This window comes from Hippichthys cyanospilos, chromosome 2, assembly GCF_059441005.1.
Source record: "Hippichthys cyanospilos isolate Australia breed blue-spotted pipefish chromosome 2, RoL_Hcya_1.0, whole genome shotgun sequence".
Classification (NCBI taxonomy): Eukaryota; Metazoa; Chordata; class Actinopteri; order Syngnathiformes; family Syngnathidae; genus Hippichthys; species Hippichthys cyanospilos.
This window is the reverse complement of record NC_142370.1, coordinates 13245158-13729062: the sequence shown is the minus strand read 5'-3', so window position 1 is coordinate 13729062 and position 483905 is coordinate 13245158. Positions and strand designations below refer to the sequence as shown.

At 40.0% G+C, this 483905-nt stretch overlaps 33 protein-coding genes and 3 long non-coding RNA genes across 74 annotated transcripts; 18 read left to right on the top strand and 18 right to left on the bottom strand.

Annotated features, from left to right (window-relative positions):
* The first annotated feature begins 2215 nt into the window (after nucleotides 1-2215).
* acp2 (acid phosphatase 2, lysosomal) lies at nucleotides 2216-16743 on the top strand. The gene is made up of 13 exons (XM_088441698.1): nucleotides 2216-2352; nucleotides 5730-5825; nucleotides 6322-6408; nucleotides 11096-11156; nucleotides 11286-11377; nucleotides 12084-12182; nucleotides 12280-12369; nucleotides 12456-12539; nucleotides 12628-12676; nucleotides 13661-13749; nucleotides 13832-13938; nucleotides 14255-14430; nucleotides 15775-16743. Exons 1-13 carry the CDS (start codon nucleotides 2266-2268, stop codon nucleotides 15918-15920), a joined length of 1263 nt encoding a protein of 420 aa, XP_088297824.1. The 5' UTR covers nucleotides 2216-2265; the 3' UTR covers nucleotides 15921-16743.
* A 119-nt stretch (nucleotides 16744-16862) lies between these two features.
* On the bottom strand, nucleotides 16863-29408 carry gpr137c (G protein-coupled receptor 137c). The gene is made up of 8 exons (XM_088441686.1): nucleotides 28600-29408; nucleotides 23162-23211; nucleotides 22692-22799; nucleotides 22353-22491; nucleotides 21305-21451; nucleotides 20142-20264; nucleotides 18710-18828; nucleotides 16863-18148 (listed from the first exon to the last, which is right to left on the bottom strand). Exons 1-8 carry the CDS (start codon nucleotides 28975-28977, stop codon nucleotides 17923-17925), a joined length of 1290 nt encoding a protein of 429 aa, XP_088297812.1. The 5' UTR covers nucleotides 28978-29408; the 3' UTR covers nucleotides 16863-17922.
* A 493-nt stretch (nucleotides 29409-29901) lies between these two features.
* On the top strand, nucleotides 29902-45296 carry txndc16 (thioredoxin domain containing 16). Its single transcript, XM_088441655.1, has 20 exons — nucleotides 29902-30235; nucleotides 30646-30827; nucleotides 30909-30991; nucleotides 31092-31165; nucleotides 31303-31377; nucleotides 32515-32636; nucleotides 32769-32859; nucleotides 32981-33128; nucleotides 33222-33391; nucleotides 33476-33530; nucleotides 33990-34128; nucleotides 34211-34357; nucleotides 34745-34804; nucleotides 34915-35119; nucleotides 36930-37066; nucleotides 37212-37296; nucleotides 39342-39483; nucleotides 39870-40057; nucleotides 40571-40761; nucleotides 43525-45296. The coding sequence occupies exons 2-20, from the start codon at nucleotides 30668-30670 to the stop codon at nucleotides 43725-43727; spliced, it is 2475 nt and encodes an 824-aa protein (XP_088297781.1). The 5' UTR covers nucleotides 29902-30235; nucleotides 30646-30667; the 3' UTR covers nucleotides 43728-45296.
* Nucleotides 45297-51185: 5889 nt separating this feature from the next.
* ptger2a (prostaglandin E receptor 2a (subtype EP2)) lies at nucleotides 51186-71039 on the bottom strand. Of its 2 annotated transcripts, none has more exons than XM_088441709.1 (3): nucleotides 70885-71039; nucleotides 58832-59754; nucleotides 51186-53928 (listed from the first exon to the last, which is right to left on the bottom strand). In XM_088441709.1, the coding sequence occupies exons 2-3, from the start codon at nucleotides 59678-59680 to the stop codon at nucleotides 53644-53646; spliced, it is 1134 nt and encodes a 377-aa protein (XP_088297835.1). In that variant the 5' UTR covers nucleotides 59681-59754; nucleotides 70885-71039; the 3' UTR covers nucleotides 51186-53643. The 2 variants fall into 2 exon arrangements, with proteins under 2 accessions (XP_088297835.1, XP_088297844.1); XM_088441718.1 differs by having other exon boundaries at nucleotides 70894-70951.
* Nucleotides 71040-77481: 6442 nt separating this feature from the next.
* nid2a (nidogen 2a (osteonidogen)) lies at nucleotides 77482-121651 on the top strand. Its single transcript, XM_088441643.1, has 50 exons — nucleotides 77482-77688; nucleotides 79868-80053; nucleotides 80926-81045; nucleotides 86524-86625; nucleotides 86777-86916; nucleotides 90291-90423; nucleotides 90526-90828; nucleotides 92482-92590; nucleotides 93903-93942; nucleotides 94028-94137; nucleotides 94229-94362; nucleotides 94478-94589; nucleotides 94903-95103; nucleotides 95181-95411; nucleotides 101048-101194; nucleotides 102386-102514; nucleotides 103322-103444; nucleotides 104893-105029; nucleotides 105108-105213; nucleotides 105342-105475; nucleotides 105957-106062; nucleotides 106193-106320; nucleotides 106442-106547; nucleotides 106925-107058; nucleotides 107133-107238; nucleotides 107334-107458; nucleotides 107540-107654; nucleotides 107769-107896; nucleotides 107987-108092; nucleotides 108185-108309; nucleotides 108385-108490; nucleotides 108585-108709; nucleotides 108785-108890; nucleotides 108980-109104; nucleotides 109453-109558; nucleotides 109688-109812; nucleotides 109892-109997; nucleotides 110095-110219; nucleotides 110291-110396; nucleotides 110505-110632; nucleotides 111730-111835; nucleotides 112635-112764; nucleotides 113486-113586; nucleotides 113669-113841; nucleotides 113926-114055; nucleotides 114144-114315; nucleotides 117688-117845; nucleotides 118348-118471; nucleotides 118560-118672; nucleotides 121065-121651. Exons 1-50 carry the CDS (start codon nucleotides 77482-77484, stop codon nucleotides 121073-121075), a joined length of 6459 nt encoding a protein of 2152 aa, XP_088297769.1. The 3' UTR covers nucleotides 121076-121651.
* Nucleotides 114088-116700, bottom strand: LOC148427454 (uncharacterized). Its single transcript, XR_015868663.1, has 2 exons — nucleotides 116210-116700; nucleotides 114088-114336 (listed from the first exon to the last, which is right to left on the bottom strand). It is a non-coding gene; the product is annotated as an uncharacterized LOC148427454 (long non-coding RNA).
* Nucleotides 121637-126843, bottom strand: rtraf (RNA transcription, translation and transport factor). Its single transcript, XM_088441729.1, has 8 exons — nucleotides 126690-126843; nucleotides 125910-126034; nucleotides 125629-125728; nucleotides 124641-124718; nucleotides 124459-124547; nucleotides 124302-124370; nucleotides 122104-122152; nucleotides 121637-122037 (listed from the first exon to the last, which is right to left on the bottom strand). Exons 1-8 carry the CDS (start codon nucleotides 126748-126750, stop codon nucleotides 121883-121885), a joined length of 726 nt encoding a protein of 241 aa, XP_088297855.1. The 5' UTR covers nucleotides 126751-126843; the 3' UTR covers nucleotides 121637-121882.
* Nucleotides 126844-128160: 1317 nt separating this feature from the next.
* sap18 (Sin3A associated protein 18) lies at nucleotides 128161-129660 on the bottom strand. The gene is made up of 4 exons (XM_088408051.1): nucleotides 129475-129660; nucleotides 128931-129040; nucleotides 128511-128633; nucleotides 128161-128421 (listed from the first exon to the last, which is right to left on the bottom strand). Exons 1-4 carry the CDS (start codon nucleotides 129544-129546, stop codon nucleotides 128265-128267), a joined length of 462 nt encoding a protein of 153 aa, XP_088264177.1. The 5' UTR covers nucleotides 129547-129660; the 3' UTR covers nucleotides 128161-128264.
* Nucleotides 129661-135883: 6223 nt separating this feature from the next.
* LOC148427450 (gap junction alpha-3 protein-like) lies at nucleotides 135884-142656 on the top strand. 2 transcript variants are annotated; one of them, XM_088441674.1, is made up of 4 exons: nucleotides 135884-135952; nucleotides 136891-137441; nucleotides 138104-138377; nucleotides 138438-142656. In XM_088441674.1, the coding sequence occupies exons 1-4, from the start codon at nucleotides 135884-135886 to the stop codon at nucleotides 138885-138887; spliced, it is 1344 nt and encodes a 447-aa protein (XP_088297800.1). In that variant the 3' UTR covers nucleotides 138888-142656. The 2 variants fall into 2 exon arrangements, with proteins under 2 accessions (XP_088297800.1, XP_088297793.1); XM_088441667.1 differs by having other exon boundaries at nucleotides 138104-142656.
* Nucleotides 142657-144803: 2147 nt separating this feature from the next.
* Nucleotides 144804-149507, bottom strand: hpxb (hemopexin b). Its single transcript, XM_088407405.1, has 10 exons — nucleotides 149411-149507; nucleotides 148945-148970; nucleotides 147336-147434; nucleotides 147041-147198; nucleotides 146802-146955; nucleotides 146521-146733; nucleotides 146337-146429; nucleotides 146139-146269; nucleotides 145183-145330; nucleotides 144804-145111 (listed from the first exon to the last, which is right to left on the bottom strand). Exons 1-10 carry the CDS (start codon nucleotides 149464-149466, stop codon nucleotides 144885-144887), a joined length of 1305 nt encoding a protein of 434 aa, XP_088263531.1. The 5' UTR covers nucleotides 149467-149507; the 3' UTR covers nucleotides 144804-144884.
* Nucleotides 149508-151706: 2199 nt separating this feature from the next.
* Nucleotides 151707-154163, bottom strand: LOC148427448 (uncharacterized). The gene has a single exon (XM_088408986.1). It carries the CDS (start codon nucleotides 154161-154163, stop codon nucleotides 151707-151709), a length of 2457 nt encoding a protein of 818 aa, XP_088265112.1.
* Nucleotides 154164-184052: 29889 nt separating this feature from the next.
* LOC148427447 (uncharacterized) lies at nucleotides 184053-187510 on the top strand. Of its 2 annotated transcripts, XR_015864784.1 has the most exons (4): nucleotides 184053-184201; nucleotides 184437-184589; nucleotides 185923-186180; nucleotides 187150-187510. It is a non-coding gene; the product is annotated as an uncharacterized LOC148427447 (long non-coding RNA). The 2 variants fall into 2 exon arrangements; XR_015864783.1 differs by lacking the exon at nucleotides 187150-187510 and having other exon boundaries at nucleotides 185923-187137.
* A 232-nt stretch (nucleotides 187511-187742) lies between these two features.
* Nucleotides 187743-190322, top strand: nhlh2 (nescient helix loop helix 2). Its single transcript, XM_088408012.1, has 2 exons — nucleotides 187743-188146; nucleotides 188753-190322. The coding sequence occupies exon 2, from the start codon at nucleotides 188787-188789 to the stop codon at nucleotides 189159-189161; it is 375 nt and encodes a 124-aa protein (XP_088264138.1). The 5' UTR covers nucleotides 187743-188146; nucleotides 188753-188786; the 3' UTR covers nucleotides 189162-190322.
* A 9191-nt stretch (nucleotides 190323-199513) lies between these two features.
* Nucleotides 199514-230914, top strand: LOC148427445 (vang-like protein 1). 3 transcript variants are annotated; one of them, XM_088405793.1, is made up of 9 exons: nucleotides 199514-199661; nucleotides 206790-206978; nucleotides 212079-212205; nucleotides 221721-222152; nucleotides 223801-223976; nucleotides 225690-225850; nucleotides 227461-227608; nucleotides 228374-228608; nucleotides 229800-230914. In XM_088405793.1, the coding sequence occupies exons 2-9, from the start codon at nucleotides 206908-206910 to the stop codon at nucleotides 230058-230060; spliced, it is 1611 nt and encodes a 536-aa protein (XP_088261919.1). In that variant the 5' UTR covers nucleotides 199514-199661; nucleotides 206790-206907; the 3' UTR covers nucleotides 230061-230914. The 3 variants fall into 3 exon arrangements, with proteins under 3 accessions (XP_088261919.1, XP_088261931.1, XP_088261923.1); XM_088405805.1 differs by lacking the exons at nucleotides 199514-199661; nucleotides 206790-206978; nucleotides 212079-212205 and adding an exon at nucleotides 212622-212705; XM_088405797.1 differs by lacking the exons at nucleotides 199514-199661; nucleotides 206790-206978; nucleotides 212079-212205 and adding an exon at nucleotides 216031-216282.
* A 325-nt stretch (nucleotides 230915-231239) lies between these two features.
* On the bottom strand, nucleotides 231240-236654 carry LOC148427444 (calsequestrin-2-like). The gene is made up of 11 exons (XM_088405819.1): nucleotides 236124-236654; nucleotides 235844-235928; nucleotides 235676-235776; nucleotides 235457-235565; nucleotides 235009-235082; nucleotides 234795-234925; nucleotides 234675-234720; nucleotides 234545-234599; nucleotides 234368-234468; nucleotides 234151-234225; nucleotides 231240-234079 (listed from the first exon to the last, which is right to left on the bottom strand). Exons 1-11 carry the CDS (start codon nucleotides 236406-236408, stop codon nucleotides 233873-233875), a joined length of 1269 nt encoding a protein of 422 aa, XP_088261945.1. The 5' UTR covers nucleotides 236409-236654; the 3' UTR covers nucleotides 231240-233872.
* A 328-nt stretch (nucleotides 236655-236982) lies between these two features.
* Nucleotides 236983-241520, top strand: poglut1 (protein O-glucosyltransferase 1). 3 transcript variants are annotated; one of them, XM_088407705.1, is made up of 11 exons: nucleotides 236983-237112; nucleotides 238115-238199; nucleotides 238335-238478; nucleotides 238559-238694; nucleotides 238879-239000; nucleotides 239087-239146; nucleotides 239668-239767; nucleotides 239855-239913; nucleotides 239987-240154; nucleotides 240853-240909; nucleotides 241006-241520. In XM_088407705.1, exons 1-11 carry the CDS (start codon nucleotides 237046-237048, stop codon nucleotides 241160-241162), a joined length of 1155 nt encoding a protein of 384 aa, XP_088263831.1. In that variant the 5' UTR covers nucleotides 236983-237045; the 3' UTR covers nucleotides 241163-241520. The 3 variants fall into 3 exon arrangements, with proteins under 3 accessions (XP_088263831.1, XP_088263830.1, XP_088263832.1); XM_088407704.1 differs by having other exon boundaries at nucleotides 238547-238694; XM_088407706.1 differs by lacking the exon at nucleotides 238115-238199 and having other exon boundaries at nucleotides 237012-237112; nucleotides 238547-238694.
* A 505-nt stretch (nucleotides 241521-242025) lies between these two features.
* Nucleotides 242026-249860, top strand: timmdc1 (translocase of inner mitochondrial membrane domain containing 1). 5 transcript variants are annotated; one of them, XM_088440180.1, is made up of 9 exons: nucleotides 242026-242053; nucleotides 242156-242173; nucleotides 243748-244085; nucleotides 244876-245041; nucleotides 245139-245227; nucleotides 245307-245374; nucleotides 246019-246097; nucleotides 247916-248026; nucleotides 248102-249860. In XM_088440180.1, the coding sequence occupies exons 3-9, from the start codon at nucleotides 243769-243771 to the stop codon at nucleotides 248247-248249; spliced, it is 978 nt and encodes a 325-aa protein (XP_088296306.1). In that variant the 5' UTR covers nucleotides 242026-242053; nucleotides 242156-242173; nucleotides 243748-243768; the 3' UTR covers nucleotides 248250-249860. The 5 variants fall into 5 exon arrangements, with proteins under 5 accessions (XP_088296306.1, XP_088296316.1, XP_088296297.1 ...); XM_088440190.1 differs by lacking the exon at nucleotides 242156-242173 and having other exon boundaries at nucleotides 242027-242053; XM_088440171.1 differs by having other exon boundaries at nucleotides 242033-242173.
* Nucleotides 249861-249991: 131 nt separating this feature from the next.
* On the top strand, nucleotides 249992-294202 carry LOC148427441 (ATP-binding cassette sub-family C member 4-like). Of its 3 annotated transcripts, none has more exons than XM_088440146.1 (31): nucleotides 249992-251362; nucleotides 256531-256641; nucleotides 259376-259496; nucleotides 261488-261712; nucleotides 262612-262701; nucleotides 263922-264085; nucleotides 274596-274721; nucleotides 276599-276848; nucleotides 278407-278508; nucleotides 281466-281555; nucleotides 282994-283185; nucleotides 284102-284196; nucleotides 284259-284345; nucleotides 284821-284917; nucleotides 285728-285946; nucleotides 286010-286147; nucleotides 287248-287285; nucleotides 287369-287481; nucleotides 288733-288879; nucleotides 289058-289137; nucleotides 289445-289583; nucleotides 289665-289784; nucleotides 289859-289969; nucleotides 290809-290909; nucleotides 290976-291167; nucleotides 291247-291402; nucleotides 292033-292122; nucleotides 292487-292659; nucleotides 293322-293427; nucleotides 293521-293655; nucleotides 293733-294202. In XM_088440146.1, the coding sequence occupies exons 1-31, from the start codon at nucleotides 251286-251288 to the stop codon at nucleotides 293748-293750; spliced, it is 3903 nt and encodes a 1300-aa protein (XP_088296272.1). In that variant the 5' UTR covers nucleotides 249992-251285; the 3' UTR covers nucleotides 293751-294202. The 3 variants fall into 3 exon arrangements, with proteins under 3 accessions (XP_088296272.1, XP_088296264.1, XP_088296281.1); XM_088440138.1 differs by having other exon boundaries at nucleotides 289433-289583; XM_088440155.1 differs by lacking the exons at nucleotides 292033-292122; nucleotides 292487-292659; nucleotides 293322-293427; nucleotides 293521-293655; nucleotides 293733-294202 and having other exon boundaries at nucleotides 289433-289583; nucleotides 290976-291032; nucleotides 291110-291167; nucleotides 291247-291391.
* Nucleotides 294203-298151: 3949 nt separating this feature from the next.
* On the top strand, nucleotides 298152-312091 carry fmnl2b (formin-like 2b). Of its 3 annotated transcripts, none has more exons than XM_088408023.1 (28): nucleotides 298153-298728; nucleotides 298941-299024; nucleotides 299107-299187; nucleotides 300718-300794; nucleotides 300874-300957; nucleotides 301135-301278; nucleotides 301345-301471; nucleotides 301806-301882; nucleotides 302304-302397; nucleotides 302484-302558; nucleotides 303772-303882; nucleotides 304010-304159; nucleotides 304229-304330; nucleotides 304435-304655; nucleotides 304759-304862; nucleotides 305094-305282; nucleotides 306346-306366; nucleotides 306584-306708; nucleotides 306780-306982; nucleotides 307838-308072; nucleotides 308143-308211; nucleotides 308290-308370; nucleotides 308960-309089; nucleotides 309206-309366; nucleotides 310183-310284; nucleotides 310354-310446; nucleotides 310526-310649; nucleotides 310981-312091. In XM_088408023.1, the coding sequence occupies exons 1-28, from the start codon at nucleotides 298612-298614 to the stop codon at nucleotides 311067-311069; spliced, it is 3270 nt and encodes a 1089-aa protein (XP_088264149.1). In that variant the 5' UTR covers nucleotides 298153-298611; the 3' UTR covers nucleotides 311070-312091. The 3 variants fall into 3 exon arrangements, with proteins under 3 accessions (XP_088264151.1, XP_088264149.1, XP_088264148.1); XM_088408022.1 differs by having other exon boundaries at nucleotides 301342-301471; XM_088408025.1 differs by lacking the exon at nucleotides 306346-306366 and having other exon boundaries at nucleotides 298152-298728.
* A 671-nt stretch (nucleotides 312092-312762) lies between these two features.
* vps16 (VPS16 core subunit of CORVET and HOPS complexes) lies at nucleotides 312763-322921 on the bottom strand. 2 transcript variants are annotated; one of them, XM_088408987.1, is made up of 24 exons: nucleotides 322743-322921; nucleotides 321344-321432; nucleotides 321179-321270; nucleotides 320974-321102; nucleotides 319748-319892; nucleotides 319559-319674; nucleotides 319341-319463; nucleotides 319193-319248; nucleotides 318962-319051; nucleotides 318677-318848; nucleotides 318469-318600; nucleotides 317750-317877; nucleotides 317449-317484; nucleotides 317274-317382; nucleotides 317066-317200; nucleotides 316823-316931; nucleotides 316463-316560; nucleotides 316266-316370; nucleotides 315176-315253; nucleotides 314992-315078; nucleotides 314827-314909; nucleotides 313833-313929; nucleotides 313635-313738; nucleotides 312763-313544 (listed from the first exon to the last, which is right to left on the bottom strand). In XM_088408987.1, the coding sequence occupies exons 1-24, from the start codon at nucleotides 322790-322792 to the stop codon at nucleotides 313403-313405; spliced, it is 2505 nt and encodes an 834-aa protein (XP_088265113.1). In that variant the 5' UTR covers nucleotides 322793-322921; the 3' UTR covers nucleotides 312763-313402. The 2 variants fall into 2 exon arrangements, with proteins under 2 accessions (XP_088265113.1, XP_088265114.1); XM_088408988.1 differs by lacking the exon at nucleotides 321344-321432 and having other exon boundaries at nucleotides 322743-322861.
* A 3373-nt stretch (nucleotides 322922-326294) lies between these two features.
* On the top strand, nucleotides 326295-331438 carry LOC148427438 (caveolae-associated protein 2-like). Its single transcript, XM_088439340.1, has 6 exons — nucleotides 326295-326637; nucleotides 327353-327493; nucleotides 327580-327681; nucleotides 329603-329860; nucleotides 330059-330211; nucleotides 330652-331438. Exons 1-6 carry the CDS (start codon nucleotides 326362-326364, stop codon nucleotides 330940-330942), a joined length of 1221 nt encoding a protein of 406 aa, XP_088295466.1. The 5' UTR covers nucleotides 326295-326361; the 3' UTR covers nucleotides 330943-331438.
* A 57-nt stretch (nucleotides 331439-331495) lies between these two features.
* On the bottom strand, nucleotides 331496-335234 carry arl11 (ARF like GTPase 11). Its single transcript, XM_088439364.1, has 5 exons — nucleotides 335078-335234; nucleotides 332698-332763; nucleotides 332512-332627; nucleotides 332268-332445; nucleotides 331496-331748 (listed from the first exon to the last, which is right to left on the bottom strand). Exons 1-5 carry the CDS (start codon nucleotides 335231-335233, stop codon nucleotides 331620-331622), a joined length of 645 nt encoding a protein of 214 aa, XP_088295490.1. The 5' UTR covers nucleotide 335234; the 3' UTR covers nucleotides 331496-331619.
* Nucleotides 335235-336914: 1680 nt separating this feature from the next.
* Nucleotides 336915-339726, top strand: eef1b2 (eukaryotic translation elongation factor 1 beta 2). Its single transcript, XM_088439352.1, has 7 exons — nucleotides 336915-337072; nucleotides 337870-337992; nucleotides 338065-338197; nucleotides 338538-338604; nucleotides 338823-338948; nucleotides 339141-339208; nucleotides 339608-339726. The coding sequence occupies exons 1-7, from the start codon at nucleotides 336993-336995 to the stop codon at nucleotides 339692-339694; spliced, it is 684 nt and encodes a 227-aa protein (XP_088295478.1). The 5' UTR covers nucleotides 336915-336992; the 3' UTR covers nucleotides 339695-339726.
* A 285-nt stretch (nucleotides 339727-340011) lies between these two features.
* Nucleotides 340012-347003, top strand: zdbf2 (zinc finger, DBF-type containing 2). Its single transcript, XM_088439315.1, has 8 exons — nucleotides 340012-340097; nucleotides 341702-341798; nucleotides 342234-342388; nucleotides 342704-343214; nucleotides 343740-343862; nucleotides 343983-344293; nucleotides 344529-344667; nucleotides 345660-347003. Exons 2-8 carry the CDS (start codon nucleotides 341703-341705, stop codon nucleotides 346458-346460), a joined length of 2136 nt encoding a protein of 711 aa, XP_088295441.1. The 5' UTR covers nucleotides 340012-340097; nucleotide 341702; the 3' UTR covers nucleotides 346461-347003.
* dytn (dystrotelin) lies at nucleotides 345068-356482 on the bottom strand. Its single transcript, XM_088439331.1, has 16 exons — nucleotides 356445-356482; nucleotides 356148-356179; nucleotides 353108-353194; nucleotides 352814-352997; nucleotides 352620-352705; nucleotides 352448-352527; nucleotides 352311-352382; nucleotides 351175-351338; nucleotides 350745-350856; nucleotides 350535-350668; nucleotides 350103-350244; nucleotides 349507-349559; nucleotides 349272-349413; nucleotides 348912-349139; nucleotides 348726-348852; nucleotides 345068-346887 (listed from the first exon to the last, which is right to left on the bottom strand). The coding sequence occupies exons 2-16, from the start codon at nucleotides 356164-356166 to the stop codon at nucleotides 346796-346798; spliced, it is 1722 nt and encodes a 573-aa protein (XP_088295457.1). The 5' UTR covers nucleotides 356167-356179; nucleotides 356445-356482; the 3' UTR covers nucleotides 345068-346795.
* Nucleotides 356483-358032: 1550 nt separating this feature from the next.
* LOC148427433 (CD59 glycoprotein-like) lies at nucleotides 358033-361502 on the top strand. Its single transcript, XM_088408884.1, has 5 exons — nucleotides 358033-358110; nucleotides 358269-358347; nucleotides 358544-358645; nucleotides 360293-360366; nucleotides 360440-361502. Exons 2-5 carry the CDS (start codon nucleotides 358293-358295, stop codon nucleotides 360560-360562), a joined length of 354 nt encoding a protein of 117 aa, XP_088265010.1. The 5' UTR covers nucleotides 358033-358110; nucleotides 358269-358292; the 3' UTR covers nucleotides 360563-361502.
* A 1453-nt stretch (nucleotides 361503-362955) lies between these two features.
* mlpha (melanophilin a) lies at nucleotides 362956-376231 on the top strand. Of its 3 annotated transcripts, XM_088407645.1 has the most exons (16): nucleotides 362956-362981; nucleotides 363429-363553; nucleotides 365276-365497; nucleotides 365560-365672; nucleotides 366355-366399; nucleotides 367125-367183; nucleotides 367255-367344; nucleotides 367807-367906; nucleotides 367992-368182; nucleotides 368880-368960; nucleotides 370589-370810; nucleotides 371543-371713; nucleotides 374867-375028; nucleotides 375136-375192; nucleotides 375277-375322; nucleotides 375451-376231. In XM_088407645.1, the coding sequence occupies exons 2-16, from the start codon at nucleotides 363444-363446 to the stop codon at nucleotides 375492-375494; spliced, it is 1713 nt and encodes a 570-aa protein (XP_088263771.1). In that variant the 5' UTR covers nucleotides 362956-362981; nucleotides 363429-363443; the 3' UTR covers nucleotides 375495-376231. The 3 variants fall into 3 exon arrangements, with proteins under 3 accessions (XP_088263771.1, XP_088263772.1, XP_088263773.1); XM_088407646.1 differs by lacking the exon at nucleotides 368880-368960; XM_088407647.1 differs by lacking the exon at nucleotides 371543-371713.
* Nucleotides 376232-378729: 2498 nt separating this feature from the next.
* lrrfip1b (leucine rich repeat (in FLII) interacting protein 1b) lies at nucleotides 378730-398081 on the top strand. Of its 13 annotated transcripts, XM_088404176.1 has the most exons (18): nucleotides 378730-379252; nucleotides 382610-382696; nucleotides 384538-384585; nucleotides 385722-385766; nucleotides 385915-385965; nucleotides 386151-386228; nucleotides 386373-386408; nucleotides 387460-387585; nucleotides 387779-387949; nucleotides 388999-389091; nucleotides 389276-389368; nucleotides 389575-389667; nucleotides 389845-389980; nucleotides 393956-394005; nucleotides 394105-394222; nucleotides 394329-394408; nucleotides 394785-394889; nucleotides 396061-398081. In XM_088404176.1, exons 1-18 carry the CDS (start codon nucleotides 379163-379165, stop codon nucleotides 396169-396171), a joined length of 1611 nt encoding a protein of 536 aa, XP_088260302.1. In that variant the 5' UTR covers nucleotides 378730-379162; the 3' UTR covers nucleotides 396172-398081. The 13 variants fall into 13 exon arrangements, with proteins under 13 accessions (XP_088260302.1, XP_088260305.1, XP_088260225.1 ...); XM_088404179.1 differs by lacking the exons at nucleotides 389276-389368; nucleotides 389575-389667; XM_088404099.1 differs by lacking the exons at nucleotides 393956-394005; nucleotides 394105-394222; nucleotides 394329-394408; nucleotides 394785-394889; nucleotides 396061-398081 and adding an exon at nucleotides 391524-392648.
* LOC148427430 (pinopsin-like) lies at nucleotides 397782-405848 on the bottom strand. 3 transcript variants are annotated; one of them, XR_015863907.1, is made up of 10 exons: nucleotides 405773-405848; nucleotides 405557-405679; nucleotides 403874-403947; nucleotides 403698-403808; nucleotides 403327-403402; nucleotides 402338-402507; nucleotides 400798-401123; nucleotides 399489-399716; nucleotides 398369-398703; nucleotides 397782-398199 (listed from the first exon to the last, which is right to left on the bottom strand). XR_015863907.1 is itself a non-coding variant. In XM_088404189.1 (4 exons), the coding sequence occupies exons 1-4, from the start codon at nucleotides 402690-402692 to the stop codon at nucleotides 398464-398466; spliced, it is 1149 nt and encodes a 382-aa protein (XP_088260315.1). In that variant the 5' UTR covers nucleotides 402693-402725; the 3' UTR covers nucleotides 398265-398463. The 3 variants fall into 3 exon arrangements, 1 of the variants encoding a protein (XP_088260315.1); XR_015863904.1 differs by lacking the exons at nucleotides 403327-403402; nucleotides 403698-403808; nucleotides 403874-403947; nucleotides 405557-405679; nucleotides 405773-405848 and having other exon boundaries at nucleotides 402338-402725; XM_088404189.1 differs by lacking the exons at nucleotides 397782-398199; nucleotides 403327-403402; nucleotides 403698-403808; ... (1 more) ...; nucleotides 405557-405679; nucleotides 405773-405848 and having other exon boundaries at nucleotides 398265-398703; nucleotides 402338-402725.
* A 1603-nt stretch (nucleotides 405849-407451) lies between these two features.
* dph3 (diphthamide biosynthesis 3) lies at nucleotides 407452-409833 on the bottom strand. 2 transcript variants are annotated; one of them, XM_088407981.1, is made up of 3 exons: nucleotides 409636-409833; nucleotides 408657-408731; nucleotides 407452-407744 (listed from the first exon to the last, which is right to left on the bottom strand). In XM_088407981.1, the coding sequence occupies exons 1-3, from the start codon at nucleotides 409756-409758 to the stop codon at nucleotides 407676-407678; spliced, it is 267 nt and encodes an 88-aa protein (XP_088264107.1). In that variant the 5' UTR covers nucleotides 409759-409833; the 3' UTR covers nucleotides 407452-407675. The 2 variants fall into 2 exon arrangements, with proteins under 2 accessions (XP_088264107.1, XP_088264108.1); XM_088407982.1 differs by having other exon boundaries at nucleotides 409651-409833.
* A 1242-nt stretch (nucleotides 409834-411075) lies between these two features.
* On the top strand, nucleotides 411076-411944 carry LOC148427428 (claudin-24-like). Its single transcript, XM_088408164.1, has one exon. It carries the CDS (start codon nucleotides 411076-411078, stop codon nucleotides 411727-411729), a length of 654 nt encoding a protein of 217 aa, XP_088264290.1. The 3' UTR covers nucleotides 411730-411944.
* A 1170-nt stretch (nucleotides 411945-413114) lies between these two features.
* On the bottom strand, nucleotides 413115-429027 carry LOC148427426 (cyclin-dependent kinase 15-like). Of its 3 annotated transcripts, XM_088408038.1 has the most exons (14): nucleotides 428652-429027; nucleotides 427543-427671; nucleotides 427330-427424; nucleotides 426407-426486; nucleotides 425353-425447; nucleotides 425203-425265; nucleotides 424947-425070; nucleotides 424753-424873; nucleotides 424438-424531; nucleotides 424229-424292; nucleotides 422957-423005; nucleotides 422193-422335; nucleotides 421977-422115; nucleotides 413115-413403 (listed from the first exon to the last, which is right to left on the bottom strand). In XM_088408038.1, exons 1-13 carry the CDS (start codon nucleotides 428826-428828, stop codon nucleotides 422003-422005), a joined length of 1347 nt encoding a protein of 448 aa, XP_088264164.1. In that variant the 5' UTR covers nucleotides 428829-429027; the 3' UTR covers nucleotides 413115-413403; nucleotides 421977-422002. The 3 variants fall into 3 exon arrangements, with proteins under 3 accessions (XP_088264164.1, XP_088264163.1, XP_088264165.1); XM_088408037.1 differs by lacking the exon at nucleotides 413115-413403 and having other exon boundaries at nucleotides 419910-422115; XM_088408039.1 differs by lacking the exon at nucleotides 413115-413403 and having other exon boundaries at nucleotides 419910-422115; nucleotides 427508-427671; nucleotides 428652-428794.
* Nucleotides 415705-417802, bottom strand: LOC148427427 (frizzled-7-A-like). The gene has a single exon (XM_088408036.1). It carries the CDS (start codon nucleotides 417677-417679, stop codon nucleotides 416042-416044), a length of 1638 nt encoding a protein of 545 aa, XP_088264162.1. The 5' UTR covers nucleotides 417680-417802; the 3' UTR covers nucleotides 415705-416041.
* A 6440-nt stretch (nucleotides 429028-435467) lies between the features above and the next one.
* On the bottom strand, nucleotides 435468-453676 carry LOC148427425 (uncharacterized). 2 transcript variants are annotated; one of them, XM_088408893.1, is made up of 13 exons: nucleotides 453628-453676; nucleotides 453348-453510; nucleotides 448552-451233; nucleotides 447244-447412; nucleotides 445925-446206; nucleotides 445681-445776; nucleotides 444705-444976; nucleotides 441640-441735; nucleotides 441342-441508; nucleotides 440741-440886; nucleotides 439294-439371; nucleotides 437569-437749; nucleotides 435468-436652 (listed from the first exon to the last, which is right to left on the bottom strand). In XM_088408893.1, exons 2-13 carry the CDS (start codon nucleotides 453414-453416, stop codon nucleotides 435893-435895), a joined length of 4998 nt encoding a protein of 1665 aa, XP_088265019.1. In that variant the 5' UTR covers nucleotides 453417-453510; nucleotides 453628-453676; the 3' UTR covers nucleotides 435468-435892. The 2 variants fall into 2 exon arrangements, with proteins under 2 accessions (XP_088265019.1, XP_088265017.1); XM_088408891.1 differs by having other exon boundaries at nucleotides 453348-453670.
* Nucleotides 453677-455361: 1685 nt separating this feature from the next.
* Nucleotides 455362-461988, bottom strand: LOC148427424 (uncharacterized). 2 transcript variants are annotated; one of them, XR_015864854.1, is made up of 3 exons: nucleotides 461926-461988; nucleotides 456516-456668; nucleotides 455362-456378 (listed from the first exon to the last, which is right to left on the bottom strand). It is a non-coding gene; the product is annotated as an uncharacterized LOC148427424 (long non-coding RNA). The 2 variants fall into 2 exon arrangements; XR_015864855.1 differs by lacking the exon at nucleotides 461926-461988 and adding an exon at nucleotides 458376-458517.
* A 3382-nt stretch (nucleotides 461989-465370) lies between these two features.
* Nucleotides 465371-477406, bottom strand: LOC148427423 (target of Nesh-SH3-like). Of its 2 annotated transcripts, XM_088407654.1 has the most exons (19): nucleotides 477139-477406; nucleotides 475706-475885; nucleotides 473285-473353; nucleotides 473084-473216; nucleotides 471294-471475; nucleotides 471119-471171; nucleotides 470489-470528; nucleotides 470096-470155; nucleotides 469756-469815; nucleotides 468542-468589; nucleotides 468287-468472; nucleotides 468126-468215; nucleotides 467847-468056; nucleotides 467331-467436; nucleotides 467155-467234; nucleotides 467005-467034; nucleotides 466783-466941; nucleotides 466586-466708; nucleotides 465371-466510 (listed from the first exon to the last, which is right to left on the bottom strand). In XM_088407654.1, exons 1-19 carry the CDS (start codon nucleotides 477224-477226, stop codon nucleotides 466395-466397), a joined length of 2013 nt encoding a protein of 670 aa, XP_088263780.1. In that variant the 5' UTR covers nucleotides 477227-477406; the 3' UTR covers nucleotides 465371-466394. The 2 variants fall into 2 exon arrangements, with proteins under 2 accessions (XP_088263780.1, XP_088263781.1); XM_088407655.1 differs by lacking the exon at nucleotides 470096-470155.
* Between the last annotated feature and the right edge of the window lie 6499 nt (nucleotides 477407-483905).

Sequence of the window (483905 nt, the reverse complement as noted above, 5' to 3'; positions counted from 1 at the left end):
ATTCTCAAATAGAGGTACTGTACCCCGGAGTACATGACGGCATTTTAGGGGTTGCGTGTGATTTTAATAGATTTTCTGCAGGTATCCGCAAATCTGATTAATTTATGATTGATGCTGTGACAGGAACAGTTTGTTTTTCCGTCCAAGTTAAGAGCAAATTACTTGGAACATGAAGCATCTTGGATGATGTCATACGACCTATCTTTTGACGTTTCTGAATAAAATACACCATGAGTTACCACTATAAATTTACTTACAAAGTTCATTAAATCAGACATAAATGGTGTAGCAACAGTCGTTTTGTTTTCATCCAAAAATGCTTTGCACTGGTTATGGGGGATTTGGCCGAAAACAATGTATCAGAGGGGGTAAATAATTTAAAAGTCACCATTCGAGAATGTGACATTAACACACCACCAGAGACTGCCACACTAGATCACTAAAATGCCTGTCAGTTCCAGGCATATGGTGCAAGAATTGCAGGGATGTTAGACAACCATGAAGTTGGATGTAAAAACGTTGGTAATGATCATTGTTACTCTATATGTGAAATTTGAGTGAAACCTACAACATGATTATGAGAAAATTCAGTTTTGAACCGTATTTGCCTGAAAGCATTTTATTGCAACTGCAAGACCTAATGGTATTGTCCCGATCAGTCTTTGTTCAAGAGGACTCCGTTGTAAGCACTTGTACGGGTTCTCTTGAACAAGTAGTATTGGGGCAGCCCTACTATAAACTACAATAAAATAGGGACCATAAAGTTTACTTAAATCTCATCAAAGAACAAACTATGCATCTTCCCTGGGACAATAGGCACATCAATTAGTATAATAACACCAGGAAATCAACTATCAAGTGTATATGACTTCAGGGAATTTGTATACAAGTGTTTGAGTCACATGTATCTGTGAATTGGGTGGAGCTTTATTGTTTGCAAAATTAACACCATCTGTATGCTAAGCAACACAACCCAACAATACAGTCTCTTCCATTCTCAAAGAATCTCTTTAATCCTTTGTTTCCTTTGTTTGTCTGCTTGTCACACAAATGTAATGCATTAATAAATAAGAATGAGAGTGTGTTTTCTCATATATTAGTTTTTAAATGTGGCCAATGGTGAAAACCAATACTTCAAACAAGCTTAACCCTGTTGATTCAACAATTGTGCAAACAGAAAACTAAGCAAGGGTCAAATGAAATGTCAAACGCTTCTGTCGCTTACAGTTGTACACAGCTCATAAAACAATACTGTACTCTTCTGTTTTATATAAAAAAGGGCTATACTATTGAAGTATATGACCAAGAGAACGTATGCAACCATATATGCATGCTATATTATGTTTCGCTAATATCAAACCCCCAAACAATTTTCATGATTTTTCAAATCAAACCGAACACATTTTCTATTCCAGAAGGTGGTAGCTTTTCAACACAAAAAGCAAAACACTTTCACCAATAAATTGTTCCACTGGGGTCAACAACTGCAAATAAATTTGTTAAATACTGTAATCTCATTAATGATTAATATCTTGCTTCTGCAAACATACGGAGTAGAACATTTTAGAACTGTAGTTGGTAAATAAAATGATACAATGTCAGTGGGGCATAATATATTATAACATAACATTAGTTTATTTATTGATGTTAGTGGCTTATTGGCCATCATACTTGTACTATATGGTCGCCCATTCGTGGTAAAGTTCATGGTAAAGCTCTTAAAAACCGAAAGTACACACAAAGTACTCAAAAAGGAAGGTTTTCATTTGAGCTTCATAGTCTGAATGTGCTGTTTAACACTTAAGGAAAAGTCATCACGTTTCAGGGCGAAAGAATGACATGACAATGACAGAATATTTTCTCATTGACAAACGTCCAAAAATCAAATTTGACTCGAAAGCATTTAAGTGGTAAACGCACTTTATCCAGAAAAAAAAAAAAAAAAAAACACGTCGCATTTATAGCTTAGGATCGACGGTTGTCTTTATTGCATAACTGTTAAAGATCTTCCATTGCATACAACAACGTTATTGTAATTATACGTAACTGAATTTACACGTGCGCAAATATTTGAATAACTGTACGAAACGTTTTGTGACACATCTAATATGGCTGACGTGCTGGCCCATCTCTGAACTGCGCGAAAGCGCTCAAAAGATGTCTATGCTCGTTTATGTGAGGCGCTTGTGCCGTCACGTGACACCAAACGAGCAGTTTAGCCGTTGCCACTCGCAAAAGACAAGCCTGGTTATCACAGGCACTGCCATGCTCCATAGATTTGTGCTCGTTTTGGCGGTGGGTGCGCTCTGCGAGATAGCCAAAGGGGAGAAAAAACTGGAATATGTAACCGTGGTAAGTACGGTGTGTTTGATCCTGTGTTGCAATTGTTGCGGGATCCGTGACTAGGTAGACTCCGTCCGCGAACCGGTTGCCAAAACACATGACAAGACTACGTGTAATCTACTCTATATGAAGGCAAACTTGAAAATATTGCTGCAACTTAGAGCGTGCACAAAGAATGCCAATGTGTCATTACTGTTGAGTATTTAGTATTTAACCTGGCTATATGGTTATCGGAGCACTTAAGCGAATCATTTTGTGGCATTAAACAGTATTCATTTGACACCATGGACGTCTGAATAAACAAACTGCAGTTTCTCCCAAATCTTATTTGTGCATTGCTATTAAGCAAGCTGACTTGCTGTCAAGTGTATTTAAATGGATCTTTCCTGTACGGTAATTGTTTTTTGCAATGCCAGGCTTGCAATGCTGTTGCCTTTGTCTGTGCCATCAACAGCGGCTATAAAAAAATATCTTCCCTAATGGAGAACATCATACAGTTCATTAAGTGCTTTGTCAAAATAAAATCTTGGAACAAATAGTACATATTATGAAACATTTATCTCATTTTCAATTTTATTAATAATGTGGGCTATTCAATGTAGGTTATTAAATGAAAATCCAGGAAACAATGTATAGCACGTTTTTAGTTATTAATAAAAATAATTTCAAACTGTCATAAAAATGAAACATTACACTGTTTGGTAAAATATTAATTTCATTTTATTAATAAATATAAATTAGGAGCTGTCATTGTAGAAAATAAATAGTAAAATATATTAATATAATAAACCATTTTATCACATCTTATTTATTTTATTAACTTACTTTTAAAAGATGCGTATGTATATTGTAATGACTGAACAAAATAAAAGTAAATTCAATGACACACTTATTAACAGTTATTGCACTGACTGAACAAAATAAAAGTAAATTCAATGACACACCTATTAACAGGTATTGCACTGGATTGTTTATGTAATAATTTTAAACGGTCTATAATATGTGATCACAAGAGATTTGTGTGCCCTTTGCCTTCCGTCTAAAATGCACTGAACTGCTTCCACTGGGCATGCGGTTCTCAGTGTGCCGGAGCAGGACTCATTCATGACAGCTGTGACTTCCTCCCAGGGCAATTTGACATTTGCTGCGCCTGTTTACTAAATTCCCAAATATCTTTCTGGCCCAACCCCAACCACATCGATTGCGAGACCCGCCGCCTGAGCATTAAAAAAGTGCCTTCTGAGTCAAGTGAACTCTCAAGGCGCATAAGTCAAATTTTGGGGATTGAATGCTAAATTTAGCATGAGTTGTTTGATTAACTGTTATGCTTTTTGTCAGAACTAAAAATAGGCCTTTCAATTCAATGATCTGCCATTAGGAAATAGAAATTTTCAGTGTATTCCGCTTGTTATTGGTATGGGAAAAAAAAGTATCAAACCCACCCATTGATCCGTACTCTCCACCTTTTTGTGTCGTAAGGTTTCAAACAAGTTTAAAACCGACAATTTTATGTACAGTATTACACATTCTAGAGTGAGCGCTTGGATAATTGATTCACCTGGCAGTCCAAAAGATGTATTCGTATGTCTTTACAATGCCAACTAGTTATTTATTTACACCCGATAATATGCTGAGTGCTTGTGAGATTCAGTATAGCTAAGGAGACGCAGAATCTGTCAAGGATGTGACAATTGAAATTGTTTTGGACTGAGTAAGAATTTGCCCTGTTAACACCATTCCATCAAGTATCTCAAATGTCATGTGCTGTAAGATATAACATAAGAAGGTCCACTCAGGACAATGTCCAACTCATTATGTTGTTTATTTTATTTATTTTTTTTGCCTGTCCAAACAAAAGTTGTTTTGTTGGCCATTGCTCCAACTAATGATTGAACTGATTTGGTGGTCACATGGTTTTATTGAGCTTATCCTGAAAAGTAGAGTGAGGGCTGCTGACCAGATAAGCACAGTGGTAGAGTACACACTACTTGGATTGTTTTCAACGGTAGGGTCATTATACATGCTCGGTATTTGCAAGGGATGCATCTATATTATCTGCACTGATAACATACTTCTTTGCAGGAGTGATTTACTTAAAAATGCATCAAAATTACACAATTGGTTAAACACACTTAGCTGAGTCAAATTATGCTCTGCTTGGGTGGTGTACTTTTTTTTATGTAGTTCTCACTGATGTTAGGCTGAGATGCCACATTACCTAAATGGCTAGGTGTTTCTTTAAACAGTAGGGGATTCCGGGCAATACAAATATACTTGACTTTAAACAATATTTTATTAAAAAAAAAAAAAAAAAAAGATCACAACCACAAGATTTTACATTTGTTGTCAGGTATCAGTATTCTGTAAAAACATGCGTTTATGCATCCTAAACAAATGGTTTTGTCCCTTATCTTGTCTTTGCACCAGTGGATGAGAACCATGCTATGTATGATTACGCCCCTCGTGTTGAGTTTAGATAGCAACTGCAGTTAGAGACTGCATAAGTGTTGCGCACTGCACATGGATTTTTGGAGACTTTAACTAAATGGTGTGCAAAGTGTTTTTTTCCCCTCTCTAGGCAATTCATGTTTGTGTCACACTCACATAAAACCAAGACAGCTTTAAATACGTATTGTTTATTTTATTTATTATAATAGAAAAACCTATTTTCCGCTCAGTCAAGCAGTATGGTGCTTCCTGTATATCTGTAACTTAAATATGATGTGACTGGAATTTGCCTGAAATGTATACTGATAAGCCACAATGCTTGTGGGACAACGTCCTTTACAAATGGTACCTATGATTCTTGCGTCTCCATGCAGCATTCTGATTAATGTTGCGTTTGTGGACCGAGCAGCAAACCCCACCTGATTTTATTCATCTCACAGGTAGCCATTTTGCCATTTGCTGTCGACTGAAAAATGACAAGCCAGTCACGGCTCAGCTGTTTTCTGAGTTTGGTCTTGGTCACATGATGTTTGCAAGCTTGAGCAATCATCAGTCATTATCCGAGTCAGCAGGGTGAAGACACAAACAGACATTTACAAAAGCAAGAACGGCTAAGCGGAAAATATTAGTTTATTCTGAAAAATACCAATATAATTGGGGCACTTAATAATAGTGGACTAAAAGTAGCTGGTGAGTCATAGTCTGTTCTAGAAAGAATTTGATTGCATTTGAGCAAATGTATTATTCTTAAACTGTTGAACATACACAATTCTTTCTTAAAATTGGGAGGAAGTGGCAAAAAACTAATCTGGTTTATTGGTCAGTGGTGGCTGGCGCACTGAATGGATAAAACAAGACTTAGCAAGAAAATGGCTTTGGAATCCAATCTTAAGTGACCGTGGAGCCTGTGACACGTACATGCCATCTCTGTTTTGCAGTTGTTTCGGCATGGCGACAGATCGCCAGTCAAAGCCTATCCCACTGACCCACACCAAGAGAGTGACTGGCCTCAAGGCTTTGGACAGCTATCACAGGTACTTGACCGTCTGCACAATTCCCTTTCATTAACATTTGTTTTAGCCCAACTGCATACGGGATGAAATGTTTTGTGATGTCACTTTGGCAGGGTTCACACTGCAAGGCTTAATGCTCAATTCCGATTGATTCGCGAAATCCGATGTTTTTGTGAGGTTGTTCACATCTCCAGATAAATGGGACTTGTATGAGACCTATGTGTGAATACTAAACTGCTCAATATCATCCTGCGCATTGGGAAAACCAGATCTGTGTTGTCCACACTGCCATCAAAAGATTAGATACAGGTCGGATAGGGGCAAAAAAAATTGGAATTGGGTCGTTTCAGGCTGCAGTCTTAATCCCTACAACAGGTATATGTGAATTTTGAGAGACTGAGCAAATAACTTCCTAATAGATCTATCTTGCAAACAGTGCTTGAAAGTGCAAATAAAATGAAGTTGATTCTCGTTGTGCACACTGTTTGTAGTGGTTTATGGTTTTGTTTTTTCTCAGGAAGGCATGCGGCAGCACCTGGAGCTTGGCCAGTTTCTGAGAAAGCGTTATGCTGGCTTTCTTAATGAAAGCTATGTCCGACATGAGGTAAACATTTGGTCCATTTTTTAAAAAATGTTTGCACCATTTTTGGATCTGAAAACAATGGTATAAATATGTAACTAAACTCAAAACAAACCTTCCGCGAGCAAAACAAGTTTCGTATGTTGTGCCATGAATAAGGATAGACATTTCTTAATTTCAAGCACTTTGATGCACTGTAAGTTATTTTTTCAGTTTCAGACTAATGAATACCTGTATGCATTATGTAAAGTTGATGTGTTACATTGCTTTTTATCGTAATGGTAAAAAGGATACATTTTTCGGCATACTTATACCATTTTTATAATTTATAGCGGGGGGGGGGTATTTTCTCTTTGTGTGTGTGTGTGTGTGTGTGTGTGTGTGTGTGTGTGTGTGTGTGTGAGAGAGAGCGAGAGGGGGGTGTGTGTGTGTGCATACACTACAGTAACACAAGACGCTGTACAAACATGGCACTGCTAAAGGAATTCTTACAACAATTGTCTTGGACATTAATCAGAAAGTTTTGCTCACCAATAAACTTCTTTTTGATTGAACACATCCAATTTAAACTGAAATATGGGCACTTAGTAAGAAACAACTATAAATCTACAGCACAACAATATTTTAAAAAAGGATTGATTTGAAATAAGCTCATCGAGTGATGCTAGTTTAGTGGTTTAGGCCTTGTCAACGCATAACCAGGCTTAATTAAACCGGCATAGTCTCCCCCTCGTTGTGTAGAAAAAACAAACAACAACAAAAAAACGTCCGTCCACTTTACTTTATTTAAAGAAATCGCTGCTACACGAATCCAGCGCTGTGTAGTGTCGCCAAATTAAGAACTTCTGCTTCTAAAAACATCTGCTTCTGATGTCACTAATACAGTATCTGCAGCAGGGGAGGACTCACACATGATACACAATGAGAGCACAATGCTGTTGCCCCTAAAGGCTGACCAAGCGGTGGGATTTGGACAGATTTGGACTCTTTTAAATAACTGACTTTTCAAAACTTGATATAATTGCCAATTCGGTTATCGGTCCATGCCGCTATAACAGAGCTCAAGTTACACTGGCAACAGGTCTTGTATTTAATTGTAATTTTAGTTTTGTGTTAACACCCAGAATTGACGATTGAGTCATTTCAAAAAATTGTTGTGTTGTTTGTATCAAGATTCAGGAGCAAACGGTGCAGTAAAAAGGCAGTTGTTAAAGGTGACATGCTGTCAACTTCAAAATACAAGGCATTTATTTCCCTACATTATTTGTTAAGGTATAGTTTATTTTGAAGTTGGCCTTCTCAACGTGTTAGTTATGCAGAGCGTTAACAATTGACTTGATTTTTTTTTTTCTCACGCACTAATAAGCGTGTATCTAGGGAAAGAAAAAAAAAATGCCTCGAGCATTTTTTTTTAACCAAAGGCTGTATTACTCAGACTCATTTTAGCTCAGACCGTCAGACCGTAGAGCAGTCAGCACATAAGTATTTTTGTGTGGCAGGGTTCCTGCCACCCTTCTCGAAGTTGCTTAGTACCAGCATAGTGGATAGAAACGCCTTCATGCCATGACAAATGTAACATTCGACTAGTTGTAAGTCATTAGAAGTTAGGAAATCCTTGTATGAAGGTTGCAAACTTACTTTGTGTTCTTTGAGATAATAGCAGCTATTGGTCATATCGGTCACCCAAAAAAGGAAATGTGCATTCCCTAGGGACTATTTTTTGACACAAGATGACAAGAGCTTTAGTTATTGTGTCCATCTCTTAGCAGGTGTGCATGTCAAGCAGCCCTGTATACAAAGGCGCTGCTTGATGCGGCCGAACGCAGAAATAATTCCCAAATGCGTCACAACTGCGTTTGTTTTGTCTGAAGTGAAGTTCGGTGTGTGCTGTACCTTTTGTAAACTCTAAAACTGATTTGCTTATTTGGTGTGATCCACACCACTGACTGTGACTTTATTATTATAGCCATATAGAAAGGCTACCAAGTTGAGATTTCATTATTCAAATAAATAAAAATGAGGACAGCTGAGATAAACCGAATGGACTTTTTTTCTTTTAATACTTTGCCAATGATCATCTTTGTCAAAAACAAGTGACTAAGACTTTGGTGCAAACAATGTGATCAAACCTGTCACTAGGGCCTAGTGAAAGCGATGCCGCAGTATTGCCTATAGGCAATACTGCGGCATCGCTTTCAGTATTTAAAGAGCGGAGAAACACAGTCAATTAACCAGTTTAGCCTGTCTTTTTAAAGAATGTTAAAACAGCCAGGTCCATGAATATTTGGATAAAGACATGATTGTCTGCATTCCAGCTTTGTACAACATCACGATAGATTGAAATATGTATGCACCTGACTGTACCTTAATTTCCATAACGTTTGCCCTTGAATCAACTTCCCTAATGAAGTTTAAACTGTTCTGCTCTGCCTCAAAACAATTTAAATTTGGCAAAACAGATGATGAAAAGGACAACGGAAGACAAGAAGGCTAAAGTCAATATTCAACAGTTTAAACTTGTTTTCTGTCTTGGTCAAATGACACTTAAAACCATTTTTTTTTTAATTATTGGTGCCATGAAAGGTCATTCTGTCGTCTTTCCAGAGGTACTGTAGAAAAGGTCTTAACATGACTTATGACATGAATTGGACAGAAACTCATGCGCTTTTGGTCCAATTACGTTTTTCAATGAAAGAGACACTTGACAGGTGTGCAGGTGGTAGGACCGTCTTTTTACTCTATGCCGTTTGTATTTTGCCTGTGAGAGTCCCCTACAGAAAAATGGAAGGTCGCAAAGGCCGCTTTCTAAATTCTTTGATTTTAAGATACACTGAAATCAAAGAAGCAAGCAATTATTTATTGTTTCCAATATTTTTTCTTCCCAAAAACTGACACATAACAGCTTTCTTTTTAAGCTTATAAGGTTTTGGGGTGAACTGGGCCAGTTGTCTACTGAACAGCAACCACATTCACTATCAAAACAAGCGTAAATTCTTGTCAGCTGACTATTAAAAAACAAAGAGGTTCGATGATCATTAATGATCATAAATCGGATTTTAACACTGAACACAAGGAGGAGGAAACATTTTTCCATTACTGTTTTTGTTGTATAGGTTTGAAAATATTTGAACTAATGACACGATTTTTTTGGGGGGGTGGCAAGGGTAATCTCCCTTTCTATTTTGCCTACCTCCGCCCTTCTTTTTTTAACTAGTTTCGAAGGCTGTGTCAAAAATCTATCTTTGAATACCGTATGGCACAGGGCGCAGAAAAATAAATGACAAAGGATTTTTCTCTGATTTCACCTTTCTATCTTTGTTACTCGAGGCAATTTATACTAATCACTAGTCATTTACCGTATTTACCCAAGTAATAACTAATCAATTCTATCTCCTCATGCATCGTCATGAAACTTGTGCTGCACGAAGTTGACGCCCTCACCTTCTTTCTGCTTTTTTCATTTAAGATTGCCGAACAAACCATCAGTTTCCTTTATGTTGGCAAAAGTTTTCCTCCTGCACTTTCTTTAGATAAAACAAACATGACTGCCCTCATCTGGGTGGCATTCCCCATGTAATATAAATAGCAATTACAATACCTATGAATATAAATTAAAAAAAATATGTTGGTTGGATAGAACATTTATTTAGAACTTATTGAAATATATAGTGGGTTTTCAAATTGAATAACTTTCTAAATATTACACACTTTAATTTGAGGGTCAAATACTAGTGCTTTCTGTTGGTGTGCATAAGACGCTTCAATAGGGCGACAATGTAAAAACAGAATAAATGTCATCATTGTAATTTCTTCGTGTTTTCTTGCATTTACATCTAAGTTATATACAGTATTTTTTGAGGGTATAGTGTCTGTTGTGAAACAGCTGTGTGTGGCTTGCAGGTGAGCGAGTGAGCGAGCGAGTGACAGAGGGTGCCCAGAGTCTTGAGCCACTCCTCCCGCTTGGAGCGATTGAACTGCGCATATGAGCACTGGGGGGGGGGGATTTTCACCATTTGATTTTTCACAGTCTCTTACGCGCTTCGCTACAAGTTTCACTTTGTCCTTTAAAGCTACTGTACTAGTCCCGTGTGTGAACAAGAATGAACTCGGTCACTGGTTCAGTCCGCTCACTTCTTTTATTGAAAATAATGGAGCAGTTGCAACTAACAAGCGACTCGTGTTAGCCACGGTTGTTTACCCTGGATGCTAACTGTCAATTGACAGCCTCCTGTCTGGGTTATGCCATTACCATAAATACCATGAGTAAGAATATGTTCGATACGGATAGAAACGCACATCTGTACGTCACTACGCTGCTTATGTGGCTGATGGATGCAATCTACCTCAAATGTTTTCGAAAAAAAAATTCTTGAGTTTGAAAGTTACCGTTTACAGGATGCAGTCATAGTTTTGGCCTTCATTTTTGGGTAAAAAAAAATAATTGCGTTCTATACTTGGGGAATCACAGTACCTATTCATGACACAGCATCAGGAGCAACTGGGGGTTCGGTGTCTTGCTCGAACACACTTCACGAGGCGTAACGGTCAGGGATCAAACCCACAGCCTCTCGGTTGTCAGACGACCTCTACCGCTGAGCCGTGAACGGCTCGCCGCAAATGGCCCCTGGTCTGCCGTTTGGACACACCTGCTCTGCTGTTTTGTTTAAAGAAAGGCGCAGTCCCTCTTGAACCAAATTTTCTATGTGCACAGATTTCAGTTCGCAGCACAGACTACGATCGCACCCTGATGAGCGCTGAGGCCAACCTTGCAGGTAATGCCACCGATTTGTTGTTTCTGTTGCTTGCCAAGATACCTGAAAAAACAAAAATGTAAATGTTGACTAGCTGGCCATAAGGGTTACATTTTAGGACTTCAAATTGTAAACAAGCATCCATTACAGGTCTATACCCACCCAATGGCGATCAGGTCTTTTCGCCAAACATCGACTGGCAGCCCATCCCTGTGCATACGGTTCCACAACGTGAAGAAAAGGTAGCTATAAGAACATTATAACTTTTGAAGGTCACTTGGGCAGAGTGAAAATTTTTTCTTGAGGCCTTAAGAACCCCAATACAAAGCGTAACTCTCATGACAGTCATTATTGGTGTTCAGCAGTTGAATCACAAAATACAAACCAGAATTTGTCCGCAGCAGTTTGAATCTCCGACCCCGGTCAACAATAAATGTATTTTTTAAAAAACGTTGCTATTTGGTTGCAACAATGCTTTGAGCAATTAATTTATAAGAACATTAATTCTTGTCATACACATTTGTGTAATTAGTGGTTGGTAGGTTACACTATGTATTTTATGATTCCTTTAACAAAAAGTGACCTTTAGGTTGTGTGTAAAGTGGTGACGTCTAGGTCAATTCTTTGCACAACTTTCATAATAACTGCTTGTAAAAAAATAAGATTTGGTGTGTTATGAATGACTGGTCCACAGAATGAGCTTATCAACAAATGTCATGACCTATATTTAAAGATACAAGGTTACGGGATTGATTTTTATGTGATTCAATTTCTGTTTACGTGATTAAACGTCTGTAAATGTTTAGAGTAGATAAAAGATAAAAAGTTAAATTCGTCAAATAATGGCTATTTGGACGATTGTTTTTGGCTGATGTTTGAAGAGCTATAATGGACTGATTAATCGGGCCCTATGATTAATTTATCAGCAAACCTTTGTTTATTTTTCAGCTGCTGGCCTTTCCTCAGAGAGACTGCCCTCGCTACGAGGAGCTCATGAACGAGACTGAACAAACGGAAGAATTCCTTAACGTCACAACTACTAACAAGGTTTTCTTTTTCACAGCATGAACTATATAATGAGATGAACTGTAATTGATTAAGAGCAGCTTTATTCGGGAGTTTGTTTATTTCCCTTCTCTGTTAGGACATTATGGAACTGGTCCGGAATAAAACTGGACTGAAGGCGATAAGTGTAGAGTCTGTCTGGAGTGTGTTTGACACCCTCTTCTGTGAGGTGAATACTTGAATTTTCAACTTTTGGTTCATTGTCTTGGCTGGAGGATTCCCACTAATAAACGTGCTTTCGGATGTGTTTCACAGTCTCGTCATAACAAGTCCGCACCCGATTGGGTGACGCCTTCTGTCTGGAAAAGGCTCCACTTTCTGAAAGACTTTGGATTCCGGGTAAAAACCATTTGTCTATCCTCCTGGATTTCAAGCCATTGAGGCACAAATGTTTGTAATCTAAAAAAATATGCTCCAATCTTCCTAGGTTATATTTGGGGTCTACAAACAGCAGGAGAAGAGTCGGCTTCAGGGAGGTGTGTGTCGAGCCTGGTACACACAAAGATCTACAATAGCTTACCTACAGTATTTTTGTTCATGTGGGACCAAACATAACATGAGCTTCTAGTTTGTGATCCACTTTAGAAATTATTGACATAGCACATTCTATGAAGATGAGGCTTATCAACTGTGCATGACATCTGTGGTCAAAGCCAGACTGACAAGGACATAAGATGAAAAGAGGTGCCACTGGGCATCTTAGCTGTCAGGAAATTCAGTGGTACCTTGAATTGAGTGTTTTCCTGAGTGCTTGTGAACAGCAGCCAAAATAATGATACGATTGTTTTGGTCAATCTTGAAATCATGATCATTATGATTATCATCAGGTATCATGTTTTAGTCAAACATGTCTATTTAGTGCCCCCCTCCTCACCCTTTTTTTAAACAAGCAGTATATAAACAAGGCTTCAAACTTACAAATAATAATAAACACTGTAAATAATGATTAAAACAAATTCACAAGCCATGAAAACACTTGGCACACAGGGCAACACAGCTACCTTACCTGCTGAGTGCAAAACAGTGAAATAATAAGCCTACTTAGAACCAAGCAAATTTTAATCAATTAGCAGTCAAAATCTAATTTTCAGTCATTTCAAACCGAATTTATTCCTATTTTTCGCCAGTCGTATTTTTCAAAATGGGTCTCAATTGACAGCTAGCATTGTATATACAGTATTAGGTATCAAGTGAGAAACTCAATGCCGTTTCACACAGGTAAATAATACATTAGGGTGAGAAAAAAGCCCAGGCTTTGGTCATGCAAACATGTGGGAAACATTGCCCCTTGGTGGTAGGATGACAAAATGATTGGACTTGTAATAAAAAAAGTGCTTGACGTTTTAATAGTTAATATCGCAGAAGTTCGGCTTAATTAATCGTGGCAGTCAATATCGTGATCGCGATTAAAATTGGATTAATTGTGCAGCCCTAATATGTATGAAACCTCTGTCTACCAGGAATTCTGTTGGGTGAGATAGTGAAGAATCTTTCCCGAGTGGCTGAATCTAAGCAAAGGCAGCATCTAAAAATGATGATGCTTTCCGCGGTAAGACACAGTAGATAATACCGCACATTTGAAAATTGATGACTTTATTTACATTGGTGGGTATTGACGATGTTGCACACAGCATGACACCACCTTGGCAGCTCTGCAGTTCAGCTTGGATGTCTTCAATGGCAAACAACCACCGTATGCCTCCTGTCACATGATTGAGCTGTATTCAGATGATAGCGGGTACGCCACGCACGCACGCACACATGCATGCACAAAAAAATTAAAAATGACATCGCTAAAAACGGCGTCTCTTAATGTACGCACAAATCGACTGTAAAGAGAGAGGATCATAAAAATGGGATGTATGATGTTAAATTGTGTGCACGTTAAAAAACATGGAGGACAATCCACCATTTGGGTCGGATACAATGCAAGCGATCAGCCGAAAGCAAACACCTATCATCTTGTATGAACAGAATGCTGACATTGGTAGAATTGGATGTGAATGTGAAATTGGATCATTGAAAACACAAATACATTTCTTGTGTGTGCCCAGGTCTTACTCGGTGTCAATGTTTTACCGGAATGACAGTACGGTTGAGCCGTATGCACTTCATTTGCCAGGCTGCTCCCTGGATTGTCCCCTAGAGGAGTTTGTGAAAATTACAAAGCTGTCTATATCAGAGGACAGACACCAAGAGTGTCAATTGCCCTCATCTGGGAGCAGTAAAGGTGAGATCTTAACTAGGTCAATTCCGTTTCCAACATGGATTCAATTCATTTGATTTGATTTGATGCGTTTTCTGATTTTATACAGTACTAGTTTTACTCTCAAGTGGAAAACACTGATGAACCATTGCTGAAAAAAGTATAAACTTTTATCCTGATTTTTAAGAATAGAAATTAATCACCAAATGAACTATGGACATTTCTATGTATTTCATGTGACCAAAACGATTGAACTAACATCATTAATAGCACTATCTTAGCTCGTGTCACTGCACCCAATAATAACGTATATGCTAACAGTGCTCGTCATTAGCATGAGCCTTATAAAAATAGACAGCCAACGTCCTCTTCATTATTCATAAAAAATATAACACAACATATTTTCAACTATTTTTTTTAAGAGGACATTGATGGTGTTAATTTTAAAACAAGATTTCTCATTTAGCAAAGCACAGAAGCATTGATGCCCACCCTCTTAGCAAGCGGAGGCCATACTTACCAGAGCTCAACGTGAGAGCCCGTTCGACGGGAAATAGCTAATTAAATGCTTATGATTACGTTAGAACGTGATTTGTATGATCACATTACATTTCGTACGAGGAAATTACTTAGTTCCATCCAGATGCTTGTCAGACGAGTCTCCTTCTCCAATCAGCTTTCAGTAGATTTGGGCTACTTTGTGGAGAGGCATTGCTGTATCTCTAAATGTCACATGCGCCATCTTGTGGCGGAATGAGACATTTCCACTAAACGGCATACACACGTTACATAACCATGTGTTTATTTAATGTGGGTGTAGTGTTGTTATTTTTCAGTAAACCACAAAACGGTACGACATAATGAAGATTATTGTCCTGGGCTCTCTATCAATTATAAGAGAAGAGAGTTATGGATAAATTGGAAACTTTGCAATGATTAAATGCTCCATTCATTGATTGCATTAAGTGCACTGTATTCGGTGACCGAGACACTCAGTGCTCTGCTTTCTAGTGGATTTATTAAAAGAAAATGTCCAATGACAACAAGAATGAATGATTTTGTCCCTTATTGCTTACGAGAGGATATGAATGACATGAACGACGTTTACAATACTTAAATTAACCGAACAAAAAATTAGGATATAAGTATGTTTGTATTTAATTTAACTGCTGTGTATAAGCAACGTAAGGATCAGTTCTTAGTTACTGGCAACACATTATTTCTGTAGCTCTCTGATCCCCTCTAAAAAAAAAATCACATATCCTCTACACGCCATGAAGTTGTACTGATAGATTTACATTTTAAATGCAAGATTTGCACAGAGTTCAATTCAAACAGGAGATGGTGATTTCTCTTTCTGTACTTCAGAAGTGATCATCACTCTGGTGGTGTCCGGCTGCCTCTTGTTGGTCCTCATCGCCGTCCTCTTCCTGTCCATCGTTCGGCACAAGGAGCCACTGGGCAACCAGGGATATCGCCAGATCATCAACCATGGGGGGGGCGAGGAGTCTTGACAAAAGTGCATACTAAGCAGATCCTCATCACAGGACAGCAGCGAAGTTGATTGTGAACTTTGACCTCGTTCTGGAGCTTTATCAGATCATTTTTAAATCAGTCCCCCCATGTTTTTATGAGAAGCTTTTTCAAACGTCTCAAAGTTATCATAAAAATGACAGGGAGTGACCTGGACAGATTTTTAAGTTTTTAACACTTTTTGTGCTTTTCCGATTTGAATCCAAGTTGATGGGATCTACAATATTTGGTGCAATTCTGTGAATGAAAAGACAATGTTTACTTTTAGTTTTTTTTTTTTTTTTTAATCTAAAGAGGTTACATTTCTTACTTTTAAATGTGTTTGAATATGATGAATTGCTGTTGTTCAAATCAGCTCAAATTACCATTATGCCTTAAATAATTGCCGCTGTCATTTTTTGTCTGTGGATTTTTAATATTTAGTATTACATTTTCAACTTAAAAAACATGAAGATGTACCAAATTAAATTTCATCATTTGATTGTGTCTTTCATGTGGTTAAAAATTAATTGGGCATACAAAGTGACTGCGCCAATTTTGATTGAATCTTTTTGTAATTGTGTGACATTTCAATTCTTTTAAATTGTTTGATTTCATCAGTAGCAGCCAGTTGACGTCGTCGAAAATTGCTTTTTGGAACGTATCTGTTTTAACCTATTAGTAACATTTGCAACACTGGAAAATACTTCAATGCTGTCTTCATGATTCTTGTGTTTTCATTGTTATGTTTTATTGAAAAAGGATGAGCCTTGCTGACATGTATTTTTCAAGCGGAATAATTAAATGAGTGGCTACATCTTTGCAGACACTTTTCCTTTAATGCTCCCTTGAAATTTTGCTAGTGAATTAACCATGCAACACCTTAATGATGTTCAGAAAATTGTGTGAAGTAGTGAAAATCATTTGATGAAGTGACCTGGATCTCAAACAGTGCAGGAAGCCTTTATTGGAACGTAGTGCTCATTTGACTGATATTCGCGATTTGTCTGTCACAAAGCGGTACATTCAGTATGGTCTTGGTTAAAAGACAACTTTTCTTGAAGGATTGGAATAAAGAACAATGGTGCCTTTTTGAAATAAGATGCCGAGCCATGCACTTTGACAAGTTAATATGCAAACGTTTTTCAATGATCAAGAAATGAAATGCTTTGCAAACTGACTCCCTTTCAAGAACAGCTACAAATAGAACATTGAAATTGAACTCTACAAAACTTGTGGACCCATACTTGCTACCATTTTTACCTATCTGGAATTTCACATGTTCTTCAGAAATAAGGATGTTAAACCAAACTATTTTTTTGTAGTTTACATCAGTAAAAAATGCAAGAATGTGACATTTTCACTCCTCTTCATTGATGTGCTATGTGATATGGAAGCCACAACCATCTAATTTACTTCAGATTTAACGCAAAATGTCTTGCCTACACATACGGTTACCAACAATGGAAAAACAAAAAGTACAAAACCCTGTTAAATCAGTAAAGCTATGGAACATTAAAAAAAAAAAAAAAAGCATCCTCATTATTCAAATCACATACATACAGACTTTCACCTCCGAACATGAAAATGATTCCGTACATACATCACTTGACTATCTTGTGCAAACGTTTTCCATAAGGAATGAAATGAGATTTGATGTGATGGCAGTGAAGTCTCCCTTCCTCTATCAGAGGATAAACACATCCAAGTGCAAAAGATTGAGGAAAAGCTTATAAAGTTTTTTTTGAGGGGGGGGGGGGGGCAAACTGTCTAGCTTGCGGACCACAACAGTCATACTCTGGATGACTGTGACATCTGCAATAGATGGTGCAAATATACCTTATGGTACTGTTGATATTTGCAACTATAAAAATGTTGCAGATCACATTCAGTCATTTTCCATCCATTGTTTTGCTGCTACTTAGTCTGTTTAGCTTCACAGATGAGTTAGATTAAGTCCATGTGGTTCCAACGCAAACATGGCTCCTGAGCCTGAGTGGCTCCTCAGCTCTGAGGGGTGGAGTGATAATAACCCTGATGGTGGTGGTAACTTTGTGGGGTGGAATAGTAGTTGTGGTGGTGGTGTTGGGTACTCTGGATGTTCCCGTAAGCGAACAGGAGGGGTGCCGTAGATGAGGTCGGCGGTTGGCTTGAGGCCAGGTTCCCGTTACCCTGGATAGAGCCGTACCAAGTGGACACGCAACTGGGCTGTGCAATGGCAGAGGGCAGCCTGAAAGAGACATGAAAATGATGGAAGAGTTTTTGTGTGTGTGGGAATGTGCTAGCGCAGTGTTTCTCAAACGGGGGTGTGTCAAATTTGTACGGAGTTGTTCTGCAGGTATCAATGAATCGAGCTGATTGCTTTTCAAATGCCGTGACAGGAGCGGTACATTGTTCCTTTCAAATTAAGATACAATTATTTGTAACACGGGCAACTTATTGCTAAATTGTGATATACTGACTCCCGTGCAAAACTTTGTATGCATTTACTTTGTATGCACATTGTCATTAGTGACGTAGTGCTTTCACACAGTTACTGTTATTAAGGATGTTAAAAATGTTAGTGTAGCGACAACAATGCAATTTTCCCACGATTCACTTGTTTTTATGCCTGTCTCTTAATGTCTTTATTTGAAAGTGGTGTTGCCGCAAAAAAAAAAAAAAAAAAAAAATCAACACAAAACCTGGCCAGCTGTCCTGTGCTGAAAAATCAACAACGTCAGCGATTAATTCAATCTGACATCATTTTCATCAAATTCTAGGCACCACGAAATATTGTCTGGGTTCCCACCTGGCCCGATCTCCCCTGTTGCTTCTGGACAGGTCATCATCGCTGTCATATCGCCTTGGATTTTCAAAAAAGGAATCCCTGGAGCCGAAAGTGTGACTGTTGAGGATTCCTGCGGGAACCTGGCACACATTCAAGCCTTGTTAATGCATCCCTGTTGTATCATACTGTACATTCAGCTCAATTTTTGGGGTTAGGGTTCACATTCACATCCAACTCGGCCATTGTCAGATATTTGCCACAATAGTAATCATAATACGGAATTTAGGCTAGTGGGCTTGCATAGAAAATATTGCAGACTTCAAAAAAAAAAATCACCCTTTCACAGGCCCAATTTCACACAAATATTATTTTGCAAGTATTTAGAATGAGGACGGCTCAGTGGCGCAGTGAATAGCCCGTCCATCTCACAGTTATAGGGAACCAAGTTTGAATCCAGCTGGCTCAGGCCTTCCTGTGTGGAGTTTGCATTTTCTCCCTGAGCCCGCACGGGTTCTCTCCAGGCACTCTGGCTTCTTCCCACACTCCAAAAGCATGCATGGCAGGTGTATTGGATATGCTAAATTGTCCTTAGGTGTGATTGGGTGAGTGAATGGTTTTTCATCTCCGTGTGTCCTGCAATTGACTGGCAACCAGTTCAGGGTGCCCCCCGCCTAGTGCCTGAAGTCAGCTGGGTTATGCACCGGCAAGCCTGTGCCCCTTGTGAGGATAAGCGGCTCTAGAAAATGCATGGATGAATGGATATTTATAACGAGATATAATTTCAGTATTTTGTGTTATGCTTGATGTCATGAAAAAAAACATGAAACTACCTGGTGTCATCATTGCCCTATATCATTATCACTAAAAGAAGACCGGAAATTTAGTTATGTTAGTTGAGATGTAATAAAAAATGTGAGTGCATCTGCGGACTAATGAATCAGTTCTTGAATTGTATCGCAGCACCCAGGCTAAAATAAGTGTTGACCGCTTTTTTTTTTTAAATTGGAGATGCAAACATTTACAGTGAATTAGCTTAATTCATTTTGTAAAATGACTACTCATTGTTGAGGAAGCTCATTGCCTCACACCCTCTCCAACTGAGCCGTTCCTTATCGAGTCAAATAGTAATCCCGCAAACTCAAACCTTTCCTCTTTAAAAGGCACCCTCTTTGAATCAGATGGCAACCCAAGATGTGTGTCCAATTGTCTTTTACTGGAGATGCACACCACAAAATTTTAGGTCTTAATAAATTCTAAGTCTTATTCACTGAAGTCTATTTGAAGTCCAAGTGCTCCACTTGTTTTGGTCACCAAATAAAGTTATATTCATATTTTTTTTATATCTCATGATGTTGAAATAAAAATGAAGCGTTGATCTTCTAGTTATCTTTTGATGACAAATTCACATCTTCATTATGGCACAGAAATACTATGAAAAATGACTTTATTTTACCATGTTCTGTCTGGGCTTCTGAACTCGGAAGAAAAGCACCATCAAGCTGGTAGGCAGCAACTCCCAAAAGAACAAAATAATCCCATACACCATGTAGGCCTTGCCGCTGTTCAGCACATCAGCCTGAAAACGAAACAAAAAACAAAAGAACAACAGTAAACATGATCGATATTCTTTAGTTTCTCATGTTATTAGGGTGTTGAGCAGTGTGTAATTAACTGAAGCACAGTCAAAAGCTCTGAAAGCAAATGTTTCAAATACTAAAATTAAATCCTATCAAAATTGTTCCATGAAAGTGTATTTATCTATTCCCAAACATATTCTCTTAATTTCTTCATTCATTCACTGCTTCCACTACATGCATGTAGATGATGGGACTATTTTTGTCCAATCAGCACGCCTCATGTGTTGCCCTGACAATCTAAACTGCCCGGGCCTTTCAGAATCAGCACTCGGTACACGTGATTTAAACAATGTGAGCAGTGGGACTTTTTTTTCCTTGTCAGATTTCAATTTAATCACAGCAGCCAGAATGCAGTCCCTCGACCACTTCAGCATTTTTCTGTCCTTGACAGATTCACTCGTTATAGTCAGCTTTTGACCTGCAACCATATCTGGTGAAGTACAGCATTATGGCCATCCATTAAGTTGACCGCGTATCCTCACTAGGGTCGCGGGCGTGCTGGAAGCCATCCCGGCTATTTTTGGGCATCAGGCGGGGTACACCCTAAACTACTTGCCAGGTACACAAAGATGAACACTCGTTCTCTCAAACACACCTAAGGACAATTTAGGGTGTCCAATTTACCTGCCACGCATGTTTTTGGAACATGAGAGAGAACCGGCGTGCACGAAGAAATTGTGCGCAGGTATGGGGAGAACATGCAAACTCCACACATGGAGGCTGGAGTCGGAAGTAAAAATAAGACTTTCTCATGTGAGGCAGTTGTGCTACAGCGTTCTACATTTTATGATTTTTTTATTTTCATATTGAAAGAAGAAAATTGATTCTGGCCTGATTAGGCACTAAATAGCTCAGTGGCACAGTTGCATGCAAATTTCATACAGTGTAGATGTTCTCTACCAGGGCCCCAGCAATTAATCAGCTCACTGGTTACGAGTTTTACTGACACACCTCCCAAAGTTGCGCATTGGCTATTCACCTGATCTGAAACAATGTACCAGTTGTAGTTGCATGCATCAGGTCTGCCCAGTGGAGACAGGGACACCACCAGGTTGTAACAAGCTCTTGATGTGTGGAGGACAATCACCACTGCTCCTACAGCTGTTGCCTGACATACTGATGTCCCCTGCAGAAAAACATGGGACTGAGAATGAAATATTCTCCAGTGTGCTGCGACAGCCACACCCTTCCTAATTGGTAGTGGTAGTGTTAAAAAAAGTAATACAATATAGATAGATATAATATGGATATAATATAGTAATATAGATAAAATGTGTGCATGTATTCTGTATGTGCAAAATGTAGGCATCTAATACACTGTATTTTATGTTCATTTTACATTTTTAATTTATATTAAAAAGCTCAAAACAAAGGCTTTATTACACATACAATGAAAAAAATAAATATACTGTGACTTTTTTGGGTGGGGGTGGGGCAGCTGATTTGATTTGCACATGGCGGGCACCGCCTCCGTCTATCTGCGCTAAACTGCTCTTGTTTACCAAATTGCCCTATCCCAGTCTGACCCCATCCCAACCACATATAAGGCACACTGATCACAAGACCTGTGTTTGAGCACCAAAATAAGGCTCATATGTGCATTTTTTTCCACCCACCAAAAACAACTTGCTCAAAATTCTCTTATTGAAATACATAGTTGTGCAAAAAGATACTGTATTTAGCCTACTTAAATTGTAGTTTAGCCTGCAAACATAACTCATGTTTGCCATCTAGTTTGCCATCTGGTTTATGGTAATATTATACTTTAGTGAAATGCAAAATCTGTGTCGAACTTATGGTGATGGAAATGCATTATGAGGGAAGAAAAATCTGTGAACTCAAAAGCTAGCTAAAAATTAAACGATGACTTAAAATGCGTTTGAAAAATGATTTAAAATGCGAACTCTACAATCTATCAAAGGGCTGATTGCAAAATTTTGCATGATGAAGTAGTAAGCTTTGTAAGATTCTTCTGTGATTATGAGCAACCAGCTGTACAAGAAGGTGATTTTCACCTTTCACCCTACCTTGGATTGGAGGAAAACATTAGCGGAGGACATCTTGGCGATGCGGAAGATGCTGACGGCCAAAGACACGGCACACAGGACAAACAGACCGTCGTTGATCAGGACACGAGCCAGGACTGCATGTCTCACACTCTGTTCACTTGACGCATCACATGGGATTTGTTAAGACATGATGGTTATTTTTTTTCTTTTATTCAAAAAAATCAACAGATGAATGAATTATTAAACTTTTTTGTGTTTGGAAAAAAAAAACACTTGGGCTATCATACTGCGTAGTTCACAAACACTATCTGTTCTTTATTAGATGTTTTCACTCATAAAAGCATCCCTAACCCTTACCTTGGCATTTCCGACTGGTCCAAAGCTCCTTGCACAAACAATGCACACGTTAAATTCACCACAAGGAAAACTATACAGAGCGACAGGCAGAGCAACGATAGAGCAATCCTGGAGAAAAAAAAAAATAACACAAAAGATAAGTAAGAGACGGTTTATGAAAGGCAAGTGCCATTCTATACACTTAAGGACACCTCATTAGGTACAGGACCATCATTTAATATCATTAAAACAATATGAAACAGGTGCCTGCATCAAACACAAATGGATTACTGTGGTGATGGATGCAAGTGGTATTGAACAGGAGTCATTCATAACACTTAACATTTTTATTTCCACATTTTTAAATGTAGGCTAGACTACTGTCACTCCAAAATAACCATTAACTCTTTTACACCACTGCAAACGACAAGCACAACAAACACAATGGTAGCTCTACATCTGATACTGAAGTATTTTTTACACACTGTTACCTGTATTTTGTGAGTTCTGGGGAATACTTGGCTTTCGCCTTAAACACCACCTAAGAAATACAAGTAAAACATATTAATGTACAAAGGCATTCCATGTGGTGGTGTTGTGTGTGAGAAGGTAGGAAGGCAAATTAAATCTTTTAGTAGAGACGTGAATTTGACAGAGTCTCGGGACATTCCTGTGTAATTATATCAACACACACACACACACACAAACACACATTTGTACAACTACACTTGTGAGGACATTCATTCACGTAATGCATTTCCTAGCTCCCGACCCTAACCTGAACTATCAGAAATGATTGCCAAACTAACCCTTACCCTAACCTCAACCCAAACCCAATTCAAACCTATACTCTAAAAGCAAGTCTTGACCCTCACACACACAGATTCTGTGAGGTGTAAATAAACTGGATTTACAATGCCCTCACTCTGCTTCTAATTGTACTGTAAAGTGTAGCTTAACATGCATGTGTAACACTTCAACATACTCTAGTGTTCAATTCATGTTATAGCAATCATAAGGGTTGAACCGATTAATTGACGTCGACTTTACTACTTCCTATTGACACCTACAACTTCTCAGAACAAAAAATACTAATGCATGCAATGGTTGTCTTCAGTACACATTCAATGTTTTTGTCTACAGTAAATTTCAACAGGGAGGGGAACTAAAGAGCATGAATCTTTTTTTTTTAAAGAATTGTTGACTGTTTAGCCAATTGCTCCTTGTTGTGAGGTGAGTTAAGTTTCCACTATTCAGTGCCCAGGTCTCAATTGCTCAACAGCGAAAAATCGCTACTAGCAAACTGGCTGATAAAACGCAGAATTTTAATTTTCACATTTGACTCAACTGCATATTGTTATCAACGAGGAAGAGTTTGTGCACTTTTGGGAATGTTTAGCCTGGTAATGGGCCTTAAATTAAACTGTAAAGCAATCAGTCAATGAAGGCCATCATGGCAATGTTTTTGTCATTACTTCGCTTCTGTATGCATGAACAGGTTTTTAGTTGGACACGGAACTGGAGAAAATTTACAAGAAGCCCTCGGATGTTGTCTTAAGGCAGTGCTTCTCAATTATATTTTGCCAACTTATCAAGCTTTTGCTATTTGATTATTTCTTACTGATGAATATATAGCAGTAACTTTTCAGGAATTTTGAAGCCAAAATGTACTTTGTAATTTGGGAGTTACTCATATGGCCTCTTCTTTTTCTTCCGACATAATTTTGCCACCAAGTTGGCAGGAGCCTGAATTTTTGTATCAGTTTACAGAGAGCAAGCCAGCATTTTAAACTCTCTGAATGTGTATTTCCACCAAACCTAAGCAGAACATACCGGTAGTCATCTTTTTTGCTGCCTATATTTTGGATTCCTAGACTACTGCGGTTATTTTGTGTGACGAGCTCACTCAATTTTGTCTGTGCTGACTTTTCAAGTTGCATAAGAGTAAACAATCTGCCTTTTGTGTCAGAATGTAGGTCAGAAGGAGACCTAGAAAGGAGGCGACTGCGCCAAGAGCATAAAAATGCGGCTTCCTCCATCCTGGATGTGTGTGTCATTTTGCTGAGCTGCTAAACCAGGATAAGAACGTAACCAAAAGTAGAGAGAAACAAAATCACAGACCAGAATTAAATCTGCATGTATTTACAAGGTATATACTGTAAGTAGCTAAAGTACGTAGCTTGCAGCTGGAGGCTTTTATTACATAAAGTGGCTTCAAACAATGCTCACCTGTGGTGTGGGAAAGCACGACGCGTACACAAAAGTCCAAGAAGCAGCGCAAGGGGGCTCTGTGCTGTTTCTTTGCACTTTTAGCTCTTATGGGGTGAATAGAAAATAAATAGGGAAGGGGGTCAATTTGATACAATATGATATAATGTGTCTATTATGGCGCTTATACATCCAAGTACCATTTAGTGATTCTAACGCTCAGAATTCTCTGCTCATTTTACCTCTGAAAATGAAAAAACTACGGGTTCCGAAAGAAATGTTTGGAGTCACAAAAATTGCGCAGTAAAAAGGACAAAGTAAGTCCAGGGTTCAAGCTGCATTAACAAGACGTGAGCAGAAACCACCAACAGATACTGTATTGACAAATGGAACAGGAAATCTTATTAGTTAAAATAGAATGAACTTAAAAGTAGCATCCGTCATGATCGTCTTCATATAACAGTCCGCTTTTTACTTTGAGTGTTTGTTTTTATTTGACTTGTCACTGATTCAAAAAAAAAAAAAAAATGCAGAGTTTACCTTGTTTGGGCCTTTTAAAAGAGGGGGGCTGAAAAATACCAATTAAAAAAAAATGCAGAATTTTTGTAAGGACAAACAAGTCCACTATGCAATTTTTCTGTGAAATAAATTTGAATGGTCGAAAAATTTGGCCCACAACTTGAAAGGAAAAAACATTTTTCCTCCTGAAGGTATACCATTTGAGAACCAGTGCACCATCCAGAGCAGGGATATCAAACCCGTTTTAGCTTGAGGGACGCATGGAGGAAAATCTATTCAAGTGGGCCGAACCAATAAAATCACGTTATACATTTATATAACTTTAAAACAACTTGTATTATTAGAAGGGTAAGTGCGCTCTGAAGTGAATTTGTTTTTATGGGTAAAATTTTTAATCGAGCACCGCAAATCAGTACTTTAGCATGTGCCCGAGTGAAATCTTGTCTGGCGACGCAGCTGCTTGTAAAGGAAGCCAGACAATGGATCAAAATAAAATAGGATCTCAAGTAATGTACGAAATGAATGGCATTGGGATGGTTTTATTTTGAAGTTACTCCCGGAAGCATGGTCATGACAACGATCTAGTTGTCATCTACTTGATCATTACCTCACTGTGCATGCAAACAAGAACACTGGAGTCGCTTGAAATTTCTACAGTCCTCAAGACTGATCTTTGTGTTGAGTAAAAATAAAACATTGTCAAACATCTGTTTATACTTTGCCAAAACAACCATTAACATTGTTGCAACACTGTTACCTTCTGACATTTTATGGCTCAGAAAAGTTAACTAAATCATCACTACTAAAGTTATGTTAGAACATGTTGTACATTTTCAATTTGAAATCTTTTTCTACCAAGTAAAGGCATAGAATATAAAATGTCTATATCCTTCAGCAACTTTATCTTCATTAGTTATACACAAATGAATGGTTGTCACATTAGAGCAGTCATTATTGAATCTTAGAATTGATTACCCCATTAACAACTCCATCGATCAATCAAGTAATAAGACAGCAATCAGACGGCTTTGGACAATGTCTTTGTGAATGGCATACAACGGTGCCAGCAAAGCCTCAGGGCAAATTTGTGTTGACATATTATTGTGTTCCATTTATTTGACTTTTTACCCCGAGCTCAAAGTGAGGAGGCAAAGTCCCGAGTTCAATCTCATCATTTCAAGAGCTGATGGATGGACGGATGGTTAAATACAGTGTTATTATTGGTGCAAAATAATGCAGCAAAATTAAGACAAGGAATTTCTATCGGATTCAACGCCCACAATGGGGTTTTTAATGAATGCGTGTGAAAATGCAGGAAATACAGTGTACTGTATTTAGCTATGTGTTGTTGTCCGCTCCCTAAGTATCTTTTCACATACAATTGCAAAGTGTAATGACTTGATGTGTACACTGTCACAAATGGAATGGTATTCAAAACAAAAGGTGCAGTTGAAATGGTACTTAAGACTTTTTTTCCCCCCACGATTTATCCATGAACCCCTTTGCATCCATAATAGTACACAAAAATAATTCTATTCCAACCATCGTTTATGTGGGAGAATCACATTAACATCCAGATTCAAGCAATATCTCAGAAAGGGAATATGGCTCAGTAAAATAAATCCTTGCAGCGGTTAGTCATGCGGTGCAGACAGATACATTATGTCAACAGAACATTATGTCAGTTTGTGGTGTAACCAAGTAACAAAAAAAAAGCAATAAAGTTCCAGTCAAAGTCTTCAGTTTAGCTCTTGTGAGCACAAACTATCTGATGGGCCACCGTGTTTGATCAGATGTCATGTGAGCGGTCACAACGGCGTGATTACTTCTTCCTGACTTGACTGGGATTCAAGTCAATATTCCTTAAGCAGATTTACTGTAGCTGTGCTCGCGTGGAGGTGTTGTGCAGATACACAAATGGCTCTTTGCTAAAAACTGTGATTCGTAAAATGTCTGGGATCATTAGAGATATGCCTGTTTGAAAAGCTACCAATAAAATGAAATATAATAAAGTATTCCTTCTGGTTCTGTCCTGTCTAGTAAATGAGAACTCTGAAGGAGCATTAGGAATTTTAAGGAGACCACAGGGAAACCAAGATATCGTTTATTAAAATAACCCATTAATATTTGTGATTGCTTTAGAGTACCCAACTTCAGATCAGAGTTGTTATTGTAGTTTCATTTGTGCAATCCTACATTTCAGTCTACTTCTATCCATTCATTTCTCTGCTGCTGGCCCCGTTCAAGGATGAGAATGTAGGTACTATACTGTATATCATGTACGCCGGTACAGAAACTTCTGATGATTTTCGTTTTTTTTTTTTTTAAATATACCAGCCTTTCGCACTAATGGTAAAAAATTTTAAAGTGATCAGGTTGCATAGTTTGTGGTAAATTTATCGTTGCTGCCCGGGGGCGAGCACATGTGGCAGATGCCAGTGCTACTGTTTTATATGTTCTATAAATCAAGGCTAGTGGCATATAAACCCAGGAGGTCTGGACTGCAGATTTGGGTGAATTAGTAAAAGCCAAGAGTTTGCACTGTATGTTCTTTTAGTCATATTCGTAAGATATCTTGTATTTATATACTGCTTTTTAACTGTCTTCACTTTTGTTTCTAAACACTTTGATATGTATATGTAATTATGTAAAGTGCAATGCTACAGTACCTTTTGTTTGAAATGTGCGTGATAAATTAAGCTGCCTTGCCTTGATGCCCCTTAATATGTCCAAGGTGGTTGCCACCTTCAAATGTTTTGAGAAGTAGGGTCAGGGTAGCTTGATGGAAATTTTGCTGATCGATACACATGAGTCTGGTGCATTGCCCAGCCAAAGATGTTTGGGAGAATCCTTTAAAGTTTTTGGCTGTCCAGAGAATGATGCACACCACTGATGCATCACAAAGTCACGTGCACCTTGTTTTGATTTCACATACGCAGCATTAAGGATAAGCTGCTTTCATATGGTAACAACAGGGTTTCCTCTTGCACGGTGGTTCCTTGAACATCATATTATGACACAATTTGCTGCCATAAATGGCTGTTGCCATTACTGTCAAGTATAATTCGTGTTTACCAAATGTGCAAAACATGTTTGTTTAAAAAAAAGCTTACATCCTATGTGCGCATATGAAGAACACAGTAAAGCAGAATAAAGTTGATGGCGGTGCAAAATTGCTTCTTATTGCTTTGAAACTCCTTACCTGCCAGAAGTAGAGGTTGAGCAAGCATAGGGTGAAGAACTGGAGGCATACCGGGCAGGAGTAAAGCAGCCAGTAGGCTAGCGGCTGCAGTTGCTTGGCCTGCGCCCCATTTTCAAAGTAGAAAGAGAAGAGGGTCGTCCTGAGCGCTGCCCAAAGCAAGCACAGATACAGAAACGCACTCTGGTAGCTGAAGCGCTTGTATCCGTAGTGCAGAATGAGCCACAGCTGCAAGTAGACGAAGCCGAAGAGGAGCGAGTAGAGGACGGTGTACGCGGTGGTGGCGCTCAGCTCCAAAGCGGGGGAGATGGCATCTCCTGCGGGATTCTCCTTCACGGAGCTCAACAAGCTGAAAGGGACCTTCTCACCGGCCAAAAACATCTCCGCGCTGGTGACTCAACGCGAGCAAAGCCGCCAACGCCAAAACTGGGTCAAAGCTGACTTGAATTCACAAAAGATTCCTTTGAAATGTGCAGTCAAAGCAGTTTTACTGAAAATAAGAGTCATAGTGGAACTGCACGCGGCTCGTTTGAACTAAAATTGTAGTTTGGGGAGGAAGTCAACCCATTTTTGGGGGGAACACAAAGAAGGTACAATCGAAAATCATGAGCTTCTCGAGTCTAGTGACTGGCTTGCAAAAAAAAAAAAAAATCGACTGGAGGAGCGAGGGGGTGGGAGACTTCAGATCAGCTGTGATGCTGTTACAGACCGCCCCCAAGCTCTAGTTATAAGCAAGAAAATAAACTCGCTGTCATCGCCATCTTGGCTCAATATCAACCCGATTCTATGTGATTCAGATGACTCAGGAGCCACCGAGTCCACATAGTTTCCTAGCTAAACCGCCTTCTCGGGGGACGCTTCCGGTCAATTTATGAAACATTTTATTGGCTGACCGTGGCACCAGCCTCCGCAATTGCCTTATTCCATTGGTCCATGATGTCAACTGATAAAACTACCCGCCTTTTATTTACTGCTATTGGTCAGATTTCTGAAACCTTTGAACGATTTGATTGGTTTAGAAAAACACTTGGTTAAATGACTTCAACGTGCTGCGAAATATTGACGGCACTACAAGGAAATGCTTTAAAAATAAAATCTTATATTGAAACACTGCAACACATTTATACTTAACTTAAAACGCTGACCCATGCCATAAAAAAACAGCTTATTCTTTCATCCCTACATATTTTTTATGCCTTTTTACAGTTTATGCGTGCAAATACTCACTGAATGAGCATTATTTTGAAAATTATACAAGGAAGTTTATATTGTGCATGGCGACTAATATTAGTGACACGCATTGAAAACAACAAAATGTGACGTTTGCTTTTCGAGTAACGATGATTGCGTATTCAAACCCAGATTTTCCCATTAATTTCTCGTGACGCCTTTTCAAACCTTTGGCTGAGTCGCTTATTTTAAAATATCAAAAGGCAACCCCAAGGGAACCAGTAGAAGGGAGATAGTACACAATATAAAATGTCACTAATTCGTGTTCGAACCTCAAGGGAAGTTTTTCACACGTCATCAATTTTATACCGCAAAGAATGAAATAGTCGGTATACCAATGTTTTGGCTTTACACGCTTATTCTTAACTCTTTCTTGCTATTCGTGCACCTTAAAAGACACAGATCTCAGGTAGGCTATTCATCCCAACTTCGTTTCTTCTATAACGTAAATGATCATAGTGCACATTCTATGGCTTAACATTACTCTGTATAAATATAACGGTATTTTACTATTTACATTTTCTCGATCATGGTTTTGTCAAGGGTCAGATTGACACACGACTAAACTCAGAAAACCGAGGCCCCCTGGGCAAGCTGTGATATTATCTACCGACGGATGAAAAAACAAGTGGATTTTGCTCCTTGATTCATTAATTCACAAATGTAACATTAATTAGAATGCCATGCTCAGACTGGCCACGGTGCAATGAACATATTCTTATAAGAAAGTACATTTTTAGGTTGAGATCCCCTTCAAAGTAACAATCCTAAAGCTTTCTCGCCTTAATTGCATTTGCACTTCTGGTTTTCCGTGTGCAGAGCAACTCAGAATCGCTTGTCCATGATGTGGCTGCTCGTGACTATTTTCCTGCTGAGCACAAGTGCATCCAGATGCACAGATATGTTCAACACGTCAGACCTACTAGTGGAATTCACGGCTGCGGACTTTTATGACAAAATGAATTCTGGGAAGACGGTCTTCATTTATTTTGAGACTCAAGGTACTGGAGTTCCACACTTAACCAGCTCGCTTGCACCTGAGTGTCAAGATTGAATTGTTTCTTGCTGTCCTCTGCCGTCAGTCTCCCAAACCATCTCTCTCTTCTTGGAGGAATTGAAAAAGTCTGCATATGTTCTAAAAGATTATGGAATACTCGTGGGCAAGGTAACACATATGCCACAACACTTAAGTACTAAGGATGTGATTATTAGTTTGTGGTTGATAATGAGAATGGGATCTCAAATAATTATCTTTGTTTTTGTAGATCAACTGCAAAAACGAGATGGTTCGCTCATACTGCACAAAAGAAATGGTGCAACATACGGCTTTTCTTTTCAGGTATGTGGAGTTAAGGTATAGTACGCAATAGGTTGGGTAAGGATAGTATGAGTAGTTACTATAGTATTCCAGTAAGGCACACATCACTGTATTTATTTCATTTGATGTTCCTAACTCCAATCTTTCTTTCTTTGAAGGGATGGTAAGGAGTTCTTGAGTTTTGATCTGGACACTGTGTTTGATGTCAACTCTATTGTCTCTGAAATCTTGTTGTAAGTAAAGCCAACAATCCCTCAGGCTAAATATTAAAGAGGAAGTCAGCCCCCATTAATTTTATAGCATTCTGATTAATATTGCATCTGTAGAAAATTAATTAAGCATAAAAACAGACACATTTTCATCAATTTCAGGGCGTGGCCATTTTGCCATTCGCTGTCAAATGAAAAAGATCTCAGGAAAACAGGTATTTTGAGGAAAGGTTTTTCTGCATGTCAAACAGACGAATTGACTATAAAAACACATACTTCAGGCACTCAGTGGGTCAGTGGTTAGCATGTCCGCCTCACAGTTAAGGGACCTGAGTTCAATTCCAGCTCGCTTTGGCCTTCCTGTGTGGAGTTTGCTTGTTCTCCCCAACTCTCTCCGGGCACTCCGGCTTCCCCTCACATCCCAAAAACATACATGGCAGGTGTATTGGACGCTCCAAATTGCCATTAGGTGTGGTTGTGAATGTGCATGGTTGTTTATCTCGGTGTGCCCTGCAGTTGGTTGGCAACCAGTTCAGGGTGTCCCCCGCCTACTGCCTGTAGACAGCAGGAATAGGCACCAGCAATCCTCACAGTGAGGATAAGTGGCTATAGAAAATGGATGGATAGACGGATGGATGTTTCACAAATCTAACATTTTTAGTGACTTGCAATTGATGTGATTTTAAGGTTCAATTACATGTTCTTGAAATATAGGAACCTAATTTGTATGTTATTTATTTTATTAAATAAGGTGGTGTACATTGATAAACATTTCTGAAATGGCACCGGAATTAGCCAGGAGGCTAGTTTTCATCTGCAGTCCCATTGTCTCAAGAGCATCTAGGGGCTCAGTGTCTTGTTCAAGGATACTTCAGCATGGTCACAATGGTCGGGGATCAAACCCACAATCTCTCAGTTGTGAGACGACCATTCTACCACTGATTGATGTTACGCATCTGAAAAATGTTTACAAACAACATCACTGGTATTGGTATCGGTGCATGCCGAGCACTTCTTGTACAGTTAACATTCTTTCGGGTATTTTTCAAATCCTGCAGATGCATTTTATGTGTACATCGCTTCAGTCATATTTATTCAAGCTCACCACGGTTCAGATTGTGTGATCTGTGAGGTGAATGTAATGTTTCATTTGCCTTTCAGTGCCATTTTACGTGATGAGGTCAAATACGTGCATTCAGATGCCGACCTTTCGGTCATGGAGAAGTCAGTCAGAGGGACGAAGGATATGGTGCTGGGTTATGTTAGCAGTCTTGGCACGCAAGGTATGGACATTCTTGATCAAATAGACATGCCAGTGTAGTAATTCACACAACTGACTTTACATTGTATATCGCAATACAGCATCCTCACGGTGGACTGCTGGTATCTAACCTGTTGTCTCTGCATTACTTTAGAGCACAGATCTGTAATGGAGACAGCTTATGTGTATGGATCAAAATACCAGTTCATCCTTATAACTGGAGGCCCTGTCTTGAAGAGCTTAGGGTATGTTGCTTTTGTCTTACTATCTCATTGTGAATGAAAAAATGTAACTGGATTTTTTGGGGGGTTGAAAATAAATAACTTTATTGAAATGACATATGGCACTTCACTGTTTTCCTTTTAGTATTCAGAGAGCTTCCCCGTTGTCTCGAGTGTGGTTCCTCCACTGCAGGGCTTCCTTCTCTGAGCGCTGCCCTTTGACACCTATGAGGAAACCATTGTCCACACTCAGCCTGCACACCTTCCTGCAACTCATGGAGGCTCCACTGTTGGTAACCAGGTTATTTTTCTTAACCACAAATGGCAAAGGAACAAGTCTTTATTTGTGCATTTTCTAACTTCTACTGCATCCTCTGTGTCACCAGTCAGAAGTATACGAAGACCCCTCTGTTGTTCCGAGCCCACAATTCCCCTACCAACAGACTCCCCAGGTGTTTCTGTTCTCACATCAGGAAACGGAGCAGCTGGACCGGGACACGGCCAACTCACTTGCCTGGAGGCTTCGAGGTATTGCCCTGCTGACACTTGTGCATAGGTAAGATGCAAGTAAATGATCAGTGGTTTTGTACATTTTGTCCAGTAACTGTACCACTGGAACGGATTGTATCTATGTTAACAGAAAGAGCCCTGCAGTGAAAACTCCTGTTGAATATAACGCTGCTTACAGGCTGCAGGTATTTTGAGTTTTGCAATATTTCTTTATGCAAATGGTGCCTTGATACCAATCACACCATTTATGAAGTCTTTGAGATACAAGCTGTCGTTTGGCTTTTTTTTTTGTACTTTCATATGTGAGCAAAGACTGGAGGTACAAGTGCTCAAGGAACTCAACTCACTTTTCAACAAGCAGCAGTTAGGCAGATACTAAACAATTCTTCAAAAAAAGAGGTGTCAAGATATTTGTTGCCGTTCCCAGATGAAGTTTACGGTCAAGCGAAACACAGAAAGAATTTTTTTTTTGGGGGGGGGGGATTATTATTGGCAGATTATTGGCATTTCAATTGATTACAGTAGGAAAAGATCATGTGGGATATTATTTTTTTAGGTTACGAGCATTGTCACTGAACAAAATCAACTCTCAACTGTATTTTCAGCCCTCTTTATTTACCCTGTTTCCTGTATCATATTTGTAGGGGTCTGAAGTCAAGTATTTGACTTTAGATAACATGGATAATCTCTTGGAGTTTTTCCTCCAGCATGAGGAAGATGAAATGACAGATGAAGAGTTAGAAGAGGAAGAAGAGTGTAACATTGAGGATGATGCATCTTTTGGTAACCCTAAGAAATTGTGATGAATGGACATAAGCAACAGAAAGATAAATGAGTAATTCTTGTTTTCATGTTTGCCCTCCAGGGCAGCTGGAAGACGAGATTGTGGCATCTGTCTATGTAAACCGAGGCCACGTGATGCAATTGGACACGGTCACCCAACTAACGTCTGATGACTTTCTGGATGCAGTAGCTAAAAGTGGCCTCACAGTGGTGCTTTTCTACCTCAAATGTAGGTCTCCATCCCCACTTTCATGGTGCGTTGTCCTTGACCATGTTGACTTCACGTTAGTGTCATGAAAGGAACTCTTTCCCCTCATTTGATTTCTGATTCGCAGTCCAATGAAGGATGGAACCTGACCTCCTATTTTCTATTAAGACCTTAAAAGAGGTGAAAAAATGTCAAATTGCCCTGAAAAGATTGAGAAAAGACGAAAGTAGCGATAAATATGAACACTTTTCATGGTAAATCTAAAATAATGCATTGTGAAATTTAATTCTTAAAAAGGCCAACTTGTAAAGAACTTAAGTTAAACCCTTTGATATGTCAGGAAGTTATAACAATTAAAAGCACTGTTATGGGCATTTTGTTAACTGTAGTTTCTAATACCACAACCAGGGGACGCTGTATCAATTGCTTTTCTCAGCTCGTTTATGCAAGTGGCAGAGAGACTTTCAGGTAATCACTCACAGCAACTGACAGTATGAGGTTTTTTTACTTTCTGATACGTAAATGTCAGTAATGTATCTGCCCATATTGAAGCTTCTTTTTATCCCCACCTGTTGTAGATGCTAGCATTGTTGATGTTCACATGAGCACAGTGGATTGTGGAGAATGGACCGACCTTTGCGCTGCTCAGCCAGTCGGCTCTCGCCCAATCTCCTTCCAGCCAATCGCTATCTTTCCAAGTGTCTTGCTCTTTCGCCTTCAGGAACCAATCCAGGAGTATCGAGAAATGTTGGGATGTGAGCCACTACTTCGCTTCATTTTGCTGTGAGATGCTGATTACTTTATTTCATGCGTATATTGAATGAAAGGGAATGCTGAAAATATGGTTTGGGGTGTCACAGGCTTTGCCTTACACACACACACACACACACACACACACACACACGCACACACGCACACGCACACACACACGCACACGCACACACACACACACGCACACACGCACACAAATCAAAATTCTCGTGCAGGAAAAGGTTTGGACACCACTGCCCTAATGCCATATTTACAAAAAAAAGATGAAAGATCTACAAAAATAGTTTCAACGTGGCTGAAACACACACATATTCTTTATCCTCGATGAAAAAGAGCTAATATTACAATGTTTGACTGAGTTTCATTCACTGCTGTAGTAATAGTAGGAGTGCGGTCGCTTTTGCCTGCAAAACTGAAATTTACTGCCTTCTGGTGGCCAAGGTGGGCATACCAGGAACTTTTAGCACAATTAATCCGATTTAAGCATGAAATTATGATGCACCAATAGGGCGAACACTTCATGCATGGATGTGACAACATGCATGTATTTATTGATAAGATGTGTACTGATAACAAAAAAAAAAGAAGATGTGCTGAAAAGGCCAGCTGCCAAAGAAATACACCAAATTATACATGGGCAGCATAGCAATATCGTATAATATAGGAGGCTTTTATTTTTAAGTTGTTCTTTACAGCATTAGTGGCATAGCGACTAGCTTGATTGGTCCTTGTGGCTGCTCTTTTATTACCATCACTTCACATAGCTCAACAGCAAAACACTGCCATTAAAAAAAAAAAAAAATGTTGATTAATTATCCTAAGCAACAGTTAGTCAATTATGCTTTCATTGTATGTTACGGCTCAAGTCTCCGGAAAAAGTCACAGAAAAAGGGTGCAAGTAAATACTGTGTGGAAAAAGTTGGTAATACCAGTGCCAAAGTCAGTGTTGGGCCCTGACAAACTGTTTGATTCTTCACATAGTATTTCATTGTTGTAAATTTCAAAAATACATTTTTGGGCCAGCTTCCCCCCGAAAAAGCTAACAAAAACCATGAAGCAGAAATACTGCAGTGCTTTAGTTGTGAACCGCAAAATATATTACGCTCTAGGCTGGACCTGGCTCCTGGGCCTTGAATTTGACACATGCGTTCTAAGGCCAACTAAAATATCATCAACATAAAAACTGCATCCCAGCCAATGCCATCCGTAGATAAAGCAAATATTGTAATGCTATCAGAAGCTTTACATAGGCTGTAGAAAGCGGAGTGGAAAACAATATCTCAAAGGAATGTTTGTCTTGGACATCATTGTAGCTGTTGTCATGCACCACACAGAAGACGACTCCTCAAAATGTGTATGTGTGTGATGAGGACCATTAAAGATATAGTCACCTCCCCAAATAAACACACACAGGAAACACTTTATGAGTTGAGCTGTGTGTAAACATACATAAATAGAAAAGTAGATGGAATAATTTTTGGGGTTTGAGAGAAAAACCTGATGCAGACGTCGGGGATAGTGTCCACTCATGCTCTGCTCCATAGGATTGATACAAGCCGATCTTGATTTTATTCATTTTATTGTGTAAAAAAGATATGACGTTTCTGAGGGATTCTGTCCCGAGAAAATGCGGTAGTTTTGCCAATTTGGGTTATTGAGTGCTGAGAATAAAAAAAAAATGTATATATATATATATATATATATATATATATATATATATATATATATATATATATATATATATATATATATATATTCACAGGCTCTAATCACTTGACTGCAACATTGTTTATGTGTCTAATGTTTATTGTCCTTCATCCAGGAGCCGTCCAGTCTGTCCCCAGGTACTATCTACTCAGCAGGAAGTGACATCATTCCTTCATGGATCACCTCATCCGGAGCTCGCAGCCTATATCCCTGACAGAATAGTCGGACTGTTTCGAACGGACACTCATTCGGGTAATAGAGTCGTTTTGTGAGCAGTCTGTAGGGATGAACGTGAGCTCAGGAAATAATATAGTCCTTTTTTGAAAATTAAAATTGAAAGTCACTTTGCCATGCATGATTGAAACTTGAGCGGTTGTGTCTCGGGATGTGTTGGCAGGTGTGCCAGTTTTTAATGAAGCAGCAAAGTTGTTGAGAGGGAGGGTGCTGAGTGCCCTGCTGACAGATGTGCTGGCGCAGGAATGGTAGGCGCTGTGATTTGTTCCTCCTTTTCAAGGTTGTCTCCAACTATTAAATGCCATCGCTTTTTTTTTCTTTTAAGTTCACTTCTGTAACTAAAAATGTCCAAGAAAATCTTCATGAAGACTTTAGATCAATGAAAATAGGCAGTGTACAGCTTGTTTTACAAGAATTTACTCTTTGCTCAAAATAACTCAAAGGCCTGGCTTATGCACTGGTTACAAAATTGAATACACCCCTCGGTTCAGTCGACAAACACGGCAGGTAGGAGCTTTAGGGGCATTACAGTAAATGCAGCAATACACACTCCTCCTCGCCTGTCCGTAGCCATGTAATATCATTTAATGATAACTAGACCTACGGTTATACTGTATTTAAAACACACTATTGTTAAGAACACATTTATTTACAAGTTTTTGAAATGTATAATTTAATTTATTCATGCTGTATGAAAAACGGTTTAAATCTTAGATATTGTCACTTCATGTCTACTTTGGGGTTGTTATATGTGTGGAATTTAGGGCTCTTTCTTGTTATCGCGGAGGTAGTGTAATCATTCTAACGGTAACTTGTACCCACACTCGTTTTTCAGCTCTCCTTTGGATATTTGCTTACTTCTTTTGCATTACCATTCCAGCACTTCTTCCCTGTGAATAATAATACCTTATATTACGACCTGTCTACTTAAAAATATTAAACTCATACTGTTTAATGGATATTACATGTAAATATTTTGTTGAGAAAGCAGACAATAAATGTTCCTGCACAGACGTTGCATTTTTAACTGTTGGTCCATTGCCCCACAACAAAATGTAGAGAATACATAAAGGTGGTAACATTTTTCAGTGTAAATTCCTGCTGGTACACGCTTGAACCCAGTGTAGGCATTTCTTATTTCTCCGGCAGGCACTGAAGCAACAGTTTTTTGTAATAAGTAAAATATGTTTGTTGAGGTTATTTTACGTTTAAAGTACACCGTACTGCTCGACTTTTTATCCGAAATCAGTATGGCCACCACTCATGCGCACTGCGCTGTTCTAAAAAGTAGTTCTTGCGCAATTCCATCACCCTATTCTCTTCCAGTCCAGTCTTTAAAGGGTAAGTCAATCCAAACTTTATCCTAATTCATAATGCGTCTGTGAAATATGAATTGAGCGTCAAAATCCATCCGATTTTATCCTCCTCACTAGGCGGCCATTTTATCACTGGCTGCTAGCTGAAAATTATATTGCAGTTGCTTCAGATCTCAGGTGATGACCAATCACGGCTCACCAGTTTTCTGAATTCGGACATGTAACGTTCGCAAGCTGAGCCGTGATTGGTTATGTGAGCGCTGAGCAACTGTACTGTCATTTTCCTTTGACAGCAATTGACAAAATGGCTGTTCCCTGTGATGAAAATAATCATGTGAATTCTGCTGCTCAATTTTTATTCCACAGACCCGGTATGAATGAAGATGCTGTGTACAGTGGGGCCATCCAGAACAAATTATTGTGAATCATTTTTCTAAGGACTAACATCATCTGGTTTCCAGTGATTGACACTATCTGAACTAAAGTTGTCTTGGTCTCATCAGACCACAGAAAATGAATGCCATAATCCATGTCCTTAGTGTGATTGTCTTAGCAGGTTTTCTTGTTCATCCTGTTTAGAAGAGGCTTTTTTTTTGTGGGATAACAGAAATGCAGCCCTATTTGATGCACTCTTTAGTATATTGCCTGAACACTAACAAACTGAGGCTTCTGGACCTGTGAGACCTTTTAACTCTAACCAGTCAAATGACCGTGCAAAGGGAAATGGCTAATTGAACACAACTGAGACTTCTTCTCTTTTTTTTGCCAGAAGTTTCGACATTATCCCTGTGTGTTGAGGTATTTTGAGGAAAAAGTCAATTTACACAGTTATACAGGCATCACTTTATATTCTTGAGTCATATCAGACTGTATCTAAAAATGAAATGTAATCAACTTTGTAACATGTTGTATATACTGTATTATTGTGTGTGTATGTACGTGTGTGTGCGTGTGTGTGTGCCATCTGTGGTTTATAGGGCTGCCGAACTCTCTGTCAGCCTTCCTGCAGTCTTAGTGTTTCCATCTTGGAAAAGACACTCCCGGCCCTCTGTGCTATCGCTGTTTTCTTCCGTAAATCACTTGGTCTCCCACGTTGAAGCGGCACTGTTGCATCCTTTGGTAATTTTTATTTTAAACTCTTTGTTCTTGTTTTTTTATGAATAACAGCTGAGCAGAAACCAACCAAGTCAGAATATTGCTGCTATTGTAGCCCTTTTCATGGCGTTAGGTATAAGCTTGTGTCGACTCTGATGAAGCGACATTTGGCTGGTCTTTTGCCTTGCCAGGACCGGTTTCCATTACATGGATAATACAGCACTAGTCAGATGGTGACATTTTATTCCTCACTACATTAACCGGACAAGAGAAGTGTGAAACTTTACACCTTTCTAGAAGTGAGTTAGGTCCAGCATGAGGTCGAAGCCACAGATATAAACACCATATGTCGGAAACAAGTTATAATAACATGAATAATTAAATGGAATATTTGTTTTTCCAATTTTCAGCCTGAACTGACAGTGGAAAACCTGCCATCCTTCCTCAGCCTTGGGAAAGCTCTTCTCCTGCTGTTTGTTGGAGAAGAGGAGGACGAGATTGGGCTGAAGCAGAATAAGATGCTGCTGGAGGAGATGAAGCGGGTGCTGGAATTGGGAGGCGAAAGGATGGAGCAATACTTGACCTGCTGGATTCATCTGTATGCGCTCTTTATTTTATACATTACATTATTAGACACTCCTGAGCCCCAGCCTTTTAATGTGCCCACTGTAGTGGACAGCCTCCTGTTTTTGACCTGCATGTGGCAGTTAGACCTGGCTCAGAGAAAATAAACTTCCAATCGCCTGATTAAACACAACATTCCTTTTCCAAGGTTGCCATGTTTGAAGGACATTTGATAGGGAATGGAGATACTCCGTGTAAATAAGTACTCATAGGTTTTACAACAATTTTTGGCAGTACATGTAATTCACTTTAACAAGATGAATTCATATATTGTGCAGATTCTTTAAACACAGAATACTTTTTAGAATGCCAAGTCCTACCAAACACTTTGATGTGGCGGCAATTGAAAGTAGTGACAGTGAAAATTCCCAGTAAGGAAAGTAAAAAAAAGCAAGGCAAGCAAAACAGCCTTTGTGTGTGTGTGTGTGTGTGTGTGTGTGTGTGCGCGCTTTTGATCCAACAAGTCTTTTTGGGTTTTCTATTGCAGTGGTCATACTCCAGCTGGCATGTCAGTCCTGGGCTCTTTTCTGGGTTCTATGCCGCCACTTCCTGCACTTGTTCTCACCCACTTGCCCTCCAGACTTGAAGTTTACGAGTACCCACCCAACACACCCATCACAGCCCAGTCGGTCTTGCAGTGGCTGCAAAGAGTAGAGGAAGCCAAAGAGTCTCCTGCTGGTAAGGATCCCAAAATCTGTACACACTTATTCTAAACTTGACATATGTCTACCCTGAGGAGAATTTCCTAGGGGTACGTAAGATATTCCTTGGGCCTCTGCAGCTATTAGCAAATCTGATGTAATGTGTTCTAATGTTGTGACAGGAGCGTTCAATTTATTTTCAAATTATGCGCAAATTAATTGGAACATGAAGCAACTTCTTGCAAAATTGTGGTATAGCGACTCTTTCCGAAACTTTATATGCCCTATTTCTGTTATTTATGGTTGCACATTAATATTGCAATTTTCTAGCAGGTAACCCAGAAATAAAACATGAAATTACACAATCTCCTCTCTGGAGTTGTTGAATAAAATGTACCTTGCAGACACGGATGGCCCTGCACTATTTTAAACATTGTTATTTCCCATGGAAAATGATCACACTGGTTCGAGGGTGCTTAGCTGAATATGATATTTCACAAGGAGTACGTCATTGAAAAAAATTGAGAACCAGTGATCTAGCACAAGCAATTCTACATTGCAGATGTGTAGTAAAAGGTAGAGGTAGCAGTAAACTTTAATGAATAGATGCTGAATTCCGATTATTTGTAGCCTTTAACACACAGTAAATGATTCCATATTTGTGATTATGTTTTCCTCTTAGGCTTATAATAAGTATAGAAAAATAGTTCACAGAAAATAATGCTCGACACATACATATACTTGTTGAAACGGTGTTTGAAATAACTTGACGTTAGAAGATAGGTGCTTTCAAACGGGATTAAAAGTTTATTCATGGCCTGAATTTGTAGTAATATATTATAATTGTCGTCTGTATTACAAGATATATATTATTTTTTTTATATATTTTAAGTCCCTGTACCAGACAATATGACAATATATAATATTTAGACAGTTATTAATTTTGAAAAGCCACTATAAATTTCAGTAAGGTGTAAATAAATGCTGTCCATGCAACCAACATATATTTTAATATATATTCGTAGGTCTGGTCATCGCTATATACAGTGCATTTATATTTGCCCAAGCTTTGTAGGTTCCATGCTATTATGCACTAAAACCAATGGCAAATTGTATTTGTATTCGCTCACTCTCTCGTTTGCTGTGCGCGTGCTTCCACAGTATGGTCGCTCTGTGACAAGGTAGTGTGCGTGCTGCATTCACGTGACACCAGTAAACAGCAACTCTAAACATTCCACCCTACGTCTTTAAGGAAAATTGATATATTAGACTTGCCTCCTTGGACGCAGCCCATTCATTTGTGTCCACATTTACGTTTGGTCTACAGTATATATTTTTACTCTTTGTTACTTTAATAAGCTTGATAGTTTATATAGTTTGTAATAGTATGCTAAATGCAGAAAATCCTGGCCTTTCCAATGATGTGTCATTTGTAAAGGTGATATGCAATTAAGTTTGCTGTCTTGCTGGGACAAAATGGTCACAACAGCAGACAACTAGACACAATCTTAGAAAGATCTCTTCAAAATTATTGGTCTTTGTTTTTTCAGTAAACTTTATGCATCAAAAGTACTAGTGGTATTAGGACTTGGTATCGAATTGGTGACTACTCAAAAATTGAGTACAGAACTCATATCTGTTTGTCCAAAAATGTTATAGAACATTCTTTTTTATGTTTATTAGATTCACAGAGCCATGCTGTGCAGAAAAAAAAAACATGAAACATATAATAGAAGACTTTTCACTTGGGCAAACCTATGTCTCGGATGTAAACATAAAAAAACATCAAAAAATAAATAAATAAACCGTGTTCTGCAAGCTACAATCTGACTGAAGTTAAAAAGAAATTCATTACTTTGATCCTGTCTTCAAGTGTTAAGCTTGGTTTAATCTTGACGCGTCCTCGAGCTTCGTGCGGCACCACGCGTCAACCACACGGGCCAGATTTTCCACAACACGTATCTTTCAATATTTCTTTACGAGCGGAAAACATGGAGGATGATCTATTGCTGTTGGACGTTCGCCGGTACAAACATCTTTATGATTCGTCTGAAAAGGTCAATTTTCATTTTATGGGGACGTACGAAAGAAGGAAAGGCTTCAATGCATGTATTTTTTTTTTTTCAAACGGGGAAGGAGGGTACTTTTGCACATGCAGGTTTTGTTGTCGGGAAGTTTTACTGTATATAGAAATACATAATTATGTATCTTATATTTTAAAATACTGTTAAAATAACTACATTTTTTCTGCCATGGTTGCAAATACCAAATATGGGATATAGAAAGTTCCATATAGAAAAGCATTAGCCGAAAAACATCTTACTCCTAATGTGTACCGTCTCACAACAGAGCCATGATCAGAATTATACTAGATGGAATTTTGCAGTGAGTCAGCATCTCTGTTATTATAGTTTGAAGCATAATAGAATTATAAAAAGCTGTCCTCACTTAGCGTCTTGCTCTCTTGTAATGGCTCGGAATGTTTTTCAGACTCATTAAAGTGAAACTTCATTCGTGCCTGCTGCGAGTGTGGACTCGCTACCAAAGTGCAATGTGGGATAATGTGTTGTTGTTTATAGCATAATTAACATAATGTGTGGCAACGCATTCCTTGTATTGTGCTCCTTGCTGTATTACCCAGCTTCATATTACGTGGAAATTTGTGTGGATGTTGTTCGATGGCATTTTTCAATTGCTCTACATTACTTTACCACGGCTACCATCATAGTTATTGAAATGCGCCATCAGAACAGTTATCTTATAATTCGCATTTTATTGATTCATGGTTCTCTGCCTGCAGGGATGTTAGGGAAAGGCGAGTGGCCCCCCTCTGTCGAGTTCTATGATTTTCTGAAAGTCATGGATGAGGAGGAGCCTGGCTTTGCTAAGCAACGTGTTCCTACAGAAGAGGATCAACAAGTGGAGGCGGAAGAGCCAAAGTTGAATATGGGGGACTCAACAACAGATTCCTCCTACCACATGCCTCATCACTCAGAGTTATGACTAAAGATTCATAGATTTTTCTTGAATAGTATCAAGGGTCATTGGAATGCGTAGTGACACACTGAGCTGTCACAAAATTGGACTCGGGTTGATTCCTGCTCAATGCCCAGTACTTGGACGGCACCAGCGAACTAAAAACATTTAAGAGCCAGTCTTTTGAACGGCTCTTTTTAGTGAACGGTTGGGCTCCCTTTGAAGAGCCCAAAGTCCCACCTCCAGTACCCAGTCATATCTGCAATGACTGTACATTAATGTATTGTATCTAAAAGTTAAACACAACTGAACTATTTTTTAAGACGCTGTAACATTTTGCACATTTTAAACATTTAATTTAGTGATTTTTAGAGAGAGAAACTTTGAGAAACACTGGGAAAAGCATTAAAGAACACAAATGATGACTAGATTTTAATCAACAGGAATGACTTTGAAAGTTATACTGTTTTTTTTTTTAAACTGTAAATTGTACACAATGTGGGCGACTTGGCTTGTAATCTTTAACTAAATCACCCAAATTTCCAGATCCTTATTTTAACTTGGCCTATGTTGGAAATTACTCTGACTACTATTTCCTACTACAAACCCTTCTGTAATTGCAAAAGCATCACATTCCTTCAGTGACTTTGTAAAAGTGCATCCAGGAGTGTAGTTTGAGGTATAGAAAAAAAAAAAAAAGAAAAAACATTGGTGTACAAATATGGTACATGAATACAAAAATATGGAAATATTTGTTAGAATGTCACCAAATGAATCACTTTAAAATTGTATCCCATTTTTTGCACTGCACTGTTTTTTCTATCCCATTTTTAGCACGGTACTGTTTTTTTTTTCTGTCTATAGTAAATATGTAGTCTAATTTGTGTAAACAACTATTGGATTCATTCCTTCATGCTGCTTGTATTCACAGTTACGCCATTTCAAAGTTACTCACCATGCTGATTTTATTATTTTTGACAGATTTGAAGTTAAGCAGTCCTAAATGAGATTTCTCCTTAATGATGTCAGAGTTCAGCTCACTGGTTGATGCTCAAGTTCAGTGAGAGGAGAACACTCCCCGGCCACTTCATTAGGAACACTTGCACAATTTATGGTAATGCGAACTGTATCAAAAATTCCACCTCCATGCTCAGTTTTTCTTAACACTGCCAGATCTGATGCGGTCATGTTATGGTATGTTTCTTATTGTGGAGTGGGCCATCGCTGCCCTTAGACTTCTGTAGTGATCCCAGAGGGACTTGTCTTGAGCCTGAAATTAGAAGAAAACACACATTGCCTCAGGTATGTTCGACCCAATGGTGGACCCAAGGCCTTCTCTGCTGGCCTAACATAACCTGTGTTGTTCTGTATATGATTTCTCCTGCCGTGGTGTCATAAATGATGGTATTATGAAGGGTAATTATTTGAGTCGGAGTAAGTAGGACATCACTGAAGACCTAAGTGTGAACTGCACGGACCGCCACTGGTTAGCCCCATTCAATTACCAAGATCACCTTGTGTACAGCTGCTGCCGCTTAATGCTTTCAGTGCTTAAAAAAGGCTCAATAATAAAAGAAAAAAGCCACCTTCTGAGAAGAGAGTTGTATCCATCCACACTAACTTTGCTGTTGGAATTTCCTGTTAAAAAAGTATTGTTTTGACAGTCTGACTACGATTTCCCCTATGCAAAGTAAGTTTTCTAGAAAAAAAAATAGGATGCTTGTGCAGCATGGTTGAGAAGGTTTTATTGAATGCGAGTTAAAAAAAAGTGTGGGAGTGGGGTTGGGGGGTAAATAGCAGAATGGAGGAGCGCCAGAAAGAGGAAGAGCGGAGGTCAGCATTCCTGTTGCTCTTTGGAGACTCCCGAAGCACGAGACGGGACACCCTACATTAGGTTTTACATGGTCACGAATATACAATAAACCAGACGACAAAAGCATATCATTTATGATTTGATTGGATACTTCCCCATGCGGGCCCAAACATTTATGTGGCCCTGAGCAGAATTTGATTTGTGCCCTTCTGCTACACAAACCCACTCATCCAACCATAATGAATACATACAAATATTATCACTTAATCCGCTCATACGTGGTGACGACATTGCGCAATAGGGGCATTGCTGCGGTATATACGTAGATGTTGCATGTTGAATAATATATCATCATAATTAGCAGAACCATTACCGTCCTTAGTCACCGAGACAACTCTCATGAAGCCATTTGATCTCCATGCAGAGAAGCACTCACCATGCAGTTGTGTGCTAATACTAATTACACAATGGCATTTGTGCGCAATTGGGACTTAAACCCTAGCATATGCGTAGCAGTCAAATCCCATGGCGACGATATCACATGGGTTTCCTGGAATCAAACAGCACTTTTTTTTTTTTTTGGCCAGACCTTAACTTCCTTATTAAGGAAAAGAGGGCCATCTTCGTGGGTTATGTACTGTCCATGGTTAGTCAAATGTGGTTGTTGTTTGTGTTGCTCAAACAAATAGTCACTAAAAACTCAGAAATGCAGGGTGGGAATTGGACTTGATGATTTAATCAAGATTTAGTGAGCCTAATTGTTTATTTAAAAATTGTGTTTAAAGAAATGCTGAAAACAATTCTAGATTAAAGCTAAAGGTATTGCACCAAGTAACACCGTACATAAAAAAAGTCTACTGCACAGGAAAGGTGAAAAAAAGGTTATGCTGGATTTAATGATTTAAACAGACTTAATGCATAGATAAATAGTCAAGAATTATATTTGATTGTATTCAAATTTGAAATGGTATTGTTTTATTTGTACTTCTTTCTGTGTAATGTTGTGTAACACTCATGCCAGCTAACAAGAGACATTCAACATTAGAGTTACGGGTTTGCATTAGGTATGCTGCTCCAACTTTTTTCACTTTGGATATAATACCAATTTTGCAACTTAGTGTCTGATACCAATATTGATCCAAAACAATATCTGCAAGAATGATGCATGTGTTTATTGATTTTTTTAATACCAAATGTTACAAGAGACTTGATCAAGTGTGACTATTCTAATAATGAACAATAATTAGCAGTATTGGGAATAGGAAAATGCAATATTCAAAGTTAAAATCTGTGAGCTAACTCCAGGCACTGCTGTATAAGAACAGGATTGGATTCTGGGATGGACTGTATATATGAGTGCTTATATTTGAGATATCGATATCGGTCTGGACAACCCTTGTTTAAATGACAAAAATAAGGTTGTTTAAGTTTATTTTTGCCCACTTCCCCAGTTTTGTATTTCTTCAGACACTTCCTATATATACAAAAGACTGATTTCTCATAAATAGTGTTCTCAAATCTCTCAATCACTGTCAGTGAGCAATTCTCCTTTTCTGAGCTAATCCTTCCACCTCACAGATGCGGTATATCCTATTGATAACTATTAACAGCATCATTACTGGAAAGGTGTGCTTTTGGCTGCCCACAACGAGTAAAATGCGCAGCCTCTCTCACAATTAGCGTCATTTCCTCAACTTGCAATTTCACATTTGTAGATTACCTCCCTGTACTTATGTGGAGACTCTCGGAACGTAGTCCAATCAGATTACGATAGTCTGTACAGTCCAGATTGTATACATTAAAGTGTAAATATTTCCTTTCATGAGGCCAGGATGGAAAACTCCCTCCTCTTTGTTCCTCCCTTTGCTCTCTCATGTTAAACCTGGTTAACATCTTCCTGTTTCCGGAATGTTCTTGAGTCCACAGAGATGTATGAATGCATGTGTAAGAGGGGCTGCCAGGGATGTAGTTCAGGCTTACCTCTCACATTCACACAACTAAGAAGTTCACTGATGAAAGTGTCATAAACACGCCCGAAACACTCTTATGCACTCGACAGGAAAAAATGAAATAACCGCAAACATGCTAATGTTTTTTTTTTTTTTTTTTTTTGCTCTCACCCACTACTTATTTTGTCTTTGCTGAAACATACTACTGAAAATCTGAAGCGCACAACTAAGATGCTCCGACATTCACTCCTGAAATACTGTCCTATTCACTAGCTGAAAGATTACACAGTACTGAAAAACTGTCTCACATTACTGAAATTCTTTCATGCACACTAATGAAATGCTTCTAGAAACATTACAGGTCACTCTCACACACTGTTGTAGCACTATCATCTACTTCTCATCTAGACCTGAAATACTCTCATACACACAACTGAAACACGTTCACACACACTACTGAATCACTGTCATATTCACTACTGAAACTCTTCCGCACAATACAAAAACTGTAACAAACACTAGTAAAGTACTCACAACAAACTGCCAAACTCTCTCTCTAACACTATTGAAACACTCTGACATAATGCCAAACAATCCAATACCCTTGATTGAAATACTCACATTCACTGCTAAATTGCTCTCATACTCACTGAGACACTCGTACAAACTACTGAAACACAGACACTTACAGAATACACACCATTATCAAGTAATTCAGGACTTTCAGACATAATGCTAAACACTTTCATTTACTATGGACCGTATGCTTTTATCCATGCAATTTAAAGACTCCAAAACACTACTGAAACACTCACACATTACCGAAAGACTCGCATATACACTACTGCTACACTCTTTACACACTACTGTTTTTTTTTTTACATTTATATATGCTAATAACGCACTCAGACACACTACTGAAACACAGTCTTAACGAAAGGTTTTAACAGGCACTAGTGAAATTATTACGTTCATTGAAGACTCTTAATTGTCCAACTGGTGTGAATAATTGTTTGGCGACATGTACCCGACAAATGAGTGGATTCATCTCACTTGCGATCGCAATGAAGCCAAGTCAACCAAAAAGTCGGGGCGTCGAATCTGAACCACACCTTTTGAAATTTGCGGGTCCGGCCATGAGTCATATGATTGGAGCTTGCTCTAGGCTCTGCTGGTGTGGCTTGGAACTAGTTGTGACAGGCCTTCCAGGAGCACACACCCTCGTGCACTCAAGAATGCACAACTATGGAGCAATATGACATCCTTTCCAACACATTTGAGACGGTTTTGGAGAAGGATGATGTTATTTTCTTGTTGATTATTTTTTTATTGGTCTTTGTTCATTTCTCAACATAGACTAACGAACCAAACTAATGAATGTTCTTCCATGAGTTGCCATATGGGAAAAAAAAAAAGCTGTGTATCCACCTGTTGCCATCAGTACAACAGAACAAGTTTGTGGACATTCTCATTTATCCAGGTCATTTCTTTCTTATGGCATTGATTTGATGGCAACTGGGTTACTCTGTTTGATTCAGAAGACATTTTTCTTTTTTCAGCTAGGTCAGGGGTCGGCAACCCAAAATTTAAAGAGCCATAACTTAAATAAAAAAACAATAAACAAATCTGTCTGGAGCGGCAAAAAAATAGAAAGCCTTCTATATGCCTTTGTCATAATGAGGACCACACAGACCATAAATGTCTATATTTGCTAAATTCGCCTACTGTCAAAATGACTGCAATAATGAGCCTTCATGATTAATCCTCGTATTTTTTTTTTGTTACAATTTTTAGACTTTGTAACATATTTGTGTGTTTTATCATTGGTTGGATGGAAGGATGGACGGATGCTTGTGACCTCAAAAGCAGAGCCATTTTTTGTGGTAGACAAACAACAAAGGGGGCCGTTGTGGTTGACATCGCAATACCAAGCGATGGGAACATCCGTATGAAGGAGCACCAGAAACTAGAGATATACCAAGGGCTCGAAGAGGAGCTGGAGAAGGCTTGGCAGGCGAGGACAAGACTGGTGCCCGTGGTCACCGAGCCACTATAGGACATCACTGAATGCCCAGGGTACAAACACACAGACCTCTACTGGCGGAAGGTCAATGATTACAAATGACTAAAGCCACTGTTTAGTTTTTGATTGTCAATAAGAAAACAAACAAAAAAAAACATGAGTTCAAACCCTGTGTTAGTAGTATATTTTTGCGCACCATCTCAAGAGCAAAAACTCAAGTTACCTCCACTTACCCTCACAAACACAGTTGGGTGATGATACACACAGCTATTTTTGTTTTAATTTGATGATTTTACATTTGCCCGAATATAGCCCGCCCGCGTCATCCCTACTATTTAATATAATATTTTTGTCTTCTATTACAGTTCATGTCAGCCATGTCAATAAGGTTGAGATTGATTTCTTACCAGAACTGCGCACGTAATTCTTCCCCAAAAACATCAACATAAATCTAATCCAAAAATTGTCAATCCAATCATGCTTCACAAACAAAAGGGGGAACTATTTCATTCATTACAAACTGCGAACTATTTCAATACGAACTGCTGGAACAAATATTTACAATGAACTGTTTTCCGTGGGTCATCTCTCATCTTTGCACAGTAAATTGATAAAACAGCAATCATTTCAGACAGGCTTTGAAAACCCAGACCAGCGTTGTTTACGTTTCGCCTGGTGCTCACAGGCTCAACATCTGCTGCGTTTGTAAATGTCTTTGTAACAAATGCGCGTTCACTCATGTCCATTTGTTTTTACCACTGTGGCTTCATAAGCCCTGGACAATTGTTCTTACATTCTCTCTGCCCCCACAGCTATGTTGTTCCTCATGACCCCATGACCCATGACTAGCGGCCTGTTTAGTTTAACCTTTGACATGTTCTACAAAAGGCCGGGAGTAACCGGTAGACCAAAAACATCATCTCCTTCCTTCCGCCGTTTTCACAGATGATCCAATTAAATGGACAATGCAAATTAATCATCAAATCAATTGTGTGGAATAAACTCAATTATGTCTGTCGTGTTCCTGGTTTCTGGCTGCTAATTATTTGTTAGTGTGCCGGTACACAAACAGGAACATTATGAGTCAGTGGGGGTCGACATTTCGAATTTTGCGACAGGTTTAATCAATTTATATGTATTTTCATTGGCTGATTTGTTTCCATGGATGCCATTGTTGAGCGAAAAGTCCTAACAGAATTTCTATAGAGCTTTTTTCACTGTTGTTTGTGGCCTCAGGGTTCCCTTTGCGTATTACAAGATGGAAAGAGCAAGGAAAAATGTGCATGTAAATTGGGGTTGACATCCAAAGCTTTCCCTTCGAGATGATAAATCTTGATCAATGGTATTATCTCACATTGACTGCCTAATGGTTGAAGATGGACAGGAAGATCAGGCAAGGAGAGGATGAGACCTTGCATCGGGATACAGAATCCATCATCTGATAATTTAGCAAAAAAACAAATGATGATTGCGAAACAGTTGTGACACACATGGCTGGGATTAGGACCCGGTAACAAAGTCAAATGCTGAATATAAAACCCACTCGTTGTCCTAATACTTATGGAAATAGGTTGATTTACATATGCGAGCCAGGCACATCGGTGGTAATTTCCACAATATGGAATCAATTTGTGAGTGTTTGTGTGAGAGCGAGAGAACGAAAATGGCAACGGAGCAGGTTGGACCAAATATTTACTGGATGACACAGGCGCATTCATTGAGCTCACTTCCATATAGAGCAAGTAATTACATCCTTACATGGCACAAGACTTCCACATTACATCAACAATTACATAGCGTTGCTTTCAAGCATTTGTCATTTCTGAAATGTAGATTTCATACATAAGTCTGATTAGACTGTCAAAATCGAATATTTGTCCTATTTATTTACTTTTTGGAGGAAATTCGTTCAATTCTAATAAAAATGACATTGGTAAAAAAAAATGAAAATAGTATCTATTTTTTAAGTAGGCTTGAAGCATATTCTGGTTCCTACCCACTTTAAAACTCCTAAAATAAACTGTCATGACTGAATGTTGCGCTCTGCTTTTCCTGTCATTACATTTCCTAATGAGGCAATGCTGTTATTTTTTTTTTAAATCTTCTATGCAGCCTAAAAACAGTATTGAGATGAATATTGTGTTTGTGGGAAATAATCAAGCCGCAAAATCTACCCATTTATACCCATCTCAGAGGGTGGCCATTTTGCCATGCGCTATGAACTGAAAATGACATGACAGTTTTTCGGGGCTTAGTTTGGGATTAAAAGATGGCGAGCCGTGATTCATTATCTGAGCAACTGTCAAGTCACGGTCACTCCACAACAAGTGGTAAAATGGTCGCCCTCCAACATGGGTTAAAACAGGTGGATCTTGCTTTTTAATTCATATTCTGCAAACATAATATGAATTATAATATGTTTAGACAAAGGTGGATAATCACAATGTCGTATTAAATTAATGGCGGGTGCATAGAACATGTCATGGTCAAGAAAACTTGGTTTGACTTGCCCTTAAATTAGAGAGTACATAATGACAAAGTGGTAACACACATCACATGCACAGAATGTAAATGAACAACAAAATAGCTTTTTTAAGCGGTTTCGGGCATCAAGCATATGTCAAACTCCTGGCCCGTGGCCACATCCGGCCCAATATGGATGATTAAAGTGTTTGTGTGGTGGCCTCATTTGCATTTTTGGTACGTACTGTACAGTGAGCAAAAGGGCTCCAGCAATGTTATGAATACTGGAAATATGTCACTGATTGACACCCCTCACTAAAAGGGGTTTGTAACAGCCTACAGACGCCATAAGAATCACAGAACACTTAAAACAGAGAGCATCATAAAACGCAATCCAAATAGAATGTACACGCTCATGAGCCCATGGGAGATAAACAACTGTTTTCAGTAGTTAAATTTTTCAATACAAACAAACCACCTGCACATGAGGCTCATCAATAGTATTCGCCGGCATACTCGCCTAAATAATGCAGTAAACATCCCACATGGACAAACAAGTATGCGCATGAGTACTTTCCACAAATGCTGTCATTAAATTGAGCTATTGGCAGTAACACACAAAAAAATGTGAGGGAAAAAACGAAACGACGTCAAAGTAGACTTGACAGCAGGGGTGTCAAAATTGTTTAAGCTTGCGGCCCCCATGGAGGCAAATCTCTTCCCAAGTGGGTCAGACCAATAAAATCACGGTATATATATTTATATAACTTTAAAACAACTTCAAATGTATTATGCTTTTTTTTAATACTGTCCAGAATAAAACAAGTACAACACCACTATTAATAATAAAACATTTCAAGTTTTTCATTTATTATTTTTCTTTTTTTTTTTTACTTTACAAAACAATCTCACGGGATTAAACCCATTTGCGGGCCAGAATCAGCCCACGGGCCGTATTTTTGACACCCCTGCTCTAAGGCTATTATTAGCTGCATCTCACTTTGACTGTGCAAGAGATGCATTCAAGGATTTTCAGCAAATACAATACTGAATGAGTTTGAGTTAAAAACAATACTGTGAGGACATCATTGGCCTAGGCACATAAGTGGACAACAAACAAAAAAACCCACAACGACTTTGTGTGGGTTCCCTCTATTCCATGGTGCATTTTTCTTTCATGAAAAGTGCTAATAGTCAGCCCAGTTTTGCTTTTATTGGTCGTTTTTTTCCCCTCATTAACAACCCCCTCCTTAGTATTCTTAGTGTTATATGGGTTGGCGGACCAAAAATAAATATTTCTATTATATATGTTTTAAAGTAATCAGCCCAATAATCATAATTTTACACTGCCAAATATCAGAATGAGCATCGATCTAATAAATAATAAGTTTCAGACAGGCCCTGCAACAAACAACTCTCAAACATACCCTTTAAACACAAATCCTCAAGTACTTAAAACTCACAGCCAAAAACAATTGACACTTGCACGCACCGTGAACTACAAGTAGTATAGAAACAACCCGGACATGATAAGGAAGTGTCAGCAGCTGATAAAAGTGGAACTGCTCAAAAATAGATAAACAAAACGTTCAACATTTCTGTGCCTCATGTGATTAACAAGGGAATCCAACTTTGTGACCTTTTGAGAGCTAAAATAAATAGAACTATCAAAATAAAAAAAGCACAAAATCCAAGTCATACATTTTCTGGTGTCAAAGTTTCTGTGTATTCCATTTCTGGGCACGACAGTTCAACATTTGCCTGCGCTTCTTTGGCCCTTGATGATTTGAGTCGAGAAGGCTTCAAAGTTCTCCGGGGGGATCTGCAGATGGAGGCCCAGCAAAAGTGCAGCACGCCAGGAGAGAGGAGGATGAAGACCCAGGGGTCAATGATGGAGTTGACTGAGATGAAACGGAGCGCAATCAGGTCCAAAGGGTGGGACTCGGTCCGAACCCCAACCGAATTGATGTACACGCGAATCTGTAATGAGACGTAAGTCAGCTCTTACATCATCTTGGCTGTATATTCAGTTTTGACGGCGCGACACTATTTTGGGGCCGTGAACGGTGTGAAATGGGAGACAATCCAGATTAAGGCCGGTACAACAAAACCTGTGTATCCACTTGTTGCCATTTATACAGAATACCAGTGTTGTGTTCAACAAGACACACCCAAATTATACAGCAAGTACCTTCGCGAATGAATTGAAACGATGACAACAATATCTCAGTATAAATGGTTTGTATGACAATGGAATTCTTAATTGCTTTGTGTTCTGAAATGTCTCATGAAATGTATTCTCCTGAGAGCCAACCCATTCATTTGTGTCCACTGTTGTGTCCATTTTGTCTCAGCAAGACAGCAAAGTCTTGCAACTCACACAAACATCCAGTATGAGACATCACTGGAAAGTCCAAGTTGTACTCGAATGAGCACACTAAGACTTACTAGGGTAGGTCTCAGAAGATGACTCAAAAATATAGACCAAAAATCAAATGTCCACTACAGAGCATAAAATTAATACTCTGAATCTCAGAAGAATATCTCTGACTTTACACCTTACTTGTTGTTTTGACTTTATTTTTACCGCCGGAGTGAAGGAAGTTCATGTTTCCACCTAGTTCCAGTCCATTTCAGCCATCTGCTTTGTGTTTCCACTGCAGGGTGCCGAAACTCATAAAGAGCCAAAAAAAGATTTCCTCCCCAACCAGCATTTTGCAACTGATTGTAATGATCTTGGTTGTTGGTTCCAGTGTCGTGTGACTTCACATCAGTGAAGAGGCAGAAAACCATTCAGTCCTCTCCTGAGTGGAAAGTGAACCCCCACTCTGAAGCGCGAGCCACTGTAACGGTCAGTGACTCACAACCGCACCATACTTAAAATTAATCACGTGTATTTTGTCAAACCGGTGTTCACCAAACTGAACCTGCCTGGTGGAAAATACCATCCAAGTGATTGTGTGCATTAAACAATAATCAACTTTCTCCAGGGCTTGCCGTGACTATTGACATATGTTATTGTATTGTTTACAGCACCGTTATCACTACAAAGCTTAATGACAGATAAATATTCAATGGTATTGTGTAATATGGCCCGAGGATAACGAAAGCAACCTCCTTCAAATATTACATGAATACAATCCATGGAAGCCATGACGGGTTTACACGTTTTGAAATTTCTGCTGTTGATCTCGAGGGGGGTCACAGGGGAACAATGCCCGGTGAGTTTCAGTCACCTGACAATAGTTTGTCCTCGGTCCATTCACGCACAAATCATTGTTTCCCTCTAGGTTATTGGCCGAATAGCCACTTTGCACTGCTGTTAAACAGAAGGCCTTTTTATTAGTGTCTTTATTGCATAATAATCTCGCCTCATAAAACTGTTACTGCTGCACTTGTTTACATTAAAAAAATAATGCAACCTACTGATGGTGCACTTTGCAGTAAAAGAAAGGATTTGACCTTCATGTTTAAAATGTCCTTAAATCTGTCCCTGTACACATAAAATACCTTTCATTTTGTTTTCTTTCAATTTCCCAATTGCAACAAGAATTTAAAACTTAGGCACGAACTGAACTATGATTTTCAACGTAGCATTACACTGCTAAGTACAACCATATTGTGGCCTGAAAACAGGTTTGACTGTTGTAGGATGGCGTCTACTTTTTCCCAAAGAGGAAGCTGGCAAATGAAAAAACAAAACAAGCACAGTGTCCATTTTAGGATTTAGACAAAAACAATCTCCTAGAAGGCAAAAGGTTCAAATTGTAAACAAAGTGTACGGAAGGAAATTATTCGTTGACCACGTGCGCAGTTTATGATAGATGTGGCAACACTTAAAACGTGTTTTTCTCAAAACCGGGGATTTCAACTTTATCCATTTTTGAGCTACTGCCATGTGTGTATTATATATCCTTTTAAAGGGAACGTGTGTAGGGTTAGCATACTGTACGTCAAAAGCTCAATTTTCATTTTTACTGACATAAATCGCGTTTGGGGAAAACACAAAACATTTATTTATGTATTATTTTGTTAGTTAGCTATTAAGTTGGCTAAATGGATATTGAGCCCTTTCAGCATTAAAAATCTATTATTTTGTCTAAAATGAGGCACGTCTGCCTCACAGTTCAGAGGCCCTCCTGTGTGGAGTTTGTATGTTTGCCCCGTGCGGTGTGGGTCTTCTCCCGGTACCCCATTCTCTTCTCGCGTTCCAAAAAAACAAAACAAAACAAAAAACATGCATGGTAAGGTGTATCGAAATCTCCAAATTGCCCTTTGGTGTGGTTGTGAGTGTGAATAGTTGTTTGTCCCCTGCACTAGTTTAGAGGTACTTAGCTGAAAAGATATTTCACTGAAAAAAGGTTGAGAACCGCTGATATTACTAACACTCAAGTAGAAATTCAGGGTGTACCCTGCGAGGGTGTACCTTCAAGCCGGCGACCCTAGTTAGGATAAGCGGACAAATGCAGGGCACCCAAAAACAAACAACAATTGACTCTCACAATAACACAGTCTCACCAAAGGGCAATTTAGATTATTCGCTATACTTTCCATATGTTATTTTGGAATATGGGAGGAAACCAGAGGAAAGCCACACGGTACCGCGAGAACATGCAAACACCACAGAGGAAGGCCAGAGTCGGAATTGAACCTGGGACCTCTGAACTATGAGGTGGACATACCAACCAGTCTTCCACTGTGCCGCACATGTGTGAAACATACTACTCAAAAGATGTTTCGTTAAATTTGATCACTGTAGGCCTTTTTCATTCCATGTATCATTTCTCTCTGCCAATAAGCTTTGTTTCTTTATGTTTATGGACAATCATAAACAACTGGCGGCGCACAATCCCCACAGCCCGTCTATTATATTAGCTGAAAAAGGCAACGTGATCCTGTTGGATCAGAGCGACCTGTAGTGTCATATTGCTCAATCTATCAGAGTATAGAATAAGCTTGTGATAAATAATATATTTCTAGTAGTCTGGAGCATTGTTAAATAATGTCCCTGCAATGTCTCTGTGTTGCTGTTGATGAATAATTCGATCACTTTATTTAGGAACGCTGAATAGGTTTTCTGGAATCTTCCTGCAGGGCAACAATAGGCCATCTGCAGAAGAGGCGAAATTGTGTTTTCTTTTGCACTGTAACAACAGTTTCAGTGCCGATATTGTGCCTAAACATGAAAAAAGACTCTGAAGCCAATTAAACAAAATGAAGATCGTTTAAGGTAAATATAGATGACAAAACTTCACAGAAACAGCACGTTATACTACAAAATGAGCCAATCGCTGACCTTTTATGGCACTGATGTCTCATTTAAATATTCTGCCTTATCAGTGATAACACTGGGACAATGAGCGCATGGAAACTGAAACAAGCTTTGGGCAGATGGCTAAGGCTGCTTCTTCTAATGCAAAAGATTCACGAGATGGAGGCAGCACACTTCACAACATCTAGCCAAAATCAATCCACCTCGGAGTCCTTGCAGTGCTAACACAATATCAGCTGGTGGCAGTAATGCATTTTTAAACTGCTTAAACTGCCAATGCAAGATAAAGAACAAAGAGGGAAAATACATTAAGTGAAGCTATGTTTTGCTCTCCGCAATTATTATTACAAAAAAAAAAAGTTTTTTTCCAACTAAAAAGCATATTAAAAACATTTATTAGGTTGTTTTTAGGGTTGGGCGCGTACCGATAACAAGTATCAGCTCCAGCCCAAAACCTAGCTTTATTTCAAGCTAATGGCACTTGTGATATGGCGATGGCAGCCGGCCGTCGCCCGTTCTTTTTGAGCAGTTTCATGTAGAAATCGCAAGAATGGAAAATTGTGATAAATTGCATGACATTTTAAGGAAAGGGGCCATATTATATAAAATATATATAAATATGCTATATAAGAATATATAAATCTTTAATATTTTATCTGTCTTTGTTTTTTGAGGAAAATTTTGTGTGAAAGTATCAATGGTATTGGTACTTGTATAATTTATATTTGTTTGTTTTTTTTTTTAGCTAAATTGTGATTGTCAGAGTTGTTTTAACGCAAAATACCTTTAAATTTCACAGTAGCATTTTTGTTCAGATATTGCTTGTGCGATTTGGGTCATAATATACTGAGCATAGAACATGAAATCTGAATGTATCGAAGTAAACGTGAAATGTTATTTTCTTCTTCAAGAGCATTTTTTTTAACTAGACTTTAATGTTTTTTTTTTGTCAAGATCCATTTCATTTTCTTCTAGTGTAGTAGCAGCTCATAATAGGTCATATTTTGTCCTACCTTCCTACTGTTGCTGACTATTATTCTTGGTTTGAATAGTATCATTTGATAATGTCTCTTCTAGCATTTCATTCTAAAATGTAAATGAAATCATGTTTATTATCAGATATCATACTGGCTCGATATTGGACAGTGTTATAAACTTGGATTACGGGATCACATCGGAAGTGGAAAGAGTTAGTCTGTAACAGAAAAGATTTCAATTGTGAATGTCATCCACTGTAATGGATGTGCAATTACCTTTTAGTCTACGATGGAAAATAAGCACAAATATTATTACATACAAATATTTAGTGTAATTTATGTTCATGCAAATTAAAAACACAAATCTAATAGATTACGTAGAGATTTTAGTACGTTGGTACTTGTGTGGTTTTCCACTAAGTGCTTACTCTAGGTAGCTATTTGCAAGGCATTTTTTTGTTGAACTTTTATTACAACTTCACCACAACTGAGTCAAAACGGATCTTTGACGTCTATAGCCATCAATGCTGGTATAAGAGCTCATTATAGTTCTCTTAATTGAGATCGTTTTTTTTTGGCTCGACTTGAAATGTGTTTCCATTGTGTGACTATGTGCCTGTTGCTGCGCTCTTACCACTAGGGGCAGCGTACAGATGATGAAGATGGCCGTCATGAAGACCAGTAGGATGAGATGCTCCACCTCTTCCGCCATGGACATGGGTCTGCGCTCGCTGTTAGAGCGTGTGCTGGCCATGACGGAGCCTCCGTTCCTTCTTCGGCGCTGGTACATACGCAGCAGCTGATAACCCACAAAGGCGTTGCACGCCACTATGGACAGCACCAGTACTAACATCACCGTGGCGTACAGGTTGGCGTAGACATGGTCTTTTGTCTTCTCTGGATTCATGTCAATGAAGCACCAAGTGCCGGGGCAATACTGCACATATTTCCCAAATCCAACAAAAGGGAGGAGACAGAATAGAATGGCCGCTAAAAACACCACTGGAATTGTGATGTAGGCTAGTTTTTTGGTGACGTGGCGAGCGTACAGGTAGGGGCAGCCGATAGCCAAGCACCGTTCGAGCGCCATCATAAGGAGAAGAGACATGGTTGCCAAGCTGAAGAAGGTCATGCTGAATCCAAAGTAGGCGCATACCCCGTGAGTTTTGGGTGACATTCCCTCCAAGGTGATGTTGTGTGAGTATGACAGCTGCACTAGTGGGCTGACCAAACAGGTTCCGCCCAAGTCCGTGAGCACCAGCGACGTGATGAGGATGTGGAAAAGCGCCCGCCGTCGACTGTCTGCGGCCTTCGCTTCTCGCCGGCGCCGGATCTCCAGGATCACCAGGGCGGCCACGTTGCCCAGGAGGCCCGCGCCGAACATGATGGCGCTGATCACGGGACTTTTCCTGGAATCGATGTGGTGCTTGCTGTGGCAGGGGTCGGGCGATTCCATCGCGCTCGAAAACTGTAACGCCGTCATCCCGAAATATGTCTCTTTCGTTCCAAAACGGTGTCAAAAACATTTCACTGAGTTGTTGTCGGGAGCCATCCTGTCTGAACACAAATATGACCTTATGAGCAAGATAGTACACAGACGTAACGTCAGTTTTATCTATGACAATGCCAAGGCGAGTTTCAACAGGATTTGCAGCGTTTCCCAACCTTTTAAGAAAATATATCGAAGCGCACCCCCAACCAAAAACATCAACAGTTGATGTACAGGTGCAATATGTAAATCAAATGTTTGGAATAAATAGGTTCTGCCATTAAATGAAACTCAAGTCATACGTTCTCAGTGTCACTTTATGTTGCCGGCATAGTGGATAGTGGAATTCGTTCTGTGACCAAACCTGAAAATAAAATCATTTATCTTGAATTATCTTTGAACATTTTATCAGATTTCTTAAGAACATTCTACATTGGTTCTCAAATTGGGATACAAGTCCCCTGGGGGTATATGAAGGCACTTATTGGAGTACACGAAATTTTAACAGGGTTCCTGAAGGTATCAGCAAATCTAAGAATGCTTTTTAAAGCCATGGCAGAAACATTACATTTTCTTCTCAAATTAAAAGAAAATTAATTGGAACATGTATTGCTAAATATTGCAACTCCTTTGCAAAATGCGGCACGCCTTTATTTTGTCAAGTTTTATACCGATACAGATTGTCATTAGTCATTAATTCCCCTGTAGACAGAGTCAGAGTCAGGAATAAAACCAATATTGGTACACAATTTACAATTTACTCGCTATAGATACCACTCCAAATACAGTTTCAGAGTTTAATAAATCGGACATGAATGGCACAAAAGCATGTTTGAAGCTTTTTATCCTAAAATACAATAGGCGGTTTAGGGTTACTTGGCTGAAAAAAAAGTGTTTTTTGGCTGTTAGATATTGAAAGTCGATTAACAACCACTGCTCTAACATATTGTAAAGTAAAAACCTCTTAATGAGCTAATTAAATAGAACGTGAAGAATTTCAAAGTTTTTACCATTGTTTTTTCTTCCAATAATGGATAATGTGCTGCTCCTGCTGCTTTGTGAACCTTAGCTAACCGAGATCCAAAAAATACAGAGGCAAAAATTCATATAGCGTAATGAGTATTGTTATATTCTCTGTGCATGCTGTAGCCACCATTTATATTCAAATATGTATGGATTGTTGTATAATATAAATATGATGGATTATTATAAAATATTACATTGTCTTAAACCCTTCAGTGTCTGGAATATATCCCATAGTATTATTGCTGGAGCTTTCAACATAACAATGAGAGGTGCTCGCCACCAGCTAGTTCACAAGCTCTGAGAGACTTCCTGAGCTGATTTTCATAGGTGGACGGACGGTGCGCTCGTCCACTGTATTATCTCTTTCTCTTGTGAATCTAGATACGACACTAAGATGTTGTATACACAGCAGCATTCGGGGAATACAAAATTTTAGGATGTAGGCAATGGCCAGGTAGCTAGCTAACTAACAAAGATGCTCGATTTTTTATGTAGTGGAGAAGGGTAAACTGCCAGACATTGTCCCCCACCCTTCCTAGCATTTTTCTTCAAACATCATTTATTGGGAAACAAATCACTGATTTCACTTTAGGAGTCTGTTGAATGCCTTCTTCAATTTTCAATAAGAAAATATGATTCTTTCGACACAAAAATCGGGGGTTAAACAGCTTCATGAATAGAGAGTGTTTAATTGTCACAGAGCTTTTCGTGCGGTACTGTTCTTGGCAAAGGTCATGAAATGGCATATCAGATGACTGAATAGAGGACCAGATGTACAAATGCATTACAAATGCAAAAAGCACGAGACACTCATGACGTTGCTAATTCATTGTATTTTCTTTCTTTTGTTAACAATGAAACATTCCATAACTCAACAAAAAAATTGCAACTGTACCATTTGCAGATTAAAACACTATAAAAAATTAAAAATAAATAAATAAATTAAGGTGCTTTGGAGGTTCTGGTAGAACTATTGTACAAGATTGCTTTAGAGGTAGCTGTGTTTCACTGAGTTTCATTCAGCTTCATACACTTTAGTCTAATACGTAAACGCTATTTGGTTGTAATTTGTTACTAACGTAAATAAAGAACAATTGCATGGTGTGCTAAAGTGCAATGTAAAAGCTTTAGTCTATGTTTTGACACCAAATGAAGTAAGACATCCAAAATGAAACACATAGTTAGCTATCTCGATTTTCAGCTCCCAATGCTGTCTTTCCAATTGTAAATAGGATCAATGAAGCAAGAACACGACAGTACTAGAATTGTTGTATGTTTATGTCATTACATGCCAAGACACGTCTTGACATTTTCAGTTAATTGGAAAAAAAATAGAAACCAATTTAAAAATTGAGAACAAAATGTACTTAAGTAAAGTTGGCAAGATATTGGCAGATTCGGACTTTCGCGATCAATACCTCTCAGATAAAACGTCGTCGAAACACCAAAGTCGCCTTTATGCCTCCTTCGTAACACAGACTACCAGCTACAATGTCAAAAAAAGACATTTGTAAAATATTTAAACCGTTTCTTTCGGTGAAAAGACGCAATTGAGCTCTATGAGCAGCAGAGGCTGGGCGAGCGCGCAAGGGACAGTCTGCAAATTACTAGATGAGGAGGGGGAAAAAAACAATAACGCCACAATTTGTGATTATGAATTCAACGAACAAATCAAAGACATTAACATAATCATATTGGGACAGTGCTTTTGAATAAAAAAAGCGTTTGTTTAATTTTGGATAATTTGTGTACTTAAAAATCATTAATAAACTGTATATTCATCTATAGCTCCAATATTGTTTAATATAAGGAGTCCAAAATCACTGGGTATTCATGACATTTTCATGATCGCACTACAACACTCGTTTTTTAAATGAATTATTTTGATAAATTTTGGGGCTTTATTTTAAATGCTTGTTAATCATTTATACCCTCAAAAAGAATCAGTGGCTCCCCTTTTTGAGTTGGGGTAAACCCTCCTAAATCACTACAACCATCAATGAAGTACTCCCAATTATGCAACAACTGCTGGTTTTCTAATAAATTCCTTTGCCTAATTTTAAGGATTTTTTAAATGCATATTGACCATAATTTACCAATATATTGATTAATAGCTCTGCTGTTGGTTGAGTTAGGGACTCCAAAATCACCACAGACAACAGTGACACCCCTCGCCTTATGCTACATTCTTTGGTTTTCAAATAAATCCCTCTGCAAAATTTTAAGGATTTTTTTATGATTACTGATCAATATTTACCATTATATTGATCAATAGCTCTGAGTTTGGTTGGGTTAAAGACTCCAAAGTCACCCCACACATCAGTGACACCCCTCCCCTTATGCTACATCCTCTGGTTTTCAAAAAAATCCCTCTGCCTAATTTTAAGGATGTTTTTTATGATTATTGATCAATAATTACCCATATATTGATCAATAGCTCTGCTGTTGGTTGGGTTAGGGACTCCAAAATCACCACACACATCAGTGGCATCCTTACCCTTAGGCTACATCCTCTGGTTTTCAAATAAAGCCCTCTGCCTAATTTTAAGGAATTTTTTATAGTTATTGATCAATAATTACCCATATATTGATCAATAGCTCTGCTGTTGATTGGGTTAGGGACTCCAAACTCACCAAACACATTAGTGACATTCCTACCCTTATGCTACAACCTCTGGTTTTCAAATAAATCCCTCTGCCTAATTTTAAGGAATTTTTTATAGTTATTGATCAATAATTACCCATATATTGATCAATAGCTCTGCTGTTGATTGGGTTAGGGACTCCAAACTCACCAAACACATTAGTGACATCCCTACCCTTATGCTACAACCTCTGGTTTTCAAATAAATCCCTCTGCCTAATTTTAAGGATTTTTTTATGATTATTGATCAATATTTACCCATATATTGATCAATAGCTCTGCTGTTGATTGGGTTAGGGACTCCAAACTCACCAAACACATTAGGTTCATCCCTACCCTGTGCTACATCCTCTGGTTTTCAAATAAATCCCTCTGCCTAATTTTAAGGATTGTTTTATGATTATTGATCAATATTTACCCATATATTGATCAATAGCTCTGCTGTTGATTGGGTTAGGGACTCCAAACTCACCAAACACATTAGGGACATCCCTACCCTTATGCTACATCCTCTGGTTTTCAAATAAATCCCTCTGCTTAATTTTAAGGATTTTTTTTGTTTATTGATCAATATTTATCAATATATTGATCAATAGCTCTGCTGTTGGTTGGGTTAGAGACTCCAAAATCACGGCACACAACAGTGGCTTACCTCCCCTTAGGCTACATTCTCTGGATTTCAAATAATACCCTCTGCCTAATTTTAAGGATTTTTTTTATGACTATTGATCAATATTTACACATATATTGATCAATAGCTCTGAGTTTGGTTGGGTTAGGGATTCCAAAATCACCACACACATCGATGACATCCCTCTCCTTATGCTACATCCTCTGGTTTTCAAATATATCCCTCTGCCTAATTTTAAGGATTTTTTTATGATTATTGATCAATAATTACCCATATATTGATCAATAGCTCTGCTGTTGGTTGGGTTAGGGACTACAAAATCACCACACACATCAGTGGCATCCCTCCCATGAGGCTACATTTCCTGGTTTTGAAATAAGTCCCTCTGCCTAATTTTAAGGAATTTTTTATGGTTATTGATCAATATTTACCCATATATTGATCAATAGCTCTGCTGTTGGTTGGGTTAGGGACTCCAAAGTCACCCCACACATCAGTGACATCCATCCCCTTATGCTACATCCTCTGGTTTACAAATAAATCCCTCTGCCTAATTTTAAGGATTTTTTTATGATTATTGATCAATAATTACCCATATATTGATCAATAGCTCTGCTGTTGATTGAGTTAGGGATTCCAAAATCACCAAACACATTAGTGGCATCCTTACCCTTAGGCTACAATTTCTGGTTTTCAAAAAAAATCCCTCTGCCTAATTTTAAGGAATTTTTTATGGTTATTGATCAATATTTACCCATATATTGATCAATAGCTCTGCTGTTGGTTGGGTTAGGGACTCCAAAGTCACCCCACACATCAGCGACATCCCTCCCTTTTTGCTACATCCTCTGGTTTACAAAAAAATCCCTCTGCCTAATTTTAAGGATTTTTTAATGATTCTTGATCAATAATTACCCATATATTGATCAATAGCTCTGCTGTTGGTTGGGTTAGAGATTCCAAAAACACCACACAACTCGGTGACAACCTTCCCCTTATGCTACATTCTCTGGTTTTCAAATAAATCTCTTTTCCAAGTTTTAAGGATTTTTTTTATGGTTATTGATCAATATTTATCCATATATTGATCAATAGCTCTGTTGTTGATTGGGTTAGGGACTCCAAACTCACCTAACACATTAGTGACATCACTCCTCTTATGCTACATCCTCTGGTTTTCAAATAAATCCCTTTGCCTAATTTTAAGGAATATTTTATCATTATTGATCAATATTTACCCATATATTGATCAATAGCTCTGCTGTTGGTTGGGTTAGGGACTCCAAAATCACAAAACACATTAGTGACATCCCTACCCTTATGCTACAACCTCTGGTTTTCAAATAAATCCCTCTGCCTAATTTTAAGGATTTTAAGGATGGGTAAATATTGATCAATAATCATAAATAAAACTCTTAAAATTAGGCAGAGGGATTTATTTGAAAACCAAAGAATGTAGCATAAGGGGAGGGGTGTCACTGATGTGTGCGATGATTTTGGGGTCCCTTACCGCACCAAACTCAGAGCTATTGATCAATATATTAGTAAATATTGATCAATAATAGTAAATAATTCCTTAAAATTAGACAAAGAGATTAATCTTAAAACCGGGGAATGTAGCATAAAGGGGTGGGATACCACCGATGTGTTTGGTGATTTTGGAGTCCCTAACCCAACCAACAGCAAAGCTATTGATCAGTATATGAGTAAATATTGCTCAATATTAATAAAAAAAAAAAATCCTTAAAAATAGGCAGAGGGATTTATTTGAAAACCAAAGAATGTAGCATGAAGGGATGTTCATTGATGTTTTTGGGGAATTTGGAGTCTCTAACTCAACTAACAGCAAAGTTATTGATCAATATATTGATACATATTGATCAATAATCATAAAAAAATCCTTAAAATTAGGCAGAGGGATTTATTTGAAAACAAGAGGTTGTAGCATAAGGGTAGGGATGTCCCTAATGTGTTTGGTGATTTTGGAGTCCCTAACCCACTCAACAGCAGAGCTATTGATCAATATATAGGTAAATATTGATCCATAATCATAAAAAAATCCTTAAAATTAGGCAGAGGGACTAATTTCAAAACCAGGAAATGTAGCCTAATGGGAGGGATGCCACTGATGTGTGTGGTGATTTTGTAGTCCCTAACCCAACCAACAGCCGAGCTATTGATCAATATATGTGTAAATATTGATTAATAATAATAAAATATTCTTTAAAAATAGGCAGAGGGAATTATTTGAAAACCAGAGAATGTAGCATAAGGGTAGGGATGCCACTGATGTGTGTGTTGATTTTGGAGTCTCTAACCTGACCAACAGCAGAGCTATTGATCAATATATGGGTAAATATTAATCAATAATATAAAAAAAATCCTTAAAATCTGGTAAAGAGATTTATTTGAAAACCAGAGAATGTAGCTTAATGGGAGAGATGCCACTGATGTGTGTGGTGATTTTGGAGTCCCTAACCAAACCAAACTCAGAGCTATTGATCAATATATTGGTAAATATTGATCAGTAATCATAAAAAAATCCTTAAAATTTGGCAGAGGTTTTTTTTTTTAAACCAGCGAATGTAGCATAGGGGGAGGGATGTCACTAATGTGTTTGGTGAGTTTGGAGTCCCTAACCCAATCAACAGCAGAGCTATTGATCAATATATGGGTAAATATTGATCATTAATCATAAAAAATATCTTAAAATTAGGCAGAGGGATATATATGAAAACCAGAGGATGTAGCATAAGGAGAGGGATGTCATCGGTGTGTGTGGTGATTTTGGGGTCCTTAACTCAACCAAACTCAGAGCTACTGATCAATATATTTGTAAATATTGATCAATAATAGTAAAAAAAAATCTTAAAATTAGGCAAAGAGATTAATCTGAAAACCAGGGAATGTAGCATAAGGGATGGGATACCACCGATGTGTTTGGTGATTTTGGAGTCCCTAACCCAACCAACAGCAGAGCTATTGATCAATATATGGGTAATTATTGATCAATAATCATAAAAAAAATCCTTAAAATTAGGCAGAGGGATATATTTGAAAACCAGAGAATGTAGCATAAGGAGAGGGATGTCATTGATGTGTGGGGTGACTTTGGAGTCCCTAGCCCAACCAACAGCAGAGCTATTGATCAATATATGGGTAAATATTGACCAATAATGATAAAATATTCCTTAAAATTAGGCAGAGGGTCTATTTTCAAAACCAGGAAATGTAGCCTAATGGGAGGGATGCCACTGATGTGTGTGGTGATTTTGTAGTCCCTAGCCCAACCAACAGCAGAGCTATTGATCAATATATGGTTAATTATTGATCAATAATCATAAAAAAATCCTTAAAATTAGGCAGAGGGATTTATTTGAAAACAAGAGGATGTAGCATAAGGGGAGGGATGTCACTGATGTGTGGGGTGATTTTGGAGTCTTTAACGCAACCAAACTCAGAGCTATTGATCAATATATTGGTAAATATTGATCAGTAATCATAAAAAAATCCTTAAAATTTGGCAGAGGGATTTATTAGAAAACCAGCGAATGTAGCATAAGGGGAGGGGTGTCACTGATGTGTGTGGTGATTTTGGAGTCCCTAACCCAATTAACAGCCGAGCTATTGATCAATATATGGGTAAATATTGATCAATAATGACAAAATATTCCTTAAAATTAGGCAAAGGGAATTATTTGAAAACCAGAGAATGTAGCCTAAGGGTAAGGATTCCACTGATGTGTGTGGTGATTTTGGAGTCCCTAACCCAACCAACAGCAGAGCTATTGATCAATATATGGTTAAATATTGATCAATAATCATAAATAAAATCCTTAAAATTTGGCAGAGGGATTTATTAGAAAACCAGCGAATGTAGCATAGGGGGAGGGGTGTCACTGATGTGTGTGGTCATTTTGGAGTCCCTAACACAACCAACAGCAGAGCTATTGATCAATATATTGATACATATTGATCAATAAATTAAAAAAAATTCTTAAAAATAGGAAGAGGGCTTTATTTCAAAATCAGTAAATGTAGCCTAAGGGGAGGGATGCCACTGATGTGTGTGGTGATTTTGGAGTCCCTAACACAACCAACAGCAGAGCTATTGATCAATATATGGTTAAATATTGATCAATAATCATAAATAAAATCCTTAAAATTAGGCAGAGGGATTTATTTGAAAACCAGAGGATGTAGCATAAGGGGAGGGATGTCACTGATGTTTGGGGTGACTTTGGAGTCTTTAACCCTACCAAACTCAGAGCTATTGATCAATATATGTGTATATATTGATCAGTAATCATAAAAAAATCCTTAAAATTAGGCAGAGGGACTTATTTGAAAACCAGGCAATGTAGCGTAAGAAGAAAGATGTCACTGATGTGTGTGGTGATTTTGGAATCCCTAACCCAACCAACAGCAGAGCTATTGATCAATATATGGTTAAATATTGATCAATAATGATAAAATATTCCTTAAAATCAAGCAAAGGGATTTATTTGAAATCCAGAGGATGTAGCATAAGGGAAGGGATGTCACTGATGTGTTTGGTGATTTTGGAGTCCCTAAATCTATCAACAGCCGAGTTATTGATCAATTTATGGGTAAATATTGATCAATAATGATAAAATATTCCTTAAAATTAGGCAAAGAGATTTATTTAAAAACCAGAGAATGTAGCCTAAGGGTAGGGATGCCACTGATGTGTGTGGTCATTTTGGAGTCCCTAACCCAACCAACAGCAGAGCTATTGATCAATATATTGATACATATTGATCAATAAATTTAAAAAAATTCTTAAAAATAGGAAGAGGGCTTTATTTCAAAATCAGTAAATGTAGCCTAAGGGGAGGGATGCCACTGATGTGTGTGGTGATTTTGGAGTCCCTAACACAACCAACAGCAGAACTATTGATCAATATATGGTTAAATATTGATCAATAATCATAAATAAAATCCTTAAAATTAGGCAGAGGGATTTATTTGAAAACCAGAGGATGTAGCATAAGGGGAGGGATGTCACTGATGTTTGGGGTGACTTTGGAGTCTTTAACCCTACCAAACTCAGAGCTATTGATCAATATATGTGTATATATATTGATCAGTAATCATAAAAAAATCCTTAAAATTAGGCAGAGGGACTTATTTGAAAACCAGGCAATGTAGCGTAAGAAGAAAGATGTCACTGATGTGTGTGGTGATTTTGGAATCCCTAACCCAACCAACAGCAGAGCTATTGATCAATATATGGTTAAATATTGATCAATAATGATAAAATATTCCTTAAAATCAAGCAAAGGGATTTATTTGAAATCCAGAGGATGTAACATAAGGGAAGGGATGTCACTGATGTGTTTGGTGATTTTGGAGTCCCTAAATCAATCAACAGCCGAGTTATTGATCAATTTATGGGTAAATATTGATCAATAATGATAAAATATTCCTTAAAATTAGGCAAAGAGATTTATTTAAAAACCAGAGAATGTAGCCTAAGGGTAGGGATGCCACTGATGTGTGTGGTCATTTTGGAGTCCCTAACCCAACCAACAGCAGAGCTATTGATCAATATATTGATACATATTGATCAATAAATTAAAAAAAATTCTTAAAAATAGGAAGAGGGCTTTATTTCAAAATCAGTAAATGTAGCCTAAGGGGAGGGATGCCACTGATGTGTGTGGTGATTTTGGAGTCCCTAACACAACCAACAGCAGAGCTATTGATCAATATATGGTTAAATATTGAACAATAATCATAAATAAAATCCTTAAAATTGGGCAGAGGGATTTATTTGAAAACCAGAGGATGTAGCATAAGGGGAGGGATGTCACTGATTTGTGTGGTAATTTTGGAGTCTCTAACTCAACCAACAGCAGAGCTATTGATCAATATATTGGCAAATTATGGTCAATATGCATTTAAAAAAATTCTTAAAATTAGGCAAAGGAGTTTATTAGAAAACCAGCAGTTGTTGGATAATTGGGAGTACTTCATTGATGGTGTAGTGATTTAGGAGTGTTTACCCCAACTCAAAAAGGGGAGCCACTGATTCATTTGAGGGTATAAATGATTAACAAGCATTTAAAATAAATCCCCCAAATTTATCAAAATAATTTATTTAAAAAACGAGTGTTGTAGTGTGATCATGAAAATGTCATGAATGTGCCCAGTGATTTTGGACTCCTTATATTAAACAATATTGGAGCTATAGATGGATATTCAGTTTATTAATGATTTTTAAGTACAAACATTGTCCAAAATTAAACAAACGCTTTTTTTTATCCAAAAGCACTGTCTCAATATGATTATGTTAATGTCTTTGATGTGTTCGTTGAATTCATAATCACAAATTGTGGCGTTATTGTTTTTTCCCCCTCCTCATCTAGTATTTTGCAGACGGTCCCTTGCGCGCTCACCCAGCCTCTGCTGCTCATAGAGATCAATTGCGTCTTTTCACCGAAAGAAACGGTTTAAATATTTTACAAATGTCTTTTTTTGACATTGTAGCTGGTAGTCCGTGTTATGAAGGAGGTATAAAGGCGACTTTGGTGTTTCGACGACGTTTTGTCTGAGAGGTATTGATCGCGAAAGTCCGAATCTGCCAATATCTTGCCAACTTTACTTAAGTACAAAATGTATACTGCATATCAAATATCTGTCCATTGAATAGCACTGTGCTAAACTGCGCATCTTTGAGCTAAATTGAAATGGCGGGGAACTCTCATCAAATGTCAAATGCTGATCTAAAAAACACAATAAAAGGAGACGATTATCTTGAGAGAATGTTAAAACTATTATTTTTTTTCCGCCCTTCAAGTCGCGTCAAATGAGTGTGACCAAAGTGCACGAGGAACACATCATCCAAATGAGCAACAATAAGAAAGTTATCACCTATCGCACCAAATTGCTCCCCTTCGTCATGTTTCCAGTCCTCCGTGTGGAATAACGTGGCTCCAAGATCCGTGTGTGCATGGAGATCAAGAGAAATGGAGAAGCCGCTGACATAAGGGGACCCGGGCAAGTGGGAGAGGTTCGATGGCGTCATGTAGCATGGCCACGCCCACCGCCGCAAATGCTGCACAGCTTGAAAAGTAGGTACGTACTATAAAAATAAAATACATAAAACCATACAGTACTGCACTCATTGTACTTCCAGAAAGTGACAGCCTTTTCAAACAATTCCGGAAAAAGAAAACTAACAAACGACTGCTAATTGTAATGCTTGACTTTATCTGTACTTGAGTGTTAGTAATATCAGCGGTTCTCAACCTTTTTTCAGTGGTCCCCCTGTGAAATATCTTTTCAGCTAAGTACCTCTAAACCAGTGCAGAGCAATTTGGGGTTAAAAAATAAGACTTAAAACATGCCACCAGTGTCTAATTTATTAAACTTTAGACCGTTTGAAGCTTCATTTGTATTGGTCCACAAAAATAATCAACCTTAAGTATCCTCGTTTGGATCAGAAAATAAATCTGTTATCAAAAAAAAAAACAACCCTTAATTATAGAAAATATTTGTCCACAAAAAAATAATAAGCATAAAGTGTCAGACCTGTTCTCAAAAAGAAATAATTGTAAATGAATATTTGTCCACAGATAAAATATTCAAAATGAAGCATCCTGTTTTGGCATTACAGAAGAGATCTCCACAAAAACAAATCATTAACTTAATTATTAGTAAATATTTGTCCTTGAAAAAATAATCAACATAAAGTGTCAGATCTATTCCCAAAAATAAACAATTGTAAATAAATAAATGTCCACAGAGAAACTTAAAAGTGTCATGCTCTGGGATCATAGTAGAGATGTGTTCAGAAAAACAAATCATTAACTTGACGGGTATCGAGAGGTGACACACGATAAGTTGAAGTTTGAACCATTCGAGTGTAATTCAAGATTCCAGAGTTTTTGTTGTTATATGTGTAGTATTTTTATACCACACAATGAAATTCTTATTCCGTTCACTCCCCGAGTAGCTCATTCCATGTTCGAGCAATAAATAAACAGATAAATGATATAACATAAACAATAATACAGTAACCAATTAAACAACAACAGATCCAACGGTGATAATACTATAGTGCAAATATCATGTAGTGCAAAATATTAGAGCAAACTATTATTTATGCATGTAGTAAGAGGCGTGAGAGATTTGTTGAGGATTCGGATGGCTTGTGGGTAGAGGGTTTGTTGGGACTTCTCGACGATCTGTCGAGGGTTGCAGGACCAGGTGAGAGCCTCGCTGATGTAGGTGCCGAGGAATTTGAAGGCTTTCACTCTCTCCGCCTAAGTCACATTGATGAATAGTGGTTCGTGCGGCTCCACCCGCCGCCTTGGGTCGATGATCATTTTCTTGGTTTTGTCCGTGTTGAGGTGGAGATCGTTGGTGCGACACCAGGCCGCAAGTTCTGCCACCTCGTTCCTGTATGCTGTCTCAGCCCCACCAGTGATCAGCCCGATGACTGGAGTGTTGTCTGCATACTTAATTTTGCCGGTGTCGTTTTGGGAGGGGACACAGTCATAAGTGAAGAGTGTGTAAAACAGGGGGCTCAGGACACAACCCTGGGGTGTCCCTGTGCTCACAGTTATGGTGCTGGATGTGCTGTTGTTTTATGATAATTTTGTTTTATGAACTTATATTTTCCTGAAACAGTTAATTCAATAATTATTTTAAAATGATTTCTTCATGTTTGTTTGTTTGTTTTATTTAAAATCTTGAGCATCCCCTAAAATTCCTTAAAATACCCCCAGGGGTACTAGTACCCCCATTTAAGAACCACTTGGTTATACAGTTGTATAAATCCGACTCACAATTTACTATATTTAACATGTTCAGCATTTAACATGTTATTACTCTTAGTTATTCACAATGCCCATTTTTATTCACTCATTTTATGTCAGTGAGTGAAAAATGAACCGTGTATATTTTGACAAACAAGGGAATAGAAAAAACAGATGATTATCTTCAAATGCCGGAAGTAAAAGTAAAAATCTACTCAATAATATTTATACAGTTATCCCAAAGTGGGAAGTACATGCTGTCCCAAACCTCACTTTATACTTCCTTTTTTTTGTTCTGTTTTAGGTTTCATTTGATCACACGTGGGGGCCTCAACATTTGATGGTTTGTGCTTGCAGGTTATGCAAGTAATGTTCAGTATATCATTCTCCTGCCAACTGACATTAGAGCAGCAGTAAAAATTGCCGCCTGGCAAGAAATTTTGGAACTCTAGTTCAGTGCCTGTTTGAGAAGTTTATCACTGTCACATGCTCCAACATGTTTAAGAAAAAAAAAAAAAACCTGCGGCTTATTATTAGCAAAAGCTTGATTCATTCGAGGTTTCAGATACTGATTAAGCTTTGCTATTAGAGACTTCATGTTGTTGAATGTTATTAAATTCTATTTTGAGATTTATTTGAAAAAATTGCTACTCGAGGATGTTGGTATTTTTGTCAGTGGTGGGAGAGTAGAAAAAAAGAAACATATCATTATACATTTATACAATATGATAATAGGTAACACTTATGATTGTGATTATTATATAATACACACATTATTTAATAATCGTAATAGTAATAGTTTTATTGTCGTTGAAACATAAAAAAAAAATACATTTCATAGTCAAATTCTGCAGTCAGAGTTTAAACGTCATCAAGCTGGTTCCCATGTGCACAAAAGATAAAACTATTTAGCATTTTGTTTCTTTACTGTAACAAATACTGTAATTTAAAAAAAAAAAAAAAGTCTGTACCAAAGTGAGACTTTTGGTCTGTGGTGCAAATAAATGTGACATTTATGTATGTGGTGCACCTTGTGCTGCCATTTTCAACTCATCCACCTTTGAGTCTGCAGAGATCCACAAGAACATGATACAGCAGTGGAGTGCCCTTTGCTCTATGTGTATGTTATCCAATTATTGATTAAAGGTTGAATCTGTGAATCCCCTGCTCGTAAACAGGTTTTTGTTGGAGTGAAAGCTTGTCAAGTGGCCAGGTGCTGACAAGAGCACTCACACACTGTGCCGGCATTGATTTTCCCAGAAATGACAGTAAATGGTGTCCTAATGGTGACAGAAAAGTCTCATTTCTGTTCATTCGTTTCCATGTGCGCACTAATGGCCCAGATCTGAATTATTGATGTTGATTGGATTTTTTTTGCCGGTATCTAATTCCGCAATGCAAGCTGAGGTCAACAGCAGCACATATTTCTTGCAGTCATGACTCATCATGAGCATTAATTACAAGACAGACTTTTTGCATTGCATAGTCCAGTGAGGGAAGTTGGAAACTGACAAAGCATATCTAATGCATGTTCAGAGACTTAATATTGAATTAATTGACTACTTTATTTACGTTTTAAAATCGCTACTTTTTTTTCCTCCCAAAAACTTGTGATTCAGTGCATGAGTTTGTCTGCTTCTTTGTTTGTTTAACAGAAGTATCAGCACTTCTGCAGTGCAAGTATTTTTTTTCAACCTCTGGTATATGTTAATGACAGAAACCTACTGTGTTGTATGACTGTGGGAACATACTTTGTCCCTAAAAGGGGCAGTGTGTAAGATTTAGACTATTTTTCATTACGGACAGCAGGAGGCGCTGCAGGTGCTGCATTTACCATTGTCCGTAGCTATAACAAACAAGGCCGCCTCCGGAAATTGCCACCCCTATGTAATATAATTTAATGTTAACTAGACCTAGGTTATATGGAAAAACATACTGTTGGTCACTAAGAACACATTCATTTACAATTTTTTTTTTTTAAAATTTGAAATCATTTAATTGATTCCTTTTTAATGAAAAACGGTCTAAATCTTACAGTCCCTTTAATGAAATCGGAGTCACTCAGCTTCAAAATCACAGTAGGCTACAGCATTGCACAATACAGATATGATACACACTGGAATAAGGGCTCTCTCTAGTGGTAAGCACAATAACTACTTGGTATACAGTGTTTTTATAGGGTACTTGGTGGTATACTGTACAGGGAAAAATATTTGAGGATTGCATTGGTGCCATGTGCCCTCACTCTAGCGGTATACAAACTGCATTGGTACAGTCCAATGGTATTTTTTTTTTAGGAATGAAACATGTCTTTCACTGTTATTTCTAATGGTGAAAATATGTAAGTTCCAGGTCGTACCATGAAAATATGTAATGTGGCATCTCAGACGCTAGATGGCAATCTACGCCATGTCTTTTAGAATTGTAACCGTTTCCTAGCACATTATGTAAATAATGTTGACTAACCTATTTAAGAAAAGTTACATTAATGGTTTTGAGAATGATTTGTTGCGAATGTGTCCACCGCAAGCTCGAGGCCATTAAAATACATTCTTCTCACCAGAAAAACGCCGTGGTAAGGTGTAATATTTTTCTTCTTTCATTCATCATTTGCTAATTTAGCAGTCAGTTCACAACGTTAGTTCAGTTTACAAAGCGTTTTGACAGCGTGGCCAACCCAAAAGCAATGATAGTTTATTTTCTCGTTTTATTTTTGTACATTTCATAGTCTGAAGTTACATTTAATTAAGTTAAGATTCAGTCGTCGTATCTGTACCTCTACTTTTATCAGGCCCATATTTAAACCCATGTGGCAATATAACGCAATACAGTGAAGAATGTTAGCCCCTTTTGTCACCTTTGCCTAATAGTCCCTTCATAAAATCGTAAGCTTTAATTTGAACTAACTTCTACTTTTAAGAACGTTAAAGCTCAGTCGGGACACAAAGACACAAGGATATGGGAATCAAACTTGCAACCCTCAAATTGTCAGAGCCTTCTGACTCTTGATCACCACACACATTTTGGCCACCTCATCATTTCATCAGTAAAACGTTGTGGCTGATAAATGAAACATTGCTGTTTACTTGGTGGACTCGATCTTCCTCAGCTCCGGAACCACAACGAAACTAAAAGACATGGATAAGGTCTCACTCCTGTCGTCATAAGTCTACTTCAAGCCGATTTCATCTGCACGCGTGGGGCTGGTGTGAGAGTGCAGAATAAGCAAGGAATGCTTAGAATTGTAACAATGAAGAAAAATAATACTTCGGGGGTGTTAAGAGTGAGGAATCAACATTGGAACATGGTTAAAAGCTCCCAAAAGTTGACTTTGCATATTACAACCCCTTTAAATAAGTGGCTTTATTTTCCCACGACTAAAAACATGTCCTCAAAAATGGCTCGTATAGGTGCAGTACGACATAAGTCCAGCAGAGAGCGCACTCGCTGGATGTTTGAGGATGCATTTGAGTCAATCGTTTGTACTTTTTGATGTTCAATGTTTAAAAAGTCACGTGTGACGTCTCAAGTGGGCAAATCACTAAACTTGCCAGGGAAATAGAAAAAATAGGTTGAGCTTAGATTCTGTGTGGGCAGAGCTAAATATTTATTTGGTGGGAGTCAAAGCTTTGACTCCACTAGTGTATTGAGCCACACCTCGGACTGCTCTCTGCAGCCGGGGTTAATATTCCAAGTGCCTACTGCCATCCATTCATTGTCTACATCACTTATTCTTAGTTACCTGTGCATTTTCACTATTCGCGATTTTGCCAATTGTAATACAAAAAAAAGACCAGTACTAAAGTAATTGAGCACTTGAGGTATTAAATACTAAAGTAATCATTTTCTAAATATACTAAATGTATAAAATGTTTGATTTTCTGTAGGTATTGAGTACCAAAGTCATCGTTTTCTAACCCTAACCCTAACCCTAACCCTAAACAAGTTAATTACAAAGTAATCAATCAAGTCAAGTAATCAAGTGATTGATTACTTTAGTACCAATGTTTATTTTAGTAATCAACTATTTTATACTTTGAAGTAACCAATATCAATTACTTTAGCACTTTATTGTTGAGTGAAATTGATTCCCTAGCACTTTAAGTGCCTAAAGAAATCAGATTTTTGAGTACTTAATTAATTTAGCACAAGCCATTTTCAGATAATCGCTTAGTGTCCCCGGACTCTTAAAGATGGTAAAAATATATCTTTGGAATGAGTTAAAGAGGGTATTTGTTTTTTGTAGATTTGGGAGCAATCTGGATCGTAATCCCCGCGATGAAAAAGGGTTACTGAATGTAATACGATGTGTAATTTGTCAATATTACATCTTATATCTATATCTAGGGACTTTTATTCATGTGAAGAGAATAAAAGCACTCCTTCTGGAATAAGCCCAAGTACTGCTTGTGATTTCATAGTGTCCAAGCGCTTAAAAATAATTCATGGTTTTCATTGTTGTGAAACAGATAAAGTTACATCTGGATTAAAATGCTGTATTTGTTTTGTCTTAATTCGAGACAGATGTTATCCCCCCCCCCTCCATCCTCCTCCAAAGGCCCCCCCAGCATCTCCTTAACTCCTCCCTCCCTCTCCAAGGGTATTAGCGCCTCTGCTGAGTGGAGTTGAAGAGTTCTTCCTCTTTCTTTTCCTCCCCGTGAGTGCAGCTGTCTCCTTGTTGCAGCTTCTTCTTCTTCGGCCCTTTACAATGGAGAGAGGGCAAATGGTGCCTGTCTACCTTCTGGGCCTGTGCTGCAGCATGTGTGTGGTTGCAGCCATCCAGAGGTCCCAAATGTTCCCCTACGGCACATTAAGTGGGGATTCACTTTTGGAAGAAGGAGATGATGAAACATCCAAAGTTTTATCTCTGCCTAAACCCTTCTACTTCTACGACACCCCCTTCTATCAGCTATATGTAAGTACATTTGCATGCTGTTACTCGCTCTTTAATTTGCCCCTCACTTTTGCAACATGCAACCAAGTGCTCTCACTGGGAGAAGTGAACATCTCTATTTTCTCAAATAACATGTAATTATTTTCTTTATTTAACATGAACATGCAGCGGTTGAACGAGGCCAGACCTTGAACTTTTCAATTCACCGGCAAGTAAAGGGAGCATGAACGTTGTCAACACACCGCAAATTATTTGTTCAAGTTACGTTCTTTTTTTTATTTTGACAGCTGCTTCATCTGTTAGGAGTAGGGGTTGTGAGCTATATAATCTACAGGCTGTTTCAGTAAAACGTAGCTAACACTGGATAAATGAGATCGCACTGATTTGACTACATTAGACCATTCAAATTGTGCAGGTGTTGCCTTTTAGTTCATATTTGTTTATTGGATGAAATGTTTAGTTGGTTCCAATATATAAAGTAAACAAGCAATAAAAATGCAGTGGTTATGTAGACAACCCAAGTAAACTTTAAACTTGGGTTTAGTGCTTGTGAAAACCAGCCCCCCATTTGTGGCCGTTTTATGGGCACCAACTAGAAATGAGAAATGATAAGAATAGCAAATTGACCCCACAATTTGCTAGATTAGGATATTCTGTTTAGGTCTGCCCATAAAGATATCTGTTATTGTTTTTTACTGGAAATATTGTGTATAAAAAATATTAGTGGTGTTGCTGCTTCGTATTGTGATTACTCAAGAATTGAGTACTAATACTTGTATTGGTCTGAAAAAAATGATATTAAACATATCAGGTATACTATACCACACTACTTTCATCACATATAGTGGATATAAAAAACTCTCCACACCGCTGTTCAAAAGCCATTTTTTACAGTATAAAAAATGACACTTAAATGAGCAATTTCATTTTTTTTAAATGATCTATAAGGTGTTTAACTCAATTGTTTTTATATGATTGAGAGGGAAACTAAAAGTAAACAATTTAATGTGGACAAATGTGCACGGCCTCCTAACTTTGGCTGTGTTCAGAATATAGAAAAATGATATCGAACACCCAAGTATATATACTGTATCACACGCTCCATTCATTACGTACAGTAGGTATTGAAAGTCTAAATCACGTAACTTGTTCCTGCTGCTTTAGTGATCTATATATAATCTGTACAGCTCCAACTATTTTATTTGAATATACGATTGAGAGGAAAACTAAAAATAAACAACGGGAATAATGTGGTTGCACAAGTGTGCACTCCCTCTCCTAACTGGGAATGTGGCTGTGTTCAGAATTAACCATTCACATTTAAACTCATGTTGAATGGGAGTCAGATGTTTTGACTTTGTAGCAAAAGCCTGAAGTTTTTGTACTTATGGTGACAGCTGTTTGGAACTGTTCATGATTCCCTCCACCTTGACTGGTTCCAGCTGCAGAAAAACCATCACAAAGCATGATGCTGTTAGGAACGTGGTTCTCTCTAACTTAGGTGTTCTTTGACTGTACTGTATTGATGACAAGTTTTGTGTTTACACAAAACATATCAGCCTTTAATTTCATGGAATTGCATCAAAATCCCCATGTGGATAATTGTTTTTTCTCTCATTGGAGGGAGAGAATTATGAACAGTTGGAAACAACTAGCTTCAAGCATTTGCTGGGGGAGGTAGGATAATCCTACTAAAGCATCAGAACTTTTATTTGTAGTTGATCAGGCACAATAAGTGGTGATAAGTGTGTACTGATTCACGTTTAACATGAGTTCAAATGTGATTAGTTTATTCTGTACACAGGCACACCTCTATCTATAAGAGGGTGTGCGCAATCGTGCAATCGCATCATATTAGTTGTGCATCTGTAGGTCCCTTTTTGAAATATCAAATTCAGTTGTACAAGTTTCAGGCTGTAATAATGGTGGTAAAAAGGATTGAACTATTTTATGTGGTCATCATTTTCTAGATTACAAAAATAGCATTTCAACAAGGGTGTGTTGACTTTCTACACTCATAAAACATGTTAAGCAGTACATACGTGTCCAGCAAAATGACCGATGATCGTCAAGAGTGTTTTGAATGCATTGAGCGCATTGAAAAAGGGCTTGGCTCTATTTGAAGTCTCTTGGGGGTGCGTGTGTTTTCACTGTTGAATAATAACATTAGAACTGTTTTTTTCCTTGTGACATTGTCCAGGTGGCCACCAACGGGATCATATCCGCTCAAGACTTGCCGATGGAGAAGCAGTACGTAGACGACGGCTTCCCCACGGACTTCCCGGTGGTGGCACCATTTCTGGCTGATATGGACACCAGTGGAGGACGAGGACAGATTTACTACAGGGTGACCGAGACGCCCAGCGTGCTCAACAGGGTGGCCCAGGTGTGTTGACTTAAGGAAGAGAGCAAAGGGTTGTTCTCACTTTGAAGGCTAATTGCTGTTAAACATATTGTTTGGTGAATCGGGGGCTAAGAAATTTTTCATTTAAATGATTATTTCAAACATGCTGGATTAAAAAAAAAAAAAGAACTGAAACATAACCCCCCAAATATATTTACACATATACCATGTACTGTGTTAACACTTATCAATACATTTGCACACATTGTACACTCACCAGCTACTCAATTGCTCGTACATTTTATATAAAGTCAAATCACGTTCCCACGATGATTCATTTTGCCCCCATTAACTCGTTCACTGCCACCCCGTTGAAATTGATTGTTTACTACATGAGTGCAGTTACTTTTTACCATGTTTCAGGCTTCGAACATAAAGATACAAAACTTTTTGCGCGTGCTACCTTTAAGTTTTTTTTAAATTTGTAAATAAGTTTAAAATGCCACGTAAATTTTGTTACACTTTACCAACTGTATCCCACTTGGTGATGATTCTTCACAAATTCTATACATTATATATACAGTATATACATTTCATTATCATCCCCTGATTGCATCACAATATTTATCTATTGTTTTCAATTGGTTCCTAATTGGACATTGCTCAGTTACCTTTCCACAGTTTCACATCACAAATTGACAAACAAAAACATTTCTAGTTTTGATTACGTTTGATATTTGAAAGTTTTGCTGTGCTGGCAAATGCTTACTCCCCTAGGTTACCAATAGGTTTGGAATTTTTTTTGCTACTGTTTTGCCCTTGTGAAATGTAAATACGTCAAATACTTGTCAACAGTATTCTGGTTTTCTCTTCCCCCATCATCCATGCTCTCGTTTGTTCACCTGCCAATGCAGGAAGTCCACCAAGGCTTCCCGGATGCCAAATTCACACCCACCCACGCTGTTGTAGCAACATGGGAGAACGTGGCCGCGTATGAGGAGCCCACTCGAACCAGCGGGAGCCCCTCGAGCAAGGTAAGATGCATACGGAGGACACGACCACATGAGGACAACCCACAGTGAATGATTATCCCAAATTCCTGGAGGTTTCTTGTATTCCGCCTTGGGGTAAGGGTAGGAGGTCCATTTGTACAGCTTCATCTTCTAATCTACTCCTTAACCTTTTTGAGAGGTCAGGGGTCAGCTCTAAAGGTCAACAAAATGTCCTCCTTTCCCCTCCCTTTCAATTTACACACAGGTAGACATAAATTATCCCACTCTTGAGGTCTCTTAGTGACTGCTTCCTTCATTTGTTTGTTTTCTCAATACCAGTTAATAACTAAATCAATTGCAGACCTTTAATAGCTATAGCTATTGTACACCTGAGTTTTTCAAAATAAATCTTCAGAGAAATTCCTAAATGCATATATAGGAGGTATGCATCTAAAATGCCGAAAATTGAAATTAGGTACCTCTGCTTTTAGCGTTTGTTGAAATTGGATTCAAATTTCAGATTTGAAGCCAACATGCAGTACATTAACACGTATTTTTGGGGGGGGGGCACAGGCCAGCCTCTACATGTACTCTGAGAGTTTAGTACACGTCGAAAAGCCAAATAAATAAAGTCTTTCAGAAACGTTACTGAATTTAACTCTTAGTATACATCTGCAACATGTCCCTTTCTTTACTTGAATTTGTTGTACTTTCTGTAAGTACAAAGTGTGAGGACCTTTGCAATATCTGAAATTAGCTGAATAAGCTAAAGCTGAATAAAAGCACATCTGACAAAGTTGCTCTGCTATCTTTACGTTTCGGGGAAATAGGACAGATGGATGATGGAGGGAGTGGTTGTAAGAAAACCACAGGGGATCACCCCATGTCTCACGTTCTCATCTGTGTTTGTGTTTGCTTGTGTTTCGCAGGCTTTTTTATCTAATTCCTCAGCCCTCCTCCTCACCCAATCCTACGGACGGAAAATCCAAAAGTATACCTACACAATGGCTTGAAGTTGATTAAAACTTTATGACAATTTGAATGAGAGCCTGTGAATTCATAAAATTGTTGAATGAGTTAGGGGGAAGTTGCATGCGGGAGGTTAAAGGGCCCTGCCCATCACAGTCTGGGGGTCTCTGGACTGATTGTATCTTGCTTTGAAGAGCTTAGCCTGAGGTGCTGGGTGGAGTTCAGTGGGGGTGGGCTGTTGGGGATGTGTGAACTGATTAAGCCACTGTGCACCAGTCTAGGTTTGTATTTGAAGTGACGCGGAGGAAGGGTGTCATTGTGTCCTGAGATGAGACTATGAACATTTCACGTAACGCTAACATTGAAGAAAATGATGGCTGTTATCAGTATTATGTCAAACACAAACAAAACACAGCACCTTCAGCCGCTCATCCTCACTACGTTTGTAGACGTGCTGGTGCCTATCCCAGCTTTCTTTGGGCAGTAGCTTCTCAATTTCCTTTTTCGCTACTGCTCAACAATCGGTTTCTCAGATTTTGTCTTTCACAGTTGGTGCCCTAAAATAATGCAAACTCTCATTTTGCCTATTTTTTGCTTTGACTTGTGTGTGCAAACTTGAGATACAAATGGTGTATGGTGGCAATGATTTCACCAGTGTAGCAGATAGTAAATAGCTCTTTTAAAAGGAGGCTTCTAGTTGTAGTTTGCTGTCAAACTACACGTGATGCAGAGGATTACACATTTTGTATTTAAAACAAGCACATACATTATTTTCTAAGTCGCCTAACTTACTGCTAACATACCGCGTTAATGAAAACACCGTAGGTATAGTCTGAGTTAACATGAATATTAGCAATATTGGAGTTTTTAAATGCATTGTAACCTGAATAAGACCCCTGAATTACCCCCTTTTAAATGATTATTTCAAACCTGATTTTTAAACCCGATTATGTGGTCTTGCAAAGGCATTCAAGTGGGTTACCTTCTTTAATCAGGACCTTGGTTTGTGTTCTGCTCATGGTGTAAGCGCGAGGAATTTCAGACTTTTTCTGTACAGAATTACTTGCATGCATTGCTATTCCGAGCAAGAGGTGTTTGGGTAGGAACGCCATAGGGTGAGATAAAAGCCACCTAGTATGTTGCCATTTAGAAGAGCCTAAATTGATTACGTTGATTTCTCCATGAAGTAAACAAACAGAGAGAAACTCAGATGCAGCATAAAGCCACCCTTTTGGAGAGAAACAGAAACCAATTTCTTTATTACTGTGGTGGGCCAATTACTATAACATGTTTTATTGACAGTTGTGAGTAAAAAATAGGAATTTTGGCCATTTGAATCATGATTTTGTGGTCATTGCGGTTTTAGTTGGAATAACATACTTACCAAAACCTTCTTCTCAAATAGAGATGTTCTGAATTTTCCAGAAACTCGAATTTTGATCCAAATTTTGACTACATGTAAACATATTCATTGGTGTGCTAATGAATAGCAGCTATGTCACAATGTTTTACTGTAACTGTTTAAGTAACTGAATATAACACAAATGGTTGAGGTACATGTGTAGACAGATAACGCAGTACTCATACGCATTTTTTCTTTAACATCTGCACAGAATGAGTCATGCTGAGGAATTGTGATATCTGTGAATCTGTATGTGTACTGTGTGTATCATACCACCCCAAGGTGGCTAAGGCGTGCACCCCTGAAGGAGCAGCATGTCTATTAATTTGAAACAAAAAGGGTGGCAAAAATGTGTTCCTTGTTTTGCATGTATTCACAAATATTTACTTTTACTTTTTGTATATTTTTTTGGAAAGTATTATGGAAAGTTCTGGCATTGCAGCAACCCAAACCCCAGCCCTCAGATGATATTGCTGTGATCCACATTGTTTTTGTTTTCCATTTGTTGATGTTTTTCCTGCAGCTTTTTAAACTTTGTCCGAGCTATGTGTCGGTCAGTATATCAGATGTCCACGCTGATGTACTTTTGCCTCTTCTCAATGTTTATTTTTCCTTTTTTTTATCCTGTATAAAACAAAAGAACTATATTCCCTCCTTGTTGTATTTGTTGTTTCAATGGGCCCTCTTGATTGACATGGGGATTTTTCCTGGCTCAAAGCAGATTGAATATATTATGCGAATGTTTTCCTCATACTGTGATAAGTCTTTCAAATGTGACGGTCTGTTGTTTTATGCTACAGAATTGTATTGAAGTGACAAACCCATTTCAATGTGGCCAGAGTTTTGAACGTCGCCAACGTTGGGTTCTCATCATTGTTTGTTAAAGGTTGCAAAAGGTCGCGAAGGCATTTGGAAACAGTTTCTCTTGTCTCAAAGGTTTTATTTATTTGATTATTAAAACTCCTGTCCCATTGACGGACCAACGTTTGAGAGTGTCGCTAAGGTAATAGATGCGTTTTTGTCATGGTTTGATCAAATTTGCAAATGTTTGCCTGTACTATATATTTTTTTTTTGTTTGTTTAGTGGACATGCTGAAGTTTTGTGTTGTGTTGATTACGGAGCATTTACTTTCTGTTCTATATGAATATTTTTTGTGCTTAGCTCATTTATTTGAGGTGCGGATGGAAGAGACCAGGGTTTGTCGAGTGGAAGGGAAAGGAGAAGACATGACTGAACGCTATTCTTCATCTATTTAGTACGCGGTGTCACGGCAACAACAACACGTGATAGGGGAAAATAGCTCTTAATGCACATCTTTGCATAATATTTTTATTTATTTATCCCATCTTTGCATCAACATCAGTTGAGCGAAACTAAAAATGAAGAAGGTATCTCAAATCGGCCATGTTCTTCGACAGCACACATTCGCAGCAGGTGTAAAAGAGAAATTTAAACTAGCTGCCAATTACCTTAAACTAACATCATACAGCTTTCATTTAGCTTTCAAAGATCACCTCAATAATTTAACAAACACCATTATGACAACCTTAACAATTTAACAAATAACATTGAAAGCACTTGAAGTATCAGTCAGTGTAGGTACAAAAAGGGTGCAATGTTCGTAAAAGCCCAGCAGCTGAGGTTTATAGTTAGAATAAGTTATAATAGGATTTGCAAGTATATTATTTCAGTTGCATTTAATTCCCTTCTTAAAAATATGACATTTATTACAAATGAGTTGCACCGGGTGTAGATCACATTGATGATGAAAAACGTTTTGAAAAGATATATCTTGTTCAGATATCTTAGATCATAAAAAGTGGGGCTGTCTAGACTTTGTTCACTTTATATGAATGTTGATTGATCCCCCCTTCAACATTACCACATGAATGTTACTGTATTAAAAGCAAAGCAAAAGCAGATTTAATTTAGCCCCCCCCCCTGCAATCTTACAGACCAGACACAGTAATTAAAACAAGCCCCAAGGGTGCAAGAAAAAACAAAGAAGATGGTTTAAAGATGTTGTGGTTAACAATTAAGAGAAACACATGTATGCTATCCATAGATATAGGTGAACAGACGTGTGTGGCTAGACCTGCTCACACATCAACAACACACACACACACACACACACACACACACACACACACACACACACACATAGCTGTGCTCATCATTCGCTTGGGAATTATGTGCAGATGATAGTCACAGAGTCACAAGCAGTCCTTCAAATGTAGATGCCTTTTCTTTATTGCACAGTGGAAAGGTCTTGCCTATGCTTCATTTTACGTAATACACTGAAAGAGAGCCTTCATAAAAAAGAAAGAAAGAGTGCTTTCATCAGGTGGTATAATGAACACGCTCTGCCTATAGACAGGTGCAACATGTAATTACTAATTCAGACCTTTCCCATTTTTTTTTTTCTTTTCGGTGATGGGAAACATTCCACCTTCCTGTAGATTTTTATGGCAGTTGCAATACGAAATGTTGTGTATTATTGTGTCATTTAATGAGATATTAATCGAGGTTTAAGTCCTATTGCTGAAAATTCTTGCATAAATAGTGTTCCCTCACCATTTTGCAGTTCACTTTTTGAGACTTCAGTGCTGCAACATTTTTTTTTTTCCCTCCAGAAGACCGGCACTTTAAAACAGCGCCTAAACAATGAAATAACACTCTCAGTCCTAGCGTGGAGTCTGAAGCAGTCTAACAACCCGTTAATTACTCGGCCTTGTTCAGCCGAAAACGAAGGCACTTTTGCTTAAAACTAACCCGCTGCTCGTCATTCTACATTGATGCAAAGGGTTAGGGTTACCACACCGTGAGTTGTTAAAGAAAACAAAGTTTGTGCCCAAAAAGAAGGACATACTCAACCTCATACTACCATTAGGAAGTGACTGGGCATGGGAAAGAAAGGTTGGCAAGACTTCATTTAAACACATTTCTCACTCTTTATTTATGTACTTACAATGTCTGTCTGGGAATTAATTCTACTTTGCGGAATTCACTTATCGCGGGGGTTTTCCAGTCCCTATTAACCGCAAAAATGAGGGAACATCGTATGACTTTTTCATGTACTTAAAGCTTGAAAGTAGCTGAAATCACACTGTAGTTGTTATTGAAGAGCAAATTCCCTCCCTCTGCACAGGTCAACACCTTCCAAGCAGTGATTGGTTACGATGAAACCGACTCGTATGTTCTCTTCCTCTACCCCGAGGGTGGCCTGAACTTCTTTGGGACGAGACCCAAGGTAAACTAAGCAAAAACAAGGAGGCGCTTGTTTTCGGTGAACACTCCCGCATGCAGATGCTTAGCATCATATCATAGCGTCCCCCACACACCAGTGAAAATACAACCTTGCCTGACCAGACAACTTTTGCATTGTTTGTTTCTATACCCAGGAGTCATATAACGTGGAAATAGAACTTGCTGCTCGAGTTGGATTCAGCAGAGGAGAAATTACTTATTTCCTTTTTTCCCGAACTGAGGGACCTTACTACAGTGTGACCAGCAATGAGCAGAGTATCAAACATCTTGACCAGTTAGTACAAACTGTGATATTTCACTTCTGTTACTAATTTTGTCGTCGGTCAGACCAATATACAAACTTATTAACAAACTTATTAGCACTAACACTTCAATCAGTCACATACAGTAGACTCGTCAGTGGTGTCAAACTCATTTTTATTGTGGGCCACATGATAGTTATAGTTTCTGTCAGAGGGCCAGAAAATATTTTAAGTGTGTTTGTCACACACACCTAGTTTTGAAACCAAATAAAATGTTGTTTTTTGAACACAATTTTGCAAGTTCGCTATTTTAGCGATAAACTTGAAGTCAAAAATGCATTTTGCAGGCCACATAAGATGGTAAGTGGGAAATAAACATCACACTTATGCAAGACTTTTCTACCATCCTTAGGTACTCAAAGTGTTCTTCACACTGACAACTCAAGATGATGCGGCGGTCCAGATCTGGCCCCCGGGCCTTGAGTTTGACACCTGTAAAATCTAAAACGGGGTGTCAAACTATTTTTTGTTGTGGGCCGCATTGTACTTATTGTTTCTGTCAAAGTGCCAGAATAATTGTGAATCAAACTTTAAGTGTGTTCGTCACACACTTAGCCAGTTTTAAAATCAGAGGCCGGTACAAACAGTTCAAAAGAGAGATTGGAAAGGCCACATAAAATGACATGGCGGGCCGGATCTGGCCCACGGGCCACGTAAAATTATGTGGCGGCCCCGGATCCTTGAGTTTGACACCTGTGAGATACATATATATGTTTGAGAACATCGAGCAAATCGGTGCTAACTCATTGTCGGAAACAACAGCCACATCAAAGTTTTACCATTTTACTCACATGTCATTGCATATCCTCATCAGGGAGGAAGTGTTTGTGCATGTTTTAGCTGGTTATTAAACGTCATATTAAACTAGTGAGAAATCATTCAATTACGGCTATCTAGGCATTGTATCAAGCCTCTGTTGTTACTATGCTGTAGGTCTCTTCAACCTTTTTTCATTGACGTACCCCCTGTCAAATATGTTCTCAACCAAGTACCCCTTAACCAGCGTTTTTAAGTAAAAAAAAAAAAACAAAAACAAAAAAAACTTAAAACATGCCATTTATTAAACGTTACAACTTTTCAAACTTCATTTGCATTGCTCCACAAGAAATAATCAACATTAAGTGTCCTCTTTTAAATCATCGAACAGATCTGTTCTCAAAAAGAAATAATTATAAATAAATATTTGTCCACAGAAAAAATTTAAACATAAAGCGTCCTCTTTTGGGATTACAAAAGTTACTGTCAAAAATTACTGTTCACAAAAATAAATAATTAATTATTAATAAATATTTGTCCAACAAATATAATCAACAAAGCAACAGACCTGTTCTCAAAAAGAAATAATTTAATTAATTTAATTAATTCAATGATTATTTTTAAATGATTTTTGCATATTTGTTTTATATCAAATCTCAAGTACCCCCTGGAGTTCCTTCAAGTATCCCCAGGGGTACCCGTATCCTCATTTGAGAACCACTGTATTATGCCATGCTAGCAAAGAAGGGAGTTTGCAAACTTGGAATTGTAAGGGAGAAACAATCCTTTGTTAGCTTATTGCTAGCTAATCCAACATGGGCTGCAAGAATTGATTTAAAAGTTTACTAAAAGCAAAAAAAAAACATTCTGGATGATGTTGGCCTGTAAAATGGTTGTGGAAGTTACAGTAAATGACTAAATTAAGAATAAAAATCTTTACGTTGGTAGCATTTGCACACCGGCCAGTGTTGGTATGCTATGAATACCTTTGAATACCAAAAAGTGAATTTGGCAGCTTTGTAAAGCTGTTTAGATAACGTCTTTAGCTTTTCAGATAACATCTTTAAGTTATACGTGATTTGGCAAATAGTTTGAGTTTTTTTCCGAAGAATGTGGTGGTCTGCAGCCCATTCAGCTACGAGAATAATTTTGCCCCTGCCTGGAGGACATCTTCACTATTCAGAACTAAAATAAGAGCAATCTGTTTTAACCCTTTACTGGGCACTGCGGCCACTTTCGGACAATAGTCTAAACAGGCAAAATGGCTGGAAGCATCTGTTACTTAAACTTGCCTAAATTCTAACAGACCCCTAAATTTCTCTAAAATCCCGAAAATTCTTGCCTCTTTAGGACTTAAAAATAGAAAAAAATGCGTGCCTAATAGAGGCTGTTTTTGCCCCTGGGCCCTGTAAAGGGTTAACATGAAAATTTTTAAAGCAATTATTTGAGGATCCTTAATGTGGTATGTTCACTTATAATCATGTTTTTGTAAAATTCACACAAGTTACAGTAAAATGGGGGGGGGGGGGGGGGGGTCAACTTATAAGCGAGGTCGACTTGTACTCGGAGATAAACGATAAATAGAACATAAACGGTTTCCTCCTAGTTTTTGCAACTTGGTAACTGGCTGGCAATATACTAACATGCAAGCTATCAAAGAAAAGTTTCATCCAGCTTCCTTAAATGACGCCGTAATCTATATTAGTGTAAATTTTTTAGAGGATAAAGAATCTATGCTTTTGTGATTTTTTTTGTTTTGTCCTGATGTAATGCCAAAGCAAAAACGAGTACTATGGCACCCATATTGTGAAACATTAATTTCACACATATGTCAAGACACCATTGCATATAAAGCCAATTTATTATTATTTGGTTTTGTAGGAGTGGTCAAGGGCATCAACATTTTTCAGGGTCACCCCCGCCTCCTTTTTTCTTTAAAGTGTTGCAAGGCATGGTCCATCACGCTGAGCTTGGATGATTTTGGTGTGGACTAACCTGAACTGAGCCATGACCTCAAATCCATCAAACATCTTTGAGATAAACCTGAACAGTATTTGTGAGCCAACATCAATTCACCTCTGACCTGACAAATGTATGTGTGTAGGGGGGGTCACAGAATGGCAGTTATTCTTCTATGTTCACTTCCAGATGTCCATGTTGCATCGCTAGATCGTAAAGTCTGCTTGGCTATTGTTTTTACTTAACCATGAAAGAATGATGTACAGGGACTCGTAAAATTGTGTGGTAACAGACTGCCATTGCTGACAACCACATAAATGGCTTTGATTCATCTTTTACTATCATTCATTTTTTTCAAATGGTGCATACAATTGACCATTATCTCTTGACAACTCAGTGGGCCAGCATGTGTCTGGCGGCACCCAAGTACTGACGCTTTGTATCCCAATGATGGTAGGTGAAGTTTGAAATAAGAAACATAAAGTAAATGTGTGTTTCTGTTAAAGGCGTCAAATTATGGGACAACTATGAAACAGAACTTGAAAAGTTGTGCAAGAAATTTCAAAGAAGCTCAATCAAACAACAGGTGGTCAATGCATTCATCGCTCAACGCTTTTGTTTCTTCTTCAAGGGTTGGTAACACCGGAACTCCAGGTGTTTGGCTTTTCCACACTGGGAACCGCTATTCGTTTGACAACGTTGTGCCTGCGTCTATTGGTGGCATCCCTGCTACACCTCTCCCAGGAGAACATGTCCAACCTCTGGTAATTTCCTATCTTGTGTAAAAAAACAAAAAAACAAAAAATAAAGAGCCTTTTTAGCAACCCAGTCAAAATTAAAAGGCCGGAAAAAAATATTCCTTCCAGGCTGCCACTACTCCCGAATATAATGCCTTTGAAGAGTACACAGACAACAGCAACTTTGACCCTGCTCATCAAGAGCAAGATCGTGATTTCCCTCTGGCAGTTGAAGATGTGGAATTCCAGCCAGGAAGCTCTGATCATCCGTTGCCGGAGTCCGAGGAGTCGCACGGGGGGGAAGATTTACCTCTGACCCCTGAACCCAGGCACAATTCAGAGGTGGTGGAGAGGCAATATGTACCGCCTCCCCCCCAGCGGCAGGCCATCCCTGATGGAGGTGCTCAGCGGTCCCAGGAGCAGCAACCGCAGGTAAACCACTAAGAACCAATATTGGACAATATTTGTTTCCAGCTTTGGTCAAAACCGATGGGAAACTACAAAAAAGCGATTAGGAAAATGGATTGCCGGATGGATGCGTATACATTCTATACGCTTCATCATCATCCACATTCATATCTCTCAATTTGCACTCATCCCATTCATTTTCTGATAGGTTGATGTGGCTTTCTCAGGGCTCATACTGATTATTGGTGGAGCAGATAAAATGTCACGGCCCGACCGATTGAATTGACCAATTATGGACCTTCAAACATTGCCTCAAAAATAATGATTAATTATTATTAATGATAGTTAATGTTAAATGAATGATGAATAATTTGTCGATTATTTTACCTTTTTACTTTCTTTCTACTCTCAAAATCTACAGCAGTTATACGTTACACTGGTATCATTGATTATTTCAAAGTAGTCCGTACTGTAAAATGGTATCCTTGACTATGTATCATAAAATTTGTTGAAGAGGTCATTATGCGGACCTGTCATTCAAAACAAATCAAATCTTAATTTTTAAAAACGAGTCAAGGACGTTGTGCAAAGAACTGACCTGGATGCCACAACTTTACATACAACCTAGTCACAGATTGAGTAAACAAAAAATCATAAAATATGTAATGCAAACACATACCATAAATGAATGACCTTATAACTTTGTAATTGTACCACACATTACATTCTGTGAACTGAAAAGGGGAGTTTTGTTTCTACAATATATTTCCCCCCCCAAAAAATCTCGAGTCAGCCCCTAAAAAAGTATTGGCATCAAATAAAAAAAAAAAAACTCTTAATTGAAACTCCACTTTGTGGAAATATCTTGAAGCATATGTTTAGAAACAACATATCAGTTTAAAAAAAAGCAAAAAATCAAAAGACATCTTTCATCGAGAATTCTAACAAAGATTTCTGGTTGGCCCCAGTGTCACAAGTACTGAAGCAGTTCAATGAAAACTAAAGAGTAAATCCTTTGGATTTTTAGATTTCTATAATAGAACTAAATTGTTAAACTCTCACATAGAGTATCTTTGTTTTCATTTCAAACAACAACAAAAGATGCAATAAGTTTCCAGCGTCAACAGCATCTCTTTTAAGTCGAACTAAAAATGATCATAGTTCCCTAAGGTTATCACTTTAAACTGACTTTTTATTGGCCGTCAGCTTTAAAAATACCCAATGCCAAACGTTGTAAAAATGCCAAATATTGGCACTGTTTTATGAATAATTTGTTTCTCCCTGCTATAACGAAATACTTGTTTGTTCGAAAAGTGTCATGAAATCCAAACGGCTGGCAGTAAACGGCTACATCCCAATGTAGAAATGCATAACCGTGGCCAAGAACTTGTACAAACTATATGAAAACGTCTTCTTCTGTATAAAACTTATTCTCTGTTCAATATTTTTTTTCTATGATATTTGTGTTTATTTGTGGCATTTTACCTTCCCTTGGATTGTGTTAAGCATATTATTAGTCACTTTGCAGGGTTTTCTAAGCTTGAAATTTTTACCATATCAGTCATGATAAAATATAAATACATGACACTGCCACTCAATCGCACAGCTTTTAATATCAAGGGCTGCTTGAAAAATGGAATTTAAAATATTGAGTCAACAACATTTGTCCACCGATAGATTCCGGTGGACGTGGGAGATTTGTATCCACCTCGGAGAAATGAGCCACCCCTGTCCCCTGGAGGTCATGTGGTCAGTGTGGAGGAAGATGTTGACTTTGACACAGGAGGTAAGACACCATTACAAAAAATGTATATTTATGGTGTACGTAGTCGTAAATGCATGAAGGGAGAATGTCTGGGAAACGATACCTCAGCCTCAGCAGCTGCACTACAATACGGCTCTTGTGTAGCTACCATGTGGGTGTGCTTGTTTTTGTCGACTGTGCATGTGTGCAACGTGCGGGTGTGTCTTTTAATGTCCCTTGCCATAAATTTGAATCTGTCCACAGAAAAATTGAACCCTCCACAAAATATTTTTTCTGGGTTCGAAATGATGCTATTTTTGAAAGATTTTATGGCAATCTGGTCAGCTTCCACATGATTGGCCGACCTTTGGCATTTTTTGCCTGATTGGCAGTGGTATCATAATTTTCTGAGCGATCAATGATGTCATCAATCCCTTTGCCAAATGATATGTTATATAAAGGTTTTGAGAGGGAACATTACACTATTTATTTGTACTAGTGTGACTTAAATTTTATAGTTACAGGAATGTTTGCTGTAACATCAGTTCCTAATTTGCAGTACTGTATTTACTTGGTTCTGTAAAGTCATTTTAATTACAATATAGTCATTTCATTACAGTAAGTTGCTTCTGTCTCTAGGTGTTTTTGTTTGATCTGACTGAAGTTTGACTTTATGTCCGGTTCATTTTTGAATACCATATTAAGGTTATTACTTTACTGTACTTTACATTAAATATACTGATTGCTCCATCTTGGAATATATCAGTGATCGGTTATTTTTCAACATTTTGATTGGCAGTTGTGATCAGCCCCAAGATTTCTGCTCATATCTAGCTTTTGATCTTATTATTCAAGTGCTTGTTTTGGTCCATTATCTTGCTTTCCTCTTTTTTTTTGCGATAGCCTCAATTGCAATGAACAGTTTCAAGGAAAAGAATACATTTTATCGAGGTAATTAAGTGGCGTAAAAGTGAGAGTTGCCAGGAATTAAAAAACAAACAGCAGAAAATTCTGCTGTGTACAGTAATTGTACTGCTACATTGCAAGCAGCATTTAGAAATCAGCAGAGAGTTTGTATCCTCGCCTTTTCAAACAAGTATCGAAGCATTTTACATGCCGATGAAATGAGGGTCATGGTACAGGATGCAGCACTGCAACAGCTGTTCTGTTTCCAAGTGTTTTGTACGGTACAGTATATACATGAATACATGTGTGTGTGTTTTTCAGGAATGTTTTCCCATCCTCCTTTCTGTTGACAGTATACTGTATATTTACCATAAGAGAAGCACTTGTCGCACTTTTCACTATGACATAATGTTCAGTGGAGATACTAAATCTTTTTTCACTTTCTCAGTGATTCACTACACCACTGAGAATAAGGAAACATGTGCAAGGTATGTGTCTCTTATATCTCATAAATGATCATGGGGTATTTTCTATCTGTTAATACTCAGAGTCAGTGATGTGGGTTTGTTGCAGGTTCCAGCAGCAGTGCTCTCAGAATGCGTTTTGCTCCGACTATGCAACGGGCTTCTGCTGTCACTGTCGACCCGGCTTTTACGGGAACGGCCGCCACTGCCTGCCGGATGGTTAGTCATCAGCTCCCGATGCGCACTTGTTTTTATTTTGAACTCAGTGAAACACTGAGCACGTTAAATTCCATGGTGTTTTTTCCTTCAGCTGCACCCCAGCGCATCAGTGGCAAACTCAGTGGAACAATAATCGTTGGGATTACTCCTATGCAGCTGAATAACATCGATCTGCATGCTTACATTGTGGTGGGAGATGGGAGGGCTTACACAGCTGTCAGCGAGGTAGCAACACTTCCCAAATTATTTTTTTTTTACATCTTCAAAATCTGAATTAAATCATTTGCTACTCTTATAAACTGCATCATCCACATTCCTTGATCCTCTGCTTCTCAATTAGATCCCTGAGCCAGTGGGATGGGCCCTAATGCCGGCTGCGCCAATTGGAGAGTTGTTCGGATGGCTGTTTGCGCTGGAGCTGCCCAACAGCCAAGCAGGATTCAAAACAACAGGTATAGAACTTGTCATCATCATAGCACACGGAACTTCCTCCGATGGCACCACAAGGTAACAAACCGGAGATATCATTTTGGCCAAAGCGGAGCAAGTGAACACTTTGAACTCTGATTTTCTTTTCTCAGTTTAACTCGTTCGCTGCCACTGACGGCTCTTGATGTCAAAACCCCATTTTAACTGGGCTACCAGTAAATGTTTCAAGTCTCTTGTTCTTCCATTGGTTCCTATTATAAGCAAACAATGTGAAAAAGCCTAGTGTAAAGATGACAGAAAGAATATCTCTTGAATGAACATTTTTGCTGTTACCAGGGGCCGAGTTCACTCGTCACGCCGAACTCATCTTTTACCCTGGCAACCAGCGTCTGTCTATCACGCAGACGGGACGAGGCCTCGACGAGAACAACCACTTCACTGTGGACACTGTGCTCAGTGGCAGTGTACCTTTCATACCTCCTGCTGCCGAAGTGACCATGGATCCTTTTAAAGAAACATACCATTACTACCCATCAGGTAATAAGGATGACTCCTTGTCACCTGACACATAAGGGAATCATTTGCTTAAAAGCCCACTTTATGTTTTTTTCCAGTTGCAACCTCCAGCTCCGTCAGGGAGTTTACGGTGGTCTCACCGGACCGAGGATCGGAATCCTTCTCCTTCCAGCTGAAACAGAACATCACTTACCGTGACTGTCGCCACGACAACCGGGCTCCGCCTGTGGAGACCTTGCAGATCACCATGGAGAGAGTGTTTGTGATGTACGTGAAGGAGGAACGGATCTTGAGATACGCCATCACCAACAAAATCAGCCCAGTCGGAGGTTAGTGGAAAGAAAAATTATCAATTGTATTAAAAAAAAGGAGGCCAGGGATGTTTATTGTTTAGTTAGGGTTCATGCATTTTTGAATTTCAAATTCAGCATTTTTAGATGAAAAAAAAAAAGGACTTGACTTCATTAAACTTTGGAACTACATTTGTCGTGGTATCTCTAGGCAGATTATAATCAGCAACTTTAGAAGATCGTGTGAATAATCTGTTTTATTTCTCACTCATCTGTGGAAAATTGCATTAGTAATGGCCATACCCGTCCATCTAAAACCCAACATAAGGGCATAGAACATTTCTGAGCTAGAAATAAATTGTTTAATTTCCAATTGATTTATGTTAATATGAAAACAAAAATGTGCTGTTCCTGTCACAGCATGAAAAAGCGTTAACCCTGCGTTGGTCACATGGGGTTTACAACCATGGTTGGTCATGTGGGGTGTTTGCACTCCCCAATACAAAAAAAGGTTTATAGGGTTTATCATAAAACTGGTTCAATGAGTCAGGAACATACCTGGAAAGAGAGAGGGACACAAATTGTTTATAGAAATGACAAGCATTTAAAAATATTGGAGTGTCCAAACACATTTTGAAAATTGAATGATGGGTACTGGAGAAATTGAGTTTTTGAATCAAACAAACAAACCAACAAGCAATATCTTTTTGGACAGATGAAAAACAACTGTCTGATATCACTAACAGAAAATCTGGTATAAAAAAACAAAACAAAACAAAACTCAAATTAGAGTTAATTAGTTCTTGTCCTGACCTGTCATTGTGCAAGACAAATGTTATTTGGATTTGTCTTTATTAGTCTTGCATGTTAAATTAGCAAATCTTGCACCTCAAAAGGAGACATTCATCTTAGATCCCAATTCAGCAGCAGCAGAAACCTTCCAAACACGTGTGGATGAAATGTTGCAACAATATTTTACGTTCTTTTTCCTATACAAATTTCTTTCATAAGTCTAGTTAGTTTGATAATAAAAACTAATGAGACTTCCAAAAGATGAAGAGCGCACCAAGTTTCTGGCATTTTGATGTCACATTGATTGTAAAGGTTATGAAGAAACAAACACATGCACAGGCTTGTAAGTACACTTACACACTCACACACACGCGCGTGCACACACACATACAGCACTTACTCTATGTTTACAAAACCCCTGATCCCCAAAAGCTCTTCCAGCTGTGCTCTGGGTGTATAAGCGTGTGTACGTGTGTGTGTGTGTGTGTGTGTGTGTGTGTGTGTGTGTTCGTGGGTGTGCATGCATGTGTCTACGTGTTTGAGTGTGTTTGTGCACGTGCACGAAAGGGTCTCACACTCTCTGGGAAATAATACCCTATTCCAATGACAGATTTTAAGGAAGGGGGTGGGTTGCCGGGCAGAATAACTTCCCTGTGATGTCATGAGAATCACTAGACTGACTTGAATGGCACTCACTGACTAGAGCACAGGACTCCTCCAAGGCCAAACATTAATAATCTGTATCAGTACCAAATTCTACATCCAATTACTGTAGACTATGAAGGGAAAAAAAATCATAATTTTTTCATTCAACGTTTATACACGGTATAAACATTGACAATATAGATTGTTGAGAATATACTCATAAAACATTGATAAATATATATATATATATATATATATATCTATATATATATATATATATATATATATATATATATATATATATATATATATATATATATATATATATATATATATATATATATATATATACTGTATAGATAGATAGATAGATAGATAGATAGATAGATAGATAGATAGATAGATAGATAGATAGATAGATAGATAGATAGATAGATAGATAGATAGATAGATAGATAGATAGATAGATTTATATATCTGTGGATGTAGTTTTTCGAGGGATGTATTAAACAAGGTCAGTTAATGCACATTTAAATGGGAAAATTTAACTGTATGTATGAGCCAGCAGCATGCAGTCTAAGATTTACATGCCTTGGTCCCTTAGTCAGACAAGACCAGCTGCAACACATCCACATGCTTTCCGCAAGTAGTTTTTTTAAAAAAGGATTCAGTATAATGAAAGCTGGTTGTCAGTTACTTAATCAGCACAAAACTTTGAGGTAGTTGAACAATTCAAATCTCACCTCTTGGTGTGGATTGTCTTTATGTCTTATAAATTAGATGCACCACTGAAAAGATTGTTGCAAACAAAATTGCCAAATATAACTGATTAAAACAATCCCAAATGTATTGAATGATGGCTTCAATATAATGAGAAATGTAGCCAGTGCCATTGCTCTCCAACGCTGTGTCTAGTATGATTTCATATGCTTACACATAACTACAGCGGTGCAAATACATTATCTTAAAGTCTCCAAAGTACAGTATATATATCGCCCTTGGTCTTTCCCATGGTGCAGTCATTAAACAAGCGCAAGCTTAAAAGCCAAAAAGCTTGGTACTGATACCTAAGTAACTTGCGATCGTGTCAGAGAACCACTGCCACAAATTCGCTCAAGTATTCATATTGTAGAGGAGAAGGGAGACTCATGCTCCAAATTAAAAATGCGTTCCAAGACACCATTTTAACTAAGCTTAAAAACTCTGGAAAACTGAAATGGTAAAATATAAACATAAAATATAAACATTTAACACCATATGGTAAGAAGTGGAAAAGTCACTGTTCCGTACGTATCTTGGTTTTGGGGCCACGGTTCCGTAACAAGAAAAAGGAACAGGAAGGTCAAAAATCTGGTTTCTCTGTTTCTTTTAATTTTTTTTTTTAACAGATATTTATTATTTTCTAGTCCGTAGCGGTTTATATTGTCATTTAGGAGAGGGAAAGGGAATTCCAGTTCCTGGTGAGCCTCATCCTGCATGTTTCGATATCACCCTCTGGCAGCAAACTTGATTGAAATGATCAGGCTTCCACAGAGTTGATGAGTTTCATTTGAATCAGGTGTGTTGCAAAAAGGAGACATTGAAAACCAGCCGGATAATGCTTTCAAGGAACTGGAGTTCCCTACCCCTGTTTAAGCACTCCTCGAGAGAAACGTATTCAAGCTTTATTCTATTTTCAAGTTTTACATAAAAAAAGACACAATACCTTGTCTACATTATCAAAGATTAGTTTCAAAGGCATGGAACATTAGTTGCATAACATTTTTAACAAAACATATTCATAAAGTGGGCGGCACAGTAGTTATCATGTTCGCCTCACAGTATAGAGGTCGTGGGTTCTCTTCTGGCCTTCCTGTGTGGACTTTGCATGTTCTCCTGTTGCCTGCATGGATTTTCTCTGGGTACTTTTTTTTTCCTCCCCCATTCCAAAAACATACTGGGAAACTGCATTGGACACCCTAAATTGTCCTTAGGTTTTTTTTTTTTTGTGAGTATGAAGGGTTGTCTGTATTTGTGTGCCCTGTGATTGGCTGGCAACTAGCTCAAGGTGGACTCCGCCTACTGCCCAAAGACAGCTGGGATAGGCTACTGAACACCCTGCGACCCTTTGAGGAGTGGTCAAGAATATGGTGGATGGACAAATACAAAGCTGCCACCCTATCATATGAAAGATTGATTTCCATTCCTTACTAAAATTTTAAGTATGTAATGTATGTGTAGTATGTGTGGCAACACTGCCATCCAATGGTCTACTGAACACTTCAGCGTTCAATTGGCTTAATATTAGTACAGACCGCACAACTATCCATGGAGATTCCCCTGGTTCTGGTTGGTCACCATGACCCCATTTTTTCTTCATGTTTTTTTGTTAACTGCCCAATGGCTAACTGATTTAGGTGCATTACAGACACAAGTACAGATACTGTAATAAACTTGTGTATTCCTCACTAACTATATGTACCAATTGCACTTTTCCAGCACTCATCTTCATAATGTACGGTTTTAGATCTGAATTCACTTCACAGTTTTTTTTAATGATCCACCCCGCTTTTTGCATTTGTTCATGTTCATGTTATCCCATTCAGTATGTGCCTTGATTAGAAGCAAGCATCAAGCTGTGGCCTCAGGAGAGGGAAGCAATCTGGACTAAACACCATTTTCTGTGCGCAGGGGATTTTTTGTGTGTACCAGCCACTTCTGACTCATTCGACTTCGAAACCTGAGTATCATGTCGACTGCAAAAATGCAATTGTGGCAGTGATTCGCAAAGTGCGGTGCACATAGTACAATTCATTTTGCTTTTTAGGCACTATATATTTGCTTTTAATCTTCAACGTTAGGTTTTCTAACAATTATTAGCTATACTTAATTTAAATGTATGTGCATCATTATTTAAGTACAGCTTTTCAAATTTCCAATAATTAAGCATAGTGTTAATGGTCAAACTGCTTCTAATGTAGCTTTAGAGTAAGATGGAACATGTTTGTGGGGTGGCATGGTGGAAGAGTGGTCTACCTCCCAGAATGTGAGTCTATGCCCCATAGTCCTTGTTTGTACCTCATTTTCACTGCCCTTATTGCCCTTTTACTGTTCTTTTATTGTCTACTTTGTTATTGTGTGGAATGAAAGTCTGCTCGGGGAAGTGAACAGAACAAGAATTTAACCGTGTAGTGTTACGACGCATATGACAATAAAACTCTTGAATCTTGAATCCAAATCAGCCTAAGATGGGATTTAGAAACTCAGAAAATGTATTTATTTAGTATTTCAGCACAGGGACCAGCTCTCACAGTATTCTCATTTGAAACAGAATCAAGTGAAGCTAAACTTGTGATGTAAAAATGCTGAACCAGTGCGCCAAATGGTAGTTGAGAAGTAGAAAACGTTTCATGTTGTAACACATGGTCAATGTGAGGTCATGGTGGAGGAAACCTTTAACACACATCCGCTCACCCATCATTCTGAGAGTGTGTGTGTTTCTCCTCTCTCGGTGTGTCTAACTTCAAACATGTGTTGAATATTGAGAACATGAAGGAAGTCAATTCCTCAAAAAAAAACCCATCCTGTGGGAATTAGTCTTACGTGTTTACTTGGCCTTTTTACTGTAATTATTCTAATTACTTAACACTAAATAGTCCAAAGGTCAACTCATCGTGAATTTACCACTTTTAGAGGGTCATTCCCACGGATAATTAGATTATTTTTCATGTACAACTCTTTTCTGTTGTTGTGTGCAGTGGTTTTTGATGCTGTTTTAAGTTTTTTCTTTTTTTATTTTTTACAAATAAATTAAATATACAGCAGTGGTTCTCAGATGTTGGGTATGTGTACCTCTGGGGGTATGTCAAAGCACTTCATGTTTTCTTCACACATGTTTTCTTTTCAAATTAAGAGCAAATTAATTGGAGCATTGTGAAATTGTGTTATTAGTGACTTATTTGCAAAACATCATCTGCCTTTATTTTGCTATGTTCTACAATATATGGATGTGCTTGGTCGTTAGTGACACAATTTTCCGGCCGACGAGCCAGACACAAAACAAATGGTGTTACATGATCTATCTCCTGGAGTTTCTGAATAACATATGCCTAGAGATACCAGTGTAACTGTAGTTTCAAAGTTAAATAAATCTGATGCGGATGGCTGTTTTAAGCTTTTTTGTCACATTCAAAAATGCTTTACTGGGCACTAGTTTGTCATTGAAATAAAAACAATTTCTTTCTCTTGTTGGACTTCAGTGGGGGTGCCCGGACCAGAATTGATCAACCCATGTTATGATGGAAGCCACGATTGTGACACGACTGCCCAGTGTATCCCACTGGAAGACAAGGCTTTCCAGTGCCGATGCGGAACAGGTTTCCGAGGGGATGGACACAACTGTCAAGGTACCTTAGTTTACTTTAATTTAGGCTCCTGTGGGACTCCCATTCGTTTTTCTTCATGGACAGCTCATGCAAACAAAAGTGGCACAAATTTTTACACTGTATGCCTCAGTATAACTACCAGTGTAATAAAAAATGGTAATATGTATGTTGTGTACATGACCTACTCTTAACATGACATTTATTTGATTATTGTTTTTGTGGAATATGAAAAGTCCACCCATTTTAAGTAGGCTACAGTTGAATGAAAATGACATCACAGTTGCTTTGAGCTCAGGTAATGACCAATTCGCGGCTCACCTCTATTCTGAGCTTTATCATGTGATGCTCCCAAGTTGAGCCATGATTGGATGTTACCTGAGCTCTGAGCAACTCTGATGTCATTTTCAGTCATCAGCAAGTGGCCTTAATGGCTGCACCCTGAGATGGATTGAAATGGGTAGATTTTGCTGCTGAAATATTATTTCCAAACACAATATAATTCAAAATACTATATTTAGACTAGATTGATTGCATGAAACATATTATAAAAACATTTTTTGAGGTACTGCCCCCCCCCCCCCCCCCACACACACACACACACACACACACACAAACACACACACACATTGTCAACATCCACCAAGTTTAATAAAATGTGAAGTGTGGAGGGTAAAATATTAACACCTGTTTTCAAATGTAGGATAAACTGACAAGAACAAAGGAAATAAATACCAAAGTGAACTTACAGATCCCTGAAAAATGGATACAGTGTTGTGCATTGTCTTACTTCCCACCGTAACAGACCAAACATGCACAAAGACTTCCAGACAGTTCAAGGCGCTGGGGCAGAATTTTAAACATCTGTCCATCCAGTGTGTATGGAAGGAATCATCACTCCCTCTTTTCCTGCTCCTTGTCTGTCTCCCCTCCTTATGTTTAATGATCTAATTAACAGGGACTTCCATTGCTTTAAGCTTGTCCATGGCCTGTCATTAGCTCAGCATTATCACGGTGTCCCCTGCTGACAGTCCTAGGAAAGCCCCAGGCTCAGCCTCAGTTCCCATGGATGGGCCTCAGTGTCTCTGACCGCATAATCACAACATCTTGTACAGTACTTAGAATTCAGCCTTGGCTCCAGGTGTTTGTACTCACATATGGACAGGCAACAAACTCTCGAGTTTATATGTTCTCTCTCTCTTTCTCTCTGGTTAGATGTTGATGAGTGCGCAGAGGGCTTGTCCACATGTGGGGCTCATTCGCGATGCATCAACTTACCTGGCAGTCATCGCTGTCAGTGCCAGAGTGGTTACGAATTTGGCTTTGATGGACGTACGTGTGTGGGTAAGTTGTCAGGCACAGCACGCTTGATATGTTGAAGACCAGCGCACACATGACACGGGTCGGATTCTTCATGACTTCTTCATGATTTTCTCACCAGCGTTAGAAAGATTTACTTTGCGATTTTATTGTTTTGGAATCGCTCTGCAGTACTTCAAACCTTTTGAAGTGTGTTTCCCAAAAACTTGTCGTACTAAAAGCATTTAACTTTAATATAGTATTTAGCCATCCTGAGACATTGTCATCCCTAATAGCCCCAATTTTCTGTGAATTTTATACTTCTTCGCTAAATCAACTCAAAATTTTAAAGTCAGTCATTAAAGAAAACAATGTCAGTACTACTTCAAGGAAGAAGACTTTTTGGTCAAATCTTAAGGCCTACCACAACTGAGCCACACAGATGACACCGATTGAACAGTTTGACAGTGTGCGGATTTGTCAATAAAGTGGGTGAATGTCGCCGCAACGTTGCAGATGTAAGAGGCATAAGAGGCAGAAGCAAGACCCTACCAGATGGCAATATACAACAAGAAGGAGACAGACAGAAAGAGAAAGAGAGATATAGTACAATAATACTTAAATATATTTGTAAATTATATATTTATAAATCCTTATATCCTTCTAAATCCAATATTGTTAATTTTTAATGAACTTCTGCACATTCTCTATCTCTTATTATTGGTTCAAAATTGGAAAAACTATATAGTTCTTGTAAATTTACAGCACGTCCATCTGGTAGCAATATGATACCTGTTTCGATACATTAGCACACGTTTGAGTGTTCTTCCACCTGTAATTGTATGTCTTCAGACACGGATGAATGCAGGTCCTCTCCATGCCACATTGATGCGAGATGCAGCAACAGCCTCGGCTCATTCAGTTGTCAGTGTCAGAGTGGTTTTTATGGAGATGGTTTCTTCTGCTCCCAGCAAGGTCCGTAATTTTTACCTTGAGTATGTTTTCTGTGCATTACTGGGCTGTAAGACTAAGTAGACTAATGCAAAAATAATGATTTCCAGGTCGTTTTCAACCTACTCTTTATTCAATTGAATTATTACAAGGACACGATTTGATTTGATTTGATTTGATTTGATTTGATTTGATGCCTGCAGCTCATTCCAAAAAAGCTGTGACAGGGGCATTGTTTACAACTGTTAAACTTTTATGAATTGCACTTCATTATGTGCCTTGTGTCTTGACTGCTGGAATGTGAGCCTAATACATTTTATGACTTTGCATTTCGCATTAAAATAAGCAAGGATTTCCCTGAAAAATACAACGATTGGATGACAGGCTATGTTGCTCCAAAACCTAAATGTAACTTTTAGAGTTAATTATGCCATCACTGATGTGCAAGTCACGAAGTTGCCACGTGGATTATAACACCCTCATACCATCAATGATGCTGGATTTTGAATTGTGGATTAATTATAATTGAGATATTTCTTTTCCTCTTCGGCCTGAAGGACACAACTTCCATGATGACAATTTTATTGTCTTGAAAATGCCTTTATTTGGGAACAAAACAACAGCGCTTGAAATCCTTCCTGCGTGAAGTCATTATTTCAAGTAGGACTCTTGATATTGCCTGTTAAAAGCTTTCTTTTTCTTCAAAGTTGTAGGCTCGTCACCTGTCTCTTGACTGGGCCTCTTCCCCTTCCCATATACATCTGTTTCTTATTCATTTAAGCTATACGTGAGTAAAATTTTGGCACTCAAGTGACCGAAATGAATCCAAGAGAATACTGCCAGTTTTCAAACTAAAAGCTTTTTCAAAATACAATAGCTTTCTGACACGGATAATACATAAAACGGAAATGCAGTAGTTGTTATTTTGGGTGCGGCTTATGTGGCACCAGTTGATTTACGGACCGGAACCAGACCGCAGACCATTGGTCGGGGACTTCTGCTCTTATTGACAAATTAATAAATTACTTTAGTTTGCCTTGGACATAGTACTAGCTCGTCAAGGTTAAGTACTAGTGATTAAAGTCCTGGAGTCTTCAAATTTTTTTCATTTGTCCAAGGTGGGTTCCATTACACTTCTGCTGCAGATCGGGTTGCAACAGTACTCGAGCTGACATGTATACGCATTGAGTATGACATGCAGATTGTATGAATTGTAACTACAACATGCTGTGCAGTAAAGCATACAGTACATATGAACTGAAGTATTGAAATCCCAGCAAATTGCAGCCAGATTCTTTGTTATCGGTCCCACAAACTGGAGATGTTTAGAGATTTTAAATTTTTTTTTGCCACATTAGAATTGGTTACGGGTATTGCTTTCAGAAGTGTAAAGTTGTACATTGAGCAGTTATTTTGATTAGGCAGTGTGCAGTAATTTCCAAACGTGCTCAATCTTTCATACTTGTCAATAGGGCAGACAGGTGGTACAAAAAGCCAATGTGAGCAGCACAGAGACAGTCTCCAGAGTGGGCCGGATCAAGACGGTCGCACGCCTGTTGGGGTTTTTATCCCTCAATGTGATTCTGATGGGCGGTACAGACCACTGCAGGTTGGTAATGTGACCCACTAAGTGAATTGATGACCCCTGAGCAACAGGTGGAGTCCAAGCGGTTGATCTCATTTGCAGTGCCATGGCTCCACTGGACATTGCTGGTGTGTGGACAATAGGGGGCAAGAGAGAGCGGGAACCAGGACCCCTCCTGGTATGACACCAACGGATTGCGACAGACATGGTGAGTACATTGAATAAAGGCACTACAGTACATGTACTGTATTTCAACACCTTGAACATCGCTTCTCTGTTTTCACAAAAGGGATCGGTTTGGCACATAATGTTTACGTATTTGTTTGTCCTAAACAGAGCCACCGCAACAACCTAAAACCCGATGTGAGCACCATAGGGACAGTATTCAGCTCACCAGCCCAGAGGGTTATCCTTCTGTGGGGGCTTTCATACCTCAGTGTGACGCAAGCGGACGGTATACTCCTCAACAGGTAAGCACTTTTAAATGCAACACAAAGTAACTTAGTAGCTGCAAAAATAACCGAATAAATGAAAAGTTTTCTCTGATTGAACGCAAGTAAAGAAAAAGGAGGATACATCAATAAAAGGTCAGTCAAGGATTAACACTGGCCCGGCTTTAATAATTGGCAGTTCCACACAAACGCAATAAGCCGCACAATAAATAAAAAAGTATGATATTGTTTAGATGCAATTAGGCTAATTATCTAATTAGTATTGATCTTTCACATAGCCCCGGAAAACAGAAACATAATTCAGTTCATCTTACAAATGATTGTGATGCTATGTGTTGCTCCACAATGGAAATGTAGTCTTTCTTTCAAAAAAATACTGCTGATTTTGCCTATATGACTCCACCATAATAACAAAGTATGAAAGTTCTTAAGCTTTGTTTTAAAATTCTATGTATAATGTGATTAGCATATCGTATGTTTTTATATGATGTTATTTTAGTGTCATGGCTCGACTGGACATTGTTGGTGTGTGGACAACCAAGGACAGGAAAGACCTGGGACTAGAACTCCACCTGGTACAACGCCCATCGACTGTGAGAGACCTGGTATGACACGGACTTTGAGCAGAAAGAACTTTTATCTGCTTTCCCGTATTTCTGTCATAGATATATGACAAGAGTTTTGTTGTGAAAGTGGTTGTTTATTCCACTCTCTAAAATGAGTCTTATGGTATAGATGAGCATCCTAAAAGCCACTGTGAGCACCACAGAGACAGCGTGCAGACTACCAATGCAGAAGGTTATCCAATTGTTGGAGCCTTTATTCCTCAGTGTGATGCTAACGGACAATACACACCACTGCAGGTCAGGAGAATATACTGTATCTGAAGCACTAACTAATGAGATTTTTTTTTTTTTAAGCGTTTGATTTCAGATAGCATGAACATTTAATCTCCTCAAAATTACCCATAACCTTGCATCACAGTGTCATGGATCTACTGGACATTGTTGGTGTGTGGACAGCCAAGGACAAGAAAGACCTGGAACTAGAACTTGGGCTGGTGTAACACCCAGAGACTGCGACAAACCAGGTGAGGGAAGGAAAAGTAAACACGAAAAGATGGACCTTTTTCTTAAATCTATGTCTCCAGGTGGTTAAACTGTCATGCTGCATATGTATCAATTCATTGTCATGAGGTTGCAACTCAAACAGGCATCAATTTGTACAATAAAGTGTTGTTTCCTTGAGGTCATCAAGTGATTACTTAAAAAAAAAGGTGATGTTATTGCAATAACAGATGCATGTGTATGATTGTGATAAGAAAAGGTCAGCATTTGTTTTCCGTGCAGCTCTGAGTACACAGCAAAATGAACAGACATTTCATTAATTTTACAATATGTTTAAAAAAAAAATTGGAAACTCAATTGGTTTTACACAGCAAGACCTCTATCCATCTTTCACTACCAGAAGAACCAGATCATACAAAAAGCCACTGTGAGCGTCACAGAGACAGTGTGCAGACTACCAGTCCCGAGGGTTATCCTATAGTGGGGATCTTTGTGCCTCAATGTGATGCAAATGGGCAATATACTCCACAACAGGTAATTATGGTTTAAGCCATTATGTCTTTCATACTGGATATTTTGGTTCGACAAGGACCTAATACGTGTTTTAGTGTCACGGATCTACTGGACATTGTTGGTGTGTGGACAATCAAGGACAAGAAAGGCCTGGTACGAGAACATTTCCTGGTGCAACACCTATCGACTGTGACAAACCAGGTGCCAAAGCTAAATATTTTTCTGTGTTTCTAGAATAACTTTAAAGTTCCTAACATTGCCATAAAATATTGAACTTTGCATGTACTCATTTTCAGAGCGTCTTAAAAGTCACTGTGAGCAGCACAGAGACAGGATACAGACCACCAATCCAGAGGGTCATCCAATAGTGGGAGCCTATGTTCCTCAGTGTGATGCTAATGGACAGTACACTCCTCTACAGGTTTTTTATTTTTTTTTTAAACAATGGAAACATTACATTTACTGTATTATATGTTTTAATACATGTTTTTGTTCATTTCAGTGCCATGGCTCTACTGGACATTGTTGGTGTGTAGACAGCCAAGGACAAGAAAGACTGGGAACCAGAACTCCACCTGGTACAACACCCACTGACTGTGACAAACCAGGTGCAAATGGTAAATCTGTCCCATTTAGTACAGTAAAGGACACATTACTATAATACTGTTGTCATATTTTTAAATCATATGGTTGGTTAGAACCTACAATATATTGTTCAATCTATGTAACAGATGAACGTCTTAAAAGCCATTGTGAGCAGCACAGAGACAGTGTACAGACCACTAGTCCAGAAGGTTATCCCATATTAGGAGCCTTTGTACCTCAGTGTGATGCCAATGGGCAATACACTCCTCAGCAGGTACATTTGAGATGGTTTGAGTCATTATATCTTTTGCATAAAATCAGTACGACAAAAACATAATACACAGTATTGTATTCTGTATTATAGTGTCACAGTTCTAGCGGACATTGTTGGTGTGTGGACAACAAAGGACAAGAAAGACCTGGTACTAGAACTCCTCCTGGTACAACACCCATCGACTGTGAAAAACCAGGTGTCAAATAACGTTTCTGCTTTTGTACTCTTTGTTGAGAATGATTTTCTTATGCTTTCAATTCAAACATAATTTTGCAACGTTATCTCTAGAACGTCCTAAAAGCCACTGTGAGTTACATAGAGACAGTATACACACTACCAGTCCAGACGGTTTTCCAGCAGTGGGAGCCTTCGTACCTCAATGTGCTGCTAATGGACAGTACAGTCCTCAGCAGGTACAGTTCTAGAAAATTTGAAGCTATTCATCTTTTACTTATCAATGATCTGACTGAAAAAAATGTCTATTCCAGTGTCATGGATCTAGTGGACATTGTTGGTGTGTGGACACCAATGGACAAGAAAGGCCTGGCACCAGAACTCCTCCTGGTACAACACCCGTTGACTGTGAAAAACCAGGTGCTAAAGCAACTTTGCTGCTATTTGTACTCTATGATGAGGATTATTCTCTTATGTTTTGAATTCCAACATAACTTTGCAATGTCATCTTTAGAGCGTCCTAAAAGCCACTGTGAGTTACATAGAGACAGTATACAGACTACTAGTCCAGACGGTTTTCCAGTAGTGGGAGCCTTTGCACCTCAATGCGATGCAAATGGACAGTACAACCCTCAGCAGGTACAGTTCTAGAAAGTTTTAAGCTATGGGTTTTTATTTATCATCAATTTGACTTAAACAAATTGTGTATTCTAGTGTCATGGTTCAAGTGGACATTGTTGGTGCGTGGACAGCCAAGGACAAGAAAGACCTGGTACTAGAACTCCTCCTGGTGCAACACCTATCGACTGTGACAAGCCAGGTGCCCAAGTTTAACCTTCACTTGTCTTAACACTCTGATGACGCGTTTACATTTTCAATTCAAGTATAACTTGATGATGTAATTTTTAGGACGTCCTAAAAGCCATTGTGAGCAGCACAGAGATAGTATCCAGACCACCAGTCCGGAGGGCTATCCCATATTGGGAGCCTTTGTCCCCCAGTGTGATAATAATGGACAGTACAATCCTCAGCAGGTATAGTCTAGATGGTTATGTAGATCTTCTATGCCAGTAGTTTTTAACCTTTTTTTCAATGATGTACGGTCAATGAAATACTTTTTATACCCTAACTAGAGCAAAGCTTTTTAAGTTGGGAACAAAACAAGCAAGGACAATTCAGCAAAACGAAGCTTTGTGTTCCAATTTATTTTCTCTCTGCAGCTTTACATTTAAATTGTTGATACTGGGTGCTTTGCTTTAAATTAGGTTTGTTGATACTTGCAAAAACTGTTTTAAAATCGCACATACGGGAGTGCACTCACGTATGCCTATTTGACAACCATAGATCTACTGTATGCTGACTGAAAATTCTGTGCATTTCAGTGCCACGGTTCTAGTGGACATTGTTGGTGCGTGGACAGCCAAGGACAAGAAAGACCTGGCACTAGAACTCCACCTGGTGCAACACCCATCAACTGTGACAAACCAGGTGCGAAAGCTCGACGGTTGCTTGTAATGTGCAACAAGCTATGTCACAAAGTTTTTACCTTCTCTTCTCTTAAAACTGACAAAGCACTTTATTTTAAATTCAAGTAGTACTTCACAATGTAATTTTTAGAACGTCCTAAAAGCCGCTGTGAGCAGCACAGAGACAGAATCCAGACAACCAGTCCAGAGGGTTATCCATTAGTAGGGGCCTTTGCACCTCAATGTGATGCTAACGGACAGTACACTCCACAACAGGTAATTTCTCCACGATTTTTTTGCCTCAAGTTTTTTTTTTATATCATCTATGCAACTGAAACATCCTGTAATATTTTAGTGTCACGGGTCTAGTGGACATTGTTGGTGTGTAGACAGCCAAGGACAAGAAAGACCTGGTACTAGAACTCCTCCTGGTGCAACACCCATTGACTGTGACAAACCAGGTGTGACAGCTAAACGTTTGCTTATGTTTACATACAAATGACTCTTATACCGTCTTGCATTTTGAATCCATGTTCAACTTTGCAATGTATTCTCTAGAACAACCTAAAAGTCACTGTGAGCAGCATAGAGACAGTGTACAGACCACCAGTCCGGAGGGTTATCCCATATTGGGAGTCTTTGTACCTCAGTGTGATGCTAACGGACGGTACATACCTCAACAGGTGAGCGCTTTTTAAATTAAAAGCACATTATCTTTACCGTTGGATGTTTTTAAGTGCCATTGCTGTTTTAGTGTCACAGCTCTACTGGACATTGTTGGTGCGTAGACAGCCAAGGACAGGAAAGACCAGGAACCAGAACTCAACCTGGTACAACACCTGTCGACTGTCAAAGACCGGGTAAGAAATAGACCCACAGACGAAAGCTTTTTTGTTCTTTCACGGAATATTTTTTGGTAGACATTTTAACAGTGTTTTCGCATTCCATTTTCTCAACCAAATTTTCAGATCCACGTCCTAAAACCCTGTGTGAACACCACAGAACTAGTGTAGAAACCACTAGTCCAGAGGGGTATCCATTAGTGGGAGCCTTTGTACCTCAGTGTGATGCGAATGGACAGTACATGCCTCAACAGGTACATTCAAAATTTCAGTCTTTTTTTTTGTGTAGACACAAATAACCCTGCACTTGTATTTTTATTAACTGTCATGTTTCAATGTAGAATACAAAGGTACCTTGTATGTCCAGTTTCATACTTTATACTCATTTCTGAACAGTACAACCTGTTGTATATGTAGTCGTGCCGTCATGAGATTAAAAATCTATATAAATAGAAAATAGAGTGATTTTTTTTTTCAAATAGATACATTGTGTTATTGTGATGGATCAAATGATTTGTATACATCAACAAAAACAGTGGCTTCCATCAGTTATTTTCTTTAATAGACTTTAACAGATGCTGTTGTAATCATTTCTCTTCTGCTGTTGTTGAGACGAGTCCTAAGTGCTGACTGCAACCTTTTGTTTCGATCATTAGGTAGAATGGTGCTTATTTCTTTAGTCAATTACCATATTGGTTCGGAAAAAAAATCCTTGAATTCAAACATCATCCATCCAATCCGTCGCAGACTTGAACAAATGCATGATGTTGTCGGGTTTAATTGGGCAAAGAGCTATACTAAGCTTATTATTTTGTCTTTTTTGCTATTAGCTATGGCTGCAGTCGCAGCTGGGTGCTTAGCTTTTATGTAGGAGGCTAAACTTAAGCTACTTCCAAGTAAACTCCTTCTTACAACAAATGCATATCTATTTGTAACAACGTTGCTGTTGGGGCGTTTTTTGTAAAGTAAGTTTTCCCCTTCATCGGAACAACAACTCTCACATGCTCTTCCATTTTCACGTGGCAAACACGACGACATCCAATCAAAATCCACTCCAGGGCGTGATTGACGTCTGTTTTCCAACCACCGACAATTCAAGCACAAGAAGCCTGATGAAAAATCATAAAAGGCTTTAAAAAAACAAAAAACAAATCTAATCATCTTACATAAAGCAGAGCTAGAGATCAAAAATGAATTTGATTAAAAAAATAACACTAACACTACACCTGTGTTTAATTGATCATAATTAACTTGTTATTTTAACCCTGATAAATAGAACACAATGAACCATTCTTGCTATTCCATTGCTATTTTCATTATTATATCAAATCATTTTCGTTCTGCGGTGTAGTGTCATGGTTCCATTGGACAGTGTTGGTGTGTGGACAGCAATGGTCAAGAGAGAGCAGGAACAAGAACTCTACCCGGTGTTTCTCCTGTGAACTGCGATGCTCCTGGTAAGCTGAAACCATTCTTCATGTACACATTTCATGTCGGACGTTTTACTCTTTGCCCTAACGTTCTCACTCACCCTCTCGCCGTCTGAGATGCGCGCGCACACACATGCATAGACTTGCGCAGGCTAAAAGCAGATCTTGTTGTAAACTATTTTTATGACTATCCAAACAGCTTCAGAGTTTGTCTTCTAGGGAAATGGATGAACCGTTTCCTTGGCAACCAAACCATAAATAAACCATACGTTTTCCAGGGTCACAGATACAGATGAAAGGTTGTTGTCACCTGACATTTACTTGTAGGCTTCTGCATTTCTACGTCATATTTACAAAGCACCGTCATTATTCTCATTCTCTCCATTGTGAAACACGCAGTCTTTCTTGGGAAACAGCTGTGTCTTTTAAAGATCTCTAATAAAATGAGTTATTAGAGGGATTTTACAAGGTAAATAAAAAGCCAAGTCACAAATACTATAAATGTGATATACTGTTAACTCAAGCCTGGAACCCCAGAATAAGAATAATATTTTTGGCTGACTTCAAGGCAGCCAGAATCTTCTTGTTTATTGAAGATGTTTCATCCCGCACCATAGGTTCCACGTCTAAAACTTAAAACTGAGCACGATTTTTGAATTAATAGTGAAACATCGTCCTCAAACACAAAAAACTCAAGTTGTCCCGATTTAACATTTGCGGGTCACCATGACCCAGATGACTATGAATTTCCTTAGAATAAATCTAAGGCATACTATAAACTGTAAATCATGACTGAGAAGTTTAGCTTTGTTCATGTGTCTCACAGTCCACGTGGTTCCAACCGAGCGTCCCGAGAGTGTGTGCGAGCGCTGGAGGAGCAGTTTGATGGAGCATTACGGTGGGAAGCCGGAGCCGCAACAGTACTTGCCCCAGTGTGAGCCAGATGGACAATTCAGGTAGTTCCTCATCCAAAAGACTCTAGCCAATTATGTACAGTAGGTGGCAAAAATATGCTCATTCTATCTTAAATTCTCAGAAACATAAATTGACAGATTTGTTTCTACATACATCGTACATCTTTTCATTTGAACTTTATTGGGCTGGCAGTGTTAGTCGACCCATTTACCACCGTTGATGGGTAAGTGATGCATGATTGTTTTTTTGAACTGAACTGGCAGCAAATAGGTTAGTGGCAAAATAGTCCAGAGGTACACAGACATTGCCAAAAGGAAAAAAAAAAACATATACACGTGGGCACAGGGAAAACATGCAAACTCCACACAGGAGACCTGGAGGCGGAGGCAAACCAGGAACCACAGAACTGTGAGGAGGACATGATAATCAATCTGCCACCATGCCACCCTATTTACATTTCTTTTTAAAAAAAAAATAGTTATGAAATAAACAAAGGAAATAAATGAGCGTTACCTTTGACGACAGCTACAGATAGATCTGCGTTTAACCCTTCTAATTTACCGCATCACCTGAAAAACCGATGTTGTGCGTAACTCGATTCGAACCGGTGATTTGAAGGGGGTCGATGCAAATTTGCGACAATCTGCTTCAAGGCGTTTCGTACAGTAATAAAGTATCCATTCTTTGCCCGATCACTTTACCATATCGCCCTTTTCCTTGTAAAAGATGATGAAATATTCCAAAACTGTTCTGGCCTCTCAGTCCAGTCCAGTGCTACGGTGAGACCACCTACTGCTGGTGTGTGGACCAGGATGGGCGAGAAGTTCCTGGCACCAGGTCAAATGATGTCGTAAAGCCAGCATGTGAGCATTGGATCTTCGCTGCTGCGTCTTCTGTCAAAATCTCCCGGAATATGTAACATTTTGTACTTGCTTTTTGTTGCAGGTCTTCCCTCGGTGGCGCCGCCAACCGTGCGCCCATTACCCCGCCCGGATGTGACCCCTCCCCCTAACACTGATATCACACTGCTGTATGCGCAGGGGCAGAAAATAGGAGCACTTCCTCTCAATGGGTCCAGACTCGATGCAAGCCAGTCCAGAACACTTCTGACTTTACATGTAAATGCACAGATAGACACTTGACCCTCTAGGTCTTTTTGCAACTGGATGTTCCAATGACCATATCCACACGTGTGTGTGCAGGGCTCTATTGTCGTTGGTCTGTCTTATGACTGCAAACAGAACCAAGTGTATTGGACAGATTTGTCTGCACGTACCATTAATAGAGCCTCAATGGTGCACGGAGCTGAGCCAGAGATACTCATAAACTCAAGTGGGTGATCAGACACGTATTGACACATCAACTAACGTTTTGGGTTCATTTATTTAATCAATTATTTTCAATAATCTGCTCCTTGTAGATCTGGTCAGTCCAGAGGGTTTGGCCATAGATGTCAATAGAAGGCTGATGTTCTGGGTGGACTCCAACCCCGACCTGATCGAAAGGTCCAACTTGGATGGCAGCGATAGAAGCACGCTTTTTGACAGAGACTTGGTCAACCCCCGGGCCATCATCGTGGTCTCGTCCACAGGGTGAAGTTCACTTCCTTCCTCCTGCAGAAAAAACCCAAGTGGGCAATTTTGAAGAATTATCTGATTGCACCACCTCCCCCGCACACACATACGCACACAAACGCACCTAGCCATATTGCGATTGTGATTTTATTTGTGATGGGTTTTTTAACCGGAAAACTAAAGCACTGAATCAATCTTTATGACAATAAATAGTATAGAGTTATCTTACTAAAAACAACTAGCAAACAAGTGTGGCATAAATATGTTAGTAAATCATAAGTCAGATTACATTAATGCAAACACATCGATGGCATTATCAATTCAACTTTTCAGGTTTTATGAAACAGTGATATGTAAATATATGGAATGCTCTTCCAATGCACTAGACGCCAAACAACAACAGAAATTCACATAATTATACTGAAAATAAAGATTACCGACTAGGGGTGCAACAATTAATCAACAACAAATCAAGTATCAAATCAATCGTCTCGAAGAGGGAAACACAAAACTAAGGTGAACAGAGGCAAAGACTTAACTAAGCGCCGCGGGGTAACCTGAGTTTGCAATGTCCGATTGCTTTTGAATGCACATAATTTCTTACGTGCATCACAAGACATCAACATTTAAAAAAATGTACGCAAATTACATCCCTGTCACAAACGAAAATGCGAAAAGCGCTATATAACATGATCAAGAAGATGATGAATATTCTTACAAAGGAAGTGCAAAGTAAAGACAGCCGTGGGCCAGATTTCACAGGGACAAAACACAACGTGCGTTTCACCGACTGACTGCTCTCAAAACCACATCATCCTTCTCACTACAAAATGTAATATCAACAGCGGCCAGAGGCGGCGCCCAAAAAAACAATGATCAAGCCAAACAAAGCACAAATGAATGAAATGTTAATGTTATTTCAGGTGCGGCCCTTGCGGACCGGTACCAATTGATCCACCGACTGGTACCGGAGGTTGGGGACCACTGCACTAGAGGCTAAAATTGAGAAGTGCTGGTATGCCATACCGTTGCGTACCAGTCCACTTATAGCCTTGGTTGCAACTGAGAATAGTGAAGCACTTTTTCTGTCTAAATTACAGAATTTGAGATTTGTAAATTGCATTCTATTTCATTGTGTTGTTGTTTTCTATTTGATTAATCGTTCAGCCCCTAGCCAGAACCCCCCCCCTCCGTGATGCAACCCAGAAATGATCCACTGCGAAACTATGCGCCAACAAAACCTGCATCCCATTTATTAGTGCTGACATCTTGTTGAGTCTGGTTTGTTCCACACTGGCATGGCGGCCTCCATGCGAGTCCATCGCCAGCCGATGAAATTTTAATCACCGGGCTTTTTTAGGAACATGTGTTTACTCTCTGTAAGACATGAGCACGTTTTAGTGCTCTCAGAGACGACTGCCAAGACTCACGAGCGCAGTGAGAGCACAAGGCCGTCATGATTCAGCTTTTCAGGAATAACATCTGCTTTTCATCGTTGCAACTAATCACAGATCATGAACTCATATACGCATGTGTGTGTGGCTCGGAAAGTGTGTCTAATCCATCGTTAAACATAACAGCAAAGAGTCAAATCGTGAAACTTAAAATGTTTGTAGCTGTTTAGTTTTTGACCTCAAGCCGGCTTTATGCAAGTGTGTGTCTGAGCAAAAGCCAAACACAAAAGGCAATCATTGCTTCAAATTACGTTCCAGCTTGTGCTCTTTGATTTCGGGGCGTTTGATTTCACACACGCCCCCACCCCTCCCCAGAACGACGTACGTGCGTGAACACTCTTCCACAAACATCTGCTCAGACATACCTTGTTGTTTAAACTGATGAACAGCCTATGTACGTGTCGGTAACTTGATAGCACATGTGGTGTGCGTTACTTACTTAGTCCCAATAGACTTACCACATGTACGCCATCATTTAGGATGAAAAGCAACCTTCCTACACACGCATACACGCACGCCGCTCGAAGCTGTGATCATCTTTGATTAGCTGACTGAACTCATTCTATTCCCAACTGCAGGGTTGTCCCCGTGTATGGATATGTTGAGTATTCTGCAAAAGAGGTCTGAAAAGTCCATTAGCTTTGCTGTATGGATAAACAAAAAGGAATTTTGGACACTTAACTTGACAAGCTAGATGTCAAACGACGACAATTATACATTGTTTGTTTACAGCAACTTCACAATTTTGCCTTAATCATGTCTGCGCTAGCTCACACAATGTGGGGTGCCATAGATTGGCTAAAGATTAACATCAATAGTCGTGATGCGGTACTGAACAAAAACTGCGGAGAAACATGTAGATAGTCAATATAACAATACTCGGAGACGCATATTCATTATCTTCTGCAAAAAGCGAGCAACGTTATTGCACCTTACTGAGTCACCAAAATTAATGGTTGTTATTTGGACTTTACTGCCCCCAAGAGGCCAACGTGGACTTAAGGAGCAGCACAACAAATTCAATTATGAAGCAGAAAATGATTAATTTGTACATTGTATATGATTGTCATTAGTACTATATGTATTATTTAGTGCTACGTTTTTTTTTTTTTTGGGGGGGGGGGGGGGGGGGGGGGCTCTGAAACTGAATAATTGCCTCAAATTTTTGAGTTACGAGCATAATCTAGGAACATATTACCCTCGTCTCTCAAGGCCCTACAAGATATTCTGCAGCCCAAATAAAAGATGGATGGCAGGATGCAAAAATCGGATTCCTTGTCTGAATACCCCTGCGATAAACACTAAAAAAAAGAGCCTGTTTATAATATCTACTAACAAAGTTTGAAGGTTTATGAAATAACTAAAATGAAACTTGAAAAATCATTGTCAATAATGATACAAAACAAAAAGAAAAGGAGTTTAAAAAAGATTAATAAAATGGTAAATTAAATGGTACTTTAGCTTTTATCGTTGATTTACTCATACGGTAATACGGAGGAAAGTAGATAGGAGGAAGTTCAAACACTCATTTGGGAATTTAGCTTACACAATACACTAATTATAGTGATTGTTTTTCTTGCACTTGATAGATAAAGCAATAGGACAAACAAAGCATTTCTGAAAGAAAACACCTTAACTAACAAACTCGCTAGTTTTTTTTAGTCAAAACCTTTCTTTACATAATGTTCTTTACACCCCCACTATTTTGAACATGGTATTATGATAAATATTTGTTTGTAGAATATGAATCAAGCAGGAAAATACACCTGTTTTTATATCTCAGAGAGGCGGCCATTTTGGCACTGGCTTTCGACTGAACATGACACCACGGTGCCCGCTTGTGTTTTGTATTACCATTAAAAAGAAGAGGAAGAAAAAAAAAAACCCAAAGTGGAAATAAATGACCCATCCCCAACCGTCTTGTGTTCCTTTGCAGTTCTCTGTACTGGACGGATTGGAATCGAGAGGCTCCCAAGATTGAAAGCGCGTCAGTGGATGGTCAGAATCGCAGAGTGGTGGTTTCTGAAGGGATCGGTTTGCCCAATGCTCTGACGTACGATTATTCTTCTGGGCACATCTGCTGGGCCGATGCTGGTAAAGAAAACACCTGATTAAGCCTGATTTCCGTTCCCGTCATTGAAATCTGGACATACTAATTCTGCATCTTTGTCACTTTGATTTTTTTTTTCATGTTTTGTGAAACATTATGGAAACACAATTGCATACACCGTCTATATGAATTTGATTCAACCCTTGCAACAGTGACTGTAAAATGTAGGCGGGTTCTGATACCAAGTATCGGGCCGATGAAAGTGGATGGCAGCGGATACGATTATGGGCCGTCTCTCTGGAGCGTTTTTACGATCTCAGACGAGAATTTACAGATTATAAGAATTCAAAAAAGATCCAAAATGAGAAGAATAGAAAACAGCCATTCATTTCATGAAATTTAAAGGAAAATGCTATATTGGAACAGGTGTGTTTCCGCCATTGTTTTTTTTTGGGGGTGGGAGGTATCGAAATGACTAGCGGTATCGGTACTCAATATCGCTATGAGTTCTACCGCCGTTAATTTGACTTATTGTCTCTGTGTCAGGTACGAAACGCTTGGAGTGTATATTCCCAGACGGTTCGGGGCGACGAGTAATAAACCCCAGCCTCAACTATCCGTTTAGCATGGTTTACCACAGGAACCACTTCTACTACACTGACTGGAGGAGGTGAGCGTCTTCATTTATTTTTATCCGTTGAGCGCTCAACTAATGAGTGCTGTTGCTTACATTTTGCTCCATGGACACTTCTTGGCAGGGATGGCGTGATCACAGTTAGCAAAGACAGCGGTAAGCTCACCGATGAATATTTGCCGGACCAGAGGTCTCACCTGTACGGCATCGCCATAGCAACCTCCCAATGTCGATCAGGTGAGCGGTCACCTCCACTGTTTTGGTTTGAACGTGCTCTGTTGGCGCACTTTGGTACCATGAGATAGTTTGACCCAACATAAGTTTTGTTGTTGTTGTTTTTTGTTTGTTTGTTTTTCGCGCGAGTCGTCATTTGACCAATGTTTTGCTTTTACTTGCCGGTAGAAACATGAAATTTGTGAATCATTTTTCAAAACAAGGCTTTAAGCCATTTATTGCCACTCCAGTTTACTGTACTATCAAATTTAACATAACATATGAATTGCATGTTTTCTTAAATTTACTACTACTTTACTTCAAACACATCTGGTAGGGAAATACACGTAGACAAACAAAATAACAATCTCGCAGGCAAATATTCTTAAAGGGGAAGTCGAGCCCAAATTTTTCTTGAAAATAATATGTTCTAGGGCAGCTCGGTGGCTCAGTGAATTGCACGTCCACCTCACAGTTAAAGCGACCCGAGTTCAAATCCACCTTGCTCGAGCCTTCCTGTGTGGAGTTTGCATGTTCTCCCCGAGCCCGCGTAGGTTCTCTCCTGGCACTCTGGCTTCCTCCCACACTCCAAAAACATGCGTGGCAGGTGTCCTTAGGCCTGATTGTGTGTGTGAATTGTTGTTTGTCTCTGTGTGCCCTGCGATCAGAGCAACTCACATAACGTGGCTTACTGATTGGCCTCAAGGTGACGGAGACAGCACAATGTCAAATCTGTTGAAGCAAAAAGTGTCGATTCCTTTGTGTGTGCTTTTTATTACAGTACATATTACCGAGTACCGTTTTTCCTCATTTAAAACCCGCGTTACATTGTTTCTCAGCACTAAACGGTCGTACATCTCAGACAAATCAAGTGAACTGCCATTTTTCAGTGATCTCATCTGCCATTCAGTTTTTCTTTAGGGTACGCGTAGTGACACATAATGACATTGTCAACGGTAAAGCAACGTAATCCCTGTGTGCCTTGATGTCCAGTGATGAAACATGCTACTTGCAGTTCATGAGACCAAAGAATACACACGCCCACTGGTGTCAATTGATGCACTGATGTCATCTATGAGACTTTTTGTAAACACCTGTAAAGTACAAAGTATCAGTCAAAACACACACACACACACCCATAATATCCTATGTACCTGAGAGGCTAAAGCTCTAATAACAGCAGGCCGCTTCAAAGCCGTTGTTGCGCAGTGTAATTGTGAGCCTGATGACAGCTTTGAAACACGTCGGCTTGAAAGCTGTTATTGTTCAACAGGCACACAGTAAAGTTGTTGGGTGTCGCTTGCTTTGTCAGTGGAATGAAGTCAGACTATTCAGGCTTCGCTTCGCATTGTTAAACCCGCTGGCAAAATTCACACGGCGCCTTAAATGCTATGCTAGTAGCAAGATCTTAAGTAACTCCGTCACCGTCGTTCCGCCTGTCTTTTCAATCAACGGTCTTCGCCGTGTCACCCAAACGTCATTCCGTTGCTCAATCCCGTCATCATCATCGTCCCCCCCATCATTATTCCGCACAAAAATTAATTTTTCATCCTACTAAAAAATTGGACATTTTTCGCGATGAAACGTCTGAAAAAAACTGTACTCTCTACAGGTTGGCCTGAAACAAAAGGCAAAAGCTTAACTTCACAGTCTTCACTTAAATCATCCAAACCAAGTACAAAAGACAAAATAAACTATTCATACATCACAAAGCTAAGTGTGCGTCAGCACTAGACAGCAAAAAACAACTGTGTCCACTGGGATCATACATATCAAACGGCATGTATATTCAAATATACACAAATACAACGCCAGAGGAGTTTTCCATTTAATTCCTTCAGCTAAAATAAGCTATTGCTGACTATCTGTACAAAACATTTGCATCCTTTACTACTTTTACTGCAAGTCAGCAAATACGCATGATGAACATGTCTGGTCTTGTGAAGCCCTTTGAAACTCGGTGGCGATACAAGAGCTACACAAATAAATTTGACTTGACACCCGTAATCAAAAATGTTAGCTAAAACCGAGCACAGGAGATTGTGCAATTATTTCACAATAAGCAGTGGAAAGTCATTGTCTATAATTGATGACTGACTGAAGTATTTTTTATGTACAATACTTGTACATGTAATCGTTCATCTTGTGTCACATGACCAACAGGTGAGTTATGACTGGTCATTGCCCGAGCCTCGAGCACAGGTCACAGTCGAGAAGTGGAAAAATATTTTCAAACGCATCAATTGCACGTATCCACTTACCTAAACAAAACATGATCTTTTTTACTGCTGAAACATGGCTAATGGCGGTTCCGATGTCACTCAGCAAATGTGCTTGATATCAAATAGCCAAAACAGATTCCTGTGAAAAGTTGCAAACCTTCCTCCTGCTAAAAAATGTTGTGTGTGTTTGTCAGGGAATCACTAAGAGCGGAGCGGCAGCCACACGGTCCTTTGGTGCTAAAGTTCTGGGGCCGTTTTTTGAGCCGGGGTTGTGACGAGCCCTCCCGATGTCCCTCGGAGGAAAAAGATGCTCCAAAAGGGACGCGGCTTCCTGTGGATCAGCTCCCACCTCCCCACCTCTAAGATATAACCCGCACATTAAATGTTTTGTACATTTGTTTTGTACCTCTTTTTTTTTTTTTTTCCGAATTTCTATATGCTAGTTTGTTTTTGTAGCCACCAAAGCCTGAGCACAATATCACATTTTGTGTGTGTTAAAGCAGCAAAGAGCTGTACAGAACTATGTAAGTTACTATGCAGTCGTTAATGAACTCAATTTACAGTAGCTGGGCAATAAAGACAGGAACCATGTGGAAAGCGCCATCCGAACGAGGAATGTAATCAGATTACAATCGTTAAGGCCTCCCTCCCCGTGGGTCGGAATGCAGCAGCCCCACATATTCCACCAATTCCTTGCACCAACTAATAGTCTCCCACCTGATTTTTTCCTCCCTTTACAAGATGTGGTATTTATAACATTAAAAAGTGTTTTGGTACTGGACTCATTGTTTATTTTTTTTCTTTCAGTTTGTGGATCTGTGAAAGCACACGAAGGGGAACAAGAAGCAAACCAAAATTTTCATTATCAAAATAATAAATGACTGTATCAGGTTTAAACAAAGTGGTGTACAATTGAAAGCTAGCAATCCGCACAAAATTATCACTCGAGAAAAACCGATGTCGACGGGCTTTCGAATCCTGATGGCAGTCCTCCGGAATTTCCCGATGGCCCTCATCTGCCAACCTTGCCCAGCCTGTGATCCGTTTTGGGGTCCGCAATAACTGCTTGGACTGCGACGATGGCTTCGTTGATCCGGTTCTGAAGCTCCCTCAGCTCCTCGATGTGGAGCAGGCGTAAGATCCGAGCCGCTTCGTTGAGCGCGGCGTCTGCAGAGACCACGAGTCATTTCTGTCCTCCTATGTTCTTAAATGAGGAAAAGCGAAGATACTCACCGCCGGTGTCGAAACCCAAGACGTGCTTGTCTAAGGATACGGGGACACCCTGAACACACGGAGAGAGGATATTTCATTCCTGAGCGATTAGGGGATGCGGTTTCTATAGAAATTGTGTGCGAAATGCTCAACTGGTGATGCTGTTAGATAAAATGAAGTGTAAAATTTGGTCAAAAGATATGGAATAGGAAGAATTTGGCAATGGTGGAATTATACTGTATATATAGGTCATGGGGGCAGCAGCTTCAACAGAGAATCCCAGACTTCCGTCTCCACAGCCACGAGACAATGTCTCTCCAGTGTCATCCCCGGGGCCTCCTCCTGGTGGAACAGGCCCGGAACAACTCACCCAGGAGGTATTCGGGAGGCATCCTAACCAGAATTTCATCGAAGCTGTCCGCAAGTTGTTTTCCATGGAAAACTGAAACCGGGATTTTTGCCTTGATGGCGCGTAGGCACGAACACCAGTCAGCACCCGTACCCCCCACCCGAAGGCACACACACCTGCTCTGCGCCTCTCGCCGTGGGCAAGTCAACAGTGAAAAGAGTCCAAGCCCTCTGGAGAGGACTGGCATCAGAGCCCAAGCTGTGTGCGGAGGCAAGTCCGATTATGGCTAGTCTGAACTTTTATGCTTCGCAGACTAGAACAGGCTCCTTCCCTGTCAGAGAGGAGACATTCTATGTCCCTAAAGTCCATGGAAAAGGGCAAAAGGAAAGGTGCTTCAACATTTTTACTCATCATCAGGGGTGTGCGAACCCTGCTTTGTCTGGCACCTAACCTCGGACCTGTTTGCCAGGGCTGACCCTGCAGCCCAGTGAAAATGCTATGCAATGTTCAAACTTTTCGGAGGGGTGAATTCAACCATTTGAATGGTTTTTGAGTGGAACTGAAGGAAAACTGGGAAGTTTCGGAAGATGGAAAGTCATTCCTAAGGATCCTGAAATTGGTGAATCTGAAGTTAGGCTTTGTTATGGTTTCAATCAGTTGAGAAACGAGGAAGCAGAAGAATAGCGACTCAATAATGATATGGTCCTCTGATTCAGAGTAGGGATGGGTTTGAAAGAAAGAAAAAATTTGATCCGATTTTTCTCTTCACTACCTAACTCAAGCTGTAACAAAACGAATGACTGATAAACTGTATGGCATTCAAAGGTAATACCTCACTCCGCCACAGGGTGACGCACATCTAATACTCTGTCAAAGAGATTTGACTGGTGAGCTTTGTGATGAACTTAACTATCCCCTAGAAAGTATAAAATACAATGTGAAAAAAAAAATCACACAAAATACTAATTAACTCACTTATATTAGTGACTAATGACTTGCTTTCTTGTTAAAACAATCAAGTGTGTATATAATGACGTGGGGAGCGGTTTTCTCTAATCTGGGTTTTGGTGAGCAAGGCCCCAGCTTGCTAAAACTAGGCCCCAATACTATATATATATATTTTTTTAATAAATCTGTAACACAAATGTTTTACCCCATTTTGATAGGCAGCATCATATTTTATTGTGATAAAGGCATAGAAGAGGCTGCTTAGCCAATCACGACTCCGAGTAGGCAACCGCGATGCTAGCATTGTTGAGTGCAAATTGTGAAGCTATCTAAGATAAAATGATTGTATTTGTGTTAGTTATTTCATTTAGGTTATATAAAACCATAAAAATAGAAATTTCTTGTGACTGTCTTCTTGTGAGTCATAAATTAAAATCAGGGTTTTCAACCGAAGAAATCGAGATGAATGTAAGCTATTACTGATTAGCTTTGGTAATGGATGCTACAGATAATTTTTAAGTTTACAATGTGTTTTTGCCACTTAATTTATGGAAGCTGACTCGGCATTATTTTACCTCTGTTTTTTATTTTGATCAGGTCATACTCAACAACAAACATGACTGACGTAAAGGAATTGGCTTCAATTGCAAATATTAATTTGTTAATTTGCCAAGTTAGAGCGAGAAGTTTCTGTTGAGAATATCTTCCACAGGACGATACAATTGTTAATACAAACGAAAATCCGAGTGAATTTCGAACCGAATCAGTTTTTGTAAAATTTGATACACAGTCGTAGTAACGGACGAATACGCTTTAGGATTTGTGAACGAATGCCAACTGGATGTTTAGCAAATGTAGTAAATTCCAATAAAAAGGCAGCATGAAATTCACGGCTTCTGATTTGGTCCGTTAAAGTTTTTACCTCTTTGCTATGGCTGGCTTTAGCGATGGCCTCTGGTGAAAGCCTTTCTTGGATGAGGATACGAATGGCCTTTCAGGAGAGGACAAAAAAAAGATCACATTCAATGCAATGAAATACGGCATTTGATCTGGTTAGATTGTGTGGGGAGAGCACTCACTTTGAGCATCACCAGGTAATCGTCATGCCGCTGTATCTTGAGGATGTTGGCCAGGGCGAGCACGCCGGCTTTGAAATCTGGCGAGTCAACTGAGGACACAAGAAGATGGCAATGGCCTCAGGTGACCCACAAGTACGTTTGAGGAACCGGCGACGAGGTGTCTGTTCCCATCTGATACCTACTGTCCAGATTGACCAGAGCGTCTGACGTTGCCCTATTGCTGGAGGCTTCCAGTGTTGGACAGTTTCTGTACTTGTCCACTAGGTGGAGACAGAAAACACACAATGATACATCATGGTTAAATACAGTGGGCTGCCGTGCTACGAAATTAATCCGTTCCGCGGTTGGGTTCTTAAAACGAATTCGCCGTTTACATAACATTTATGTATACAATCAAAAAACACGATGAATACAAAAATATGGAAAAGATTTATTTACCTTTGAGTGGCGCTTATTATGCCTATAATCCCTAGTAAGGGTAGTCAAGGCTAGCGTAGCTTCGTATTTCTTGATTATCTCCAGCTTCATTTCCATATAAATCATCTTCTTACTTCTCTCTTTAACATCACTAGCATTCTTGGGACCCATGGCTAACACATTCAAGTTTGAATTAAGCAGTAAAATGCACTATAATTACGGTTGTGTAACCACTCACGATAGAACAAAGCTATACAGTTCCGCCATTTTGAAACGAGTGAGGCCAACCACCATCTCCGTGAGGAGATCGACCAATAGCAGACCAGCATTGTAGTGACGCATTGCATGGAGGTATTGATGGCAAAAGTAAATAAGTGCAACTACCTAAAAACGCCTGCAGATGGAGACCAAACAACACAAATACAGCCAACCCCCTAGGGTCATGACAGTTGTTTTTGTCACAAAACCGTGAAAATACCATAGAGGGGACGAAAAAACTCAGTATTCCACATCGCAACATGAAAAAAATGTTAGCCAGGGACGCTGTAACACGGGGTCCCCTGTATAGTGTTTGCAAGAGCGCATGTGTTGGGGGAGGGGGGCATTGGTGGCTAACAAGACACTGTATTACTGTTTCCCAAGGGGCCATCTCTAGATAGACATTTATGAAAAAAGTCTTGCGAGCCGCTAGTGTGGCGGTAAAGAGGTTGCAGACCACTGAACTAAATACACAAAAGCCTGTTGGCGTCCTACCGTTGTCTCCATATTCATATCGCACAGCCAGGCCCAGCAGCCAGTCCACCGCCTCCGCTCTCTCGGTCGCTCCAAAAGGACAGTTGACGTCCTGCAAGTACTGCGCAAAAAATACATAAATTTTGTGGTTTATACTCACCACATTTGTCTCTTAATGTGACAAGCTAACCTTTCAGTCAGATAGCGCGTGAGTGGCAAAATACAGTGTATCAAAAAAATTCCATGGTGACCTCCACCTCTTGTACTGGATATCGGGTGGTAGAAGAGAGCAGTTAACTAACCTTCTGGTACGCTTTGGGCCAGTCTGAGCTGGGGATGTTTCGTAGGTTGCCTCGGTCTTCAATTTTATAGTGTCGAATCTTCTGGTCCTCCAGCCACACTACAAAGTTCCTGAACTGGGTTTCATCTAGGTAGAAGATATCCATCATGTGTTTTGGACTACTAAATTAAAACTGAGTGTTTGGGTTTAAGTGTATAAAGACAAGTTGTTTAATCGTTTATGCAGTATCTTGTCCAAGCTTAAAACACCCTTTGACTTAATATGACTCGGCACTGCTGTATTGTTTTTTTTTTTGTTTGGTTTTAATTTTCAATTTGATTTGACTAATTTTATCCTATGTACTGCCCTTAGTACGCAATATTGTCGGTTTTATAAAGTTAATTCGTTTGGTTTCACGTGATTGGAAGGCTTCATAAATACAGTTTAATATTTTTCAACTAATCGATTGATTAATCAGTTATCGGAATTTTATTCTGCCATATATCAAAATCTGCATTGGCCCCAAAAATGAAAAATTCCATGTGAAATGCCCATGCACTTCTAAGTACATTCTTCGTCCTTGCAAACGGGCCAATTCAATGCATCTTCAAGACCTAATTTTAACCATCATTTTTACAATGCAAGTATGCATACTACTACAACATGAGTTTGTTCCTCCTATCTAAGACCAAATAGGGTGTTCTAATAGTGTGCAGAAATGTCATCCAGTAGTGAGGGGAAACGTCATCAGAAAAAAAGTCGTTGAACTATTGCAGTGGCTTTTCATTCCAGTAGGTCTTACCTGTACAGTCGAATCCATTCGGGCTATGATAGTCTAAGGCGGCCAGTTTTCTCCTAAACATTTCTACGTTGGCTTCAAATTTATCCAGCAGAAATGTTCGTCACGTTTGCAAGGATATAATGCCAAAACCTGCCAGTTGACGGCGGTACGCATGCGCACAAGTGATTGTTCTGTTGGAGCTTCCGTCGTTTTCTTCTTCGGTAATGCATATTGGCGTTTTGTAAAATACCTTCAGCGCTTTACCGCTGTCTTCTGAAGTGGAGTGTGCACTGATCAAGTACTGAGAGACTACCGGCAAACAGAATTAAAGATACAGTATTGTGGATCATCAAAGTATTTGGGAACGATTAAAGCATCTCCATTATTTTAAAATACCATTAAGTATTTCATTTGCTATATTTAAAAAACAGTTGCACAACCAGTCTACCATTTGGGATGCCTCATAGTCAAAAGTCACCATTTAGCCCGCCTACGTTTGATATTGAGGCAAATGGATTTTTTTTTGTAATATTGAACAAAACAAATCAGCGCTAATGCAAACAGTTAGCTGTTAACCAACATAAAAACAAGCTTGTGAAAGTGCCATTTTCTGATAGTAGCAGCGTTATAGTCTGAGTGATTTTTTTTTTAAATGTGGAAAAATGGCTTGGGGAGCAGTGGTTAGCACGTCCGCCTCATAGTTGAGGCCTCATAGTTGAGGTACCTGAGTTCTAACCCATCTTGCTTTGGCCTTCCTTGTGGAGTTTGCATGTTCTCCCCGTACCTGCGTGGGTTCCGTCCGGGCACACATGCTTCCTTCGAAAACATGCATGGCAGGTGAATTGGACATACTAAATTGTCCTTAGGTGTGATTGGGTGCGTGATTGGTTGTTCGTCTCTGAGTACCCTGTGATTAGCTGGCAAGCAGTTCAGGGTGTCGCCCGCCTACTGCCCGAAGTCAGCTGGGATAGGCGCCAGCAAGCCTGCTAATCTTGTGAGATTAAGCAGTTAAAATAAATGGCTGTATAGATGAATGTGGAAAATACAAGAGGACTTAGGCAAAAGGTTTTGCTTAAACAGTTTTAAGTCTCTGAATCTCAAGAGCATAATTACCACTAGATAAATGTTGCAATACAACACATTTATTACAAGGAACCCATATTAACAAAATCATATCCGCCCTAAAAATGTTTTTGATTAAAAACTTTTGGCATCTTCTTTGATATGTAAGTTGATCAATAAAATATAGTGAGTAGGAAGGGAAATAAATCAATTTTGGAAGGTGCTGAAGTACTTAGTATCTATTTTAGATCAAATGTAGGAATCCCTGTTACAGTTGGTCTCAGAACAGCTTAAGTTTACCCAACAGGTGCACATTATAGTGTTTTGTGCATGAATAATTGAACATTTCTCATTGGTCGGGGGACTTGAAGGATAGCGATAACATTCACATTCATTAACACTCACAGAGGAGCCAATAACAAAATAAAACTTTCAAAAAGAGGGACATATGTTTAATGAACATAATATTGTACTACATAAGGAAAAAAGATGTTTTAAGATGATTAAAAAAAAAAAAGTCAAAAACGTATTCGCTCAAAAGGGCCTCATTCTTGGTCCAAGAGGTTGTGCTCTATTCGGAGGTGTGATGGCAATGTCCAGATAGTCTCCAATCTGGAAGCGCTGAGACTGCAGTGTCATGGAGTCGTCGGCACACTTCTTGCCAGACACTGTATTGCCAATTTCTTTAAAGCTAGATGACGAAAGAGGGCAAAGGAGCATTTTTATCAGTGCCGTGAGCAATGCGAATAATGCAAAATAACGGGAGCGCTTGGTACTAACCGATACATTTTCCCTCGAAGGTCAGGGAAGACGATAGCAAAACTGAAATGGGTTCCTTTTTTTCTGGCCTCAGGATACACTTCCTTCACGAGGCTAGTCAGCTCCCGCAGAGTAGCGTCCATCCTGGAACAAGCAGAAAAAAAGTGTCACAGTCTACATTCAGAAATTGCACTGCTGGGCAAAAAGAAGATGCAGAATTACTAGAAATACTTTGGTTATTACTTTGATTAGAAATGCGAACGACTTATTGTCGTTGGAAACTTTCAATTAGAAATTGAACACAGTAACGTGTGCCTGAAGTGCAATTAATATTTGCATACATTTTGAATCATCGTCATGTTGTAGTGTTATATCTGTAACATGGTTTGTGTACAGCTTGAAAAAAAGGAACAAAATATGCGTTTTCCGATGAATTCTCACCATGTGTATATCTGCAGCTCGCTGGAGGGAACATTGCCACGGGCAAATTCATCTTGTCGGTGGTGTCGCCCATTGTTGGTGGTGAAAACTCGCAGGAGAAGAGGGCAAGTCTGTGACAAGGACAAGTTGATAAAAAAAATATCTATGTTAAAAATATATTATTTTGGTAGCGATATTTCCGGAAACCCTTTGCGTCGCACCTACTGTTGAGAGTGGATGAAGTATTTTAAAAGCACTTAAAAAGTCTTCAATCACAAAAATTCGGGACACTTTTGAAAATCTAGTACAGCTCAATTCAGTGCTGTTTAACTTCTAACTTCAATACCTCCGAATAAATTGTAACACTGTAATGTCATATATTTTAATGTGCTTGTTGAGCAATATGTTGCAATCGAATTATTTCGCCACATTTGTTTTTAATTTCTCAACATAATAGAATAACAGAAACAACGGGACTGAAAATACGAATAACACGTCCGAGGGACACGCTAGTTAGCTTTCTGCTAACAGCTAACCCAAGACACACATGCGTTGCACCGCATACCTTTTCTCTGTCGATTGGCTTCTCAGTTTCCTTCTTGATCTCTTCCTGTGTAATACGCGATTCAAGGGCCATTGTTCGATCAGTAAAGCTACTTGATTTGCGCAGTTTAGTGGAATTTCCACCGCCTCGTTTGGATCGGCTCGTAGCAAATATGTACAGGGAACAAAAACCGGCCACACGCTTTCCGTTTCCGGTTCGCGACCGCCCTCTACTGTTTCGGAGTCGTTGTCATTTCCATAGACGTTGCATAGTTGCCAAGACGGCTGTCCGCACTCTCTGGCAATGCGTCACAGCGAACACCATATTGTGACAGTCAATATGTTCCGAGCATTACATGCGAGCATTACAAGGCAGCGTGAAAGCAATGTTTTCTCCAAAAATTCAAGTCCTCCAGAAGATGGATTGTGTCACATGATAACATCTGTTTGATTTTTGACTTGTCTGATAGAAAATTGCATCATAAAATATCAATACACATTAGAAAAAAAACAAAAACTAAAGAAAGGCGCCAACCAAATTTCAAAGAAGTCACTATAACACAGTTTAGCAACAATTTGATTGCTTCAACCAATTTGCTCTTAATTTGAGAATGTACTGTTTCTGTCAAGGCCTTAAAAGCATGTTAATATCTCATGTAACCCCTTAGTCACGTCATGCACACCCATTTGAGAACCACTACGAAAATGGGAAACTTGGGTCTCAATCATACTGAAAAAAGTAAGAAAAGAAGGATGTAATGACTTTTGATACATTCTGTAATCATTTCAAAAAGTGATGAAATGATCTAAAACAAAAAAAAGTAATGACAATGCTGGGCATACACATGCTTGCACTTACTCCTCCCTCCCACAAACTACCCCACGAGCTACCCAACCTTAGCCACACATAACACTACCCCCCCACTCCCACCGCCACCGCCACCCCCCCAGCCCCCACCACCCCGTGCACCCCCTACACGGGGGCACACTATGTGACAGAGGCGGATGGCCTTGGCCACGCGGGACGCAGCCGCTACGCTTGGCCTTGGTGGGACTCGTCGTTCCACGCGCGCCTTCTTCACACTGGACTTGCTTCCTACCTTCTTTTGTTTCGGTTAAACTTACTCTCTCAGCCACTCTCTCTCTCTCTCTCTCTCTCTTTGTGCCCCCCATCCCCACTCCCCACCCTCCCATCCCCACTGCTCATCACCCCTACTCCACGAGTGGTCGCCTCCTACCCACCTGTGGGAGAAGAAGGATTGGAGAAGACTCGCTTGGGCAGATGTGCTCGGAGGAGAGTGGGAAGAAGGTGGGTGCAAAGTGATGCGCTTCTTCAAAGTGAGCGGAAGGGGTGGGGAGTGAAACCTCCATGTTGATGCTCTTCTCTGGTCATAGTGATGGAAAACAAGGATTTGAGCTGCTTTGTACAATATCAGTATCTTTGGAGGAGTGCTGAGAAGTTGTGAACACACTGATTGGATTAACCATAAATATAAATCAAAGTTTTAATGACCAGTTTAACAAGGAGTAACGTAATCTAGCAACTCTTCCGGCCCAGACGCTTGAAACAAAATCTGCTGTTCATCAAGTCAAATGAAGCAGATTTGTCAGTAGTCATAAAGGTTGTAAAACAGATCCGTATTCCTTGGATTTTTGTGATGCCAAAGGTATAGATGTATATTTGTGTGTATTTTTTTTCCTGCTTGATGCACACAATGTGCATCTTTATTTTCATCATGATGTCAGTACATGTGTATGTACAGTATATACAGTATATGAGTGTGATGCGTGTGTGTATACATATATAAATACACATTATACACGTACATACACACAACATTTATATGTATACATTTATATGTGTCTGTGTACTGTGTACACACACACGCACACACACACACACACATATATATATATATATATATATATATATATATATATATATATATATATATATATATATATATATATATATATATATATATATATACATGAAAGCAAGAAACTCATTGCATCATTCCCTTTCCCAGAATATATCAAAGGCAATCGAGATCCTACTGAAAACGACCTAATGGAATAGTTCCATTTTATAATAACCCACTTTTGATTGTCTCGTACTGAACGATGCTCACCCCATTTATATTTTATGATGTAGTACAGTATGGCTAATATATCATATTTTACCATTTGTTGAGTAGTGAATTGATAATGTAGTTTGGTTCATTCATTCATTCATTCATTCATTCATTCATTCATTCATTTGCAATTTCACACCCATCTTTCTGCATGCATGGGGTGAAAGAACTAAAATCTCGCCATATTTACAAACATCATTTACATGCACCTGAGCCAATGTCACATGCAATGTCTTCATTTAATCAAAGTTGCACAGTGTTAAAAAAATGAGAAGTCAGCTACTGAATTTTAAACTTTTTTGCATGCTTATTCTGTTTTGTTTTCTTTTTTTGGGGGGGGGTAGGGTTAGGGGTGCTTTTGGTGCTGGTGTTGGTGGTGGCGGGGGAGTGGTGGGGTGCAAACTGTCACCCAAAAGTTAACCGTTTGACTACTTGAGCATGAAGACCTCTGCACCATCAGTAGTGCACAGTAGCGCTGGGACAATGTCCATCTGGCAACTTCTCTATTATGCATCAGGGCGGGTGGCATTTCATCACCTTAACAGATCATTTATACATCCGCATGCAAATCTGTCAATGGTGTAGCTGGAATTTTTGTTTTTTTTCTATAAGAGTAGGTCCTAAATGATGACCTTTGCACTGGTATATTTGGATGTGTATTTGTTTGTGAATTTACCTGTAATGCAATTCGTTTTCTACCTCCCTCTCAGTTCGTGTATTTTGCGTATTTTCCTCAAATCATTAGCTCTTCAAATTATCTGCTTTATTTTACCCTTTCAATTTGTATCATGTGATGGGATGCTTGGCATTGCTGCTCAAATGTAAACTAGATGTCAGAACAATCTTAATTCTCAGATATCTGGCTCCTTTAGTTGTCAAAATTCATGAATGATTGCTTATTTAGTAGTTTTTGTGTAGTCTTGCTGACTAACAAACAGCAAAAATGCACTGTATAAACAGAATACATTGTGGAAGCCTTGCTCAACCTCTGACAATTTGCTGGATTAGACATACTGTAGAAGCGTAGGCTAGGCTACTGTAAGTGTGTGTGTGTGTGTTTGTGAATATCAGTTGATCCCAGTCAAACATTTGCCCTCCTCAGCATTCCTGGGATGTGATGAGTCCAGCATTCAACAGGGACAACCTGTTATCCACTCATTCATTTCCCACAGATGGCCAGCCATTGTTCAGTGGCCAGCCAGCCCTGCCGCGTGCACATACACACCCACGCACACGCGCACAAATTCTTGAAACTCTTCATATGTGAACGTCTGGTTTATAAAATTTATTTTAAGGTAGCACTTATTCCTGTTAATGTTGGATTGATCCCCAAATAAGCATATATCGTTAATTCCCACGCTAGTATACAGAATATATCTGACGAGATATATTTGGAATATACAAGTAGCTTGTACGCAAATAAACTGATCGCATGTTTTTTTTTTTTTTTCCTTTGCAGATATCCTTTTTCTTCTGCTTTCTAGTCGATGGATTTATCACTGGCAACGCAACACTATTTTAGTAAGTTTTGCTTGTTTTATAATCCCTAAATACATCGTTTTAACAAAATTAACGACAACCCTATAGTTGACCATAATGGGAGGCGGTAGATTTGGGGCAACATTTCACAACTAATTACTTTGCATTTTAAAACACGGATAGTAGAGGCCTTCGTTTTTCAGTAATCTTCTCTTATAAGCCTTGGGAATACCCATATTTTGTGTTAGGGTTGCTATATTATCAATTATTACATGACGGTGGACTCACAGAAATAGGCTGCCGTTGAAAATAAGAACATGTAATAAGTCTAATAATTCATCATCGTAACTTTACTGATTGTAGTGTGAGACAGTTTGAATGGATTTTGACTATTGTGTAAGTTCCATCCATCCATCCATCCATCCATCCATTTTTCTAGAGCCGCTTATCCTCACAAGGGTCGCAGGCTTGCTGGTGCCTATCCCAGCTGACTTCGGCCAGTAGGCGGGGAAAACTCTGAACTGGTTGCCACCTAATTGCAGGGCACACATTATTGTGTAAGTTATAAAAAATAAAAGGTCCCTTAAAACACTACTGGAGGAGTTAGTGCATTGGTAATAGTAGAAGAATAAGACATGGTTGATCATGGGAAGGTCACATGACCAATGTCTGAGAACTGGCGAGCCGTGATTGATTGTTACCCGAACCCTAAGTAACAGTGATATCATTTTCGGGTGACTGCAAAAGGCAAAATGGCCACGCCCTGAGATGGATAAAAACGGGTGGATTTTGCTGCCTTATTCACTTCCACAACATTATTCAGAATGCAGTGTTTGCAACCAGTTTCAGCAATTGCCCAAACGTTCATTCCAATGTAAAATATCTTTTAAACTTTAGTTTTAAAATATCCGGAACAAGCCGTGTTCAGTAGGGCCACAACCAAATTTCACTGAGGGAGATAACCGCACCACACGCACATTCACATGCTTGTAGCCACTGTTGGGCAGTCAGGCTCCCGGCAATTTTTCCGGCCGGCCCGGTGCCCCCGGCCGCGAAAATTTACGTCACCTGACTTTGAGAAAACAAGACAAAATACAACAACCTTGTATAAATTTCGGTCCTGCAAAAATCAATGATGCAATGGTGTTTTGCTGAGTTTAATTTATTAATGCTCCTTGATTATTTGTTGCTTTGATTTTTGTGTAGTGTTTCATACTCTCGATAGCTCAGTCGATCAAAGTAATCAATTGCCAAAGATGACAGTGCCGTTTGCATATTGCAATGGATGGCCCATTTATTCAAATTATATCCAAACATCACAATGACACAAACATCTCTTCGTTCTTCGCAGTTCTGAATGTTTTTTTCTTACTTGCGTTATGAATGTGTGTATTTCAGTGAATGAAACCATGATTGCGGATGATAAACAATGACTTCTCAGCCATGTTTACTTGCTATTGTGTGAAAGAAATGATGATGATTAACATTGACCCTAAGAATCAAATGTTCTTATTCTTCAGGAATTTGCGCTTGGGTCGTTTTTAAAATGTGTTCCATGCAGTTAATGCAAATGTGTTGTGGCAGAGTATCAAATCATGTAAGAATATTGCATCCATGTGAAAATGGCAGGAAAGTCACAGGTATCAAAATTTTCCCCTAGATGTGGCCAGGGGGGTGGCCAGAGAGTGACCAGGGGTGGCCATGGCCTTACAGGTGTGTAACGGTTAGCGTACAATGCACTTGTTGTTATTCATGATAATTTATCGAGCTACAAATCGATGGTTTAATAGAGCTCAAGCCCCCCACAGGGGTAATGTTAGATTCACATTAATATCACTTTTGATGTCTTTATAAGAGGCAAATATGGATATGTCAAATGCAAACACAGCTCAGGTTGATTTTTTTTTTATTTTTTTTTTTTTTCCGTGCTGCATACATTTGCTGTGTGCGGAGAGGGTGAGAGCAGTGCGCAATTGCGCATGCACGCAGCTTAGAGGGAACAATGTTTGGGACTGGGCTCAGTGAACATGTTGGATTTTTGCCTCAGTAACTCGGGAGTTGTTTGAAACTTGTTTAGCTTACTTGCAACTCGTACATTGTGACTTATTCCCACTTCTGCAAATAGCTTCCTTGACTTGGTTATTTAGCACTGCATACTGTTGAATTGATAACTTGCTTCTGAGCCTCAACATGGTATGCTCATCAGTTAATAATCAGTTTTAGATTTCTGTAGCATTGTGACATGTTGTCTTAACTATAGATCATTTGTGAAAATTAAACCTATGATTCAGTGACTAGATCGGCATGGTTACAGTTTTAATATGCAGATCATAAAAAAGACATCCTGTATATTGTGCATAGATAGCAGGTGGCGTGTATGTATTAGGCTTTATAATTTTACATTTAAATTGATATCAATCACAGTATCATTTAATTGCGTGTTGTTATTCAAATAATGAAAGCCTATTTGATCCGTTTTGTAAGCTTATGTAAATTGCCAAAGAAGGGGTGCGGCAAATAAAATCACAGCGCCACATTGGCTAGCGCCAGCTCTGATTTTCACCTTTGTGTTTGCTTGGCAACTCTCAGCATCATTTGCGCAGACTGTCATTGTTCAGTGCTTCCGCACTAATTGTATCCTTGTATCGCTTTGTCAAAGTTGCTGTAATACTAGTGCGGCTCAAACAACCAGAGACAAATTTCTTGTGTGTTTTTACATATTGCTTATTAGCATAGACTACAAACATTTTGCAAGTGTTGAACCCCTGTCCTGACCATAGACTCATTTCTCTCCAGGTTAAAAAAAGTGAGGAAAGCATGGGTGACTGGAGCTTTCTGGGGCGACTGCTGGAGAATGCTCAGGAACACTCCACTGTGATAGGAAAGGTAACTGACTGATGGCTTGAACGCGATTTGTCTCTTTTTTACATAATCACACTTTGTTATCCAACATTCAAAACTACTGTAGGGATCACACAAGGTAAAAAAAATTTTAAAAAAAATCAATGTGCATTAAGAAGCCAAGGGAAGTTGGAAACATCTCTAAAAGGCCTCAAATTATAGATGAGACATCTTGCTAATATTTACTCCAAAATGACATTTTAATTTGAACCCCAAAGCAAGATTGAGCCGCCCACTGCATAACAATAGGACGGAGATAGTTTTCGTTCAGTTCTATGGCCTGTTTTCTCCAAAGGTACCTTGACTCATTCCCGCCAAAAACTTCCTAACCTTGTCAGTCGAAAGAGCTTGTTTCCAAAATGCATCAGGTTTGCCCAAGTGTTGTTTGTCAATCTTAAACGCTGATTTTTGCGGTGAGGCCGTTGAAAAGGTTTTCCTCTGATGACTCATCCACGAAGACAATACAGTGGACCCCCGTGTTATGGTGTCCCCGGCTTACGATTTTTTCACGTCACGAAGTGGAATATTAACTTTTTTCATCCCCTCTTTCCTCCAATTTTTCCCGCTTTACGGCATCAAAAGCAATTACAAAATTCAAACTTGGCGGTCAGTGTGCGTGCATACGACTCGTAATTTGGGTTATTTACATAGTTTTGTTATTTTGAAAGGGTAAACGGATGAAAACAAAAGTTGACATTTTAGGACACTTTTTAAGAATGTCTCACCCCCAATTTGTTGCCTTTCGGAAAATTTTCCATCCCTCCTTGGCTTCCCCCTGCACATAAATAGATCTTTTTTTTTTTAACCTGAAGTGCCCAAGCTTTCGATCTCCACTGTATATTTATCCCTTTATATGACACATTCAAAGGTGTCCTTCTTTACTTCTTCCGTGTTCCTCAATCCCTGTGGTCTTATCTCCCAAGGTTTGGCTGACTGTCCTCTTCATCTTTCGCATCTTGGTGTTGGGCGCAGCGGCCGAAGAAGTGTGGGGTGACGAGCAATCTGATTTTACTTGCAACACGCAGCAGCCCGGTTGCGAGAACGTCTGCTACGACGAGGCCTTTCCCATCTCCCACATGCGCTTCTGGGTGCTACAGATCATCTTTGTGTCCACGCCAACCCTCATCTACTTGGGGCACGTGCTGCACATTGTGCGCATGGAAGAGAAGAGGAGGGAGCGGGAAGATGAGAACAGGAAGTTGGGTCGGCATTTGGAGGACCACGACCCCCTTTACCACAATGGTGACGGAGGGGGCAGTTGGAAAAAGGAGAAACCTCCGATCCGCGATGAGCACGGCAAAATCCGCATCCGTGGGGCGTTACTGAGGACCTACATCTTCAACATCATTTTCAAGACTGTGTTTGAGGTGGGCTTCATCCTTGGACAGTATTTCCTCTATGGCTTCCAATTGAGGCCGCTCTATAAATGCCGCCGCTGGCCCTGTCCCAACACCGTGGACTGCTTCATATCAAGGTCAGTTCTTTAGTGAATACCGTCCATAGGACCTTTGCATCAACCTAGATTTCTTTACTATGATCAAGTACAATCAAACCATGGCAAATTTCTATAGAGTGAATTCATTTAGTAGAAGCCAAATTCCTTCTGGATAAAGATTGGCAATTTGGTGGAAATGTATATTTCGCATGGCAAATCACATTTTTCACTATGAAATTCACATTTTTATCAGGCTCATATAGATGTACTGTAGTAAAAACGTTGTTACCTACATACATACCATTCATACAGACATACTCACATACATACTCGCACATACAAACGCTTGCAATTATACATACATACATACACATACACACATTGTCGTAGCTACCAGTTATCTGTTCAGGATGCTATGCTAAGTTTGGCGCTACATAAATATTAGTTAGTATGATGATTTATGTTTTCAAGTGCAACTGGTATTATGTTATTGCGTCTGCCTTTAAGATGCATTTGATAGCATTTATGAGTCCTGGTTACAACTGCCCTGTAGGCAAGCATAACTGCTTTGTAGAAGCACAGCATCGCTACAGCTACATACCTGTGTATGATGTTGACCAAAGCTGGGCACACGGTCAGTGACTTTTGTGATTTTTTTCACCGGTGCCCTGATTACCGTTCTTCACCGTGTGTTCCCGCAGGCCAACGGAAAAAACGATATTTATCATCTTCATGCTGGCGGTGGCTTGCGTTTCTTTGGTCCTCAACCTGCTAGAAATCTACCACCTGGGCTGGAAAAAAGTCAAACAGAGCGTCACTAATGAGTTTACAGCTGACAACGAGTCCCTGCTGCTGGGCGCTGTACGAGCCAGAGAGGCCAAGACGCTTCCTGACGAGGTCAGTCCACCCGCACTCGACTGTTTGCCCACATACGCCAGCGTGAGTGTGGTCGGGGGCAGCGCGGCCGAGGGGGGTGCCGACAGTCCCGCCGAGGTGATCTCCTTGAGTCCTGATATGGCGACTGGTTCTGTCAAGATGGATCGCACGTTGCTCCACCCAGATGACCTGCTGTTGCAGTCGTTGCCCGCTTCCTTATATGGCGGAGTCCACAGACAACTGACGGAAGAGAAGCAGAACTGGAGCAACATGACGTTGGAGCTACAGGACGCGGATGGAAAAAACTCCTCCAGCTCCTACCCACCTCCCTCACCTCGGATCTCTTCGTCCTCCTCCCATCCGGAGGAGACCATTGCGGCCCCTCCGCCAGAGTCGCAACACTCCACTTTTCCGACCCTCCCCTGCCACGCTCGCCTCTACCTCCTCTCACTGGAGGAGGCTTTGGCAAGTGAGGAGAAAGCGAAGGGGGGTGACGACTTCACTGTGGTCACCAAGGCGGAAATGCATCAACCCCCTGACACGCAGAAGCGGAGACGGGTGAGCGAGAGCAGCGGCGCCAGGGCTCGGCCTGACGATTTATCCGTGTAATCGCCGCGACCTGAACAAAATCCTGCTTTCATGTGGATACAAAAAGGTGCCCATCAGTCGTCAACATCAAGATAAACCGAATAAATGACCTTGAACATTTAAATCTAAAATGGCGCCAAGAGAGCGGACCACCGCCAAGGCCAAAGGATCCGATGGTGAAGCCCCGCTAATACACAAATTCACTTTCATTGGAGGGAGCCTGTCCTCCGTTATTCACATCACATGGTGCCATCTTGTAGCCTCTTGGTGAAGAAAGCTATGTCAAAGTAAATTGAGGGGTTTCATTTAGACAGCTGTAGTACCATGATTCCGTCTTGCGGCATTTCAGTTCCAAGGAATTATGCTGACCTGAGTGAAAGAGTTTCCTACGGACATTAATAGTGCTTTGTCACATCTTGTGGCATGTACTTTACAGGCAATTACAAATCTCTTTAGGGCGGCAGTCAATTACTCACAAGGGGTTTCATTGTATCTTCATGGACAAACACCTTCGATATTGAAAATGCATGAAAAAATCTGCATCTTTAGCCAGATCTGCACTGATATTTAATGCCTTCCTCCTTGACCCACTCCCAGCCTCTACACAAGGTACTGTGTGGAAAGGATTAATATTTGTGCACTACTGCAACAATCAAAACGTAACCTCTTTGTTGGAGGTAAATAATTCTTAACAGTAATGTAAAAAAAAGAGGAGACAGAATCCTAGTCAATATTTTACATTTAATATATGACTGAGAGCTCCTTCACATAATCTATTCCGAGATTGTAGCAAAAAAAAACAACAACAACAAAAAAAAACAAAGACCGGGAGGAGCAGCACATTGGGATATAGAAAGCACAGGATGGCTGTGAGCTCCACATTCAAAATGTTGTTATCATGTTGGCAGGTGCAGAGGAGTTGGGTTATTAGTCTTAATATTTGGCATTGTAACATTTGATACACAGAATGTGTAAGATTATGTTATGCGCAAAAAATGTACAACATCTTGCGCAGCCTGTAGCTACGACATCGTAATGTTAGCTTACAGCTAAAAGTGTTGCCAAGGGAGGTTTGCATGTTTATTGTAACCTTCACATCACAAACATTGAGGGATTTGTTTTTTCTGGATATCCGATTGTATTAATCTTGCTGTCTCATCCTGGATAAAGCTTCACACCTGTGAGATTTGCCCTGTTGAGAATTGACGATAAATCTTGAAACCGGGTTTCGTGTTTGTCCCAATATCAAAAGCAGTTCTTTTGTGACCCCCGCCAAAAACAATCCATATGCAGAAGACATATTCTGGACATAGAGTATCAGTTGATGCTAAGCTAAAACAAGGTAAAGGGATACAAGAATCCATATAATTGGGCCTAATTTGTGTCTTTTCTCAAAGGTTCTTGAATGTCGCCAGGGGATTATCATGACTCCGTATTCTAATCTGTAGTACACATTAAAATTTGTATTTAAAAGGTTCCAGGACTAGTGTCACAAAAGCTTCCCCCTCAAGATCCTTCAAGATATACTTGGTGGGATTACAGTTTGGTGGCAGGAGTCCGTCTAAATGAATAAGCTTGCATCAACATGACTACACAGTAAAGCAAGTAGGTAACGTCTCGACGATGGGATGTTATAACCCCCTGCAGCGTCGGCCTATTAGGCAGATTGGCAGACGGCAACTACTATGTACCATCTGACTTTTCACGCTTCTTTTTTACGTGTCCGTCACTTCTGGTTCTAGTCTCATCTTGTGCGCAAATTCGCTAGCTAAACAGCCAATCAGAGGGAAGATTGTTCCGACAGGGCCGACCCCATTCAACATGCTGACAATGGCTACGCTCTAGTAGCCTCTTATCGGATCCCCTTATCAAAAAATGGAACCACTTTGATGAAATGAGGTCAGCTGTGCTCATACCCACAACAGCACAAACTATCTATTTAAGATACAGTAAATACGCTGCTTTGTGTGTGTCTGCTCATCCAACATTTTGTTTTGCACTATGGACTGGCATGGGTAAAAAAAAAAAAAAATAGAGGTCCAAATCATGTGAGAAGGTTTAAGATGCTCCTACATGGCAAAGTTTTTATAAGTGGGAACTCTCAGATGCCTGGAGCATTTTCAGCAGGTGACAGTTGTGTCAGGACAACTTTCACCTCTTCTCACGCACTGGATGAAGTTAATGACGCATCTTAGCCAGGACTAGTTGGTTCATCGTGTGACCCACGGTGAGGGGGAAAGTTCATAGTTTCTCATTTAGGGTCTGAAATATAGTTTTAATGATTAGCAGCCCTGGAAGTTTTCTGACACATCTCATAAAAGCAGCAAGCAGCTCCTTGCCGATTTATTTTCCTAATTAGTTGGCCAACCTGTCACGCTTAAAAAAAGGCGAGCTTGTTAAAAATTCATAATTGCGAGTAGATCAAATGTGTATGCCTTTTTAGTCACTTGTCCAATGCAAATACATCACTTCTTCTGTTATTATACATGCTAACGTGACCGAGGAGTTGTAGTAACGATGATGATGACGATGATGATGTTTGGACTAATTAAGTTTGGGAGCTTAGAGGAAGCAGTATGGCATCTTCAGTTGTCTTTTGTGTCCTTGCTGGGAGGGACACGAAGACAGGTTTGCACTTTTGTTTGTTTTTATTGATATGTTAGATTTGTGTGTACGTTTTCATCAATATTGTTTCAGTGTTGACACAAAGACATCTCTGCTGTTACATCAGGGTCAAATATAAATACAGTATACAGTATAAATAAGAAGTGGAGGCTATTGTAGGACACTCAGCGTGCGATGCAGAATTACTTTTTTTTTCAACGGTTTCCGGTTCCGTTTAGAGATGTTTTTTTTCCTACCATTTGAAGACGTTGGTAACAACCACAAACATCTCCAAAGGTCATACTGTAGGTCATAAAAACAAATGTTCTAGACTGAGCGATGAAGCTGAGCATCTTGAGGGTCCAAACCCAAATGAGATGTTTTGGTTGAAGGATTTGTTGTACATCTTCTTTCTGATGCTTGTGTTTGCAGTGTGTTACGGAACTGTGGACTTCCTCCTAGCTATTCTGTATAGGACGAGTTTCATTTTATAGATTAGGTGTAGATTATCATTGTGACTTTTTGGGGTTTGGGGGGTGGCGGCAGAGGATGTGATCTTTTTTTCTTTTCTTTTTTTTTTTTTTTTACCAGATATCCTTTGTGGATTTTTTTTGTTATTTTCCTGTCCCTGTCACAAATTCCTGCCTGTCTCACACAGTTTCAATTACAACACTGTACAGTGAGATGAGATCTCTAGCTAGATAACTTGCTGGCTGCCTTATCACTCTCCCTTTTATGCAGACTGTCATGGTTGGGGGTGACATGAAGGGATCTCCTTCCACAATGAATGAAACCACAAGATTCTGTTCTCCCAGCACTTTGAAATTACAGTTCATCAAATAAAGACACACTGTTTGTCTCTAAACTGGGCTCATTTGACTAAATGTTAGCGAGCTGTTTTCTAACCTTTAATAAAGGATTGCACATTGACTTTGTAGCCCGCTATAATTAGGGTATGATGACGCTAATACAAACATGAAGATTTGTCTTAGGAGACTTTAGAAATGACATTTGCAATGATGGAGAAATTCATCTAAAGTGACTGTTTTTTATTTTGTTATATGTGTATGGGTCATGAGACTTCCAGCATAAACACATGCGCCTGTGGGACTTCCATGGCAAAAACTGTTAGTAGGGGCAAACCCTGCTTTTAATCCACACTGTGTGTGTGTCTGTGTGTATGCGTGCGTGAGTGAGAGAAAATATTTCTATATGACATTTTGTTGAAGAACATGTTTTTGTAAATGTTCATTTACCTCACATGTGGAAAAAAAATAAACTTATTTTGTACCGTTGCCCATCTGTTTCATTTGTTATCGGTTGACATTTTGCGTGGCTCAAACACTTTGGTGGGCGTACGTGTGCGTGGTTTGTCTGTCCGTGAGTGTGAAGCATGCTGAGGCCAGCACTCCCTTTATTGTTAGTGAAAGTCACAGGGATTTTAATTGAACAAAAAGTGTGGAGGGAGTGAAAGGGCCTTGAATGCGTGCTAACGCCAGCATGACCTCTGGACTCTTGTAGGCTGCAGTTGCACTGAATGTTGAGCTCATTCTTTAACTTTTACCAATGCGAGATTCTGGAAAGTATTAGCTATGATATATTCTGTAAACCATGGACATAACACTTCATAACATTTCTTTCATAAAACCATAAATCATCCAGTAACCCACATTAAATGTACGGTTAAAAATTCAGCCTGCCTTTTAGATGTAATACCACGTTCGTCCAGGAGACCACGCATATCTTTCATATTTGGTCAAAGCCTTCTGGTGAGCATTGCAACAGAGTGAGGCAATCTCCCGGTGTGAAACACGATGGGGAAAAAAAAAAAAAAAACTTGAACGAATTGAACGACGCATTCTCTTTGAATGATTGAAAACGCTTCAAAAATACTGATTAAAGGTAATGAATGGGCAATATTTGAAAGTAATGCCAGCACAATATTAAACAATACATCAGCGTTTGACTACATTTGAGATCAATTACCCAAAATCGATATAACTGTAGGGAGGGACATTGTTGGGTGCATATTGTTTACCTAGCTAAGCCAAAGTAATTTTGATAATCTATTTTGGTGGTAGAAAAGCTATAAAAATGCACACTTCATTGAAAGTGATTCATTACAATGCTAGTGCATTGTAATATATTTGCATTTCACACTGAAGTTTAGTAAATAATTTCAATGTGAAATGTGAATGCATTATAATACACCAGTTGTGTTACAATAATTTTGCAAAAAAATCTACAAAGTCGCTGTAATACCATTTATTATTGCATTGTCTGTGGTTTTTATACTGCACAGTGTCCATGAAACCCACGCTGAGAAAGAAATCGATTTGAAGCTATTTGACAAACAGAATAGATTGACTGATTTGGTATAGTTTTATACTTTAAAAATGTCGTACTTTTGACCTATCCATACAGGTACTGACAGTTTCAACTTTGTATTCTGACAATGAACTGTCATTTGTGAATCAGGAAGTGAAAAGAGAAGAACATAGGGAAAATATTCAGCATTCATCATTTAAGAAGCATTTAATCAGGTCAGCGGCCATTATATCAGAGTTTTAACATCACCAAATTCCAAATGTGGTAATGCAATTGTGGACTAGATTTTTGTTTGAAGATACAATGGGCCTAATAGTATTGACATTTGAACTGAAAAAATACTGAGAAAAATGTTCTTTGCTGAGAACATCCTCAGGCATAAGTTTACTGAGTACTTAGTTTTAATTTAGAGGGCTCACATCATGCTTTTTTTCCACCAACTTGATTTCTATGGCCAGATGACAAAATGAAAACCAATAGGAACACTTGGTAGCTATTTTTTTTATACTGTAAAATTTGAATTTCTTGTCTCAAATTTGACAAAGGTACTAAGGCAAGTCTTCAATCTCTGGAAGGGTTAGGAGCTACAAAAATTCCCTTTGCTTCTATTTGTTTATCATCATCTGAGGGTTAAAAAAAGGTATGTAATGAGCAAATATTTATGTTTTAATATTCAAAAGTTGGTTGAGCCAATTAAAAAAAATTGTTAATTGTTTTTCATGAAAATGTAACAAATAAAATCTAAAATGTTCAGTTCTTGTTTTTTTTTTTTTTTTTTAATTGTCCACACCCAAATGATCCTTTGATTCTGGAACGATCCACTTACGGTGCAGCTTGTCCTGTTGAAAGTCGCAACCAGCTAAAGCCTATCCCAGCGTGCTTTGTACTAGAGGACTGGTTACCAGTGAATCATTTATGTATTTTATTTGAATTGTGGCTTTTTTATGTTATCCGTGGTGATTGGCCTTGGATTGACAACAGAAATGAGAAGCATAAACCAGAATCTCCAGGACCTTTGACAAATATTTATTCACCCAAACCAAATTATTCACATGTCCGGATATTGATATTGACCTGAAATTGTATCTATTCCTGACACCCCATCATAGTGCGGGTAATATTTGCAGCCACAGGTGCTATCCTGGCCATAGCGAGGGTAAAGGCACTCTCATATTCGTAGTAAGTCGGGCCTTTGAATACATGAACTCCCTTTGGACCACATAAAGCAGCATCAACATCAGAAAAAGGGAGGGGGTAGTCTTTGGTCACTGTTCTTGGAGTGGCCGACAGGTCAATGTCAGACATCTTCTTTCCTGAAATTAGTCAAATGAAAAGTTAATGCGTTGCTTGATAGAAGTATATTTGTCAAATCCAACAGATTTACCTTGGATGATGTGAACAATATGTTCGTCGTCACACAGAAAAGCTGCATCTACCGTTCCCTCGATGCCTAACTCTTCCTTGGTAGATTTAGGGTAGCCTTCGATGAGGGTGTTGTCTGCGTCCATTTTATAGATATACACTTGATCATCCTGCATGTGAAGAATTTCCCCTTAGTCACTGTGTACAGCTATCAAATAAAATTGCTTTTTTTCTTGAAATTGTTTAGCCTTTGTTGGCAAAAAACAAAACAAAACAAAAACAACAACTGATTACAATGAGATCAAATTCAATTGCCAATTCAGGGCGCGAGAAAACGACTTAATTACGTTGACATTGACGTGGCAGAATAGTTAGGATGATTACCTCACACGTGGAGGTCTCTGGGTTCTCTTCCGGCCTTGCTGCGCTGAGTTTGCATGTTCTCATGTTGCATGGATTTTCTCCAGGTTATCCAGTTTCCTCCCACATTCCAAAAACATGCATGGCAGATATACTGGATGTTCTCAATTGCCCGTAGGTGTGTTTGTGAGTGAGAATGGTTGTTCTTTTTTGTGTGCCCTGGCTAGCAACCAGCTCAGGGTTTACCCCTCCTACAGCGTGCCAGCGACCCTTGGAATGTGGCATGTGACAAGAGTGTCTGGAGAAGACCCACGCGAGCATGGAGAGAATATGCAAACTCCGTACAGGAAAACCAGGGTGAGCTGGAATTGAACCAGGGAAAACCACCACCTCAGAACTGTGAGGCAGGCATGCTATCCAGTCTGACACCATGCTGCCCCTGCCCTCACCGGCCTCCCTCAATTTGATTTAATAAATAAAAAGACCTAAATGAAAGGTGAACCGTCTTCAACAGGCAAGAACGGTCCAGTTGCTTGATTCAACTTTGTGGATTATCATGACTTGGATGATGACAACCTATTGCGCCATGACTGCAGGTGGAGTTTAGACAAGGCCTACCTTAATCATGTAGAGTTTATCTGCATATGAGAAGACAGCATCCACCCCATTGGTCAGCTCCTTCCAACGCATTGTTATCCGGAAGGCGTGAAGACCATCACGATGGCTGTCCAGACGCATGTAGATTGGTCCTTTGCAGGAAAGAAAACTTGAACATGGCATGTGTTTGAAGTTATAGTGAGATCAAAGTACCTTTACCTGCAAAAAAATACTTTTTGCCTTGGTCGTCCGTAGTGATGGCATCTATTTTGACTTCGCTGCATTTAGGGATTTCATAATCGCCTCCGTGGCCTGGGAGCCCGCACACAGAATAAAAATGACTCTCATTGCCAATTAAAATGTTCGAAAAAGCTAATTTTGGAATAACGTTTGATCAGCTCACCAAAGTTGGGACACTTCATGAAGTAATTACGGGCATCCTTTGGGTAATCACCGCTCACCTCTCCTGAGACCGGGTTAAATTTGGTGAAGTTGTGACCATGGAAGCAATAGTAATGCTCCAGCCAGCGTAAAGCAGACGTGCACACGGGCAAGTGGGACCACGTCTTCGTTTTGACCACCTTTGTGTCAATATCATAAACATGAACGTCGTGACCTGTGACGACATGATGAGTCATTGCGCTTTTTGAGATTCTGCATTTTTCCCAGTGAAAACCAGCATACCCTTGAAGAACAGAACAGAGTTGGCCGCACACTCTCCTTTTGGACACTCTACAGCTGCGTCAAGGTGAGAGGGGACTCCAGAAAATTCCTCCTGTATCGATTTCGGATACCCGGTCTCCAGAGACTGATTATAGTAACTAAACACCTTGTCATCCTGGAAGAAAAAATGGATGCCTTTGTCACACTGCCTCTATAAATATACAGTAACTCATGTCACCAAAGGAAGGTTGTGCTCATACCAGGAAGAAATACACGTGATCGTGATCATCTTGCTTCTCTGGGTTGTGCATGCGAAAAGCAGCGTCCACGTGGCCAATGTGATGATCGTCATCAAGTTCTTTGAATAATTCATTGGAGAGCTGCGCTGGACCGTGGAACCCATTCCACAGGTGGGCACCTACAAGGAATAAATCACAATAGTGTCAGCAAATTAAAATATGCATGTTGAACAGAAATGAATTGGTGCAATTCAAACAACATGGTCTTGACGCAAGTAAATGTACGTCATGTTAGATGAACTTTAGTACAGTTTACCTTTGAAGAAAATAGTGTTTCCTTTCTCATCTGGGGTGATAGCATCGAACTCTATCCCATCACATCTGTCTGGCAGGGTTGCATCTTGGACGCCTCCATCTTTATGATAGCAATGGAAATGCAGACACAAAGAGTGAAGTCTTCAGACACTCCAAAAGGTCAGGCTTCATCTTTTTGCATTGAACCCATACATTTTGGACGATATTTAATTCAGCAGTAAATGTTATTTCTATGTAAAATCTTTTATTGAATTGTTGAACTGTATTCTGTGAGATAGAGCAGAGCGAGTAGGAGCTAAATGTGTAAAATTCCTCTTCATTTAGGATTTTTTTTTTTTTTTTGACTGTGACAATATGGAAATCTGACCAATGGATTAACTGAATTGCCTGAATGAGTTTTTCTTTTTGTTTAAATTGGTGAAACAACGTGGAAGGAGGGATTATATACTTACATTATTTAAAATCGGGATTCTACAGTGCAATGGTAGAATCTGGTAAATTTGAGATGAGTGGATTTGGACTATGAATCTTCTCGATATCGCTGGTTCATTGCTCGGCGTTTCAATGACACAGTTTAAGGAGGGCATCTCCTGGTCATTAAATGAAGCGCAACAGTCACATTGAATAGTCATATGACTTCTTTTTTTTTCTCCACAGTTTACCTATTTAAATGCACAACACAATCCAAGCATTTACGGATTGTTTGGGATTTGATTTTCCCTGCACATACCTGTTTGACTATACTAGATAATTGCATGGTTTGTAGTTGACAATAATAATAAAACTAGCAATGCCAACAATAATTTCTGAAAATGTGATCGTCTTTTGTTATTCCTATATATAATCCAAGGTACCTCTTCACCTAATGTAGGATGGGACATTTACATTTTGCTATTACATTCATGAGATGCGCTCAACAAATAGACACCGATGTCTTTTCACATGGGGTGATTGTAAATACATGTTATACTATCGGATTGGGCATAGTATCTTGTATGGTTTATTGGTAATTGTATACATATCTATCAAGATATTTATCTGTTTATCTACCCATCAATATCCGTAAAAATAATCTACCTTTCTGATTTATCAATAAATATCAAAATACAGTACGTTATCTATCTTAATATGCAATCAATCAGGAAACGAAATGAACAGGCAATCGCATTACTGACCAACTCCTTTACTCTGAATGAAAAACATTTAAAATGAACGCCCAAAATTAAGGACGCCCATCCCGGTGCACATTTGTGCCCGCCAACTCGAAATGAAACAAACCCATCCGTCGATTCGAAGAACATTCTTGTCACTGGAGTGCCCAACGCCATACGTCACGTGATCAAACCACACCTCGGCGAAGTTATTCGACGCAACTGCGCGTCAGAAGCCGATCACAAACGACAGGTGGGACGAATACATCGACAGATTAAAATCAGGAACTAAATTTACTGACTCTGCTTTTAAGTTCCCCTCCAAAAGAAGTTCATCCATTTAATGTATCATAACTCCCATAGAAAAGGTAAATGTGTACAAGATCCACCTGCCAACTGTTCACCATCCAAACCTCAAATTTTATCAAATAAACAGGATTAAAAAAAAAAAAATCCCACCTTCATTGGTGACATCTGCAAGGGGCCTGTCAAAGACCAAAAACACAAAAGTATTAGTTTCAAAATTTTGAATTCATGCTCTTAAAGTTTACAATTTAAGTTGAAGCACGATGAGTCAGCACCCTGCATGAGTCAACAGTACACACTCCTGTTGGTTCAATCGAACAACTTTGTAAACAAAGTTTTGAAATCTGCAAGTCCACTGATTGACCAAATGCATTGCTATAGAAAAAAGGAACCCTAACCCTAAAACGGCAAATAACAGTAGTTCGTTTCAAAACAAAAACCAAAAAGTTGCAGAATGATGATACTGGTTTGCTTTCCCTTAAGTAGCCTGAATGTACATACTGTAGGAGTAAAAAGAACTGAACTCAAAGTATCACAGCAGTCAAGTTGAAGCTATATAATATTCCGACATTGCAGATTGAGGCACAGTGTATCGAATGTCAATTCGTTAAAGACTTACGCTGATGCACCGAGGCCGAGCACAAGGCCCAAGTAGAAAGTTGTGAGCAGCTTCATGCTAACTGACCTTGATGGGATGGCCACCAGGCAGGCTTTTATACTCGGGACTGTGCGTCTGGGCTGACATGCTCATGACTCACATATGCAAACAGATGTTTCAACATGCAGTGCCGGTCACGGACGGTCATTTACAGCTCTGATGACTTTGGTGGGGTTTTTGACCTCATTAGTCATACTAGTCATATTATTGTTTGTTGTGATTTGTACTTGGTTCTGAATTCTTATGTTGAGTATTTTTCTCATGTTGTCCTGTTTTCATGAGGTTGGTAGCTTGTTCTTTTTGTTAGGTCTATTGTTTCTACCTGTCTGTCTTCCGTTTGGCTCCCACAGCTATTTGCGCCTTGTTCAGGTGGTCCTCGTTGTCTCGTCATTTGGCCTTGTGTCCAGTTGGTCCTCGATGTCTCGTCTTTTGGCTTGTGTTTGGTTTCCTCGTTTTTTTCACTCCCTTGCTTCATTGACCTTTTATTAATAGGTCACCTTTTTTTTGCCAAGTTTGTGTCAACTTGTATCTTGCGTTTCCACATGCATTCCCTACTTTCCTGCGTTTGGGCCCTGAGCTATGCAATAACTAATTAGAGTGTGTCACGTGGATTTGGTCAAAGTTTTACTTTCGGTGGGTATGTGATTGATTAATCGTTTGTACTGTGTTACCTGATAAGATTAGAAGAACGGGGAAAACAACGAGTGCAAAGGCTATTCTTATTCAAAGTTTTATTATTACCAGTGGTAGGCCATCAAAGCCAGCAAGGCCTCCTGTGGCGGCCTAACATAATTATATTTGATCATAATGATAATATAAGTCCATTTTATTTGTTATTTATCATTCCTAAATATTGTCCATATTCTGTTTTCTTTATGTCATATCCATTTGGTCACGTTCCTTCGAGTGTTGTAGTTGTAGCAGTGGCGGATGACATTTATAGAGAAAGCATTCATTTCAATGCTCAGGAGTTGCCACGATCGGCAGTGTTGTGTGTAAGCAGAATAAAAGTGACATGAGTCATATGTGTCTGCCAAAGACCCCCATGGCAAATGTTTGCGCAAACAAAACAAAAAAAAAGAATTTAAGTAAAAAATAAGTGCCCTTTTTATCACCAACAGATTAAATATGGCAACAATTATATTTGTCTCTTTTCAATTATGCTGAAGTTTAGATAATAAAAATGGCAAATTGCATGCCTCCTTCTAACAAACTTGGTTACTTTCCCTCAAACCGGTTGCTGCCTATTATTTCAAAAACAGACAAATTGAAAAGATATTACTTTTTTAAATGATAAATTAAACAGGTTGAATTGATTGCTTTATTGACAGTCATGATTACTCTCTCAACATAAAATACAATTAAATTAACACAAATATATATATATATATATATATATATATATATATATATATATATATATATATATATATATAATTTTATTAATAAGACAAATGATATCACAGGCCCCCTGCAATCTGCCCAAGGACCCCCGGGGGTCTGCGGACCCCGCTTTGAGAACCACTGCATTACACTACTTTACTTGCTTTTTTTGTTCCAACTGGTTTGCATTTCCCTAAAAAGGTAGACCGGTTTCAATACGTGACAAATAATACTTAGGCCAATGATTGGTGTGAGACAGATTCGATGTGGGGCAGTGCAAACCACCCTGAAAACAGCCACAATTAATGACGAAAAAGAATGATAATGCTTTCGCTTCAACCTTCAATGACGCCTTATTCCAAAATGCCCACAAAACAAGCATTGTAACTTACAGTCACTTTTAAAACGGTGTCACTGGAGAGATGAGGAGGGGCTCCCTGGTAGTGATGATGGAGATGCAATGTTCTTTTGTTTTTGTTTTTTTGTTTGTTTGTTTTTTGTAAAGCCGAGTAAAATAACATAAAGGAAAATAAAACCTAGTCAATGACATCAGTATTGACACGACTTTAGAGTGTCTAATATGTATACACAGCACACTTTTGCAATGTGGAAGGAAATAACCAAAGCTTACGTACGTGGGCACAGGGACAACATGCAAACGCTACAGACGGAGGTCAGAGCTGGAAGCAAACTCACGGCCTCCGGATGTGAGGTGGACGTGCTACCCAGTCTGCCACCATACCACCAAGTAAACAGTCTAAGCTAATTATACTGATTTTAGTATTTTATGCTGTACTACTATACATGTAATCATCAATTTCATCAAAAGTTTTTTTCCCCAAAAACCTTTAAAGGTTTCTTACTAGTCTCGTGGTCATTTGTAACGATAGATCTTGATGGAATGATTCATGCTGTCCGACACCACCATGTGGCCGTCAGGGAGCAGCGCTAGACCTCTTGGGCTGTTCAAATGATCAGTCACTAGCGGCCAGCCGACACCTTTGGACGGGTAGAGAAGAACCCGATGGTGCCGCTTTCCCCAGTCTGTCACCAGAACGTCCCCATTGCTGTCGATACACAGGCCCCAAGGGCAGGATAGGACAGGGCCGAGGCCGGCGCAGACCCCCAAAACTCGTATTGTACTCCACCCAGGCTCCAGAACGCGTATACATGGCACACGGCCGGAGTCGTTGCCTCTTTCTGACAGCGCCACGAGCCCAGTTGTCAGACAGGCGGCCACCAGGTATGGCCTGTGATAACCAGAGATAACAGTACGCGCTAGCCTGGCTCCGGTTTTGGCATCGAGCTTCAAGGCTGTAAGGGTGCCGCGCTTGATGTCAGCAACCAAGAAATCATCTTGCCGGTTCACAGTCACTCCACGAGGAGCTTCCAGTTCTTCATTGGTGGAACTGGTTACTGTTCCTCCAAATGTCTGCAGGAGGCGTCCATGGCGGTTGAAGACTAACACTGCTCGTTGGGCGGCACAGGTCAGAGCAATGAGGCCTTTTGAGTTGACGGCCACGTCAAAATAATTGCAAATACGGGAAGGTCGCTCTGATCCAGAAGGGGACACCTGCTGCACAATGTTCCTCTGGAGGTCGGTCACTTGTATCCGCGCATTTCCGCAATCCACCACAAACAGCTGACCTTTAACAGTTGCATGTATACCGCTTGGCAGGTTGAAATCAGTGCGGCCCGATCCTTGTTTTCCAAATTGTTTCACCAAACAAGCTGCATCGAGTGCCGTTGAACCACCCCCTTCTTCCAAGTCCCTCAAAGCTGCCACTTTGTTGTCTTTGTTTCCAATTTTGTATCGCTGAGATTCCTCACTTTCTACGTCTGGCATGGACAGAGATTGATTAACAGGATTCAAACCAAAAACCTTTCTTCCAGAAGTCTGGGTTCTGGTATTTGTAGTATTGCTTTCTGGTTCCGACTCTGAACCACGTTCCTGGAGTTGTTCAAGATTTGGTTCAGCTACCAGGCACATTCTGTTGACTTTTCTGATGGCTCCATAGTGGCCTTGGCTCAGAGGGCTTTGCCTACCGGAGATTTTCTTTGAAGAAAGTGAATGCCGGTGCTCCTGCTTGAAAGATTCATTGACGGATTGGTTCTCAGGGTACATGAAAGAAAAATCCTCACTGGCTGCTGGGGATGCAGGGCTTCCACTTTCCTTTGACCTTTCGTTTGATGTGGATAGGGATTTCTGAGAAAAAGAATTAGCTTTCGTCAAAAGGTATTCAAGACCGTCCCTGGAAAGGGAATCAATTTCTAGAGAAGATGTTTGGACGATGGCTTTCTTTTTCTTTCCCCTGACAGCGCAGCGCTTTTTAGTTTGTTGACATGTGCCATCTGATTCATCACTTTCAGATTCTCCTTGGCTTGAAACTGCTGGAATCGCAATTAAGAGGTCCTGTTCATGCGTGTCTAAGCACTCAGAGTTTATCTCCTCTTCTTGGGGAGATTCTGATGCACCACGTTTTCTTGGTGTTGGGGACATTGGAGAGTCGCGCTTCTCACTTGTAGAACTTCTATTCTGCACAATTTGCAGGTTTACACATTTTGTCTTTGTGCCGTCTTCCGATCTTTGTCTTTGCCCTCCTTTGACTGTTGAGGGTTCTTTACGTATCTCGAGAGGGGTGACATTTGAAAATGTTGAGTCACCTGAGTGCAATGCACACTTCTGTCCTTGAATGCCGCACACACCAATGGGGTAAGTTATCCCTTGCTCATAGACATTGACCTCTCCCAAGCATACATTTCTGGCCTCAGTTGGTAGGAAGTTGACCCTTTTAATCGTAAGGGAGATTTCCCATGGCTGGGTGACCTCTGCTACCCCTCTTTGTAGCTGATTTTTGTTGGCACCCCCGGCTGCACTCCCCCATTTTTGTATCTGCTCCTTCAGATGCCACATTTTTCGAAGTTGCTGATCGATGAGCGTCTGCACGACCCTCACTGTTGCTGCATTTTCTCTCTTCACCTGACTCAGGAGACGTTGTGCTTCTCTGTGATCCTGCTCAACCTTTTCAAGAAGGCGACGCTCTTCCCTCTGTGCGTCTATCGCTGCATTGTCCATCTCCCGGTTCACCTCATCCACCTCAGCCTGTTGGCGGTCCCGGAGGCTTTGCAATTCTCTCTCCCCTTGCTCCAACTGGGTGAGTGCCTGTGTTGCCCAGGGAGGTGGTAAGGTAAGAGAATTCCAAGTAAATATGGACTCTTTCGTACCCCTTAGGGGCACTGCGGACGCCAGCTGTCTTTGTTTGGGAATGCTTTGCGTTAATAGTGCTGAAAAACCCAGGAGAGGTGTTCTATCTTGAGAGCGTAGTAGCATTGTGGCTGGCAGTAAACAACACTGATCAGTTAGCGTTTTCTGCCTATGAAGACACAAGGAGAAAATGTAGGATCAAAATCATAGAAATGATTGGAATGGAAAAGGCTGGGACATTTTATCAAAGGGAATCATAACATGGTCTTGAACATGAACTTGGTATTCTATGGTTTCCATTTGGCCTAGCTGGATACAAAGATATGTCAAACTTGTGTAGGCTCGTGTACCTTTTTCCCCTTTAAAACTGGGGCACAGCATAGGCGCATTGCAACTCTATCCCTCATTATGGACTGCACAAGATTCAATTTCTCTTGAGACTATTATTTGTTCTTCTATAATCGCTGCCCTCATTCTCAAAGGTTGAAATTATGATATCTAAAACTACTGAGACCTCAACGTTGTTTGTGCTCCGGTGACTTAATTGTCCCAAACTGATACACCTGTAGCCAAATAAAATTGTTACCTGATGAAAATATTTGAATCAGATTTTACTCTGAGAAAAAAAGCGTTTCCATTACATGTTATTACATATTTCATCATTTTCCAGCTTTTATTCACCTCCATATAAACCAGGATTTGGCTTTGCTTTCTTTGCTTTTCTGGTTTCACTTGACTTTTATCTGATACTACGAGGCTCATCCCTCACGGACCATCAAAAGCTTACAACAGTGTCAAATAGTTTCATCCTGAAGTTACACAGACACTCATTGTTCCACGGGAGGCATTGAAATTGAGCTGTGTTTTTGCTTAAGAGGAATTTGAAGTTGGTCCCCATGGGAATGAGCTTTTATTGCTAATGTCGTACATGTGCAACGGATGATGTGACAAAACAATTTTCTACTATCACGGAGCAGACATGAGCCATTTCCCAACCCCACTACCCGCATGGAGGAAAAAAAGATGGCTTTCGCAAAGGATGAATGGCTGAGGTGTCTGGTTGCCTCTCGAAACCCATGACTTCCAAAATCTCACTTACACAATGGAGAAAGGGGGGGGGGGGAAGACATTATTTGTTATTTGGAAAGTAGTGGGACTGAAGTACTGTCCCAATATTGTAGTCATAATCATTTTTCACACTAGAGATCATTGAGATGGAAAAAGAAGGATGTATATCAGTGACAATCTTGTGACCTGTGTGAGACTACTCTCACATTACAACAAACACCATTAAAGTTAAATTAGCTGTGCAGGTGGCCAAGTTATTGAAAGGACATTTGGTTTTTAGGGCATGAGAATAAATAAATAAATGACACAAAGTATGGTGGGTGAACATTTGTGTCCAGAGGACAAATCAAAATTCAGAACAGACAGATTGGCCGTTTCATTTGATTATAACAAAAAATTGATAAGGAGGGGTATTTAAAATATATGGCTATCCATATTATTTTATAATGATCAAATTAACATTAAACATGTAGGATATTTAAATTGTAATACTACTACTGCTGAACTGATAAAATGTGATAGTAAAGTCATTCATTTTCATAATAAAAGAAGTTCTGTAACCAGTATGATTTTTACTTTGATAATATTTGAATTATAAATCATCAACTGTAAATGTAAAATAATTTTTGTATGAATACCGTACAGACAACGGATGGATGGATATGATTTGCATTAATCATCTACAGTCAGTATTTAATGAAACTAATTAAAAAAAAGAATATGTTTAAATAAAATTTTTTGAAACAATATGTGAAGTGCAATACTAGTTCAGAAAATAATTATTTTTCAATTTTTTTGATTTTCTATTAAATTGATTTGTAATTTATTAATCGGCTATTTAAAAAATGTTTTTTTTTCATTTTATATTCATTTATTTTCCACCTATTCATCCATTCATCATTTGTAACCACTTGTCCTCACTAGGGTCACTGGCTTGCTGGTGCCTATCACAGCAGTCTTTGAGCAGTAGGCGGGGTACACCCTGGACTGGTTGCCAGCCAATCACAGTATAGTTTTTTTTTTTTTTTTTTTACGTTAAATGAATCAATCGATCATGTAAGGAGAAATGAAAGAAACAAACAATATAACAAAGTAATAATAATAAAATAAAAAGGATGAACAAATACTTAAGTGCTCAATTAATGCACAAGTAATACAATACCATTGATAAAGCACAATTGTGGATTTACTCACCTCCTCTAAAGATTCAGAATATTTCAAACAAAACAGCTATGCAGCTTTGGCTCGGTGAGCCTCCCGATTGAGGTGTTAAAAAACATTGCAGTCATGAATTCAAAAAGAATAATTAATGGATAAAGTTCAAGCTATATTAAGAAAGAACGTACCTGCATGCAAGGTCGCTTTCTCCACTCTGCTCTCCAAACAGAGCGTCTTTTCAAAAGCCTCTTTCACCCCTCCTTTTACAGTCACACAACCTGTCCTCCCCGCCCTACTCTGTCTTCGTCATGGCTTTGCTAGAAATCGCCTTGTTCTACTCGAAAGCCAATCATTTGTGTTGGACAAATAACATATGTGTATGCATATCATTCTGGTGTAAACATATCTTCATATTACAAGTTATTATTTATATCAAAGATAACAAGATTGGTACCGTTGTCTCTGATGGGGATGTTTGAGGTTGAAAACAGATAAACATTTGCTCTTTACAGACATTTTTTTTGTTGTTGTTAGAATTAGAGTACTCTATCCGTTTTTACTTAGAATAAAACTGTATGTCTCCTTTAAGATAATAGTTCAGCCTTTGACATTGGGTCTTTCCAGAGTTGAATGGCAATTTAGGTACTATACTGTCATTTAAAAAAAACAAAAAAAACCAGGATGTCTGTGTTTTTTTTTTTAATTTTCTATCCCTTCTATCATTTTTGGTTTTCAAGGAAAGTGGTAATAAGGTAAAGAATTATATAATTTGATTTGTCTGTAGTAGGAATTTTACAAGAATTGACTTGTCATACCACAAATATTATACAGTATACTCTGAGACATTCAAGCCCCTGAAAAAAACTTTTCGTAAATTTTGCTGAATTGTGGAAGTGTGTACTTTGCTTTTGGGTGTTACTTGTTTCAATCTTTCTGAATAAAGATTTTCCAGGTTTTTTTTTTTCAGGATGTTTTTCTGTTTTGTTTTTTGATTTTCAAGATTTTTTTCCCCTCATTTTTCCCTACAAACAAAAATGTGTCTTTGTTTGCAATGTTTTCCGGATTTTTTTTCTTTTTTTCAGAATTTATTTGGGAATGTATTGTCCTATCTCACCCTCATTTCGCTGAGCGGATTTTGTTCTAGCTGCATTTGATCAGAATTGTAATTTATTCCAGTACGACTGTAATTAAATTAAGAGGACTGTTATAAGGTAACGCTAATGTTAGTTTTTGCTGGAATAAATCCATGCTAATCGATCAGGCATAATTTATCGATCGGTGCTAACATAAACATAAACGAGTTGTGTTGGTTGGCGGAATAATTCACAGCTGAAAACCCTGAAAAAATATGCTTTTTTTCCCCGGTAAGCATAATTAATGTAGATGTCTTTGAGGAGGGGAAAAAAACAACAAAATTGGTGCTTCAGATAAAAGCCACCGTGTAGCTCCAGTTTACCACTAGAGGTCAGCAAACACAAAATTTTAAAGGGCCTTAGTTGACGTGCGCGCATAGTGTGGCAACATTTCCTACCAAACTGAAATATTGTACGGGTATAACAAATTGACAACAAGCCTTTCTTCGAGCAGGGATTCATAAGGCAAAAAATATGTAATAATAATATATCAATTCAATATTCTTGTTCCAGAAATAACACACAACTTTGGTGGATTTCATGGACATTTTTTGAAGACATTTTACAAAAGACTGACTTTTCCTGAAGCATCAGCAATTAGTCACAGGCCCGGCCATGACAGCCACAGCAGACTAAACAGCCAATTAGGCTCTCACACATGCTTTCTTTAGCAGTAGAGCAAGTACAAGTCGTGTTAGCCCAATTTTCCCTCTCATGTTTTCAGCCAATATTTCTCTCTTATTGGTGGAAACAAGCTGCGTGTTCACAGCTGCTGTCAACAAATGGACCCAGAAATGCATCTATCTGCACTCCAGTGGATGTCATTTGCTCTTTCATTTGTCATGTGTTAACGTGAGCTCCAGACCCCCTCTGTAGTTTCGGCTTGATGAAGAAGCTTAACCCCTTACATCATGTTTGGGTTAAATTTGACCTGGTTGACATTCAACAGCAATAAAAACATAACAAATGGAAATCTTTCACCACACAAAATGTTTGAATGCCTCATTGTTTGTACAGTTTTTTTTTTTATTTACGTTTTTTTTAGTTTTTTTTTATACTAAATTTGCATTGCATTCCAAGTCTAATTAGACTGTGTCTTACTAAAATCGATTTTACATTTTACATTGTGTGCTAATGCAAAAAATGAGAATATAGGTTAGAAGGTTGAAACTGTGAAACTCTAAATACCATTCATGAGCGTATTTGTGGGATGGTGGTAAAGGTGTTGATGAGGTAGCTTGAAACAGTCCTGGGAACTGAGTTTCCTCACGTTTGCACCTATTGTTCTTTGTCGGATCATGGAGGAATCTTGAAAGGACGAAAAAGTCAACCAGCATATGGAGCAAAAGGCATATCACTCAGAAAAGTTAAGCATTGATGTATGTTGAAGAAGCAGTGAGTTGCAAGTAAGTCACCGTCATGCCAGAAAAGAGTAACGTACAAGGTTACTATTGGACAACAAATGCGCAGCTAGGGTTGAGCACCGAAAATCACGATTCAAGTGGAACCGAGACCGTCATTCTAATTCTCCCGGAACCATTCAGATTTTCAAATGTTGGTGCTGAATTTAAATTTTCAAATTCACCGTGTGGTAGAAACACACACACACACACACACACACACACACACACACACACACACACACACACACACACACATATCTAAAAAGATGTCCTGGTGGGGCAGTGGTTAGCACGTCCGCCTCACAGTTCAGGGACTTTGGCCTTCTTGTGTGGAATCGGCTGGCAAAAAGTTCAGAGGGTCCCCCACCTACTGCCCGAAGTTGTCACGAATAACCGCAAGACACGAGTGGAATAAGGACCCCAACCACTCACAGGACTTGAGTAGAATACAAAAAGTTTAATGAACAAAAAGCACATACAGGATGTGGTAGAAAAAAATCCAAAAATGACTAAGTACAACTGAGATTACAAAGTGCGAAGCAAAGTCAGGCAAAAAGTGTCTGGAGTCAGTGGTCTTAACAATGCAGGGCAACGAGGGAGCCAAGTCAGCAGGGGAACAATGTGGGGAGAAATGAAGAACTTTAATGGTCAAACCCCGGATGCATAAAGGAATCAAAGAAAATACAAACTAAAAACATGAGACAGGAAGCAACTCAAGGATATACTGTACAGCCAGGACTTTCACAAAGGCAGCACTACTGTACGAGTGGCGAAGGAATAACCCAGCGTCATTCTTCTGTTCCAACCCCACTTAAAAGGCCCTTGATGGTAGACTGCCATCAGGTGTCTGGCCGGTGACTCCGCCCCCTCTTGGCAGAATGGAAAGCCCCACCTAAGCGCAAAACATGAAGACAGGTGGGATAGGCACCAGCAAGCCTGCAAACTTTTTGAGGATAAGTGGCTTTAGAAAATGGATGACTCTATATATATATATATATATATATATATATATATATATATATATATATATATATATATATATATATATATATATATATATATATATATACGGTATATATACACAGTATATATATATATATATATATATATATATATATATATATATATATATATATATATATATATATATATATATATATATATATATACCATATATATATATATATATATATATATATATATATATATATATATATATATATATATATATATATATATATATATATATATATATATATCCTGTGCACCAATGCATCCACCTTCATTAAGCTATGCTATTATGAGTTGACCCTAGCCATAGAAAATGGATAAATGGAAGTAGCGATGGCTACTACAAGAAAATACGTGCAACAATTAAGAGTTTGCACATGGGTCAAAGCTTCATAGTGCTTAATTAGCTCTATAGCGCCATTCAGAGGTCTCAAAGCCCTCTGGGTATTGAAAGTTCAACGGCTATCTGATTAAGAAAATTACATGAATGTTCTTATGTTACAAACAAAACACAATGAGTGCTACCAGGATCCTTCGTTATTCATTTTGATTTACAAATAAAACCTTTTCCACTGTGTTCATTTTTAAATGAGCTTTTTTTTGCGCTGGTTCCAACAAACAATGCTCAAAAAAACACTTGCGATTGCACACACAGGTGTAAGTGCAGCCTGAAAGCCAGAAATTGCGAGATGAAAGGCAATGACCATTTGGCAGCACTTGGAATGCCCACCAAACCATCGAACCGCTTGCTGAAGCAGCCACGTGGGCTAGCTGGCCGGTGAAGCTTCACACGTCAACATTTCCGGGTCTTGCCCATCTCGATACACCCTTGTTGAAAACACGTGAATGTCAAACATCGCTCGTCAGCACGTGGCCCTCGCATTAGAATAGGCCACTGGACCCCCACAAGATGCACAACATGGGGGTCCAACAGGTAATCCGGCTGCCCTTGCGATTGATTGTTTCTATCTCGGCCCCTGTCGGCAGAGATGGAGAATTATCCCCGACGAAGGTGGCGCCCAGCTCACCCGTTATTATTTTTATTATTGACATAAGTGATAAACCTATGATGCTCGCTTCACGTCCGACATCGACGCAATTAAATCAGCGCCACATCCGTGCCGCCGCGTGGCAGAGTAATGGGTCCAATAGCGGCTTCAGCAAAATAATAAAATTGTGATTCCGCGAGGGAGAATTACAGCCTGCTCCTGTATATGCGCTTCGGTATAGATCAGTTTGATACATGACAGGAAGGCTAATGCCTTATTATTACCATGAGGCAACCAAGCGGACCTGTTGCTAACAAACAGTTTAAAAAAAGCCACCACAGATGGCGTTAAAAAGGTGGTCAACAAAGTCTGGCCCACTTTACATAAAGAAGGTAATATGAGGTGATGAATATGCTAATGATGCTCATTCTAGGGGGACTATCTCTTTCAGAGGAGAAGATCTGCTTCTGCTATAGATTCGATTAATTCCTCTTCATGCCACTCCTCATTTTGGTGTCCCACTCCCGCCCGCCCCCCTCCCCCACACGCTTCCCCGCTCATGCTGTCGGGCCGATGATATTAGACGAACAATCGCAGAAACAAAATGAGCTGGAACAACCAAGATGGGAACAGATGGCACGTAATTGCCTGGCGGAGGAAGCCAGGGAGTCAATTTTTACCCCTCCCAGAGGAGTTGCACTTGCGGTGGTTGGGGGGGGGGGGGGGGGGGGGGGGGTGTTAAAGCAGGTGCATTTGTTTTGATCAGATATGGCCTGGAGGAAGCATGTGAGAAAGATTCATCACAGGCACATTAAGCGGAAGAGATTTAACAAGGCGCACTGGCTGAGACTTCAATCAGAAGTTTTGACTGGGCCAAGGCATCACACATTAATATCACACTCAAGTGTTGCACAAACTGTCAGAGAGTCCCGGGTTCGGCCAACTCAATTCAACACTCATTTGACAATGAACGCAACGGATAAGGTGTGACAACTTGGCATTGAGAACAAAACCATTAATATAAACGAATAAGCAAAAAGATTTATGGACAATCAATCAATCAAGGATGTTTTGTAGCCGTTTCAGCATCATTTTAAAGAGAAAGTAATCCTCAATTTTTTTTCAAATCCTTGCGCGGTATTTTGTCCAATCCTTTGATCTTTACATCAAAGGTGTTTCACATCGCAACTGACTTGGGAGCTGAAATTTCTCCCAGATGCTGACAAGATGTCAAAGTTCAACATGGCATGACCACTTATTTATCACACTTGCAGGTGTGTGCCTTCCCGCGAGAATGATTTGGAAGAAAATAACCCAATAATGACGAAAATACTGCACAATGATTAACAAAAATGTATTCTGATTAATATTTCATTGGTGGAATATGAATTAGGCTTTTAAATATAGCTTTGTGCAAGTGCTCAAGGCTCTTGTAATGACCAACTCGCTTGTTTTCTGGATTAAGGTCATGTTACGTTCCAAAGCTAAAGCTAGTTATGAGAAATCCGATTACAGGCAATGATATTTTCAGTTGACAGCAAGTGGTGAAATGCACTTTCAAATATATTGATTGCCCATGAAAAAAAATGACAATTTGATATAGGCAAAATATGAACATTTTAAGGCTAAAAATGGCTAAATATGTTTAGCATTCCTTTAAATGGAAGTTCACAACACTTCACTTTTGGTGCACTCAACTGTTGCTGATTTGTACTGAAAAAGATCATATTGTTTTCACATTGTATTCTTCATGTGGTTTTGAAATTAAGAACATCAAAGACTTTTTCGAAGACCATAAAGTAGTTTATAGTTTAGAGTGGTATTTATATGAATTCATATTAATTATCGACTGAATCTTGGAACTATATTAACAGAACTCATTTTACTCAATTCACTCGGTTCTCATCTTTTCTTTTGAACTGTTCAGTCCTTCTAAGTTGTTTTCTTAATGAGTGTGTGCAATATGTTGATGAGGTTCATGACCGATTCTGGATGTCTGAAGTAAACTGGATGCTGCCACTCCACCTTTGGACATGAATCAGTCGCACACTGTTCCAAGAAACATTTTTTTTTTTTATCCGGGCACTTCAAGCCTTCAGACCGCATCTGTTCAATTACCAGCATGGAAAGTGCATTATCATTGGGCTTTGTTGTTGAAGATGCTTGATTTTCATGGTTTAAAAAAAAAGAAAGTGGATGAATTTGTAATGCGGTGATCCCCGTCACTTCTTTTTACAATCTCAAAGTTGCACCGGCCGCCCAATATCAAACTAATAAATTACAGCCACCGTCTCCCACATAACTGACTGATAAATAAAAAAAAGGATTTGCCATCGTCTGCAGCTGTGACCCAGGGTTACCTAGCAACAGGTCATGCCCAGACACGACGCACAAGGTGGAAATACACCTCTCTAAGGAGTGAGAGCGAGAGGAGGGGGGAGCCAGGGAGGGTGACAACGGGTCTCATTCTTGCTCTCTATGACCCTTGACAGATAGAAAACGCACTCAGAGGAAACGGCGTTTGATTGACAGCCATAGTTGAGGAACCTGAGATTCCTTGCTTGGAGGAGACATGATAAGCTTTGCACTGAAGATATGAGAGCTTCACGGTGTGCTCGGATCTTTTACATACGTACATATAATCAGTGTTGGGAGTAATGCATTACAAAAGTAGTGTAATTACTGTAAGGCGGTAATGTGATGTTACACACACAAAATTAGTAATATTGTACTTGTTACAAATGAGAGTAAAGTTTAGCCTGAAAGTGGTGTTTTTTTCCTACCCCATTTGCCAAAAACACCGTGAGATCGGAGGAGAAAATTCCAAGGCAAAATGTTTATTTGCCGATCTACTACAGCTGAGATGAAACGGCAGGTTGACTATGGACAATATGTATACAAGACGGAGATATGACCATTATTTTCAGTTTGACAAATAATGACAAGACAAGAAAAACATATTCGTTAGGTGCACTTTGTGCGTGACACCTGAAAAGCTGTCCACTTCGCGAAACAGGACCAGTAATTTGACAAACCATAGTAATGCGAAGTTAACGAAAAAAAAAAAAAACACATGGAGGATTGCGCTCTCTCGCTGAGGGATGACACTTTGACATCAAGAGGTTAGACGGTTCGTTAGGAGATATGCTGGCGCGTTCCACAGCGGATTCACCAGCATTTGGAAACCTTGTCAGTAAGATTGCAACTAGCAATAATGACAGGGTAAGCTAATGCTAGTTTTCACTGTACATTTGCTGTTAGTAATAGTCTATAAATAGTTCTGGTCAATGTGTATCAAGGTGAAGCATACAACATTCATATTAGCCAGTACATTAAACACCTTAATGATGTAGGCAAGCTGCTAACATTAGCCCCATCGAAACCATCTATTTTTGAAAACTATGTCTCTAACCTGGCAAACTGATCATGAATTTGAATATTAACATTGATATTGTGAAATGCACTGTTTTTGCCTACAGCATAAACAATGCATCACTATGCTGTGAAGCTAAATTATAAAGGGATTAAAATACAAAGGAAAAGATTTTGTATCTTGTCTTTAAAGGTTTACAATACAATACGGATCAAATGTTCCGTGCTGTTTTTAGGCTTAGGCCAACTTTTCACTGGATGTGTAATGAGTGTAATGAGTTCCATTTAGAATGGCAAATCCGTATTCCCAGTTACGGTGGGGAGAGTAATATAAAAGTAATGCAATAGTAGTGTAATGCATTACATTTCAAATGCAGTAATATTGTAATGTAACTAATTACTTTGAAATGACAGTAATAAGTAATAAATAATGCATTACAGTTTTGAAGCAACTTGCCCAACACTGGATACAATGCAGCGGTTGACAACCTTTTTTGAAGTTTTTTTTTTTTTTTTTCAGGTGTGTAGCTCTTAGAAACTGCAAAGCACTTTTGGATGAAAGAAAAAATGACATAGAACAGACAGTTCATATAAAGTAAAATCATCATTTTTGGGGGGGCTGGTCGACCGGAAGTAGCATCACCAATGACAATGTGCCTCCCTGTGAAACTGTTTTGCACTTTATCAAATTCAGCAACAAATTGTTTCATGTTTCAATTAATTTTCTCTTACCTTGAAAAGAAAAAAAAGTACTGTTCCTGTCATAAAATTAAAAAGCATTAAATCCGCTTTGCTGAAACTTGCAAAAATCCTGTTAGAATTTTAGGTTCCCAATAAAGCGCTCCCAGTTCAGAACCACTGACCTTAACCCAAACCCTGAGCACCTTAGTACACAAGTAGTTACAGTATGTCAGGGTCAACTCAGGGCTAGAAATGCCACCTGATAACAGAAACACAATCCAAAGCACTGGTTTAGTTTTACAGTCTAAATTCCAATATTTGCGCCGTAAAATTGTTCTCATTTATTCCCAGAACTCTCTTCACTCCCACTTCATCTTCATCTTCTTTTTTTTTTTTTCCTGACAACACTGCTTCTAGTACATGTGGAGCTTGCATTTTTGTCTTCCAATCAGATTTGAGCTTCTGAATGTTGCCATGCCAGTCTAACCTGCCCATACCCTTCAGAATGAGTAATGCAACCTAAATTCAATTTGAATCAATCACGTGTTAATTTTGTCTTCACAGGGCTAGAGTGCCGGCCCTGGATGATCTCAGCGTTTTCCACTCCTCTCATTGGTTTGTCAGAGCTGTAGATGCTGCCGTCATCTTCAATTTGCAAAACAACCTTATGTTGAATACTCAGATTCTCTAGTGAGTATGATGCATTTTTCAATATGTTGTATGCATTACAATGTACAGCGAAATATACAGGCACTCACCATAATGACCATCAATAACCTACGTCCTCCACTCTACTCCCTTAGGTAAAATGTATGGTACCTGTTACCAACTATTATATTCCAATCAAGCAGATTTTACTTGCCTTCTGGTGGCACAAAAATACAGATAGGTTCCACAGTGCCTAGGTTCCGCCAAAGTCGAAAAAAATGATATTCGTAAACAGCAAGCAGGCAGGAGTTCACTGTACATTTGATGTTCCACTCTGAGCAGCTTATGTGTTTATTTCCAGTGTTAACAGGCGCATATGAACATTTGTCACAGTCACCAATCGGTTTTGAGGGCAATGACTGATGGAAAGCCTAAGTGACAATCTGAAAGATATTGCACAACCACAGCAGTGTGCAAAATCTTTGCCAGAGCGGCACCGCATAAAAATGAGAGATGCTGCTTTTGGTTACATCCTCCCCCTTGCAACCCTGATCTTCGTCTTCCTCCTCCTCTGTTGCCTGTGTGACAAACCCTCTAGGGGACTCTGCAGCTGTGTGGGGTTAGCACATGGTCGAGTGAAGGGCCACGTACACACACGTACACAACGACAGATTGCAATACGTTCTGCTTTAATGACAATATTTGACTTGGTTGATTTAAGGCATCGTCCTTACCACAGTTAAAACTATAAATACATGTCTACTTTCATCAACTCTGGACTATGTGGCAGCGAGTCCAAGCGGGAAAGCGGCATTTTGCTTTGTGAGGCACGCTCGCGCGAAAAGAGCCCCATGAATCCTGGCATTGTCATCGTGCAATATGCTTTTGGCATAGGATTGAGATTTGATAAAAGTTCAGCCAAATTTACATGCGCCACACAGAAAAAGTTCAGAGTCTTTTGAAATGTCATTATTTTTAAATGATGATCACTACTGTGTATAAATGGATGGATGGACAGATGAGAACTCGATGGATGAATGTTGATAATTGATTGAATACATTTAAATAATGGATGAAGACAGACAGGCATTAGGCATTTTGTACACTTTTTTCCACTTTTTAACCGTGATAAATTTTACGAGAACATTTTAGCTGCTTGTGACTTTTTTAACATTAGCAGTTGAAGGAAGCAGTAAAGTTAAAGTTGACTGATGTTATACCTGGCGGAAGAAATGTTAAGAAATGTGAACCAGGGAGCATTTACAATGATGGCAACAGATGATTTTTTTTCAATTTGTCATTACCAAATGTAGCATTTTTTGGTAGTGTGTGGTGTGCCATGTTGGACAACTTGAGAACACACACTACAAGAGCAGTTTTTACAAAAAAGGGGAAACATTGTAATATGCATGCCTGGCTTGGTAATGTCTCAGTGAGGACATGTGTAGCATACATAAATGCTATCAAATTAAAATGCCTTTTTCTATGTGTCTTATGACAAGTGAGTCATTGTATCAATACATTAGTACATTAACAAATTTCTTTTATTTATTTATTTATAATGGATGAATGGATTTATTTGTTTATGCTTTGATTTGCCAGTGGCAGCGCAATCAACAAACTTCACTTGCTATTAAGTGGCAGTTTGGAAGACAGAGAACAATTCTTTAAAAAAGAGACTTTCAAGATTAATGTGATGGCCAAATAACGTTCAGTGTAAAACTAAACAATAAAAAAATGAAAAGTTCTGTTAACGCTAATCTATAATGGAACTCACCATCAACTAACAGTTGTTCAAAGTGACACATGTCGACAGAAAATCCCACAATAATCACAGGCATATTTTCTTCTTGTGTGAAAAAAAAAAAATTGCAGCTTATTGAGTTGCTGAGAGTAGCGTACTGGTAACTATTCTTCTTTGTCCCTTCTTTGTATGATACTGCCCCCAGTGGCTAAGGGAGGCAGATCATCAGAAACAACACAGCAATGTGAATTGATGCATTAAATCTTGATGCACTAACTGTTTTATTCTGTACCTTCTTTTTAAAAATATTTTTATAATGTCGTAAGTATTTTTTTATAGAGTACAATACTGTGAATGGCAGAAGACGAACAAAATGGGAATAAAGAAAGTAAACGAATGAAAACACGACTGCAAATATGAAAAAAAAAACTGCAAATAAAAATGCAAACCCATTAGAAGAAACACGCTGCAAGTGGTAGGCGCTGCATTCCCCAAAAAGTGGAAGCAAAGCTAGAAATGACAGAACACTTTTCCCAAAACGGAATTACGCACCGACTGGAAAACAATTTCCAAAGGACAATTGCGGCATGTTGGCGCTTTCAAAACGAAAGTAAGCCAGGCCACTAGGAGACGCCACTGGACCAGAAACATTGTGACACCAGATCCACTGAGAAGACCTGATGTTAAGAAAATCTTAATTGACCAGCTCTAGGGGGGAAAACTGGTATGCAGTCGTTTTCTCGTTCGTTTGTTTGCTACATTGCCGTTTTGTTCGTGTTCTGCCATTTGTAGTGCGTTTGCCCCAGTCGGCCACTGTTGAACAATCTCATAGAGTGCTATTTTCCTGTATAAAAACATGAATAAAGTTCTGCTCTTGGCCACACATGACTACGTCCATCTAATTACACAGCGCTTTCTAAGCAAGGTATGTGTGGGGAAAACGGCATCCATGACAAATGCTAACAGCTTTGATTAAAAATACATAGTGTGCAAGCTGCCTTCACATCCTGGGATCTAATTGCAATTGGTCTCCGTTACCATCACAGCTGCTCACATTTAGGAATCGTTTCGCCGATTTTGCATTCAAGTGTCATCACGTTGATCTTGAACCATCTTTCCACTGGGTTTGCACCACAGATAACGTTGCGTGAGAAAAGGTGAGCAAAGTAAAGTCATGAAGGCCGATTCACATCTCCCTCATGAGGAAGACCACCGGGTGCTAAATTTCACCCTTTTTCCACCTTTCATAGCTCTTCTAACGTAGTGCAATGCTGTCAACCTCCTGGATGGTTTGATAAGTATGTGTGTGCAAGCGTGTGAGTGAGCGAGCCAGAGATAGACTTGAGCTGATGGAAAGCTGTTATGTCCTCATACTTAAATGTAGGGGCAGTTGGTTTTTCTTGTACAAGAATCCATAGAAAAAAAGGAAGCTGTAAATAACCTCTACCTCCATATTTATGAAAAGGAGCACTAGAGCAATGACATAATGTACAATCATATCGTTCAGGTTCAACCAGTTCAGGTTGTACCCCGTCCATTGCCTGAAATCAGCTGGGATATGCACCAGCAAGCCTGCTGCCCCAGTGATGATTAGCAGCTCTAGAAAATTGATGGATGGAAGTTTTGTATTCTAGTTTCTTAGACACTTTTCTTCAAGGGGTAGTCACCTGAAATGGTTTTTACTTCACAGGTAAGCCTCACCAGGGTAAAAATATAACAGTAATACATAATAATTGTTTGCTTCATCAAAAGGGTTGGAACCATTATTTGTGTCGTGCAGAAGTCAGGTTCATACAAAGCTGACAATTTATTGGACATATTATGGGCGACTGTTATATTTCATTTTATGGCAAGAACCTAACTAAAGAAAAACGAGTGGCCATCATTAGTTTAAGAAACTGATAGAGAAGGTGTGTCCAAACCTTTTGCCTGTACTGTATGTAGGCAGAACATCTGCCTAGCAACAGCAAGCTTGTGTCATGTTTCTTGTTGTGGGTTGATGTAAGTGTGTCTTTTTTTTTTGTAGTTTCAAGTAGTGAGTTGTTTCAGTTCGTATGTATTTTGCCTCTTTTGTTCCCCTGGTGTGTGTCCTCGTTAATGTGATCTGTTCCACCTGGCATCTGTGTGTACCTGTCTCTGTATTTCATCCAATCAGCTTCTCTTGCCTCGCTCTCGTATCCAGCTGTTTTGAGTTTGCCTAAATATTGTCCAATTATTATTATTATTATTATTATTATTATTTCAGTCCCAGTTTAGTTCCAGTCAGTTGTTGGGTCCTTATATTACATAGTCAATGTATGTGTTGTCAATGCATTCCACTGTCTGCCGCTGTCTCCACGGCGTTAACCTTATGAATTTGGTTTCAGTTAAGAATTTTATTTGCAAATTGGCTTGCAGTTTTGTTCGTGTCTTGCCTCGTCCTTGAGTGTGAATAAATCCCTTTTTTGATCTTATCTCAATGCGTCTCTGCATTTATGAGTCCCCCTTCCCGCACCTCTCACCAACATGCCCCTTGAACATGACAGCTTGGGCAGCTGAATACATACTGCAAATAGTAACCCCAATAATAAAAGCACAGTTTTCTGACTTGTATTGGCTACCACATTAATCATCACGCTATGAGTCAATGATAAAGGGCGATTTGTGATACAAGTGTTTAGAGTTCCAAGAATGGTCAACCCGTTTTCCAAAATGGAAACTCAAGTTGTACTTTGAGGCACTACTGCATCGTAGAATCAGGAAAACTTGTGAGGTCATGTCATTGGTCACATCCATCCATCCAGCCATCCTTTTTCTAGAGCCGCTTATCCTTACAAGGGTCGCTGGCTTGCTGGTGACTATCCCAACTGTCTACAGGCGGTAGGCGGGGGGGCACCCTGAACTGGTTGCCAGCCAATTGCAGGGCACACAGAGACAAACAAAAATTCACACACCCAACAACACCTAAGGACAATTTAATATGTTCAATACACTTGCCATGCATGGTATTTGGAGTGTGGGAGGAAGCCTGCGTGCCCGGAGAGGATCCACGTGGACTCGGGGAGAACATGCAAACTCCACACAGGAAGGCTGGAGCGAGGTGGATTTGAACTCAGGTCCCTGAACTGTGAGATGGACGTGCTAACCACTGAGCCGCCCATTGGTCACATATGGTTGTAATAAATCAGATTACACACACTGAAAATGGAATGTGATATTGGAAATAATTTGATATGGTGCAGGCCAAAATTTGACTTACTGCTGCTTTAACCCCCCCAAAAACCCCACTACCGTCTGAGTGGAACGGAACTTGTAAGTGCTGATAAACGGTGGATTGAAGAAGCATAAAATGTGACTGGCAGGCTTTTGAAATGATACACTTAGTGTACATGAGTCCCGTTTAAACATCTTGACAGGATTAGAGCAGAGTTAAACTGCTTTGCGGGCGCAGTTAATTGAAGCGGATGAGCTTTTTAATAAAACGTGCGGTGTTAGCAGCTGACAAATGGCTTGGCTCACACACGGGGGAAATTGCATTTAATGGCATCAGGTATGCGCTTTGCTTGAGCTTATCACATTACACTGCTGGCTGCACATACACACATGCACATGAGCACACACAACTTGCACTTGCTTTTATGTGGGTTTGTCGACATGGGCATGTTGGCCTACTTAACACACACACACGCACACACACGCACACGCATTATCTTAACAACTCAAGGTGCGTTCCCTTATGGCATTATTCTCAATATTCAGGAGCATTGCTTGTAAAGAACTCGAGCCTCTTCAGTCAAAAATTCGTTCCTGGGGCAAAAAAGTCCCCCCCCCCCCTCCCCCCCTCAAAAAAAAACAAAATAATGGCAACACATAACTCCAAAAAAATTTGTCATTTGTTTTTAAAGACAAGTATCACCATCATATTTTACATTTAAAGGCATACACAGGCGGCTTGGAGGAGCAGTAGATAGCACGTACGCCACACAGTTCAGCGACCTGAGTTCCAATCAATCCGGCCTTCCTGTGTGGAGTTTGCATGTTTTCCCCGAGCCCGCGTGGGTTCTCCCCGGGCACAGAGGCTTCCTGCCACACTCTAAAATTGTGCATAGCATGTGTATTGGACATACTAAATTGTCTTTAGGTGTGACTGAGTGTGTGAATGATTGTGCCCTGGTTGAATGGTTGTTCAGGGTGTCCCCTGCCTACTGCTCGAAGCCAGCTGGGATAGGTACCAGCAGGCCTGTGACCCCCATGAGGATAAGCGGCTCCAGAAAATAGATGGATGGAAGCATACAGTAATGATTTAATTAACAGTTGTAGTAGTAAAATTAATACAGTCCTAGTAAAAAGACTTCAAGTTTATTTAAAACAGCTCAGCTGTTACGTTTTTAATTTTTGACTTTGATTTTTATGGTAGCACACAAAACTATGCCATCTCCTAAAGTGTGTGTGTGTGTGTGTGTGTGTGGGGGGGGGGGGGGGGGGGGGGGTTCTTTTGCGGTGTAGTTTTCTATTTACGGCATCAGGTGGTGCTGTAGCGTTCTTTGTCAAAGTCTGTGCAGGGGTTAGAAACTTTAAAATGCTGTCAATATTTTTTTTTCGAAATCACATTAATGATAAATGTGATGTAAAAAAAATCTGCACAGTGTTTTATACATTTTTCTCCAGGCTAAAATGTTGAAGATATTGGTATTAATGTTCCAGATTAATTTACATTTATCATTATTTATTCCTTTGTTTCAGCATCAAATGGTTCAGTTGGTCAGAAATGCTTGTACTGTAGTTTGAAAAAGAACTGACTTTTTTTTAATTCAGGTTTTTAAAGCTCTTTTTCGGATTCTGGTTAAAACGGTTAAAAAAGTGAAAGTTAAAATTAGCTAAAAGTTGATTTGAATTGCTTGTTTTGTTAATGCTAAAAAGGATACACTTGTAAGTATACTTATACAATTTTCATAGATAATGGTCTCATTAATAGTCACTGCAGCAAGTTGGGGGGTGCACGAAATGTTCTTTCTTAGGGGGGCTTTGCAAATAATAGTTGAAAAGCACTGCTGTAAAGCAACACCAAATAACTTTCTGTTTTTGTTTATTATTCTTACTGCAGTGAGAGACAGAGTCTGACTGGTTTAGCCTGCTTACAGTCCCCTTTTCACCACGACAAAAGTGCCATCGACCAAGTTGTGAGTCAACGTTTCAACAGAAGAGTTCTGAAAATATTTTGGTTGAACAACTCCGTGGTGTTGTTTTAAGAAGTACTATGTTTCGAGTGGAAAGGACACCGTTTTCTGCCTGTTAAGTCCGGGGTGACTCGGTCCATTAAATTGAGGTTCCACTTGATTTTGTTTTCCTAGCGTCCGTGACTACTACACAAAGCTTTACAAAAACAGATGCATTATTTCATTATTTTGTAAAAGGTCAGTATCTTGAAAACAATGCTGTGTCTTGGTGCCACGAAGGCAAACTAGTGTCACAAAGGAGCATATGAATTATTTGAAGTGATATGTCGGGAGACTACAGCCTTAGGGATTGTCACTTTGATATCTCACCAAGTGCACATGCATGCACAACACACCACACACACAAACCCACAAACGCATCGGCACACGTCAGCTTTAGGATGAGCCTCTAAGTTATTCCTCATTTAAGGGGAACAATTAAAGTCTTTCATTTTGCTCCCGATATCAATCACTCAGTTCATGAATAAGGAAAATTAGACCCTCATGATTCCATACGAGCGCATCTGCCCTTTGAGCTCTGCCTCATGGGTATGCATCGTGCTCATCACCTCCACTCAGCATGAGCCAGCTCAGTCAATAACAGGCAACAAAACAGAGGAGGCGCAGGCCCCGTTTTCAGACTCCATCACATTCTGTGGATGCGTGTCACTCTTCATTAGAGAGGCGGGGTAGCAGGGGACGCCCTTAAGGTGAGGATGGCCACCGAGGGGAGCGGGCGGGGGTTGGGGGGTTGGGGGGTGGCAGCTGTGGAACAATGACAGAACGTGTGTCCATGTCCCCCTCAGGCAAAACACCAGCTACCCTCCAACTCGCACTGATCTCTCGCCTCTAGAGCCCGTGACGGAGAAAGGCAGAAATAGACCACCGGTCCCAGTCAGTGGACTTCCTGTCTTGGCCTGGCGCTGATGTAACATCAAATCAGTCTCATGTCATATTCATAGATTCGTGATTAGTTTAGCTCAGGCATGCAGGGCGTCACCCTCACAGCGGAGCAGCTTTGATAATGTCACATATAAATCTTTCATTACTTCCATTAAATGAAGCACTTTGATTCGCTTATTATTAATTGAAAGAATTGGCAGCAATGTTGCTGTACATATAAGCGAAGGACGCTGTTAAAAGATTGTTCTTTGCTTCGGTGGACATTGGGATGATGTTTTCATTAGTTTGAATAGGATTTTCTTTTCCTTTTTGTCAACTGTTGGTTAGCTGTTTTTAGGCCGAAGCCAAGACATGCATCACAGGGCTAAAACATGCGCAACGCACACACACACACTCTCGCACACACACCTACACACGCTCACCCACACTCACACATTGGTCCTTGACAAAGGCACCAAGGATGTGAAAGATGGAAGCGCTGTATTGTCCTACAACTGGGCAAATTGAAGGCAGACTATAGTGGGGAAGTTGCAAAACTTGTTGAAAGAAGAGGTGCATGAATGAAAGGAATGCAAAAATATGGAGGAGTGAGGGGGGGAATAAAATGATGAATGTATTAAAGATGAAAGGGGGTTATGTTTTGATTGACAACTGACAGTTGGTCAGGGCATGGTTGCAGCTAATTCAGATGACACTCCAATAGATCTGCAAGATTTTTTTTTTTAATTTTCAAATATCATTTCATTTACTTGGTGATCTTTTTAATCAAAATTTGGCATGGTTGTGTACAACACTCTTCTGCGATGAATCAAATTTACAGGACATATATGACGTGTTTTGACAATATGTCATAAATATTAGTTTTGAATTAGTGACAAAAACATGAATTTTGCTCAAAAATGTCCATTTTTTAATGTATACAAAAACAATTTCCTTGAGGTCTCAAATTTCATTTACCAGCAGCCAAAAGTTTAAATTGTCACTGAAGTGTATGAAAATAACATATTAGTAGATAATGCAGTTTTGACATCAAATAATATTATCCATTTAAAGGGTTTAGGGACATTTGGGGAGGGGGGGGGGGGTGCTTGGAACATCTTAGGCCATTCACATGAAAAAAGTGCCTCTACTTACGAAAAAATTACCCAATGACTTCTTTAGCATGTCAGCTTCACATTTCAGGGTCATGAGTTCAAATCGACCTCACTTTGGCCTTCTCGTGTGGAGTTTGCATGTTCTCTCCAAGCCCTCGTGGGTTCTTTCCGGGCAGTCTGGTTTCCTCCCACACTCCAAAAACATGCACAGAATGTGTATTGGACTTATTAAATTTTCCTTAGGTGTGATTGGATGTGTGAATGGTCGTTTGTCCCTTTGTGCCCTGCAATTGGTTGGCAACCAGTTCATGGTTTCGCCTACCTACTACCCATAATAAGCTGGGATAGGCACCAGCAGGCCTGCGACCCTAGTGAGGATAAGCGGCTCTAGAAAATGAATGAATGGGTGGATGAAGTGACTCATTGCGAAACTGAGTCATAGTGACAATTTTACAAAATGGTGTATGCCTTTATTTTGGTCAATTTTATACATGTCTATGATGTCATTGTCCGGCAAAACAGCCAGAAATACAAATAGACGCATACAAATACAAATACAAATGGATAGACGCAGACATTCTCTTTAAAAATTATTAATTCATTTAATGGTTTGGGCAAGTTAGTTAGTGATGCACTACTGGAACCTTTTTTTTTTGTCTGTGCTTATTTTAAGTAGGGGGGATATTCACATTTGGGTGGCACATCCTTCCCTCGTTAGACGGGTCAAACATCATCAGTGATAGACACAGTGGGGCGGCTTGATTATGGCTGGCAGCTGGCAGTGGGGGCCATTCTTCAGGGGACCAGGTTATGCCCAAGCATGAACCAGACCTACCCTCCTCCACCCACACGGACCCAAATGAGGAATAAATCTAACATCCCTTTTGTTCGCTGGAAACGGGTTGAATAAGAATTTGAACAGAATTTGGGATTAATAGACAGGAATGACATTTAAATCAATGTAATAGGCCAGTCCATGTGTTTGTTTTGGTAGTTTCTGTGTTAATAAAAAGCTAAAATGAAACCGCATTGTCTCAAAAGAGCTCAGGCCAAACAAAGTCCTTTAGTCTCCATTTCTCAATACTGTTTCACAATAATCCTTGCGTATTGTTTGCTGCACTTTCATTTGGATTCAAAGTATAATTGTTATGTAGAAAGATAAAGACAAGCAAAAAAGTTTGTTTCTGAAGCCATAAATACAATGACAAATTTCCAGTGGGCTCCAATTTTTTTCCTTCACAAGCATTATACTTTCCTGAAAATCCAGTAACTTCAGTTTACTGTAGTGTTTTTGCTGCCTAAAAGTATGATCGTGAATGTCTGTTTGAAGCAGGCTCCATTGACACACATCCCACACACATCTATGCAAGCCCCTCTGTATATTGATCCCCTCGATTGTGCCTGAATGAGATGCAAACAAGATAGGCACATTATCGTGAAACAGCACTCGGCTGTATTGAGGTGCGCCATATGTGGGCATAAATCAGATAATGCAACAGCCCCAGATAATGAACAATATCAGAAGACGCATGGATGTTGTCATGCACAGCGGTGAGGTCGCCTCATCTCACATTTGAGCTGTTTGCGAGCAGACAAACATCTTTGTACTCAACACCTCTGCACTGTGTGAGCAGGACAGCTCAAGGCCAGTGTGTGTGTGTGTGTGTGTGTGTGTGTGTGTGTGTGCGCGCGCGCACACATGCGAACTTAAATCCACTTTCCCCTGCTCGGTTTGCCTTCAGTCTCCCCATGTGACATTACTGTGTAGTCATGGCAACAATTCTGATCGATCCAGGGCCATCTGAGAGGGTGTTATTCCAAAGGAGACATACTGTCCCATATTAATAGCACTATGATGATAATTCATTTTTTCATTCATGAGTTGACAGCTCATTGAGTGAACTCCCACTTAAAGCAAAGAATGAAACTGCCATAAAACGCAATGTTTTAAGAAACATTTTGACAGTTCTCCTCCATCCTTTTGCTTTTATTTCTATTTACTTTTTTATGTATCTATATTTATTTTATATTTATCTTTTATCGTTTTGAGGGCAATTCTTAGGCTTGTCTGTTACATTTTTGGAATTACACCGTACCATGCCAGCATGTTTTGTATATTTGTCTGTTCGTTTGATGATACAAAGTTGAATTTGATAAATACAGTTGATAATAATATTTCACAACATGGAAAAAAAGCTGAATCAAAGCCTGTTTTTCGAATGTGTTCTTTACATGTTGAGCAAGTCTCGGTGGAACTCTGATTATAAGAGAGTCAAAGAACACTCAAGGCTAACTAAGTCAACATGGAGAAACTGCCACTATAAGAGTCCCTCTATTGTTTACAGTCTTGCAGTATTTTGCCTTTTTTCAACACACGATGGAACAATGGGTAGTTGGAACATTAATGTTATGTCCTCCTGAGACCAAGCCTCTATATTTGTGTTTTATTTTTGGTCTATATATTTTGACTCTGTGGAGCTACCCTACTAAATCCTAGTGTGCTTAGTAGTGGAGATTCCAGCTTTTTGAATGATGCCTCACGTACTTGTGTAGGATTCTATTCACTTTGCTGTCTTGTTGAGACGAAATAGAGAATGCAACATAACACATGAAGAGGCCCGGTCTCGGCAGGATATATATTTTTATTATGTTATGTGTATAGTTGGATATTGTCAAACTTAACGTATCCACCTTGTCATATTGAAATATCAATTCGGGTAAAAACCTTTCCAAAATTTGTAGTGTATTTGTCAAAGGGGCCACCATTCACTTGCTAATTGACTCATGTTGCTCAGTGAAGGTGCAACATGTGCTCACGAGACGCTAACATTAGCTAAGAATAGAATTTATGTTTCAAAAGTGCGAGCTGGACCTATATGCATTTTTTTTACATCATTTCATACACGTGAAACAATGAAAAATCTCAACTTGTTTTGATGAAAGGCGGAAGCTTCAAAGACACTGACCCCTGTGTACATCGTTTGTTTATTCCCCTTATTTAGACAAGCACTGGCATGCTACCACATGCACTTCCCATCAAAATCGGACTTTACTTCTGAAACATAATAAACCCATAATAACATGACATGAGAATATGCCAGCATTGCCTGGAGCAGCTGTAAGGGTTGGTTGGGCAGTATTTGGGTTCATATGAGGAGGGACGCGTCACATTTGCTTTATGTCAACAGCCATGGATAGCTGGTCTGGAGTCAAGGTTCAACACTGATAATTCAGTGCATCTCTAGTCCCCCGAACACACAAAGCCTTTTGTACTAACACGCGAATGTTTTTGATAAATATTTTGTCGTTTGCACGAGTGTCTTTTGGTGAACACTGTATGCCACATGAAGAGAGCAAACAAAACAAAAAGAAGACAGAGCTGGGCCAGAAGAGGTGAGTGGAGAACCGGGGAGCAGAGAGAGAAGGCTTATTAGCAGAAAACAGATGGCCCCCACTATTTACAGCGGCCCCACCGGGAGGGACAACTCTGTGAACCTCCAGGTTACCAGCGCCACCGAGTGGGGCGGGGAGTTTAAACACGGCGGACCATTATTGTGTTAACTTGTCAACAAAAAGCAAATTTGTGACTCCTCTGGCTGGATGCCATTCTTTCATCTGGCACGGATGCCCCATGTGGTGCCCATACTCTGAATGGCCCCTCAATTCATTTTTTTTAACTTAGAAAAATAATCATTTATTGAGGGGGGCGTGGGTGAGATTTTGAACATTTCCTCTACGATGGTTTTGTTGTAATAGCAGAGGGCAAACATCGCATGTGCAAATGTAAAGACTAGCCTATCTATACTGAAAAAAAAATCATTTCTGAATTTACTGTTTATTCATCAAGTGGTAGCACGTTATCATCTGAATCCAGATCGTTTTTTAAAATATACTAAAAGTATGTATCTAGACCCAGATGTTTTTATTTTCTGCAGCCATTTGATGAAATAAAATAAATTCACCCACATTTTTGTGTGTATTTAGTTTGCTTCTGAACATAATTAGCATCAAGCATCATCTATATTTGGTAAGCTGGCAGGTTACGTTTAGCTCAGCTTATATTGTAATTAATAAAACTGACAAGGTAGTAACAAAATTGCACACATTTCGATTCGGGTTTCAAACAAACGAAATGTAGCTGTAACATAAATGTGAACTTACAGGTTATCAAGACACACATTCTAGGAATTCTAGGTCGCAATCACTTTTAAATGATAATGATCAAAGTTCTTACGATGCCAAAATTCAGGAATAAGTGCAGGAAAATTAAGGTAATGCGAGGAATATAAGAAAGTTGCCTAACTATCATATCACAGTACAGAAGTTGTGATGGGGCTTTTTTTGTTCACATAAACCATTTAAATGTTGATTTGTATGCAGGCCATTTGCGCTGGGTAAAAAAAATCACTGTGGTTAGTTTTTTATGTTTGCAAACCCGTTGTTGTACAGCTGATCTTTTAAACATGCATTTGAAGATGAAATATATAATGGAAAAAAAACTGACATAGCTGTATGCATTTTTTTTGTCCATATTTTGAAATAGCATTTTTGTAAAGCGTTTGTCTTTATGTGGCCCCCTAGTAGCGCTGATGAAAAATGTTTGTCCCTTCGATCACTCAAGGCCTTAATCTGAAGTGGTTTAGTTTTGTTTTTGTTTGCCTTTGGAGGGAAACAAATTGTGACCAATGAACAGGCAGGCGCAGTGAAGAAGCGTTAACATGCGCAAATGTGTTGATAATTGCATCAGAGCCATCAGTCAAACGTGTCACGGTAATGCGCATAGGTGCATGTGCAAGTGGACACGCGTGCACGCATGACAGACAGTGAGTGGAAATGAAAGATTTGGACTTCCATCCCGGTACATTATGCAGCAGATGGCGTCCAGGCCGGACCCCGGCCAGGCCTCTCCCAGGAGACGGAGAGAGAGGGAGAGATGATTGGGGGTTGGGGAAAAAGCGTAAAAGACAAAGCTGTGTTTTTTTAACTCATACTTGCACATGTTTGTTTTCTGGTTTTTATTTTTGACGCACTGCCTCTTGGTTGGCTCGTGGGATGGAGTCACGGCTCCTCCCCTCCCCCCTCACGGTCCAGCTGAGGCTCCACCTGAGCCCATCCACCAAGGGCCCGACCGGGGTTGACCTGTGAAGAACAGGGGAACGCAGGACAGGGGGAGAGGAAGAAAAGAGAACTGATGCGGGTGAAAGATACTATGTTTGGGAGCACAAGACCCAATTAAAATGTATTTTAAGATAATATGACCACTAGGAAGAGGTGATCAACCAGCAATTAAATTTGCTCAGCAGTTGACTTGATCAGATGCCCCCGATCAATACACTGACAATCACACCTACAAAGCAGCCTGTTAAATCCCACAGATCTGTGCCCCTGGCGCTTTTTGTTTCGTCTTTTCTGCATTAATTGTGCCAACGCTGAGAGTGCGGGCCAGATGTCCCCGCGACCTGTGGGGATTATTACAAATCTGTTGGCCTCATTGTTTATGTGGACCTCTTAGAGCCCTGGCCCCTTGCGCTTCTCCTGCTCAAGTTCTAGGGACAAACAAGACCCATAGCAGATTGCTAATGTGCAAAATAACAAGCTTGGCCTCCGCCAATGGGCCGAGGACATGTGGGATTTTCTGAGACGTTCCTGTCCCCCTTCCAGTGACCGTGGTTTTGGCCCAATGGCCACTGGGGACCCCTTGATGCCTCCCAGTTTGGCTAGAACGGTGTCATGGTCCTTGGCAAAGCTATGGACCTAATGAACTCATCAGCCAGCTGGGGCCAATGTGTGTAGGAAAGGTTGGGGTCCGGGATCGTGGGTGGTGGGTCCCAATATTAAAAAAAAAAGTGTGTACGAAGTCACATTTTTACAAATACAATAAAAACAGACAAACGGTGGAGCAAAACATATAGACAGATGAACAAACTAGTGCCGACATGTCCTCTACAAAGACCAGGAAACTAAGACGTGACACCAGAAGGTACAGCATAATGTCCAATAAATTGGAACAAAATTGATATGGCAAATATGGCAAAATTTTACACTGACAAAGATGAATCCACAGCAATATTACTAATTGTTCTCCACAATGTAGAAATTATATACTGTACGCCGGGAGTATGTTTATATTTTGTCTGCATATGTTGCGTCACAATTTTTGATCAAATGTCTGCTGTTAGAATGCTTTTACGAGTGATAGGTAAATTAAGCCTCATGAACCATTTTTAATATTGTTTTGCTCCTCTAAATGGCGCTCTTGGTTTAATGATGCAGTGGAAATTTCATAGATTTGCACTCTACAAAGGGGACTAACGATATCACAAATAGTTCGTAATGAGGCTTCATTTTCCAACTAATAGACACCGTCGTATCTCTAATCATGAATTGGATTGCAACTCAAAACCAAAAATAACAAACTCACGAGTTGTGATATGCTTATCTCAAGGCACCACTGTGCTAGACTACTACTACAAATACAGAAACAACAGCAACTGCTACCACTACAACTATTACTCTCTTCTTCTTGCTGTTAGTCTTGATACCCGTTGCCACCATAATGCCTCTTGTAGGTCATTTGTGGCTCTACACGACATGTTGAAAATAAGAGTTAAGCTTTTTGGTCACTGAAGTGAACCATGCACAAATGCAATGAGCATATGCAATAAGGAAATGCACAAAATGCACAATTGCAATAAGCATATGCTTACCATTTTTTCCACCCATCATGTGTAAGGCTGCTCTCATTTTGAATATGGATTAAAACTGTAAAAAAGCAGTTTGGCTTTCCTCACTTTATTCATTTTTATTGCTTATAATAATATAGTTGTAATGCTTCAAACATGTACATTTGGTATCAGATGCTGATGAAAATAATAAAGGAAACTCAAATGTGTCTTATTTTTCTCCTTTTCATGTCAGGTCCACAGGATGTATTTCAGTCGACAGCATAAAAAAATAGCCTTACTTGTTCCAGTATTTGTGGTAGATAATACATCTGCATCACATTATATTGAAAAAGGTTATTTTGACCCTCTCATTTTTTTGGTCCTTGACATGAGCAGGTTTCTAGATACGTATTTCTATAAAAGAGATCTTGCACTGGTAGTTCAAAGGAAACAAAATGGCTGCTATGTTGATAGATAAGGATACTTTAATGACAAGATACTGGCTATAGAACTGTGGGAAGAAGATCAGGAGGACATGTGCCAATTATACAAAGACTTACAGAGGACCCAAACCTGCCCTCCTCTTCAAAGTGGTTATCCTAAAGTGGTGTACACACCAATCATAAATGACTAAATATGTAAATACAGTACATAATTTATTAAAAGTAGTTTATAACATATGAATTAATACAATTTTCTCCATTTTACAAATACCAAAGCACCCGGAAAAAAATCATTCTGCTGACTACCAATTAGCTTGATGATGTCATTTCTATTGAGTCATGCAGCTCCCCCCCCCCCCCCCCCTTTCCTATAGTTAGCTAGAATGTTTTTGTAACAGGGTGCATGTATGTTGGAAGGCACAACTTTCAAGCACAAAAATGGAAGAGAAAGTATTAAACAATCACAAGGAAGACAACAAAAGCATAGAAACATTTGCTGATTTGAAAATGTTTAATCCGTTACATTTGATTGCAAATTGGTCATCAAGAGGGATGGACACGTTTTTTTGTGTGTGTGTGTGTGTGTGTGTTTTTAAAGCCATTTTATCACTTTTCTACCCATAACTATAGCAAAATATTAGAAACTGTTTAGACCAAGATGGAGTGGGGTCCCAAACCATTGCTAAGAATCATTATTATCAAACGTAAAAAAATGAGGAGCTCCAGTTCCTGAATAATGTCACAGCATTCTCACCGTCATCCTGAACACACGACATGTCCCAAGTTAAGCATGCGTGTGTGTGCGCGCGCGCGTGGGGGTTGGGATGTCCCACTGTAGGGAAAGAGAAAGTGAGCACCTTTGTGTGTCCATATGACTGAGAGCGCTCCCTGCTGGGTGCACAGATGGCGCCTACGACGGCCACATTTTCACATGGGACCAAGAAATTTCTGGATTCCACACCTCCTGCTCTTGCCCTCACGCACTCACACACACACTCACAAAGGTCGATGTGTGTTTCAGTCGTAAGGACACTCAGACGACATTTATTTTGCACGGACTGTGTTATTGTTTTTATTCATACAGTAGTGCATGGGCATGATCTTAAATTTGTTCCAAGACCACACTTGTAACTGAAAATACTCGTAACTCGAAAACCGACTTTTCCTATTGAAAATATTGTAATGCCATTTATAATAATAATAATAATAATAATAATAACAATAATAATAATAATAATAATAATAATAATAATAATAATAATAATAATAACAATGATAGTAGTAATAAGACAAATTTGACAAGTATAACTTGACAGCTTGGTGATGAAATGGTGACTCAACAAACAAATAACGCCTAGTCTTAATCTTTCTAGAGCTCCTTCAACAGCTCCTTTTGGGCTGATTGTTCACCTTAGCTCCACCCCTGGTAGTCATCATAACAAAAGGGGTACTCAGCAATGTCTCTACTGTCGTGACGTTGGTGACTCATTTTCCTGAAACAAAATACCCCCACCCGTTTTGTCCAGTGTTTCCAGAAGTGATTACGTGTGACGTAATTCTTTAGCATTAGTGTATTGTGACCAAAGATACATGCAATAGATTAGGTTTTCATATTTTTGTATTCATGCTTACAGCTACCATTATTGGTTTTTAATCTTAGTCATTTACTAGTTTGGTTTGTTATTTGAAATCATCATACTATGTTGGGGGTGACATATGGAACATGATTAATTCTGGGAAAAGTGAAAACAAAGTTTTATTTAGTGTTTTTTGATGTCATAAATGAATTACTTTATTTTTCTTATCCATTTTGCCCCCTCTGTCTGTCCTCTGATGTCATCTTTTTTCCTTCTATCGCTCTCTGCCCCCAGCAGCTCGCTCGCCATCCACCTGAGAGTAGCCTGACAAAGTGACTAATCCTCCCCATTTCGCAGCTCCGTCCGACTGCTCCCAGCTCCCTGGCTATGTTCACATTTAGGGAGTGATGGCTGACCATGTGACGTATGTCATATTCTGTCCGCAAAGTAACAGTGGCACACACATTGATTTGCTTTCAGTTCACTCTTTGAAACATCTACCTGTGTTTTGGGTTATAATTCTGTTTCATGCAGATGCATGACATGCAACGGGGATGAAGTTTTTTGATACAGAAGAGCATATTTCTATTAAAAAAAAAAAAACTTCCACAGTATTGATATTTACAGATACTCTACACAGACATGACATCCTGCACCAGATGCAGCAAAGCCAACAGGCCCTACAATCCAAACGGCCATATACTAGGGATAGACTTTTCATCAGCCAGACCGATATTCGCTCTATTGGTGCATATCGGCATTGTCCATTTTTCATTAAGATTAGACACGATAAACTCTGTCATTATACCTAATGCATTCTTGCACTTTTCTGACAGTAGAGTCTTGTGCCAGCGTTGTTCCGCCAATAGCAGCATCTGATTGGTTCGCTGCGCATGAACCAGAGCCAACCAATAGTGAAAGCCATATATGTATTGCCTTGTCTTGAACGCCCGCTAGCCTTGCGGGCTAACCTATGCTAATAAATAGTGGGGACTAGGCATGGGCCGATAACCAGATCCGCGCTACGCATTGATTTGAAAAGTCACAGTTATTTAAAACCATCCAAATCTGCCCAAACCGGTAAGTTCTTTTTTCACCTGCGTCATCTGCCTTAACGGGCAACTGCAGTGTGCAATGAGAGATTCTTCTCATTGTGTATCATACGTGAGGCCTAATTGGCTGCAACAGCTAAACACATTACAGCTGCTGCTGTCCACTTCCTGTTTTGCCGGCCTCAGTCTTGATATAAGTTTGCTACTGTGGCTAACTGTCTTGGGTAATGTGGCTAACATGTTATCATATGCTACTTTCACAGAGCGTTTTATGTGATATCACTCGAGGGAGGTAAACGAACAGTCTAGCAAGCCGGACGTGGCTCATCAAAGCCAACCAATTCAACCCCCCCCAAACAAACGACGCGGGACGTTTTCAGCTTTTAAAAAAAAAACAGGCAGTGAGAAAGAAAGAGGTAGAGAGACTAACCATTACGGGCGGGTGTGTGTGCGTGTGTCTGTGTGTGTGGGGGGAGTAAGTGTGTGCATGTGTATAAGCCACAGCAGAAGCTGCAGAAACTAACAGCAGTCCATAACAATACAGTAATGTCTGTTTAGTCAAGTTATTGACCCATTTTGCAAGGTTGTTTGGTGTAAAACAATCCAGAAAATTGGGTCAAATTAACCCAAATATTTGGTCTCTACTTTTTTGACCCATAATTAGACTATTTTTAATTTTTTATAATGTACAAAAAAAAAAAAACAGAGTTGTGGTTGCCTGCTACAAAATGATCCATTTCTAGGTAAGAACGTTGGGTCAAACTGTACCAAATATTGGGTCAGTCATTTTTTTACTCATGTTTGGGTTACTTATTTTAACCCAACTGATTTTAGTGGCTAAAACAATGCAATCTTTGAGCTTGTGGGGGTTGTTTTTTTTTTTTGTTTGTTTTTTTTGGCAAAACAACCCAGAAGGTTGTTACAAACTGACACAAGTTTTGGGTCAATCAATTTTTGACCCTTAATTTTTGACCCAAAAGACTCACTGGACTGTACAATTTAAAAAAAAAAAGATATGTTGAAAAGAACCCAATTACACAAAATTATTATTAGAGTGTACATTTCGGTGGGTCTTACACACTGAAGTTTTGTTAAAATAAACTAATTATGGGTTAAAAAATGACCAACAAAAAAAAAACATTTCAAAAGTTGGGTTGTTTTGTATAAAACAAATCAGAAAGTTGCTACAAATTGACTCAAATATTGGGTCTATCCTTTTCTGACCCATAAAATGTTATTTTTGACCCAACTGGTGTTTAGAATTTTTTTTTTTTTTTTTACACTTTGTGCAGTTAAAGTCACAGCAACATCAAGCTGCTTGGAGATTATTTTATAGCATTTACCTTTAACATGCTTGTCCATAATTTTCTTTTTAATCTCCTGAGACACACTCTTCTTTGCTTCCTCTCGTTCATGCTTAGTATGTCTACACACCATGTTATGAAAAAGCACAGTGACTACTTGCCACCCACCTTTATCACCATCCGAACAACTGAAAAGTTTGGAGACATGTGTGGTGCTAGTTAGAAGACAATCTGCAGTTGAACATTCCCAAATGATTAAAATATTACATATCTTTTTGTGTGGTCAGGCCCATTCCATGATGTTTTTAAGAAAATTTATTGATTACTACTGATGTATTTGTATTGCCTTGATTATGATAAGTTTTCCTTCAATTCTGGATGGTACCAACAATATTGCCCATAATTTGCATACAAGCATTTTGAATAAAAGTCTTTTTTTTGGCAGGGTGAAATGGTGCATCTTCCCTCATTGCAGTCTTAACACATTTTGTCAGGATCTTGACCAGGGGCTTCATACAGTGAAGATCCGTCCGGGCATCACAGGCCAGAAGTGCGGACCACCACGGATCAAGCATCAGTGTTTCTGTGTGTGCATGCATTTGTGTGTGTGTGTGTGCGTGTGTGTGCGCGTGTGTGTCCATGGGCTCCAGCTGTCAAGAGGCCTCTGTCTCCTGGTCCTGACATGTCTCCGATACTCCCTGCTGTGAGACTCTCCATGTCACACCAACACACATACATACACACATTTACACACACTTAGAGCCAAAGGCGACCTGTCCGTCATCTCTTACACAGTCAATTCTCGCTCATGCATGCTGGATTTGCACTGATTTCGTCCTTCTGGCACTGCATGCAGTGTGACTTGTGTGTCCGTCGCAGGGAGGGCGTGTATGGTGGCTGCGGGCCACCACCAGTTATTGAGCCTGCTCTCATAATTATAATCATCTCTATAGACACAGCAATAGTTCACACATACTGGGATGCAGGAGAGGAATGGAGGGCAGGTGTGGTGGTCAGCCAGAGTCATAGCGAGACTGAAAACTCACAAATGAGCAATACGCGGGACATTGAACAGGCAATAAAGTCCCTTTCAGTTTAACTCATCTTAATTTGGTCAAATGCAAAGGTTCACGTTTGTTTTTTGTTTTTTGTTTTTACTGTGGAATTGACTCAACTCACTACAACAGTTAGAAGCAAGATTATGAAACATTGTTTATTGCCACTCTCAGTTTAAGTTTACTGTCAATCCAAGCATAAAACAATAAATTTTATCTTGTGTTTCTTAAAGAATCATCAGATTGAAAATTTGGGAAGATTCGGAAATTTATTAAAAACACGCAAGAATAAACAGCATACATGTTAGATTGTTATAAGCTCTTTAAGCAATGGGTATTGGAAAACAAATGGTGAGCATCGTAGACAGGTTTACCAAAAATAGAAAAGGAAAAAAAAATGGTGAATGAGAATTCTGAATCCAAATACAGACTATGCACAGTGTAGCCATATTATACAGTGATAATTCTTTCATTAAGCACAGTACTATTTTTTGTTCCATATGTGATGCTAGTAAATGTTAATGGCATTTCCATTCATTTCAAAGGAGTACATTTTCAAGTTGCAAGTGTTTTCACAGAACAAATAAAATTCATATCTCATGGCATCATGCTTTCAGGCTATTTTGCAAGTGAAAAAAGCCTCAATGAAAAATTGAAGAACACAACAAGGAAATCATCCTCCGATTGGCAAGCAACAAGTTCAGGGTGTCCCCTGACTACTGCTCGAAGACGGCTGCGATAAGCACCACCAACCCAGCGATCCTAGTGAGAATAAGCAGCTCTTGAAAATGGATGGATGGATGGATTTCACATAACAGATTGGTCTAAACTGTGTGTTGTTTTTGAAGACAATATATCATCGTACAAGAATCCTGCGCGCAAGCAAATAAAAAAAACAGCCCTCTGCAAAAGAAAAACATATTCGAATAAATTAAGAGCATCCATCATGAGTTTATTATATCTCTTTTCTGCCTATCACAAAAAAATAAAATAAACGTGTCATGTTTTCCCTTTCTTTATTATCACACACGCACATCTCTGCACCCCCACCCCAAGGGATGCAGAAGGTGCTCCGGGATGGGCGTGCACAACAAGTAGCGCGTGCACAGAGAGAGGGACAGAGAGAGAGAGAGAGAGAGAGAGAGAGAGAGGGGGCGGTGTTAGACAATACCTCTCCTCAAATATATTCCAGCCCGTCGTCCATGAAGTGAGCCTATATTAGACTTGGGTCGTTCGGATCTTATCTCACACGTGATACCGGGAGAGCCAAAGGAAGTGTAAATATGTACATCAAGTGACTTATCCTGAATACCCTTTATCTCCATCATCATCGCGGATGATGGAGTAGCCTGCGATCCGCTTCTATTGTCTCTCCATCATCACATGTGGAGGAAGGAACCTTCTGACGACCCCCGAAAAGGTGGCGACCTGTAGTAGCTATTTCTTCTCCAAGCATTTCACCAGCGCGTACTCCCATGTGTGCAAGTTGGGAAAGAAAAAGTTGATTCCGAAGTTGCATGTGCAACACCGAGCTGGATTATGACATCACGTTGAGCCATTTTCTTGAGGATATTTGCGAAAGAGAAGGGGGGGAAAACTGACAATTGTATCAAGGTGAGTGTCAAATTTGGATTTTTTTCTATCACATGAATCAGTAAAGCAGAATGACAAATCAATGTTAGATTTCTGATTGGATAAATACTCTTTTTTTTCATACAACTAAAATTTTACTGGCAACGTTCAACCAAAATAGTTATCACCCTGACAGATGGCCGAGTTTTATGTTAATCGGCCGATATTTGCATGACGGAGTTTTGCATTCAAAATGAACAACTTTCGTATACTCTTCATTATTTTGAAATAAAAAAAAAAAACTTCAGACGAGTGGGAAATGTTGTTCGTTATTAAATCGTCTTTTAAAGCTCTCTGGAGGCCATTTATAATTTATAGTTTAAATGTCATCCTGCGTTAAAAATAGATATTGTTTGATATCTAAATGAAAATGTCACTTCCAAAAAACAGTTGAACAAAGAAATGTCACTTCAAAAAACAGCTCATTCGTTCTCAAGTTGCACTAGATTAAAATACTTATCCCGATCTTGGAAATTACGTGAGTTACTTAAAATCGAAAAGTTCAAATGACTTTTTAATTCTGAATAAATTAGAATAACAGAATATATTGCTTAGTAACGTTTTTTTTTTTCCTCACTATCCCTTTAGTGTATATATACAGCACTAACGAAGGCTATACAAGATGATGCTCAGTCCGGACCAGGCCGAGGCGGACCTCTCTTGGACTCAATCCGACCCAGAGACTCTGCTGAGCGGCCTCAAGTCGGCGGGATGCTCGTCCGAGGAGCCTGGGGAAGGCGACGAACGGGCCAACAAGTGCCGGGCGGATCAGCCCCTGAGCCGCGAGGAGAAGCGGCGAAGGCGGCGGGCCACCGCCAAATACCGCTCGGCTCACGCCACCAGGGAGCGGATCCGAGTGGAGGCGTTCAACGTGGCCTTCGCCGAGCTTCGCAAACTGCTGCCGACTTTGCCACCGGACAAGAAACTGTCCAAAATTGAGATCCTCAGACTAGCTATCTGCTACATCTCATATCTCAACCACGTCCTGGACGTTTAAAAAAAAAAAACAAAAGACGAAGAAGTCCAAGTATCTGGCCTTTGAGATTTTCTTAAACAGTGTTTTGTTTTTACGTTTTATTTTCAAATATTCCCCTTAAATTTCCTTTTAAGCGGCAATGTCGTGAAAACGGTTTTTTTGTCCCGCTCCAATGCAATTGCTGTCTCATTATTTTAAAATCCCTGCAGTGGGAGGTCGGCACTTGGCCCAAGGGGGCATTTTCGGGCCACTCTGTGACGTCATGTAAAGTGGATTCCCAAAGCCAGCCGCGGACAAGTCCCATTTCAATTGAACTCATCTGTCCACAATAAAAGTCCCAAATTCTTGATATTTCAGTATACGTTAACCATATTAATCTAATTCTAGATTTACACGGAGGAGAAGCGAAAGTGAGAACATGTGTAAGTGCCACTTATGACGTGTAAAACGGTGACCTTAAATTGTTATTTTTGTAAATGTATGGAGTTATTTAATTGTGTTGCTATTTAAGTCTACATTTATTTATGTTTACCTCGGGCGTGTGTTTGTGTGATTGATTTCGCTTCGGTATTTTAGACTGTGAAGTTCAACTTGGAAAGTGGTGGTCCTCTTTAAAATGGCACTTTCTCTTTATTTATTTCTCGTGAATCTGATTTATGTTTTGTTATCATTAGATGTCTATTGTCTATCAATAGCAACGATAAGCACTTCAAGATGGAGCACGTTGGCTCCATGAAATATTTATTTCCTTATAGTTAAGAGGTTAGAAATGGACCGCTCATAAATTTAATTTTAAAAACGATTATGGCAAACGGCTTCCATCACCAAGGGATTGATATGATTCAACCTCTTATTTTGCTGTGACCAAAAAACAAACAAGTTACAAGGAGTACTCTGATTTTATGTTATGATGTTATTGAGGTGGAGGGCTTGGAGGTGTTTTGTTTAATTGTCTCTGCTTTGTATTTGTAAATTAATGATGTGCTTTTTCTAGTGAAGAGAAAAAAACAGATACTCTATCCAAAGATTTTTTTTTTGTCTCTTCAGGGTTGTGTAGACTACTTGTTGCTTATATGCACATCTTTTGTAGTAGAGCTATTGTGTGACTGCTGGTTTCTAAAGGACAAACTTTTCATATTTTCCGGTGTTATTTTCAATTAAAAACGGAGATATTTGAAAAGAGATATTGTTTGGATTTGATCTTTTTCCAATTATAATGCATTTCAAAATTTTGGAATGAGTCCGTGAAAACAGCTCCGACGATGTTAAATGTTGTTATAAAAATGATATTTAATGTTATCGTATATGATCATTTTACGCTTAGTACTGCACTTATCGAAAAAAAAATATTAAATAATGATTCACTTATAATGTACTAAAGCACGCTATTTTTTTCTTAAATAAACATTAAAACAAACAGCTCTAAAATATTGACTGCCAATAAAAAAAAGCAATTAAAAATTAAGTACAACTGAACTCAACAAGTGCTGTACTGGATTAAAAAAATGTGTCTGCAATAAGCGCAGTTTGAACACTTAATTCACTGATTCTTTTACGGACCACTAGAGGGAGACCATGTACATTACATTGTCCTCCCACCAAATTTCGAGAACCACTGGTACACAAGATGACTTCAGCTCCACGCTTGTGCATGTGGCGAATGCTGCACAAATACACGTGCATGCGAACACACACACCGTGTCAGTGGTCAGCAGCTAAAGGCAGTACTCGTAAGCTCCTTGGTGTGCGCTCCTGGCTGAAAGGCTCGCTCCATCCCCAGAGAGGGGGCAGGTGTTACTCCAGACGAGCCAAGACAACCAAATTACTGGCCGTCTGGCACCTCCCGTGGGAAAACCGGGAGGAAGGGATGGGATGGGAAGGGATGGGAGACATGGAAATTTATGAGCCAACTCACTACAGAGATGTGTATTATGGCCAAATGGTTTGAGCAAAAACACAAACAATCATTTATGATTATCTATCTATCTATCTATCTATCTATCTATCTATCTATCTATCTATCTATCTATCTATCTATCTATCTATCTATCTATCTATCTATCTATCTATCTATCTATCTATCTATCCATCCATCATCCATCCATCCATCCATCCATCCATCCATCCATCCATCCATCCATCTATCCATCTATCTATCCATCTATCTATCTATCTATCTATCTATCTATCTATCTATCTATCTATCTATCTATCTATCTATCTATCTATCTATCTATCTATCTATCATCCATCCATTCATCCATCCATCCATCCATCCATCCATCCATCCATCTATCCATCTATCTATCCATCTATCTATCTATCTATCTATCTATCTATCTATCTATCTATCTATCTATCTATCTATCTATCTATCTATCTATCTATCTATCTATCTATCTATCTATGATTCAACGTACCTGTTGAACAGGAATATGAGTTCTTTTGTTTGTTTGCTTTACAATTAGACTTAGAATTTTGTAGGTCATAGTAAATAGATCTATACTGCTTGAACTAATCAAAATGGTGGCAGTTAGCCCGCAAAGTTAACGTAATGCAGGCCTGTTCTTAAAATAGCTCACCAGTGATCCGCTTTTGAGTTAGTTGTTGTTGTTATTCTTTTTTTAAATAACAATTGCATCGCTCTAATTTGGGAAATGATACCAACACCAATGGTTCTGGTTCATGAAATTTTCCAACTAGAGACTATAAAAAGTACAAGGGTGACAGAGTGATTGAATGTTTGATAAGTGCACCAATTTTCCAGATGTAGGGACACAAATGATATTGTCCATGATTTTTACTTGAAGGAAAGATTATAATTTAAGTCATTAAAATGTCACTGCTGTTAAATCATAATGACAAGTAGCACACAATTTGGCTTGCAGTGGCATGGCCAGAGTGAAGATTAGTGAATTTTTAAATAAAATGTAGTGGAATATTTGTCATTGTCATAGAGTTTGTACGCCTCTGTTCCTGGGCTACTTAAAATGTTTGCTGTGCAGTTACAGTAATACAGCCTTGATTTGTGACCAAGCTTGAAACTCAAAACGCGACATCTTATAGTAAATCATATACTGTAGTAGTTCCCCACTGAAATGGATGAAAATATCATTGATCTAATTTGGTCCTGACTTCTTCTGATTCTATCACCTTGACCACCGGTTTTACGCAGACACAAATGAGAGATGAATAAGCAATAAGAAGTTGGTGTTCACTGAGAATAAATAATATATGAGTGGATTGTCATTTTGCCTGTCTACACATTTTGCTGCACCATTTGTGATGGTAACTGATGCTATTCATTCATACCCATATGAAAACATCCAATTTCCCCTGTCATATGTCAAGGGGAAGTCAACACTTTAAAAAACAGTTCTCTGAAGCTCATTAGACTGTATTCTGATTAAAATGTGGCCGGTGGGAAATGAATTATGAAGCAAAATACATCATTTTCTATTGTTTGCAGGGCATGGATCATGGCCCCTGCTTGGGAATGCCACATGATCACAGACAGGTGTGCTGTGATTGTTCGTTACCTGAGCCTTGAACAACCATGACGTAATTTTCAGTCAACAGCATTTGATAAAATGGTCAACTCCTGAGATGCATAGAAACAGGTGGATTAAGTCATATTTTACAATCAAAATATTAGTAAAAATGTTGTGTTATAACTAGTGAGTTGTATAAAACATTGAGGTTAAAAAAAAAATAATTTGACAGTAATTTCCTTTTTTAGCTAATTGCTCACTATCTGGTAATCCATTTCTTGTTAAAAAAGTGAGTTAAAAGGTAAGTCAATTAAAAAAAAACAAAAAAACCTTTTCAATAATGTATTCTGTGCATGACCACTAGTTTTAATATTTTGTTTAAGATTGTTTGTGGACTATGAATTAAGCAGCAAAGTCCACGCATTGAATAACTATTAAGGCTGGCCATTTTGCCACCTTATATTGACTACAATTATATTGACATCCGTTGCTCAAAGCTTAGTAAAGTACTTAATACCAATCATGGATCACTGTGGTCTAAGTTTGGTCATGGGACGTTGGCAAGTTACCTGTGATCGGAACTGTGAGGTCATTGAAGACATATACACCATAAGGAGAAGTCAAAGCCAGCCACGTTACATTGCCTCTTACTTAGCGAGCCTAGGTGACTGGAATAAATGATCTTTCCATAGGGTGAACAAACAGATAGAAACTCAGATGCAGCTTAAGGCCACTCTTTTGGCGCGAGGAGAAACCAATTATTTATCATTGTGAAGGACATAGTGTCGTGTCATGTCATAGTGAATGACATGAAATTAATGTGTTTTAGAGAAAATAAGAAGCGGATTCTCTGTCTATTTGCACGTCTTGGTTTCAAACACAGTTAACATAACCCCCTTTGCAAAAGCGTGTAAACTGAAATATCCCAAAGTTTTCAGAAACTGACATTTTGACATGAACCCAAACCTAATGCTATTGATCCAATATTAATCAGAATACCTTTTTTCAACAAGTGAGGTTCCATAAAATATATTCTTATGAAGAAAATGTATGACAGATTTCTCTATAATTCACTGTTGCAGTTGAATTCGCTGCGGCCATTATGACCAGATTGACCAGTGATCTGGAATGGATTTACAGTAGATCCACCTCTGAAGTTTCACTGTAACATGAATGAATTTTGATTGATTGCGATTCCCAAACAAAATTAAATAAATAAAACGAACAGATTGTGGTCTTCTATACAAAACTAAAACGAGCTGTGAACTTGTGGCATGGCTTGGACTTGTGCTTGAGTCCATTGAAAGACTGCGTCCATCTGTACACTTCCATTAAGGCACCACAAGGCCATTTGTTTCCCCTCCTCATCTCTAAAGCTGTGCGAGCATCAGCTTCCTTCAATTTATTCCTCACCCCATAACCCCCACCACTAGCACCCCCCCTTCTTCTCTCCATCCCCCAAACTGCTGAGGGCGCTGAACAGCCTGGCTGACAGTGTGGCTGCTGTTGCTCTGTGTGTGCGAATGTGTAAGTGCGTTGCGTGTGTGTGTGTGTGTGTGTGTGTGTGTGTGTGTGTGTGTGTGTGTGAGGGAGGGCTAAAGGAAAAGAGAGAGACAAGAGAAAACACAAGAGTCACATTTCACTCACACACTCACACACGGCACAGCAGGCTTATGTAATGGTGGAGGATGAGGAGCGACCATATGTCAGGAAGTATGCAGACTTCACTCAACGGTACAGCCACCATCATCATCCTCTTCATCACTTGGGCGTGCTCGGGGTTCGCTCCATGCCAGCATGCACGTGGCGTTCCACTCACACCCGTTTAATTCAGAGAAGTGGCACGCTTTGTGCAAATTGGACAGGGACAGTGTGACAACAAACAGCCATATGTTCACAACATTGGAGGGCTGTCATTTTTTTTTTCACCGGCAGCTTTACTTTGCACCACATCGATGTGTGGACATATTCAAAGTGCACGTGCGCTGATGGAGCTGTGTGATTTGTAGGATCCCCCCACCATCCCTGCAGGATCCCCTCGCTGTAAAGAGGGCTTGAGCGGCATAGGTTGCGAAAATACAAAGCCTTGTCCATGTGTTGAAATGCAGCCCCCAGGATGGGCCATATTATCCGGGCCTACTTCACCAGCCGGGTCCCTAGGCCCGAGCTGGCTCGTGGCCCTTTGTCTCCAGACAGATGGAAATGGGCAAAAAGGAGAAACGGAGAATCAGACAGTGAGAGTGTGTAAGGGGGGTATCGAGGGCAAGGGACGAGAAGGGGGTTGAGAAAGGGCCAGTCTGTTCTCATTAAGTGCTGTATTGAAGACCCCTCCCAACACATACACACACAATGCGTCAGCAGCCGCCGATGGTTCCCTTCTCATTCAGACTCACGCTCGGACCATCTGTACAGGGGCTTGTCATAAGTTGTGTGTGCATACATTACAGGTCTCGGAACCGCACGGCCCAATCTGGACACTTTACAATCATGACATTTCCATTTGCTTAAGCTCTTTGAAATCCAATTGTTCTCGATGCGTCATTGCTTTTGACGGGGTGACTTTATTCAGGATCATGTTGCCCCCCCTTTTGGACCATCAAGGTCCAAAATAATCAATAGAATATTATGTCACTTCACAACATATGGGGACTAACAAAAATAAACAACATTCTAAACAAATAGAAGAAGCAATTTCTGGAGAAATTGTGTGTGAATGCTGAAAGCTGAATAAAAATATTTGGAAGCCTGTGGAATAATGTGGAATGCTTAAAAAATGTGATTCTGAACTACTGGATAAGGAACGAGATTCATCAATGAGGGGAGATGTTGAACAATTCAGAATTATGAAAAATCTGGACTCTTTTTTTAATTTTGTTCAGAAATGCGGGGAAACAATCGTTGGAATGGTTTGAATGGTTGAAGAGTGTGGAGATTAGAAAATGTGGAAAATGGAAAATATTGAAATGTTTCATATGTTTAAAAATGTTGAAAAAATAGGTTGAACAGTTTAAAGTTGCATATTGTACATTGATTTTTTTTCTTTTGGACAAATGTAGTGGTGAAGATGAGCTGAATAGTTGAAACGTGAGAAAAAAATTTGGATATTACAGGTAAAAGCATGAAAAATTAGGTGTTGCTTTTTTTTTTAACTTTTATGTAGAATATGACGCTGCATAGTAATTGATTGCCATTCTGGTTCCCATTCATCTGTCGGTCAGGAGCAAGGCTCCCAATTTTCCAGAGTAATTGTATTGACAAAATCCATTATTCAATCCATCATTACACTCTCCTGCATATGACATTCCTGGCTTTAAGGACCTTTTTTAATGCACATTACAAATAGCATTTTCTCTTGCATTGAGCTATCAGAAATCTGGTTGATCATTGCATGATCTAATGCTTTAAACATTTCCCTTCACTAGAAAAAGTCAACCTTCGCCTGAGGAAAAACATGTAATGAACATGTATTAAAATGTGTTTGACATACTGTATTCCAACAACTTGTTTAACCATTTCTTTGTTAAGACTTATGCCAATACGTGTGAGGATTGTTGTCTTATCTGTCAAAGTGTGTTGCTCCTCCATTTGCATTCAAAAAAGTCGATTTAAAAACCGTGATTTAAAATGCTTAAATTTGACCTGTTTACTAACTACAAATGAACAAATACAACATTTACCTAATCTTATTTCAAAGCTGCATGGTGGAGTACTGGTCATGATTTTGGTCACCATTTTGTCAAACTGAAGCACTGTCAGGAATGTGAATAAACACTGTTGTTTTGGTGATTGTGATTTATTCTCAAGAGCATCCCAATCATTTCATGTATTGTCATTTTTCACCTATAACGTTGCAAAGTTTATAAGACATTCACAACATTTAAGATTGCAACCTTTTGCCATGTACAAAAGCCTTCATCATCTCTTCCCACTTTATCTTCATTTTTACACACTTTCATTTTCTCTTCCTATTTACCAAAAAGCACAAACTCATAAACGTGTGTGTCTTTGGGGAGGGATCCATCCATCTTCCGGACACCAAATTCAATTCATCTGGGAGTGGTGGGGGTTGAGGGCCATGTCACCTCGCCTTCTCAATCGGGACCATCTGCACACGCTTCCCAGTTTGAATAAGTGGCAGCACGTGCTTTTGATCAACACACACATATTGGGATTAATTGCACATATTTATTTGGGCCAAAAGTACTACAAAACATACAACTGTATATTAGCAGGTAATGTATATATAGTTATTTTTTTAAATAACTAACAGGTACTGTGAAAAAAGCATTTTTTTTACATTGTTTTTACCGTGAAGCCCTACTAGAAAGGTACAGACAAAATTAAAAAAGGCAAGTGCAGTTTTGAGTAAAAAAAAAAAAATCAATATATCAATAAAAAGTAAGTATTATTATTTAATGAGAGGCATATTTTATCTTTTACTCATAACTATACTTCTCTTTCTTTCTTCCTTTCTTTGGAACCTGTCTAGTAGGGATTCATATTAACAAAACTGATAAAAGGTGTGTCAGAGAAAATTACCTCTAAGGCAAAGGACCGATGCTTTATTTTAAAACAAACAAAAAAAGCAACTTGAAACGTTGGAAAAAAAGAGACAAAAAGAACATAAGAAATGAGTGGAGGTTGTGAAGGATAGCAAAAAAATGTTTGTGGCGGAAGCAAGGACATGGCAGAAAAAATCCGCTTTGGGCTCATGATAAAAGGAAGCAAATTTTAAAATTGGCTTTGTTGAAAGGAAAAAAGTCAGAACGGAAGATAGGAGTGAAGAAAGGAAAGAGGAAAAATTTATGTCTGAGGTGGACAGAAGAAAGGAAGGCCAAAAAGCAGTTTTACGCAAGGGATGACACAGAATTTAAAAAGCTGACAGAAGAAAGCAAGAATTGAAGGAAAATTACTATATGACTGAGGTGGAAGGAAGGAAGGAAGGAAGGAAGGAAGGAAGGAAGGAAGGAAGGAAGGAAGGAAGGAAGGAAGGAAGGAAGGAAGGAAGGAAGGAAGGAAGGAAGCAAGGAAGGAAGGAAGGAAGGAAGGAGGGAACGAAGGAAGGAAGGAAGGAAAATTATGTCTGAGGTGAAATGGAGAAAGGGAGTAAAAAGAGTTGTATAAAAGGAGAAACAGAAAAGTGGATTTAAGTTAAGTCAGAAAGTATGTAAAGGAGGATACATGAATTGGGTTGGAAGGAAGCGAGGACAGATAGAAGAAATGTAAGAAAAGTGAAGAAGTTCACAAAGGAAGGAGGAGGTCTGAACGTTTGGTAGAAAGTATATTTTGTCAAAGGAAAGATGAAAGAAAATATAGTATGAAACCCAATTGGCTGTAATATAAAAAATCAATTAATGAATGATACAATGAAGGAAAAGGTACCTTAGGAAAACTGCAATTGAAAAGATTTTTCATCCTGCAACACAGTAGAAGTTCCTGGCGTCAAGAGGGAGAGCTCCTTGCAAATGTCACAGGAAGTAATTTAACGAGTTCTAGAACCACTAAAGCTGTAATAGCCAAATAACACCACATGGTGACGCGCTAATCTTACACAAAACAGAGACGTCATACAGTACAGTACTTGTCTAATACTTGACAAAACCAGCATTTTCTAATGTAATGCAAACATTCTGTTGAGAATATTTTGAATGTGGCTTCTGTATCACTGTGAGTACATAAGCACAGCTTCAGATTTTGTAAATATGAGCGTATAATGAGCATAAGAATTTGTTACAATCACAATTGGTTACAACACTTTCATCTCTGACAGGCTTTATTTGGATCTCCAAGGGGTTGGAGAGGGGTCATACAAAAGTCATGCCCTCTATTGTGTTCTGGAGGGCATGAGTCCTAAGATTGTGTGCGAGTGTTGGGGTGGGGGGCGTTGAAAGGAAGACAAAATATTGATTTATTTTATACACATCCACCTCATTATTGCTAGGGGCATCTGTTGCCGTGTGTGTGTTTGTGTGTGTGTGTGTTTGTGTGTGTGTGTGTGTGCGTGTGTGTGTGTGCGTGTGCGTGCGTGTGTGTGTGTTGTGTGCGTGCGTGTGTGCACGCGGGTATGTTCGAGTGCACAAGTGAGTGTCTGCGTGCGCAGTGTTGGGAGTAATGCATTACAAAAGTAATATAATCACAGTAATGCATTACTTTTTACTGTAACGTGGCAGTGTAATATATTGCATACAAAAAATAGTCAAGTTGTAGTAAAATTGAGAGTAAAGTAATGCATTACATTGCATTTTTAGCCTGAAAATTGTGGGTTTTTTTAACCTTCCAAATTTGACAAAAAAAACTCAAGATTGGAGGAGAATGGAGTCTGGGGCAAAATGTTTATTTGCTGATCTACTACAGCTGTGATGAAACGGCAGGTTGAATATGGACAATATGCACACAAGAAGGACATGACGGGTTGTTCGTTCCTGTACGCTCTGCAATTGGCCTCCAACCAGATGGATGTATGGATGTATGTGACCACTGACATTACGTCAAAGTTTTCCTGACTCTACGATGCAGTAAAGAATATGGACAATATGGACACAAGAAGGACATGTCGGGTTGTTCGTCCCTGTATGCTCTGCAATTGGCCTCCAACCAGATGGATGTATGGATGTATGTGACCACTGACATTACGTCAAAGTTTTCCTGACTCTACGATGACAGTAAAGCCCGTCATTGAAGGATTCAGTTTAATATTTGGATGATTGCATACTTAAAAAAAAAAAAAGCAATTGCATGTTGAATTCGGTGGATGCGATGCTCTCGCATCATTTCGTTTCGTTCATTTCGTTTTTGGACACAAATCTTCCAGGCGATCACTTCACGACCCGTTTGAGCTCGCGACCGCCCACCAGCGGCCGACCGCCTCAGTACACCCCAGCAGTGCTGCAAGCCACCGCCGCTGAACATTCCAAACTCGCGGCGTGACCCCCCTGCTGTTAGCAAGGGCTGCTTCCCTACTGTACCCCAACTGTTTTACAACCTTTGGATGTCAAGTCAACCTCAGGAATGATATTGTTCGCCACAACAGGTGAGCTTCACTTCAACAACGCTGCGGTCCACGTATGTGATGAGCTAATTAATTAGCAAGTTAGCTCAGTGGTGTGTGAAGGTGTCAGTGTTAGTCTAATGCACTGTCGGCATTTCCGTAGACGACATGAATTCAAATGTGTGTGTTAGCTGCATAGGTCGTTCATATGTGGAAAGTTACATGATTGTTTCGAAGAAAAGACACGCCTTTGTCATCTACCTGTATGATTTTTACAAGACTGACGCACTAACCAAAGCCGAGTCCAGCGTACTTATTATTGCTCTGCAGCTTCGACATGTCACATTGTTATAATAGTATCAATGTATTTATTTTTAAGGTGGTTTTCATTCATGTTGTACAATGAACGCGATCGTTTTCCCACTGCTTCAGCACTCAGCTGTTAAAAGTGTAAGCAGCGCGAGGATACATGATAGCAGTATTAGGGCTGAAATGCAACTGGCGGAGTGATCTATACTCTATGTTCACTATACTGTAGTAGCGTTGTGCGGACTTGACTGTATATGCAGCATCGCAATGTGAATAAATAATTATACATGAAGTGACATGTAGCAGGTATAACAGATAGTCAAAATGAAAGAAAATTTGACAATATGCTGTAATAATGGTTTTTTGTTGTCTTTTTTTGGATGTGAGGGAGTGGGGGTGAAGACAAGTTGTGCCTCACCAAGGAAACACCAAACTTGAGAGTGGAATGCAAATTATCGAGACTTGAGTTTAACTAAAAACATGCACTCATCCATTATTCAGTATAGCCAAAGCCATAAATTGCTTAATGATGCAGGTAGGATTAAAAAAAAAAAAACAAAAAAAAAAAACCTTGTTCTTGTCTTGTTCACGCTAGCTCATTTCAGGAATGTCATTAATTGTTCTGCTGACAGGCTCACAGTGGCTGTCTATTAAGTTTTTGTATGCAAAAGTAACGCCTTCAATTATTAACTTTAATTAATAATTGTATAAATGTATATACAGTATCATATGACTCTGGTGAGGATGAGCTGAGTCATAATGCTTTTGAGAGTTTTGACTTTTTAATTGATGACATCAGCCATACTTTATTGGACTGTGAGATAACAGTGGTGTAGAGGTGGGTGCAAATCTTGTGTTGTCTTTCAAGTTTCCCCAGTTACTGTTGTAAAAAATCAAGTCAAGTCCCCAATAAACTTCAACAAGTCAAGTCAAGTAGGCACTTGCATTAAGCAAGTCGTAAATCAAGCCAAGTCCGACTTACATGCTTCAACTTTGATTTAACTTTGTGCTATTTGTTTCTTATCGCGAACAAGGTGATTTTCACATTGTCATATACATTTCATATTGTTTCATTTCTACAGAAGAAAGAGTTTGTTACCTCCTGTTCTGACTGCAGTACCTCTCTGTATATTCACTTGTGTATATAAAGCATGTGGGTATGGATACAGTAAGGAATATTTACTGGTCATACATTAATACCGATATTCAGTGGGTTTTTTTTGGATGTGTTTTTAATCTAACTGTCTAAGTGATCAATCACAAACTGTTACCTTCAGAGAACTACTCATTTAAAATTTAGATGAACTTTGTAAGAGATGGGTGCTCCTTAAATTTTGGTCTGAAATGAAACAAAAATACGTGAAAGTTTCTCATTTTTACTATCTTTACGTTTTGGAAAACTGAATTTAGTGTAAATAGTTTGGGAGCTATTTACAAACACAACAAAACCCCTTTACTAACAAAGTCAATCTGAAAAGTTGTTCAGTATTCATATGCTCAAAAACATTGAAAGTTGAAGGTTTTTTTTTTTTTTAGGCCAACATCTTCCTTTTTACATAAAATAAATATCAGCTCGAAATATTGGTTGTTGGTGCCTTGGTTACTAATAAATAATCAGTATCTGTATCAACCTGAAAAAATGTATGTCTAATACTGTATTTACTGTTCACAGCTTGAAATTCCGACTGTTTAGACAATTTTCTGATAATCAGTGTCTCTAAATGACTGATTAAAACAATTAAATATTATTTGCAAATCAAAGTTGTCATTCTACTGATTGTTGAACTTCAAATATGTAAAGTTTGTTTAGAGGCTGGCTGCAGATGAAGCCCAAGTGGAAGTTCAATTCAGTGCCTTTCAGGAATGCCAGTAAAACTCCACAGCAGTAATAACGCTCATTTGCTCTGCCATGAACATCAACAAGCAAACATGTGACACGATATTCTCCTCGTGCTGCCACTTGTCTCGTGACCTCATCTGCAATGGGGCTTTGATGTTTGCTAGAAGGAAGTCACTATTTTGCAGAGGCACTTTCTGTAATAAGGCAGCTGCAAGTCAACTGGTCATGTTTGCTAGTACGTAATGCAGTAAAAACACTTGATGTCCTAATCCAATTAAAAGATAACAGATGAATGACTTTCTTGAAAGTAAGGTTCAAAATTTGAAACACAACAGACCATCCATAATTCGGTCGTGACTACAGCCTGTTGTGCCATGTCAAGTTTAGGGGCTTTAATGGTGTGGTTAGCAGGACCTCCTCGCAGTTCAGAGTCTCAAGTTCAATTCCAGCTTCATTCAGCCTCCCTGTGTGGAGTTTGCATGTTCTCCCCGTGCCCGTGGGGATTCTCTCAGGGCACTCGGGCTTCCGGCCATTCGTCCGTCCTTAGGGGTGGGAATATTTGGCTGTCTCACAATTCGATTCAGATTTTGGGGTCCCCGACTCAATTCAAAATCCATTTTCCATGCCGAAACGATTTGATTCAATTCAATTAAAAATGATTTCTACTTTAATTTATAGAAGTGCAAAGAATCATCATACTTGCTTTTCAAGACAGAATAAGAAAGGAGAAATTGTATTTTTTTGGTTTTTGTATTTAATAAGTTTTGTTTGAAGATGTGTAAGGAACATGCCGTTTTCCACAAAAATAGCATGTGGACAACTGCTATTTTTTTAATCTAGCTATAACCGATACAGCTGTTAGTGCGTAAAATAAGATTAAAATAAAACAACTATAGAACAAGATACATTGTTATTTTATATGAATTATTTTTTTTTGTCTCTAGTGGGCGGCCATGACTGCCCCAAACTAGGTCTTAACACAAACATCAAAACCAATGTAAACCATAACAACATCTCAATGGCATATCGCTAAACCTATCTCTGACCGCAAGTTCATGTCGTCACTATTTGTATTCAGCATTTTCAGGTCAGTAAGCAACGATGTATGTTGGCCCAGCGGCTTGTGCAGAAGCAGATTTTCCCAACAGCCCCAGGAGATCAATTATTTTCTATTTGCATCTGTTTTCTAATGACCCATACTAAATTTTGTCACTGTGCATATGGAAGTATATTAACTTTGTTAAACATTACAGTCTTTCGCTGAACTGACTTCTGTCGCCATTCTTTACAGTACAGTTAAAAGGCAGGACAAATTTGGATTCATTGATTTTGTGTAAATGGGCATAGTGTTGTAAACATTGCAGAAAATATGATTAATACTTATTTATAAAAGAATAACTGTCACTATTGAATATTTTTTGTAAATGATTATTCTATGGGGCGGCTTGTTGATACAGTGGTTAGCACGTTCACCTCACAAATTTATTTACTCACAGTGATATAGTTATTTATTTTCAAAGTAAGGCAGTAGTGAAGTAAAGCAGTGTTTAGAAATATCTTATTTTGATTAGACATAAATTAATTTGTTTTGAAGGAGGATTCTTAAAATCAATAAATGATGTTTAGAGGTTGAAATCAAAGGGTTTGAGCAATTTTAAGTTAAGTTAGTAAATGATTACGCAATTACTAAAATTGTCGTCAATTTGATAATTGATTAGTTGTTGATTAATGGATTCATTTTGATAGTTCTAGCTGATAGGGTTGGGCGATATGGACCCAAAATAAAATTTTGATTATTTTTTCAAGTCATTCTAGACGATTATAAATTGAATCAATTTTAATGTAAACCTAACTCTAAGTAATACGCCCCAACAATTTTGTACTTAAATGTTTGATTTATTTAAAAAAATATATGCAGTATATATTTACAAAACACCCAGTCAACAATAAAGCAGATTGACTTTAAATCAGTTTTAGCAGACTTAGCATAACTTATGCAAAAATTAACTATTCATAGTCTGTCGATAACTCGTTTAAATTCAACAATTATGTACAGTATTCAGTAACCAGAGTAAACATGCCTTGTTTTTTGTTTGTTTGTTTTCTTCCAGCTCAGTTGACTGGAAATAAGTATAAATGTTGTTGCCTACAAAAAGTCCCTGGAATCTGCACCCCAGCTAACTTGTGACTGAGCAGTTTGTGGATTGTCAGCCATTCAGGATGACGTGAAAAGAAGACAAATGGACTTTTTGGCTGTGTTAAAGAACTGAATACGCCTTTGTGGGGAAAAAGAAAATAGTTTTCTGCAAGCCAGTAGAATTCCAGTGTCCTTTGATTCAAGTTGAGATTGGACGAGTTGTAGCACTAGCAGTCAGTGAGTTGGGTGTTTTAAAATGAATTGAAAGAACAGTTTTTTCCAACATTGTCTGAGTGTCATGCCAGAAGACATACCAACAGACCACCCATGAAGTCCCTCACAGCTGCCACAATGCCATGCTTCTTCTTAGAAGTGGGTCATTGTGAACTTGATGTATTTTTGAACAGAGTAATTGCAACGTGTAATTGTGAAAACAACAATGTTTTCCAGTCGGGAAAAAAATGCTCAGGCATTTTCACGGAACCTTCAGGGCACCTCAGCCAGTGCCACAATAAGCCATAAATCTTTGCATTCTGCTGGAAGCATGACCAGTAAGTTTCAGTGGAAGTTTCCAGCGATGAGGTAGTGCGGCTTGTCGGGAGTGTGAAAAACCTAAGTTCAAATCTTAGCTGTTGTTTTTTTCTTTTTTTGTCAGACATTGTTTGTCCTGTGCTTTTATTTTTCGGTTCAAGGTGAACATGCACATGCATTGGAATGTGATTTTTATCAAGCTCAATTCTCATTTAGTGTAGCTTTTTTTTTTCTTTGCCTGCTTGTATATTTCACTTTGACATTTGTATTCATGCCAAAAGCAGTTCAAAAGTTGTGTGTATGCAGGTGTACATACTGCTCAAGAATTTTTCATTTACAGATCAAAGGCCATCTTTTCAACTTTTACTCCAAGCTAAGCTGTTCTTGGTGCACCGTGTTCTTTCCTGCACCGCGTATTCTCACTTTGAAACAGTTGAGTGACTTGGTGCCAAACCAAGATGACTTTAATTGACCTGGTCACCTGCCAGGGCTCACACATGCACTGACTGTATAGACACAGATAGTTTGTGATGTTTTTTTTTTTTTTAATGAGAATCGTTTTTTTGATAGGTTAGTAAATGTCCAAATGACAATTAGTCGTGAGCATTGGATGATAAGTGCTACAGGTTGATGGTGTATATTCATAGGTGAGATGGTGAAACTTGAATATGGGAGTTTTTAAAATGCGGTCCTTTCGACCTTGAAGATCATAAAGTGAGGATTTGATGTTTAGTTTGTGGTGATGCTTTTTTGTATTGACACTATTATAACGCTATTATACAGTGCATTAGACTCATTTGTTATGCTCTATCTCTGTCTGTGTCCTGAAAACCGAAATATGGTTGCATATGTGTGTTTTCAGAGTGCGTTTGAGAATTTGGTGTGTTTTGCATGACTTCTTTGAAAGGGGGTCGTGACAACAATGAGAAGGTAATAAATCAGTCACATGCCTCCAGTTTCTACTCATGGGCTTTGGGCCTTTGGCATTTCCATGACATTTCAAAATATTACACAGAGACGATATGTGTTTGTTTTTTGTTTTTTTTAATTGATGTTCTTCCTTGTAGCTATAATGTCTCATCCATGACCGTGTCCAATAACTGTGTGCTACTCTGCGAAAAAATGTACTGGCAAGTTGGCAACACTCGGGCTGCTTTCACATTGCTGTACTCCCCTTAACTATTCAGGGAATTGTTCTGTTTGCACTGTTTCTTAATGACATTCCAGGCATATGGTGAAATGTATCAATAACTGTTTTAAGTGGCTTGCTAGTTGCTATCTTTTCATAGCACATTACGCTGCACTACAGTGTACACTAAAACTTTGTACGCTCCTTGAAAATTAATTATACCACCCTAAATGGCTGGGCAATAAATCAAATTAAATCTATTAGTTTGTCATTTTATGAATCAGAATCAAAATGAGATATTTTATCTTGTATTTTTCCTCTGAATTACTGTTTCATTTTATTTTATTTATTGTTTTGTTAGTAACCAATTTAATATGTTTTTTTTGTTTTGGTTATGTAAAAACAATCCATCCATCCATTTCTAATGGATTTTCTAATTTCAGCCATTTGTCTTATTTTCTTCTTCTACTTTTAGAGTGGTGTACATCTGTGGTTCTCTACATTTTTTAAATGATGTGAAATATCTTTTCAACTGAGTACCTCCTAACTAGCCTAAAGCATTTTTGGATGGGAGGGAGACTTAAAACAACTGTGCCACCTATATAATTTATTAAACTTTGGAACTATGTTTGTAGTGGTGTCTCTGGGTGTATTTCATTGAGAAACTCCAGCTTATAGCTCATATACAGATACAACAGCATCCAAAAGCTGTATCAATAGTTCCTTTAAAAACAGGGATAATCAACAATGTTATGCAAAGGACTAACTAGGTAGCAATATGTACCATATTTTAATGAACTTAATTGAAACTTAATTGGAAAAAAAACTGTTAAGAAAAAGCTATTAAATTAGATTTGCTACTTCCTTAATAAGAAACCCTATTCAAATCTCATTTACATCCTGGGGGGAAACCACCGTTTGAGAACCACTTTTTTAAGGTATAACGTACACAATTGACCTAAATATGGCATTCACTTCACATTAAAGATTTTGCTGCATTCTTTGGTTATAGTTATTGGTTATGTCGTGACATTGGTGTTAGTTGTATTTAATATATTTTGTGAAGAGTGAAGTTTTATATTGTGATGATATATGATGACGTGGCCATTGAGTTTTCTGTTCCTGAGATGAAACGACACACAAGTCGCCAAACAGCTGCTGGAATTCACTCCTGGTTTTTGTCACATTATAATCGCAAGCCTTTTTTATGTTCGCTCAAACCAGGTTGGCGTTTCCCTGCCTCAGGGTACATTTCCAAGCTGACCGTTTGAGCAAGACAACTACACTTTGCCTCTCTGAGGACAGGACAGACAGTCCAGCTGAATCGCAGCACAGTGTTGCCATGGACACGGAATCAACCTACTCTGGATATTCCTACCACTCTGGCCGCTCAAGGGGTTCCCATCGGCACGGGTAAGAAGGAATCCTCCCTATCTTTAATGTTGAGCCGTGATTGGAGCTGCTATCACTGACTATGTGTGTCACCGCAGCCCTGCTTGATGGGTCTAATTTCTGATGGCTCTGCAGATACAATTGTTGTCTAAGGTGAAAGAGAGAGCACTTTTTCTGATATCTACAGTTAAAACTAAACTCTAATATTTATTCACATTGTACATTAAAGCAGTGGGTGGCAGAAAAAGGGCAAATCAAAATGCTTTCGGAGGTTTTAGATGTGATCGGCCAGTTGTTCAATCATTATTGTATTGCATCTTGTATATATAATTGGGGGTGGATCTTGAAACACTGCAGTTTTTACCCGGTCAAGTCTTTATTTATGAACCTTGCTTTGTTAACAATCGCTTTGTACGTGCAAAGCTTCCCGTTCCTTCACAACTCTCCTGCTTTCAATATCAGGAATGTCGTCATGCTGGAATGGAAGCTAGCGACAGTATGGCTCGGTATTTGTAAGGGTTTCATTAAGTCATAATCTTTTATTGGCATTTTTTCCTCTCAGTTGTACACACTAGAGGAGGGCACTTACAAGTGTCTGTGAAGAAGGTCACGCATTTGTTGCCTTGCTTAAGGGCACCACAGCAGTGTATGTGTTTTGGGGTCTTCACAGTGTCAGCTGGTGTTTTTATCCATTAGGCCACGGCTTCCTGACTCTGGGGATGCCTTCAAGCAATTGGCAAGAAATTTGCAATGGAACATTGAAGGATTCCCTTCAAGGTGCTTTTCCTTCTCCACCTTTTTTCACATGCCAAATGTACCGCCTGGTGACTAATTTGAGAGGAATAAAGTGTTGCCTTTGAAACCTTTGGCATAGTTGACAGAAGGTAAACTTTATACATCACCAAAGGGTGCCGTGTAGGAGGCATCTTCTATCGCTGTTGTCTAATTACACTCTCAGGAACAGACGTGTAATGTAATTTAACACATACACACCAATACCATATTTATTTACTTCAGATACACCTTACATCTCTAATCTGTTTGTTTGCAGAGAAAAAACATAACTCAATCTGGTGACCCCGTGGTTGTGTCGGCTGCTAAATTTCCTATTCAATAAGTCAGCTACTTTTTTAGGTCGTCGGTGAAGGAATCTCATTGTGCAATCTCGTTGTTTTTACTTCAAAAATTTCCACATTGTGTGTGTGTATTTTTTTTCCTCCCAAAACTTTATATGTCCGTGTATCTGCTTTTAATGTAGTAATCAGTGGCGGGTATTCAATCAGTACCGTGACTGATGACTGATTAATAATGACTGATTGATCATAATCGACTGGCCGTCCAGCCATTTGTGAATATCTAATGATGAACTGGCAAAATTTTCTGAGTTGCCCACTTCTAGTATTGTCTTCAATTCGTCAGCAAAGCTCTTGTAAAAATTCAAGTCCGAAAGTGTTATTTTATTGGCCTACTTGGTAAAAATATCCCTTTGAGAAATTCAGAGTAAAAAGTTCAAGAAATTAAAAAAGACAGAGCATTTCAAATGATTTCCATCCATCCATTTTCTATAGCCACTTATCCCCACAGGGGTCGCAGGCGCCTATCTCAGCTGGCTTCGGGCAGTAGGCTGGGGAACTAGTTGCCTGCCAATCGCAGGGCACACAGAGATGAACGATCAATCATGTGCCCAATCACACCTAAGGACAATTTAGTATGTCCAATTCACCTGCCATGAATGTTTTTGGGGAGTGGGAGGAAGCCGGAGTGCCTGGAGAGAACCCAAGCGGGCTCGAGGAGAACATGCAAATTCCACACAGGAAGGTTGGAGCCAGGTGGATTTGAACCGGGACCTTTGAACTGTGAGGCGGACGTGCTATTCACTGCGCCACCGAGCCGCCCTTCAAATGAATTCATAAAAAAAAAAAAAAGAAAAAAGAACTGGATAGCTCTCAAGTTAAACCATGCAAACATTTTTTTTAAGTAGAATTGAGAGTCTTTAGGAGCCAAAATTCAAATCTGAGTCGTCCAGTTTTAAACAATACCCAACCCTGGTGGTCAGTAGAACAAATTGTGTTATTCTGTTTCTGGTTCTGCATGTGGTTATCAGTTGTTGTTTTTTTTGTTTGGTTGGTTTTTGCTCTGTCCACTGAGGATAATGATCCCACACACCCACACAGTGCAGTGATTTTCGGGTGAATGAGGTAAGAGAAAGTGTTTTTCCGAGGATCAAACATCCCAATGGGCTCCATCTCAGACAGAAACCAATATCCACTTGAGGGATCCATGCCGCAGACCAGATTGCATTCATCAGACCGGGGTATCATAGGATAGTGCACAGTTGGAATATCAATGAGGCTGATGCATGCTAATGATGCTCAAGCAAGATGTGGGAAGATAATTGACAAGGTTTGTGTTGGGTGAGGGAGATGTGTTCCCAAGTCAAGTCTCTCTTGTGTAATTCCACAATGGTACATTCCAAAATGTGTTGGCACCTTTGGGTCTGTTGTGTAGCACACTTGAAGGCTAAGCAGAGCCCTAGTGTTCTCTCGCCTTGTGTTCTGAACTACAGCATATGTTCACAATATTACATTTAGCACAGGTGTCGTTACCAGGACTTTAATTATTGCGCAAGATGCTAAAGCCACAGCAAGCAACAGTGATAAATCTGAACTTTTATTTTCTTCTTCATAATGCTGCTGTCGAGGCAGTGCGGTTTCTTTCCCTCCCTATGATCTTGAATACACAAATCCCCTTGCAGCTTCCTGATCTTTCCTGTCCCCCATTAGATAGTGTTTATTATCAATGACTTTGATAGCTCCTAGATCCATGGCATACTATTATGTGAAGTCATGATAAGTTGCGTTAACTGCAATCATCTAAAGCTTTGCTGCATCCCATTTTTCTGTGTCTTTGATTACCTCTGCAAAGGAGGTCATGGTTTTTCACATGCAGTCTATGTTCACAGTGAAAGAAAGGGAAGCACTAGAATAGAAGCGGGAAAGCAGGGTGGTTCACACCCTCAAATCTAAACACTAACTAGCCTGTAGCAAACCCAGCACTGTCACTCATTGCTTGTTTTCGGCCTTTCTCCCAGAACCAGGATGTCCTGTGACTTCGTGTTGGGGATTGTTATTGTGTAAGGGTGTAACATTCAAGGTCACTTGTAGTTTGAGCTCTGATTCAAGGGCATCGTTTATTAGCTCAGTCAGACCCTTTCCTTTTACTTCTGGTAAACAAAGCTTGAAACAATTATTAATGTAGTGTAAAACTATGCCATTAGTCCAGCTCGATAGAGATGCAAGGATCATCAACCACTGGTGCTATTGGCACTCATGTATTATTAGTGGATATGAAAAGTCTATGTATGCTCTTCAAAAGACACTTGTTTTATGAAATACTGAACTGTAAAATGAGAGCAAGTTTTTCCACCATTAATGTGACCTAAAATCTGCACGACTTTTTAAAAATGATTAATCTTTTTCGGAGGAAAACATAATAATAATAATAATGATAAAAATGATGTTCGCACAAGTCTGCACACCCTCATGTGCCTGGGATGTAATTGTGTTCAGAATGATCCATTTATACTCTTCTATTTATAGTGTGTGCTGTGTCCATTTAGCATGAGTATGAATGTGATGGGCTGTGAAATGATTTAGCACTTTTCTACCTTTTTACCTCCCCTCTTACAAAGATCCTAGAAAGGATTTTTAGTTGAATTATGTATGTTATAGGCCACATTAATGGAGGAAACATATAAATTTTCATTTGATCGATTAATCAACAACTAATTACTTAATTTCCCCACAATGTTTTTTGGAAATCGTTCAAAGACTTTTTATTGAAATTTGTCCAAATCTTTAGAAAAATATTGTCCGATCGCCTCCACAGAAGCTGACTTATCTTGTTAATGAATCAACAAAACTTAAGTTTTTTATTTTACTGTTGAAAACTATGCTAAAAACCTTTGCCTATTTTTTAACATGTAAAAGACCAAAGCATCAAATGAAATCATAAGTAATTGGTTTTGGACTCTATTTGAAATAATGTCCTATTTTTGAATAAAGGAATAGAAATTAAAACATGGTTTTTTTTTTTCCAATTCATAGAATAATCGACATCAAGTGATTATTAAAATAATCACTAGTTCCAGCCCTGTTTGAATTTATTTATTTGGGTCTTATTTTTTACATCATAAAAACTTAGCATTTTAACAGAACCAAGGTTTTATAAGTAGAAGTTAATTGTGTTTTTAAAGATATTACGACACTTAGGAACTATTTTCATTTGTATGAAACAAGCATAGTATGTCTTACATACTACATGTCATTATAAATTTAGACATTTTCTGAAACTAAAAGGGTAATATAATATACAAGTCCTTTTGGGTGGAGTAAAGGTATTTGTGGCCATGACACAAGTAGTGAAAATATAGTCAAATATGGGGCAGCTACTGCTCTTCTTTTACTGATAAATTAGTTGAATAAATGCTGTCTGTATGTATGTCTATTTTAAACTGCTCTCACTCTTGAGGTGAAGGCGTTTCTATTTTTTGGCACAGAACCTCATTGGTGTGTGTGTGTGTGTGTGTGTGTGTGTGTGTGTGTGTGTGTGTGTGTGTATGTGTTTTTTAAATTCAATCATTGGGATTTGGTGTTTTCATTCCTTATATGTACATACAAGCGCGCCAGAGTCACAAAGTGACAAGACAGATGAGGGATTAGCAGAGGCCTTGCATGCCAGCATCTCAGTGGTAATGGATCCACATTGGGCACGGTGCCATGTAGCCATAGTGAAATTGGACCCAAGATGCTGATTCCTGCTGGTTACATTTGACACAGGATTAGCGTTGTAAGTGCACGGAGGTCAATGGAGCTCATATGTTGGAGTGCACGTTTCAGTTGTATTTGGGTCAGAGTGCCCATATTAAGCCATCAGGAATTAGATTTAGTTAAAACCCAAAAATGATTGAAAATTAATTGCCTCGCTCACTGGTTATCACTATTTACTGCTCTTCTTCTATTCTGAATGAAACATTTGTGCCGAAATATTTTCTGTCTTGAGAGAAATGACAGAGAAATGACAGATCAGCAGATTATTTTTCTTTTTTTTTTTCTTTTTCAGAGAGAGAAGCCGAGATCGTCACAAATCTCGTAGCAAAGACAGCCGTTCGGAAAAATCAGTAACTATTAACCCTGCTCCTGCAGAGCCATTGCTGGGTGATGCTGCTGTTCGGGGCGAAAAGGTCCAGGTAGGGCAATCACTCGAAACAATCTCCTTTCACATCATCATACTGAAATTAACAATCCTCTCATTCATTGTTGTAGCCTTCATGTACCAGTAATATGATCTCATTTTGAAAAGGTTCAAGAGACTTAACACAAGTTAAAATGAGGTGAAGGTAAATGTGCTTATCGGCGTTACGGCAGGCCATCTGCTATTTACTAGAGGGGACTGGTCCACTTGTGGCTGCATGAGGTTGATAAATGTGTGTACAATTATGCGGATTGTCGAAGGCTGCCTAGTTGGTCTCTAGATGTGTGATTTATCATTTTGTAGAGAAGCTCATGTTAATCCTTAGAAGGAGCAGGTCACTTTGTTACACATGGTTCTATGGCCCCCACCAGAAATGGACCAGGCCAAGCTGCTTAGTTGAGTCGGCTCAAATTGTATGCACAGTCAACATGCATGTCGATAGAAGATGATCCCATGCATTTCATGATGGATTGTCTGATAAATGACAAATATAAGGTAAGAAATAATTCAAAGGATCTTATTTTGCATGTATTGCATTGCAATTACACAATAACAATAATATACTGCTTTTGCAATTGACATACAATTATTGTACTATATGTGTCTTGTTTTATATACACCATCTTACCATCATTCATTGTAAATTGTTTAGGGTTACTTGGATAATGAAAACAAATATATGAACTGTATAAGAAATTTGGGTTTTAAACTAATAGTTTATTTCTTTTTATATTTCATACTTGCTACTCTTAAATATCGTGGTTGTAATATGCTGTGTTGTCAAAAGAAATGTGTCACCAGCTTTTTTTTTTTTTTTGCTCGTTTGGTCATTTAAATACAAAATATCATGCGATGTGAGTTTAAATACTGCGTTTAGATTTTATTTTATACAAGTAATATCATACACATAAATCACCTGCTTTACCTTTCATTTGGCAAAATGAATGTACTGTACTAGCAAAATTGATATTCCAAAACAATTAATGAAATAAAATCCCTCAAATACATGTGCTATTATATAAATCACCTGCTTTACCTTTCATTTAAATAGGTTATTACACCAATGGAAAAATGTATATTCAAAAACAAATAATGAAGTAAAATCCCTTAAATGTCCAATTTATTTAATCTTTTGTGTTTGTTGTCCAAGTTTTGAACAAGTACTGTATATTCCCCCAAAATCCCAGTCTTCCTTATCATGTAGTATCAAGGCCTCTACCTTTGCTGATGAATTTGAGCTGCTACTATAAGATCCAATGATGACAGCTTATTAAGTTAAGGTCATATGCAGTTAGGTGACCTAGTCCGGCTGCCTTGTCCATCATCGAGCGCCATACGCTTCATGTTGCCAAGTAAGAATCTCTCACAGTGGCCTGGCGCAGGAGTGCATCAAGACAGAACTAAATCAAACACTGCGGTAATTTGACTGACCTACTTGGCGTATACGTTTCCCTTGTGGAAAGCTTCGTTAACATTGCCTGTGTTTGTTTATGCTCCTGTTTAATTTTAAGGCATGCCGCCTTCCTTTCTGTTTTTAGTCGATATTGTGGCCTGGGGGGGCAACTAACACGTGCCTTACCGGTATCTGGCTCTTTATTTCAAAGAGTTCAATGAAGTAAATGGAGAGAGCAGTAGGCTGTCAGGATTTTTTGTTCTTTGTATATGTTTTGTATGTTTATTGTTTTTGTTTTTTTTGTATATAACAATAGTCTCTGTTAGAGAAACATTCTTTTCCAAGTCCACTCTCATTGTTGCAAAAATGTGATATTCTGTGGCATTTTATTCGTGGGTTCTTTTTAAACTGGAAGTGTCAGTGAGCTCACTTTGTACTGACCTGGGTGAGGGAGAGCCTCTTACTGAATCCCATGAAAGATAGGGGAAGCATTGAAAACAAAGATCCCCTGTTGGACGCAAAAGACACACCCATAATGACTCACTTGGATCTAGAAAAATGTAGGTTGCACTACATGCTTATGCACAAAGAAAACACCAGCAACACACACTACTTTGCGAATAAAATTGTGTACTGTATGAGAAGGCAACAGACCAGAGTGACTACTAACTAGAACAAAACACACACACACGCACACAGAAAAGGTTTTCTATGTTAGAAAAAAACCATAAATGAAATCAGAGCTAAGTAAAATCAAAATTCCAAAACTATACTGTGATAATACTGCTTCAAACGAAAAAGCCAAACAACAACTTGGTGTACTGTGCAAATCTATGGCATCCGTCATGTGACATGTTTTTGCATAACGAGGTGACCATAATGAAATAGAATGTCTTTTAAGTCGTGCACAGTTATCCATTGATGCCAAGTTCTTAGCAAAAGTGGTTTACGTGCCCATCTGGAGGCTATATTGTGGTTTTTGGAGGCTGACAAACAGGCGAGCAAAGCATTTATGATATTTGGTGTTGAATTCTTCCATTTGATGCCATAGTAACTGAAAACTGAAAACGAACTTTATTTTTTTATTATTTTATTTTTACTGCTGTTGTTTTATGCTCCGCATGTTTGAAGTCGACTCCTTTCTAGTCATCCATTTTTGTCAACTTTTGACTTGCCAAAAGGTCTGCAGCTATCTACTATTTTTGGCATTCGGATTTCTTACAAGATGTTTGAATCAAATATCAATATCCATGAGATGAATTTGCCGGCTGAAAAAGCACATTTGAGTCAGCTTGGTTTGTTCAGACGTGATCATTAGGAACGGCAACTGTGTCAGGCCGTCATTTATGTCTACCAAGCCAGCCTACATGGAGTACTCGAGCGCCGCTAGCTAGAGGCTAATTTATGCTAGACCAAGTTATCACAAAGCCCACACCAAAGGTAAACATTAGCAACAAGTTTCTGATGTACACACTAATAAGGGGATAATTGGGGCAACAAAAAAATGCTTTGAGCATTTTTAATCCGGGTACGTACTTGAATTAGTCAGATTACTGCTATAGGCAACAATGTCTGGCTAGCAAGGTAACAGTCTTTATGTCGGTGCAGTTCCGATTTTTTTTTTTTTAATTTCTAGAAAGAGTATAACGCTTAACTGCTCTCTGTTCCTATAGTAGCTCGTCTTTTAAATTAGTCAGTTTAGAAATGTTTGCATCGTGTGCCATTATGTACTGTGTTAGTATGTCAAAATACCTTGCTGCGTAAAAATTTAGCCTTTTTTCATAATACTGTATTAAGTTTTGCCTGCAGATTTTGCATGCGCACATGTGTAGTATCTGCCTGTGCAGTCTCGCTAACACTTCTATTATTTTTGGTTTATCGAGAACAACCTTTTCCCTTTTTTTGTGTTTTTTTGTTTTTTTGTTTTACCTTTTAACGCACGCACACAGACAAACACGCATACTCACTAGTGTTCACTGGGTCAGAAGCAATGGGCGGAGAGTGGTGCTGAGCCGAATGACAGGAAAAGAATGAGAGAGGACGCCTCAAGGGAGTAACTGAAAAAAGGATTGGTGAAGAGTGAAGCAAAAATGATGGGAGAAGTGCATCGTCTAATCGCTATTTTGTTTATTCCTAGCCCGCCGGGATGGTGTGCAGCAATGTTTGTTTAGTGTACTACTTCCCTCTTCTGTTTCTCTTTATCTGTCCATCCTTTTATCCCATCCTCCACCTCTTCTGCCATGACATCGTCTCATTCTCCCCATCTCCTTCACTCTTTCCAAGCTCCGTAAAGAGCGGCCCCCTCAACACCCCCACCCCCACCCTGATACACACAAACACACAACAAGAAGCAAATGACGTGCAATACATCCCCGGGCATGATGGGAAAATTGCATATATAAAGTGGTCAAACGCATTACTGGGCTTCAAATCCGCATCGCTTTCTGTATCAGGCAACTTCTGTGGCAGGACTGTGATGGAACAGCTGAGGGCAAAGTATTGATGGCTGATGAATTTGGGATGCACACGCCTAGTGTGATGGAGACAGGTGATGAAGTCTTGCAGGTTCTGGAGGACTCTGACCCCGTTGTTGAGAAAGGGGAGGTTTTTGTTGCAACCATCGAGGGAGACTCTAACCTTTCTCCGTTGGTCAGCGCTGCAGCAAACAAATCAAGCCAGGTACAACTAATAGAATGTTCTTGACAAATTTGCATGATTTTTCTTTGGACAACTGGTTATATTTGAAGAACAAGCTTAATCATGCATACACAACTTAAAAATGATCAGTGTGTTTGTTTTGTGTGTTTGGGCCGGCACTTCATGAAGGACTGTTGTTACTAGAATGGTAGTAATGTTAAGTTCTCTATTACAGTAAATATTGTTGAAATGTGTCATGCTCAGTTCAAGTTTTTGTTCTGAGCTGTAATAAAGTGCATTTTCGTCACAGTTGCTTGATATACTGGCATGGTCAAATATTGCAACTTGACATTGGGCTGAAATCAGTTTCACTGTGAGTATGTGTATTTTTACTCAGTTTATTCAGTGGTACCTCTACTTACGAACTCCTCTTGTTATGACAAATTCAGTTTACCAAACACCTCGGCAGAAAAATACTGTCTCTAGTAATGAGAGAAAACTCAAGATACGAAAGGTGACATTGTTGGCATGTTATACGAGACACGAGACGGCAGGGTTCGTGCCAACATGACTGTATAGGTGTAATGTACATTACATTACATTAATGTAATATGTTGTCACAACCTGTGATGTCTGCCAATTTTGTTCCAGTTTGTGATGTATTTTTATAATTTGTTTATATGCCCGCTTGCCCACAAACGAGACAATTGTTTTTTGCATTGATGTTTACTTTTCATCTTCGCTCGTTTAATCCACACTTCCCACCAACAATTTTCACAGTAGAACTAACAAACATAAATTTAACATTAGCTATGGCTTACATTATACATATTCCCATAAAAAAAGCATATGTACCATGCCACTTTGGGCTTTCGTGTCCGACGTTAGCATTGTTAACACTTCAGCAATCACATCACACAGGAAGCACTTTGCATGACCCCAAATTAAACTTAAGTGAACTTGTATGCTCAAAATACTCCAAATAAATAAATATTATTGCTCCTGTGGACTTGTAAATGTTTCTTGGATCACTGGTAATGTAAAATTAGAACATACTAATTAAAGTCCTAAAAAGGTGTCTCGCTCTGTACTCATCACCAACACGTCAGCAGCGTCTTAAGGCAAACAAGTGAACTGTATTCATATTGTCAACTGCTGAGAAAATCCATGCGGGAATGGGGACAACACTCAAACTCCATACAGGAAGGCTGGAAGCGAAACGGTGTTTGATGACATCTACAACATCTACAGTAAATTCACTATAAAGTGGACCCCTGGTTTACGACGTCCCTGCCTTACGTTTTTTTTTCCCCCTTTACGACATGACCCGCAATGTTTTTTTGGCCCCTTTTGACGCCATTTCTTTCACATGACACATCCAACATGGCAGTCAGTGTGCGCTCATATGTCTATATACGCTTCACTGCTTACATTACTTCAATTCTGGTCTGCTATTGGTCGGCCTCATGAATCCCTAAGATACTGGTTACCATTGGTCGGAGTTACAGGGTCATGAAGATGCTGGTCTGCTATTGGTCGGCACATGGGGTCACAAAGATGGCTGCCTAAAGACTTGATCTCGTTTTGGAGTGCTTTCAATATGGTATTTATTGTGCATTGTAGCGGCCCACTGTAGTTTTGAGTTGTATGAGAAATGAACTTCAACTGGAGAAGATAGTTCAACTGTAAAAATCTTTATCAGTCTTCTTTTGAGTCTGGAAAACTTAGGTTTTGAGCGACCTTTCTTATTCTGACCATTCATACAGACAGACACGCATACATACGCACATACTGACACATGCACGTGTGCACGCACACACACACACACACACACACACACACACACACACACACACACGTTTGCCTCCCAGGAGTGAGTAAAGTGCTCAATGTTTTGTTTGCAGCTCACAGATTGGCAAACAGCAACAAAGAGGCTTTTAATGGACAGTTGATTTTCATCAGCTGTTATTTTTACTCAGCTGCAGGAAAGAAAAAAAACATGAATACACTCTTTGAAGCAGCTGACACAAAGTGCATCATACATAGATACTGTTCTATATTTTATATTCACGGATCGCAATTGTAGTAGTTCTTTAGAACCTATTTAAATATACAGTAATGTACTGTATGTCTTTATTTTCACTCCGCTCCGCGACTCATTTGCCAAGTTACCAATGCCTAAAAATATCAATAGTTTAATTGTATGTATGTAAGGTACAATCCAATATTCTAAGTAGTAATTTAACTACGGTAAGTAATTTCAAGCAAAGTCCTCACTGTGGCCCTCTCTTGACTTTTAAAAGAGTTGTCTTGTTCCTGAAATGCTTCAGGGCACTTTAAGTTATGTTCCTTGCTTCTTCCTCTCTTTCACCTACTTTCACATGATGAAGGGAACGCAGAACCTGTTGGCTTTAATTGGTTTATCCCGTGAAGAAATGTGGGTCACTAATGTCTATTTTTAGTCTGACAATTCAAAACAGATTACAACCGTTTTATCCTGCTGTGTAAAGTCTAAGTGATTTGTTGATGATTTCTATTATTTTATTGGCCAAAATATGCTTTGATTTACTTCTAACCAAAGCTATAGACCCCTTGTGTAGATTTTTGTTGTTGTTGCTTGTTGTAAATTCATCCAAAGCAGACATTTTATTATTTGCTTTGCTACTTGTAATATAATTCCAGACCAACCATTGCGATATCATTCACAATTCTGTCCATGAAGAGCAACTAGTCAATTTATTTGATTTGAACATACGATATATATTTTATACTAAATCACATGGCATCTTTTACTTTTAAAATTCTAAAGCACAGTCTAATGTACAAGACATTCATTGCTTTCTACAAATTAATATGGGGTGAATACTAAGATACGGAGCATCTATAATTTTCCTCTACCAGACCCATTTTTATTTAAGTTTATTTTCATTGATGATCAGCAGTATAGATAATGGATGGCTGATTGCCCTGCTCATTGTCATTCCAAAACAAAAAGTGTGAGCGATGTGACAAAAGTGACACTTAAAACCAGTGGCCCATGCTATCCCTATGAATTTGCTGTTACCCCCATACTGTATATATCATAGTACTTTTGCCCAATAGTTGTTTTGTTTTATATAAAGCTACACATTCGAACTCCCGAAGAGTCGTATAGTGTTTAATTTTATTTTACATGGTCATCGCTGCTCTATTTCTTTTTGAAGTGTTTTAAGTGAGAAAATTTGGACTTTTCCGTGAAAGAAAATTAATCGTGTTGTGTTATTTGCACCCAATCGATGTGTTTTTGGGCAGTATAAATTCAGTGAGGAACCTCAACATACACATTTCCAGTAAAGACCTTCCATCCATTGTTATACTTTTTCATGCGCCCCTCATCCTGAGGCCAGAGGTTTATTTCTTTCCCAAAGCACCTCAGGAGCCAGCCCCCCCAATTCCCCAGAAATGCCCAAAGAAACCCCGCCATCTACCCCCAACCTCTGACTACCGGTGCTTCCTCCCCTTTGCGGCGGCGGCTTGTTGTGACTGCTGTGCAAAGAATCCTTATCATTGTTGTTTTAAGGGCTCCACTCCAACATGGCTGACCTTCTTTATCTGCGGATACAGTCTCACCCACACGTCAGCCAAGCCCAGTTGGCATTGCACATTGTTTTCTTTTTCTGCTTTCCATTTTTGATCCTTCCTTTCTCACATGATTAAACCACCCTTCTCTTCCATTCATGCCATAAAAAAGTTGGATTCAGTCCAGTTCTCTGCATTCACTAAATGATAAAAAATACCATGTAATAATGTCAACCTCTAATACAATCAAACATGAAGTTCAATTGAACTTTATTTATATTGAACTTTCACAACAAGGTAAAAATCTGAGACAATAATGAAAGTAAAGAGAAAAGTCTGCCTGTATATTTAAAAAAGAAATTGTAAAAACAGAACTAAACCATAAAATAATCAAATAGTTATATATATTCTTTTTTACTGAAACCCTATGACCCTTTGTTATCCAAATCTAAATTATTTTGTTTTTATTATTCTGTTGCAAAGAATGTATTTTTTTTACCTGCATTTGCTAGATCAACACTTCTCAAATGGATGTAGTACATGAAGGCATCTCTAGTGGTACATGGGATTTCAACTGGGTTTCTGCAGGTATCTTCACATCTAATTTAATGCTTTTGAATTAAGTTTTAATTGATTTTTCCCTTTCTGGTCAAATTAAAAGCAAATCAACGTGAACATAAAGCAATTCAGCTGCTGTGAGGTTACTTGGCTGAAAAATATATTTCACAGGGAGTACCTCATAAAAACGATTGAGAACTAAGGTGATAGAGGATAAATACATCATAAGAATTTTTAAAAATATGGAAGACTTACAGGGCTGCAGCTATGTTCAATATTTTTAGGATTTATTTCTTTCCTATTAATCCCATTGAATAATTGAATAATTATTTGTTAAACTATATCATGTGTTTTTTATAATATGTTTAATCAAATGTTTATAAGTCATGCCAGCTTTTTTTATGCAGGTAGTTTGTGAGTTTGTACTGACCTATGTCCATGTGGGAAAAATAAGGTTTTGACTTGTGATTCACATTTTTCAAGTAATTCAGCTCTGCTAATAGGTTTTTGTTGTTTTGTATGTACAGTGGTACATCGAAATATGAAATTAATTCATTCTTTGACAGCTTTCATGTTTCATGTTCTTTTATTGAGTCCAGTTTCTTATGTAAATTATCTCATTGGTGTCAAGCAAAAAAATAAAAGTACAAAACTATGGAACCTTACCTTTCGAATGAAACAGCATCCGAAAGCAGAGAAGGGGAGCAAACGGCATGAAGCAATACCATACGAACTAAAACAGAAAACCATTCTAAGCAAATTGCAGAAAACATTACTACTGTATACAGCTTTTTATAGTCGGAAATCACTTGCTCCATCATGTGCTGGAGGAGGGGCGTGCTGTTTTTGGAAATTAGAGAACCTTGTTGAATGAAAATTCTTCGACAATATCACCCTCAAGGCCAGGAGGGGGAGTAGCGGCATTATCCAACACCAGCAGACATTTTAGAGGGAATCCATTTCCTAGTAGATAAGATTTCTTCAAGGCCAGATTGAAACACAGGTTGACCCACTAAACGAATAACTGCCTCTTTACCCAAGCTGTCGCGTTAACCAGCCATGTCACAGGAAGCTAAACGACTAGCACCAGGGCAGGCGTTAACCAACTGGAGAGCAGGATGACAGAACTGAACCTACAGTCAGCGGCACGCTCATTTTTCGAATTTTCGTACCTTGATTTTTTTTTTCGTATTATAAGTCAAATGATTCTTCGGATGCCGTTTCGTGTATTACGTTTTTCTAAACTAGGACTTTCGCACCCCGAGGTACTATTGTATCTTGTGAGTCAATGATTAAATGACAAAGAGCCAGCAGAAGGATTGAAGGATAATCATCAGCTCATCATGTCCTGCTACTATTCTCAGGATGAAAACTGGGGTGAGACCACCACGGCCGTTACGGGCACGTCCGAACACAGCATCTCTCAGGAAGACATCGTGCGCATCACGAAGGACCTGGAGGACAGCGTGGGGCTCGACTGCCGCCGCTATTTCACGCTCGCTCTGGCCGTGATCCTGGGCCTCCTGGTCTTCCTCTCACCGCTGGCTTTTGTAGTTCTACCCCACCTGCTTTGGCCAGAGAAGCTGCAGAGCTGCGGCACGGCCTGCGAAGGCCTCTTCATCTCTGTGGCCTTCAAGTTGCTCATCCTGCTCCTTGCCGTCTGGGCCCTCTTCTTTCGACCGCCGCGGGCTAGCCTCCCACGCCTTTTTGTGTTCCGGGCACTGCTTGCTGTTCTGGTGCTGCTCTTTGTGATCTCTTATTGGTTGTTCTATGGCGTGAGGATACTAGATTCACAGGTGAGAACAAGATGTGCTGCTGGATGCATATATGTTATATCATGTGTTTAAGTGAGATTTTAACAGGGTTTCTGCAGGTATCACCAAATCCAATTTACTTTTCATGAAAGCAGCAAAGGCATGTTCATGTCAAGGATTCATCCGGGTTCTTTACCGTTGTAATTGTTCTTCATTTCAAAGACATTCTGAAACTGTTAAATGTTTTTCACGTTGCAAAGAAATTATGGAAAGATTCAAGATGTCCTTGCAACACAAAAAACAATAGTTTCAGAAATATTAAGATTGATTCAGAATTGCTAAGAACGGCCTAAGAAAAAATTGTGACCTTAAACAAAACCTGACAAGATCCACCTTTGCTGACACTCACCAACTTTTGCGCCTCAGTGGGTTAAGGTTAGGGTTAGGTCCTCCTGAGGGGCGAAAGTTGCTTAGTACTTATTGCTTTTTTTAATGTTGTGACAGAAATAGTGCATGTTTTGTTTTTTTTTCAAATGAAGAACTAATTGATTGGAACATAAAGCAGGTTATTGCAACATTTTGTTGTAATTACTCCTTTGCCAAATGTTGTATGTCTTTATTTCGTTAATTTTTTACAGATGTGCATTGTCATTTGTGATGCAATTTCACAATATTGTATCTTCCAGATATCAATGCAAATGTAGTTCCTGTTTATTAAATTAGATACAAATAGCACAGCACTCTGTCTTTCAGTCAAAAATGCTTTGTGCTAGTTCAGATGTACTTGGCTGAAAAAAAATGCAGGGTGTTCCAAAATGTTTGACCCCATGTCGTAGGCCAATAATTTTGACAATTGTCGTTGGAATGACCTTACATTTCACAGCTTGTGTAGAAACATTTCATGTTTTTCTGAGGTACGTCTGGTAGTTCTTTCTTTTCAGGTTAAGAAATGCAGTTCACTTCAAAAGAAAAGGCATTTTGCGTGTTAGAGTATGCTCGAACTCAGTCATCGAAGACAGTACAGCGTGCCTTCTTCACAAATTTTGCAGAAGAGGCATCAACTACAAAACAAATTAGGACTTGGCACCATACATTTCAAGAAAAGGGCTGCCTATGTATACCTAAATCACCAGGACGGCCATTAACGTCTGCAGTCACAGGCGGCGCTCATATTGAACATTTATGAAAATCTGTCATAGAACCAACAAATATTTGTTCTTTTCTTTGTAAATTGAGCCAATAAAACTTATGACCTTCAACATGAAGTGTATTTCGTTTCATTAAGATCCATCAAGTAATTTCCGAGATTTAGAATGCACTTAGAATGGGGTCAGCCATTTTGGAACACCCTGTATTTCACATGAAATATTTCAGTTGATTAAAGTGATTTTCAAATGGCATGCACCCTGTTTTTTCTTTTCGCCAATAGAATATTCTGCACTGTTTTAAGTGGGGGTTAAACAACAAGATCAGAATATGACTGACACATTTGGGTTCTCTAGTGTGATGTGTGGTAATTTAAAATGCGAGCACGCTTGTAATGAAATGCACAAATCTTGCAGTCCTTTGATATATATTTGAATATTCATGTGTTCTACATCTTGTCCCACATGTCTGCTTCACGGCCACTTTATACTCATCTTTTTAAGCCTAGTGAATTTACTTTGGCTTTATGCTTTGTTTCCCCTAGGATGAAAACTACCAAGGGATTGTGCAATACGCTGTGTCACTGGTGGACGCGCTACTCTTTATTCATTACTTGGCTATCGTGCTTTTAGAGTTAAGGCAGCTTCAGCCCTACTACTCTGTGTGTGTAACACGTTCTACAGACGGAGAGACCAGGCACTACAACTTGGGACAACTCAGGTAAGAACAGAACTCCCATTTATTGAGGTTGGTTCGGCCATACGGCCTAATTTTAAGGGTCCAACCTATTGCATCGGCCAATTTATTTCAAACATTGGCCAAAAATATTCCGGCAAATGGACACTTTTTTTTACTTTCTTCCTTTATGTGCTCTAACCATTTACAGCAGTTGTATAAAATAACACCGGTGTCATTTATGACATAAAATTCATAGCATATTTTATCCTTACATATACTGTATGTAATGACATTTTTTGGTGAGGTCATTCCGTGAACCTGTCATTCCAACCGAAACAAATCTTAATTTTTAACAAGTAATGATTATGGGACCAATGAAAATAAGTTGTGCAAAGAATTGACCTCGATTTCACTAGTCCATACACAACGCAAAGGTACAGTTGTTTTAAAAAATCTCTCTCTCTCTCTCGCTCTCTCCCTCTCTCTCTCTATATCTATATATAATATATATATATATATATATATATATATATATATATATATATATATATATATATATATATATATATATATATATATATATATATATATATATAAGATACATAGTGCAACATAAATGTATAAATAATAAGGTTTAAATAATAATAAGGTGTATATTTTTTAAATATAACAACCATTCACCTAGTAGTAACTAACTCTAACAAATACGTATGACAGCAATGAACGCCCTTCAACTTGATTTTAATCAATGTATATTGTGAACCAAAAGCAAAGGTTTTTTTTGTTTTTGTTTTTTTAAGTGAAGACGCAAACATTCACGCTCAATACAACTCAACATTATTTATATAGCACTTCCAAACAGTCATCACTACGTACAAAGTGCTGTGGTGAGGTTGCGCACCATTGCAATAACATACACAGTGAAAACTGTAAGTTACCACAAACTAGTAAACAAAACTGTGAATGACAAATAAATAGATAAGAAATAAATCAAACACAAACAACACAAAATACAACAATACTGAGTTTCATATTGAGCGGAAGACCAACAATTAACTGTAGGAATGTGTCGTCTGCCAACTCCTAGCAAATTTATTTATGCTTCACTCTTTAGATATTTAGTTTAGAGTAAGAGAAACGGGTGTTGCTTTTGTCAAAACTTCCAAAGTGAGTTGCAATATTGTTCACCCAGCCTGGAAGAATTACAGTCCGCAACCTTTTGGGCTTCTGGCTCTGTACACATTCATTGCCTGCTCCAAAATGCTTTGCTCTGGTTTGGGGCTTCTTTAACAAATGAAGAAATAAAGGAAAAAAATATTTCACATGATTGTAAACAGGTGAAGAACCACTGCTTAAGGAGACAAGAGACAGGACAAGCACTTTGAGAAATGTGTGAGAAAACTGGGGAAAAACACGTGGCCACAAAAACGTCTCGTCTGGTGTCGCCATAGTGACATACAGTATATTTGTCATAGTTTTTCCCACATATTTTAACACAGTGGCTTACAATTTGGGTCTAGCATACACTTGTGGATGCTAGCATTCTTAACTGGGATTTGAACTGTGGTTCCCTGTCAAAAGCAGCAATCCACCACGTTGCTCAGCCGCGAGGTAACATGTTTTAAATCCGCCATCTTACACAGCTGTGTCAATTTGAACTCGACTGTTCAGCCCTTGTGTGCCCTTGGATTTTGCGGGTGTAAATAGTGTGCTCAAGTTCGCGATAAATTGATGCGGTTCACTTTGTGTGTGCAGTATTCAGCGGGCAGCACTGGCCATATTGGAGCACTACTATTGTGACTTTGCCATCCATAACCCGGCTTTGCTCTCCGCCTCCAAGTCACGCGCCGCCAAGCACCTAGCTGGTCTCAAGGTCTACAATGTGGATGGAGACTTCCCAGCGGCCCCAGCTGAAGGTGTGGTTTGTGTGAGCCCCTGCTGTGCCTCATGCTTTCCTGTTTGACTGAACTGTTTGTGTCCTTCTCCTCGTGTTGTCTCTTAAGTCTTTAAAGCTAAGCTCAGATCCTATCTATTGAACAGTAAGTCAAATTCATGTTGATGCTTCCCACTTTATGCAAATACAGTATGCACCTTGTAAATGTTAAATTAGTATTCGGGCGACCCCTACACTAACACATACACACACTTAAGGCATGCCACAGTTTAATGTCAAATATAACACCCAGCTGTTGTTAAATTATCGCCCATCCTCAAGTGTAGTCTATCATCACTCAAGTGCACCAAACCGCCTCCCGTTTTATCCCATGCATTTGTCTCAACGTTAGACAAAAATGCCTGACAACTTTGCTTTCCTTCTTGCAGCACTTGCCTTGTTTTTGCTAATCATCACCTCTCAAGTGTGCACTTTTTATGGCCACTCTTGTTGAATTGCCAGTCCAATTTATTTCAGGGGGTTGGATGTTTGACAAGCTAATGGCTGCTAGTTTTGTTCCTGAGGTGTAGCTAAGCTATGAACATAATCATACATATATCTAAACTAAGCAGTTTCATTTCAAGCAGGATGTGTTTAAAAACTCCCCGCTGTTCCCTCCATGAATTATTCCATTCATGCGCTTTCTTGAGCCCACGTGAATAATTTACTAACCCTGCCATCTTTTAACCTGCAATTGCACCAGTCAGGATCAGGCACTAGAATCCACTTTGGACAGTGCAAAAAAAATGGTGTTAGAGCTCAGAAACATTCTGAACGTTACAAGATTGTGCAGGTTGATATAAAAGGATCTCTTGGTATAACAAAAACCAATTTGAATTGGATGATTGGATTTGATCGAAAATCGAATTGGACACTCTCCATGCCTCAAATCGCACTTTAATGTCTTTTTTAATCAGTGTCCGTATTCCACTTAAAACTGTGTTGTCATAAAATAATTCATTTGTCTGTATTGTGTATCTGTATTTGTCTGTATTTGGTACATGCAGCATCCACCCACCTCCCACCTGTGGTCCCTTCTGAAGGTTTCTGATTTTCCCCAAATTGGGGTTTTGGAGTTTTTCTTTCCCCTTGTGGGAGCTTTGGCGGGGGATGCTGTTTTGTACCTTATACCAAAATGATATCCTCTTTTCACCTGTGAAGCCCTTTGTGACTTTGGTGATTCAGGGCTCTACAAATAAAAGTTGAGTGATTGATATATATGGCCCCACATTTAATCTTTTGAGTTGAATGCTTATTTATTTAAATGGGAAAAGTGTTTAAAAAAGTATGAAGACAAAGTACAAATTTGCTGTTTCTTTCGCATTCGCGTAGAGCAACAACAACACTAGATGGCTGTAATATGATTGGATAAAAAAGCCAATTATTATCCAATGTTTTCAATGGAAAAACTTGAAACTGGAACGACTGCAAACAACATGAGTATGTCATACAGACGAAATACTGCATGTTTTTCTTAGTATGTTTGGGCCAGCAGAGAAGGCCTCGCTGGCCCTTAGAGCCCACCACTGATAAAATGGTATAATAATAATGGTGAAATGGTATAATAATAAGGGTTCAATGGTGCTTTGACAGGTCCAGGGAACAATGCAGCCGCAGGACTGGCTCACTCCCAGTCCAGAGCTATGATGGCAGCCGCCGCACACTGTCGGGATTCCAGCCATAATGAACTCTATTATGAGGAGGCCGAGCACGAGAGGCGCGTACGCAAACGTAGAGCTCGGTGAGTGGCAACCATTGAGAAAACGTGCTCATCATCTTCATTTAGCTTCATCTTTCATAGCATTCTCAGAATATTCTGAATCCAGCTACAATTGTATTTGATTTGTTTACTGCTCAAAATTCCCACACTTGGAACATTTTTCTAAACCCAATTTCAGCGTTTTAATATTCTGGAGGTAAAACAAAACATTCAAAATCAGCCACCTGGTGGTGGTATAACACAGACAATGCAAAAAGCTGCAGAGGATGTTCACAGAGGATAAAAAATATATGCCTGTGAGTTTTATTTTATCTTGATTCATTTATTCATTCATTCATTCATTGATAGCCCAGCTGGCTTCGGGCAATAGGTGGGGGACACCCTGAACTGGTTGCCAGCCAATTGCAGGGCACGGAGAGATGAACAACCATTCATGTTCCCGATCACACCTAAGGACAATTTAGAGCGTCCAGTTTACCTACCATTCATTTTTGAAATGTGGGAGGAAATCGGAGTTGCTATTTCATTGATTTTTTTGAATACGTGAGTCCTCACTATTAGTTATTCACTATTGTACTGAAGTCTGTGCATGAGTGTATTTTATTGTTTTAATTTGCACATCTGGAAGTTTTGCTTCCATATCAAAGCTAAGGATAGATGGTTACAAATATGTACATTTCAGCATTTTCTTCTGTTTTCAATTCCTGTCGCTGTGATGGCCAGATATCAGGCATGTCTTAAATCACTTTGCGATGATATCAAAGTCGCGTTCCATTTCTCTGCTAGACTTGTGGTCGCAGTAGAAGAGGCCTTCACTCACATAAAGCAGATGAAGGAAGAGGAGCAGAAGAAAGCTCCGGGAGATGTGATGGACCCTCGAGAGGCAGCGCAAGCCATCTTCCCGTCCATGGCACGGGCCCTTCAGAAGTACTTGAGGACAACCAAACAGCAGCACTGCCACAGCATGGAGAGCATCCAACAGCATCTCGCTTTCTGCATCAGCAACAACATGTCACCTAAGGTCAGTCCTCCACCAAAATTGCCCCCGTCTGCTTTTTGTCTTTTTGGTTTGGGGTGGAAGTCACCGTCAGCTATTTGCTGAAACAAACACTTATCCGATGCCTCTAAAAGCAAAATTGATACAGATGTGTGTGCGTATGGTCAAATATGTTATGGAAAATATAGAATGTTTTTTATGTTGTAGTAATTATAATTTTCATTTTTTTTCATTTGTTTTTGTTTTGTTTGTTCATTTATCCCATATCATTTTTTTGTCTACAATATTTGTTGTTTATTATAGTTTTTGTTTCTCATACTGTCTATTGAATTATTTTACTGTGATTTGTGTCATTTATCAGGATTTTTTCACGTGTTTTTTTCGTTTTTTATTATATTTTTCATTTGTTTTAGTAATACTTTTTTCATTTATTATTTTCACACATTTTACATTTGTTTTCCATTGCTTTTTTCATGTATTAATTTGTTTTTTTAATGCATTGTTTTTTTTCATTCATGTTTTTTCATTTATAATATTTCTTGTTTCTGTTAATGACATGTTTTTTGTTTGTTATTCATTTATTTATGGATGTATTTTTTTTATTAAGTGTTTTTTGTTTATTGCATGTTTTAAGACTCCAAAACCCCTCACTTAAAACACTTTCCTTAGGCAGTTAGTTACATTTTCCCACATTTCTCTTTGTTTGAACACGCTCAACGTTCAAAGCTTCATTCAAGATTCAAAGATTGAAAGTAATAAGAAAGAAATAAGTATGAAGTTATGACAAAAAGAAAAAAAAGGTAGAAACAACACATAATTAACAGAGCACATGTATGAACCGTAAGTGGGTAGGTTATGTACAGATACCTACAAGTTGAAGGTAGGAAATAATTCACTTAACAAAAATGTGAAAACCTAAGGCTGTGAAAGGTGAATCGTGTTCTAGCTTTCTTTGATTAGAATTTACAGCCCTAGACAATTTGTGTAGGGCTCCTCAAACATTCTCTTCACATTTCAATGATCTAGCATGCTAAAACAATCCACGGGTGTCAGTAAAGATAGCATTTACTGCACATACACACACACACACACACACACACATATATATATATATATATATATATATATATATATATATATATATATATATATATATATTGAAATGTGAAGAGAATGTGTGAGGAGCCCTACTGCATCGTGTGAACTTTTCCGCAGGCCTTCCTGGAATGTTACCTGAAACCAGGCCCTACTCTCCAATATAGCCGGGATCACTGGTTGGCCCGTCAATGGACGTTGGTCAGCGAGGCGTCAGTCACCAGCGGCCTACGAGACGGCTCTGTCTTTGTCCTCAAGTGCGCTGACTTCGGACTGGTGGTGAGCGTCAAGAAGATCCCCTACATCCGCATGACAGAGGAGTACATTGACCCAAAATCTCACAAATTTGTCTTGCGGTTACAGTCTGAGACCTCAGTGTAGGTTTCCTAGTAGGTCATTTTTACCTGTCTTTTTTATGGATTTATATATCACTCACATTTTTTTATGTTGCTGGATTTTTTATTTTGGATTTGGACAGAAATAGGAATGCTCACTTGTGTACATGTGGACGTGAAAATGATCTCAGCACATGCTCTTCTTGTGACAAGCCTGGCTAATGTTGGGACTTTTTAAGTGTGCAATCTACCGTTTGAATGGACTCCGATTTCCCAATTTCTCTCGAATGACAAAAAAAATATATGCATACAAGTCGACTCGTTTTGGAGTCTCAAGCAAGAACCCAATCACCACTTAAGCGCATCGCCAGGACTATGGACAGAGACATTCCTCATGTCCACCACGCCTGAGTTCAAAAGTTTAAGTCACACTTTAAAAACAAAAGTGATTTATATTAACGGGAAACCTGTGTTCATGTGTCCAAATGATGGTTGTACTCTACTGCCACCTGGTGAGCATGAAACATAACTACTGAGTGGTAAATGCTTTATGAATGCCAAACACTGAATCTGCTTTATGTATACGCAAACGGAATGGATGTACTGTAGATGTTCAGTCATATTGTTATCTTCCTAAAATCACGGCCTAAGCTTATAACATGAACCTTGTTCTATTTATTAAGAATTTCTTGTCAGGGCTGGCCAGCATCATGAGATGTTAAAGGGGGAAAAAATATTAAAATATGCCATTATTTTAAGAAGGTTTGTCACTCATATGCCTCCTTTTCATTTACATTTTTGGCCTGTTCACAGCAATATCTCTGTTGAAACAGCTTTACAGTTTATCCCTGAAACAGGCCTTTTTTATTGGGGAACACAATTAAAACATTTTTATGACCATTTGTACAACTGTTGTGTGTTAAATGGCTGCTGTTGCATGTCGTATACAATATATGTTATCGTTCCAGAAATTTCATTTTGCAGCACTAAAATCATATTGCTATTTTTTTTTTTTTATGGTCATTCCTGTGTCATGCCCCTATATCATTGTTTGGTGCTAAAAATGAAACACATCGTCCCCGTACAGTGTCTGGGTCCGCCTGTCACAACTCATCTGTCGTTGGTTTAATCCCCCCCTCCCTCCTCCATATATACGCCCTTCTTTTTCTTTGCAGGATGGGAATGGGTCGAAAAGAAAATGAACATTTGCATCTAAATGGAATGCTTTTCCTCCTCCTATTTGTTTGGTAATGACGTGGTTATGCGCAGATGGATGCATCGTCTCCTCTGTTGACTTCATCTTCAAGCAAATGTTCTGTCCTGCCTGATAGACACACGGGCTAAACTATGTGGTCAAGACAACTCGGGCCAGGTAGTTCATTTAGTCCCATTGCCACTGGGTAAGAAAAATCAAATACGACATTGCGGTCTCCATTGGAAGTCGAGAAGAATGGTTTTGTCTTTGTTTTAATGGGCGGCATTTGAGTAGAGGAAAACATCAAGGTTGAAGTGATAGTGCACAAATTTAACAGTTTTCAACAGTAAAAAGCTATTCAGTCTATAATTTGATTTCTAAGTTATTCTTTTTTTAAAAGTTATCAAACACATCGGCAAAATAAGTAAACTATCCCTTTAAAAGTTACTTGGCTCGTCAGAAATCCAGTTAGGTGTCACATATTGAACATTAGTCTGGTGGCATACTTCAATAAATTATTTTTAATTCACTGACATTAACCAAAAAAAATATTTTCTATCGACTAGCTCTTGTAATCTGCAAAGGCTGAATAGATGCTACGATGGCAAATTCTCCCGGATCGAGCTAAAATGTTGGATCATGGTGCATCGACTTGTTTAGCATTGTTGACCTATCATTTAAGATAGCCTATAGCTTTAACAAAAGTAATCACACAACCACTGGCCACTGAATTGGGTGGCGATTTGTTATTCAAATAGTTCCCTAATGAAAATGTTTTGCATAGTTTATTTTCAGTGTAATTCTAGTGTGACTTTTTTGTTTTTTGAAGATCCAAACCTTTACGGAGTCTGACTGAAGTCATGTGACTCGTATCTCTAGAGAATGCTTAAAGTTGGGGTAATGTGAAGAGCAACCCAACTGCCCCTGACTCTTGCCACTTTTATTTGGCGCTGAGCCTGGAGTCATGCGAACAGCTACACAATTGACACAAAAACTTCCTGACCCACCATTTTTAATTCATGCTCATGAGCTGGTCAGCTCCTCATGTCAGCTTGTTGCGTCAAGAGGGTGTATAACTTGGACCTCCCATCTCTGACTTCACCATTTTGATCCTTGCACTCATTAGGAGGCATAACCACACTGAATTATTGACTGACTTATGGATAATTCAGAAAGCAGTGACTGAAGAGTTAAAATGTTTCTGTCTTTAGTGCGGACCTTGGTCATGGGACGGATGTGCCAGATGGAAATTCAGCCAACAAAAAACCGTCTAGAACTTATTTTGATTTTGAAATGCATTTTAATGATTTTCAATACGGTGTTTGTGTTTGAAATATAGCTTAAAAGCCTTTCCGGTTTTTTTTTAGGTTTTTTTTGCTGTGCAATTGATTTTAACTCATTTAGAAAGGTTTATGACTTGTCTCAAGCCAAATCTACCATTTGGTTTTGAAATGCATAGGCACCTCAACTTATGAGTCACCCAAATTATGAGGTTTTAGCAGTGGCAATCCGTGCATTTCACAATTGGGCCTTCGGTGATGTCTTACTTCGTCCATCTCAAAAAAACACCCCTCATAATACCATCACTTAGGACACCACGGCTGGAGAAGTCACATGCAGAAGCACACGTAAGCATTACTGGACGTTGCATCACCTTAATCATGTACAACACAGGCAATTTTCCACAGTATTTAAACATCAATAAACTCGCATCAGCAATTAAAACTTATCATATCACGTGATAGATGTTATCCATTAATTGAGGGCCCATCGCTGGGTTTTAGAGAACAGAGATGTCGCTTGGCCCATTTTATTGTCTTGAGAGCCCAACTCTAATACACGAGTGCTTGCTGCGGTCGTAGCGAGTAGTTCTTCAAAATCACCGTTCTTCAAAATTAAGTCTTTGAACTGTTTATTGCTGCTCCAGTTTAGGTTCATTTTAAAAACTGAACATAAACAATATGCATTTTCATTTTGGTCAGGGTGATTATCACATACACCACGGTTCAGAGCTCACACGTTTGAGTATGCATCCAGCTTTCCTGTGTAGTGTTTGCATGTTCTCCCCCCGTGGGTTTTCTACGGGTACTCTGGTTTCCTCCCACATTCTCCAAAACATGCATGGTAGGTTCAGTATATTGGACAATCAAAATTGCCCTTAGGTGTGCTTTTGCGTGTATGGTTGTTCATCTATGTGTGCTCTGCGATTGGCTGGCAATCGCTTTAGATAGGCTCCACCGCTATTAAAACCGTTTTGTTGAGATGTTTTTTTGTATTTCACTATCAGTTCTAAGGCTATTATGTCTATGTTTTACAAACACCAAAATGAGAAATGAGGATTTTCTTTTTATCAAAACCAGGTCTTGACCATTTTTGTTGTTGTTTTTGGAGAAATCGGAGAATGGATTCCCGCTATTTTCTCTCATTTCAAAGGGGGAAGATGATTCAAAAGCTGGGTGATTTGCATATTGTCACGGAGCAAATCAAAGCACCACTGCGCATTATTTTATGATGACTTCAACCACAAAAGCGTTGTAATGACGTTGCAAAACGATGACACCTACTAAGCATGAGGTGGAATACCAATCATGTCGCGAAAAGAGATCAAATTCCTCTGCATTCACATGCAATCTCTAAGAGAATGAATAAAAACGCTAACTGGCTCAGTTATCCAAGTCATCATCGTAGTCAAGGCTCTTTTCGTCGTCCTCCGTCAAGTCCTCGTCATATTCCTCGCGGCCATCTTCAAAGTCGTCATCGTCGTCCTCCGTGTTAACTCTGCCAGACAGGACGTCCTCGATCCAGTCCTCCAGTTCCTCGGCAGTGGGCAGGTCCTCGTCATTGGACATGTCTAGCCACACGCTGTCTGCCTGAAATAACAACGAACATCCCTTTAAGGTCAACTGAGTTTTCGTACGTACCCGAGTAGGATTCGGCTTACATCTGTGACGTTGACCACACCAATCTGAGGCCTGAACAAGTCCAACTTGAAGGTCTTTTCCCAGTAAGTGGTGAGCTAGAAAAAATGAGGCAAAATTTTATCTCTAGACAGCACTATCTAAAATGAAAGACTAGGACATTCTTGGTCAGGCACAAAAACAGCCCGATTGCCTTTATGTGTGTACACATGTTAAATATAAATCAAATGTATGACCAACCAGAGGGAAGTCATCAGGGTCAATCCAGACAATACTGAGCTCCGGGTTGTTGGTGTTGTCTCTGGCTACGTCCTTTAAGATCTCCAGAAATTCATAGCCATCTGCGCAGGGCAGGGGTGAGAGGCGGAGCGCAATCATTTGAAGCAATTGGGACTGGAGAAGAAAATATTGACAAACCTGGATCCTCCTCTTCGGCAAATGCAACAATGTGGATTCCGTCCATGTCGTCCTCCTGGAGGTGAGCAAACATGTTTCGTGATTTTCAAAATAATTACTGCCTGTGTCACAGTAGCTGAATTCTATTTACCCATGTCTCAAACATGTTCTCTGCCCGGAGCTTCCTCAGAGTGGCCCTGTAAACGGCCCTCATACTTCAAATCCAGAGTCATGCATCTCGGAATAATAGGAGTAAAAGTGCTACACGAACCTCCTGTGTTGATTGACAAAGTCCACAATGTCCATCTCTGACAACGGTCTGCCAGGCAGGACGACGGGCTCCTCCATGAAAGGCTCGTAAAAATTCACCTCGTTCATCTTGAGGGAGAGATGCTTGGCCACCTGAAATGCACCGGAATTCTCGAGAAGTCACACTGGACGCCAGATGTTTTATATGCGATATCTTGCTCATGCTTTGCACTTACAGATTTATCAAACGTGGCAAAGAATTTGATGTAAGGTTGAAACCGTTCTGAGGCCTCCTGAAAAGCTTTGTAGTCTGAGAAGCGGGAAGAGATAAAGATGCTCAAAGACTGTGAAATATCACATCATGATCACAAAGTTTTAGATCCATCCATCCATCCATCCAGGCGGAAAGAGAGAGAAAAGAGCTCATGGATGTTCAAAGACTTTGAAAGATCTCTTCATGAGCACAATGTATCAGATCGCAAATTGTTCCCAGATTTTAATTGCGGTTTGACCTTTTAATTAGTGAACTGGAGGCTATTTAAAGCCTCGCATTCGAGGTCCCACACAGCAAAATCAGGTCCCATTATAGGTCTACTGGGACGCAGCATGGCACTATTAGAGGACTAGATGATTTTTTTTTTTTTTTATGTTTGACAAAAAAGAAGTGTATCACATCAAACGAACATAAATCTTCTCCTTTGAAGTAACCAATAAGGCGAATGTCTTCCTCTATCCTTTCAAAGGCTCGGAGCTCCATTGCGTTGTTGATAACTTCTACTGGGTCCTCCAGGACCTGCAGAAGAAGCGGGAAGGACAACAAAGAACCACCTTTCAAGGAATGCAAACATATAAAGTGGCAAGGGGACCTGTGATGTAGTGGTAGATCAGTGTCTAGTTACTCACATCCAGGAGGAACTCCACAAGAGTGTCTGCTGAGAGTTCTCCGTCAAACTCAATGATGCGATCGTCCTTAAAGACGTACAGGCTGCCTACTTCTTCTAGGCCTGAACAAGAATGATTTCACTCACTGTGAAACGTACACTAGAGATACTGTAATGAAAAATGGCATACCTAACTTCTTGGCTACTTTGGCATCCTTCTGAGCATCCACCATCCCGAATCCAATGTCTTTGTTTTCCAGAACCTGAGCTGTCAGCTAAATAGTATTCACGTAGAACAATCATTAAAGTTCCTTAGATGTCATAGATCTCTTGAAATATGCTCACAATAGCCTATTTCCAGAGTTCGTTCTAAGTCATACTTTCAGGTTTTTAGCTTTAGTTTACTATGTCCAACCCCTTAAGTCAAAACTATCACAAGACAACATTGTTTGGTTTCAGATTTGTCTCACCTCTAGGACCAGCTCAGTCATCTGGAAGCGCTTCTGCAGGCCTTTGTTAGCAGGGATGGGCTCATGATAAAACAGACACAGCAGGTCAAATCGCCTCAGAGCCTTCTTGTAGCTACGCTCATTGATATCCAGCACTCGGTCCCTGCCGTCAAAGTTGGGGAATTCCAGACCCTCATCTGCAGCGCAAAGCGGAATGAAATGAAGGCAGAGAATGCAAAGGTGGGAAAGATGCATTTCCCGCATTGTTGTCCGATGGAAAGACTTAGAGAAGTAGTCAGTACGCATCAAACTTGAAGTGCCGGTGATGGCATTTCAAAAGATTGCACCAATTTTCTCACGTTGGCTCCACTTTGTGCTCCTCTCAGATATTACTCTCTCTAACCACCTGGGCCTGCCCTACTTACTATCTCTTCATTATCTCGTTACGTCTCGCGGGATGCATTTTTCGCCTCTTCCTCACACACATTCAAGACAGACATACTGTCTTTGTGTCTGTCTGTCTATCTATCTATCTATCTATCTATCTATCTATCTATCTATCTATCTATCTATCTATCTATCTATCTATCTATCCATCCATCCATCCATCCATCCATCCATCCATCCATCCATCCATCCATCCATCCATCCATCCATCCATCTATCTATCTATCTATCTATCTATCTATCTATCTATCTATCTATCTATCTATCTATCTATCAATCAATCAATCAGTTTTTGGGTGGGCCAGTACCAAAACTACAATTAATCATATACACTACATTTGTATGAAAACCTGTTTAAACCCATCGACCTAACTTTACGGTAGGCAAGGTTTAGTGTTGCGCGTTACCGTAATCCCTGATGTCGGAGAGAAGTAGTCGATTCTAGATGAGCACTCGCCTCTTCTGGTTTTAGACCTAACTGGAAGATTGTAGAAAAATGGAGCGCTGCTATCTTTGGGTGTTTGTTCTACAAGTCTTCGTTTTGTCCTTGCATTATGTAGCAGGTATTATAATTTCTTTCACCCTCTTCGCTTTATTTGAAAGGATTTTATACTGGTTCGTTTTCTTTATCGGTGTTTGTGTCTTTTGTCATTTATTAGCTCGAGAGCTAGCTAGCTCAGGTAAAATGTAACCTCTCGGTCACGTGTGATTGGTGAATTTTTTGGGACGTTTGCACCGAGTGTCCTTTTCATATTTAAGTTTATAAGGAAATTAATGTTGTACTTCCCACAATTAGTTAATTTATCGTAGCTTCCACGAGTTCTGCTCATGTTTAACTACTCACGATGTAGCCGTTGCACGCAATTGCAGAACTTTTAAAATGAAAAACAATCTCACGTACAAAAACACGCAAAAAATGAGTTATGAGCCGATAAATTCAAAGTTCATTTTTGGCCATCATTTCAAAATGTATGTTTGGCAAACACAATATTGGCCATCATCACCACAAGAGCACTATTCTAACCCACAACGAAGCATGTTAAGGTATGATAATGATTAAATGTCAGGAAAAACCTGCTAGAAAATATAAAATATTGGGGATTAACCAGAGTCACTTTAAATAATGAAGGTCAGTTAAGTTTGGTTTATTACGAACAAAGTCACGTCCTGGTTCGAGCAAGAGTGTGTAACCATGATGCTGATTTCTACTTCCCCTCTCAAAGCTATTACATAAACACGTACGAGCCATTTTTAAATGGATGTAATACTATATCATCGTAATACTATATATTATGTAATACTATTATCATTAGGCCATGCAACAGGCCCCAAAAAGTGTTGGGATGCAGTTGGCCCCCAAATTTTGTGAATACTTGTCAGGGTGAATACTTGTCCTTAATGGACAGGGAACAAAAATACATTATTTGAATGTTTTTTTCCCTTTTTTTTACTGGTCAATTAAAAGAAATTGCTAATGTCCCTTGGTTGCAAATCATCCTGATAGTGCTAAGGTTATGGTATTGGGATGATTTCATGCATTGTCTGCTATTTCTCTCTTGCTCCAGGTAACCAGATATTTAAGGACATGATATTCAATGCTGTCAAAGTATATAGTCCGTGTAACTCTGCCAATTGTAGTTGCCATTTAAAGTGAGTATGATAATCACAGTTTTAAACAATAAGTGACATATGCTGTTTGATTTTGTTTGCTTCACAAATTCACATGATTTTGGCCTTGAAGCATGGACTAAGTGTTTTTTTTTGTTTTGTTTTTCACACCTCAAGGGTCTTGCAACAAGACTTGGCACCATTTCATGGAGGAATTTCAGAGAATACCATGGCTTCGACGGTCCATCGAGGGGTGGGCACCCACTACCAGATCATTGGGCATAAATTGTACAGGGAACATAACTGCATGTTTCCAGCCAGGTCAGTTCTTCCTTGTAACCGGCAAAGGGGACAGGTCTGCAATTGTATCACTGTTTTTAAAAAATCAGTTGTATCTTCAGGTGCAGCGGGGTTGAGCATTTCATATTAGAGGTGATTGACAAGTTACCTGATTTGGAGATGGTGATCAATGTCAGGGATTATCCTCAAGTGCCCAACTGGGTGCAGCCAACCTTACCTGTTTTCTCCTTTAGTAAGGTTAGTTTAAAAAATATGCTATTCTGATCATTGTTAACTCTTGACATGAATAGTGGAGAAAAAAATAAGAGGTGCATCATGTAGTCAACTTACTCCCACAAATTCCCGTCTATTGTGATGGAAAGTTTACACTTTTGAAAATTGTCAGAATTTTACAACCTTTGTGTATGTGTGACACAAGTAGACCTCAGACTACCAAGACATCATGTACCCAGCATGGACGTTTTGGGAGGGAGGCCCAGCTGTGTGGCCCATCTATCCTACTGGACTGGGAAGATGGGATTTAATGAGGCACGATCTCAAAAAGTAAGAATTAGGGATGTTTTTGTGGAGCCTGCACACATTATTTGACAGTTTAAAAAGTAAGGTATAACGATAGAATGTTATTTTAGGTCTGCAGCTCATTGGCCATGGCAGAAGAAAGAGTCCAAAGGATTCTTCAGAGGATCAAGGTTAGTACTTTTTTTTTTTTTTTTGTGGGTAATCAAAAACTTTTTTTCAGCAATATATATTTTTCCCAGTGTTATTGCCCCCACCAATATTTTTTATTTTTTTTGTCTGCAACCTGTCTGGTGTCGATGAGGGTGACGTGAAACTTACCTTTACATACACTCGTTATGGTCATTAATGTGTTTTTTTTTTTTTCATTTAATTGATGAATAGGTTTCAAACCACAGTTTGGACCAAGTGTGAGTTAGTTAATATTGATGCTAATGATGCTCCTCATTATTTATTTATCTCTAAATCATTGCCTTTCGAGCATTTTTTTTACTAGGCTTTACACAGTACTTATTTTGCAGCCCATCAGCGATCACAGTTAAAAAACAAACAAACAAGAATTTCACGTTGTTTTAATAAGAAGATGGACCTGGCGCAGCCTACAAATAGCCAACATTAAGATATAATTCATGGCCATTGAAATGCATTGGGAAGAAAGTGAGTGATTACTTCTTTTTTTTTTGTACTCTCGTAGAACAAGTCCAGAGCGTGACCCTCTGATCCTGCTTTCTCGTGAGATGCCCGAGTTAGTGGATGCAGAATACACAAAAAACCAAGCCTGGAAGTCTGACAAAGTCTGTCTCATCATTCTTCATTTTTTTTCCCACATTACCTAAATGGATGCTTTTCTTATGTTTCAAATGTTTGATCACTTATTATAGGACACTCTTGGGAGACCGCCAGCCAAAGAAATCCCACTGATTGACCATTGCAAGTATAAGTAAGTTGTATCCCCTGCCTGCTTTGTTTGGTATGAGAAAGTATTGCTTATGTTTTGTCTTTTCCTCCTCCAGGTATTTATTCAACTTCCGAGGAGTGGCAGCCAGTTTTCGATTCAAACACCTGTTTCTTTGCGGTTCGCTGGTCTTTCATGTGGGGGAAGAATGGCAAGAGTTTTTCTACCCGCAGCTTAAGCCTTGGGTGCACTACATCCCGGTGAAGCAGGATCTCTCCGATGTCAGGTATTGTCCTTTATTCTTCAAGGGGGAGTCAAACCAAAATATTTCCGGACTTAATGATCATCTATGTTCCCCCCATAGGTCATGTGATGCTCACAAACTAAGCCATGATTATTTTGGCAAATGCAAATTCCCACTGCAGCATAATGAATGTTAAAAAAGTAATGCGGCATCGCTTCTTTTTTTGCTTTTTAACTGTTAACAATAATTCAGTACTTTTTTTTATATTCCTTTTCATTTCAGAAAATTCCAACCTTTATTTTAGAAACAGTATGTAATTCAGTACATTTTCAGTTAGGGTTCTTTTCCATTTTTAAAGGGGATTATGTTTTTGTTGATTATGAATTCGGCAGCAAAATACAACCGTTTTTAACCATGTCAGATGCGGCCATTTTATCGCTTGGGGTCACCCGAAATTGATTATCAGCTAGCGACCAACCCGGCTCCACTTGCACACCAAACTCAGAAAACGGGTCGGTCATGGGTGATCGTTACCTGAATTTTGAGATATTGTGATGTCATTTTCAAACGACAGCGAGATGCAAAATGCTCACACCTTGAAAAAAATTGTTCTGCACACCCAGTATACATTTTTACCCAAGGGTTACATATATCACATACTTTCTGATATATGAAATTTCCAGTGATTGGAAATTGATTTTTTTGTTTTGTTTTTGTGAACAAAAATGTGTCGTCCCTAGAGAACTACTGCAGTTTGTCAAAGACAATGATGACATCGCACAAGAAATTGCCATAAGGTAATCTGTTGTTTGAAGCAACAGACTTTATTCTCTATGCAAACTTTTGCACTGAAGCCGGTATTAACTGGCGGCACTGTTCTTATTTCTTCACAGAGGTATGGAGTTCATCTTGGAGCACCTGCAAATGACAGATGTTTCCTGCTACTGGGAGAAACTCCTCACAGAGTTCAGTCAGCTTCTCACCTACCAACCCAAAAAACGCAGCAACTACAGTCAGATAAGGCACAAGCCCAGCAAGACTGAGCTGTGATAAAGTCACCTTGTAAAGACCTGGAAGGTGGTACCATAGTGAATGATTGTAAACAGTGCAATTGCTCAAGCAATTTTAAACAAATGCATTGTTTCTATTAGAACCCTTGTTCTTATTCCCAGATAAAGCCTGCATTACAGGGGAAGCTTTAAATTGAATATGTTGTAGTATTCACTTTTAAAAAAGGGCATTTAATTTGTGGTACTTAATACTTGATCATGACCTCCTGTATTTGTTGTATACAGTATGTCAACATTCACTTGGATGGTACTGTACAGTATATTTTAATATGTTTGATACTGTTTTCATAAAGACTCATGTGGTTTGTAGATTAAAACCATTGTGTTTGTTGAACTACTACTGCAATGGAGATTGGCCGCTTGGACTGTGGTGAATCAAGAGGAGGTTGAAGATGAAGATTCTTATTTAAGAAAGGCACAAATACATCTGGACTGAAAAAAAAGCCAATTGTAGTTCTTAACTAATTTAGCCTTTTTGCTTCATTTCACAAATACCAACATTTTATTGAAATATTATGAGATCAATTTGGAGATAATACTTATATTTTTCCTTGTTTCAGTCTGCTGTTCACATTAAGATCAGCTTTGCAAATGAGAATCTTCTCAATTGTATTACCTAGAGAAAGGTTAGATAAATATTAGCCACATGTTAGCTACTTATGTACAGTTCGGTCATTTATTTTTTTCCCCTTTAATTCATTCAGGGCTTCGAATTTTGTCAAAAGTATTTCTAACACAAGTATCTATACGTGTTCAGTGGGAGACGATTGTATTTCGCTTTTCAACATTCGTCCAGTTGGTGGTGGTAATACGCTGTAAGCAAGTTTGTCAACCGCGAATATGCGGGCGAAGAAGAGGACCCAGTTGAAAGGTAAAGCAGCAAGGACGATGTTTTCGAAACCAGTTCGTAAAAGGAAACCAGTATAGGCAATTAATCTTAAACTGACATTTATCCCCCACGCTACCTACAAAGGACTGGAATCTTATCGAGGCAAGTTACATTTTAGGTGTTAGCCACGACGTTAGGTGCAGCTTTGTAGCTAACGCTATCCCACGAGAAAACATTGGTAGTCGGTCATATAATTTCAATGAAATTATTTATTCATGTATTTGAGCGATATCCATTCTTTATCCATCGTAAAGCCTCTCATTATGTTTATTTTTTATATTTTCGAACAATCGCTCCATAAAGCACAGTAGCGTATATTGCACTTCACTTATATACTGAATAATGAAATGGGTAACAAGCGTATGTGCATTCGAATCCTTTTTTTTTTTCTTTTTTTTCTTGCCAACCGCTATTGGCAAGAAATTACACTTACATTACACTTCAGATGCAGTGGGGGGAAAATGATTTCTGTAATACGGGTCAAGATTTTAGTTATGACCATTTTTATTGTTCCATAACTTTCTTAATATCTTAATATAATCTTTTTTTCCAAATGACAACTATTATTCGAAAGCCACGCTAAATGATCGTTACGATTAGATTATCTTATGTTATTTAACTAAATAGAATTGCTCATGTGACACTCATTGTCAGCCCAAAATTGTCTAGTGTTAAATAGTGCTTTGGCATCATCTTGTGACATTTTGTTGCCAAGCCGTGATAGTTCTATAGTTTTGAACAAGCCCTAGTTCAACTTGCCGTTTTCGCACTGCTTTACAGACATCAACAAGTACAAACTATAAACATCCCTAACCCAAATACTAACCTCCGCCATTCAAGGATCGCACTCTGCTGTGGACATGTGGTACTGCAGTCATCCCAGTCTTTGTGAAGGAAATCATTTAACCACAAATTTGAAATCCAATGGTCTACAGCTCTGTACACTCTGAACCCAACATGGAGTCCTCCATTTTTCAGGGACCCTGAACACGCTCGACGTGCATCCTTTGCTTTTCGGGGTTGTAGTATTCACCTATAACTGATTTCAAAATGGCCATTTCCAGCACTTCTGTCAAACAGTGGTTGGTTACGCTCCAATTAACTGAGGGTTGAGACTTGAATTTATTCACGACGAATTTGTTCACGATGCTCAATAAAGTATGTAAAATAACAATACCTTTGACATCATACATCAGCGCATTATTGAAGCCACCAATAGTTTAACACAAAAAAGAAAAAAAAAAGCACGCTTTACTTCATCACCAATTAAATTACTCATAGATTTTTTTCATATCTGTGGCCCAGCCACTATTGGCAGCAAAGGTTTTTTTTTTCTTTTTCATTCTCCCTGCACCAGCATTACATTGTCTGCAAAAAAAAGTCTGGATGCACCATGCCATCATATAATTAGTATCACTCACACTTCATACTTATACACATCTACTAGAGACTATACAGTAGTGATACTATAGCTGAGAGCCTGTATGTTTTGAAAGACCTTGCACCACTTGACATCTGCTTATTTGGACAGCCTCTCTAGCCTGTGCCAGGGTTTCTTCTGCCTTTGGGCTGTTTATTTTGTGTGTGTGAGTGTGCGTGGAGTGGGGGTGGGGGGGGGGTGGGTGCAGCGGCAACTGTTAAGTGTTTAGCCATGTGTTTGCGCCTCTGTGCTGCAGCCTGACGCCAGCCGAAGCGTGATGCATCCGGAGCAGCCCACAACAGGCTTCACCCTTCGGAGACGACTGGCAGATTCGGCCCCTCGGGGTGCGTTGAGCACCGGGCCAGTGCAGGGCCTGAGCCAGAGCGCCAGACCTTCTCGCTTCTGCCTCCTACTCCCTGGGGTCCATGCAGCTGACGTGGCTTCTGCCCAGTCTGCGCAGATGCCCTCATCTCCCTCCTCCACCTGTGCTGCTCCTACACACCCCAGTGCTGCCAGGGCCTTGCCAAGCAATATGGGTGGGCCAGAATTTCCAGAAACGGGCTGGGACCGCATTAAGGATCTCTTTCAGAAAGAGTTAGTGCTCTTTGCTTTTCTTAGGGAAAAAAAAAATATATATATATATATATAAAAAAAAAATATATATATATATATATATATATATATATATATATATATATATATATATATATATATATATATATATATATATATATATATATATATATAAAATACCTTCCATACCTATTCCGTGGTCTATGGGAAACTGCAATACAGTGACACCACATAAAAAACATTTTTGCGTCAAACTGTGACAAAACAACCCAAGACTATTAAAAAAAGATGTTTGATAACTTTTTTCAAGCTAATACCAGTACCAGAAATTGATGCATTTTCCCTTAAATGTTATGAAATAAATGGCAATTTTCAATTCTTCTGATTTGCAATTTCTAGTTGATAATATTAAAACTGCTTCACTAGAGTAACCTGCGCTCATATGAGCTGCACTTTTGCATTTTTTTGCAAAGGGCCACTGGCGGCGCCCTAAGCACACATGGCACCCCAGGCAGGAAACTGCTTCGCCTGTAGGATGGACCGGCCCTGTATACAGGCACTAAAACGTTCTTCTAAAACATAAATTCAACTTAGCGTAATGCTCACACATACAGTAATGCGAAACGTCATGATTGGCTTGTGGAAATGAGTATACGGTGATTATAAGCTTTCAGACAATTGCTACTCAACTTACACACAACAGCATCTCATGTGGCAAAACAAAATTCAACATTACATATACGTATATACATATATACGTAAACATGCTACAGTGACCTTGGACTCTGACCTACTGTATGTCACAATCCAGTGTCACCCGGAGATACTCAGAAGAGGTGACCAACGTGCTAAAAAGTGGGCTAGTTGGCGCCTTAGCAGGCTTGATCTACGGAGGCCTGCCAGCAGCCCGCCACGCCAAACAGCGCTACATCGAGCTGAGCCAGGCAGAGCTCTACACCAGTCGTGTGGAAGCGGTGGTAAGCCAGTGCTGCAAAGCACCAAATGCATGTGGCCTTGATGCTTGCAATGTATACTAGGAGTTAAAATAATATATTTTGTCGTGTGTCAAATCAGCGTTTGGCCCACAATGCAGCAATCCGAGGTTTTGTGAGATATGGATTCCGATGGAGCTGGAGAGTTGCTGCATTTGTTTCCTTATTCAAGTAAGTTGAAAAACACGATCAAGTATGTATGTAATGTGCTCAATTTACGTCTCCATATATTCCTCCGTCCTGCCTCCAGCTCTATGAGCACAGGTCTGTCAGTTTATCGTGACAAGTACAGCCTCAGCAATTTTGCTGCAGCTGGAGGTGAGTTCATGTTTTTTTATGGTATACACTGTAATAATCATTCATTATGTCAGTGAAGTTGAATCTTCTTGGCTAGACAATTTAATGATGCCAAAAAGTAGCTGGTTGGTGCAGGTGGAGCCGCCAATGTTAAATACAATAAATCCATTACAATCAAGAAATATAAATATATATATATATACAGTATATACATACATATACACACACACACACACACACACACATGCTCTTTGCAGCAGCAGTGTTTTGTAATAACCAGTAATAACATCAGTTGAGCGTAAAAGTACACTACAATGCTCAGGTTTTTGTCCTGGCCACCGCACATGTACATGTTTTTAATAAACCAAACATTTGCAATAAATATTTGTTAGCTTTATTATTTCAATTACAAATATAAAAAAAACAAAAAAAATTGTAAAAATCGAGATTTTATGTTTTGGCCAAGTCATCCAGCCTAATTTGCTACAGGAGGAGGACATCTGTGACAATAAAGACCAAAAAATGGCGATCGTTTGAACAGTAGATGCCACAAGCCACTACCATATGAAGCTGTAAATATGGTTAAGTATAGGAGTAACTCACCACGTACTCCAGATCTCCAAAGTATATTTATGTGTTTGTGCTCGTGTGCGTGACGTGTCTAGCTGTGACTGGAGGTCTTTTCCGACTAAACCTGGGCCTGCGAGGCCTGGTGGCAGGCGCCGTCATCGGAGCTGCGCTCGGGTAAGCAGCCCGTCGTGCTTTTTGTATCCATATGACCACTTTCGCTATCAAGTCCATGTTCCCCCTCTCTCATGTTTGTTGTGCATGTTCACAAAGCTTGAGAGCAATGAGCACTCTGGCAGCCAGCTGCGGCCCTTGCAGCAACCCTCTGCGCCCCAGCTGAGTTTCCCCCTCCCCAGCTCATGTCCTCTACCCTGCGCTGGCTGCCAGAGGCGCTCATGTGCATGGAGTAGCGCAGCGGCTTGGCTAATAGAGCGGAGAGGCCGGCCAAGGCAGCAGCTGCCCCTCTTCTTTCTGCCACCGAAGTTATCTCAGCCTCTCCTCTCCTTCACACGTGGCCCGATGCGGACCTATGCTTCACTTGCATTCATTTGCTTCATCTTTGCCTGTAGCTCAGCACGCACAAGTAGGGTTGGCATTGTTTGGAACAATTTGACGGCCACATGTATGTGAATCAACGCGTGCATTAAAAAGAAGTAAAATTGTTATTCAATGATGTCAGTATTTCAGGAAAAAAAGCTATTATTCCATAAAGTAACTATGTATTCGATAGGCTCACGAGGCATCTGCCCTCTATACCAGATGGTCAGTCCAGCCTTGGTCTTGATTCTGCGATAGTTTCTCCACGCTCCCTTTTCAACCTGCGCAAAATGAGCAATTCTGGATAAAAATGTTGTTAAAAAGTTATCAATGGTTTCATAATGAGAATCAACTATACATGTTTTTTTTAATTGCTGTTCGCAGACTGTCTTGGTCCCCTTCTCAGCAAATACAAGTAGGGCTCCACCGTACTTGCGAGTTAACCGCATCAAATGATGCTGAGGGAATGTTGTGAAATTCATTGGCGCCATCTAGTGGCAAACTCAGGAGCCGACTTTTAAGTCTAAATTGCGCTCGCAACACAAAAGCGGTGGCTCATAATTTGAAAAACTCAAGTGCGCTTGTCCCTTTCAATAATACTGAATGTCAGAACTGTGGGTGTGTACAATACTTTCTTTTGGACTGGTCTTTGCAACTGGCGCCGCACTCGCATGCATCGCTGACACCTCCTCCCGGATAATGTGTGCCCGAGTGACCAACCACCCGTAGAGTTTGATGTACAGACCAACGTGACCTGTGGCAGGTGCTGGCAGAACAGAAGTGAAAGGAAGTTAACCTATGTATCACGCTCCAGTTAGCGTGTCAGCTTTGTCAAATCATGCTGTCGTTGAGATAGAGTGGACCCTAAACAAATATTCACTCCAATACGTAATCATTTTGGACACTCGGTAAAAACGTCAATGACATGCTCATGCTATGTAGGTATGAATGCTTTTGACAAACATTTTCATTGCTGCATATAACATGATGTCCATCTTGTCAAACAATATATCTATTGTTGACTTAACTGCTTCTAACTAGATGATGTGTGCCAGGGTGCAGATTGACATAAAGCTGCAGAGCGAGGCAAGGTCACAGCGAAACGACGGCCTTGCTTAAAAAGACAGTGCGTAAGATTTAGACCCTTTTTCACTACGGCCAGCAGGAGGAGCTGCAGGTACCATTGTCCTTAGCTTGAACAAACATGGCCGCCCCCTCATGTAATATAATTTAATAATTAGACCTGGGATTATATTTAAAACATACTGTTGTCGTTAAGAACACATTCATTTGCAAGTTTTCAAAATTTACAATCATTTAATTGATTCCTTTTTAATGAAAAACGGTCTTAATCTTACACACTGTCCCTTTATATGTCACCTATCCAATCATGTGCCAGTGAGGCCTCATCTATCAAAGTTTACAAATGATCCAAGTATGATTGAATTGTGTTCGTAGGATTCCTACCGGCGCTTTGATCATCAGCATGCAATCACTGACCGGAGAAAGTGCCTGCGAGAGGAGAAGGCGAGAGCGCAGGGAGAAATATGAGATGAAACTTGCGGAGTGGTAAGCGGGAACCTCTAACCGTCACAGACAGCCGTACGACGGCTTCATTTTTGACTTGTGTTTGCCGATCACCAGGACGGCACGACTGGAACTGACAGATGACTTGATAGGCGACCTGAACGTGAGCTCACAGGTTGAGGGGACTGAACAAGACGTGAAGAGGATCCAGGAGCTCCTTAGTTTACCGCAGAATGATTCGGTCCAGGACCCGAGCAAGGCCTGACTGCGCTACCTGCTGAACGACGAACAATGAAAGTGGGATTACTGAGAAGTATGAGGTTTTCATTTGGACTTTTGAGTTTGCATCTCATTTGGTGTAATAAGCGTCTGAAACGGCTTTCCTCATTCCAAGTGGGAGAAAATGAGTCTAATGAAGAATCTGAATCCAGTCTACCCATAATTAAAATTATTTGCAAGAAGAAGGAGAGGAAGAACAAGAACCGTCAACAATACTTGCAAACATTTCTTTGCTCTTGGCTGTCCGTTATCAGTTCATGGAAACCTGCAGCTCGCACCCCAGATGCCTATCAAAAGTGCCACCATGTCACCAGGATCTTCTCATTATTTCTGCTGCTGATAACAATTTGTCTATCTGATGCACGTTTTGTAGTTTTTAACTAGTTTTCATTTTAATTTGCAACGCAATCGCTGCAAGTACAGCGCATCTGATTGGTCAAGAGAGATGTCATACCATCGGTGTCCCTGATTGACTTGAAAGGTTTGACGCTCACTGGGTCAATAAGCGACACGGACTACAATGAAAGCCAAATCTGTCAATATCACAGCTTATTCTATTCAAGAAAGAACAAACAAGCTGTTTTCATGAATGACTGAACACACAAACGATCTTTCTCACTTTTCACTTTGCCATTGTGCGAAAGGGTTACTTTTAAGTACATGTTTTCAAAATGTTTCTGCAAGCAAGACGTTCTAAATGTCTCCAGATAATGATAACAGAGTAGTTGATTGACAGAATTGCAACCTAATGGCAAACGTCTCCCCCTGTGACTTGTTAACTAGGCTAAGCAAAGCTCTGCCACTGCCATGCAATGGTTGGAGTCCCATCTGCTGGACTAGTGGAAGGAGCTATCATGTCAAAGTCATTGTTCGCATCTGATCACTCTAATACTGATTGTCAGTATTGTCTATTAAAAAAAGGCAACGATGATTTTCGGTACTGTTCATTTGGACACAAAAATTGGGTTTAAGTACGATTAAATATGGATATGCTATCTATGTTAGCGGCTATACTAACTAGCCAATTCAGCAGTAGTTATATAGAGTGGGATATTAAAATGTCACAGCAACTTTATGATCTCATCATAGGTGAATTCGTCTTCTTGCAGAAACTAGGTCACAGGACTTTAGGTGTCTGGGTTTCTGACTTTAATTTTTCAAAGTACCGTGCACGTTCTCTTCATATTAACCCTGAACAGGCAAGCATGGGCATGATGGGATAATTCATCAGAATATTTCTGAGTTTCTCTGACAACATGTGCAGCAAAAGAAAAGTACAGATAAGACTGTCATGACCTTACCCACATTGCCCAGCAACCTCTACCTAGCAATTATTGTGATTTTTTTTTTTTTTCCCAGTTCAGTTTGTTAATTTGGGGTCAGTGTGTGTGATGAATTGCAATTGTGAGGAAAGTAAGAATTTGGTGAATAAGGCAAATAGTTCCCAAGATGTTCTGAATGAAATAAGAACGCCGTATAGAGCGTTATTCACCATTTTCCCAATGATCATAACTTGTCGATGAACCGTATAGCAATGTGAATGCAAATGACTGAAACTTGCCACTCCGTATTGTACTTTGTACCCACCTAACTGAAACTCATAGTCTGCTTTTTGAAGTCAAATCAATTTGAAGTACGATCGTCACACATTTTGAAATCTGATGCTGCTAAAAACTGTTCAAGAAGGGTATTGGTAAAACAAAAAATTTAAAAAAAGGTAAAAGTTGTAGACAACTTGCAAATTTAGTATTAGCTAGAACCTTGAAGTTAAAATTAGCATTTTGAGTTCCACATAAAATTATAATGGTGGGCCGGATTCGCCCTCAGGGCCTTGAGTTTGACACCCGTGATTTAGTGTGTCCAATTCACCTGCCATGCATGGTTTTGGAGGATGGGCAGAAGCCGGAGTGTCCAGAGAGAACCCACGCAGGCTTGGGGAGAACATGCAAACTCCACACAGGATGCCAGAGCAAGCTGGAATTGAACTCTGGTCCCTTAAGTGTGAGGCGGACGTGCTAACCACTGCCACTGGAGCTATTTTATATGGAGCATAAAATAATAGTGTATAGATAATACTTAAAATGGACTATTTTGGTACTTTGCTACTGGTATGTGATAGAATACGGTTGATTTGTATTTAACGTTAATTCACTAGATTCTTTAATACATTTTTAACTGATTAGTTACAGTTTGTTTTGACTTGTGTGTATTTGTGCAATACGTTTTATTGCATAAGTATTAAGTGATTTTTTTAATCCAGTCATAGCTCACTGTGCATGATACATAGGCTCTCTACTAAACGTTTTACTTTTTAGGGATAATACTTAGCTTATTTTTTATTCTAATAATATTAGTAGTTGTAATAATCGTCATCATAAAATAATACTATCAACGTGGATAGGCGGTCAAGCTAATGGACATGGATAATAATAATAAGTGCTGTTAATATCCGCATCCATTGAGCGGCGCTAGCCTGTCAAAACAAGCAAACAATTTTTGTGGCACGGTCACATGACAAGTCTTGTAGAGCACATGAGGAAAAGAAACGTGAACAGCTGGCTACTATGAACCGCAAGCATTTAGCTAATTCAAACGTTGTGAAGTGCATTTGGCCAATACGGTGTTGTTTGTGTTCACTGGTAAATGTTGCAAAATACATTAAACGTTATCATCGCTATTCTATCAGCGAGGAATGTTTCACATGCTGCCTTCAAGGACTCCTTCCCGGCATTTGTTCACGTGCAAACCCCAAACGCTCCGATTGATTGCGTTTGATTATAGTTTTCAATAGAACGTCAATAGAACACAAAAGAGGTGAATAAAATGCGTCTTTATTTTTTTCATTTTTTTAGTAACTTGAATGTCTTCACGTGGAAACGACCCAGTATGAAACGACCAAGAGGAAAGCCCATGACGTTTCTGTTTTACTTGATGTCCTCTAACTACACGTGGCTGAGGCATATGTATGTAGTGTTGTTGCACGCTTCGGCGAGACCGCTCAGTAGTTTTGCTGCATGACAAAATGTTCCCGGAGAGCACAAAAATTGGGAAATCCGATGCTCTGGCAAATGCGGGGGTTCTTTCGCAGCTTTTTTTGTGGTAAGTCAGTGTCTTGACAACAGCGTTTGGTCGGGGTCAAGTTGTCAGCGTGCGTTTTGGTAGTACAGTACTTTAATGTGTCTTGTAATTAGCGTAGACTCAAAAGTGTACCACTTTCTCAATTCGCCAAATGAGGGCAAATACCCCTTAATGTACATGCAAAACTGAACGAGATGTGCGTTTGTTATTGATCATTCAAACAATACCACGTGGGGATGGGTTTAAATAATTGTGAACTCGGGTCCTGTTCGATGTTTCAGACTCGGAGGTTTCGAGGTTACGAACAGCGCGCAATGAATTGCTTTGCGCAGCCGGGTAAAATACGGCGAGAACAGGTTTTTGCTCCGAAAAAAAAACAACCCTCAGGTTATGTGCATTCAACGTTTTTATTAGAACAAACAAAGTATAAACCGGCTCTGCAACAACTGTAGTTGTAAACATGCTGTCAAATACTGTTGACATGTTGATCTGGCCATTGCTGTTTTTAGGTCATATGATTAAACTTTATTCTCACTGTCAAGTCTCACTGTCAAATGAAAACTCATCTAACCTGAAACTCCAAGAGATCAGAAGTTCTTGCAGTAGTTGTGTATGAATAGGAGTGGAACATAAATCAACTGCAAAACATATTTACACTTTGCAATGGAATGGTAAAAAAAAAAGACTATAAACACAACAGCATTGCTGCTCCAGTCGGTAGTGGTAACAAATAGAAATTATATGATACATTGAAAAATTAACAAAGTAGCGTTGCTACATTTGTAACAATGGTACAAATGTCCAATGGGTAGAAGAAGGTGCTGTACAGACTTTTGAGAGTTTGGGGGGGGGGGGGGGGGGGGGGGGGGGGGGGGGGGGAGGGGGGGGGGCATGTAGAGTTGGCTGGAGAAAAATCACTCAAGTTTAATCAAGCAATTATTTGGGACAAACAAGTCGTAAATCAAGTCACTGCAATTTTGCCAGTCAAAATAGCATATCGGAGTCAAAAGAGAACATAGTTTCACTAATCAAAATACCAACATATATTTCTTTCTCGAAAAATCTCTAACCAGTAAATTGAAAAAAAAATACTTTGACACTTTGGCATGTCCTTAATTTTGTGTGTTTGCTGCTACAATTTGTTGTCATGTCTCTTGAAAGATTAAAAAAAAAAGTTTTTTTTTTTTTTTTTTTTTTTTTAACCTCAATGCGACTAGCCTGTTTGACTAAAGGATAAATAAACTGGGGGTAGGGGTAAAGTTGTGAAAAACTACAAGTGTGCTTCTAAAGTAGAGTGAAACATTTTTGACTGATAAACTTGTCTGAACATATCTTTTTAAACCTAGGAATATTTAATACTAAGTACACATTTAAACATGTTTGACTGTATTTGCAAAAGACGAAAATACTTGCAAAACACATTTGAATGCATTTGTAGGTTAGATTAAAAAGATAGCATTTTTCCCATGCTTCCATGACGCATTGACTTGCAGAAAGCACATGGAAGGTAAATATGCTCAAACGCAATAAGTGCATGGAACGAGTTTGCCAGTCAACAATGTTCAGTGCTGATATTAGATGAGCACTGATTGATGTCACGGTGTCGCAACAAAGTTAAAGCTCAATTTTTTCTGTCGACCACAATCTATTTTATTTTTAAATGAAGTACTGTATTTAATGTTTGGGACATTCAAAAATGTATATGTGTTTAGTTCATATAAATGAATATATAATGTAATCTGAAATGGAGCTATAAAACTCTAAATACACTCAGGCTCTTACGTTGTCTCCCATAAACCCTCACAGGCAATAAATTTATAAATTCACTTTATAGGGCCTTTAACGATGCTGCTCACTCCCACAGGCATCTTTTGTGTGTGTTGGAGGGATTCACTAATGGGAATTGAGAAAGCAGTCATGCGTTTAGCAGTTCACCATCCTCTGGAGAGTTTTACGGTCCGCAACTGAGCGGCTGCCGTAGCATTTTGTGGGCCAGATTGTTGTAAACAACCGAGCCAGGTTCTGGACCACCATCTCTGTCGACCGACTAGTTGCGATGATGTTGCCATCTACAAACTTGACTGACATTAGAGCCATGTCCAGGTGTGCAGTTGTACGTGAAAACGGAGTAGTAGACAAGGCGCAGCATGCAACTCTGCGGAACACCTGGATTCTGTACTAGCGTCGAGAAGGTCTGGTTGCACTACTGCCCTGCAATATTCACATCAAGAACTGGAGAGTATTGACAGCTTCCTTGTTTAAAAACATACTCGCAGGTTCTGTGCATCGAAATTCGATAACAATTTGGACACAAGCTCTATGGTTTTTGAGTGTTTGTTAGCTACTTCCACCGTATCCTTCCAAAGTACTTTCTGTGACTCTCATTTTTACAGCAACAGTTTCACTTCAATCAGCGCCACCTCCAAGTGGGGATGAGAAAGGAGAAGCGGCAGGATAACAGGCCCAAATTGGTCACTGAATTTAGTGATTAGCTTAGAGGGCTTATCGCGTTGAATGCGGAACTCAAGTCTGAGCACGCATTCTCGCATATGTCAAGGCTCGAGACTGCAACCCAATTGATCACATGACATGCTTTTGTAGTAAGCGCCTTTTCATTTGGTCCTGTGCGCAAGTGGTCCTACTTTGGCAGTAAGCGCAGGCCTTCGTGATGGTTGGGGTGAGCGCAAGAAGGTGTAATTTATTGAATCCCACTGACTTGGATTGGCACGGCACGATGGAGGTGATTTTGAAGCGCAAATAGGCAGCAGCATGGGCCAGTGGCAGATTAAATATGTCACGGAAGACCTCAGTCAACGCGGGCCCAGAGCACGCGTCCGGAGTGCAAGGGGCCTTTGTTTACATTAATCCTGCTCAGTGTAGCCCAGTGGGAGGGAGTTTGTTGGGTTGGGGGCCACCTTCTCCTTTTCTTTGTCCAAGATTGTTAAGCTTCCAAGAAGGAGATTTCCCTGATTTGGGGGTTAGTGTTGATGGCTTTAGTATCTGGCCTGGATGCCTTCCTCCGTGCGTCAGATTTGTTTTTTAAGTGCTCCGAAATCTTAGAACCATAACCGTGCTTCGTATTCGACTTGGACTGTAGATTTTGACACTCCTTCATCCGAGAAAAAAAATAAGTGTGTGCATGTGTGCGTGTGTGCGTGTGTGCGTGTGTGTGTGTGTGTGTGTGTATATAATTTTTTTTTTCATTTATTACATTTTGATTTGTAAGGAACATGCCTTTTCCCACAAAAACAGCAAGCGGACAGCCACTTTTCTTATTACTTTACAACATCAAATAAGATGAACAAAAAACAAAATAAAGAACACACATTGTCATTTCAAAGCAAATTTCTATACCAAAATATGTGAAAAATTGTTGCCCAAACTCAATACCCCTCCCTCTCTTGTTCAAACTCTTGCTCTGAGCTCTCAGATTGTCACACACATTTCAAATGTGCGACAAAACCAGTCAATCAGAAGTAACTTTAGCTTGTTCTGATTGGCTGGTTTTGTACACATGCACGTTTGGTCTCCGATTAGATCGCTTGTTATGTTCATTCGGAAAAAGCAAAGGAGATTGCATCACACGGACTTGGGCAAGAGAAGGTGGTCCTTTTATCACTAAATCACGAAAGTACAAAAACTAAGAAGGTAGTTTGATCACATGGGACAAAAATTATTTTAATGATGACAATAAGAAATTCTGCCCGTACATTATTTCCAAAGAAGTCCACCACCTCCCGGGCTGTTCGCTGACGTCATGGCACAGCGCGCCTCTGACGTAGTACCTAAGTCGACAGGAAGAGGATCCATTTAATTTTATACCTTATATTGATTCAGGGACATACTACTGCAATTTAAATCGTAGGAAATGAGAATCCCGATTCTTATGAGAATCTTTTTTTTTTGGTACGCATTTAACATATATCAAGATTCAAGAGTTTTATTGTCATATGCATAGTAATGCTACACAATAAAATTCTTATCCTGTTTACTGCCCCGTGCAGACTACATTCCACAGCTGCGCAAATAATTATTTCCTTCAGCAATATTTTGCCACCTTACCTTAATGTGTTTTTCCAGATTGGAAGGAACATTTTTGCATACCAGAAGCTTGTGTTTCATTGGTTGCCACAAAACACAAATGCATTTGCCTTGACCGTATCATTTCCGTACCTGTGACAGGGTATAATGTTGATGGATGATGAATAAATAAATAACTAATAAATCCCAAGATTCCACTGGAAGAGGGTGCCTTCACCCAAAAATTGGCAAGGAACAACTATGGGAGTAAGGCTATTTTGAAGTAAGGGCGAAAAAAGTTCTTTTATGGCAGAAAGTTTTTTTTTCTTCAAATGTGCAAGTGTGTATTATTTATAGATCCCATCGACGGCATACACATCTTTCACAATTTTTTGCAATTCAAGTCACTTCATTTTGGGGGGGTTGAATGAAGGTATGACAATATATTTTGTATGGCGGTAAACCAGCAGTGGTTGAAATTAAATAAATAACTAAAATGTTATTTTTGAGTTCAGAAATTGAGAAGATGGAGTTCAAATCTTTTCCAGGCAGTAGCCATCAGCTGAAAATCATAATTAACCCTGATTACCGATCATGTGGATCAGATTTTGACAGCCCTGTTCATGTTGTGCTAACAGGACCTTCTGCACCTGTGCAGATGTTATTTCATTTGGTCTTAAAATTATTATTTGAATGCAGTTCTCAACTTAAACGTCTTGCTGTTTTAATAGTGTTCTAATGACACTTTCAATAAATGACCGCTTACTTTTCTTTGAAGTTCTTTTTGTTTCTAATTTATTCTGTCGTGAAAAAAAATTCCCGACCCATTAGGAGCCGCTTCATTTAATAGAAATAACAGTGTTTTTGTTTCAAATGTTGAAAGAATGGCAGTCATACAGTATATCTTCTCGTCAATCGAGCGTCATAATTTGAAGATAAATAAGAGGTCACGCCACATTACTGGCTGAGATCGTAAATACCTGCTCATCTTTGGCGTTCAGTCCGTTATGCGGTTAGCAATTCTCAGCATGGTAGCACCTGAAGCAAATAAGTGTTAAATCCCACACTCAAATATTAAAAAGCCAGGGGAAAAAACTCAAGTTTCTTATGGACAAAAACCCCCTGTCTTCTTAAATCAAGCTTTTCTGATGATAATGTTTATGTTTTAGCTGGGTGAGTCCTTTGCTACACCTCGGACACAAGCAAAGACTGGAGGAGCGTGACCTCTACAAAATTCTTCCTGAAGATGCATCGGAAGTCCTGGGACAAGATCTGCAGAGGTACTCTTTTTCTTTGAGTGTAGGTTTAAAGCGTCACACGATTTTGCAAAACTCCAAATGACTGCATTGCTCTCACTGTCCATGCATCACATGTTAATGCTACTCTGGTTGTTTTGATCAAGGCACTGGCGACTTTTCATTCAGTCTCTGTAGTCCGCTGTCTACAACATGTACTGTGGATAAACCCCTTGTTTTCCACAACTCTGTAAATGGGTAAATCTTTGGCTTCAACGAGGACAGAGGCTGATTTAATTTGTTCCGGGTTGCCTGGTGATATCATGACATAGTGCGCCTCTGACGTAGTTATACGGAATCCGATAGGAAGTGGAAGTTTTATTTAAATTCATGTTATAAAACGCGTACCTTTCGGAGATCCTCCCACACGGACAACATGGCGGATGAACTATTGCTTATGGAAGTTCGCCGGTACAAACACTTTTATGATTGGGATGAAAAGGACGACAGTGACCTAAATACTGTAAACAACCCCTGGCGAGCACGCATGCTGGAGGGAAATGAGGAGTCTGTTAAAAAAACAAGCTTGGAAGAATTTTGATTGTTGAGTTTCTCACCTGACTCCTAATATATACCTTGCTAGCTGACAAAGGAGACCCATTTGGGAAAATTTGATTGGCAAAAATTGGAATAAATTGGTTTGAAATGACAAAAAAAAAGGACATTTTGATTTCTAAGTCCATACTCACTTGGAGTGATTCTGGTACTTTTGCAGTTTTTTTTTTTTTTTTCTTGAAAAAAAAAAAACTTTTAGGCCGTTGTAGGTTTTTTTTTACAGGCCTGTTGTCTTTGTATGTGCTTGGTTCTAGGTAGGCTTCATTTTTATTTTATTTTTTTTCATTGGTTTGCACTCAGCAAGCTGTGTTTCCCTGTGTGTGGCTAGTTTTTGTGATGTCTTGAGTGAATTTGTAACAGATGGTCAAAAGGTAATAATCAAACTAAAGTCAGTTCTCAGGATTCAAAATGACTTTCATCACAAAGTTCGAATAAAACTCATCAAAAACAGGTATTCAAAAGGCCAAAGTCAAAATCAAGTATTTTCTTACTTTTTATAGTGACTCCTTTTTTTTTTTTTTTTTTAGTGTTTCTTGTCTTTCTGCCTTTCCACTTAGCTGGGTCTGCTTTTATCAGGTGGATTAAGCAGCTACACCTGTTGATGTTGTTAAGCATGCTAGCTGATGTAGTTGCAGGAATGTAGGCATGTGCCTTTAACCGGATTGGTATGGTGTTATATTTGTGCCACAATTGCAAGCGCGGAAAAAAAAAATTGAAAATAAAACTGAGCGAGAGAAAACAGATTTGCAGCACAGAAAAAAAATTATTGAAAAGAAGTTCCTCGCTCACTACCTCCTCCCGCCAAAGTCGACGTGACGCACTCTCGTTTGCTCGGTCCGGGTGAACACAACAAACAATCTCATTGGATACCAAGCTGTCAATCAATGTGCTTTTACAAGCTCTGATTGGCTATCTTTGTGGCACAATCGTAACGTGTGAGCAGAACTGAACACACACAGAGGACGACTCGAGTGAGCAAGAGCGAGGTGTTGAGCGAGAGAGGGCTATCACGAGCGAGCAAAAAGGAATTTTGAGCGAGAAACTTCTTTTCAATATTTTTTTCTGCGCTCGAAATCTGTTTTCGCTCGCTCAGTTTTATTTTACACGCTCAATTTTTTTTTTGCGTGCTCAAAAATTGTGGCACAAATATAACGCCATAGATTGGCGAGACATAGTGGTTTTAAAAATGAGGGTTATTTGTGTCTGTATCTGTCAAAACCGGTAAGTTCTTTCCCTCCCACTTCGTCTGCCTTAATGGGCAAAAGCACTGAGCAGCGGGAACCTGTTCTCAATAGGGTATCATTGGTCAGTCCTCCGCGACATCAGAAGCCAATCACGTTACAGCTGCGGTTGTTCACTTCCTGCTTTGCTGGCTAATTACAGCGGGTAACGTGGCTAATATGCTATCATATGCTACTTACGCGGTGCGCTTTGTGTGATATCGCTCAAAGTAAGGCTCGCAAGCTGGAGGGCCAACCAATCAAACATTTCAAACAATCAAGCTAACCGCGTCGGTTGTGTGGGAAGAGAGCGAGCAAAAGAGAGGGAGAGCAAGAGGGAGAGAGAAAGATATGAAGCGAGACAGCGCAGGCGCATTTGTGCTGCGTATGCGAGCGTGTGTGCAGAAAATAAACGCTCGTCACCAGGAAAAGACTCCACATTTTACCAATAATTGATACATAATGTAGTTGTACTGATGGTGGATCATGTTTGTATTATTGTGCTGTATTTACACAATCGCATATTTCATTTTAAATAAGATGTGTTCAGTCACAAAGAATTCACATATTTGTTTTTTGTTGAACAAAATTTGCTCACTGAAGGTTAGTTTTGATTTTACTAACAGCTTTTTTATTTAGCATGGTAAATGTTTGTTATTGTAACAAATTCTGCATTATACTACATATTTTGTTTCAAAATAAAAGTTTTTTTTTAAATGTTGGCGAGTGAAAACAAATAATTCGAAATGATATATTTTGGAGCTGTACTGTCAAAACCAAGATAGCGTGATATTTTTGCTCACGGTACCGTCCGAATCTGGTATCAAAGCATGCCAACTGGGACGTCAGCCATTTTGGGGTGTGGCATTCGTTAAAGCTTTAATTATTAAACCCTATACAGTTACTGTATTCTTAACCATTTCCTGTTTCCACGTGTCTTTCAGGTACTGGGATCTTGAAATTAAAAAGGCAACAAAACAACTACGGAAGCCCAAACTGACCAAAGTCCTCATTAAGTGCTACGGGAAGTCTTACGCTGTGGCAGGAATCTTTGCCTTTTGCATGGTATGCACAGAATTGGCTTTATGAAGGATTAATGTGACCAAAAATCAGTGAGGAATTGCAATTAATTTGTTATATAAATGAACATTTTCTGTTGCCTTTGACATAAAAACATTTATGTGAAAACACAAAGGTTGAATCATTGGAACTCAATTTTTTTGCTGTTGTTGAAGACATTTCATCGTTAATCCAAAATTCTTCCATTTTAAATTTTCGCATGGTCAGATCAGGAGCATCACAAGAAGGGACATTCTTTTGAGGACAGAGTCCCAATTCTTGAATTGTTACGTTCGTGACTCAGAACAACATGATAGCTGGACCCCAAACAGACTTGACGCTGGCTGGGAGTCCAAAAAAATATTTATTTAGTGAGGTGCGCCTATTTCGTGGATAGAAAACACAAAAAGGCAAAATACAACCGAAAAACATCAAAACGACTCTTTGTCAAAGTACAAGCAAAAGAGACATAGAAAAAAATGCCGATGCATAAATAATCACTGAGGAAGAGCGGGCGATTGCTTCACTCTTGTGCAGTGTTTGGGCTCTTTTTTTTTTCCCCCACATTACTCTCACATTGTTTTAGCCAAGTGACACACTACTGGTAGTGTGATAACTAAGTTGTCATGCCATTTCAAACTTTGACATGCTGTCACCATCTAGGTGAAATTTCAGCTCCCCGCTGTCTTCTTTCAATGCTTTCCCTTTGATGTGAAATGACTTAGATGTAAAAATTAAAGGGTTGGATGTAAATAATGCACAAGGGTTCAAACAACAAATACACAAACACACAAATGTTTTATTAACACAAACAGGAAGGCAGACAGGCATCACTCAAAGGCATATACCGTAACCGTAAAAATTGAGTTTTAATTCATATAGCTTATTGTAATTGTAAATTTCTTCTACTCTTTGGTGTGTACTCCGTGCCAAACATTACCTGCAAATACTGTGAATATTTTCATGAATTGCTTAAAAAAATGGTATTATACAAATGTATTTATATGTGTATAATTTCGAATGCATTCTCTCATTCTCTGGCCAATTTACAGTATATTTAAAGTTGAATTTAAGAGTTGAATTAGCTTGACATCACTGAATGAATTGAAATCAATCATCATCATTCTACAATTGGCCGGCCTGAACTCCCTGGGAAGAGTGGCGCTAACAAGCTATAGCGGGCACCCGTGGAGGAATAATTAAGGCGATCCGCACCTGAATTGCCAAAGCATTTTGAATTAAAGGGGAAGGGAAATGTAAACGCTCAAGAAAGTCAGAGTTGTATTTTTGTTTACGGACAAAATTTCTGTTTTCATGGCCACATTGCAAGTACAGCATCAACCACTGATCCACTGGAAAAAATGACAGGTTATAGAATGGAGTATTTTATGTCGTGCAGCAATTTTCAAGAGAAATACGTCCTCCGTACTTGAACCCTGAAGCCCAATGCGGCACATTTGTGGCTAGGAAACATGGCTTACTTATTACACCTAATAATGACAATCCGGGACCGAAGGACAAAAAGTTGTTTTGGATTTTTTTACAAAAAAGTCATGAAGCTTTTGTTAGAGATTCGGACTTATTTACCATTACCGCAAAACGTTACCAGTAATATTCCCCTGACTGATCATTTTGTAAAGATTTGGAATTACTTGCTGTGGCGACCGACAAGTGTAAAGTCACGACTCCTAAAAAACTCCTCATTGCCATTTGGAATTCAGGCCGTCCGAGATATCAGCAGGAGTCTGTGGTAGAAAGCTTGTCTAATAGTTTTGGTTGTTATAATTTTAATTGGCAGAGCATGCACATATTTGCTGCTTCCAGTCCAGTGAGCAGTGAGGTGCATGACATAACGGCATCCTGCTGATGTCACTTTTTAGAATGTAACACACAGGAGCTTCCCGATCCTATCCTAGTCCTGTTCCCAAAATGAACTTCCTCTTTTGACTACACCTACCGTTGATGATACTTTGTTTTGTTTTGTTTTTTTGTGACAGGAGGCCATTAAAGTCATCCAGCCACTTCTTCTCGGGAGAATAATAACGTTCTTTGAGAATTACGATGCGGATGATCTAAGCAGCCTTTACATGGCGTATGGCTGCGCTGCTGCCATGTGCTTCTCAACCTTCGGCTTGACTATCCTGCAACATCTCTACTACTATTTTGTCCAAAGAACGGGCATGAAGATGAGAGTGGCCCTGTGTCATGTAATATACTGCAAGGTCAGTGAGCATTCAGCAGATGTTTTTTTTTATTTTTTTATCTAGGAATGTCAGTTTACTGCCAGATGATTGAATGTAGAGCTGACAAAAGCACTTGAAGTACTGAGTCACCACCTGTACAAATATTACAGACTCGAAACGGTGTTATGTTCTAAAAATGTACATACATACCTTGTGACTATGAAGACTTATGAGCACCACTGTACAGTAGGTGCAAAAGTTCAAATGAAATATGCTGGTCGATTATATAGAATATCCATTATGATGACACAACACCAACAAGTAAACAATCAGTTTTTCAATGATCCTCCATTAAACCATTAACCAAATAATATGCTTATTATTAAAAAAAAAAAACTGCATAGAATGACTTATTTTCTTTTAGTGCTTTCAACAGTAAAAATATGAATTGCAGGCTGAACATTTGACTTACGCAATACTGTGTTGTCCTGCAGTGTTAGTTTTATTTGACAATACAAGGAAAGATCAGCAAAATCTCCCTTTTGTTTTTATTGACACATAATGCTTTGTTAACATTGTGAACCAATGAACAAAAAAGCGCTTAGTAATTAGTGATCATTTAAAAAAAAAAGTACATCTTACCTCAATGTGTTTTTGCTTGTTTGTTTATTCTTTTTTCCCCACAAATTATTGCAGGTTTGTGTTCTTTCTAGCCAATAGTAGCCTCAAGATGTCAATAATGTTAATCCTGCCTTCAATCTCTGTTTTTTTTTTTGTTTGTTTTCAAACATAGGGCCTAAGAGTAAAAACATGCTCGAAAAAATAGATACTTCAGTAAATTTAAGAAAACATATTGCCTTGTACTATAGCAACGTACAAATGTGCACTTTGTTAGTTCCCGCTGCTGATGAAGTGTCTGTGTGGTTCTCTTCATTCAGGCTCTTCGTCTCAGCAGCCAAGCGATGGGGCAAACCACCACAGGCCAAATTGTAAACCTCCTTTCAAATGACATCAACCGTTTTGATGAGGTCAGTAGTGCTGCAACATTTCAAGTAACATTTCTTCCGTAAAGATTGTCAGGATTTTGAAGCATGCCTTGTTCTTAAATTTTCACTGGGTTGGTTTTTTTTTTATTTCAATGTTTACCTCCTTTAGGCACTATGGTGGGTGGGTGAGTGGTTAAAACACTTTTTGTCTCTTCAAATGATTTCAGGGAACTGTTATACTACGGTTATTGTAAACCTTCAGGCAATTACTACTTTCCTACATATGGAGCATACAAGAGAGGGTCCCCAACCACCGGTCTACCGTTTCAACTAGTACCAAGCCTGTCAATTTGGGCCACACACAAAATAATGATGTTTTAGAACTGACTTAGTTTATCCTTTAACAGTTCATTCATTTGTGCTTTGGCTTGACCTTTGTTTTTCGGCGCCACCTCTGGCCGCTGTTGATATTACATTTTTGGAGTGAAGTCTGAAATCTGGCCCACGGATGTTTGTAAGTCGTACTTTCAATGGTAGGAATGTTGTCATCCATGGTATGTCCAAAATTAGTTTGTTTGTTGATCCGACAACTGGTGAATGTGGATAACATGCCAGCTAAAGTTAGTTCTTATCTTCAGCATGTTACATAGCGCTGCCTTGTATGTGTTTAGCTCATTAGCATTTTTGTTTGTGCTAGGTATTTCTCATTGGTTATATTTTAGCATATGCAAAGGTTTTGCAATGATAATCATACTCATTAGCATCCAATTAACGTTTTATATTGATATGAATAGCATTTGTATTTTATTTATATGATTGATCATATCAATTTGTGTACATTTTTGTAAGATATGTAATTCTTGCATATGGGATTTTCCTGAATGACTGAGTTATAGCGGTGTTTAACATTGAAGAGCGCGACACTAACAGCCTTTGTTTGGTTTATTTTCTTTTCATTAAAGAAGTTACACACATTGACTCGTCGCTGTCTGACTATCTGGATATTAGCCATTCTAACAATTAGAAAGAACAGAACAAATGAACTTATTCCATTCTATGTATTATCAGAGTCAGAAAGCTATATTATTTTGAAGAACCATTTTTTTTATTTTGGAAACTGTCCAGATTCTCCGGGATTCATTTCGGTCGCCCGAGTGCCAAAATTTCTCCCACAAATAAGTTATGTTTCATGAAATGCACACTACATTTAATGGAGCCTTCAAACAAACACAAATTATTTGCATGCTTGGGTTTTTGTGCAGGTTACTCTCAATCTGCACTACCTGTGGGTGGGACCGCTTCAGGCAGTTGTGATCTTAGCTTTCCTCTGGTACGAGATTGGGCCGTCATGTCTTGCGGGCGTGGCCATCCTTGTTTTCATGTTGCCTGTGCAGACGTGGTTTGGAAAGCTTTTTGGAATTTTCAGGTGAGGCAAAGAGACAACACACCCTATTGATTTGAAAGTATGTATCCCATATATCCATATATATATATATATATATATATATATATATATATATATATATATATATATATATACAGTGGGCCCCCGGGTTACGAACTTAATCCGTTCAGCGGCTACGCTCGTATCTCGGATTGCTCGTATAGCGGGCAATCCAAACCCATGTTAATTCGTGAATGCGTGCAACGCGCGCCGAAGCCTTAGGTAAAAACGACACACTGTATACATATATTAAAATCGAGTGACATAATCTGCTGTAGACTTACATTACATAATAATTACAATGGATAAATAGCTTTTACCTTTAAAACGACGAGACTTGAGCTGGGTGTAAGCAGAGGGGGACAGAGCCCTACCTCAAAGTCAACACGGCGATAGAAATGCTATTGCTCTTACAGTGTTACAGTAACTCTTTCAGTCAGGGTGCAAATCACGCAGATACTAAAACATCATCCTCTTATTTCTTTCTTTACCGCTGCTAGTAATTTTAGAAGCTATGTCTAACAGATAAAGTTTGCAAAGTCTTCACAACATTCCGTTTTTCACTAATTTTCTCTCCTTACTTCCATCCTGTCCCATCAAGCTAGATAAAGGCGTTCGGCCAATAGCATATCGGCATTTCTGTGATTGACGTGTGACGCTGGCCAATAGCATCTCCGTGAGTGAGACCGGGTGACCTTAATCGACCAATAGCATATTCGCATCTCCGTGACTGACTGATAATTATTCACACTTTTTTTTTTAAACGGTTGGAATGTATTGACAATTAATTTTAAAAAAAACACACATTTAAACCAATGACAATTCTTTGTCCTGCAATCGGCACATTTAATTTCATGTCAGCTGTTTTTCCCTTTAGCTGTACAAACACTACACTTAAATGGTAATATATTTAGACACCGTGAGTGAGACAGTCAGTGTGACGTTGTAAGAGCAATAGCGTTCACGTTACTGCCCCAAGCATCTACTGATGATTAATGCTGTCGCTACTGTTGATTTTACTGACGCAATTAAACGAGAACATATCTATATACTCAATGGCCGGCATGTCGAATTGCTCGTAAGGCGAGAGGTTTGTTCGTAAGCGGAGGACAAAATTCTCCCTGATCCACGCTCGTAAGGCGAATTGTTCGTAAATCAGGGTGCTCGTAAGCCGGGGGCCGACTGTATATATAAAATGGGCAAGCCAGGAAGCACACGTGGAAAATAACTTGTGCTTTATCTTTGTTTTATTTAATGCAGAAACACGTCATAAACCTGAAAAAGGGATCATCAAAGCAAAGTCGCATTAACACAATATTTAATAAACCAAAATAAATCTGTACATTGTACATGTATAGCCTAACTTAACTCAAACAAAACTTTGCGGTCCTCGGGCTGTGTGCTCCTGTTTGACGGCTCAGTGACAGTTAATGACAAATGACAGATGCAAATCACCTGAACTCGCGCCACCTACTTTGGTTGTCTCAGTTCTAATTGACTGACTGGCACTTTCGGCACTTTGGTACTTTGCTGCTGTAGTCAAGTTTCCTGCCACCATCCAGCGCTTGCACCCCCCCAAAAAAAAAAAGGCAGAATAACTTGAAATTCCAGTAAATATGGCCTTTTACATCTCAGGGCATCTCTGTACAGTGGGCCGCTGTGTTACGAGATCATTCCATTCCGCGGTTGAGCTCGTAAGGCGAATTCACCGTATGCCGGGCAATCCAAACCTGTTAAATAGCCAATCCCCAGGTAAAAACATCAAAACTGTACATAGATATTCAAAATTGGTACCAAAATAGTATAGTAAGTGCTGTACAGCCTTTGCCTATAGGCTGGACAGCAGGGCAACTGGGTAAGTTTTGTTTTGACGCGTGCGTCAATCAAATAATTTCAATAGTCTCTTTGTGTTGCGTTGGATATGCCAATCCGTTTATTTCGTCCACATTCCTTTTCGTTCAATATCTTGATAAAACAATAATTCGGGTTACAAACCAAACTTAAAGACCACTCACGTTCGCACGTTCGCACGTTCGCACGTTCGCACGGTCGAAAACTGTTTGTGTCTTGCCCTGTCGCACCTGAGTGCAATCACCAACTGGCACGTATTTATGTAACCATGGCAACCATGGTTCCACCCACCATAGATTGGCATGTCTTCAGACAATTTGTTTAACTTTCTTAATATAAACAAATTAGAATATACAAAAAGCTTTTTGGCTCCAACACACCGGCCCCTAATTGAGAACGGCAGGAGACCGTGAACAATTCAAACCAATATTAACATAAATGGAGCCAACAAGTCATGTAAACGAAAACAAAACAAACCTCTTAGAAGCTTAAGTGTCTGCTTCTTGAATCAAGCAAAGCTTAGTTATTGGTCTGTCCAGTGTGCTGGTTTTTGTTTTAACTCGTGCAGAACGCACTAGTCCCTTCTTGTCAGCATAGATCTCTAAGACCCTTCCCAGCAGCCAGGATCCACGTGGGGCTGTTGCATCCGCGATCAATACAATGTCCCCTGGGACAAGACTTCTCCTCTCCTTGTTCCACCTCTGCCGCTCCTGTAGCAAAGGCAGGTACTCCCGGAGCCACCGTTTCCAGAAAAGGTCGGAGATGTACTGGACCTGTTTCCATCTCCTTTGGAGGTAGAGGTCAGACTTCTCAAATAGTCCAGGTGGTAGAGTTGGCGTTCTTTTCATGGTTAGAATGTGGTTGGGAGTGAGAGCTTCCAGATCGTTGGGCTCTCCAGATATCCTTGTTATGGGACGATCATTAAGAATAGCTTCGACCTCACATAGCACAGTTTGAAATACCTCATCATTCAAGGTTTGCTGGTGTAGAACAGATGTCAAGATCCGCCGAATCATCCTTATGATGCGCTCCCATGCACCTCCATGATGAGAGGCCGTTGGTGGGTTGAAGCTCCACTGGATTCCTTCCTCCAGGAATGCAGACTGAATTTTGCTGTGGTTTAACGCAGCCAAAGCTTCCTTTAATTCTCTGTTAGCACCAATAAAATTGGTTCCATTGTCTGATCTTAAATGGGATATTGGTCCTCTCCTGCAAACAAACCTGCGTATAGCATTTATGCAGGAATCCGTATCCAACGTGTAAGCAGCTTCCAAATGGACCGCTCTGCATGCCATACATGTGAAAATGACGCCATAGCGCTTTTCGATGGAGCGCCCCCTCTTGATTTCAATTGGACCAAAGTAATCAACTCCAACGTTGGTAAATGGAGGAAGACCGGCAATGATGCGCTCTAAGGGTAAGTCAGACATCTTCTGCTCACCTAATTTCCCTCTATGGCGTCTGCAGAACACACAGCCGGACAGGATCTTTCTTGTTGCTGCATGAGCACTAGTTATCCAGTATTTTCTCCTCAGTCTGGATAGAACATGATTCCTTCCACCATGACCCACCTGTTCATGGATGTGCTTTAGTATAAGTGTAGATATATGGAGATCTTTTGTGAGGATAACAGGATGTTTGGACTCCTCAGGCATTGCTGCTTTACTCAATCTCCCTCCAACTCTAAGCAAGCCATCCTCCAGAATGGGGTCCAGTTTGTATATGGGGCTATCTTTCCTTACTTCACCCGCTCCAGATGCCAATACAGCCAATTCTTCTGGGAACCTTTGCTGTTGAGTGAAGCGAATGATGGCAGATTCAGCTGTAGAAAGATCGTCTGGTGTTAGATACTGGTTTCCTAGTGCAGCTTTAAGGCGTTTCATTTCCTGTGCAACTTTTTCTCTATTTTCCTGTCTTAGCTGGTTTCTTTTTTGACTCAATTCCAATAGAGTCATCTTTAATTTCAGGATCCAAGCAACTGACCTCTTCAGTTTTCTCCAGTCGGAAAAGTAAGTGATTAATTGGTCTGTAGAACTCGGGGCATCGATCATTAACGAATTGCTGGTGAGTTCTTTCTTGACCTCAGGGTCATCAGCAGCAATGTTATACTGAAAGGTACAATCTGCATCTAGCCACTCATCCTCTGGTTTCCGTAGAAACTCTGGGCCTTCAAGCCAGCCTCTATCCGTCAGCAAATCGGCAACCTTGACTCCTCTTGAGGCTTTGTCTGCAGGATTCTGGCTGGTATTAATGTACTTCCACTGCGTGACATCCGATATTCTTCGAATGGCAGAAATCCTGTTCGCCACAAAGGTGTGAAATCTCTTGTCTTCATTTCTGATGTATTTTAGAACTGAAGTGCTGTCAGTCCAGAAACAAGATTTCTTAAGGCATAGCTGAATTTCTGCTCTCAACATAGTGTCAACACGAACTGCAAGAACAGCTGCAGTGAGTTCTAAGCGTGGAATGGTGACTTGCTTTAGGGGTACCACTCTGGCTTTGCCGAGTATGAAGGAGACATGAGACCTATTGTTGTTGTTCCATATCTTCAGATAGGTTACACAGCCATATCCACGTTCACTGGCATCAGAAAAGTGATGAAATTGGCCACAGGTGGTTTTTCCGAAGGCTGCAGGCTTGAGGCACCTTCCAACTTCAAATGCCCTCACCCTTTCCAGTTCCCCCAACCACTTTGTCCACTGCTGCTGGAAAATTGGGTGAATTTCATCATCCCATCCATACTTTCTCCTGCACATATCTTGCAGCATGAGCTTGGCGGGAAGAGTGAGTGGGGCAAGGAAACCCAATGGGTCGTAGATGGAGCTGACCATGGATAAGATCCCACGCCGAGTAGGAGGCTGTTTTTTGAGTGCTAACTTGAATTTGAACGTGTCTGTCTCAACACACCAATGAAGTCCAAGGGCTCTCTCAACTGGTAGTTGGTCTCTGTCAAGGTCCAATTCATATAAATTCTTGGATCTATCCTCCTCTGGAATGGATAGTAGCACTCCACGGTGGTTGCTAATCCATTTTGTCAAATGGAAGCCTCCTTTTTGACAAAGATCCATCAAGTTCCTGACCATTTTAACAGCCTCTTTCTCTGATGGCAAGCTCTTGAGACAGTCATCCATGTAGAAATTTCTGTTGACTGTGTCCATTACATCTGCAGGGAAACTGTGCTGGTTATCCTCTGCTGTCTTACGGAGTGCATAGCAAGCACAGCTAGGAGATGACACTGCCCCGAAAAGATGCACAGTCATCCTATATTCTATTAGTTCTTGGGACACATCGCCGTCAGGCCACCACAAGAACCGAAGAAAGTTTCTGTCCTTCTGTGCCACATTAACTTGATGGAACATTGCCTTGACATCAGTCATTAAAGCTACAGGTTCTTGCCGGAATCGGGTGAGGACTCCTAATAAATTGCTGGTGAGGTATGGACCTTGTAGAAGCTCTTTGTTCAGAGACTTTCCTCTGTACTCTGCTCCACAGTCAAATACCACACGCAGATTTCCTTTCTTGGGATGGTACACTCCATGGTGTGGAATGTACCACACTTTTCCATCTAAACATTCCAATTCGTGTTCAGCAACACGTTCGGCATATCCTTTGCTGATTACATCATTCATAAAGTTTGTGTATTCTCTGTGGAATTTCTCATCTCTCCCAAACCTCCTCTTCAATCCAAATATGCGTTGCCTAGCAACACACCGATTGTTTGGCAGACAGACTTCCTTTTTTCTGAAAGGGAGTTCCAGGGTGTAATGTCCATCTTGAAGCTTACAAGATTCAGTCATGATTTTCATGAACTTCTTATCATCCTGTGACATTTCCTCTTTGTCCTCCGATGTCGTTTCATTAAAATCATGGTTGTACTGATTGTGCAGCAATTCCTCCAAATGTGTTATGGAGGTCCTGTTGACAGTAACGCACTCAGCCTGCTCACTGTAGCCGGAAAGGGGACCATTAATAACCCACCCCAATAGGGTCTTAATGGCATATGGCCCATTACCACGACTGTTCACAACTTCCCACGGTTCAAGTAGTTTAGAGGCATTGGTACCAATCAATAGCTCAACATCAGCTTGAATGCGTGGAAGAACCACCCCATTTAAATATGGCCACTTAGCCAGCTCCTCTTCTTTAATGATGTTACTGGTTGTAACAGGCATTTTCCTTTGAGTGTAGACCTTGGGCAGGTCAAAGAACTCTTCTCCAGTCAGGCTTGAGATTTCTAAATCCGTCAACATGTAACTGGATACAGATGCCTTTGGGCCCATGGTTAGAAGGCTGATTTTGGCTTTTCTTCCATTCAAATTCAACTTCCTCATGAGGGCTTCTGAACAAAAGGTATCTGTGCTGCCGGGATCGAGGAATGCATAGGTTTTAATTACTTTATGTCCCTTGCTGGACTTCACCTGCACAGGTAAGATTGACAAAACGCCATTACTGTCACCGGCCCCTGTTTGTCCACAAGTTTGCAAGGAGACCTGTGCGTTGCTTACTGAAGGCTTATTTGGCTGACTTGCGTTGCTTGACCTCTGCTTTTGGTCAAAGTAAATATGAAGAATACTGGGATGCTTTTTACTGCACACCTTGCAAATCAAACGGTCAGCACAATATTTGCTTAAATGGCCTTTGCGAAGGCAGCCAAAACAGACTCCATTTTGTTTTATAAAAGCAAGTTTGTCTCTGTGTGACTTCTTCTCCATTGTTGGACACTGATCCAGAGTGTGGTCTTTAGAACAGCATATACAAGAGGCGGTGTTGTGAGCAGTATTACTTGGCTTGGGACTAGGTGGAAATCTTGCTTGCTCTTCTTTAGGCGGAGGGGTTTCGATAGTAGTTGCAAAGCTGTCTCCTTTAAACCTGGGTTTGCCTTGGGACTTCAATTTGTTCATTGGCTTTCCTGTGCCCGGTGTGTTATTCTGAATGTCACCAAAGACTGGATCTGATATTATCTTTACCTGGCGCTCTATAAAGGTGACGATGTCTGTGAACTGGGGTCTGCGGTATTGTCTTTCCATTATGCCGCATGCAGAGACTCTCCAAATCTCTCTTAGCTTATATGGAAGCTTTGAAATGATGACTTTCATGTTGGCTGGCATGTCAAGTTCTCTCATATACTGTACCGTTTCCATGGCATTACAACACTGACGAAGGAAGAGTGAATATGCTCGAAGGGATTTTGGATCCTCAGATTTCAGCAGCGGCCAGTTGTGAACCTTCTCCATATATGCTGCTGTAATTTTATATTCATCTCCAAAGTTTTGGTCAAGAAGATATTTTGCCATGTCATACCCTCTGTCTGGTGCCATGTGTTGACAGCTCCGTACAAGCTCGTTCGGCTGACCCTTGGTGTACCTCTCCAGATAGTACAGACAATCCCCTTTGTTGCTTGCGTTTCTCTCAACGCAATGTACAAAGGCTCTAACAAAGGTTCTATATTGTAGAGGATCCCCATCAAAACATGGTATCTCCCTGGGTGGCAGTAAATGAGAGGTTTGCTGTTCCATTAGCATGGCTGTGATTTCATTTTGTTTTTGGAGCAAGTTGCACACCGTTGAAGTGTCATTGAATTGAGAAGCATTTTGTTCCACAGGGGGGTTCCTGTGGGTAGTATGGCCAATGTCCCATGCTGCATTCATAGGCATGTGTGATTGTGAAAAGGGTGGTGGTTGTACACGTCGGGGTGGTTGTTTTGTTTGAATATACGTTTGCTGCTGTGGTGGTTGTGAAATGAGTCCTTGCTGCTGTTGTATAGGAGGCGGTTGTTGTTGTACATAGGATTGTGCAGATTGTTGTCGGGGTGGCTGTGGTTGGATAGGTTGTGTGACTGGTTCATGTTTTCTGGCTAGGGTGTGTTGTGCCACCGAAGGTTCTTTTGGTCTTGCACCTTTCCTAAAGTAGGAGTCCATTCCATCAGATGGTGCTTGTGAGAGGGTTTGGTGAGTGGGAGATTGTAGCACTGATATTTTGGCATTGGCAGCAGCCAGTTCTGCCTCCAGCTCCAATGTTTCCTTTTTCTTTCGCAGCATTTCCTCCATCTCCTCAAGCGCATGCTTCTCCTTTAATGCTGCTGCACGAATTACAAGGGCAGCTCTGTCTGCCTCTACCTGCTTGCGAGCTCGCAACGAAGAGGTGCTGGACCTACTCGCTTCACTCCAGGTGTGACCTTTAGTGGATTTTGTGCTTTCAACATTAGAGATGCTGTCGTTGGGATTGATTTCATTTTCCACATCATCATCGCCACTTTGCACAGCTTGGGTCCTTTTTGTCCAATCATTAACCTCCTCAATAAATTGATCATTATTGATCATTTTAGCCTTGAACCAAATGTCATGTTTGTATTGTTCTTCTTGAGGTATTAGTGGTAGAAGAGCACACTGTGCCTCTCTGGCATCTTTGCATAGGTCCAGATATTTCACAAGTGCACTTTGAACCTCCTGTTTGCATCCTCCATTTTCCATTAATTCTCCAATTGTTTTCTGCATGTTGGATGCCCTTTTTAATTTAGAATTTCTCTCCTTTTGCAATGAATCAATTTTCTCCATTAAGGCCCTTGGTGTTAGTTTCACCTTGCGTTTGGAGCCAACCTGTGACCCAACTTGAGATTTAACCTGTGAAATTTCACTGCGAGCACTTTGACCTGTGGTGGTCACATTAGACCGTTTTTCACCCTCTGAAGGTTCATCCATTATTTGCATTGCATCACCATTTGAGCACATAACATGAGCAACACCTTTACCTGAATCCATTTTTGCAATACAAAACCCAACCAGCAGTGTGAAATGTAAAACAGTACCTTGTTATTTCAGTCAAACCCCACAGAAATTCATCACATTACAATCAAGACCTTGTAAAACGTAACGGAGATGAAACCATAAAACCACCAATGCATTGGATTTTACCAGAGCGCTCGTATTGACACCTTTTTTATCCTCAAAGTCCCCTATGTGTGCACACAGTATTTTAAATGGCCATATATTGTTAACCAGCTGGTAGCGCGCTACATACCTTTATGTGCACAGTGTACCTGTCCAAGTTTGGAAAAGTGCCCCAATGCAAAGTTCAAGCACCGGGCCGTTGTCCTGGTCGTGTGATGCGATGCGATGCGAGGTGGCTGGGCAGCGCGGCCGTCCGCTCACCGTGGATGTTCTGGCTGGCTGCCTTGCTGGTCCTGACGTTCGCGGTGCCTCCGCTGAGCCAAGCCAATGGCCCGCACGCCGTGTCTCCCCTGGCGTAGTCTTGTGGTCCGTTCAAGTTTCGCAACAACTCAGCGAAACAGCACTAATTTGTCCTTTCATGCAACGATCGGATGCCGTCCAAACCGAGCAGCCGTCACGTTGCGTTTCCTCTCTGTTTCCAATATACTTTAAACTGGTAGTCCGTCTCAAACTAAGACTACAGTTTTCGACATTGTACAGCCTTTGCCTATAGGCTGGACAGCAGGGCAACTGGGTAAGTTTTGTTTTGACGCGTGCGTCAATCAAATAATTTCAATAGTCTCTTTGTGTTGCGTTGGATATGCCAATCCGTTTATTTCGTCCACATTCCTTTTCGTTCAATATCTTGATAAAACAATAATTCGGGTTACAAACCAAACTTAAAGACCACTCACGTTCGCACGTTCGCACGTTCGCACGTTCGCACGGTCGAAAACTGTTTGTGTCTTGCCCTGTCGCACCTGAGTGCAATCACCAACTGGCACGTATTTATGTAACCATGGCAACCATGGTTCCACCCACCATAGATTGGCATGTCTTCAGACAATTTGTTTAACTTTCTTAATATAAACAAATTAGAATATACAAAAAGCTTTTTGGCTCCAACAGCTATGTACATATAATATGCATGTATACAATCAGAAAACATCATAAATAAAAAATATAAGAAAGGATTTTTTTTACCTTTGAGTGGCGCTTGTTATGCCCATATTCTCTGGTAAGGGTAGCTCAATATTTCTTGACTATCTCCATCTTTGTTTCCATATAAATCATCTTCTTACTTCCCTCTTTAACATCATTAGCAATCTTGGGACCCATGGCTAACCCATTAAAGTTTAATTAAGCAGTGTAATGCACTATAAATACATTTTTGTAACCACTCACGATAGAACAAAACTTTACCATTCCCCCATTTTGAAACGAGTGAGGCCGACTAATAGCAGACCAGCATCTCCGTGAGGAGACGCCGACCAATAGCAGACCAGCATTGTAGTGACGCGTTGCATGGAGGCCATTAGACCGCAAGAGAAAATAATGACCTAAAAACACCTGCAAATAGAGACAAAACAAGACAAATACAGCCAATCCCCTATGGTCATGACAGTTGTTTTTGTCACAAAGCCGGGAAAATACTGTAAGGAGGGAACGAAAAAACTCAGTATTCCACATCACGACATGAAAAAAACGTAAGCCAGGGATGCTGTAACACGGGGGTCCACTGTATTTCCTTAGCTGACAGTTCTAGCCTAAAAGGTTATAAATTCCTGGTTTACTCACATGCATTTCCAGTTTCCTTTCATTCTTATGAAAAAGTCTCCAACTTTAAATAAAAAAGTTTCCAACTTTAAAAATTCCCATAATCGTCAACCCCACATATCACATCAAGCCTTTTTGTCATTTATGTATTTGTGCAGGAGCAAAACAGCAGTCTTAACTGACAGTCGAATTCGCATAATGAATGAAGTGGTGTCTGGAATCCGAATCATCAAGATGTACGCTTGGGAAACCCCCTTCTCAGCACTAGTCACAGAGTCCAGAAGGTAATAATAGCTGGTCTTCATGTAACATTTGTTAAACAATGCAATACTTCCTGTGACAGAATAACGACTGACTGCTGTTACAAAAACTGAAACGATAACAAAAACTTGTTGGGCTCTCTTTTCGTGTTGAGCGCAAGTCAAGCGCAAAGCACAGTGTGATTATTTGTCAAAATTGTTCAACCCGAGCAGAAGACTAAAATTCTCTCACTTGCTGTGCGACTTGACGGTTTGTTTACTAGTGGTACCATCAGCGATAGCTTTTTTCCCTTGCACCGTGACATTTTGGTCAGACAATCAATAACAAGTTTTTGTTTTATTACTGGGTCCTAATTATGCATCCATCCTCATGCTTGGTACATTTTCGTTTCTTGGTTCTTGGTTGTGTGACTCCATTAGTGTGTTGAACCTAAAATAATGAGGGCAAAAATGTAAGTCAGCCTTTCTCCTTTTTTTCTTCGAGCTGTTAGTTCCTCAAGGCCTCAAGTGCTGACTTTGGAATTTGTTTGTTTACTGCAATTCAATGACTGTGTCTGATTCGATTCGGCATTTCTCTTTATTGATTATGAAGAAAATTCAGGAGAGAACGAGTAGCGTTATCCATCAACCCTTATCTCCAGGCCAGTGGTTTATCGCTGGTCAAGTTTACAATCGAGACCTCGAAATCTCCGTTATCAGCTGCCACGCCCTTCTTACCTTGTCACAGGTGTCTTGGGTGAAGGAAAACATTGAAAACAGTTTGGATTGTGGCTCCTGAGACCCAGACTTAGCCACCCTTGATCTATAGCAATGCTTCTTTTACACGCACGCACACACACACGCATACATGCACATATGTATATACTGTATATGTGTGTGTGTGCGTGTATTTTTTTTTCTTTTTTTTTCACTTATCATAATCAGAAAAGCCACATGTCAACTAAAGTTACAAGGGCAGGGGATACCATTATTTTTTTCCAGTTGTAACTAAATTGGCACAACAAACACGAGCAAAACTGGTTGGATAAACACTGACTGCATTGTCAAACAAGATAGCATTCAGCATTATCCGAAGGAAAAGCAAGACAAATGATCATCAGATTCACTCGAGATTAAGCGCTATGAGATTTTATTCCATTATTTTGTGTTCAACCAAACTACTGATTTGGTTTATGATTGTCTGCGATCATACTGGGAACAGCGTTAAAAAACATGACAAAACCAACACTTTCATGTTGGGTATGATTTAAACTTTTGACCAACTACTGTAATTTCGAAAGCAATCTTCAGAAACACATCCAGAGAAGCCATAATTTGTACTCCAGAAAATAGCCCCTAAACCTGCATCTTTCTTACAACAGTCTTCTAAATGTGTTAGATGTGTTAGTTGCTGCATATTCATTCAGAATGCGCATGTGCACATAATGTGGTGGCCAGAGAATGTTGACTTATAATCTTTTTCCTTGCTGTGTGCTTTGTCCCATAATGCATACGCTTTTGTTCTGGTGCACTGTAAATCAGTGTTCAGACTTGAAAGAGGATTTGGAACGTTTGGACTGATCTCGGGGCATTGTTCTAAATTCCCTGCCCTTGATAAATGATTGATGTAAGCTCCCAGTTGCAAAAGTTAATGTGAATTGAAGCACGGGCTGTGTCACATGAAGTCTTGATACATATGTTACTCACTAGATTTCCCTCTTGACTGACTACACCGAAAGCAAAACACAGCATTAGTTTTGTCAGTTCAAACTCTTCAATTCAGAAATATTTGACTTATTTTCTGTAAATTGCACATAGGCCCCCCCATAGACAGATTCCGCTTGATTTGATTGGTGTACGCTCGTTTGCAGGCGCAAGGCCAGGGCGGTTTTAAATGCCTGTGTTTGTTCCGGTCTCCTTAGAAAGGAGATAAACCAAATCATGAAGAGCTCCTACCTACGAGGGCTCAATATGGCTTCATTCTTCGCCAGCAGTAAGATTATAGTGTTCTTCACCTTCGCCGCGTACGTGATGCTGGGCAACAGCATCAGCGCCAGTCGAGTGTTCGTCACCGTGTCCCTGTACGGAACCATCAAGCTCACCGTCACGCTCTTCTTCCCGCTGGCCATTGAAAAGCTGTCCGAGACCATCATCAGCATTCACAGGATCAAGGTAGCGCCCTCACCTCACACTTTGGAGCTCTTCTTGAAAACATTCTTTTTGCTCTCATAGTCACACTGCCAGTGGTGAAAAGAACAAGAGTGCATGCTGAGGTGCCAATGTACATCGGTAGAGTAGACTTTTCTGGTCTCTACTTTACCTGAACACTAGACATTTACTCAACAAATTGCGCATGCAGGAAATGAATAAAAACATTGACATGGAGAATGACATAAAAAAGTATGAAAAAGGTTGAAAGATGGATGTGATATATTAAATGGATGTTGTCTAGATTATTTTATTGGGAATGAGTATGTCATTTGTTTGCGGGGTGGTGAAGTTTTGCATGGGAATGATGTAAATGTGTAATGTAGAATGTGCCACTGGAATGAATGAAAACGTGTCCTTGTGGAAAATGAATGGGGAATTTCCGGATGACACTTATGGAATTCTAGGAAAACAGTGAATACGTATGTATAATATGACAAAAATTAGCCACCATCCCATGAAAGTTTGAAATACGTTGAGTCAAGTCAAGGTTATTTATTTACTGTATATAACCCTGAATCATCGCAGTCTCACAACTCCCAGAAGAAGAAAGCGGCAGTCAGGCGGACCCATTAACTAAATCCTTGAGAATATAAATGTGGTTTTTAGTCGGGATTTAAAGATTTCTACTGAGGTGTCTGCGCGAACTTCTATAGTGAGGGCATTGCAGAGTGCTGGCGTTGACATGGAAAAAGCCATGAGTCAATCTGATAAATTATGTGGAAGGAGATGTAGGTCAATTAAGTGTGAGGAATTGAAAAAATGGAATTTACATGTCACAAATAATTAACGATCCTTTACATCGCACATTTCAAGCTCAGAGAAGTCTGGAGTCCTTTGTGATTTCCAGGTTTCTCTTTTCAGAACAGCTGATTCAAATGATTAGCTCCTCAGACGCTTGAAAATGATTGTAATCATTTGAACTCGCTGTGATTGGGAGGGAAGCATAAACAATGTGCAGGATACTGGCCCTCGAGGACTGGACTTTGACGTCTATGCTTTACATTTATTCCCTATATTTAAAAACAGATAGCCTATCTGTACTTTCAACTTCTTGATTGATTAAAATATGCTTGCTTGCTTTTTTTTTCAACCTGTGTAGATGATGACACAATGCAAAAAAACAACAACAACAAAAAACGGTTAAGATCATAATCAATTGAGATTTGAGACCTTCCCCCCTGTCCTGACATTAGAAGACAAACAAATCCCCCATACTCCACAGCTTCATCTGAATCGAAAGCTGTTTTTGCATCCAAGACCAAACAAATTACAGTATGTGGCTTCTTCACAGTTCTCTCAATATGTTTCCTTATATTGAGTATATCCAGTGGCGGAAGACAAAGGGGAGAACGTTTACAAGATATGGCCAGTGAATTTAATGCTCAAACTGTGCATAGTTAGGTTTACTCAAACCTCATTTTTAAATGGTTAAGTTCAGTTCAATTGTATTTACCTTTTTTGAACTCTATTGTTGCTTTTACTCTTTTATCGTAGTTTTTTTCCTGATCATTTTTTCTAGAATTTCCTCCTGCTGGATGAAATGAATAGACAGAAGTTGACACTGGAGGAAAAGAACCAAAACACCATCGAGATATCGAGGCTGACGTGCTACTGGGATAAGGTGACCATTCATTCTGTATACTGAGGCCAAACTCCCCAATACTGGCATATTTTGAACATCCAGCCAAGATAATCTGGACAAAGGACTCCAGTTTACAAAAAATCCAGAAGTTCATGGTCATCAATTGACCATGAGACTCCAGCTCAGTGAGCATTAAAGGATTAAGTCCACAAGACCTTTTCTTAGGCTTTTTTTGTGATGCCAACACAGAAGGGTAACAGTGACAGCAAAGAAACATTACCATAGCAACCAGTGAATTATATACTGCAGTTAAACAAAACGCACAGCAATTAAAAATGTTTTGCCGCATTTTTTGTTTCAGTTTGGTGGATATTGTGCTTATTCTTCTGATGGGTGCTGCTTGGCCTCTGGATTTACAGTACAGAGATGTGTCAGTTTGCCAGAAAGATATAGTACGATAATATTGGAAAGTAAAACAGTGAATGGATTACTATTTGACTTTTAAATTAATTATTTTGATAACGCCATGATTTAGAGACTAATATAAACTAGAGTCTGAGTGATTATGGCCCTTCAATCATCGGACAAAAATTTTCATCCAAATTAACGATTTTTGCTGATTATTTAATTATTTGAAGCATTTGTAAACAAGTAAAACTTGGTGTTGTTATTTATTTATTGCACATAAACTCATACAATAACCTTATGTCCTTGAATATACAGTACATTATGAAATTTGTTGATGAGGTCATTCTGCAGTCCTGTCATTCAAAACCAAGCAAATCTTAGTTTTATATTAACTGTTGACCCCTTGCTAATAGCACGTGAATGGTGAAAATTTGCTTAAAATTGACACCTATTGAAGTGTATTAGGAGTAACCAAAAGCTTTTTCATTCATTACAATTTTTAACATTAATCGGCTGATTAATCAGTAAGCAGTATTTGTTTTCTGCCAAAAATTGGTATTGGCATCGGCCTAAAAAATAAAAAAGTGAAATTAAGATATCCAAATCTTCAGAATTCGAGTCTCTCTTCACATTTCTGGATTCTTCCATGAAAGCAGACTGATCATTTTTGCTGAATCACAATAAGATTCTGCTTTTACTTTTTGGAAACAATGATCGAGATTTTTTTCAATTTTAGACATGTTTTGGACCAAAGTAGTAAATCACGATTATTTTTTTACGCTTTTTCTACCCAGTTTGAAATACTGCAGGGTGCTGTTTTTGTGATAGACATGATTTTTTTTTAATGTCAGATATCTTGACTAATCAGCAAAATTATCAGTACTGTAATTGCAGCCCCAGTAATTTCAGTGTTCTTTGCAGAGGCTGTCATGAGATTATATGTGGATCAAATCTGAACTGCACAGCAATAGCAGACCCAACAAAAGGAATAATGTAACAGGCTATGGCCCATATCAGTTCATTTAATTAGCCCATTTAATCCCTGTTTTCAGCATCTTCCAAAAAGCACTCATGTCACTAAAATTAAACATTGTTTAAATTGAGTTCAATACTCTCATCATATTTTTTGGCTGATATTTTTCACCTCTTGGGCTTCGTGTTACATTATGTTACGTTTTTGCTGACCCTTCGAGGAAATTTCCTCGGTATTAGGTTGAATAATGTTTAAATCAATGAAAGTGACCTCTGCTGTATACTGTTACAGTTCAAAGAAGACATTCTCTCGTACAACATGAATTATTTACAGCTTGTGGATTGTTCAGTGGTTCAATTGTGGGACTATGTTTCCATTGCTCGCACGTCTGTTATGATTTTGTAGGCTGGCTATACTGTTCTAGCCAGGTGATGACAGTTTTTTTTTTTTTTTTTTTTTTTTTATCGTCGCAGTATGCGTTTGATATTTGTTTGAAATTCAGCAGCAACTTGGTGAACTAGTTAAATACAATTTGGAACTTTTCATACTCACAAAGGTTGAAGAAGAAATCATGCATGGTCAAATTTGGAAGTGAACAAAGTGTACTGAAAAACAAAACGAAACTGCACATCACCATTACCACAATACAGACCCCTAATATATCATAAGTCTTTTGCCTTATCAAGATACCAAGAAGAGCTAAACAGATTTTTCTCCGAAACCTGATAACGCAACCCACATGAGCACGTCGCTATCTTGATGAGAACAATTGCATTTGCTGTGGTTTAACTGCTTGACGCTAATATGCCGTAGCAGTGAAATTAGTTATTTCAGTTAAAAACCTTGGCTTATGATTAAAATCCCATCTCCCCCATTGCTATTACACAGTGGCAGAACCAATGTCGACCAATTTGAAATTTTAGGAGTTCAAGCAGAGCATTTAGGTCATTTGCAAATTAAGTGATCACAAGTGCCCATTTTTCACATTCCCTGTAAGTGGTCGGTATCCACAACAGAATTTGACCAGCATTTCATTGAATTTATCTCTCATATCAAAGCCAACATTTCCTACCTTTCTTTCCCACAGTCATTTGCTCACAAATTGTGTAGGACTCAATGTCAGGCTGCCTCGTCTGGCACACAAGCTGTGTGAAAATTGTAGCTTTGCTTGATAACCCAATTATCTGCCCCTAGTCACACAATGACTAAGCGTCTGGCTGTCAGTACAGTTCAAGCCAGGTGATGACAATTTTTTTTCATAACCACAGTTGCAGACTGGTAGTTTTGATGGTGGTGAACAAAATTTGCAATAAAGCAATCTAAAGTAGCAATAACATGCTCACATTTACATTTAAGGTCAACAATCTCTAACTACTATTTAGTTGACACATCCATGATGGTATATGTACATACAGTATTTGAGGTGCAAACATGGTTCAGTTGGATTTAATTTCAGTCTGCCTATTTTTAAACTCAATTTTCCCCCTTGGTTAACTTTTATTCCCAGCCCCAAAATCGGCTTTGCGCTCACAATTCTTGTTTTTGAAAATGTTTTATACTAATTCTACCCAGGATGAATGCACATACAGATCACAACTATGTCTATTCTTTTCAGATTCTGGATTCACCGTCTCTGCAGAACATCTCACTCACAGTCAAGTCTCATCAGCTCCTGGCTGTAATCGGACCAGTGGGGTCCGGAAAGGTGAGCGTGAGTGATTCTCATGGTTTGGTACACGGGCTCCCTCTAGTGAGACTCCATGTGTAGTGCATCGCGGGGCGCCGTTCCTTCAAATTTGTTTTTTCAGTGCCCGTCGACCGACTGACCCACAAATAGGTACAACTTTACAGTGTGCACTGGTAAGAAATTTTGTGAGCACATGTTCTAATTAGCACATGCATGGATGTGACAACATCCATTAATTTAGCCATGTGATGCACACATGGTAAAGGCATGCCACAACGGCCAACTTCAAAGTGAACATACAAGAGAATACATTGCTGTTTTTATTTTAAACTTGGTCTTTGCAGCAGTGGTTGCATAACAGCAAGCTGTACTCTTCCCTCGACTCCGTTGATATTGCCACCACGTCACTTCTCTATGAACGTCAACGTGCCGCCTGAATCATAAAATTCATATTCAATCGCTGATAAAGGACGCAATAAACTATTTTTAAATTATCGTATCTTGAGTTGAGTGGCACAGTGGAAGAGAGATTAGCGTGCCCACCTCACAGTTCAGGGCCTGGAGTTCAATTCCTGCTTGCTCTGGCCAACCCTGCTTTTTGTGTGGAGTTTGCGTGTTCACCCCAAGCCTGCATGGGTTATCTCCGGGCACTCCGGCTTCCTCCCACACTCCAAAAGCAATGGTTTTTTTTTTTTTGTTTGTTTTTTTTTGCCATGCCAAATTGTCCTTAGGTGTGATTGGGTGTGTGAATGGTTGTGTGTCCCTGTGTGCCCTCCAATTGGCCGGCAACTAGTTAAAAGTGTCCCCGCCTACTACCCGAAGACAGCTGGGATAGGCACCAGCAAGCCAGCGACGCGGGCTTAGGGAGAACCTGCGAACTCCACAAGGAGGGCCGAAACGAATTGAACTCAGGACTGTGAATTGTGAGGCGGACCTGCTAACCACTCTTCCTCCGAGCCGCAGTAAGTATGCATGAAGGACCACAATGGAGAAAGTCAGAAAACCACCCAAATTGAGTTAGCAAATAAACATATGTATGCAGAGGATGGACAAGGATGCAATTCAAGGTGAAAAAACACTTTGCGAACCATGCAGAGATTGAGTTAGCAAATACAAGTATAGATCTTGCTGGCAACACACTAAACTAGGCACCCTACACAGAACATAAATATACTTACAGAAACAACCTGTTAAACATCATTTAAGAGGATTCATTTGGATGCAATGCACAGTCATACATGCAAGCTATTTATTTATAATAACATGGCCACTAGTGGCACGTGTGATTGATCGGCATCATGGAAACTCGACAGCTTGAATCGAGCCCGGTATCATTTAATTTAAACAGCATAGTTGTGGTACTCGAAGCGGCAACAAAACAAAGGTTTGAATACACTGATTATGTAAAGGCACACGACAACTAAATTCATCACTTATACTCCGCCCTTTACCACAGTCTTCCTTGCTTAGCGCCATCCTGGGCGAGCTTTCTCATGACACCGGAACGATGACGTTCAGAGGTCAACTCAGCTACGCATCCCAGCAACCATGGGTGTTCCCGGGAACCGTTCGGAGCAACATATTGTTTGGCAGAGTGCTGGATCCCCACAAGTATGATCGCGTACTGAGGGCCTGCGCTCTAAAGAGGGTGAGTGCGTGATGAAAATGCAGATTTTTTTTTTTTTTTTTAACCACAAGTATTGTACTGATGTATTCCAATTAGGTCAGAGTGATGATTTCAATAGCAAACTACCACTTTGACTTTAAAAGCAGCATAATGGATGTCAGCATGTTTTTTGTTTTTAACTGATAAGGTCAATCTAGGTTCATTTTCCATTCCTAAAAGTGTTTTTGTGGAATTTAGCAGCAAAATCCAGACACTTTAGCCGTTTCAGGGGCAAGCCATTTTGTTACTTGGCATTGACTGAAAATGGCATCACCGTTGCCCTGGATTAGTTCGCGGTCAAGCTTGTCTCAGATCACGTGACCAAACTCAGAAACACGTCAACCATGATTGGTCGTGGTTGTGCCCATTTTGCCACTCGTTATTGATTGAAAACGACATCACAGTTGGTCAGGGTTCAATGTAACAACCAGCTGAGGTTCACTTTGGAAAACAGGTTAGCTATGATTTGTCGGTGCCCGAGTCCAGTGTCACTGCGATGTCATTTTCTGTAAAAAAACAACTGCTTAGATGGCTTCCCTCTGAAATGGACAAAAGCGGGTGGAATTTGCTGCTTGATTCATATTCTACTAATGCAAGACTAATCAGAATCCCATTTTTAGACTAGTGGGGGCGCATGGAACATAATATTTTTGAGAAAAGTTTGGGCTTAGCTTTCCCTTCAAAAGTGTTTCATGATACTAAGTGGACTGTTGCTCATCTGTAATTGGAACGTGCGTTATACCGACTGCAACACAACAGGAGCTATATTTGCTTGTCACGCTGTAGTAAGTCTTTGATTGTCAAACTTTTTGTCCTTTAAGAATGAATGCAACATGTGAATGAGGACTATCAATTGACTCACAGCAGATTGTGTTGTGTGCAATTCATTGGAGCGCAGGACCTGGAGATCCTCCCTGATGGAGACCTGACCCTCATCGGGGACAAGGGGGGCACCCTCAGCGGGGGACAGAAAGCTCGCATTAATCTGGCTCGGTGAGGGGATGTTGCATATGCACGTGCTCAGTGAGAATAAATGTGTGTGTGCATGTTCTCAGAGCGGTGTATGAAGAAGCAGATATCTACCTCTTAGATGATCCTTTGAGTGCCGTGGATACCGAAGTGGGGAAATATCTCTTTGAAGCGTGAGTTCAATCTATCCAACAGTTCACGTTGTACATTATGGTTCATTCAAGCATTGGAGAATAATAAAGACAACAGCATTTTTTTAAACTTGCTATTTAGTTTCATATTATATTTTCAGGGTTGAAAAACACAAAAATACAAATAACAAATATATGTTACCGAGTGGCATGAGCTCAACACAATAATTCATGCCAGACGTCCCAAGAATCCCACTCAACTGCTGTAATTTTGGAGCGAGTAATCGTCCAAAATTGATACTGATTGATGTGCCAAACTAATCTGCAACTACAGCAAGTGTCGAAAAGTAAAGTTATTGCTAGCAATGGGAGAGCAACCAGCTGTTAAATGTGATGATTCAGTTACTTATTCCTCCCCCTTCTAATGCTGTTCCCACGTTATCGTTATTAAAAATATAAAAACCGAGAAATATCCGGGTGTTGTTGAACGTATTTTTTTTTTTTGTCAATTAATTAGGTGTATCTGTGGCCTGCTGAAGAACAAATGTCGCATTCTGGTGACTCACCAACTGCAGAATTTGTCTACAGTTGATCAGATAGTGGTGCTGAAGGAGGTTGGTGTTGCAAATTCAATGCAAATCTAAAGGCTGAAAGGGGCGGTAACATGAAAAGTCAACTTTTTGAAGCTTTTAACCTGCCTTGCCTGTTTTGGACCGCTTGTCCTTGTGAGCCTCATGAGGACAAGAGGTCAGGATGATGGATGGGTGCATGTTGCTTGGTCCGCCGCTTGAGCTGCAAGTTGGCACGGCGTCTGCGCAGGTCACGCAAATGAGCTGTTTTCCTTCCTGGTTAGAAAGTTTGTTACCATAAAACTCATATTTGATAAGAAATTCAATCGCCAATGTGCCAGACGTAATTTATATTGACATATTGCGCTGTTGAAAGTACTTAAATATCATGTTACGGCCCCTTTAAGCCAGACAGTTTGGACAATAACGCTTAGATTAAATGAAAGAAAAAATGTACTTAAACAGTGAAATAAGTCAAAGGAATAGCAAATAAACCATTTTAAAGGTTAAATGCAATTGTATTATACTTCAAATTAAAATACAACTTTAATATTTTTAATTGAGGTGGGGTGCAGGTCTACTGGTATCTCCTTGGGTGCCTTGTGTTTGTTTGTAAGATGGCTTTTGAGTTGTGATGGTTCTATTTATTAATTGCTAAAAATGTTCCCACATACCACACATTGACTACTACTCCCAATAGTGAGTACCAAATCTTACAATACCTGAAAATTGATGTTTTATATTCCATTTGAGTTCAAATTATGGCCTTTTGTATACATATATCTCATTTTTATACACCTTAATTTGCTAGGTGAATTTGGCTGCTGCTGACTGTTTTTGCCTCCTTATTTTAAGGGCCGTATCATGGCCCAGGGTACCTACAGCGAGTTGCAGAGCTCAGGCCTTGATGTCGGTTTCCTGCTAAAAAATCAGGAGGAGCAGGACCGTCCATATCTTTCAACTACTTGCGACAAGGAGTCGCTCTCGAGCTCGAGGACGTATCATTCCAACAGTTCACACTATTCGCTCAGCACCCTTCTACCACCAGATGGCAGCAGTCCTGTCCTGCTTCCTGTAAGTAACAGGGATACATACAACCATGAGCATCACTAATTTTTGGATTTTTTTTTTAAACAGGTAGAGGGTGCACAAACTGCAGAGGAGGAGGCTCGTGCTGAAGGAAATGTCAGCAGGGACATTTATGTCAAGTACTTTACAGCCCACTGTCACCCCGTGGTTTTAATGGCTATTTTGCTGCTGAGTGTCATTGCTGAGGTTAGTCAGAACTCCTTTGTTGAGGTCGTATTAGAGATGTAATATGCAATCATTTTTGCATTGCTTATGCAGTTTTAGTTTTACTGTTCTGAGGGGAAACAGATGTATGCATTTTATTTATTTATTTATTTATTTCTGCTGGTCCATCAGTTGTCGGCGCCTCGTCCCTTCCGCCATTGACGGTCCGCGATTTTTTTCAGGGTGAAAATTGTAATCATCGGTCCGTCGCTCCGTCAGCCAATCATTGGTTCGTCGCTCACTACAATAATCATCAACCCCCCTCCCCAAAAAAATGAAATTGTCAACATCCTACTAAAAAATAAAAAAGAATTAAACCTTAATGTGCACCACCGACTGACTGCTCTCAAAACCACATCATCCTTCTCACTATGTAATATCAACAGCTGCCAGAAGCGGCGCCTAAAAAACAAAGATAAAGCCAAACAAAGCACAAATGAATCAACTGTTAAACTAAATCAGTTCCAAAACATTATTTCAGGTGCGGCCCACGCGGCTCGGTACCAGTTGATCCACGGACCGGTACCGGGCCGCGAACCTTTTGTTGGCGATCACTGCACCAGAGAATCTGTACACACCATTGGGATTCAGGCACATTTATCCATCTCAAGTCGTTTTTGTTTTTTGTTTTTTCCAGAAATAGTTGTGTAAAACAAAATACACATTTGAGCACATGTCATCTGTTGCATTCACTACAAGTAAAAAGCAAGCCTAATGAGCTAATTTACTGGCTAATGCCTTCTGTCTTACAGAGTGATTGTCCCTTTGCAATGTGCCCATAGGTTATGTGAATCTCAGAATGCTTTGCTCAACTATGTGCACGCGATTTATTAATTCTACTCATATATAAAAAGCGTTAACACAACAATCTCGTAATACTTAATATTGCTTTTTATTTATGGTCTGTACGGTGGATGTACGGAGCAAGATCGTGTACAGTATGCATTTCAATTCATGGAACCATGACAGAGCCACCAAAAAATTGACATCCAATACCCAGTTGTATACCCATGCCCAGAATTGACAAATAGTTGCAGTCCTAACGCTGTGTGCACCTTTTGTCTTATGTTTCTTCTTTCTAGGCTGCATATATTCTGCAAGACTGGTGGCTGGTGTTCTGGTGAGTCAATGGCCTTCCATTCACATATAAATACACACAAACTCAATCTCATATGTTATCTGCTGATTATGGTCTGTCTTTAGGGCCAAAGATAAGGTCAACAACACCAGCACAGCTGTGACCATTGTGAAAAGCACCAATGAGACCCGCTTACACCAAGGCAACCGTCTACCTTTTTATCTGGGCATTTATTCTGGTCAGTCCAAAAATTCTTCTTTTCTCTTTTTCTTCAAAAACGTGTATCCAAGAGTAGTTTTTCAAGTTAAATACCCCTCACAAAAACTTTAGGATATTTGGTTTTGTGGAGAAATTTGTGAATGAATCGTTGCCAGTGCAATAAGTGTGGCCTTGCTGTTTGATGGATTTCCTTCATTGAAATCGCTAATTCTGGCTCGGAGGAAGCAAAACAGATGAAGAAAATGGATGAATATTTGGTTATATTTTTTTTCTCAAATAAATGTTTTGGCTTTTGGTTTAAGTCTATAAAAGTGTATTTATTTTTAATTCTAAGAGGTTTTGAACTTGAGTGTGTAGAAATCTCAGAAGAAGTTAATGCTAATATAACGTGTGTGGAGTGGTTTCACTGCCTTAAAACAATTGTTATTAGTATTCGCAGGCTGACCTCGCCCAAGCATACATCAGGGTGTGCATTGTATCACATTTCACCCATATTGCACAGAACCAACTGATATTATATCATTGATATCAATATGTAGCTATTGTCTATTATTTCATTCTCTCCCTCTATGCAATACTCGTAATGTAGGGCTGCACGATTATGTCCAAAATAATAATCACGATTATTTTGGTCAATATTGAACTCACGATTATTAATCAAGAGTATTCAGCATGTTTGGTCAAACATGTCTATTTATTGAGCTTTTTCTAAACAAGCAGTATATAAACAAGGCTTCAAGGCTTGATACTTGCAAGTAACAATAAACAACAGAAAATAAAATAACCAATAATCATGGCAAAAACACAGGGCAACACAGCTAACTTACGCTGAGTGCAAACCAATGAAAAAAAAACTAGCCTACTTAGAACCAAGAACATTATTTACTTTTAAGCAAATGTAATCAATTAGCATTTAAAATGTCATTTTTGGTCATTTTAAACCGAATTTTTTTGCCAAATGGATTTTTCAAAATGGGTCTCGATTGACAGCTAGCACTGTTTATACGAGGAATCGGGTAAGAAACTGCTGGTCATGCAAACATGTGGGAAACAATGGCCCCTAGTGGTAGAATGGCAAAGTGCTTGATTTGACTAATTAAAAAAGCGCTTGACTTTTTCAACGTTAATATCGCCGAAGATCATCTTAATTCATCGCGGCAGCCAATATCGTGATCGCGACTAAAATTCGATTAATTGTGCAGCCGACTGTCATGAAATCGAAATGACAAAATTCTTTTTCATTCCCATCCCCGGTTTCCGTAATGTACAGGTTTGACCGCAGCCGCTGTGATATTGGGCTACGCCAGGAGCTTAGTGATCTTTCACGGGTTAGTCCGATCTACTCAGACGCTGCACAACCTCATGTTCAAGGCCATCCTCCGCACCCCAGTTCGCTTCTTTGACGTCAATCCCATAGGTGAAAGCTCGACGCCTCGTCTTAATTGTCGGAAATGTAATCATTCAAGGTGAAGCAGTTCACGCGTATCTTGTGGACATCTCATGTCACGTGAGACAGGAGGTGTCACTCAGGACGCTTCTGGCATTGTTTCACTTCTGAGCTGATCCCAAAGTTTGCTTGTTTCTCCACACGTTAGGAAGAATCCTCAACCGTTTTTCCAAGGATATCAGCCAGATGGACTCCCTGTTGCCACTCACCTTTGTGGACTTCTATCAAGTGAGGAGGGATCGGATTAGACCCGGGTTTCCCAACCTTTACAGAGCCGAGGCTACTGTAAAGTATCTGTCACAAGAAATTACATTGAAACTTCTATGTCTAGGTACCACCGAAGGTTAAAATAATGGTGATTAGTTCCCATTACAATATACAGTCAAGTAAAATCATTGTAAATTGCAGAATTGCCTGCGGAACACCTGAGCTTCCGAGAGGCACAATTGTTGGGAATCACTGGGTTAGGCAAATGTCCAAAAGGTTTTGGGACTAAGTTGATGAAGAAACTCGCGTGTCATAGCTTTTCTTGCAGAACTTGGGCGTTCTGGCCGTGGCGGCCTCCATCATTCCTCTCCTCCTGGTCGCCATCGCCCCCCTGCTCTTCGTCTTCCTGTACCTGCGCCGTTACTATCTCTCCACGTCTCGAGATATCAAGCGTCTGGAGTCCACAAGTACGCGGGGGCCCCCGAGCGCTTTGCGAAGCGTGCCGGTTGACACGGCCGTCGGGTGACACGTATCGTCTTCGCCCGCAGCACGCAGCCCGGTCTTCTCCCATCTTTCATCGTCCCTCCAGGGACTGTGCAGCATCCGAGCCTTAAGAGGAGAAGAGAGGTTAACTAAAGCTTTCGACTCACACCAGGATCGACACTCAGGTTCCTCTTTCGTGTGTGTTTTTATGCCCGATGTGCAGACCGTCTTTTTAATAGAGTATGCTCGTTGATCTCAGAAGCCTGGTTTCTCTTCCTGATGACCTCCCGCTGGTTTGCCCTCCGCCTGGACAGCATTTGCTCCATCTTTATCACCATAGCGACATTTGGGTGCATTTACCTACGAGATGGTGAGGATGTTAAAAGGCCGTCTGCTCCGTGTCACTTTCAGTGTGCCTTAAAATACTTACAACTGTATTCAAGATAGCTATTATTGCTGTTTGTTTGTCTGTTTGTTTTGTGAATGTAACTTGACTCAAAAGGGAAATCAAACCAAAAAAATGTATTTACCATACCATTCTGATTAAGATTGTTTTTGGAATATCATTTAAGCAGCAAAGTCACTTTTTGCCATCCATCTCAGGGGCGGCCATTTTGTCATTTACAGTGAACACAATAGTGGCATCCATGCTCAGGGCCCATCACATGACCAAACAGGTGAGACGTTATTAGTTCTGATTCAGTAGGAAGAACAAATGCGATGTTGGTTTCCATCGACAGCAAGTGGCCTCCTGAGATGGACATTTATTGCATCACATAAATGTTAATATCAGAATTTCCCGTGTACTCTACATTGATATAATACAGTACGTTTTTATTTTATAAATATCATGTAGTCTACTATAGTTATTGTGGCAGAGATTGGAGTTTGGCGTTTTCGGGGTCATGGAGAACGGATGGATATCATTTCAATTCATTACACTGATAATTGAGGTTTTGAGTTCCAGGTATGGTTACGAGATGAATTGAACTCTTATCTCAAGGCACCACTATAGTTCTGTGGTACATTGGGTGTTGTGTACTTGCGCTGAGGTGGGAGTAAGTCACGACTGAGTTCCGCATGCTGCATTGCAGCCCGCTGATGGGTTGCCAAACCCAAAAATCGCTCATCCCTCATCTCCGATGCGGTGTAAGAAACAAATAGTTCTGACCGTTTTATGTTATTTATGCTTATGAATTTTTGTGTCAGGTTTGGATGCCGGCGAGGTAGGCCTCGTGCTTACGTACGCCGTGACGCTTGTTGGAAACTTCCAGTGGACCGTGAGGCAAAGTGCAGAGCTGGAAAACATGGTATGCGCCTACATTGTTGAATGCATGGTGAGTGTAAATGTTTCACGTCAAACGCCATGTGTTCAGATGACATCCGTAGAAAGAGTGGTGGAGTACACTGAGTTAAAGAGTGAAGCGCCTTGGGTAACGCCTACGCGGCCTCCTCCCGATTGGCCCAGTCAAGGTCAGGTTACCTTTGATCGGGTGCATTTGTCATATAGTGCCGACGGTCCTCACATCCTCAAGGACATCAACGCTATCTTTCGCCCAAATGAGAAGGTGAGACATTTCCCGTAGTGTCGACGCCAATAAGATCCCAAGAGGAAAACTTAGAATGTCAGAGTGTTCCATTGGTCAGGTGGGCGTTGTGGGTCGGACGGGAGCCGGGAAAAGCTCCTTGGTGGCGGCTCTGTTTCGCCTGGCGGAGCCACAAGGGAACATCTTCATCGATGGCGTGTTGACGTCTGAGTTGGGCCTGCACGACTTACGAAAGAAGATGTCCATCATACCTCAGGTAGCCTTTTCATCAATCTTTTCATTAGTTTGACAAAACCAAAGAGCACCATTCCTCCTGATGGTGGAAACTAAAGTTGGGGCTCAAATGGTTACAAATGCATTTGTTAAAGAAATTTGACTGAAGCCATTTTATTTGTGTAGATCATTATTTTGACTTGCCATCATAATACAATGTACCCAAATTTAAAAAGAGCTCTAGTTGAGAGGTTTTTCTCTGATTTTTTTTTTTTTTTGATGGGATTTAGAAAAAAATAATTAAACATTATATTAATTTCTCGGGTTTTTTTTAATCTTCTGACAGCACTCATATTTAAAAAAAATAGAAATATATATCCAATAATATACTCTGCTCAGCAGCATTATGCAGGATTATAAATTAAACAGCAGTATCCATCTGGTTTTCGCTGTCTGAGATGGCGACCATTCTGCCAGTTCCAGACGCCCTAAAAAACAACAATTTCAGCTCAGTTCAGCCAATGACCAGTCATGCCTCACCTGTTTTCTTAACCTTGATTGGCTGGGATCAATGTGCTCTAACATCAGTACAGTATTTGCAAACAAAAGGGGGAGTGTAAAGCAAAATGTATACTGTATATTTTTTTTTGGTCTTTGTACCTCTGTCAACCAGGACCCGGTACTTTTTACCGATACTGTGAGGAAGAACCTGGACCCCTTTAACCAGCATGCAGATGCTGACCTGTGGAAGGCTCTGGAGCAGGCAAGTAGCCATCTTGTCCTCTTTAGATGTTGACTCTTTCTTTTGCGCATACACACACACACAAGAGGGTATTTACGTATGTCATAGTGGAAAGAGCCTATTGGCATAATGCATTTCCCTAGTCCCAAACCTCAACCATCACAACAGATTGCCTTATCCTAACCATTACCCTAACTTCTACCAAAATCCAATTCAAAACTATTCTCTACTTGTGGGTTTCCCCAAAAGGACACTCATATGTGCAAGAGGTCCCCAGAAAGACTTTAAAGCCTGTAATGTGGTCCCCACCTTGCCCCAAAAACCAAGAGCACACACGCACACACACGCACACCATGCCCTGACCATTTTCCGGCATCACCGACAGGTCCAGCTAAAGTGCATGGTGATGGAACTTCCAGCAAAGTTGGAGACAGTTCTAGCTGAGTGTGGCTCCAACTTCAGCGTTGGACAGAGACAGCTGGTGTGCCTGGCCAGAGCACTCCTAAGGAAGAACCGCATCCTTGTCATCGACGAGGCCACAGCCAATGTTGACCCCAGGTGGTTAACAAATCATATCAAACCAACGTTATTTTTGGCTGGATTTCTTATTCTTTGCTTTCTTCTCTGCTGTTTGGTGCATAGGCACAAACGGGGGCATCCAATTATCTAACCCATAACAAATATCATGGATGGAATAACTTACCGTACTGTAGTTAAATTACTATATAGTAATATAAGCATTTTACAGCGCTAAGTAAATACCGCAAATAAGGAACAGATTCTACACTAAGCACTCCTATCACTATCACACTGATGCAAATAAAAGGCGTAATGCTTGTAATACTTCATACAATAATTTGCAGAACCGATCAAGGTTGAGTAGATTGTGACATTATATACAGCCCTTCGTGCATTAAACGGCAAATATCGACCAATCACGATCACGTCGTAGTAAATTAACTATAAAAGTAAATCAATTTCATATTAATTCATGTTCAAGTTTCCTTTTTTGTAAAAATCTAAATGAAAGAAAAAAATGTATGTTTAGTAAATACAATATTGTTTTTTTGGAATGCCGATGTATTGCTTGTATTTATTAAAAAAATAGACAGGACTAGGACTTTAATGTGCAAATGAACTCACTATGTGATCAGTTTTTAAAATCACGAATCTTTCTCATCTACTGCTGTGCAATTATGGATGTCGGGCCGCTGTTGCAGGACGGACGAGCTGATCCAACTAACCATCCGTCGGGAATTCAAAGACTGCTCCGTGTTCACCATTGCTCACCGACTCAACACCATCATCGACAGCGATCGCGTTTTGGTGAGCAACCCACTTGGAAATCGAGACGCACCTCTTGTCGTATGTAACCGCGCCCCCAACAAGCGACGCTTCCCGCTTGTCTCCCGAGTGCAGGTCCTGGATGAGGGTAGAATCCAGGAGTTGGACAGCCCTTTTAACCTTCTTCAGAACAAAGATGGTGCTCTGTATAGGCTGGTTCAACAGTTGGGCCCAGCTGAGGCTGAAGCTTTGTTGGAGGAGGCCAAACAGGTAAGGCAGACGTTGCTCCTCATCTTTAGTTCCTATCGGGCCGTTTTTCCTAAAAGCTGCTTGTGGATCACATTCAGGCAGCAAAGGCCACCTGACGGACAAAGCTTATGGACCAGGGATCGCTTGAAAGCGCGACGTAAACACCAAAAGCAAAAACACTGAGCGAGGTTTGTCAAGATTTAAGGACATTCAAGAGGGGATCTGTCAAATCTGGAAGAGTTTTTGTTTTGTTTTGTTCTTTTTATTTAAGGTTGACAGTGGCTCTTTGGGGTCAATATCCGTGTTAATACAGTTTGCTCCGAGGTTTGAAGGATTGTCAAAAAGCCTACCTAAGATTTCCGTAAAATGCTTAAAAACTATATGTAGATAAAAGATCTTGAAAGGACAATTACAATAATAAAAAAAAAAGAATAATCATTAGCTTTTAAACGGTGTTGAACAAATCCATATTTTATCATCTGATCACCTCAGAAGTTGGTCAAATCTTGGAAGGACAGACTGTTGACTTGTTTTGCTTGCTATCATACGAAGGATGAAACAAAGTCAATATCAGCGCTTTCTTTAACAATCACAAACATTTACGACACCTAAGATGATCTGCTCTACTTAGACTCTATGCTAAAATATTGCCTTGAACCTAGAGAAGGACTCACAGCGTGAAGGTGCAAGAGTTAGCGAAGACGTCAGGGGAACAAATTGGAACCACGCTGGCTTCAATCTGAGATGCAGAGACTAATATCGCACCTGGCAAGTTCTCAAGCCAGCCAAAAAGCAAAGTATAACTCCAACCTTGCACACTCTTATTAGAAAAGGTCAACCGGATTTGATGGTACGGCACAAGAAAAGCAAGGAGCGGCACACTTGATAGCTCCAACTGATTTGACCCAATCACACTAGATTGCTATCGAAAATATTTTACGAATGGTTTTGTACACCTACCCAATCGCAACAATCTTTGCGTGACAGCAAACCTTGCCCGAAATGCTTTGAGAAGGCCATATTCAAAATAAAACTTGGTTTACCAGATTGTATCTGGACACGAATGGCCTTGATACACTTTTATTTTGATGTTTCCACAAACGGTTTAACAGCTTGACTAGACTTCCTGCTGCAACGGTTTGTCCCGATTCGTGATACATATAACAAACATTGTTCTGAAATCACATTCAATCGCCAATTCAGGTCACTAAAAAAAAACAACGTAATTATTCCAACACTGACGTATGGAACCTGTTGCCAGTTTGTAGCAGTGCCTCCCACGGCAAGCTTAAATTAGCCACTTGCTAGTAGTGCTCCATGTAGGCTGCCGTAATAGTTGTAAATGACTGCAGACTGACAGCTGCCATTCCTACTGCTTTTAAAAAAAATCATACTGTTTCAGTTTCAATTTGTCTCGTAGACCAAAATTAATGACAAGTGTTATCTAATGTTTCTAGCGGGATATCATGTGCTGCTAAGCACAGTTAGAATTAAAAAATAGATATATTTTTTGCAAAATTTATACAAGTTGGTCATTCATAATCACGTGGAAATGTGTTATTTGCCCCCTCTGTGTCTATGATCGTTTCTTACCAAGCACATCCGAATACTCAATATTTGATTCAGATTTTTTTTTCGGGTATTCATATACCAAAAATGTTCGATAGCTTTAGCCCGAGGCACTTACATAATCTTTTGACAGAAAAACGTAGAGCTGATTACTCAAAGACATGACAAGCAAATATTTTATATGGACCTGTGAGGAAGGCCTTCCACAAACCAAATGATGGAAGTCGGACTCCCAGTCCTCGACAACTCAATCACTTTCTGCTACCCGCGGCTACCCAGGTGCATATTGTTTTCTCACTTCCTGTTGCCTTGAGAACGTTTTTTTTTTTCCCCCCCTCCTATGAATTTCTTCCATATTTCCCTTCATGGACGACTCTGGGATCAGAAATTAGTGGGTGCTGAATTCCAGGCCAGCCAAGATGAATTTAACCGCTTTGTACATTCTAGCACTATTTCATTCCCATGCTTATGAAAGAAAAGCATAACACATTTTATTCATGGGCATTCGATGAGTAAGCTTGTCAGTAGCATAATGGTTTTTATACTGTCGTCTCTCCCTGCTGACAACTATAGCTGTGCACGTCGCCTCGACAAATGGGTTCGCCCAGCTTCTAATGGCTTGCTTTAATACAACGAGTGAAACCAAAAAATGCATTTTTGGGTGCAGCTTTTCATGATGAACAATAGAAAGAGAGACAGCAATAGACCGAGACACACACACACACACACAGGTGCACTTTAAAAAAAAAACTGACATCTTGAAAAATATACATATATATACATATATATCTAAGTGAAAAAAAAAAATATATATATATATATACTGTATATATATATATATATATTTATATTTATATATATATATATATATATATATATATATATATATATATATATATATATATATATATATATATATATCTCAAATACTTAAGAGGGTCAGTTTCGGGGTGTTGGAGCAACCCTCCAAAATGAGCTGACCAATCACTTCATTGCCTGCGCTGCTAGTTTTTCATGCCAAATCAATGCATTTATCGCTGTTTAGCTCAACAATAGAAGGCTGACTGTTCCCTGAAATCATGGGCGTCAAAATAGATATGTTGACAAAGCCAAGCACCCTAGACCGATCTAGGTAAAAAAAATGGTTTAGTTTTCTTTCTACAGGGGGCCATAGTGATAAGATGTTAAGGGACACCAAATCTTATGTAGCATTCCTCCCTGCGTTAGCAACAGTACTTGGTTTGAGGTTGCCAAGTCATGAAAAACAGCTAACGGTGTCATGCCTAACATGGCAGCGGAGACGCAACGCATGCAGTATATGGTATCCCCGTGTAGGTTGTGGCCGGCATGGTGAGGTGCTAGAAATGGAATGTAAACTTAACCGTAAAGGGCCTGTGCCAAAACTAGAACCCAGAACCAGAATGGTGTGAACATCTCAGACTTTACTGGGTCCTTTGTTCTTGCCGTTGTACACTTTTCTTTGTCTTTTTAAATTCAATGTATTTTATAAATCAAACGTGACTTGTTTTTGCTTTGTGATACTGACTTTATAAGCTATTTGTTTTGTCATTTTACTGGTTTTATTCACCCAACCTGTATGCTAAAATTTAATCTTTATTGTCAGATTTGTTTTTTGTCTGATTTCTTTTTCTTAAATTTGTTTTTCATCAATATTTTTTTTGCCTCTGTTAAAGCACTATGGACTTGCCTTGTGTATGGGCGGTGCTATACAAATAAACTTGAGAAATAAGCAAATCGTATTTCTTACATCTGAATTACTATTGTTTCAGAATACAATTTTAAACAAAAGTTCAACTGGTTCTACTTGGTAGACAGCCAAACAAATGTTCAAAAGTAGAGAAGCTCTACGTCAAGACATTCTTTGTGAATCGCAATGGTATGGTATGAAATGATTAAACATTATTTGATTATTATTTGATAATGATTAAACATTTTTTTGGTCACTTTTTTTGAGGGCGGGGTAATCTCGAAGTTGTGATATTCCCTTTTTGGGGGGACTCTCTTTCCCTTGCCGCAATACTGCGTACGTCTGGGAAAAAAAGCTACAGATAAATCGTGCTTCGGAGTTTCGAGTCAGATATTTTTAGCGTACCTATTGTTAAAGTAGACTTACCCGACTTGGTCGACCCCCTCCTCCCCCTATTAGCCCTTAAAGTGACAGTGTAAGATTTAGACCGTTTTTCATTAAAAATGGAATAAATGATTATAAACTTCAGAAACATTCAAATAAATATGCACTTAACGACCAATAATATGTTTAAAATAAATGTGTTTAAATATGTTTAAATATAATTGTAGGTCTAGTTATCACTAAATTATATTACATGGGGGCTGGCACTCCTTCGGAGGTTGCCATGTCTGTTATAGCTACGGACAGCCGGAGGAGGAGTGTGTATCGTTGCATTTACCATAATGCACCTAAAGCTCCCAAGAATTACAAATACTTCCTTTAGTTATGCTCAGTTTCTGTCACATCTGTCGGAAAATTGCATTATTAGTGACAAGGAGTAACTATAACACAATTTAGTCATAAGTTGCTTCATGGTTCAATTACGGTACTTTTCTTCTAATTTGAAAAGAAAAATGCCCTGATATTCTCAAAGCATTCAATCAGATTTGATGCTACCTGCAGAAACTCTGTTAAAACATCATACTGTATGCCCTCTGAGGTGCTTTCATAGACACTCAGGGGTACATATATCCACATCTAAGAAGCACTGAGTTGGAGGGTTTTTTCAAAATTTGAACTGGTATTGTATTTTTTTTTCTTTTTTCAGATCATCTACATTTTCTACAAACAGCCATTAAAGCCTTTAAAAATGCAGCGGATGTGTGCGCGTCAGCATGCGAGGGGGCGGTGCTTATTGCAGCAGAGGCCTCATTGTCTGAGGATGCAGAGGAGGGAGGGAGGGTCGAGCCAGCCGCCACACAAAGACGGCGAGCGCAAGCCAGCGAGAGGTTGAGAGACATAGACAAAGAGGAGGCGGCGACAACTCTCTTTTTTCATGTGGGGGAGGAGAGGGGGGAGGATTAGCCGGCTGGTCTGCAACACGCGCTCATACGCACACACACACCAAACACCGCTCAGCATCACCGGGATCAACATCACCATCGGTGGCAGGCGAGGGACAAAGAGTGAGACTCGGCGGTGGGTGAGCAGGGAGCATTTCACCATCTGAGGAGAGACAGACGGACAGGGAGACAGGCACACCGGCAGAGACTGACAGGCGAACGGGAAGGGAGACGGAAGGACGGAAGAGGGAGGGACGGGCCTTCATCACCTCCAGTCGCGTCGGTGTGCTATGGCTGACCACATGTTCCTCCTGCCGTGTGTGTGCTGAGCTGGTGGGTGTGTTTGAGTACTAGCGTGCGTAGCGTGTGTCTGTGATGGGGAACGCCGAGAGTATGGAGAGCCAGCTGGCCGTGATCCGGTCCAGAGCCGCACCGGTGCGACTCCCGATGCCTGACGCCGCCGAGCTGGAGGAGAGGTTCTCCATTGCACTGGTAACCGCACAACTATGGAAAGCGATTACGCACAGTTGAGGGGACGGGGGGGCGGATAAGAATCAACGCTACACATCAGCTCGGTGTAGACTGCTGGTGTTTGTTTATCGTCGAAGGGGCCGCGCAATCAAATTCTCACGCCCGGAATGAAAACATCCGATACCGCCGGACATTTTGATTTCTCGGAAATGCAAAATTCAATTCTCTTTCAGAATTCCATGAACCTTCCTCCGGACAAGGTGCGTTTGCTGCGTTCCTATGACAATGAGAAGAAGTGGGAGCTCATCTGCGATCAGGTAGGAGCTCGTCATGAAGTTGACTTAAACGACAATTCTCCACTTGCCGAACCTCGCATAAACGATCGTGTCGGGGATACAGGAGAGATTCCAGGTGAAAAACCCTCCGCACACGTACATCCAGAAGCTGCGGGGATTCCTTGACCCAGCTGTCACACGCAAGGTAAAGTGGGCCAAAGGTAACACCCGATGGGAACCTAGCAATGATTTGGGGGAATGAAAAGAAATCAACTGAAATGAGCAGATTCATCATCGGAAACATGCTTTCTGACGCCGAGCGTTTACTTGACACTGTGGTCCCCCGTCCACGCCACAGCCATCTTCCATCAAGTGTACTTCATGTATGTAGTATCGCAATCAAAGCCGGGGCCATTTTTAACTTACAGCTGTTCTCGGATGGGGTACGAGTACCCCCAGAAATACAGTGGGGCACGTCCGGGAGTACATGAGGCTTTAACGGGGTTTCTGCACGTATCAGCAAATCTAGTTTAATGCCGTGACAGAATCAGTATGTCTTTCATTTTCAAATCAAAAATAAATGAATTGCAACATGAAGCAACTTAATGCTAAATTGGATTATAGTGGCCCATTTGCAAAACTTTGTATGTCTTTATTTTGTCAACTTTTATAGGGATTTTGTCAACTTTTAAAGGGACGCTGTGTAAGATTTCGAACGTTTTTCATCACGGACAGCAGGAGGTGCTGCATTTACCATTGTCTAGCTAGAACAAACATGGCAGCTTCCGGAGAAGTGCCACCCCTCATTTAATTATCAATAAATTGATAACTAGACTTATGATTATCTTTAAAACATTCTGTTGGTAGTTAAGAAACACATTTATTTTTATTTATTTTATTATTCCTTTTAATGAAAAACGATCTGAATCTTACACAGAGTCCCTTTAAGTGACCCAATTTTCCGGTAGCCAAACAGAAAGCAAACAGATGCTATGTTAAGGCCCGACCAATAATGCATTTTTTCTTTTTTTAAGGCCGATGCTGATTCTTTGCTGAAAAGAATAACAATTATTAATTAATTTTTGATTAATTTACAACATTGCAATGACTAAAACCTGATTTGTTTCCTACTTTTGAATTCAAAAGATGTCAATTAAATGCAGGTTTTCACTTTTGCCTGTGAGCTATTCCCCATAAGTAGCAGGGGTGAACTAAATGTAAAAAAAGAAGTTACTTTTTGGTTTAGAATCCATTACATGGTGCAAATTAACAAAGTTATAAAGACATAGACTTATTAATAGTTGAGTGGGTTCATTATTGACATAATTTTACTTAATTTATCTTGCACCATGTATTCATATATATATATATATATATATATATATATATATATATATATATATATATATATATATATATATATATATATATTCTTTGCATAATGTCCTTGCATTGCTCAGCTGTCATAATTAAGGTTTGCTTCGTTTTGAATGGCAGGTCTATAGATAGGTGAGATAGAATAAGACCAGATATCAGCCAGATGCCAATAATTGATATCGGTACTTGCCCATGCCATCTTTCAAGTCTTTTTCTTTTCTTTTCGGAAATGTTTTGTCGAAGCGGTCTTTTGAATTTGAGATGAAGCTAAAAACAATGGGAACCTCCAATCAGCTTTGGAATGTTTTTTTCCCTCACTGTGTGCTCAAGTGACAGAAACTTGCCTTTGTGTCTACAGAAGTTCAGGAGGCGGGTCCAAGAGTCCACTCAGACACTCCGGGAGCTTGAGATCTCTCTTCGCACCAACCACATTGGGTACCTATCGTGCCAGTGTCTGGCTCTTTGTTTTTATCACCTCCTTGCACTGTATGTCTGATGTCCATTTTTGGCGCAGGTGGGTTCGAGAGTTTCTCAACGAGGAGAATCGAGGGCTGGACGTCCTGGTTGAGTACTTGTCCTTTGCTCAGTACGCCGTCACGTAAGTCTGGGAATTTTTCATGTATTCGTTCCATCCAATAATTTTCGACACCTTTTTCGGGTTGCGAGCGAGCTAGCGCTTTTTCCAGATGTTTGGAGAAACACATTCACTAGGCCACCACAATAGATTTTAATGGCTAATTTGATTCATCTTATTCAAGCAATTTTACCCACGCAGGTTTGACGGCGAGCAGTCCGAGTCCGGAGGGGACGCAACTTCTATCGACTCTCCGTGGAGTCGCTCAATAGAGGATCTCCACGGCGACTGCAGTCTCCCGTCCCCTTCGTCCTCCGCAACCAGGACAGCTCGCCACTCCATCAGGTAACAAATGGCCAAAGACAACACTTGGCAGGTCAGTTCTCTAATTGGGTTTTCTTTTGTTAGTAGTTCAACTTTGGTAACTCGCTCCAACACGCTGCCCAGTAGTCGCACGCTGAAAAATTCCCGACTCGTCTGCAAGAAAGACGACGTCCATGTGTGCATCATGTGTCTACGGGCCATCATGAACTACCAGGTGGGTCAAAAGAAAGAAAAAACAATAATCAAAATTCTCCTGAGACCAAACCTATTCATTTGTGTCCACTGTAGTGGACGTTTAATTTTGTGTGCGATGCCTCATGTGTTTGGGCGAGATGCAATGAACTTTGCTCTCTTGCTGGGAGAAACTGGAGAAAGCAAGAAAACACATGAATCGGCTGGGTCTCAGCGGGATATAGGAAAAGTGCTTTAAAAGTTGTTGCATTCATGAGATCTAAATATAAGTAACTGTGAGAAACCAGTAATGTCTCACATGACGAGTTGTGGCAAGCATGGAAATAATCCATACATTGTTTTGACCTCCTCCTCAGTACGGTTTCAACATGGTCATGTCTCATCCGCACGGAGTCAATGAAATTGCTCTGAGCCTCAACAACAGGAACGCAAGGTTGCTACAATCATATACTGTACTATAAAACACTGCGTAGCATCAGTCAAAAGTTTGGAATCACCTTCAAATTCATCTGCTGCTTGATAATGCACAACTGTTGTAGCTTGTAACGCATTACCCACATCATTAAACTGACAGAAAAGATGTGCAAAGTTAGCGTCTGAGAACATTTGAAGAATCTAGATTGTTTTACCAAATATTTCCATCAGTATTTCTATAATATTGATGTTTTTTGGGTTTTTTTTAACGCTGACATCTATACTGAGATCAATTTCTATTTGTCTGGCCGCGAATGAGTTAATCTACCATCCAGGATAAATTGTGAACGGATTCGAGGGTGTTTCCAAACTGTAGGCTGGCCCCGTGGTTAGATAACAAAAATTTTAAAGCTGAACTTGACTCTATTTGTCCTTTTCAGGACGAAGGCTCTGGTGCTGGAGTTGTTGGCGGCTGTGTGTTTGGTCAGAGGAGGACATGAGATCATCTTGTCGGCCTTTGACAACTTTAAAACCGTAAACAAATTCAGTCAAAAGTGACTTTGATTGTTCGTGATTTCTCTAGTTGACTGTTTGTTGATTGCTTGCTCCATCCTTTCCAGGTGTGCTCAGAGTCCATGCGCTTTGAAAAATTGATGGAACATTTCAAAAATGAAGATGACAATATTGACTTCTTGGTGAGATCAACAAGCATCACATTACGTACATCCTCCTCTATAGAGCACATAAGAACTTAGTGGGGTAGCTCAGATGAGTATAAAGATATAGACCCAAAACAAATGTCCACTACCGTGGACACAAATGAATAGATTGGGTCTCAGGAGGATATACCCTTGCTCAGTGTTTCCTGTACATACATTTAGGAGTGGTGGCCCGGCGCAACCACATGCTGAGACAACAAACTTCATGCTTTTATTTTGGAGTTCGCAGTTGTGGTGGAGCGGCTAGCTTGATCGTTTTTATTGGCATCACATCACAGAGCTACCAACATAAACGCTCCGCCGATAAAAAAATGTATACTGTATTCAACCGCTGATTAATGGTGCCAAGAAGTTGCTCGTCATTTACGTTGTCATTGTATGATTTGGCACAAGCCTCCAGCGCTAGCCGCTAACTAACACGTGATGCAGTCAAATGCAGTTGGGCATTTCAAACTCGGACAGAAAAAATGTCCATCAATGCATTAAAAGCTAATAATCAAACATCTTAACAATGTGACCTTTCTATCAATCTTTAAAAGCTGACATATCAGGGGTGTCAAACTCATTTTTATTGTGGGCCGCTTTGTGGTTATGGTTTCTGTCAGAGGGCCGGAATAAATTTTAAGCGTGTCACACACTTACCTCATTTTGAAATCAGAGGCCAGAAAAAAACTGTTGAAAAGACAGATTGGGAACAAAACATTGTTGATTTTTTTGACAAGTTTGTTATTTTTACCAGAATCTTTGAAGTCGAATCAGCATTTCGTGGGCCACGTGATGTGGCGGGCCGGATCTGGCCCCCGGGCCTTGGGTTTGACACCGGTACTGTACTGTATATCAAGATGACTAATGAGGGTTAAATTCTTATGATGTTTTACTTAATTACAAAACATCTAGTCACTTATTTTTACAATACTTCTTATTCCATTCAATAACTAGGTTTCTTTCTATTCTTTCTATTCGAGTGGTTGGTACAGTATATATGATGTATGTATGATCGCGTTAATCCAGCGCGCCAAACTCCACCTGACGTCTGCCCCTGCTAAGAAAGAAATACGAGAGGAAACGCCGCTTGAAAACCACCGAATCAGTTCAAATGACCGTGGCTCATCGAAAGACTTTGATTTGAGTAATTGACCGATTTTTTTGGTTTGTTTGTTTTCATCTACTTTTTTTTATTGTTGGTCAGGTGGCATGCATGCAGTTCATTAACATCGTGGTCCACTCAGTGGAAGACATGAACTTCCGAGTCCATCTGCAGTATGACTTCACGAAACTCAACCTGGACGACCACCTCGAGGTAAAATTTTGAGGGCGGGTGCCGTATTTTTGGGAATCAAACATTTTTGAGTAGCTGTAAGCGAGCCGGCAAAACAATCGTATCCATAAGCCACTCGTGATCCGTCTATCTCCGGGCCACCTGCCAGAGGCTGAAGCACACAGAGAGTGACAGACTACAAGTGCAGATCCAGGCGTACCTGGACAATGTCTTCGATGTGGGGACGCTGCTGGAAGATGCGGAGACTAAAACCGCAGCTCTGGAAAGAGTGGAAGAGCTGGAGGAGAGCCTGAATACTGTAAGAAAGACCGACAAGACTTGGAGCGGCACACACCGCTATTTGCGACTCACGGGATTCTCTACGTAGATGTCGGAGCGTCTGCTTGACGTAGAAAACGAAGCGATGTTGAAGATTGTGGAACTGGAAAAACAGCTGATGCAAACAAACAAAGAGCTGGACCAACTGCGGGTGGGTAACGTTAAGAAATAAAGCCATATTTTTCCTGGAACTGCGGAAAAAGCGTCCCTTTGCTCTATCAGACGTACACGTGAAACTGTTTTTGTGCCGCCCAGGACGTGTATGCCAGTGCCAACACGCAGGTGCACACACTAAGGCGGATCGTTCGGGAGAAGGACCAGACCATTCGCCGTCAGAGTCGTCTGGAGCGACAGGCCCAGGAGGCCCAACAGGCGGGAGGTCCCGGTGCTCCTCAACCCCAAAGAGGAGAAGGGGATGGGGGTGTGGCCAATTCGGCTTCACCCTCGCCTCCTCCCTGCTCCGCTCTCTCACCCAGGTAGCGTGTTCGCCAAACATCCCCGACACATTCGGGTGTGACGCAGAAATGGTTTCTTTTTAAATTATTATTTATTGTTGTGATGATTATATCCACGATCCAGTCCAGAGACAGTGGGCTATCATAACATGGGACCGGGAATGGGCAGCGCTTCAGATATGCCAGCCCCGCCTCCACCACCTCCCCCGCCACCGGTTCCGGGCTCAGGTAAATGTGAATGCTGTCAATCAAAACAATGTGACAAACAACAAGGGGAGCTTGTCTCCAGAAGGATTTTATTATGGCAATACATTACGCACGTTTTAGCCAAGCAAGTCCCAAATTGGAAAATTCCCAACTTGAAGTCAGATAATTCCCCCAAAGATGTTGAGGTTATTACCGCCAAGAGCTTCCTGTCCAAAAAAAGGAACTTACGCTTGAATATTTTCTTTTTTCAAGTATCCAACGGGATGTACCCCGCTCCTCCGCCGCCGGCTCCTCCGCCTCCTCCCCCGCCTCCCCCCCCTCCGTGTCGGACCAGCGAACTCTCCTCTACCCTCCCGATGCCGCCCCCTCCTCCGCCGGTGGCCCCCCCGCTTCCGGGCACAGGGTGTGCGCCCACTGTCATCTTCAACTCCGGGCTGGCAGGTGAGCACGCGGGCTCTATAGCATATCCCAAAGCGGTGATTGTGGATACGTAGTTAGGAAAAGAATCACTGCCAGTTCAATACATTTACATCTAACTCATTTAATCCCAATGACATATTTATGGGTGAACTAGCTCCTGGAATTAACGTAAACCCTACCTCCTCATTATCATGTTTAGCTCGTTAACCCGAACCATCTAGCAGCCTTTTGGGTTGCAATCTGCCCTGCTACAAGAATCACTTTCTTTTTAATACTCTGATATCAGTTGGTTCAGTCTGCTCGCTTCTTTTATTGAAAACAATGCCGGTAACAACCTCTAACACGAGCTGATGTTAGCCGCAACTCAGGCGCTGGCTGCTAACGGCCAATTGACTTCTACCCTCTAGCTCATCCCCATTACCCTAGTTATTGTAAGTACTGTAAGAATATGGCCAATTAATAAATGCTTACCTGTACGTCAAAACTCGGGAAAACAAACAAATAAACAAACAAGCATCATTTGCTATACAGTGTCGCATGAAGTTTCCAGAAATTTAGGAGAATCTTTTGTTTTATTTTTAACTGTGAGGCAGACATGCTAACACACACACACAAACACATATATATGTTTATATATATATATATATATATATATATATATGTGTGTGTGTATGGACTAAAAATATGTCTTTGGGTTGACTAAGTTAATCTAAGGGAATTGTTTTGGGTTTTTTTTTTTTAGAACATTTGGTATAATTATTTAATTCAAATTTTGTGTGCAATACATTTGAATTAAGCCATTTTTTTGAAGGTACAGTTTTCAGCTCATTACCATTGGGGGCTATAGAAATCAAAATGCATCATTTTTCAGTTGCTTAAAATAGTATTGAATATACTGCATCTATTCGGAATCAAAGGCTTATGCTGCTTCTCTATTTTAATGTTGAGCACGTTGGTGGTACTCTAAGAGGCAAGGATCATTTTAGGTGGTATGTGGTACTTATTTCGCTAATTGTCGCAAACAAGTGTCTTCTCTTTTGCTGATTGTCGCTAACAAGTTTGTTCTCTTTTATTCTGCTGTCAGAGGGGCCGCTCAAGTTATTCTGTATGTCTAATGATTTCACACAAATCTAAAGCAATTGTCTGTTGTCGATCATCACTCCATCAACCATGTGTGAACCTCGTATCCGTCATCCACCCCTACCGAGCACCCACCTGTCCTACTTGTGATTGTCAATTAATACATTGTCTATGATCTACCAAACCTCGTTTAAAAAGAATCATTATACTACACTGACTAAAGCCTTTGCTCACTCGTACAGCGGTGAAGATAAAGAAACCCATTCAGACCAAGTTTCGGATGCCAGTTTTGAATTGGGTCGCCCTGAAGCCGAGTCAAATCAACGGCACGGTCTTTAATGACATCGACGACGAAGCCATCCTGCGGGTAACGCTCAAACCAACCAGTCGTGTTAAAAAAACCTGCAATCCAGCGTTTACCGGTTTGCTTGTGTTTAGGATCTGGATGTGGAAGGCTTTGAGGAACTCTTCAAAACAAAGGCTCAAGGTCCAGCTATGGACTTGACCTTGTCCAGACAGAAACTTCCCCAGAAAGCTCCATCAAGAGTCTCTTTGCTGGACGCCAACCGAGCCAAGAACCTGGCCATCACGCTGAGAAAAGCCGGTCAGGGTCCGGAGGTCATCTGCCGTGCCATCCAAATGTAAGAAACACCTGGACATACTCAATTGCACAGCCAGCAAAAGAACTCAGTACTTTAAATCCTGAGTCCTAGCATATCCATTTGCGTCCATCGTTGCATCCGCTTTGTCGCAGCCAAACAGCAATGTTAATTGCATCACAACCAAACACATGAGACATTATTGAAAATGTCCTCTACTGGGGACACGAGGACGCAGAAGGATAGTGCCGATTCGAAAGACATAAACCAAAAACAAATTCATTTGTTTGCTATTTTTATGTTTCATTTTTATTTGCTGTTTCCTAAGACTTGATTGATATTGTATGTCTTATACATTTGACGCCGCAACGAACACGTATTGTTTTCTACGAAGGGAAAACCAAGACGAGATGAGACGGTCTATAAATAGTCCGTATAATAAGCCATTTTCAGCAGTAGAACATTAACACTCACGCGTGGAGCACATGTGATGTCGTGTGATTACATTTTACAAGTAAAAAATGTGTTTTTTAAAGAGATCAATAGAACATGAAGAGCATTTAGCTGTCAAATTGATTATAGGCAAATATTAGTTTTTTGGGTGCAAAAGGCTAAACGAGTTTTCTATTCCTTCAAGCCAATCACCGGTCACCTGCTTATCATGTGACATTCACACGCTCGGCTGAATACGCCATCATAGTTTTACAGACCTGTCAACTTCAAATGTAAAAAAAAAAAAGGCAACATATAATGTATGTTCTATGAGGATGTATAAATAAACCAAGCTTTTTATGTAGGGAATGAAATTGAAAAAGAAATAGTCGAGGAAAGCACTGTAACTCTGCCAGGTTGCCGGAGAGCCGACTGAAGTGACTTAGCCGGATTGCACTTGCATAGGTTTGACCTGCGGACCATTCGAGTGGACTTTGTGGAGTGCCTGATGCGTTTCCTCCCAACGGAAGCTGAGCTGAAGCTTCTCCGTCAGTACGAGAGGGACCGAAAACCTTTGGAGGCGCTGAGCGACGAAGACAGCTTCATGATCCAGTTCAGTCGCATCGAAAGACTCAACCAGCGCATGTCCATCATGACCTTCATGGGAAACTTCAGCGACAACGTTCAGTTGTTAACACCGGTAGGTCCCACCTGGAAACCAAGAAGCGCCCGAGCCGGCCGGAGCTTTTCTAACAGGCTCGTCCTTGCAGCAACTCCACGCCATGATTGCGGCATCCGTTTCCATAAAATCATCTCAAAAGCTGAAAAAGATTCTCGAGGTCGGTTCATTTCCTGTGGGAGTGTGCGCTCGCCGCTGTCCTTGTCGTTTATTGTTGTTGTTTGCTTTTGTTTTGCAGATCATCTTGGCCCTCGGGAATTACATGAACAGTAGTAAGAGAGGTGCTGTGTATGGCTTCAAACTACAGAGCTTAGACCTGGTAACACGCACAGATACGCACGCTTAGGGCCGGGGGAGGTTAGAGGTTGCACTTTCTAAAAAATGGGCTTCTCTAATTGTTCTCATTTTTTTCTACTGAAGAAATATTTATGTTGAAATTAGTTTGGGATCAAACTGAAGTCAAAAGAAGTACAAGTACAATATTGCATTGGTGGAAGATAAATTAAGCAACACCTGTTATTATCTATCTTAGAGGGCGGCCATTTTGCCACACTGTGATAACATAGTGCAGGGCTCAGGTGACCAATGGCCAATCACGGCTTACTTGTTTTCACAGTTTGGTCATGTGACCTTCACAAGGTTAGATGGGCTTACCTGTGTGGATTTTCAAGCGACTATATTGAAGTTAGATTTTGTACCACAAACGCAATAATGTCAAACTTTTTAAATGGTGTGTCACAGTGCCCAAATATTTGAAAACACAGATAAATAACCTAAGGTAGTTTAATTAAGAGGGCACAGCCTAAAATATATAGGTGAAAATGTTTTTGGAGGAACTGCGCTGCCATGCGAACTTTTAGCACAGTCCTTTGATCTGGGCTGACTGTTACGCGTTGACACGGTTTCAGCTCCTGGAGACCAAGTCGACCGACAGAACGCAGACGTTGCTTCACTACATCAGCAACGTGGTCAGAGAGAAATATCCCACAGCGGCGCTCTTCTACAACGAACTTCACTACGTGGACAAAGCGGCTGCAGGTTCGAGCTGGACCCATGACACCTTTGCTTTCATCATTGCGTCATATGCTACCGAATACACACACGTTCGTGCGTGCATGTGTGTGTGTGTGTGTGTGTGTGTGTGTGTGCCCTAGTGAGTCTGGAGAATGTCTTATGCGACGTAAAGGAGCTGCAGCGAGGGATGGAACTCACCTGGCGTGAGTTCAGCGTGCAGCACAACGCCACCTTGAAAGATTTCATCAGCAGGCACGAATCGCGACTCAACAAACTTCAGGAGGACGCGCGCATAGCCCAGGTACACACACACACACGCACACACATGCATGCACAGACTTGTGCCGTGACTCCCAACTCACAAGAAATGTATCGGTCTGAAAACTGTAATTACATTACCATAATATTGACAGCAAATCACTTACAGTAAATTTTCTTCATGTATCCATTGCAGCAACATGGAGTGACAGCCAGGACTATTAGAAAACGCTCTTCCTCGAGATAGCAGACGCAATTAACCCATTGCCATTCATGTAACAGCCTGGGCCACCAGGGGGCGCTTTAATACTGATCTATCTAACTCTAAACCTTATTTGAAACACTAACCCTAATAGGAAACCCATTTTGACTTTGAAACCCTAACCCTAGTATGAACTCCTTACCCTAGTTTGATTTAAAACCCCAACAAGTTGAAATTAACCGTATTGGGAAAGCCTAATTTGAAAATGTCAAAGCTTTACTCTCGCTAAAACCATAGTACGGAACCCTAAGCCCTGATCCAAACCCTCATTTGAAACACCAACACTAGTTTGAAAATGCAATTCCAAAGCATAAGGCGAGTGTCATGGAATTCTAACCAGTGTTTGAGACCTTAACCTTAGTGTGAACCCCTTCTTTTAAAACCCTAACCCTACTTTGAAACCCTCTTTTGAAACACCAACCCCAGTTTGGTAAATGGAACTAGTTGTTGACACTACTTTGAAACCCTAACCCTAGTTTGAAATCCTCTGAATTTCAAATCCCTGCCCTATTGTTGAGATCCTAACCCCAATTTGACACCCCGTGAGAACCCGAAGCCCGATCGGAAAACCCTAACTTGTTCATTTTCTCTCTGAAGGACGCCTTTGAAGACGTGGTCAAATTTTTCGGGGAGAGCTCAAAAACCATGCCGCCGTCCGTCTTCTTCCCCATCTTTGTTCGTTTCATCAAAGCCTACAGGGTGAGTGACCCCAAAGGTCGCGTAGCCTTCGACTCGTGAGATTTTGCTAACTGGCGCGTGCTTGTTTAGCTGGCCGAGGAAGAGAACGAACAGCGACGGCGTCAGGAGCAGATGATGTTGGAGAAACTGGAACAGGAAGAACAGCAGGACGAGGAGACCAAGGTAGACCCGAGCCCTCGTGGGGCTACGTGAATCGATTTTGTAAACGTCTTTCTGAACTATTTTGCCCGTCGCCCCCCAGTCACCGTCACACAAGGGCAAACGGCAGCAGCAGGAGCTTCTGACAGAGTTGAGACGACGACAAGGAAAAGACAGCCGCCACGTTTACGAGGGCAAGGACGGCGCCATTGAGGACATCATCACAGGTAAATGACCTCTGACCTCATCACAGGGGTCGCAGAACGCTCAGGTCCCTGTTGGCCATTTGTGTCCACCTTGTCTTTTTTGTTGAAAACATCGGAAGAACTAAAAGGGATCAAAAACATGTATTTTTCAACGCCGTTCCCGTCAAGGGCACTGAAGCACTTTTATCCCAGCGTAGAAGTCATCAACGCTTTCTTAAACGCGATGCTTCTAATGTTTCGTACGCCCCTGGACCAGTACGTGTCATCCGCCCAGCTAGCTATCTAGAGCCACCTATCTGTTTTTCGATGCTCTTGTTTGTCATTTGAAAGGATTTTGCTCTCTTTCCCTCAGCTCTGAAAACGGGCCCCTTCACAGCTCGGTCGGCTAAACGTAGCTCTCGATTCTTCTGCGATCCCGCCCACCCGGAAGAACACTTCTAAAAACGACAAAGAGGATCCTCTCCGTTGCCTCGACCAACTTGAGTTCATGGCAACAAAAAGCACTTTGAACATTTCTAATCGAGATATCGCCCCATGGTCTTGGCATTCTTTTTGAACTCTGGACTGTCTGAGCCAAATACTTGTAAAAATAGCGACGTGGAGAATTCATCCATTGACGCTGCTCAATCAAAAGGCACCCGATTTTGTCGTTTGACGAATGTTCGCGGAACTGAAAACAGTCCTATCTTTATGGGTTTGCCGGATATCGCGGCGGCCCTTAGAAATCAGCGAAAAGCACATCTTTGGACTTGCGTCGGTACGTGAGCGTGGTAGTAAAAGCGTCTCGCGAGTGAGACTGTTTTGGTCAGACTCGTGACTTAAGGGAAACGCGTACAGGGTTCTATTGCTGCTTTGTACTGTATTTAAACTATTACCGACCAAATTTAACTCCGGGTTTCAATGGATGAAACCTAACAAAGCACCCCACCCCAAAAAATTAACATGTAACTTATGAATAATGAACAACTCTCCTTTCATTCACCTGAAGTCTTGCTAGCGCTACACTGCTAGCTCACATACATTAAGTGTGAGAACGGATATATTTCATATCCAAACCACAAGGCCTCCCCTTCAAGGTGGGCCGTACGATCAACCGGTCGTCTACGGTGCGATCCTGCGACATTGGCTTCGTTCCTTGCCGAGGAATTGTGAGAGATGTCCCGGGTACCTCTCTGCGTCAGCTAATTCCAACGGCTTCTTTGTTTCCGTTGCTAACGTCACCTGCTCAACCAACAGCCCCCGGTCAGACCAACCCGTTTCCCGCCTGCTTGTTTCTTAACCCTCAGAGACCCCAAATGCTGCCCTTATTCGTCTTTTCATTCAAAAAAACTTGTCATTCATCGACAACAAAAGAGCACAAAGGTTTTCTACATTTTGTAGGTTCTCCAGTTTTTTGTTGTTGTTACTGTTGTTGAGTCTATATTTGGTGTAAATAAATAAAACACGTTGATGCAACGCTAAAATGCCTGCCTTTATTTGAGCTGAGAGAAACACTGGCAAAAAGTTTCCCAACCTTTATTGAGCCAAAACCCTATCCATGGTCAGAACAGGTTTAGATCATTTCTGCTTCATTAGATAACAAAATTAATAATAATAATAACAAAAAAAAGGCTTTAAAAACAGTGTTGCAAGTAGAGTATGTTGGGAGAGACACAACATAAAGAAAAATACAATTTCAGATGGCGGTGGTAAAACCATTATACTGGTACATACTATATGGAAATTCATCTTTTTGAAGCTTTGTGTTATAATGTTAATTTCTCGTTCTAAACGCCAACAAAGTGTTATTACCCTTCATTGAGGCATTTCCGAGCCTTTCTTGCTTATTCTTAGTCTACATCTACTTTGGAGTTTGACGTTTTAAAATCACAGTTGCGCACATGGGTTAACTTACCTCATGATTATGTTGGCTTTTTTCTTTATTTTGTGATCGGGTGGCTTAAACCAGGGCTGAGAAAGATATCATAAAGGCGGCGCGGCAGCCACAGTATATATATATATAGCCACATATATATATATATATATATATATATATATACATATACATATATATATATATACATATATATATATATATATATAAGAATTAAATCAGGTAAGATTTCATCGTTTATATGATATAAACCAAATGGCGTGATAAAAAAACATTTTATTTACATACATTATTTACAGAAGACTTAAGCATTACAGGAACCCAAATGCTTTGCTATGACAATTAAATACCTTGTCATGATTAGGATGAGCTCTTCAGTGTTGATCCATATTGAGAAGAAATGGGTGTCTTACATCCTAAGGTGAATCCAGTAAAAAAAAAAAAAAAAAAACATGCAAGTGGAAACTACTCCTTCAAGATTGTCATTATAATGATGAGAATAACACATGCCACATCATTTAGCGTTTCTTTCAGTGGATTGTTATGATCATGTGTGCTGTATTATTACTGTATTTTTCAAACGCTAAGTCACAAACATCCCAAAAAAAAATGCAGCTTGGAAGAAAAAAGGGGGCTTCTCTCTGGAGTACAACACGTATTTTGTGGGGAAAGGCAGAATCATTTTTGTTAAGGCAATTGGATGAAAAAAAATCGTGCAAGGTCGGTTCAGTCCAGACAAAAATTGCAATTTTAGTGGTGATCTTATGTTGTGATGTGGCAGTCACATCAGTGAGAGTGAATCGAGTTCTATTTGTCTTTCTAGAACCGCTGATATCAGTTTCAAGTTGCAGCCGTTGGGGGAAAAAAAAAAAAAAAAAAAGCCTACGCGCTGATTATAAGATCACTTTTTGGCAGCGGACACTTTCGCTCGATTTAACCTGTCAGTCAACAGCCGATCGGAGGCGGAGCACCTGGCGAGGACTGCTGATATTTCCGCTTCGTTCTTGCGTTCGATCGCTGCATCCGCGGCCCCTTCCAGGTCACTGACAAGAAGAGTTTTCCATTTTGAACCAAGAATATTTCACAACTCCTTCGATCACGGCGAGGGCCTTGATGGTGTGCTGACATCTTACCCGACAGCCAGGTGAGCTTTGACCTTCTGCTCAGGCGTCACTCTGGTAACGTACTTCTTGGCCTCATGCTTGTTGTTTTTCTTGATGCAGGCCTCCACAAAGGCCTGAAGATGACACCAAACAAACTCTCTTCACGTTAAAAAAAAGAAAAAATCTTTAGGAGATCATTCGGGCCAAGTAGGCTCTGCTTTTACCTACCAGGTAGCCTATTGGGGACTTTTTGCTCTTTGAAAACTTTTCCAACTCATCCCACTCTTCCTTCTCGGCTAAACACTTAAGTTTCAACCACCAATATCTGGATGGGCAGACAAGCACAATTTGAATCAATAGAAGGATGTAAAGAAAAACAGTTTGCTTTAATTCAATTGACATTATGCTGCTCCTTTGGTGGCAGAATAATACAGGCAATGACATACGGTATCAAGTTGACAAATACCACCAGTTAGTAGCATCGATATTCACAACGTATAAAGAATATATGCCTGTGTGCCTTATGTTCGAATATCTGCAATTCTCTTAGTTTGAAATAACGTAATTTCACACCATTTTATAATGTGCATGATGACTTCCAACCATCCCTGAAACTGTGAACATTGCATAATTAGAATTCCACTTCTTGGGGAGGTCAACCCCAATATTTTCTTGACCAAAATATTTTCTGATTAAAAATGCCTTTGTGTAATATGGATTAGGGAGCAAAATCTACTTCTTTTTGTCAGGCGGAGGCCATTTTGAGATTTATTGTAGACTGAAAACGATAACACACTTGCTCAAAGCTCTGGGAATGACCAATCAGGGTTCACCTATTTCTAGTGTTTGGTCATGCGACGTTTCCAAGCTCGGCTATGATTGGTCGCGGCCTGAGCAACTGTGATGCCATTTTCAGTTGAGACCAAGTAGCAAAATGGCCATCGGCCAAATGGATTCAAACAGGCACATTTTGCACCTTAATTCACATGCGCAAAAATAATTATTGATCATAATACGTTTGCGTTTAGACTAATGGGGTTGCGTAGAACATATTAAAATAAAAATGTGGTTTGACTTCCACAATAACCACACAGGAATCAGCCTGCCCTCTATGCATTAACAGCATCACAGAAATGATAATAATCATAAGAAGAAATTATAGATCACACAACGTAGCGGTTATTTTTTCAAAAACCACTTAGAACAAGCGTCCTCGATTTACCTCTTGTCGGGCACTTTGAAGTCTCTGTAAAGTTGATCAGTCTGCTTGTAAAGTCCCAACAAAAGCAGCGTCTCCATGGTTGTCTGCAGAGGGAGCGGCACGGCGGGAATAACGTTCAGTCGATTTAAGAAGGGCCGCCATCATTCGCCCCAAGCTTTGCTATACCTGCAGCGACATTCCCAGAAGCCCGGCGCCCTTCTCGTCATCGAGTTTCTTTTGGAAACGGAGGAGACGCATCTCATCTTCGGTGGCCTGTAAAAATGGATCATCATCGTCCACGGTAATACGAAATTATTGAGAAGGTTCTAGAAATACTAAATATTCAAATGTTCCGTCAGCGTGCTCTTACCTTGGAAGCAAATTCATTTTTGGCTTTGTTGTACTCGTCGACGGCACTCTGCAGGTGAGACAGACGGCTGTCTAGTCTCTATGGACACAGATTCCAACACGCAAGCGCACGTCAGTTTCTCAGCGTTGTCTTAGAAAACAGCAGTTCTCAAATGAGGGTACGAGTACCCCTGGGGATATGAGGAGGCACTTCGGGGGTACATCAGATTTTAACAAGGTTGGAATATTTCTTTGCACTGGTTAAGGGGTACTTGGTTGAAAAAAATACTGCATATGGGATAGTTTATCATTGAATAAAGGTTGTGAAACAATGCCCTAGGTCTCAAATGATGTCACCTTCAGTTCTTGATTTAAAAAATACTCTGGGAGTACTCAACATAGTTCTTTGAAACAAAAGATGCAACAAAGCGTGCTCCAAAGTACCTCATTTTGATCATGGTAAGGTGGCTGTAGTGACAATATAAAAGTAAGAGGATGCCACCCATTACATCCCCTAGGGCAGGGGTGTCAAACTCATTCTTATCGAGGGCCACGTTGCAGTTACAGTTTCTATCAGAGGGCCGGGATGACTGTGATAAAATACATTTTGGGTGTATTTGTCACAATTCCGACTAGTTTGAAATCAGAGAGAGGGTGAGGGCAAAAAGCACTTGCTTTTTCCCCCAAACAATTTCAAATTGACTTACAAATGTGATATTTTGATCGGAAACTCGAATTGGAATGGGCGTTTCGCAGACCGCGTGAAATGATGCGACGGGCCGGATCCGGCCCCCGGGCCTTGCGTTTGACACCCGTGCCCTAGGGCATAAATGTAAAAGTGCAGGCCTCGAGAGCTGCATGTTTTCGATGTTTCCTTCCAAAACAGACCTAGCTAAAATGATTAGGATCATTTTCAAGTTCCTGCAAAGCTTGCATATGAGCTAATCATTTGAAACGGGTGTTCTGGGGAAGGAACCCGGAAAGCACAAAAGAGTTGGGCCCTCGAGGACCGGAGCTTGACACCAGTGCCTCAGGGAATTAATATTGTGACATCATTCCAGGTCACGCAGAACTAATTTAGCACATGTGATTTATGTCACATAAGATCAAACCTTCTCTCTGTAACTGGTGGCGACATAATAGTTGGCCAGCTCCTGATGGTCATCATCCTGGTTATAAAGATCCCTCAGTGTTTCTTGTTCCTGCAGTTTACAAAACTAAAACACGAGATGCACAAAGTTGAACAATCTGGAAGTCTCATGATAGGTGACTAATACCCAAAAGGAAAAAGAGGAGGAAGAGTGCTTACTTGTCTGTAGAGACTGAGAGCGACTGGCTGGTTTCTTAGTGTCATGAAGAAATCTCCTCTGTTCATCTCATTCTTCAGGTGAGTAACAACCATGTAAACTAACACACAATTATAAGTTTTGTCAATTTTCAATGAAAATTCAACCCAAATATTTTCTTTTCAATAATACGGTACGTATGAGCACGTAACCCTAACCCTAACATGGCAGTCTGATGACTATTCTGTTTGTGGAATTATAATTAAAGCAGCAAAATCCACTTGTTTTAAATGTATCTCAGGAAGGCGGCTAAAAATGACATTAAAATTGCTTATTTGGCACATTTTTGTTCATTATTATGTGGGCATGGCCATTCAAGTTACCTAGGTCGGTGTCTCCACTCTCGACAGCTTTACTAAGAGCCAGCTGACTCCTCTTCATCTTGAGGAGAAGAGGAACTTGCTCGCCGGACCGTGCCTCAGAGTCCAATAGCTGGAACGCACAAAAATACGATTCAATGCATTTTTGTGTATCAAAGCTTTTATGGTGACTACGAAGGTGTTAACGTGTAGTAATTCTGGTTCACATGTGACCAAAAAAAAAAAAAAGAGCAGGGGTGTTTCCACCTTGATGGCGAGCTCCGTTCGTCCACATTCAAAGGCTTTAGCGGCGATGTGCGAGTACGACACACCCAGCGAGTCTCCCACCTTCAGGCACACCGCTCTGGCGATGGCCTCATCGGATAGCTCCTTCTGCTGGACCTGGGCCGGACAGTTCCAGAGGTCAAAGGTAGGCACTGTATGAAGGGACAAGGTGAGGCAGGCGCCAACTTACTTTACATGCAGCCCAGTGCTTGAGAACCCTGCTGACCCCCTGATAATCTGGAATCTTTAAGTAACGGCAGATTTCTATGGCCAGCGGATAGAACTGCCGGTACACCAACCTACGCAGATTCCAAATTGGAGTGATGTTTGATGAAAATGCAAAGATGGAAGTCAAGTTGACTTACCTGTCAATCAGCACCTGCAGGGTCATCTGTTTGAATCTGTGATTAAATGTCAAGGAGGTCACTACGAAAACATGCATGTGTTCATTATCAAATGTGCATGGACATTAAAAAAGAAAAAAAATCTGCTTGTGGAATAGTTTCCTATTGTGTAATGATAATGTCAGGTCACTCATAGGCAAACAAGCATTCTGGGAAACAAAAGCAAAGCTTTTTCTAAACCTCCGAAAAGGCAGGCATGCCATTCAAGATAACACCACCACTGCGAATGTGTGTGTGTCTTTGAGAAAGAGCATTAGGATACTGCGCGTGCGTGAGTGGCAGACCCACACTGCACTCTCTGACGGCATTCAAGACGCGCAGCTCCCGACAGGTGGATACAAAGTGCTCCGGGCTGAAGTCTGTCAGGAAACATTTACCAAAGGATGCTGCCTATTGAATACGTGACACAAAAAAACATTAATATTAGACATTTAAATATGGACTGACCTACAGTAATATGGATTCATACATTTATATTTATAACATGGACCGTCTAAAGACACATTTTTAGTTTGGCTTTCAACTCAAGATGAGACACGGGATTGTTCTATTGTATGTTTGTTTTGGTTTGTTTTTTTTTTTGTTTTTTTTTATTTAAAATTTGATTTTTTGTTTTTGTGTTTTAGTAGTTTTGCATGACTGATTTTACCCTGTGTACAGCATTTTGTACACGCAATGGCTGTTTTGGAGTGCTCTATAAATAAAGTCGAGTTGCTTTTTGGGAGAGCAAATTCTGATATTTGGCAGACTAAAATTCAGATATATTCCAAATAATATCATCAATATAACACCTGCATTTTGGACCTCTTATTACATGCAACAGTAATGATATGAAGAACAAGCACAAATGACTGCTTTGCAAGACTTGTGTAGCCTAATAATATAGAGACAAATTCTTGGCTGATGTCTTATATTGTAGTGTGTTAATGAATTTGAAAATGTTTCCAACATTTGACAGGTTCTGTAAGTGTGAGCTCTCACCCGGAGCAGAGACTTTTGGGTGTTGGCGTCATATTCATGTCCTGCTGCTTCCACACATTGTCTAACCGCCTCCCCCAGCATGCCTTGCTCCTTGATTTCCCGCAGGTACTCATCAGCTTTTTGACTGGACTTCTAGGCTCACACGTCCACAAATGCTATGTTACTTTTGGATAAAAAGGTAAGTGGTTAGGGAAACGTGCAACGCTACCTCATACTCGCGGTGGGCCTCCAGCAGCAGCGCTCCGGGTGCCATGGAAGCGATTTTGAAGATGTCCTGACAGACGAGAGGAACCTCCTGCAGCAGCTCCTGATTGGTCGAGCTGATGATACGAACACCGTCCAGCTCACAAACACAAACACACCGACTTTCTAGTGGGAATCTGCAGCGGGGTCAAGGATAAAACCCTCTGGGAAGAGGGAACATCGGAAGTACACGCATAAAGGCTGAAGCAGAAATTAGTTCACAGAGCTCAGGCTGTGCTATTAAGGATATTGGATGATGTCGTTGCACACACCGGCCACCAAGAGAAGGTGGTCCCACACTATCACCACAGATGATTGCTGCGATTTTGGTCTGCGACACCTGGGCGTATAGACCGTCAGAGAAAGATATGCTTGGGATGTTAATCTACATCATCATCATTACAATAAACAGTCACACATGCATAAAGAGAATAACCGATCGCAGAACCAATAAATAGAGAGTACGGGTACAAGTACATACCAGACCATCTGTTTGGGTGGTGTCCTCACTTTGGTGTCGACCTCACTCAGCTTGGTCTGGAGACACGGTTCACACGTCAATTCCCCACAGAGAGCCCATCCCCTTCTATTAGATGATTCAAATGTGGTGACACCAGAATGAGGTTCACCTGAAGCTGCGATAAGCCGGTCCACAGGTGTCCGGTGTCCGTGAAGAGAGCCAGATATTTGTAACTGAATGATGCCGACATATGAACGATGTTGCCCGACTGAGGGCTGAGTCCCGGAACACACTGACATGGGCGGAACACAACGTCTATGTCACACTTTGTACAACTGTGTGTGTGGACACCAGCCAGAAGTCTGTCTATCTGTCCATCCGTCTCACCACAGAAGTGCAGGAAGTATTGTCCAGGATATAGAGTTCATTTCCAGTGGCCAACAAGACTTTGGTCTGGCGGTCCTGTGTGAGGACAGTCCAACAGGACGGGGCCGCCTGCAGTCCTGACATACAACACCGATCATGTGAGGGAATTATTTGAGATCCAGGAAGATTGTCACACATTTCAGGGGGTACCTGGCACGGTGGGAAATCTTCTAAGTTTTAAATCGGTGATATTGGTTGCCAAGATGAACCGAAATGATCCCGTTATTATGGCAACACCCGTCCCATAGGGAGAATGGAACACCTTGGCTTCCGAGACTTGAGACTGCACCACTTCCTAAAACACAAATCCATCCAATTAGTGGGTTCTAGGAGGACTATAGGCAAAATCGTGTATCAAGAAAGTGCGATGTAATTAAACATTAGATTGGACTGATTTGGCAGGTCACTGGGTAAACATGACCGCAGAAACTATGGTGAGGAGGAGGACGAGGCAAAATGAAAGGCGAAGGTGAAAAGTGTCTAAACATATTTGAAAGGCCAAAAAAAAACATGATATACTTCCTATTCAGCAGTCCAATTTTTGATTTTCTGGATGATAGAAGAACTGAAGTGGAACCAGTCACAAGAAGGAGTCATGCCACGCTATGACAAAATTCCATGGGCTTTCCATTAAACAAAATAGGACTTCTATGCTGTTGATGGCTTCTGCAACATTTTCAGAACCATCTTTTTTTTGACTAACCCTAACTCTTAACACATTCCAGTTGTAAAATATAAAGTAAAATATTAAGTATCTACTGTGAAAAGTTATTAAAATCATCGAAGTGTAGTTTGATTTTGGCATCATGCTCTGAAAAGCCTTTTTTGGGGTGGAGGTGGTTCTTGAAGTTGGGTGAAGTTTTTTTAACTTCCATTTTTGATATGAGAAACTATCATCTAAGAGAAACAATAATTTAGAAAATGTTTAAGCTAACAAAAGATGGAAGCCCAACTGATAAACGTTTAAGTTGTAAAAAGACAAATTTGAGGAGAAGTATAGATACTAGGTTATGCTTAAGCTACATCCTTGAAATTCCATGTCTGGAGTCTACTAGTGATTTGAAGGCTACAGGTGAGGTGAGAGCTGGCTGTTTAAAATGGCTTTTCAGAGTATGATGCCAAAAAAATGTCAAAAAAAATTAATGATTTTTCACGATAAAACTATTGGCAATATAGACCTAATATTTTGATATTTTTCCGATTAAAAAGGCTTTTTACCAGAATTTTTACAGGAAACTCTGAGATGGCCTGGTGGGAGGCATTTGATAAGATTACAATGGCTAACCCTATTTGGAATCTGGGTGAATCAGGCCCTTGTTTATGCACAAGTGATGGGTAACGCTGATAAATTAGCCAACAAACCGATACCAGCTTACCTGCCCCATGCTGAAGTGCCTCTTGAAGGATCCAAACAGGTCGTAAATCAGAACTGAGCCATCTTCTTGAATACACAACAACTCATCTGAGACTGTCCAACCCAGCTGAATCACAGGACCGCTTTTCCACTACCACACATCAACACAAACTGTCAACACACAATAAAGATGAGTAATCAGTAAGGGCCGTGCCATTGGTGCTTACCGGGAAACTGGCAATGGCAACTCCAGAGGCAGAATAAATTTCCAACTGAGGACGACAACTTGGAGAACGTCTCAGAGGTTCTCTGAGGAGAGCTGTGACAAAAAATAAAACAAAAACAACGCTCAGTTGGACCATTAAGTCCTTATTTTGTGGACACGGGCATACCTATAGGTCCGCCATAAGGTGCCGCTGCCACCAAGCAGTCTTTGAGTCCATCTCTCAGGTTCCAACTCATTTCGTATAGTTCTGTTTTACTGCCAAAACACAACACAGCCTAACTATTTCTTGGTAAAGAATCTGCATTATACTAAAGGTAAGAAATTAAACTGTACCGATTTGTACTTTGTAGTCATGCTAATATCAACTGTAGTCATGCTAATCTCAACTGAAGCAAACGTGTTTCTAATTATACGTGTGAGAATTGCTTCCATAGTTATAAGCATGTCCCTGCTCGTGTGCATTGTTTACAAAAGTTGTTCTCAAATAGCAGTGAGGGCACCCATGAGGGGGCGCAAGGCGATGCCGGGGGGTGTGCGAATGACCCCTGGGAAAAGGATTTGTGTTTGCCATGTGAAGTGTAATTGTGATAAAATGAGGATTAACATCTTTTTTCTTCAAGCACTTTCATGCTTTCTCTTTCCACGGGGGGAGCTTTGCAAAGTTAAATTTTGAAGCACTGGTTTACAACAACATGGTTGCAAACAGCAGATTAATACTTACAAAGGCAGAGTCAATGTTGCCCACATCCCACATTGAGCCTCCTGGTCTCAGTTGAGTCTGTTGGGTACTTGCATGAGCTAGATCAATCACTTATTTCCTTTTGTCGGGGTTATGAGATATGCTGTATGAGCTTGAGGATCTCTTTTTTGTATAGGCCACCATGCCAGTCAAAGAACTTTGTGAACACTCTCTAAACATGTTATGTCTCAATATATTTTGGATAAATAGCAAAAATAAATACATAATAACTACTGGTTATTATGACTATCATTATTATTAATATCAATATAATCTATATTTTTGAACTTTTTGTTTTTAAAGATGGCTTGACATTTTGACATCCATAGCAGACAGGGATCTCAGGGATAGAATAGTACTGATACTATAAATTGGTATCGGATCGATCACGTCTTGTTTTAAGATAACGGTAACAGATACGAGTCCCAGTCGCCCTTTTGGGGGGTTTAAAAATAAGGAACCCGGAAATTAAAACAGAAAACTAACCATAACGTCATGCAACTTTAAGTAAGCATAATATGATTAGTTTTGCGGAGGAAATTTTATTATCATAAGTATGGATGGTATTGGTATTGGGTATCGGTAGTTGGTATTCAAGGGTTGAGTACTATATTAAAGTCATTCTCATACTTTTCCGAGTGGAATGTATGATGCACGTTTTTTTTGTTTGTTTGTTTTTAAACAGACGACAGACAATGCCCACAGCACAAAGGTTTAAAGCATCAGCAGCGCCAATAATCGGTGGTTTTATTATGAGCATCCAGTCGCATGTTTACAATTACATCTAGTTATCAGACAGTAGCCGCCCCGAGATGCTGAAACTCACCGATAAAACGCTTCTCCCATCGGATTCCAGTTAGCTGTTATTAGTGCCATTCTGTATATTCCACTTGATGGGACGTAGACGTAACTGGCTGGCAAATGTGATGTATGTGATACGCATTTACTTTTTTGTTTTCCAATGATGTTAGCTTGTGGTCGGTCAGCTGATTACCTCCAGTTAACCAGCAGTCTCCTTCGGTGTTTAAAGGCAACAGCAGATTCACACAAGTTATAAATACCGCCTCCTGCTGGGCATTTTACCACTCCAACAACGAAGTAAGCGCATGTAGACACTGAAGGTGAAGCTTTACCTGAGTGAAAGTTCTGTAAAAGATTAAATAATTAACAAGAAAATCAATCTTGAGTTTGAGACAGGGAAACGATCCCGATAGTGGCACCATGTTTGTATGGAATTTAGTCATGCAAAATATGTGTACTATTGATTCATGCATGCATTTGATTTGAGGAATGTAAGTACAGTACAGTAGTTTCTCAAACTGTCCTGAATTATTTGGACATTTTGACTTCGGAATGATTTGAACTCGTCAAGATGAATTTGGGAACTGTGACTGTTCCATAGATGTCCTGAATAATCTAAACATTTTAGAATGTTATTATTGTTATTGTTTTTCTTGATGTTGTTGTTGTTGTTAGAAAGCAAAAAGCACAATTTAGAATTCCCTGAGTTTTGTTTTTAAAAAAAGTTTTAATGGTTCTCAGCAGGAAAATACATGTGAATTATACCGACTTTTGGCATAAGTATGACTGTTCTTCTTAATTTACACATTGATCAGTGGAATTGTTTGAAGAATTCACTTTCGCCTATCATTTCTATTTCATTGTGTTTATGAAGTAAATACAGTACCTTTTATTTCAAATGCCTAAGCCAAATTAATTGCTTCCACACAATGCATTTTTAATCTCACTTTGATACGTCCCATGTAAACAGATTGTGTTTTAACTGCCTCTTTCTATGTATTTGTTGTGGAATTTCCTGTAATTCTGATGTGTACCAGAATCCTTGCAAAAGTTTTCACAATTTCATGAGCATTTATTCCATTGTCCAGCCCTGCAGGATTTTAGCAGTTGGTGTGATCAGTCCTTCCTGGTGCTCAGTCAAGCCAAGACAAAGGACATGGTCACTGATTTTAGAATCCAGGCACCAAGCTACATTCCCGCAGCCATCAAGGGACAACCGGTGGAATGTGTGAGCAATTACAAATACCTCTGGGCTGTTATTGATTTGAAACTGTCTTTTAACCAAAACAGTGAAGCTGTGTGAAAGAAGGGACATCAGCGTTTGTTTTATCTTCGGCGACTGGTGGCGTTTTAATGCGGATAAGACCATGCTTGTTCCTTCCTTACCGTGCTTTTATCAAATCTGTTTTATCTTGTGCGCTGGTGTCCTGATTCGCACACTTGACCCCCCCAGGAGAGAAATGCACTGGGGAGGGTAGTCAAGTGGGCTGTAAGGCTAATTGGGGAGCCTCAACTCCCCATGACAGCTCTCTATGAGGCCCAGCTACAGGGTAAAGCCCGCACCATAGCTGGGGATAGCTTGCACCCTCTGCGTGGCGAGTTCCAGCTCCTTCTCTCCGGCTGTCGCTTCGTTGCCCCCAAAGATCAGGACCAAACGTTACAAGTACAGCATCATACCAGCCATTAACAACCTCAACAGCAAGGCAAAGAGAGGAAGGAGTTCTGGGCTTCAATGAACCTTTGGATCCGGGATATCTTGTGGGATTTTATGACTCTTAACGTCTGGCATTTCAAGTGTTGCACTGTCTGATGTATTGTTGTTTGTTGTTTGTGTTTTTACCCGGACTGCAGAGTTTCTCCTGGCAAAGCAAATTTACCGTAAGGTATAAATAAAGAAACCTTTTTTGACCTTTGAAGCATTAGCAGCACACAACAAAACTTCCTCCAAAGCCCTCCAACTTCTTCAACACTGCTTACGCCAATTATTACTGATGTAAATGCCTAAAATTTTGCGTGTTTTTAACCAGTTTCAATTCTTTGTTTTTTGATGCATCTCTCTATGGATCAAAATTCCACAGAAAGAAACAAACAGACAATCAGGCAGTAACTGAACTAACATGAAATGCATGAGTGGGACTGCAAGGAAGTTCCCCCCTAGTCTATTGTTTCTTAAATAATGTGACTTCCTTCATGTTTTCCTTTATTTTTGTTTGAGGTGTTTAACACATGGACAAACAAGTACGGGTAAATCTTTTATCTGCCGTTTTAAGAAATGTGGCTTATGGGAATGAGCTGTTCTGAATTACTATGTCATTTTGATGTCTAAGTGTTGCTAGTATATTTACATTTCTCACCCATGACTTTGCTGCATGGCTTTGTGGAGATCGACTCTTTAAAACTGCTGAATAATAGTTTGACACGTTATTTTGACCCTATCAAGACTTTACAAACCCAACAAGCAGGCAGAGATATGTTTACATAAGTCGTAATAAGCATATACAGGACTTTACATACTTTACACTTATTATGGGCGTGACCGTCATATGAATTTGAATTTATAGATCAGGGTTGTTGATCATGGTTTACAGCTAGTACTGCAGTTTCTCTTTGTCAGGATAAAAATATATCAGTTTAACAACACTCATGCAATGGGTCATACACGTTGAATGGTTAGTAAGAACACAAAAAAAGAAGAATTCTAGACTTTTGATTTTAGTTTTGTACTAGTGTTTAGTATTTTTGAGCCATTTCATGGAATTTACAGCTTTTCTTTCTTGCCACGGTCTCGAAAAAGAACCCAACTGTTATTTTCTGATGTTTTACATGATACGTGTAGAAAAATCACAAGTTCAACTGAGAGCGCAAGTGAGAGGGAGAGTCTTTTTCCAGATGACTTCATCTGGAAGGCATGACGGTGAGAGAGAGCGATCACCCCCTTATACTGTTGTCATGGGAACAGGCAGAAAGTTATTCTTTTAACTCCTTCCCCACCCCGGCTGATGGTGCCACGTCTGCTACTTACCTATTATGTATATTTCAAACAGACATTTTCCTCACAAGATGAGTGTTGGAGTACTTTTGTTGTGTTTAACTGTTTCTGCGTCTCATTTTACATGATTGCTTATTCATTTATTAAACATAATTTATTGGCATAAATGTGTATGTTTTCATTCTCCTGTAATGTAAAAGTTTGGTTCTCATGTAGTGCTTTCTATTGTACCTTATTTCATTAACACACACACACACACAAAAAGACAACATTCATATATAAATTGCATGTGAATTAAATACTCCACAATTGAGCATTCGAACATTGTGGTGTTTGTTTCTTCAGTTTTCTGCGGCACTTCATGTCCCATTGGACAATTTGATTAAATCGTGGCTCAAGCTTCTTTCACCTTTGTGGAACTTGTGTCAAGCTGCAGAAGCACAAGTGCTGGTCTTTTTCTGGCACTGGAATAGTTAAGGGTGTGCACTTCCCTACAGGGAAGTTAGGCGGAATGTTTTTCCAAGTGCCAACCAATCAGAGCTTAGCACACACACACACACACACACACACACACACAACACACACACACAAACGCACACACAGAGTTTCCACTGTTATTCAGCCTGCAGAACTTTGTGACCAGCTGCTGCCTCTGATGAGTGAGGACTGCGCTCAGGAAAGCAAGAACATGGTGACCACGGATACTCACCAAAACCAGGACCTGATGGTACCCTCCCAGGTCCAAGAGCCGGAAGATCAACTAAAAGAACAGGAGAACCCAGAGAATCAGGAAAATTCTATAGCTGGTCTGATCGGATTGGACCCAGAAAAAATGGGCCAAGGCCCTGTCAACGCTATCACGGTTCTTACTTTGTTGGACAAACTAGTCAACATGCTGGACGCTGTGCAGGAAAACCAACACAAGATGGAGGTGAGAGAAGGGTGGGGCTGCGCTCTACTCTGTGACAGTTTACTTGAGACTTGTTCAACTAACTATGTTACTTTCTTAACTTTAGAAGCACTACAAAGACCCAGAACCCTGTCAGTTTTAAAACCAATAAGAAAAGAAACATTTGATGGAAAACATTTATTATTACACTCTGCAAAGAAAACATGTTTTTCCTGACCAAATTAAGAATTAAGAGCTCATTCCAAACAACTTGGGTCAACTTGCAAGCAGGTCCTATAAAGTTCAAACTTTATTTGACTACATTCTCTCCTTAGCCTCCAGAGCCAGTCCAACTCCAGCCATAAAACTACTGTTTCTCTCCAATTCAAATTAAATTCATTTTTGCTTTTTATCTGAAAGAAGACTAAAATCAGAAACAGATTTTTTTTTTTTACTCAAGATGTTTCCATGAAAGGAAATAGAATTTTCAAAGGAATGCTGTTACCCAAGAGTTCTGCATGAGAATGCTAAGGGTCAAAGCCTTGCTCAAATTTACCTAACAAGTAGTCAACTTTTTAAATGCTAACTTTAACTGCCCCCTAGCCCTAACACAACTGAGCCCCACTGCCCCTTTTTTTTCAACAAACCTTAGATGTCTGGCGCAATATAGTTTCTGCAAACATTTGGTTAAATTTGAGAAGGGTGTGGTCACAGGATTAGCAAGTGTGTTCTATCTATAAGGTCCTTTCCTTTTTAGGGGCACCAGGTGGAGATGGAGGGTGTGGTCAGAGGGATTCAGGCCGATATGATCAAACTGTCCAAGAGTCACAGTCACACCTCCAACACCGTTAGTAAATTGCTCGACAAGAGTCGCAAGCTTTCCGTCACCATGAAGGAGGTAACTATAGAGGTCAACGATGTCACAATGACAAAAATCTGGGTCTTCTGGATGGGTGGTTTGAAAGAAAGGCCGATTTGTTTCAGGTACGTGAAAGGATGGAGCGTCAAGGCACGCAGGTTAAAAAACTGGAGGCGAACCATGCGCATTTGATCAATAGGAACAGCTTTAAAGTACTCATCTTTCAGGTTTGTGAGCTGAAATTATTTTTAACAGGTCATGTGAACTAACTAAATTGCTTTTGTGCATCACGAGATCACATGGTATCATGACTCCGGCTTCTCTCACCAACACACAAAATTCAACAAATTCCTCATGGTCATGTGTTAGCAGGTGTGCACATGCTAATTAAGTACAGGGTTGCCTCGACATTCGAATTGTATTAATTCACGCTTTATAACTCAAAACATTGGTATCTCAAATAATCTTTCCCATCATCATTGAGTATCATTCAAAACAGTTCAACATCATTTCATATCTTCAATGTCATTCCAAATTTTTCACCTTCATATTACACATTTTTAAACAAGATCATTCTACATCACCCAATCTACCATCATTTCAGATCATTCCACATCATTTCATACAATTCAGGATTAACATCATGCCATATCTTCCAAAAAAACTCAAGATCATTCCACATCATCCTATTTCTTTAAAAATATTCATACCATACAACATGATTCCATATCTTTCGGCATCATTCAATTACATTCTATAATAATTCCACATGTTTCACTAACATTGCTTTAACATTGCCACATCTTTCCAAATCATTCAAAACTTTTCCATTTCATGCCACATACCGTATTTTTCGCATTATAGGGCGCACCGGATTATAAGGCGCACCGTCAATTAATGACACATTTTAAAACATTTTCCATTTATAAGGCGCACCGGGTTATAAGGCGCGCCCTCAATTAATGACATATTTTAAAACGTTTTCAAACACAATATAGTCATATTCAAAGAAATAACAATAATAACTCCAAACTCTCAATAGCATAATAACTCAATGTCAATATGACCAACCTTGTTCAACTGTAAACACACAAAAGAAACAGGTAAAGCTTACTTTATCAGTTCATTCCCCATTAACGAATCACAATCTCAATATTGATCCATATATAAGGCGCACCAGATTATAAAGCGCACGATCAGCTTTTAAAAAAAAAAATAAGGCTTTTAGGTGCGCCTTATAGTGCGGAAAATATGGTAATTTTATTTCATTTGCTATCATCAATCCATCCATTTCCTATAGCCGCTTATCCTCACTAGGCTCACGGCCCTGCTGGCTCCTAACCCAAATGACTATGGGCAGTAGGCGGTGGACACCCTGAACTGGTTGGCAGTCAATTGCAGGGCACACAGAGATGAACAACCATTCTTGCACCCAGTTACACTTAAGGACAATTTAGTATCTTCAAAACACCTGGCATGCATGTGTTTGGAGTGTGAGAGGAAGCCGGAGTGCCTGAAGAGAACCCATGCGGGCTCGGGGAGAACATGCAAACTCCAAACAGTAAGGCGGGAGGTAGATTTGAACTCGGGTCCATGAACTGTGAGGCGACGTGCTAACGGCTGCTCCACCTAGCCACCTTCATTTGCTATCATTATATATATTTAATCAGCATTTCAGCCTTCGCCATCAATTTCTCACATTTTCTAGTATTTGCTGTTTTTGTGACAGAGGATGAAACATATTTGCCTTTGAGTTTTGTGGTATTAATTCTCCATTGTTAGTGTTCAAATCTCTATTGTTAAAGGGCTGTAATATGATTCCAATCAATGCTAATTGTTGATCTTTCCATTTCATATTATGGCTTAGCATTAGGCTATCATGGCAGTCCAAAGGCACTATAGTTTGTGTAATTCATTGTTTTTCATGTTTATTTGATAGTATTATTCACCACTATTGTTCATTATTTTTCTAACTGCTAAAATGAATGTTCTCCCACCACACAGTGTCCATAGCGCAAGTGTACACTTAAAGCAAAAAAAAAAAAAAAAAAATCAGTTGAACAAATTTGTCTGGACTGCTATCTGAATGACAAGATGTTTTGCTCAGGCCTTTTTGTGGCTTACTATGGTTTCTGGTGTCCCTTGAAGGAGGAGAACGAGATACCGTCCAGTGTCTTTGTGAAGGATCCTCCACCGTTCCCTCGTGATGAAATTCCGGAAGAAGGGGCTGAATCTGGTGCTGTCGAAGGCAATCAGCCTTCGGAGGGTGGACTCCAAACCATCGACTTGTCATCTGATGAGGACGTGGGACTGGAGGCAGATCTGGATGAGGAGATGTGGCCTCAAGACCTTGAGAACATGGAGAAGTCCAAAGCTGAGAAGCTGAAACTCTCCAGTCTGAAGAAGGTAAGAAATTGTGATTTTTTTGTTGATTGGTTTGGGAAAGAATTTGTTCTTCACACAAACTCTGTATATTTGTTTGACCTAAATATAATGTACAATTTGTTCTAGTGATTTTAATGCTGTAATATGAGATCAACTTCAACTGAAAATATGTTGCGAATAAAGATAATCCAGATTATGATTGTGTAACTCTCCCGACAGGTTGACAGCCTGAAGAAAGCATTTTCCCGACAAAACATTGAGAAAAAGATGACCAAGATCGGAACAAAAATAGTGTCCGCCGAACAACGAGAGAAAATCAAACAGAAAACATCTAGCCTCAAGGTTCCCCCTGTTACCTTTGGCATCAAGAAGGTAAGACCTCTGAGTCACTGGTTTTCAAACTTTTTTTTATGATATTTCTATGATAGCAAAAAGCATTTTTGGATGAAGAAATACTGATGTGTCTGATTTATTAAACTTTGGAACTAGATATGTACTGAAGATGGATTGTGTAACATCATGTGTTTGATTTCTGGCTCACCTGCTGGAAAATTGCACCACAAATAACAATGTCTAATTTTTTAAAAGCAGAAAATACTTTACGAAGCAGTCACTGTAACTCAATTCGTCAAAGTTACTTCATCTCCAATTTGCTGTTCCTGCCACAGCGTTAAAAAGCATTAAATTAGATATACTGATACCTTCGTAACCACTGTTAAAATCTCACATTCCTCCTGAAGTGCCTTCATAAATCCCCTATTTGAAAACTGCTGCTCTTAGTCATCCTAATCTTATCTTCTGTGTGTTTGCAGCCTCGCAGCAGCTCAGCCTCACAGCCTCCCGAAGAACATCCCGATCAGATCGAAGAGGGCCCCATCCCGGAAGACCACGTACAGCTCTCCCCGCTGAGCAGTGGCGAGCAGGAGGTGACCTTCACAGAAATCCACAACGAGCTGGCCCCCCCTGAGCAGCAAGAGAAGGAGGAATCATGTGCGGAGGTCAGCGCGCTGTCTGAAGGCATTAGTGAGGACTACGCGCTGTCCACCACGCTGCCTCAAGACCAGGAACGCAAGGAGGAGTCTTCAGTGTCACGTCAGGAATAAGTGATTGACCATGTTTAGAGGTTATTTTTATAATTAACACATTTGTTACACTGCAAAGCATAAACACAAACACACTATTTGTTTGAGTTGGATAAACAGAGGCAAAGTTAGCACAAAAACACTGGAGGGGATGTTCTCCCGGATATAGAGAATTTAATTTTTGGACCCCCAAAACATTTACCTAAACTTAATATGAGCACATTCCATTTTTATCTATCTATCATGAAAGCATTTTTCAGCAAACGTAAAAGTGCGTTAGTCATTTTAACTTCACGTCTAGCTTACCTTTCTATGGCTTACGTACATAACTGCTGCCTGGCTACACAAAAGCTAAGCTCACTATGATCAACCAGTTTGAAAATGTATAAAATAGACTGGTTCTGATGGCTTTCACTGAAACAATATAGCATTGTTTTGCTCATGTAAAAAGAACTTGTGCGACCAAAGAATATTCCCTGTTGTACTCAGCAGAGATGAATAAAAGTATGTCACAAAACTCCCTGCGTCTGCCTTAGTGAAGGAAATAACACAAAATAAATCACTCAAAATCAAATTGATTTGGGATTCTATTTATTTATTAAATAAAGTCAAAAGCACAAACTTTGACCTGTGTTCTAAAATGACAGTTCTTCACATTTGATATTTATTTTCCTCCTCTTCCTTGCCACACCCTTATGTTAGTTCTTCTTAATGAGCTTGGCGACGGACGCGAATGCCTGACGTAGACCGATTCCTTTCAGCGCGCTGCATGCTTGAATCTCCCATCGCAGATGAGGATAGCTGCACAATTCCAGCTGGTTGGAGATCTGCTTTCCAGTAGGTGTCAACGTAAGAAGAGAGGCAAAGGAAAGAGAAAGAAGATGAGGAGAAGGAATGACATCGCTCTATCCTTGCTTCCATTGTGTTCAAGTGCTCAGTTCTCGACAGGGACTATGTTGAAAAATAAATGCTCGCAAATATTTTAATTTGATCGCTTTTTCGTTGTAACATAACTTGCGTTAGACCTATTGGCGGATAGAGTAACAACACCTGCGATGACTGGTTCGGAATCCATCATCAAAATCTAGTGTTTAAGCAAACTCTGGTCCACAATTTCCTTGAAGTAATGTGTATGTACTGCAGAACATGTAAACAATGAAAATATGAACATATGAATATAACCGACCCAATGAAATTTTCCTCTCTGACCAATGGTAAAATGCGACAAAATAAAAAAATGTATCATAATGCCACAGGAAAATGCTAATTCAAACAAACCCGACAACATGTGTTCTAGCTCTAAGCTTCCACTGTACGTTTGGATTTTTTGTTTTTTTTGTTTCTACCTCTTGGACGGTCATGGCGCCAGGCTGGTCCACCTTGTTGGCGAGAACCATCAATGGAAGACCTTGCACCATTCCTTCGCTCAAAACCTTCTTCAATGCCTTCTGGGCCTCTGCGATCCGACTGCGATCGCTGCTGTCAACCATGAAGACCAGTGCCTTGCATTCATCCAGGTAGTACCTAAAAAAGATGTCAAAAAAGGAACGGTAAGGGGAAGCGGCAAATTAAACCAAAGCACAAGATTACCTCCAGTTAGGCCTCATGCTTTTTTGGCCTCCGACATCCCACACTGTCAATGATGTTTTCTTATCCACATCAAATGAGCCTACATTGAATCCAATGGTTGGGGATGTGTCCATCACCTGTCACGTCACATTCAGATCACAGTTGCCCACGGCACAAACCAGAATGCCAAGTTAGACAGAGGCTCACCTGTCCAGTCAGCAGACGAGTCAGTAAAGTCGTCTTTCCCGCGGAGTCCAAACCCATCAGGATCACCTGAATCCATGTTGGACATGCACATTAGCTTAACTTTTGCTTGATCCTCCCATGTTGTGTGACAAAGGCTGAGCGATCAAGACAACGGGGTAAATGGTTTGAATGGTCTTCTTTTGGATCTCTTTTTAGATCTCTGTATTGTCTGTATTGATACATGAGCTATTTTTTTTTTCAAAGCGAGACACAAAATGCGCCATAATTTTGATTTTTCCAGTGGAGTTATTTACAAACAGAAAAGGTTGAAATTCCAATGTGAGCATGGAGGAACTAGAGGCAACTCTAATGAACTTTTCAACTTTCATAAAATATTTTCATAACATTTCTGATGAAACATTGACTTACAACCACATTAATGATCTGTATATTTTTACTGGGACAAAGCAACTTCAATAAGGGTGGCAGTAGCCATACCACACACACACACACACAAAATACAAAAGTGATGATTGCTATGTGGCATGCATCCTCCATTCGTTACAAAGAAGCCAGAAGATTCAAATGTCTACATGGGATTACTGCTATCATGGCAAAAGCTGCAAAATCAACTTGATAAACTAATTGCTTGGTCCGAGGACACAAAAAAGAAAAAGCGACTCTGCTCATATAAAAAAGACAGAAAAAGGATCAGCGCTGGCCAGGCTTTCACTTGCAGATTATGTTCAGTTGAGTAAATAACTGAGTTGGTTCAATTAACTACTAGTTATTTACAGCTGTAACACAGCTGCCCTTGCTGAGAATGTCCGGCTTGTGCTGCCTTTCTAAGTCATGGTTTCATGAACCAAAATGCATACTGAACACAATTCTCGCTCAGATAGATTATGCCAACCAAAAGTTAAAAGTAATGTTTAGAATCAAGTGTTAAAGGGATAGTGTGTAAGATTTAGACCGTGTTTCATTACGGACAGCAGGAGGTGCTGCATTTACCATTGTATGCAGCTATAACAAATATAGCCGGCTCCGGAGAAGTGCCACCCCCCCATGCAATATGCAGTAATTTAATGATAACTAGACCTATGATTATATTTAAAACATACAGTACTGTTGGTCAGTAAGAAGACATTCATTTGCAAGTTTTTTCCTAAATTTCCTAAATAAAGGTGCTTTTTAGTAAACTCAAGTCCAACAATGATTTGTTTTCCTTGTAGGGTATGTGACAGATGTAATTTAGAATTTCAATGGAAAACATCATCTACGATAGTTGGCCAAGAAATTATAAATGGCAACCGACATCCAGACATTGAATATCATGTAAAGCATGATACTGCTTCACAATGGACATGATTATCAATTGACAAGCAAAATCTACCCGTTTTTGTACTATATCTCAGAGGTCAGCCATTTTGCTACTTGTTGTTGACTGAAAATGAAATGACAGATGCTGAAAGGTGGGGTAGTGACAATCACTCAGCTTGAGAACATCAAATGGTCGAACTCAGAAAACAGGTAAGCCGTTGCATGTCCAACTATTACTTGATTATTTGCAGTCAACTTCAAGTATCAAAATTGTTGCCACCTGAGATGGATGAAAACAGATGGATTGTGCTCTTTAATTCATGTTCTCCAAACTCAACATTACTCAGAACGCTGTGTTTAGACTACGGCATAGACTATAAAGTGACTACAAAATGTTTTACTATTTTGACAATGACATGAAAACACACAATACTCTACGCAAAGGATTACTTCTATACTTTATTTTCTTTTGCTTCACAAACAAGCTAAGTCAACAGTTTTTTATAAACCTTGTTTTTTTTTTAACAAATTCAATGGTGGAGGTGTGGTCCCAATTTCCCCTTTAAAAAAAATGTAAAACTACAGCAGCCACTCGATTTATGAGCAGGTTCGGTTGAATTAATTTGGGTAACATGCCAAATTAAGTTTTCTATGTTTCATTTCAGCTGAGGTTGGTGCCTTTTCTATTCAGAAGCAGCCCGCCACCTGCTATGGCCTACAAATATTATGAAGAGGATAAAGAGCAAAGAGCAATCATATCTGACAACGGATGGGAGCGATTTTACGTTAAAGCCTCTGAAGGTAATCAGAACCTTCCAACAACATGAGCAATATCTTTGAAGTTCACATTCACAATCGCTTACAATGTGTGAATGACTTCTCAGATTCACTTTGGATCCACATGCCTGAAATGTCTGTCAAAGTTTGTTTCATTCATGCATTTAAAAGGCAAGGAAGTGGCGCCTTTCTTTTTTTTTTTTAATTGTTTCAGGGTGGATTCAAGGTGTTGGTTCAACACGTCATGAAGTAATATGTGTGTTACCTGGTTGCTACGTCAACAAGTCAAATCAAGTGGTGTTACCTGTGGACTTTTAGATGACTGAATTAGACCCATAACTCCTCTTCTGCTTTGTTCGTTAAAATTCAAAATCCAGTTGGTTTCTTGCAAAAAAAAAAAAAAAAAACATGTCGGAACCAGGGAAGGAAAACATGACATCACAAACTGGTTTGACAGCATGTCCTTTATGCAAGCAGGCGGCATATAAACAAGTTCTCTTATTCCTAAAAACTGTTCCGAGAAAAAGACCCCTAAAATCCCAAGTTATTATATTTTATCATCGCAAAATTCAAACCAGAGGTGGCAGTATGATAATGTAAACCTTGTTGATGGCCTCTTGCTTTGGATATCATATCTGTAAAGGCTTTTTGGTGACATTCTTTCAAAAAGGTTCATCAGGAGTACTTTATAATGAAGGCGGGGTGAAGGTTGGAGTTAAGCCACCTTTCCGAAGCAATATTTTTCCACGGTTAGTAAATGGGATGTCGTTAATATTTGTCACGTGCATGCCCTATGAAGCCCTTTGAGACTCTTGTGATTAAAGAGTTTACTATGGGTTTAAATGACTTGAACATTCCTAAGTGATAAATGGCATATAAGCAGAAGCGATACGCTTGCTTTTCATGCTGTTTTGTATTATCCATTGGGTGTGTTCTCTCTCAATATAGTGTACTTGTACAAAGGTATTTCTATGGTTTTAATAGTGTGTTTAAAGAATGTGTTATAAAAGTATGCATTTATAGCCCTTGTTCTACTGAATCCAAGCACCTTCAAAAAAGGTAAGAGTTTTGGTTTGTATGTCCATTGTAAATAAGCAAAAATATTACATACAGCACTTTGTTCTAACATTATATTTGAACAAAAGAATTACAACAGCAGTTTGTTTAAGCCAATCTCTTTCACTTCTCCCTGACAGATTTACCCTGTTGCATACTGTAAGGTATCTTCCAGAGATATTACTGACTTTACAGTGACGGTGTTCGTAGTAAGTACCTGGCTTGAACGAAGATGTATGGTACATTTCTTAACGTTACTATTCAGTACCTAACCTACACTTTTTATTACCAATTCTCAGTGTTGCTGAATTTAATATTAGCTCGCTGTTGATGTTATGTAGGCATTATCTGGGAAATATTTTTTAGCTAGCAATTTTTTTAGGTGGACCATGCATTGTGAACTCTTTGTATGGGAATGGAAGCTACCCATTGGCAGGGATGGGCAGATCTCTATCAAAATATTAATTATACTGTCTCAAGCTAAAGTGTCAATACTTATCATTGATTCATTATATTTTCCTAATATTTCCTCTATTTTGTTGATTTTCATTTTACTGGGATTTCCTACTGAGGCTGCTGCCCCAGCGACCCGGGAAGATAAGTGGAAGATAATGGAAGGATGTTCATATTAATTTACCAGTTGTCATAAAATGTAGTTAATACATTCAAAAAAACTAAATATAAAATAATGTATGTGAATTTGGGTCCATGTTAGGTTTTTGATTCAAAAAATGGTTTCCAAAAACGTTTCAAAAGGAGGGTTAGAGTTGTATAGTAGGTTTAGGATTTCAATGTAAGTTTTCAACGTGGAGTTAGACCAGTGCTTTTCAATTATATTTTGCAAAGCCCCACCTAGGAAAGAGACTACAGTACAGTATATCATTTTTAACATTGACAAAGGAGGAAAGCAATATAAACTATCTTTCAACAATTGTAAACTACTTTTTACAGCATTTATCCAGGTTAAAGTTTTGTCTAAGCAGACATCCTTATTTTATCACATTTACACTTCAAATGGCAAAAAAAAAAACAAAAAAAAAACTTGGGGTTTCTGGGAGTCTTGGGGAGGAGTTAGATAAGGAGGAGCTAGTGTTCAGCTATAAAATGGCGGTTTGCCACCACGTGGTCCCTTTTTCCTCCCCAAGTAGCTACCCGTTGTCATCATGGGTTTCGGTGACCTGAAAGCTCCCGCCGGTCTTAAAGTGCTGAATGATTTCCTTGCAGATCGCAGCTACATAGAAGGGTAAGTGCAGCTGCGGCATTACCTGTATATGCGAACGTGCAAATCAGGTTTCAAACTATGGGGGTTGTCAAAAAGATTTTCACTGCTGTTCCACGTTACCGGCGGCGCCATTTTGGCTAACAGCTAGCACAAGCGGAGAGATGTGAATAAGCTAACGTAAAAGCTACATATTGTCACATACGTCAACGTATCGTAAAAGGAATCGCCACTACCACTGGTAGTAGTATGTAGGGTTAACTTGCTTTGGGAAAGTAATGAGACCCCACTGCTATAAGACACATGCTAGTTAAAAGCTAACGTTAAATGCCATTTACACAGCGTGTCATGAAAAGTTAGGACACGTCGGCCAAAGCGGCGTAACAGTTTAACTGGCTCCCGATTCCAGCTGTTTCCTGACTGCAGATTCGTCACAAGAAACGTGGAAGTTGTTTCATTGTCCAACCCTCCTTTTTCAACTAACACGCGAAACAAAGCGCCTCCTTTTCAGCTCCTAATAGTTTGCAAGAAAATGTGAACGTTGTGAAAACCTAAAATGAATAACAAGTGTCACGGGTGGGACTTGACACCCACACGAAAAAATAATAAATGACGCACTTACTCGCTACCCCCTAGTCCATTAATCTGAGATCTGGAAGCACTGGCATATTTTCAACATTGTTTTTAATTCATTAACAAGAACTCTAAACTTCTGTGTTGGTGCTAGGTTAACATAAATAACATAAAATAATAAACTGCACCAACTCACTAATTAGTAACACAGCATGTACTACTTTATTAACTTCCATCTTTATTCCTAGGCATGTGCCTTCTCAGGCAGATGTTGCCATTTTTGAGGCAATCACTACGCCACCCTCTGCTGAACTTTGCCATGCCCTCCGCTGGTTCAACCACATCAAGTCCTATCAAAGCCAGAAGAACAGGTATCTACTACAGATGCTGTGGCAACAGATGCAAGCTTTCTAGGAATGCAGCCAACCACCTTTTTTGGTCAGTCTTCCAGGTGTGAAGAAGCCATTGGGGCAGTATGGCCCAGCGGGTGTTGCTGACTCCACTGCAGCAGTCACCAAAAAGGCAGATGATGAGGATGATGATGATGATGTTGATCTGTTTGGATCTGACGATGAGGTGAGGATGCAAATACAGCCATACTTGAATTAGGGCTGCACAATTAATCAAATTTTAAGATAGTGGCTGTCACGATTGATTAAGCCGATCCTCGGGAATATTAACATTTAAAAGGTTTATTCTTCCAATAGTAGCTGGAAGCAGTAGCTGCAACATTTCTTGCTTTTTTTTTCCCCAATAAACTTCTTGGCTTGTTTCTTTGCATCTTGCTATGATCATGTCTCTTTTCATACCTCATACCAGCTTTTGATGCCCAGTCAAGTTGTATCTCAAACAATGTTGCCAATGTACCACTAATCCTAAAGTGGCGTTCAAGCTAACCTGCAATCTATTGTTGTAGGAGGATGCAGAGGCTGCGAGGCTAAAGGAGGAGCGTGTAGCAGCATATGCCGCAAAGAAGGCAAACAGTAAGTGAACTTGTTGTTTTTTGTTTTATTTTCAATCTTGACATCAGGTTGGAACAATAGGATTGTTGTTAAATTTGGACTCGTGATGATTATCTAACACCATCTTTCGGCTGATGTGTGATGCACACTATACTTATCTGACCGTCCAAGTCAGGGCCTTGCATAACTGTTAAGTTGTCTCTGTGGCGGTAACTTCCCTTCCTTTCCCTCCTCCTTAGAACCTGTCCTCATCGCTAAATCGTCTATTCTTTTGGATGTCAAACCATGGGATGATGAGACCGACATGGCCAAGTTAGAGGAGTGTGTACGAAGTATTCAGATGGACGGACTCGTCTGGGGACAATGTAAGCAAGTGACATATAAATGGTCAATCTGAGCGTCAGGCACTTCTCCACTTAATGATGATTACACCTCACCATCTTTCGGCTGAAGATGTGATGCTACTTAAATTATCTGAAACAATTGGAGTTCTGTTTTTCCCTAGTGCAGAAAATAAGCAAAATCAGTCATGTTAATCTATTTGTGTGTTCTTACAGCAAAACTAGTACCAGTGGGATATGGCATCAAAAAGTTGCAGATCAACTGTGTAGTTGAAGATGATAAGGTGGGTATGGGTTGTGATAACTCTGAAGTCAATCATACTAATTTGTTCTCTGTTCTAGGCCAATGGTTGTGAAAAAATTCAAATACCACTTGAAAAATACTAATCTACCATAATCAACATGAAAATTGTGGTGATATACAAGGAAGTTTTCACTAAAATTAGTCTTATCACACTAACATTTATACAGATTAATTACAAAATTGCAAAAACACATTGCACAAAAACACATTTCCAATTTTGTGAAAAGAATTGACATGAGTTTTGCCATGTTTTGGAGAGAAATAAATATGTCTCAGAACATTGTGACATCGTTGCTGTTCAGCTACCTATGACAGATTTGTTAAAAAAAAAAAAAATCTTGATGCAGACTTTTCAATTATTGTTTTTGCTTTGTTTTAGGTGGGCACTGACATTCTGGAGGAGCATATCACAGCATTTGAGGATTTTGTCCAGTCAATGGACGTTGCTGCTTTTAACAAAATCTAAAAATAATACGCAAAATAAAGCACTTGGATACAGTTTGTTTTTCTTCTTTTGGGGGGTGGCGTTTGTAACACTTGACCAACCAAAGTTATGCTGTTCAGAATGGTGACGCAACACACCCAACCAAAGTATTTTTGATCCAAAAATGTGCTATTCGATGGAAGCAACTAGGATGGAACTTGAATATTTGCACCATGACTTCAAATTTTGCAGGCTTTACTTGCTTGTACGCTACATTTCGAAGTTTGACAAATGGGTTAAATGAATTTCTCAGTTTGGCCTTTTGGCGGCGCAAGACTAGCGAAACAGCCTTAAAAGCCGCAGAATAAGAAGCAGGGCGGAAACTGACACGCAAGCCAAAAGCGCGCGGTGGAAGATGGTTTCGTTCAGTCTCAGAGTTAAACAGGTAAAATGTTTCGTTGTCAGTTGCGAACCAAAGCAGTTCAAATTGCATCCACGCATTACAGCACAATTGAGCCGATTTAAAAGGAGTAGCGCCATTGAAACGCTTATCACGTGATTATGCCAGGCTAACGCGCGTTCGAAGCCAGCGTAAAGAGTTGCCCAAACGATTAAACTACAGAGCTACTTGGTGGTCTACCATCCTGAATTTCGAACTGTCGTTGACGTAAACGGACTTACAACCTTTGAAGACATGGGCTTTTCCAACTTTTTTTTTTTTTTTCCCCCCCGTCTAGGGACCCATTAAAAACGGGGTCATCTGCCCTCTCATAAGGCGATTAAAACACGCCTTTTGCAGACTTAACTGGCCGAATCAATGCAAATTAATGACAACAGCTCCTTGTGGCAAAAGTTGAACTGTTCTTACAGTAAACAAACCATGCATGTCGTTTGACAAAGGCAGGCGGTCAAAGGTATTAATTATGGTTTGCAGACACCCGATTTAGGACTCACAAATCCACTGGCCCCGAATGTTAGAATTACTTTTCTTCGAGTTTGGGGAAAATAATATTTTAAGGAAATGTTAAGTGAACAACTTTGTGACTTATTAGCGATGGTTTTTGCTTTCTTTTGTCACCGATTCTAATCAAGTACTCAAATCCCGACTAATTTCACACATGATTCACTCAAACAGAAGTAAATAGTGATTTTTAAAAAATCTGTTACGTCACAGTTTAAAGAAAACTCGGATTTCACTCAGACGAATGTGACTTACTGTTGCCATACTGACAACTAAGTGCTGCTTGTTTTGTTGTGGGATTTATGGTTATAAATCTCGATTTTCTCACAAAGAAAATTGTCACAAGTGAAATGTAAATCTCAGAGCCCTTCCTAATAATAGGGTTTGTGCTTCAATTGTGTGAAACCAATTGTATTTCAGAAGAATTCCAGAATTCCGGCTTGTCACAAACAAAACCGATAAACAATATTGTTGAATTATCCCACTGATAAAACGATATGAGTCGGTATCATCGAAATAATTATACATAATTAAGAAAACCTATATGAGCTCCTCTCTGGAGTGGCCATAAATCTAAACATAACTATCCGATTAGTTGAGGTAAAACACGATGATGGAACTGGAAAGCTAATTAGATAAACAATAGAAACGACTTGAAAAGATTTTGAATCAATTTTTAGATATTTGTAAAAAGTCTGAACTCCAAATCCTTTTAAGTGATATGACAACAAAAACAAGCTAAACTGAGTGCCCAAAATTTTATTTGCTTTTCTGTCTTGATGTTATGAATTGGCATAATGAAAATATCACAAAATAAACTAAATGACAAGTTGTGACAAATAATGATGTAATTACGGTATGTGTATGAATTTCTTTAAGCAACGGAAAAACTAAAAAGCAAAAAAAAAAAATCTGAATGTTTAGTTTTTTCTTTATAATTTCAAGTTAAGGGCTGAACGCTTGCTTCAATGGCGCTGAAGTGCTTCTATCCCAATGGAAAGGAACTGTTTTGTTTGTGGCATATATCAATGCTTCTTATACACAATGCTTATAACTTCCTACACCCCACATTTGAATTCATGTCACAGGATGTGGGCGGAGTCTCAGCCAGGGCCTTCCGGATGCACACCATGCAGACCAGGATACTGTACCTACTGCCGAGTCCTCTACAACGACCTAGATCAGGTGAGGTGTGGTCTTTCTCGTGATGGGCAATTTGAAGATTGCTTTTAGTTTTATGATTGTAGCCAAAAAAAAAACCTATTGACTCAAATCTGGCCAGCAGCGAGGACATCTACGGGTATATTTTGTGTGAACCTTGAGAAATAAAAGTAATTTGTGTCATTTTATAATAAGACCCTAACAAAATAAAGACATAAAATAAAGACATTTTCAAAAATGCTAAACTGTTTACTTTCTTGATGTGCTGTATGAACATCGCCAGGGATTTTTTTTTCTTAGCCTGGGAGGACAAGAAGATACTGTGTCGGCAATTGGCGTGACATGCATACACATTGCGAATTTTGTATTATTATTTTTTTAATGTTGCCATCTCCACATGAAACTTGTTAATTCTGTGTGAACCTTTATGGCTACAAAAAATCCGATTTTTGTTTTCAGCACCTGTCTAGTCTCAGACACCTGGATTGTGTACAAGCGTCCACCAGGGGTTCTACCAGATCACTTATTAACAGCGGCCAAGCCAAAGGAACTCTGCTGGAGCGATTCCTGCAAGATGTCCTGTTACACCATCCACACTGCTACAACGACCCGAGGTATCAGTTCTTAAATATGGCGTATCCCAAAATGCCGCTCTTCAGGTCGTTGAAAGACCATCAATAAATGTGTCAGAGGTAGTTTCTGTTTAGAAAAGGTCTCATTTCTGTTCTGAAATGTCTAATTGGCCAAAAGGTTTGTCTCGATACCTGAAACAAAGTTAGAAAAAGTATCACCAGCGTTGAAATGTCTAATTGGCCAAAAGGTTTGTCTCGATACCTGAAACAAAGTTAGAAAAAGTATCACCAGCGTTGGGACAGAATATTTGAGTATGGAAGATATTGGTGGATTGTTCTGTATGTTTATGTCTTTAGACCGTCTCATGCAGATCTCCCATCCATCCCCACTCCTCTTTTGCCAAGAGAAGAGCTGGATGACGTCTGTTTTTCTGGCGATGATGACTTTTCCATGGGTACACGCGAGCACCTGTCCAGCTCGAGCAAGGTATCAACTAATCAAGAAGAAGATGCTGCCTCTTGCAGGCAGTTTGAAAAAAGACTATCAGAGGGGGTAGGTCAAGAAGAGCCTTCTCCACAAGCAAAAGCGCAGGAGGCAAGGACCATCAAGTCAGGGCGTGCAAATCTTCGGAAACAACAATCCCCTGTGCCCACGCATCGGAAGGCACACAGAAAGACTGACAAGAGGAAAAGCAGCAAGTCTCTGACTTCTATCCTTCCAACTGATGGTCCACATCCAGGTTCTTGCCCACTCTCTTCTGTTGTGCCACAGCCTTGGCACAACTGGCAGAAAGAGCGTGTGGCGGCTTTCAAAGAGAAGTTCTTCTGTGAGCCACACGGTGACCTTGTGGACCAAACGATTGAGGAGGTTGGTTCAAAAGTTTTAGTCTTGCTAGCTTGTTTGAAAAGGATGGAAAATAGTTGCATTTTGTTTTACCCCAGGTACCCTTAAATGAAGCGTTTTTCATTTGAACATACAGTAAGATGCCACAGGATGGCGCTTATGCAATACTTATTAAAGCAAAAAAAAAAAATCCACGCAGTGATTTATAACTCCTAAAACTTAATTTGCATAAACATCTGGTTGATGTGGATTAGGGTAAAATATGAATAAATTATGAATTCTTACTTAGGAGGTAACTTAAAAAAAAATAATTCCCATGAATTCACTTTAATCTGCAATTAAATGCTGTTGATTACCATGGTGTTTTCATCTTTGCTACTCCAGTTGTGAGTCAACTCTGAAACGAGTTTTAGATCTTGGAGGAGGTTCATTATTTGTCATCTTGAGATGCAATTTACATACTGAAAGGCTTCCTTCTGAGATCCCATGCTTCCTCCTTCGGCAAATCTCTCAATAATGTGAATCTTTTGTTCTCGTGTTGGCCTCCAGGTTATCCAGACATGTTGTCATGGCGACAGTTTGTCTTCCTTTTCGTTTGAGGAGGTAGACAGCTTTCACATCAGTCTGCCTCACTCTCTTCAAACTCAAAGTGACTGGGACTCACCTGGACAGGTGAGCAGAGAAGGAAGATGTTGGTTACTGCCTCATAGTATTTTTTGAATGATTGTATACAACTAGTGAGTTCTCTAGAGTGTCACAGTGTCTTCTATAAGATAAGCAATGTGTTTCCAGGTAGACCCATGTGTTGCGCTGGCCCAGACGCAGGTGAGGGACTTGAGCCATCTGACCGATATTCAGGTGGACTTGACGGACCAGACGTACTCCCACCAGCTTGAATCTGCCCTCCAAAATAAGCGGGATGCAGTCCAACGCAGGGTTTTCAGGACTCTCCCGAGAGAAGAGCCAAAGGATTTGCCAGAGTCCTTCAAAGGAAAGACATGGTCCCAGATCGAAGAGGAAGATGAGAAGAAGGTTGATGATCTGGTTCGACAGTTCAGACAAGGTCGTTTTGTCTGCTACTTCGACAGCGAATCCCTTGCCAGGTCACATAACGTTTTAGTCACACCTTTACGACCTGAACTCTTCATTCTAAATGTGTTCAAGTAGTGTACCTAACTTGGCTGAACCCTGCAGGTTTTCCTTTATTCCAAAACATGCCTGTTATGTTTACTGAAGACTCTAAATTGTCCGCTGAGGGTGAATGTGAATTGTCTTTCTCTGTATGTGGATAGGTGGATGTTTATTTTGTACATATTTTGACTGTGTCTTACCTAAAAGGTACGGCACCAGGAGCAAAAATGTGAGTGGACCTGATCAGACTGTGGCAGAGTCAGACATTGGCATCTTTCCTTTACTGGACCACCATGAGGAAGAAGTCCCAAGAAGGCGAAACTTCAGGCTGGCGTCCAGATGTCAGGTAAGTGTGACCGAAAAATCCACAAATTTTTCTAGATGGCAAACATACTCACTCCACTAGAAGTAAAAACGTGTAAAAACCAATCACCGACGATGTTTTTGGTTTACCTTTTATAAATGTAACTTCCATGGGAAATTGAATCGTGGAATCCCGACTTAAAACTTTTTGTTGCGGAGGGGCCAGGGATAAGTAGTCATCCATCCAAATTGATACGTACTTTAAAGAGCATATATTTGCAAGACAACATTTTTAAAATGCCTTTATTAAAATTTTCATTTCATAGAATAATTCAGTTCTTTCATTTAAATATTACTCAACCCTCTGACCCAACTCACTTGAACAGAAACCCATTCAAAACAACAAACGTTACAATATCAAATGAAAAGAGATCCTTTCAAGGCAGTCAAAATGTGATAGAGGAATGCACAGAGTGTGGTGGGGGGTGTTCTGGCCTAGTTATTGTTGAATTGCACTTGCATCAAGCTGTTCATTGCCACTTTGACAAAACATAAAAAAGACAATTTCATGTGTGTTTAAAACAAAATGAAAAAACGTAGCCTTAGTTGGCTCAAAGATAATGCCAACACATAATGGAGAATACCCCTAAGCAAGAGATCATGTTTAGCTTTGTTTCCTTTTCACCTATGTGGCAAAGTTGCAACTTAAGTGTGCAGCAACACATTTAGACAGAAAATATAACAATACTCACAGGTATATTCTGCAAAGAACTGCACTTACTGCCACCGTAAATGTGAAATTGTTTCCACGTAAAGTATTTCTATTAATGTCCCCCCTTGGTCAAAATGCGAACGCCAGAAGAAGCCAGTGTTCAATGAAATGAAGGATTAGCTCTTTAAGTCCAGTTTTTCTTCTTTTAAAGTCACTTTTTTCAAGTAGGATATTAAAGAATGCTATTTTTCAGGTTAATTCACGTGAACTCCACAGCACACACTTTTACTTACTGAAACATTCCTTTGTTTTTTTTTCCCCAGGTGGTCAAAGTCAGCCATGCCACTCAGACTGTCCGCTTGGTCGTGCCGACTGTTCTTCAACCATCCCTAGAGACCGCGCCCACTAGCATCCATCCCGGCGTTCGAGAGGAACCGGAAAAGCCTCCCGAAATGCGATGGTCTCGTCTCCCGCCCTCGTACTCACCCGTCATCACGCCGTTGCAGTCGAGCACGTCTCTGGTCTACCTTCTCTGCTCCCCAACATTCCCCTCTACCACCTACACACCCTTGGCAAGGGCCACCCCCAAACGCAGCAGGAAAAAGCAACGCCCACCCGACTTTCACAAGCTGAAGGTAAAATACAAACAATTTCCCGTGTGTTATTATGATCACCGCAGCAATCGCATCATTAAGAACCCGCCCAAGGGCTTCAAGGTGAGCAAAAGCTCCACTCCTTCCAGCCCTTTGCCCACGTGTGTACGTCAGCTGTTTCGAAGTCTGAGCCCAGACCTGAACACAGAGAAGCGGTCTGGGGAAGGCGGCTCAGAATCCCCCAGGGTAAAAAATCAGAGGCTGTCGAGCACTCCTAGCACAGACTCGGCACAGAGTCATAAACGCGAACCCTCTTCGCCGGTTCCTCGACGTAGGTCAGAGGAAGCAAGAATAGGAGTTGAAGAACAACCAAGGCCACCCAATAAGAGACTGAAAGCTCAGACCACACTTCCGCCACCCAGGAGAGATGGACTCCGTAAAAAAGACCGAGCACGCCCGTCCACTGTAGAGCCAAACCTCCGGCGAGGGCGGTCTCAGAGGGTTAGGGGCTGTGAAAAAAACCCAAAGTAGCACATCTGTTACAATATCTTCACTTAGGAACCATTTGAAAATAAAAAGGGATGAGAAAAAAAAACAACTTTCTTTTTAGCCCCTCATTTTTACATTACACAGCAGAACAGATTGATTGATTGACTTTAATCAGGTCAATTGAGGGTACATCTCATGAAGGGACGGTCAGTAGGATGGTCCCACTTGGGACCTTGGGTCCTGGAGACAAGTGCCTTTAGCTTTGTTGATGCGAAGACAGACGTGCCTTTAACTTTGTTGATGTTTAAGAATGGATGTGGTCCATCCAAAAAGGCACACACCATTGTCTGCTGTGTCGTACACCGTATCTTCTCCATCTAGATCGGGATTCGTCTCACGGTGTCCACCAGGTAGAGTAAAGAGTCTCCAACCTGGTCTGCAGCCTCAATTAGCGCCAGGCCCTTATCACCTGGTCAACAAAAATGACAATTCTTGTAACTTAATGTGATGATAATTTATAGTCTCTTGTCAGTACAAATACTTTGTGAGTGCAGTAAAGTGAACTTTTCACGTGTTTGTACATTATTTTTGGCGTTTTACGCTTATTTCACCATTTCCAGATAAAATATATGTTACTCATTAAAAATAATAAAATACAAGCAACTGTTGCATTGACATAATGCCCGAAAAAGCACACTATATACACGTAGAATATGGGTCATTCCATGTCAAATCACAACAATCACCAGAATCGTCCCCCGGACACTTCTTTAATTTGCCAGATTTTGATTTTATTAGTGCCCGCGGGCACCAAGTCAAAGAATCTGTGAAGTTTGAGCCTCCTAAATGGTTTTTGAGTAAAGGCTCTACAAAGTTTAGGTGCCACGCCCGTTTTGGAGATTCAGGAATTGCACACTAAATATCGGACCATATTTGGAGGTCCTATTGTTTCAAGGCAGTGGTTCTCAAATGGGGGTACTTGAAGGAACTCCATATAACATTTCTTTTTGAGAACAGGTCTTACACTTTGTTAATTATTTTTAGGGGGCTCAAATATTTATTAATTTTTAAGTTAATTATATATTTTTGTTAAGAGAGCTCCTATAACTCCAAAACAGGACACTTTATGTTGAATGTTTTGCAGCGGACAAATATTTATTTATAATTATTTCTTTTTGAGAACACGTCTGACACTTCATGTTGATTACTTTTTGCTGACAGATATTTATTAATAATTAAGTTCATGATTTATTTTTGTGAGCAGATGTCTACTGTAACTCCAAAACAGGATGCTTTATGTTTAATATTTTTCTGTTGACAAATATTTGTGTATAATTAATTTTGTTTTAGAACAGGCCTGACACTATTATTTTTTGCAGACAAATATTTGTTAATAATTAAGTGATTTCTTTTTGACAACAGATTTCTTATATGATCCAAAAGGATACTTACTTTATGCTGATGATTTTTTTGGACATATACAAATAAAGTTCGAAAGGGTCTAACGTTTAATAAATCACACTGATGGCATATTTTAAGTCTTTTTATCTGGTTAAAGGTTAATTGGCTGAAAAGATCATTCACAGGGGGTACATCACTGGAAACAAAGGCGAGAACCACTGTTTTCAGGAATGCAAATTGTTTTTTCATCGTTAGCATTGAAGGAACGTTAGCTTTTTGCGACATCCTCAGGCCTTACGCACAACTGCAACCGTGGTGAGCCGCGCGTCTTGATAGTTATTCACATGTGCAGCCCATGCACGTATTTGATTTGTCACGCCTATTTCTGCTTTTCTGACCTTTCGAGGCCAAGGACGTCAGCCGTGGGTCTATTTTCAAACCAAGAGCTGAGCTTTCTCCACTTGTCAAGTGCTTCTCAGATGATTACGCTTGTCGTATGATGCATTCGAGAAAGGTGGGAAGTCGGACATTTTTGACCTCCCAAATTGGAATTGTACATTTCGATCTCAGTCGCCATGTCGTGCAAAAATGACCCCGATCTCTTAAAAGTTAAAAATATGTCACCATCGGCCATCTTTATTCTCTACATTCCTGTCGAACGCTTGAGGTTCAGAACTATCCGAGTAAAGTTATTTTTTAATTGTTTGTTAACTGTGCTAAATAAGGTCGGACTTTTTAGAGGCATAGCCATGTAATTGTAAATCCTCTTCATTCTATGTTTCGTTCGACTTGACGTCATCTAAATGTGGTTGCTGTCAACATGTTTCTACTTTTTCAGGTACGGCTTTTTGGGTAATTTCTGCAAAACAATTTACAAGCAAATAAAGAAGGAGACTTATGCCATGCCTGATTGTTGATATTTCCTCCTATCAGTCCCCCAGGCACTTATTAGTCGGTCCACTGTCTTCTCTAGCATCTCTTCTGGACTACAAGTTCCACATCTCTGGTTATCAGCCATAGCCACGTCCACTTCCTATAAGACATCCCTTGTTGAATCGATTGACAATGAAGGCTGTTACCTGCACAGTTCACCTCCGAGTGGATGTCATGTGACCATTCGAGGTGGTTTATTGTTGGGGATCTAGTTTTCTCCTTCTCACTCCACTCATCGTCTGTCATCAACATCAACTCTTCTTCAACGTTTATATCTTCATCCACACATGTCTCCACATCAGAGGTTGGTGTCATGTTTCCTGTCGTGTTTTCAATCTCATTTTGGTGTGGTGGTATGTCATTGTGTGTTTGGAGCTTCTTCAGCGTCTGAAGAATGGAAATGTTCATGGGTGAAGGTGACAATTCGCAGGTAGTCACTACAGGTAGTCACTACAAATGTGTCTGCTTTCTTTTTCAATGTACTCAAGCACCAGCTATCCAGTCATACAATCGGTTTACCTGAGTGAGCGTTGCCTGCAGACTGATGTTGTGTTCTTTGACTGTTTCCATGGTAACCTCCATCTCTGCACAGCGTTCCTTCAGCATACCCTGTTCTGATAGGACCGAAAGACGCCACACCTCTAGCTGCTCTTCTAATAGTCTTCATCAAGAAACCAGACAACAAACACGTGATTCCAAATTCACATCCTGCCTTCCGATTGGCTGGTTAACTTTTTTTTTTTTTACCCCTTACCTTTTGTCTCTGTGCAGGTCCCTGACTTCAGTAAGCAGAGTGGACATGTCCAACTTTGAGGGTAAAAAATGTTGTATTTTGCATGGTAGAATCGCACTGTCAGTTCGGTGAATTGATGGCGAAAGACATGACAAGCACAAAAACTAGACCTTTTGTTGGTGACCACCGGGTGGCTATGTACATTCGACCTTGCAAAATCTCAGTTACACATGAACAATTTGAAAATATGTACGAAATTTACCAAGGATTAGGGAAGTTGACATGATTTACTTGCAAGATTTCAGATGCTCTGTGGGTCGGATGACAAAGAACGACACGAACATACTCCAGACCATTGGTGTCAAAATCTAGTACTCGAGGGCCGGTATGCCGCTTGTTTTTGATGCATCTCCCGCCAAAACACCTGATTCAACTGTTTAGGATCATTTTTGAAGCTCTTGAGAGCTTAAAACCCGAGAGGTATCAGGGCTTGCTGATAAGCTAATCATTTGAATCAGGTGTGTTGGTGAAAAAGATGCAGTACACCGACCTTTGAGAAATTGAGACCTATGGTCCAGAGTAAACGGACGTCTGAGTTGCAGGTCATCAGAGGTCACCTGTTGCGGCAGCATCTCATCAGTCTGTTGGCATTTTGATGACGCGGAATGAAATTGCGCTGTGGAATCATGGGGAACACATTCAACAGAGGTGCTGCTCTCACATTCTTCGGGAGGGGACACCGAATGCACAGGTGGTGCGCTGGGAAACACATTTGATTTTTATTGATACATTTTACATTGCTTTTCAAAGCAATGTTTGGCAACCTTTTTTCCAATGATGGCCCTGTTTATAATATTTTCTCAGCCAAGCACTACTTAACCAGCTTCAAGCATTTTATTTTGGGGGAAAATCTCACGCACCCCCTAACGTGCCTACGTACAGAATCCCCAGGGATTCTGGTACTGCTTTAATCTAAATTAGGGTGATAGATTTCTGTCACTCATGGCACATATTAGGATAGTCAGTATACAAAATAGATGGAGTCTCACTTCTTCTGGCTGTCCCTTAACTCCTCCCTCTTTAGTCCCTTTGTCCTTTCCACTCCTCCTTGAGCATATCGTCGTGGTAATAGAGAATGACGCGTACGGTACACAATTGAAGAAAGCGACTCTCTCCAGGTGGGCTGACAAGGAGAGGAGATTGTGTCAGTCAACCAAGTTTCTGGCCATATTTTCCATTTTGCGTATTTTCTTCCTTACCTGTGTGCAGAACTCAGTCACCGGGTGGTGGCTCTTGTGTTTGTGTGTCTGTCGCTCTGACAGGAAGCAACTCTGACACATGTGGACCTTCAGACACTTGACACAACGATACCTGAATGAACACGCAGTTCTCAAGTCATGTTTTTCTTAATCCTATGCTAATAGGGAACGAGTCTACTGAGAATAACATTTGATACCATCTCTCAAAATGTGAATTTGGCCTATTTTAATGATTTAAATGGTAAATGAAATAGTGAGCTTCTCCCTGATGAACAAAGATTTACTCAGTTGAGTGTTATGTGCACGACATACAGCACTTCCCTAAGACCAATTTCTTTTCAGAGAGTGAAATTATTTTGTAGCAATTTAGAGAATTGCAGCAAACGCAAAAAAAAGGTTAATTAAAAAATTGGTGGTGGATTATACTCACCTGAGTCCACTGATTGGAAATATCTTGCAGATATGACAGCGGACCGCATGAACAACTTTCTGACTTATGAGCAGGCGATGAAGTACAGGTAACCATAGCAACAGACGAGGTTCACTCTGCAGCCATGATGACACCTGTTTTCCGTTTACTGTGGACGTCAGTACCTGTCAAATTTTAGTGGCACTGTCACTATGACACAACTAGCCACAACTTCTAAAGGTCAGGTACGGTACATGGATTTTTATGTTTGCTGTCACTTCCACAACCTCAGACAAGTTTTATAAACTATATATATATATATATATATATATATATATATATATATATATATATATATATATATATATATATATATATATATATACACACACACACACACACACACACACACACAGTATGTGTGTGTGTATGTATGTATTGTGACAATAGGAACATGTGGGTGAAGTAGTAGTTCTTAACCTGTTTTTGAATTATGTGCCCCCTGTGAAATATTTCTCAAGTGCCTCTTAACAAGGAAACAAGGACAAAGCATTTTCAGATTAAAACCAAAACACTAAAAACAGAACTTTGTGCCATCCGTGTCTGATTTATTTAACCAAACTATATTCCCAGTGCTTTCTCTTGGTGTATTTTATTCAATAACTCCAGACGATATAGCTTGTATGTTTGTTTTATACGGGATTCGTCTCCCAACCACAAGGTCGTGGGTTCGATTCCTGACCCTGGTGACCATGCTGAAGCATTGTTAAGCAGAATCATTAGTAGGTGAATAAGGAGTCGACTGTTAAGGGCCTTGTAAGGTTTAAATGCTTTATAAATTAAGTACAATTTACCAGCATTTTGAAAAGAATGATTAGCTTTCAATTTAGCAATAAGATGCATCATGTTTCAAGACATTTCCTCTTAATTTGAAAGAATAAATGTACTGTTGCTATCACGGCATTAAAAGTAAATAGTCAATTTGATTTGCTGATATTCGGAAAAAACCTTGTTTAAATCTCATGTTTTGAGAATCACTGCAATAGAGCTTGCTTTAGTCTCATTACTACGAAGAATGCAGGTGACTAAAATGGAAATGTTAACTAAAAAAATCCTTTATGACCCGAGAAAATAACTGAACAAAAATGTTTTCTTACCCCCTGAAAGCATGATTTCACTGCCTCTTCCACATTACCAAACACCCCATCCTCCTGGATGACTGCAGGAATCTGAGCGTACATGCTAGGCGTTAGATGATGAAGGCATGATGGGTAATATAGTTACTATGCTTTACCTGGTTGACATCCTCCAGTACGGCTCTAAGAGAAGACCTAGTGACAGAGCCGGAAGCATTTGCTGCTTCGCCCACCAGAGCTGAGACACAGTTACATAAGTTATAATGTAACCCTAACCCTAGACACATTCCATCCAAATACACATTATTTGCAAACTAACACATTTTTCACCTTCATATTTCACCAGGACAGTCTCCGCCGATAAACAGATGAGAGCATTTCGGAGCGAAATTGCACTTATTTGACCTGAATGATTCCTGAAGCATGCATAGAGAACACAGCCAATTAACCATCATTATTGTTTTGTTTTGTTTTGTATTTTTTTTTTGGGGGGGGGGGGGGGCGATTTTATCAATTGACCGCACCTATCAAACATCAAGAATATAAGACAGCATAGTTTCTCGGAGCAATCTGAGAATTTTGATGACACATTCCTGAGCATCCTGTTCAGGTGTACAATGACTTCATCCTTGCTTAGGACACAATCCCGCTGCCGTTTGGGTCCGCCCTCAAAGGCAGCCTCGATGTGGCGAAGTAACACAACATCCACTGGAAGCACAATAAAGAATGCCTTTCTCAAATTAACAAGTCCAAAAACTGTTAGCAACCACAAAACAAAGACAGGAAGCGGAAAAAAAGGCCACATTAAACAAACTTACTGTGACAGATTTTCTGTAGACTTTCAAGCTTCATTGCAACTCTGTAGGCTGGGGGGCGGATTTTGTTGAAATCCTCTAGTGCTGAAACTTGAAACAAACAAACATTGTGATGGAAGTCATTCAATTGCCTGTTAAAACACATTGCCTTCATTTCAAACATCATCTTGCAACATAACCCTTAAAAACGTCTTAGAGACTATTTGAGGAATGTATAACACGAATACAACAAAACTGTGAACTAAATATGAACAACAAATACATTTTATAGAATAAAAAATTATAGTTTCACAGTGCAATTCTTATTTTCTGTGTGTTCTTGTTTTGTTCTTATTCAATGGCTATTTGAACACAAACAGCACAGCCACACATGGGGAGACAATATAACATAACTTATGACCATATTCTACATCCTCTCTGAAAATGACTACATTACTTTAACAGCAAATTACAGAGTACCACTCCCATGGGCTCAGCACCCGTGGAAAGATCAAAGAAGTCGGGTGTGAAGAGAGCTGGGTGGCCAAGGGTGGGGGACCTTGGTGGACCGATCTAAAGAAGCTTGCTCTTGGGACATGGAATGCCACCTCTCTGGCAAGGCAGAAGCCTGAGCTTGTGTGTGAGGCTGACAAGTTTCGACTAATTATAGTCGGACTGGCCTCCACACACAGCTTGGGTTCTGGTACTAGTCCTCTTGAGAGTTGGACTCTCTTCCACCCTGGAGTTCCCGCGATGAGAGGTGCAGAGCAGGTGTGGGCATATTGATTGTGCTTGTACATTGGGGTTCACCCAGGTAGATGAGAGGGTAGCCTCCCCCCGCCTTCGGGTGGGGGGATGGGTCCTGACCGTGGTTTGTGACTTTGCACTAAACAGCAGTTCCGAGTATGCACCATTTTTGGAGTCCTTGTAGGGTGTGCTGGAGAGTGCTGCCTTTGGGGAACTTCAAAGCTCAAGTGGGATATGACTGTAAGACCTGGACCTGTACTGGGACATGACTGGGAGATAGCGACCTTTGTTGTTAGACTTCTGTGCTCGTCGGAGATTGTCCATAATGAACACCATGTTTGAACACGGGGATGTCCGGATGTGCACTTGGCACCGGGACATCCTAGGCCGCAGTTCAACGATCGACTCGTCGTATCGTTTGATTTGCGGTGCTGCTGACCTCAACTAGGGAAACTGTGAGTCAGTGGGGAGAATACATCGAAGCCCTCCTCAATTCACCGACAGGTCTCCCTCTGAGGATCCAGGGTCTGGAAGCTCTGAAGTAAACGCTCCCATCTCAGGAGCTGAAGTCACCGATATGGTCAAGAAAATCCTCGGTGGCAAAGCCCTGGGTGTTGATGAGAACTTCCCGGAGTTTCTAAATGCTCTGGATGTTGTAGGGCTTTCCTGATTAACACGCCTATGCAACATCGCATGGACGTCGGGGACAGTGCCCCTAGATTGGCAGACCGCGGTGGTGGTTCCCCTTTTTAAGAAGGAGGACCGGAGAGCGTGTTCCAAACAAAGTGGGATCACAAATCCTCAGCCTAACCGGTAAGATCTATTTAGGGATACTGGAGAGGAGGGTCCGTCGTGAAGACGAAACTCAGGTTCAGGAGGAGCAGTGCGGTTTTCCTCCCAGCTGTGGAACCGTGGACCAGCTCTACAGGACGCTCGAGGGCGCATGGGAGTTTGCCCAACCAGTCTACATGTGCTTTGTGGACTTGGAGAAGGGTTGAACTCCGCCAAGGCTGCCCTTTGTCACCGATTCTGTTCATTACCATTTAATGACAGGATTTTGCAGTCCAGACGTTGATGAGGTCCGGTTTGGGTGTCTCAGCACCCTCCTATTTGCGGATGATGATGTGCTGTTGTCTTCTTCGGGCCTTGACTTCCAACTCTCACTGGAGTGGTTTGCAGCAGAGTGTGAGGCGGCTGGAATGACGATCAGCACCTTTAAATTCTGAAATCATGGTCCTCAGTCGGAAAAAGGTGGAGTGCCTCCTCTGGGTAGAGGGTGAGGTCCTGCCCCAAGTGGAAAATTTCAAGTGTCTTGGCGTCTTGTTCACGAGTAAGATTTGGATGGAATGGGAGTTAGACAACCGGATTGGTGCAGCGTGCGTTATGATGCGGACTCTGTATCGGTCTGTCGTGGTAAAGAAGGAGTTGAGCCCAAAAGCTAATCTTTTGATTCACTGATCGATTTAGGTTCCTGCCCTAACCTTTGGTCATGAGTTGTTGGTAGTGACCAAAAAAACAAGATCGTGGATCCAAGCAGCTGAAATTAATTTCCGCCACAGGATGTCCGGGCTCTCTCTTAGAGATGGGGTGAGACGCTCGGTCACCCGGGAGGGACTCGAAGTAGAGCCGTTGCTCCTCCATATCAAGAGGGGCCCACTGAGGTGGCTTGGGCATCTGGTTGGAATGCCTCCTGGACGACTCAATGGTGAGGTGTTCTGGGCTTGTCCCACTGGGAGGAGACCCCCCTGGGCGACCCAAGAGATGCTGGAGAGACTATATCTTGGCTGGCCTAGGAACGCCAGGGGCTCTGCCCGGAGAAGCTGGACGAAGGGGCTGTGAAGAGCGAGGTCTAAGCTTCCTTGATCAAGCTGGTGCCTCTCACCACACGACCTCGAATAAAGCTTTCGACAATGGATGGATGAATTGGATTGGGCGACCACAACAACCACATCTTATCAATATATCTGTTTGTATTATACTGCCCCCAGGTGGCCAAGGTCCGCATACCAGAAAGAACAACACAAGCCATTGAGTTGAAACAAAAAATGTGGCGAAAGCAGATTAAATCACTACATGAATTATGCCATTACTAAGAAAAACATTACAAAGAAAATCAGTTGTTCTTTTAGAGGCTGGAATGAATTAATGATATTTATATTCTTTTCAAAGGAAAAAAAAAGATTTATGATTGACATGTTTGGAATTATGAGCGTTGTGGCAGAATTACACTTGCATCATCTCAAGTCACCAATACACTGTGTACTACATTACCCTAAAATAAAACAGGACAGGGAAACTACAAAAAAAAAAACCTCACTGAGAGTGTTGACATCCATTATGGCTTCCAGTCTGAAAATAAAAATGATACAACAATGTCACTTTAATATTTCTAATATCGGAAAAACTAATTATGGACTCAAGGTCATGTGACAATCATAACATTGATTAGCATTTCATTTTGAAAGCCTCTTAGCAGATAAATCATGCAATATATTAACAGTTAATTAACCTTCAAAACCAAACAAGTGTTTGCATGCAGAACACAAAATGTTTGCTGATTATTTCTTCCTTATTTTGGACATTTTTTAACACATTAAATTCAGAAGAAACTCACCTGCAGCCTTCCCAGCATAGGATCGGGCTGAAGCTGTTAAATTTTTGATGCCATTTTGGTTTCATCTGTCATCGCAGCTGCTGCTCACCTGTCAGCTTTGGACCAATCGGCAGCCAGAATGACTGATGACATCATATTTGGGTGGGAGGAGGGGGATCAAAGTCAGGTTTGTAGCTGAAGTGAACAATCTGTGTCACTCTGTAGCATCTTTGTTTGTGTTGGCGCTGCAGACCATTGTCTCGGCTTACACTGGCCATTTGTGTTTTCTTCTATGCTTTCATTGTCCCGTGGCACCATGACACACTCAAACTTGTCTTCTCCTTAGATCAGTGAGCTTGTGACGAGGTCAGCATGGTGCCACTCTGATCCCAACTCCAGCTTCATGTTGGCATGGCAGCTAGTTGAATATCAGTGGGTGAAAAAACAATATCTGACTGGCGACTGGTCCATTGCACCTTCATGCTCGTCATCGACAGTGGTGAACCCAGGGATTGTAGTTTTATTTTAATTGGAGAGGAACATTTTTTTTGTTGTTGATTCCATTAAGGGACTATTACTCGTGTTCAGGGGCGAAACGAGCCAGAGTACTGTAATTCAACTACCTTGGCTGTACTTTTGTCCAAGCCTTTGATTAAAGATCAAGGGCATTTCACATCAAAGGGAAAGCATTGAAAGAACACCCCGGGGTCAAATGTCAAATTTCAAAATGGCATGACCACTTAGTTATCACTATGCCAGGAATGTGCCATCCCTTGGCCAAACTACTGCAAGAATGATGTGGAAGTAAATGACCCAAAATGGTCAAAACACTGCATAAGGGTTAAATAGAAAAAAAACACAATTTTTTTGGGCTCCTATTGCCAGTGATTGGTTGTGGGTCCAATGTTAGCAGCTCGCAGAGCTACCACTGATGTGCACCACCAAATGTTAGCTGTGTTTGTAGCTAGTAGCACTTAAGTGCTCCATATAGGCTGGCGACAGCTGTCATACTACTTTTCAAAGGCTGAATAATAGACGTTTTAAATTACTTTTTAACAAATCAGGCCTGCATAAATGTGCAATTTCAGCCAGAAAAAAATAATTGCTCTGGTTTTGACATCACTTCATCTCATCAACCAATCTGCCTGTGCATTGATCAAATTTATCAAATACGGCTCACACCACCTGCAACACTACTTAGACCTGCTCTGAACTGGTCTATAGGTCCATTTTTATCAATATAGTGTGCTATTTAGCTAGCTAGCTCCAGTATGCCGGAACGATGAAAAATGCATCTTCTTGGGATCTAAGAATTTATAGAACAGTTTGGTGTCAATATTTAAATGCTGTTATATTTTGGGTTATTCTGCCTTCCCTCTTATGTTGGAAGTCAAAACATTGAGTAACTGAGCCATGGCATTTTTTAAAAATGATTTGGCCCATTCGTAGATCAAACTCTGAGACAAAAAAAAAAAAGAAAAGATCTACATATCAGATCAAAACTGTCAATTTGAAAATAGGTAAGTGAAAAGAGGTTCAACGAAGAATTTGTTGTCTTTTTCAACCAATTGAACCTGCTCTTACAGTCTCCACCCTGGGGGGTGTGTTCTCACAGCCTCATTTTTCAGTCCCTTGCAGTTTGGGTCAGTTAGCAAATGACTTGCCATCACTCAAGTTCTGCAATTGGGTAAGGACCCTCTACTGCGCACACTCACACATATTCTTTCACACACAAACACACTGCACACACCAAGACATGCACGCACACACACACACAAATACACATAGTCAATGTTGTCTATTTGGAGTGCACAGAGCACAAAGTGGTTATATTTGTCATTTCAGAATTTTTACTGATCTGAGGTGAACATGAAGTTCTCTTTTAGCATCTTTCTGCTGACTTGCTTCACTTTGATGGGACTTGGTATGTTTAGTCCTTTATTTTTTTTCTATTTTAATTGATGTACTGTTACAGATTACAGGTGAATGACATTTGAGCCATTGTTAAATAATTACCTCGTTTTAGACAAGAAAAAAATCATGTTCTATATTTGCTTCTTTTTTTGTGAAACCTGCAGAGACAAACAAGTGATGTGAAATGTGTGATGACTGCGTTTCAGGCTCAGCAATTCGCTGTTACAGTTGTAAAGATTACACGGCCAGCTGCTCCAAGCAACGAGACTGCAGCTATGACGACGCCTGTCTGACGCTCACAGAGAGAGGTGCTGTAATAATTGCACTTTTTAGATTATTCTATACCCCAACACTGTTTACATGACTTGAATACACCTCAATGCTATTACGCATTCATGCCTGTTGCCTGCTGAATTCATCGCTGCGCCCTTACATCAACAACCATTTCTGCTGCATGTTGGCACGCGTGGAACTTACGATATTGGGTCAAGACCATTCCTAAATATGGCAGAGCCAAGATGTTCTTATTGAGTCATTTTTGTACGCGCAATCGTAATGTGTATCCTCAGGTACTTTACCCTCTATGCCGGTCGTTTATGTCACACACACATTTTCTACAGCCGCTTAGCCAGCTGTCAACCAGTTCACGCACCATTCACGCACCCAATCATATCTGTGCGCAGAGGACACCTACACAGGCACGTGAAGAACATGGAAACTCCATACAAAAAGGCCGGAGCGAGCTGGAATTGAACCTGGGAAAGTTGAACATTGAGCAGATGTGCTAACCACTCCCAAGCGTGCCATGCCAAAGATAAACACAGATGACCAAATCACACGTTTCCAAAATGCTTCTAGCATTTGTTTTCCTTTTTTAGGAACTGAGGTCCTTAAATCGCTTGAGGGCTCACTTTGTTTTTTATAACTTAAAATGGACAAGAGATTAGCAAGGTTTTTTTTGCACAGAATCTAATGCAGACTAAACAAAATAAAGCAAACATTGTTTGCCGCTAGAACGGATTGATTGCAATCCAATTCTCTCCAGTTAAACTATAACCTTGGTTTCTGAAAATGCTTTGTTTTGAGATTGGGGTCACGAAGCAGATTAAAGTCATAGCTAAGGTTTCCCCTGTATATACTCTTAATTTATAAAAATGGGGTTTGATGCTTACTGCAATCTAGTGGAGCACATGAATAATTTCAATTTTCGCAATTTCGATTTTAAAATGTGGAGATATCTTCTGCACATTAAGAATTCTAAATATAAGGTGGAAGCTTCCACTTCTGGCTGTAAAAAAAACTGCACTATTAGCATCCATCCATCTTCCATGCAGTTTATCCTCATTTGGATTGCAGATAATATGGAACCTAATCCATCTAATTTTGGACTAGAGGCAGAGAACAGAAACAATTTGGTGGTCACCCTATCACAGGTGTTCTGTTCGAAATACTGTATAAGGGGAAAAAAGAGCCTACTGGAAATATTGTTGTTTTTTAACGTCATGTTACCACTTAGCCATCGTGCAAACACACCAGAATTTGAAGACTTAATACTAATATCTGTTTTCACGGTCAGACTAAGCTTAGTGTGGCGAGCTTTCAAACTGTGCATGGAAGCAAGTTAGGCCTTTCATTGGAATTTTTACAGATGCAACATAGAAAAATTAAAAACGGTCATTACTAACGGGCACAGCCGACTTTATTCGGTGCTAATTGATTCTCTCAGTTAGCACCGAATCTCAATTCGATTCTCTCAAAGACTACAGTTATAAGGACCTGCAACATACTTCCACAGGCAGATGTAATGCGGACAAAATTCGAAAGACTTGTAAGTGGGGTCGCTCGCTTGTATCTTAGAAGGGGAATTTCTTAAGAATCTCCAAGACTGAGCAGGTTTGGACTCTATTCAGAAAAATTGTGAGAGGTTCAGCTGATTCTTTGTACATGTGTCGCAGGAGGGATGACCTTCCGCCAGTGCCTTAAGTATTCGGACTGCGAGTACAGCCGACTGGGACAGATGTTCCCACAGGTAGAAAAGAAAGTTCCTTCGTGAAGAAAGACAGTCTTCTGACAACCTCGACTTGTGTCGTTTTGTTTTGTAGGTGTCAAGTTTTACATTCAAGTGCTGCAACTCTGATCTGTGTAACTCCGCCCATTCTGGTGCAACAAGTTCTCTGATTGGTGTGCTGGCATGTGTAGCCACTACATGGTGGGTGACCCGCTAAACTCACCCGTTTGACAGCTGATCCCAACGTCCTGTCACGTCATCAATGTCCATGTGGAGCTTATTTTTGGTTGGACAGGCGTCTTTTGTTTTATTTATTTATTTATTTTAAAAACTCAGTGACGTTTGCATGGGTTTTAATATGGTCCCGATTTCAACACTTGAAAAAAAAACAAACACTTCAATATTTGTCTTATAGTAATGATATGCAATAGTAACATATTATCACTTGTTGATTTCTTAAAATCACATAATTGCAGGGACCGGGTCATAATGGTAGAATCACATGAAATACAGTCTGTGAGAGGATGTATAGAAACTGCACAAAAAAAAATCATGGTTTGGTCTATATCCTTTATATTTGGTTAAAAGTCATTGTTTGGTTCACACTCGATACAGAAAGGGACCAAAATACAAAACAAAAAGCTAATCTCCCTTTAAAATTGACATATTTATTGACATTCAAAGTGAACCATCCACAGTTTGAATCTTTTTTTTCCCAAAGATATCAACAGTTTGTCTTTATTTTGGGGAATGACGCAGACAAGTACAGTAACGGTTTAAACAGTCGGGCTTATAATGCTGGTTTATTTGGCTGTTTAAATGCCGCTGGAATCTCTGGTTTTTCTTTGCTACTTAAAAACAACAACATATGGCTAGCCATGATGTCGTCCGCAAACCAGAAACTGAGCTGCATTGTGTTTGTTGGCGGACTTGCCATGTGGCTACTTTTTGTCCTTTACCTTAACATGTTCAGTGTGGGAATAATGGCTTCCATAATTTCCCCTGCTGGTTTTCAATTTAAAGCTAGTTATGAAACATTGTGACAAGCTTTTGCGGGCCTAGAGTTTGACACCTGTGTTTAAATGGTCATGTAACTTTGAAATGTTGTCATTCTCCTTGTAACTACTGCCAACAAAATAAACGGTAGATGTCAATAATTCATCACTCTACTTGGCATAATTATAACGGTATAATGTGAAAAATCGTAATAAACAAATGCTGAAATACTCAATTATTGCAGATGATAACAAAACCGCATTTTTCCATTCATTCGTCTTGGACTAGCGACAAGCACATGGAGTATAGTGCCACCTAGTGGGAAAAATGGTAATGTATAGGGCTGGCATAGACAGCCCTCAGCGACATGTTGCCAATTTTTCAATTTCAAGATTAACTTTAATCGAATGGAGGCCCAAAAGTGCCAAAATTCAATAAATCTATGTACCATTCAATACTTAAATAAAAGTGCCATTAAATAAGTATATGTTTCATTAATTAATTAAAAGTGTCATTCATTAAATAAATCTCATTAATTAATTGGATGCAGCATTAATTAAATGTTTTAATTAATTAATGAAACACTTATTTAATGAATGTAATCCCAATCATTGCACACCTATTTACAGATTCTAGTAGCATTTAGCAACTTTTCCATACACAAAAAGGCAGTGGCTTGGCCCAGAGTCAACAAGGTAGGTGGCGTTGTACAATTTCTTGTGAATTAACGAGTCAGTGCTGCGGAAATAGTCTATTGACATGTCATATATATGTGTGTTTTACTATAGACTACACTAGTATGTACTTGTATTTCCACTTCTCTGGCACATTTATGTTATTGATATTATTATTATTGTTATTATAAAATACTAATGGGGCAAAAAAAGTCCCAGGTCCTGTAATCTAATCTATGGAAGTGGTAATTTTTTAAAACAAATTTTCCAAGTATTCTAGATTTATAAACAAGAAATATATTTTGTTTGTTTTAAATGATAGTAAAAGAGGTGAACCATAAGAGGTCCCCAACAACCGATCCGTGGCCTGGTACCGGTCCGTAGATTAACTGGTAATGGGCTGCACCCAAAATAATGAACCATTTCCGTTTTATTTGTTATCCGAGCCTGAAATGGTTTTTATTTTGAAAAATATTTCATTTTGAAAGGATACGTATTGTATGTCACAAAACAGGCTGGTGAAATCTGCCGTGACTCAATTGGGACACACATTTAAAAACTGGGGTTCTCAATGTTAAAACAGGATGTCTGATCCCCATTATGATCCCCACTGTATTTCCATATATTTGCTCACACATTTTGAAGTAAACTGATGTGGAAACTAATAGTGTGGCGAACAATATTTCTAGCAGACAGATACCTGAAAACTCTGGGAATCATTCAAACAAACACCGTTGAGGTTCACATCTCAAAGCCTGTCACACACCAAAAAAATAGTAACTGTCAGAAATGTACTTTTCTTAATGGACCCTGGTGGATACCTGAACTCTTCAGAGTCCTCATTCAGCAAACAAAGTATTTATTGTGAGCATGAGCTCGATGATGTCAGGAGGATGTGAACATGTGATCAGCTGACCTTCTCAGTTAAACGTTGGATGATTCAGAAGCAGCAGCTCCAGCACTGAGGTAAGTTCTCTCTTCTTTTCCTCATTTTTTCATTAAAAAGAAAAAAAAAAAAAAGAATTTCCATTTGAAACCAGAAAGCAAAACATTGTTTTTTTGGTCACATTTTGTCGGCTGGAATTACTTTTGATGTACTCCCCTTTTTAGGTTGGAGGATTTTGATATAAAGTATGTAGTTGGTATTTCCTTAAAGAAGTGTTTTGGAGAATATTTATGATACATTTTGTCATTGATCGAGAATTTTCTGGCTATTACCAAGCAATATTTAAACAAAACAACATAATTGATGAAAAATGTGTTGCTCCTGCAACATGATGTTTACAAAAAAAAAAAAAATATATATATATATATATATATATATATATATATATATATATATATATATATATATATATATATGTGTGTGTGTGTGTGTGTGTGTGTCAGTTGACCTATTTCTTACCTCAACAGAGAAGTGACCTCATCATGGAGCGTAAACTGGATTTGTCTCGACTGACCGACGAAGAAGCAAAACATGTCTGGGAGGTGATTCAACGTGACTTCAATCTTCGGAAAAACGAAGAAGACCGACTTGGGTGGGTCGATTTCTTGACACAAACTGAAACACTCTTGCATTCAAATTGAAGAATAAACCTTTTTTTGCAATTGTATGGTGCTGATGCACCCTCATTGGGTTGCATCAGAAATGTATGATCATGGAAGCGGTGAGGTCAAATTTAAAAATGTGAAGCTATATATTTGGGGTTTTAATGTCACTTGTTGAAGGTCTTTGGACGTACGTCATGCGACATGTTTTCATGCAAACAATCAAGGAATGTGAGCGTGAAAACTGGAGTACATCATGACAGTCACACGGAGAAGCCACAAAGACGCGCTTGTGTCTCCGCAGCACAAGCAAAATGCCATCAGACCTGGGGCGTACACACACACACACATGCACACACATGCAAGTATACAAGATTATTCAATTGTAGCACAATTGTGGCATTTAAATGGAAGAGAATGTAGGTGAGACCATTTGGCAACTTCTGATGATAAAATCTACAATTTCATTATCACATTTGTAATCGCTATCCTCACGAGCGTAACTGGATTTACAGTTACAGCACAATTACATTATCATAAGCACGATTTGATTTTCATGACTTACGTGCCGCATGTCAGATTCTCAGTTGTTTTTCAGTCATGCGAAGAACGAACAAGTATGATATCGATGATTGTATCAGTGATGATCTAGAACAAGACCCGTTAGTTTGCTACTTTTCTTTTTCAAATCTAATAACAAAATATTCTCATTGCCTTGAATCGATCACAACGGGACTGTTTTGTGGTTCCCGACCTTTTTTCAATGGTCCCATTTAAAATATTTTCTCAGCCGCGTACTGTAACACCCAGCGGTATCGAAACTTGGTCCTCGAGGGCCGGTATCCTGTATGTTTTGCGATTTTTTTTTTCCCCCAATAAACCTGATTCAAATGATCAGGATCATTATCAGTCTTCCACTGAGCTTGCTGATGAGCAGATCGGTTGAATCAGGTGTGTCAGGGAAAGAAACCTGGAAAACATGCAGGATATCGGCCCTCGAAGACAGAGTTTGGACACCCCTGCTCTAACCAGCGCAAAGCATTTTTCTGAATTATTTTTAAAAAAAAAAGAGACAGATGGCTGCGCCATACGTGTCTGAGTTATTACGAGGTGCATACTATTCAGCAACTCAAGAAGATTGATTGTGTAACATCACCTGTTTTATTTCTAGCTCGTCTGACACAAAATTGAGTCGCTAATGAGATTGTGCAACTGTATAAGACGTAACAATATAAAGGTGTATAGCGTTAAAGGAGACAGTATATTGCAATTTATAAAATATAATAAATCATTATTGATCAGCATTGATTTCGATTTGCTGATTCCTTACAGAAACCCCATTAAAATCCCACATACAACCCGAGGTGCTTCGGTGGACACGCAACCCCATTTCAGAACCGCCGTCTTCGAAGATATTTTGCCTCTCATCGGAACGGACTTTTGTCAGTTCATGCTCAAAGACTAGATATATAACTGTAGTCCACAGACAACACACAGATAAGCCCCCTTAAAAACCTCATTGTATATTGCTGTCCTTTAGGCTGTGCCGGCATTTTTTTTTCTTTTTTTTTAAATACGGATGATAACCCATGGATTTTTCATAATGGTTGGTGTGGCTAAGGTCACGGTGTATTGCTGAATTGTCTTGGGTGATATGAATTCAACCACTCAAGGTGATTTAACTGAACAAATACGCTCCTGTTGATTCCCAGGAAACTGAAGGACTCCATCCAGAAAGAGGACAGTAAGCGCGAGCTGCTGGGCGCCCAGAACAACTTGGCCGACTCGCTGTGCATCCGCTGCCTGCAGCCTTTCAAGTTTCTGGTGAACAGCAAGCGTCAGTGCCTGGACTGCCGCATGTTCATCTGCAAGTCATGTAGCCGCTACAACAAGAAGGAGCACGGCTGGGTGTGCGACAACTGCCGCATGACCAGGTGAGCCGCACGTGCGTGCATTTCCGGTACCGCTTGGTTCATTCACGTGTTCGTTCCGACAGGGTTCTGAAGATCGGGACCGTAGGGTGGTACCATGACAACATCCGTAACCGTTTTAAACGTTTCGGGAGTGCCAAGGTGATGAGGTCACTATACAAGCGGCTGAATGGAGATGGTGAGCACTGAGGAGGTCCCGTCTGAACAGCGCTCAATTTGAAGATGCGATAGTACTGTAAGATTCGGGTTTTATTAGTTGACTCTAACCCTAACCTCGATCAATATTTTTACTATCATCATTCAACCATCAAATGCCAATCAATAACAGTCACTTTATACTGCAACGGAATTTTTAAATGAGAAAAGCAGCTCTCAATTGGTGTTATCAAATAGGATTTCAAGTATTAGTTTAAAATGTTTTAGCTTCCATGCTTTAGCTTCAATGCCCATTGTTTCTTTGCTTCTCCTCAATGCACCTTAGCTACATGCGGTAAGTATCACACATACCATAGATACATACCATAGATGGCGACAGATGAGGCTTCATAATTCCCCAGCAGTTATATTGTTTGTTCTTTACAGAGGATAAAGAACATATGTCTTTCTATTAGTGTTGCTGCAACTTCTGAGTTCCTCAAAGTGATAGTGCACTTCCTGTATTAAGACATTTTCAGCATTGTAATGTTAATTTGGATAGACTCTTGATCACCCACAGGCCTATAGATGATTAATGCTATCGAAAATACAGCGTACACAAATATCAATTTGCAACGGAAAAAGAGCACAATATACTTTACTGCAATACTTAATGTAAATGTGTGCTAAAACACCAGATGCTAACAAAGTACTTCTCGTGACAGGTGGCCGAGATGACGACACTCAGAGCATGCCTGATGTCCGCAGCAGTGAGTCCTTTAAATTACTTTAAAGTCATTCCAACAGACACATGGTTTGCACTTGGTACGATAATAGAAAAACAAAAATTCATTTGAACACATTGTTTCTTCTTTTTACGGTCTCAGCAACATGTCAGTAGAGCAGTCCCTTATATATCCGGAGGATTCCATTCAGACTTTCCACATAACAGACGGAATGGCCAAAATAGCAACCGCATATTTATTATTTTTTTAACAAGCAGGGTTAGTATGTTGAGTGATGTGGACGTAAATGGATAAGAATGTCCAGGATTCATCAGAGCATTATCCGCCGTGCATGTAGAGTCTCACTAGAAGCATTCGTCAAGTTGTTTAAAAGAATATTTTTGTTTGCGTTTTTTTTTTTCATTGATTGATAAAATGATTGCAACAGGACTCGCGGCTGTGTGTATCCTTCTTCTATTCTACTGTACCTGCCTGTTATGTTATTCAGTTTTGCTTCGCACATGGCAATTTTATCTGTTTGTTACAGTAAGTGTGATACGGTCCCGTACTTTGTATATGTTTTGTGTTTTAGCCTCCTTCTTCCTTGCTCACACTTTTTGCTACCAGGGTCTGTGGTAAATGTGAGGAAAAACGATCACAGAAAAATGTTATTAAATGTAGAAAAGTTATCTGTAACATATTAAATGTACAATAATCCAACCATATTGCGACATGAACGGACAAATGAAATGAATAATTTTGCGTTGCAGACCACTACAATGCAATTGACGATGATCAAGGGGAATATGAAGCGCAACGATACAAATCGGTAAAACAAAAGACAAAAATATTTTTGCCAAAATGTGTGCGTGTTTTTTTTTAATACTGAATCTATTTTAGATGCGTAAAAATAAACGGCTGCTGTCAGTTCATCCGTTCGACTTTGACTCTGAGGACTATTTCCCGAATTCACGGCGCTCATCGGTGCAGGTAAAACACACATGTTCAATACCTATGGCAAAGACACAAACGAAAGGAGTAACAGCAGGTAACACTCACACACACTTAAATGCTGTCCTTTCAGTAGCTCATTGACTATTTTCCTCAACCAATCAGAGGAGTGCACACACACACACACACACACACACACACTCAACAAAATATGCTTCCTTTTTTAGTATTCTTTTTCTAATCAGCCTAATGTTTAGAATAATGTGTGTGATTTAAAAAAACAAACATTTTTGCAATGGCAAGGAGAAAGACTTGTCATTAAAAATCCCACCAAAAACTGATGAATCAAACTGAAGCATGCCATCAATATGGGGAGACTATCGAAACAAACCATTCCAGGGGGTGCTCAAGATGTATTGGTAGTTTCAATAATATTTAGGGATCACTTTTGCTCCAGCAAGAGTTACATTCACAAGTGCGTGTTTCTGCGTAACATCTCAGCAAATTCAGGAGGATCGAGCCTACAGGAATGACGTGGAATACGACTTGAACCAACAGAGAATGAATCGCAGGAGAAGTTTGGATCGTTTCGCCATGAGAGGTGGTACAAACCGCACCGACAAAACATTTGACGAATGTAACATTTAACTTGTTATGACTGATGGATTTTTTTTTTCCCGCTCCAGATGATTACGGTGAGAATCGGATGGTTCGGACTCGATCTTTGTCCAAGATCAGCTCGATGGCTCGTCAGCAGTACATCGACACGTCTGATGAGGAGGAGAGTCCGCGCTTTCCGCCTATGTACCAGCCACCCCATAATCGCCGCCGCAACAGCCGGGCCTCATCTCAGGAGAACCTTGGCCAAAACCCTCCAGTAAGCCAATCAGTATGCTGCTCATAAACGGGGGAAGTCCTGTGCCATCCGTTTCTGATTTATTCATCGTTGTAACTACATTTGTAGCGGCATCCTTGGGCGTATTATATTCAGCTGCTCCAAACTATAGATCATATCTGTTTAATTTCTGGCTCACCTGCTGGAAATTGCCATCGCTAATGACAAAGCACATCTATATAAAAATTAATTTGGTGATTTAGGGCTATACAAATAAGATTTGATTTGATTTGATATAAAAATTAATGAATAAATAATAATAATAAGGGCATACAATGTTTTGTAAAAGTGTCACTACAACACAATAGCGTTAATAGGTCAAATACCCCTTGAGATGCCTTCACGTAGCCGCGGGGCTACTCGTAGCTCGGTTGGAAGAGCTAGATGAGTTCTCAGTGTGTGGCGAGTTGAGTTCTTGGGGACAAATTTAATAGTGGATATTCCAACTTGGCAAGTCTTGCCATTATATAAAAATCAGCATTCGCACGAATTATTACACCGAACCGTCATACATACTTCAATGGGATGAAGAACAACAACAAAAAATAAAAAAATCAATGGGATAAATGGTGAATATACCCTTCTTAAATGTATTATAATAAAGATACCTGTTTCCAAAACGTTGTTTTCCCATGATGCAACTGAGTGGTGATGCTCCGTGTGTTTGATTGGACTGCAGATAAATGAGTTGAACAAACGCATGTGCGCCATCGAAGGTCTGCTGAATCGTTTGGAGGAAAAAATGTCACCTGCCGACAAGGTGACGTCTGCATCTTCTACTCCATTTCCAGTTTCCACGCCTTCCCTCATCCCATCCATAAATCTCTATTTTAGTCTTTGTCTCCAGTCAAGAAGCTCCTTTTCAACATTTCCAGCATCCTTCGACCACCATGTCTACTGTCCTTCCCCTAGACATAACCAAGCTATGAATGTGCTGAGCTGAATGTGACCACCCTAGATTTAGTTCCAAACATTCCAGTCTGTCTCGTCCCTCTGGTTAAGCCATTCCTGATGTTGTCCATCCTTTTCTTTCCCACAGAGAAACTCAGCACCTTCAAGTGCCACATTTGGCTCTGTCTCCTGTGTTCTGGTCATTGTTACTGTTTTTAAACACTAACACATGGCGGGTCTCACGACCATTCTAGAAATCCATTTTCTTTCACTTTGGCTGGAGCTTTCGTATCACGGATCACTCCTAACACCTGAGGCGCCTCCAGATCTTTTTCATAGGATGGCCAAAAGGGTCTGACTTAAAATCTTGGGGAGGTGCAGTAAAACTAAAACCCATCATTTCACATCGTTATCAATATCCTGTTGTATTTAAACTGAGCAGTAGAAAACAGAAAGAAAGACTTAAGGAAATGCCTCCTGCTATTCTTGTGCTTGTGCTTTGTTTCTGATGAATTAATGTGCAACATTTTGAGTTGTTTTTTTTTTTTTTTTTATGGTATAAGGTGTACTATACTTCCCTTCCTACATCCCTGCAGGTTGCCAGAAAGATAGATAACTCCTTCAATGATAAAACAAGTTGATTAGCACATTTTTGGTCACAGTAAATAAGCAGTGTAAAACTGTTACAAAAGCAGTTTTTTGTTTATTTAATAGTAAAATAAAATACAATAGAATGCGATGCTCCACTTGTCTGTTATATGGTTAATAGTAGACTAAGCTAGCATGCTAACACTTCCGAGCTAGTGCGCTAATCACTATTTTAAATGGTAATCGCGAATTGTGAGTAAACAAATTTCTAGCATCTCTCCGATAGAAAATTACAAGTAACAGGACTAACAGGAAGATCATTTACATTATACTGTCAGGTTCACCTGTTCGACATTTGTGAGAAACTATACACAAATAAGGAGAAAGGGCCACTCTCAGGTCCACTGTAAACAATGCAACTAGTATGGCACCACTGCCTCTCAGTCTCCAGCACCTGATCTGTCCTGCCCTTAGTCTCTTCATCAACTAACTTGTCCACACTCCCTGTTGTCCCCAAACACTAGATCCAAAATACTTGAACTCCTGCACCTTGTTTACGGCACTACCCCCTTACAAATCACCCCATCTCCAGCGTATACCTCAACCTTTCTTGATTCTCTTCTACATGCTAGCTAAACTAACTTAAGAACACAATTTGTTCTGCAAACATTGTAGTCCACAAAGATTCCCATCAGACCTCCTCTGTCGATCTGTCCATTATCAATGCAAACTAAAAGGTGCTCGCACCTGATCCTTAATGCAGTCCTACCTTGCACCTTGAAACCGCCAGTCTCCCTGTTGTATTGCATCTGTCACGGATTGAACTAGCATACTTCTCTGTTACTTCTCCGAGTAACCGATTTGCCATTGTATATTTCATGAGTTCTATTCATGAGCGTTATTTGGCAGGGATCTGGGTCGTCGGGACAGAACGAGGAAGAGAAGCTGATGAAGAAGTTGAGTGAGCTGGCAGGCAACCTAGGCAACAAACGACTGTCATCAGATGACGAGGCGGACAAGAAAACCTTTTTGGGAGGAAAAAGCATCGCCGGTGGCAGGGCAGCGGCCACTCTGGAATCTATGAAGGACCTCAGCTCATCCAGTGATGACGTGCCAAGTGAAGCACAGAAGGTAAGATGACTCTGCTGCTTCAGTAAGAGGGCAGGGCTGAGACAGGAAATAAGAAGCTGGAATTACGGTCAGAAGAGGAGAGTGGCTCACTAAAATTTGGACATACTGTATTTGTCAACCATCAAGCTTTCTGTGTGTCAGCTCATTTCCATTCTGCTTTTGCTTGTCCCCATAACCGAATCTAAGTGCGTTGTATGCTAACACTCAAAGCAATGTCATATTCTGTCAAATTATCTTCTGTTCGCTTTTGAACATGAGCTTTGCTTTCCACCTTGTTCAATTGATCAAGATATGGTTGTCAATGAACAACTCAAAGAAATATAATACCATACACATTTAAAAAGAGGTCATGTGGCTTTTTAATTCCTAAGTACCGGCCAGAACCCCCAAAAAATCCAAACGTGCAACTCACAACATGCTTATACAAACATACACACACAAAACACAAATCCCTATTTTTGAGTCAAGGAGTTTGTGTCTCTGAGGTTTTGTTGAGATTCATGGCGGATATTGCGGTGAAGCAAGCGCTAAACTGGAAGGTGAAGCTCTCAATTTATAGAACTGATACTCCACTTATTGGTGTTGGTCATGGGATTTTTGGCGACTGGAGTTGAGGTAGTTGCAGTTTGACGCAAATAAAGGGAGGACGGTTAGCGGTGCCCTCAGGCTGGTAGTGCTGTGTGCAGGTTTGGTGTTGTCCTGCTAACATCTGTCCCTCTACATGACTTTCAGAGATCAACCGCCGCCGCCCTCTGTGACCTCACCACTGAGGCCCTGAGAACCATTAATGCCACAGAAAATGCGATGGTTGAGTTTGGCCTGTCAGAGCCGGTCGACAGAACCAACATGTTAGGGACTGATGCTAAACAAGCCGATGAGGCGTTCAGGCAACTTGAGGAAAATGTAAGCCGCCAGCAAATTGCACGCTTTCTTGCCTCTTCCCCTCTTTCTTAACCTCTTTGTGTGTGAAGGTTAAGCTAAGTTTATTTTTCTGTCCTCCAGTCGGGTAATCTAATGTGATGCCTTCAATTAAACGGAGGAAAAAAAACACAGCAACAAAAATACGTGCAGCCATGAAATTAATAACAAGGGTAATCTTTTTTTTTCTTGAGTGCAGAAGTATGAGAACGTGAATGACAGGTGTGTTTTCAAGCACTGGCATGTTCTATTACCTTGATTATTCAACTGTCAATGGTATGCTCAACGTGAATGAGGCTTTCAAGGGCAAAATGTTAACCCCTCAATCGGCAATGAGGCAGGGCTGGCACTTTAAAGAATAATGACAGATATAAATGAATAAAAACCTGCTTAAAACATTCCCACCTCCAGGAAAAAGTACACTGGGGCATATATACTGTGTTTCAAATTGTTGTTGTTTTGTTAAAAAAAAAAGAAAGAAATACAGTACCAGTCAAAAGTTTGAAAATACGTTTTAATTCAAATGATTTCATTAAGGGGTCAAGAAACCCAAGCTTTTAACTCCTGATGATGCACAGCTCTGAATTGAAAGACCTGCCCGGTCATAAAACATCCATCATAACGGTGACTGAGAAAATACCAAGATGTGCAAAGAGCATACCATAGAAGAATGGAAATTTACAGTATCAAATATTCTCTTGTGATCTTTTTTTTTGTTTGTTTGCCAAATAATTCCATCAAAATATCTTGATAATTTTGCCAACTTAAGTATTCGATTCAAGAACTTGATAAGTAATAAAAAAGATGAATAAGATAGTGTTTCGAAACTTATGACTGGAACTGTATATCTGTATGGCCTGGTACCAAATGGTCCACGGACTGGTGGTCGGAGACCGCTGCTGTAAGGCCACCAAATTGCAGTGTAACTGAACAGCTTCTTTGTGGTGTCATAACTATTCGTTTCCACTTCCACCCACTAAAAGGAAACTCTCACACTCCCCAAAAAGCTACCAGTGTTGGCAAGTTACTACAATGCTGTATTGTATTTTTTATTACCCTCGTTTCAAAATAATTAAGTTACATTCCAACCTTACTGCATTTGAAATGTAAGGCATTACACTACTATTGCATTACTTTCATATTACTCCACCAACATAACTGGAAATATGGGTTTGCCATTCTAAGTGTGGCTCATTATGTTCATTAGACATCCCGTGGAAAGTTGTCTTAACCCGAAAAACAGTACAATTTAATCTGTATCGTAAACCTTTAAGGACATGACAAGATAATTTTTTTTTGTATTATAATCCCTTTATTACTTAGCTTCACGGCACAGTGATGCATTTTAATGCTTTAGGCAGAAACAGTGAATGCATTCCAAAATGTCAATGTTAATATTCAAATTCATGTTCAGTCGGCTAGGTAGGCACAGACGTTTCAAAAACAGATGGTTTCAACCTGGCTAATGCGCTACTCTACATCATCGTTATTGTGTTGAACGTACTGTTTAACGTGAGTTTTTGAATGCTTCATCTGGATACCAATTGATTACCATTACCTTGATATCAATTGTAAAGTGAAAATTAGTGTTAGCTTACCATGTCATGATTGCTTGGTGCGACAGGGATCTTGCTGACAAGGTTTGAAAATGCTGGCGAATCCACTGTGGATGCCACGAGTCTCCTAAACTCTTGAGGTCAAAGTGAGAATGATAATTTTGCCAGCTTTGTTTTATCCTCACTCTCAATCCTCCGCGTGTTTTTTTTTTTTCGCTAACTTCACGTTACTATGGCACCGCTCTAAATAGTTTGCCAATTTACTGGTGCTATTTGGTGAAATGGACAGCTCTTCAGGTGTCACGCACAAACTATTATATTTTTCTTGTCTTAATCTCTAATGATTTGAAAGTAATAGGCGTATGTCCACCTTGTGTACGCATTGTCCATTTTCAACCTGTTGTCTGCTGCTGCCGCACCCATCTCTGCTGTTAGTAGATACTAATAACAGAAAATAAACATTTTGCCCTGGACTTTTTTCCTCTCGTCTCATATTTTTGGCGAATTTGTAGGAAAAAAAACAAAAAACAACGACACCACTTTCAGTTTAAAAAAAAGCATTGTAATGCTTTGCGTTAACTCTCATTTGTACCGGGTAAAATATTGCAATTTTTGTGTGTGTAATGCATTACGCTATCGTGTTACAACAAAAAGTAATGCATTACAGAAATGACATTACTTTTGTCATGCATCACTCCCAACATTGGCTCTTTCACATAAGACATCAACTTCCAGGCTCAGCAAAACACCTTTCATGTACCAAAACCCTCTCACACCAACCTAAAACTTGCATTTAACTAGGAAACACAAAGGCACCCAAAAATTCTTACGTTCACCAAAACTCATATATTTTATTTTACACATCCTAAAAACTTTCACATCCATAAATGTCCAACTCCCTGATAATAGTGCTTACCCCCCCCAAAAAATTCCCAAATGCTATCACATGCACAAAAACAGCTCTTACATTCACCAAATAAATTCCCATTTAAAAAAACTTCACCCATAAAAACAACACCAAAAATCTCTCACAAGGCAAAACCCATACACGACAAAACTCTTAAACTCATGTGTCAAAAACTGTCACACACATAAAAAAAAAAAACCCTCGCACATCCAACAAACAAACTCCTACATACACTCAAACAGCACTCACACAAGTCCCCAAAAATTGCAACCCAAAAATCTCACACGGGCAAAATTGGTCTCACATACCAATGGAACTGTTTTTCCCCAATCCTCTCTCACACTTCTATACTCAAAAATATCAAATTTTGATATCGCTTTTCTGTTCATTTCTGTTCAATTTTGAATTTCAACGCACAGTCACAATTTTTAACTTTCACACACGTTTTTACTCTCAACCAAAACATGTTTTACAAACAATTTCACGCAGGAAAAGCCTTTGCTTTTTTTCTGTGTATTTTGGTTATTGGTAAAACAAAAACTTGAAGTGAGAATTTATTTTGCCATGGAACATTTTTGGATGTGTGTGAGGAGTTTTATTTTAGTCAGTTTGAGATGTTTTTCTTTATATATATTATTTTAGACCATTATTTTATACAGCACGCATGTGCCACAGGTGTACATCGCCGCGGGGCAGTCGTACGAACTGGAGACGAAGCTGCGGCGACTCGAGCAAAGTGCCAAAAATCGCTTCGGCGGCGCAACAGATTCAGAACTTTCCGAGCTGGAGGACGTGGTGGCGATGACAGCAGCTAGGGTGCAGAGTGCTGAAAGCGAGGTAAACGGAGCCAAACATATCAACCACTCACCTTGTTTTTCTAATCCTTACGTACTGTGTGCGTGAATGCCCAAAATCAAGACGACGACACTTTCTTTTCTCTGCAGGTATCCGATATCGAAAGTAAGATTGCAGCTCTGAGAGCTGCAGGATCCAAAAAGAAGGTAACGAACGGGAAATATTTTTTTGCTTCGTTGTCACAAAATGTAATGATTCTTTTCAGTCTAAAAAGAAATGTTTTGTTTCAGAGTTCTGGATCGCAAAGGAAGAAGTCTAGTCAAGAGCAGATTGCCAGTAAGACAGCTTTTATTGCAATTTCATTGCTATTCCGGTAATGGCTAGAATCCTCAAAAAGGCGACCCCCCCCCCCCCCCCCCCCCCCCCCCATTCACCAATGATGGATTGTTTTTTTCTCTTCACAGAATCTGAAAGAAATGGATCTGCTTGGAAATCCAACATCCCTTGAATTCAGAAGTTTCTTCAGCTTAGTTAGGTTTCTAAGAATTTAAAACATGTGTTCCTCTCTTTTAAGTCTTTTCAATGAAATGAATGAAATACAAACGTGATACTTTGTATAATCGATGGCTAGAATACAAAAACTCCTATCCAGACAAACAAACGAAAAAAAACTTTTTGCAAAACTTTTTGCAAAAAACAAAACAAATGTTCTATTTCATTACAGTAGGGCCTTTTTTATAAGATAGCCAAATTTTGATACAAGATATCCAAATATTGTCATCAGACTGATACCTGGCTTTATTTCACAGTATCGGCACTCATGGTGGTTGCTCTCATGGAGCAGATTTAAGATCATGAAGTTCAAATGACAAGTTAGAATTCAAGTTTTAAAAATTACCATTCATTTAATAAAATTTTAAGAAAACTGCTTTGGAATATATAGGCGTTTAAAAATGATGTCATTTTTCCTGGGGGCAAGTTTTGTGTATTGTATGTATTAGTGGCATCGGTTCTTGTTATTGTTGTTATTGGTGACTAATCAATACTCATACTGGTATCAGTTTGTTTTTGTAGGTATCAAACCGCCCTATTTTTTCCACTACTTTTTTCTTCTTCCTTTGCACAAAGGAGATGGAGTTCTTTGGCCATCACTATCTATCTTTTTGCAACGTGTAGAATCTTTCAATTGTTTGGATGTTAATATAAAAACATGTTCCACAAATAAAGATCATTTGAAAATATAAATACAGGAAGGTTTTAAAACTGTAGACCCACATAATACTCAAAGTATGAAACCAGGGGGTCACCTATTTGCAGGATTTTTATCCTCAATATATATATATATATATATATATATATATATATATATATATATATATATATATATATATATATATATATATATATATATATATATATATATATATATATATATATATATTTTTTTTTTTTTTTTTTTTGGGGGGGGGGGGTAACTTGGAAAATGCCTCTCTCAGATTTTTTTTTTAATGCCGTTATAATGGGGGTCAATTATTTGGATATTTTCACTACTCAACGTTTAGCCTGGTAAGTGCCCCCCACGAATAGGTTCCATTACTGGTGTTGGTCTGCCGGTTTTTCTGGCGTCTGTCCCTCTATCCCATTTGACCCACCCTGTCTTTGAGCTGTCTGAATTTAAAATTTAAGATACTGTAACTTCATTTGTAAATTAAGTCTATAATAATTAAATGGACTTAAAATATTTCATTTTGCTATCTACAGTATAATATTATTGCAATTTTATATCCAAATAAATTATTGTTGACATATATTGTGAGAGAATATTAAAGTCAATATCTTCATTTCTTGTTCAAGAAAATGGACGAATGGGATTAGGCTCTGACCTGAAATAGGTGCATAGATGTGAATAGTCAATGTGTAGTATTCTCATTATGTGTGACTCTTACGATCATTATCATAAATTTCAAATCATAATATAGGAAAACATATAAAGTATTTCATTCACATTACACACTGCACAGCATTCCCTCGCTCTTCTGTACGATTTGCATACAACAGACACTTTTTCAATAAACAATATACCAACTTCTATCTTGTTTCATTTTTGGATCACATCATTTCTCTTGTTGTACAGATATTGTGTTTTCATTTGTTTGTTTCACTTTTTTCACGTTCTATAAGTGTAAATAAATGTAAAAAAAAAAAAAAAAAGAACTCTGAGAAGCAGTTTGGCAGATGAAGAATATTTTTCAAAAAAAGAGGCTCAGCCTATTCATTGCCCACTCCTGCTTGAAATTTACTGTCAAACCAAACATAAAACAAAGAGAATTACACATTGTGTTTGTAAAGAAACCAAACATCTTAAAAATGCCCCACTAATGCTAACACATAATAGAAAACATTAATCACCTTAATTAATTAAGGTGATCCACAGCGATATTAACTTTTAAAAATGTACAAGCACTTTTCTTATTACAAGTCAAATGAAGCACTACCACTAGGGGGCAATGTTTCCCACATGTTTGCATGACCAAAGCCTATTATTTTCTCACCCTAATATACAGTATTATTTACCAGTGAGAAATGGCGTTGAGGTCCTCACCTGATTCCTAATATTTACAGTGAAAGCTGTCAATCGAGAGCCAGTTTGAAAAATCCGATGGAATCCGGATTAAATTGGGTTTGAAATGACCGAAAATGACATTGTGACAGCTAATTGATTACAATTTCCTTAAAAGTAAGTAATGTGCTTGGTTCTAAGTAGGCTTATTTTTTCATTGATTTACACTGAGCAAGTAAGTTAGCTGTGTTGCCCCATGTGCCAAGTTTTTGCCATTAAGTATTATTTATGTATTTATTTATTTTGGTTTATTATTATTTGTAAGTATCAAGCCTTGAAGCGTTGTTTATATACTGCTTGTTTAAAAAAAAAAAAAAGGGCAATACATATACATGTTTGACCAAACCTGATGAATAATCGTGATTAATAATCACGATTTCAATACTGACCAAAATAATTGTGATTATTATTTTGGGCGTAATCGTGCAGCCCTACTCTAGGGTTAGGGTTATATTCTATAACCACTCTAAAAAAGTGACTGTTATTGAAATTCATTTAGTCTCTAAGGAGTAGTGATTGTTCTATCCAAGCTTGGCACAAATGATGCACAAACAGATGTATTTTTTTTCATTCTGTTTATTTCTCTGTGCTTTTATAAAGCACTGTTTTATAGAGTGCTAATTTCCCGTATTTAAAAAAATGGGGAGGTTTTCAGAAGGAGACTATAGAAAATATTATTGGCAAGTGCATGGGAAAAATAATTTTAGAAATAGCATTACTCCACCTGGTTCAGATAATTTGGCACGATTGGATTACAGAATTTGTTTTTTAACCATGAGCTACATGGTGTAGGTTTATCATTTGGTTCTAAAAATGTTCTTCCGTTTGCTTTGTCAACATTGTGAACAGGCACATTTTTATTAAATATTGAGAAACATGAAGCTGACGGCAAAAGGCAACATCATCACTTCATTCATGCCAATCAATTATATTTTAGCCACGCTTTCCTCAAAATTGTATCTTGTTTGTTGGTTTTTTTAATATAACTTTTTTCAAATTATTTGTTTTTACTTGCTTACAATACTTGGCTTCCAATCGCTGCAAAAAAAAGGAAAAACAGTCCCTCCCCCGCCCTCCTCAGTTCCTTCCTCCGTCATCACACTGCGGAAGGTAAAGTGGAGGCGTTCGGGATGCAGCGTTTCAGGTGCGGCGGCTTCCTACTCCCCAGTCAGCACATCATCACCTGTCTCCGCCACGAGGTGCCTTTGGCTTCTTGGCGTCCCGGAAGCAACGTAGGCGACTCCCAGGATCGCGACGGATGTTGACAGAGGCGGATTAACGAGTTTTCTGGGCGGAGGAGGCACGCACGACATTTGTGACAGAGCCGGTTTCAAATGTTTTGTAGCTCTGAGGCGCGGCTAACCATAACATAGCCGCCGACCACACCGAACCTTCGATCTCGAGCTCGAGCCCGGAAAGGGGCATGCAGCCGTATCACACGCCCCCGAAGGACGCAGGTTTGATGCTTTGACGCGGCTGGCTAGTGTTCGTCAAGATTGTGGAGGCGCAAACGCGGTGCGTTCAAGAGATCACCAAACGACGGATAAATCGGCACCATGGGGACTCAAGGACCCGGCAGAAAGAGGCTACCGAACCTGGAGAAGCTGTCCGCAGAGGACGATGCTCTCCAACAGATCGCCCGGGAGGTCAGTGTCATTCAAATGTTTTTTTTTCTTTGATTAAATAAATACTGAACCAAAGTACTACAAATAGCTATAAATTTCGTACAAAATTGTGTGAAAATTGAATTGACTGTACGACATCCCTTCTCAGTTCCTCATTTTCTTGCGCTACTGCAAAATGTGTTTTTTTCTCGCTTGTTTGTTTTTTGTTTGTTTGTTTCATTTTGGAGTGGGTTGGTCTAATTCGTAATGGACTATTCCAATGTATTTATTTTATTTTGCAACTATGGTATAAGTTGTAGTTTCTTTGATACTTGCCAAGTTAACCCTTTAAGCACCAGAGTAGAAAAAATGCACCGAGCAACATTGACGCTGTATGATTTTCTCTTACCGTGATCGAGCTACAACCTTTTCTAATGGTGATGTAAAGATTCTAGAGAAAAAAATCGGCAACTAAGGGGTTAAAACAAAGTTGTATGTTTGTCATTAAAATGGGAACATATAAAGGGGTGGCATGGCTCAGTGGTGGAGTGTTATTTCCCAGGAGGTTGTGGGGTTGATCCCATGACCATTGTGCACATGCCGAAGTGTCCTTGAGCAAGACACTGAAGCCCCAGTTGCTCCTGACGCTGCGTCACCAGTAGGTAAATTATATTTGATAATAATATTTTCAAGCAGCAACATTATAATGATGATGATGATGATGATGTTATGTATTATTATTTGTTACAATTATTATTATAAAACGTCTAATGCATTACTCAATGAAAATCATGTTATGTGCTGCAGACAAAACATGTGTGTCAGACTGGTCATGTGACTGTTGAGATGCAGATTAATGTTTAGAGGCTTAAAGAATGGGGGTCAGGGGCACAACAAACGCACACCACACCACACACACACTCACACACACACACACGCGCGCGCGCATTAGGACAGTGCAGTGAAAAAAACAAACTGCAGCTTTGGGCTCATTTTCTCACCCTGACTGTATTGCTGGGTGGATGGGACGCTTCCCAAATTTGATGTCACTTGCCAAAATACTAGCGATGCGCACTCACTTGCACCTCAGTAACTATACAGGTTACTATACCAAGGATTGGTATCTGGCAGAGAGCGAGCTTGGTTTCATCGTATTTGTACTCGCGGCTGTGGCCGATACTGGTATTGCGCCCATTAGACAATATGGAATTAAGGCATAAATGTCTGTTGAAAAAGATGCCATTTCTGTAGAAAAGATCATTGAAAATTGCCATTGATTTTCTCTAATCTTAAAGGTAAAAGGCACAATGGGATATAAATATATTTCTTTAAAATTTTGGAATTTTAATTTACCTAAAGTACCAGTGGTCTCGGCGTTTGGTATCGGTACGAGGGACGACTAGAGTTGAGACCTTGATTGATTGATTGATTCTACATGAAAAGTCATATTTACCAATGATCATAATTGTCATAATGGCTGTTCTTGTGGCCCGTGTGGATTAAGTCTGCTTTTATGTACTGATTTATATTTGCGCTGGCATTGACTGGAAACCAGTCCAGGGGCTTTGAATTGGCTCCAGTCCCCCGCGACTCAGAAGGATAAACCTCAAAGGGTCTAGGAAATGCATGCAACTAACTCTATTTTCCCTACTCAATATAGATGTTTTCACATCTCATGTCCGGTCTTTTCAAAAATGTTGAAAAACAAAATCCTCCAAACATTTCTGCTGTTGTGGTTATGGGTCAAGAGGGAGAACAATAAAGATCGTCTACATTGATGTGCACTCATGCTCGCTCATTCATTCAGTATTTTTAGGACAAACAGAAGTCAAATTCCATGCCATGATGGGGGTCGCATTCTTCTTTGTTTTTTGGGGGGGATACACTCTGTCACCAGCATGTTTGTTTCAGTACTACATATAGATTATTGACTGATTTCCTGAACTTTGGCACTACGTTTTTTAGTGGTATCTTTAGGCATATTTTATTACACTGACCCATGTAACGTCATATGTTTTATTTCTGTTTCGTCTGCCATAAAATTGCATCACTAATGACAATGTGCATCCGTATCAAACCTAACAAAATAAGCGTATACATCATTTTTCAAGGGTGCCATTACAATAAACATTTGAAAGTATGAGTTTCAATCAACAAAAAAGCTTCATGTTTCAATTGATCTTAATTTGAAAAAAAAACAGGTCATGGTTCTGAAAAGCATTGTAGTGGATTTGTAGATACGTGCAGCAAACCTGTTCAAGTCTCCCACTGAAGTACCTTCACGTTTCCCCAGATGTACTCTAACCCCTATTTGAGAACTGATTGGCAGTATGTCCTTCAATTCACGCTATTAACTTACTTCGCGGGTTCCCCCCAACAAGTTAACATTCGACCAAACAAGTGTGACGCAATCATAAGTCTGTAAGCCATAAATCAGATTACAAAAATACTGCAAACAAATCTGTGGCTTTATCTCTTCAGCTCTTCGTGTTTCATGAAACCATGACATGTAAACATATGGAATCCACTTCTTAAGGACTGATTTTTTTTTCATATTGCAGCTTTTGTGATTTGACAATTGCTTTCTACTACATAGCACATTAATATGTAACTAGTAAGACAATTCAGCACACTAATGGTGCAGCTGGAATATCATAGATCGGTGGAAAACCATAGTGGAGCCGTCTACTGCTGCGTCCTCATCATACTACAGATTCGCCAACTTGTTGCACCTGTTTATACAAAAATTGTAATAGAACCTACCTGGCCATTTCAATGCACCGGTCTTATGTTAATGCTCCAAAGCCTCGCCATATAAAATTCCATACTTGCTTTGTGGGTTGTCAGGTCTGCATCAATAGTCATTAATTATAATTATGACTATCAATCATAAACAAAAATCTGTGGTCTATTCAATTAACTGCAATACACCTCACATCAAATATCAATAAAAGGGCTCATCAGTGAGCCACATTATTGATTTTGTTTGATGTTTATTACGGATCAATGGTTTTCAAAGTATGGTACCATCTTGAGTCACCGGCGGTTAAATTGTATTTAACGTTAAAGTTCAATATTGTATTTCAGCTTTAAAGACTGTTTGCGGTAAAATGGTATCTAGGTACAAGATTTCTTTAACGTTTACTCTATGAACAATGCATCCGAGTACAGAATTCAGTTTTCCTGTAAAGTGTTACCGATCGAACGTGTTGTGCATAATGGTACTGGACAAAAATATCAAATCTACTTTTAGGAATGAAACCTGTCTTGTTTTTGATGGAGATTTGGGCCTACCACATTTCTATGCTTTAGTTTTGGTCATTGTGGTGGTACTTGTTGAGGTGTAAAAATCTTGAAGACCCTCTGATATCTAGTTGTGGAACTCCATGTCTTTGACAGGCAGAAGCGCGCTTGGCGGCGAGGCGAACGGCAAGAGCGGAGGCCAGAGAGATTCGGATGAAGGAGCTGGAAAAGCAACAGAAAGAGGTGAGGTGCTCACTCGGCACTCAGTCTGATTGGCCCAAATGAGTACCGATCGGTGTGAATTGGTTTTATTCAAAATGGCCGGAATTGTAGAACTTGTACAGCATATTCTTTGCACAACTGATGCTTATGACATACATTTAAATGGTTTTTTAGGGGTCGTATACACATTGGATCAATTGTGAACGTTTTTCCATGGTTTATAATGTGTAATTGTGTCAAAAGTCACTTAGCCGTACTTTTTAGGAGTGTGACTTTAGTGTAGTGCCTGCTAATGTTGCAAGGGGCATGTGAAAACATTTTAGGATTTTCTTCCAAAAATATAATGACATATTTTCGGTTACATGTATTTCATATGCCCATAATATTTTTACACCGCAATTTTAATTCTTGATGAGACAATAGCATGTGGCATAGCTGGGCCAAAATCACAACTAATGTGCGCCTGCTCAACTGTCTAATCAAAGCACACATGACTGATAACAAGAAGGTAAAACTGCCATAGTAGATCTGAATTTTATTCTTGTTAAGTAATTCTTTCCAATACCTAAAATTTAGATGCCTGTCGTATAAAACTTAATTCACAATATTGTGATTGTGAATTAATGTTTATTTTTTAAGGTCCTCTTCCATGTACAAGTATATCTTTTATGTGAGATCTGTCAGGGGACGGCATGGATGTGGGGATTGTGGACCCTAGTGCAGGGAAGCTCAGAGACATAGAGTGCATGCTGAAATCCATAGTTTATCAAGCAAAGATAGGTTGCGGGAAAAAAAGGACAACAGAACTACAAAGACAAAATACAAGCAGACTGGTACACATGACATCCATCTAAACTCAAAGAAAGCATGGAGCTAAAGACAAGCCAAATTAATTAGACAACAAAGAACACCTGGACAAGAGACAATAAGAGCAGGGAGCTGATTGGTAGACACAAAGGAAGATTACAAGAACAGGTGGACCAATCAGACTAAAAAGACACTGACACAAGGAGACCAGAAACATAAACAACTAAGAAACAAACTCAAACCCGAGACATGAAAGGAACAAAAAAAAAAAAACACTGAACAGCTTAAAATATCACAAAATCAGAATCTGTCACATTTTACAGATCATTTAAAGTTGATTAAAACTAAATCTGTGTTCATAGCGTCAAGTAAATGAATTCATTCCAGCCAGGCAATTGGTCAGAATTACTATTATGTATCTTTCGCATCCTCATCAGAATGACTCCGATGTCATGGGAGCTTAACCAATGTATATATTTTTAAATTAATTTTCTATTTCTATATTTATTCTACGTTTCAGTTGCTTACATGCTATCATCTACTTTGATACAATAAATATGAATGGAAAAATCTCATTTTTCTTGTGAAATGGTGAAGTGTCAACACCTTAAGGTCATACTGAGTGAAATTGTTTTTGTTTTGCCTCAAACTTTGTAAGGGAAAAAATTGCACTCATCAACACTAATCAACTCGCTTCCATTAAGTAACAATAGGCAACCATGTGACACACCCTGTGGTCAGAGGTTAGACAGCTGTAGAAGTGAGTGTTCTTCAATCATCAGTCATTAGAAACATTCATCCTGTGGTGAGTCACTTCTCTCGCGTTCTCCAAGCTTAGTTCTTTGCCTGCTCTTTATTTAAAACTTTTTTACAAAAGCATATCATTACTTTTACATTCTAACTTGGGTGTGCACATAGCCTGTAGACATCCAATGAAAGGTTTTGCTTAAAAACTTGTAGCATCAAACAGGAGGCTGAAAGCAGCAAACCAACTTCTACTTAGAAACATGCCTCTATTTTTTGTTTGTTTAATTTGTGCTCCTTTTCCTCTACAGAAGTATTATGGTCTGGATTATAAATGGGGTCGCATTGAGCAGTGGATGGTACGAGCGCGCATCTGCCGCTGGCCCATGAAAACCTCCTACCACCTAATCGCTTTAAAACAAATAAAAGAGCATCGCGTCGATTGCACTGAACCGGCATGGCCTCAAATTTTTTTTAAAAATGGTGACCGATAACATAGCAAAGTAGTCAAGTTCACAATTCAAGTGGATTGAAGTCACCAAAGTCAAAGTCTAGATCAGGGGTGCTCAATGCGTCAATTGCGGTCAACAAGACGATTGTGAAGACAGCATTGGTAGATGGTGTAAAAAAAAAATCTTTTTTTTTTTTTTTTTAAATGGGGCAGATGCCCATATTTAAAAGTTATATATGGTTTACTAATAATTAAACCAAAAGCACAAAGTGAATGTTTTCTTTATACCTGTGCATCTATGAGGGTGATATAGTCTCACTATTAATATTAAGGATATAAAACTCAGTTACAATGGTTGATCCATGCTATGTTGATTATTCATTGTAACAATATCTTGCATGGTTTTGGGCTGGTGTTGTAGTTGCAAGGTGACGTTTTGCAGCCATTGTCCGCTAAAGGACTAGGTTAATATTCTTAGCGCCAATTAGCATGCTTTTCACTATACTTCCTTGTGATGCTGTATCGGCGACTCATAGTTTTTATCTCACTGGTAATGGTCTGCGCTCCCAATGCAGGGACTTTGTCATAGAAGCAACCCTTCATCCAGCTCCACAAAAAAAAAAAAAAAAAAAATCATAAATAAAAAATGAAAAAACGTACATCGTGGGATGGTGGTTGCTGGAAAAGTAGCCATGGAGGAAAAAAGTTTTTGGGCACCCCCGGTCTTGATGAAATCATCTGGGTGGAATTAGAAGGTTTTTTGAAGTCAGCTACATTGCATCATCATCCTCTTATTGTTGCTATGAGTGTTTTATCACTTAGAGATAATGACATCAGCACTGGTGATTGCTTGTTCCCATTTCAGCTTTTGTTAGGTAACAATTGTGCTCTGTTTTATCAAGTTTTATTTTGCATGCCCGATATTTTTCAGTCTGCGTGTCAGGCATGGCGTCAAGCATGCACATCTAAACGTTTCAATTGAGAGGTGTGACTGTTTGATAGTAACCGTCCCCTCTCTTTGTGTCGTCCTTCGCCGCCTTTCAGGAGGACGGCGAGCGCTATTCTCGCCACTCACGGAGAATCGCTTCGGTCTGTATCGTCTCTTGACTTTTCCCCGTATCTGTTCTTTGTGAGAAGTTTTGGCCGGCGAAAAGAGATGCGGTTACCTCGGTCAAGACTTTGTCACTGCAAGTGGTTCACGTTCTCAGTCAACATGTTTTCATGTTTGTGTTTTCAGCTGTCAGATGATGAAGAGCGGATGTCTGTGGGGAGTCGAGGCAGTTTGAAGGTGACTTAACTTCACCCATTCATTTTTGGATTTTCCAGGCCTTCTATTTCTTCTTCTGGTTTCATTCTTTTTTATATTGCATCTCAATTCTTACTTCTTCCTTGCATACATCCTTGTCTCTTCCTACCAATGGCCTCTTTCCTTCTTTCCATCCCTGCACCTATTTTTCCTTTCAACTTTCCCAGCCTTCAGATTACAGCTCATTTCTCAGTTCTGGCTCCCGGGCGTCCTCCAGAGCTAGTTCAGCTCGTGCTAGCCCTGTGGTAAGTTTTGCTTGGTCTGTTAAATGAGAATTTTTTGCAACTGAATGGGGAGTAAATGACGTAAACTAGCTGCGGTTTCATGCGGCGGATCAAAGTGTTTGTGAATAAATATAACGTCTCCATGGTCTGACTGTGTGTGCTTAGGTGGAGGAGAGACTAGACAGAGACTTCCTAGATAGAGTAAGTCAAGTTTTTATGTTGGGCTCATTTAACCCAAAATAAAGGTACGGCTGGGCAATACAGCCATTTTGCAATTTCACGTCAAGAAGTGAACGTAAATATTTCCTTCGGGAACATGTAACGACTGTCGGAATGTACTGATACCAATATGTGACAAAACCTAAAGAAAACTTACTCTTCCTAGGGATGTCCTGATTTCTCATCGCTTGATTAGAAATCGTGCCTGATCACATTATTTTCAGCTGATCACATTTGGGGGAGAATTTGTGGGATTTTTTTTTGTGTGTTTTGTGTATCATTAAATATTATTTTGTTTATATCATCTGGCTCCGGCCCTCCTGTGTGGAGTTTGCATGCTCTCCCCATCTCTGGTTTTCTCCGGGCAGTCTAGTTTCCTCCCACGAGCCCAAAAACATGCATGGTAGGTATATTGGCCACTCCAAATTGCCCTAAGGTGTGTTGGTGAGTGTGAAAGATCATTTATCTTTGTGCCTTGGAACTGGCTGGGAACCAGTTCAAAGTGTGCCCATGTGCCCACTGCCCAAAGAGAGCGGGGATAGGCACCAGCAAGCCTGCGACCCTTGTGCGGACAAGCGGTTAAGAAAAAAACAAAAACATTCCTGGCATAAAAGTTAGAGCTGCGTTTAACACAACTAATATGACACTCTCAATTGCACGCTACAATACTAATGGCATTATCACGTATTTGTGCTTAAAAAAGTGGTAAGGTGCATCCCTCGTACCAACAAAACTGCGACTGATAGAAGATACAAAAAAAAAAGGTGCGGCTTCCTTACCATGCTGACTTTGTCTCTGAAAATGTCAACAAAATTGTAGACATACTTTTGCTAAGCAAAAAATTTTTATCTGCAACATCAGATGTAAGACACACCCTTTTACATTTTACAATGTCACTCATACACGGAAAACCGCTGACACGCGGCAATGCCAAAGAGCTACCCTGTTTTGTAGGCTGTATTGCTCAGCCGTGAGAAGTTTATTGGACGCTGCTTCCACCACTTGTTTTGTATTGATAATTCCTCCTCTTCAGGGCTCCAGGACAGCGCTGAACCTTTCTGCCGCCACGCTATCATCACTGGGTGGAGCGTCATCTCGCAGAGGGAGCTGTGACACGTCGGTCTCCGTCGAGATGGAGGCATCGATCAGGGAGATGAAGGTATCAACTCCAATGATCTGATGACACTTAATTCAGCAATGGGCTGATATCAAATTTCCTTTGTTCACGTTCTTTGACTGTTATGCCAAAGTTTTCATTTCTCTTAGGTTGAATAATACTGATTACAGATAAGAAGATTACAGAATAAGTATGAATAAAATAATATCTGACGATTGATTTTCAATTGTCTCAGGACTCTGTGGCAGAAGCAGAGGAAAAGTATCGCAGAGCGATGGTTTCAAATGCTCAGCTGCACAACGACAAGTCGACTTTGATGTATCAGGTGGAAAGTCTGCGGGAAGAACTGAGCGACATGGAGGAGCTGCTTTGGGAGGCGCGACGGCACGCTGATGAACGCACAAAGGTAAGTACGTCGATGGGATTGTTTGGATGCGTTTTTAATAGCAGGGGAACAGATACTCACATTCCAAGAGGACGTTTGCAGTTTTAAAACTGATGGCAAGATTTGAATGTAGCCTCACTTAACTAATCCCCTCATCAGTCTCCGACAAGCCGTCCCCCTCACTAATATGCACAACTACGATTCTCAAACCCTTAGATGATACATGTCCAGCTTCAACAACATAGCGGCGCTGGATATACTAAGATACTGATGGATGATAGATGGGTGCTACGTTGGTAGACTCATTCATAATAGAATGTTGTGGATATGTTAATCAGACGTCACGGTTTAACCGGGACAGTCCCGATTTTGTGTCACAAGCTCAGATGGATTGTCACAGTTTTTAGTTTTGAAAATCTGGTCACTCTGAATATGGGCTCTGTTTAGTGCGTCTCAATTATATTTTGCAAACCCCTCCAAGGAAAGAGGAAAACCTTCGCGCCACCGCACTCACCGCGCCGCCTATAAATAAGAGTTTTATCTATAATGATTAAGTCTAACCTAAAACTGTGTCCCTTTTGACAATTTTAAAAGAAAAAAAAAAACAATATAAATCAACATTCAACAACTTTTTAAAGCACATATAAAAGTTACGGGTTATTCCAAAACAATAAAATGAACAAATCCATCAAAGTGCCTGAAATTTAAAAAAAAAACATACAAACAAAAAAACAAAAAAATCACTTCACATGGCAAAAAATGACGCCTTTTTTTCTGTGGTCCTTTACGGTCACTCTTTGAGACTTATACTCAAGTAAAGTGCAGGTGTATAAAATATCTACTTGTATGTTAACCCATGTTTGTCCAATCCGCTGATCTTTACATCAAAGGCATTTCTCATCAAAGGGAAAGCAATGACAGAAGACATTAGGGAGCTGAAATTTCATCCAGATCGTTACATAATGTCAAAGTTCAACATGGTCCTTATCACACTACCAGTAGTGTACCCGTCTCTTTTTTTTTTTTTTTTTAACTTCCCATCTCTGATCTCTAATGTTTTTTGTTGGCAGGCATATGAACGTGAGCGTGACTCCCACATTGTCCTTCAGTTCCAGTGTAAAGAGATGAAAGAGACAATGAGACGAAGCGAAGAACTGCTGATGGTCAGTTCAGCACTAATCATCCCCGACACACAAAATGTCCAAAGCTGAGTGCTCACATTGGTCATTAACGTCTTCTTTGGGCTAACTTACCTCCTTTTAATGAGCTTTTAACAACAAACACATTGCTTTTCCACGTTCCTTCCCGTCTCCGTCAAATCCATCCTTCCTTCCTTCCACGCCCCAGGAAGTGTCACAGTTACGGGAACAAACACATGCTTACTCTCAGGAGGTGTGTGACTTACAAGAAGCTCTGCAGTGGAAGGAAAAGAAGATTGCGGTAGGACGTGATGAAGTACCCAAACATTACAAACACTAAAATATTGTACATCAGGACAGAAAAAAAAAAACATCAAGTACATTTGAATTCAACTAAATGTCACACTAATCATTACTGCTAATCAATTAACCTTATTTAACCCACTTTCTCTCCCTTTTCCTGCCTTACCACTTTCCAACCCATACATCATCCTTGGTCCCTCTCAGGCATTAGAGCGTCAGAGGGAAATCTCTGACGTCATTCAAATCGAGCGCGACCAACTGAGAGTTGAAGTGCTCAGCCTCCGAGATGTTCTCAAGGTACAGCGGGAGACAAAAAAGGTCACATGATAGTGTAGCCATGTTATATGTCACGACATGTCTAGTAACAATTTGGCCTCGTTCAGCTTCTTTTTTTTTTTCGAAGGAAGGTTAGCCAGTCAAACAAAGAGTGCAAGTTATTGAAACATAACTGATGATTGATCATCTCCCAAGCAGAAATACGGAGAGGTCATTTCTCCTGAGGTGGCAACCAATGGCGGGCCTGGATTGGACGAGACGGAGGACGAACTCCGCAGCAGCTTTGCTACCCGGTTGGTGGGGGAAGCTCCTGGGAGCAGAGAAAGCATGTTGGGTAAGGCTCGCTTGACAAATAGCGCAGAATACCATCCCTCTTTTATCATTCGATGACTGTAACTAAGGAGTGTCCGAACTACAGCTTGATGGCCATTTGCACCCACATATTTAGTTGCCCGCAGCTATTTGGCATGGTTTGCAACGTTATTGAAACCCTTATTGTGAAGATAAATGTTATGTAACAGGGCCCGACCGATTAATCGGCTTATTCAAAAATCGGCCTAAAACGTTTAGCTATATGTACGCTAATCATTTAAATCAGTTGCACACAAATAACACTGGTGTCAAATTAACTATTCATAAATCCAAATCATGTCCTTCTATCATAAATACACATCATGAAACATGTTGATGAGGTCATTTTGCAATCGTGCCGTTCAAAACAAAGCTTTAAAATCTTAATTTTTACAGGCAATGATTCGGTGAGTGATGCATAGATTTGAGCTGGCTATCGCTACACAAATGAAGGCAGTTTGTATAAAAAAATAAATCACACACAGTACAAAGTGTAACATAAATTACTTAATATTATTATTATAAATATTAAATTATTCAAACTAGGACACCACTAGTAACGCAACCTATGACATGACAAAAATCAGTACATAACTTCTATATTTGCACCAGGCAATGCTTTCTGTGAACCCAAAAGGAAAGTTGTTTATTATTATTACTATACATTACATTTACTGGGCAGCATAGTGGAACACTGGCTAGCATGTCTGCCTCAAAGTTCAGAGGTCCCGGGGGCAACTCCAGCCTGCCCTGGCTTTCCTTTTGTGGAATTCCGCTTGTATTCCCTGTGCTCGTTTGGGGCCTTCTTCAGCTACTCCGGTCTCCTTGCACGTTCCAAAAGCATGCATGGTGTCTGTATTGGCTTTAGGTGTGATCGTGAGTGTGATTGATAGATTGTCTATGTGTGCCATGCGATTGGCTGGTAACAAGTCCGGGGTTTCCCCGCCTACTGCTGAAAGACGGCTGAGATAGGTGCCAGCGAGCCAAGTGAGGATGAGCGGCCAAGAAAAAGGGATGGATGGATTACATTTAGTGCTGACTCCTGCTATTGAGTACCAGACCGGGTGAATCGTGAAAATTGGCACATAATTGACGACACATAAAGTGCATTGAGAACAAATGTTATTTGCAACACCCGCAGCTTAAAGAAACCAAAATTATTCACATCGTTAACTTCAACAGAAAGCTACAGTGTAGCAGGTAAAAAGAACAAAACAATAACCCAACATCAATATATGCTATAATTGCTTGATGCTTTGTCTTTACGCATGGCTAATAAAGGTCAGAGAATTTCAAAATTAGTCGTCAATTCTATATGCAGCACAGCTTGTGGAGGAAAAGGTTTGGCCGCCCTATCCTAAAGCATTATCACTTCATGTTCCAGTTTATTTCAATCAACCTAATGGATGCTCGTGTTCGTTGAAAACCTCATTCAGTTTTCCCTGGGCATCTGGGTTCATTTCTCTCGCCGTCGTTGACTACCTGTCTGTGCTTGGTGCTCCAATGTATCCTTCGTGGTCTTTCAGGCAACGCTGGAGGCATACCATCCCACCATAGTCAGATAAACAAACCCCCGCAATCGCTCAGCTTCAGCTCGGCCGGCAAGCATGTACGAGCTTCCAACATGAGCTCAGAGGCCCGTGCAGGAAAACAAAAGAATCGCAAAGGAAGGAGAACACATCGGATGAGGACATTTTCGACCAAAATCAAAAGGCGTCGTGCGCCCATGAACACAGCCAAGTCAAATGCCGAGTCACTGAATAGAGCCGGGATGTCAACGAAACAGTGCAAACGTCAAGCGAAATGCCAAAAATCCATTCCTCATGTTTATAGGACGTCCATTAGAAAACTCTACAAATCTGCTCAGCCTGCCTCAGACTTAATTTGGGGCCATAAGAACATCAGATCCAAAGAGCAGCCGACGACATATCACATCACCTTACAGCGGCGTGACATTACCCGTTCAACAGGCCAGAAAATGAACCAAAAGCTTACTAAATATTTGTCTGCATCCACTGGAATGAGCAACAATGCCGCCGTGGAGCCATCTTACACAGCAAGTCTCATACGTGAGGACCGTGAGAATTGTTCTGCAAAAAATGCTTTTGCAAATGCATCTGAGCAATGTGAAATGCCGCATGAAGAAGCAGATCTGCCAAACACGACTGACTTAGTTTTTGCGGATTTTTCATTAGCTGAAGGTGCCACTTCTCCCGAAGACTTCCTCATGAAAATGCCGCGGTCTTCTGCGGCCAATGCTCAAAATATCAAGTTCAAGAGATTTGTTGAAGAAATTAAGGTTATGGCGGCTCCTGAACTGGTGCTGCTGAAACTCCCAGAAGGAAAACTCTTTGAGGAGGAACACTGCAGCCAAATCCTGGCCACAAATTTACCAGCTAGCCAGGAGCTTTCAGTGGCAGACATGGACAGTTGTGAGGAGGCCTATGAGGAGACGCTGCAGTAATCTCCTGGAAATGGTCAGAAGAGCGCTCAGAGCAGGGGCCGATCTATTGTAGTTCATACCGGGCCATAGCCCCCTTTTACTAAATCACCTTCACAAGCAAAATAACGAGAAGAATACCTTTAAACAATATGCAGTAGCTTGTTGGATTGCTTAGGGTGTTTGATAAATTAAAGTCAGAATTTCAAAGTGTCCCTTTGATTTTTTGGGAGGAAAAAAAGTTGGACAGCTCAGCGTTTGTTTTTTTTTGGGGGTGTTTTTGTCCAAGGTTATTAAAATGTGCCGTGGTATTGACTGGTGACTAGTCCATGTCAGATCTCAGGCAATGGCGGGCAGTGAGTTTCAGACTTGGGCTTTCAGTCGGTATTGAGTGACCTAATCCAGCTCTTAATAGCACCCTCACAAAATAATGTATAAAAAAAAACTAAATAATGCTGGCTGGACTGATAACTAAAAGGCAAGGTCTTCAAATTTTGCTCTGCTCGAGTCACGTGTCTCACGTCCTTGGCCATGCCTTCAGTGATTGGTCAGAGGGGCCCCGGGTGTATGAATGTGAGGATGCTTGAATATATGTATCCATTGTAAAGTGTCTTTGACTGTCCAGAAAAGTGCTATATAAAAGTGATGCATCGTTAATATTATCACCAAAAGCAACTTTACAGATTTTGGGCAATTGTCATCAGATCCAAAATGTATGAAGTTTAAAAAATTCAATAAATCATATCCTACCCTCCAGAGATGCTCACACAGATGTTGTCTGGACTTTGGGATTTGCAAAAGCGGTGAGAGGTAAATCTAAAATCTGATTGGCTAAAAAAAAAAAAAAAAAGCCATTCCTTCATTGGTGTGTGCGTGCGTGTGTGTGTGTGTGTGTGTGTGTGTGTGTGTGTGTGTGTGTGTGGCGTCAACGCATGCGCTAAAGATTTTGAAGGCGTGGGAAAACATGGCATTAAATATTACAGTGAAGCTGTACCACAAACGACTGGAAGCTCAGTTGGAAATATATGATCATTCAAGTTGTAAATGTAGGTCCGTGCTTCTGATAGTGTTGCGACCTACGGAGAATGCTCTTGCGGCACACCGCTGAGCTCAGGGCCACAAATCCTATTTCGAGGTAACTCCAGGCTAAAAATTGTTCATCTATAGTGGATGTAATGACTCATTTATTGATTGTATTCGAACTCAGTCTGTTTTTTTTCTCTCCACATCACGTGTTGCTTGCTTTGTTATGGTTTTTCTCAATAGGGATGTCACAGCATTTCGCAGGGGTAAGAAATCACAAAAGCGAATGGAAACTTTCTCTTGATTGGAATCTCTTTGACAATCACAAATTGACATTTTCCGAATCAAACCATCAATCATTTGACATGCGGTGATCCCTAATGATTTTAAGTTGCAATTTCCCTAATGATTTTAAGTTGTGATGAAAATCCAAATCTAATCAAATAAGACAGTGTGGAACTGTAAGTAACCATGTGTTTGCTACTCTCATTTCAGAGCTGCATCTAAAGAAGCTAATTGAAGAAAGAGAAAACTTCCAGGACCAGGTGGACTATTATGAACTAACAGGCCGGAATGATCATGCAGCATGCACTGAAAAGTTCCCACAAGAGGGAGAGAAAAAAAACCATATGTGTCTGCCACAGGTGAGGATGCTCAAGACTCAGCTGCTTCTGAGACAACGAATTGGACCAGATGGGAGCCAAAATCCTGAGGAAGACGGTCTGGAAAATGGCACGGACTCGCATGCGGTCGACCTTCAGAGTGAGTGGCCCTCCTTTTTTTTTTTTTTTTTTGCTCTTGTTAGGTATTAAAAGACAAAACAAAACAAAAAAAAACAGTATTGCCATGTCAACATTTTTCTTCCCAGGAGATGCAAACAGACAAATCAGCGATCTGAAGTTCAAACTAGTGAAATCTGAACAGGAAGTTGCCACTTTGGAACAGAATGTACGTCACTTGCCTTTTCCCTGTTGTCTCTTCATTTTACATAAAATTCAAAGCAGTTATTTTTTGCCCTTGCATACTCTTCATTTTCCATGCACAATTTGAATGTTTGAATCTACAGATCTTTTCAAAATGTAGAGCTTCTCATTCCATCCAACATCAATATGAATAATACCTCTCTTTACTCAGTCTAACTCTAACTGGCAAATTTGAAACAGGTCAATTTTGACTTAAACAGTAAGTCAGGGTTAAACAAGTTCTAATTGTGTAGCCCAGCTTTTCCAGTGTACCCTCATACATTAGATGTGTGGATATTTGAGGATATTAATCAACTACTTAGCGGATAAAATTCAGTCTCAGTTTGTCTCTCATTGTCCAGGTCATTCGACTGGAAGCTCAGGTGACGCGTTACAGGACAGCGTCGGAGAGCGCCGAACTGGTCGAAGATGAGCTGAAAGTTGAGAAGAGAAAACTACAGAGAGAAGTAAGTTCTTCAAACAATTGTGGAATCATTAAAGTAATTAGTGGAGCGACGGAAAAATACACTTTGATGTGAAATACTGACATGTTAATGTGGAAATTAGATGACTGATTGAAATGGAATCGAAAACGTCAATTTGTACGTAAAATAATGAACAATTAGCACCCTATGCAATAGGGACTCAAGGCTGATATATCAGCAGTGTATTGGTGGTGAAAAAGTTTTTCTATTTTTTTCATTCTCTTGGGCTGTGATTTGTTGCTGGAGATTTACATTTTTGTACAAAGCCCTCTCGTGACTGTCAAGCATCTCAGATCTTTGAAGGCCAATCTTTGAAGCCCAACTGTCCACCACCACTAGAGGGTGACATTTGACTTTTTTTTTTTCTGGTCCGTCATTCATTCTGATCCCCGTCCTCGGCTGTAATACTCCATCATCTTTAAAGCAGGAGACAAGAGTGCAATTAGCACTCATGTCCAATGGATGGCATTATCGTGAGCCGGTTCTCATTTATAACTGCCTGCCCTACAACTATAGAAGATGGTTTCATTAACATTTGTCTAAATGTGTGTACAATTCATCTTTCGCATACACTACAAGTGAAACAAAGTATTGTTGAGGTTTATTTTACTAAAATGTCTGTAATTAGGGAATTTAAAAAATGTATGTCTTGCTGTCCTGGCCAAGAGCCAGTCAGAGAAATAATGCAAATTTGGTCTGCATTTATTGGTTAATTGAAACAAATCCCTGAATGCTCTTACCAGCAAGAAACCTGAAACCAGGACAAAGACATGAAGCAACTACAAATAAATCTCTAGTAAAGTTAGCTGTGTTGTAGCTGTGAATGACTAGTGAATTGAAGCAACCCAGTTTATTCATTCAGCTGAACATATTTTGCCACTGCTAGTTGGTACTGTAAAGTGACAATTATCACATTGACTGCAAGCTGATTGCAGTTTGTACGATAAAGATGCAGAAATATAGCAGCTAAACATCCAAGTCAGTTGTACTACATTTGAAAAGAGCAAAAAAGGGGTGTGGCGGGCTGACGGACATCTGGCGTAATGTCTATCGCAATGATTACGACGGATGAAAATTGCAATTTAGATGTTTTTCCATTCGGCGTATTTTAAGGAAAATGTTCTTTGAAGTATGTTGCGTTTGGTGTCTGCAGTTGCGCTCCGCTCTGGATCGCATCCAGGAGCTGGAATCGACCAACGGCCTTCTCGCCAAACGTCTGGAGAAGATGAAAGCCAACCGCAGCATCCTGTTGGCTCAGCAGTGACCCCCAAGACGAGTCCTTCTTTCTCCTTCTGGAACGGACTACACGACTCTCTGGGTTTGAACACTTGCGGAATTAACTTAACTGACAATCAGTTACGATGGGTGACGGCTGCTCGATTTAAAGCAACATTCTGGACCGTATGGGTGGGCTTTGTCTGACCAGGTCATGTGGGGCTCTCTAGAATGTCACTGGTAAGTCATTGGAGGATTTATTCAATATCAGCTTAAGGATCTCATAAAAGAATTCCGCATACTAATCAAATGACCGTCTTACTAGTATGCTTTTTTTTGTTTTGTTTTTTTGTCTTCAACTTCTGCCTTCCACTACTGTAAGACAATACAGCACGCTCATAGATGGACTATTTGCTTCTAACGTGGCAAAACTGCACAAGTCCACACTCTCATGCTAATTCTGTTAGCTAACATCTAGTAGCATGCAGATGTCAAGTAATCAACAGTGCCATCCCACTCATGCCCGTAGACGTTCTACTATGCACTACTGGGGGCGGCATGGCTCGGGCGGTGCTCGTCCCCCAACCCAGAGGTTGTGTGTTCAATGCTTCACCCTTGTGACCGTGTTTCAAAGTGCTACAAGTGCTACAAAGTGCAGCAAGGATACTGAACCCTCTGTTGCACCTGATGCTGCGTCAGCAGTGAGTGAATAAGATGGTTGAGTTGTTGGGGTTGGAAAACAAGCTCGCACGCTATAGTGTACACTGATTGGCTCTTGCTGCGTTTGGCATCACCTGGTCGCTTTCTGTTGTGGGTAGGAGGCCAAGTTGAAGAGCAGGAGGAAGACATGAAAATAGAAGACATTGTCGGTTGGATGAATGGTAAATTTAACTTAGAAAAATGTCTGAACAGAGCCTTTGATAAAAGCACAGTGACATGCTACGTTGTAAGGTTTTTTTTCTTACCACAGAAAGAGCTCATGTTTAGCCTAGCGCATAAATGGAAATCATTCAGCTGGGACTGCCACAGCTAACGATAGTAACGAAGACATTAATGTATCGAGACACAGCAAAGCTAAACTGGAGGACGTCCTGCTTTTGATCAAGTCCAAGAAGGACAGGATGGATGATGTTTTATTTTAATGTCCATCCATTTTCTCAACCGCTCGTCCTCACAAGCGTTCATGGACCTGCTGGTGCCCAACGAGCTGGTTGCCATCCAATCACAGGGCACACAGAGACGATCGACCAAAGGGTCCAATATACCTACTATGCATGTTTTGGGGAAAGTGGAAGGAAACCAGAGTAGAAAACCCACACGGGCATGGGGAGGACATGCAAACACGGAAAGACAGAAGCTGAAATCAAACCCACGACTTCTGCATGTGAGGGGGACGTGGTAGCCAGTTTGCCACCGTGCTGCACGTTTATATCAATGTTATTTTCTGACGATTAGGCAAACGATGAAAGAAAACGCACTGTTCTTCCTGTCGGTTGAAATTAAAGGTTGCGGCCAAAGATAAATGGTTTCAACCGTATCTGTTACAAGTAACTGAAGCCACTTTTTGAATGTTGTAGATCAATCTTGTAATCTGCCACCATGATAAAACATGTAAAAAAAATTTTCAATGGTTAGTTTTTCCTTCCAGTCTTTAAAAGATTAAAAAGAGATTAATTACATCAATAAATTGTGGATCCTAACCAATCTCTCAAAGTTTTTTTGAATTTCTCGACAACACTCAATAACAATTGTGAAAAAAAAAAAAAAACATTAGTAGTAAGACAGTCTTCGAGTGTGTAGAATTTTTTTCGGCGTGAGGAAAGTGATGTGGCCCTTAAGCTGGTTATCAAATAAATACTGACAGCGTAAGCACCATTTGTTCATGGAGAAGCCCCGTGGCATTTTGATTTATTTGTGTGTAAATTCATGAGTCATGCATTAAAAATATTCACTTGTCAATTATGTGTTTTGGTTCATTCACCTGACTTCTGTGGGGGCACCATGGCTTCAAATCCTACTCGGTGGTGGTGGAAATGCGAGTGTTTTCTGTCTCGTGTTTAGTCTGTCGTTCAGCTGCCTAAAAAGAGTACAAGAAGTAGGTTCCTAACTTAATGTTGACGTATATCTTTGAATATGAAGGAGTCAACGTGAAAAAGACCTTTATTCCACTTCTAACAACCACAGCAGGTTGACCACACAAAACAATCTCATTTGTCCAGAATAATCAGTTGCAAGTTCTCCCTTACTTGAAGCTGCTGCGCCTTTCATGGTGGCCACCGTGGCTTTAGGCTCCAGGGGACATGTTTTGAAACTTCCTGTCAATTTTGAGTCCTACAAGACCTCACAGGGAGATGTCAGGCAGCGACGGCGCAGGCGCTTCCATTTTGTCCGAAAGGGTAGCACTGGTGCCCTCTGCGTCACAGGCTTTGACGACTGCTTTTGTGGCACCGCCAAGGGCAACGGGGCCGCCCACCGCCTTCAGACGATTAAGGTGGATCATGGTGGTTTTGGTTGGGAGGGACTGACTGTTCTCCATCAAATGATGCCGACAGTGGAACAGGACCAAGAAGCAGCGGTAGAACTGACATGACAAGGAAGGCGGGGTCAAACAAATTCCATTATTTCCTCTGCACTGTCAGAAAAAATACTCAATTCTACCTTGAAGGGTCCAATGGCTCGCAATAGCATACATATAAAAGTTAGTTTTCAATTTTCAGCAAAAAAAAAAGTTAATGTATCGTCTATAGTCAATATGATGTACAATGAATCAAAAAAATGTTTTGACTTGTTAAAATGACTTCACATGTGCTCAAGGCTCAGGTAGCCACCAATCACAGCTAAGCTTGTGAGCATCACATGACCAAACCTTAAAAAGTGGTGAGTCGGGATTGGTCGGCTTGGGAGCATGTGGTAGATTTTTAGTCAACGGCAAGAGGAAAAATGTGGTTTCAAAGGTTTTCATTTTACGTAAAAAATGCTTTAGTTATCAAATTATAGACAAGAAATGAAACTTTTGCAGCTGAAAACATCAAGATAAACGGGAGCAACTCAGAGAGAGGACCATTTGAATCGGTGGATTATTTTGTCGACGACGGCGAAAATCCGATGGTTAAACGCACAGCTTGCACTTCACAGAACGAAGACATAACAGTGACTACGCCTGACTTTCCCAAAACTTTCCCGTGTGAAACAACAACATTCGAGTTTTGATAGCGGAATTTGAGAGCCAACAACTTCTACTACGTCTCTGACGCACTTGAGAGGAGAAGCTATGCTAACTCTGTTAGCTAAGTAATAGTTCTAAGAAACAGTCTTGAAAATGGACGGACGGATTATACAGCAATTGACTTAGGAATGCCAGCTCACTTGCTTGTTCATCAGGATGTAGATGACGGGGTTGAACACGGTGCTGCTCTTGGCAAGGATGGACGGCACCACGCTGGCCACGGGGCTGATGAGGCCCGGCCGGCCAAACGTGGCCATCATGGCGACCACGCCATAGGGCATCCAGCAGAGGAGGTAGTAAACCACCGTGATGACAACCATGAACAGGATGTGAAACTCGCGCCGCCTCGTCCGTCGAATTCGACCCACCTGACGACACAAACCATGTCACGTTACGAGGTTTGCCAATTTTGTTCCTTATTTTTACCCAGCATATGAGAGGGCCGAAGAACTGAAGCTAGTCGCCACATAGCGATTTTCGTGGATTGAAGCTAAAGTGAATTTCACATCCAAATCATGATGGCTGGATGACTCAGTTGATAACACTGCTGACTTGGACATCGAGAATAGCCTTCAAATCTTGGACAGGGTGGGCTACATCAAAAAGCACATCCGGTGTGAAAACTGTGCCAAACGATCCATGAGGGTGACTCACTTTGGTGACCCCTGACAGAGGAAATTAGCTTCTGCTTTTTTGAAAATAGTGAGTAAAATATCATTTTTGGCCACGACTATCCTGATAACCAAGAAAGCAATTCCTTGGTATTGTAAACTCTTCAGTATGAGTTGTTTTACATCCACATTTTGATTGATTCAAATCAAGTAGCGAATCAAGCATTGGAAATGAAAGATGACTCAAAATATGTCAGCCAAATGTGGCCCAGCATATTCTCACCGGGGAGGAAGTATTTTTGCACCATTTAGTCGGGTAAGGAGAATTATATTCAACTGTTAAGTTGTCAGTCAAGAGAGGCCATTTAGCATATATCAACACATTTGTCATGACTTTGCTGTGCTGGCATGAAGGCAGTTTGCAAATTTGGACGCTTGACCAGGGAAACCCTCGTTACTTATCTTAACCCAAGTTTATTTTAAATTCAAAATGAAATCTCTTCAGAAGTTGACGTGACTGCATTAGTGCATTAGCGCTACATGACGATAGCGCTCGAAAAAGTGAATGTGAAAATGAATGCTTGGTAAGGCGCTTTGTACAACATATAGTGTGGAAAAAGTACACCGCATTTACAAGTATGAGATAATTGGATTTTCCTTATTTGGACCATGTCGTGTTTTAGCAAAATTACTCTGATTCGGAATTCTTGATTCAGAATTTACCAGTTAAACCTCATTTCTAAATGGCGCCTGGATGCCATCTACTGGTGACTGTGCGTCAGTAATGTCGTTCCTAAGATGGAAACAATGCCAATACTTTTCAAATTTTCTGACCCACCTGTTTAACGGCATGCAGTAGGCGGCCGTAGCAGTACACCATGAGAAAAACAGGGAGACCGAGACAGAAGACGAACAGACAGATGACGTAAGAATGAGAGCGAGAAGTTTGCTCCGTCCACGTCACGGAGCAGCTAGTTCCAGCACCCTCCAGGCCGTAGCTGCTCCATCCCAGCAACGGAGGCAACGTCCACGCCACCGAGTAGAGCCAAGCCCCGCCTACTGCTAACAAAGGCTTCCTGTAGTCCAAGTTCTGCTTGTTGTGCACCAGCAGGGTGCTGTAGCGCTCGTACGACAGCAGCGCGAGAGACACCAGAGACACAATGCCTAAGAGCAAAGACAAATCACATATTTTTTTGTGTCAAGTGAAAAGCACCGTGTATTGCCTAATGTATCATGTGTGGTACGTGACCCAAACATCTTCTTTACCAAAAGAGGACCACGTATTTTTTTTAATGGCGTGATAAAGTGGTTCTAAGTGTCTTGCTAAACGGCGACATCTTCAGGCCTTACGCATAGCTGCAATTTTGATGTAATGATTGTGTTTTGATAGCTATTTATCGTTTGAGCTGCTGATGAATTTTATGTAACTAATGGTTAACGCCTCTTAATGTACGAGTAAAAATGTGTGTCTCTTTTCAAACCAAGAGCTGTCGTGAGCCTTCTCCCTTCGCCAAATCCCTTTCCGATGTTTAGGCTTGTCATATGCTGCATTTGACGACCGTTCGATATTTCCGACCTCTAACTTAGAAACGTGCACCCAAACACCCGTTGGAAACGAAGTCCGAGTTTCGAAAAAACGCGACTTCATTTTTTTTAATTAATTTTATTATTATTTTTTTTTATCATTCTCAGCCTCGAAGTCGAAATTGGGGCAATCCGGTTGGGAGAAATTTCGAATTCCCACTCCATACCTTCATCGAATGCAGCATTTGAGTCTACCACCCGAGTTCGAACTCTTAAGTGCCAAAATATGCCTATTGAGGTTGTTGCTGTAATTGACGCGAATATTTGAACACACCAAGACAAGACATTGCTTGAGCACTTTGGGGTTGATACGTATTTTTAAAATGTAAAAATCCTCAATGCACTTTTAAAAGTTTACTCATTTGTTTCGGCACCGCAGCTACATCCTTGTTTAAGCAAATGATTCATTCGGTACTGCCCCTAAAATTTAAAAAAATAAATTAGACTTTATATGTTTTCATACACTGGCACCAGAGGGGCTCCGTACATAAGACTGTTTAAAAATGCAGAAAAAGCCTTGATATGTTTTCATGGAGAATTACTCCCACAAGGAGGCTAAGTAATTGAAATTCCCGTGTGAAAGAATGACATCGGGGCCACTTTTGTTTCTGTCAAATGTTAAAAGTGGTCGTATTTGAACCCTAGGTGACCGCAGCCAGGAAAACGAAAATCGATTGTTTCTCTTCTACGCTTTAGAAATGACTTCTATGTTCTTCTTAACTCGCTGTACTTCTCAAGTAGGCTACGTAAGGAGTTTGAACGTCCCCACCCCATCTGGCGCCGACCGCACTCACCGAAGCAGGAGTTGATGAAGCCGTACCACGAGCATCCCAGCCGGCCGAACAGCCAGCGGTAGCGCAGACTGGACGCGAAGCTCAGCGTGGTGCCGCACGCGCACACCAGCATGTCGCTGACGCTGATGTTGAGCAGAAGCATGTTGACCGGCGTCCGCAGCGTCTTGAACCTACAGAACAGAACCAGCACCAGCAGGTTGTTGAGGAAGCCGAACACCATGATGGAGCCCAGGAAGAGCGACACCACGCGGTGGCCGCCGCGCGTCAACTGCTCCCGTGGCGCGTCGCTCCACCAGCCGTGCCCGGAGGGGTCCACGCCAGAGCTTCGGTTCATGGCCGTCCCATCCGAAAACATGCCTGAGGTGTTTGGTCGATTGCGATCACTCGCATAACATCAGCTACGAATGTCGAAGCGCGAGCCAACTGCGTCGCTTAAATGCGGCGCAGGCTGGAAGACACGGGTGTCAACCTCGAGGCCCGGGGGCCAGACACCGCCCCGTCGCATCATCTTATTTGGCCCGCTGATATTTCTTGGACAGCTCTTACCTTTTTACAGCTGAAAATTGCTAAACGCAGACTATCCCCTTCAAATACAGTAAATAAAACAACTGTTGGCTCACATGTTTCCCTTGACTTCTGATTTCAAACCACAGTAGATGATATGCTTGGTTAGATTATACGTTGGTTTCACTGACCCCACATTTTTTTTTTTTTTTTTAAATTTCAGGGATGCATGCAAACCTTTCATGTTTCATTATGTTTTTTTCAGGTTTTCATAATAACAAAAACAATAATCGTGATTATAATAATAAGCGGCTCAGTGGTGCAGTGGTTAGCACGTACGCCTCATATTAAAGGTCAGAAGTTCAATTCCAGCTAGCTCCAGCTTACTGTGTGGAGTTTGCATTTTCTCCCCGAGCCTGTGTGCGATCTCTCCGAGCACTCCGGCTTACTCTCACACTCCAAAAACATGCACGGCAGGTACTTACGTACAACGAGCATGTTTAAACAGGAATGAACATCTTTGTTGGCCCTTTGTCACACCTTGTCATTTTTGCTTCACGCCTGCAGGGACACAACAGGGGTCGACCCACAAAACCACAATCAATCCTTTGAATGCATACATTTCTATTAATCATTATTTTCCACAAAGATGGAAGCAAGACAACTGTTGGTTGTTGAAGCCGTTCCATGTTTAATTCAATAGGCATTTAAGGTCTAAATTTCAGTGGTTGCTTTAAGGGTTTCAATCCAAATTCCTGCTTGAAAATGGCATGTCTTGTTCATTTGTGTACCGTTGATGTTAAAATTGAACTTTGGCCACAACAAGCAAATATATATTTTGAGGAAAAAATAGCACCTTATCAAGAAAAGAACACCAATGCCAACTGTTAAATATGGGAGTTCACCCATCATGCTTTGGGGTTGCGCTGTAGCCAGTGGGACAGAAAATATCTTCTGGCTGGCAAATCTTGGAGGAAAACAAGAGCTGAAACTGTACAAGACTTCTACAGCGAGACAGAATCCTCAGCATACCTCAAAATCCACCATGGACTGCCTCAAGAAACCCAAGCTGACGGTCTTAGGATGACCTTCACAGCCTCCAGAGTCTGACACAATGAATCATCTGTGAGCCGATCTTAAACAAGCTGTGAAAGCACAAAGACTCCAAAATACAGTGAACCCCTGTGTTACAGCATCCCTGGCTTATGTTGCGAAGTGGAATACTGAGTTTTTTCATACCCTCTTTATGGTCTTTTACCAGTTTTGCGACAAAAACAACTGTCATGTCCCGAGGGGCTTGATTGTATTTGTCTTGTTTCGTCTCCATCTGCAGGCGTTTTTAGGTAATTACACTTATTTTCAGTTTCCGTCACACTTGCCTCCATGCAACGCGTCACTACAATTCTGGTCCGCTATTGGTTGACGTCTCCTCACGGAGATGGTGGTCTGCTATTGGTCGGCCTCACTCCTTTCAAAATGTCGGAACGGTAAAGGCTTTGTTCCATTGTGAGTGGTTACAAAACCGTATTTCTAGTGCATTTTACTGCTTAATTCAAAGTTGAAAGGGTTAGCCAAGATTGCTAGTTATGTTAAAGAGAAAAGTAAGAAGATGATTTCTATGGAGACGATGCAATTACAATTTTGATGTTTTTACCTGGGGTTCTAAACGCGTTAGCTATTCAACATAGGTTTGGATACGGTGATTTCGCCTTACAATGGATTAATCTTGTTACACGTGGGCCCACCGTATTAAAGAACTGAAAGACTTTTGCAAAGAAGAATTGAGGGGAATGTAAACAATTCAAACAACAATGTTTTCCCATAATATTCTTTTTCTTCTCATGCCATGGATTCTGCGATTTTGACGATGATTTTGACCATCGCACGCTGCTGTAACCAGCCTCCGTTTGGCCGGCGACCAGTCCAGGATGTACTGTAGCGCCAAAAGTCACCTGGCATGGGCTCCAGTTTGCTACTTGAAAGTTGGGCTGAGCGGTTCAAATTGCGGACGGATTGACGCACGCTTGGATTGCTTCCTGCTGGCCAATCTAGCATTAAAAGCACATGTTCACATGTTGCAAAACATGCTCATGCCTGGACCCCGTGGTGTCTCAAAGACTGATGGCATAACGCGATGGTGACATGCATGTTAGGTAAACGGCTGTGTTGAGTAACTTTAAATTATTCAACCAAATTGAATCAGGTCGCTCAAATTACTCTGATGCAATACCACAATTGTGCAGTGGTGAAAAGTGCTATGCAACGGTGCTCTATTTCACGACTTCATTTTTCAAATGAATTACATTTGTATGGAATTATAATATGGAATTATGAAAAATCTTAGGTTTTTTATTTGGAAATTTGTGGTAGGCGTAAGCTGAACAATGTAATGCGGGAATGCTCAAACTGGTCAAAATGTGTGTAAAGAAAATAAGATTTAAATGTTGTTTTCTTATTTTGAAATTTAGAAAAAATGTCATATAGATAAACTGAATCGTTGATATCATCTGGAACCGTTGGAATCAGTCAAACATGCAAACGTTAGGAGAGAAAAACCAAAGCGTTTGAATTTCTTGTTTTAAAATTTCTAACTCAAACTCTAGTGGCAAAAATAATCTCATGTAACAATTGGTCAAAAAACGATGAAATTACAGGTATGAGCAAAAAAAAAAAAAAAAAATGTTTTTCTTCTCAGAAACACTGCATCCACCTTACCCCTCGGGAGCCATCTGTTTTGCACCAAGATGTTTCACAATAAAAATGCCAATATGAAGGTCAGTGTGGGATCCTCAGGCTACAGCCGATGTGCTTGGTCACCAGCTGAGGATTCATCAGCGTCTTCAACAATATCAACAAATGTGTCAACAGCTTTTTTTTAAGGTGTGAACATCCGCGGGCATCTTTCAGGGCGCCGTCTTTCATTTGACCTACTTTGAATAATGGAAAAGATGAAGTCCAGTGATAAACCTGCTCAAAGAGCTGTCAGAAATGCTCCTCGTCATGTTCCTGTATCATGACCGATATGAGAAATTTTCACAACCTATCGTGTAGAATTGCTTGAGCAAAAGTAACACAAATTTGGTGATTGTATATACAGTATTACAGTATTTTTTTTCTCAAAAACAAACGGCCATTTACAGTAAGGCTTTTTTTTTTTTTTTTTAAAGAAGGATATGTAGCTAAGGTCATGGAAGATAGATGGGCCAGCCAAGGCATTAAAAAAAGAAAAAAAACATAAACTTTACCATGTATAGTTAGACGTTTTTGTTGAAGAAAGACCGTGTATGGTAAGATTATTTTGTGAACCACTTAAAAAAAAGACCATGTATAGTGAGGTGTTTAAAGTAAAACCCGACCATGTATAGTAGGACGTCTTTAAAGAAAAAAAAACAACAACAACACTGTGTTAAGACGTTTTTTTGAACCACTGACTTTTTTTTAAATGACTTGTATAGTGTTAAAAAAAGACCATGTATAGTAAGACGCTTAAAAAAAAGAGAACCATGGACAGTGATGTTAAAAACAACCACATATAGTAAGACGTCTTTTTTAAGGCCCATTTATAGCAATACTTTTTTCAAACGCTTTTCTAAAATGAACATGCAGTATGACTTTTTTTTTGTTTTATGTCCATGTATAGCAAGCTTTTAAAGACCATTTGTGGTAAGATCTTTTCAAAACAAATGACTATTTACAGGTTGGCTTTAACAAAAAATAATGACCTTTTTTTAACCAACCATGTTGTTAGAAAGCCCACATTGTTTATATGTTTGTACTTTCGTTTGATGTTGTAATTTCCCATGCTGTGAGCATTCCGTGAACGCAACACTAGTCTAACGTGAATGACCCACCGTAGTTTTCCTTTTTTCCTCGTCCGCGACACCGTTCAGTCCGTGACATAACTTGATAAAGTTGCTCATAACGCACATTCTAGCACATTTGTGATTGTGTGTATGTGATGAAAGGTGAGTTTATTTCCTTGTAACGTTCAATTTGGACATTAGTTGTGTGTTATAGAGCAGGTGTATGCTTGTGTGTGACGTCCTTTACTGCGCTTAAATTGTTGTACAGTATTCGGCTAGCATGCTAATTATGCTAATAGCGTTTCGTTTATATGAGGAAGCATTTATTTGTGTTTGGCTAGAGCTGAATGCAGTGAGTTTAGAAGTTAATGTTATGCCGCTTGTTGAGTAGTGGATTGAATGGTGTATGTACTGTATGTATGTATGTTAACATTTGTTCTTTGTCTGTATTATTGCAGACCACAGTTAATAAATGTGCTGAATGGAGCAACGGTACATGTTCTTTAACCGGAGCATATCCATCCATATTTTGCCACTCGAAAGGGAACTAGCTGGAGACATCATAGTAAACCCTGAACCCCACGTTTTATGATCCTCTCCGTTTTACATGTATTTTTTTAAACAATAATGTATAGTGAGCCATTAATCTTAGTAAAACGCTACTTGTATGTTATTTGTATTTATTTTTATGTTCTTTAATGGCTGAAGTAATGAATTTGTATGTATCAGGTAGCTGCTTAAACGGACAAATTCACAAAAATTAAATGTATATTACATTGCTATAAGTAAATGAATAAATGAGCTCAATGATCCTAAGGACACACTTTATTTCTTTAAAAATAACATACTGTAAGTAATGACATACACAATAAAGTATTTACAAATGCAATACAAAAGCATCAGCTTTGCTTTCATTCCAAAACCTTGGAAATTTTCTGAGGCTTTTGGACATTGAGTTACATCGACTGATCACGTGACCAATCCACACAGTATTTTTATATCAAATCAGCAGTCCTTAAGATCAGTCCCGGTCAGGTAGGGACCAGTGCCAATTTGCTTTCTGATGGGGCCTCGATGATTTCCCCTGACATGAAAGATTCCTGAAAAATAAAATGTCAACATCACTATGAGTGCCAGGCAACCCCCTCGAACAATAGTGAAAACTTTTTTTTTTTCATGAACCCCAGCTATTAGGCAAAACATTATGGCATGTGTTTGTGTATTAAACTTTGGATTATATCAGATTCTGCCGGTATGATAACCTTGAGCAAAAATATCAACATATTGTGGTATTATGTTATGAAAATCATAACTCCAAAACATCATTTTTAAATGTTTTTTTTTTTTTGGTAAATTGCCACAGTTCTTTGTTGCTAAATATTCATTTTTCTACATTATAAAGAGTTTTATTTTTAAACAAAATACATAATACAGAACTGTTCAGTGAGCAACACGATTTTGCTCAATAAATGTATACATGTACTGTATTCTTTCTAATTGAACAGCACAGTCATCTATACACACACGTATACATACACACACACACACACACATATATATATATATATATATATATATATATATATATATATATATAAAAAGTCAAAGTCAAAGTCAAGTTTATTGTATATATATATATATATATATATATACATATATATATATATATATATATATATATATATATATATATATATATATATATATATATATATATGTATGTATGTATGTATATATATATATGTATGTATGTATATATATATATATATATATATATATATATATATATATATATATATATATATATATATATATATATATATATATGTGTGTGTGTGTGTGTGTGTGTGTGTGTGTACATACTATACATACATGCATATTGATTCGGTTCTTTTCATTATCTTTTTGTATTTTGGTAGATTCAGTATGAAAACCGTTTTTCCACTTTTTGTCAATAACATAAATATCTGGGGCGTGCCTTCCGCCAACGGTGTTTACCAGCCATCAATCACCTTGTCGTAGATGACTTTGACAATGAGTGAACAGCTCGGGCACGTTGCCACGTCCTCACCGTTTTCCAACTCCTCCTGTCGACACACACAATCACATTCAGGAGTTAATGCCACTGAGCTTAAATGTTGCAAAGTTTTAGGAATTTTCAGAGGTACAAACCACAAATGTACCAAATTCAAAGTTGCCAAAAGGGAATTTCTGAGAATAGCTAGGGAAAATGTATTTCTGACAGGATAGCTTATTACATCTGCACAAATACAAGCACTGAAGGGAAGAATAATCAGTTAAACAGGCTTAAGTTTGCATATACTGCATATAAATGCAAGTACCGCATATAAATGCATTCTCTCAATCGATCTGACGTTAAATGCCAGATGAGAAGGCGCTAGCTCAGAAGAATGTTATTATCTCAGGACAATTTATTAAAGACACAAATGACCTCTTATCTGACGCAAAAAAAAAAAAAAAATCCACCTTAATACAAGATCGTAAAACACTTACATGGTAGATCATGCCAATTGTTTAGCAGGGTTAACCATTTAAACTATTTTGCATTAGTTGGTATAGTGGAATGGGTTGAGACAGGAAGGACGATTACACACGTATCAACCTTTATCATGATACGGTTGATCGCTGACTGTTGTATGCAATAAAATGCCAACTTATTCGTCTGAACACGCTATGAAAACTTATTGGAAACTTGCCGAAAATAAATACCCATCATTTATACTTCTTTGCGAAGAAACCAAACTGTAAGTGTGTATGCTGTACAATATCCTGCTGTAGATCATCCCTACCTACGCCGTATAGCAAGCGCACATATTCTAGTACATCGTAAACGTAAAGATGTTCACTGAAGCCAATCTCTCTGGTAATGACAAAACTGTATTTTTATTTATATAAAGTTTCATAAGTGAAACCAAATGAGCCAAGAAAGCAAATTCTAAATACGTATTACAACTCTGCCCTAAATATTACCTCACGCTGACTCACTTTGGTTATGGCGAATTTGTCACCACAGGGACAGGGAAAGTAATACGTTTCTGTTTCTTCGTCGTATTCGAAGTCTTCGATCTCAACTTCGTCATGAAAAACAGACATTTTCGCATAAAAACCTACTCAGAAACGACACGTGAAAAGGGAATCGCACATCTTCCAGAAATGCATTCGGGCGCCGTTTAGTGACGTCATGTTAGTTGTCTCACACATATGATGCAGGCATCATAGACACCACTTTGACCGGGTTGAGCGTTCCTGCGATACGTATATGTATCCGCCATGTTGAATGTGTTGAACCAATGGAAAGTACTGAACTCGTGTAATGGACAGCCTCGATAGTAAAGAACATGTACTTTTAATAAATATTTTAAATGATTTATTCTATCATTCTGTGTATGCATCTAGGTATGCAGGCCTAAACGATGGCGGCACGCACAGGCGCATCGGCCCTTAACTCTTCAAACCCCCAATTTCGTTGTTCAGACAATCTATTCTATTCTATTCTATTTTATTCTATTCTATTCTATTCTATTCGATCTATCTATCTATCTATCTATCTATCTATCTATCTATCTATCTATCTATCTATCTATCTATCTATCTATCTATCTATCTATCTATCTATCTATCTATCTATCTATCTATCTATCTAATTAAATGCAAATCAGAAAACTATGGCTATGAAAGAAAACGTGGGATTTTTGTCACTAGAGGGAGCCAAAGTTTACATTTAGAACACTGTTCCAGGAACCTGTGCGGTCAAGCTCAATTAACCAATGGAGATGGGGAATTCAGGTCCAGAAGGCAGAAAACCTGCCAAATTTTGACTTAATCTGCAAGTACAAAGTAATATATTTGTTTGTCAAATTACCGTCTGACCTCCGTATGACTTGGATTCCTTATGTTGAATACTGATATGTGAATTGTTTTCTTTACTCTTTAACCGCTTCATTTTTTTCCCATGACATTTAAAAAAACAACAGGTGCATTTTCAGTCGGAAGCAGCAAACGTGCTTGGAAGACAAACCGTTCTCAGGATTGTGTTGCTTCTTGAACGTCACATAGAAACACTTGGCAATATCATGAAAAGAAATAGGAGAGCGTATGAATATTTGACATGTTGCACATCATAATCGCCAGTATTACATACGATTACCACTGGCAGTGTTAAGACCAGAAAATATTGATTTGCGATGAGAATTTTAAATACTGCGTTTTGGGTGAAACGTAAAGTTCCAAGTTCATATTTAGATTGTTTTCTTGGTCTTGTCCACTGTATGACCTTTGTCGACTTTTCTTAAGGGTTAAACGAGAGGACGTGGGTGTGTTACATTTTGTTTTGTTTGGGGTGGAGGTGGGGAGGGGGGGCTGGCATTGTCGACTCGCAAGCGGGTGACCAAGTCAGAAGCACAAGCGGGCATGACGCGAATCAGGTCGCTCGCGGACCCGAGGATCCGCGCCCTGGAGCTGCTCGGGGTGGCGCTGTCCGCGTGCGCGTGGATATTCACGCTGGTGGCCGCGCTCAGGTCGGCGTGGCTCACCCTGTCCACGGAGCTGCTGCCCACCGAGAGCTTCGAACTGGGCCTGTGGGAGACCTGCGTGGTGCAGGACGTGCAAGGCGCCCTCCAGTGCCGGCGCCACGACAGCCCGCTGGCCCTGCCGCGCGACATCAGGCTGGCGCGCGCGCTCGTGAGCGCGGCGCTGTGCGCCGGGCTGCTCGCGCTCGCGCTCGCCATCCCGGGTTCGCACGCCGTCAACGTGCGCGTGAGCGGGCGAGGCAAGAAAGGGATGAAACTGTGCGGCGGGGCGCTGAGCATCGCCTGCTCGGCGCTGCTGCTCGTGCCCGTGTCGTACGTCGCCCACGTCGCGGCGCTGCGCTTCTTCGACGAGTCGGTGCCGGACGTGGCGCCGCGCTGGGAGTTCGGGGACGCGCTCTACTGCGGCTGGACCGCCGGCGTCTTGCACCTGATGGCGGGGGCCGCCCTGCTCGCCTCCTGCGCGTCTGTGCGGAACCGTCGCGCCCCCCGCCCACTGGATCGGCTGCAGCTGGGACCGAGATCGGAGTACGTCTGAAATGAACGCTTGGAACATTTTCGCCGGCTTTGGAATTTTTGAAATCTCCCCGGGCGCGCCTCCAACTAAAAGTTTCGGCAACGCCGAAATGATTTTGTCTCCGTGTAGCCTATACTCTCATTTATTTGCCGAAACGCTGTCCTATCGGTTAAAAAAAATAAAGCTCTTAAATAAGCGCTGCCTTGATTTATTTGCGTCGTTCGTTCCGTGACCAAGCTTGTAACCTAACTCCTGGCTTACATCGAAGCATTTTCCCGATCAATACGCCAATCACGATCGCCGCATGTTTTGAGAAAATCTCCACTTGAATTGTAAAAAAATAAATAAAAACAAATTAAATACAAATACATACAAACAAACGAGACCCAAATGAATAAACGTGTTTTGTTTTGTGAAATAAAAACATCAAATAGTGTATATGGCAACCCTGCACTGGTTGGCAGCCAATTGCATTGCACTTACAGACAAACAACCATTCACATTCACAATCACACATTAAGGCAATTTGTGTCCCATTTCATCTGCCATGCATTTTTTTTTGGGGGGGGGGGGGGGGGGGGGGGGGACTGGAGTACTTGGAGAGAACCCACACAGGCATGGGGAGAACATGCAAAAATCACACAGGGCGGCTGGAGAGGAATAAAACCCATGACAGATGTGCTAACCAGTCTTCCACCATTCCACTCCAAAAAATAGAATATAATAGTCAAAAAGGTTCTTACCCTGATTATTTTGCTGTGTACGACCACCCTTGACCATATTAAATGGAGGAAATTTAACACACATTTTTTTTCCCTTGTAATCTAGAAAACAATTGAGGTGCAGGAGACACATTTCTAGTTTCTTCAAAGTTTGATAGTCAATAAAAATATGTCAAAAACAAGATCAGGCTGCATGACACTGGGCTGTGAACACTGCTGAACCCAGCAAATGTTTAAATTCACCAACTATGAGGTTATCGAGAACTTTGCAGATGTAATTACAATGGCATTACAAAGAAATGTCCCTATTGACAAAACCTTTTTGCATACCTTTGGGTCAGGGTTTTAAAATTGTGCCAAGGTTTTCAAGAAGAATTTCATTCTAGAATTGAGGTTTCAAAGTAGGGTTTAAAACTAGTGTTAGGGTTTCAATGTACCGTTTTTAACCCAGGTTAGGGTTTTAAAATAGGGTACTAATCTTAGGCAATGATTTCAAAGTATGGTTTTAAGCTAGGATTTGGCTTTCAAAGTAGTGTCAAGCGAGAGAGTTAGGGTTTCTACTGCTAGGATTTGAAATTACACTCTAAAAACCGTTGGGTCAAAAATAACACAAGAATGGTCAAAAAAGGACTGAAGGAATATTTTGGTCTCTTTGACACACCTTGTGGATGGATTCAGTCAATCAGCGGTTAAAATTTGAGTTGAAAAAAAATATCAAGGCTGAGAATGTGACAGAGCGATAAAGAGAAATGTTGTTGATTGTTTATTTCAATGATAATAGTTTGAATCTTGGTATACTTACTAAAGCTGTAGAGCAATAAAACACGTTTTTTTAGTATCAGATGTAATTTTCAGTAAGTGCTGTGGGCCACTTACGAACAGTGGGCGGGCGGCAAATGGTCCCCCGAGCCGTAGTTTGGACAAAGCAAGTCACGTTATGGTCTCAGTTGTGTATCCAATCGGATGTTAAGGCCTGGAAATAAAAGCTGAATGTTTATGTTTGTCTTCTTGATGTCAAACCCAAATGTTTGCAATCTACAGCAAAAATAAAGAAATTGGCCTCATTGTTTCACTACGGCACAACTGTATTCTATCTTTCTACGCACCTGCAGCCACATTACGTATAAAAAGAGAGGCCGCAGGTCAAACATGATTGCTCAAAGCGACCACCCCAGTGCGACACCTCAACATAAAAGCGTCGCTTTAATTGCTCTTTTCCCGTATGGGACAATGGAGTTTATAAACACCGGGGAACGTTTCCACCTCACATTGTTCACCTCATTGGCTCTCTCTCATCGGCGGCCAAACAGCAACACTTTGTAGCCATCACCGGCCAGCATACGACGCTGTGCCTGTGGTTCTCTCAAGTTGGAAGGCCACACTTGTCCCTCCGTGACTTTTACTGACTCGCGGATTGCGCACGTATTTGATCGTAAATACTTTGCCCCTTCATTTTTTAAACATGTCTATCATGAGGTGGGGATTTTGTTTGAGAGGAAGGACACCCTGGACTGGTTGCCATTCAGGTGCAGGGTACATTGTCGTGTCACCTGCACCACCATTAAGCTTGGCAATGCTGGGATTGTGATACAGGGACCAAAGTAGGGACCCGGAGTTTTGGAGTTTCGGGGTAACGTCAAGCGCTGCAAAAACATGCTACGAGGCGCTACTTCAGTCAGCATTATAATAACCACACCAACGACGCATGGATGGCAATGCAATAGTCTTAGGCTTTTATTTTGAAGATTTTGCTCAGTTTTTCCTTTGACACCTCCGAAGGACTCCTTTATCCCAACTTATTGCCATCACATTATATAGGTACTAACATTAACACTATCATATTCAAAAACTAATTAAGGACGCGAAGAAACCGCCTGTCAGTTAGGCTGTCATTTTATGATATGGCAAAAGTCTAACCGCTAACATGAGGACAAGACATATGGTGCGTTCAAATGCGGGCGTACACTTCAAACTTAGAAAGAAAAAAGGCCATCGATGCATTAAAACCTACTAACTGTAGTAATGGCAAGCAACCAGTTCTGGATGTATAATGCTTGCTGCCCAAAGACAAATGGGATAGGGACTAGCAAGTGGTGAAGAAAATGGATGGATAATAATAATAATAATAATAATAATAATGATTATTCTTAAGAATGTCAAATTATTCAGGTTCTTGGGATTAACCTGCACAACAAAGCAAATGTATATATATATATATATATATATATATATATATATATATATATATATATATATATATATATATATATATATATATATAAAAAAAAAAAAAAAATATATATATATATATATATATATATATATATATATATAAAATATATATATATATATATATATATATATATATTTGCTTTGCTTTGTTTATTTCAAAAACGCTTATTTAAAACAGAACATTTCAAATAATTATTATTATTCATGGACGCGTGTCCCACAATATGCAGGCAACTTTGTCACCATAACTTTTTTTGCAATCACATGAAACGCTGGTAGAACAAAGGTTTGTCCTCGCTTCTATTTTTCTGATTTTTATCAAATAGTTAGACTTACTTTAATGTGTTTCTCTATCTCATTCAACCCTGTTATGCATATAATCAGAATAAAATAGTTATTTTTTTAATTTATTTTTTTTACATACAGTCCGTATGTTTACATTAGCACAACATTAGCAGATTTGCAACCATGTTCCCTGCAATCCTATGATGGAGTAAATTTATTTATAAAATCATAGGATAAATCTTGTACATTGATCTGTAAGCTGAACTAATCAAGCCTATGATTGTTGGTTAAATATTACTGATGAATATGTGGCATAAAATAGAAGGTAGAAAAAAAAAAAGTAGAATGAGAAGGTTTACTTTTCAAATAATTTGGAAGCCCAAATGTCTTGAACTGCTTCTGTGGTCAGCAAAGTCCTCCTTAGATAAAGTCCAAATCACTCTACCTTTATCGAAGATGCCATTGGGGCGTTTTTTTAAAAGTTAAATTTAGCATTCACTAGACCGACAGCTCTCACATGCACTTCAATTTTCATGTCTGCCCCTGAACTTGGCCTCCCACCCAGACCAGGGGTCTATCAGGTTATGTCAAACATAAAGACATCCAGTCATTTATTGTGACTTTTAAATAACTGATCACATCTACTGTTATTCTTCTTCTTCTTATCATTCTTCTTCTTATCATTATTATTATTAACCTTTCGTCGAGATAAACACATACATTTTGCACAGTGAGAATTTTAAAGACTAAATTGTGAAGAATACAAAAGGAAAATCAATTGGTAATAATGTCTGACTATTTATTATTTAATAAAAACACTTGCTTCAGTTTTTTGGGATTCACCCGCATGGCTAAAGAAAAGGGTCACAAAATTAGAAAGTTGCTCCTCAAACTTTCGGTGATCCGCAAAAATACTCTACGGAAAAAAACATACATGTAGAAAATTGGAGCCTTAAATACGCAAGGCTTGATTGATCGATTACAGTGTCTTTACTGAATTGAATTTGAAGAATTTCAAAGTTGCCCTTTCATCCCATTTTTTTCTATATAGGGCCCTCAAATGAAAAGGTATATAATCCTGCTTGCAAACATCACTAAAGTGTGGTATCGCCCAGCTCTGAGCCACTGAGTTTCTTATAGAACCGGCGCCAGGACTGCACAGTCTTTCCAGACCAGATCCAGAAACTTGATGTTATCCCAACTATCATGGTCATCAGGTACTTGATCAAGAACACGGTGAAGTCCGGCGCCTGAGGAGCCCAATTCCCTGACGGGCACGGCACAGCGAAGCGTTTGCAGGTCTGCGCGCGCCACGTGCGCTCCCAGCGCGGGCGCAGGGCCTGCTCGTAGAAGTGGCAGGCCACCACAGCGGTGGCGGGGAGCGTGTAGAGCACGCTGAGCACACCGATGCGCACCATCAGCTTCTCCAGCTTATCCGTCCGAGTGCCGGCGAGCTTCACTACGGTGCGGATGCGAAAGAGCGACACAAAGCCGGCCGACAGAAAGCAAGTGGCCACGAGGAGATAGACAAAGAGAGGGGCCAGCACGAAGGCCCGGAGGGCGTCCGTGTCATACACACCCACGTAGCACACGCCGGTCAGAAGGTCGCCCTCCACCCGTCCCAACGCCAGGACGGTGGCGGTTTTCAACGCCGGCACGGTCCACGCCACCAGGTGGAAGTAGCGTGACGTAGCCTCGATGGCCTCGTGGCCCCACTTCATGCCTGCCGACAAGAACCAGGCGAGTGACAGGATGACCCACCAGATGGAGCTTGCCATGCTGAAAAAGTAAGCCACCACGAAGAGGATGGTGCAGCCCTCTCTTTTGGTGCCTTGAATCACCATCTTATAACCGTCCGCCTTGAACTTGTCCACGCAGACAACTTTGTCCCCGAGCAGGAAACCGGTGACGTACACCAGCGCCACCATCAAGTAGCAACCCGAGAGGAAGACCACCGGTCTCTCCGGGTAGCGAAACCGCTGGGCGTCCACCGCGGATGTGAGGACGGTCAAGAGCGTGCTGAGGCAGCAAAGGACAGCCCAGACGGCGACCCAGACCCGCCCGAACCTTAGCTCCTCCCCCCTGAAGTACATCAGACCGTTGGGCGCCGAGAGCTCGCAGGGGGCGCCGCAGTCCTTGGCGCCGAGGAAGCGGTAGCTGAGATAGGACGGAACCTCCAGCGGCGGCGGGCAGGAGAAGGCTAGGCCGCCTGAGCTTTTGGATTGAAAGTTCAACGGCGTCGGCGTGGGGACCGGCGTGGGAGCGTCACCCTCGGATGTGTTCTGACCCACGCAGATCTCTCCGGCGCCGTGGACGGGGAAGTTTTCACAGCGCAGCCTCTCAGGCCACTGAAAGCCAAATTTATTCATCAGCGCCTCGCAGCCCTGCCGGGCCCGTTCGCATAATGACCTGCAAGGCGGGATGGCCTGCTCCAGAACCGTGCACACCGGCGCGTACATGGAGCACAGGAAAAACTTGAGGTCCGGCGAGCATTGGACTTTGACGAGCGGGTAGAACTGGTGAACCTCCAGCCCGGCGTCTTCTTGGTTGGAATGGCCCAGCAGGTTGGGCATGATGGTCTGGTTGTAGGCGATGTCGGTGCACAGCGGGATGGAGACGGGCTGGCAAAATCCGTGTTCCGGGATCCAAAAGCCCCCCTGTTTCTGAGCTGAACATTGTGGGACGAGCAAGGGTAAGGCATAGCTCAGCCACCAGGGCCAGCCCCCCCACATCGCTATGAGGGTCCGATCCACCCAAACAGAGGGAATAGTAGTTCCGCCGACCGGCTCGTCACCGCTGCATGGCCCGGCTTTAAGCCGCGCTGCGCACACAGCTTTCAGATGCAAAATGGTCTTTGTTGCTCAATGCGTACTGTTTTTCATGTCCCCGTCCTCTGTGAGTATGAAGCTCGGTGGTCTGTTTCCAGGCGCCCCCCACTGCTCCAACATGGGGGGTGCCTCGAGACTCAGTATGCTCTGCACCAATTGGAAGCTTTGTTCACCTCTTTGGTGTCATCCAATGGCTTAGGAGGCGGCGCTATAGACAGTGGAACAGAAGCGCTGCCGCCTTCAAGATGAGCTGATGAAAGACTTTGAGTTCTTGTGCATATGTGTTGGGCATAAAAACAGGTCGGACCGTTGCGAAGATCAACAAGACACTTCAGAACAACACGAGACGCGGCCGAGATTCCCAACATGAAACCGGGAACGGATCGATTATCGGCCGTGCCCGCTATTATTTTTTTTCAATGACTATCGGCATCGGCTTTTTATTTTTTTATTTTTTTAATCTGATGGATCAAAAAATGCACTTTTGATAGATGAATACTTGACTCGTCTATCCCGGGGCGAACCCGGGATTACGTCTATTTTTTATCCGTTGATAAAATAACGACCATTTTGAGATTATTTTTACTATCGAAATTCATTTTATGAAATGTGTAGATAAATTCCAATGGAATAGTTTGCCGGTAGGGCTGCCGTTATTTCTTGAAAAAAAAATCAATGGGCGAATATTTTGTTGATTAGTCAATGAATCGAATGCAAAAAGTACGTTTTAATTTGCATCTCTATATTTGAAAATAGGACGTTTGTTTTCAAAATGAGAGGACAGAAAATGCACAAACTTTATTGTTGAGTTAGTGGTGTGATCTTTCACATTTCAGGAAACACGCACAAAAAAAAAAATGATTGTAGCTTTGCAAAGTAAAAGCAAACATTTTTATTCGACGCTCAAATAATCAGTCTGCTTCAATGAAGAGCCTGAAATTCTGAGGATTTGGGAAACTCAAATAAATCAAGATAATTCAAAAATGAATGATCGACGACTTTGATGTTCAATTAAACGTTGATTAATTGTTGCACCTCTAATCAGACAATTTTAATCCAATTTTTAAAAAGTAGATCACGGTCAGTTTAAGGTGCATTTGAAAAGTTTTTTTTTTTCCCATCGATTTAATAGTTTAGATTTTTTTTTTTGTACTCGTGTCCACATGAGTGAAGGTATGAGAGAAGTAATCCAATTACCAGCTAAACATGTAGCAGTTAGCAATTGCATTCATCTTGCCTGCTGCAACCGTTTCCTTGTTGGAAAATATTCGCAACTTAAAAACCTGAACCCGCATTTGGAATTGGATATACTTTATGTGGCCAGAAGAGCAAATGTAACTTAGGACACACAAACTGGGAATTTACAGAAGAGTTTTTACAAAGGAACAAAACAAACGACATAAATACACACGAAAGAAAAAAAACCTTAATCCGGCCTCTGTTGGAGAGTCGTAGCTTTGGTATCACCAACCTATTACAATCCCATTTGAACACATTAACATGACAAGCCGCAAGAAAGAGGCCCGCATGAACTCTTAGACGACAGGCACAATTGAGCCCTGGCTACAGGTCAGTAGAGAGGCCAGAAAATGAGATAAATGCGATATATGCAAAACAAGAGCAGCTGAATGAGGACAAAGACACTTGGAGGCATGAAAAGAAGACTGGGAAAGTTCTAGGGGCCACCTTCAGACGTGGAAACTTTAACAAAGTAGGAACATATTAGGCTTGTATGTGGAATAAAAAGAAAGAAAAACAAATCTCCGTCTACGTTCACTGTCAGCAGAACACCCTGAAAGACCTCGTTCCGCATGAGCTCCCACACTTTGCACCGACACATTCTTGACTGCATGCATTTTAACTTTACGAACGCAAAAACAAACATTTTACCCAAAATAACTGGCGAATAAGTTTTCTTTTTCGTTGTTTTCAAAACACAGCAGAAAAACCCTACGGGATCTCAAAATAAAAGATATTAAAAAAAAAAATCATTGTAATCAAACTTGTCAATTGTCACAATCATCTGAGGGCAAAAATCAAAGGCTAATGTTTATTTATGTTGACATTGTTTGAGTGTCTTTGCTCAACGGATAAGATCAGAGATCCGCCGAAAAAACAAACAGGCAGTAAAATATTCACATAAAGCTTCTTCCTCTTTTATCTCTCCGAACTTTGCGCCACTTCATGTCAGTCAAGGGATCCAAACAAATGGTAATGTGTTAATGAATCAACTCGTTCCATGGAAACAACTTTTTGTGCAAAAACACGTTTGTTTGACATTGCCGTCAAGTTTTACGTGGAAACCAAACAAACCAGACGGGAAAACGGTTTGCCTTTGTACTATATGTACTGTATGTGAAAATTGCGTACAAGGCAAAGTAGCACTATCGATTGAAGTGCAAATACAAAACTTAAAATATACATACATATCAATGGAAAAGTGTAAAAATGGAAAAGTGTAAAAATCATCCCTTTTGAGGAGACCCCAAAATGGCATGTTTGTTTCGCTATTAACATTGCATCAACAAAAAAAGACATTTTCAATCTTTTTGATTAGTCAGTAACGTGTTCAAATAAACACCCGCACGCGGACTGACGAATAGAACAGATTTATGACAAAGTAGGAACTTTACCGAATCGTGACATTGGATGTGCTCCCAGTCCAGTCATATTAATATAATCAACATACCACGCATACAGGTATAAATATAAGCTTGTCATGTAGAAAATGCTGTCATCTTTGTTTTTGTTTTTTTGGCGATAGCTGCATTTTTGTTTCAGTTTTTAATTCCACAGCTAGCTAACTTTCTCAAACAGAGAAGCAAAGTTGCACCAAATACTCACTAAAAGTACTTTTTACACAGCTTCTTTGTCAGTATCATTAGGCTAGCTTAAATCTTGAATAATACTAACTTATGGTTCAATGCAAAAGCATCACCATCACAATCGTTTGAAACTTTTCACGCTAAAGGCGTAACGTAATACTTTTTTTTTTGGAGCTATCGTTTTCAGTGTTTAGCTAAACAGCAAGCTAACACTTCTCCGAGCAAAAGGCAAAGTCTTCTTGTCATAGCCGTTTGTCATAGATGTTTTTTCAAACTTCTATTCATAAAAAGACATCTCTGATGTTTCCGTTATTCTAGCATAATTCTGAGAATATAGCTGAATGCTAAACTCCTGTTCAAAAAAGGCCAAACGGAAATGAGCATTTCCATCACAGTCATCAAATGGCTGTTACTTTAGAAACAGCACAAACATGTAAAACACCAACAATACAGACAGGGACAGGATACTGAGTATTCTGTCCCTGGTTCCTTTGAAATAACTGGAAGTGGTTGTGTTTAGAAGTTTACTTTTTGCGCAAACCAGTATCACGCTACCGCTCCGCCATGCTAATGTTGAATTTGTTTGTCTCCGAGTCAGTTCAAATGTTTTCTTCTTGCGGTTACTGACATATTTTGCTTGTAAGAAATACAGAGCCTTGGCAATAATGAATAGAGTTTATTTTCCACACAAATGAGATTAATTATTCATAATGACTCTTGAGGACGGAACTGAGCATCTGCTAAGAGATGCTAACAGACGCTAAGAGAGCAAAATTAAATATGCGATTATTCTAGGGTGCATCTCGCATCCAGCAGAAGATTTCCCTTTGCGTTTGGAAAACGTTTCAAAAACATGCTTTCATCATTCTTCAAAAGCTTTGGCTTGCATACAGTTTGTGTCAAATATGATACATTTTGACATTTCATGGCAAAACAAATAGGGGGTCTATTGTGGAGGGTGGGGCTGCATGACCATGCAAATGGACTGCCACAGTTGAAAGTAGTTGTCGTTAGCTAAACTGTAAGCTTAGCTTACCTGTTTGCATTTTTGAATGACGATAGACATTGTCATTAGTGTGAGGCGCAAACCATTCATTTTGCCCTCCTATTTTTGCCAACGTCATGGACAAACTTGGGAGTTGCTTCTGCCGTTGTTGGTGCTTTATTTTCTAACTAAAAGGGCAAACTGCGTTGAAATGCTGATTTCAAATTATAAACAAGACGACTTGTTATTTACGTAATTCAAGTCTAAGTTGAGTCACCAAGTCCGAAGTCAAGTCGTTCCCAAGTTTTAGGTAAGCAAGTCACAAGTCCTGAAAATAGGAACTCCAGTCTGAGCGAAGACATACGATATGTCTCGTGTCCCCCATGCTTACCGATTGCTGATCTCGGGTTGAAGATGTCACCAAAACCTGGCGGCCGGCAAAAGCGAAGGCCGGATTCGCCCGCTAGGATTTAACGTGTCACGGAACTCTGTCTCCAGATGGACGCCGGGCACCTTGAAGATGGACACGGCTGGAAAATAAAATGACATAGGATGCGACATGATCGCGATGAGCAGACGCGGCGTGACGGGATTGGCTCTTACTTACTGTCCTTCAGGTGCATGACGGCTGACGGTAAGGTGCTAAAATAAGAGTGCTGCAGGGCATCTGGTGCCGGGATGCGGTCTGCGGGTGCCAGCATCAGCATCTTCTGGACAAGGTCTTCTGTTTTGTTTGGGAGTCGACTCAACCTGATCCAGGTAAACCACATCAGTTTCGATAACCCGAGATGTCGCTGGAACGTTAGTTAGAATGACAATTCATGAGCAGGGAGTTAGATTATGTGTCTGTTAAAGGGCCCATATCATGAAATTTTAAACTTTCCAAAGTTATATAAATACATATACAGTACAATGATACAATTCGGGATTTATCTTTGGGAATTCAGTTTCTTATCAAATATAAGTTTTTTAGTGGCTAGACTTCTAACCAGGAAGTGAAGCGGCTTTGTTGACTGAAACTGCGCCTGGGCCATGTGGCTGCTGAAACGATAACATTCTTCTAAAGCTGAGCACCACCATGAAACAACAACAACAAAACAACAAAAAAGCTACCGTTGTAGACAGAGTCAAAAAGTGTCCACATGAAGAAGCCAAAAAAAACCAGGTGTTTTACTCACAAGTGCAATGAACTGCAGCAAAAGACATGTCAAGTTCCATGTCAAGTTCTTCCTAACAAATCGCTCCCCTCAAAAAAGTATGCACTACAGTGATGATTGTCTAGCCGTGTGTTCCCAACCATCATAATAATAATGATAATAGTGTCATTAAATTATTAAGCTCTAGTTAAATTTCTTTTGTGTCCTTTCTCACCTTTTCCACACAGAGCGAATTGGCTTCGCTTTAGAGGGGAGGGACCAATCTGGAAAAAAAACAATAACACTTGAAAATTTAAGCTTAAACTGCTGAATTATTCATCTCAAGCTTAAATCTTTGTCAGCGAGCCACTAACAAAAATGTTGCAATCTTGCGGAGTGCATGAGACATGAGGTGCATTCATATACATTCAGACATTCCAAATTTAGGCAAAATGTCTTTATTTATTGCCTGTTATCTATTTTTTTAAGTAGGTAAGGTGACTGCGACCCAGCGACAGTCGAATAAGGGGAGTATCGGCACTTATTTTTTTCCCCACTTGAAGTACTGCTAGATACGGTTTTCCACTATGTTTATCAACTAATGCATGACATTTCTCCACGTTAGAGGAAGAGCACCAGTAAAACTACTGTTTTATTTATGACGTTTTTTTTCCGCAACAGCTTCTCTGGACTGGATGACTTCTGCGGACTAGTGGAATGACAGGGGCAACAGCGCCTTCTAGTGGAAACTAATTTTAGTACCTGCAGAAGAACCGCGCCCCAGTTGTGGTGGATAGAAACTTGCTAAATAAACAAAGTACCATTTACCCTTTACCATTGCCATAGACGATAAGTCTACAGTATAATAAGGGATGACTATTGTCGTTCCGCAAATCACATTAGAGTACAATTTCTTGAAAATAATTTTAGCCTGGAAATGAAGAAACAACAATTCCGATCTACCCCCACCCCATACAAATATCACAGGACAACGATTAAATACCGTTATGTATTATTATAATGAGATGTGTTTATATGCCTGGTTTGGCACTCAAATTCACTTATTTGTGAATTTTTAAAAACCTATCCAGCATTGTAAAAACTACCTACTGTATTTTCTAATAATAACATATTATTAAAGACGTTGATGATGATAACAGTAATAATAATAACAATAATAATAATATAAATAACAATGTTATTTCTTTGCCAGCACGTCGCAATGTTGTCATAGAAACTATGTTGCTGTGAGTTGAACTTCATTTTGTAGTGTTTTGCCACCACCTTGTGGCATCTTGGTGGCAATGGATTTTGTTCAAAGGAGTTGAGGAGTTTCATTCGGACTAAAGTAGTATATCCCTGCTGTCTTGTGGCATTTATAGCATTTGTGGCATATAACATTTTAGGGGCGCAACCTCAGTGTACGTATGAATGTGAATGAAGTTCAGTCTAATTAAGTTGGATTAGTTTAGATGAAAATCTGCCACAATAACAAGACGACACTGACCTGAATGAAAATTGGGCAGCCAGGTGACTCCAGGCCAAGTATCCTCTGATGGGATTCCAAGCACCTGCAAGTACATAAATGTGACCGCCTTTGTGAAGGCTCACCTCAGCTACACAAGTGATCATGAAGCTTGTGTGCAGTTGTGCCAAAAAAAATAAATTCTTTGATTTTTTAAAGCGGCCTTCAATTCAAATGTTGATTGTACCAACCATCCAAATTTTCTGCAGCTGATCAAACACGTCGGTAACTCCTGGGAATGCCGGCGCCCCTTGCAACATCTCAACAAAGATGCAACCAGCGCCCCTGGACACAGGTGGGAGAACGTTTCCCAAGTGCAAGTCATGAGTTTGGATACGATTGGATATCGGTGACTGCATTGACTTTTTAGCACTGCCAAACGGTTAGCCAAGATACCGTTTCGGGTTTAGCTAAAGTAACAGCACATCCGCCGGTTACCAAATTGACTAGAGATTAAATTTGTTATAAAAGGTTTCTGGTGAGCATTCAGCAGCGCTAGAACTCACCAGATGTCCAGCGCTGTCGAATAATCTGTTGATCCAAGCAGGACATCAGGAGGGCGGTACCACAACGTCACCACATCTGAGGAGAAACTCTGGCAGGGGACAGATTTGGAGCGAGCCAGACCTGCGAAAAAGTGGGTCCGTCTCGTTAGGGCAACATGACGTTGGGCAGGTCTCGTCCACGTGTAGGATCCAACCGAAATCGGCCAGTTTGAGTTCTCCTAAGTAGCTGATGAGCAAGTTCTGAGGTTTCAGGTCTCGATGGAGGATCCGGCGCTCGTGGATGAAGGTGAGACCGCGCAGCAGCTGGAACATGAAGATCTACGAGGAGAAACTCTTCTAGGATAAACGTGTTTGTAGTACTCATTACGATCTCTGAAATGGAAAATTCAACTCACGCCCGCTTAAGAAATAAGAAAAACGAAAGGGTGAATGTATGAGGCGGAGTCCTACCCGCACATTGTGAGAGTGCAGACCGCCGGGATGCTGGTTCATGTACTGGGCCAGGTCCGTCTGCTGCAATCACACACGAGCATACGAATGTCTGCTGGCGCTCGAGCCCCGCGACCTTGCGCAAGCCAACACCTTCTGAGGCCATCTCACCACGTATTCGAAGACGAAGGTGAGAGAGTCCCTGGCGTGAATGATGTCATGCAGGAGGACGATGTTGGCGTGCTTCAGGCCTTTGAGCAGTGAGGCTGCACACACAAACACACAAACACACACGCCAGAAGAAGTGTCCTATTGTCACATTGTCAATGAATCACAAAATTGGACACTGACACTGGCACACACTGGGTCAGGCAAAGGGGTGTGGGGGGGCCGGGTGGCAGATATACATCCTAGTCCAAAAATACAGTGAGGCCAATTCTTTTACTTTTGCTGGAGAATAAAAACATCCGCCTTTGAGAACAATAGACAAAGGATGATTCCCTTTTTCATCTTTTAATGCAGCATGGGCAAACCGTTGCGAATACAGTATAAACCTTGTGCAGCGTTTTGCCTTTACACCAAAGGCATTTCACATCCAAGGGAAAGCATTGAAAGAAGACACCAGCGAGATGAAATTTCAACAAGATGGTGACATTTCAAATTGACACAACCACTTAGTTATCACAAGACCAGGAGTGTGCTTCCCTTGGCTAAAATATATTGTGAGAATGATGTGGGTGAAAATGACCCAAAAGTGGTCAAAATACTGCACAATAATGATTCTTGTTTATTAACTTAATCAGTGCCAGACATTTTCTTACTCTCCTTTACTTGACACTAGAAGAATAAATACAGAACATAATTAAATAAAGACCTGGGACTTTTTTTTTTTTTTTTTTAGAAAGGCAGTTAAATATACACCTTGGAAATGGAATGAGTTGGGTTTAGTTTCCACGTTGAACCTGAAATGAATTGACTAGACTGAGATGAGAAGATGTTTTTAGTACCATTAAATGTTGCATTTAAATTAAAATATAAATGAATGTGGACCACTGTAAATAAGGAATGGCCATGCAGTCATACATATCCTTCTAAAACCCATTAACCGCTACTATGGACAGAAATCGTGTGCTGGGTTTCATGTGTGAGTCTGTGTGGGATGTGTGTGTGTGTGTGTGTGTGTGTGTGTGTGGGGGGGGGGGGGGGGGTGCTAATTAGTAGTCACCTTCTCTGATGGCAGTGAACGGCATGCCTTCCTCTGTCTTCGTCTGGATCACCTTCAGCGCCACGAGCTGTCCGTTTATCCTCAACAAACCAAGAAAGCATCATCATCGACATCATCATGATCAGAACCCTGCGCACCCATCACCACAGTAATTCAGAGAGTGGAACTAATGATCCAAAAATACATCATAACTCCAAATAAAAGTCCCATGCCACCAAAATTCATATTCATTGTCTAAACGATAGCATTTGGTAGATACCCCCCTGGGCATTCCGACATATGTGGCTCCTGCACGCTTGGCGCATCTGGCAATTTGGTGACAAAAAGTAGGCCAGATTCATTTCATCATTTTTCATTTGTCATGTAAAAAAAAAGGCAATTGCCCAAGACAAACTCTCTGTGTGATTACAAAAATCAATTCATTGAAATGATTAAAGTTCCTTATAAATATATTTGATTTGCTCTGATCTCGTACTTGGACTCTAGTGAGTCTCTTTTATGCTTACGCCTCACCTGCAGTGACATTAAGAGAATGAAGAGAGCTGCTTCAGTTGACTGAGAATGAAGTTGACTGTGTTCATTCCCACAACTGCTGAAACATTTCTAACTGTGCCAAAACACCAAAAGAAAAAAAATCCATATGTACACACAGTTAGACTGCTTTGCACAAGATAATTTTTTAGTCTCAGTATTTCTACGCAGAGCAGGGGTCAGCAACCATTATTATTCAATAAACCATTTTAACTGTCTTCCACTATAGGGGAAAAATACACTGCGAACTATAAAATGTTGTTGACAGCTAAGATGAGGATAAGACTGCATATACAGTACGTGTATATATACAGCAGACTGTACATATTTTGCCGCATCTGCTGTAATTAGAGCAAGCCCCTTTTTCGCCAGCCAGCCATGTGATTTCTAACCTGCTGATGCCTTTATAAACAGATGCATATGAACCTTCACCAAGTTTCTCCAGGCTCACGTACGAGTTGGCTGTTCCAAACTGAAGTCCTGGTTTCTGATATCACATAAATACAAACACAGAGAGGCAAACGGGTCTGTAAATTAGGCCTGCACTTCAATAGTACCACTAAATATCACCTGAGGTATGACAATGATGATGTGTGTCAGCTGACCCAGATAAAGGGGTTCTGGCAGTTCTCCTGGCTCCATGGGTCACTGTTGCTACGGCCTCGCTGCACTCGAAGCCGGCGCATCTGCAGCGTGTGGAACCAGTGTGGCTGCGGGCCACTGTCTGGGTCCAGCTAGGCCAATCAGACAAAGAAAAGTTGAATCTTAAATCACAAAAGACGTGAATTGTAGAGGAAAGCAATTTAAAACATCTGGCCAGCGATCAATATTTTGCATTTATCCCAGCTACGTTGCAAAGGGGAGGAACATTTTGGACTGATTGCAAAGTTTTCATTCAGTTTCCACGGTAAGTTAGGGAATTTTGGAAATTAACTTTTACGGCCAATATTTACAGGGGAAAGAGAAAGTTCTATAAACAATAGTGAAAAGAAAGTGACACACCCCACTTTCCCTAAACAAGAGAATAACTTTAAATGCCTCCAGAGGGCAGAAAAGCACTACCATTGGCTAAATAAAACTCCTCGGGTCACATAGCTTCTTAGCACCAGGTTGCCACAGAATGGAGCCAAAGTACCATTGTTATCTAAATGAAACTCCTCTTCTGACTTCAACATAGTTCTTTGACACAAAAATATTACAAAATGAAGACAGAACTATTTTCCTCCAAATAAAACTCTTCAATTCACTTGAACAATGGCACCAAGATGCCACAAAATTGAGGCAGAGTAAAATTTTTGTCTGAATTAAACTCCTCTGCTCACTTCAATATTCATTGGCAACAAGATGACACAAAATGGAGGCAAAGCACTACTTTTATCCAAATAAAACCCTACCCACATCAGCATTGTACCTTGGCACCAAAATGTCACAAGCAAAACACATGTTTTTTACAAACGAACTCCTCTACTCACTTCAACATAGATTCTTGGCAAGGTGCCACAAAATGCAGAAACAAGACTGTTTTAGTCTCGATGAAACTTTTCAATTCACTACAACATCATTCAATGGTACGGAGTTGCCACTAGATGGCCTGCCATCCCGCAACACATAACGGACAACTCCAGAAAATATGACATCGTTCAAATGACTCTGGAAGCACACTATCCACTGTAAAATGAGTTTGACTATAAAAGTTGGATCAAGACAGGCCTACCTCAGCAACCGGCAGCGATGAAGAGCTCTTGCTTTGCTTGACGCCCATTTCCTCCATTCTCAACACCTCCACCTGTTCCTCCACCTCTTCCTCTCCCTCACCCGGTGCTTTGCCCCCCTCATCTTCCTTGACCTCGCCACAACAGCACCTCTTCATGCAGCGGGACAAGGCGTCCATCACTATTTCTTTTTGAGATTCTTCTGCTGCTCATGTGACCAACGTGCTGTTTGGAGGAGAGAAAACACGGTCCCATGACTGCTTTTGCACTCCCCCCTTTTCCATCCCTTCAGGGAATGAACAACGGCGTCATTCAACATGGGATATTGCTGCTCTCCAGTGGGAACAGTCAAGAACTTTCGCCATTCACAGCCATCCAGTCCTTTTCTGTGGAAGAAACGAAGAACAAATACTCCGATTTTGTACTTCAAGTAAAAAATGTTTAAAGGTCATTTTTTGAGTATTTTTTTTTCCAATTACTTTTTACTTCTACTCCTTACATCTGAAACCAGACACAACTTACATTCAATCATTTTCTTTACCTCTTGGGAAGAAATAAAGTACAAATACTCTGTTTTTGTACTTCAAGTGAGAGCATTTTTGAAGGTCTTTTGAGTATTTATTTTTCTGATGACTTTTTGCAGTCACAATTTAGGGTCTTCCAACGTTGGCTCCGGGCATCTCGCATCCTTGGAATCCTATTGCATCCAAGTGAATTACGTGTTTTTAATGTGGTCAAAACGGTGGATGTTTAATAATTACCGGCAGGGGGCAGTATGACTACGCATAACAAAACAGCCAACATTTAGTGTGCGCGCATGCATGCTGGAATTAAATGAATCCTTTCAGCCTTCAAAGGTCAAACTCACACCAATATGAAGCTGCGTTAACATCGGGCCTATAGTTTGTTTCTCTTTTTTTTAAATTAACATCATTAATGTTCAAACAAGTGTAGCCTTGAGATGCAGGTGCCCAATGAATTCAGTTTTTTTTTTAACTCACTCAACTAACATCACAACAAAGCTGAGGTTTCTCAGAAAGAACCACTAAAGGTTTATTTATTTATTTATTTTTAAAGAGGCCTCAAGTTGTTTGATTAAACGTTTACGTTAAAAAAAAAAAGAGCTGTGTTACCTTATTTAAAACAACCAGATAGCTTGCCTAGCTTCCAGCATACTAGCTTAACGCTAATACTAACGCCTTTCTTTTCAGCAAAAAAATATTTGAATACAAATTATGACAAAAAGTACACATAATAGTACTCACAGTTGTGTATGTTTTATACTTTGAAAAGAATCACGAAAATTACTCGTAAGGAGCTGTGATGTCTCCTACCTCCATGTCCATTTCTTTGTTTGTTTTATGCTGCCCCCGAGTGGTCAAATGGCACACTCCACAACGAGCAGCACACTATGCATAGAAATGAATTAAACGGTGACAAAAAATGGGTTTCTTTTATCTTTTATTTATAGTACTCGTTTTATAGTACTAGTTTTCTGTTTTTTCTAATCAGGGTTGTGGAATTGATGGGATTTTTATTTATTTCAACAGGGAAAAATAGACAGTTTAAATGTTTTAAATATATATTTTACTGCTTAGAAAAATCCAATGCTAATGTAATGGACGTCACATATGCAGTTTATTCCCAAATGTGCAACTGAAAATGACAATCCGCCATGTTTGTCCACATCTAAAATAGTTTTCAATAGAGCAGGGGTTCTCAAACTTTTTGGAGTCATGGACCCCTTTTAGAAAGCAACATTTCCAAGGAACCCCATTGCAAATGTTTGCGGAAACAAAAGAAACAAAAAAACATTTAAGCCGAACATAAGTGCCCTTTTTATTCACCATCAAATTAAATTTGACAACAAATATATTTGTTACCTTTCAGCTATACTCAAGTTTAGAAAATTGGAATTGTAAATTCCAGGTCGATTTCCCCCAAAGAGGTTGCTGACAATTATTTAGTCAAAAACAGGATTATAAATTCATGCTTTGCTGGCTCCGTAGCCTCGTTAGAAAGCAATTGCAGACACTAAACCCATTTTGACAATTTTCAAAATGATTACATTTTTTAAAACTGTATTAAACTGGTTGAATTGATTACTTCATCGGAGAGCGATGAATACTTTAATATAAAAATTACATGTAATTAAAAATAATAAAAATTATATATATATATTTCTCAGTCATGTCTTTAAAGGCTTACAATACAGATTAAATGATTTGTAGTAATTTTAGGCTTAAGGCAACCTTCCCCTAGATTTGTAATGAGCATAATGAGCCACACGTATACTGGCAAATCCATATTCCCGGTAATAATGTAACAATAATGTAATAATGTAACAATAATGTAATGCCTCACATTGTAAATAGAGTAATATTGTAATGTAACTAATTATAGTAATAAGTAATAAGATGCATTGCAGTTTAACAATGATTTGTATTAACAAGCCAAATGATTTCACGGACAGTCCGCGGACCCCACTTTGAGAACCACTGCAGCAGAGGACACAAGTGCGGTTTTCAAATATGACACCATATTACATCGCATTTAAATATTTCCTGGAGCCTTTCGATCACCTCACCCCGTGACACAAAATCTCATGTGTTTGTGTTTTTTCCGTCGACATTATTAACGCACATGGCTTTGCTGAGAGCGACGCGAGGAAGGAAATGGTTTAACGTCCTCGACGGTTCAACGTGACAGCCCCTGGCAACGAGATGAGAAATGAGGCAGCGACAGGGACGTAATTGGACGACGGGAGGCGGTGGGGGGAGGGGGCGTGGCGGGGGCGATTGCAGAAGGAGGAAGACGGACGAGGGGATGGCGGACAAAGGGCGAGCGCTGGAGCGAGTAGACGGGTGGGGGAGGTGGGGTGTGAAGAAGGGACAGGCGGAGGGAGATTTCTGTCTGTCTCGTTTCTCCTCCAGCCAATTTAAATAACGTGGCGCGCGCGCACACGCACACGCACACACATAACACACACACATACTCTAATCGTCAGCGTGTACGCGTGTGCATTTATGTGTGTGCTGCCATATTTCCACTCAACTGATTTTTTTTTAAACTGCTCGAATGAGACACGTGATGTGTCTCCAAGGAAACATTCCGATGGTCTATTAATGCCACATCAAAGAAAAATAAAGTCGAAGTAAGAATCATAACGTTACATAATTTTTCAAAGGGTCTGAGTATGAGTATCGAGAGTTGTTCTTCCCCTTGAGGAAATATTTGCGATATGAGAATAAAGTTGTCATTTTCACAAGTGAAGGTCAACATAAGAAAATGTAATAACAAATCATGTTTTCTTTGTTTGCTATAGTGGCATCAGGAATAAGAGTTACGGGATCCAATGGTGCCTGGTTTGAAAAGAATGGTTCTGCATAAGAAGTGACAAGACTGAAAGCGGCGGTAGACAAAACAATGTAATCACGTACAGAGTGGAACAAAGAAGCTTTGTTTGGCTCCTGCTGCAATGAAACGGATTGTGCAGGTCTGAATCAACCACACAAGTCAAATAAGGCCAAGACAATTGAACGACTAATATGGCGCAGCCAATGTGTGGTTTAAAACAAAAAAATTGACTTGCAGACCTGTTTGAACATACTTGCAAACAATATGTTTGAACATATTTGTTGGCTACAGTAAATGCTAAAAATATAGCATTTTATCCAATTATGCCATGCCATGCTGCCACGATTTATTAAGATGAACTTCTGCAATATATACTTAAATTATATTTAAAAAGATGGCTACATGTTAAATCAAGCACTTTGTCACCCTACCACCAGGGGGCAAACACAATGTTAAGACTTTATTAAGCTTAAGAAATGGCACGTGAGCAATTCCTGCAGCAGCGGCGAAAAGGGCAGCAGCAAGGCTTGGTTTATGCTTGACGCGTCCGCGGGATCCGCGCTGCTCCACGCGTCAAATTTTGTCATTTTGGCAGCCATGCCCCTTCCATGCGTATCTTCCGGAATTTCCTTACCGCACGGAAAACATGACGGATGAACTATTGCTTATATATGGGGGTTCGCCGGTCCAATCACCTGATTCGCTTGAAAAAGACTAACGTGACCCAAATACCATAAACAACTCCTGGGCACACACTGGGCAAAGATGAAAAGTCGGTTAAAAAGAGCTTGGAAGACGCTGAAGTTGGCCTTACGGCACACTCCTGGGAGTCCAGTTTTCAATTCCACCTTAAAAGCCTTTAGACGGCAATATTTTCCTCCTGTTTGCATGACAAAAGCCTCTGCTTTTTAATGACCCCAACATATTATTTACCAGTGTGAAATGGCCTTGATTTTCTCACCCGAGTACTAAAATATACCGTGCTAGCTGTCAAATTTGATTTGACCGAAAATAACATTTTGACTGCTAATTGATTAAGATTTGCCTAAAAGTAAATAATGTGCTTGGTTGTCAGTAGTCTTTTTTTTTCATTGGTTTGCACGCAAGTAAGTTAGCTGTTTTGCCCTGTGTGCCAAGTTTTTGCCATGTCCCGCATGCCGTTGTTTTATTTACTTTATTTATTTGATTTTATTATTATTATTTGTAAGTGTACTACTTGTTTAAAAAAGGGCAGTAAATAGTTATGTTTGACCAAACATGATTATCGTGGTTAATAATTGTGATTTCAACATTGACCAAAATAATTGTGATTATTATTTTGGACATTATCGTGCAGCCCCTAGCACATAATATTTAGCATTATGGAAGGAATTCACAATGTTTGGTTATTTGATTTTCAAACCTATTTTTGAAAATGTAAGCTCAATTCTAAACAATATTTTGTATTTTAACTTTCACGGTGGCTTTATGAGAAAGAAGACTACGTTTTTACATTGTAATCTACAAGTACATATGATCGATTCTTCACATTTAACAGCCTTGTATGAAAGTGTGGATCTGCCGATCTGCCGACTTGTAGACGAAATGCTAAAAACGCGGCATTTTCTCCCACAATGGCAAGGGCATGGGCAAGTGAAGAAAAGCTTATTTTTAAAATATTTTGTCTACATTGTAAAAAGAAGTTTGAAAATCAAACGATCAAATGTTAATCATATTTTTCATTATTTTATTATTATATTCTTTAGCCTTTTTTTTCCCAAAACTGCCACGGATTATGCATATGTGCAAATATCCGGTGGCATTATGGGCTTTAGCCGAAACGTATGTTCGAACATGGTAATAACATAAAAGCTTCGAATGTATGCAAATGAGATCGACAGGGTGACCAATCACAGGCTACGTAAAAACTCCAAGTAAGTGTCTTATCTGACACAACCCAGAACGTTACAATTCACTTTTGAAGGATGTTGTGTGAAAAACAACATTTTGTTTTTTAATGTGAAAACAACGAGAGGTAAACTTTGCTGGTAACTTGCGCCACTGACTAGCTTAGCGCCGTTGTACTGTTATTGCAATTAGTTAGCCTCCTTGTTTGCACACGTGCACGACCGACAGGTTAGAAGAATTCAGTGTCATCGATTGGTTACTCAATACGTCAATCAATATGATTTCCCTTAGCGCGATGTCATGCGGTTGGCCGAAACTACCTCAGCGGTTGACCGGATGTTTTTCAAGGCACCCGTTAAAGAGAGGACCACTTTGATGTCATGTGTTCCACATCAAGTCTCACTACCGTCATCGTGACGCGCGGAAGAAGCGGAGGAAGTCGGGGGAGGAAATGAGGAAGGGGGAGCTCAGGGGGTGTAATTGATTTGCTAATTTTCCTCACGAAAGAGCGAGCAGGTCAGATAAACGCAGGATTGAGACGGGAGAGCAACCGCCTGGGAGGGAGAGAGAAAATAGCGTTAAAAGCTTTGCCACTGAAGCATGATGTTTGTTGTGCGCGAATGAGTGACCTTGTCTCGGTAGAACGTGTGTGACAATGCACGTGTATTTGTAAGAGTGTGTGTTTGTGTGGGAGTGAAAATAAAATGCGAACCTTGAAACCGTCTTGTTTCTCGCTCCTGCCCCCCCCCCCCTTCTCTCTCTCTGTGTGTCTCATTTAACCCTGTGCAGTATTTTCGTCCATTTTTGGTCATTTTCCAAATCATCCTCGCAGTATTTCAGCCAATGGATGGCACACGCTCAGTCGTGTGATAACAAAGTAGTCGTGCCATTTTGAACTTGTTGTCACCATCTGGGTGAAATTTCAGCTCCCTGCAGCTTTCTTTCAATGTTTTCCATTTGATGTAAAATACTTTTAATGTGAAGATCAAGGAATTGGACAAAATACTACTGCACAAAGGTCAAACACATCCTTGCTCTCCCTCAGTTTTTCAGTCAGTGCTTGTTTTTCTAGCTTCTTATGATAACACCTAAGATTACCTTCAAGAACTGAGATGTGAAATTCTCGGTGGGCAGCGATAGTCATGCCATTGAGCTAGTGAGGTTTCGCTCTCTTTTCGCTCTCTTCGATCTTTGAATGAGAGTACTTTTTTTTTTTTTTGATTAAACCTCATTCATCTCACTGAAACTAAATTTACTGAAAATAAACTTACCTCACTGACCTACGGTGGCAACACAACCCCATGATTCATCAACATGGAAGTAGCAAGTAGCGCTTGTTCTGCTATGCTGCAAAGTGAATATACATTTCTTTGTAATTAGAACTTGATTGCTGCACCCCCCCAAAAATAAATAAATAAAACCGCACATTAGGATGTGACCTACATAAAGTCGCAACAAAACGAGGCTAGCAAAATCTGTCAAGACTCAGGACACAAGGCTTCCAAGCAGAACTGTCCCGGCTAAAACGGAACTGCTGGAAATATAAGGAATATAAGGCTGTTGTAAATAGCCAGTCAGATGCATTATGTGTTTATTTGATGAGGCATGACGGTGGATGATAGCACAAAAAGTTAACACTGAAGTAGAATACAAAACCACATATAAATAACAATTGCAACTCAAACCGCACTAACCGCAGAACCGACAGCATTTACAGATCATAAAAATTCTAGCACACACTTCAAATTATTTACTGTATATACATTATATACACTAGTCAAAGTTAATATGGGTTGGGTGCAAGGCCGGTCTGCGATTGGATGGCAGCCGGCCAGAGTGTACCCTGCATCTCACTCAAAGTCAGACGGGAATGGCTCCAGCTCACGTGTGACCCGAATGAGCGAATAAGTCTCTAACAATGGATGTCTGCAGGATACAGATGTTTGACACTGGAGCATGTTGTCCTCAAAAAACGCTTGTCAAATATTTTTTCTAATTCTCACCTCCCTGGCTGATTTTTGAGTTGAGTCACTTTAGCCTCAGTGACCTTCTCGACAACTTCTCTGGAATCTATCACATTGCTTGGGGTCAGGCCTTGAACAAATTTGATCCCCAAGTCCCTGAGGTGAACTCTGACATTTGCTAAGCTTCTTCGCCATGCGGCGTCCATCTTCACCGTCTGACCGCTGCGGTCACATAAGATTTGACATTTCTGCTCAGTTTCCCGACCGCCAACTTCTTCAGGAGTACCCTGGCTGTCCTCATTCTGAGATTTGTGATTTCTCATACTAGCATCCACGTTTACACAGCCTTCACCACATTGCAGGCTCTCCTTGAGATCACAGTTTGTGCTCACCGGGACATTAAAATACAGCTGTTGGACTTCGCACACAGTAGAGTCTGTTTTCGATGCTGGAACTGAGCAATTTTTATTACTATTTTCCGACATATCGACCATCTCTTTGGGATGATTGTGACTTGGTTCTGACGGCTCCCAGTTGTCCACAAATTGGAGGGAGGAGCCAAGCATGGCGGCCATTTCTGGTGTAGCCTCCACCAACTCCAGCGAGGCATTGGTATCCGGTCCGGAAGTGGCCTGCTGAGCAGGATGCGTCCGGAGCTGGGACGTGGACGTCTGGGCGTGGAACTTGGCCTCGGGGATGGCGCAAACCTCAAGATGTGGGAAGAGGCAACGGAAGGCGCGAGGCGTCATTCGAAGATATGCCAAAACATCGCAGAGGAGGAGCCAGTTCCGAGGACTGGAAAGAAGACATATAAAAGTGGAGGATATCTGATGAATTTGACACTCGCCAAGCAGATTGGGCCAAGGCAAGACGGCGACCCATGGACCACATCTGCCCTTCCCACACTCTCAAACCAGCAAAATAAAACATAAAATACAGGGTGTTTTTACTTTCAAGTGCACGTGTGTGGGTAGTACAAGCAAGAGCAATGACTCGCGTCTTAAGTGTTGCTAATTTTCTTCTTTTTAAATGCTTCCTGGCTATTGCAGAGGTGCCCTTGAGCAAGCCCCTCCTTCAGCAGCACAAAAAGTGCTGCACTGTTGGCATGCCCCTTTCACTCAGACATCTCTCCTTGCAAACCTGCCAAAGTGCAATTTGCTTCTCTTTGAGGTATGCAACACAAAATATACAGCAGTGTGAGTCAGAAACGTACAAAGAAATCAATACATTTTGGATGATTTGGTCATCCTGGAATAGGAACAGCTCATCTACTTGTAAGAAAGGGCCGATGTTGAAAAGTCAGCACTTCTCCATTTCATTTGGTGAAAGAAAAAAATGGATATATACAATATATATACAATATACGTAATAGTAAATAAAACCAATGCTTTCTGTTTTTTTATTGTAAAATGAAATGCCCAATTTTTATTGGACAGAGTATATGTTTAAAAAAAATCTGATATTTTTTTAAATGAAAATAATCAAGATAATAAATTATTTTTAAAATATCGTGAGCTGTAGACCTAATTAAAAAACAACAACACGTTTTTATGCTGTGCAAAAACAGCACAAAGGCAGCATCACGTCATGAAGGTGATCCTTGTTATTCGGCCGTCCTCCATCAATATTCCACTTTGCCAACAGCCCACACACAGACAGAACCGACGGACCTTGGCTGAAGGTCGTCAGAGAGCAACGCAGCCGCACTTACCCCGTTGAAGGCGACACCTGCAGAGCGTAGCAGGGAAGCAGCGGTTGGTCCGGCAGCTCAAAATCAAACTCCTCCCTTCTGACCCACTGTGCTCTCCCTTCCTCCTCATCATCCTCTTTTTCCTCTTCAGGCCCAGGCGGGTCAGCCAGGATGTTGTAAACTCCGCCTTCGATGGATGGTTCTTGCAAATCCAAAGAGACCAAAGAATAATAGTGTTAGGATCTATACATTTTCAACGAGAGGTTTAATCGGCGTGCTTGAGTCCCAAACAGAATGTATATTGATCATTTACCTTTGTTTACATATCCATTCAGCTGTGCACAGAGACAGAACAATTAAAGGCTCTTTGACTAGACGGTAGTACGTTCGACTAACCTGTGTATCGCGAATGGGGTCTTTTGACCTTCCGATTATCGTCATGAAAACTCTATTTATCAAAAACACAGTAATTTGCCCCGCAAAAAAAAATCTACTTGGTCCAAGACAAATATAAAGATAAGACCCCAAAAATAACACATTTACCCTGAATTATGAATGACCAAATTTTATAATTTTTTGTTTTATCACTTTTTTTTTTTTTACTTTAAACTGCTTAACAGCACACTATTTTCCTCTTTGGAAACGGTGATATTTTACACAAATCCCATCCATAAATTTGGTCCATCAGACAATGTGACATCATTGTAGCAATGCTGACAAATAATAAAGCACATTTGAGTCAGCCTGGTTGGTTAAAAAGTGATCAGTAGGCATGGCAACTGAGTCAATTAAGTCATTTACAATTTTTTGTAAATTTTACAAATTTACGAATAAAGTGCTTTTGAAAAGCAATCTGACTTTCCTAACAGCAAATTCATGCTCAACTGCTATTATTGACGGTGCTGCCCCTAAATGCCAGTAACAGGCGCTGTACCATACAATGTCAGCGCCCTTAATTGGCAATTGAATGTGATTTCAGAACAACATAGTGTTATGTGGGCAGCGACAGTTTGCGACAGCAGAAAACGATTCAAGGCAGCTGTGACGCGGCGACACGCTGCCGTGAACGACTTCAAAACAGAAGCAAGGCATTCATGTCCATATGTTATTTGTAAGGTTTATTTTGAAGTTACTGTCACGCATTGCATGAGAACTTGTTATTGCAGTTTGCTGGACATCTTTCTGGAGGGTAAACTAAATAAACGGGTACACAAAGCAGAACAAAAAGCCTCAAGCAGTTTTTTTTTTTTTTTTAACCTAGGTCCTCAGGGAATCGTTTCATCCACTTGTTACTAGTTTTCACACCACAAAATAAAGTGGCACTATACTTACATGTGCTCCAACTTAAGACTAGAACAGATTGATGAATGAATAGTTTAGTCACGGATAAATAGGTAAGTAACAAATGTCTTAATGGATGAAGAAATTAATTGGATTATGAACGCCACGTGACAAAACGCAGAAAAGAGCCGTGACGTTTTACAATACGAGCCCGAGAGCACTCTAATATCAATTTCAGTCAACAGCGGAAGGCGGCAGGATGTAAAAATTCCTGTGCCCATTTGATGGATGGACACAAGTGGTTTAATCTGTTTCATTCTTATTCACAATTGCAAAATTAATCACACAGAAAACTGCATTTCCACCAGTGGGTAAATTCTCAGTCTAATTTGGCCTCGCAAGGTTTTCTTCAATCCTTTTCTATTCTTTCCCCACTGCAATTTTGTGTGATTGCGTGAAACTAACCGCATACGGAACTGCCATAAAAATCCCAGCAGATTCCAGAATCACCTTCCGGCCTCCCCTGGAGATCAGCAAGATATTCTGCGGAGAGAGCGAGAGAGACGGGCCATTAGCGACCTGAGACGACGGCGCCAGAAAGACAACAAAAGGAGCCTCGCTAACGGCGAGAGACGGGCGTGCTCAGACGGGGGCGGCTGATCGCTCGGAGAAGACGGATGCCGGCAGGTGTGTGTGTGTGTGTGTGTGTGTGTGTGTGCGCGTATTTGCGCGGCGGTAAGCTGCTCTGAGATTCAGCAGCCAAGCCTCATTAAAACCCTCTGGAGGGAGGGAACAAACACAGGCGGTGAATCGTAATCAGGCTGGCGGACGCACGCACGCTGCAGCACTTTTCTCTTGTGCTCTCGCGCATTTTTGACTGATGCTTGTTTGGTTTGCGGTCTTCTATAGAAGCGGTTCTCAACTTTATTTTTCAATGATGTAGCTTCTGTGAAATATTTTTTTTTAGCCAAGCACCCCCTAACCACAGCGCAAAGTAGTTTGGGCTCATATAAGATCATCTTTTTTACTCCTTGTTCTTCTGCCAGAAAATTGTGTCACTACTGACAATGTGCGCTGTATCAAGCTTAACAAAATAAAGACATCTAACATTTTGTAAAGGAGTCTCCATAACACATATTCGCATTGAGTGGTTTCATGTTCCAATTATTTTGCTCTTCATTTGTAAAACGGAAAATGTACGACAAATTGTTACGACAAATTAGGTTTGCTGATACCTGCAGAAACTCTGTTAAAATCTTACATACTGTATCTCCTGAAGAGCCCATTTAAGAACCACTGATGAATGGGATTTATGGGACTTGGTTGCCATTTGAATTTGACGGTGTTTCCATATCACTCACACAATCAGCATTACTTTGAGCTTACTGCAGTGTTAAAGAGGATTGTTTAACCTTGTTTCATTTTATTTATGCAACACTAATTTTTGCTAATTTACCACATTGCCATTCTTAGTTTGCAACTAGTCTCTCACTCTGACTCACCCCTTGCAATCTGGATTTTTGGTTTCGCCTTTCCAAATTCCTTCCCCTCCTGACGAGAGGTGGCGATTAGTGACGCAACATTTCAAACTAATCCTAAAACTCTTTTAATGTCATTGAAACTCAACATACAACATTCCGATTTCAAAAGAAGACCCTCCCTAAACTCCGCTAACAGCCCTAGCTGAATTTAGCTCCTCTGTGGCATGTACATATCTTAATCTTCCAGAATGGAATGAGACCACTTGAAGAACAATCGGACTCATTCCCTTCCTTAGTGCGCACTAGGATTCAGACATTGATGTTCAACACCTAAGTGACAGAGCAATCGCACTAGCTTGTTTAAGCCAAACCAAACCTAGCAAATATGAAGCCAGCCTGAGACCCTAAACACATTTGTATTCCCGTCTTACCCTCTAAGAAGGTTTCCATAGCAACACTGTTGGGCATGTTCACGGGTCCTCGTCCGGAGCAAGATGTCAGGGTGGGGTCGGCGCCACATGCCAGCAGGAAACGAACCACCTCCATGTGATTGTTCTCAACAGCATCATGTAATGGCCTGACAATAGACAAAAAAAAAAGAGCTAGCTAGTCATGGGACAAACAAAGGACAAAAATATTTTGATCTAAAACTCATTGGAACAACCAAGGGATTGGTAGAATAAGAAGAGGTGATTGTATCGCAGCGAATGTGCCAACTAGTTCAAGGGCACGCAGAGACGAACATTCACGCACCCAATCACACCAATAGTATATCCAATACAACTGCCATGCATGTTTTTGGAGTGTGGGAGGAAGCCTGAGTGCCCAGAGAGAAACCACGTGGGCTTGGGCAAAACATGCAAACTCCACACGGGAAGGCCAGAGCCAGCTGGATTCGATCTCGGGTCCCTTAAACTGTAAGGCTGCTGTGCTGTTCACTGCACTGCCGTAATGGATTATATTTACAAAAAAAAAATTCAAGAATGTACTTCTGTGAGACACTGTGACAAGAATCCCAAGTAAGGATTATACCGGGTTCCGTCCTGAGCGCTGCAGTTGACGTCTGCCCCATGCTCCACCAGGTGGCGCACAATCGTGAGCCGGCCGTGAGTGCAGGCCTCATGCAGGGCGCAATAGCCAGCGTCGTCTCTGTGGTTGACGTCGCAAAGCTTCCGCTGCAGACAGTCGAGCACCGCCTCCTAGTCACATGCAAGACCAGCAGCCAATGAGAAGAGAGCTTTTCCGGCATTTCAAATTCTACCTTTAGTGGACACGCTAGTTCAAACATTTTGAAATGAAATAATCAATAACATATTGTAGTGTCAGTCACCTCATCTCCCAGCCGGGCAGCATGCTGCAACAGGGTTTCCCCTGCATGTTCCGCAAGGTTTGGCTGTGGAGGTGGCGAGCATGCATCAGTTGAAACCTGGAAGAGGACAAAACAAACATCCATCCATCCATGCATTTTGTAGAGCCGCTTATCCTCACAAGGGTCGCAGTCTTGCTGGTGCCTATCCCAGCTGATTTTGGGCCGTAGTCGGGGGACACCCTGAACTGGTTGCCAGCCAATTGTACTGTAGGACACTCAGAGGGTCACAATCTTGACTGGTCCCAAGTCAAACGCAGGGCAGATATAGACAACCACTGACAGTTCCACGGAGTTAAATAAGTTAAATAAAATAACTGTACAAAAGAGAAATTCCAAATGATTTTGCTTTGTTATATACGGATACTGAATGGGAAAATAGCACGTTCCGAATAATACAGTTCAGAATCCCAAGTTCATTTCCAGCTCACTCCAGCCCTCCTGTGTGGAGTTTGCATGTTTTCCCCCTGCCTGCGTGGGTTCTCTCCCAGCATTCCGGATTCCTGCCACATTCCAAAAACATGCATGGGTGGTATATTGGACACTCTGAATTGTCCTTAGGTATGATTGGGTGAGTGAACAGTTGTTCATCCCTGCAATTGATGGCATCCAGTTTGGGGTGTCCCACGCCCATTGCCGGCTGGGATGGGCACCAGCAAGCTAGGGACCCGAATGATGGATGGATTACTGTCCCAATTCAATTTGTAAATAGCAAACTCTAGTTAGTAGGATGTTCATGGACTTGTAGACAAAGATGTCAGCAGTGATATTTGTAAATTGTGGTAAACAATAAAGAATATATGCTTGTGAGCACTGTTATATTATCTAGCCTATCTTGGGCGGTATGTATTTTGTGGTTGCATTAAGCTAAGTGGGCTTCATTAAGCAAAATTTCTACTGAACACATGATGACACCTAGCAAGCATTTTTTTTTTTTTAAATCATTGATATGACAAAAATCTCCATCACAGAGGTGCTGACACCGGCAACTGCCTCTGCTGCTAAGCAGAGCACGGCGTGTGTGTCAGGGTGTGTGAGTGATGCCCATGTGCAGGCGCCGCTCGCCGTCACGCATCAGCAGACAGGATACAAGCTTTGCCCTGGAGGGGTGCGTGTCTGTGTACACACGCGCTACCAAGCAACGATGGAGCGGAGAGTGACAGAAAACTGTGTGTGTGCGTGTGTGTGCATGCGTGTTTGTTCTTTGTGCCAGAGGAAATGTCTTCTATCGCTGCTGCCACAAAGCACAAGCTGACGACAGAACACACACACACACACACACACACACAGAAAATGATAAACAGGAAAAAGGAATTTATCGTACAATCTTTTGTATGGCGGTACCTTGACTTACAAACACCCCAATTTACAAGTGTTTCAAGTTATGAGCTGACCCCTTGTTGTGTGGTTTTGTTTTTTTTTTTGCTTTTTGCTTTGTATTGTGAGCAAAAAATGTACTCATCAATGATCTTTCTTCTAATCAGGGGTCCGAAGAAAGCAAGTGCTGCAAAGAAGCACATGGTGTCCTTATAACCTTCATTGGGTGTGCGTTGTGCAGTTTGCCATATAGCAAACAGATCTTCAAATAGATAGCAGATGTGCTTACTTTTTAAGCTATTTATTTGCACTCTTGGATGAGGTTCATGGTAATTCACCACAAAGGAAAAAGTATTAAAGGTTGGGATTGGCCAAATGCAATGGCTTACAATACTCAGCTAGGTTTATGCTAATACACAACTGTGTAGGGTCGGGTTAAAGAAACAAGAAACAATATAAAGCTAGATATGACCCACAAAAACTAATACTTGAACACAAATGATGTAGCAAAACATATAGACAGGCATTCTCGCAGCTGTGCTTAGCTCTACTGCACTTTGAAATATATATATACATGGAAAAACTGCATTATCGGCAGACTTTTTGAGATGCCGCATTTATATTATTTTGTTTTGTTTATGAACGAAAACACAAACAATATGGCTTGATTGTCACGGCAGTAGCTGTCGCTGTATAGCTGGAAAAAAAATTCTACATGTAAATAAAATAGGCACACTATATACTGTATAGTAATTAGGAGCAAGGAGGATCAGAGAAACGGTCTTTTAAAAGCTATATTGCGTAAAGACGCACTGTTAAGGTTTCTTGCATGCCAAACAGACGAGTTGACTATAAATGTCACGGGTTCTTCTACAAGATACGGGATTGGCTCCCGGTGCGACATTGATTAATGTGGGCAAGAGTGGACAACTCCTGCCCTCATTGGTCAATGTCATGCTGGGAACCAATCACATGTCTTGTAGGAGTGGCCGTGAGCTGATTGACTGATTGTCTCGCCAGTCTTGTTCAAACTGCTGACTGTTGAGTACAGTCCCTCCAGCGGCAGTCTCTGAGTGAACCTCACTCACGAGTGACAAACAAAGGCGCGGCGAGAGGAGTATTGAGAAACGAGACAGCTTTGGGAAGATGTTACAAAGAGTGCTGTTGTAATCAATTGGAATTTCGTGTGTAAACTCTGCTTTCCTGTTATCATGTTTGGTCAGCAGCGGGCTCCACTCGTAGTCGATGTCTGAGGGCCATTATTCCGAGGACAAATCCAGCCCTCCGTGGGGGATGAAAAGGGGAAGGGATAACAGTAGAGTCACAATATAAGGTTTAACAATTAAAGAATTACGTAAATATGTGTACTGCAGTAATAAGTGAAGTTTTTGAGACCCAGTTAACCGTAAAAAATGAGGAAACACTGTATTATTAGTTATTTTGAGTTTTCTAATTACCCTAACAACTAATTTGTGTTATCCTATTGGTGGTATCTCACGTTATGTTCACATTAAGTAAAGGAAATTAGTGCACTACTGTATTCCAAAAATGCTTGTTCATTTTGGAGTCCACCTGGCTTTCTTAAGTGACCAGATTGTCCTAAAGCTGCTTGCATATAACAAAGAGTTAATAGACAGACACCATTTCCTGAGATTTTTTTTGTCCTGCAATAAATTTGCAAGGACTTGGACCTTTACTTTGACTTTACCCACCTGAACAATCCAGTCTTCCACATCATCACTTTCCTCATTTGCCTCCTCCGCTGCCTCCTGGGTGTGCTTGGTCTTGCACGGATGTTTACCCATGGGCTTATCTAGGTCGTCATCAGATGAGAGCGGGAGGAGGGATGAAACCCTGCGGTTCTCCCTCAGCTTCTGATGCTTCTCCTGGAGGCGCGTGGATGCCACGTCGGAGGGCTGCCAAAGGCCAGGACTGCACATCTGTCTTGGGGAACGAGGCAAGCCCAGGGATGAGGCCATGTGGACTGATGAAAAAAAAAATACATTCAGGTTTACATATATTATTTTTGCAGGTAAATAAAAATTAAAAAAAAAACTTTACAGCGTTGATCCACATTAATTAGCAATGAAGACATGCTAACATTAATTTTCACATGCATGTGTCCATTTTTGTCGATCTTTCTTCTCAGTTTGCTTACAAAATTAGCAGCACTCAGCTGCCACAGGAGCCAGATAGAATTGTTGCTAATCTTTGTTATCCTGACATCACTTGGTGGTTGAAATCCAAGTGAGTAATTCACAATGTTTGTTTTTTTCTAATCTCAAATTCAATGCATGTCTTGGTCAGAGCATGAAATGCTTCCTCGCTAACAAACCACCTGTGACTTGACACAAGCCATGAATGCTGAATGTGATGGTGCGAGCCAGCAGGTGATGGCACCAAAAAGAAAGCAGAAACATGTAAATGCAGCCTGAGGTTGTTTCCCATGGATGAATTATTTATCAGCTGGATGCATTTCCTGCCCTCCGGCATTAGTGCAGTCACAGGTGAATCCTTTTGAACATTTGTTTCCTGAAAAGTCCTATGGATTTGCCAGAGAATTTCAATATTTTGCAGAACGAAATGAGATTTCCTGTTATTGTGAAAACATGAGCTGCAAAGCATAATTTGATGAAGGGAATTAAATGAGACATGCACTCCTTAAAGATGGAAAAAAAATACAAATACCTTTCACGACGTCACCGGGTAGGCGGGGCTTTTTGAAGGAGGGCCCACTGAGCTCCGTGCAACTGTTTTGATTGCTCACGTCCTCTAGGTTCACATCTATTGTAAAAACCACTAGTAATTAAGTTGAACGGGTGAACTCTAGTCATGTAGTGTAATACAGTAGTACCTTGCCGTGCCACTGTATATCGAAAAGAACACAATGTTGGTTGTATAGCGAATGACCCAAAAAAAAAAAAAAACCTACCATTGTTAAATGATGTTTTTGTCCCGAAGTCTTCAGTCCTTTTTCGCTTCATCCAGCGACCACCGATGCTGCTCTGATGAAATGGCTCCAGGCTGAAGATTTGCTCGCAGTTAGCTGCCTTGTTGGGCTCCAGACCGCTGTAGCCCATTACGGACGATGGTTTGCTCCTGTGAACCAGAGCCCCATGCCTTTCTTCGTTGTGACTTTCTTCATTTTGGTTCTTTTCTGTTGAGCCACCAAAATTGTCAACTGGTGTAATGCCAATGTTTGATTGGGGTTCCCCTGCACCATGAAAAAAATTATAACGTCACTTTTAAAAGACATCAAGCAGCGCCTACCCAATGTACTGCTATAACACTCCTAATGACTAACAGCCTGTTAATACTCGGTCTTGTTCAGCCGCAAATGAAAGCCCTTTTGCTTATAACTAAACCACTGTCCGTCAGTCTAAGATATGAATTTACACAATCGTGATGCGCTTATGGCGTTGAGTGAGAGAGACGTATGTGAGTGAGAGAAATGTACCAATCCTACTTCAATGAGTTCGCTTATCGCCGGGATTTTACCTGTCCCCAAAAAATAAGGGAACATTGTATATGTATAAAAACAAATTTACCCTTAATTACGAATTTGCAACTTTTATAATTGTTTGATAATCTATCTAGGGAGATTCTATCTAGTGAGATTTTAAACGAACCTCTCCCTATAAATTCTGATCTATGAAACAAAGTGACATCAGAACCAAGATGTCAGTGATGTTGCTGGCTGAAATGTAATTCTTTTGGAGGATATTGTGGCCATTCTGGTTCAGACTTGATCCTAGTCGATTAAAATTATTTATAATGCAAACAAAATGGCGGACATTGTGGGGGAAACTATGACACTGTAGGCTGTCCTGCAGTGCTAAAAGTAGTCAAGGATCTGAGATGAGCTCCACAATTAAAAGGACTCTGTCTGTGGTTCACCACATTTGCAGAAGGTTTCCAAGAAAATATGGGCCTAGTCTTTTGAACTTGAAACAATCCAAACAAAGCTGTTTCAAATTTTCACCGGTTAGCCCAGGTCAACCGACCCAGAACGTGGTAAGCATGGTATTAGAAAAACAACATGTTTAAAGTGTTAAATACATAGTTTAAACTAAAATAATCATTGATTAGGGTGTTCTGATGTAAACCATAACTCATTTTTTTGGCTCAGACCAGACATCATTTGACATATCATTTGGTGTGCTCGTTTTTGAAGCCATGTCAAGTGAGATCAAGTGGAAACACGAGTGAGAAAAAACATTTTCCTGCGCAGCTCTCAGGAATTCCTCGTACCTTTCCGTGCTTTGTCGTGGACTTCACGAGGAAGGTCTCCTGTCTTCCTCTCCCTTTGCTGGCAGAGCGCCAACCATCCCCCATCACCCCCATCCGTGTCGCAAGAATGGCCGTCTGCCAGCTCAGCCTCCCCTGTTGCCACCGTCTCGTCATCTTGCTTTTCCTTCAGCTGTGAAAGAAAGAAAGCAGCATTTTAAGCTTGCCAAATATCCAAACAAACAAATTAAGCATTCTTTGCATCCACGGTTGTCTGGTAGAAATTGTTTTTACGGTGGCCGCAAGTTGCAAGCACAGCGGTGGCCCCTTCTTCTTCTCGTGAAATTAACATTAGCAAGAGGTCATGGTGAAGTAAATGGACCGACAAAGACAAAAGGATTAGTTTGTTGTGCACAATAGATTACAGTTCTGCTTATTAAAGTCTGTGGAAAGAGCCAGTCGAGGGTCTGGTTGCTCATTGATCACTGAAAGTAACAATTTCCTTATCAGGCCTCGATTTCCTGGCATCTTACCCTGCTTGGACCTCCAAAAAGATGGGTATTCAAATTTATGGACACTGATTCAAAAAAAAAAAAATCATTTACAAAATAATGACAGAAATCTAAAAAGAATGGCAAGTAATTGAAACTACATCATACACATAGAAAACTACATACACTAAATATGACCATAGCAAAATGTCCATTTTAGCTTGGGCTGCAGCTAGCGAATATTTTGGTATTCAGATATCCACCTTAAAATTCTATCAGGTATTCAATACAAAAATATATCTGTGATGCATTGTAACAAAATCAGGGTTACATTTCTGCAAATGAAATGAAGATATTGCAATGTTTTACTACAACACTTAATTCCCTTTGAAAGGGTGTAAAATACATGGGGGTCGCTCAAAATCCGACAAAGTTACAGCAATTTGAACTCGTTTTGAGAAAAAACACGTTTAAACAATTGATACATTCATCTTTCAGTGGTGCGCATTGTCTATTAATTCCTCATTTTCATACACCGATTACAATTAAAACCTTTTTTTTGCCTACTGGAAAATGAAAGTTGAGAACTTAAGGAGGTTGTATTTGTAAAATTCTCAAAATGGACATCTCTGTCGAATATTTGTATTCCATGACATAAGCCTGGTTTTGTGAAAATGCATCACATATAGAAATATAGATTTTTTTCCTGCTTAAAGAATAATTAACATTCATCAGTTCTATTATTTCGCTTGTACGGCTTCAGCGCTCCAACTTCAGAAGTGGTAAAAGTGGGTAAACTTATTGTTTGTGAAATAAATTAATCATTATAAAACGATCATACCTTACATTGTTCTTGACTCAGCCAGCTGCACTGGGAAATGCCAGGTTTCTTGGTCTCAAATTTTGGTTGACTGTCCACTGAGCTAGAAAAATGTTCTGTGGTGGTGCTGGTGTTGGTATCCTTGCCCTCACCCACCTGGAGATCCATGTATTCAAGGTTGTTCTTCTCCCCCTCACTTAATGGGGTGGCTTTGGAATAATTTTCCAGTAAAGGATCTTGACCTAAGCATTCACTGACTTGACATCCATATGCAGGACGCCTGAGATCAGAACGATGGCCATCATCTGCTGTGTTTTGAGGTTTCTGATTAATGAAGTCACATGACTCCGTTTTGGTATTGGCTCCAACATCTGGAACCTGCAGAGTGGTATCTCTACAGGCTTTAGTCTTACTCGTGGAAACTGAACCATCTGAATGAGAGCTGCATCCAACACCTGGACTGTTCAGGAAATGGGTAGAACTTGAGAAGAAATCGGAATGCTCTTTATTTGCAGAGATAATTGAGGACGGGTTCCAATTGACTTGATCCTCATCATCACTTTCATCAAGACCATCAGCACTATATTCACCTCTTGCCAAGCTATTGGCAAAACAAGGGGTGCCAATTTGCCTCCTCCTGGAAAACTGTTCAGGAGACGTCCGGGCACAATGCATTGTTTTCTCATCTAGAAGGTCTTGAGGGGGACTAAGAAAATCTTCCGCTCTGATCTCTTCACCGAGAGATGGAGAATGTGAAGAAGGCCTGTGATCAAGAGGATCTGGCTGAGATGCTGGGGTTTGTATGACCTGTTGTCCTGCAGTCTGGTTGGCATGGAAATCTTTGTCGTGATCGGAGGATAACGCATCAACTTCTTCAAAAGGCACGTCAACACAAACTTGGCTCTCGCTAACCCTATTGAACTGTTTGCTAAATGATTTTAAGGCTTGCTTTGAAGCCTGTTCGCTGGCACTACAGCTGAGATCAGTCTCTGAATCCTTGAGCTGGCTTGGCCTTTGCAGGCTTTCTTGGCTTCTGTTTTTGTCTATTTTAAAGGTTTTAGACGAAGACATGTTTGTGAGTTCATTAAGGTCTCTGTGAGTTGAGGCAGGAGATAAAGTACCTAGTAAATCTACTCTGGGTGGAAGGCCATGTTTTACAGGGGTGTGAGTTGGACCACTGCCAGGTAGGACGGAGTGACGGTGTCCGGGTCCTTTGCCTGAAACGGACACATGCTCCGAGGACATATTGTGAGTCGAGTGTCGAAGGTAGCTTTTGCTGTAGCCTGAACCAAGTGGGGTAAAAGAGTCAGTGGGGATTTGTCTGGAAGTGGATGCACGTTCCACATGTGGCTCTTGTAGCTTTAGTGGATTTGGTCGCTCATCTTGACCTTCGAACTTTGAATGCATTTGTATTCCAGAAAACGCGTGTGCCTCTTTACTGTTTGTTGCCTGTACTGTTTGACGGTCAAATTTTGTAGAAGGGAAGGATTCTGAAGATCTCTGCGAGGAAGTATTGCCAACTTGATGCGTTCTTGTGACAGGAAAGATTTGATTCTGTAAAAGATATGCAGCCTTGTCCAAATTCAAAGTGGAGGGCAAAGAAGTCATTAATTTTGGAGATTCTGGGCATTGCTCACCACCAGCCTGTAGCCCATAATTCAACTGGGCAAAGAAGTCTAATTTGGACTGGAAACCTTTTGAGGAGCCATTTGTTTTCCTAGCAGAAAGATCCAAAGGTATTTGATGGACTTTTCTCTCTGCTGATGTCTTTTCAGGTGACAAGGGCCTCTCAGCTACACGGGGACCTCGGCTAGTGCCGCTTGCTTGTTTCAGGGAGTCTAGTTCAGATCTAGGCTTGCCGATGTGGATGGGAGGAACCCCAGAAAGTGCAGTTGACAATCTAGTGCTCTTTGAAGTCTTCCAAGAGTCTCCAGTTGCAGATGCTGGAATCAACACTGAGTCAGAAGCTGGAACTGATCTGTTCATTGAATCACGAGTAGAGCTACTTCGGCTGGTAGAGACAATCTTTGTAGAAGTCGGGAGGGAGGATTTGGCGCTAGCGTTGGTCAGGTAGCACTCATCAAAGTGAAAGGCAGCTGATAGAGTATCCGGGTGGCTTGAGTTGCAGAAGGCAGATGTTTGCTGATGTACCATGGGTCCCTGCAATGCGTGCAGGGGTGAGAGGGCAGCTGGATTGGATCCACGTAGCGTAAAGTCAGGCTCCAATTGTGAAGAAACATGTGCAGGAACGTACTGGGGTAAGTAAAAAAGTCTGTCTTCAGGCGAGATGCTTTCTGCCATATGGCATAGAGACTGGTATGCTAACTGCTGGTATATGAATGGAGAAGACTGGGCTAGGAATGAGGCCTTGTAGGCCATATCAAGAAAAGGGTACATGGTTGCATCAGAGTAAGGACAGATCCAAGGGAGTTTCAGGAAGTTACTGATACAATTCAAGCCCAAATCCAGAGGCTTGTCATTGGACGTGACCAGGCCTCTAGCTGTAGGGACAGCAGTTACTTTCTGCAGTTGCGATGATGGATTCTTGCAATATCCATAAGCAGGTGGGAGAGATGTGCCAGGTTGGGCCTGTTCTGCAGAAGGGATAACACTTTTGCTAAGGAGGTTATTTCTCGTCAAAGACTTGGAGTCTACTCTGAGGGCGGCAAGAGGGTCCATCCAGAAAGTGGTGCTAGCATCCACCTGCAACGTGCAGGAGAATCCAGGCATGAACACATTTCAGATGTGTTTAACTTGAGTGCAATACGTTTGAAATAGTTTATTTTCAAACATTTAGGTGCACTGTTCATTTTTCCGACATGCATATATTATAAAGGTGTGCAGTAGATTTGAGCTTAATCACAAAGTAGAGCCAAAGTTCAAACAACATGTGTTTTAAACATTACATTGGCTGAATAATATTAAACATAACCTTGCATTGAACAGTTGTTTTAGATAATCGATTAACCTGTTGATTATTTTGTCAGTTAATTGATTATTCAACATTTATTCCCATGCATGTAATACTATAATCTTTTTATATTTTTGATGTGGAAGTGAAACATGGAGGATGGGGGGCTGAAAATGGCAGGGTAAATAAAGCTGATGGTAAAATTACGCTTTGCAACTTTTGAATTTTACATATGCCGTCTTCAGCAGAAAAATGTTTTTAACACTTCTCTACACTGTCTGTGGAAAAAAGTGTCCTTTCATTTCAATCGTGTAATTAACACTATCTTCCGAGCAATTTGATGAGCCTCAACTGAGCAATTAGCTATAATTGATGAAAGTGAAAGTCTAACTACTGTGACATTTACCATTTCTCATTTAAGTAGCACAGAACAATGTTGAACAGTGATGACCCCCCCCCCCAAAAAAAAAAAAAATAAATAAAATCTAGATTGATTGTCCGCGATTGTATTCACAATCAATACTTTTATTCTGGCTACAAGCTTAAATGTATCGATTATGAAATCAATATTTTTCCCTCCTATCAAGAGGTACACATCAGGAGTGATGACATTGTGGAGTGAATTTATTCATAAGGCATTTCAAAATGTTGACCTTTTTTATATTCAATTGGTTTCAAGTTTTCCATAGTGGGCAGGGCGTGTTCATGTAAACAAAACATCGGTATCAGTAGTGACACAACTTGCGTTACCACACAAATAAAAACATCAAATTTAACTAGAACTAGACTCGTTAAAGAAAGACACCCTGGAGCTGCCAATGGATTATTTGCTTATGTTCGGATGACATGATGATCTGCATGCCGTGAGGTGAGTGAGGAACAGTATGTTTGTAATGCATAATTTACAGCCGTGTTTGCACGTTGTGTCTGGTGCCTGTTCGATGTTGTGCTGAATGGTCACAATCTTGGTGGTTTCGACTGTTATTGGCCACTTTGTCCATCGTTCATGAAATGACATTCGAGACGGGGAAATCTGAGTCAATCAAGGCAGCTACACAGGGAACACACTAGCCAGCTTTTTGGATTAAACAAAAAAAATCCTGAGCAACCGGGAACATTGTCCACTAATCTCTTATTTCTGTACACTTCGATTACAATTTGAACTTATTGGCGGCAGGGAAATACAGTCGAGACTTCAAAGAGGTCGTTTATGTGCAAATCTAAAAGTGGATATTTTCTCAGAAAATATTTTTGTCAGTAACTCAAAACTAATATCCCGACATACGTCTGGTTTTGTCAAAATATGTCTCTCGCACATATACACACGTTTCATTTTAATTCATTTGTATATCTACACACACACACACACACACTATATATATATATATATATATATATATATATATATATATATATATATATATATATATATATATATATATATATATATATATATATATAAACATTAAAAATATGAGGAAACATATCCTCACTTTTGTTCCATATTTCTTTTGCAGTCCGGTGTTTTTTTTTTTTTTTTTTATGTAAAACATACTACTTGACTGAATAAACCGTTTTCTCTCTCGGACTAACTAGCTCTGGACCTACACCGTGACGTCATCAACAACAGCCAGTGTATCTAACCACTTATCCACATTAACAATCACAATCGACCTTGACTAAAGTAGCAAAGTCAAATATACTACACTCGGATCTTTTTAGTCATTTGATTATGAATATGTACAACATGCAATTTATTTGAACATGGCACCCTGGCTGCCCCCCCCCCCCCCCCAATCATAAAAAAAAAATAGATCCGCCCCTGCTTGCAAGTGCCGAAGTTCTACCACAGAGACGGAAAGTTCAACATTAACTTGACATACTGAAAATCAAATGTTCAACTCACCTTTTTGTCTTCGGTGGGGAACGTTTTATTCGTCTCCTCACGTGCCAAAGTAAACACGTCTGTCGTCATCGCTGTGTACGCGCACACGCACGTGCCCGTGAGTCCTAAATGGGAAGCTTCCAAGCCAGTACGGTAAACTCGTGCGTGTAACGAGTGTCCCAACCTAATAATAGAAGAAAAATAAAATATCATAAAAAGAAATAAAAATATGAAGAGAGGTTTACGATAAGAAAACACAAAAATCGTGCCAAAACTGTCGAAGAAATGAATGTCATGTTACGTCTGCGTGTGCGCGTGAACGCGTGTGTGCGTGCGCTGGTCAGCTCTCCTCGCTTGCTTCTTGTGTCAAATCATGAATGCTATGCTACATTTCCGGCCTTTCTTTCAAAATAAACAGGATATGTGGAAAATGTACGTAAACATACGCTGTTCGTAGGAAGTACGAAGCTAAAAATAGAATACATTGCTAAAAGCACAAAACTGATGTACTTGAGCAAAACTAATAATGATCGGAATATTAAGTGTACATTAATGTTAACATAGATGCTCTATGTTACTAACAGGTAATGGGTAAAATGATTAAGTAGTTAATAGAAAGTGCAGACTGATAATGTGCGAAAGTAAAACACGTTTTAGCAGGTATGCAAAAATGCTCTTAAAGTACAAATTCTTGAAAAAGAAAAAAGGATCGGAGCACTGAATCCACTCTGAACTACAATTAAATGTAACATTATTCACGAATTAAAACATGTTTGTTATGCTTTAAAAAAATACATGCCTTCAGTTGGCTAAGCATCTATAACTGGATTGTGCCACACAGTGAATGTAACATATGTAAATGATGAGTGAATACGACGATTGAAATCGATTTTGATGCAATGATGTACAAAAAAAGTTTATATGTTATACTTATTAACGCAAAACTCTTCAAAACATATATATATATATATATATATATATATATATATATATATATATATATATATATATATATATATATATATATATATATATATTTTTTTTTTTTTTTTTTTTTTTTTTTGGGCAAAAATAAATAAAAAACACCGCTGTCTCAATTTCTAAAAAGTCAAATTGCCTGCACTTGTACGGCGATGAACAATTAACACGTGACGTTAGCACCTCCATGTGGATTAAGAGAGAATTACTGGCACTTGTCCAGTTCACAGACAAATCGATTTATTGATATTCCAATGCTTTAAAAAAAAAAAGAAGCTAGAAATACAATCCTAGAAAGATATATCTGACAATTGTAAATCCCAGAAATAGCACAAAATCTATAATCCTTCAATCAGTCATCATTTTAGACTAATGGCGGATACTTCCTTATTTTTTTTATTTGGTTTATAATACTGTATGCATACTGTAATTCATTTGTACATTTACACACACGCACACGCACTTGTATACATACACAATATATACTGTATATATAATATCTCCCTACTCCTTTAAAACATATACACTGCATCTAATGAATATGTATTGATATTACCTCTGATTATTTAGGGTGTCTTAAAAACTCACTTGCACTCAATACTTGTTGGCTACTAAACCGAGACCACATATTGTTTTTTTTAGTTTTTAACTTTTTGTGGACATCAATTTTGAGGCGCTGAAGCCTGCTCCAGCTGTGTTTGGGCAAAAAAGGAATAGAAAAAAAAAAGGGGGAAACATCCTGAACTGGTCACCATGAGATTTTATATAATCCACGCACAACATACAAAAATGTGGACTTGCTGTGTAGGTGTATTCAGTGTTGTCTTGAGAGAGTACTGTTGCTGTAAAGATGCTGTATAAGTTTAATACATAAATAAAAATCTCTTCAGGAACCTGTAATGTTTTTTTTTTCCTCTTGTCCTTCCATCTTGGTGACAACTTACACAACAAATATTTTTTAAATGAACATTGAATCCACTTTTGTTGCAGTTTTGTTCATGTTGTCCTTGGAATTGTTTTAACAAATACAAATTTGACTCAGGGCCGAGCAGAATGAGGGGAAAAAGCGAGGAACAATTCTGAGCAGAAATGACATCAAGATAATTGCTCTGACATTGGGCATTTTTAAAGTAGGTCAGGAAGACTGTTCATACTTTTTCAATGTTTTAATTTGTAACGGTGTCACTGAAATCAATGCAATTGTGACTCTCAATTATAGTCTTTCCCCCATTTTTATAGCTTTTTTATTGAAAAGTCAGCTAATGGAGCTAGCGTGTACTTTTGAACAAACGTTCTGACAGTTGAATTGCTACAGAAATTAGCCACAGACTTCAATGGTGAACTCTGTGAATTAGCATACGGAAATAATAAAAGTGCGAAAATAAAATGGATCTTTATTTAATTGTTAATGTGGAAGACGTATGTTTTTTTTTTCTTTCGGCTTGCCGTAACATCCAGTGTCTAATATGCTCCCTGGCCTCTTCTCCACGTCATTTGTCTCTCCCTTTTCGCACACCGCTGATTTATATTTGTCAAATTTTAGTGTGCAAGTATAAAACAATTTATGTTTATTATTAAATTTAACCATTGATATGAATCGAAGTCGCCTAAAGCAGGCAAACACGATTGGTGTCTAAATTTTAAGAGCGGCGGGAAGTCTTCGGATCGCACAAGGTGAGAGTCACGTGACTGGCTGACATGGGCCGTAAATGAACACGTGGTTGCGAGAAAGCAAACACGTGGCCATCTGTTAGGGAGGTTCGCAAATGCCGGAATTGTTTGTTGTTTCTGCACAGAGGCCCGAGGGGGGTGTCGACTGATGCGTCGAGGGGACCGTGCTGTGTGGAGGTTCGGGGGGGTCTGGCGTACAGGTTCTGAGGGAACGGTGTCCTCCTCCATGGTCTGCAACGAGCGTGCTGACTGGAAGCAGATGTCGGGTTTTGTGACATCATGACATCTTGGGGGGTTTTCCTCCTCTGCTCGTGTTTGAGTTGTTTAATTGTGCGAGCATGTGTGCATACTTGCGTTTGTGTAAATATATCGTGGTTTCTGTCGTGACAGCACAAGAAGGAACCTCGAAGAGATTGAAAAAATAAACTGCTTTTATAAAGTGTTATTAGTGTATGTTGGGTGCAAGCCCAAAGTCAAAACTACATAACAAAGCGCTCCAAAATTCGTGCTTACTGATTTTTCTTAATGTGTTGAGCTTACCTTCGTCTTTTTCCTCAACAGTACACCAACGCCCCTCCATCGCAAGATCCACAGTCACAGTCCGCTATTTCAAGATTTGTTTTTCTTTTCTTTATGTATTGGTCTGGTCGCCGCTCCATTTTGTAGTTTGGGATGTAATTCCACATTTGGCCGCTAGAGAGATGCACGTAACGGTGTTTAAATTTGGAAGAAGAATGAAAACGGGACCTCTTCAGCTGTGCCTCAATTTTGCTAAAGGAATTAGAAAGTGATTATTGAATGTCTGCATCCAATAAACAAAAGAAAACAACGACTGTACATTAATTTTGTAAAGTTTTAGTTTTCTCCATTAGTTTTACGTTGTTTCTATTGCCAAGTTCTGTTCATGTTCAGTTGGTTTGACTGTGTTGGTTTTGCCAAATGTATGAGTGTGGTTCTTGAACGCAACATGTAAATTGCCACACAAAATTCATACAATGACAGGTCAGTTTAAAGAAAACCCTACGTATCCCAATATAAGATGGTCCTTAACATTTCATGAAATAGATGTCAATTTTCTATTTTAATTTTCAATTTCTAGTTTGTGATTGTAAAAACTTCTTCAACAGAGCGGCCGGTAATCATATTGGCTGTTTGCACAAGTACTGATAATTTGAAATAAGGCCAGGCACACAATACATGGTATCAGTACTCGCCCATTTTTATTGAAAAAAAAAATCTAACTTCAGTTTTGTACTGTGCATTTTATGGAGGTTGAAAAGTTCATTAGTGATTTAAAGAAGTGGTGTCCAAGCTAGATCCCAGGGGGCATTTGTAGCCTTCTGACCATTTTTAAGCAGTCCACGGCATTACTAAAAATGACATCTGCAGCTTATGTTTTTTTTTTTTTTATTTTGTAGAAGTTTTCTAATAATGCCATGATACAAATAAACTACAACTAAACTAGGAACAAAAATTCTCTTCATGACACTGTGACGTTCTCAGGCCTTTTGACTTAACATTTTGACCATTTAAAAATCATGCTTGGAAGCCAAAACCGGCCTACTTTTAAACCCTGGTTTAAAACTGTATTTTGAAGCGCCAACCCTATATTGAAACCTTACTTTGAAAACTTAAATGTCATGTCTTACTTCGAAACTGTAATCTGAGTATTAAAAAAAAAATCCTATGCTGAAACCCTAACCCTAAATTCAAACCCTACAATAAAACGATCACCCTAGTTTAAAACTCTGATCCTAAAGTATAACATTTTTTTTTTTACCGGCAACAAAATGTCAAAATTGTAAACATGTTACATGACTGTTTCCCAAGTAACTGCTTCAAAAATGCTCCTGTTTTGTTTCTGAATTTCAGGGCTGTGTTTGGCTCCAATTGCTTCATTGACTGAATTTGGTGTGCTAGGGTTATAAATTTTAAATGTGACAATTCCGTCCTTCAATTTTGCTGAATATGGCCCTCAAAGTAAAGGATTTGAACACCTCAACTCTAAAGCATTAGTCAGGAATTCCCTGTGTAGTCTATATATTTTCACAATTTTTTTTTAGAACAACATTTATGTGTATCCACCAAACTTTACAATGTAAAATACATGTGTAGTCCATGTGTTAGCAGAATATGTCCAGAAGGTTCAACCATTTCATTGACCAAATTGTTGATTCAGCTTTAGGCCTTGTATGTGAGGGTGTCTGCCACTTTGGCTGTGTTCTTGCATCATTTGCAATGGCGCTTTTCATTTTCCATTGACATAAAGTATGCTCCGGCCAAAAATACCCATAATAATTGTCTATGAACCGCAAATGTTTCCAAACGAATTACAGCCTGTCTGACATTAAAAAGATGATTAGTCCTTCATCAACGTTTCAGACAAAACATTGCAGGTACCTGTTTTTACAGTTGCGGATCACATTCCCGTGTCAGGGAGTCCTTCTTGACTTATGTTTAGTATGTACCATCATATACTTATGCTGTTTTACCCATTGACTGTGTAAACATTTCCTTTCGAGGTCCTTTCAGGTGTTTCTGCGGGAACCTGTACAAATGTGATGGAAACAAGACTGTTTCAAACTCACCCGAGAACACTAAACCCCACCCTGTCTCATAAAAATATACATACCCATACATAACTTGGGCTCTTTTATTGTTTCAAGATTCCCTTAGAGCCTCGAAAGGCCAACAGTAGCGTGCATCTGTGAGAGTTGTGCAAATGTAGTGGAAACACTGTAAGCTCTCAAGACACTGCTACCGCAGTTGTATAAAACACACTCGCACATTTATGGCAAGCACCGTTGCATAATTTCAAGATTCTGACCATTACCACATTTTTCCTTGATTGTACTTAAAAAGGTAAGTGGAAAAAGATACTGGTTACATTTGATTTGTAACTGCCTCAGTGTACGAGAAGTTTTCAACATGGATAGAATAAACACTATTTCAAATGGTTTCATTGTGTGTAATTTGGGTGAATTTAAAGGGAAACTGTAGCAGACCCCCCCCCCCCGATCAAGGTTGACGCTTTACTGGTAAAATTTGATCTTTTATTGATGAGCGACATTGTCTTTCGTTGCCATCATTGTCACTTTCACCATAATTACATACACCTGGATCACCGTCACTGTAAGAGCTGAAAACAATATTCAAAAATGTACAAATATAAACTCAAAACACTGTTCCAATTGTAATCAAACGCACATGAAGTGAAATTTAAACAGGTAATGAGAACACACCTTTTGCCTCTTCGGAGGGACTTGCTGGCTACAGTTCAAACTAACAAAGCTCCGTGCCATCAGACAAGTCAAGCTACCTTTTATATATACACTGCAAAACCAGAAGCGCGAAAGAAAAATAAAAGTGTCCGATACAAAACGGAAGATGCCCTTCATGCATCAAATTCTAAGAGGAAACCATAGCCGTAATGGTTATTTACAGAAACCATGCCCCCAAAATGTCCATATAATGTATCCTATGCACGTACGCGAGCCTAAACGCAGCATTCGGATTAATACTGTATTTGTGGAATATGCATTGAGAGCGCAGAATACGGAGTAAGATAGTTAGTCAAAAAGTGGTCAAAAAAGACGATTCCGTAGTTCAACCATTTGTATCCTTAATAGTCATAGCTTGTGAGTACGAATCTAAATTGTGTAGGTGTGAGTTTTTCCATCCAAGAATCAAAAATGTGTGGCTTTGAATATTTTCCTTGTGACTAGGAACCAAAATTGTGCGTGTTTGAAGGAGGATGTTGAGGACAATTTCTGCACATTCATTTTAAATGTAAAATTAAACAAAGAAAACATAATAGCAATTTAGATTCTAAATAATATTTGTTTTCATCCCTGCGTGAAGTTGAATGTACGTGTGTTTTTAATTACGTATTTATTTTTGTCATTTTAATTTTTACTGATTTCAAATGTTCGATTTATTAATTTTTGTGGATGTGTGACTGTTGCTTTCTTGTTAACAACATGGCTGTCCAATGCCTTTATCATTTATTTTATTGGAATGTTTTTCAAATGATATATGGACTTGGAGTCAGAGGTAAACTACACAATTTTCGAACATCACTCCTCTGGTGAAGGATAATAATAGCAGGTATTTAGCAACGTGAATGCTGTTACTCATATATTATTTTATGAAATTGGACTCACAGGCTTACACTTATACCTTGCATATGTACCACAAATCCATACATGAAAAAAATATTGATAGAAGATATATTATAGATCATTTGGACATTCACATCGATATCAAGTGAGTAACAGCTGCATAACCCCAATAAATAAAATGAATATATTACAAAAAAAAGTCAAATTTTCAATCAAAACCAACGGTTTTTCAAAGGGAAAGGTTCAACTGCAGTGTTTGTTTTTGCTCAGCTGGTGCTGAAGCTTCAGAAAGTGAACCTATTTTGGAAGCAATTGAACCCAAACGACGACAAAGACCACAATGAGCCAGCGTGACCAAAACACTATGTAAGGGTCAAAATGGACTTTTGCTGTGGGACATTTTGATCATTGGGCCACTATGATGAGGAAAGCAACAGTAGTTGAGGTGATCTTATAGTTTTATATCAATACACAACAAATTGATGGCTTACTAGCTTTGAAATGGGAAGTAAAGGATAAGTGTTGAATTACTTTTGACGTTTCTGTAACAAAGGTAAGCCCAAAAGTATCCATCATAATTATTATACATGTCAATTTAACATTTGTGTAACTGAGTTTAGGAAGGTTCGTGGAAGTTGACATAATTTGCTTTCGAGGGCCACATAAAACGGCGGCGGTCCGATTCCCGCCCCCGGGCCTTGAGTTTGACGTATGTGATGTCAACACTGGTAAATGGACTTTCACTTGTAGAGTAATATGACCGATAATAACCGAAGCCCTGTTACTTAATATTTCACCTCCTCAGCTCGACCACAATAAGCTCCAACTGCTCGTGACGTCAAAGCAGTTGCAAGATCATTTGACAGACTTGAACAAAACGATTTTGCTCCCACATGCGAAACCACACGAGACAAATGAAAGATTCTTCCGGCGCCTCTGCAAAGATCTTGACAGCTATTCCAGGAAACCGCCAAGACACAAAAAATTCCCCCCCCCCCCCAAAAAAGCCTCTGCTTTTTGCCTTATAGTATTAACAGTCATTCTCTCGACCAGTCACCAGATGGCATCCATCATGGCGATGGATTTTACGTTATGAGAACACGGGAAAATCAAATCCCGCAAGCAAGATATCCATCTTCTTGTCTCAAGGAACACACACAGAGAGGAATTATGCTTAATCGTTGATTAGCTTCCTCTCAACGCTGCATAAAAACGGAAGGGAGGTTCTGAATGAGTGCATGTGTTGCAGGTACCAGGACGCCCCTGAACCAACAGATATATGTATATTTTCCTGTAAACAGGTTACAACAGTTGGAGAAATGGAGACAGCGAAATGCACACTGTTGTTTTTGCCGAATCGCCGGGAATTGTTTTTTCACATTGGTTATGAAAAATTCACAATTATTCAATAAACTTTCAAATACAAGAACCATTCTGTCATCATCACTTATCTGCAACACTATTCCAAAAATCCGTTTTTGGTCTTTACTTGTTTTATATAAAGATGCTAAAAGCATCACAAGGACTAATAAAATGCATTAAACGCACCATGGTGTTAAACCATTTATTTTTTTTTTGTATATGAAATACCTAGATGGGTGTAGCCAGTACCCGAAACATTGCCCAAAGTCGCAAACACGTGACGGAACAGCGGCAGCATATGGAAGACGCCATGTTACCGAGCCCACAGTAAACACAGCTACCCCAACGCTTTCCTTTCTACAAGCTAAATTGACAAATGAACTCGACACCAAAATACACACAAACGTTCCCAAATGTGACATAAGGGTCAAGTGATTTCCCTGAGTGCTGTGTGACAGACTACCCACCTGTAAACAGGTTACAACAGTTAGAGAAATGGAGACAGCGAAATGCACACTGTTGTTTTTGCCGAATCTACGGGAATGAAAGGAGACCGGCTGCGCATGCGTATAGAGCCTCTCACACACCATCAGGATTAGAGACAGGCAAACATTACTGCCCCCTGGTGCACAAAACATATACTGCTCTTAGAGAGAAAACAAGAGAAATTTACTGAGACTGGGTCTCAAAAGAAGAACAAAAACAATAGATACACTTTCAAAATACTTAAACCAAATAAAACAATCACGCTAATGTGATGACGCTTTAGTGGGCATCACACATGGTTGCTTGCTGTTGGCTTAGGCTACAGTAGCGGCTAACCGTTAGCTAGTCTGTGCGTTAAGTACCTCTGGGCAGCTGTGGCCATGCGGCTTGTGCGATGAATGTGCTTCTTAAGTGTTTGTTTTGTTTGTTCAATAAAGTGATTGAAAAAGTGTCTTTGAGCTCTTGTGAAGTAACAGGCATGTAAGTAATGGTGGAAGACTGTACAAACGGCGTTTGCTCCGGCGCGGAAGCGCTTTTATTTTAAAGTGTAAAATAACGTCAAAATCATTGCTCGGTGAGTCTGCGTCAACATTAGTACACACGAAAAAGTAATGAAGGCAATGTGTATTTTAAATATCTGCGACACAATGAAACCGGAACATGCGTAAATGAAATGGTTCCTCGCAAGGGGTTGAGCCCCCCCACAAAAAGAAAAGACATTTTAAAGTAAGTTTTGCAACTACCGAATGCAAAGTGACAATAGTGAAAATTGATGTTGTGACCGAGCAAGAACTAATTTAACTCACGACTTACTTGACCTAATGAGCGTATTGACAACAAAATTTATCGGGGACCCCACTCAACTTGCAAACATGCAAAGGCCTGAACAAGGTGGATTTGAACTCGGCTCCCTGGACTGTGAGGCGGACGTGTAACCACTGCTCCAAGGAGTCGCCCTACCACTGCTAATGATTCCACATAATAGTGCATAATTTTATTTTTTTTTGTGCATAAATCTATCTGTGTTGTCCTCTTCTGTCAAGTCACGCGATGCAGTCAAGGATTGTGGTTACATAACGAAGCACAGCTGCAGCCAGTTAACTGGCCAATAAATGTTACAGCAGTGACACACGTGAGGCCTTGGCAGTACAAAACTGTAATGGCCATTTCTCACTCCCGTAAAAAAAAAAAAAAAAAAAAGTCTCCCACTCGCTTGTGGAGTCAACGTGTCGTCCGGTTCCATGACTGGATGACCTGAGATGTTAACAACATTGCGTCGGCAAACCTGCTGCTTCACTCATCGGCTTCTGGGGGTGGAGCCCCAGCACCTCGTATGGCAACTGAGAAGGAAATTGGGAATATGTTTGTGCCGCCGGACAGTTCCCCTGACCAAGGTGCTGACACGAGATCTGGTTATCATCCCCAGGTGCTACACCCTCCATTGCTTTCCAGGAGTGAAAGAACGAATTCCATGGTGGGGATTAAGGAAGGGGTCCATTACTCTACGAGAGAAGACTCTGCTACAATCCAATTTAAGGGGTTATATTACAAGGATCGATTTAAGCTCCATCTTATATTTGGGGAATTACAGTAATTAGCATGTCCGACTCACAGTTCAGAGGGCACAGGTTTGAGTTTGGCTCTGGCCTTCCTGTGCGGAGTTTGCGTGTTTTCCCTGTGCCCATTTGGGTTTTCACCAGATTTCCTCCCACATTTCCCATTTTTAATGAAAAACAGTCTAAATGTTTCACAAGGAATTAAACACTTATAATTCTCTTTGCTTCAGGTTTAGTTTAACAAAAAAATGCACTGGGAGCGGTATTAAGAAGTCTGGATTTTTCTCAATGATAGCGATTGTAGCACGGTTTGATAGAATAGTAATTGAGTCGAAGCTAGCGAGGTCATGGCAAAAAAAACAAAAAACCTTATTTGTCCCATCAAAACGGCTACTGTGACGACACTAAAAAAAAAGAAAAGAAAAAGGTAGTCAACTACTAGTGAGAGCTAAAATAATTTAAATTGTCATTCACTTATTTAGCATTGGCAAATTAGTACTTTTAGTTCACAAAATTACCTATAATAGCACGGAATGATAGCATAAAACAAAGCTATTGCTACACAGTGCTTGGCACCACCCTGAAAAAAAAAAAAAAACCTACAAATTTGTGCTTTATCAAGTAATCAACTACCAGTGCGAGCTTGAGTGCAAGTATTTGTACAAAATGGGAATAAGTTTGCCAAGGCCTACACTGGACACCGGCTTCAAGGTCGCTATTAAAAATCGAATGTCAAGACAGCAAATGTCAAGACAAAGACGCCCCTGTGCGATTACAGCATGGATCCATGATTGGTCTGATGTGCCGCAGCCGCAGGGTCGTCAGGAATGCTGCTTGCCGCACCCGCGGCCAACAAGCTTAGACGAGCATGACGGGAGATGGCAGATTACATAACTGGATTTGATGGGAAACAGCTTGCCAGCTCAAGGCTGCACGTCCTTTAAATGCCGCCCCAAGGTACATTTGCAGTCAAGACTCACAACATGTCCAAAAACCACCAATCAAGGATGTCAATAACAGCACTAGAAGCACAAACTTCCTTTGGCGGTTTTGAGACTCACGAAAAATCTTGTTTTTCATTTTTAGTGGTATCACTCAGTGTATTTTATTCAGCAACTCCGGAAGATAGATGGTGTAACATCTGTAATCACCTGTTTGATTTCTGACACGTCTGCTGGATAATGGCGTCTCTAATGACAATAGACATTTGTGTTAAACTTAACCAATAAAAAGGCATCAAACACATTGCACAGGAGCCTGTAAAACACGGTTCAGCAATATGTTGTTTCATCGAATTCATTTGCTCTCAATTTGAAAAGAAATGCACTTTTCCTGTGACAGCAGTTAGAAGCCGCATTAGATTTGCTGACACCTGCAGGAATCCTGTAAAAATCTCACGTATCCTCGTAAGTGCACTTGTTGAAAAGAATCGTGATTATGTCAACAGTCTGTTTCCATGTTTTGTCAGAAATGGATGGTGGCCCAATATTACGTAACAGTGGCAGACTCAAGCCTGTGTGCTTATTCTGACATGATTTCCTGCTGGTGTTTTCACAACCTCCCCTCCTCAAGTCCCCCATTACGGTAGACGTTCGTCATTGTTTTTCTTTTAAAAAAGGAATGTCCACAGTGCGAGAAAATGAATGTGCTTATGCAGCCATTGACTAATATGTTTGAGATATCAAAAAACAATAAGGATTCTGGCCTGATTGATGCTATAGTTTAATACATTATGATAGATAGGTAAAATTATTAGCTTGAGTTGTTCTGCTTTGGCACATTTATGTGTTGAAATGTTGATCCTTGGGCACAAAAGCAGACATTTTTCTCAACACTTATTGATTGTAAGAAACTCAAGAATGATCTCAGATATTTTTAAAAAATAGTCCAAGTCTTTATTTGCTCAAATATATATACACATTTTCATACTGCAGAAGAGGAAAGAACCTCCCTGTGTTTTCATATCACCAAAATAACACAAACAGCTTCTGGCGCTACATACGTACATTTTGAACAATTTAAAGAAAATACAATAAGTAAGAAAAGCAACATTTCTTTGATGAAAAGTATCTGTATACAGAAAAAGCACCCTGTTGTTCCACTTGTCGCACTTACATGAAGTAATACGCACATTCAAAAGCGGTTCATGTATTTATATTACCAGTCAAATGTTTAGAAACATCTTCAAATCCCATACTTCCTTTTATTTCTCAGAAAAAAAAAAACATCCTGAATGGCAGATCAATACCCAAGTCTTGCACAAATATTGAAGGAATTATTTGGTTAATAACAAGAAAAAACGTGAATCAGAACCGTTTAAAAAAAAAAATTGTGATTATTCAAACTAAGGCACATTTTGTCCTAATAGCTTTGCAGGGTTATGTAGCGTCGCTTTTTTAGTTCACAGCTGTGCAATGTGAAGAACATTTTGAAACCGTTTGAATTTGAAGATGTTTCCATACTTTTGACTGGTACTATAAATGAACAGTTTTTGTAATTTTACTATTAACAGCCAATGAAGCGGAAGCATTACTCACAAGAGAAGTTGCCACATTGTGGATATACCATTCAAATATTTAAATGGAGAAGCATTTTCTTTATTTGTAGTTGATAGCAAACTAAAACAGCCAATTTTTGAGCTTGACTCCTTGCTTTGAAGCAAAGAACATTTTCAAGACAGTACACTCCCAGCGTACTCGCAGAAAGACATTTGTCATGTGCAAATTGCAAATACAGAATTTTCATTTCCACACCGATGAGGTATCGTGCTACTGAGTTTGTTATTTTGAATCGAGTTCTGCTCCTGGCAGACTTGTTAACCAGCTTTGCTTGTTACCGTGGCAAAGGTAAAATCACGTTGCGTACCGGAATCCGCCCTGGCGCGAAGTCCCGGTTTACCATTTCCCCGGGATGGGTGTCCCACACTCGTACCAAGACACATAACCGATGTGGGAATGTCCACCCATCGGGCCAAACTGAACGGGCTCCTGCCGCACTGCTCGATGAAAGCCTGAAGAGTAAACGCGGTTCATCAGACACGGCCTGCTCTTAATGTCATCTGCCACGTGGTATCAAGCGGGTTTACCAGGTCTGGATGGCAGCTGGGCCGCATTCAACTGTCGCCCAGTTCTCCCGTCCAAAAAGGAATCGACGAACTGGCAGTGATCCTCGCCAAAGCCGCTCTGGTCTCCGATGTTGTAGAACTTACCTGAGACGCAGATGGATGAGTACACTTCTGCGCCGCGGCCGATCGCGGCTTCGGTTATGACGAACGAGACCCACCGTTTAGCGAGTCGCTCAAGTAGATCTTGTACCTCAGCGAGTTGCATAGCTGGACCCCTACGAATTTGCGGTACCAGGTTCTCTTGACGTATTGTTTCCCATGACAATCGGAGTAAGAATCTGCCTTGAAGGGGAACTGCGTCCAGATGGCATCTTTGCCTGCCAAGAGAGCCACTTTTTCATATTGGGATACCGGGATCGTTAAAGAGCATTTGACCTCACCTGAAGCGTTTTCGCTAACTCGAGGGTCCGCTGGGGAACAAATTGAAGACAAAATTAATGCGTTCAATTCCAAAGACATATTTATATTGAATCGCTTTAAATTCCAAACTGGATCTTGACAAGAAAAGATGACTCCGCTTTCTCTCATACCTGACTCGGTGTTGAAGGTCACCGGCTCACTGGACGGACCTGCACCGATGTCATTCTTTGGTGTTACCTTGAACTCATAGCTATAATGAAAGGCGGCACCCATTTAATTCTTCATTAATTCACTCAGTCCAACCCAGGACAACTAAAAATAGGAAGAAATAACAAACTTAACTTACCTGCTTTCAGGTTTCAGATTCTCCACGGCTGTATGCGTCTGGTCGGTGGTCAGAATGGAAACTTTCTCACCGTCTGGTCCTTTTGTGGTGGAGATGACTTCATACTCTGAGGAAACAGAAGTGGATAACTTTTCAAAGCGTCCATCGGACAATCCAGCTGCGACGTTATCAACCGCCATCCAAAAACGTCAGGACCTACTAAAGGAAGCCCAACTTCAAAATAAACTGTTTTTACCAAAATAATATATGGACATGAATGCCCCGGTTAGCTTTTATTTTGAAGTTGATCCTGGCAGTGTGTTGCAGCGTAACAGCTTGACTAATCTTTTACCGCAACTGTTGGTTCCCACCTTCCATACAAACAACACAACATTGTTCCTAAATCACATTCGTTGGTCAATTGAGGGTGCTAGCACATTAATTAATTGCCTGTACCTGTACCTGTTGCAAGTGTATACTTTAACTTCAAATTTCTGTAGGTTATCCTCAATAGCGGCAGCCCTACTATCAATGTACCTGTGGTGTCATTATTAGTCTTCTCCCAGTCCAGAATGATGAAGGAAGGACATCCCTCCACCGTGACCACCGTGAGGTTGGAGGGCGGCGATTTGGGCGCGGCCGTCACAACGGCGTCGCTGCGCTCATCCTCAGGGAAGAAGTTCAAGGACGACGTAATGGAACACGGCTCGTCCGCTTTCTTGCCCGTTTGGTAGATGACGTGAGGTGCTGCCGTTTGCCAAGTGCGCTATACTCAGTATGGATTCTCGCGGATTCTTGACTAGCGGAGGCACTTACCCACGTAACGCTTTTTGCCCATGGCGTCAATGTCCGAGGTCGGCTGGGACTGAAATAAGTCGGAGTTTTCCCATGATTCTTGTTGAGGAGCTGTAAGAGGAAGAGTCACGTTTTGGGTGCGCCGTGCTTTTGGTATGTCATTTCCCTCAAGGACGTCGTACCTGCGGTTGGGGGTGATATGGTCCTTACGTATTCTTGTTCACGCTTGGTTGGCCTGGCAGTGGTTGGCCTGGCAGTTGTGGGCGTGGCAGTGGTTGGCCTGGAAGTTGTTGGCTTGGCAGTGGCAACTGGAATTTTGGACCGCAGGACTGACAGTTTGTCCGTATGTTTCCGGTCGCTGGCCTTCTCTGCGGAAGAAAGTCAATTTAGGAATTGGAAAATAACCATACAGTAGGTGGAACTGCTTCACTCTTTACCTGATTGGTTGGGTTTGCCAAGCAGGTTTGTTTTCTTGTTGAGAGACCCTGAAAGAGCCACGCCATATCATATTTTGTCACTCATTGAAACAAGAAAAAAGTACTACTTTCCTTGCCACATTTGGACATAAAAAATTGTGCTAAAACAATGGAAAATCTGTTGGCTGTAGAACGCTCCTAAAATAATTCCCGTTCTCAAATAAGACATTGATTCGTTTCCATCAGAATGTGAACAGATTATGGCAGAAAGCTAAAAGATGACGAGGCCTACAACGGAGCGGTCACATTCCTTCCAATCAACTTTGTGTAAACATTGACTACATTTACATAGAGTCAATATTTAAGTTTGGGTAAATGCCAAAATGTGGCTTTCTGAAACATCTCCGTTTGAATGTATGAGCAAAGAGGATTTGTTCATTGTGTTACCCCGATTGAAACCACAATGTAAGGATAATGTCTCCACGCAAATAGACATAATTTCTGCTTCTTAATTTTCTACTTTCAATAAAACACAATATGATGTATTCACGTCACTCACAGAAGTAATAAAGTAAATGGTTTCCTTCTCGCTCCAAAAATATGGCTTTAAGCCGGGTCTGAGTTTCACCGTGTTAGTTTACTCCAGGGAAAAATCAACATATTCAAAATAGTTAGGTTCGTTAAGAGGCAACGTAATGCTGTTGGCTTTCACTTCTCCCTATCGTGCGTATTTTTGCCCTTTCGCATATTACAGTGAGGTTTAAAAGGCATAGCGTAAATTATATTAGAAGTAATTCTGTACAGTAAAGACCCAAATTCTATGCATAACACAAACCAATGTCCTGCTCTAAGGAGGTAAATGCGTTCTCAAAAGTACTATGTGGGATTTTATAAATCCAAATATGAGATTATTGGTGTTATCATGCGTGTTTACATGACATTTAAAAACTTGAATATTGCAAATATTCAGGTTTTGAAAGAGCAATTGAATGCATGTAAACATGCATGTAAACACAGTCATAGATGGCGATCGCAAAGCTAGCAGTTAATATATATGACTTAGCTTCAATTTTTGTTCACGGTTTGGAGGAGGAGCTCAAGCGTAAAAACGTAAGGAAAGAAGGCTATCAGCGGAGGAGCCATCTGTCCACCATATCTACTGTCTACCATAGCTTCTATGACCATCATTTGGCTAAAACAATCTATAATGCTTAGCGTCAAGGAAATGGGATTACCTGAACGAGAACGTGCCCACAAGGCGGGCTTGATGGGGGGAAAATCTCGATGTCCATTCACTGTTTGGAAAGAGGGGGGGGGGGGGGGGAAACAGTTCTGTTTAGCTTATTTGCTGTCAGCCCAGCTAAAGCCGGCTGTCCGGTTAAAATTGATCTTTGATGTCAACTGCAGTGAATGAACAAATAATTACTCGGTAATGCGTGTATGTGTTTATTTACCAAAGCAAAAAATGCTTACTTGAAACCATTTTTAAATGTGCTAATATTTATCCAAGTAGCATGTGATCAGTGCTTTGCTTCAATGTGTCGTATGCCTCGAGAAAGGAAGAGCGCAGCTTGCCTGGGAGAGCAGCTCGGTGGAGCAGCGAAGGGAGTCGAGATTGCGTCCCGTTATGAAATGCTGCAAATGGGTGGAACGTCGCATCAGTAACGATCGTGAGAATTTATGTGTTATAGCCTGGACGTAAACTCGGGCTGGGAAGTATGACCTTCAACTATAATCTTAGATTTGTTCCCGCCATTTTAATGAAACCATTGGACTTCAATAAATTATCATCTAGGGTACAGTGCAATCTCTATGCAAAGTCTGTAACTTCAGAAAATCCCTGTTAAGTTGCACATACAAGGTATTTATACTCTTGGGAAATTTATGTCATGCTGCTACTACCGTTGCGGTGAATCATATTAGCAAAAAGTCAACTATTGTGTCAGTAAACTTGGTCGGAAGGGCTACCTGGACGTGGCAGAAAGAGAGCACGAGGCCTGAGAGGGCTCTGAAACACAAACGACATTAATGAAAGGACCGAAGAACTTCACCAGAAATTCTCATAAAATTTCATCCAAGCTGCTATAAGCATTAATGATGCAATTCAGATTCAAATGGAGCAAAAAATAATAATAGTAATAAATAAACAAACAACCCCGGCACTTACAAGCTCCCCTATTTGTAAATCTTTCTGTAAAAAAATACTCTAACTATTACTAATCATGGAAAAAAGTTCCCTAAGGCCCTGCTCCTGTTAGCAAAGTAACAGCAAGCAAAGCCAATTGGCAGTCAGCCAACACCAGGCTTTGCCTCCTTGTGATGTTGATGCCAGTTTGGCATTTGTCAAATTGTCATTTCGCTTATATCCTCCACTATCTGCTAAAACAAGACTACTTTAGCATATATTCAGGTTTAAGCTCTGACTGTAGACAATTCTAGACATTTTAAAACATAAGAGGTTTGCATCATTGTTGGCAAATTTTTGCTATCCCCGGCAGGACTTGGTACCCAATCCCCCTGAATAGTGTGGGTTCAAAGTATTATTCCGAATAATGTGAAAATGTAAGCCAAGAAAAAAATAATTGTAATTTTACACACCAGTGGCTTTGCCAGAGGAAGGCGCAGTTTTGGTAGCTTTTGTATTTTTTTATCTGAAACACAGAGTGATTGAAAATGATATCATACAAAGCATGGAAACAAAATTCCATATTTTGAGTTCCAAATTATTCATCAAGTTGTTGTGACTTGGGGTTGAGATGAATCGGCTTCTTACCAGCCATGTTGGTACTTTGGATCACAGCTTTACTCCAGGCACCGCTACGGTCATCCTTGTTGGAGCGGACACCAAATTCATACGGCGTGTCAGGAGTCAGGTTGTCGATGACCGTGTCACTTGTCGGGCATGTCTGATAGATCCACTTCCTGTTTTTCTCCCGGTAGCGAATAGTGTAAAAACTAATGGGCACAAGAAGCAGGTGTTCCTCAGGGTTCAATTCTCAGCACTTTTCATTTTACAACAATCTTTTCGCTAAGGATATCGGTATTTGGGATATTTGAGAGCTAAAACTACAAATCCTGCTGCAGGTAAAAAGAAATGTATGGAAATTGATTTTTTTTTAAATCAATGAAACGCCTAACTATGGAACACATCTGTTCTTTCATGCATTGTCCTGAGCCTTTTTTTTTTTTGGGGGGGGGGGGGGGGGGGGGGTAGGACAAATCCAGTAGTTTCGAATGAAACTTCAAGCTTTCCAATATCTTCTCCAAGTTGTTTGACAGAAAAGGAAAAAAAACAATTTTTAAAGGCGGGGAAAAAGGAAAAGATGTCAATTACAATCGAGGCGAGGGACAACTGGAAGAACTGAGCGAGAAAACTTCGATCATTCTTCAATGGAACATCTCTCGGTAGGATTATTAAAGATCACAGGTCACATATGGAAGCAGACGTCTTCATCATTAACCATGAGCTATTTCATCCCCGCAAGATGTCAGTTTATGCCCGATGATGTACGGTGTTCCGCTGCAGATTTTCAATGGGACAACTCATGGTTCGCCAACTTGTGAACTTTGTCATTTTGTACTCAGGCTACAGCCGTTGTCTGTGGAAACTTGGCGTGAAGGAAAAAGTGATAAGTTTTATGGATAACAATTTCAAACTGTTTATCTATCTTCATGTCCATTTATTCATAAAATGCTGACTTTGAACAGAAAACAAAAAAATTAACAAAAGATGAATGAAAATGCAATTTAAGATATTATCAGATAGTACACTCAGCCTTTAAAGAATTGACAGTGCACAGTAATGTAGTGTAAAATATAATATAATATTGCTTATATCAGTGCCTCTCTAGCAGTGTTGTAAATAAATATTTGCTGGTGATATAAACACGCTAATGCTATCTCCGCATTGCTAATGCTACATTAGCATTGCAACACAACTTACTGACAATTTTACATCACCGTGATATATTGTATATCATACTATCGCATCGCACTATAACTATGTTGAAGTGAGTTGAGGAGCTCCGTGTGCACTGAGGGCTGAGCCATGTCAAGAACAGCAAAAACTGTGTGTATTACTAGCACATTCTAATGCATCCGATACCAAACAATTAGGGAATAGGTGTGCTCTGTTACTGGCCGATCCCTGGCATGGCCTTACATCAAAGTTTCGGAACTCACGATGTAGTCCCATACTTGTCATGCACTAAAAATGACAAAAGAGTTGAAAATTGCCATTTAATTGGTGAAATTTAAGGGAACAAAACGTGATTTGCAATATATCCCTTTGAAATAATCTCTTTTTTTTGGGGGGGGGGGGGGGGGGGGTGTTCTAGTGGTATCATTAAATGGTATCACTACTGGTGACAACTAATGAGTGATTACTTGTATTGGCATAGGTGTGGAAAAAAAAAGGTATTGAACATCCTTACACATGATGGTGGCAAAGGAAGCCAAAATGGAGCTCCTCACTTCACATCAACATTGCGTTAGTGATTTATTTTTTTCATCAAAGCCATACGAGTATCTAAAAATGGGGTGCGCCATCAATCCGGATCTCACCCGTCCTCAAGGCAATCATCCAGGATGTCTCTGTCATAGGTACTTTTTAAACGGCTGCCCCAGGACAACAGCACCGCTGTCGGGCTGACGGTGCCAATGACCAAATTGAGCCGCTCATCCAAGTTCACCTTTCCTGCGCACAAAGTAAAGAACAAGTGAGAGCTGAGTTCACGGGAAGAAAAACGGAAAAAGCTCACATACCTGTGCAGTGTTTGGTCACGTCGTTGGGGAGGACCGGCCGCACGGCCACCAGGTACTTTGGCTCTGCGTCTAAAGAGACGGATGATTGATTTGTTTTGGAGGAGCTCTTTTAAACACGTTTACACTTTTCACCCTCAGTTTCACATTTCACCCTCTTGGCAACAGGGGGACATGAAACGGTCATAACTAGGGATGAGTAATGGCTGGTAGAGCATAGCTGAGGTTGAGATTAAGTAGGGAAAACCAAAACAAGGCAGACAGGAAATTCTTGAATGATATTTTACAATCGTATTCGCGTCAAAATATGCTGGCTTCTTCATCGGCAAACTTTTAGATAGATTGGGTAATAGATGACGGGCAAGGTTGGATACAGCTAACTCATTTATCCTTCAACCTTCAAAACAAACATTTCAAAAGCCACAACATATGTTTTAATGACGCTCCTGACGTAATTCTAAAATATTTCTCATGAAGCGATGTGTATTGATGCTCGCTTCGGACCAAGTTTCCTGTTGCCGCTCCAATGGCCAATGAAATCCAACACCAAAAGTCATAAACTTAAGCTTTTGGTCCTAAAGGAATAAAGGTCGTTGGCTAGAATGGAGGATCCGAGGCAAACATCTGTTTGCTGTTTCCGCATGGCTTCCTTTACATGAGCGTGTGTAATTTTCACGTCATTCTTTTTTTTTTCTTTTTTTGCTCGGATTTCCCCATGAGAATAAGCCAGGAATGGGCAAATGCGCTTTCTAGTGCTTTGTACATGAATTACGTCACTGTTGATTTGGATAAAATCATAATTGGCTCTCATTCAATGAATTTGATTATTCATTATTGATTTAACCATAAGGAATTTAACAATTGCAGATTTAAAATGGTCAATATTATATATTTTGGATTTTGTTGTTGAGAATTTAGGTGCTAAACAATTGTTTAATTCGATGAATAATTTCATTTTAGCTACTTGTAACCAATTTTAGAGGAAGAAAAATGTTGAAATTAAAAAATGAGCTTATTTTCAAACTACAGTGGTACTTCGGTCCTCGAACGCCTCTATACTCGACCAAATCGGTGCTCGACCAAAAAAATCAAGTAGGTAATGCATCGGACCTCGATCAGATTTTCGGTGCTCGACTAGCCGAGCCTAGCCGAGCCGAGCCGAGCCGAGCCGAGCCGAACGCGCTCCTCGGCCCTTCTCGGCCAGCGGGTAAGCGCCAGTTCAACTCGGAAGGCAAAGAGGAAAACAATGAGGACCACTATTGAACCGAAGAAGGAAATTATAGCAAAATATGAACGCGGTGTACCTCGCGTCGCAGTTAGCTAGCGTCATCATGGAAGGAGTAACTCCCTCCCGTCCTCTCCACATCCATTCCTGTATGCCATCAACCACTCTCCAAAACGTAAGTAAATTATACAAAATGGTTTATAATGCTTTATTTATCTTTATCTTTATCTTTATCATGTACTGCTTGTGCACATTTACTTGTGCACACATACTTTCCATTATTTCTTATGGGAAAATTGCTTTCGGTGTTCGAACAAATCGGTGCTCGACCACCACCTCAGAACGGATTATGGTCGAGTACCGAGGTACCACTGTAAATGAACAATTTCTGGAGAATCTATCTTTGAATGCTGAAAGCTGTATGAAAAATGTTGTCGACTGAAGCGGGGCTAATGGAATAAAAGAATGATTTTGAATTATATGAAATGATAATAAACAATGTGATATGGAATTTTGACAAATCTTTTTTTTTTTTTGCTTTTATTGAGATATTTGGGGAAAATGGACCAGCTGAGCAGTTTAAAGCTGGACTTGTTTAAACAGGTCAAAGTATGTGCAAAGTTGAGGGGAAAAACAAGACTTTTTTTGAATAAAATGAAGTAAAAATAAAAAAATAAAGTAAAATAAAATTGTGATGTGGATGAGGTGAAAAGTCCAAAGTTGGAATAGTTTGAATTGGTCACAAATAAAAGTAAGTTTATAAAATGTGCTGATGTGTCATAAAAATTGTATGGGGATTTTTAAAGTATAAAATTTCCAATAATTAGAAAAGTAAGACTTTTTGAAACGAGGAAAAACAATCTGGAAGGCGTTAATTTTTCATTTTAATTTAATTTTTAATGTGTTGAGGGCTTCATTTTGAATGGGAACAATTTTTTTAATTCCTTATTGTGAGTGAATGGGTACTCTTGGGGCGGCAAATATTAAACTGTGGGGCAACTGTGAAATTAAGTAATAAGGAAAAATCCGCCTGGGAAGTGTATAGTTTTGGAGTATGTTGAAGATGGAATGGTTTGAACTAGTCAAGAAATGTAAGAGAAACTGAATGGCAAACTGTCAGAATAAAAAATAAAATATGAATAAAAAGAAAGTTAGAATGACATGTTTTCAGCATTCACATCATTCGTATTTATATTTACCCATCTCAGCCAGGTAGGGGACCCCATTTTCAGGTAAAGGAATGAACTGTTTGGAGGAGGCGCTGCTGCCATAACCCAGAATGTAACCTTCCAGCTTCAAGTCGGGACTCGGTCGCAAAAACTTCAGAACGATGGTGTCACCAGTAGCATTTATCTTGACTTTCACGTTGTGGCGACGGACTGCAACGACAAGCCAAGAGGAAGAGATCAAAGATGTTCAAATTTCTGCGCTTTGCGTGATACAAAATAGGTCATTTATGTTGGTTTACTTAGCCCCTCTATGGCATTTGGAGTAGTGTGTAGTCACACTATTGAGCTACTGTAGTAGGCTATTGTGATGTGTAAAACCATAACATGGAACTTTCTTTATTTGTTTACTTTTTCTGGAACGTTCAAGCAGGTCGCTCGTAAGCCAAGGTGCTGTTGCAATAAATGCAAAATAAATAAATCAGCACCACAACTTTCAAGAGCATTTTTTAAAAAATTTTATTTAGACAAGGATCTGTTTTTCTACTTAAGCGCAGTATGTATGCTTTTGCCACCTCCGCCAATGTGACGCAACAGGCACGGCAAGGTTGGCATCCTGTTGTTCTTGGCGCCACTCTTGACAGCTTTTGATCGTCTTACATAACTTAAAGCAAAGTGCAGTGAGGCGGACCAATCGCAGGTATGATCATGAAACCCGTGTTGTTATTACAATGATCACATCACTTCCCCAAATGCTGCTAAAGGAGCAGGCGTTAGAAATTATTATATGAACAATAATGTGCTTTAAGATAGCAAATCGTGTCTTCTATGGATCATAAATGCCAGCTCAACCATTTTATTTAATCCACTATACATTTTGCAAAAGTAAAACTGTACTGTTGCTCCAGTCATTCGCCACATTTTTTCAATGACCTACCTACCCCCTCTAAAATATTTTTCAAGTGTAACCGGCACGAAGAAGCACTTTTCGATGGCAAGATAAAGACTTAAAACAGAGAAACGTGCCATCCATGTCTGAAACATAAAATCAAAGCATGTAATGTTTTGCTAGAGTCACTCTAACACAATTTATCAATAAGTCGCTTCATTTTCCGATCAATTTTCTCTTCATTTGAAAAGAAAAATGGACTAGTCACAACAGTTAATTAAATTTGCTAATACCTGCAAAAACCATGTTAAAATCTCAAATACCCCCTGAAGTGCCTTCACTTATCCCCTGGGGTATAAATCCCCCCATTTAAAAAGTTCTGCCCAACACAGATGAGGCGGCAGTAGAAATGCATTTTTAAAAAGTGCAGTCAATTACCTAAAAATACTAAACTACGGTGAATCGATGAGCTGATGTTTTTTTTTTCACGTGCCCAAGGAAGTATACAATGCAGAATTTAGTTGGATCCTTGCTGAAGATTCCTGTTGTGACAGTTGGTCAAAAACTGTTTGCCTACCTGGGGTCCACTGCACTGGGATGCAGCTGGGTAGAAGGGCAGCCCCGAGCAGCAAGACTTGGAAGTGGAGAGGAATGGTGCCTGCCATGGCCTCTCTGAGTGGAGGATGAGGAGCTGGAAGAAAAGGGAGAGCTTGAGCAAGACAAAAGCTTCAAGATTTGCTCAACCCTCAAATGCCTTCCAGAGTGGAGACCAACCAAGCAGAATAGACCTTATAGCTGCACGGGGGGGTGTGGCATCTCCTCAAACATTAACCCCCCCACCCTCCCATCACCTCTAAGGAGAAAGGGGAAAGTCCCTACACAGGACAAAAACATTTTGGAGAAGGGTTTTACTTGAGGTCTTCTAAAGCGAAGTCTACGCCATCTGACAATTAAGAAGGTTGTCTCCGAAGAACATGACACAATCTCAAATCAAGTGCTGATCCAAAGTTATCATCGTCGCTGATCAACAAGGCCGCGTGTTCGATTGTTTATTTTTTTTACTTGTGAAAACGTGCCGAACAGGAGTCGGCTTGTGAAGCGTTCGGATTTGGACAATGCGGAATGACAGGAACGCAACGGGCAAATTTTACACTAAATACTCAACAAACATCTGTCGACAAGACACGGCAGATAAATATCGTTGGCTGCAGCTGCAGGATATTGGGGTGTGCACAGGAAATTTGTGTTATGTGAGAGCAGGGGTGGGGGGCAATCCAGATCCTACAAATTTTCTGGCCATCTCAATAGCTAGTCTTGATTTTAGTACCTTTCCCCAGTAGTTTTTTGTGTATAATTGATGTACGGCTCCAATTGCAACTAGGTTGGGATGTAGGGATGGATGTAAATAGAAACATAATAGAACAAATTGCAACTCGTGTTCAACCTTTATTTGATTGGCTTGAATTTTGCCATCTTGGCAAATAATAATCAAGTTCAAATTTAATGTCTGCAACACATTTTGCAACTTATTTTATCCATCTTAAATGAGCTCAGACTCGGAGAAGCTTTGTGATGTTCTTGATAAATTGCTTTTGCTTTGCATAGTAGTTTTAAGTTGCGCTTACTGATGCAGCGCAGAATTGAATTTACTGACAGTGTTTTTCGGAAATGATCCTAAAACCATGCGGTGATATCATTTACACATTGATGTCAGCTTTTGATGCAGTGCACGCTTAAGGGATCGAAGGTCACGGGCATTCACTGTTGACTTTCAGCCTTGCTGCTTACAAACAGCGAATTCCCAAGCTTCTTAGAAGCTTTTGACGATATTATGGACTGCAGATGATGAAATCCCTAAATTTCTTGCAAATTGTACTTTGAGGAACATTGTCCTCAAACTGTTTGACTACTTCCTCACATGCAAAGAGGTGAACCTCGGCGATCTTAGCTTGTGAATGACTGAGCAATTCAGGGAAGCTCATTTTATACCCAATTATTACGCTCACCTGTTCCCATTTAGTTTGTTCACCTGTGGGACGTTTCAAACAGGTGTTTGATGAGCATTCCTCAACTTTTTCAGTCTTTCTAATTCTACACTAATTTCCCTTTGAGGTGAAATGAGGTGAAACACATGGAGGTAAGTACTTTGAAACTTGACAAAGAGTTGAAAAATAAAAGCATCATTTGCCAAAATTTGCTTGTTTAATTATTGCGTCTTTTGCATGCCTGTATGCGTGTGTTTAAATTAGGTCATATTACCCTGTGGGAAATTGAAAATAAGAACTTTGTCACAATTATTTGTTATTTGGTGTGTCCAGTGACGAGACGTTTTATCATGGAAGTTATATCTGAAATGCATTTAGTCACAAAAAGAAAAAAAAAATTGACTGATCAACACGTTCATATTTTTGCATTCAATGTAATATATATTAAAAAAAAAAACAACAACACTTGACAACAATCATACCTAAAGGCAATTTGGAGTGGCCGATATACCTACAGTACGGTGCATGTTTTTGATATGTGGGAGGAAGCCGGAGTGCCCGGAGAAGACCCACGCTAGCATGGGGAGAACAAGCAAACTCCACTAACGAAGGGCGGGGCAAGGTGGATTTGATCCCGGGACCTCTGAACTGATAGTAGACATGCTAACCAGTCTTCCACCGTGCCGCCTGGAGATGTGTCAAAGCGTTGGAAGTATGTCCGGAAACCAGGAATTCATCAGATACTGTAGATTTCTATGTGGTTGCTTTGGAGTGTTGAAGCTTTATTGGAGATACAAAACATGCAAGATTGGCCTCCCACTGTACACAAATTGTGATCAGGCGTCATAACTCTGACCTAAATCAGGCTGCCTGTTTTCTCTAGCCTGTCACATAGTGGCTCCATGTTTCATCTTGTAAAACTGAATTGCTTCTCATTAAACTATTTATTAATGTGTTTCACAAAGGCGCCTCCCAAAACAGGCTCGCGCTGCCAACTGGGCTCTCAAGGCAAATAGGGCTCAGCACAAGTTCTCAAACTTTCTGTGCATATGGGGTTCGTTTATACAGTATATACAATAGTGGACCGTCAGGACCGGCAGGACCTTCTCTGCTAATATAACATAACCTGACCGCATTATCAAAATTATAATAAAAGTCGATTTGAATTTAAATGTATTTTTCCTAAATATATAAAGGGGGTCCTCGACTTACGACGCGAATCCGTTCTTAAGACGCGGTGTAACCCGAATTTCAGCGTAAGTCGAAAACGCTATTCCAATAATAACTAAAAAATAATAAATCAATCAATAAATAAAACAAATTGATTACTCTATACGTCCTGTACTGAAGGTATTGTACTATTGTACTGCCCCTTTTTGCCCCCGTTTCGTGAGATAAACTTTGTTCTTGCACTGCATTTTGTTTTGTAGAGAACTTTTTGAAGGGCCGTGCAACCGGAAACAGCGCGGCCGCCATTTTCGCCCCGGCGCGTCATTCTGTTACAAACCGCGCGGACGAACAAAAGGAGCCCACGGCTGGCAAGAATGTCTTAAGAAACGCTCAATAATATCTAATTTCCCTTCCATGGTGATGGCCTTTTTTTTCTGAAGATCCTGCCTTCTGCTTTGGAGCAGAACGAAGGGCAAAAAGTTAAAAAACAAAACAATCAAACACATGAGAGTAAAAAGAGAAACAACCCGAGAGACGGCGCCTTCCTCTGCCACCACCACCACGAAGCGTATTCATCCGCTGCGAGCTAGAAACTTAATTCGCAATTGTTTACAACGTGCATTTGTAACCTCGAAACATCGTAGGTGAGACCGTCATAACCCGAGGATCCCCTGTATATATATTCTCCATATTTTTTTCTCTTCGTATCATATTATGTCCTTTTGGTTATGCTCCTTCCAGGGTTGTAGTTTTCGGTTAGAGTGTAGTATCCAATCAGAATCCAGCTAACTTGTGTTGCCAGGCTGTATGAAATCTGCCCAAGGTCTTCAGTCAACAGTGTGGGTGTCTGTGTATTGCAAGCAAACGGGAACATATAATTCATAGATAGTTGCGATTGCCAATCAGATCACTAGTTAGAGTCGGTAAGGCCAGTTAGAAGGCCTCACGTGAAATATACGCGCCCTGTCATTGGATGGATTGGATGGGAGGCAGCGCTACACAGAGCAACTTGTGGCTTGGTTGAGCTGCATTAGTGGTGTAGAACACACCAGAGCCAGAGGTGGGGAACTTTCGCAGAAGAATCAAATATAGTTTTGGGGGACAGACGTTTTGTTGAGTGCAAGCATTTTATTGATTTGATTCTTTATTGGTTTTTCACATTTTATTTTGCTTATATTTAATTAATGGATATCACGTATCATGTCATATTTCCTATACTGAAGCAAAGCAGGTGATCCTAACATCACAGTGGATTATGAAAAAAAAAAAATACAAAATGAACTTTCAAATAAAAAAGACAGTTGTAGTTTGTTGCTGGAAGTTGATGTTTGCTAACCAATCCGAGCATTTCGGCTTTGCAGCACGTGCACAGCTTGTCAGTAACTAACACTGGAGCTTACATAACCTGCAGAACAAAGCTGCCTATTGTGTACCACAGGACCGGTCAGCATTTGAGCCGCAGGCACAAGTATTCTACCACCCGCTCACTCAAGGGGCGGCCCTTAATCATTATCGAGGCAAATTTTTCTTTGACTTCAACCTCGGGTTTCTTGCTAAATTCCTTCTGTGACAGCAACTTTGGACCGAATGATGTAAAACTACTTAGTTACAGTACTTATGTCGAGTTTCAGGAAATTGAGTATACATTTCACTCTCTGTACTTATACTCCCACATACCTGTTTTTTTTCTCCTGCTTACATTGTCAAAATAGGATTGTTACTTCTTTCCAAATGTTGTGGATGACAACATGTTCAAAAGATGCAGTTGACATTTTGACGAGTGAGATGCTGGAGTACTATAAGGCAAAATAAAAAATAAAAATTACTGGGAAGGCAAGATAGTGCTTATCCATTGTCTTACTTATGAAAATTAATTCCCACATTCAGAGATTCCCCACTTAATTTGGAAAAAGAGATCTGGGACATTTTTAAAAACAGGCATCATAAATCAGCCATTTTTAGTATTCTAAGATAAGTAAACATATTTTGTAATTACATAGTCATGATAAAATGAGCTGCATTAGCTCTTAAGCAACATGATATGGAATGATATCATGTTGTGCAATCAATACTTTACACTGCACAGTTGCTATATTTGCAAAAAAGCTAGTCACAAATTCTGACCAATATTATATTTATTATTTTATGTTTTTAAGAAAAGTTGACTAAACAATTTCCTGGTATTTAAACTAATTATCAGAGGGAAAAAGACACAAAAAAACTACTGAGCAGTCATAAAAATGTCTTCAGATTTAGCAATGTTATGAAGTGTCCACTGCATTCACTGCTAGTCCAGTTAAAACGGATTTTTTAAATTATATTCTTGTCAACGGCAGTGAATGAGTCTTAACTTTTTTACTGCCAGCCAAGTCATCTTTGACGTTGATTGCCTCGACGGTAGTTAGTGAAGCATCGGTATGGAAGCATCGATATTTTCCAAACTGGCCTGATATATGACTTAGTAATTTTGCTACACAATGAACTTTATATAAAGTGAACATTTTCAATGCCGGCCATTAAAAAAAAAGAGTAACTGCCATCCAATTTTGAGCTTTCTATGTGACTGTACTTACCACTCAAATCTTTTCTCTGCCCATTCCCATAAACACACACACACACACACGCACACACATGAAGGTGATGTGAATCGCCGTCGATGGCGTTTCTCAGTACCGTCCTTTTGTACCAACGGTGCTCAAAGTATTAACAAAAGGAGGAAAGTGCTTTGAAAGAAGAAAAGTAATTTTTGTTGTGGTACCAAGTTATCAAAACAGGTATTGTACTGTATTGCCCACAGTAAAAATGTACTTCCCATTTTCTCTTTTTGACCAAACTTAGATTTTTACTTTTTTGGGGGCTTTCAAGTACAAGTAAGTTACCGCCTTAGATTACCATGGAAAGATGCTAGGAAGCTATCAGCAAACCATCTGCTGGGATTTACATACTTCATTTGCGCATGAGTCTCGCTAGCTGAACATCTGACATAACATTTTAAAAGCACTATCCATCAGTAAGCAGCTTGAAACAATCCATCCGTCACTTTTTGTCATCAGGGTGAGCTGAAGCCTATCCCAGCTGTAGTAGAAAGAGTCAAGTCAGCTGTTGTCACCACATGCTTCTTCAAAATAAAATCTTGACAAGGTATTAGTGTCCATGGATTATTTGGTTTGGTAACGTTTTAAAGTGGCTGGCCTTCTCAGCACATTTGGTGGCGTTTTTTTTTTGACGGTCACGCAGCGCAGAGCATTCACAAGAAACACATTGGTTTCTGTAAGCATCGGAAAAGAAACAGCCAAAAGAAAATATATCTTGTGCTGTGCAGGGATAAGAAATACTGTGGTTTTCTATTCTCATGAGATTTTGTTTTAGGAGATCTCGTCCCATCCATTGTGAATAGGGAACAGAATTAAAAAACAAAAAAAAACAGTATAATAATGTGTCCGGAACTATTGCACATAAATGTTAAGAAAAAAATCAACAGGCAGAACTGAAAATGACTTGGGCAGTAATGCTTTCACTTACCAAGCGTGTTCCATAGGGTGCCGGCTGGCAGCCAGCAGGCCTCCGCAGGCTCTTAAGTGGAGCTATTGAGGTAATTACCTGGGCAATTGTCCTTGTTTTTTTTCCAACTGCCTTGAACGCTTTGCCAGAACTTCAGTACAGAGGCCTCGGGATCCTGTCGCCAGAGACCAAAAGAGGGAAGCCAGAACACAGAAAGTTCTTCATGAGCTGCTGGAATAGCAGTTAAGTGGTCAATCAAACGCAGGTGGAAAATTCAAACAAAATATCTGAGACAAACAACTTCCTCCATTAGACGAAGAAACACGGGTTGTTGTGCTTGTGTTTGTTTAGTTTCCTCAGTGACTCACGTGCACGTACCAGGTTAGGATTCAAAGTCCCACTTGAGGATCTTGTCGGGCTTTCCAGATGAAGGAAACAGACGTGTGACGAGTGGCCCCGCATCTTGACATCAACACGTTATGTCTTTATTCAGAGGACGAACACTTTCTTTCCATCTGTTGCCATTTGGAAAAGGCTTTGTACAAAGTGCTTGCCATATAAGCTCTCCTACTTGGGTCTCGGTTGGTCCCAGGTCTGGAAGTCAGAGCGGCGAAGACTTCGGCCAATTTTCCAAAGCAGCTTAAACATGAGAAGTTCTAACAGGAGACGCCAAGTCGCTTTCTCCACC

Bases quoted from the DNA above. Each gene is read 5' to 3' on its own strand.
- gpr137c (XM_088441686.1), bottom strand. From the start codon at position 28,977: ATGTTTTTGGCCGGTGAGAAGGTCCCTTTCAGCTTGTTGAGCTCCGTG. The intron at 21,452-22,352 runs GTAGGGTGAAAG...GTTTTTCTGCAG, and splicing joins ATGTTTTCCTCCAATCCAAG to GGGACATCAGTATGTCAGGC. The intron at 18,149-18,709 runs GTGGGAACCCAG...TGTCTCTTTCAG, and splicing joins AACAGGGGAGATCGGGCCAG to GCTGCCCTCTGCCATTGCAC.
- LOC148427433 (XM_088408884.1), top strand. From the start codon at position 358,293: ATGAAGTTCTCTTTTAGCATCTTTCTGCTGACTTGCTTCACTTTGATG. The intron at 358,646-360,292 runs GTGCTGTAATAA...CATGTGTCGCAG, and splicing joins TCTGACGCTCACAGAGAGAG to GAGGGATGACCTTCCGCCAG. The intron at 360,367-360,439 runs GTAGAAAAGAAA...TTTGTTTTGTAG, and splicing joins TGGGACAGATGTTCCCACAG to GTGTCAAGTTTTACATTCAA.
- mlpha (XM_088407645.1), top strand. From the start codon at position 363,444: ATGGAGCGTAAACTGGATTTGTCTCGACTGACCGACGAAGAAGCAAAA. The intron at 367,184-367,254 runs GTAAAACAAAAG...AATCTATTTTAG, and splicing joins AAGCGCAACGATACAAATCG to ATGCGTAAAAATAAACGGCT. The intron at 375,193-375,276 runs GTAACGAACGGG...GTTTTGTTTCAG, and splicing joins CTGCAGGATCCAAAAAGAAG to AGTTCTGGATCGCAAAGGAA.
- nid2a (XM_088441643.1), top strand. From the start codon at position 77,482: ATGGAGAGAGGGCAAATGGTGCCTGTCTACCTTCTGGGCCTGTGCTGC. The intron at 110,397-110,504 runs GTAAGAAATAGA...CCAAATTTTCAG, and splicing joins TGTCGACTGTCAAAGACCGG to ATCCACGTCCTAAAACCCTG. The intron at 110,633-111,729 runs GTACATTCAAAA...TCTGCGGTGTAG, and splicing joins GACAGTACATGCCTCAACAG to TGTCATGGTTCCATTGGACA.
- LOC148427438 (XM_088439340.1), top strand. From the start codon at position 326,362: ATGAGTGAGGACTGCGCTCAGGAAAGCAAGAACATGGTGACCACGGAT. The intron at 326,638-327,352 runs GTGAGAGAAGGG...TTTCCTTTTTAG, and splicing joins AAAACCAACACAAGATGGAG to GGGCACCAGGTGGAGATGGA. The intron at 329,861-330,058 runs GTAAGAAATTGT...CTCTCCCGACAG, and splicing joins AACTCTCCAGTCTGAAGAAG to GTTGACAGCCTGAAGAAAGC.
- LOC148427450 (XM_088441667.1), top strand. From the start codon at position 135,884: ATGGGTGACTGGAGCTTTCTGGGGCGACTGCTGGAGAATGCTCAGGAA. The intron at 135,953-136,890 runs GTAACTGACTGA...TTATCTCCCAAG, and splicing joins ACTCCACTGTGATAGGAAAG to GTTTGGCTGACTGTCCTCTT. The intron at 137,442-138,103 runs GTCAGTTCTTTA...GTGTTCCCGCAG, and splicing joins GTGGACTGCTTCATATCAAG to GCCAACGGAAAAAACGATAT.
- arl11 (XM_088439364.1), bottom strand. From the start codon at position 335,233: ATGCTGTCAAACCAGTTTGTGATGTCATGTTTTCCTTCCCTGGTTCCG. The intron at 332,764-335,077 runs GTAACACCACTT...ACATGGATTCAG, and splicing joins AGTCATCTAAAAGTCCACAG to GTGATCCTGATGGGTTTGGA. The intron at 331,749-332,267 runs GTAGAAACAAAA...ACTGGAAAGCAG, and splicing joins GCGCCATGACCGTCCAAGAG to ATCTCCAACCAGCTGGAATT.
- sap18 (XM_088408051.1), bottom strand. From the start codon at position 129,546: ATGGCCCTTGAATCGCGTATTACACAGGAAGAGATCAAGAAGGAAACT. The intron at 128,634-128,930 runs GTGAGAATTCAT...TGCTTGTTCCAG, and splicing joins GAGCTGCAGATATACACATG to GATGGACGCTACTCTGCGGG. The intron at 128,422-128,510 runs GTTAGTACCAAG...TTCGTCATCTAG, and splicing joins CTTCGAGGGAAAATGTATCG to CTTTAAAGAAATTGGCAATA.
- vps16 (XM_088408987.1), bottom strand. From the start codon at position 322,792: ATGGCACTAATAACAGCTAACTGGAATCCGATGGGAGAAGCGTTTTAT. The intron at 321,271-321,343 runs GTATGCCCGTGT...TTTTTGTCACAG, and splicing joins ACCTTATGGCGGACCTATAG to CTCTCCTCAGAGAACCTCTG. The intron at 317,383-317,448 runs GTAAGTCAACTT...GAATCTGCGTAG, and splicing joins CTGCAGGTGCTGATTGACAG to GTTGGTGTACCGGCAGTTCT.
- LOC148427445 (XM_088405793.1), top strand. From the start codon at position 206,908: ATGGACACGGAATCAACCTACTCTGGATATTCCTACCACTCTGGCCGC. The intron at 222,153-223,800 runs GTGAGAACAAGA...TGTTTCCCCTAG, and splicing joins TGAGGATACTAGATTCACAG to GATGAAAACTACCAAGGGAT. The intron at 225,851-227,460 runs GTGTGGTTTGTG...GTGCTTTGACAG, and splicing joins CCCAGCGGCCCCAGCTGAAG to GTCCAGGGAACAATGCAGCC.
- LOC148427423 (XM_088407654.1), bottom strand. From the start codon at position 477,226: ATGGCAGGCACCATTCCTCTCCACTTCCAAGTCTTGCTGCTCGGGGCT. The intron at 471,172-471,293 runs GTAAGAAGCCGA...TCTGTGTTTCAG, and splicing joins CCAAAGTACCAACATGGCTG to ATAAAAAAATACAAAAGCTA. The intron at 466,942-467,004 runs GTGAGGTCAAAT...CTCTCTTGGCAG, and splicing joins AGTTAGCGAAAACGCTTCAG to GCAAAGATGCCATCTGGACG.
- txndc16 (XM_088441655.1), top strand. From the start codon at position 30,668: ATGATGTGGCTGCTCGTGACTATTTTCCTGCTGAGCACAAGTGCATCC. The intron at 30,992-31,091 runs GTAACACATATG...TTGTTTTTGTAG, and splicing joins ATGGAATACTCGTGGGCAAG to ATCAACTGCAAAAACGAGAT. The intron at 33,531-33,989 runs GTATTTTGAGTT...TCATATTTGTAG, and splicing joins ACGCTGCTTACAGGCTGCAG to GGGTCTGAAGTCAAGTATTT.
- LOC148427428 (XM_088408164.1), top strand. From the start codon at position 411,076: ATGACGCGAATCAGGTCGCTCGCGGACCCGAGGATCCGCGCCCTGGAG.
- acp2 (XM_088441698.1), top strand. From the start codon at position 2,266: ATGCTCCATAGATTTGTGCTCGTTTTGGCGGTGGGTGCGCTCTGCGAG. The intron at 5,826-6,321 runs GTACTTGACCGT...GTTTTTTCTCAG, and splicing joins GCTTTGGACAGCTATCACAG to GAAGGCATGCGGCAGCACCT. The intron at 11,157-11,285 runs GTAATGCCACCG...CATCCATTACAG, and splicing joins CGCTGAGGCCAACCTTGCAG to GTCTATACCCACCCAATGGC.
- poglut1 (XM_088407704.1), top strand. From the start codon at position 237,046: ATGGAGCGCTGCTATCTTTGGGTGTTTGTTCTACAAGTCTTCGTTTTG. The intron at 239,001-239,086 runs GTAAGAATTAGG...ATGTTATTTTAG, and splicing joins ATGAGGCACGATCTCAAAAA to GTCTGCAGCTCATTGGCCAT. The intron at 239,768-239,854 runs GTCTGTCTCATC...CACTTATTATAG, and splicing joins AAGCCTGGAAGTCTGACAAA to GACACTCTTGGGAGACCGCC.
- lrrfip1b (XM_088404099.1), top strand. From the start codon at position 379,163: ATGGGGACTCAAGGACCCGGCAGAAAGAGGCTACCGAACCTGGAGAAG. The intron at 386,229-386,372 runs GTAAGTTTTGCT...GTGTGTGCTTAG, and splicing joins CAGCTCGTGCTAGCCCTGTG to GTGGAGGAGAGACTAGACAG. The intron at 389,981-391,523 runs GTAAGGCTCGCT...GTGGTCTTTCAG, and splicing joins GAGCAGAGAAAGCATGTTGG to GCAACGCTGGAGGCATACCA.
- fmnl2b (XM_088408022.1), top strand. From the start codon at position 298,612: ATGGGGAACGCCGAGAGTATGGAGAGCCAGCTGGCCGTGATCCGGTCC. The intron at 308,371-308,959 runs GTAACACGCACA...ACACGGTTTCAG, and splicing joins AACTACAGAGCTTAGACCTG to CTCCTGGAGACCAAGTCGAC. The intron at 309,090-309,205 runs GTTCGAGCTGGA...TGTGTGCCCTAG, and splicing joins CGTGGACAAAGCGGCTGCAG to TGAGTCTGGAGAATGTCTTA.
- dytn (XM_088439331.1), bottom strand. The intron at 352,706-352,813 runs GTGCGGTCAATT...TGCATGCTTCAG, and splicing joins ATATTCTTGATGTTTGATAG to GAATCATTCAGGTCAAATAA. The intron at 348,853-348,911 runs GTGAACTGTGCA...GATGTCTTATAG, and splicing joins CACATGACATCCACTCGGAG to GAAGTGGACGTGGCTATGGC.
- LOC148427430 (XM_088404189.1), bottom strand. From the start codon at position 402,692: ATGTTTTCGGATGGGACGGCCATGAACCGAAGCTCTGGCGTGGACCCC. The intron at 399,717-400,797 runs GTGGGTCAGAAA...TTGTGTCGTCAG, and splicing joins TACTGCATGCCGTTAAACAG to GTGGGTCGAATTCGACGGAC. The intron at 398,704-399,488 runs GTGAGCTGGCAT...TTGTCATGTCAG, and splicing joins ACATCCTGATGAACAAGCAA to TTCTACCGCTGCTTCTTGGT.
- LOC148427427 (XM_088408036.1), bottom strand. From the start codon at position 417,679: ATGTGGGGGGGCTGGCCCTGGTGGCTGAGCTATGCCTTACCCTTGCTC.
- LOC148427444 (XM_088405819.1), bottom strand. From the start codon at position 236,408: ATGCGTACTGACTACTTCTCTAAGTCTTTCCATCGGACAACAATGCGG. The intron at 235,929-236,123 runs GTGAGACAAATC...AATACTATTTAG, and splicing joins TGACTGAGCTGGTCCTAGAG to CTGACAGCTCAGGTTCTGGA. The intron at 235,566-235,675 runs GTGAGTAACTAG...CTTCTTCTGCAG, and splicing joins TTGTGGAGTTCCTCCTGGAT to GTCCTGGAGGACCCAGTAGA.
- zdbf2 (XM_088439315.1), top strand. From the start codon at position 341,703: ATGTGGGCGGAGTCTCAGCCAGGGCCTTCCGGATGCACACCATGCAGA. The intron at 342,389-342,703 runs GTATCAGTTCTT...TTATGTCTTTAG, and splicing joins CACTGCTACAACGACCCGAG to ACCGTCTCATGCAGATCTCC. The intron at 344,294-344,528 runs GTCACATAACGT...CTTACCTAAAAG, and splicing joins GACAGCGAATCCCTTGCCAG to GTACGGCACCAGGAGCAAAA.
- ptger2a (XM_088441709.1), bottom strand. From the start codon at position 59,680: ATGACGGCGTTACAGTTTTCGAGCGCGATGGAATCGCCCGACCCCTGC. The intron at 53,929-58,831 runs GTAAGAGCGCAG...GTCTCATTACAG, and splicing joins TCTGTACGCTGCCCCTAGTG to ATTCGCGTGTACATCAATTC.
- LOC148427426 (XM_088408038.1), bottom strand. From the start codon at position 428,828: ATGGACGCCTTGTCCCGCTGCATGAAGAGGTGCTGTTGTGGCGAGGTC. The intron at 427,425-427,542 runs GTCAGCTGACAC...ATGTGATATCAG, and splicing joins GCCAGAACCCCTTTATCTGG to AAACCAGGACTTCAGTTTGG. The intron at 424,293-424,437 runs GTTGGTACAATC...ATGTACTTGCAG, and splicing joins AGCTGCAGAAAATTTGGATG to GTGCTTGGAATCCCATCAGA.
- eef1b2 (XM_088439352.1), top strand. From the start codon at position 336,993: ATGGGTTTCGGTGACCTGAAAGCTCCCGCCGGTCTTAAAGTGCTGAAT. The intron at 337,993-338,064 runs GTATCTACTACA...TTTTTTGGTCAG, and splicing joins TATCAAAGCCAGAAGAACAG to TCTTCCAGGTGTGAAGAAGC. The intron at 339,209-339,607 runs GTGGGTATGGGT...GCTTTGTTTTAG, and splicing joins GTGTAGTTGAAGATGATAAG to GTGGGCACTGACATTCTGGA.
- rtraf (XM_088441729.1), bottom strand. From the start codon at position 126,750: ATGTTTAGGAGAAAACTGGCCGCCTTAGACTATCATAGCCCGAATGGA. The intron at 124,548-124,640 runs GTAGGTATCAGA...TTGTGTCCTCAG, and splicing joins CGCTCTGGTCAATCTGGACA to TTGACTCGCCAGATTTCAAA. The intron at 122,153-124,301 runs GTAAAAACTTTA...CCGTGTGTTCAG, and splicing joins AAGCCAGCCATAGCAAAGAG to GGTGTCCCCGTATCCTTAGA.
- LOC148427425 (XM_088408891.1), bottom strand. From the start codon at position 453,539: ATGATATTTTATTTTTCTTCTATTATTAGGTTGGGACACTCGTTACAC. The intron at 447,413-448,551 runs GTATGATCGTTT...TTTCTTTCACAG, and splicing joins TGAGTCAAGAACAATGTAAG to CTGAAGGAAAAGCAAGATGA. The intron at 445,777-445,924 runs GTAGGTTTTTTT...TTTTTACAATAG, and splicing joins AAAAACATCATTTAACAATG to ATGTGAACCTAGAGGACGTG.
- LOC148427448 (XM_088408986.1), bottom strand. From the start codon at position 154,163: ATGCTACTACGCTCTCAAGATAGAACACCTCTCCTGGGTTTTTCAGCA.
- timmdc1 (XM_088440180.1), top strand. From the start codon at position 243,769: ATGCATCCGGAGCAGCCCACAACAGGCTTCACCCTTCGGAGACGACTG. The intron at 245,228-245,306 runs GTAAGTTGAAAA...TCCTGCCTCCAG, and splicing joins GCATTTGTTTCCTTATTCAA to CTCTATGAGCACAGGTCTGT. The intron at 246,098-247,915 runs GTAAGCAGCCCG...TTGTGTTCGTAG, and splicing joins GTCATCGGAGCTGCGCTCGG to GATTCCTACCGGCGCTTTGA.
- dph3 (XM_088407981.1), bottom strand. From the start codon at position 409,758: ATGTCTGTTTTTCATGACGAAGTTGAGATCGAAGACTTCGAATACGAC. The intron at 408,732-409,635 runs GTAATATTTAGG...GTGTGTCGACAG, and splicing joins CCAAAGTGAGTCAGCGTGAG to GAGGAGTTGGAAAACGGTGA. The intron at 407,745-408,656 runs GTGATTGATGGC...TTTATTTTTCAG, and splicing joins TCAAAGTCATCTACGACAAG to GAATCTTTCATGTCAGGGGA.
- LOC148427441 (XM_088440138.1), top strand. From the start codon at position 251,286: ATGTTCCCGGAGAGCACAAAAATTGGGAAATCCGATGCTCTGGCAAAT. The intron at 288,880-289,057 runs GTGAAAGCTCGA...TCCACACGTTAG, and splicing joins CTTTGACGTCAATCCCATAG to GAAGAATCCTCAACCGTTTT. The intron at 292,123-292,486 runs GCAAGTAGCCAT...CATCACCGACAG, and splicing joins TGTGGAAGGCTCTGGAGCAG to GTCCAGCTAAAGTGCATGGT.
- nhlh2 (XM_088408012.1), top strand. From the start codon at position 188,787: ATGATGCTCAGTCCGGACCAGGCCGAGGCGGACCTCTCTTGGACTCAA.
- hpxb (XM_088407405.1), bottom strand. From the start codon at position 149,466: ATGAAGCTGCTCACAACTTTCTACTTGGGCCTTGTGCTCGGCCTCGGT. The intron at 147,435-148,944 runs GTGGGATTTTTT...GCTATCATAAAG, and splicing joins TGCAGATGTCACCAATGAAG to ATGGAGGCGTCCAAGATGCA. The intron at 145,112-145,182 runs GTAAATCTGTTG...GACTAATTTCAG, and splicing joins TATTGTTCACATCATCCAAG to GAAAGAAGATGTCTGACATT.